The sequence below is a fragment of the Accipiter gentilis genome, chromosome 23 (genome assembly GCF_929443795.1).
Source record: "Accipiter gentilis chromosome 23, bAccGen1.1, whole genome shotgun sequence".
NCBI classification, from domain to species: Eukaryota; Metazoa; Chordata; class Aves; order Accipitriformes; family Accipitridae; genus Astur; species Astur gentilis.
This window is the reverse complement of record NC_064902.1, coordinates 9,095,757-9,672,472: the sequence shown is the minus strand read 5'-3', so window position 1 is coordinate 9,672,472 and position 576,716 is coordinate 9,095,757. Positions and strand designations below refer to the sequence as shown.

Genomic DNA, 576,716 nt, shown 5'->3' with positions numbered 1-576,716 from the left:
GCCCACAGGCTGAGCTGAGTTCCTAGCAATACTAGGAAGACAAGGCTCGTGAATGCATGCTGAAGAGCTAGAAGGCTGCTGAAACCAAAAATTCAGGGGTTAATTTTCATACTAAGCTCACATTTAGAAAAACATGAAACAGATGTTCATATCAAAATCTGGTATTTTTCCGTAAGAGCCAAACATGAAAAAGAAGTGAAGTTAAAGCATGCATGCTAATAGCTCCTTTCAAATAGTTTAGTCTTTTTCAAATGCATAGATGTTCAGAAAATCTCAGTCTAAGCAATTCTGGGTAACGTAAAAAAAGTCTCTGCTGGCTTAAGCTAACAGAGTTGCTGCTTTATCTCAACAGGAAAGAACGTTTCTCTTGGGGTCTTCTGTCTCACCATCGAATTCTTGAGCTAAATTAACTTATTAATCGGCATGTACATATGTCTGTATATATAAGGATAACATGTGGCAAACAGGCAACCTGCACAGGCAGATACTGACCACGCTGAGGCTGCTCACGCAGAAAGAACGATGCAAAGCATAGTTAGAACGGTCCTTTGCCAGGTCGTTCTACGATCAAAGCTATAGCGATAGTCAGACATGACACCATAAATGAGAAATGTAGCACAAATAACACAGAATCAACACTGTGTTGTACTCAGCATTTTTCCAGCAATTTGCTGTGTTAGTACTTTGGTCATCTGACACCTGGGGCAGCCCCTGGATCACTGTCGGCTCTCCAGCTGCTGCCTTCACTGGAGCTCACCAGCCTTCGGATGCAGCTCTGGTAGCTCCATGTGTGAGTCCCTGTCTGTACATCCAGCTGACTCACAGATAGATGCTGTAGAAGACTGGAGCTGCTGCTGCTATTTTTGTAACTCTGGAGAATACTTAGAAGTAGAAAAAAAGCATAATTATTTGGGGTAAAGTCAGCTTCACTGACACTAGCAGCTTTGTGAATGATACTGAAGGTACTGCTTGTGCAAGCATGTTTTTGATAAAGTCTGCTCAGAACTGTTCTAGTTTAATATAACTGCACCTCACCACTTCTACTGGCTGTAATTCTTTATCCAGAACAATTTTTCCAGCTCTGTTGACTGGCTCTTTCAGAGATTGTGGACATTTTCTCTCCATTTTCTTCTCCCTACTTGGTCTGTTCTTTAGGTTTCCTTCCAGCTGCTCGAGGCTATGCAGATCTAGCTCCATGAAGGATTTACACATTAAGAACCCCAACAGGCAAAGGCCGACCAGAGGTCCATCAAGAGCTGCATTCTGTCTCTGACGTCCCTGATAGCAAGGGGATTGTGCCCTACCCAGCCCACCCTTGTGTGCCTGCCACTCTACAGGACCAACCAGCTTTTGGTACCCTTTTCTGCATCTTTTCTGGTTCTATTTTTGAAAAGCAGGACACCAGGATTGTATCTGTCGTTCAAAATGTAGGTATAGGGTGGTTCTCATTTTTGTTTTTCTTTCCTAATAATTCCTTACGGTCTGGTTTGATTGTGAACTGACGTTCTCCTAAACACATCTATTATGGCTCCAGATCTCATTCCTTGGGAGGGCTAGTAAGTACTTCAGTGCCTCCCTTTCAGTCTGTGCAGGGCTGTGCGTTCATTGCCATTTTATTATCCAGCCATCCAGTGCCATACAATCCTTCTGCAAATGCTTTCGTTCTCTTTCAGAACCTGGTATCAGTAGCAAATGTGGCCAACTCATTTGTTATTACTTTTCCAATTTATGGTGGTTGCAAAGCCAATTTTCTCTAGTTAGGGACTTTAAGAGTCTCTTGCATGTTGGTTAAGATTTGCAGGATGTTTGCAGAATCTATTTTTTGTGCTCTTTACTAAGAGTCTGTCAGATTTAAGTTGGTCTCTCTGGCATGATAATTATACGTGGTCCAAAGTAGGGTCAATGAACCATCTAGGATACCTTATGTGAAAAATAGGGATGCCACATGGGGAATGCCCATACCTATCAAAAAAACTCTACAGCTTCACTGTATCACTGCAACTGATAGGTGAAATGGGAGTGGGAAGGAACACACCTTCCCATGGTTATGAAGCCATTGTGGCTTTAAGTGACTTGGGCTGAATAACCTAACTCAAGATGCTCCAAGAGCTGTGCCAGGATGTACATTTGATATGTTACAAAGACACTAGTTCACAATTCATGGCACTGGATTCTGGCAGAAGCAGCTAAGGCAATACGCAGCTCAGTGCAGGTTTGCTGCAGAGGTGTTATCCAAGTTTAAAGGATATAAGAACTGCAGCATGGGCATTTTGCTGAGCCTAGGGAAAGGGGCCGTGCATTGGCGCAGGAAGCAGTGAAGCAACAGGACTTGTGCACATAGAGGTTGGGAAAATTACAGTAGTTAGGCAAGGGGGGAGGAGAAGGGACCACGTACAGTCTTTGGAAGGTCTAGGCTGACGTTGAGAGCTGCTTTCTTCATTTTATACTATAAATTGATGTTGCTAACACAGGACTAAAGCACACCTCACTTACTTTGCCATGGAATTTGAGACTAAAGCAAGCAACTGAATAGGTATTTATAAAGTGGGGTTTTCCTACTGAAGAAAAAAGAAGAAAACCCCCACTGATGCTCTCTCACACCATCTAATACTCTTTTAAGAGACCTATTAGTCTTATTGCAGAACGCAATGCTGTCCAAAGATAGCTGAGCTTGCTCTGACAGAGTAAAGCTGAGTGCCAGAAACACCACGGTTGTGTTGGAATAGCCCTTGGTCTGGCCAGAGCACCTCTGCGTGCCCCTGTGTTTTCTTCCATATGCACATCGCTATTCCTAATCTCCTGAATCGACTATCAAGCCAGTGTCTTAATCTGAATAAGACTGCTAATAAGAATAACAATAAGCAGGTTATAGGTCCCAGTCCTGGACTTAGGCCAGGCCTCCACTACAAACTACAATATCAGTCAACGAGTATTATCCCTTGTTGTGTCAGGAAAAGTCCCTGCTGTGGACTTAGTTATGACAAAACTGTGTATTCACCAGGGTAGCTTATTTCACCCATATTACGCAGCAAAAGTGCAGTTTTGCCAGAATAAACATGTCTACGCCAAGTGTTAGGACAGTTCTCTAGAAATAGCTACACCGGGAAAGCACTCTGCTATGGCCCAGGTTTAGGCACAGGGAGATTGGGAGATCCTGCCCTAGCACAGATAAGACTGCAAGGCATAAGGTCAGACAGTGAGAGACTGGGAAATATCCCAATTCCTAACGTTACTGTCTCCTCGCCTTAGTAGCAATGAGGTATTGGCAACTTGAGACAAGCTGCCTCATGCAGAGGAGCTACAGGCCAAGGGAAGCTAACTATTTCTGTCTTGTTTAATTCGACCACTTAAACAGTTAATCCCTTTGCAATGTCATTTTTTGGCATAGATACCACATCTGTCTCTTTCTGAAAAGATCCTTTTACTAATGCAGCTTTTTAATATATGAAACAGTTTGCATCAGATTACAGTGCCTTAGCAGTAGCAGACAACTATCTGTAGGCACACACACGGACATATGCACCCACGCATGCACATTACCTCTAAACATCTCTGCTCTCTCCCATCTCCTAGTTCTTCTCTGTGATGCCCGGTTTTCCCTCTTTGCTCCCCATCAGAAGCAAAGCAGAACATGCCCCGGGCAAGTTGTATTCCTGTGTGCTAAGGCTTTATGCACAAAATCCAGGGTGTAACAAATTATCTTTGATATTTTTTATTTGCTCAGCTTTTTCATCTTCTGTTCCACTGACCACGTTGCTGCCTTATTCAAGCATGTTTAACCATGCTCCGCTTTGCCTTAAACCCACCCTTACTTGCAAATACTGGACATACTGGAGAGAGACCTGCGAAGGGCCACGGAGATGATTAAGGGTCTGGAGCACCTCTCATATGAGGAAAGGCTGAGGGAGCTGGGACTGTTTAGTCTAGAGAAGAGAAGGCTCACAAGAGATCTCATCAATGTATATAAATACCTGAAGGGTGGGTGTAAAGAAGATGGAGCCAGGCTCTTTTCAGTGGCGCCCAGTCACAGGACAAGGGGTAAAGGGCACAAACCGAAACACAGGAGGTTCCCTCTGAACATCAGGAAACATTTTTTACTGTGAGGGTGACTGAGAGCCAGGACAGGTTGACCAGAGAGACAGTAGAGTCTCCATCCTCGGAGGAGTTCAAAAGCCACCTGGACGTGCGCCGGGGCAACTGGCTTTAGGTGGCCCTGCTTGAGCGGTGGATTGGACCGAATGACCTCCAGAGCTCCCTTCCAACCTCAACCACTCTGTGATTCTGTGAAGTAGGACAGTAGATTAGTCCTTCGTTTGGGTTCAGCAGGACATTTGTCCAGGAAATGAGTTTTTCTTCTCATTTTGTGAGAAGTTTGTGACAACTGCAGGGCACACTGAAATAATTGAAACTTCTGCAGTAACAGCAACTGGAGTGGGTAGTATATAAGAAAATGACTTTCATAATTAATATCAACATGCTCAATCCTGATGCTGAAGAAGCTGCATCTGTAACTAGAAAAACAGACAAGAAAAACAGTGGATTTCTCTTTCATGATTCTTCTATTTATCCCTATGTGTAAGTGATGAAATGTCAACTGTTTTTACATGTGTGAAAAGATCTTGCACAGAGGACTCGTGTCTAAGAACGTGCACGTGGTGTTTTTACAACAAAAATAATGTTGGTTTGCAATGCCTAGGTATATACTATTTTTACTAGAGCTGTGAGAGTTTAAAAAAACACCTGAGAAGACATGCATGTGTGTGTCTTTTTTCTCCCTTCTTTTCCAAAGAATTTAATTTAATTTTAATCCATTCAGAAATAAGGACAGAAAAAGAGAGGGAAGGGGAGAAGAATGTAGACAAAGCAGGGAATGGAAACTGAGCATAATTTAAATAGGAAAGCTGAGTTTCACCTGCACCTTGGAGTTATTGTGCAAAGATTTGTCTTTGCAAGAAACTGTTTTGTTTTTTTTAAAGTACATACAAGTAATGGGCCATGGGAAGGTTATGGAGTAACAGAGTAGCTAGAGTCGGCTGAAAAGACGTTTAATTTGGAGCTTGCCAGATACCCTTCTGGCAATTTAATATTAAGGTTTTTATATACTGTGGGGTGTATCTTGTTCCCTGGGTCAAATTTGGGTGCATTCTTTTGGTGGAATGCATTCTGTGGCAGCTGAGACACATTATTCTCTGGCTGCATCTTGTGAAAGTAAAAGAAGTGGGCGAGAAAGATGTTTGGAGATAACACTTGAATGGACATAATGGGGTTTAGACAGTGAATACAGAAACACGCTTTCAAGAGTTAGAGAAGACAACTTAAAACTACAGCAAATCTGCGAGGCAGGAAAAAGAAAACTGTTATTAAATTGTTATTAAACTGACACTAGTCAATTTACTTTCTAAAAGAACGTATGTAAAGATTTAATTATATTTCATGTCCCCAGCTCCAATGCCACCCTATATAAGTGTTTTGTATGGACCTTATAAACCAGGTATATTTGATATGCCATTGACTAGTCTATGTTGATTCATTGTTTGGGTCTAGTAATTAAAAGAGAAATTCTTTACAGATTGACTTTAGTTATTCTATTCTGGGCTTGCTCATATATTAGCTGTGTATTCTGATTCCAATGACTTAATGGTTTCTAATAAACACTGAATAAAACTCCTATAGGGAAGCCAGCTAGAAATGCATGACTTATTCACTGTGAGGTATCTGCAGATGATTGATTAAAAAATACTTAGCAGTTTTGGACTGGGGAAGAATTCTAAAACAGTTTCATCTCTGAACATACAGTGACAAAATCACTGGATTGTTTTAGATGTCAGTGAAAATGTTTGTACGTGAAACTAACTTTGTCTTTATTACACATTTGTTTCATAAATTAAAAAAAAAGATCTAAGGTAAATGTTCAGCTCATCTGGTTTGTAACAGAAACCATGACTATGGTGGATAGGGTACAAAGATGAGCTCATTCAAGAGTTCTTCTGAAACAGTAATTTATCATCTAGGTAATTTTAAAGGTTCCTCATGTCATTGCAAGGGTGGCAGAAGCAGGCTTTTTAAAAAATATTCTTTGTAGTACCCTAGTAAGCTGATGCCTAAAATGGAGATTTCACTAATGACAGACTTCCCATCTTGTAAATTCTGGGTAAAAATTTTCGGTATGAAAATCTGTACCGAAATGGATCATAGAAAATTGTCTCTTCTTCCACTAAACAAGGATGACTTCCAGTATCATTAGCAATTGTTCCCGAGAAGATTCTGGTTTGGATTATATTATATATACAATGGGAATTTATTTGAGGTTTCCCAAGTTTACTAGTTCCATTCCCATGAGCTAACAGACAGTAGATCAAGAGCTTAACAGTCAAGTATTCCCATGGCAAATATCCACCAACGTCCCTTTCATCTGATGCAATGGCATAGTGCCCATTCTTCTGCTTCATCATTCTCTTTCAGTGCGTACAGTGTTCCAGGAAAGGGCCATATCATGTATTAGACTATGCGGGAGACATTAAGCCTAATCTTTAAAACCTTATGGTTCTGTTTCGGTTTTTGCTGACCACTGGAAACAATTACAGCACAGACAACACATAAGAATGTCTGACAGCTTCTTCAGTCCCTTTGCATTCAATCGCTTGGTGAGTCTTCAGGGTTTTGTTTATTATAATCACAGTCCAAAGCCTATATTTACATCAATACCCTGAAAATGAGAAAGAACCAGCCAGCTGGTGGTCAAGGTGACTGTCATTAGATATCTCTCAAATAGGTAAAATATACTTTTAAACAGACATTTTCTTATTTCTGTCATTATGCCAGGCAATACATTAACAGCCACTGATACCAATTTATCTGCATTTTTTTGTGCATGCCATTGCTGAAAACTCATAGTCTTCATGCTGATTATAGCTATCACACCTTTATGAGCATAACTAGTAAAGTTTACTTGGTACTGTGAAACGTTTTGATAATCTTGGCTTTGCCTAACAGTTTTCAAAACGAGATTTGGGCAGCCATAGACAGTAGGAAAACAGACGGAGTCGGTGGCTTTATATGCAGTACTTCCATCAGGCACTGTACATTTCATTCTAGAGAAGCAGAGTCCCTATAGAAGGTGCCTTCACCAGAACGCAACAGTTAGATTCAGGAATGTACAAATGCCATAAGGAAGGCTGATCTGTTCAGAGAATTCAGGAGCTTCTGAAGGACAGTTTGAAGATGAAAGTCAAGAGGCTGCGGAAGTGAAAGGGATAACAACTGAGCAGTATAAAAAGAGGATTAAAAAACCCCAGCTAGTCAGGAAACCAAAGCTGATGGAGAGACAACTAATTGCAGTCAATTTCTTGTAGGAAAAGGGAAAAATGATAAATTAGGAGGACAGCATTTACTTTCCAGACTGGTTCCAAATCTGACTAGAAACTAGATATTATTGGAGATTCTCCCACCTACAAGCTACTGAAACTGTGACCAAGAAGTGTGTTGCTGTTGACAGAGCTCAGGAATAAAGTTTGTGAGGGCTGGGTACTTTTAGATGTATGCCATTAGCTAGAGAAATACTTGTCAAAGGAAATGAGAAAGATCCTAAACCTTCAGGTCTTGAGACATGTTTCTTCATGTTTTTTTTCAATTAAAAAAGGGTAAGAAACTATAGCAGCATGTTGATTGGTGATCAAAACATCAAACCTAATGAAGATGTAGGGATGGAGCTAACTAAATTTTTAAAGTTGAGCATACAGTGAGCAGATACAATAATTCTACCTAAAATGAGACATAGACGAGACTCATGTCTAACCACTTCCATAAGTCACACTCTGTATGTGCTCGCAGATTTTCCCATAATGTTTCTCATGTCCTGGATACTGGGCATCCTTTACATCCTGTGAGGCTGGCAGGATGGCATCAAGTGAGACCAGCCATGTGATAGCTAAACAGTATAAATGCTGAACAGAAGAGCAGTCTCCAAATTTATTAACAGGGATAGTTGAAAATGTACTTATAGTGTGCTATTCAAAGGTTTGGTCTCTGTTTATTTTTTAATAAACATCCTAAAATGTCACTACTTGCTGAGACTTTTGCAACCATCTTTGTTCTAAAGTGGCACAAAATTCAAAGAAAACTCAGATGTTCTGCAGACATTATTGTTGATGGCTGTACTATAGACTTTGACCTCATATATACTTCATGCAATAGCTCTGTCCCACTCAAACTGACATAAAAAGTCAAAAGCAAAGAAACATTAAACCCCCCAAATTTCTTAAGTTATAAAAAATATTGGATTTCATTGGAACTTTTTGTACAAAGGTAGTTTGGTTTTCATGTTCCCTGAATCAAAGGACATTTCTTCGGATGCATTTTTAAAAAATCAGTTTAATCAGACAGTATTCTGTACCTTTGATCTGGTGTGCCTGTGTCTGCTTTCTTGAAATACCTCATATATAGAGGCCTTTTGATGCTTTGAGAATTTTACTTGAAATAACAAACATATACAGCTAAATGAATGTGAAATCCCGTTCTCTTTGAGCATGGACATTGAATGAGACAGAGAAAAGGTCTGGTATGTTTGTAAACAGTAATTCCAGAAGGATTCAGAAAACCACTACCTTGCTATAGCTTGCCTAAGACTGTCATTGTATTATTTCTTTATAAAAATAGCAGATTCTTGCAAAAATAAGCACCAATGTTCACCCAGCCTCTTAGCACTCCTTTCTATGTAAGGTTCCAGTTAGTCCTATTACACTCTGCAGAGGAACTCATTTAATGTATAACTGCATAACAGTTAAGTAAAGAGAATAAAATAAGAATGAGCAAACTCTAGAAGTAATCTAATGTTTCTTTTGCATGTGTGAATGATGATCCATTCTTGGCTCAAGAATAATATAAATACACATTCCTCAGAGGAGAGATGAAGGATTGACGTGGATTTCTCAAGGAATATTTTTTTAAAGAGGACATCTTGTTGAAAATGACTGAAATAAATTACAGTGGGTAGGTGTATATTCTGTTTCTATCATTCAAATGTCTGAATAGTGACTGCTGTTAGCAGGAAAAAAAGATGGCAGTTATTCAGGCACTGAATTCATACGCTGTTTATAATTCCTTATACACTGTAGCTCTTAAGAATAAATTATGACAGTAGAGGTTACCATCATGCAAAAATAAAAGCACCACATATATAGCAATCATTATTTTGCAAAACCTGATCTTACTACAGATTAAGAAGGAGTCAAGTCTCTTATTGGTCTTCAACAAATTGCAGATTGTTCATGTTTAACTACATACTGCCAGGAACAGTGCTGGCATACTACAGTGTTTGGGCTGTACATTCATACTCCATTAGGATCCCTGGCAAAAGCGCAGGCACAGATAAATCATTTTTGTATATCCACCTCAATTTGTTGACCTGCTGAAGGGATGCTTCCTGACAGATGCTGTAGGCATTGTAACTTAAAAGGTGTAAACAAAGAAAACTGAGCTGTATAAGGGTAGCAGATTAGAAGGCTGAACCTGCCTCAAGTGTACTAAAGCTTTGCTCTGCAGGCAGTCCTACTCATTTCATTGGGCTGGAATAAGTGCCAGTCAAATTTGCTATGACAAAGTTAAACCCATATGCTAAATTCATTAAATTTTGCTCATTTTAAACCAGAGACACAGCTGCGGTAGACCTGTCCCACATGGATCATGAACCAGCTGATAGACATGCTGGTAGATGCCTTTTCTCGCAGGTTTACCCTGACCCAAGTGGGTTCCAGCACTGCCCCTTCCCCAAACCCTGGTAAACACCCAGACTCTCTGCTCTACAAATGGGGTATTGCGGTCCTACTGCTGAAGGCGTTGGGGCCAATGCTCCTCTTGCAGATTGCCCAATAGCTTTGGCATGGGGTTTTTTCCATAGCTCTAGGCTGTTCAGTCTGGTTATGGCAGAATTATTTTATAATTGAGATAGTGCAAGAAATGTAATGAGCAAGCAAAATCAGAAGTCACCTGCATGTATCTTATGTTATCATATTTTCACATGATAAAGAAATCCTGTGCTTTCTTTACTTGTCTTGGAAGTTCCTTGAGTTTAGGAAGCCAAGATGCTTCCTCTCTTCGGCTCCTTGCAAAGCTTCTCCTTCAGAGCCTGGCATCAGCCTTTACTTTGAGGCTTTGCCTCCCGCTTCTCTTCTTGTTTCCTGTCATACTGGTCTCTGTTTCTCTTCCTTTTCATTTTTATTTTTGTTTAAAAGGTGGTGAGAGATTCTTTCATTTTCATCTGCCTCAGCCCCTCAGTAAAAGGATCAAAGCTTCCCCCTTTGCTCGGTCTCCCTTTGCTCCTTTACCTCCCCTCACTTTCTTTCTACCCTTTTGCACTTTTGGAAATCAGAGGTGAAAAAAAAAAAAAAAAAGGTTTTGTCCTAAGTGGAGCAATCTCTTTGCATAAGGAAATTCTCTTCAAATGGGTGACTAGCAAAGTTGAATGGCCCTCAAGTATTAATCCTACGCCAAACATCAGAATTTCTTCTGTCACCACCTTTAGGTTTTAATTCAAAGTAAAAACAAATACAAATGAGACACTAATAAAGTCCTAGTCTCTGAGTGGAACATTTGATCTGACATAAATATAATAAGAAACAGAATGCTTAAATTGTACATGGAAACACACATTAAATCATCAGGCATATGAGATTTTTAAGCCTCGTGAATCTTTTCACCTGCATCTTTCCCGCGTGTTTGTACGTCATTTACTGCTTCCCCCCCCCCCCCCCTGGAGTATGGAAGTGGGATAGCATATTTTACCAAAGAGGGATCTTAACAGGAAACATAACTGCATTTACATGGGATTTCCAGTAAGTATTCAGACATTCCTTGGCTAATAAACTTATTTACCACAAGTGGTAATGTGCAGGTGTGCATTCTTAAACAAGCAAACATCAGTTTAAAATGGGTTGCACAAAACCTGTGAATACAAGATGAATCTTGCATACTATGAACTTTCATATTGCTTTCTTTTATTGTTTTGTGTACCTCCATGAGTGGAAAGAAATTTAATTAAAATAATAAAGAAGCGTTGCAATAAAGGAAACTCTCATACCAATGGCTCTGTTCCCACCTTATTGTGCCTGAGATAAAATGTTCTCCAAGACAACAATCTGATACATACCCAGCCTTATTGGTGATAGTTTGTCTACTGTACCCAAACTATATTTTGCATTTGTACTTTCTTCTGTTTGGCTTTTTAAAAAGAGGTGGGTCCCTTTTGACACCTATTTCGGATGCTGCCTGGCTGGAGACCAAAGCCAAACCCTACATTTATCTGGCCCAAACATCACACCATGAGAAACCCAGAGATGACAGCTAATGCACAGAAGAGACCTCACTGCAGCAAGGATGTTGTTGAGAGGGTAACAGGTTTCCACAGTTCTACCCTCCTCCTTTTGTTGGCTCAGCACTTCTAGCATGGACATACCGGCTGCAATGTCATATGTCAGGAATGGTTTGCCCTGTCATTCCGCTCCACAAGGCAACTCAGATTTATAAAGCCTTAGCAGTCTCTTCACCAAATCGAACCAAACTTGGGATCCCTTGAGTGAGACTAGACTGACCCACGTGTCCCTGCACTCCTGTTACCCTCCTTGAATCTATGAAAAGCTGTGCTGGAGGAAGCGTGGTGGTTGCGTGCTCTTTTAGAACTAACGCATTTCTCCTATGTACGGTGCTTACCTCCACTTTAACGTCCCAATCTCAGCAAAGCCTGTGTGAACGCAGATGTGAGGTCAGGAGGAACCCAGCTTACACTGCAGCAAGGTGGGGCTCCCTGCAGGTCCCGGCGCGAAGCTGCTTTTGTGGTCCTCGCTCCCAAGGCGATGCTCTGGTGGGCAGCAGAGGCAGATGTTCCAGGTGGCAGCATCTTCCATTTGTAATTCCATTTGCTGTTTGAGAACATGTAATATCCTGGGTTAATAGCGTGCATGAAAGTCAACAGGGAAGAAACTAATGGATAAACTTATCACAGAGGGTAGCGAACAATCACAAACGTGGGTCTGCTTTCAGCCCCCATGCTATAGCACAGCTTGGCATTCTTTGATCACCAGTGGGAGATCTGTCAAACGTTAAAAGAAAACAAGGGGTAGGTTTGAAATGCTTGTGAGAGATTTCAGTTCTCTGGAACCTGTTTATCTAAACCAAAGCAAACACTATCTTCAGTGACTTGTGCTTGTGACTTATTTCCCACACACACCATAGATTAGTAAAGCAAGTTTTTAGATTTGTTGACATTTAATAAAAGCTAAACACTCCAGGGGAAAATAAATAGTTTTTATTCTGTAGCCATAGCTGAATTTCCTTTTGGTTGGAATCTTAGCTGGGTGCTCCTAGCATTTATATTCAATTAAAATCAAACACGGCCAAGAAAAGTGAAATCAAGACGCAGGTTTGTATCTGTGTATGGAGACCATCATTCTACCATATTCTCATGTGCATTAGGAGAAGAAAATGTATCCCTATTAATTTTACTTGCATTAAAGTCTTAAGGAAACCTGGCAAAAATATAATTTTGCATGAGTAATCAGAACAGTCATTTGGAGTTTTAGAAACTGAATCATTGACTTAATCCATATGTTTTAGCTTGCATCTCTGAAATGTACCCTGCTTGTTCTGAGATGAAAATAGAGCAGTTTTAAGAAATTCAACTGGAAAAAATATAGCTATGTTAAACTTCAAACTATCTGATAATAAAATATGAAACAAAATAGGTTATGTTCATTAGCAACATTTGAATGACAAAGTATTTATTGTGAGGTTATGCTAATGCTATTCTCTTGGAATTTTATTTTACACTTCATAAAATGTAACATAACCCATTGCACCTAATTGTACAAAATTATTGATAGGAGAATATCTACATGCTGACTTCACCACTCTATGTGTATTTGTATTCAGCATTGTAAGGGTTTAAAAAAATGACACCTAAGAAAGCTGTAATACTCATTAGCAAGTCCTGCCACAGCTTTCAGGTCTGGCCAAACAGAAGTGTTAAAACACATTTGCACCTGAGAGCATCCGAGTTGATCACTTAAATGGCATCAGGAGGCATCAGACAGGGAATGAAAGTATTGTAAAGTATGACTTGAAAATGTAAGCATTTTATGAGCATTTAATACAGGAACATATACATACATGTACACACATATATAAACTTTTCATATTTAGTGTTAATTTTGGAAACACCAAGTAGAAAATGCCTTCCCCTTTAAGTGATTTGTAAGGTTCATGTGCCAAATAATCTTTAAAGTATGCATATTGAACTGAAAATGTATTTTATAATTTATTTTTACAATATGAACTACAGAGTTCCTAGTGTTACTTCTTGCTTCTTCTCAAAACTTGAGAACTTACCTCAGAATTGTGTTCTATTTTAATCATAAGTTTTTTCATTTCCATTATCCTGTGATCTGCTGCAAACAACCAACTCCACTTACTGCTGCTAAAATAGGCTCGCTGTTACATGAAAGGACAGCGGTGGTGGTGACCTGGGTGTGAAAGATTTGTTCTAGCAATAAGAAAACCTTTTTCTCAGGACCACTTTTTCCTACTGTCTCATAGTGATGGAAAGATCAAACACTGTCTTAAACACAGTGGCTCTATACTTCGGCAACAACATGTTACTTTATAATGTGGGACCGAAAAGAAGAAAGTCCGTTGTTCAACAGTCTCTCTGAAAACGATTTGGCTTCTTCTCTCATCTCCGTGTACAATGAACTCCAAATCTGTGCCCTATTACTTTGTAACTCTGCACACGCAGCCTCCCCCGCACGTCTTCCCACCATCAGACATTTAAGTCCTAGGCTAATAGCAGGTCCATAGTGCTAGTACATATTTCCCTGGGATTTGGAAAAAAGCCTTTAAATAGATTTTTATTGGTTTTTAAGAACAAGGTTATTTTGTGTTAATAATCGGCCTACATTAGGCTTTAGATAATTGCTTTATGTAACTTAAAGTTTTGCCTTTCAGCTAAATAAACACTGTATGTGTTCACAGGTGTATTGTCCTCAAGGGCATTCTGCTTTTCAGGGTGGCAGCTGCTGCCAAGGTGTTGCTGATACAGCTCTGCGTATAATTTATTGGAAACACGTGCTGGCTTATGATGAAGATAGACAGGAAACTAAAGCAGACAACATGTTTAACCACCATTTAAAAAGTTCAGGTTCAGAAAGACAATGTGTCTGAGATGTTTGGTTGATGTTGCCAGCATCTTAGTGAGAGTTTACAAGCTCCCAGAAATCACCATAAGGAACAGATTGTCCAGGAACTGCAGAATTGCATTCTAACGAGCATTGCATGCGATGGCGCCAGTGCTCATCGATTACACAAATCCTGTCATTTGTAACTAACAGAAATTATAGAACCTATTCCCGGGCTGATGTTAAAAATGACTTTGAAATGAGGTTAATATCTAGAACTCGGCTCAGGCTGAGGGATGTTGTGTGGTACGTAACACCGATATGTGCACAGGCACACTGGGACATTTGTACATTTGCAGGATCCTACAATTTTCCTCCCATATTTTATTGTGTGAGGACTATAACGAGTAACTGGTAAGCACTGATATGTCAAAGCAAAAGTGGAAATCTGATTCAAATTTACAGCAGAAGGAAGGGCACTCCAGAGGAGAGTTCCTCTGCCACCAGTAACTTACCCCAAACCTCTGTAATGCACGTGGCAGATGAGCAGGCTACGGTGTTATGTGGGCCGCTACTGCAGCCCATCCGTATCGCACAGTAAGGGAGCAACGGGGGAGAGACCGGATCCAGTGCACATGGGAATAGGTGGAAAGCCTTCTTTTGACCTCAGTGGGCTTTGGCTTAGATCCCAGGAGAAAAAAAAAAAATGAACTTCTTTATTTTCTGTGGCCAAGTTAAACCATTAAAGTTATTTAAACGTTGTTTTTTCCTCCCCCCCCCCCCCCCCCCCGCCGTCTTACTTCCCTTTGCTTTTATTGTAGTTTTAAACAGCTTTTTTTAAATAAGAAACTTTCAATAGGAGTTCATAAGGATGTTTATTCATGGACAGCAGTTTGCATATTTTAGCAAGTAATCTCCAGTTTAATCTCTAGTCTCTATAAGATACATATGTAGTAAATATGCATACTAAATATTTTTAAAAGAAGTTGTTAAAGTGTGTGCACAGTTCTTAAACCTCAAACCTTAAATATCTCAATGATTTACATTTAAAAAAATACCCAAAGGCATTAGACCACATTATGGACTAATAGCCTGCCAAATTTCATTTTTTTTGGAAATGTTTGAGTAACAATATATGAGTGTAAAAAGGCAACTGAAACAACAAAATTTGGTCAAGAAAATATTGACCCCAGGCTGAGACCTTGTATGCCAAAAATATTGACAAAACTTTATACCAACCCTAGCAGGCATGTCATGTTTAATATTGGCAGTATATGGAAAAAACTTTGGCAATTTAATGCTTGTATTAATTTGAAAAACTTTTTATGCGGTGGGTATAACCTTTTACATTACCATTCCTAATTTATACCAGCCTTCCTTTTCTTTCTCTAAGGATAAATGACCTACAGTAGTGGGGAGAGAGGGGCATGGAGAGAAATCCCCTAAACATACAAACCAATGAAGCCATTTGCTGTACCCCACCCAAACCTGCATACCTGACGCAGAGTGATCACCCCTTCCATCTGATGGATAATTCCATTTTCATGCCATTTGCACTTCTGGATTATTTTTTCACATAAATTTTTCATAGGAAAGCAAATAGTTGAAATAAAAATAAATCTTTTTAAAGAAATATATGTAGAAAATCTTTATTTATATTGAAACCTCTTCAAATAAATATTCCATTAACAAACTTGTGTAAAGAATGATAATGTTTCATACCTTACCAAGTGATGAAATACAATGCCACAAAACAAGTGGAGAAATTTGATGATTGATTATCAGATTCCTTAAGCAAATAAATGTGCACTAGTTAATGATAGTTCTTTGTGATGGGAGTTTCATTGCATCAATGTTCCATAAGGAAATAAATGAATGGCAGGAATCAACCAACTCTTTAACCTAATGCTTTGCATTTTAGAGGTCTACTCTCTACCAACAACTTTTTCTGATAAACATGGTGGTTCGAGCTCACTCATTGTTATGTATCAGCAACTAAACTGTGGTGATCAAGCTGCAAGCACAGCATGAAACAAGGGGTGAACATGCCCCCCTAGGTTATGCTGTGGTCATGCCTTTTATAGTCGGTAGAAAGGAATTGCGATGGAGGTGTGTGTCATGACCACATGTGAACATGTTGTGCCCTGATGATTAAAGAATGACTAAAGAAGCCTCTGTTTGATTACTACACAAACAAAACCAAACAAGCCCCATAGGATCAACATTGTGGCAGCTGGGAAGGAGCAGGACAGCCCTTTTCCCAGTATTGGCTTCAATAATTTCAAAAAATGTATTCCCAGTTACACACCCAGGTTGCATTCTAGCTAGGTACTGGCAATAATGAAAAAAAAAGGATAATGCCATCAATAAATATTTCATTATGGCCAATGGCTGTTCTAGAATACGTAAACCCCACCTGTATGGTCTGGGCACACCTGCTGACATTGCTCCCAAATCAAGCCTAATTCACAGGAGTATCTTCCAAGGTTATGGAAACCCAACCAGCAGTTCATCCTAACTCAAATCATGAAGGAAATGGGTTAACATTTTCGACCAGGACTCTCCATCCTTCAGCTAAAAAGGTTTGTGACTTGAAGCAGCGGGTGACTGCACTCGGCTAGAGGTGTACACGCAGCCTACGCCATCATAACCCATAGATGTGCATGGGCTTGCCGAGGCTCTACTGGGACCATACTCAGTGGGGAGAGTTGGGTGTATGTCAGCTGGACTCCCTGCTTCTTGGTGTTATTATGGGAGATGGGTGACTCATTCAACGTGGTTGAATAAATGGTTATAAACAATTCTAAATGAGCAATTGCAAGTTAATAAATGACTGAACCTCACTTCTCAACAGTGCCAGTAGACATCTGTGAAGATTTTGACAACTCTACTTTCAAAGTGGTATCCCCAGCATTGTTGGACTTAAAAGTTTTGAATGAGGTATTTTATTTTGCATTAGGTTAGATGCATCACATAAAAAATAGAAAGCAATCAAAGTCAAAACAAAACACTTCAATTTTGATAAAGTAAAATGATTCAGCCAACCTAGGGTGAATTCTTTTTCCCTGACATTTTTCTTCATTGAATATTTGGAAATTTTGGAGCTTTGTTCCAATTTGAAACAAAGACATATTTCAAGACCTTGTGCAAGATGGATCTTCTATGTTTGACAGAGCTCTGATTTGCATTGTTTTCTATTATGAATAGAAAAAACCCAAAGGGTAAACAATCATTCCCCTGCTTCACTCACTGAGCCTTGTCCAGAGGGAGCCCCACTTGATTAGTAACTGCAGCAAACTTGTACTTTATACCCATCATTCATATTTTCATATTCAAGAAATGAAATCTGCATGATCCCTGCACCTTTCTCGTGCCACTGGTATATAAAATTCAAAGCTTACCCATTTTCTGTCCCAGCAGAGCAACTGAAGGCAGTTATTTTTTCCTTCTTCCACCTCCTTTGTTAAACAGGAAGACAGTACATGTAAAAGATTAAAAAAAAAATATTCAGAAATAGCGAATCTATTATGGTATCACTGAGACTATATAAAGTCAAGTGCAAAAGGTAAAGTTTTCTGATTACTTTAGACAGGGACAGAGGAGTATGGCAGTAATAGAAGGGTGACTTGAGTTGTCTCAGTGAAAATGTGCAATACCTTCCTCCTCCTCAGACCTGGTGGAATTCATGCCAACGGTCACGAAGCTTGGTTGTGACAAATATCTGAAGGCATTGCTGAAGAGTGAGAAAATAGTTATGCCTGGAAATGAATGGGAAAGTCAGTCACCCCCAGTCATACATTGAAAGTCTGACAGCAGACGAAGAGCAGGCTTTGGGCAACACAAAGCAAGAGGTATGGACTTCAGACTTCCTGGAATTTAAGTAAGGTTACTGAATAATACATGTTTATCTTAGAGATCATTCTTAATTTGCCTGATTCAAACCCTTTTGTTCCATTCCTTGCCCTGAACTGCTACAAAAGCCAGGAACATCTCTCAGAAGCATGGGTGGCTTTTCATGATGTGTCAAGCACACGGAGAGTACTGGAAGAGTGCTTTGCTTCACGCATTGGCTAATGTTATGCAGAAGACAAATCAGAATGAACAAATAAGCAGTAGACAAAGAATAACAACCAGCACCTTGGCTCCCTTCACAAGCACTGAAGACACAAAGGGATTTTTAATAATGTTAAGGGTGCCTTAAATAAAAAATTTAATTCACCTCACTGGTAAACATTGAAATTGCCACTTTCCTTTTGGTGGTTCAGGTATCTCAGAGATAACTGCTTCTCTTTTGTGGTTGAGATTTCTATATGAACTGCTTCCAAAACCTCCACTACATTTGTGACTGAATTCAGAAAAGGGCTTTTGGATTCTGAAAAACGAACGCAGAGGAGATAATTAATTAAAAGATGCATTGCTAATTAAAATTCTAATCACTGTTAAGATTTATATATTTTAACAATCAAGACTGGTGGAAAGGAAAATGCGTTGCCATTCTCCATCATGACAGAAATACTGAAATCCACCTATTCACCCTCATATCTCTTTGTGGCCGTGGAAATCATAAAATGCTGCCTCTATATTTCAATAGCAAAAAGGCATTTTGCACTGCACAGTGAAGTATGAACAATATTTACTTCTGGATTTGTATGTACACAGTAAGTAGCTATGTGTTTGCAACAGTTCATTTGCCTTAATATGTCTGCAATGTGAAACTTGTGAATTATGCGTATCGCTTGTGCCAGAAGTCTTAAAAAGTGGTTAAAATTCTGAAGTTTATGTCTCTAGAAACACGTCTGTCTCTAGAAGACCTGCAGAAGGGGCTTAAATCTAAAGATGATTTCAGGAGATCAGATCTACTGGATTAAATGGTTTTGCACCAAATTCAGTGATGGCATAAACAGTGCAAATCTTTCTTGAAGGCAACAGGCTTTACACCTGCTTAGTCCACAGCTCGGTTTACTTCTCAGTGCTTAAGATGCTTGAAGTGGAATTCACATTTACTCAAACACTGATGTTCCTTGTAATTTTAATGTCTTTCTTTCATGAATCCAAACACACGACAGACATCTTGATACCTAATTGGAATAATTTACTCTTTTGTACAAAGACCAAAACTCACTTCCTTCCCCACTCCCCCCCCCCCCCCCCCCCCAAGGAATTTGTATCTGTTCAGGACAGGGTTAAAGGTGTCTGTACTCATACCTTAGACACAATCCTCCTAACGATTTTCGTAGGTCTCCTTTGCTGGCATTCTAGAATGTAAATATGAAAGTAGTTTTAATTTTTTGCTTTCTACCTAGAGCTATGAAAAGAAGAAGTGCTTATAATATTTAAAGAGTAAAAATAATTTAGTACATACCGACTTGGTTTTGTGCTAAGAAGGATGATACCAGCCCAGAGGTCCCAGTCCATCTCATCCATACAGAAGTCACCGTGTGTACTCCTTGAGTGCTTATTTACCTAGAAGTCAAAAACATCAGACTTTTCAGAGGATCGGTCCAGATAGACACATTACCTTTTAGGCATTTGTAAGACTTGCTTTATGAAACAGAACTTGCTTTATGTGTTAGAAATGTGACAGAATAAGTAAGTTCTCTAATTATGCAGCTACCACATATAGCATGGGAGAGGATGGAAATCTCTGTATCATGCTGTCTGAGTTCATACCAAATGAGTTTATCTTATGTTATCTTTTAATTTTATTTTCTTAATGGACCTTGGGCCATCTCTACTAAAAAAGAGGGCAGCAGAGAGTGGGAGAAGGTGACTAATTCATGATCCATCCACCCTTCAGGCAGATTTACCTCTGACCCTTTCTCTTTCTATCACAATAGATGTGTGAATGATTTACTCTGCTTTTGTGTTCAGGCAGGAACAGTAAGATCAAGCCTCTGTACATCAATTTTGTAGCAAATAAGGCATAACTCCACTCAGTTAAACCTTTGATATTTTGAATCCAAGAACAGTGGAGCAGAAGGTGGTACAATGGTCTGGAGAGGTAGTGCTGGTGGTTGGAGCTTCAGCATTTCTGACGTGCAGAAACATCACCAGCACAGCAGGCATTTGCAATCATCTGACTTTGAGGACATGCCCAGGGAAGTTCCGAGCTGTACCGACTGCCTCGTCCCCTCAATGGCTTAACACGATCCCTAGCTCTTGATTCATGCTGACTCCGTAAAGTTACATACTTCTTGTCCTTATTAGTGGCTAAGATATTTCCTGGAAAAAATTATATTCGGTGTTCAGAACAGGTCCCTCCTGTCTGGAAACCTACTTTTTGGGCAGAGTCCACAAAGGTGGCAAAAGCTGCTTTAAAACACCTCTGATGTCTCACCTGGAGATGCACTGGGTCTTCTCTGGTTGATTTGGAAACAGCAAAGAGAGAACCAACCTGAAATTAGACCAGCAGGAATAAACTTCTCCAGGGACTATTGTGCTGACAGATCTATTTCGAAATACTGCACATTCTGGCTGTGTCCCATCACTCTCCAAAAGCTAAAAAGAGCAGATGTCCTAAAGTGGCTAAGCAGCACGATGACTCCCCTATACCACAGGATCACCAGATGTCCTCTGCAGGCAGCTTCACGATTGCTTCTCAGTGCAGGGCCAGAGGAAAGAGCTGGGGATCTGGCATGGCTTTACAAATTATTTTCCTCATAAGTGTATCCTGTGGTTTTTCTCTTCTCCAAAAACAGAGTCCTGTTTGAGAATAAAGCCTTTAAAATATACAGGCAGAAATGAGTGTGCAGCCTCCCTTTATTTCAACAATTTCCAGGGCTGGTCCTTCTGCAAAGCCAACAAAGTTGGTCCCTAAACTGGAACAATCCAGTTTTCTCTTGGCTGTCTGACCCAAATGTCATTAATTCTAGCTGAAAGTGCAAAGACCTTGGAGGAAAGAAGACAACAATACCTCTAAGCAACGCAGTACTGGAAAAAGAAAAGAGGGTAAGGAACAGGCCTCAAAGGGATTACAAAACAAAGTGAGGAAGAGTTGAGACAAAGAGACAGTAAGACGCTACCCTTGTGGGACAGTGAGAAATGGAGGAGCAACTTGGTTCATTCTCAACAGATGTTACTCCAAAACCCCAGGAAAGCTTGTTGTACCTGAGCCCTGGGCCTGGACCTTTCTGTCAGGTACGCCGCTGCTGCCCCGCTCCCTCTGCTCTGCACCCTGGGCCAACGCATACCAGCACCCGCCATGAGGAGATCAGCTCAGCAGTTTTCTTTCCAAACGCTGTCCTGTCACCTCCATCTTCCCCACGTCAAACATTATGTTTAAAGTATCGAACGAAAGCAACCCGTGAAAATAATGAAATCCATGAAACTGTGACTGATAAGACAAAAATGCAGCATTAGCTCTGACTGTCCACAATTAAGTCTTCAAAGGCCTGACTGTTGACTATTACCCACTCATCTTCTCCTAGTTTTGTTTGGAATGGATTCGACAGTTAGGGGTAATATTCCTTTGTCAAAGCAAGCCTTTTGTCAAGTATTTAACAGGCACCTTAGGGATTCTGGCAAAGTGTTTTGTACAGTTTATCTGGAGAAGAAGCCTACATTTTATCAGATGATGCTATAAACTGAGGTGAGAAAACAATTTACTCTTGATTTTTCTTTTGGTTTCCTGATTCGAGAAAATAGTGGTTCTGCACATGGGATAAAGGGAATCTAAACAGACAAAAATGCTTGAAAATTTAGATCAATGCTAGAAAAAATTGTAAGTATACATAGTTAAATACATGTCTATATACACACACCAGTATATTTTTTTTTGTATACAGATCTCACAACGTTGACATACATTTCTACATGCAAGATTCATATACGTGTCTTACAACAAAGTTCAAAGACACATGAGACAGCATCCCACTCTGACTGCTGGAGTAGGAAGAAACTGGAGGCTAAAACTCCCCACGGTTCCCCAGGAGGCCCACCATACCACAGCATTTTTGAAGCATACTGTGCACACAAGCCCAACACACACAGAGTTATAACTTTGGAGGGTAAATCTGTTTGTGGTAGAGACAAACACAGCCAGCATGATCCATGTCACCTTATTTAGTGCCTTCTGGTTCCTCAGGTGCATGCTGTCTTTGGCAGTACCATGTGGCATTGCTTTCAAGCCAATATTTTTTCACAACATCCATTTCTCAGAAACATTGAAGAACGACTACTACTCTGAAGCACAACCATGCCCAAAGTTTAAAAAAAAAAAGAAGAAAGACATTTCATACAAGCATGAAATTCCAATTGGCCTGACCCAAGGGACCCAATGACACAAATGGGAGCACCACCTCCACCTTATGAGTGGTGCAGCAAATGAGTGGCTGGTCCTGTCAAAAGGGGAACATCAGTGGGCCTAAAATCTTTATAGCGGATCAGAGTAACCAATTTTTCAATAAATTAGTTTTAAAACTTGTAATTACAGACTTATTTTGCATTCAGTTAAAGCAAAAGGTACTTGTAAATATAGTTCTGATATACAAGATCATCACAGGCACAGTATGACTGGTAATGATTTTTTTTTAAAGACAGCAGACGTATTCTTGGTGTAATAACAGGGCAACATGTATAAATACTCCATAACTTATTTTCTGCATAAGATAGCAAGGAGGCCAAAATAATATTTTTTCCTCTCTGTGAATGGAGTTTGGCTAGGCATCTAAATGAAATAAAAACTTCCCAGCAATCAAAGATGCTTTTTTTTCTTTTACTTTACTAGATCCACCCAAGAAGGAATACAGAAAAAAAAAAAAGTCTTAAAGTAGTTGTCACTTTGAAATTTTTCAGTGTTTTAATTCAGTTCCAGAGTCTGGCAAAATTTGTCAAACTTTCCCTTTGAAAATAAGGTGGGCTTAACCTTCAAGGAAGTTTCCCTAGGCTGTTAATACAGCTCTAACCCTATGTTGTGTTAAGTACCAAGGTAAGACTAGGTGTGCTTCACATCCTTTTGAAGTTGGTGGAAAGACTCTTATGGTCTTCAGTAGGCTTTGACTGACTCAAACTCATAATTCTAAATTTAGGCTCATTTATAATTGTCCCTTTTCCTCCACTAACTGCTCCATAATTAGCATTTTATATTTTTTTTTTAATCAGAAGACACAGAGAGAAGTAATACACCCCTCTCATGTATATTCATGCTTAGTCCAGGAAAAACACTTTTTACCACCTTTTGGATAAGACTATATAATTTCATATGAAGAATGAGAAAGAGATCGGAGGTAAACAAAATCTGAAATAAAGCTGCAGAGGAGACTCCCTAGCTGATGCAAAAGGAGAGGACATAGACTGAGACAAAACAGGTAAGATGAAAGAGAACAGAAATGGCACCATAAAGAGAAATAGGTCAATATTCAGAATTTCATTTCCTTGGTTGGGACATTATTGAAGTCAACAGTCTTGCACTAGATTTAAATTAGCATAAACAAGGGCAGAATCTGACTAAGATTGAGACTGGCACACTAAACAGTTAGTCTAGCCCTAAACTGTGTCTTCTGAGGGTTTTTAAGAACTAATCCTTCTTGGGTTTGTCAGACCTTACTCAGGAGTAAGAGCTGAGCCAAGAGCTCAGGAACTGGTGGACAATGCAGAATCTACTGAGGACATTTTTTTTTGAATGGCTGCTATTCCCAGAGCTTTTCTTCCTTAACAAAGGTTCTCTTTAAGAATAAGACTTGAAAAGGACTGATGTCCTAAGAGAAATTGTCATTAAAAAGCTGATCTTGTGGTTTTTCTTTGATGCAACTTTAAAGGTGAGATCTGCATTACACAATGTGAGGACAATAGTCCAATCCAGGTTGGTAATGTGATTTCGCAATGCAAAGCTGCATATCAAGACTTTAGTTCTTGGCTACACATGCATTATTACACACAGTGTTCTGCATGGGGAAACAACTGAAACTGGTTTGGCATAGAAGAGGTAAGAAGGCCCAGGTGACTGGAGATTCCATAGATAAACCTACATTGTCTACAAAGGGAAAGCCGTTGGCATGCTAGATAATATTTGAAATTAATTAACAGTTTGTTTAATAAAGCTGCAGCCAGACATCTTTAATCCAAACACCTTTGTAGACCACATTTATATGCAGAGCTGTGGGCAATTACCAAAAGTATTATTCCATAATAAGAAAACAAAACTCATTTATGAAATAATATACATGCGTTAATACATGAAAACAAAGAATAATATACACTTACATATAACATAAAAATAACTGTACATGCCAGACACTTTTGACAAGATCTCCCGGACACTTAAAAAGCACAATAAACATCTGGTTTATATCTGGATGCTAAACCTTGAAAAAAGTGCTCTCTTGTTAAAAGTCCACCTCCTTCCTTTAACTAAATTACCAGGTGTTTATAAAATATCATTCTCTTGTGAAGCTACAGTAAACAGAAGAGATACAAAACCCAGTAAATTTAGAATGCAGGCTTCAGCTGTCAGGATGTCATTGGTAAGCTTCAAGCTGCTGTGTTGGTATGCATTGGTGCTGTGATAGAAGTATACTGACCATTTGAACGAAAAGTGAATGAGTTTAGGAGAAAAAGTAGAATTTCCAAACAACTCATGTTTAAACAAAGGAAAAAAAGGACAATGGAAAAGGAAACAAAGAGGAGCTTGAGTTGAGGGTGTCTTATGATCTTTACTGGAACGTACTAGAATAAATGCTCTGGGCTGTAAAATAATACCATTCAGCACAGAACGGATTAAATTCAATCAGAGCATCTTTTCTGATCATTTGGTTACATATGAGCAGTGTTTGTGATTATGTCTCTTTTATTTTGGCAGAAAACACCAAAACATAACAAAACATTGCTGCATAACGTGGAAAACCTTCTCTCTCTTGTACATATGTACATATATGTATCTCAAACTAGACAGTGGTCTGTATAAATTAGCAATGAAAAAATGTAGAGATATGATAAAGAAAGCTGAGGAAATATATCTTGCTAAGATCAATAAGAAGGTTTTTCAGGACTATGCTATCTCCTCTGCAATTCCTTAAGATGGTATGAACGCATTACTGGATTGCTTAAATCAACAGTGTTATTAATATTATAGATAAGACAGAAATAATATATATTTTATATAGACATGTGCAGACACACATACTCTACTTTTTAGTATTTGAAGAGGAAAAAGATGATACATTCATATGACACAATGATAATAAAATCCGTTGCATCACATTGCCCAGGAAGTCACTGTTAAAATCCTTTTATTGGAGACGAACATTTTTACATCAGAGCCCATACACTATAAATCCAAAGGTTGCTAGAGAACAGTAGAAATATGCAACGTTGCCAAAAGCCAAAGAGAGGAATCAGAACCATCACAGTAATTACAGGTCAGTTAGTCTGGCATCAGTCCCAAGCAAAGTAATGGAAACGCTGATAAGGGATTCAATTAGTATAAAATTAAAGGATGACAGTATAATTGGTGCCAGCCAAGACAGCTTTATGGAAAAATAAGTCTTGTCAAACAATTTGATGAAGGTAACTACACAGATGTAAGACTTGTGTAAGACATTCGACTTAGTACCTCACTATAGCCTGATTAAAGCATTAGCACTGAGTCAAGTAGTTTACGGGAAGAGTGGAGAACGAGGGCAATACCTGCACGTGGTAGCATATGCCAGTTTCCTGCCTAATACTGCTCTTGGAAGCTCTGTGGAGTGAGGCTAACCATTGCCAGGTGAAGCAAGCAGGAAAGGAGACCAGAAACAGTCTCTCACCAGAGGACCACAGCAAGAAAACAGTAAGAAACAGGAATGAAACCCTAAAGGGAGTGGCAAAGACCCACTAACTGCAATGGGGATAGTTTTTCATATAAGGTTTGTAAAGAAACCCAAACCTAGGCAACTTCTGCAGAGATTGTCTTCGGGTAGAACACGTATTATGAGACATGTACTTAAAATCTGGATGGAGATCAGAGTGTCCTAAAATCTGAAGTTCAGTCCAGAGTAATGGACAGGTTCAACTCCATTACAGACATAGTGCTTGGGGGATTTGTGGCAAAATATATAGAGTGATTCCTTAAAGTTGCAACAGGAGATCTGAATCATAGTGCATTCCAAGTCCTAGTGAACAACTAAGTCTAGTCCCGACAGATTTTGTGTACGTACATCACAACACAGATGCTTTCATGTCTCAGGTCTCTTGGGAACACTGCATATTTTGTCTGCTTTGTTTCTTAATGATTTGCAAACTTTTAAAACTTGTCTGTGTTGCCACTTTGCTTGTGGGTTCAAGAAAAGACATACACCTTTGATCCACATGCTACAAATGTACAAGGAAAAAGAAAAGAAAAGAAAAGAAAACACAGTGCTGTCAACAGGAAGATATAATGGTTGGTTTGTATGAATGGGGATAATTAGTTCCAAGAAATGTGATATGGGAATTGTTTTGGGTTTTTTTTTCTTTCTGGAAAATATATTTCTTTGTAAGAACAATTTTTATGTAAAGTATTTTAGAGAATGTTTTATACCAGATAAAATCACAAAGATAGTTTTTCTGATTTCACCAGAAAACAAAGAAAGGATGTTAAGTTTCATGGTTAGCTGCAGGAAAGAAATTTTAAAAAAATGTCCTTAATGTTTTTATTAGCCATAGGTTTAATAATCTAAAAGGTTATTAGGTGTCTTAACAACTACATTTTTAAGTATCACATTTCAGAATCATAGAATCATATAGGTTGGAAAAGACCTTTAAGATCATCGAGTCCAACCGTCAACCCAACACCACCATGCCCACTAAACCATGTCCTGAAATGTATGGGCTATGATTTTTTTACATCTCACTATAAGGCACTCACCCTGATGAAAAGAGAAACAGAGAAGTTGCACTCAGAGGCATGTCTATTTTCATAGGGAAGTTTACCCAGCAAAACATGCTACTGTGCAATAGACAGCTGCTTAACTGGCCGGTCCAGCTGAAGGGGAGTAAACGACTACTGAGGATGACACTTTTCCTTCACCTCATCTAGATGGCTTTGAATTTCATCCTAAATAAAAGCTGGGCTTCTGGTCCAAGCCAGTTGTCATGGCTCCCTCTATAGTCGAAGGAAAGAAATAGGCACTTCGGGACGGCAACCGAGCTCATTAATACCAGTCGTCTGTCTTCGGTGGAGTGGCACGTCTTGATCCCCGATGACTACAGAGGGAACCCTGAGGAGCGGCTTAGACTGGAACTCAAACCTTCCACAGTCAACACCAGGTGAGATGAATTATAAAGAGTGGTACAACTGATACATATATTTAAAGCCAAAGTACAACTGTGCCCATTAATTTAGTCACGTGGGTCAGGTTTCAAAAATCCAGATAAGCACTTGAGATTTGACTCAAGCTTTATAAATATCCATTTCATATGTGAGTCAAATGTAGCTATAAACTGAAACGTGAGAACCTTATACATATATTAGCGAGGAGTGGTACGAAAATTGCTAGCTGAGAGGGCAAAATGAGGGGGGCGCTTTATAGCTTTCTCTTGACTCAAGGGAGGCATGGAGTGAGCTTGCAGTTTGCATTTTGCCTACAGCCCTCTCCGAGAAAATGGGAGGATGGTTGCTCTCAGTTGTTCAGCTTTGGTGCAGGGTCTGTGGAAGCTATAATTTGAAAGTAATTGTAGTAATTGCTGTAACTACAAAAGTTAACACACACAAGCTTAATTCTGTTCACATAAAGCTGTGCCAGTAATGGCACCATTCATCATTTTCTGTTAAAACTGTAACAGGTGTTAATCTCCATTCAGCAATGGGTGCAATGCGAGTGAGCGGTAAGCAAAGTGCCAAAAGAGAAAAACCACCATCAAAGCTCTCTGTCACAGAAAAACAATTTCTAGTAATATCTCTGTAATTGGACTCAACTGAAGAGCGAAGACTTATTTGACTTTTCAGTGATGTGGATTGTTAATGGACCCGATTTTTCTCTTCCACCTTGATTAGCTTTCTGTAGGAAGATCCGTCTTTGCTCTGTACAATGTAGTTTTGAGTAATAGACACCCAGCTGCTGTCATCTTGTCAGTCCTCCCACTTACAGAAAAGTAATCTTTTTTTTTCTTTTTCTTCTTTGATAGGCTGCTGAACTATTACCAGTTTTCAAACATAATGGAAAACAGCGCAGAGTAGAATTTAAATAGGACTTTAACAGCAGTTTTGCTATTTTTCTAGTTTTCACAGCAACCTCATAAGCTTTTTAAATGCCTTGCACATCCTGTCCTCCCAGGCACATAACCTATCTTCCCAGAGTTTGGATGTTACCTGTTAGATACCCTTGGCACGGTATTGTTGGGTCTTCTGCTCACTGCCGTACAATGCTACTTCCCAGAGCAAAAGGATAGCCAAAATCTCCTGTGTGTTTTGATTGTGTACTCTAGTTCATTCCGTGGCACTCAATTTAGCTACAGGGCTCACTTTCAGTATGTAGCAAAGCACTTCCCTCTAAGCGTGTGCACAGACTGCTGTACTGCACAGTTAGCTCATGCTGTGTATTTGAGAGACTTCGAAAGGTAACGCCAGGCGCACCTGCATGGTTTTGCCCGAGTAAATGAGTGCATTTGCACTGCCCAATGCCCACACTTTTGTTAGCAAAGGCATGCTTCTAACAGTATACAGCCAAGAGCCATTTTGACCCAAAATGCAGCCCATGATCCTGATCTTGTCTGTCCTACAGCACACAGTGCAACAGCGTTTGGCAAGAGCAAAGTCAGCTGCGTGCTCTGCCTCTCGCTCCAGCTGATGAGGGCGATGACAGCGCTGGCTGGAGAAGCTGAGGCAGGTGAATGCAAGCATGATGCACGCTCAGTTGGAAAGAAGAGGTGAAATGATGGAAAGACTTTTGTAGGCAGGAAGAAGCCTCGAGGTACAGCGGGTGAGTCAGCTTTTGGGTGGCTTCGTTGCTTCTGAGAATCTGCTCCTAGAGGACTTGTGGAAAATAAAAAAGAAGAGCGTGATAAGAAAGACCAAAACGATTCTCTATAAACAACTCGTCATAAGTCAGTCTCAAAGTACTTTGCAATGGAAGGCCTAACTTTCTCCCTTTTACAAAAGGGGCAACTGAGGCACAGGGAAAGGATATGACTATATGTATATCATATTGACTACATCCTTCAAATTTGCAAAGAATTTCCTCCTAATGATGATGTTGTGCTTTCTGAAGATGATCAGAAATCAGAACTTCCAACTCAATGGCTATTCTGGAATCAAAAATAAATTATTGCAAGGCATAAAAATGAGCTGAGACATTAATATTGACATGAGACTGAAAGCTGCAAAGCATTGTGGCTTACAGCCACTGAAAAATTCTATTTTGAATTTTCTTCATCATTGTGTTATGCTATAATATTAAACAGATATAATTAGTAATATGGTATAAAATTCAAATAAGATCAATTAAAATGATGGAACATTTCTTATTGTAATGTATTTCTTATTAAAAAGAAATTAAATGAACGGTGTAGGTTTTTCTCCATTGATAGTTTATGTGAGCACATTTCTGCAAAATACTTCAAGTGTGAAATACTTTTTTTTTTTTTTCATAGAAAAGGGTTCAGTTTAAACTTTGTCTTTAGTCTTGTGTGTTTTGACATTATACTCGGTGAGTTTTATGCTGTGGAATTACTGTCATGTCCAGTGACATCAGCATAGACCATGTCATTAATTTAGGGGTTCACCACTCAACCGCACGATTAGCTTTCTGGGTTGAAGGGTTGGAGAACTTTATTCATGTCGCTAACACAGGATGAATGGAGATTTAGGCTGTTGAAGCATAAGTACTGTTTGGAAAAGATGTGCTATTTACATTATACACAAAACTATCTGACACGCAGAGATATGAACGAACTACTATGTATACATCTGACATAAATATGCCACATTTCAATATTGCATGCTCTATGTGTGCTTGTCAAAATGAGATCTTGTAAGACAAAATTTTGAGCAACCATCGTACACAAATGCTTTAATGAAGCAGTGCCCTTTGAAGGACAGATTTCGTCCTAAATGGCAAAAGGAAAAGGGTTATTAGCAGAGGAGCTGTAATTTAACTGAAGTACAAACTAAGCCACATATTTGCCGTCAACAAGTTCAGTGGCCAAAGACACACGCAGTGATACAGATGCAGAAGGGAGAAGCGCAGCCAGCTCAAGCACAGCTGGCACCTCCCCGGGAACGTGCCAAAAATCTCCCCCTGACGCACACAGAGCTGCCAGTGCTGGAAAGGACCGAGAATACAGGGCTAAAAGTTGGTGGCTACTTATCAGCAAATGAGCTAGGGACATAAGATATCTAAGCATACAATTACTTTTTCTTAATTCCCCAAATACAGACTGCTGGTGCACACAGCTCCCTTGGACAATCAGGAAGGAATTGTGTGGACTTTCCAACTGCGGGATAAAAAAGCTGACATGGTCACAACGATGGCATTCGAAAAAAATCACAAATATGGCATATAGTGTGGGTAAAGATTGATGGGAAACGTAAGAAAGCAAAAAGAAAGCGTTGAGGTGGAAACACATTTTTGGAGCATAGGTGAGTTAATAAATAAACCCCGTTCTCTCGATTTGTATTAGTGCATGACTCCTAGTCTTACCTAGGGAGTGTCTTCAACACACCTAGGGGTACAGTTTGACACATTATTAGCAATGAACCTACTGACATACAAAATAAACATATGCTACATGTTTCAAATACCAAGACTTCTGTGTATTGAGAAATTGAGCCAGTTTTAAAATATCAGTGAAACCCAACCTCTGTACAGTGTTACCTCTGGTGTGAAGTGATGCGGCTCCTTCGGTTTCAGTGAAGCCAGCCGTGCCTGCGCGGAGCAGCTGGCATGGCTGATCTTCACGCATGGTCTCCCCTTGATTTTGCTGGATTCGGGATCAGCTGCAGAGAGCACATGTATTTGGATAACGGATCTGCCTCATTTGAAATTGCAGGCTTTGAGAAAGACCAGCAGCTAAGCAGCGCACCCAGAAACTTCAGAGGGAAAAGAAACTTTTTGTACCACAGAGAAAAAAATGCGCATGGGTTATGTTTTTCGTATGAATATAATCAGATATTGTAAATATTCCTTCGCCCCTCTGGCTGATCCTTACAGATTGATCAATGAGTGAAGGCTTTCCCAAGTGATCCTGGTTTTTGGTGGGTTTTTAATTAATTTATTTTTATTTAAAAAACCCCAAACTCTGGTCTGTAAAATCAACCCACATCTTTCTTTAATCATAGATTTTATTTAAAATCTGTTATCAATAGTGCAGATTTTAAAAGGAGAACTAAGAAAGAGAGTTTCCTATTCTGTTTGAGAAAATCATTAAACGCAAAAAAATGCAAATCACAGAGATGGCCTTATTGCTGACACTCAGACAAAACCCAGGAAATTTAAATGTATATTCCACAGGCCTTGTCAAGAAAAGAAACCCCCCAAAAAAGATATGAAGGGGTCATTGCTCATTTTTTCCTAATCCTCTATTAATATAAATTCCCGTTTGTGAGGTAGTGGAAGAATGCATTTAGAGTAGTAGCATATTATGATATACACTCAACTTTTAGCTTCATAATTATTTTTAATAAAGGAGTTTTAAAATACCTGTAATTTTAGCTGTTTATTTCACAATTTGCATATTTTTCCTTATGCCTTTCAACTTCTGAATTTATTCTGCCATTTTTATTTTTTTTTTTTAATAATAGGTTTCTATGCACGGGTAGATTAAATACAAGAAATTATGTGTATGATGTGAGCTCTCATTATACAAAATGTTTTATCCCTCTGGCTTTAGAGATAACTTTCCAAACATAAATTGCTTCAATAATTAGTTTTCCTGAATATATTACATATTATTGCATAAATTTGTGGGGGGCATTTATTGTCTGAAACACAGAAAACATACACAGAAAGTCCTAGGATTAACAGAACTGTTTAGTCCAACTTAAAAAAAACCCCAAACTACAATAATTATGTTAAAATGTAATATGTAGCAAACACAGTTATGAAGCTTTTTGACTTGCATATGTTTTAATGCTGTCCTTGTTTTGTATGGGACTTTAAGTCATCTTTAAATGAAAAAGAATTAAACATAAGTTGCATATTTCTTTATGCTGTTGCGGCTTAGCTCCTCAAATGGGGCAGTTCTAATTCAACAACTACAACAGTACTGACTGTCCTTCATGTGTCTTAGGACATAAATACAATTTTACTTAATTTCTCCTTTTACCATTTGTAGCTCTTTGGTGGACCTGAAACTCGTAAAATTAACAATAAAATTCTCTACATTATACTCTGATTGATTTTCAAATGATTAATTATCAAATGCACATGCCCTAGACATGGAAGCCAATTTTTTCTTTTTATTTTGATCACTGCATCATTTTTTTGGCAGAGTGAATTTTAAAACTTGAGCTAGAAGCAGCCCAGTGCCACACGGCTGGTTGCGGCAGCGTGTGAGAGCGTGGCTGCCCATAGGGCAGTGATGAGCTGCGGAGGTCCTCCTGGAAACTTTGCTCTACCTCAGCGTTGCAAAAAAGAAATCAATAAACTCAGATAGAACTACAGAAAAATCACTGATATGAAGAAGGAGGAGGTCACTAGATACAGAAATTTGGGATGGGAGATAGAGTAATGTTGAGGACCCTTATTTAGCCTTTTTGAGTCAAATGATGACTCCATAGAAATCCATGGTAACTTTCACAGCCTTCTGTGGGGCCTGGATTTCATCTTCTACAGCCATGAATACCCTACAGCAAAGAATTTTGTCTGTGAGGAGAGAAAAGAAAAAAACAATGCAAGTATTCCTAGCACACATCGTGAATGGATTAATGACATTAAATCCTTCAGAATATAAAAAATCTTGCTTTTTTATTTTTAAAAATAGTGCAACCATGTGTTGTTATGTGGAGCTAAGGCATGTCTTCCTTTTTTTTTTTTTATATATTGCATGATGACATCACCTAACGATGCATCACTTCTCAGGGATTTTGTGCAGAATCTTAATGTTTACACTAACAACGTAATTTAAGAAAGTATCTTATGTAAATCCTTGAATCTCCTAGGGTCTAGGAATGAAATGTAATGCTAATTCGATTTAGTAATTTGTTCTCTCTCCCCAGAAACACGCAATTACTGCTTTTGAAAGACTTTTTTCTTTTTCCATCATGCTAGGACTAAATTGAAAGTTGAGTCGGCAGCAAAGCCCAGGCTGGGAACGTAGCAGACCTCTGCTACTCAGCCTCTTACCAGCCAGAACATACAGTGCTGGGAGTTTTATTTCTAAAAATGGAATGTTCATTATCTCTTTTTTTTTTCTCTCTCCTTACAAAAAATGGAAACAAAATAAGTCATCTTGAAATTCGGTAATAACAATCTAAACGTGAAACGCGAGCTGAAAATAACGTGCCTCTCTGTGTGTCTAGAAGAGAGAGGGCTTGTTGCTGTGTGCGTGTCTGTTTGCAGGAGAGAAGGGGGGAGGTTGTGTATGTGGGTGTGTGTACAGTAGTGTAGAAATAGGTCATCAAATGAGTGGTTTCCTGTCCTGATCTGTAGATTTTCTTTCTCCCATGAAAGGAAATGGAGATAATTGATCTGAATTCCACCAACACATAAAAGAGATTGTCGGCAATTTGTTTTCTGCAGGGCTACTTAAATATATGGTGTAGTGAGCAGAAAAGATCACCCACAAATTCTGCAGCAGTCACAGCTACGTGGTAGGCACACCCAGGGGACCAATACATTCCGTCATTTTCAAAGCATGACTTTCTTTTCTTTCTCTCTCTCTCCGTCTTCTCCTTTAAGGATACACGATGTCCCTCCAGGTTCTGCAGTCTGGGTTTGATTAAATAATTATAAACTTCAAGCAGCAGATCTATCATTTACATTCCTGAACATGCCAACATGTGCCTTTTGTGGGGATGCCAACCAATACCAAAGCTTCTCTCATTATTGTCATTGAAAATACAGTGGTTCAATGTTTGTGCTATTTCCTGGATTTTGGCGATATAATGTTGCCCAGCAATTTGCTGCTAGTGCCAACAACACTAAAGAACTTCATAATAAATCCTTTCTATATTTACTCAGTCCACCACTGTGTCACTGAAATTAGCATTTTACGATCTTATGCTCCAAAGCACCTATTTTCTCTCTTTTAACTCCATGCTATTATGAATCCTAACAGAAAATCCATCAAAGCATGGTTTGCTTCAGCTTTTCTGTATAACGATTGCTGTCAGTCATGTTTGTTTTCTGGAAGGACGTGGAGTTTGTAGCTTCATGGTAGATGATGGTAAAGATAAACTAAACTAACAAACAAGACAGAGTGTTTAATTTAGAGATGTTACAAAGAGATTGGCTTAAAATGTCAAATGCCACCTCTTCATGCAGGCTAAAGTTCACAAGACAAAATTTACAAACAGAGAAATATACCATGAAGTAAGAGGACCAGATCCTGCTCTGAGGTCCAGAGGGGCCAACTCTGCTCATCTGAGTGACAGGCAGAGCAAAGAGAGAGCGTTTGACTCCACTGAATGAAAATATCACACTAACGGAAGAAAATAATAATCAGTGCAGGGGCTTTAGCACAGGACTGTTCTCAGGGATACTCCATCCAACTTATCACACAGAGCCCCCATTGGGGCTCAAATACTGCTGTATCTGGGTAATCCAGCCCTTTGCTTAAAATGGTGTGGAAGAGGATAAAACAGTGCCTTTTGCACTGAAATCCTCAGAGGGACACTCCTGTGAACCCTGACTTTGGGGTCCTGTCCAGGTGGTCGATAGGGGGCCAAATTCCACTCATTTGTGGTCTTACCAACGGATGGTAACACTGCGGGCTCTGCCCACGGGGAAAAGGAATAGGTATGGTCCGAGCAGGGGAGCAGCTGGTATTAAAAAGATTGAGAAGCAAGGATTTTCTAGGAAAAGGAAGAAGAGGTTTGATAGAAAGGAGAGTGAGCAGAGGGAGACAGGTTTTGCTTTTGCAGTGGGAAAAGTGAAAGCAATGCTTTCTGGAAAGGGGAGGATGACTGGAGAAGAGGAGGCTTGTGAAGAGACACGCTATGGGACCCACAGTAGTTTTATTTGTTGCTTGCTGAAATAAACAGGGGTTGGAATTTTTCAACTAACAGGAAGAGCACCATTGCTATCCTCTCATAACCCCCAAAAAGCTAAAAAGATTTTGCTGAATATGCTGGCATAGAGCAAGTCCACCAAAAAAACCCCTCAACCCCCAGAATGGAGTATTTTGGAAACGTGCGCGTGTGTGCACGTGGAGTCACGAGGCTGGGAAAGAAACTGCTCTGTAATCTTAGCCCTCGTGGCAAAAGCACCTCCCACAGCACTGTGTGATGTGGGTGCACGCAAGCTGAGTTACAAGCTTTCGCAGACGCAACCGATCGTTATGAAAATCTCACGGCAGAAGTCATTTAACCCGTCCTGTCATGCCCCCTTACAGCGGTGCAAATGCCACGGCTGCATCGGCGAGAGCGTCGGGGCCGCTGCATAGACTCCCGAGGAGAGAACACGCTTTGGAGGGTCCATTCAAGGGCTTTCATTAATTACACGGCGTTCTGAGTAACAAGGATACTCGCAAGAAAAATAAGATGCTGCATGGCAAAAAAAGGCTATCATCTGCTTTACAAAATAAAGATAAGGGTTATTTGGCTCAGCAGCTGACAGAGCCTACAGACCCCCCTTCTCTCGGTGTGAGACCCGCGGGATCTGCAGCAGGGTATCAGCCACCAGAGGACACTCTTATTTCTCCAGGAAAGCTGTGCTCTGGGAACCACGGAAACACGAGCAGGAGACTAGGCTGAGAGGCTCTTAAAGCTGAAAACCAACCTGATCTTCGGGTCAGACCAAGAGCAATTTTGTAAACAACTTCCAGGGCATAATCTACGTTTTGCCTGCCATGAGACAGGCTACAAAGCAGGATTTTCTTATATTAGGTTGTACACCCTTGGATAAAGCCACCTATTAAGCTGTTTGCTTAAGCGTGATAATGAGACAGGCACAGTTGATTCCATGGAGAAAATGTTTCAGCTGGTTGAATTGTTAGGGCAGTAACCTAGCCTTTCCTCTGGTTTGGAGTTTTGTCATGTTCATGCAGCAGTAGTGCTTTCTATAACTTTGTTTTAAGCCCCCACAGGTGATGGAAGGGTGTGGAAAACATTAATAAGCACAGAAAACAAAAATGTTCATGCAATGCTGCTTGCATAGATAGATGGCTGGGTAGCTGTCTCTGTAGTTACCTCTATGCCAAATGTCATACGGGCATTAGGTGAAAACATGGGACCAGGTATACAAAAGTGCCCAGTTTATGTCTCTGCTGGAGCCTCTTCCCCCAGTAGAGGCATTCAAACTCCCAGAAACTCTGGAAACTCAGCACATAAAACAGTAAAATGAAAATAAAAAGAATTCAAACAACAAAACCCACTTTTCTGTTTCTGATTTTTCTACTCTAGATGTATTGTTCAAATTCTTTCCTGGTTTAAATCTGTTGAGTTCAGTGTGTCACTGCTAGAATTTGCATGGAAGTGCATTTCTGTTACCATTATAAAACACATCAATCTCTGGAATAAAGAAATCTCTTCTGGCGTGACACGCTATCGTGGCTGTATTCTGCTTACAGAAGGATGTGTCGGCTCCTTCCTGTCGGCACTGAGGACGCAGGTACGGAAAGGCGGAATACAGCCTTGTACATCTGGTTAGAAGTAACCCGGGTGAATGGGCTTGTGCGGCTTCCAGCTAATCGGAGCAACTCCACTGAACTAAGTGATGAGCCTACACATTTTATGAGTTTAAACAGTAAGCAGAGACCAGGCCCTAATTCTCTAGACTTGTGGTGTGACCAGAAACCACCTCCTTTTCTGCTTCTGATTTTCCTCAGTAGTAAGGAAAACTGAGCTACAAGAACAATATTTCACCAACAATTTCTTCTAAAAGTATTCTAATAAAAACATCCTGAAACTAGCATTCAGCTACTTCCTTTTATAAGTTCTTTTTTGTTCTGAGTTTTAAGATGGTGGTTTAAAAAAGTGATTTTAATCTTGAATTAAAGAGCAATAGACAGAGTAAAAATTATTACTGAAAATAAAGAAAGTTTTGCCATTTAACTTATGATTAAATTACTAGCTCAATTAGTTACTGAAGTTATAGTAGTCCTTCCCTCAATTTGTCACTAAATGACAGGGAAAACATCTATAAACCAGATTCTGGGCTTTTAAAAATCTGAATATAAGCAACTGGAAAAAAATATGTGGGCGCCTTTTCAGAGCCTCTGAGATACTGGGGAATACAGCACATATCAACATTGTTTTAATTTATTTTGTCTGCTTCCATCTGTGCACACTGCACTGTTGGCTTGTTGCGATGCTTGATTTGTTATTTTATACCTCTATGTATGAAGGTCACTTACTCTACTTATGTTTTCACTTATGGGACCTCATTCGTTTCACAAACCACTACTGCAAGGATGATGGAAAAGTCTGTTGAAAGATATGAAATCCCTATGATACAAAGGTGGCAGTGATTATTCTCACACTGTGACCACTGGGAGGAAATTTCCCCAGGTTGATTTTGGATGCTGTGCTCCCGGATTGACATCTTTGGTAGATTAGCAATGATACAGGTTGCAGTCTACCAAAAGACCTTTGTTAACAGTGTGCAAATACACTTTTAAGTTATGGAATTTCTCTTTCCATCGCCTTTGATGATACTCAAGAAATCCTACAGGCTTCTACGGCCAGCAAAGCACTTTAGGTGAGCCAAAAGAGGAAGCAATGGCACCAACAGACATTATCTTCAGTCCATCTGGGGCTTTGGGAACTTGATCTTTCTCACGCCATTCTCCACCACGTAACATCCAGATGCCGTGTTGTCACCATGTGCCCCTAGCTTAGTACAGTGTAATCCTGATCTGGACTCCACTCTCATAAGTCAGTTATGTGACCCAAGGACAGCTGGGCAGAAGAGTGTTGCCTGTTTCTTCACCGTAATCCCTTCATGTATCTAACTTCACTAAACTAGCTAGAATGCCAGTTACTACATCCCTATTTTCCACTTCTACAGCCTCCTGAATCCCTGTGTTCATGCTGCCCTACTGAACATGGTATGACTTTCTAGTCTGATTCTCCAAGTCTTTGCCTCCAATTTGCTCCTTTAGAAGCATAATCTCTAGACAGGGTCTAAGAAGCGAATTAGGCAACTGTTATTGTAAAAATGTAGTCATCCTCTTAGAACTGCCTGTATCTTACCTTGGATATTCATGGATGGAAAATGACGTGTGTTCTTTTCCACTTACATCCCTGTCCTTGACCATGTTAGTCAGCTCACACCTGAAAGCAGAGCAGAGATGCACTTTGCCTTTCCAGTTGTCCTCTCTTGAGCACTTAGTGCTCCACTGATGCTTTTTAAAAAAAGGCTTAAAAGAAACGTAGAGATTAAACAGGACTTTTTTTTTCCTAGTGTCAAGCAAGTGTCTGCTTGAATTACTTCTGCCATGATCATCATTAAATAATATTGCTGCAAGCAAAAAATTACTTTGTGCAAACCAAATAAAAACAAAACAAGCCTTTTCAATCCCTTAGAGTTCTTCCCACAATATTTTCTCCAAATTCATATACTCACGCTTCAAGAAAGTACTGTAAAAAATCTAGTTTGCTGTGTGGGTGGGGTCTTCACTGGTGCGGTGCCAGGCCATATATACAGGATTCTGTCATGCTTGCTGGGTTTTTTTTAATCAGGTAAGAGAGGAAAAATATGTGGAAGGCAAGAGCAAATGGCATCCTACAAAATAATCAAACTCCTTTCCATCATTAAACTTCCCCAAAAAAGGCAACTAGATGTAAGAACAAGGCAGCAGTAAGTGAAAGAGAGTGCAAACCAGTAATTAAAAACATCACATGCAAGAATGAATGCGGTCTCAGAGCTTTTTGAGGACTCAGTCCTCTGATGGATGCCGTACACACTATTTGCAGGGCTAAGTGGAAAAAAAAATACAAGTTATGTTGCAATTCACTGATTCATGGGAAAACATCTCTTTTACCACTTTGTGACATATTTCCATCGATTTACCTGAAATATTAGTTTTACACATTTATCTTTCAACTATGCCAATGAGTACACCAGGATAGACTACAGCTGTGTCACTGTGTAGCTTTAATCCTCCCTAAGGCACGCAGGGCTGCAATAAAGTGGTAGGCGTGGATTCCCTCACCATGTGGCTCTGAAAAGCATTTTCTTTGGGACCCACCTAAGCCAATGGAGGAGTGTGCTACCATCAAGTACTCGTGGTCACTTGGCTGTTAGCGCTTGCTGTACCCTTTAACAAGGGCTTTCTGACCTGCTTCTGCCTGGCTGAGATGAATTTTCAAAGACCCACTACACAAACTGTTTCAATGGACCTGGCTTATTGGGGGACTATAAGAACTATAAAGCTGAAACAGTACATTAGCTCTTAAAGTCCAGTCATCTGAGACTGCAGCAATCAGCGTCTTGCACAGAAGAGCCCGGAGACTATTTGTCTACACAGCACACCCACCATGGCCTGCAGTGGTTTCTCAACACTCACTTGTCACCTGACACTAAGGGGACACCACTAGAAAACCCAAGAAGTAAGGTAAAAGACCAAAATTACAATGAACTTCATCAAGAAAGCAAGCAAGCAATGACATCGCCAAAGACCTATCTCCCCAGGGCAGCAGAAAGTTTATTAACGGATCTTTTCAGAAGTGGCTTGCATTCCATGTCATAGAAGAGTTCTTTTCTTTAAAAAGCACAGCTCCCAAGTGTGCAGCCTTGCCAGCCTGGCGTGGAGGGACAATTTTCCCCCAACTGCTAATGGGGCAGCTGGTTTATGCCCCAGCTGAAGGCACCTGTCAGGTATCGGGGAGCCTTGTGTGCCTGACGTGCTTGCTGGCAGTGACCAATCTCCCCGGCATTACTGGGTACGTCCAGCAAACCCCAAAACATTTCTCAGAAGCCGCATAAATCACGAAGACCCCCTGCAGGTGATCAGCATAAGCACGGTTTGCCCGTGACCTGGGAGGCGAGCAGAATGCAATGCAAGCAGATTTCGGCAGCGAGCTGACACCTGACCCTGCAGCAGCCCTGCTGCTGAGGAGGAGGCTCCGCTCTCCGACAGGCAGGCACGGAGGTAGGCAGGGCTGAAACACCGGGAGTTCCAGTAATTTGGGATGACAGGGGAGACATTGCAGGTTATTACATCTAGCGCACATAGGAGCTTTGTTTTGTCTAACTCGCGTGATATTCTGGGGCTCGGTGCTCTCGCCCCAAACACTAGGAGGAAGCACGGGGGGAGAAGAAAAGGTAGCAAGAAGGAACAAAACCACTACTATACTCACACTGGCCCAATGCAGAGACCAGGCCACATTTGGGACTGATTTAGAAAACTATTTGGCAGCATCTGTGGAAAAATGGACGATCAAATGACACCTTTCTCTAATCGAAGTAATCTCTACAAGTTAAACGTGAAGCACCCCAATCAGCCACAGTGATAACCTTCCTACTGTCGAGCTAATATTGTCTCCGTTAGATGTTTATGCGTGTGGTTGTATACATCCATATCTAATATTTGTCAGTTGGTAGGGCCTCAAAAATTTCGCAGTGGATTTGAAAATCCTGCTTAGAAAATGTGGGCCTGTAGCAATAGGTAGGCCATTTTAGTTACTTCTGGAGGCCCATTAGTGCCCGTCCATGGCACCACTCTCTCTCTCTCCCCATAAGCCCCTGGAAAATAATTTGGTTAGAAAAGGGGTATCAGACTTGACACCTGAGTTAGCGGTAAAGCATTGCTAAGCTCTTTGGTAGAACTGAGCAGAAGAACATCAATGGAAGAGGGACAGTTCCTTGAGACCATTCCTTCACTGCCGTTGTGATGACTTTAAGTGCGTGAATATTCTCAGGGACAACTGTTCTGATATTGAAAGAACACAGGACAGAGAGGTATTCCTGTCCCAACGCAGGACAGTGCTTTAGACCATGTGTTTTATTAGAGCTGAGAGAGTTTAAGAAAAGAGCCCTGTAATGTTCATGTTCCCCTGGTGAGTTTATGCATGCTCTCACAGCTCTAATAAAAACATACGATGAAGGTAAATTAGGGCAGATGACTGCTTCTGTCAACACTGAGCAAACAGCATCTTTAAGGTTTATGTGTGACTTAGAATTCAAGAATGCAGACTTTGTTTTTCATTGATGGGCTTGTTAAAGATACTTTGATAGTTCCAGAGGAAAAAGAAATTATATAGAAATGTGAAGAGATTAAAGCAAAAGAAAAGAACCTTGACATCAGACGGGAGCTTGTTTGATTAGGTCACTCTATAGACGAGAAATAATTAAAAATAAAGAAGACAGATGGAGGATGTCAGGTGCTTAAAACAACATCTCGAGTCTACCAGTGCTAGTGTTTGTGCGAGCCAAGACTTCAGGCTTCGCAGATGTCGAACGTGTCTTTTTGGCTGAGGATCTCAGGAGGATGAGGAGAGGCACCAGAATCCAGTGTGAGCAAAACAGAGATTGTGCAAGTCTGACAGCACTGAAGAACATTTGCTGTTATTAACAAGCGGAGGAGCTTTCCTGTCGCTGTTCTGGGGCAGGCAGACAAGCTTGCCTCTGGTCTGGTTCCCTGCCTTTTGCTCCTCACCTGCTGCTGATTGCGCAGTCTGCCTTCGAATTAATGAAGTGGCTATTTGCCTTAAGGAGCAACTTGTTCGTGTCCCAGGAGACCTGCTCCCGCCTGCCTGGTGGCTGCAGCGGCAATGCCAGCAGCCTGGCAGGTGGTGGCAGATCAAAACCAAAAACTCCCACCGAGCTTCTGGGGATTTCCTCACTAATATGCTGATACATACATTAGCTGACTGACTGACACTGCCTAAATATTTGTCCTTTACTGCTATGTTTGGCCATGATCTTATAGCAACTTTGGTGGTTTGTGATTTAGCTCACTTTATGCATGAGCTCCTTTGACTTTTGCTTGCTGCCCATCTGCTAACTGCCACTGCAGGATTAGGAGGGTTGACACCAGGCCATTTCACCTGAGTTTTCTCGTTCTCCGTGAGAAACGAATGAGTTTTGACCTCCCACCTAAGTGCTGCAGTCAGTAATGGAACATTAATGGACTTTGACAGAAACTAAGGAAGTCTACGCACATATATTTACCTTGCACAACACTGTGTATTAGTCCAGAAGCACGAAGGAGTTCTCGGTGTCCGTATATCTCTCCAGAAGGTATTTGCACGTTTGCTAAATTCCCACTGAACAGGGAAGCCTGGAAATGGCACAGATAAGCTACTGTTTCCCAGCCCACACCAGGTCCAGCTGCAGCCAGAGCGGAGGGTTGCTCCATAAAAGACCAAGACAGACCAGGACTGCTAGAGGGAAAGAAACCAGAAATATCTGTCTTTTCACTGTAGTCACTTGGAAGTTTGATGCTTAACCGGGAAAGACAGACAGGTACCATGACTGTTCAGGTGATCCTGGAAATACACATTATTTAATTAGCTTCCCCAATCTCACATTATTAGAACAGATACCATTTGTCTGGTTATATAAAATGAAATAGGTACCTTCCTTTTTTTTAAGTCAACTTGATAGGATCATGCATGGTATTTAACTGCAGTGATAAATACATATGGTTTAGGAATTCAATTATATTTAAGTTCTTCTCTAATAAAGCTAGAACAGCTGGCTGCCAGATCCTCGGATTGCTTCAACGTTGTCAGGAGCATCCAGCATATTTTAAAACCATCTCTTGACCCTACAGAGGAGGTCAATGTTTCTCCTGGCAGCCCACTAGTTATTTTTTAAGTGTCTTGATTTTTTTCTGTGGCGTAATGCAATTTTACTCATTATCACTACAGATGTCAGACCAAGACTAGCAAGATTACAGCAGTAGCTGGAGCATATGGTTGAGTCATATGAATAATAATCATAAATCCTTTTTGACATTGGCCCATTATTACATCCTGATCATGTCCCCTTGGAATCTCTTGTTTGGTGTAATGTTTAAGTCATTATAAGATATCTCTGGAGGTCCAGATTTATAGAGATCTCTATTGGAGAAACACAGTATTAGCAGTATGTTTATACAAACATAAAACTTGTGAATATTATATACCAATATATCTACACGTAATGTTGATGGAGACATACAGGAGAAGCAATTAATGATTGGCAGTCACTAAAAGAAATGTTTCCAATGACATCTTAAAATCACAGTTTAAGTCAGGCTGACAGAGATGTTGCCTGAATTGTTAAAAAAAGAAAACCAAGTATATGCATATAAAGAAAAGTGAAAAGAGAGAGTCTTTATAGTTTTAAATGGCAACATTTTTCTAGCTTTTGCATTTTATTTTGGGAGAAAGAAGGGTGGAACAAGCTGTGAAGATAGCAATATAAGTAAGGTTCTTCACTAAAAAATGTTTGCTTTTTTCAAGAGGATTTTATAACTAGAGGCTACCAATTCCTTGGCCATCTGCAGTGGGCAGTAGTGATGGGGTCACAAAAACCCTCGGTATGAGAAGTCCAAATTACGGGGACGTTTTGATCCAGATTTGAATACTGGCGCTGACTAACTGTGTCTATAACAACCTGACACAATACGCTAAATCAAAACTCTCAGGGCTTTAAAAACCACTCAATCTAAATATCATAATTACCAAACTCCAGTCACAGTAACGTGATAAATCCTGAGCAGCTTTCCCAGGGAAGAATTTTTGTGGCAGGAGTCCATGCCACAACTACAGTGAAAAGAGGCTCGTTTACGACTAGTGTTAGAGCAGCCTCCAGCAACACCCCCTCAGATTTAACAGGGATACCCTAAAACTTAGCCTTTTGGATTTAGAAAGAAAAGGTCTCCGCTGAGATACCATGTCATGGGTGGTCCAAATATTTACAGGCTAAAACCAATGCAAATATGTTAACTGAGCATCATCAGCTAGAACCGCTCAGTAAAATGTGTTGAAAAGGACTTCATTTTTGGTAAAGGACATTTCCTCAGTGATGGCAGATTTCTTTTTACCAATGCCTACCCCTACCACCCAGTTGTCCCTTTTGAAAACCCACGTTAGCCGCTGAGCTGGTCTCGCCCGATGCTTGGGGTGATACGCAGCAGTACCAGCCAGAGCCTGGAGGTGCACCTTGTGTGCACTCCCTCCCATTGCCTCTTCCTTCCCTTCTGCCCTGCTCTTCTGCTGCTGTTCAGTTTTTAAAGGAGGGCAATGTTAACAGGAAATTTGTATTGTAAAACTATTCAGCTTCATTTTGCAGTAACTCCCCTTTGTTTTACTTAAGCCCCTATGCTAAGTATGCCAGCAGGCAGCTGGAGCGTTCCTTTATTTTAGGCTGTGCCTCAAGTGCCTGTCACACCAAGTTTTCATGGCAGATTTGCAGTTTTCTCTACAAGAGAGACCAGTGGCTTAAACCTCGGCTGCCTCTCGGCACAGGCGTGCGCTGCCTGCACCCAACACCCACCGGCAGCGGTCGCGCGTGGCCCAGAGGGAAGGACTGCACGATCAGGTGTGATCCATCCTGCAGATGAAGCCGGGTGAGATGGTGGCCTCACCAGCTGGGAGAGGTCGCCTACATCTTGATTCAAAAGGGGTTTATTTGGAAAGGACCCCTTTTTTTGTTCCAAGTACAAAAGTGATAAAGAGAATAAAATGAATCTAAACACTAAAATATAAAAGTCAGTCTCCAGGCCTGACCTTTCCTGGAAGATAAACCAACTTGGTACAGCTGTATCATTAAATATGCCAAGGCAAAGACCCGAATGCTTGAAATGATACAACGTATTTGTGTTGAAAAAATAGCCCTGCTCTTGAATTAAGTGCAAGAGTGTTGTGGTTTTTTCATTTCTTTTTTTTTTTTTTTTTTTTTTTTTTTTCCTTTTCTTTTTAATGGAAAGCTTTTTATCATTGGGAACCGATTCCCAAGAGTCAGCATGCTCCATTTTTGTTTCTTGCAAATAAGTGAAATATTTTGGTATTTGCCAATTAACAGGGCTTTTGAAACTGCTTCCTATTTGAAGAAATGAAACAGATTGCGATATACAGAAGTTATCCAAGAGGATACTTTAGACAGATGCACCAGAGATGACATCTCTCTTGTCATCAGTAAAAATGATACAGAGCATATTGCTAAGTTATTCAGCAATTTCCAGAGAATCCTCTTTAATGCACAATAAGAAACAGATCTTGGTTGTCTTTTCATGGATGTCAGACTTAAACAAAAACACAGAATGCACTTGCAACCATTGGTGTGAAAGGGTACTTTCAAGTGCAGGCCTATTAACTGAAACATTCTGCTATAAGATATCAAAAGACTGCCTATTTGCCACAAACTGCACAAAGTTATACTCATTTTTCTTGGTGGCAGTAAGTGGTTTTAATGCAAGTAATGGAATTTAAAACCAGAAAGTCCTTATTACAATTCAGAGTGCCCTTTGTCCTTTGATAATGAACACCATATTAGCGTCTTGAAGAAAAACCAAAACCTTAAACCAGGATATGTTGTTTCAGCATTTTGAACTAAGTGACCAAAACTTTACTACTGGAAGTTGATTGCATTTAATTGCATATAGACAAAAATCTAAAACAAGTTCCAAACTCTCAGTCGTGCCAGAAATAGAATAAAATGAAGATGGACTAACATATTATAAACTAGAAAAATATGCCAGAAGGGGATTACCTTTGTAAAAAAAGTCATGTGTGATATTTGGTATAAAGCAGTCGTAGTTGCTGTGCTGGAAAAAGACAATAGGGAAAGGAAGGGAGGGAAAGGCAAGGTCAGGCAAAGCAGGGGAGTGCACTGCATGAAATGCATCCCAAGAGGCTACTGGAAACAAATGTGTTGCAATTTTAATTATTCTTACCGCAAAACTCACTTGGTTAAGAAATGAAAGTAAAATCTTGAACTTAAAAAATTATTTCAGCTACAAATGCAGAACAGGGAAATTCCATTTTTGGCACGGGTAAAATTGATTATCTTTCTAAAACAGGACAGTATTTATTTATATAGCATGCGTAGTGTTTCAAAAAATGAAACCGTTTGCATCTAAATGTAATGTGAAGGTTTAAAGCATATTCCCCAAGTAAACAAGCTCTGTGATACGGAAAAAAGGGTAACAAATTGTCCTTCCCACCAAATGAATGAATAAACAGTACTCTTATATCAGAAATTTCTGTTAAATTACATCTCTATTTGCAATTCGTTTAGGCCAGATATGCCTGGTCCTTCTCCATATATATATATGGAGAATAAATATATATATATATATATTTAGTCAAATATTGCCTTGCCATAAAGTTGCTTGATAAAATCTCAGCAGATTAGATGGAGGTTTTTCAAGAAAAATATTCTGAAATGAACAAATTTTCACTGAGATTTTCTTTTAACCTCAGAATATTTTGAAATTTCTTTTATAATCTCAATTTTTCAGGTAGAGATTTGTATAATGCTCTTTTCTTAATTTTTGTTTCTGGCAAGTCAGCAGAAGTACACAGTGTACAAACTACTGATGCCTAACGACACAAAGTAATCACCATAGCTTCCTCCGCCTTAGCTCCTTAGCATGGACTGAAATACGTTGCTCAAGGATCAAGAGTGAAAATACAGCCATGAACCTGAATTCCACTGGTCTATTCAGAGGTCTTTGGACTACTTTTAAGGGGTCCACAAAAGATGATAAAGTGGAGCAAACCCATTATCTGCTGCCGCACTTACAACTCTAACTTTTCCAGCACAGCTCTGTTGAGTTTAGGACCCTCATTAACCTCTTGGCATCACTCTGCTCTGAACCATACGGACACATCAGTCACTGTGGAGTTTCTTCTGGCGATGTAAAGTGCTGTCAGGGGTGGCTAAGATATACCCACTGTGAATGAAAAGAAGAGAGGACGGTTTTGATCAGGTCAGCGCTGCTTCTCCTTAATTTCAAATGAACAGACCATACTGATTCTTATATTATCAGATTACTACTATTATTGACATATCACAAACATGGAACAAAACTGGCTTATAACAACAAATGTGTTACAGAATTATAAATATGCCCAAAAATTGAGAACATATTTCATAATTCTGGAATAAAAATGCGGGGGAAACATCTTTTTCCCAGAATTCTGATTTTGTGTAAAATTTCAAAAAAGTCACGTTTTCATTCAGGTCAGAATGAGTTAACATTTGTTAAGAATCAAGCATTTTGAATACTAAGCATTTTTTAAAAAACTGGAAACTGTGAATACTGATTAGCTTAAGAAATGGAAAATGTGAATAGTGACCAACCCAAACTAGTTTCAGATGAAAAGTCTGAGGTAGGATTATTCTTGAAAGTACATTCTCCTTTATTTTGTCTACTTCAGTTATAAATCAGTCAAGCAAAAGGCTATTCAGTCCATCTATTTCCAGATTATTGCAGTGTTGCATCATCTCACCAAATGGGAAAACTTCCCCTCACTTTATTTCTTACTGCTTTCCTGATTGAATTCATCCCCAAAACATCCATCTCCCAAAAAAGCTGTCTACCAAAGGCTGCCAGAGGTGCACAGAGGGATCAGGCTGAAGCCGAAATCCCACTACAGCACACAAAACCTCCTCACAGGGAGTGTTGCCATGCTCTTTGCCGCTGTTTTCTGAAGGACTAAAGCTGCTAAGGAGAAACAGAGCGATTTGGGGAACCAAATTCCACCTAGTTGTGACGAAACCTCATTTGAATGCTCCTGGATCATGCTTAAGTTTCCCCAAAACAATACCCTGCTGTGGAGGGCGACAGAGTTACGGGGAATAAATGTCAGAGTTCCCTCAGGTTATCTGTGTGACTTTACCCTGCTTGACTGCCAGGAGTTAAATCAAAGGATGCTGCTGAGGCAGAAACCAAATGATCACAAACACACACCACCACCCACCAAAAAAGATATTTTTTTTTAAAAAAAAAAAAAAAAAAAAAAAAAAAAAAGAAAAAAACCAAGAACTTGGAGGATCCAAGGTAACCGGGGTCGGGCTGTGACCTGGGAAGTGGAAGACCACCCGGTGCCCTGCGGACCAGTCAGGTTTGCCCATCAAAGGGCATAAATCTTGCATCAGAGGTGGATCCAAACCTTACACATTTCTGGCTCCGAGGGGGGAGAGCGGTGGCAGAGGTGCGAGCAAGGTGAAGGGGATCCTGGAGAAGTGCAGGCAGGAGGTGCAGGCAGCAAGGCAGCTCTCCGCGGCCAAAGGTGACGGCTGGGGCCATCTGCCTGCCCCAGGTGGGGGTCCGAGGTCAGGATCAAAACAGGAGAAAGGACTCCTTTTCTTGGAATGCTCCTGCCCCGGCAGGCAGATACTGCTACGGCTTGAGGACACTCTCGCTAAGTCACTTTAACCCGTTGCTACCACAATTGTCAGAAGAAATAGTACTTGGAGGTTAATCTTTTGCACAAATGCAAATAGTAAGTTACGGGTAACAATCTGGAAAAAATGGACACGAGAGGAAGGAGCAAGAAGCCAAGCTATTGCATCAGCTATAACCCCAGCAATGAGAAGACAATTGGATGCAGCTTGCCATGTAATGCCCAGAGCTGTTATATGTTTAACGAAATGATATTTACTGGAAGATAACATTCTTCTACCACCATCTGGATTACTGAAAATAATGTGTAGCTCTCTGAAGATTTATAATTAAGTGATAAAGCAACAGTTCTTTCTATGAAGTAAAGAGTGTCTTTGATTCTGCTAGTAATAAGATGCCACCTTACTGTGACAAGATGTTTAAGTGTGCGCATAATTTTCATTACTATTCTTAATGGAGGATGTGTACAAGCTCTCTGAGAAGAGTATAGTATGTATAAGCAGTGGACAACACTATTGCCTGTAGAAACTAGTATTTCTTTAATAGCAGTTGAAACCTTTATTGCTAATCAGCTATATATGGCTCTATACAAACTTGAAAGACAAGCTAACTTTGTACAGACACCACTAAAGGTACGAGACAGCTTTCTTGTCATCAGCAAAATGATATACAGCAAACTATTGAATAATTCAACTAGAAATGCTCAGAGATCACCTTTACAAAATATGAAACAGAACCCTGAGTCTTTCTTTGATGTTAAGATTTTACAGAGCAACAATAATGCAGTCTGGATGAAGAAGGACATTGCTTTGATAAAATATATGATATTCAGTCCTACATACCTTTTTGGCCATGTAGCACTGCACTCTCTTTACAAGACTATTTTTTTTAGTACTATAGACACTTCAGAAGAGTAAAAATGTGATGCGTAATAAAGTTGTGACACACAGAAGAGTAGTAAAAGACTAGTCTATATTTCCTGGCCCCAGCCAACTGACAGGGTTAAAAAGGTTAATACCCTGACACAGGACACCAGCGGCTACTGTTATATGGGGAAATCTTTTATTTTTTTATGTTACTTGTCATAAGAAAAGGCGAAGAATATCTTAGAGCTCTTTAAATCAAGCCAAGCATCCTCAAGCAACTCAAAAAAGATCCAGATCTAATGGAATTACTATTTATTTTTCTGTATAGTTTAGAGCTCAGTGCTGGTTGAAAACAATCTTCTAAAACTACTATAGATATTCATGTATGTTATACATGGTAACATGTTAGACTTCTGACTTTCTTTTTATGGACTTTTAGATAGTGGATTTGTTTTCAAGCACACACTGTTTGAGGAATATGACTGCATGCATACTTTTTTTACTTTTTAATAAAAGAAAAAGTTTTAAAAAAATTAGGAATTCTTAAGAAGCTCAGATTTAAATCAATAATAAAAATAAACATTTATATTTATGGTCCTAGCTTCCATTTAATTCCATGGGATTTAGGTGCATGAATAATTTCAAAAATCTTGAAGGGCCTTACATCTACTTAAGCATAGAAACTCTAAATTATTTGCACAGGCAATAGCTTTATAACTTTCTCTTTTTTTCAACATGACGTAATATTAACTTTGCGTGAAGTTTGAAAGGTGCTAGTTACTACGATTTGCTATTTGTATGGAATATTCAGTGAAATTTTCACTGGGAGTTATGAGCATTTGGCTTCAGAGACACAGCATTTACAAGGATTCCTTTTCAAAGAGAAATTCCAGTCATTGGTCTGGTAATGATATAGCCTTTATCTCAAAAAAACAGACTAAGAATATTTATGCTTGAGGAAAAGACCTGCCAGTGTAAAAGAATGTTCAGTTTTTCTGTATTCACATTTATAGGATCTCTTGCAAGATACTCTGGAATATATTATTGGAGCTCGAAATAGAGCCATCAGAGCTGAGCCTGCTTAACCCCTCCTCACTGCAGAAACAGCATTTGCTATTAAATCCATCCACAGAATTACAGAAAGAGCTTTTTAAAATGTTGTGGGTTTTGTTTTTGTTTTTGTTTTTTTTTTTAAGCAGTCTTAATGCATCTGCATTATCTGAAGAAAAACATTTACATTTGGACAGTATTTTATAGAAGGTATTTTTAACTTCTAATTCAGGCTTCTATTCACAAGGGAAAATCTTTTCTCTCTCATATAGTAAGATGATATGAACTTACAATGCAGGATCTTGCACCCCTTTTATATTTGAGTGCAAGACTTCATATTGAGACTGAGACCACTGCTATGTGAGTAACAACCGGTTGTGTCATATACAAATATGACATAACGCCTCCCAGGGGGCCGTACGGTTATCTATACAGCAGCTGAACGTGATCATCTAACCCTGTCACGGCACTACCACCCTTGCCGAAAAGACGTCTACTCAAGACAAGGGAGAAAACTGCCTCTCTGGTAATTTACTGTTCACGAGCTACATCGTTTCTTCCTCCAATAATAAAGCAATAATTAACAACCATTATTTTATCCTTAATTGGGTTTCTATAAGGGCTTGGGAGAAAAATCTCTAAGGAGTAGAACTACAAAGGATCCAACGCAAAACTGCAAAAATTGCAAAGGCGGCATCCCTGCCAGGAGCCAGGGCTGACTGGACCTGGACGGACCCGTCGTTACAAACCCAACCCGTCGGGCTTAAACGCAAAAGCCAGCTGGGAAGCGGGGGCAATACGGGCCGTCACAAGCGGTCCAGCGGGAGCAAGGTACGCGCTGGGAGGACGCTGCGTGCCCGCAGGGGACCTGGTCGCCGCCGAGGCCGGACGGCCCCTCCGCGCCAAGGGCCGCCGTGGGGGTCCTGCACGGCCAGCCTCCCCCCGCCGCACGGGCTTCGCGGGTGTTGGGGGCGACGGGTGGGCTGGCAGCACGGCCCGGCCAGGCCGGCTGAGGGGGGGGTCTGCGCCCGGCTGTGTCCGGAGCTGAGCCGGCCCCCGGGGCAGGAGAGCCCCGTCTGCACAACACTTCATCTCCCTTAAGGAATCTGCCGGATTCAAGTGCTCAGCCGCCATGGCAAAGATAATCCTCAGACCACAAAAGCGACCATGGCTAATTGAGATTTGACAGCACGGCATTATTCACTTTAAGTATAAGTTATAAACATCGCATGTTTATTCTGACTTGTGCCTTCAGCATAGTTCAAGACAGTGAGATGCTGGGAGCAGCTTCTGTGTGACTGTTAACTATAGTACGGTCCTTGTTAATGATGCATAAACCAACCTGAAAAAAAATCAAGAACTGCTTAAACCTTAAACTGATACTCTAGCCAAGCCAAATATTTTCTCGTATATGTAGCTACATTGCTGCTTCAGGGGTTTTTTTTCCCCCTACGTTGCCTCTTTCTATTTCTGCAGGTCACCTAGCTTTAAGGTGAGTTTCCATTTTATAAGTCCAGGTGAAACAGGTTAGGTAGGAAGGCATCTGCTGTACTCTCCACCAGACACTTTATTTCTTTTCTCACTGGTAATATTTGGTTCTTCTTTGCCTGTCTCTCTTCAGTCTTATTTTAAGTCATAGACAGTGGAAATCTGAGGCTAGATGGTTTCAGCATGGAAAAATATGGAAATTTTTTTTTTACGTTCACTTACTTTTGATGATAGTCATTCAAAAAATGTATTTCAAATAACAGGCTATTTTTATCAAGTATTATTTTGTCTGGGTTTACTAGATGCTATCAGCAAGGAATATAACGTATGTAAAGCACATTTGCTTAAATAAAAGCAGCAGTAAATACTAGCAAAAAGTAGATCTAGCAACAATTACTCCAAATTTCCTCCAGTACCTTAAATTCATTTCCCAGGTCAATACATTTTGCATCTCTTGGGCCTGAGAGACCCCTTTCTGTAAATACTCTGTGGATGGGAGAGGAAATGGTGCTTCTGCAGCCTTGCAAGCACTGTCCTAGTTTGTGGGGAGAAGAGAGCAGCAATCCTCTCTTCCAAAGACAGATTTTGGATGTTCCAGCTACCCGTTTTTGTCCAGTCTCTTTAAATCTAAATGATCAAAATGGAGAAGAACAAGAGAAAAGAGGAGTGGAATACTCCAGGCCTGGTGGAAATGGCAAAACTTCTGCGTTAGTAGGAGAGGAGATCTAAAAGTAGAAAACTGTAAAAAGGGTTAAAAAGACAGATACTCACACTTGCTGGAGTTTGGCACAGCAAAGGCAGGAGTGGTAGGCAGAGATCTTTTACAAACTATTTTTCATTTGATAACAGTTAAAAGTAATCCTTGCACATTTTATAGTAAATTTTATTCAGGTGAAAATCCCTAGCTTATTACCAATGCCTCTGGAATTAGTCATTGTCACAGCAAATTAGCAAGGGAAGGTGAGATGGTGACTTACCCCCGTGGCACGGAGCACCCGACCCCACTCAGCACGCGGGAGCAGGACCCGTGCAAGGAGCTCCAGGGTTTGGAGACTAAGGAGCCGATTCCAGAAACCGATTTTTTACTATGTCGAAGTGACCCTGTGTGTATGTATTTAACAGTCAGGGAAGCCAAAGCAAGCAAATTGAAGAGTTAACGTGAAGCCAGACATAAAGCGAGCAGCAATGTACCATTACAGCTATCCAGGCTCCCTGCAGATTATCGCCACACAGAGAAACTATGTCTTGTGGTTTCCTGACATGTTCTTTAGCGCACGATCGGGCTCCAAACGACTCCGGCCGCATGATGCCAAAAGCAAACCTTCTGGAATACCCTGTGGCCTCCAAAAGGCTATCGGTGCCTAGGGAACCCACCAGCCTCACGCACACACGCACTGATGCACACCGGAAAGCAACAGCCCTCAAACGACCTGCAGATTCAGAGGCTCCCTCAGGTTTCCATCACACACTATCCCTCCCCAGGTTTCCTCAGCTTGAAAGTCCCGAGCCTCCGCGCGGGCTGGTGTGAGCGCAGCTCATCCTGCTTGCGGTGGAGGCGAAGAAAGATTGCGCAGGGCGACACGTGCCTTCCCTCTTCTTTCTCCCAGTGTTTCTGGCATCGTCAGCAACACTTCACACTGTGAAATAATGGAGCGGGGAAGAATATTTTTACAATTTTTATCCCATCAGGAAGGTTTCATATTGGTCTTCCTTCCTTCTTTTATAGACTAGCTGCAATAAACTACAGTGCAGGAAGGTATAAAGGCGATATAATGGAGGAAGAGCCCTTGCCTTTCTGGCAGGTAGGGACTATGAGCCTCTTCTGCAGCTGCTGGCAGGTGTGGCCACCCACCCTCCTTCCAAATACTTACTCCGAAGCATGCGAGGAATGCTCTTGCCAGCTACCCAGTAACAGCATCCGTGGGCCGCGGATCAAACCATTCATCTGAAAGTAAACACGGAGATTTCTCCACCAGAAGGTGATGCTGGAACCGCTCCCCGACAGGCCCGCTGGCACACCGCAGCTCCTGGCCATCGCGTCTGCATTGGTGCTGCTGGGCTGAGCTCCTCTGAGACAAGGGGACAGTGCGTCTGCCCGTCCCCTTGGAACCGAGAATCACTAAAACCCCATTGATGTCCCTAACTTCGCAATAATTAAGTATATGGCTACAGATGGCTTACATCATCTGATAATTAGTTTCATTAGAACTGCAATTAATTTATTTGAGGTTTTTTTTTTTCTCTTCCTTTTTGTTAAAGATGTTTTCTTAGGGGGCTGTTGTGATTACCGCTGCATTAGGGGGACATGAGAATGTGGTGCACGAAAAACAGAGAATGACAGAGGCTGGGCCATCCTTGGCTCTTTCTGGCAGTGGTACTGCTCCATCTCCTCAGCAGGTTCCCCTGCAGAAGGTTCTTGGTACTGACTATGCACTCTGGGGATATAGCTGTTTAAAGCAAAATTGTGGTATTTATCCATGTCCCAATACTGAGGTCATTGTGCAAATCCACTCATAAAAAAAGAAAAAAAAAAAAAAGGCATTTGGTTTCAGAGCTTCACAGCTCCCCGAGGCTCCACGCTTGACCTGCAGGATGCTAAAGGTACACTTTTTTATGGATCTTTAATAAAAGTGCAAATTACCCCTGAAAGTGGTAGATATTTCAGTGCTCAGAATGATGTCTCCAGGCAGGGCCATACTGCCTGCGAGGAGAGCAGGAACCTGGACTGTACTAGCCTTGCTATGGCACAAAACAAGAAAGAAGGATGAGGAGAGACAGATTCTGTAAACATATAACCTCTAATACGCTGGGTCTGTTAGAATAAATCTCACAGAAAAATTAAGAAACCATTATACTATTATGAAACAGTTCTGGATTTGGTACGTACGGACTTCACTCACTACTGTCCAGTTGTAATGAGATGAAAATCACTTCTGCAAAATTAATATGTAAAATAAAATTTTATGGCTTCAGTTGTATTAATGTTACTACAAACACTAACCAAAGCCAAAGGCTCCTGACATATCACTCATGCAACTACTACCATAGTGGAAAAAGAAATTATCCTAGAATAACATTATATGGCTTGCCAGCTGTAAGCCCTGCGTTCTGTGGGCTAGTACTATTCAAATGCGTTATTTCTTTTTAATTATCATGCCAAGAATAACATTTCTTCCATTATATAACATGCTCTTGACCAGGGAAGGAAGAACTCTTTGTTACGTGTATATTTACTTTCTCACACATACTGAAGACATCCAAGCTCAGCAAAATTCCTAGGAAAGTGCTTAGGAGGACATGCATTTTGAAATCTACAGTTTGCTTCATGGCTTTTACTGGGGAGGGACAACATCAGTGAGAGAATAAAGCATGTTATAAAGGCACTACCTGAAAAATACAAGTAGATCGTCATTCTTTGGAAACAAGGGGAAGATTAAAGAGGATTAGATGCAAATTCCTCTGTAGAAATGAAGCTTGTGTGTATCAGAACTTAAAACCCATCAAAACTAGACCTTGGCTAGTTATCCCTTTCTGATATTTTGTATGACAGTCACAGCCCCTCTTCTGTTAGCAAACTATTTCCACGTCAACTTTAGCATTTTTTACAAATGCATTTACTTCAAAATCTCCCATTAGCTCAATGAAACTACAACTGACCTTATGGACTACTGAAAAGTCAGTGTCAGTGAGCAATATTTCAGACTAACTGGGTGTGATAATTGCTGTCCACCTGAGCCCCATGCTATCACTCACTTCCCAGACTAGAGAGTACCTAATTCAGATACGGTATCCAAGACAAACAGACATAGAATTGCAGTGTAAATATTGTGCCTATACGTATTTACAGCCTTTATTCTTCCTATCACTGTGCCCATAAATAATCCTAATTTTAAAATCCCTTTTATGAAAGTTTAAAGAAAGTAAATTAAGTGGTTGCAGATACCAAAATAAATGAACAGAATTATTCAAATATTTTCTCAGGCAGTATTCACCCTGCTTTATTTAAAGAGTGTACTAACAGAAAAATGCACTTTGACCGAAGTAATCCATACCACAAATTAGAGAGTAAGCCATCCACTGAGTCCATTGAAAAGAGGAGTTGAGGTATAAAAACTACTAAAACCAAATCCTGTAAAACAGCAGAAAAAAGAGAGAAAAGATGACTGACATTGAATTATGGCTCCGACTGTGTGTGATGTCTCCCACCTTTTCTGCTGAGCAGTGAACCCGGCAGCGTGGCCCGGGTGGTCTGGGATCTGCCTGGCTTCTGGGCTGGGTCTAGTGGCACTGTCACTGCTGCTCTGAGATGTCCCTTACTGTACGTCAACAGTTTTGAGGAAAGCATTGCCATTTCAAAGGGAAGATTTTAAACGGCATGTTGAGAGAAATCACGTATTTCAACGCAGATTTCATTTGCAAAGCTGCTGGGGGCATACCTCAAACCTCTGCACGCAGGATCCAGGGCTGCCCCGACAGCAGGAGGCTCTAACGCTGCCGTGTCCCACCACAGCTGCGATTCTGTCCAGCCTGGAGAAAACCCACACCAGCTTGTCATTGGCTTTGGAGTGACACCCTTTGGGAGACGCAACCGATAAGGCGATGGGTGACCTGCTGACAATGCAATGCCTTTTGCAGCCAGTCTTTGGAAAATAGCGTCTTCAGTATCTATCTGTGCTTGTGGGTATCGCTTGCTGTCAGGTGCTGTAGCAGCATCTCCGTGAGTGACAGTAGGGCACAGGGAGTCAGCAAAGGCAGAGATGGAGCCACGTATGTTATTCAAGGACATTTATAGGTACAGAACAAGCTTCTGCAGTGCCAGTGTTAGCTGGTGCTGAGGAACCACTGTATTTCCTCAGAATATTTCTAATGGCTCCTCCTGCTCCATGCAGTGGACACATGGGATGCTAACTTGTCCACAAAATGCTGGCTTACTCTTGGGTAGCTGAATACTCCTGCATACCGATTTACTTCCCAAAATCCTGCTTCTGTCCTATGTCCTTCTCCTAGAAGTAACTGATGAAATAAATGAAAGTTATTCTCATTTTAATACTTAGACAAATATACGGTTTTAAGTAATCTATGTTTTCGTTTGTTCTTTGGGGTTTTTTTTAGGCTCATTCAGGAAACTCTGAAATAGGTAGGAGTTCAACGTTTTTGATCCTAATAAGATTTGAAAACAGTACATCTTCCAGAGTACCCATAAAAGTAAGCAGAAATTAGAAGGATTTTAGCATTCCTTAAAGATATCATTTCTGTTCATAACCATATACATTTCAGCAGTGATCCAAAAGGACTAGAAAATACAAGTGGCAACATAATACTACAATGTAAAAGAAAAACATAGACTAATACCAGGAAACTACAGACTGTTCCATCTGAGATTGTGTGGGGAAGTCTTTGAAACTATTTTAAGTGGCTCCAGCTTTTTTATTTATGGGAAGTACTTGGATGTTGACATTGAAAACAAGTTTTGCAAATTCTCAAATACAGAATCTACAAGAGCAGTAAATAAAGAAAAATGTTGTGAGATTAAAATCAACAACAAATCCCCCAAACTTTTGATCTTTAACATACATTGACTAATGGATGAGAAAGTGACTTTCAGTTTAGATAACAAGAGCCAGCTCTCTGGATCAAATAAATGCACAAAAGAAAAACCAGAGCCCCGTCCCTAGCCTGTGACAGTCAACAATAAAATTCTACTGACTGCAAAGAAGAAGGAATGAACCCTTGAAGCAGACAACTGCAGAAAAGCAAAGGCCTCTCAGACAATGAAAAAAATCAGTAATTTGACTCCTAGGTTGCATTGCTGTCAAAATGCAGAGTATTGAGAGAAACGGGAACTGACAATATTGCCTGCGGAAAAATCACTATTGTTGTAAAGGGGCTTAAGTAGCAAGAACAGAGTCACTTCCTAAATTGCCAAAAAGCTATTTGATACAAACAATTCAGTCAGTCACTCAAAAATTCAGGTGATGTACTCTGCGATTTTAAAACTTAACAGTGAATTAAAAGACTGGCCCACTTAAGCAGAGTGCTTATATTAATCACGTGGGTAGTAATATGCACCTTCCTTAGCTCTGCTTCATTATTCGAAGCAATTTTTATTTTTTTTTCAACTTTAGTTGCTCTGCCTTTGTTCATGGTATCTTTCTGTCACCAAAACCAGCATGGACTCATGGATTTTTAAGGCCTAAAAGAGCCATTACAACAGAGATCATACATTTCATACAGCAGTTCATGCCTCTAGGACAGCATCTTACAGATTGAACCCAAAACGGTCTTTTAGAAAGTTATCCAAATTTGATGGTAAAACTCACAGTTGTAGAAAACCTACCACATCCTTTGGTAGTCTGTTCCAAATGCCAACTGTTACTATTCCATATGCATGATCCCTACATTTGCAAAGAATATTTATAAATAATATAAAAAGAATTCTATTGTTATACCCTTGCACCAAAGACAGAATAAGGCCTGTTTATTGGCAGCAAGTGCACCTTTTCCTATTAGCATACTAAACTTGAGGTTACAGGTCTGACAAACTTCTTCAGGGAGATAAATGAACACCTGAGAAAACACGGGCTTGTTAAAAAATGAAGGTGTATGGCTCTACTATGTGGCCCCGTGCCAACAATATGAAAAAGCAACTCCCAGCACCTGCACATGCATGTACAAGTTCTGATTTTAGCAGATAAGTGAGGGTGCATGCCACCTATTAAAGTGCTGGAGAAAAGCTTTGATCCCATTGACATCTTATATATGTGTGTGCATGTGTGCATAGGTGTAGCTATTATATATATTAAAAGGTATTTTAATCATTCATGTAGGAGCCTTTTTTAAGATGTCATTTTGTTTCCTCAAGATTTTTGTGTTTATCACTTAGTGATACCTAGGATGACTGAGAAGCTGAGAAAGAGGAAAGGCCTATGGTTTGTAATTTTATATGCTTTATTGAGCAAAACACCTGGAATGAAATGCTTGCTCTATCGAAATCAGTGCCAAAACTTCCACTCATTTCAGCAGGGCCAGAATTTCAAACCCAAGTCAAAAGGTCAGCTTAGGTGCTGAAAGTTAAACATCTGCTTAAGTAGACAAGAAAGTTTCCTCATTGTTGGCTCAGATGCACAGACAAGACAAGGCAAGACACAGCAGGTGAGGCTAAATAGCAAGGTGAAGGTTTACTTGTCACTCTTAGAAATACAACTGTAACGAACAATGTCCAGGTCCTGAATATAGGGCCAGAAGATATACCAGAATCCCTAAATAACTATTTTGGAAATATAAAGATTTATGTTAATTGAACTAAGGGATCTGAAGATCTTCACTGCGTCCAACAGGGCCAGCCGGCCCCGAGAGCTGCGCTGGACCCGTCTCCGGAGGCTGTCAACAGGTTGACTCCTTTGGCACTGTGGCTTATTAAGCAGATACTCTTTCTGGTTTACCTTCCTTTCCATGCTAAGAAGATTGGGGGTGGGGAGAAGGTTCAGTTTTTACCAGTCTAGGCAAAACTGGCCGCTTTTGTCTCCTGCTACTTTGGATACCTACATGCTCAAAGCTCGATTGCACCCTTTAATGGTTAGAGTGCTGCTCTCCGCTGATCACTAACCCAGGAAACAACCGAGCTCGTTCCTTCAGTGAGTTATCCCCTATAAGACCTTTTGCTTGCCTCCTCCTCCTGTCGGGTCCTGCCTGGAGCCTGCTGTAGGAGCAGGAATAGAGTCATTTACCTGGGAACAACTCAGCCAAGTGCCCCAGCTAGCAGCAGAGAATGGCAAAACTTTGCAACTCAACAATTACTCCTAGGCAATCTGTTTTATTTACCTGTTAGTTGGGTGTCAGTCTTCTACACTACATTTCTAAAAGCTTCGGTCACTTAATTTCTAACTGTCTCAAGCAGGAAGGCTTTCACCATGCTTTTTCATGCTCTCGGCTCCTCATTTTATTCCTTGTTCCAGAAGTGCTAATGCAGCTCCTCAGTTTCAAACAATCTCCCAGAACAGCAGAAAAACAGAATTCCTTGCCAGGGAAGCCTTAATGCTTCAAGTAAGAAGGAGAAATAATTTCTTCTTAGGGGCATGACCCTTTTTTTTCTTCTCTGTAGTTAATTGCTGGGATTAACAAACCGTATCTACAAGTAGATACAAAAAAGGCAAGAAATAGAGCCAGCTTTTCTTGCATACCCTACTGCTTCAGGTACTCAGGCTCTGATTCAGCCGGCGAAGCAAGTAAGCATATGCCTCTCTGTAAATTTAGTCCCCCATGCCCGACAAACTCAGAATTGGTAGAGTGGGAATAGCCCTGATGAGGCTACCCTGTTGCAGAGTCTCTAAACTTCTCCCTTTGATCTGAACAGGCAACAGTGATGCTTTCTTACCTCTTTCTTACATCTGGCAGATGTCCTTTGCACAGGTACTCAGGTACACAGTACACAGGTACTTTGGGAAAGGGGACGGCATCTTTCTGCTGACCTGTGTATCAGGAGCTGACTGGCCTTCTCCCTGCCCCTAAATTTACCCAAACTAATGAATGCCCAGTGATGATCGTTCAAAAGACAAACTCTACAGTTCTTCGTTTCGGGGACACTTGATAGGAAATGGAAATGAAGATAACCAATTTCAAAACATAGTACAAGATCTCAACTCAGCAACAGAAAATAGGTATATGTTTTATCCTTCAACATTCCTGACCATTTTCAAGCAGTTGGTAACTTTCAAGCAATTTTCGCTTAACCTAGAGTTTTAGCCCCTTTCCCTTTCCACACGGTGCTGTCTCAAGACATCTGTGACAAATCAAACTAAACCCAAACTTCCTCCTCACCGACCAATGCCCTCAATCTTCATTTGATCCCGTATTTAAAAGAATCTCAGGTCCATGATACCAGCATTTTTTCCAGCCTTCTGAACTCATCTTAAATTTCTTAAAATTCCCAGTAGTTCAGACTATATATTTTCATCTTCCTCTTCAAGGATTTTTCCATTCTTCAGATTTGCTACAAACAGCTGACATGAGATGTGGCCATTCCCTTGCTCTAAAGAGCTCACACCTGGCTGGAATTCGGGAAGGTTTAGCAGTGTTTCATGTTCTCCAGTGTGGGGAGATCATGTGTCGTGGAGCCTTTGCTGCAGTCACTCAACTTGGGTTACTCAGTTCAGAGGCTGAACACTGTCATTTCAAACATTTAAGATGACTGCTTCTCAGGGTGTGTTCTCAAGACAATGATAAGCAAAGCTGCCCTGATGATGCTGAGAGAGACTTGAGGAGGCAGTCTTCTCGGTGAGAAGGACAAAACTATAATCCTGCCTATGTTAAGACCAGTCTAAAGATGGATCATTGGACAGGTTTTGTGCATTTCTAGGAGGAAGAGTATAATTTCACGTATGTATGTAAATTCTTTGTGATATTGAAGCAATGCTTTTAAGGAGGAGGATGCAATTAAAGCACACTTATCAACCTTGATTTCAGAAGGACATAGTGCAGTATTTTTTCAGGGAATAGAAGACAAACTGTTGAACTGCGTTACTCACTGTGAATAGTGCTTCTGAGGTAATTTACATGTCAGTGGGACTTACAAATATGTATCTTCAGAGCTGGAAGAAAGATCCATGACTAAACAAACATTTAAGTCAAAAGAACTTACTTTTGACTTAATCAAACTTAGTCAAAATATCTAGATTACATTCAATAGATTCTGACCTCACTGAAAGTTAGAATGGGGAAACAGTAGGAACCTCATAACCGATTTCTATGGTTTTTACTACTTTTAAATGTGCTTGCTGCACCTTCATAGTTTTGAGTTTGAAGACAGCAGAAGCACTGCCATCTAAAAGTGGATAAAACTACTGTTTTGTTCCAGTTGACAGCTGATTTCCCCCCCCCCAACACAAAAGGACCGTATAAATCTCATTCAATACATATTCAAGGGCAGTATATAATAGGAGCAAGACGGAGTTGGATGTTGGACTTGGAATATCTCGGTATGTAATTTCCTGCTTCTGTGCTTTTGAACTAGCACCTTTTTAAACCCAGAAATTCAAGGTACATGGAAACCAAAGGGACTCTTTTGCTTTTTTGCCCTTTTAACGATACTGCTTTTTCCTATGCCCTTCAATCATTTCTGTCTGCAATTTCTTTAACTATCTCTTGAACGAATTGATTTTGCAACTCTTAGTGGACCTTTCTTATAATCCACTCAGTATGTGTGTTGGATGAAATACAGTAGTTTCATGTTAAGTTCCTACCTGCTCCTAATTTCCTGGGGTGTGCATTATGTCACGTTGGTTTTGTGTTTTTGCCAGTGGGAAAAGTTTATATCTAGGTCAATTTTATCAGTCTTTTGCATATGAGGAAAAGCATCAATTAGATCACTACAACGTCTCCCCTCCCCTAGTGGGAAGAACTTTATTTTCCTCAACTGCTGCACATTACATAAATCTTTCTGTTTTGCAAGTGCCATGGGTTTTAACATTTCATACAGAGATTTCGATCTCATCACAAAGTCACATGGAAAAATTGGGCTTGTAGATAGCAGCAAGAACATCAAAACTCAATTAAGCAGCACACAATTCTTTGGCAACAACTGGTATCTTTTGCTCCCAAACCAGAATTACTGATTTTCTCTATCTTGAATTTCATGGAAATATGACGAAGAGGTTCTTGAGGTAAACACAATTGAACTATGATCTTCTTGTAGTTTGAAAAGTAACGCATTAAGTGGCAACAGGGGTTACCATGTTTGTTGCCTCTCTGTGGCTTCCAGATTAAACTTGGGCAATGAGATTTACAGCAAGCTTCCTAATCATGTTTGTTGCAGTGTTTTTCTGTGAAACTAAGGCTCTAGCTTTAATAAAGTTCTCAACATTACCTAAAAAAAACCTTAAAAATTTAGCAAATGTGCCAAAGGAAAAAGGACAGTTCAGTGATCCCTTTATGGAGTGAGCAAAACATCATTTGGCATCTCTTTGAGAAAGACAATGAAATCAGGAGAAAGAGACCTTGAAGAACTGGAAAAGGGAAATACAGGATGAATTTTTCTACTTAGAAAGGATTTCTTTTCCTCTTCTACCGGTCAGCAGAAAAGAGAAGAGACACGATATGTTTGGCATCCTTTTCCATCAGTAATTATGATGTTTGCCTCGGTGTCTTGGCCATGTTTAAGTACATCTTACGTGGAGGGATGCATTCTGCTTAGCTGCTTTCCAAGCTTGTAGAATATGAGCTGGCTGGTACAAAAGCTGTGTAGCTGCATTAACCTGGCACTGATCCCAGGCTCGTCAACCCTGCTGTTTGCACTTCCCAAGTGTGTTAAATTTCTACTAATATTCTGCAGAAAGAGACTTCTAGCAGAGATATTTGCTGATACAGCTTTCAGAAATGACCACTGTGGTATTGAACATGAATGATGTACTCACAAGTATTTCAAACAGCACTTGCATACCAAATACCGTGCTGCTACCATGGGTATTGTTTTTATCTACCATGATACCATCCACAACTAAAGTTAGCTGATATATTGCCTTTTTTCTAACTTTTTTTTGACTATGGTTAAAAGATTTTCACTTGTCTGAACGTTTCCTTACTTTTCTAAGGCTCCCCATTATATTTATTTGTGAAATGTTCTGGTTTGTAAAGTCCATGTGCTCTCAGATGGGCTTTAAAAACAGACTAGCAATAGCCACTTTGCAGACTGCATGTACTTTCCTCAAGATAAGCAACAGTGAGTGTAGATTTACAATTCTTTTAAAGCTTTTGTAGTGTACAAATAGTGCACTGGGGGAACACAAAGCTCCCCATTCACATTTATTACCTTCTCTGTGTCATTTCTCACTTACCAGGGCACTTCTTGGTGCATTTTGACAAGCTCTGTGGATTTAAGCATTTTAAAAAATTCATTCATCTCCAAAGTAATAGTTTATCTCTTATTTTCATTCTCTCAATTTGAATTTTCATTAATCTCTCTCATTTTTCTAGGTTAATGCTTATATTCAGAGGCACAAATGCCAGGGTTTGTTTGATGAGTTAAATAGTCTCACTGCATGACAGATTTGTTTGATGAAAGTCACCTTCCTTCCTGCCCATGCAATACTTTTCCATATTCAGGAAGCATTTTTAAGAGGAGACAGCATTGAGGTAATTCTGCCCCTACTTAAATCCCGTGACACCCATATTCGAAACTCAATACACCTACAGCTGAAAATAAGAGCTCTTTAAAAGCCTTGGAGTTAAGAGTTACACACAGGCAGCATTTAGCCCTTTTGCTTGCATTTTTGTCCTTCTCCTAGCAGATGCAGCAAACAATTCTTTTCGTCTTTACTCTGAGCAATGAAGTGAATGATATAGCACTGTAAGTATGCATAACACTTTCTCACTCTTTTTGTGTTTTTGGTTTTTTGGTTGGTTTTTTTTTTGGTGAGAAAACAGACAGGAACCCTGACACATATGAATAGAAAGCTGTAATTTTGACCTGTGCAGACAATAGCCTGCCAGATAGTTGGGTTACAAATATCAAGGAAGAATGAAAAAAGACAGATATAGATGAAATCCTGGCTCCATTGAAGTGGATGGGAATTTTGCCACTGATTTGAATGGAGCCAGGATTTCATTGTGAAAGTATTGTTCGGCTGTAAAAGTTGTCACTTTTAAGTCTGTACACCCTCATGCAATCGGTCCCAAACTCCTGATGAAAGGATTTGTAATTTTTCATATTGCCCAAATATTTTTTTTAACAGCTGACCCTTTCTCTTACTTAAACACAACCTCCTTCTCCAAGTTCTTTATTGAATGCTTTTGTTGATTTTAATATGACTTTTAGCAACTTTCCCACATGCCAGCAAAGCCTGCTTGAGCTCTTTGCTTCCACTCAATTCCTCTTCTTGTACTTCTCACCTTTGTTAAAATCACTGTGAACACAACAGAAACTAACCGAAAATAACATGGAACCTGGTTGAACTGTGGCACTTTCTGGCTTCCTGATGGCAGTAATACTTTATCATCATTTTGTCTGCTTTTGTTCTTGGCAATACATTTAGATAAACTACTTATCTACTGCTGTTATCTTTATTATGCCAAACACTTTAAAGTTACAAACATGGGGGTGGACGTTTGGGGAACTTTTATGTGATCGTTTCATTGGGGAAACCTCTTGCTTGCTATCTATATGGTCAGTGCATCTGTCTACCCTCAAGCCTGACTTTTGGAGAGGTAACGATGTGGTTCAAAGAGGAAAAAGAAGAAAGTAGAGGGCAAATATTTTATATTACGCTTAATATAAAATATTCAATGATGTAACTTGCAATAATGCAACATCACTAACCACTGTAATGAGTTCACAGAAGAAAATTCTATTACATTATTTAGGACTGTATATTATCTGCTAAAAATAAATAAATCACCCGAACCAAGCAAAGAGAACCTTAGACAAATAGCAAACGTACAAGCAAAATATTAGTACAGTGGCAGCGAGGAGAGCTTGACCCCGGGTAGGAGCTGCGGGTCAGACAGCATGTGGTGCGCTTTGGGTGATGGTAGCGGGCAGTGCCCTCCCCCGCTACGGGCAGCCCGTGCTCTCCCTACAGCGCTGCGTGACCTGGGAGAGCTTCCCTTCAGCTGCCTGACGAGGAAAACCCTCCTCCACGGAAAGATTTGTACGAAAACGATAATCATTTGCCGGGCTCTGCCACTGAGCCAGCACATAGTAGAGGAGCAAAGTGACTACCTGAAACGAGGAAGAAAGCAAACATTTTTGCTGTACGTATCCTGCCGGCAGAAGGGGCACGGCGGCATTTACCGCTGCAGCAGCCAGCACCGGGGCAACAGCCAGACTCTGTCTAATGCACCAAAGGGAGATGTCATGGACTTTCTCCACCCCGCAGACTCTGTCTAATGCACCAAAGGGAGATGTCATGGACTTTCTCCACCCCGCAGACTCTGTCTAATGCACCAAAGGGAGATGTCATGGACTTTCTCCACCCCAGCACCTTTAATGAAACCCAAGGGCAGCAATCAGCTTTTGGTCCCACCTGAATTTCTAGGATCTGCACCAGATTTTGCTGTACCTCAACACCGCGGCAGCCGCGCGGAGCCTTGCAGGACCCCGGCTCCTAGCGAAGCTGAGGAGCACCCTTGCAGGGCTGCAGGAGAGCTGGCGGCACCCACCGCGTCCCACTTACTGCAGCGGGCGAGGAGAAACAGAGAGGGTGCGGCGTTCCTTCTCCTCCTCCTCCCACCGCTGCGGCAAGCGGGAGCTGTGCCTCGTGCGGGCTCTGCCCAGCAGCCCTGTCTGCAGTCCCAGGGCTTTGGCCCCCGGCCCCGAGCTCCTCCGAGACGAGGGAACGCAGCTATTCACCAGTCTGATGCTGTGGCTGACACTCGGAGGAGGTTTTGCCAGTGAGACGGTCAAGGGGAAACCTGTCAAAATACGTTCCCCAGCTCTGTACGGGGGAAACCTATCCTGAGAACAAGTCACGTGAGTTTAATAAACACATCCTTAAAATAGTTAACGGTGTTACTGAAAATCTTCCAGTGATCCTAGCCCCTGATGGAAGTCTTGTTGGGGGTACACCTACAGCTGTCAGATTTGACATATGAAATCAAGTTAATCTGCTTCGGATTAAATTTGAGGCGAAAGAGGGCAAAAATTAAACACAATTGGTTTAGAATGAAATGGCTACTTTGTAGTTCTTGACCCTTTTATTTATAGTAAATATTTGACTTGCCTTGGAGTAATTTTTATTTTGAATGTCTGTAATTAATGACATGGTTCATTAGTCGCAGGGAAGCTAATGTAGCTCTGCTATACAGTAGTTCACATAATTGTGGGAGATAACTCATTCCACATGCTTGAACATTGTAATTTCAAAATATTTTCCTAATAGTTCTCAAATAGAAATATTTCTAAGTGTACATCGAAAACTGCCTATATCCAAGTAACATTAACAGACCATAGTTTAAGCATAACATGCCAAGAAGTATTATTTTTGGCCGTAACATAATTGGTATCACATGCTGTTGCTATTTTATATACTCTTTTCCTTTTTGCCTTAACTTTTATTATTTTATATGGGACAGGTATTACCTGAGGGTGACTTTCCATAACAAGATATAGGTGTATACTAGGTACTGGAATTTTAGCCATTTGGTTTTCTTGTTTCAAGCTGCAACAAATATATGAAGCAGTTAAAGAAACTAACCTAGCAAATATTTCCCCTTACACTTGGCAGAATAAACATAATTTTAACATGGCATTTTAAAAATCAGTTTAGATACAAAAGTGAAGCACAAGATCTAGAATAAGACTGATTCTGGAAAAAATTAACACAGTAAATACTGCTATAGATCTCACTTTTATGTAGAGGTATTTGACTTTAAGTATTTCAGCTCTTTTGTCCTCCTGACCTGTAAGATCTTCAGAAGCCTGATAACTTGCAATCCCTATCCGAGTGGCTGGGTGGGTCCTTACCCGGTCCTTGGGATGAATCACTCATCTTCCACTCCATAAAACTCTTTATATGTGTGCCCACTTAAGATTTATCCTTGTCAGTTGATGGCAAGATCCTCAATACTGTGTGCCCAAGCTAAAATGTAACTAAGAAATCCCAATAGCGAAATAGGTACAGGACATTATTCCTGTTCCATCCTGCAGCTATTTAATGGGGGACCTCGGGGGAGCGCAGATACGGCACAGTTAACAATGTGAAATATTTACCTGTGTTTACTTTCAACAACATTACACAGATGTGATAATGAGATGTAATAATATTGGTGCTGCGATAGTGAATATTACTGGTTTCATAGGTACACAAGAAGGACTTGCTATGCTTTTGTTTTTAAAGAAACTGCTTTTAAAGACTTTTAGGATATACTTCCAAGCATTAAAAGGCTCTCTAGCTACTGAAACAGAAGGATTTGCTTCCAAGCCTGCTAAGTAAATAAAGTCAGTATGTGACCTGAGCCGCTTACGCTTGGGTCTTCCAGGATCATGCAATAAACGCATTAAGAAACTGACTCGAGATCCAATATCAGTGCCTGCCATAATGTGAATTTTCAGCATTTATGTAAGTCACCAAACCTGAGCTCCATACTTCAGGTTCAGGTCTAAATCTCATTAAAGTCTCTAGGAGCCTATCCCTTGGTCTGAACGGCCTTTGGGTCCAGATACTTTCTGGCTGCCGGCAGAGCGAGTTAAGTGAGCCCTGACCTCAGGAGCGCTCCTGGCCGTGCCCCGACTCCAGAGGGGGGCACGACCCGGTCTCCTTGGGATGGAGCCGAGGCACACGGCTCAGGCGGGCAGGGCTCCGGGCACTTGAGATTTCATGGTCTGGGCAAGTGGGGGACCAGGCAGAGTTTGGTACCTCAGGGGTTACCTGTCCTGTCACGTACAGCTGGCCTCGGGAGGCAAAAGCAAAGTTACAGCCCTGAAAAAGTACCAGTATGTTAAAATACTTTAAATACACACTTTATATGCACAGCTGCAAATCTGGTTTCATTCTGGAAAACTTAAGACAAAAGTGCTAAGTGTGGCTTATTATGATAAGCAGGTGTATTACGTAGGCAATGCCATTTTTCAGGAAACAGGATTGGGATAAAAGCTATGAAAAAGTGAGAAGTATTAGTCCACTTGAGGGAAGAAACATTCAATTATTTCATTCTTTTCAGGTTTGAGCTGTATGTCAATACGACTGAATTGTCTTAATACTGAGGATTTGTAGTGATCTTTCCTATGGAGCTCTGTTTCTACTTGCTTGTTTGCACGTTTCTATTATATTTTACATAAAATATTTTGGCATGTTTTTCGTATTGGGGTTTGATTTCAGTATTCATAGACAAATTAAATGCTGCAAAAGGGAAAAATATTTATATTTGAAATAGCCGTACACAAAGAAAGGCAGTGCTATTTGCAATGCAAATCTTATTAATTAGAAAATTAGCTAAAATGATTATATTTGGATAAAATCAGAACTGTTACGTATCAAATTTTCTTTTCACGTAGCTGTAGAGTACAGATTTATTCCTAAAAGTATTTTAAGACAGGTGTAACTAAGAAGAAAAATACTAAAATTAATATCCATTTTTATAGTAGCAAAATAGTGAAATTTAAATTGGAAAATAACAGGGAAATGTAAACTATTGAAGTGGCCATTACTAAGAGCCTCCTTTCCAAAAGCTTGGTTTCAAGGTTAGTTGTGTGATAAGAATCATACAAACAAAATAAAAAGACAGTCCCCAGCCAGAAGCTTATCTGGTACTATGATGTACCAGAGAAGTTTTTAAAATAATGAATACTCAAAGCTGCACATATATTGCCTGGGTTTTGCCATCACCGTTTGTGCCACAAGGGAGGGCGTTAATTGCATACCCAGGGAACCATCCCCAAATTTTACCCCTGCATCAGCAAAGTAATGAAAAGCTAATTCACGTGATATTTTCAGGTAGTTCTAAAAGGTCACTTTGGCTAATTGTAAGATTTTTGAGTACCCAGAATAGCATCCAACATCAACATCATATGAAAAATCCAGTCTGAAATGCAGTTATGTGAGTTAGTTCTTTCCAATATTAGTAAATCAGACAGGTTTGAAGCAAACCAGTTCTGATTTTATCACTTGAAACGATAGGATAGATTAGTTATGAAATCTTATGTATAAAATTAAAGAGCTTCCATGTTGACTTAATATGGACCTCCTACACAGCTTGTAAAGCACAGTCTTTTTTTCCTTTTACACATATTTTCAGTGTAATCCATCGATCTCTCATTTTTTTTTAAGTAATAATCTGTAATTCAAACAGATGTAGCGTAGTTAATTCATAAAGAACTCCTGCAAGTAATATACACAAATATATTTTACACTAGGCTTTGTCTTCAGAAACTATTTTAGAACTTCTAACAGCAACTTCAACAGCAAAGCAAGCTATTTTGTGCGCACTTACATCAGCATTTTGGGGCGATCAGATACGTACCTGTTGAAGCGATTTCCCCACTTGCTCGGCTGGGCTTCAAGACATGAAGCTGTGGAGGAACCCATGATCTGGATGAACCTGAACCAGAAGATGTGTTTCAGAAGCCCCAGTGAATTACTGGAGTTGTTGATGGGTGATCTGCCCAAGGGATTGGGCTAAGCCTTGCCCAGAGTTCAACTCCTGGCTTTATCTAGGCGCTGGGATGTCAGTTCTCTGCACCGACTGTGTCAGGTTACAGACTTTCTCTTGCTGAGCACATGGCTTTCTAATGTAGATGCAGTGAATGTTTTTCAAACACAAATGATATAGTTTTACTAATTACCAGTGATCTGTTTCCAGAAAGTCACTTATTTCAGCTTCTACATTGCTTGGTAGATGGAGAACTTGATTCAGTAGACCTATTTTTTTCCATTACAACGGAATTTATTTGTCCTACATTTGCCAGAAAACATTTTTAGGTATACTAAATACTACTATTTATAAAAAAATATTAAAAAATCCCCAAATGGAGATGGAAAGACAGTCTTTGCAATGAAGGAAAGAGCAGCATAGCTAGATTATGTCTAATTCACCATGATTTGCGGTTGCAACCAAAACCCTTTGATATCAGAAACACAAGTTGTTCTACTTATGCCAGTTTGTTTTGGATTGGATCTTTTATTGCTTAGAAGGGGAGTGCTAAACGATGGTGTTTCCTAACTTGTTTAAATCAAAGGGGTTTTACTACTTCTCATGTTTGATTCGGCAGTGCTGAAGTTAACAGAACTTTGTCCTTGGGTTCCATGTAAGCTGATTCAATGGTTACCATTAAAAATGTCAGTATAAACCCACAGATACTTCATAAGTAGTAACAGGGATTTGGGACTTCTATCCCAAGTCACGTAGAAAATAATATCTGAAATTCAGAGATAGCATTGGTAAACTGTTGGGAAAAGATTCCCGCCCTCCCCCCCTCCCCCAATGGAAGTCGCTGTGTAGAACATCCAAAAAGTTGTCGTCTTCTTATCCATATTTATGAAGGAAATTCTCCATTTTAAATTTCCTGGTGGAATCCAACCATTTGAGCTAATTTTGATTTCAGAATGGATTAGGCCTGAAAACTCAGCTGGCTATACCAAGGGAACAGACTTCCTTGTATTTCCCCCACACCCTCCCAGTTTTGGATGTATTGAACATAAAGCAAGACAGGCAGACAGTCATATTTACTTATAGCAGAGACATTGCCAAGTTTATAGAAACAACCTTTATCAAAAGTTTTTTTGTCCGTTATATTTCTCTTCCAGATACATTTTGAATTTTCATTTCTTTTCATATTCCCTTAGATACTTTGTTGATTTTTCTGTCTTGGCAACATAGTCTATCATTATATCTTGTTTTAAAATGTGTTGAGTGATTAGAGAGGAGTCAGTGCAAAAATAGCAACAGCCATGACTGCCTGTGCCTGACCAAAAATACCCAACCCTGCATGCCTTCAGGCACATTGAGCTGGTGAGGCCACCCGATGGTAATGTCCGTTCAGAGTTTGGCTCACCAAAAAGCTGTATAACAATGATAGCAGAGCATTAGCCAAATTAGGCCTTCTGTCTCTCCTTATTCATTTCTCTTGGGTCAAAAAAACCCTCTATTTACTCACCCTGGGTAAACTACAGGTGACAAGTTCAGGTCTTTCTACTTTCAAGTCTCTTCCTCAAAGCCTCTATTCTTAATTAAAAAAATAAATCAAAAAAAATCTTGTAGCTAACTTCGTCTGTATCATATATATTTCCTCGCAGCGTATGTGTCCACCACCCATCTTCCGGTTTTGTTTTTAATTTTTGCCTTTCAGAGCAGAGATGATGCATTTCGATTTTTCACAGAATGACCCATCATCTAGAGACTTACTCCCACTCTTAAACCCTCATCACAATAATTAATAAACAGCTAGCAATCTGCACTCCAATGATGCTTTCAAAGTTTGAATTGGTTGAAGGCCTTTCCCTTTAAAAAAAAAAAAAAAAAAAGTCACAACTGGGCTTTTCCCACCAAAGCCACTGGGAGGTACAGGGGGCATTTACTCCACATGTGCATAAGCTATTAGTCATAACTTCATTCCCACCCTCATGCCCCCAGTCTACTACCTTTTCTGCCTTTAAATGTATTTGCTGATTCAGTTTGGTTTATTCATCATTTTGTGTCCCTTTCGCATAATGGAATTCCCGTCACGGTCTTTCTACAGATTTTCAGGATAAAAGCAAACCAACTACCATATTTTCTTGTGGACAAAGCTTTGTGTCTTGGCCAAAAGCCATTTATAGAAGGAATACATCAGTTGGAGGCCTTCCTCTCCAATCTAAATGAGAAATCGCTCCTTATGTTGTCTTTCATCTTTTAAATATGTTCCGATCTGATCTGAGCAGCTGTCTATGTTAGATTTATTCCTCTGCTTGTTCACTGATGTTCTCATCTATGCTAATCAGTCTTCCTTTGTACATCTTGAGCATTATCTTCTTAATCAAGTTTATTTTCAGACCCCATTTCTTGGCTTTCATGGTTCAGTTCCTCCATTAATTCTTGTAGATTGAGTTTTTAGACCAGCATGATATCTGACAATCTGGTTTACTTTTTTTTTTTTTTAATGCTGGGTGTTCATTTCTGTCATTCTAGACATTCCTTTTACAAAATTGCTATAGAATATCTGCAAACAGCTTTAAAACAGTAATATCGCAGCATTTTATTTCTCTCTCTCTCTCTCTCCCTATAAATACACACACACGCACATATATAAATAATCCTACACAATTTAAACATGTGGTGGATGTTTCACATTACTGTGCGCTTCCTGGAGACACAAAACAGTGTAACATTTTTATGTGCTTAAGCTTTTCAAAGCTCAGACTTTTGAGTTTTTCTCCAGCCGAACAGCTATGTTCATGCAGTTCATGAATGCCATACAGAATAATAGTTAGGTCTATACTTGTTCTCCAGTAACTCATTAATCATTTGAGTATTATCTGTTACAAAGCACCCAGAACAAAAGCCCTTCTGTTTTCATTGTTCAACCAGGCACTACGGTGTGGCGATTCCTGCAGGAAGTATCTTCACACATTTCACTTCTGAAAGGACCCAACCCCACCGAGCTTAACAGCTTCTGGTCCGAGGCATCGTTGAAAAGGTTTGGAGTCCACCACAACATCTTCCAGCATTAGGATTTCTTTTTGCTACCTGATTCATTGCTGGTTCTGCTTCATCTTTGGGATTATAGAAAATGCCTGTAATGATCACACAAGGAAAGTCACCGAGACACCAAAGGGACTTCCCAAAGCAGCAGACAACTACTTCATTCACTCAGCCGCAGGGCTGAGGGTGGCTAAACGACCGCTCCTCCTTGTGCCTCAGGCAAAACTGAAAGGACTTCAACCAAAGAGTCAGGACATTGGCTTGTCTTGCTTCATCCTCCTTCCAGCATCATTTTTCCCAGGAGCAATACTCTTCCCCTTGTCTACCTGCTGTCCCCCAGGCAAAATTTCCATAGGGTTTTAGGCAGGGAAGAGGATGGGAAAGCGCCAGAGCAGCTAGCTCTGCCTTTCCCTCCGCCTCAGCTCCACACGCAGGTTACCTCTTCTTGCAGCACAATCAAAGATTTTCCTACTAAAGGGATGCAGGTTGTAGCATGGTAAGCTTACACCTTCTTCCTCCAGTGCTGAATCCTCGTGACCTAAACTTCCAGGACAGGCTTTACCTACTGAGCAGCTCTGTTGCAGTGCTACGTGATAGTAGAGGCTTACCGAGCAATTCCTCTCAGGCCACCATTTACTGCTGTCTCCGTCCTTCTATCTGCATTCAGGCACTCTGCCTCTTTCCCCAGATGCTTTAATTCAATGGAAATTGTGAGGGAAATTTGTCTCCCTGCCCAGGACCCGCAAAGGTCCCATAAACCATTTCAATTTTATTACCTAATCCTGATTATTGAGTGTTTTGCCACTTACCTATAGTTTGCCAGGGTTTCGGTCCAAACACAAGGATTAAATAGTGCATCGGGCCTTGGAATGGAAATGAGCCTCTCCCTTTCTTTAGCGAAAGGAAAGTCTTGACTGCTGCCACTAATGCCTGTCAGTCCCCTGACACAAATGTGCATTTCATCAAAAATTCTCATCTTCTAGCACGGAGCATGCAAGTCACTGCTTTTATAAGAGCACTGAACTACACGGGACTATAACAGAGACCTCCAAAGTATCTTAATAAATGAATGAATAAATAAATAAATAAATAAAGTGAACAGGCTTTGTAAAACCCAAGTGGCAGCTACAAGCCAAATGCAGTGGGTGGCTTTCTCCTATCCTGCTCTAACGCCACAACAGGGATTTACGGCAGATTCCCTAAACGGTTGCAGCTCAAGGTGCTGATCTTCACTTTCACAGTCTGGGAGCTGCAGGCCTTGACATTACCAGCCTGCATTTTCCTTTGATCTGCGATTTAAGATCAGAGAGGGTACGCAAGTCACAGGGGTGTCTGTCTGAGCAGATCAGCTGAAAGCACACCCAGCACCAGCACTCTGTTCCCTACCTGAACCAACAGGTGATGCCCAAAGCCTGGTCCATGCCCAAAGCCTGGTCCATGCCCACTTGCTTCCCAAAGGGGGAAAGGAGAGTGTAAGAGATATTGATTTAAAAGGGGACTTTGTTTGCCTCCATTGAACAGCACAGGGCAAACAGATGTTAATGCTGAAGTTCCATTCTATTTTATTGTGGGCTTGCCTTGATAGTGTTCAATTACACACATGTGAAAAATAAATAAAACCACATAAGCAAATGTCTGTTACAGCTCAGGCCAGTTAGCGTCAGGTCCCTTGTTTATTTTTTTTTTAATTGAAGATGCTTAGGCATTTAATAGGTTGAGACAGAAAGAGGTCTCTCTGTTGGCTTGTGTTCAGGCTCATTTGTATTCAAATCCACATTTTGGAACAAAGAATCTAAAATGAGCACATATTGAAGTCAAACGATGCATCAGTCACTGAGCATGGCTCTGGAACATATTGTGCATATAATCTCACAGAACCGGGTTTGTGAAGCACTGTGCTTCAAGGGGGTAAAGTCCCTTGCTAAGTTAGGCTCTGCTCCAGCAGGCAGTTATGCACGTGCTTAATTTTTAGCAAAAAAGCTGTCCTACCAAAGCTGATGGAGCTGTGCATGAATCTGAACAAGCCGCCTAGTTTAGTGCATGTTGGATCAGGGCCACTGACTGTTATGCTGCAATAGGAAGGGGAACACTTATTGAACAGAGACAGCATTTTCTTTTAGGAAAGTGTCTCATTCTTCATCTGCTTTTCCCAAAGTTAACAGACAGATCTAAATTATGTTTCCTTATTCAAACATGCTGCTATATACATATACACTTAAAATTTTATGTAATTTTACAGCTCTCAAGTTAAAAAAAAAATGAACAGATAGTCAATGAGAAGATAACATTTGCCATTCTAATAAACATTTTGATATTAAATTCAAAATTACACACTTTTACTGGAACAGAAACTGTTCATTTTGTTTCATCATGTCAGTTCAAAGTAAACATTTTTGGATTTTACTTACTTTTTTTTTTTTTTTGTAAGAAAAAAAAATGTTGGTTTTCTTCCCCCCAAGGAAAAAATATTTTCCACGGAAAGAAAAAGGTTACGAGACCATACTAAAACTTTTTGTCCAAAAATGTTGGCCACAACTTCATGCAACTTAACAGCTATCCGTATTGTTGTACAACTGCCATCACTTATTTCTGTGGCACGCAGTCTTTCCTCAAAATCTATTGTGTCTTTTATCTGTAATGCGCATAAATGGTTTTTTTAAGAAGTAATGCATTCTGACAATTGCCAAGATACAAGCATATTTAATATGCCATGACATTTAAAAAGACTACAACTGTTTCCCAGAGAGGTACAGTAATTGTTTTTCAGAATTAAACAGGAAACAAAAAGCCAAAGCGTACAGTGTATTGTACATAATTGGCCAATCATCAAAATGACCAAATAAGTTCAGGACTCAGCCTGTGTGTTAAACACAGTTAAGGAAGTGGCATAAATTAACTAAGCTTCTGTATTTTATTTTCATTTCAAACCATATTACTAGAGCTGTAAGATCTTGGGAAAAAATAGCCTGGCAGTACACACTTCCTCAAGAAGCTCTTCAAGCTGTAGAGCCTTGGGAGAACTTCATTAAAGCCACTCGCTATTGGTTTTACATATGGCTCCAACCTTGGTTCAAGAAGTCCTGCCTCTCTGTGCCAAAAACTTAAGCAGGCATTTTTTAATGAACAGTTTAAAACATAATAATTGGAAGCTATATAGCACATCTCATCCCAAGGGATCCTGAACCACTTTACAAAGCTACCAGACTAACTCCACGATTCTCTCTCATCAGCCAAATTTCTCCTACCTTCAACTGCCGATTTCTCTGTGCAAAGGCAGTTAGAATTAGGCCCCAGCATCCAGTGAGGAAAGATGGAAGTCTAAGAAAGTAACTAAACTTGTAGCTGGAGAATGAAAGCGCATTGCTCCCTGCAGAACGCCACCGTGAATCACACACCATTCTGACAGCAGGGGAAAATCTCTCACTGTAGAAATGATATGCAGATACTGATCATTAACTACCAGACATTTCTCATTTCAAGCGTTATTGAGAAAAGCAATAGAGAGTTGAATTAAAGCATTAGCATCAATCTCTGTAATTCATCAACTGTGTGCTTCTCCTCTCTGAATCAGCAGAAGATATGCGCCTGATTTATCAGCTCTAGATTGTATCTACAAATGTTGCTACAGTTTTTATCTGATTTCCCCAATTCATTACTTACTGTCTGCAGCACTAGCTGAAATGTGATTAGAAGTCCTTCCCTTCTGAATGTATTCAACAATTTAGAGGATTTATTCACTTTTTTTTTTGCTCTGTCTTTTGGAGAGCTGCAAAGCTCTGGTGATATTTTACACTGTTTTCAGTGGCCAAAATCTAATATTGGAAACTCAGGGCTAGAGTTCCAAAAATATACAAGTCCTCTAGCAATTTTTCCATGCTTAGTACAATGCTTGTTCCTGAACACAGATTGATTCGTTACTATGAAAAAAGACAAAGGGTGCTTCCCATAACAGCTAGCTCTCTAAGTGTATATAATCCCTATATAAATTTTATCAAACTATTCTACCTACAACTAAAACATAACCAATTCTGAAGTCAAAGGTTATCAGTGCATCTGACAGTATATGTTTAAATATTTATAGAAATTGTCACAAAGAATGAGCACTTGCCCCAAATCTTTCTGTACCTTTTAAACTACCCAGACGAGATTTAAATATTCCCATCCTTCCTTAAGAACCACCGGGATTAGGCCTGTGCTTAATCCCCCACTTTCTCTCCCTTACAGCGTTCCAATTTCCATGACAACACATAAGCTCCAAAATTCACAGAAAAGGATGTATTTTGCAAAATGTCCTGAAGATTGATCAGCACACTGAGGCTTGTCTAGTAAGGGATGACATTACCAAAGGATTTATAGACACCTGCCTCTCTCTTCAGAGTGCAAGGGGATGCCTTTGCTCATTTTAACCGTGAAAGTGTGGCACTGGAAAGTCACTCTCTCCTATAGGATAGTCCAAAGCTGTTTGGAGCTTTCTAAATCAAAACTAGTGTCTTAAATTCAGTCGGGGAGCTAATACCTGTAGGTGACAAAGCAGCAAGAGCTCATGCTATTACAACATCATCTATTAAGAAGGCAACATCCTTCTTTATCAGTCTCCTCTCCTGGAGTTACTGTCTAACCAAAGGTGCCCTGCAGCAGCCTCACGTGGAAGTGGCAAAGGCTCCTGGTCCACAGCAGAAACAGTGAAGCTCTTTGATGGCCACGAATTTGACCCAAAGAGGAATCCTAACCAAGCATCCTTAAAAATCGGTGGGAAACACCAGACTGCCCACATCATCTCTTTTTCCCCGCCCACCCGACAGCTATACTTGCAGTTATATTAGGAACAGGTTTCAGCCCATAAAGGTCCCCCTCTGACCTCAGACTTACCCCACGCTGAACTAGGCACAAAACGCTGCTGGCTGAATTGGTCACGGTGTTGTTTTAAGGCTGGGTGGCATTAGCCAACTGAAAGCCTTTCGGACTATACCTCCTAATTAAGGGCTTCTCTACACTGGGAAATTTACCAGCGTAGTTATAGTGGCCTAATTATAACTGTTATAATTGGGATATAAATATAACTCTCTATTTGGACATTCATATAAGGACGATGAGTGCTTATCTCTGGTTTAGCTTATGTCACTTTGAAAGCTGTTTAAGGAGGAAAAGGTATCTTTATTCCATACTAAATATATCCAAAGGAGGAGTTATACTGGCCAGACTGGTGTAATTACAACTGGTATAATGATACCAGTATAACCAAGCTAACAAATGTTCCCCTGCAGACAGTCCTTCCTAGCAGACTCACATACACGTTAAGAGGATGCGAAAGCAGAAGGAAGCCTGCGGAGTCCCACCTGCCAGTCACCCTTCAGCTCTTACGGAGATTGTGCAGCAGGGAACGAAGACTGACAATTGAGATGACATTTAAAATTACAGAGGGTGATACAGGTAGCACCAGCTACAAATACTTTGACTTGGCAATTATACTTGTGCAGAGTGCCAGCATTCAATAATCTGAATTGATCAAGAACTCAACTCAGTGAAAGTAGCACTTGTACTGGCCGGCCAACACTGGCTCAGAGGAGGGAAGCATGCCAGCTGCTCCGCGCTCCTTGAGAAACCCTCACGCAAAAATATAAGCTTATATGGCGTACTTAGGAAGCAGCTCTAATAGTCTACTTCCTCTGATTGGGAAGCATCTACAGTGTGAACTCGACATGTCTATTATTTGTTTCTTTCACTAATAAGTTCCTGACACGTCAGATTCTTACGCACACACATGGCCCTCCATATGTGATTAATGTTGCTCTTCATATTGCCAGAGGTGCACAGAAATTGGAATCTTTTTGCGTTCATGGAATATTGAAAAAGTTACGAGAATATTCATTCAAATTTTTAAAGAAACATGTTTAAACTAAATATTTCACTCATCATTATCCATTATTTTTCTCAACAGAAAAATAATCAGAAATAATCGCAGTAATAGTTCTAACTGAATTCTGAAGAACACACATTTGTCTTTATAACAAACTGATAAACACTATCAATATGCAATACCATGTAAGCCTTTCACAAGAAAGAAAAAAAAAATTAGGATATCATTTGCTGTCTATTAGTTAGACAGCTTTAGCTCTTTCAATGTTTCTCTTTATCCCATTGGACCAAACAGATCTCACCTGGTAGAGAGCTGTCTTCTACAGACAGAAAATTAGCTGGACCATGTTTTCTCAGCAGTAGGCTTTCTGAATAACTTTAACAGTTCTGTTCAAAAGCCATTTGCTTATATTTGTACAATCTCAGTTGCTTCTGATTGCTAAAATTTAAGAACGCCAATGTAAGGCAAATGAATTTCAACCAGGCAGAAACAAATTCCACCTGGAACAGGGATACAGAGTCCATGGCATGGGTGAAGATAGAATGACATATTGCTAACTTTGGAAATCCAGGAAATCATCTCCTGAAAACTCAGGAAGATTTACGCCTTTCTAATCCAATCATAATTCACTTCCACAAAACATGGAATGAAATCCACAGAGAATCATCCAAGGAAATTCTTTGAGCAGACATATGGGGAAATTCCTCAGTAAAGGTAAAAGGTCATATATTAACGTGAGACAACTGAATAAAAAAAAAAGAATAATCATGGTCTCCAATCCTTGTAAGAAGAGGCATTTTCTGAGAACTGTATAGGTGAAAGAAAAGGGGGAAAACATAGCAGCACCGTAGATATAAATAGCATTTCTTCTTGCAATTGTGTTAACCAATAGTTTAAATTCACTGCGGTTGAAGGATTTAACACAGGAGTGAGCTTGAACCAGCGGGTCTTAAGAAGGGCCAGGAAGCTAACACATGATGTAAAACTGCTAGGAAAAACAAATTCTAAGTTCCAGAAGCCCAAAACAGCGAGGTTCCAGTCGCCAGTGGCCACCTCAAACACCCACTGCTTGCAGTGGAATACAGATTCAGGCCCATATGTACTTTTTTTCCCGCGGAAATTGCCCTAAGTAGGTGTCATTGGCCCTTTCTGATACAGCTCCCAGCAAACTCAGTGGAAACAGGAGGAAAAATAGCATTTTGTTACAGTCAAGCCTCAAGATAAACCCAATGTCTTTTCTTTCCCTGAAAGATGAATTGACAGGTAAATCTTAAAGCACTATTCTCTATATTGCATTTAAGAACGTAATTTTAAAGTGCACCATGGAATTCAATTACCTTTGAATTGTCCTGCCAAGCCACTCCAAGTAGGGCACAAGTGCTAAAAAGCACAGTATGCGACCATATAAATAGGAAATGAAACTAATTCTCTCCAACAAATCCTTGAAAAATATCAAGTGAAAGCAAACAGAGCTGAAAAAAATACTGTCATCTGAGGCTTCTCAATAGGTGTTCTTGCCCAATTCCCCCCCCTGCCCCAGCCCATACATTAGACACTTTCGAGGCAGTGCATGCAGGGAGGACAGACGGAATGAAGTGTAGGGAGCCTTGTTGTGCAGTGCATGAGTAAAGGGAATGCTGCCACACTCTTCAGATTCATTGGGGAGGGAAAGGAGACAAGGATTTACATTCTCTGTTAAAGACGGGACCAGGAGATTGTGAAAGAGTTATGCTGTCACTTGAGAAGCCAGCTTGAAATATATGTGGCCCATAATACTCCATGAATTATTGCACTCCAGTGCATAGGTATAGACTAGGTTAAGAGGGTGTAATCAGAACCAGAAAGTAAGGATGTTCTAGGATGACATGTTGCTTATCAACATCTGCATAAGTAAAATAATGCTCTTTACAACATAACTTTTTTCCAGGACTATAATATATACAAATATACATACATATATAGATACATACACCGCCCCCCCCCCCCCCCCCCCCAGTACTGTGAAACACCTTTCTGGTTCTGATGGTAACAGACTATATGTAAAACTCCGAACAGATTCATTGAGCTTTCTATCTTCTTTGAGCTGATGCTAGGGTTTGGTGGTTTGTTGGGTGTTTTAGGATTTTTTTCAGAACTCATGGAAAAAAAATAAGTAGGAATAGAAAGACAAAATGGAAGAATTTAAAAGGACCTAGAGCCCTATAAGCTATAGTAGAAAAGATCCATCATGATAAAACTACGGAGAAGAAACAGATGTGGAGTACAGCAGTCTCTAAAGACTAGAACAAAGAATGATAGGTCAATTTTATATCCATTTGCTTTCTCTTTTCTTCTTCATGAATGCTGTGACTGTGTTTCTTCAGTGATTATTTGGCTAGTAAAAAAACCTGCAAAACCTGATCTACTGATACATTAAAGTGTTGTCTGTTTGATAAGCACCCGTTTTTTCATTTATATGAGATGCAAATCTCTTCCAGAAGATTGTGCGGGTAATAGAAATTCATGTCTCCAGAAGTTCAGTAACAAATGGGCCAAGAGGCTTGTTGGGAGTATTTTGCACTGTTACACAGCTACTTAGCTATGTTAAGGCTTTAAGAATAGTTTAATAGTCTCTTCTTCCAGAAAGTAGACTTTTTAGGATATTACACTTCAGGTCTTACAGGCAACATTCAAGATTTCTCTCTTTGAGAGAAAATGGGAATTCTGATAAGCACAATAAACATGACATACTTTAAGAACTAGTTTTCAAATTGGCTTCTTCATTTATAGCATTGATCTTAAGATAACAGATATTTTGGATGAAGGACTTTATACGCTCCAAGCTGAAGTTCAATAAAGATATGGAAAAGATACCTGCACCTATATCCCTGTTATTTCTATTAAAAAAAAAAATGGATAAGACTCTAGTAGCATTTGCAACAGATATGAGATTTTTCACTTGATTTTTTACTCTGTGTCCATTTAAATAATCAGCCTAGCTTGTCTCAGGACACTGTAGTTTAATAGGCAGAACATAAAATAAGCTGAATCTTATAGGTCCTACCTGTTCATAGGTAGTTTTACCAGTAGGTCTACATGAAAGCAAGAATATTTCCAAGAACGTGGCATGGATATTTCTATTGACTCTTACAACAGGACAGAAGGAAAAATGTGTCATTCTTCCCTTTCAAGAGGCCATAAACTTTCCTTTCTATGCCTGCCATGTTACAGCGGATTTTTCTTCTTGTGTAAGACTGAGGCAAAAGCTGGACAGGCAGGGAAAGCAGTATAAAGCATAGAGGGTTTTTTCCTGTTTATTTTGCTGATAGAGTATTTCATTTTTTTGCATTAGGGTATCCTCCACTAATCTTAAATCTGTCAGATGCTAATGAAGATAAGGTTGCTGTATTTGGAAGGGAATAGGCAGGACAAATTTCCAAGTTTTCTGCCATGAATATCAGAAGGATAAAGCCGCCTTCTCTCAAGTGAAACAGTTAAGAAATTCATGGTTTGTCCTAATCTGAAACAGCATTGCCTAGAGGTCCCAAACGCAGAGCTGAAAGTATGCAACAATCTTTGGTGCATTAGGAGTTGTAGATCATTTACATGCTTGGCAAGGCAGTTTAAGATCATTGTTTACTGTTAAGAAGTTCTCAAGTGTTTATTGAAAAATATGTTAAATGTGAAACTTCTAAGTATCTTCTATTAGAAAAAAATCTTTCAAGATAGACAGATGTAAATACATAACGACTGCCATATGTCAAAAGGATTTCATGGTTAAAAAATGGACTTAAACAATGCCTCTCTGAGTTCTCATAAACCCAAGTTTTTAAAGTTTTTTCTTTTAAATAAAATCTGGAGGTTTTCTGCCAAGAAAAGTTTTATCAGTGGAAAATAACAATTCTTGACCTTCCTATATCTCGCAGAATATTTATCTTCCTACAGAGATCTCTGCTTATATCATTACTAGTGGACCTAAAGGATATTAACTAGATATCCCTTACTGAGCCCATACTTCTATGAATTTAAATGTATCACATTGACTTCAGGTTTTAAGCTGAATTCAAAATACTCTTTGTTCACCATTTATCCAGAGGATAGATTTCCTGGGAGTTCACAAAATTATCTGGGCTTGGACTTTGAAAGACTGAAGAAGAAAAAGCAGGAAGAATGTCTGCTTTAAAATAAAATGCCTTTCTGAAACCCACAACGATCTGATGATGGGAAATCACAAGTCTCGATTACAGTCTTTATCACTAGGTTTTGTGTCTTGCTTTTTAAAGTCTGTTAGAGATAATGAAATTACAAATTAATTGTGGCTGTGTTTTGGTTTTGATGCTTAGAAACTAGCAATGTAAGTAGATGATTTTTTTTTCCCCCTGAATACTTCACTCACATCTGTAGACATGAAACAGATGTACCTAAACAGCTTCATTAACTATAATAGATAATAAATATTGACAGGAACTTGGGCTTCTATCTTCACTATTGCACATATCATAGTAATGTCTCAGAGGTGGTATTAGAAGATCCAGGAATGCAGCTGGCTGCTTACAAATTAATTCTATCTATTTTTTTCCCCACAAACAACTTGGGCAAATGAAAAATAATCTTTCATTCTCCAGCTAAACCCAATTGACCAGTGCCAAAACACTAACAAAGAAATGAAACAAAACAATTCTTTATTTCCTGTCTCAGGAGCCATCTGCACGTTTGCATGTCTGCCAAAAGCATTCTCGATTAGTTCAGCTATCCCAACTAGTCCCAACTAGCTTTCTCTATTAAACATTTAGCAGTCTTCCTAAGACATTTGAATAGCTGATTCAAAACACCTCTTGCTATGAACTGAAATCCGATCTTCCCTTTCTCCTGAAAGTGAAATATGCAGCATGTTAAAGCTGCAAACTAAATCCTAACATAGTCAAACAAACCCAGCATTAACCACTTGAACTTCTGGTGTTAAGGTTCAAATTTGACTCAGAATTGTCAAGTGTAACCTTTTCTTACAAGGCTGCTTTAAACACATATAAGTGCAGTTCAAGACTGCAGCTGGAACAAAAAAGCCAGCTTTCGAGTTTGATCTTACAGAGGCCCTACTAGCTGTCAACTCCTTATAACCTTTTGATAAAAGAATTCAAGTCAGAGATAACCAAACCCCGCGCTACTTGAATGAACTAGAGCTCAACTCTTCAACAAGCATCTTGGATTCTGCAGCACTCTGACATGGCAAACTGGAAATGCAGTCTTAATTCCTTTTAATGTAAAGATAACAAAGGACTTTCAATAAATAATGAAAAAAATCAAAGGGAATACAGTAGCTTTCATGTCCCTTGATACTGCATTGACTTTTTTTTCAATACTGTTTTGTCAATTTGGGATGAATTACCTACAAATCTCTACATAGACAAGGTGCCCCATATGTTGTCAGAAACTGTTAGCAGCAGAGCAGAGAACGAATGTGAGCTTTTGACACCTGGTGAGGTGTTAGAGGGTAGCTTGACATAAACACCATTACCTGGTTATTTCTGCCACAATAATGAGCAATCGAATCTGTTAAAACTGTTAAAACAGAAATGGTCTTCTTAAGGTTTCAGCATCTCATCACTTGGATAGCTTGTTCAATTCACAGCTCTACTGGTTACTCCTAAGTAAGGCCACCTTCAGACTTAGGAGAAAATCGTAAAAAATTAGTTACCACCCTTTAATTATTTTTTTCTGTTTAATTAAGGGTGCCTTTTTTTCAATTTACAGAACTAAAGGAAACCTTAGTAATTAGATATTTAACATATCCATACATGGGAATGCAATGCTTTCACAATGAAAGAGTGTGCCTTGTTTACACTCATTTCAGTTTCAATTAGATCTAATTCTGTAAGCAAAGTTTCATGTTCTTAAAACTGATCATTAAGCAGTCATCCGGCATTTAACAAATGTTATGTAGGGTATAATTTTTGTTGTAAAATATCTTGCATACATTTTGTTAACACTAGTTACTGAAGGGTGATATAGCTTTGGTTTACCATCTTTAACCTAGTTCTAACTCAACCATTAATGCAAAAGTGCCTCTTGTTCCGACTCTAATCCAATGAAAGTCAATGGGCTCTTCCTAGATTAACAATGTGCTTTGAAATTCTTCAAAGCATCTGTTAGGCAGAAATGTGGAATGTCAGAATAATTTGTACTGTAATTGCAAACAATAAAATAACAGTTGCTTAGTTGACCACAGTTATTATGAAAAGAAGAAGGAAAAAATTCTGAAAGAGTGCGAAACATATCCTTCCACCCAGAGCATCGCAAGAATATGCTATGACTTGGTATATCCAAGTTATAATATCAGCCCCAAAAGTATTCTTGGAAAGAAACATAGGACTGACTCCTGAAGATGAGGTAAATCCTCCCAAGGAACTATAGCAAGAATATTATTATGTTGGAAGAAATACGATCTGAGCCTAATGGACAAGGGCTAAAGACAAGAGAGAAGAAAATTGCCTTCAGACTGGATTGTGATAAACTCCAGTGAGATCTTCTGAAGATGCTGTGTATGGGAACCATACCTCTCTCAGTAGATACATGGGAGATGGACCTGTCAGAGAGAATACCTTGTTGTAAAACAGATAAATAGCAAGTCAGCTAAATACATACTTGAAACCGTCAGAACCATGGGGAAGAACTTGGACAAGAAGAAAAAAACATACTAATGGAAGTATCTTGGACAGCTCAGGGAAAAGAATAATCAAGTAGGAAAATTAAATAAACTTAATGTTTTCCACAGTTGCAAGATTTTGATGCACTCTTCTGCAGAAAACTTTCCAATTGTGATTACCTATTTACGTAAAAGTTGCACGAGTTGGAATTTCTAAGGCACAGAAAGTCTCAAGATGTAAAAAGTCCTTGGAGGCCATAAAGGGCTCAGGAGACAAATGGAAATAACTGGTGTCTTCTAGCCGCAAACTTTCTGAGCCAAACTTCTATCTTGCCTTCTGAACCCAAAGGGCTAAACAGGCCAGTGCCTTGTTCTGGGAATCTTGCTATCAGAAGAAAACTGAAACAGTCTCTTGAAGCCATTTAGGCAGTGAAACAATCACTGCTGCTTTTAATATCTTCTTGCCCTAGGCAACCACCTGTTTTGCCTAGCATATATATTGCAGAACTGGCCCTGGCAGCAAAATGCAGTGGGTCAGGCAGTCTCAGTGTCACAAAAACAATGAGAGGAGATAGCACAGCTGCAGAAACCTGCCCGAGGCTCTCTGGCTTACAGGATTTTAAAGGAGTGTTTGCAGCACTGACAGTTATGGGCAGACAGTTTTCCCACACAAAGCCATTAGGAAATCATGTGTCCATGGCTGGTCCTGAGCCCCCAGACAGTCTTTGCTGTGTCAAGATTAAAGGAAGATGAGGCAGCTGGGGCTAATAAGTTGAAAATCAATGCCATTAACAAAGAGAGTAAAAAAGAAAAAAAAAAAACAAAACTAAGCCCTGCAGAAGCTGAAACTTTCAGTATGCCTCTTGCTGTGTAGAAAGTGATTGTACAGTTGTCCTGGTTCTCCTTGGATCTGACCTCAGATTCAGGGAGATAAAAAATATAGCTGATGTCTGAATTTCCTGTTTATTAAAAATACATATAGTTTACATATATGCAGCTGTACGTATGCATATGTATGCATCTGTGTTTTGGCGTTGACTACGTTGGACTTTGGATCAGACCTTGCATGGTATTTTTAGGATTTGAGAGGAGTAGCACGTAGGATTAGAGAGGTCACAAAAATTTAATTCCACCTTCTACGACCTGCCACAGGTTGTGATACGACAGCACAGACCCACTTCATGGTACCTTCATGCCTTCTAAGTGTTTCAGAGCTGATGATGACATACAGACTGGTAAACTTAACAGTCAGGAACATTCCTATGCATTAGAATGAGATCAGCTTTTCTGTAAAACTGTTTCAAACAGCCCTTGGCATGCTTTCGGCCTGTGTCAGCTAGCTTTGTCCCATAAAACTCATAATCATCGGTTCTGAGTTTGGACATCGGCTGTTCGTATTGCAGCTACTCCGTTTTGGAGACCACGAGACCTTACTTGCATAAGTATAGACACGCCACTCCGAGCCAGTTGGCCTCAGTGCCAAGAAATGTTTCCAGACACACTCACTTTACTAGCAAAGATGCAGCCAATTAGTTCAAATAAATAGATATCTCACAGCATTATCACTGGCCTACTGTTGATCTGTTTCAGGCACTCATGACTGATGTTTGAAAATCAGAAAAAGCAACACGAATGTCAGTGACTGAACATACCCAATCAAATATGAGGACCTGTATAGGCAAAGATCCGTAAATATGAACCCAAGGCAACATCTCCATTTCTCCTAAACTACTGGCTTTATGAACCTGAATTCACACTGCATCAGAAACTTCTAAAGGCATAAATACAAAATTAAAAAGACGTCTTCGTTAGCGAAGAAATGGCAACTCATAACAAATGTTTTTGCACTTAGCAACTTACTTGGATTATCCTGTTTTACATACTAACTTGTTTGTGTACAGCAATACATTCTGCCTTTTTAACTTTGTCTTAATGCATGAAAATGAACTGTCACATTTCTCTGAGCAATATTCATTTGCATACCCATATTTTAGTCTCTTTCACAATATTAATTTAGACTGTCATATTTTAATCTCTCTTGTTACTCCCTGGCTCCTTTCTAATTACAGAACTGTCCACCTCTTTCTAAAATTAACAATGAATTATTATTAGGCATTTTCATCTTGGTTCAGTAGAAATAAATTTTCTTCTTTAATGTATTTCTTTTCTTTGTAAGACCAATGATGATTTATACATCAGACAGGATAAGCATTTGTATGCAGAGCTTTTCAAGGGCTCTAATGAGAAAGATTTTTCTTTTTGCTTTCTATTAACAAGGAAAAATCACCTAGACTGTTTTGGTTTATAAACATTTAACATTGCCATTTAACTTGCATTGAGAAAGAACAGCATCGGACAATATGAGGCTGTAGTGGCATGCGTTCCGGAAACTCAGAAGAAAAATCAGAAACCAAAATACTTTATAAATAAAGTATTGAGATTAATTTGGGGGAGAATGATGGAGGGTAAGGGGGAATGGTGCTCAGACTGAAACCAAGCAAAGAACTGCAGGATATCTGTGTTGGTCCAAGTGTAGAAAATGCTCTGAATTCCCAATTAGCTTAGTTAACAGAGCATGTCGCTAGGACAACAGATTGACTGAATGTCAGCTGGAAAATTATTCCCATAGTGACTGATTTTGAGACCAACAGAGAAGGACAGAGAAGTCTGTAGGAAAACACTCCTAACAAAAAAAAAGGTGAGGAAAAGAAAATTATGAGCCCAGACAAAGATCTGTATGGTTTCAGTACCACAGGAAGTACCAGTGTATTTGAACCCGTTAAAGCATTGAAGTGGAAATTTTACTTTACTACTTCTTCCTCTTAGAAGCTGGATAGTATTGCTTAAAACAAAGCCCCTCTCAGTGGCTTAGGTCCCTATTCTCGCCTAAGATACACAGCAAATCTGCTTAGCGTTTATCTAATGCTAAAAGCATACTCACTCCCAATCAGGAAACTGCAATTTTCAAGCACCAGATTTAGAACAGTGGCATTTTATTTTGCATCTAATGTATGATATTGCTAGAAGGTCACGTTACTCTCTTGATAGCATTCTACTTCATATAAAACTCCAAAGATAAACTGAAAGATTAACGTACTTCAAAGATCGAGATCTTCAGCAAACATATCCACAAGAGGGACATTACTACCAATTACAAGAGGAATATACTCATTATACTAGAGGTAGGATAAATATACCTCTTTGTATAGGATTTTAAAAGACTCAGAAATCTTATTTTCTTTATCTTCTCATTTCCCTTACAAAGAAGAAAGTAAGGTCTAGAATAAAAAAATATTGGTCTTGATCTTTGCCCACTGAGGGTGAGCCTCAATGAATTCTCAGTGAAAACCATAATGAGTTCTGCTGATGCAGATGTGTTGTAATTCAAACTTTCTCTGCTTACGAATTTCCTCATAACAAGCTTCTCCTAGCTGGCGTGACGTCTACAGGGCAGAACATTGACAGAACAGTATCATCCTTTCATATAGGTTATTTTACATATCTTTCCCACAAATTGTAACAAATGAAAGGTATTTATTTTTGCCATCTGCAACCAAATGAACCAATTTGATCTAAAGCTTACCCAAGTTAGGGAAAAGGCTTTTATCAGGCTTTGGCTCACTTTCTAAATGTGGCTGAGATGTTTTATAGCTATTTCCAGAAACAAAACCTTCACTATAAATCAGCACAGTGTATTACCTGCTCAGCTCCATACATGCACATGTGTTCCCTTGACTTGTTAATAAAAGCTATTCTGCCTTATTATAAAAGCTAACTCCACATTTTCTATGAATTTTTTCAGAAATAGGCTAAAAGCATAATAAAACATCTTCCATTTATTTTATTCTCTTCTCATCATTAATTAATGGAACAAATATATTATCATACTTAAAATACACTCTGAAACTGTGATTTTAATATACTTTATTGAAAAAAGTACACAGTTTTAAATTGTTTTCAATGGGACAAAGCAATGGTCACCTCTATCTACCAAGTCCTTTTTAGATGAATCATGACTACCATATGCCAAATTCACATCTGCATGACTTGCAAAGTAAAAAGATAAATCTTTTTTCAACATATCTTTAAGAATTTACATCACCAACAGTTTAAAATCATGAAATGCTGATGCTCTGACTATATTTCATGTCCTCTATGTTGCACCATTTCCCAGTTCACAGTTTATCCATGTATTAGCATGCCAATTGAACACATCAGTCAATGTCACCTTGAGAAAATCGCCAACAGCAGAGGAAGAAGAACAAGAGGAGGTTTAGCACTAAGGCATGAGACACCACCACATTCTCTTGCATTTTCCTAAAGAAAAAAAAAAAAAAAGGAAAAGAAATACAAGCCATTACACTCAATTATGATACATGATTAATTACCAAACTACAGAGGCAGAAGAGGATTGGTACAAACAACAAAACCCATGAACTAAATACACTCAGGAAGTAATACAGGTACACATTTTCATTTGAACAAGTTTAGACTGTAGACTGAAGGTGAGCATGATCAACAAGCATTACACAGTCGCCTCCGTGCCATATTTTAGATCTCATTCTACATTGCATTACACCATCAAAGGCATGAAATAAAGTTACTCCGGAGTAAAACAGATGTCTATGAACATATGCTGTACAAGCCATTGTAATCACATCCCAGTCTCTATCAGATCTCCGTGGCCTTATACAAGTAAGAGTACTATGCAGAACACAGAGTAGTAAATATGTGTAGTGACTCTCCCCAAGCAATATTATGTGTAAACATAATAGCACAGTGCAGACTAATTTTGATAAATTCCAACTTATGTGAGAAAACAAATCCTGAACTATAAAGGAGCACAAAATAAAAAGTGTGGCAACTAAAAGTCAAGTGATATATTTACGTGTAAACTATAGCATGACAGTTGAGATTCTGAAACTAGTTACTGAAAAAAACATTAACAGCACAAAGTTCCCAACCATCTCTAATGAGGAGTCTTGTGGTCAGTGCTTGAGCCAGAGTAGGTTCTCAGATATTCCTGGCTGCCAGTTTGTGCTCACATCCTACCACGTTCTCTTATACGATACAAAACAGTCTACAGAAGCAGCAAGTCGAGACATTGTCTACAAGAGTACTAAAAAGATCTGCAGCACTTACAGTGTCACTCACTTCCCTTACTACTGTGTTCTGAGTGTTCAGGACATTTCCTGATGTTTCATCTTAGAAGATACTTTTCATATTTTTTTTTTTTTTTTTAAAGAAATAAAACATCTACCATATTCCAAAAGAAAGGAAAAGTAGATAGAAACTTACTTCAGGGTGAAATCCATGACAAGATTCTGGGCGTCGTCTTATCTTCTGAGATTTTAAACGTTCACATTTAAGGGATTCATTATGTACAAGGTAGTTAAGGAGAGATATTCTGAGCATTGTATTTTTATGTGAGTGTTTTGAAATGAATGCAATGAAAATCCTTCAGCTCCTTCCTTACCCTCCATAAGAAACCCAAGGTGATATGTGTGGTCAACAGAAAAAAAGGTCGAAGGTAATTCTACAGCTTTCTCCTCAGTGATCTGTAGTTTAAAGAGTATCATTTGCACTTACACTGCTGACCTGTCTTTCCATAATAAGTCTGCAGTAAAAGCACACTGCAGGCTACTTTTGATAAATTCCAACTTCTGTGAGTAAACAAATCCTGAACTACAGATGAACACAAAATAAAATGTGGGACAACTAAAAATCAAGTGATATATTTATTTTACTACATTTTTATATTTTTGGAGAGCAGGATTCTGAAATATTTTCAGTATTCCAGTCCAAGCCTAAAATAAAAAGTTATCTATATTTTAAGTTTTATAAGTTCCAATATCAGGAGCTCCATTCTTATAAGGAAATCACATACTTAGGGCCTAATTTGAAAGGTGTTCAGCTATCTAAAGGTGACCATGACCTTATCATATTTAAAGATTCACATAAGTGTGTTTGCTTAATTTGTACTAGCTGTTAAAAAAAAAAAAAAAAGAAAAAAAAGTGAATTCTCCTTGAAAATAAGTAAGAATGCATTCTCAGCTGGCTTAGTTTCAGACATACCCAGCACTTATAATTGGTAACAATGCATTCTTAAGTCATGTTGCAAGTTTTACATAATAAGAAATTTTTCAACATTTGGATCTTGAATCTCCTTCTGACAACTTTGCAAGTAAAAGGATATACCTTATTTCTATAGGTGCCATGGTAATTGGTGGGACAGAATCACAGAAGCATTCATTATCTACTACCACCATGAAGAGATTGCTGCTTGGGATTTGCTGGATAACAAAAGACCTGCAAATTAAAAACAAATCAAATAATGGAGACATCATCTGTATTTCTGAGCATCAGGTTTTGTGAGGGCTTTTTGAACTTGTCAACAGCGCCTGTATTATAGTCACAAATATCATTGACTTTATATGTCATACTATATCTCCACACCTTGTAGAAGTAGAGGGCTTTGGACAATGCTTCCCTCAGTTCACAGAATATGGTTGCCCATTCTGAGATATACATGAGCCTGAAAGTTTCACAAGTGAAGCAGAATGGATAGGCTTATACTGCCGACACATTACAGTGAAGACTGAGACACAAGTGAATTACCAAGGAGTTTATCACATTTTTTTCTTTTTCAGATTTCAATCCTGAATCTCTGCTCTATTATGAATACCTAGCTATGTATTTAGGATCTGGAATTTTTAAGTACACATGAAACTGATCTGCAAAAAATAACAAAGGTTCTTCTGCAGCCACGTAGTGATAACTCTCGGTCCCAAACTTTAGCCTCTACAATCACATTAGGGCCTTTATTCGCCCTGGCTCTTGCTTGAAGCAACATGAACTACTGGGAAAGATCTCAGCTTTCATCTGTCCTCTTGGGAGTCGTTTTATTACTGAGCCAACAAAACAGAGATTAAGCCTCAAAATCTTCCTAAGCGAGGAGATTTATTTTAGAATAATGACGACTATATGGTACAAATATGGTGATAACTCAGCACCACATTCAAATTAAGACAAAGTAGGCAACTCAAAAGGAGAGTGAGAAATAAAGACATTACTTGTAAGAAGGAAAGCACCCAGGGGAGACCAGGGAAGGATCCTGTGGGCACTATTCAACGAACCACACAGTTACAATGAGCCAAACTCCTAAGCACGTACCAAAGAGAAAAGGGGGAGGAGGCAGAGCCAAGTCGGCACTGTTTAGCCTTTTCTTTGAAATTCAGGACATAACACAAAGAAAGGCTTTATGGCTTATACCCGATTCTTGAAAATTTTTTAAAACAATCTGTCAGAATTTGTGTATGGTATCAACAGAATATCTGCCATATCGAATATCATCAAAAAATGGCAATTCCGGGAATTAGGTGTTTTTCAATGTGGTATGCTGGTAAACGTACAGAACGTTAAGTGAGGGTTTGAGCACCAAGAAGATGTGGAGAGAAACATATTTTTCCTCAGACATCTTTATTTAAAATACATATTGTCTTACTAAAATAACTCCTTGCTTTTTCCAAAGATCACAGAAGATGAAATAGCGGAGGGGGCAGGGGATATTCAAACCTAGTTTCAGAAAAAAAAAATTTGGAAAACTTACTATAAAAATGTTGCCAACGGAAAGATTAAACACTTTTCAGTATTTTTTAAACTTACTGAACCTCCATTAAAATTACACTTAGAGTGATCTGCAATATGTTAGCTTTATGTTTATACATCAAATATACATTTATGGCGTAATGTAAAAGGCTCAACTTTATAAATGTACCTACCAAACAGCTGGAGCATGTAGCAAGACTGACATCATTGTAATTGAGCATCTGTGGCTTTGTGGATTTGTGTGTGGGAGAAATGGGGCCAATAAAAGGAAAGGAGGGAAAACCTTTAACAGACAATAAGAGCAAAACTGTACTGCATGAATTTATCAAAACAGTTACGAATAAATCAAACCCTAAAGAATAGAAAAAAAAATATTAATTTCATTCCCAGGAATTAGCAGTATTTGGATTTTGTGCAATCTGAAACTTCTACGTATTGTGTCTTTAAAACTAGCTCAGAAAAGGACCTGAAGGGTAGAAAGTGTTGTAACAATTAACTGGATGCCAAATGATGAATTTCTCTTTTTGATGAGAAGGGAGTAATCACTCTTCTGTTGTACCTATGGCGTGCCTGACTCCAAGACCTTTTGTGACAACCCCTTTTTTGTGCCTCCCCCAGTAAATACTGAAGCCTGTGAGAAAGTATGTACCATACAGCCAGGCTTAAAGGTGCCATTTCATGAAAGGTGGGTACATTTCCCATTTTATTTCTTCTTTCACCCACTTCTCTGAGGTGGTGTAAGAGCCGCACAGTATAGGCTATTGCTTCCCCAAAGGAGGGGGGGGATGGGGGAGGGCAGGGAGAAGTAAATAAAAATTTGGGAGCTTTTCCTATTACTTCACCTAGCTGGAATGAAAACAGAAAGCACTTCAAGACAGAAGTTTCCACTACAGAACCATGATGCCGAGTAAATTACTATATGGCTTCTCTGACAAAAAAAGTCAAAAACTACAGAGGTTTATAGGAATTAAGTCCTACACTTACAGAAATTTTTGCTACACCTGGGGAATGCAGTATATGCATGGACTGATGGAAATTATGAATTAAAGGAACTGCAAAGAGCAATATATTATGTTAAGTCAAAAAAACTTCCCTACTTTAGGAATTATATGGTAGATATCGACTAATTACGCTGGTTCCGTTTACCAAATAGCGAATATTCTTACAAATCTACAGTCTGTTTATCTATTACAGAGCTTTGTGAAGCGTCTAACCTTATGATGACATCCACAGAACATGTGACTGTCATCTAAAAAAGATGTCACCCACAAAAAGATGAAAATTTTGGCTCACTGCAGCTTTTGTATCCATAGTGCATAATAATATCTTGCAAAGTGGAACAACTAGCTTCTCATCCACCGTACTAGAGATAAATTAAAAAGAAAATGTTACCTTCCACCAGCAGTAAATGAATGTTTTCCCTTTCACAATCCTCAAACATAATCTTGAAGTTGTAAAGCCAAGCGTGTGTCCTCACCAGTCATTGACTTGTGAGGTCACAGGCGAAGGATTAACTTATCAACAAGTGAAGAGAGAGGACTGAAGACAGAGATCGAGTCGAGCAAATAATTAAGGGCAAAAAAAAAATACGTCCAGGTTAGCGTTCGTTTCTATTAATAGAACGTGCACAAGCAAATTATACTTCTTGCAGCTGCTGTAATTTAAGATCATTTCACAGTCATGAGGTATTCTTACCCTCACCAGATCAATGGCAAAGAAGTTTCTGCCAATCACAACCACTGCAGTTGCTCTGTGACTATTCAGATAATTCACATGGCACTGCTTCACTGCTTCCATGCCCAAACTGGATAAAGCACACAATCATCCCAGCAGCAGGTCTTCTGTTTGAGTTCAGCTTTCGGTTTCCATGGTGACATGCGCATACATCTTTGAAATTCATTTTCAGTGAATGTTCATGCCAGTAAGTCTCAGGAGCTGAACATTCACAGAAAACAAAAGGTGCATATACACAGTGAGAACAAAGCCTTTCAAATACTGAAATATTCCACCAAAATGTTTCCCTGCGTATGCCAAGATTCAGTTGCAAGGGAGAAAAAACTCTAGCAATGCTGAACAGCTTCCGTGACGGCAGTGGGAAATAAGGACAGTTGCTGACAAAGTAATGAAAATGGTCTTGTCTTTTAAGCGAGCTCCACTGTGAGTCTCTAAAGTTTATATTACAATAAGCATTTCTGAACACCTGCTGGCTTAGGCCGTCATTTGTGTCACTGGCAGCCAACTCTCAGGGACAGAGTAAGGGGTTTTATTGAACTTTCTTGCTGGTTTAAGAAACAAAAGAAAGTCTATGTGTAATATTTATGGAGAATGTTTCATGTTTAAATGGTAAAGCTCTTTTTGTGTTAAATAATGTAAATCTTTTGATTTGAACCTTTTTCCTTTACACCAGTATCATCACCATCATTTGATAGTGACAGCACAGAAAAAGCCTTGCGTATGTCTCCATATATAGAATGGAATAAACTGTTGGGGTTCCTGTTACGTTGAAGCCACTTTGACTCAATAAGAGCTTTATTAACAATTTCTCCTCCATCTTTCATGCACTGAGGAACTAGTTTGGTTTATTTGATGTGCAAGTTCAGAGACTTAAAACAGACCTGAACACAAACTGCTTCTTCACTTTGTGGGGAAGGTGAGGAAGGAAGACACTTAATACTTTGAAGGGGCAGAGAAAGGAGGAAGAAAATCTAGTCATGCCAAACTGTTTTGTTAATGAACTAAAAATAAGAATAGAGAGTAAATCTGCAAGAAACTCTGCATTTTGAGTCAGAGCATTACACAAGACTTTTCTCATGTTGCACACTATCTGCTTCTTTCTAACCTATTTCTGTATCCGCTGATATAAAAGCATCCACACAAATATAGAAATTGACTTGGGGAAAAAAAAAAAAAAAAACAGCTTCATGTTTTACTTGGAAATAGTAAATATTTGCTCAAAAGTGCAAGTATTTATCGTTGAAAATTAATTTATTATTGTGGAATGAAATAGGAAGACTTGGAATTCAAGTACTGCTGCATTCATAATCATATTTGCTAAAGTTGTGCTTATGAAGGCATGATAAGAAAGCACACTTTTAATGTGTGTCTGGTGGCTAAAGTGACTCTTCCCACAGAGAACCAGTTCCTTCTAATTTCTTAAGATAACCTAGAATATGGAAAGCATCATAACAGGACTGTAATACAACTCTTGGAGGGCAGTCACACCAGCTGCCTTTACGCATGGAACTCAGGTTCCTACATTAGAAGGGTAATCATCCCCAACTTTGAAGAGAGTACATGCAGAGCCACAGACTATTCAAGGATAATTCAGAGCAGGAGCTTGGCTTCAGTGATCTGAATCATCCTCTGCAGGAGGGTCTTTCTCTCTCTTTAATGGCCGAATAGTGATCCTGCAGAGAAACGCATCCTGAACGGGGTGAAATGTGATGCCTAAGGCTAAGTGCAGGCTACAACACCTGTTCTAAAAGAGCCAGCACACTGCATTCAAACCTGGGTTTATTTTCCAGTTTGAATCTCTTCCTTTTGCTTGTATATATAAACATTTTCATACGGTTATATTTTGATCATAATAATTTCTTCCACAGGCTACGTTTAAAAAAACCCAAACCAATGAACCTAATTTCAAAAAGGTCAGCTCTTTTTCTTATTACAAGAATTACTTTCTCCTGTAAGGAGGAATAATTAGAAGATATACTCAGGGCAGTAGCAGAGTAGGGATTGAGCTGACACTACCCTTGGTGCACTGCCCTCTTTCCGCACCATGTGCTTCTTTCTCTTCCTTTCATCTTGAGCCTCTGAACCTCTTGGGTGGCGAAGTACCAGTAAGGGAGAGGGACAAACCTCCCTGGAAAGGAGGGAAATGTTGCAAGGTGGGGGAAAGGGCAGGGATGTTGGGACAAGCAGTAAGAAAGGGACAGAGAGAAGGTGGTTATTAGTCGCTGCAGCAGGTGGCTTTGTCGTGGGGCCTCTGCAGTCTGTCCCCTTAGGGATTTCAGAGCATCTCCCATATCGATGAGAACAGGCAGAGCAGTAGCAAGGCAGAGCTAGACCCTTTTTTGATTGCTGGCTGCTGTAGCTATGAGGTTTCTATATCTCCTGAAGGAAGAAGACCAGTTTACTGGCCAACTTGAAAATCACACACTTCTCTAAGTCACTTATTTCCCTTCTTAATGCAGGTCATTGCTTCACTACAACTACCTGAATCATAAGGTGCAAAATCTGTATGTGGTAGCCTTAACATCTTGTCTCTGAGATGCTGCTGGCTTCAACTTTCCTTTCCTAACATAGCTGGATCCATAACAGGCAAAGCTAAGGTAATTCAGTTTCAAACACGCAAGAGATGTGTCTTGTCCAGCTAAGCAAACCTAACCTTTAAGTTGTTTACTCTCTACTATTTGACTATAACCTCTGCTATTAAAGGAAATCAATATTACTGTTAAACAGCTTAGTCTGTATTTCCATGCAGGAGAGAGAATCCATTTCCTTGTCCACTGATGTTAAGTTTTGGACAGGATATAAACTGAAAACAGACCTGAGGTTTCCCTACTAATAAGCAGCCATTTACATCGCCCCAGACACACCCAATCGTAAGGAAACGTGTTGAATGCAGCATATTTTGTACAGGACCGAGGGTGGGCCAGACAGCCGTAGAGGGGACGCAGTCATGTTAGGCTGTTCAGACTGAGGATCCCAAATACCACCATTTATTGTTCACTTGCACTGAACTATTTTCCTTTTTCCTGGCTTACAACCATGCTGCTATTAGCTGGTGGCCAGTGACACCGCTACACGACTTGTTTCAACAACAAAGAATGGTAATAAACCTCCTAATAGCCTTCAGAAATCTCTAATTTTCAGACCCATTTTTCCCTTCTTTCTTCAGACAGTTGCAAAGGTCGCAAAGAGTTTGAGGGAACAAAATGAATGACAAGTAGCATGGAACTCTGAAGATACTTACAGGATAAGACTACACTAGAGGAACAAAAATATTTAAAGAAAATATCTTCCCATTATCCCACAGAATGGGAGAAATGTCTCTGTGATTTGAGGATGATTTAAGCACAGCACCAACATTAAAAGCAATTCAACTTGTTTAAAAACAATGCTGTGTGTTTCTAGTTAAAACTTAATTATTGTTTTCTCACATAAATACTGCACTATTTTGCTTTGTTTTAAAACACGCTTGTTCATAAGTAACAGTTATTGAGTTATGTGGTATATATTACAAACGATATACTTTTTTTAATTTTACAGAAGTATGCTGCTCTTAAATCTGCGCTCATGACAACAGATGCTACGCAGTAGAGTATGTGGTCATGATAAACACATGGTTTAGGTGGGATTTTAATCCTATAAACATGTAAATGGCTGTTCAGATTCATCTTTAATTTCATGTTCAGGAGCTTTAACAGCCTGATTCAAGGGAAAAAAACCCAACCCATATGGGTATTTTTCATTTGTCTCTGTAATGACCATAGGAACACTTTAATACTATTGTTTAATGTTATAGTGAATGACTATGGGAATTTCATTCAAATTATGACTAGAATAATATCTCATTGTTGCATTAGCATATGTCACTCCTGTACTTACATAATCATATCAATCATTTTTAGGAGGCAACAGAAAAGATCTTTTAGCTACCAGTTGTTTTGCCCGTGTGGATGAATCCTACAAATTATGGAAGAATTTCACTGCGAGGAGTTTGAACTGAAATACACTGAGGGCAATACTTTCAAATTGGCAACCTAAACACGTGCACAAAGATGTGGAAAAGTAGTCTGAATTTCCATGGTACTCAACTCAGATAGCCCCCACTGGGCGCTCCGATGCTTGAGCATCTCTGTAAACTCAGCCATTCCCCTCCGGGCCTTCTAGTGTATTTTTTGAGTGCAAACCTGCGTTAATGAAGTTTGAGTATTTTGGATTAAGATTAGTTGTTACTTTGGGATTACATTTCATATCTGTCAAATTCAATCTTTCCTATTTTTCAGAGAAAGAAAAAACATACCAGCACCAGGGTACAGTAAATGGAAAATATTGTGCACTCTGCACTCAAATATGTGTTACTCACATAACTGTTGGTTGCAAATGTTCAACCCTAATGGTCTGGAACAAACTTTAAGCATTCAGCTGAAGTGCAGATATCCGCTGTGCTGTTTCCCAACTCCTATCATGTGCTTTCCAGGCTGCTGGCTACATTTCCAACCCACATTTCTCTCACTTATCACATTTTTTAAATGAATGAATGAAATGTTTATATCACAGTCAAGTTGGGCTACTTGGGTTTTTTTCAGATAAATGATGATAGAGAATGGAATATCTTTAATGCAATTTATAAAAATAACATGTATGCCAATAACAACATTTCTGAGAGCTGGAGCAGTTAAAGTATATGAAAAAAAAGCAGCTAGTGGTTCTCTTGTATAAAAAGAGACAGATAACCTCTCAGCCTCAGGCCTGTAACCTGACCCCATACTAGCAAAATATTGCTACCACGTATAGCCTGACTGACTGTAGCACAATTTGGTGTCAGTATAAACATACCTACTCAAAGCAACGTTTAGAATCACGGATTCAAATGAACAATATTATCCTCACCGTTCCTGCGTCTGCTGAAGGTTTGCAACCCCAGAGAGCTGTGGCATGGTTGGCAACCACTTTGCTTCAGATAGGAAACCCAGAAGGGCCGGTCCTCTTTCATTATCAATCAGGGGATGCTTTCTCAAATAACTGATGCTCAGATAAAAGTCCCTTACCAACTGCATATTAGAAATGTTACAGATGTCCAAAAGCTTTGAGTGCCCAGACCTTAGGAGGAAAAGAAGTACTTTGTGTAATGAGGAATTGGACTGTGCTCCTAAGCTTTCTAGTCCAGCCACCCACCCTTCTGAGGATGTAAGATAATGGAGAGTTTCAGATCACTAGGTTTAAAATGGACTGCAAAATTTTTGCAAAGAAACCAAGCTCAGAAATCCCACAAGCTTTACACATGAGTCAAGGTTCATACCCCTGAACAAACCTGAGCTGAGAACGTGGCATAAGTGGGTCCCCATAGGCAGAGGGGTTACCTGATTCTGTGGTGAACTGCTCACAATGAACAACAGAGGAGATACCGTAATCGGCACAAAGCAAATCATATCAGAGGTCTCTTAAAGCTTGGACTTTGCTTTTTGATGCTGGCACCTGGTTAGCAGGACAATGATAGGGAGGTCAGAAAAGTTATCCAGACTGGAAAATGCAGTTCTTTTACAGCACGTTAGCCAACGTGTGGTTTTTAGCAGAAGTTTTTTTCGCCCTACTTAAGTAGCTGTGGTTTGTATTGAGAGTTATCTCAGGTAATGTTTTTAAAATACTAGATGATTTCTAAGCTAGATTCTAAATATAATTTAGAGATTAAAAAGCCAGTTGATTTCCTCTGATTTAGGAAGGCTCACAAATATCACATGACATTGTAAAAGTAACTTTGGAATTGCATGAATTGGTAACTACTCTTCAGCTTTAGGTCCAGTCTCATCTACGAAGATGACATGGCTCTAGCAAAGAGATACAAAACGCAAACTGAAGTATAAAAAGCAGAGATGATCAGGAGATTCACATTAAAAGTGTAATAAACCCTAGAACTAAAGTGCTCATCGGATGTGCCCACAGTGTGCTTTGCAAGGATGTTGTTAATTTAGTTCTGTAAATGTAAACTTTAGCAATGATTGAGAAGGGCACATCTGACAGAATTAAGTACACTGCATGTCGTCTTCTCCATAGCTAGTTAAAACTCTGTAATATTTTAGGTAATATATAAATGTTCCCTGCACTGCACTCGAATCTTAAGAGTCACATTGTTTTTCCAAGTTAAAGGCTACTAAATATCCATTAAGCTCTCAAATCCTTTATAAAGAGAAGTGCTACATGAACAGATGCCTAAGTCATGTTTGCATTGTTTTTCATCAGAGTATAATATAATACGAATATATTATAAATTCAAATGAATTTCCTAGTATTAGCAATTCTTCACAAGTGTGCCTGGCTTTAAAAATTCACTGCAATGTTTCCCAATTTTAATGAGTTTTCCTTCTCCAAGCCATCTTTGATAGATACATTACTACTCAGCTTTATATATTATGGCATTCATACAACTTTTTGAATCTCCTGTCCTTACAAATATCCTTTCATTGTGTCGGCTACTATCTATCATTTGTTTAATATTTATTACTGCTTGTTCAAAATGTAAAATTATGTTAACTTTAAGCAGAGTAATATTTACATTTTATAGCACTACTGAGCTTAACTATGAACAAGTGAATGGGTAGGGATCACCACCTTCCCACGAAGAAGTTTTATTTATAAACTTCTCAAGCAATTCAGCTTTAGGCTTATTTGGAAGACATTTGGAAGACTCATTTGGGCAGCTAAGAGAGATAGCACTTCTCATCCTACTTGTCAGAAAAAAAAACTACAGCAAAACTAATGACAACATTAATAGACTGAATGGCTAGGAAGCTGACCCATGTGTCTCCAAGATTTTGCAGTACTTACAGATGGACCACATGGTCAGTGCTATGAAGTCTCCTAATGAAGAAGATGCACACATCTGCAAGAAAAGACCACCATACATTTCCTCACCTTTCTCTTCCTTCTATAGAGTCCCCCTCTCATTCGACATATATTCCTTGCCATTAAAAATACCCTTTGAAAACGATTACTATGGTCAGAATTTTTTTTACATTAAATCTACTTTTTCTCCATTGATCCATAGTGATTCTTTCATTCTCTAGCATTTTTATGATGATTATAATGCCAAGCAAATTGAGAGAGAGAATTTGAATACAGATTTGCATGGTTTTGTCAACTAAATAAACAAACTCCAAGGTTTTGATTTTGGGGGGAACACTCTGGTATAGAAACTGAGATAAGAATGAAAGGCTATTTTCAATATAAGGTGGCATTCTGTGTATAAGCAGTTACAATACTCCTGAATTCAACAAGGAGACTAAAACAGTTCTGAAACAAAAAAGGAACATTGGAAATCTTTGTCTATTTAAAAACAAAGAACCGAAGCAAACAACAAAAAACCCCCAACCTTGAAAACTGTCCAAAGGATTGTTAAACTAATGACTCGCAGGCACAGGCCTGCCTGGTAACATATATGTCTTGCCCTATTATTTCATATACCTATTTTCTTAAATGAAAATAGTAATCTTCAGTGTTTCCTGAACTGGTCATTTAAAATATACATTATCAAAGGTTAGAGTTAAACTACCCATACAGTGACTTTAAATTGCACCTGCATGACAAACATTATAATCACTGTTGCCTTTGGAGTGAAGAGGAAGTTACTCAGCACGCAAGCGGAGATGTGTGGGTAACACACAATATAGGATTTTAAACTAAGCATAAAGACCTTTAATAAACAATTCTAGCAGTTTAAATTGCATAATTTGATACTTTTTACAAGGAAAGAACAGGAAAAAAAGTATCTTTTGGGATCTTCTAGAGTGTTGGGGTTTTGGCTATGATAAGTTTCTACCAATACAGCTGTTGCCGCAAATATAAAGACTTTAACACTCATAAGTATTCTGCAAGTCTGGAAGATCTGATTTTCAAAACGGAGGTGCAAGATGGCTATAGATTAAGATTTTGATCCTTGAGCCTTCAACAATTAACTACTGAGGTATGTGAAATACTTTCCCTTGAAGATACTCCTTGACTTCCATGCACACCTAAGCAAGCTCTCAGAAATGAAGATCTGTTCAAAATTGCCAAGATCAGCAGTGAGCAGTTTGACTACAGCACACCCGTGACTCAACATGGGCACAGGTCAAAACCATTTCTGTCCATGGTATCACATGTGTACTTGGCATAGGTGCTGAAAAACCAAGCATGCAAAACCATACAGTCTAAACAAAGTATGGTGAGAACATTGGTTTTCTTCAGGGTCCTGTAAAATGCACACAGTAAAATGAATACAACCCAAAATGTCTTCTGAAGACTGACTATAATTTACTGCCCAAACTACACCAGGAAATCTCCAGGGATATTCTGATGTACATAGATAGAGCTCCAAATGAGAAGAAATTGGCCCTTGATGCTTTGATCGTTTTATGTGGCAAGCTGATTTGTTTAGAAGTAAACTAACTACATCTGAAAAGGCAAATGATTATTTATTTCATGGGAAATTGAACTGCGTATTTATTTACACATTTTAAACACGATCAAGTACAGCAGTTTGGCAAGCTTCTGCTGAGAAAGAAATGCAGAAATATTTCAGCAAATGTTGGTATGTTGCAAGATTAAGTGTTTTTTGAAAACCATTACCATTTTAATGTCTTCAGATTGCACTATTCCTGATACTAATACTCATGCCCTGAATAATCTGAATCTAATTTGTATTGTTATTTTATCTGTTACTGCCTAATAAGTGTATTCAGTGGACAAGTCTGAAATTTGCCATTATAAATCCGCACGAAGGGTTCAGTGTCATCCTGAACTATAATTCCACTGCCATTTACCTCTTTTTATTGACAATGAACAGCCCTCAATGCCCAGTCTTTAAGAAAGCAAAAGAAAGCATTTGTTTTATTGATGATTTTCCTTAAATAATTGTCTGCTTGCTAACACTCCAATGGGCCAAATATGTAATACATGGGATGGTGTTTAATCAAATAAGTAGCTCCTATCAATTTAACAGGGAATTTACATGTGATATACAGCAAAGTGAACACTTACATTCATCTCACATAATTAAAACACACATTTAAGTCTTTCCCAGGGTCACGATGATTGTAGCTACATACTTCCTTGCTTCCCTATGGAGAATATGGCTTTCTCATATTTACTTTTCTCTTTATTTTGTGTCTTAAGTCTGTGCACAAAGAATCAACTGGGAACAAAACATTTTCTCTGGGTTTTTGGTGTTGACCTTGTGGACCCCTGAGTGCTGCAATTAAAAGAGAAGGGGGCTTTGCTCCCTGGGTCATTGGAAGTAAGGCCAGATTTATGATCTGCATCCAAGTCCAATATGTCATCACACATGAACAGGAGAGGTTGAAAGGGCAGATTTTTAGGCACTTGACTGCGCAACTGCTGCCTGATTTGTATACTTATATTTTTACAGTTGAACACGCAAATTTGGCAACTATGCACTCAAATGGTTCCTTGCGACTTCGAAATTTTAAAATATACACTAAAGGTATAAATAGTCAGATGAGTAAGTTGCTGTGCCTACAGAAGATCTATACCCACATTCATAGCAGTCTGAGTTAATGCTGAAATTAATGGTATTTTCCTAAATGAAGCCAGATGAAAACATCTGAATTCTCATGCAAAAAATGAAATTTACAATTAGAGGAAACTTTGTTTGTTTGTTCTACAAACAGATGAGTGGATATACTAAAAAGATCAGGTAACTTTGGTCAAATATCAAAACAGGCACCATCCTTTCTAATTTATAACAACTTCATCTTTCTAAGGATGCTTTTCTTAGACATTTTTAGTGCTTTTAAAGTATCAGCAATTAAACTTTGCAATGGTGAGGTCACCAGAAAGAAAAAACTGGTAATGTAACCAGTGAGAATTGGTGAAGAACTTTGGTTGACACACTTACTTGTATTAAAAAGTGGCTAACACATTGGGGCAATACCTCATAAAACTGCAAGCAGCATTGAGATGTGATTTAGCCAAAGTCTTCAAATTTAATGTCTAATCAAAAACACATCTCTGAGCAGCACAACACCTTTAAAACCCATACCAAGTGTGTTTGGCATTAGTGTAGCTCTGACTCAACAGAAAGAGTGCCATTTGACGTTGATAAAGAAAAAATGTTTCTCTTTAGAAATTAACTATTTCCGACACTGAAGCTGCCATAGAACATTCAACAGTCTATCACCTGAGTAATGCTTGCTTTTTGCTATAAAAGGGAATAGCTTAGTGGAAAATATGAAAGCATTTCAGATTTTTAAAAAATCCCAGTTTTTCCTCTCTTGTTGACAGTGCTTAGAAAATGTGGGTTGACTTGTTTTTGATTGCTGTTTGAATAACAGATTAATTTAATAATCGTTGGGATATTGAATAACAAAAAATTATGGGATGGGACAGCCAAACTGTGACCCTAATGACATTCTTATGTTAATTCTTATTTTCTTTTAGGCTCCTGCTTTCTTAATAAAACCTATATTTTTGAAAATCGTTTTTTAAACATTGCAAATTATCCCAAAGTAGCATTTATTTTTTGCTAGTGAAAGATAAGTTTACATATAGAGAGTGTATTTTATAGGTCTGTATACATCTAGTGCCTGAGTCAAAGTCCACTTTTGGACTTTGTATAGGTGCCCTTCCGTTGACTGAATAAGCTTTCAGAAATGGCTGAAAAGGTGAGCCAGCTATTTATGGAGTAATTAGCATGTAGTCCTTTCTACTGTGTGATTTATTTGTGAAGATACTTTGATTTAAATCCAAGCACCCATGATTAAAAATTACGATTGGAAACATTTATAAGAACAAGGCTTATTTTTTGTAACTACAGTTGGTCAGTGTTCCCCTTGGTAACTGTGAAGTGTGGAGTATTTCTGCAAGACCAGTAACAGCACACCCAGGATGCAATAAGACTGAGCCTCTGACTCTCACTCTGTGACCTTGTTCACTATGACTGTGACTTTGTTAGCAATAACGCAGTATTTGTGCTCCAAAATGTCCTATCTAAGTAACATTATATGGTTTCAATTAACATCAGCCATCATTTTTACTTCTACTAAGTGACTGCTTTTAGTCTCCTTTTTTCATACAAGGGATCTATAGTAGTACCTGACTGACACCGTAGGAACAAAAGAGAGAGACTTGAATAAGTAACTTGTGACACGAACTTTCCTGCAGCAGAGTATTTGTGCAACTTTTGTGGCAAACCTGTTCACAATATACTGAGTTTTCCAGTGTCTTTCAAATAGGTTTGCAATATTAGAGTGGGTGTAATATTTACAAATACCTTCTTCCATTTGTAATCAAGATTTGCAAGTATATATCACAAACAGATTAATCTATAACACGATCCAAGGAGAATGCAGAAAATAATCCCCCTGACTCAAATGGATCTGAATCGAGAGCCTAGTATGCAACAGATGCTGTGCAGATTACCCATTGAACACAGAGTCAGTCCAAGACTCACTGTATATAAGGTTGAACCCTAATTTTGACTGATTGAGCCCATCATCCTTGAATTACAAGTATTAAGCAATACACTTGCTTGTAAAAATATTTATTGGTATTGAGGCCATGAAACAGAAAACTGGGTCAGAAGATGTAGGTCTACAAAGAACTTTGGGTCAAATTCCTTAGCTCTTCTGCGGGAGAGTGTCCTGGGTTATAACAGAAATATTTGGAATCCAATACAGTCTGCAATCTTAGATACAATTTGTAGATTGTTAATGACAGTGGGTAAACAGTATAACGAAGAACTTTCCCATGAGAATCTAACAGTTCTTCTGGATTATTTCTTTAGGTTTTGCCATTGCTTGTGGAGAAAAATAATGGGTGCCTTGAGATCAGTTTGTAACTTACAGGGTTTTCTTTTATTTTTTTGTTCCACTGTGGAACACAAAATGTTTTTCTATGAAAAAGATCTTAGCGCATTATTTTTGAAATACTATAATTTTCACTAAACTCAGTTTCCAGCTCAGTGCTGTCCAAGTATTGCAGAATTGTGTTATTTTTGAAAGTTATTTCCTTTGACCTGAAGTTACTTTAGAAGACAGACTGAAATCTGCATTCCTTTGAGAAAACCTGGTCCTGTTAAATTAATCTTCTTTTCATGGAATCATGTCCGTTTGCAATATTTAAACAGAATCATAGAATCATGGAATGGTTTGGGTGGGAAGAGACCTTCAAGATCAGCTAGTTCCAGCCCCCCTGCCATGGGCAGGGACACCTTCCACTAGACCAGGTTGCTCAAAGCCCCGTCCAACCTGGCCCTGAACACTGCCAGGATGTATGGCAATTTGTGGCATAACTTCTCAGTAAACTTCTGCTAAATGATCACAAAATAAGGCTGCTTGAATTCTACAATGCTGGCAGGAAGCACTCATAGCAGCGTCACATACATTGTATTTGATATGTCAAGTGGAAAAATCACAGCTTGATTTTGTTGAGTTTGTACTTTTCAGGCAGTGGGACCTATTGTTACACTTAAAGGGTTCCCTAGGATCAATTTACAAAGCACTTTCATACTTCTATCCCACAAAGCCATGTAAAACCAATTATTCATACTAGACATTAATAATTTCCTTACAACTAAAAGTTGGTCAGCAGCAAATTAGAAGTGAATATTAGTACTTAAAATATAACTCCAGTGTACTTACTCCTATTTCCTATTTTAAAATAATGAAGATATTGAGGAGAAAATTTAGGAGCAAGTCCAGAAGCACACCTATTGACTTCAAAGTGAAGAAGTTTTCACATTTATTTGCTAATTGCATATTGATTTAGTCCGGAAAGGGAGAGTTGTAACAATTTTTGTTTAACTTATAAATTCTTCCTGACATTTATATTGATAGACAAATTATTGTTGTTAATACTAATCTCCTTTGCGATGATGACCTCTCAGCATAAAGGAAATCCAATTAAGAGACTTACTGAAGTACAGAAATTTGCATAAGCAATACCTAAGCAATTCTTCCATTAAAACGTACCATAACTACAGTAAAAATGTCACTGCACATAGCCACTAAATGCAGAAAAAAAAGACATTTTCAGTATGAAGGAGGAAAGCTAGACTGAAGTCTTTCTCTTCTTTTAACCCTATGAGGGACAACTTTACAGTAGCACTGGTAGAACTGACAAGGTTGCAGCACTGACATGTGAGATTTGTTACTATTAACTCAGCTTCCCAGCACTGAAAGTTTGGAGGATAGATTTAATCTTCTCCCACTCTTTCAGCCTAGCGGTTCTAAGAAGGAAACACTGTTTGGCATTCAAGTAAAACACCCAGATCTCACTGTACCACAGGGGAACTTCTAACCTATCCAGCAGGGCTTCAATCCTATCTAAGTCTTTACAGAATATGCCCTTAGAATGCTGCCTGTGTCCAGGAAAAGTCTTAAAACATTCACTATTCTTTGAAATTAGTATAAGCCTCTACTGGTTTTACATTTTTTGGTAGAAAATAATAGGCACTGCTTTAATTTAAGAGTATCAAACTTTTAAATGACCCCTGTAATAAGAGAAATGACACCCTGACAGAGGGCATTATATGAGATAAAACATAACAGACTTGTACGTTCTTCAACATAACCTTGAATAATTCAGTTTTACTGCTTTGTCACAAACAGTTGTATAAAAAAAATTGAAAGGGCTTACTTGAAACAGTCATCGCAAGCAATATTCCCCGTGGTCTCCTTTATAGTGCGTTCGGAAACAAAAGCTGGATATTCAGTATCACAGGGCTCTAGGGTTTGTTTCAACCTCTGCGCTATAGGCACAGGAAAAAATATCTTGATGTTAACATGGGAAGAACAGCACACACAATTCTGAACAACACGAGATGCTGTATTACAGAGCTCACAGAGAATGGAAATGTTACTCAGCTTCTGCCACCCTGTGAGATTTCCTAGGCAGTGCATAACACTATTTTTTTCAATTAAAAAAAAAAAAAAAAGTTTATCCATGGAATGTAATTTTGTAAGACATAACTGTTAAAGTAGTTATTCATGGTTTAGCCATTACCAACCTACTTTACATTTACTCATAAGCTTTTATTCTTTCTCTGTAGAGTCAAGATAGACTTACTGTCATTTTTATTTCAGTGATGCTGTGCATCACCAACTATTACGTATGGGGTTTTACATTTATTTGATATCTAAACTGTGGTACATTTGACTGAAGCCAAAACACTTTTTCAGATTAGAGCTTGGGAATCAGTTAGAATAACTCTGTGGGTGGGGGGCAGAAGCAGTACTTTGCCCAGAACCAATGCTTGTTATCTGCTTCCCAAAATAGTAATGACTGAGACTCCATAACACTTTTAATCTGAAGCCCTTGCAGTACAAGGGAAAAGAAAGTGTCACTCTTTACACCCTCAAGTTTGGGAAACTGAGGTACCCAGAAGCAGTGAGACTGGTTCAAGGTCGAACTACAGGACAGTAGCAAAGCTGGGAACTGAAGGCACCTCTTCTGACTCTCACACTGATGTATCTGTTGGACAATGTCTCTCCCTCATTCCCTTTCTTTTTCCTCCCCACCCCTTCATTCTTCCTTAACACAGAGATAGACTTGCACATCAGCACAAATGTTAAGCCTATCTTAAACTAATTGCTAAGTGAGAAAACAAGACAAGGTATGACAAAAATAGATTACGCTAAACAGGCTCTCGGACTTGACAGATCTTCCATTCAAGATAATCTGTTTCAGAGCCCGTGGTGTATCTACTGCCCAGTGCCAGGGGAATGACCAAAACTGCATTTGCAATCATGCGCTAGGACATGCATTTCTGAACCATTCGTAATTTTTTTGTATATAATTAAAAAATATTCCCCCCAAATGCACAGATCTCAAGGGAGATACTAAAGTTGGTCAGAAAAGTTTTGTTATCTCTCATGTTTTCAGTATGGTTGTGACATATTCAACAATTTAGCATTTTTTAAAAAATTGTCTGACTAGCTCTACTGCACCTTCTCCCTTTCGCTTCTGTTGTCTTTATCTGTTGCCAAGAATGACTGAAATTTATCACCTGTATTTTGGGTCTACCCTCACTTCTATCAGCATATGGCTTGTGTAACAAAGAGACTGCCAAAGATCCATGTCTCAGATTTCCAGCACCTCGTCAGAGTGCAGAAGGTGATGGGGTTGCCCAAGGTTTAGGGCATCAGTTTCTTCCCTCTCATGTACAAATGTGATTGAGATTACAAGATCTTGTGCGGAAGTATTTTTCATACTAGGGTTCAGTAAATTGGCAGGTGTGGGGACCCTCTAGGATCTTGGTAATATGAGATGCTCTATTAACGTCACAATTTGAGCAGGAAGCAATTTCCCCATTAGAGGAACTGATCTTCTTCTGAGCTTTGTTAAGCATTGTTAACTAAAAAAAGGGCAAGTTCATTAGTTTTAATTTTATGAAGTGCAGTCTTAATTATTACAACTCTTAGTGGTAATGTAGCATCTTTACAGAAGAACATACCTAAGCACGTGCTTTTCTCTCCTGCTGACTTCTGTCTTGTGAAATCTCTCTTGCTTTTGCTTTACTAACACATGTTGGTTTCCAAACAACTATCACTTCCTACCTAACCAAATTTGAACTGGGCAGGCAGTACCATAAAAATGATGACATTCCAATGAGCATGATGAGGGGGTATTTTCAGTACTCTTACTCATCAAAGAAATGGAGGCAGTGAACTGTGTAGTTAAAACTTCACTTTCAACTAAAACATGAATGAAAATTCCTCGATCATGCTTGTCTGTCAAAATGCTGTAATGAGAGTTTTGTCTTTAAGAAAAGAAAGGTTGCAAGTTATTAATGCCTATCTTCTGTAGTTAGTACATGCTTAAAATACAAAACAGACATTAATTTTCATAAGAGGAAGAGGGATGCTCTCTTTAAAGGATATTTTCTCTAACATACAATGCAAGTGCCATTGGATGTTTCGCGTCAGGATATGTTAAGGCACATTTGTACAGTACACTTGAAAAAAACATCCAAAAAAGTCACCCATTTCCTACACTGCCTGCTTTGCGCTGTTCTGCAAACACCAAGGACTAAGACTGGCATACCTGCCATTCTTCTTCGCGTACAAGGAACAGTTTTGCATTTTCTGGGTCTAGCGCATCAAACCCTACTGTCCTTCACAGCCACCAGCGTAAAAGACATTTTTCATCATGTTTGGGGAAGTCACTGGAAAGTTAGTCTTGGTTTTCAGAAGACCCGTCTCGGCACTGCTGATTACAAAGCAGCCCCAAAAGGAAACAGTGTCCAGCTGCTTCTCACGAAGCTCTGTTTGTGTGCGTGCATCCAATCTGCATCGGGCTCATTGGTCGTGTATCAGAATTGGCTCCAGGGTTGCAATGCAGCGCACAGTTTACATCAGCGTGGGAAAGGCTACGCTAAGTTGGTGCACCTACATTTCCAGAAGGCTCTTGCCAAACCTCCACCTCCAGCAGACACCCACCCTCCTCAGCCTCCCCTTCCCCCTACGCAGCATTTACAACCCGTGCGGCTGTAGCCTGACACGGGCTTTCCCATTTACTGCCGTACTTTCTGGTTGCTCCAGCGTAGATCTTCCTGCTAGAAGAGCTCCAGCACCTTATTACTACAGGGGACACTGGAATATTCCAGGGCACCAGTATGTTCCGTTTTCCCCTATACCTTAACTTCAGACAGGATATTATTTTGGCATAAAGACAGCCTAGTACCCAGGCAATTCAACTATAAACCGAAGCCTAAAGGAGCAATTTTATCCCCTGCTTTGCTAAGGAATATGCAAATCTGCACATACGAGGCTGAAGAATTCCGTTTAAATCATTATACCAATAAATGGCATGCAGCATAATTTGCCTGTGAAATAGCCAACTGAAGAGCACTGCTCTTGTAAATTAGCCCTCTACTTTTAAGCAACGCTTCTGAAATGCCGTAAAAGGTCTGCTAAAATGTAAAAGACAGCTGACAATGAAAACTTCCAGTTCTTATGGGAACTGTTAAAATTTCATTATTACAAATGAAGCCTCCACAGTTTTAAAGATTATTTTGAGTAAATTGAATTTTTACTCAATTATTTTATTACTTTTAAATGTCTATTTCGAATGGAATGATAAAACAAAATACCGTTTTAACCAGTCTTGTTTAAAAATAAAAGAATAAAATTTACTATCTCAAGCCTTAAAAATGATTTCATATGAAATTCTATTGAGATGACTATGTTCCTGTGGACTTTTGTTGAAATGGTGTTTTCCAGCACAATAACTCCCCTACATATTAAAGCGGCTCTAGAAAAAAAGTAGCATAAGCAGAAAAAGGCTAGTGTAATTGCTTTATTCACACAGACTGTTTTGGAATGAAGGGAAATGTTTTTTAAAAAAATATTTAATCATTATCTATTATTTTAACTTTTTCATTATAGCAGTATACTGTATTCCTAGAGTACACACAAACACTTTGTGGTTATTCATAGAAGATCTTCGTTCTCTTGTGTTTTGGGAAACATTAACAAAGAAGAGGATGCTGACATGGGAGACAAACTATTGTTATCAGATGTCTATTATTTAATCTAAAACATTTTATGCACACCCGAATTTCTAAAATCCAATTTAATCTAGACATTTCTGCCATTATGGCCAGGAAAAAAAATCGACACTTACCTTTTGCTGTTAGATCAGAGTGCCACCAACTGCATAGATTAAATTCCACAAGGAACCTAGAGAAATTATTAGAGTTTTCATATTATGCCACAGAATGTTTTCAAAACACTAAACTGGCAGTAGTTCGATACCATTAATCCTATTTTAAATAAAAGCTAACACAGAATTGAAATTCATGTTACTAGCACAACTCTGGGATTATCAACTACTGCTATTCTCATATTTTCACTGGGTTGTATTCTACTGCTGAGAATTTATTCCAAAATTAACCCCATCGATAAATCATATATTTACTTATTATTAATTTATTGATCTTATTTGAAGTTTCCATTAAAATTCTCAGTGCATGGCAGCATACAGTATTTTTACTGCTGAGCATTATTGAACATTATTTCTTCATGATGGAGGTATTTTGACTCTCTAGTAACATACTATAGGATTATAACTGTCCTGGCTACAGTACAGGAGCACAAATAAAATGCATTCTTATATTAATTGTGGGACCAAAATAATAAAACTATTTTATTTCTAGGAGCAGAAAAGATTGATTAACCAGTGTCTTAGCAATTCTAGCTAGCTGTGTAGAGAATGCATTTTCCCACTAAAATATACTGCAATTTCCTTTGAAGAATGGACTGAAATGTCAGTCTATCAGATATTGTAAGTGTAAAGAATGTGAAACCAATATCTAGTTTATCATATGGACATGAAACTACAATACTTATAAACACAGAAAGTTTCTTGAAATTTTTGAAGCTGTTATATGCTAACTTCAAAGTCTCATTTTAACATGATTTCTTTCCCTGATATTTACTTTGAAAGCTGCATTTGAGATCAATCTCTGCCCTCTGGCAATAGCCATTCAGTTAATTCTCCTTAACTCTTATTCCAAACTTTGATGAAAGCTCATACAATTTACAATTAAAACAAAACTACTACAAGAAAAAATTAGTTCTACTGCAATGAAGATAAAATTCACTTAAATCTGCAACCCTGCTCTCTGAGAAGAACAATAATCAAACATAGAAGTTAATAACAGAAGACACATTTTAAGGCTTCCTCTTCTCCATATGATATTTCTCTGTGATTTCTTAGGCAATCTCTCTTAAAGGCAAAGCTCATTATGTATTAACTGGAAATGTTAGAAGAATTAGGCAATGTAAAAACATTCAGCAACATCCAGAGTACACCTTATCTGGCATATACTCTAAAAGGTCCATCCTACAGAAATTCATGAAGTGACAAACAATACAGTGAATCGCTATAACAGTTTGCTCTATTGACAACAGCCCACCCAAGCAGCATTACAAACAGCCAGACACTTATGTAAAATTTAACAGTAACCACAATAATAAATTTGGTTTGTATATTGCGAACTGCAAGACTTACTGAGCAAAGACATACGGATATAAGTGAAAACCATGAATAATCTAACAAAAGTGCAACTGTGCATTCATATAGCCAAAATTTTCTCAGATTTTAACAAGGCAAAATTGAAAAGCAAAAAATTGTCAAATATTACTATATTTAAAATCATTTAATAAAAGCAGCACAACGTATGTAAAAGGCAAAAAGTACAGATATTCATTAAGTATTCAAAAGTAAAAATATTCAGCAATTCATACAAATATTGATGAAGTTCTTGATAAAAATTACTTACAAGACAAGCTCAGTCATAATCCATTTTACTGCAGCAAAGAAGGCATTATAAGGCTGAAGAGAAGCAACTCATTTAATAAAAAGGCAAAACATGCAGTATTTATATCTTAACTGAATTCTTCATGTAAAGACAATGTCATGGATATTCAAATGCATGGGTAGCATGAGAAAAAGAGCAATAACTTTTTCTTATGAAGGAGGAAATATTATATTGAATATTAAAATATATAGTAGTGAAATTTCCTTTTAATGTGATTGGTCATATATGCAGATTATCAGTTGGAAAAGGGAAGTTTTGCAAATGACTCTTAAATCTTTAACCTCTAGGGGTTCCTATTTCCCAGGCTATTGCTGGAGGAACAGCTCTGGTAGATAATATGAGCTTTTCTTAGGCTGCAATTCACAGGCTTGCCTCTCTGTAATGTAAATCTCTTATTCATTGCCTCAATCTAATTAGGGTAGGGAAAGCTTCTGAAGTCTGAAGTGACCTAAATGAAATTATCTGTGTCATATTGAAGGTCCAGTTGTAAGCACTTTATAGGTAGTTTTTAAGGTTCTTCCCTCCTCCTCCTATTTTCCTGGATCATAACAAACACAGCAAATACTTTGAAAATCCTGTTTACAGTACTTCAACTACATTTTGAATGTTTTATTTTTGAAAAGAATATAAATAGGATTATTCTTCTATGAATGAATCTCAGGCAGAAAAGTCAGTTTCCAGAAATTTGGAAAGGAATCTATCCTTCTCTCGCTCATTTGTGTTAGGGTCTCCTAGTTACATGAAATTTTGCAGACTTTTTAGATTCCCTATCGACAGAGTATTTTAGCACATGTAAGAAGTCATATTGACTTTAACAGAAGTACTCAGATATCTAAAATCATGCTTAACTGTCCCAAATCAGCACCTTACTGAAGCGGTGCCATTTGGCACAGCGGTAACTGGCCATTTAAAGTTTTCAGAGGCCACAAAGAGGATTTCTGCACAGGGCTGATAAGTCAGTGAGCCAATGAACTAGTGTCAGTGGCATGAAAGGCTGAAATAGCAAGCCAGCAGAATGCATAATGCCTGAGACAGTAAAGATTTTCACCTGTTAAGGACTGTCTTATAGGAAAAGATAAAAAATTACAAGTCTTTCCTAGAGATGAAAAGAAAACAAAATTTCATCCTTGTAGGACATCTTATTTTCATTCCAAATCAGAAAACCTGAAATTTCACACCCAACTTTGTTGCATACTTTTGTTTTCATAATAACAAATGGTTTAGTGTAAAATAATATATTATTACTTATGAACAATACATATTTAATGTAAAATACACTATGTATTATAAAGCTATTTTAATATGAGAACTAAAAGGAAATTTTAAAACTCAATATATCTGAAAAAAAAAATCAATAATATGAACAGAAAATGAGAAAAATAATCTGTTTCAAAATTTTAGTGGAAAAACATTTCATTACATTGATATAAAGGCATTCTCATGAAATGTAATTTTACCAAGACAGCCTTTTCCACTCAAAGACTGTTCCTTCAAAAAATTCAGCAAAAAAAAATGCAGGAGTTTTAGTTTATGTACCTAAAGCATCGAGAGCCAAAGCAATTGAGCTGGGTGACTCTATGGCACTGATACACTTGCAACACAGTGGTTCTATAGAGAGTTACCTAGGACTTGAATAAATTAAAATAAGAAAATATGCTAAATAACAATGTATCTGGATATCTTTTAAGAAGCAGTCCTATACTGGTAAAGAAATGGACCAGATGATCTATAAATCTAGTCCTTCTCTAATTTATCATTTTAGTCCCACAGCTTAACAAGCTATGATAGAAAGAGGGGTCCAGCCCTGACACCTGTTTTCCATGATTTTGGAAAAAAGTTGTGTGTGATAGATCCTTTAGTGGTCATACAGTCCTTGATGCCTATACTCCACTTTTATGCTGTTTAACATATGAACTTTTTAAAGAGTCTCAGTCTTGTCCCTATATCTATTCCTGTATTAGTAAAACCATAATTCTCAAAAGGAAAGATAAACATTTGTGAATAAACATTTTGTTTATGTAGAAACTGTACTGAATACTGCCTACTAACCTGATCTATATGTACAAAACTGGGCATAAAAAAAAAAGGAAAAAAATACTTTTGAGGAATCTAGCCCTACCTGTTTTTAGTGCAAGTTCTCTTTATACTTTCTCCATAGTGATGGTTATTAGAAGTGACTGAGTCAACAAGAAAACAGTAACATAACCAAAGCTCTGCCCATCTTTCATGTTGACCATCACAAAAACTCACTTGAGGTTTAAAGAAGAGTTTGGCTATCTTTAAAAAAAATAAACAACATGCTCGCCATGTCTCAGCGTATCCCACAATAGTTGCAGAGTTTTTTCTCAATAAACACCACCTGGACAAAAATTGGAATAGTGAAAATCTATTGGATTAAAGCCCACTTGTAAGAGAGAAATACTTCAGCTCTACATCCTGGGTGCTTATGTAAACTGAGATGAAGCCCCAAGCCTTGGGATGGAAGGTTGTTGCTAAGAGTTGTAATACATCTTAAAATTTTTCATGCAAATGTGATTCACAGCATGCTGTTGTATTTCACTGGTAATTTAAGTCTCATTGCACAGCCTGGGACTTATTATTATGTCAGGATAGTCTTTTTTCAGGTTCAGGCTTTAGCGGATAGCAGATTGATAAGTGCAGTAAATCCAAGTTTGCAGGTATTTGAAAAACAGAGAATCATGAAAATATGTAAATGAAAACATCCCAAACTGCATATGATTATTAAACCATAGAAGCTACACATAGATATTTGGAAGTTGCCAGAAATTTGATATTTTCTCAACAGTTTAACTATGTGTAGGCTTATTTTTTCTAGCTAGATCCCTCTGCATTTAAAAATACTATCAGATAACTTTTCCAGACTGGTAAAATCGCTAGTGTTTTGCTGCCATTTTACATAAGAATTTTTCATGCTAATACTATCTTGTAGTTGTTAAAATGGTTCCTTTTTAATATGCAAAAATGATACTTTATCTAACACCTTATCAGTTTTGATAGATAGTAATCAGTACAGCATATACATGATTATAAAACACCCTTGGGTTATGACATAGATATATGATTTAGCAACAAGGAAGCCTTGCTCTTGCGAGACCCAGCTTGACTCTAATCAGCCCTTGCAGAGGGACAGGGCTTGTATTCAGATCTGATCTCAAGACAAGGGTTTAAATGCATTGGCATTCTACTTTAAACGACATCTTCTTTAAACATTAAGAAAAAAAAAAGAAACTGTTAAAATCACTGACTTGTATGCCTTGGCAATGAACCAATCCTTCCATATAAAAAAAATAATCTCAATTTTTAATTTGAATTACATTTCTGCATGCGCGTATGTGTTTTAATACAGAAAAGGCATATGTGATTCCAGCCCCCCAAACAAAGCACAATCTATAGCCAAATTTACAAAGTCCTAAGAAGGAGGATTCATGTGGTACAAAGAACGTTCTGACAGAACCTCAGAAATGGTGGCCCAGCATTAAAGATGATTGTGTAACTATTTGAACTTGAAAATGCTTAACACTTCGCATTTGTTTATAATGAACCACTCATTCCTTGTATGCACTAGGATAAACGCAAGAGCATTCCAAATCAAAATAATGGGCTTACAATGGCCATGAGATATTTGCAACAATTTTCTTTGATGATTGCATGGAAAGGTGCTCAGAAAATTTACTATACTTACGTCCAATAAGCTATGGGCACTGTCGCTACTCTCTTTGTTTGTTCTACACATGGCCTGGTAGTCATAAAGTGTAATTCTACAGAGAAGAACAGAAAACTGCTTGACTAAAAGAAGAAAACACAGTGGAATAAAAATGATGATATGGAACAGTCTGCCCACAAAGTAGACAGGAAAATAAAAATTGTAACAGCAGCAGGGAAAAGAGGGAAAGGGATCATTAAAATACAGGTTACACAAAGGAGAATAAAGGTAAGAAACACTGTGAAAACTTTGTAAGGATTTTATCAGACTACAGAACAAAGCAAAAGCGTAACTGGGAGAAACCAGGGAAGATACATACAGTGTAACACACAATGATATAAACAATGTGAGGAGGAGGAGGAGGAGAATACACATTCAACATGATGCTTAAACAATCGGTTCTGGACTAAGTTCAGCACATTTAGCCCCAGAAAGTGAAAGAACCTATGCATTTGAGGGGCTTCTCACAACAGACCACTCTTGAACTCCAATAAAAGCAGAAAGACACTTCTACAGTTCCAGCATCTCATCGCACAACTAATTTGTAAAAACGCAGTGTTGCTTCTGAAGAAGATAGAGGTGGGATTTCAGTGTATCCACAGTACAGACAATTGGAGCAGGATGGGTTTACTTTTGCTTCTTTTCATGAGGGCCAAATATTCCACATCAGGTACCTGCTGTAATCAACATATGCTGGAAGCCTCCTCAGATGCATAGTAAACAGGGAAATTTCTTTCTGCTTGTGATTTTACTCATCATTGATACACTTCGGAGATCTAAATGTAAAATCCAGAACTCAGAGATAGTATATGGAATTGTGATTATTTCTCTAAATCTGTCTGTCCATAGAACAATTAATTAACTATATCCATCCACATAAAAAGCATTTAACATCTATAGCAGATGTAAAGAATCTTTAGCTGATAAGTTGCAACAAGTGTAAATAGATAAAAGTTGCTAGTATTATTTGAACATATGCATTTGACTTTTGCATCATCAGAGGGACAAAGGAACACAATTGGACGTAGATGGTTTCTAGATGTACGAGATGGGACTTCAACATTTTGCAATGTGTGCCTTGCTTCTAAGTGAAGAGGAAAGGAGAGCACACAAATTCAGCTACGGAAAGGATGTCCCAGAAGCTGCCAAAACCAGCTCATGAAATGCATTCAGCATCACCATGAGGCATTCTGCACTGCATGCCATGAAACGTTGCAACCTGTACCAATAAAATGTTGGAATCCATTGTGGTAGAAACTGTATATAATTTTTCTGATCTAATTTTGTGACAGCAACCATCACTAAAAGCTTCTTTATTATGCCTATATTTTCTTTTTGGCTTACAGGCAAAATATCTAATATATTGGATCTCGCAGCTTCAACTAAACATTTAGTACATGGTCATACTGCTTGGCATTATTAATTTTATCTTATATTCAGAATAGAAATGGCTAGGAAGCCATTGTTTTGTGGACTGGCAGAGAGAGGCACATGGTAGACACACGCATAACTAGAGACCTAAACATGGGTGTAAGTTGAACACTGACCATATTTGGCAGAATCACGCCCACAGCCAGATCCGCGCACACAGATCTGCCAAGACAAACAGAGCAGTACATGGTGTAAGCTGTGCTGCCTGTGTGGCATGCAGTAATACACCACTTTCCCTAGCTTTTTTTTTCCTTTATTTTTTTCCCCCTTTAACCATGGTCAGAATCCAGCCCCTGCAAGGTAATCTCTACAGCTCAGCCTTTCCAGTCTCAGTTGGCTCAACTATTTTATCCCTCTAGATCCAAGGACTGTGTTGCAAGTCCACTTGGACCTCCTAGTGATGGCGGCAAGTGATAAGCACACGGACAAGGGCAGTTTACAGATGTTAATGTGATCTCTACAGGGTAGTCAAGGAATTCTGTGTGGATGAAATGGTCCCATCCTGCTTCATTCAATATCTAGTGTTACAAGTAGAATAGCATTCAGGTTCATCTTTATTCTTTCTAAGTGGCTTTTCAATATAGTAAGTCTGGTGACTGGTTGTTTGGTCTTTGGAAGTGCAGTCGATTTCTCAACTTTCAATTTCATACCGCAGAACGGCTTGGTCAACCTGTGGACTTCATCGTTCTGCTAAGAAGTGTTAATCAAATACTATTTTAGTGTGCCATGTGGAACATCTGTTATAATTTGAACTTCACTTCAATATATTGGAAAAAGCCTTCCCCCCCCTCAATATTTGTACTTGTATTACATTTCTTAAGTAATTATTACATTATAATAGATGTAATATTATCAATAAATGTCATTAAAAGTTTCAAAACATCATTAAAAGATTGAAATATGTACTCACGCAAATAATCAGAAATATAATTAACATTGCACGCTGACATGCTAGATTTTTTTTTAGTAGATTGTCTTATTGTATTGTAGGGAGTATACAACAATCTAAGATTGTACTATGAGCAAGGGGAACAAAGATATTAAAATGTATGTAGTTTCAAAAAAAGGTCATTTAACAGGGAAAGAAATACTAAACTTTAGAGTGATGGCAGAAGGGAAGAGTTGTAATAAGCAACCTCAAAACCATTGTGGAACTGCAAAATTGTTGTTTGGAAATGCTCGAACATCCTCTGTGGATGTTATTATAATGAGTTTAATTTTAGCAAATATATTTGAAGGGGTTTCCAGTGTGAAGTTTCTGGTTCAGGAACAAACTAGAAAACAGATAATGTATCCAGGTTAAAAAAACCAAAGAAGCAAATCCTTAGAAAGGTACATGGCAGACAGATTTCTTAACAAAAGCCTGGAATGAGTTTTGTTTTTTGAACAACGTATTCCTATCACAGTCGCTGTCGAAGTGGGCAAGTTCAACACCTATCTGAAAGTTTCTAAAGATTCAAACAACTATAACAAAGGATGTGCAAAATATGCCAGCGAAAGCGTTATTGAGAAATGATCATAAAAGATCTGATTCTTCCACGCTAAAAACAAATAGGAATTTTGCAACACACGTCAAAGATCAGTGGATGAAGCCCGTAACAACGTTGAAATCTGAACACTGCAACACAGTGAATCAATTCTGGATTCTCTGCCACTATGAATGGTACTAGAGCTCAGTATAAATGCGTTCCAAGACATTCACAAATTCAAATCCAGTTTTGTTTTGGTTTTAGTCTTGTAAATGTAACAGGAAGGTAAAAGCCTTCCAGCCCTGTTCCTTATAAAAGCTACTGTAGTATTTGTAATCAAAACAGTGGCCTAAGACACTGCGGTGCTTCTGTGTTCAGGTGTCATTTCCAGAGTGTTATTTTATTGCCAACATCTTTCTGAGATTTTAGAAACTAAGCTTTCTTCTCACTCAGACAGACTGAACTCAGTGCTGCAGAACGAAAGGCTTCCAGATTACCCTTTCTGAAGTGATTGTATCTCAGTTTTAAATAACTGTTTGCAGCTAACCGTATCCTGTTCAACTGACTATAGTTAATGAACATAACTTCCTGCTTCCCACGATCTAATTTTAAGTCCATCTAGATGCCCAGATCCATGCTACGTATTACAGAACCTCACAGGAGAGCTTTGCCCTTGCTACAGATAACATGCTTGAGACTGTCGGACATCACCATGCTGTTAACTGCCCATATTTCCACACCTGGTCACTGAAGTCTACAGAGCAATTGTTTTCAACATCAGTCATAGGACAAACATGGACTAGGTGCAATCACCTTTAACTACTGGAAAATAACTTACCAAAAACTAAATGTGCACCTCCATTGTATATAACTTCAGGGGCCAAATACATTTCAGTGAAAACCTTTTTATTGTCAATTTCCTGATATAGTAAATTCCAGTCTTGTACTTTGCAATGTACTTACAATTGAGTATGAACCTGGTTCGAGAAAATTAAATTTCTAAGACCTACCAGAAGCACAGGCTATATTAACAGATGTACTCTATTACTTTCAGCTAGATTTTCAGCACACCTATGGATTTCTACTTGGGAGTGTAAAATACCATCACGGACAATTATAACAGCTGAACGATCTCAATGCATAAAATTTCAAATGTTTTGCCACCAGCTCAAGATTTGGGGGGTTTCATATCATGTATAGGAAAAAATTAGCTTTTCACCGTGGAAGAAAATGTCAAGTCCATAGAAAAAAAGGAAGAAGTGCTCCAAAGTACCAAGCAAAGGAAGCCAATAGCACAGGAAGCCCTAATTATTGACGCTATGCTTTACTCAGTAGTCTACATAAAACTTAATGGTGACTACAGCTCACTGGTGGTGGAAGGATGTTCATTAACTCAGACACAAGACATGCAGCTGTCTGGCATTCTCGCAAGGAGGGGAAGGAGGGACAATGTTGAATGGTATGAAGAGGAAACTGCTTTCTAGAGAGGGTCCTTGTGGGGACGTAGCAGGGCACTGTAAGAAATCCCGTACTGTTGCTGCTCTGGCTCTCGCATCTTCATTGACGGACAGATTATTAGTGTCCAGAAGCTGTCAGTCTAATACCTTTCAGCACCAAGAAAATCAATGAAAAGCATAAAAATAAATTACAGCATTCTGACAAAACAAACTTGTCATCACATATCTTTGCCTTTATTGTTCTGCTATTCCCAATTGTCAAGGTGCTCCAAAGCATAACATGTATAAAAAGCACAACTCAACCTGTACTTCCAGTATACAGAATGACAACTCATTTACATTGCACACATGTCTGTGTTTCTCCTTAAGTGGGTAAAATGATTCCCATATACTAATACACTGCATTAAATCAGTGGTAATATCTATAGAGATATAAACTCTAACAATGCCCAAACTCAGTTTTAAGACATTAATTTTAGATGTCATAAGGACAAAATGTGAGCAGAAAACATACCACACAGCAGTGCGGGAGTTTCAGAGCACAGGTACCAGATGCACATCTGGTAAAAGCAGCAAAAAAAAAAAAAAAAAAAAAAAAAAAAAAAAAATCAGAACAGGGATCTTCTTGTTGGTAATGACAAGGGGGAAGTGACAGATATTCTTTGGTCCTTTTGTACCTACTTGGAAACCTGTACTAGACAGTCTGCTATATTGTTGCCTTTCTGACAGCTGTTTTGTTGGTGAAAATGGAATGTCATTCTTCAGGGCAGTACAATTACAGATTATTCATTTAGAAATTGAAGATCAAGGGTGCAGGCATCATACATGCTCTGCAGTGCACATGATGATAATATAGAAGATAATTATTGGAAATAGTCTGCTCATTTTCCTACCTTGAATGTCTTCTGCCTGCCCATACAAAAAATGCCTATTCATCTACCTGACTATTTTTTGTGGTATTCATGTCATAAATGTAAGGTATATTTTGAGCTTACTTTTTCTTTTACTAAATAAATCATCATTAAAGATAGGGAATTTTTTTATAATATAGAAACCGCTACATTGAAGAACTGCTACATCACAGTTGCATTTGTCCAACACCAAATCCACTAACTCCAATTTGAATTGGTCCTTCAGTCTAACACTGATCTTCTCCAAAGTATACATCTACATTCAGAAACACTGACAAATTAATAGAAGGTCAAATCGATGACTGTAAAAATCAACGTGAAAATAAGCACAAATTTTAAATATAGGTGTCCATTCAACACCTTCATCAAAAATTTACAAATATCTTATTGAAATGAATGCTTAAATAAGAAAGAGTGGCCTAAACTAAACAGAAAAATATCCTTCATTTGGAGGCTGATCTGCCTCAGTGGAAATCAGCAACCTGTTGGTGAGCAACTAGTTACTCTTTTCATGATTTGGCTTTAGGAATGTTCTGCTCTTTGCAGGTATCTTGGTAAAGAGTTCTGAATTTTTTTACAATCTTATAACCTGGAGGCAAAACACTTGCTAGGTTTTGCTTATAAAGCAAATCAAGACAGAGAGATGAAAGTCTGCCTCTATGTGCATGCATTTGGAGAACAGAGGTGAAGGATTTGGACTGTACTGTGCTGTAAGGGCACAGAGAGTAGCCATTCTTCACTAAGAAGCATGTAAGTAAAGGTAAAGGAACAGAGCCAGAAAAACTGAGAAACAAGAGAAGCTCTGAGAGCAACAAGAACTTATTTGAGCGAGCCTTAGCACCTGGGAAAGCTGGAATTCAGGGGTGCACCATTTCAGTCATATATCCTGACAACAAGATTAAATACCAAAGCATAGATTCTTCTTCAGAGGCCAAGAGGATGCCTGGTGGAAACAGAACTGTTAAGAGGAAATGATGCTGTTTCCATATTTGTCTTATAGAATTGCTTAGTTTTCCTCCTACTGGAAAGGATGAAAAGGTTTTGAAGTCAAGAGATATATGATTTTCTCTTACAGATTTATTAAGTTCATTTCTTTGGGGATCTCATTGCTCTGATAGCCCTTAATTTTTCTGATATTAATGTGGGGGGTTTTTAGATTTTCATGCTTTGAGCAGTTGAATCTATTTTTTTCACTGTTTTTATGTAAACGAAGTGCTGAGGAAACTATAAAGAAACTTTTTTCCAACTTCTCTGAAGCAGATACTTTTCCATAAGCACATACTAATTTATTTAATAATAGATTGAAATGATATTCAAATTATTTAACCGTGTGCAATATTCAGGGTATAAGATAAACATCGTTTTGCTAAATTAAATCACACAACATGTCACGTTGCTGTGGAGGCACTGATATAATTTTTCTCCCTAAACATAAAACCCATAAACTAAGAAAATATACATACATACATATGCACACATTATTCAAAAGAAGTACTGAATTTAAAGAAATTGAGGAGGGAAGGCGGTATTAAAGTTCACTTTAAAAAATAAACAGCAAACACAAAAATTGAATTTGATCCTGCTGCAGGTTGAAAAGAAATATAGTCAGCAGCAAACAACCCCCTTTTGTTTAACACTTCCAGCTCAATCCTAAAAAGAACTTCTCTATCCCTCCAAATTAGCGGTAGTTGAGAGAACGCACAAGGGTTATTTCATTCCTTTTGTGGACAGAGAGCCTGAAAGCTGGCATGAATCAGTGAGGTGGTAGTGCAGATCTGCGCTGCCGCTCAGATTAGTGGTGCAAAAGGGAGAAAGGACTCCCATCCCCGTGGTGACTGGGGATGTTAGGAAACTCTTCTACAGGGAAGCTCAGGCCCTGTAGAACCTTCTACTTCTAAACTAAATGAAAAAGGAGCAAGACCGGATCAAACAGGGCAAAGCTATGCAACTCACCTGCTGGACAGTAAATGCCACGTAAGAAGCAAATTGCAAGAAAGGTTGGCTCTGGATATTATCAGAGTAAAAGGCTAAAGAACAGAGCTTGCTCTCCGTGGTAAGAGCAGCAATCACCAGTATAATGCATGCAACATCTATATTGTGCTCTCTGGGAAATGGTACTGGCAGTAGATTTTTCCACTGCATTATTCAGTCCTTTTTTTCTTTACTTCTTATTCCTTATAAATAAATTTTGGAAAAGCAAAACACAACCCCACCCAAACAAATTAGTAATCTTAAAAATACGGTAAATGTGTCTGACTATTTTTTACGAGAGCTAGCAAAGATTTCTTCTTCATATTGCTGGACTAATTTATTTTAAAGGCCTCATCTAGGACAGCTCAAAGACAGTTTTTGTTTTGTTTTGTTGTTGCTGCACAGAACTATCTGCTGTACAGCAGGAAAAGCAGGTGGCTCATTTAGTGCAATTACACCACTTTGATTCTCTCCCATTTTTAATTGATTGCCAATGGCCAGTTTATTGTGTTTAAATAATCGGCTCATTGTGTTAACATTTTTTTTAGCGTACAGCTCAGTTGCACTGAGCTAGTGGCTTCATTATCTGTAACTGCCTCAGAGCTGAAGACCAGCAAAATCATAAGCCAATGATGCACGTCAAATCGGCGCCCGCCGCAGTTTAGATGGAATACTCGAGCCACGCAGTCTTTGTTTTCTCAATGGTGGTGCATACTACCATCGATATTCTGTTTGAAATGCTTTGCTAGGCAGGACAAAACAAATTGGGACAAATTAAAGCATTATCCCTTGATTTTGACTGTATGGTTTTGTTTGCATTAAATAAAATGCTTCATCTCTTGTATAAACAGATCTTTTTTTTTTTTTCATCGGAGAACCCAGTCTACAAATATGTATTACTTCATTTCCTTTTACAGCATATGTTAAGAATGTAGTGCTAAACACAAAAAGGTTGCCACCCTCAGAAAACTAGGATTTGGGATGATTCAGTGAGTGCTAGATCTTTCCATTTCAGGTCAGTCATTTACTGGGAGTGGTACTCAGCTATAATGCCCAGAGGCAGCATGGAAAGCTTTCTGCCTTTAAGAGAGCTGGTTTACCAAGGAAGCACACAAACCATCTGTTTTGGGAGGCTCTCTATACATCCTCACATGTAATAACTAAATTCAGTGGTTGATGTGATCAGTGATGTGTCATTTTTTTATACTAGAAATGCATAGGAAAATAAAAGGGAAAAGTGTAATATGTATGGTCGGCACTCCTCTCATGCTGTAAGAGGTCAAAGGGGTAAGGAACACTTCTTAGACCATGTGAAAGCCATGAAGACTCCAGTGTTGAGTTACAGGTTAAAGGGAAAAGTTCTTTCTTACTTCCCCAGGACGCATAATTTATTTCAAAGGACAACACATAAAATCACTATTAGTTTTTATTGTCATCACGATAGTAAGACCAGGTCAACAGTCACAACAATGTGCAAAGGTGAATTAGCACGTGAATGAAAATGATTTACTGGCAGAACACTCCTCCCCTTTAACAGTAGGGCATTTTGCACTACCTAGTTTGAGCAATCTCCAACTTTTCACAGGTCAAAATGTTTAATGTTGCATCAATGATCTGCTTTAGAGCCATTTAAAACTGTTCGGTAGTACATATGGCCCAATCCTTTTTCCGCTTGAGCACAGCAGGAACAGGAGAGGCGCACAGCTTTAGCATCGTAGGCAAATAAACTGTTCTTTTTAACAAGAAACACACCGTAGGCTGTCTCCAATACTCTTAAAATTCAATGTGCATGGCATCGAGTTACATTTCAGATCATATGGAAAAGAGGTATAAATGAGAATCCAGCTACACTGCCAGTCTTGGCCTTCTTTTACATGACTTTGGGTTAGTTTTACTTCATTTTGTTGTTACAACATTTTTTGAGAGAGAAAGTTGAATTAATTCTTACCTTTTAAAGGAGCCCATTGTTAGTAACTTGTTCATCACAGCCCCTTCAACCTCCCCAAAAAAGTAACCAGTCTGTAAGGGGAAAATGCAAGAAATTACCAGAAGCACAGGTAAATGCAAAACAATGCTGGATGCAATTTAAACTGGCATATTCTAGGATCTGACAAGAGTGGCTTTGGCAGTTACATAGATAGGTTTTCAGGACTACTGCTACATAAAAACTGAAGAGGACTTCACAGTCGTGGCAAGTTACAGGGATTACATTATTACCCCTGAGCAGATGCGAGAGCTTAAACAATATATTGAGGTACATTATATAACATCTAATATCAGAAATAAAAGCCATCCAAACCTAAAGCTTGTAAAGAAAACACACTAATCTGATCACAAACCCTTGTGATTAAAATGTTACTCAAAAAAAGATATAAACAGGTTGTGAGAGGATTTCATAAACAGTCATTAAAAAGCATTGTTTATAATTCCTGCATGACCTGTTTAAGGAGCTGGAACAGTACATTTCATCAATCCTATAAATTTTAACTCCATTCAGAGTCATTTCATACTTAAAACCACTCAGCCTGATGAATTACTCATTTTGTCCTTGTTCAGTAGATGTGGACTAATAAAAATAAATCTCTGTTGAGAAAAACAAACATTCGTCTTACAAATTTGGTATGTAACGCGGAAGTGACTCCATCATCCACAGCCATTCATATGACAGTGGAAAATCTTGCATGCACAGCATTTTTCTAGTTTGGGAAGACATTTTTTATTTTAGACCCTCAATTCCCAGAAGGATTGGGTATGTTCTCTGCATTGTTTAAAGGGAGAAATCCCACAATTTATGGGGGGGGCGGGAAAGGGCACTACACTCTCAAATTGCATGGATTCCATAGGTTTTGTATGAACTAAACCCCAATTCCATTACAAGGAACTTAGCTGACCTCAAGTATGCACCTGGGAGTTCGCAGGCAGAAAAGTTACAGCCCTAGCCAAAAAAAAGGCATTCCTCCACCTAAAAAGCAAGTATTGCCTTTTTTTTTTTTTTTTTTTTTTTTTACTCAGGGGAAACTTGGAACATTTTCCAAAACATGCGGGTGTGTAAAGTCTCGTAAAGTCTCCTAGAAACAAGAGGAACATTTGTAGCTTATGTGACTAAAAAAACTACCTTCAATAGCCCTAGCTGACTGATGAAGAAAGATTATCCTAACTATTGAAGAGGCAGCCAATGTCAAAAAACCTAAACCATAAATGAGTAGTATAACCTTAGATAGTAATAAACCTGATTTATCAAGTTGTGCTTCAGTCTTATAAAGACATTTCAGTGACAGTTCTCTCCACAAAAGCTCCATTTGTAAATGCTAGTTCTCACACAAAGCAGTAACACACAGATTATCATTAATTTTTAATATATCAGGATTTAATTGCAATTCAGATGAAGAATTGCGCTGCCTCCAAACCAGATTCTTAGAGCAGTTCATACCATTTTTAGAAAAAAAGTGCTGAAGCAACCCCAGACAGGTAACTGATAATGTGTCATCCCACTTCCCTACTCCTTCTCTGTCCACAATAAATACAGAGTATATACATACACACGCACATATAAAAATAAACCTACACTATTGTAACTATCATAATGTTAGTAGAGCATTATAGAAACACAGAGACAACTTTACTGTCCATTTTAGTCTTAGATCCATCATAAATAAAAAAACGAGGCCATAACACATTTCTAGCCTAGTTCTGGTCCAACAGTTGTCCACGCTATATTCTTCAAAGGAATATGTAATGGCTAGTATCAAGTAACCTACCAAAGCAAAAATCTCTTCCTATTCATATTTATTGGCTATAGCCAACTATCAACTAGCAAATCAGTTACACAAGCCACAATTCAGTACCTGTGAATAACAACTACTGGGGGAATAATGAGACAAAAATGTTTAAATGTATCAAGATTATTTCTACAACGAGTGTTTTTCCTAGGTCATTGCTCAACTAAGTAGAAAATACAGATTTGACAGAGAGATACAAGGGAAAAAAACCCAAAGAGCTGCCTCTAACATAATGCAGTTAATATTTAAGCAAAGTTACATCTTTAGTTCATATTATTTTTTAGGTACGTCCTGGAATTATATTCAGAAGATGCTTGGCATTCTCAAGGGACGGAAGCAATAAATTTAATAAAGTAAAACAAATAATCAATTTCAGTGCTCAGTTTTGCATATCAGAAAACACATCATGAAGAATGACTATTGCATGACACAGTACAACATGCTTAACAGTTAATGCTTTAGTACACTTTGGAAGGATAATAGTTTCAGAAAATTTGTATTTCCCTTGTTTATTACATGCCAATAGACTTTTTGAAGTCTCAACAAAAATGGAGCAAGAGAGAGAGGGATCATGAGGAAACACGCAATTAATTTTGCACTATGCAAAGGTGAATAATATCTGTATCTTTTTACTTGGCTTCTTTTCTGCCATTCACTTCGAGTTCTTCATCTCCTCTCCAGTCACTCTTCCAGGTTAGCCAGAGCTCTTTCTGATAGCTGTTTCTCAGTAACCAAGCTAGTCATAACAATTTTAATTCACCTGAGGGTTAAGTAGGAATGTGGATATTCCTATTCACAATCCCAGCTGTCCTGGTTTCAGCTGGGATAGAGCTAACTGTCTTCCTAGTAGCTGGTACAGTGCTATGTTTTGAGTTCAGCATGCGAAGAATGTTGATAACACACTGATGTTTTCAGTTGTTGCTCAGTATTGTTTAGACTAAAGCCAAGGATTTTCCAGCTTCTCATGCCCAGCCAGGGCACAAGAAGTTGGCACAGGACACAGCCAGGGCACCTGACCCAAACTGGCCAACGGTGTATTCCATACCATGGGACGGCCCATCTAGTTTAGGAACTGGGAAGTGGGGGGGGGGGGGGGGGGGGGGCAGGGAATCGCTGCTCGGGGACTGGCGGGGTGTCGGTCGGCGGGTGGTGAGCTATTGCCCTGCGCATCATTTGTACATTCCAATCCTTTTATTACTACTGTTGTCATTTTATTAGTATTATCATTATTAGTTTCTTCTCTTCTGTTCTATTAAACCGTTCTTATCTCAACCCAGGAGTTTTACTTTTTTTCCCCGATTTCCTCCCCCATCCCACTGGACGGGGGGGAGTGAGTGAGCAGCTGCGTGGTGCTTAGTTGCTGGCTGGGGTTAAACCACGACACCAACACATAAAAGAAATTCAGCTTCAGATAATTCTGGCATAATTAGGGCACGATGCCAGCAGTTTTCAGGCAAAACTAAATGAGAATAGTGATGGTTCCTTCAGAAATAAGGTTTGCAGGATTGAGCGATTATACATTCATTTTTCAATAATTTTCCATGAAGACAAAGCAAATTAATGTTTTGAATGATCTTCTCATTAATCATGATCCTTGTCCTCTCTGTTGTGATGCTGAGTGCTTAGTTTTAATCCTTCAATGACTGTAATCCACTTCAGAAAACAAACTCCTCAGCTAACAGCTCTGTAAAATTTCATTATCTCCAGTTGGAATGTAAAAGCTCTGTGTCCCCAGCGTCCTCCCTCCCTCCCTCCCCAACATTTCCTTGTGGCAAAAATGCCACAGAGAATCTTTTTTTCTTGGGGTAAAAATGTCTTATGGAAGACAGACACTACTGCAGCAAAAAAGCCCTTTAAGAGAACATTTGTGAGTTTAAGAGCAGACCCTGCCCCTATGGGAGACAGAAACTGAGCTCCTGTGAGAAACAACTTGTAGTCTTTGTTGAAGGAATTTTTTTAATTTTATGTTACTAATTCCTTAACATTTTAAGATAATGGCCTATTTAAAACACAAGTAATTTATATGAATGTGTTACATGAGAAGACTGAATAAAAACCTTTCACTTACCTGTCTATAGTCTTCAGACACTAAAATAAACCCATTGTTATCTATTAGGTAACAGTTGATTGCCTGAAAAATAATAAGATACAGTTTTATTTTTTTATTTTAGGTTACAGCAATAAGTTAATTACTTTAATTCCAAGTGACTTCTAAATGGGTAAAACCTTCAAGTTGTTATAATGGCTTACATAACTTCTAAATGAATGTAGCCTCAATTTATGCGATGTTATCTGCTTTAATTTTTATGCATTAGTTTCATGCAAAACAAAACAAAGGTATACAGAAAGGGAGGACATAAATAATTATAAACAAACACAAAAAGAACAAGAATGGTGTTTTTATAGTCCATTCTTGAAAGTTTTCCTTATAACTAAGTTTGCAAAGGCATAGAACTTTGTTGCTCCTGATGGCTTCTCCTGTGTTTGGAGAAAAACATCAGCACAATGTCATTACCCTAATGATGTATTAGTGAAAACACAGTGTCAGCCTGGAGGACCAACAGGGGACCAGGTAGTATTTTTTAATTTGTTCATTGGGGGATGGGACCAGAAACTTCTGTAAAAGAGGCCCCACAGGTCTCCTAAAGCTTTTCAAATTGTGTTTTTAATTGGGAACTGGATTTAGAGGTAGGACTGTTAGCTTTTCGTAGGTCAGACGTATAAACTGCATAAAACAAGGTAAACCCAAATCAGTGCTTCCCTCTATACATGCATGCACTATTTTAACCTGAAGTGAATTACTTGCTACAAGCAGAGCTTTAATTACTGTGCTTCGGAGTTTAAACATAAGTTTCAACACAAACCTTGATATAGCTCAGTTTCTCTTCAGTATTGCCAAATACCTACCTCAGCGTTAAATCTTTAATGTATTTCTATTGTTGGTCTAAATCAGCAAATATTTTGTCACTGTTTCTTGAATTTTCTGTGACATTTGTGTAAAAAAAAAAAAAAAAAAAAAAAAAAGTAGTATGGCTTCCAATACAGGAATCATCATGGCTTTGCTTTTAATTCAAAACCTTTCCTGCTGCAAATGGGCTGCACAGAGACATGAAAAAATATGCTTTCTGCTACACTCTGTACATGCAGCAAAATCTCTCTGCTGTTTTAGAGAGGAAAGCAGTTCCATGCAGTAGTAGTTGTGCAAGACGCTGTGAAAATGCACTCTGATTTTTCAAGAGATGCTCAGATGTGTCTGAATCTCATTCTTGCCACACATTAGTACTGTTCTGTGGGGCTGAAGAAGAGGAGAGATTTGCAGAAATGCTGGCTTGAAGTTTAGTTTTTAAAAAAGCAAAGAAGCCCAAATCAGTTTGGAATGAACGTGATTCCCTAATGCAAACACAGGATATTCATTCTAATAGGGGAACCTAAGCTACATACACCCCCAGTAACAGAAAATCTGTCAAAAAGGAAGTTGAAACAACCCAATTCCAACCTTTGATCTGCTAGAAGGCCAAAAATTGGCAAATGCAATGTGAAAAGCTGATGATGCTGGCAAAGAATCGAGTAGAGCTAATGCATTCAGAAGAGGCAGCTACTTAACCTCAATGGTGTGTGAAGGGTGGAATTTCAGAAGTAGACTGTAACACCAGAACACTGCTCTCCCCAAAGTCAATCATAAACCTCCCACTAACTTTATTAGGAGAGGAGCTAAGTCAACAAAGAGCTCTTTTGAGGATACATATTTGCAGTCCTCATGCATGAAAGATTAATCTAAAGATAGTGCTTTAGAAACAATATTTCTCCACAGTACGGAAAATAAATAAAAGTAGTTATGCTGGACAAGAAAGAGTGTAGGCTTAATTTCATAGTTTATGGATTACAAACAGTTGGGAAAACACTGGCTCGATTCGAGAATTAGTGGCCATGTCTCAAATCTCTAAGCCATAATCATTCACTACCATTGTTCAGAATTTAGAAAGACACTCATGTTTTAGCATGATTACCAGAAACAGGCATAAGGCAGTAAGTGGAATCTGTATCTTTTGGGAGGAATGTGAAGATAAGAAGGTTTCTATTTCAATCCATTTTAGAAACATCAACAAGGGAAAAATATTCATTCAGGACCATTCATTCACCTGCTTGCCAGCAAGATAAATAACTTTCAGTATTCATCACCGCATTAAAGAAACAGTCTGTAACTTAAATTTAGCACTGGCAAAGGACAGTGGGGTGCATTTACTTGTCTAATACATTAGCAAATCTCAAACAGAAGATTTCAGATACAAGATTAATGCATGGGATAATAGCATTTGCATAGACTAGAGCTGTATGAAAGAGGTTTGATTCACAATGTTTCCCAGGTATTGGAAGCGAACTATTCATGGGTTTGCCCAAAGGTTCAAGTTCAGTGAACTTCAGATTTCAAGGGGAACGTTCCATAGGTGGAGAGTCCCTGAGCTTATAAAATAGAGTAGGCATGAAGTCCAGAACAAACACAGAAAGAATGTTGACTGAGGTCTGAGAACACATTTGAATTACACTAACTTTGATCAAGTTCAAGTGTATTTTTCACAGCTCCAATATACAACAACAGTAACGGAAATAATATGGGTTAAAAAACCAAAAATGAAAACGAAAGAAAACAGAACATTAAAATAAAATGTGAGGCATCAGGAAAACAAGAAATGAACAAATAGGAAGGAAGGAAGGATTTCTAATTAATGGAATGTCTGTGTTTTAAAATAAAAGTACCACACAAACTCATCAACTAAGTCTCTGTATGGCTATTGTGCCATTCTATTTGCATTAATGTCTTAGTACTTTTAAATGCTTTAATTTATACCAAAACAATTCAGTAGATATTTTCTTGCCATTGAGAAAAGATGGCTGTGAAAGTTAACAGACTCAACAGAGGAGATGTGATATTCGTTTGAGTCCTATCAACAGTACATTTTGTCATTAAAAAAAGTTTGGAATCTCTAAATCACCTAGGTTCACTCTATTACTAAATTTCTCCATATGCTTACATGGCTCCTGCTGGTGTCAAGTGGAAATAGCTGAAAGGACTTTAAACTGCTCGTGTTTTCTTTGCATATAAATGTACTAGCAAAAGAAGTTCTGCATGAATATTTAGCAAAGTATATGGCTCTTCTTATTAATTGCCAATGCAATAAAAAAGAAAAGAGTAGATTGTTTCTGGCTGTGCCCTCTTGGAATCTTTAGTTGTGTGTACTTGCTTAGCAAGTAGACAAAAAATATTTTTGCCGTAACAAAAATATGCTTGTCTTGATGAAGTAGTTGGACGCTTTGCAGCAGGAGCATGTTTTACACAAGAAATTATGTAATATTACTATTCTATCACAAAGGCTATGGCAAATCAAGGAAGTAATCTCTGCCCAGTTTTTAATCCCCTAAGCACGGTGGTTTAGGGTAAACAAGAAGGAGATTTTTTTACAGCACTCTAACTTCAGCCAGACTACCTGCAGTTATAGTTCTCAAGCTGGTTGGCTATGACTGGAAATCCATTGAAGAAAATATTTAAAACTGCTGGAAACAATTCAAGGTAAAGCTTGCACATTAAGTCTATAGCAAGCTACAGTAAAGCAAGGCCACAAAACTCACGTAATTAACAGTTCTACAGATCTTCTTTTTCAATAGATGTCTGATCACTCTTAGGAGAATGGGGTAACAAACATTATGAGCTCAGCTTAAAATTGGTTAATATGCAAATGACATCCTGGAATTTGGGTCAAGCAAGCACTTTCACCCACACCTGGGTGGAATCTGCTTTGCTTTTCATTGCTTCATATTTGGAAAAGTTTACTTAATGATTAAAATGATACAAGCTCTAAACAGAAGAGTCTGTAAGTTGTTATAGGTAGAAATGCAAAAGATATGTAGACATATGGTCCATTTCATTGCCAAAGATGGCATGATCATCAGGCCTTTGTGTTTTGGCTTACTGCGAATTTTATTTTCTATTATTTATTGCTATCTCTATCCTCCAACTGTTAGAACCCAGGGTCCTAGTAGATGAATTATAGTTTGTTGTAAGTTTTGCTGATTTGGTATGCTACAAGAGTTAGTGTTCCACTCTTATAACTGCTGATGTTTTAAGTTCTGCCTTTCTCCCTGGAATGGTTTTTGTGATCTGAATCTCATATTAAGCAGACATATATTTAAAAAAATTTTTGCGCTGCACCTATGTCCTGGACTCGCTTTTCAATAAAGCACATTTCAATGTCACAGCGTGTGAGGTTGGGAAGTAGCATCCTAGAAGTGAGATTGCTAAGATTGATGATGTACCTTTTAAACTTTTTATAAATTAATTTACACAAAAGTGATAAAAAAATAAAAATAACATTTTCTGCCTTAAACAACTAAATATCCAATACAATAATGGCACATGTTAGAAAGCACTCCTCAAACACATTCGTGAACTTTTTTTTTTACCACCGTTATTTAATTTTGAATTACCTATCCTCAGGAAAGCCCAACTCCACTAACTTTCGCTACAGGAAACATCACACAGTACTTCATGTAACCATTCTTCTTTATTTTTTTATGTCCTGAACAGCCCTGAACAAACTTAGTGCTACACAACAGCGAGCACACTCCACACGAACTAACAATTGTATAGGCAGGAAAACAGTCAGGGCAGCCAGTCAGGTGGTGGAAGATGTGGAGATTTCATTGAAGATACATTAACAGAGGGCAAGCAGCACCTCTGTGGTAAGAAGTGGGAGTCTATTTCGAATGCTGGGACAGTCAGAAAGAGACCTGTAAAGTGAGACTATAAGAAAGATAAGAAAAGAACAGAGAAAGAGAAATACAGACCTATGGTATACCACAAATAATATACATGAGTTCCTATTGTAAAAAGTAGTGACACAAACTTGTGAGAACTTGAAGATATTCAGAAGAAATGGCTTCAGAGAAAAGAGATGAGAAGGCACTTTTTAAACATCAGAGTTTGCAATGGTGGGGGTAACTGCTCAGTTTTTCATGGTTTGCTGGGAGTACCATATGTTATGCTTTCCTGAAAAGGTTGTAAAAACTAAGGCTGCATTGACTGCTGACTTTTGGCTATACAGATAGCAGCTTTCCTGAAAACAACTAAGCCCATATAAAAAAAACTGAATAAAACTGGATAAAAACTTTATAACTGTATAAAAAAATGTTATCCTACTTAAAAAAAAGATTGAAATAAACATTACACTAGCATGAGCTACAAACAGGCTCTTGCCTTTTATGTATGTTTTGCAATAGTTCTTTTGGCCACTGTATGAAAGTATCATACAAATACAGCCTACAGTTTTTATTTCTAGATGTATGAATTTACATTTTATCAGACTTAAATTCGTATACCTTGTTCAAGCACGGTTTATCAGGTGATCCAGATCTCCTCACACCATTCACTCAGTTTAGAGGTAACACACAGATGATATAACCAACTCTGATTTTATAGACTCTTGTATGCCTAATTCCTCCCCATATATCAATACAGTCTGTGCTTTATTAACCCCTTTTTAATTCATTTAACCTGTGAAACTTTTGGTTGCTCAACCAAAACACCAGAGGGTTTGATGTCAAATGCTTTGCAAAAATTTATGCATAAGATATTGAAAATAGTATTTTATCTAACAAATTAAACTACATAAAAAGCTACTTCAGTGAGTTCATTAAGCCCAACTAAGGTTACTTCTCTTTTTTTTTTTTTTTTTCCTGCAGTGCTATTAATGTTTTAGTTCTGCATAAATTCAACTCTGAATTCATATCTAATTCTAGTGTGAACATCAGAGATTAGCTTCCAAGATGAACAATAAAGTAGTAAAAAAATGCCTTAGAACACCTTCAAATTATTTCCAAAACTGGATTCACAAAGCACAATTTATTACAACGCATATTTGAGTTATCAGTGTCAACCTTCTAATGAAATGGATGTTTGTAAGCAGTCATAAAAAAAAGTCTCACTAGTATAAGATTTAGAAGGTGATTCCAAATTACACCAGGAGATTATAATGTACAATGAGATGTTGAAAGTAAATTCATCAACCTTATGTTCTATTGTAGTAGAGGTATAAATGGAAAAAAAAAATCTATTAAATACTTACTTCATCATCACAACTTATAGCACATCTGCCATCAAGAGATGCACACTAGAAATGATATAAAAAATCAATAAAATATTTTCATTTCTTATTTGATGATTACAAAATATGACATTTTAAAAATCCATATAAGCACGATTATAAAGAAGTTGATTACATTTGTATCGGACAACAATTCCTCTAAAAATGACTAAGAAACTTTTAAATCTGTTCACCAATCCTGGTCTGTTCCTGTCTGCAGAGAAAGGGTGCATTCACACTGTAACAATTTCAACTGTTTTGAACACCATAATCTCCTCCATGAGTTAGAAGCTTGGAGACCATTTGTAGACATGAATACATGACTTTCCAATAGAGGTGGGGTAGTGCCTGCATTTTATGGGTTATTTTCTAAAACAGTACACTTCCAATCTATTCTCAAAATAGGGATGGCATCCTAATCTTTACAAAGTACATGGTTATCCTCTTTAAGGAGTACAAATTCTAGATCCTGAACATTTTAGGTATAGTTTGTTAAAGACTATGAACCCTAACCATGACTCTGTAATCTAGTTTAGTTAATAATTCATATGATACTTCAGTTACTGAATGTTAGAAGATAGGTCCAAGTGAGAAGGGATAATTCTGCTATCATGGAAAATGAATAAATATCACGGTTTGGCTTACTGTTTCCACTTTTTCTGAGGGAGAAAATCAACACTTGTAAGGCCAGCAAAGTAACTCCTTATGCATAGGGGCCTAAAATTAATAATCTTTCTACTGGCTTCCATAAATATGGGATCAAGCAACTGGGTTTGACCACTGGATTCTCTTTTTTTGTAATGATGAGCTGGAACGTGAATCAGAAGATAGCCGTTATGCATTTCAAGTACATTGTTTCTTTACAATAGCTTTGCTTGTGACAAAAAAAAATGTGGATCATCATCTGCACAGTTAGAAGGCTGTTATGATTCAATGACAAAGAAAATTTTAATTTAAAATATACCTGTCTGCTTGCAGTCCAAAATTTCCGCTGGAAAAATTCAAGTTTCATCTGGATACCTACAGCTGGGAAAGACATAAATAATAATAAAAAAAACCCAGCATGTTTAATTCCTTCCAAATGATTATTTAAAATTAATCAGAAGGAAAAACAGTCTCATAATAAAAAGGGAAAGTAAGCCCTAATATAAAAACCCACAACTGATTGAAAAGACTACACAGTCATATTTTAAACCATTTATGGTTTGGTTAAACATAAAGACATTGCTAGTATGTGAAGAATACATGAGGCAACCATCATTCAAACAGCATATGTCTCCATAATTAACATAAAAGAACCACAAACCGAACATATTTATGTTCACATCTATCTCAAATGTATATTTTACTGATACAAATATAACAGCTGTAGGAACACACACTGTGTTTTGCACTGAAACACATGAAAGCGTATTGAAACAATATGAAAATATTGGTTAACATTTCAAGTGATCATTTGTTTTGGGGTCATTTAATCCATGAATTATCAGTGGAACACAAGAAGCCTGTTTCAAACATTAAACACTTCTTTAAAAAAATTTAAATTAAGAGCATTACAGTCAATTCTGTCAAATGAAAGTATCTGACAAACATTACTGGTTTCCAAATTAAAAAAAAAAAAAAAAAAAAGGATACTAATGATAATAGCTTGTAAATTTTTTAATACAGATTCAAGACACTACTGGTTTAAATTATACATTTCTTGTAACCTCAGGTGGGCTTATGTTTTCCTAGAATCCGTGAACCTTTCTTCCAGCCTCGTTTGATGCTCCTCTCAGACCTAGCACTACATTGTTTCTATTGAACAACAGTATAATGCATTGTGGTTTGCATAAGCTCCAAAGGCAGTTGATTGGTCTGGTTTCACCTGCCTAAACTAAGAGAATGAGAACATATCCATCTACCTGTGCTGAAAATTTCTGAATTAGCTTCCTTTTATTTAAAAGAAGTTAGTATGATGAAGAATATGGCAGAAAGACAGGGAGAGAAGGGCTAACGACATCTGCTTGGATTGTTCTTACCAGCCATTGCTGCAGCCCTGGACCATCTCTCTCGTGTGCTCACTTACAGAGCACACCTTGTGCTAGGCTCTTCTGCAAAAGTGGTTCAGTGCTGGCCCTGGATCAAGCGATATTCTAGTTGTTCGGTACAATTTATCAATGGATTCTCGTTCAATGCCCTGCAGTTCTTTCAGGTCAGCTCAGAGGAAACATAATTGCTAGGGTAAAAAGAATGAACGGGGCCCTAATGAGTAATCTATAAGCTCGGTGTACTATTTTCATCACAAAAGCTACAGTTTTTAAAGCCTTGCAAGTGTGAAGACCTAACTTCTAGCAAATTCATTGCTGCAACGTTTTGTTTAAAAACGAACAAAACTTCAAAAAAATTTAGTTGTCTTGCAAGATTGAGGGAAATTTCATTTATTCATTCCTCCTCTAGGATCCACAGCAGAGATCATTTAAAAACATGTTTACATTTAGATTATTGGCACCTGGTTTTGCAAATGCACACATGCTGATGTCATGCATATATTTTATTTTCTGTTACCAGGCAGGAAAAAGTATGTGAAACGAAATCTGTAATGAACTGATACAACGGGATGTGAAATTACATAAGGAATGTTCTTATTATAGCAGGTTATAAATAGTTTTCTGCTATCTGTAACTCATGGACATTTTTACTTAAGCGAGTCAGTAGAGAAATCCATTTCTCTTTTTGAATAAATTCCAGAGGACACTCACTCTCTCCAGCTACATATTATTATCTAGTAATTTATTTTACGGTCAATAAGAAGATACTATCTGACAGCCACGCAGCACATGTTTTCTTCATCTGTTGTTTGCCTTTCGGTTCATTCCAAGCATGCAGGTGATCTGCACATCCTACCCCCTTTTTCTGAAATGGAGGCAACACACACACATTTTCAGGAACTTACCGCAACGAAATCATATTGCTTCTGGATGCTATATCAGTATTTGAAACGTCAATCTCATATTACATTTCTACCAATCCACTTAATCATGTAAGAATTAATGTAAAAGCATTTAAATGAGTAAAAGTCTTCTTGATGTCAGCAAGCAAAGTTTATGCCTTGTTTTCTGCATGTGAACACTCCTGTTGAATTCCCTGAATCAAGCCACGCGATCAACATGAGATACACAAGCAGGTACCTCGCTAAATCAAGGCCTAGATTTGACTCCAACAGTCTAAGACTCCAACCTGCAAAGGATGTCATCTTTTGCAGACTTCAGGTGGAATCAATAGCTTTCTGATCATGGAGCATCAGACTTCTTTTCCAAAAGATACAGAATGAACAAGATTTCTGAGCAATAAAACATGATATCTAAGGGAAAGTGGAGTGAGAAATGGTTGTCTTTACTCTGCTTTGGAAAAATGTAAATTCTTAAATCTGTGTTGCAAATCTTTAAATGTGTCTGAGCTCTCAGTTTAAAGGTAACCTGACAGGAACTAGTGGAGTCAGCCTGACATCTCAGCTGGGTCACAGCTGTAAGCCAGCAGGCGTTTTTCTCTAGGGAACAAAAGAATTAAGTTATATAGACCCGTGGAGCTGCATTGTTTCCCAAGGGATTTTATAACAGCATCTTCTGGCTAATCTGTTTGGAATGGCTGAGTTCCTGAAAGAAACGGGTTTTCAATAGTGTTTAGATTTTTAAAGATGTAGATTTTCAGAAGTGTTTATGCAGAGTTGCCATTAACTCCTACTGATTTCCATGGCTCCTTAACCAAGGAGGTTCCCAATCTGTTTAACTATTTCTATAAACGCTCCAAAATGCTTGTCTCCATCTCCGGACTGTCAGGTACCTTACAAATTCTGTTCCTCATTCATTCATAAACACTAACGACTTCAACCACCTATACTTACTATAGAGTACCTCTCAACAAAGAATCTCAAAATACCCTCTAAATGTGGTTAAGTCTTAATATTCTTCTTTTATTGCTGGGAAAATGATGCATAAGGGAAATGAATACCAGAGTTCCCACAAAGATCAGATATGGAGAGTCACAAGAGCGGCGTTTAGAATAAAACACAGATCTGTGCTCTCCAAAGCCTTGTTGTATCAGTTAGAAATACTGCTGCTCATAACAGGCACAGATGAGTGGACTGTGGTTAGATTTGTTCATTTAAGGCCCTGATAAGATTGACTCTGCAGCTTTCACTCTTATTAGAGACACCACCACCTAAAGCAGAGAAGCAGTTGCCAAAGCTGAGAAAATTACCACGTTCATTATCCTGATGATGTGAAAGAGTTGTTATCAAACATCAGTTTAAGGTTTAAACCTGTAAAAAAGATTTATTAAGCTTTAAAGGATGAAGACAAGGATCTATGCCACTACATTTATGGAAGTTCATCCATTTGGGCTTATATATCCAACACATGTAGCATCTATCCAAGACCTATAGTATATCTAAACTGCAGAATACCAGTACAGATCAGTAACAGTGATATTAGAATATAGAATCTTCCATTATATGTCAGTGATAAGCCTCCATAATTTAGAGATTATTTGATCTGCCATGGCTGGACCGTTTAAAATACCTGGCAAAGTGACTTTTGACTAAATGTCTTTTTTGTTCTTGTAAACTATTAATGAATGTATAATAAACATTAAGGAACAATTAAAACTATTGTTCTCCTACAATCAATCTGTATGTATACACAAATTTGAGCAGGACATCAGACTAGATGACCTCAGAAGATGCCTCCCAATCTAAATTATTTTATGATTCTAAGATTTAAGTGGAAACATTTTGTAGAGAGGCATTAAATATATAGCCTAGAATCTTCCTTAAATAAAAAGACAGTAAATACATACTGAAGGTTTTCTAGTGTCCGGTATAAGTTACTTACCACATGAGAGAGAATCTGAAACAGTAACAAGATCATTGCAACAAAGCTCATCTGTAAAAGATTCCATGCGCATGTTCTAATGAGTTGCACAACAGAATGCTTTAGTATAAAGACAATTGAAATACTGGGACTAATTTCTATGAAACATAGAGCATCCCTCTTCATGAAGATGAGAGGAGGCAGGCAACTGCAGTTTTGTTTTCATAGTATTACCTCTATGAATTTTGATGCTTTCTTGGACAGACTGTGAGGGGAAATAAAATAGGAAGAAAAAAAAAAAAAAAAAAAAGGCTTGCTCCCACTCGAGCAGATTCCCATGATTTCAGCAGTAGTGTAGTTTGTGTAGAAACTGAAGGGCCAGGCATTATCAATTTAGTCACTGTCTTCCTTACTTTTTCAAAAAAGAGTCAGTTTATTTCTCTACCTAACTCTTAAGACCTGTATAATTAATCTCTGGGGTACAATACCATTGAATGAGATAAAACAGAAATGCATCTCAAACTTAGTCTACTCTGGTCAAGGTTGTAATGGCAACCTTTTAAGTATAACACTCGACAGACTACATATTCCCCTTGTGAAGTATTTCCTCAATTAGAGTTTTGTAATGCTTTTACTTGTTATTAAATAATGAAGTGCTACATGACGTTTGGACTCCACCTGCGGTTGGATTCACTGATCTGAAGGGTCTTTTCCGACCACAATGATTCTATGATCTGTACCTATGTTGCAGGATCAGAGAAGAAAACACAGGTCCCATAAACATGGTATGGTGAAAGCAGCAATAGACATTTTCCTTGAAGAGGTGTTTCTTAATGTGAGATTTTAATGTCATCATTTCAGTTTCTTTACATTTTGTCCCTTACACAGTTCCACAGGGGAACTTCTACATATTCTATATCCTATGTAATATATAATCAATGACAATTATGAATGTCTCCTACAATTCAGCTAATAATTATTTGAATGCATCTACATTCAAAAGATTTAACAGTGTTAGTGTATGGGAAAATAATTTTCTTTTCAATCCCTGAGGTGATACTAAAGCATTTTTGCAGGCCTTTTTTCCCTGAGCTTGAGAACATTGTAACCAGCACAGGATATTTTCTCGTCTGGTCATTTAATGCCTTAAGAACTATTCAAATATACCTCAAAAAGTTTTAAAGCCAATACGTTTTTCTGAGCAATCCCTGGTCCTTCAGCATTTCAGAACTTCAGAATGAAATATCTGTGCTCCAAGCTACTTTATATTTAAATCTATTTTTTTACAAACTGGCTACATGTGGGGAAAAAGGGGAACTTCAGAATTATATTTCCCATGTCACCAATTTCTTGTTTAGCCTCCTGGATGTAACAGCTACCACAGAGGTTAGAGAAAAAAAGTGCAATTGCATTGAAATTTTTCTAAATATTGTTCAGCAAGGTATCCAGATAACACCCACATTTTTAATTAAAAAACCAAAACACAAACAACAAAAGCTATAATTGATCTTTACATGGAACATAAATTTTAAAGTATATCATAAAGTACTCTTCAACATTTGTAGGCTTAGTTCAATCACAATGGCCAAGGGATACAAATTAGTTTTCCTCAGCCAGGAAAAAATGAGTAAAGATGAGGAGAAAAGGTTTTGTCTTCACTGTTGCCTTTCCTTCGTAACGTCACTGGGGATGGTTGGCTGGTGGTAGAGGTATACAGAGCATCAACTAACGTGAGCTGACGGAGGGGTATTAAGGATCTTTATGTAACACAAAATGTGTCATTTCAAATGAATATTGCAAATCCAATTTTTTGTTTCAATCATGTTAGCAAATTTACTTAGCTGATTCCAACAAATACCTTTAATGCTGCCTTTGGAAAACAGTTATTAACTCCCTGAGATTTCTTTCCTTTGTTTAATAAAGCGGCTGCTATTCTGTAGTGCAGACCCTATGAAATAACAGATGGTTGGGAATTACAAAGTTAAATTCTTGGCTAGAGATGATTATTGTTAAATAAGTAATTTCCTTATGCATGAATTCCATGGCTGAGGGTAATATTTCACTCTTTTACTGGGATGCTTTGAGGATAGAAGTATTGGGAAGCACTCATTTGCTACAGAGCTCAAGGCTGCTTACTATCAAGGCAAACATGAACAAAAACAAGTAACTACTCAGAATAGATCAGGATTGCTTGTGTTCCTTTCAAGATCTCCATGGTTAAGCAAATGGACAGAAAGATAAGGAAAACCTTCCTCAACAAATAACTTCCGTGCACAGAATTACACGAGCTCTTAGGCTCTAAGTAAAATGAATCATCTCCTACTTAAAATAAGAAAGGAAAATAGATTAGACTGATTTATTTCAGCAAGAGAGGAGCTGAATCTCCCTATAAACCTGGCAGAGGGATTCCAAATACATAATTAAGGAAAAAGTAGTAAAAGCTAAAAGGATTTCCATTCTGTGAAATATCTATAGAATGTTACACTATATAAAAGCACTAGATCAGCAAGGTTAGAAAAATATCTTAAGGTCTCCATTCCCTTTTCCCACAGAATACAGTATAGACTACGATTCTTTCTCATACATAAAAGACGCTCAACATTTTGAGGACATTTGGGCCTCCTATTTCTGATGGAGTTATCTTAAATGAGGTTTGTCTTGGCTTCAAAATAAGAAATCTCGGAGACAGATTTGTAGCAGGATTATCTTTTTAATCTATATCGCCTTTGTGTATTAAGCTTAGACTCCTTGAGATTTCTTTCTTTCTGCCTACTCATATTACCCCTTATTACTATCTTTTAAAGTATCTAATAACTAAATGTGAAATATTCCAGAACACCTTCAACTACTTTAAAATGTTGATTGCACTTCTTTTGTTTATACTCTTAATCTGTTTCAGTTCAAAATCTGTCTTCAGTTTTTAGCTCAGCCAAGGAATGAGAGGCTGAATATTACACCCCAACGCATAATATTGAGAAATAAACACCATAAGTGCCAAAAAGGACCTCTAGTACAGATTAATGGAAGACTCCCACCACCAAAAATGATGCCCTTAAAAAAACTTATAAAACGTGTTATGTGCTGTAATTAAAAAGAAAATGTACAGATTTTTTTCCCCCTCGATTCCAAGGAGTCTTAGCTACTAAATTAGAGGTATTCCAACAGGCACTCTCTTACAGTAATAGTTATGCTCCAGTATCATCTAACATAGCTGTATTCCCAGTGATAGTCATTCTTTCATCACATGCAGGATATATAAAAAATATGAATGAGCATTCATCAAACGTGCACTTCCCAGACTGCTTCTAATCCCAGTTTCAGTTTACTTGCACAGTAAAATGCAGTTTTCACCCTTCCAAACTTCACACTTCATTCAGTTTCCTGCTTGATCTCAGTGATCATTTCCATTCTACTCATACCTTCCTCTTCTCACCCCAGCCCTTTTTCTTCAGTTCCTTTCTTCAAACAGAAGATCCCCAGAATTTTCTTTTAATGTGAAAAAATATTAGTTTTCTTATCCGGAATGTCTGAACCCAATTCAGACACCCAACACAAAAAAATTCATTTTAAGTTTGCCTATTTTTTAAGGTACTGAAAACATGAGCTTATAATTCAAAGTGCTGGGCAACCTCCATGGTGGTGATATCAGCTATCTTCCTAATGAACTGTTATTAAGTAGCCTGTGATAAAAGACTAAAGTTGACAAAAAAGCTGGGCCAAACTACTGAGTAATTGTGCACTTTCTTCTGGTTTTCCTATAATAAAGCATAGTTCCTACACCAGCAAAAATAAATATCAGTTATGCATTTGGATAAAATACTATTATTATTCACAAACTGTCCTCTGCAATGTGTTGGTTTGTTGTCTGAGGGTTTTTTTAATATATATTTTATTATTTAACTCCGTGAAGATTTCTAATGTTGTTTACAACTTTTCTTGTAGCTTCTCTGACATGGAACCTGCTTGCCTAACCCCACAACGTGTCTATTGCATATTTAGGTACCCTTAAATTATTTTAATGTTTTACAATTATTTTAATATTAAATCCATTTGAAGTCCATGTAAAAGTGCACCTATCTTTTCCACCTAAATTTGAGCTACAGTGCCTCATTAACCTTTACAGACCGATTTTTCCAAAATCGAGTCTTTTATTATCCTAGATACAATGTAAAATACAAAAAATCTCGAAGTGCAAATTATCACGTAGTTTTGGATTCTAAACAATATTCAGTAAAAAAATCATGTATTATTACTGGTATCTTACCTTTATCTTTTTTGTCATCAGATAAGTAGAATGACTGTGCATACACATACATAGGTAAGTCCTATATAATTACCAGTTTGTTATGGGAGTCAGTTTTCATATGTCATAAGATTTTAGCAACACAAAGAATACTTCCTTCATCTGAGCTATTGGAATGCAACATGTAAACGAGTGAATTTTTCTAAATGGACAATGGAAAGTTGAAGTTCTGCCTCTTTACTCATGGACCTCAAACCTGGCATTTTCTTCCAGAAGATTTTCAGAGTTAGTGGTAGAAGCAGTTGTCTCTATGGAAGCTCCAAAGATACAGGGAAGGCAGCGGCAACTGGTATTTCCTGGAGGCCAAACTCAAGCAGAAAGGGAGGAGATATTGGGAACTTGATGTGAGGCCAAACTGAAAGGGGAGCAGGATGATGATTGCTGGGAGGCCGAAGTTCATCCAAACTCAAACCACCAGGGAAGGCTGCAGGGCTTGGTTTGCAGCCAAGACCTGACAAACTGAACTGTGGAGGGCAGTCTGTGAACATCATCATAAACCAGACTCCCTTTGACTCCCTGACACATATCTTCCTTCTGGAGGACTAATGAAGTAGCAGCAGGAGCAGGAGGAAACACAAAAAGGATATAAATTGAGTGAAAACATAAAAAAATAGAGATGCTGTTGACTGAAAGTCCATTGCCTGTTCAGGAGGCTTCACTGAGCAGCTTGGAGGGAAACAGGTTATCTGTAAATTATCATTCAGACAGTTGTACTGTATTTCAAACTTTACAAGATAGTAGCTTATGTGCTGCCAACACTCTAACAAAGGGCTCCCACAGAATTCTACTCATTTACTCCATGATAAACTTTGCGTACCAGGAGCACAGCTCAAGGGAGCTACTTGGGAATCCATTTGTAATTTAAAAAAAACAACACAAAAAAAACCAAGGGAAAAAAAAAAACCTCCCGTAAGCCTGGAGGGCTTGCAAAATTACACTAAGTGCACTTTGCTAGAAAGATATATGCCCTGTTCCTGAGAAATACAAGGAGTACATTGATAGTATAAAATAGTGGTTCAGACTGCACAATTTGAACAGGGTGAGGCGGGGCACGGTTAAGCCCTGTCTGGTGTCTGGAGTATCCTCCCTGTGACTTTTAGAAAATACCTGACACCTACTGACACCTGGTTCATTCTATTACCAAAAAAAGAAAGAAAGAAAGAAGAAAAAAAAATTTTAAAGTGGGTTGGGTAGTATTTTCATACTCAGGAATGTTTCAGTAGCATGCAGAGAGAAGGCAAGCACCATCATAAAACTCCGCTGGTGGCAGAATTTTCATAACGAGTTCCTAGGAGCCTTCAGCTTTCTTCCAACATCCCCCTGCATAGCCACTAGTCTGACAAACATTTCTGAATTCTGATGGTACAAGAAGCATGTGAAGACTGAAATCTGACCACAGTAACACTAAAATAATGAAGCGGTGATGGTATTTTAATAACTCCCTGACCATTTTTCCATTTTATAGGGTTTTCTTGCTCTTTTTTTTTTTTTTTTTTTTTTTTTTTTCAATATTCAAGTACATCCCATGACTGAAACAAAAAATAAGAACAGTATATATTTGTAAGCACATTTACAAATCTTAAGGGAGGATCCATGACTTCTCAAGTTCTCAAAAAAAGCTTTACTTCCTACAACTGAGGTCCTAGTTTAGAGTAGCTTAGCCAGTATACCTGTCACATTTCAGCCAAAAGGCTGTGGTTTCAAGTTTGCAATTAATGAACCCTAAGAGGCTCAAAGTTCAGGCAAACATCCAGAAATTAGGATACTTATCTGACCTCTTGGAGACTGTGACCAGATTCTCTTAGGAGATGTCAGGCTTTCTGCTTCCACTTGTAACTAAAATACAACGCATTCAAAACTTGGTAGTATTGTCTTTTTTTCAGACTTGATCCTGTCTGTTACCTAATCGAGTCGACAAACGAAGTCCATACCTATATACCTCAGTATCGTGAGAAAGGCTGACTTCAGAAATGAGCAAAGCTTCAATTGTTCTTATTCCCAAAGACATTTATCCCTCCCAAACTGAAATCCTATCATAGCAAAAAGGCTACAAGTTGTCCTACTGCCAGGCACAGAATACTTTGGATGAGACATTAAAGATAAATGTTATGGCATTATGGCATCCACTGCAAAACAAACTCATAAGGTCTCTGTCCAGTTTCTCCCACGTCAGTTCAATGCCTCCTACCCTACCATTGACCTAGAAGCCAAGACATGGAGATTCCACTGCTACCAGTCTTAGCACGGAGGGGAGAGACTTAGAGAATTCAACTCTTCCCACCTCCAGAACACACTTACTACCAACTGCTTGCTCTATCCAGTTATCTTCATGGATACTTGCATGCACACAAGGTCTGTGAATATATGAAATCCCATTAGTCAAACTAGACTTAGGACACCAAGTGAGAAAACACCAACATTTTATCAAATCACATCATTTGGAAATAAGTCTTGGATCTCTTATTGACTGCATTATAATAATAGTGACATTTGCTACAAACTGTTTGTTCTATACTGTGATTAGCAAATTACTCTGAATTACTAAATATATGAGTAATGTTATCTGAAGTCAAATAATACATTAGAAATACCTCATAATGAATACAATCTCCAGCCTTTCAACACCATACCTATTGGTTGTTTTAGAAGTCAAATATTTACGGTAATGTTCCAGAATAGTTTTCATGTTTTTATTTTTCTAAGATCACTTCATTTAACCATGTTTTTGCTGTTTAACCCCATGGTGGTAATCTATAGTTTTAGAAAGGTACAAAAATATAAATATGTATGGGTGCAAAAGACTCAATGCGCACATTTTTTATGTGTTTGAAATAGACTTGAGTAGTTCTGTAGTATAGAATAGTATTCTGTAGTTGCAAATACAAAGAAAATAACACTAGTGGATTTGCAACTCTCCTGATTTATTTTTGTGTCTTTTACTGAACAATTTTAAAAGACAGTAATAGCAAAAGATACAGACGTTATACTTTTCCATGAACAGTATCAGCTGCAAAAGCAGCTTTGCCTGTTTATTCATTTTTGGATCAAAAATGTATTTTTACTGAATCTCTGTGTAGAAAAGAACACAGCTGCCTATTTGCTCAACAAAAATAGGAGCTAGTATTTGAGCTATAAACTAGCATTCTTGGACTATCCTGAACTAGAGACTTAAACCATGTCAGGAACAGAAAGTAATCTTAGATTAATAACACTGAAAGATTTTCCAGTATACTGAAATATAAGTTTTCTTCTTTTTCATATTTTCCTACTTTATGTGTAATAGAAAAGAAATACCATCTTTCAAGATGTGTGCAGTATATTACTTATAAATATCTCACTTGAAAGTTTATTCAGTATCTAAAACCATGGATTAATTTTGGCCATAATCTGAACACTTTCACATTTACTTAACTTTATTTCATGAGAACATTTTGCTGCCACCGTTTTGAAACCCTGTCAAGAAATGTTAATTATACCCCTTAGGAAAAACCTATGTTGGGAAAAATAACTTATCTTTTGCTTTATCTAACTTGAAGAAGTTCAAGTGTGTGAACCGGAAAATAGCTAATGTGCATCCAACAGGTCAGGCATTGAGGCATAGAATGACAGGTTTATATTTTACTTGTCTTTCTTACATTTCAGGAAAAATAACAAATTAACATCTTCAGAATTGCTACATAAGCCTACATACTCTTCAGCAGAAACGTTTGCTTAGGTTTGATCTTGTGAATATTCATGAATTGAGAGAGGTCTTCATATTGCTGAAAATTAGCCAAGAGCTTATATGCTTCATTAGACAAAGTTGAAAGGACCTCCTTAATGCCACAAAATACAAAGAACAATCTATTGACTAATTTATGGCCAAATACATAATTAATAAATGTTTTGAATAGATACTCCAAGTAAACAACAAAGGCGGCAGGCTTTTTAAAAATGTTGAGAAGGATTAAAATTAAAAGGCACTGACAGATATTTAAAATTTCTTAATAAAATGCCATCATTGCCTGAGATCCTTGTGCCAAGTTATGAACATAAGTGAACTTCTCTGGGTGAGTTATTAACTTCTGGAAATAGTGTAAGTGCTGACATGACTTCACAACAGAAGTACAAATGTACTATACTTACATCACATAAACCATTATCCAGATGCTTCAACAAGTAGTATATTACAATTTATATCCTAATGATTAGTAGGATTTAGCTGTCAATACAGCAGTAAAGCATATTTTAGAAGCATAAATTCATAATTTTTGAGGGAAATCAATATCATGGATACCAGCTGTAATCCTCTTTAATGGAATAGCTTTGAAATAAATCAGGAAGGTTTGCTGAAAGGTAGCTGTCTTTAATATTCCATTAAACTAAGGATTTATCATACTAAATAGCTTCTATTTCTACTAAGTTGCAAGGTAGGTGCAAATTCAGCTGGGGCTTCTGCCTGAAAGGCGTTGAGCGCTGCTAGTGCTCCTTGAAGTCTGTGGGAGTTAAGGGATGCCCAGCATATGATAAGAATACTTAGCACCTTCCAGAATGGAGCTCTGGAGAATGCAAGAAGTCCTCAAATCTCCACTCAAAAAAGGACTTTTGGCAAGAATTTTCAGAAATTATGTTGTCCTATAAAGGCAAACCTATTATTGACTTACAAAGAAAGTTAGCCTTCCAAAGGCGAGATTTTTATAGCTGTTAAGGCATATACCAAAGGTAGACTGATACTGATGGGATTTCCAGAAGCACTTACTTCACGCTGCAATCGCTAAACATTAGGTCGTTACTCTGAAGTCTCTACTGTATTCCTAGACATCAAAAAAACTTTGAAATACCACTTTCCAAAACGTAGACACTTCTAAATGACAAAGGTTCTCTTGGAATTGTTGCTATAGCACATTTTATAAAACATATTTAATTTCCTAATAGGGCCAATTCAATCAACTCCGCATTTTACTGCTATTTACAAAGAAGGATGCCAGAATCTTCTTCAGAATTAATAAATCTTCTCAGCATGTCTATAAGGGAAGTAAGATCATCTTCTCCATTCTTTCAGAGTACAGAGCTGATATGCCCTACACTAAGGGAAAAGCTCTTCTGCCTTTCATTAAAAAAGGAAATCAAACACACACACATTAGAGATGCAGTAAGCTATAACCAAATTCAATAAAATATATTTAAACAGATTTATTTTAAATTCTGATTTTGATTTTTATATTACAAATGGTACAACTGACCATAGAAGGAAAAAGAGAAGGGTCCCACACAAGTTTCCCTGCTATATTCCCTGCTTTTACCTGCAGTTAGAAAGTATCTCTAAGGATGGAAGACTATGACTTCTACATGTATACAGATACTTTTATACCATGCTGACTTCATAACTAAGACTTTTTTTCATTTAATTCAATCAGATTAGATTGTGGTACTGATTATGATCATAGCCACAAATCAGCATTTTAACCGAGTTGCCATGGAAACACTATATGTCCCTGTTTTCTTTTTAGACAAGGCTATGCCTGTTTAACGAGTTTGCTGAGGACAACATGTTTTGTTTAAGTTGCATTAACTGGAGCCAATACTTCCTAATTACATTACCAGAAGAAACATTTACAGCAGTACTCTTACTATGGGAAACCCTCCGTCGTTCAGCCCATCTTAATCTCTGAAAAACAGGAAATATCAGCACTGCCATTGCTTAAAATGTGTTAACTGGCCTTATATCTATGAAATAATCTCTTTTAATTAATGACAACATTGGTCTTGTTTTACAATCTTCATCTATAAGCTGTTATCCCACAGCAACTGGATTTCCATGAAAGTTCCTTCAGAGAACATCTGCCTATGAAGACAGGGTGGTCCAGTGGCTAAAGCACTGAACTGGAGTTAAAAGGCTTAGGGTCCGTTCCTTGCTCTGCTGTTTACCTGGTGGGCAACTGTGAGCAAATCACCTTACTTTTCTGTGCTCCATTTCCCCATTTGTGAAATGGGAGGAAGGATGCTTCACATTCCATGAGAAGTTATTTGAATTTTAGGAATGAAAGCAGTAATAGTTAAGTATTCTTACAATCATACTTTATCGATAAGGGTGCAATCCGGAAACAGGCGTGCTAACTTGCAGGAAGCAATCTTGGGTGAGAAAAATATGGCAGGATTTGATCTTTAAAACTGTAAGACAGAATGGGAAACCTTTTATCCAGAAGCAAAGGTCACTCTTCCAAAAACACTGGACCTACTTCTTTATAAAAAGTTAGAAACTTTTCAAAGTACATCCTCATCAATTTTTAGTCTACAACTACAAATAGCAGAAACAGTCTGTGCAATTTCTTTTTTTGTCTCCCAGATAGTGTACTTTCTAAAATCACATGGTGGGTGTAAACTAACTCGAATTGAAGGTGATCACAAACAAAAGAGGGTGCTTGCTTATTTGTGGTTCCAGAGAAAAGCTTGAAAGTCTGAATCCTAAAAGTCTGAAAAAAGAGACAACACAACAAATACTTTTTTTCAGAACATTGTGACTTTAAGTTCCAATTTACAGATTTTACACCTTTACTTACAACACTAGTAGAAATAAAGGAAGTCCACTCATAAATGTTCTTCTTCTAAAGGCTAACATTGCTTACTTGAGTCTCCTCTCTTGTTGTCTCTTACTTTCAGTGGAGAAGCAGCATATTGATTAAAAGACTTATTTTGGTCCACCACAATTATTTTTTCATCTTAATTTACGCTAATTATCAATCGTAAAGATACTGTATGAATAGCGGGTTTCTTTCCACATGTTTAGCCTCACAAGAACTCTAGAAACATCAGTCTGACAGGTGCTATCACCTGTCCAGAAAGATCCAGAAAGTTTTGAATCTTTGAGTGGTCAATTTTGTTCATCGTTTCATACTAGTCTTATTCAGAAAAACAGAAAGGTTGTGCCATACTCACACTTGCAGTTCAAATGGTATGTTGATGAAACAGTACAAATTACACTTCATCTTACCTCTTCTGAGTTCAATGAAAGATTTCCCCAAGATTTTAGGAGAAGAACCAGGCCTAAATTCTGAATTAGGAATATTTAAAGCTGCAAGACATGCCTTAGTAAAAGTACTGTGACACTACAATGAAGAGGATTGGAGATAAACAGGTTTTTGCCTTTTGTAGCGTACATCTGCACTGTACTACGATGCAACTGAAATGTTGTTCCACTGAAATGTTGACTGATTTCAGCCAAGTTCAATTCAGACGAAGTATTACAGAGAATCAAGCATTATGCGACTCCTTCAGATAATTGGTGTCTACTTCTTTCACAAAACTGTTTTCACGTTTTCAATTTAAGAAAGTCTGCAGAACTCTTCTTCTAAAATAACTATCCCTTAACTCCAAAGCTAGGAAAGCAACAATATGTAAAAGTATGATGGCATATAGTAGAGTAGACAGACTGTTTAGTTTCCATGGAAGGGCCTGTATTACAGCTCCTTTCAGTTGCACGAAATACAAATGTTCACTTAAGTTCCTACGTTTGGAACATGACACCTCCAAATCATCACGAACTACAAATTACAGAGAGAGCTCTCTGCTCTTTCTTCTTTCTCAAGGGTTTATAGAAAGGAAGCTTGTAGCAGTAGCTAATAAAAACCTATTTAAGATCTTACTGACACTAAAAACCAGAAGTATGGAAATTATTAGTTCACTAAACTAGGCACATGATGCATAACTCCAACTTCTAAAACCAGTTAGCCTACTTCTCTCCATGAGTGCTTTAAGAAACAGAGAAGCCAGTAGTACTGTTCTTTGAACTCCTCTATTCTAACTCTGCTGAAACACAGAGAAGGAGAGAAAATGAATACTAAGCAATGTACTGTCATTTTGAAAAGAGAAAAGGATAAAAAGTCTCAGCCAAAACATGAGTAACCAAGGTCAGCCCTGCCATTATGTTCCAAAATAACATACTGCAGAAGCAGTATGAGAGCAAATAAAGAAGATCAAAATACACCCTTTTTGACCAAGACAGCTATAGCTATGTGGACAGAGGAAGCTCAACTGGGTTGGGAACTTTTGAGATCGTGCCCTAAAATAAACAGTATTAAAATGGAAGTGCCTTTGGATAAAAATGGATTGTATTAATTGATAATATGTATTACCTGTATACTTTAGCATGACTCAGCGGTGATGAAGCAGTCAGATATAAACATTGAAGATAAAAAGGTGAGATCAACATTTAAATGTTGTCTGAACTTTAGGGCTAATAATCTACTTATGCTTGCCCACAGGCATTCTAACTGTTGTTATAAATTTGTTATCCTCTCAGCTAATTCATGTGCTCAACCCAGAAAGTTCATCCTTCAGCATCTTAGGGGACAGTAAAACAGAAACCACAGTTAAAGGCTTGCAGATAACTTTGGTTACTACAAACAAAAACTAGGCATAGCTTGGTATTATGACTGTCAGGACATCATCACTTATGCCAACTTACCAAAACGTTTTCCTCCTTACTTAGCTGACAGCATGTCAGCCATTTGGTATGACCCTCCTAACAGTTGTATTAAGTCTCAGTAAACAATTTTCCTTTTTACCAAGTCAAGAAAAGGCAAATATTATACACTGCAGATACTTTATAAATTGTAATCAATATTGAAAAAAAACATATTCTATTAATGAGAAAAGAAACCACGGAATGAGGGTCTTCTGTGATTCTCAGAATGAAAATAGGAAACCAAAACAGACATACAGAGGAACATATAGTCAAAACAGACAAGATAATAATGGACAGGTAAAAAAAGAGTGTAAGAAGAGTGAAAACATGATGTTCCTTAAAGATTTCACTCTTTAGCGTCCTTTACTTGCCATTAGGATATCCCAGTCAAATTGCTTCATTAGTGCTGGTATAAACTGCACACCTATAAGCAGGGTTTTATTAAAGGTGCTTTTTATATTTCATAGCTACAGGTTTGGGGTTTGGGGTTTTGGTTTTGTTTTGTTTTGGTTTTTTTTCCTTTATTTAAATGCCTATTGTTTTACTCCCACATAAATTTCCTCCCAGGGTATGTGAAATCCTTAATCAACATCCCAATATTTCTCTCCTACATTACACTCTTAGAATCAAGTTCCATGACCTTTAAGAGTTATGCTTACGTCAGAGGGATCAAGAAGTTTAAATTTCAGTACCTATTAAAGGAATTTAATCATCCAACCAGTTCCATTTGGATAAACTGTTACTGTTCTTTACTAATCTATACCAGATTTTCCTGTATTGTAATTCTCATTAATAAAATGCCCTCTGAAAGAGTTTTTTTCTTTTTCCTTTTAAAGAAAAAAGGCCTCTCAGTGGCCTATTTTACAAATTCTGAACAGAAACATCATTATTCTTTATACTAGCTAAGTTTCCCAAGGATCTATCATGTCTGAAAACAGTGTAACTAGCTAAACTTCAGGGATAAGAAGTCTATCTATATACCTGACTTATCCTGTCACTTCATTTAATACATTCTGTGGAAAAAAAGGTATTTTAAAAAGACACTTGCTGTTTAAAACCTGCTTACAGGTTAAAAATAGGAGAGGGGGGAAAAAGGGATGACAGCATGCCCTATGATCTCTAGGATGTTGTCATATACAGAGGACTTTTGGTGCCTGCTGCTGTAGCAGTTAAGGCAGTAGGGATGACACAGAAATCCAGAGAGAAAAAAGAAACAAGAAAAGAGCGAACTACGTACTGCCGTGTAAAACTTATCTGCTCTTGAAATGAAGAACATCAGCAGCAAGTATAGGTATCTGGCTCATTCTTGTTCATTGGAGTCATGTGGAAAAAGTTTACAATATCCTTACTCCACTTGTGAAATGGTCCCATAAGCAATGAATGCTGATGTTCCAGGTTCTATTCCTCCATCATATTCAGAGGTCTGCTAGTAACAACTGCTACATACCAGTGTTGAAGAGGGTTATAGTCTGGTATCATGCACGTTATAATGTAGTTGACAGATTGCACATCATACTTTACCTGCTGCAAGACAATTAAGATTCTTTCAGCAGTTACAGGCTTCAAGCTTTTCTCTTGTAGAGAAACTCCATCAAAGGGAAATACTCCATCAAAGCTTGAATCCGAAGCTACTGAGCGCATCAGTCCTGATCCAATAGAATACTTAAGTATATGCTGACATTTCAATCCACAAAAATTATGTATTTAACATTTATCAGCTACATAATTTTAACATCAGACTATTTAGTACCTTGCTTAAATTAATTAAAAAAAAATAATCCCACAGTTATTTCCAAAGTGTTGCAAGAATTACAGAAGTTTCATTATTTGACTTTTTACTACAGCAAATGTCATCTCTGCTTCTGCAAGTTCTTGTGTTCAAGTGAGTACTAGGGCAAAGAGAAAAAGAATCCTTTTGAGCCTGTAAATACAGGAGTTCCCAACATTTAACAGCGACTTTTATTTAACTACTATGATTTGCCTGAAAAGCACAACAGGAATTAATGAAGTATGAGCTCTATTTTGTAGGACAGTTGGTGAGCGGCAGTTTAAGAAACATTTACTACACTTTACAATCTTTCTTCATACACTGAGAATATTTCAAAACACTTTTACAGGAAGTTGTTCAAGAAAAATCCTTCCAATTCTTACAAGAACTTCATTCAGAATGTGACAGGAAACCTATATTTTGTTCTTGAGTCCAGGGTGAGCTATGACCATGAACAGAAATTCTTATGAAATATAAAAATAAGAAAACAAAAACACTAAGTAAAAGCTTAGAAAAGAACTCTGTCTTTGGTGTAGAACAAATAAGCTATCTAGAACGATAGTGAGCTATCTCAATTTTAACACGTTTAAGAGTGGACAAAAAGCATCTAAAATGTTGAGATAAAACAAAATATAAACCTGTCCTTATTTTTACATGTATTTTTCTAGCTCCTGTTTGTTTTTATTCCTTCCATTTCTGCTGGCTTTATGTCAAGCAATGTATTTTTCTATTTACAATAACAGCAAAATGAATTCTATTAATTAAATCTAATCATACTGGAGATACATTTTATCTATGGCTGCTCAGCACGTATAGCAGGTGGTTGTCATTAGTCAGGAAATGATTGAAAATTGAATCCGCACCCCCATTTGTGATGGAACAAATATTCTGCTGACACATAATCTGTCCCTTGCTGCAACTTCATCTAACTTGCCATTTAGGCAAAGCAGCCCAGCATCTCTATTTCCTGTGCTTCTCCTCATTCTGAAGGCCTTGCATCCCCTTCTAAGAAATTTTCTACCTACTGAAGAATACTGTAAGGCTGGTGCTTGAGCATTTTCCAAGTAACCCCTTCTCACCTTCACAGATTTCTGCTCATTTAGCTACAGTAAAACAAGTACGAGCCAAACCAACTCCTAACTACGTTATATTAAAGTTATAATATCACAACAAATTGCTGACTGATCTACCTAATGGATTGAAAGACTTGCATCACTTTCGTGGAAAAAAAAAAACACCTGAAAAAAACTGCAAAGGACTGACCCAAACAGTAGTCTATAGATTACCAGCAAAGACCTGGATATGAATGTTAAAAGAATTTTCCGGTCCAAACCAGAAGAGTGGTCCCGGGATGAATAGAGTTCTGACCTAAACCGAGAAGGTGCTCAGACAGGCAGCCCAAATGCTATCACCCAACACAGCAGTACACCCTCACCAGTTTGCAGCTTGCTGCAACCAGCAGGCTGTAAACCTGCCCAGCTATCCCTTCCCCCACTGTACATTTCCACCTGGAATGCAGTATGTTCCAGTTCATCTAGTCCACTATTACATCTCTTACACTGGCCTCTTCTAGAGGTGTCAGAGGAAGGTGTAAAAATTCCCATAAATAATAACTATGGAGAAAAACCCTGCCCACAGGGAAAGGTTTTTCTCCATAACTCGTGTCATTAGTGGTTGATTAAAGCCCTTAAGATTGAAAGTTTATATCCCTTCCAAATGATGTTTTGCCCCATGAGGTAACTATGGCTCCAGATTATATATGAATCCTACTAATCTTTTGGCCCAAGGATAACTTCCAACAATGCATTTCATAGATTAATTATGCATTGTATAAACAAGTACCAGATGTAAGTAAGTTGCCTCCTAAGTAAGGCAAAATAAGCCACAGAAAAGAAGAAAACTGGGCTCTTCCCCTCAAAGTCTGTGACCCAAAATACAAAATCACAACTGTCTGCCTGTTTGCTTATTTCTAGTGTTACAAAATATTGCTTCTCACCTTAAAGGGATACCACCAAGCAATTCATAACAACTGCTAAGGACAGACACGAACAACTTTTTAGACATCATGGTATCTCCTTATGCTGTGTGATAGCCAAGATTCAATGTTATTAAACTCTAGCTGGTACTACTCTGCCCTTATCCTACCTAAGCAATAAGACATCTGAAGAAATCCACGCACCCACCTCTTCTGGAAATTATGGCCAGCTTTTTAAGGTGTAAAACTTCCCGAAGCCAAATTTGGTTTGATCCATTAGCTTATACTTCTCTTGTGAAAGGTAGGCGGAAGTATAATCCAGGGCCTTCCTCTAATTTTTGTCAACTCGTCAATACCTAGTACACTGCCAGGCAAAAGTTGAGAGGGTCCTGAGCTCTTGGAGTACAAGGACTGCCTTTGTAGAAGGAAGAGCATGAGAGATTCAAGGGTTTCTTAAGTCCTGTCATCCTTGTTTGCACAGCATTCTGACTCCGAGCTGGGACAGGGTAACATGTTTCTCCATGATGCAGTACTGTGGTTTTTAAGGGGGAAGCATTTAACAACAGAGATATGGGCTGTTTCACTAACAAATAAGAATTATTTTTTTGTCCTGAACCAAAATAGAGGAGTCTGCATTGCCCAGAGTTGCATTTAGGGTCTTAGCAAGAACTTAGTTGTTTCACCAATCCGGAGGCACATGTCAGTAAGGAGAAAGCGCATGCAATTCCACTGTAAGTGTCGCAGTTTTAATACCTTCCCACCCAAAAGCATAAGGAAAATAAATCTAATAAAGAGAATATATAGGAATTGTCTGCTGTGGTCTTAGGAACATTTTTTTATATAATCTTACCTGCCTGGAGGCAATATACAATGCAGTGGAATCTAAATGCTGTAGCTTTTAAATATTTGAAATATTTAAATTGTTTCCTTTTTGCTAGAGTTTCGTTGACATAACATTCTTCTGTAAAAGAGATGATTCTTACACATAGTACTCCCTTAAAGCAGATGGCAGCATCTGCTGCAACAAAGCGTTTGCTGGCAAAGCAAACACTGAAGGTCCCCCCCCCAGCCAACAGGGATAGGGTATTAGTTCATTGGGCCGTCTTGCTATTCACAGTGGGAAACGTACCTGGTTACAACAAGGCACAAGTTAATTTAAGCAGTCGCAATAACACAGTTGCTGCACCACATCAGACAACTGAAAAGAATCCTGCTGGTTGTTCAAAAGGCCAGAAGTAGAGTAGATTTTATGGTTATTCTGTCTCTGGCAAATCTCTACCTGTGTCACAACTATAATTTTCACCACATCAGACTTCTCTGTCATAACCAAAGTATTATTACTAATAAATGGGAATAGGACATGGATTATAGGTTAGGGAAACTTCTGTTTACAAAACACGTGCATTCAGAGTTCTCAATATAAGGAAAAAATAGCCACATCTACACAAAAAGCAAATCAACATATTTAATCATATGTTTCCAAATCTGAACTCAGCATGAAGATTTTAAAAAAAAAAAAGTAGTAACTTCTCATACCACAATTCAGAGTATATAAAACAACCTCTGCATTATTGCTGGAACTAAACCTCCCACAGTGCTTAACTTTCAGTGACCTTGTCCTACGAACATCTCTTTAATATGGCGTGTGCTAAAAATAATACAATTATAGTTGCAAAGCCTTACCTAACATAAAAGAGGCAGTTAAGAGACATTCTTTAAGCCCTCGGTTAGATGACACACACTGCTGTGAGAGCTTGTAAGCCCACCTGGTCAGCAAACATTAGTTAAGAAGGAAAAACAACTTTAAAAAGAAACCCTTTGAATTCATGAGCCCAAATAAAATTTTAGATACCAAAGAGAATTTAAAAGTGTGAAAAATTCTTATCACACCAGAAAATAACTTAAACTAGTACCTCCTGCAATGTAATCAAAAGTCATGAAAAGGGCTATCATTGATACAAGGGATGAGTTATTGCAAGGACAGGGGGATGTCATCTCAAGCAACAAGTACTTGACCTAAATTTGTTCTTTGAAAGAGCAAAGTAAAGTATCTGCAGCTAGCAAGGCTGCAACTTCTAAGGACAACGATATTTTATAATAGCCCTTTTTACATTTAGTTCTGCCTTCATTAAAAATGATTCACTAGTACTATTTAAGATAGTTCTGTTTATATGTTTGTATGTATATGCATATACATGTGTTGGGAAAGGAAAGAACAAATTAATGTATTTGTGCAACAAAGGTTAGAGAAGCTTTTCGCTTTAACGTGACACTCATTTAAAGTACATTACAGCTGATCTTTAAGCTTATCTCCTTCTCCTTTGTAAAGTTGGAGTTATTTAGTATGACTATCATGTACCATGTAATCTACATCTACAGTATTCCTCTACACTAAATCGCAGATTTTGATCCTGTATCACGATGATGTGTCATTCACCAAGAGTGTCAAGGACAGTACGGTCTGTCATTTGTGGCAATAACCCTAGTATCCTTGAGATGAACAGTCATGTTTTCTTAACAGAATGTCAGTTGTTCTACATTCTCCTTCAGTGCTCAGCAGTGTTCATTGTTCCTTTGGATATCTTGACTGGGGTCAGAAACAATTCAGCAAAGCATACAGTAATACGTTACACCTCTCTCCCGCAGGTGAGGGTGGCAGAGATCTAAATACAGACTTTCAGTAACCAAAAGGTACTACGGAGAAGATGGGGTTACTTCTTTCACACGGATGCATGGTGACAAGACAAGAGGTGATGGACGCAAGTTGAATCAAGGAAAACTCTGTCTGTCTGTAAGACAAAATTATTAATGCTGAGAACAGCTACACATCAGAGTAGGCTGCCCAGAGAAGTGATGGAATCTCCCTTGCTGGAAATATCCAAGTCTCAGCTTGACAGGACCCTGGATAACCTCTTGTAAGACCCTGCTTTCAACAGCAGTTTGGACCTGATGACCTCATTTTTCCATTATTCCTTCCATAGCATTGCCTATAGCATATAAAATTTGCCCTGGAAAGTGAGTTTTGTGTGATCTTTTCACAAGCACCTAAAAGCAGAATTTGAACCCAAGAAAGCTATGTTACGTATAAGAATAGGGTTAAAAGCTTTCGATTGTACAACTTCCCTCTCCGTAGGACAGCTAACAGATGGAGTGATCATATGACCTTGAAAGGCTCTACTGTATACCAGATCTCTCATTCCTTTAAACACCTTTGAGTTCCTTCATAGTCACAAGTCATTAATCCTTTTATTGTTGTAGATGGTGCAGTATGAATGAGTTATACTGAAGAAGTAACAAAGAGGCAAGTCAAGGAACCATACGAACACACAAAGTAGAACTTTAATATCATCTGCCCTTTCTTTCCAATATCTTTGAAAAGAAATAAACTAGTTCAGTATTCTTGGTGACCTTACCAGTATGTATGCCCTTTTTATGGAAGGAGTCACCAGTTCTGTGTTCCCATTCAAGAAAAACCTGTCAGCACAATTAATGGATGTCAGATGAAAAAGCTTAGGAGAGCAAACAAGTGCACTGTCAAAACCATGTCATCAACCCACAGGCCTATTCGTAGTGATATTATACACTCCACTGCCTGCAGTCACAGCCCAGGATAATCAGAATCCATGTTCAGAGTCATCTGATCTTGCAAAAATTGACACAGCATAGCTAATAATCCACCAGAATCCAGCAACTATACTGGATTTAAAAAGGCAGCTTTATTTTTGTGCCTTGCATTTGAGGCAGATTAAATAAATCGAGAAGGCAAAGCTATCAGGTCATTATTGGTATGTTACAGCTGTCCAGTTAGAGTTGACAGACACTCTTTGCATGGCCTGTTGACTGATTAAGAGGCAGAGTAAGTCTCTGAGAGTCATAAATGGATGGGGAGGGTTGGGGGGGGGAGAGGGGGAAGTCTGTGATAAAGAAAAAAATCAAAGGCTGATGGAGTAACTCACTAGAAATAGTTCCACTTCTACACAAGCCACAGATACCATCTAAAAAAAAAAAAAAAAAAAAGCAACCCACAGAAAGGAAACTGGATGAGCACGTTACAGATTGGAAGTGGGAATTAGAACAAAGTGTTTGTTACTGTTCTTCACCAGAAAACGGGACTGAATCTTCTGCAAGGTGGAGAATAAGCAAAGCAGAATGCAAGGTGAGATATTGAAGCATTCAGATTAAGAATGAAATTTTTCTGTTCTCTAAACATTTCCTTGCCATGCAGTGTTTATTTTAACTCTACATCGGAAGCTGTGCCTCAGTTTCTGAAGCCAACTGTTGCAGAACAACGTAATGAACTGAAAGCATTGCTTGCCTTGCTTGCAAGAATGCTGAAATCTTTCAAGTGAATTCTACAAGGTAGAATTCAGTATTGCAGAAGATTATGTATAATTTTAATACAAATAGTTTCATTTTTGAGTGAAAATTAATGAGTAGTTTGTGACAAACTGTAGTCTCAAAGTAAAACTTTCATTTATACATTTGTCATATTCAATGTTATTGAATTCAATGTTGTTCATTCAATATTGTTATTCAATGCTATAAACATACACTGTTATTCCTTTAATATGGCATTCCTTGTTACTAATTAATGTTTGTAAGCCTGTAAGCCGTACGTCTTTTAATTTCCAAAGGTTTCAAGTAGTAACTAACTAAAATGTTTTTCATTTTGAAACAGTAAAAATTATTAGAGGCATCTCAAAAACAATGTTAGAAAAGGACCTATCATTCTCATGTTCTTTCGTCAAAGAAAATCTAATTATTCAACATAATCTGGGTTTTTTTATTATTTCATGCTGTGCAGACAAACATAGCTTTAAGCAGCACCTTGTTTTCAAAATAAAATCATTAGAAAGATATGAAAGGTAAAAAATGTTATATTTTCAGGTAAAACTAACCTGAACATCAGGGAGCAGAAGATAATTATAAATACTAAACATTACTAAGTACTCCTGTCAATTCATTTATCTTTTTAACAGCTTCTTGACAAAAGTTTACTGATTGTGTAGCAACTCCTATCTATGGGAAGTACAGCTGGCATTCAGATAAGGGAATTAAAGCAATAAGTATAAACATAGATATTTTAAAGAACAAAGTTACAAAATCTGGATTGCTGAAAAAGTACTGTTTACTTTTTATAGCAATGTCTTTGAAGCTTGGTATTCTTTTGACAGCACATTAACTTAATTCTTTTTAGGTAGTATAATTAGTAAAAACACAGAAAAATAAAAGTTCTACTTGCAATCCTTCTGACACAAGATGGCTCAAAGTTGTTACTACCACAAAAAGAGAAACATGCCAATTTAATAATTTTAGAAACTCCGTCACATTCCCTTCAAACATCACTGCTCTGCTGATGGCAAATCCTCCTGAAATCCATTTGTACTTAAGATAAAGGCATGGGAAGTACTTCATTTTAAGACCATGGAAACACTAACTTCATTCTGCATTATAATAGTACTTCAGTATTATCTGTAACTTACTAATGTATTGTAAAAGAAATGAACTCTCTTTATGCTACCTACATTAATTTTTATTATGGAGCTGTAAATCCTTTGCCCATGTTAATGACCTGTATATCACCAAAAGACAAACATTTTAAACTCATTTTAAATCTTTCACTTGTGATACAGGTAACTGGCTTTTGGGTTTGAGTGTCATCTTGTTAACATGTGCAGCTCATGGATGTCCCGACAAATGCCTATGCTATACAGCTTCAAAGACTGCAGACTGCAAGAACAGAGGATTTACTGAAATCCCTGCCCGTTTACCTCCCGAAATTCAGATACTACAGTTGCAGAATAACCGTATTTGGAGAATCAACCAAAATGCATTCACTGGAACACCGTTGCTCAAAATCTTAGACTTGTCTAATAATTCTCTCTCAAGTTTGACACCAGGCGCTTTCCAAAAACTACGGTACCTACAGGTTCTAAACCTAACCAGAAATTTAATTCATTATATAGAAAACAAGACTTTCAGTTTCCTCCCACACCTAAAAGAACTGGACTTGTCATCCAACAGCATTATACGTTTACCTGAGACTTTTGGAAACAGCACAGGGAATATAACATTGCTGTCTGTGAAGCATAACAAACTTCAGAAAATGGAAAGAGTTCTGCTGGAGTCACTTCCAAATCTGAAAGTGGTTCTTTTCAAAGATAATCCCTGGCAATGTAATTGTAATGTCTTTGGCCTGAAACTGTGGCTGGAGAGCTTTTTATACAGAGGTAAGGAATTCTTCTCATTACATACAACGCTCATGAGAACACTTAACCACCATCTAACTGATCTTCGCTACTATGGCTTAACAATTTACCCCACACCTTAGATCGTCCCCTCAGATAAGCACACTAAAATATATTCTCATGCATAGGTCAGAATACAGGTGCTTTCATAAACACAGGTGGCAAACTAGAATCATAGAACTTTATATTAGCACAAAGAGAAAGAGAGAAAGTATACACACAATCATATAGTATGTACAGATACATTCTGGAAATACATATGTGTAAGTGTGTGTGTGCATATATATATCCATATCTATCTAGCTAGCTATCTAACAAGTATAACTGTGCACATACGCTTGCTTTAATTCTACCAATGTATTTTTGCTAGAACCCAACCTACCATTTAAAGCTTTTTACGTGCTGCTTGAGGGTAAACATCAAGACAGATATTAATACCAATATAACTTTAGAGAACTCAGGCTTCTAATTCCTCTACAAATTATCACTTAGGAGCTCTTTACTATTTTAAGAATACGTTACCTAAAAATGTATGTTACACCTTGGAGAAGTTTAGTCTTGCTTCCTATTTGTTGTCAAACAGAAGAGGTACTAAATTAATCGACAATTTCCTGACAGAAATGTGTAATGCCATCACACGGGAAAAAGTGAATTTTATAAATAAAAGTAGCCTCATATTTTGGCCACACCTGCTTTTAAATATATTACTGAGTCATGCTGCAGAAAAGAGAATATGATTTAATTCTGAAAGGAATTAAGTATGAAAAGAAATTTATTTCTTTCTCCCAGGAGGTATGTTCAGAATCTGAGAATTTGGAACAGCAGGCCAATTTGCTTTTCTTTAAATCAGGCTTTGATGCTTGCATGTGATCGAACTACTGATTTCCATCTCTATGTGGAAGTGACACGGAGCACGTTGCAACCCAGCATATGTGAAGATGGTCCACGTTGCCCGTGATTGAATGGGCTACTGTTTTCAGGCATTAGAAATCTACGGGCCAGCTGGAAAACTGTACTGGCTATGGAGGGACACAATTAATATAGGAGTAGTCTCTGGGTGAGGTAAAGCCACTCCAGAAGCAACCTTTTAGAAAAGACAAAAGGCTAAATTCCTCTCAGAGCCAAAATCTTAATGTTTTGGACTGGTGAAATATTACATTATCCCACGGCTTTAGTTGTATTATGCCGGAACCTACAACGAATTTCAGCAGGGGTCCTGACTTCTCTGTGCAGAAGAATGTAATGATCCAAGATAAACATACCAGATTATCTTAATTACTCTGCCGGCAGCATAAGTATTGTAATTTATTTCAAAACCCAACATTGTTTAGAAATTCAGCGATGCCCTTCCATCTTTCCGAACATTATACAGACTATTTAAATGAAGTGATATGGATTCATTTTAGCAACCAATTCATTTTAGTAACAAGTTTTAAAGGAAGCCCAAACACTCTTCTACATTTATATTTCCCTAAAATTACGTGTGTGAATCACATGAAGAAAAATTAGTTACATTGCACATTAATCTTTCCCATTACTTATATTGTAAACTTATGATAAAATAGTACTGTGGCTCTACAGATATGTCTTGCAAGTCCTAACAAAACAGTGCTAGAGATGAACGTTGTCTGAATTTAAAAGCATTGGTTGTTGTGTCCAATGTAACTCTAAAAGATTTCAGTATTTTTAGCTGAATCCAGCTCAGGCAATTGACTTTTGGTACACACTCATAAACAATTATAGAGAATGCTTCAGTTCAGGTGGGACTCCAGTCTTCTGTTCCAAGCACACATATTTAGTTACTGAAAACCACAGAAGGATTGCAGTTGCAGGATTTGGAGTTTTATCTCTATCCACATTCAAACTAACACATTGGAGGTGTCTGGAACCACACTTTGGGTTTGGGTATTGAAGACCAAGAGACAAGTTGCTATGCTCATATCTGTCTTGGAATGTCATCAACATTTGTGCAGTAGTCTCCAGATGTCAGTTCGGGTCCATCTGTATTCACTACTTTCTCAAAGTCTTTTCAGGATGAAAATTTCTATGCCTGGCTTTAGCTGAAAGGTGGATTCTTTTGGATAGAGAAGAGGAGGAAAACTCAACTAATTTGATTAGTTAATATTTTAAAATATGTAAATGTTGGGTTTGGCCTTGTTGACTCTTTGGCACACTACACCCCTAAAGCCATGGTGTATGGACTAAGCAGAAACCTGAAGCCTACACTCGGTGTGTGTTCCTCTACATGCTGAGGAACAACTGCGTGATTTACCAGGACTGAGGCTTCCTACTTCACTTCCCATTATACTAAAAACATATTTGGGAGAGAGCAGAAGCTGGCCCTAAGCAATCATGAAGTTTACCATTTGAGCAAAGTAATAGATTGACTAATCTAACTCCTTTAGATCTCGCTATATTTTCTCACCATGAGCCTTGCTTTAAAAAATTGCCTTGCTCTATTACAGTTAGCATATGATGTCATAACAATGACTATTTCATGGAATATTTCAACCAAGTGGGAAATCTTGACTATGTATACCGTTTCCATTTCTCTTTATTAAAAAAAAAAAAGTAACGGTATGAATTTGAAGGACTTAACTTGCTGTTAACAAAAATCTCTTTGTTTTCATCTATGACTTAGTTCTTACTTTTATACCACTGTTGTTTTTTACTTTTACATCTATAAAATCATAGATAACGTAAGTCCTGATGAATTGCTTCTTGCAAATACTCTTATGTAACTGTTAAAGTGTAATAATTTCACCATTGATCTAACTGGGAAAAGATCTTACAGATACAGCTATAAATCTTTAAAAGTATAAAGTCAAAGCTGATGATAAATTGACTTCAGGTTTCTGTTAATTTTACATTAAGATAATTCAGAAACCACCAAATGTTAACACCATAAATCTGTGTTTATTTCAGGAGGAATAAGTGATGGCATTATCTGCTCAACGCCAGGGATTCGGAAGGGAAAGGACCTCCTCAAAGTTCCCTATGAGCTGTTTGGGGCATGCCCTCTAACGACAGCTCACGTTCATCTGGCTAGCGTTCACCACCATAGCTTTGAGCACAGAAGTTCTCTGAAGCACGCTCATCACAATGAGCACGGGGAAAACAGCCGTTCGATCTGTGAACCCAAACCAAAGCCAAGGCCTGTTAGTTTGCGTCATGCAATTGCCACTGTAGTAATAACTGGAGTTGTCTGTGGAATTGTGTGTCTAATGATGTTGGCAGCTGCTGTTTATGGTTGTGCCTATGCTGCAATTACTGCTAAATACCACAGAGAACATTTGGCCCCGGTCAGACAGCATGGGACTCTGGAGGAAAAAGAGCCATTTGATAGTTCCTTGGCTTGAGTTACTTCTGCATTTGGTTTCTTGAAAATAAAGCCCTCACTTCAGTTAAAAAGCCTGGAATCTAAATAGGATTGATTTAATAGTCATTACTGCTTTTTCTTTTTTTTTTTTTTCCCCACTTTTTTTTTTTCATAATGTAAATATGTATATCCTTTGGAATATATATTAAGACTTTATGTAGAAGAACATATGTTTATTTATATTTTGGGTATGCATATTCTGAAGCCCCTATTTAATGCTCAGTGTTTGAGATAACGAAATCTTGATGTAGCCACTTTAAAGTATTCCATTCTCCATTACTAGCTCTTGATGTAATATTAGTATAACACGAGTTATAGTGCAGCTACAGTCAGTAGCTGACATGAACATGAGTGAGCTTTCTGCAAAGAAAAACACAAAATAGCTACGAATGACTGACTATATTTTAAGATCTTAGAATACCTGGTATGTATCCAGAAATACAATTCACAGTAGGTTTTAGAACCGGCCAGTCTCTACACTGACACTGATAACTTAAACATGTGTTAAAAACATTTCCAGGTACATTTTTTCCACCTTCCAATCTGCCCTAGAAGCCAACAATTAAACATTATATCCATTATCTAACTTTGAAAATAGGAAGTACCTTGTTAACTATGACATCTAGTCTTTAAATTACTTCGTAGGGAAGAAAGAAGAGAGCTGAGAAAATGCTGAAGAAAGAAGAAATGCTACACTGTTTCAGATACAAGCACTGAAACGAGCATATTTAGCATATATGAAGAGACACTACTCATTATCCTGTGGGCACACATGCTTGGTACAGATATTTACAAAGCTTCTTATTCCCAAATCCACACACAAGTGTTCCATTTTGCAAATACTGACTGCAGATGCAGCCCCCATCACAGTGCTGCCCTTCAGTACAAAGGATAATACAGTTGCGTGTTTACACGTTCTCTCTCGCAGAGAGAACATTCAGCTGAACTCATTCACCCTAACTTTCTGCAGCGCAGTTTTGCTCTCAGATGAAATCAGAGCCAAAAGCATTTGAGTAACATTAAGTTTAGAACAGAAAGAATATTTTGAACACAGAGCAGTATTTTTCAAATAATTCTTAGAAATTATTTTAAGGCAGCCAACAGAGATCAGCAACTCCATCTACCCTTTCCGAGACTAGATAAAATACATCGAGGCTATTTGTGACAGATGTCTAATGTGTTTTCTAAATCTCTCCAGTGACAGTGTTAAAGACCTGTCCAGGTAGCTAATGCAGAAATCAACTATCCTTATAGTCTAAAAGCTTTTCTTAGCATCTCTCCTAAAGCTTTGGTGAAAATCTTTCCAGTTTATTCCATTGGGCAGAAGACCTGAAGACAATGACTGAGTAACAGTCTGCAATAAGGGCAAAAGGAAGCTGTGTCGTGGCATTCAGAGACCTCCACTCTTTCCAACAGATGGATTCCAAGATCAAGTTCTGTAGCTATTCTAATAACAGCCTCAACTGAGTAATGGGCTGTGTGGCAGGAGTCATGTAACCCTTGCTCTTATCTACTTAGTAATAATTGCAACCTAAATATTAAAGCTCATTCCTGCATCTGCAGTTACTTTCATACCCAGAGAAAATTAAGCATCTCAGTCTTAATCTAAATCTAGCAGACACTGAAAACAATCAATTACTGTCTGTCCTCTTTTTTTTTTTTAACTGCTAAGTACTTCATATTATTATTAGGCTCTCTTCATTCGTCTCTGTCCTGAACTAAATAAACCAAGCTGTTTCAAATTTGCCTGTAAGGCCACATTCTCTAAACTTTTTCTTTTTCCTGCATTCCCTGGAACCTTCTTAGTTCTTCTGCATGTTGTTTAAAATGTGGTACCCTAAATTGGGCACATTACTTCAGCTGAGACATCATCAGTACAGAATTTTTAGAATATTTATATTCAAGCTCTTTAAATCTGATCTCTTGATGATGTATCTCAGAAGCAAGTTTGCTTTTTTTTCTTTCAAATATTCAGTAAAACTTAATGAATAATCTGTTTCCAGAGCTAAGTCATTTGAGTGTGTAGATCTACATTTTCTACTCCTTTATCCATTTATTGCAATAACATTTTACAAAGCAAAACATGGTTTTTTTCAGATAGAGAAGACTGAAGTAATACAAGATAGGATCTTATTGCCCACAGACCAAAAAATGAGTTCAGGGCCATGCCAAATCAGTGCTTCTCTATGGTGACAACCTAAAATAAGCACGCTTGCACTCAAACTGCAGATCCTAAGATGAAAGCTAATAAACCTCTGACCTCCAGAAAGAGATTTCACCCACAGTGTTTCTAATAGGCTCAGATACAGCAATGCAGTTTCCATCACAAATAAGTTCACACTTCTGATATCTCTGAGCAAAGGAAAAACAAGAACTGACTTCATATTTCCTAGTCAGGAATAACCAGAACATCTTCCTAGTCCCTAAAAAAGAGTCTTATCAACAAAACCCTTTCAGGCTTTCGTTTCTGTAAGACAGTAAAAAAAAAAAAAAAAAAAAAAAAAAACAAGAAAAAAAGAAAAAAAAAAAAGAAATGTGAGGAGGAGTCAATGAAGGTCACAACAACACTTAAAGAAACTTTTTCCAAGTCACATTTAAGATGTTTTGGGGATTTTCATACGCACATAAGGCTGTAAATTGATACGGAGTTCTGCCAAAAAGCAGTCCTTCATATTTCCATTAGTTCACTCTGCTATGGGAGCAAGGCAAGCCAATCCATGAAAATCTGATTTATACTTCTAACTTGCTGTTTGCTAAAGAAAGGGGGGGGGGGGGGGGGGGGGGAGGGGAACCAGCAAAAATCCCAGCAAAAATTCCCAGAGAAATTTTTCATTTAAGGTTTATAAGACTATATATAATATTTACAAATGTGTTTGCAATTAACAAATTCCAGTTACTTATGATGATAAGCTAATAGTAGACATTCAATAGATAAGAGTATTGATTCAATTGCTTAAATTAATAAATGCAAATTTATTATTTTTTTTTCAGTAGAGGAAACAGAACATTTGACTACTGAAAAAGAGATAAAAGGCACAATTTATTGTGCATAACAATTATTGACTACAACAAGTAAAAGACTGGATCTAGGGATTCCCCACAGAACTGCCCTTAATTTATAAAGCTTAGCAATGGACATCTGCCACTGAAATAAGTTGTCTGCACGGATTTATTTTTCAGATAAAGGTTCCTGAGAAAGCTTTGTTGTTTTTCCAGCAATCTCATGAGAGGTATTATAATGAGCACAGTATTTTTTTTCTAACCTCTGTGAAAAACACTCTTACTCCCAAAGTCAGCAAAATATCAGGACACACTACTCTGCAAGGTATTTGCAAAGAGAGAGAAAGTACACATATTGTTGTACTCCTGTCTTTCATATAAAGGCTCACCATATTAGTTTTCAGAAAAAGAGGCTTTCTAAAATTTCAATTTAGAACAGAGATTAAGTACAATATGCCAATGTTCTTTACAGAAAATGTCTTTAGTACCTACATTGAAAGAAACAAAGCTTAAAATGAAACATACTTTCTTGCCATATGTATCTTTCCATCCAGAGCTTGCAAAAATTCAATCAAAATTGAGCTTCATTATTCCCTAGTAATACAACATCCAGACAAAATCAGGATCCCTCTTGTTAAAGATCAAAGTAGAACTTTTAGTGACATTATATATAGCTTATCTATCATTAATAACATTAACAGAAAAATACCAACTGTTGGCTACTAATAACCATCTATCTTGCTGGCCAGAAGACAAAGACACAGGGGCTTTAGTTAAGCATCCAGAAAGTATGCCTGCTTTTACAACTTTGATCTTTGAACATGGGTGAAAGTGGCGTAGTAATAATAATCATAAGAGAGTCTTGGCACTTTCTGGGTTTATATTACCTGAAACGTGACTGTATGCTCCCCAGATGAGACAGGCAGCAACATCCATCATCTGGAAGTGGCAGTAAGCCCACCACCAGCAAGAAGGAGTAGGAAGTAGAAACACATAATAAACAAACCAACAACTATGTATTTCATAACTATCTCCAATGAAAGCTGCGGTTGCTCCCTCTTACTGATTACAGAGGGATCCTCCAATGGTTCAGGGCTATGTACACTATATGTTGAACTTTTTGCATAAGGCTGCCATCCTCATTTCAAGACACAACAAGCACATGAGAACATACTGTTAACATTTGGAAACATACCCTACTGGGGGAAAAATAAATGAGTTAGTCCGCAGTACTTAAACTGGTATTAATGTCTTCATGTACTATGTAATTGCAGCTTCATACTTGCACAGCATTATTTGACATTTTCAAAAAGACCTGACAGTTTATCTGCTGCCTTGTTCTGCAATCAGGGATTTATATTGCCAGAAGCAGAATTATTTGGCAAAATGCCCCTAGAATCTGATTGCTATTAGATCACAAGGATCTTCCTCCTACCCAAATTACATAGTACTAAAACCCAACCAACCAACCAAAAAATCCCAACAGCAAAGTAGAAATACAGAAGCAAAGAGCAGAATGCTCTATGCAATTTACTATACATGTCTATACTATAGATGTTGGGATACTGTTCTAATTAATCCATCAGAGCCCCAGATTCTCTGAGAAAAGTGGTGAGGAAAGCCCAAGAAGTAAAGAGGGGTTAAATTCTGAAGCCAACACTAGCAGAGAACTATCTTAAAAGCCCTGTTATTCAATTATTCCACACACTAATTCTGTATGGTAAAATGAATTGAGAACAAATACAAATGAATACAAATGTGTGAATGGTTGTGAATACGCCATCTAACTTCAGATTCCCTGTTCAGTCAATGGAGAGAGGCAGGATTTTACCCCACGTTCTGAAGCATTCTGTGGAGGAGCTTACCTCTCCCCATGCATTACCTATAAACTATGTTTCCCAAGTCATGGCTCCTAACCTGAGTCTGTTAGTCGTTTAATGTTAGACTGTACAAATACACATTTCAATTTTCCTGAAACTGAAAACATTAGTCTATATACTAACATTAGATTTATGAATACAAAGATAATATTCAAAATGAACAAGAAACTCTGGAAAAACATAAACCAGTGGTTTTCCACCAACGCATGAAAAGCATTTTGAGGGATTTACTAAATGCTACTGCTGAATATAATCTTCTGTGGCTTATAATGTGGAGTAGAGATTAAGTAAATCACTGTCTTGCCTGACAAGGAAAACATCTATTTTAAAACACTTCAGAATTTGGTTGGTGTGTCAGTATGATGACATATTCATTTTCCCTTAGGCCTTCATAATAAAATGCAATTTTATAGATGGTATCATAAATTTTAAGGACTGTGTATGACAGTGACATTTGCTTGAATGTTTTTAATAATATAGTAATACGAAAGCAATACATGTGAGAAAAAAAGGAAGAAAAAAGTATAAGCAGTACAGAGCAGCTATATTTACTCTATGTGCTATTGTAACAATAGCAGATTTAACTATTTCTGAAACATTTACAATATCTGTCACTCCTAGAAATATTAGTAGTTCAAACTACTTTTGATGAAATTATTGGGAGTCACTTTTTCAAAGCATGTTCTAGAATCTTGTTTAAAGAGATGTGCACGCAAACTCCATTTGAATTCGCTCACCCCCCCGCCCCCGAATGAAGTTGCATACACACAATTATTAGCACACACACAAAAAAAAAAAAAAAGAAAAAAGAAAAGGATGAAGAACATAATTTTTGTGTTGTAATGGCATTTATTTTCAGATACAATATGCACATTTTCCTCCATGAAATTATAAAAGAATCTTCCTTACTTAAAGCCTAGATCACCAGAAGCCTCAGTTACTGGAAAACTGGTATATTCACAAATTTTCCTTTCAAATTGCTGTTCTGTAGAGGCTGATTCATACAGGAAGATTAAAAAACTGAAGTATGACCAGCCTCAATAAGACAGATTTGTATTTTAAAAGTAATATGAGGTATTGGATCTTTCCTGTTTTCAAGGCACAGTTTGAAATATCTTAAACAGCAGGATCATCAGGGTCACTTTCCTCTGGCCAGAATAGAGGCATTCAATATTGCACGCTCTTTTTAACAAATTAGTGATTAAATGAAATCTTTACCATATCTTCTTTAGATTATGAATGGGAAACAAAAAGGAGAACCTAAATCTTCAAATTGTGTCATTCAAAGTACCTAAGGGCTTTTAGCATCTTGACTAGGAATATTTAACAAGGAATAACTGAATTTATTGTTATACTAGTGTTTGTCCTTAAAATCATATAAAAAGGAGAACAATGAAGGTGATGGATGAGGACACTTGCAAAAAAAAAATATCTCTAACCAGGGTTTGGAGAAAAAAACTTGAACTTGCATATGGGCTGGTTACAAAAATAAAGGATCAACTTTGAGAAGTTAAATACTGGAAAGGGAAAAGATCCTGGCTTTACTTGGGACAGTTTGTTTGCCGGTATAAAACATAATATTCCTTGTTTGCATAATAAAGATTTTTACTAAAAGCATTTAAAATCAAACTGTTAGGGAATACAAGAGAAGTAGGCTGCCTTTTCTTCAGATTCACTAAGACCTCCTACATCTGACTACAAAGGCCTGCTTATTATATTTTAAAAATATATTTTAGTGAATATTTAAATATAAATAATATATACATAAAATAACACTTAACCATGATCTACATCTACTATGGACTTAAATGCACCTGCCATGCATGTAAGGACAGATTCCCTGGAACCTTCCATGTCACATACCTATATGAAGACAAGACACAATGTAAAGATAAGAATCATGAGTGGCAGCAAGTATCTCCTATTTTCTTTTAGGCTTTTACTGCTTGGCAGCAGAAAATAATGGCTGTGAGAAAAATTTGGCCATCCTTAATGATTCTGAAATTAACAGTAAATCTATTCTCTTGAAAGGACTACATACAAAGTATAACTATTATTCAACACGTCTATGAATGGCAGAATCTGACCCTTATGGGTCTAGTATTCTCACAAGAGCTATAGACTTTTTGGTAACCTTTGCCGCAGAAGATTCTGAGAGTGCCTGATCTTCAGGCCATCTGTATGAGGAATGCTTAATACACAGAAGAAAAACAAAAACACTAATCAAGAAGCTTGCAACTGTGAAGAAAAACAGGGTTCCTTCTGCACTCATTTTTCCTCTTCTGTCCAAACAGGAATTACTGCAATCATTCTTTTTATGTAGCTTCAGCAGAAAAGAATGAGTCAGGCTAGATTCTCAGAGCTATGGCAACGCTTGAATGCACATCCCAGGCAATCATTCTTCTTTGATAGAAAATGACTGTAAAGATGCCTGTACATAAGAACAACACGGATTTCTTTTCTTTCCAGAATTACGTTAAGAGAAATCTTCAGATTACTGGAGTACTTTCATTTCTCTCTTATTTAGCCACACTGAGCTTCCATTAATCTACTATTCCAGTTAAGTTGACATAGAGCAATGAGGGCTTGCTTCTTTTCAGAAACTACAGGTCTGACTGTATTGGTAAAGCTTTTTATGTTTTTAAAACGAACAAATTAAAATATTACTTGATTTAGATTGAGAGACCATTAAAAAGCATGTGTGCAGGGAGGAATCACTTAGTGTTTTCTATGTCCTAATTTCAACTTCGATAAAGAGGAAGTCCAATACAAAACTGATCATATATAAAGCATTTTGGCAGCAAATAAATACGAAACCGCTTTAGATATTCCTTCCTCGTACTTTGGTATCATAGAAACAAAACTCCTTTGCAATTCTACGTTTTTATCGATAGGTGGCAACAGTAATAAAAAACCCACCTGTTTTTCTTATCTAGTTATTATATCTAGTTATATCTAATAATTCTAAACCATTTTCTGCTGCAACCTTTCCACCGTGGAAAGAACATGCTGATGACATTCAAACTAGGTTTCGGAGTAGGACCATCTTTTTATATGCTCATTTTTCAAATCTATGTATTTAGGTCCTTTGCAACCGACAGCATGGCCATTTGTTAAAATGACAGGACTGATATACAGACACTCAGTAATCTTATTAATCTTTAAGAAGACTCATGTTCACATGGTATCATACTGCTGTTCTCTGTCCTGCATACTAGAAATGCAGGCACATTTCACGGTCTTTCTGTGACAAATGTGCATACCTCTTTGCAACATGGACCTGGTTTCAGAGAAAGATAGAACACTTTTTTTTTCCTTTTTTTTTTTTAATGTTTGTTTTTTGGGTTTTAATTTGTTTTGTTTTGCTGTGAGGGTGGTCAAACCCTGGAAGAGGTTTCCCCGCGAGGGTGCGGCCTCTCCATCTGTGGAGACATTCAAGATCTGACCGGACCTCTAGCTCAAGTTTCTGCTCAAGATCTGGTCCGCTGGGATTGGACTAGATAATCTCAAGAGGTCAATTCCAACCTCAACCATTTATGTATATAACTAGTCTGCACAAAAACAGGCACAAAAGAATTACGGAAAATTTGTACTTAATTTCAGAATTTTTAAGCAGCCTTGCATTAAACAAAAACGGACTACTTCTCCTCATCTCCTTCAAACTCTAAATTTCAAATGACTATGAGACTAAAGACTGTGCCTGTGTATGATTTAATCCTTCATTCTTCTGACTAGGTGTCCAGAGCTTTTTACTAAGCACTGCTATGGACTTTTTCAATGAGGCTTGAAAATCGAGGTTCTGCTTGCTCTATGAAGAAAAGTTAAGAGAACTTGACAATTTTCATCAGACATTTTCTTCAGTGTTCTTTAATAAATTTTTGCCCTAAGAAGATTATGTCAGTTCTATTATCTTTAATTAAACATCCTGAGGGGCTAATTTTCATGTTTTCTGTGAACAGCAATGGCCTCTTTCAACACAAAGGGCTTTTAAGGTCCTATATTGTACTGTAGCTTTTGAGCTAAAAAGCATCTAATAGGGAAGTACGTCTATGAAGGTCCATGTATTCTCTCAACTCTCTTAAAATCTCAAGAGAGAAACATTTTTCATTTTTTAGAGCCTACTTTACTCCATGACAACTTTCATTTGCTTGCTTCTGTCCCCATCTCTTGCCCAGAACTGTCTAGGTGAGCAGTATCTTTGAAAATTTATTTTAACAAATTCAGAAGGATGAAACCCTCGCATTTCTCCCAAAAACAGAAATAAAAAGAAACGTGTGCATAACATATACAAATCCTATGCCACATTTATCCAGATGCCCATATATACACTACTTGAAGGTAGAGATTCAAATAAAGGACCTGAAATGAGTTCACTTGTCATGCAGTATCAAATACAAGACTATAACGCTGAATTCTATGAACAGTTAGTGTGAAATGTACTGCCTTTCACGTGAGCATCAGAAAACATAATTCGGTATTAATTTGCCTCATTTTTCATAGCTAGATTACTACCTAAATTCAGATATCCTATATTGACTGGCTTCATCCTGGTCACCAAAATTAATACTGATCTTACATGGACCTCATGGAATTTCAAGACTAGGGTGATTCTACAATTTTTAGACCATGTTGAGAAAAATAAAAAAATAAAATTCTACCATCTTTTTTCTCCTGCACATTGTAATATAGAGAGTTTGAAAAAAACTCACATTTCAATGTAAACTTGATATAGGAGACATGGTCAGAGAACACCAAAACAAAGCAATTTTGAGCATAAATGTATTTAAATCTAAAAAACCCCTGCATTCAGTACTATTTCCCTTTCTCTCCTGTGAATAAACTGAACTCGGTATAAACAGGAACAAATATGATGCTACTACACTTATATATTAAAGACTTATCGCCTTCTTACATACTTTCTATAGAAAATTGCATTCATTTAAGTAAAAAAAAAAAATCACAATCTCAATTGAAAGAGGCAGGAGGGATTTTAAAAACAAATTACATGTTTTTTTGCCAATAAGCAAACACATTTTGACAGTGAACTGGTATTAGTAGGTACAGATAGTGAAACAGCAGCAGTGACAGTCAATTTCTCTGTAGTAAGAGTCGGGAGACTCATTGATTTTAGGATTTTCTGCCTATATTAAAGAGTTGAGTCTTCCCTACTTGCAATAAACCTTAGTGTAGATTTGCATTTAAAGTCTGTTATAACTGATATTTTTCCACAAAAACAGAATAAAAAAATAAAGTTATACAAAGAAAATAGAAGAGACTGCAGATTTTGTAGAAAGAGTTGGTTTTGTTCCTTTTTTCCCCCTTGTGGACAGGTCTAACTCAGGTTTCCATTTTATAGTAATGTTCTAGTTTCTCTCTGCCAGTTTTAAACTCGTGTAGCGATCTGTAATAAACAACATTCTGGCACAGCTTTATTTTCAGTCAAATCCCTCTAGGGAACAGAGTGATTTTACATGAAATGTGTATCCCATCCTGCTGCTTTCTGTAATTCACTCAGACCAAATGGGGATGAGGAATACTTACTTCACACAAATTAAAATGAGACATTTTGGCCAAATTTAAACTTCGATGTAGGTATTTGAAAATGTTACCCATAATCCTACTTTAGTCTCCCAAGTCTGCCTAATAAAAACTGCAAACTTCTCCCTTTTACCACTGCTCCAGTTTCTGCCTCCAAATCCATTTTGCTTAAAACAGAATATTGCCAACCTTATAATAAAACCTAAAAATTGAACTAGATGCTGGGTACTCTGTTGAAAGTTTTCTGATGGAAAAAGTAGGACTGATAAGTTGCATTTATGACCTCCAACTTAAAGAGGACAAGAGTAATGCATATACTTGTTTGTCTCTGAATGGCTGTAGCTGGCTGAGTGATACTTTCATGGAAAATAGTTTGTACAGATCCAAAGAAGCCACCCTACCCCTTCCCCCCACCCCCCCCCCCCCAAAAAAAAAACCAACCCACAACAACAACAACAAAAACCAAAACAAAACCAAACAACCCGAAAGCATGCAACCTCTTGTGAGGGAAGGGAAAAATATTCAAAGCAAATTCTTAAAAAATGCTTCATGCTGAAAAAAATATTTAGTGCACAGTTTCTAAAGTTTACAGAAATAAAAGTAAAAAACCACTGATGTGCTTCAGAATGTAAACATACTGCTCATATATTTCATGGCATTATGCATTTACAGATATCATGGAAATCTTTTACATGCTTTGGTATTAAAAAGCTTTAAAGACCCTGTCTTTATTTTAGACAGAAAGTATGGGACCCAAGTAGTTTTGAATGTTCAATATTAAACATAATTATTAGGGAAATGGAAGCAACATCTGCCTCTCTCTTTTACAATTACTACAAAAAAAAATGCCAAAGCTTGTTGACACGGTATTAGAGTTCATTATATGCAATACCTCCTCGAAGTCAACACTAAAGTGCAAACACTAATGAGAAAAGAATAAATTTTAGGATGCCTATTAACCCTACACATTTTACAGATGATGGTAAACTGCACGATGAGCCTTTTGCTAACTCCAAACAATGGAGCATTCTAGAAATAACACATCAACCTTCTTCACTGTACAGTGAAAAGCCTGAATTACATCTTCAGCAATTTGCAGATATTTGCACTGACATTAGTTTATAAATGCTGGTTCATGCTTTAACAAGAGTATGAAGTCATAATTAGGATTTCCTGTTACATTATGGAAGAGTTCAACAAGTTGTGGAGAACGTTTTCACGCAAACCGGAGTCAGAAGGGTGCTTTCCTACTGACCTTATAAAATCTATTATCAGTGGAGATATTCTGTGTTTGAGGAAACAGATTAGAGATTTCTCAATTACCTGGCACACTCTTGCTCTTTCAGGATTGTATTCACTGTATCTTACTGCATTTTAAATCATTCTCTAAATATGAGAAAAATAGGATGGTTCTTGTTTTGTATGGTAGGTACCTAATTTTCCCTGAGATAAGAGAGCTCAGTTTCTGGCATAATAAACCACAAGACTTCTCTAAATAATTCCTTTGTCGAGTCAGTAACCATTGGGAACTAGAGAAAACTGTTTAGAAAAGCATCTGAACTTCAGTGAGGAACATCCGACAATTTAAAAATTAATTACTCTCATTTTTAAATCTGTATGGTTTATCTCTAATCTGTAGTTGTCAAACTTCACCTTCTAGTCGTTAGGCACCATTATACTCTTGGCTGACAGACTGTAGAGCTTTATTATTCAATTTATATGCTCTGATCAAATCACATCTCTGATAATCAAGACAAAATGACCACCTTGTATCATTTGTTATAGGACAGGATCTTCAAACCTGAAGACTAGGTGGAACCTTTACATATCAGATAGTCCTTTCTTATACTTCCTTTTCCTTAAGATAGTCTGATTTATGATTATATAGAATTGTGTCTACTAAAAATGCATCACTGACAATGGTTATTTCCACTAAATCAAACTCCATGGCTGGCAGGGAGCTTGGATAGTCAATAAAGGACCAAGTTCTTAGAGAGAGGAGGCATCAAGTGTTCTCTACAGTAAGACATTCTATTACATCTTATAGGTGCAACTGCTTCTTTTCCTCCTCCCCTCTTCTTAAAAGATGATATTCCTACATTAAATTCCTGCTACCCCAAAAGAGAAAGTGAAGAACTCAAACCGCTTTAAAAAATAAACAAAACAAATAAACTACAATAATTTTACCTGCAACAACTGGAGATTTTCTGTCATCCAGAAGTTGAATAGCAGTACTGGCTGTCACTACATTGCTTTTGTTTGCAGTTTCTGCAGGGTGTATTAAGAAAAAAAAAAAATCAAATTGAAATAACATATTGCAGAATGAAGAAATTGAGCTCTTTTCCCCTGATTTGAAATAACAGTCCATGCGGACTTAGTGCTCAGAAAATAAGACAGTCAACATCATGTTCTCTGTATGCACAGAACATAATGGCACTGCCATTTCAAAATTCCCCAGCAGCCCAACAACAAGCTTAAAACACTGAAACGAGTAATCAATTTTCGCCTTCTCTGCTAAAGTGGCAACAAATATGACAACCCGTAGGGCTTCTCATTACTGCGGACACTTGCTCTGTTGGACTTGTCTCACTTAAAGTACTAGGCTGTAAGTTCAGCTTGTGCAAATATTAAATGAAAACTGTTACACCACGTCTCGGGGTTTCACTTGGAGCCCTGTAAAAGATGCACCTGGTCAAAGGGCCAGTAAATTAGCTGCAAATTTCAATGCATATTTTAGATTAAGATTTGAGATGAGTTACAAAGCCCACTGGGTACTGACATACTTGGAATCCTTTCAGCATCATATAAGGGTCAGCATTTAGAGAATGACAAAATTATAGACCTGTACTAAATGGGATTGAATATACAAAGCTCCCGGGTATTTGCTCAGCAGCTCTTCTGTACCAGAGTGGAAAATGGTCAGCATTAAAAATGTTCTCCTTATCTTCAGCTGTCAGGAAATCTCTTGAGGAAGAACAGAGAAAGAAAATACTTGTAGTTTGTTGTATGGCACACAATAGTTTCTAGCTTTGAAAGACAAGAAAAAGCAAAATGCAATCTTTTGGGAAATAAAATGGTTTTGGACAGTTTTTCTTATACCATTTGTTCAACAAAAGGGTTAACTTTAGCCCCTAATAATTATTTGTGACACACTTTCAACTGCTTTTTTTGTGAAGGATGGAAAAAGTACTAAAAAAAAATAGTGCCTCTAAGTACCACTAAAAACATTTGTACTGATGCGTACAAATAAAAATGCTTAGTCTAAAAAGCCGCTTTCTCTCAGCACAATGCAAAACCTGTGAACTGCACAATGTGGAAAAGGCATTGGAGATTTGGTAGTTTGCTGCCACTGGCAGTTGCTCTTAAGTAATGAAAAAAAAAGTAATTTAACAGCCTACTTTCTAAATAATATGTAAGGGGTAGTAGTGGACAACTACATACTTTATTCTTCAATAATCTCAGGGAACGTTGACAGAGGAAAGTTTGTGTCAGTGAAAAGAGCAAGTACGGTCTCCACACTATTGCTCTGATTTGCTGTTTGACAGTAACAAATTGTGCTGCTGTTGATCTCACCTGTCAGGCTACTCACACCACAACAATATTTTGTGGTCTGATAAGCACCATATAATTTTATATCCAATAAACTTAGTTTATCATAAACATCAAGTGCAGATTTTCTTTTACATGCATAATGCACAGAGATTTGCCTGACACTATCAAATTGCTGCCTGAAAAAGTCATTAACGATGGGACCTTATTTTATAGCTCTCCATTTTAAGAAACCTGTACCTCCACTAGATTACATCTTCTCCAAGCAAAATAGGAAACTCCTGAATGATGAGATCTCCTGATTACTCTTCCACCCAGTCTACTTCTGTCACCTGGCTTTATTTCAACACCAAAAAATTTTCCACAACAATGATGCAAAATCCCTGAAAAAGCCTACTGATATTTGTTTTTAGATAGGATAGTAAAAAAAAAAACAAACAACATCATCTGCAGATGTAGCATATTCATAAGTCTGCTCTAAACAATAAAGATGTGAGGCTAACTCCAAGGGAGTGGGGGAAAAGGAAATGTATGGGCTACAAGTGTAAAATAGCTCATTGTTCCAAATGTTCCAGCTGAAGAAAGATTCTAAGGGATCCTATAAAATCTTTCTAACTTGTTCTATGTATTTCAGCGCGCCAGCATAAAAACCTGGAAGAAACAGTAGATGGGCTTCCTAAAAATAAACATTTTTAAATTTTTTTTCTCACATGGCTGCCAAGCATAGCTTTGTTACTTACTGATTAGTAAGCTGTTCCGGACCCACAAACAGGTTGATACGGGATAGTCCAGTACGTGTTCCAAGGAAGGCAACTTCCACTCCCTTGTCAGAGTTCCTGAAATACAACAGAACACAAGCAAAGATAATGTTTCCAGAGAGTAAACAGATAAAGCTATATAACTGGTCACAGAAAGTACAAATGTACACGTTTTTGAGAAAGATTACTTTAAGTGTAATTCCCTTATTTATTTATTTATTAAATGCCAGGGTTTAAGTTCAAGTCATGTGGGGTTTGGAAAATGTAGAAATGCTATTTAGACCAAGAGCCACTAAGAAGTCAAAGACAGTGAATTTGGCAGGATTTGTGGGGAGGAATTATATGGAAGACATAGAATAAAAAGGTGTGGCATAGCTATATACCAACTATTTAATAACCAATGGCACCCAGTGATTCAAGATGGGCAGGAATTCCAGATCTTGCTCCCAGTGCATTCAACACTTCTGCAGTACATCTATGCTTCAAGTCATAGGTGTGACTGTTGCTCAAGCATGAAAAAAAACTAAGCTAGATTTCAAACAGCTAGCTCAGAGTCAAATGTAGGTGCCACCAGGATAGGCTTTAGCCTCTAGACCCTAGGAAAAAATTGCCGCAGGTAGCTCAGGCTCAACTCTGTACCAAGCTAGCTACTTTAAAACTAGTTCTCGTATGGCTACAACAACTTCAGTCATATCACCACAAAACCAAGGACCACAGCCTTAGCCATCTTGCTATCTCATACTTCATTCTTCAGTAAATGGCCAGTCTCATTAAGCATAAGTCAGAACATGAAAGGGGATCAAAAGTCTCCCGCTAGCATCTCTCCCCAGCTGACTTCCTTGTGTTTACTGGATCTGTTATTTCATTGTGTAGGAGGATTCCAAGAAACCTTATGCCGCTATATGAATTCATCATTGTCTACAGTATACTAGCATACAACAATTTCTTACCTTTATCTTCTAAGAGGAGACAGGATAATCCTTAGTTTGATGAATCAGATTTTATCACATTGATTTTACTCATTCACTATGACTATGTGCTTTACAGCAATATATTTTTTCATTCAACTCTTAAAAAATGGTTCAAATTTAGCAAAAACTAATCAGGATAATCTCCAGAATTGCCCTTCAACCACAGTATTTCATGCAAACTGCTAATCTTAACACCTGTTTTCTCTAATATATATAACCTCTTGTCATTTAACACCTTAGTACATCATAACAAATGAATTAAGTAAAACATATAAACTCTAAAAAGGGCCAGCTAATCTCCTGATTATCTATAACAGGAAACTAGATCCCAGTTAGTTCTGGAAAACAAAAACAAACCGAAAAAGGATTAAAGAAATTATTTACCAGTGCAAGTTTTTCTAGATATAATTTGTTCTCAGACAAATTACCAATTCCATCAACAATTTTGGTAGATTTTGCATTAAATTTCTCAAGTACGCTAAACTGTTTGTTAGAAATACTTGGAACTCTAAGTTGTACTTAGTATACAATTTCATTTGTTATACTGTGAAAATTGGGTATCCTTATAGCTAATCATCATGATGTACACTGCAAAATGAACACTTAACACTGAACTCAAAATTGGTGGTATTTAGGATTAAATGGTTAATATACTATTTTTATGCATATCAGAATTTTTTAGATATTCCACCAGTTCATTAACATAACTATTAAAAATTCACCCATGACTGACACAAAACTTGCTTACTCTGATTTATTTAATGCTAGACTGGTCCAATAAGCTTCAATTGGTGCACTCACGACTGCATCAAACAGAACTTCCTGGATCAATTCTTTATCACCTATTACAATATATTAAAATCAGTAAACATATATGCATACATAGGGAAATTTTTTTAGATGACTAAAGAATAATTTTTTTACACTGTACTATATTTTATCTGTCATATGCATTCAAACTTTTTGCACTATTAAGCATTTACTATGTAATATTACATGGTATTTTACCACAGCACAGTTTTTCATATATCATTTAATTGCACTAACAACAATTTTAGATTAAAAAACAAAAAATTATTCTCCACTTCATGTAACACATTCACGTACATATTAGATAATGCTTGCATTGGCTCATGACATAAGGTTAAGACAATTGGGCCTACTAGCAGCCACAAAAGCTCTACATTTCTGCAAACAGACAAAATATGCACTTATCCATCTGAATTTTTTTATTCTGCTTTGCAGTGCAGAAATGCTAATTGCATACACATTCTCCCTAAAATACTCATATCTGGCATATTCTTCAGAGGCGTGATGCAAGGATTGATTCAGACCAATCCCATTTAACTTATAAAACCAGAGGGAGCGATAATATTGCATAGTGTAGCTACAGCATCTGAATAGAAATGTGAATTTTTGGTTCAGGTATATTGTTTACTGTAAAAGTCAGAAATTTGTTATCATCAATAACTTTACTGATACCCTGGAAAAATCTCAAACCCAAATGAAATTCTAAAGTGACATCAGTCATGCAATCCAACCTTAATTTTCACTGGCTAAACTAAATAGCCTTACGTTTTGTGGAAGGTTCAGTACAACAGTTTTTAGCTAGGATAAAGCCTACTACATGCATATTTAACAAAATACTTGCATTGGAGCAATGGCTCTTTTCCTGTGAGGTAGCGTTTAATTGCTTCTAATTGAGTCATTTGACGGTGTTCAGGATGTAAGTCAGTGTTGCAATAGGACCTGTGAACATGTTGTCAAAACATTAAAATGTTAATATGTATAAGCATGATCTTTCTTTGTCTTTGAATGTAAAGAGTTGGGCTCAGCAAGCACAAACAATATGAAACCAAGAAGGGTAACAGACATCAATTTCATGCTTTGTTTAAGGCTTACCATTCATCTGCTAAAGATACATCAGGGTGTTCTAAATCATGTAAACCTGCAACAGGAATAATAATGGGTTATTTAGGGAGCAGTCTGAGTAACAGATGGTTATTTACATACACTCCATAACATAAACCCTTCCTTCTTGGAAAGTGCATTATTACCACAGTATAATAAATCACAATAAACTATGTTCAAATACACTTCAGGGTCTAACAAACTGGCAAAAGCCAACTAAATCAGTTCTAAAACTGAAAAGGTAGGAAAAGCTTTTTTTGTGCTGATATGTTTAACTCATACAAATTACTCACATAATATATTTGACGTTTAGAAGAAAACTTGAGCAAAGAGAAATACACAATGGTAAAAGACACCTATTTGTACTCCCTTGTTCAGTTTGGCTAGTAAAGTTCTTTATGTTAAAAGACATTCTTCTCATTTCATGAGAGTTGTTCTTTTTCTCTTGAAAAAAAAAAAAAAAAATTTAAAAGAACAATTCCCTCAAAACCTAAGCACATAGCCCATGAACATACACAGCAATTTACGGGACTGTTCAGAATAGGCTTATTGTACTAACAAGTCACGCAAATGCTTGTAAATAAGAACTACATAATTAGTTATATAGCACAATAAAAATGTACTTTGGCAATTTTAAAAACTCTTAAAACACTTATCAATAGACAATAAGCAAACAGGGTTCAGAAGGCATGGTCTGGGTTTAAACCCCCAGGTACATAATAAACAATGACAGGGCTACAGTGATTCAGGAAAGCAGGGAAGACAAAACTGGAACTATAATTATGGTTCTTGGGGAGGACAGTGAGGTGTCAGTGACAGAGAATCAGTGAAGGTAACAGCAGGAGAAAAGGAACAGTTAGTTATGGCTATGTTAACATTTCTGGTGGTGCATTCGGGACGAAATATCAGACAGAGTGGCTGAGACCTATGGCTGGATTAAAGAAAATAGGTGAGAAGTATGTTGGGAACAGTTTGGAGAGTAAGCAGCTCCAAGTCTCCCGCTGTGCTCTCTTTCTATCTGGACATGCATGTGCTGTGCAAATGACTCAAACTTTAAAGCATTTCTTTTTAGATCTCTCCTGGGTACAGGATCATATTCGTGTCCCAACATACAGCTGAGGAATGAAGACCTGAAGAAATTAACTATCTTGCTTACCATCAGTGACAAAACAAGAACCAGAATTGGAAATGGAGACTTAAGCGTAAAATCGGAAAGCATTCCTGTATTGAAACATGTTTTGCTCAGCAACTGCTAAAACTTCTCAAACCTCTCTTCACTCTTCTGAAATGCCTCTGCTCCTCCTTCATCTTCAGGAACCTTTGTTTTTGATCTGGTGATGTTTTTTGCCAAACAGCTTTATCACCACTCACAGCCGACTCCTCCACTCATTTTAATTGTGGGCTTATCAAAAAGTAAAACCATAAAGAAAGAACAGTTCCTCCCCTGGTTACTTCTACCGTTGTTACAAAAATGCAAAATGTAAATCCCTGTAGACAAGGCCCAAAGCAGTTATAGATCTGAAAGATTTTGTAATGTATAGTCTGTGAGCAAAAAAGCCATAGCCATTACAGTGCTCTTAGCGGTTATGTCATTCAGAAAACACCACGAATAATTAACATTGGATGCTGAGCGATTCTCTGGAACATTGAGAGAGGAGGATGGAAGATGATCCCCATCTAAAGAAGATTCACAAACAGTCTGACTATGCTTAATATAAATGAGGGGAAAAAATCCCATGAAGTAAAAGATATTCAAAGAAAAAAAAAAAAAAGTCACCTAATTCCCTTATGGAATCTGCAGACAAACATGCAAGCTTTAGGTCTACCAAATCAACAGTAAAACTACTGTGTAAGCAACATGAGAAGGTAGGTATCTTACCTTCTTCTACAGTTACATTCCCTCTGAAGAAATATTTTCCATGTCCTCTAGAGAGAGCCACACCTAAACTGTGCAAAGAAATAAAGCAGACCTTGAAATCTGTGAGACAAACAATAACAGACATTCAGAGCTATTTTAATTTCTAACATTTCCAGCTAGTGTACTATGATTAAGTTTAAAACTGTTTGTTTCCAAACCCTTGCTGATCATATTTATTGTTCAACTAGCTGTTTCAATGCTGGTTTAGTTCTAATGTGTCTGCAACAATCAGCTGTATTTATGTGTGCTTAGAGGTGCAGTAAACCATTATTCTCTGGCAAACTAATAAACGAGCCTCTCTAAGCTCACTGCTGCTCACCCAGCATGAGATTTCTGCAGCTCAGCCTTGAACATGCCCATGGCCTTACAATGAAGGAGACAATTTTTTGTAAATCAGACTAAGCTGTTGAGAAACTGAAGTGTGGGAATCAATGGAGCTACTGAGAGGAAAAGAATTTCGTATGTGACAACAGCATCATGACTCTTCTTGGACTAATTTTTCTGTGATTCATGTTTTTTGCTAGTTTAACTTTTTTTGCACTGACTTCAGCTTCAAAAACTCTCAACAGTTATGTACCCGGTTTGGGGTTGGTTTTTAGTCTACCATTTAAACAATCCAAGTTTAATGAACTGGCTGGGGCATGCCATGTCTCTTCCCATTGAACACACACACAAAAAACCTTCTGGCATTCATTCATTCAAGGGGATTATATCAGGCTAGGAACCTGCCAGTAATCAGTAAGACTGAAAACGCATGGGCTGATACTTTAAGTACACATAGAGGCACCAACTCCAAGAGCACACATGCTGCAATCAACAGCTCAATCTGGAAATGGGCTGAACAGTAAACATCTTTGACACTACAGTGTATATTTTAATAAATGTTGTCCCTGCTGTCTTCCTGAATCTACACTCCTACCCATCAAAACTAGATACAGACCATGCTGAAAAAGGCAGGACAGTTTTCCTACTATATTTCTGTCCTAAGGATCAGAACTCATACTGCATGCATACATGTGGCCCCATATCCATTTACTAAATAGGGTAAGAATGACAGTGCCACAGAAAAAAAAAAACCAACAAACCACCAAACCAAAAAACAAATCCCCCCCAAAATAAAAGCAATCGAAAACAAAAAAAAACACTGAGTTTTACCACCCATGTGTGAATTTTAACAAGAATAAACACATGCATTAGAGATCAGAGGAATGTGCCTGTATTTTCACTATGTGGAAATGTAGCTCAAGTTCTGTGAAATGGTTCCATTGAAGAAAATTTCAGTTGAGTATTGCAACTATCAGCGTCCTGCTTTAAGCATAAGGTACAGTTAATATTCTTTTATTAATGGATTATCTCTAATTAAAATATCAGCATTTTTTAAGTGACTTCCTGTCTTTCTTTTCCTTTCTTTTTTTTTCTCTCCTAAGATGCGTGCCAAAATAACATGGCTGACTTACTCAGTTTTAGTTATACAAATATACTGAAGGTAGTTCAGAGAAACAAAATATCCAAACCTCAAATTGGAAGTGAAATACTATCTTATTTTACATTACATTTTTGTTGTGGAAAAAAATCAAAATGGTGCTCAATATGTAGTTACTTAAATGGATTATAGTATTTATAGCTCTCCAAGTACTCGCGAAAGCCTTTTGTTCAACGTGAACCTCAACTGAATATTTTTTTAATGAAACATAAGCCATGACAAACACTGTGAGTTTGCCTGTGTGAGCTTGCACAAAATTTCCATCCCTGGAAGAGCTGAACGGAATGCTGGTAGGCTCCTTTTTCTTGCTATTTTCAGCATTGTCCAGGGATATTTCATTGTCAACTTTTGCTGATGAGCTTTTAATGAGTTCACAAGCTCTGTATAAATGCAAATCCAATGAGTCTGATGAAATGTCCATTTATTATGGTCGGCTCTACCTGAATGGAGTACCCTTGATGTCTGTATAATAGTAGTCATTTGTCATCACCAATACCCGCTTCTAGATTCAGAACAAGAAAGTCAGAAGGGGAGGGAGGAAGAAGTTAGTTTGCTATAAGAAATGTATAAAAGATCAAGTGGTTAGTCACTGCTAAAATTACAACCAATGTTTACATCTAGTGAGTGAAAAAAAATATACTGCAGTGAATCATATTTATGGCAATCTTAAAAATCGTTAAACAAATGAACTGCTTGCTTTATACTTAGCTGGAATAATATTTTATACATTGTACCCCTTTGTCCACTGTCTTCTTCACTTCCATGGAGAATTTCCCTGTTTTCCGATTCACCATTGCATTTCGGAGCTGAAATGAAGGAAATTGTGTGTCAATGCCTTTTTTTCCATTTTCTGTAATTCTTTCAACTCTGAGCTCTCTGGTACACTCATTTGGCCTAAGCAGTACTTAATTTTCTTCATTTCTTCATATTCAGTTGTTCTGTTCTACTACACACTGAACAACCCCCTTGCAGTTACTGCATAGGAAGGTAAGGACTAGGTTCCCAGCTGGATTTAGCTGCAGTTAGACCAGGGCTCAGTGTTTAAATACATAAACAATTATACGTATAAAAACAAGGCAAAAAAGAGAAAACCCCACCTACCCTACACTATTCATTCTGCTTCTGCTTGATACTCTACATCGGGCTGCATCCTAAACTAGCTTCAGAAACTGCATCCTCACTGCATCAGAAATCAGAAGTAGCAAAAGAATGACAGCCCATTTGATCAGTAACCTGTTTCAGTGGGAACACACTGCTGCAGTACTCTGTGATTCCCTCTGGTTTTCCATTGGTGTCCAGGCACTGCTTGCAAGATAATCAATTTTATCTCTGTAATGGAAGCCCTAGGTTAGTCACAGCTTTAAGAATTGGCCTGGACCTCTCCCTCTCAAAGTCATCCAAAAGACTTTTTAAACCCCATTCAAAAACAGGTTGCATTACTATATAAACCGAAAACTCAAAACATCTAGGGAAAACAGAAAATAAGCGAAAAGGGGTTTATACACAATGATTTACCTGCTGCTTTGCAAGTTAGATCTGTTACTTTTTAGATTACCACGAACACTGTTTTTCAGTACTTTTGTTCTAGCCTCTACATGAGCTGCAGGCTCTCGAATCTGTGCTGCAAATTCCCTTACCCATCACCTTTAAAAAGTCTTCCCTTAGCCCACCTGTTTGCTCCCTAGGAAAGAAGAGCCTTCCTCCTAGAGGACACCAGCTGCCACAGCCTCCCTCTTAGGTGAACATGCCGTGACGATGAAAAGAAGAGTAAAAAATCCCCCAACAACTGTCCCCCACATCTATAGGCCAAAATGACCCGCAGCGTCCCTACCAATGAGTACACGCTACCCTGACACGACTGGTCCAAGAGCAAGGTCTCTGGGCTGAAACTGAAGAACGGCAAGGCATGGGTTTTGAGAAATCCTCAGCCTTAGTGTTTTGAATTTGCCGATTTATCGGTTCAGGACTTTAGGGAAGAAATGAGAAAGTTACAGTTTAGCAGTTATACCATCCATATATACGGAAGTATTTTATTTGAACGTGCTTAGATTTATGAATGGAGGAAGCGACTTCTTTTGCTTATATGTTTAATTAATGGCAGAGATGCAGAAATTTTAAGGTGGTTGTTTCAGGATAGCTTCAGTTACAATGTGAAACTGCTGTACTTGTGGGATTTCTTGTGGTAAGAAGCACCTATAAATCTTTCGCAGCTGTGATTTTCATTGTAATAGGCAAATTCCACTATCACTAATCGATTCACGCTCCCTTTTCAAGGATACTCAAAATGCAGAATAATATTGACAAAATGAGTATTTTTATGTCTCTTCTATTGCTTATCTATCTAAACACAATTGTGGACATCATGTTCTTGCTGAATAAATATCTCCTGTTCTCCAGTACCTCATGCCAGAATGGGCAATTCAGACGGATTTTAATGAAAAATTGTGAAGACGGTCCTGTCGATGCACTCTGCCGGCTTTCTGAGTTAGTATGGAGTGAAAAGAGAATGAGCCAACTTGCCAGTGAAACATCTAGTTTTACTCTTATGAACAAGTTGATCATGGCTGACCTATCAAAAACTGCAAACTTTGCAGCTCTTTAAATTTAATTCTAGGGCATCTAGATTTGAATTAACAGCCTTACTCTTCTGTCAGTGAGTGTAAAAGAATAATTTTTAGCTAGAGGCATGTATAAAATAAAGCATATATTTTACTGTAGATTTTTTTTAACAATACATAATAGGCAATTCTGGAAATAGTTTCCCATTTTAAGTTTTGTGGTTTTGGACTTGGAGAGCTGGTCTTAATTAACCATCTACTTTCTAACATTTACAGAACAGTCCCATTTATCTTTAACATGGTTTTCATTTTTCTCCTATTGGTGCCTGCAGTTGTCTGAGACCCATTCCTCTCACAAGCCTCAGGCTAGATTTACTAAAAGGGCCTCCAAACTCTCAGTAGTGTTTAAGATCAAGTCTGCATGTGGGATTTAGAGTTTTACTTTTCTGCTTCTTTTTTTTTTTTTTTTTGCTTGCTGTGATTACATTTCTTGGCTTTGTAATCTGGTTTCTCGGCTCTTCTGCAGTTTCATCTCCCTCCTCAAATGCATAAAATAAGTACTGCCTCACTTGGCTTCAAGCCCCCAAACATTCATTCATGGTCTTTTTTATTTGGAAAAAATATTTCATTCAGCTAGAAATTATAATAAAAGAATTTTAAGAAGTGAGTTAATGAGAAAAAGGTTTCTGTCCAAATTGAAACTTCTTGTCTTTGGTACCGCATATTCCCAAACTTTGCTGGAAGACACTGTTAGTTTAATAAGCTGGTGCTAAGATTTCTATTTCTAATAAAATGCAGTAACGGCAAGATAGCAGGTACAGTTAACCTGGAAAATTAACTTATTAATATATATTTACACCAACTCTATTTCATGGTGAAAAAATTCTAACCTTAGTTCTGCCACCTTTTCCTTATTGGATGACTAGAGAAAACCTATTTCTTCCCCTCTTCAGGGGAATATGCATTATTACCCCTTCAACTAAGTATCTTCCAATCAATTGCTAACAACCCAGCTTCACTGCTATAGTATGAGATCATTCTATATTCTTGGAAAACTATGTAACCATTAAATTAATGTGGTAAAAAGTACAAAAATGTCTTAATCAGCTTCCACATAAGTGTTTCATGGGAGAAAAATATACCAGTAGTAGTCTATGTTATTAAAAGCAGCTATATGAATACTTTAATTCTTTCCCTCTAGAGTTGAATAAACAATGCTTTACTACTCAAGCTTGGAAAAAATCAAGAACATCAAATCCAAGGCCTTGGGTGAAGCAGAGCCACATGTAGCTCTCAAGTCAATAAGATACTCCACAAAGTTTTAAGTCTCCTACACAATATTTACCATTTTCACTCAAAATTAACAATACTAAGGAACTTCCTACTGCAAAAGTTCAACAAAAATAACACACACTTTTTGGACATTCATTTGGATCCTCACATCAGAAAAGCTACATAAAGAGATGGACTTCATTACAATAACCTACAGAACTTCCTTCAAATTCTGTTCTCATTTTAGCTCTAATGCTAATAATGACTCTGCCTGTAGCTCCAATATTACATTATTTCATATCTCCTTTTCTTTTATTCTTCTACTAGTATTTCTGACTATCAGCCCCTCTGGATGTCTTAGTAACATGGTATAAGTGACGTATTATTTCACACAAACGCAAAAAAACTTGCAATAAGGCTTACATTTAAAAACAGCTATAAAAATATTATTTGTTTGACATTGCATTTTTTCCTATTTAGATATTTGCATGAAGGTCTGCACTTGTGCATGGCATTGCTGAAGTATTGGGACAACATTCGGGATGTTAATACATTTTTCTAAAATATTTAACATGCTGTTTTTTCAGATAACACTTGTTAACTAACTGTCAAACAGTAGATGTGTAGGCTGCTTAACCAAACCTATCTATCTGATGGGGGATTATTTACCAAAGAAAAGTGCATAGTGCATGCTTATTCAGGCATGCACTAGTGAATTATTAGCATTGCTAGATGGGGATCATTCAAGAAGTCACTACAACACACCTGTTGTTATACATGAGTACTGAAAATTGTATTTACTGCTGCTCCAAAGCTACAATAGAATATCCAGGGTTTTTTCTATTATGTATTAAATATTTATTAATTAAAAAATTAATTTAACTTATGATTTATCTATTTTTTACTCTTACATACTGTGCAATGGAACTGGATCTTTTCTACAAATGTTATGCTCAATCTAGTCTATTTGTAATGTAGATTAACTTCTTTTCTCCTTCAAAAGATGAAACAATTGGAAAGGCTGCTTGTTTCTATGTTACAATTAAAAAATACTTTTAAACAAACTTCTTAGGTGAAAGGGAAAGAGGCAGATAAAATGCATGTTTGCATCTTTCATCAAAAAGTGAAATAAAACTTTTTGCAGTCTACAGATAAACAAAACTCGATTTTTGCTAGAAATTTTCAGAAAAAGTGACAGAGCTTAGGGGTCAAAACAAAGGAAATACTTAGAGCTGAATCTGGACCTTTTACTTTCATGTGTATTCAGATAGAATCTCAATTATAAATAAAACTTAATTTTCAGTGTCACAGAAATAGTTCAATGTTACTTTAACTGAACCACTGAATTTCTACTAAGTTATGATTACGAACGAGGGATTAAAACTGTAAAAATTAAGCAGAGAAAGTATTGGGAGAAATAAAAAGGAAAAACCCCACAAACCTAAGAGTAATAGTAAGGAAAAAAACCATGAAGGTTTAAAAGCTGTACATAACTACAGCAATAACATTTGAACGGAGAGAGGAAATTTTAAAAGGTCATTTGCAGAGGAACTGGTTGAGTAATACATGATCAAAGATAAGAGAAAAGGCAAGGTATAAAATACGAAGTCAGTGTGATTGCCAAGATTGCAGAAGGCTGCTACAGCATATGAAAATCTAATGAGGAAGCCTTAAATAGTGTATGCATAGAAAACTGCACAAAGCTATACAAGAACCATTAAACAAGGTTTGAGTGTGCACTCCAACACAAAACTTTCAATAAGGAAGTAAGATGGCCTCCTAGGAGAGGATGAGGACAATCTATCACCTGATGAAACAGACATTGCTTAAACATAAATGAACTGTTTCACTATTCACAAAGGGGGTGGAGAGAGGGGGGAACATAAGACGTATATTTTGTAAGGGAGAAAGAAAATATAGACTTATGTCAGAACAGGGATCAAGAAATTAGTACATCTGAAGACTGACAAGACTCCAGGGGCAGTTGTACGTGATCCATCCCAGATTTCGGAAGGACATGACAGACTAAATATGGGAACCTTCAGTGGATGTATTCAAAACCTCTCTGGAAAAGTAGAGGTATGAGGGACTTGAGAGAAGCTAACACAGTACTGATATTTGAGAAGGGATCGAAGAGACATCTATGAAAAACACAGACATGCAGTCGTGACTTTGGCAGTAGGGAACTTATGGGGAAAACTAAATTACAGGACAGAAAGGGGAACACCTGGAAAGTTACGATTTAATTAAGGACAGTCAGCACGGATTCACACAGAACGAATCATGCCTAACAAATCAGATTTATTGAGGAAGTAACAGAAAGACCAGGCAAAGGTTAAGCCATGGACATAAGGAAAGCTTTTGATACAGTACTGCAGAAAAGGCTAAGCCTGCACAGTAAGAAAGAGTAAGATAAAGAATGAACTACGGAGTAGACAGAGCACTGAAAAATGAATTTAATGGAAAGAGCTGTGTGCATAACAGCTGATAGATATAGAACGCATGCTTCTGTAGCTACCCATATGTCTGAAATTAGGAGTTTGGAGTGAATCTGTGCTCTGAACAGAGGTCAGAGAATCCAATTTTGTTTATTCGTCTGATGTTTTTTTGATTTTGTACGTTAAGGAAAACAGCTCTCATTACTTCCATTAAGGAAAGAGGGATCTCATGGAGAGAAGTTAAACTCATTCCTTCATTTCTGAGTTTCAGCAGTTGTCTGGGCCAGCCCTAAAGAGATATTCTATTCCCTTCTTTAGCACTATATTTGCTATCCGGCAAAAATACACAATGGGATGCAAGGAGAATGCAAGGGTGTTGAGTTTTACCAAAGATACAAAGAGCCTGTGTTTGTGGTACATGCATATGTAAGGAAGAATCAATACAAAACAGTTATAAAATTCTGAATGCAGTAAAAGGGGCTATTGTCCTTCCCTTCCTGACAGCAGTCAGGTGGCCTCTCTAATGACTACTTAAACAGTTTCCAGGTACAGTAGTGGGATGCAACAATGTCTTCTGACAGGGTTTTAAAACACATCACTTACCACATCATCTCTGTCTTCCCACTCGACCTCAGAAAGATCCACACTACTGTAGTTGGGCTTTCTTCGTTTCTTCCCCTCTTCATACTGGCATGAAAAAGGTAGAATATTTAGCACATCCTAGTTTATTTGCACAAAGATTTTGTATCAGAAGATTTTAAAAATTTCCCGGTTGCATGCTGATTGTACGCAACACACATAACAGTAGATAGAAATGTTGTCTGTGAACTAAAAACCTACATCAACACACGAGTATTTCCACGATCTCTTGCCATGATACAAAGCTTTTCTTGATGGACATGCTGCAAAGTCAAACTCAGCAGTCGTACCTTCTTCTCCCCATATGGAAAATACGAGAGACCTTGATCTTGTAGTTTATGTTAAATGTCTCAAACTAGCTCTTTCAGCTGTACAGGAAGTTATATTTCCTACAATCTTATCAACAAAATGTTTACCCATTTCTCTTTAAACAAGATAAGATGCAAGTCTTGGGCAGTACAGTGTTAACATTTGCTGATACTACATTTTACCTACAACTTCATGAGGAAAAAAGTAATATACTAATAATGATAATTTATATTTCCTTATCACTAGTCACGGTTACACTGTAAATCGCACATTTAAAATAAACATTCTAGTGACAAATTGATTTGACACCGAGGTGTTTATAGTGTAGGAAATTCCGCCCTCTGCTGAACATTCAAAATGAGAAAGCCTACTAGTGTAAGAGCAAAAACCTTGCTCGGTAGAAGAAGAAAAAAGTATTTAGGAAGGCCTGTAAATAAAGAACCTAACTGGTTAAGAAAAATTATGAGAATACATTTGAAAAAAAATAAAATTTGGGAGAGGATGAGCATAATGTGAAATCTGGTCTTTTATCTTTTATGATGCATGTAAGCGGGAGGGAAAACCACAAGTCTTTCGATGAAGTATGACAGGAGACATAGGGATACTGTGAAAAATCCCCAAATTGCTTTTGTGACTCCCCAACAATAGCATTATAGAAGGATAGAAAATGTACCTGTATGACAGTATATAAAGTTGATTCTCCTCCCTCAGGGTAGGACCAACTATACCATAAACCAAACCTGTCAGTGCTTGAGACAGCCAATTCATCACTGGGGCCAGTGGTGCAGGAACTTTCAATCACATTCTGCAGATTACAGAGAGACTCGAGAGGCCAAAGAAAAAACTTGCTCTCTGAGGATTAAGAAGGTTATTCCTATCCTGACTTTTTCCTCTCTAAATTAAAAGATTCTCATGCGAATCCCACAGTTGCCTTTGTAGACCACAGTATTTAAAAATAGGCATGACAAAGTCTTCCTGAAGAACAGCAAACTTTTATAAATATTGACTACTGGATCATAATCGCAAAGAGATTTTGAGATATTGGTAGCACTGTAAAGTTTCTTCTTAGCACAGGCTTCACTGAGCCTCCTTAATTATTGCTCATAATAACTTGGATACTCCAGTTATTTCTACAGATGGTTCTTTGGGGAAACTATGTGGGATAAAATCCTGAATCAATTCTCATTCTTCTTTTGAATAACAAAAATTCGTAGCGACTCTGCTGGCGTAAGTCTTAGTCTAAGTTCTGAAAATTCATGCAGATGTAACTGAAGAGTACTTTCATGTGCTTTCCTTACCCCTCTGCTAGAAGCCACCATTCTTGTAACAACAAAGTTATCTGCTTCTGGGCTAATGCTACTCAACAGATGGGTAGAGAGATGTAAAGAATTTCTGCTTTCAGCACATGCTTGTACGCTAGACTGTGAATTCAAGCAGCTCAGTGCTACGATTAATTCTTGCTACGTGATAGCTCTGATAGCCAAAGAAGTAACTATACGCAAATGCTGAAGTACAAAATTTGCAGCCAATATAGTTAAATCTCACAAGAATAAAATATGAGGGGATAACATCCAGTCCATTAGCAGGGCTTGATTTTTGTAGCTATGCTTTTGCAAACCTTTCATTATGGCTGCAGCTATATCAATATTATCTTGAACCTTTATAAGGAGTTACTATGTCTACTCTGTGGCTGCACCAATTAACCAAGCCAATCTTTGATCTGATTTAGTCATTTCACTATTGAAATGGTTACAGTCAAGCTCTGAAATACTGAGAGCTGAAAACTGTCACATAGAAGTTAGCTGGGATCATCTGAGTAGAGCAAACAGCTCCTGTACTGGTTCCAATGTTTAATTACATCCTTACTCACAGATGTTGAAGAGCTTCTGGGCTATACTGCATTCTCAGACACATGTGCAAATCCTTACTTATGACAGTAAGAGTTGATCTTCTGTGTCTGACAGCAGAAGTAGGCTTCAAACACAAGGCAAATCATTTGCATCATATTGATTATGGGTTTTGTATGAATTTTATATAGATTTATATAGATTCCACACCTTGCACTCAAAGAGCAAGTGAAGAGGTGGATAAAACATTCAAAGTTCTGCAGCAAAGCCAGAATTTGGAAACATTTATGTCTTAAAAATTAAGATAAGCAGAAACAAAGCTAAAATCCCAATGCTCAAGCAAGGGTTATGCTCTATAAGCACTCAAAGGAACTGAAAGTGCAGTTCTTAAACACATTTAGGACAGGAACTAATAAAGTATTGAGATGCCTAACCCTTCATTCAGCTCTTACACTTCAGGGGCTACTGTTTAATTGCCTACACAGGAATTCAATAAGTGAAGAGTAGATTTATGTTATAGTTCAGAAAAAGGATGGCAGAGAAAAGAAAAACCAACTTCCAGCAAGGACAGGATACCAACAAATAGCAATTATTTGTACATCAGGGTAACTCTGCTTACAAATCTAATCTTCATGAAAATATTACCTTATGCCAGCAGTAAATTTACATATCTTTATGCTTATGTAACCAGGGCTTAAAACATAAATGCAAGTAGCTCATATATAAATTACTTCATAACACCACTGTTCAATTGGCTATTCTTCTCTAGCTTCTTTCTAGTTTTATCGCTTAACTGATTTCTTAGTAAAAGTTATTCATGGACACAGAAGCCATTCACCAGCTTTTAAAAAATGGCATTCATCTATATCTTTTTCTCTGGTAGCAAATCTAACTTTTTATCTCTGAGACTCCTGGGTGAAGTGTAAAGTACTGATTGAAAGCTGAAGCCAAACCCATCTGCAAGATTACTATAAAACATTGAAACAAATTATTAAGGGACCCACTGGGAAGGATAGAAACTAGGAACTCTACCAAATTACTCTGATGTAAGAGCATGAGAAACAGAGCTAGACTTAAACTGTGTGCTGTTAATCTACTCTGGCCAGTATAAATTGTGTGGTGATATAATATAGTAGTTAAATCCGGGGGGGGGGGGGGGGGGGGGGAGGATACTAAAAATTTTTAAATATCAGGACTGTAATACAAGAATCTTTTAGGCTGGTCAAAATTACATGATAGCTCCAACGTATTTTTGTTTGTGGAAAGAACTCAGGAAATGATTTTGTTTGGTAATCAGAATGAGCTTTATCTTACTCAGTATCTTTTATTTGAGACTTGGCCAAACTCTTATAGCAGTAGATGATTCAAACAACATGTCACGTGTACTGTTTAAAGACTGAAACACTTTTTTTCACCACACCATATACAACCGTTTACATGTGCTATTATTAAACTCTTTGCTTTGATATTTTATTTATTTAACTTTTTTTTTTAACACGAACAGTCCCAAACCATCTGCATTGGATATGACCTGCACGTGTTTATAAAGTTGGAGTGTAGCAATCTGATCACGGAGGGAGCAAGCTACATCTTAGGAGCTGCAAGCCTTGGGTCTCAGGTGATTGGAATTTCTCAGACGTGCTCCATCTGGATAATGGGGAGGTAGGAGAGAGTACGTTGCTGTGATAGCAGCCTTGGAAGCACCAACAGATTTTAGCAAACTTGCTTAGCCACACTTGTGGAATCATCTGTGAGAAAATATTATACCAAGAAAGTATCTACCAACCAACAACCAAAAGCTAGAGAGGTAAAATAATTTCAAGGTAAAGCTCTTCCTTGCCAAACTACTATCCTATGTACAAAAGTAAGGAATCAGGACTAGAAAAACTCCCCCAATTTTAAAACGTAGCATCAATCAAGTTTCATCTTTTTGGATTAGTACTTCAAAATTAGGATAATATATTAATCTAAACATGATTTGAGAATGATCCCAATTTTTGTGTTTAGAGGAGACATACTTGAACATATGCAAATATGTTTAGCTGAGCTTGAATTCTACATAATTAAAGACACATTACAATCGCATGCATAACCGAAGAATAAAGGTAGTCTTGTCTACAAAGTTTGATAGGAAAGGTTGAATGAACAAACGTCAGAGGAAAAGCATCATTAACCAAAACTACACACTTTTCCCTATAGTTTTAAATAAACAGACACAGACTGAATACGCTGCGTGATTGCAATTCCCTGGTCCAGCCACTTATTCAGCTACCTCCCTTCTCCAAGATTCTGGACACCGATGTTACCACTTCTTGTCTAGTGTAGCTCTAACTGGCATAATGCAAAGACTGCAGCTGTTTGAATGGAAACTGCGTTGAACCAGACTTCACATGGTCAATGGCTGGTACCGCGACCTCCACCAGCTATCCAACCTGGCATAAATTGCTACTGAGTCACACCATCGCTTATTGAGGTAACTGTGCAAGGCAAAAGCTTGGTTTATACCAACTTTAGGAGCAGAATCATCTGTTTCTGTCACCAGTCCTTCAAATGTGTCTTCTTTGCTCTTTGCATAGAATAAGGCAGGAGTATATTGCTGCTTCCTTTCCTGGCTGCAAAGAGGGGTATGTCCCCGAGTGAGGCATCTCTCCAAAAAGCCGTGCCACTCTGCTATGTAAACGTGCACAAAAAGCAAGGGGAAACTTCCTTCCTACTTTTCAGCAAGGAATGGAATAATTCCAAATTGCAAATTCCTTTAAATATGGATTAAGTCCTTCAACGTTAGTCCATTAATAAAGTAATACCTGTATCACAAAATGCTTAGAGGTTAAATACTACGGGACAAAGACAAGATAATGGAAAATACAGTGGAAGGTCGTGAGAAGACAGGGGAAGAGATCACTTCAATAGACTGATTCATACTCCAACATAAAAAAAAAAAAAAGTATTGAAACATTCCCTTCATTGCTTCACCTGTTTATATAACATCACCCATAGTGACTGAGCTTTCATTCACCACGTGCTACATAGCTCCAAAACATTCTCCCTGGGGATACATGTGAAGCGGCATCCTATCTCAAAAGAAATCGTTACTGCTTGGCTTTTAAGCTCTTTATTTCATTTGGATTTTTTTTTCCTCAGCACATGATCCTGATTTGTCTTTTGTGGTACTTTTATTTCATGTTTTCATCTAGTTTGTGGCCTTAAAACATCTTTTATTGATCTGCATTTAATCTTGAATTTGTAGAACACTCATAGGTGTCCAGTCAAAATCAAAGTCGCTTTCTATGCAAAGCTCCTTATTTTAATATTAAAAAAGGTAAGATCTTGATTTTCGTAGGAAAATAGGAAGAGCAACTTCCCTTTCCAAAGAGAAACTTTCATGGCAAGCCTATTATTTAAGATGTTAATCCAGAAGTTCCTAGGTTATGGTTGGCAGTAAAAAACATTTATTTTGGACTGATTTTTCATGCCAGATGGCAGTGAAAACCTGCCACACTATAAAATTTGCGGAAATACTGCAGAGAAAAGCTGACAACAGGAGCCATGTCATTTGCTAGGGAAAAGAGAATAATGCACTTCTAAGTTTCCAGGCAGAGAAAAAGTAAGAAGAATTAGACGTACCATGTACACAGAAGAACCCTCTAGCAAAGTAAGAGAAGAAAACACTTCTCACGCCACGTGTATTTAAATTGCTTTGTCTACGTATGCTCACAAAGTGTTTGCATTACAAATGGTGCAGTAATGTTTAAATTGATGAAGCAAAATGTGGAACTATACAGGGTGAGCTAAAAGCAAATACAAAAAACAGCTTTAAGTCACACACCTACAGACTGGACAAAGAGTGCATCAGCTGAGCTCACATTTTCAGGTGGATTGCAGTTGATTACCACTGCAACGTGTATGTGACTTACTCCACTGAAAAAACCCAACTCCTCTATTTAGGATTTTATTTGCATTCTCAGGACCTTATCATTTGAGATTATGTAAAACTGGCAGCTGCTTATAATTATTTGGGGTTTGAGTAGAAATAATTAAAAACATCTGCCTTTATCTTAATACTACCAGACTTAAACCCATGAGCTCGGTTATACCTAACTTCAAAGCTGAAAGCAAAGAATAAAAGAAAGCTTCACATATTGCTAACAAATTTTCAGTGATTCATTTATATGTACAACCAGTTATTCAACAGCCTTCAAACCTTTAATTATCTTTTAAATATATGTAATTTTGCACTTCTAATTAGATAGCAATTTAATGCGCTCACAGGGATTCAGATGGGCTGTCTTTTTTGAAATGTAAACTCCAATAGGAATAATCATTGGCATTCAAGTGATTGAATTCTTCAGTTATTTAAATGAACGTGAGGCATTTACACTGTTCAAATCATTTAAATATTCTGCTGTCAGCTACAGCTGTAGAGTTTTATGGAGTTGCTGAATAAAGCAAGGGTAAGTGTAGGTTATCTTACGTTCCAGGCAGGACTCCCCAGAGAGAGATGAGATTTGCTGCTTATGAAAGGCTAACACTGCTTAAGTGGGGCATTAATGTTTCCCCCGAGACTTGGATTTCTCTGTTTTTCTATATTAGGAGAAACAAATTTTCCCAGAATTTACAGCTACAAAAGACTTAATACTGATCTAGCAATTTTTAAATACTCCAGGTCCTTTAGCTTGATACAATAAATTGTGACAGTCAACATTCTAAGTTTAAAATGGTGACTTACTCGAGCAGCTAAACCACCAATATATTTTGGTTGAGGGTATTGCAATATATACATGAGCTTTGACTTCTACGTGTAACTTTCCCTATTAAGACTGATCAAATTAAATAAAGATGTGAATAATTTTAAAGAAAGCAATGTATCAGTTGGTTTACAGTGATAAAAGGAGCATTCACATATAGCCATTCGAAAAATGACCATTACTAGCCTTCCAGGGCTTATACTGAGAACATGAATATATGCCTCACTGTTCTCAAAGAGATAGAGGATTTTGATTTAAACTGAGAAACATTACAAAATCCTTTGTCACCATGAAAGTTGTTAGATTAATTCATAAGGCATAACACATTCTTAATCTTACATTTATCAAAAAAATGGTAGAATCTGAATAATAAAAGATGCAATTTGATTCCATAACTTATGCATTTGTCTTCAAATACATAATTTTTTTGATTAAAGAACTTGAGCTCCTTGTTCACGAACTTTGAGCATTCTACCCTAAATGAACCTAATCATTACTGAAAACAAAATTCCTCTTTACTCTGAACAAAAATACAAATTCCATTGCCAACTATGAATCAAAGAAGCCACAGACTTCACAAAATCTACTAGCAATCTTGCTATTATTCATTGAACACCACACAAATATTAAGACTGAGAGGCAACAGTACAAACCTCTAACCCCAGATACGATTCACAAAGGTGTCAGTCTGTGACTATGGCCAGACACTAATCTTTCAGTGGTATTCCTTAATTTCGCTGTAATCCCACTACACTTTCCTAAGAAAGCAGGTTTCCTCTGGCATCAACATTTAACAGACTACACAATGACAGTTACAGTAATGAGTGATCAGTCACAATTAATATGGTGGTTGGTTTTAAGTGTATGTAAAAAGTATGTATCGCTTTTTTATTACTTTTCCTTTACATTCAGTAAACTCATTTCTTTGGCAAACCATACCATCATCAGGACATATTTTGCATTTTAAAATTTAATGGAGTAACACCTAGCACACTGCAAGTGCTAACAGGATACTGAAAAGTAAGCAATTAAATCTGACATAACTGTTGTTGAGAAAAGCTTTCTCTTCACGTACATATTTTGAGTGTGTGTAAGGAGCCTCAGAAATCAAGTTACTGTCTTGAAAATCTCAAAATTCACTTCTGAATTCCCAAACAATTCTTTTTTTTCCCGCTAAACAGTAAGTTGTGGTTTTTAAACTAAATACAAACTTCAGAATTACATCATACAATTTAAAATAGTCTCTCATGGAAAATAAAATACTACTCTGTAAAAATACAGACTTTTAATCAAGATGCAGCATATAGGAGCATCTGATAGAGCAATATTTTTAAAAAAATTGAAACATCATTACCATCAGCTATAGTTTCTTGAGTTACTAGGGGAGTATTTTTTGATAGGAAATGCACCCTAGACCGGGTATAACATGTAAAAACATTTAAAACGTACTAACCCGTTACGTTATTTGAAAAAACGACAACAAAAAAAAAGGCTTTGAAATACCGCAGAAAGATGACAAAGGCGTTTTGTCATTGAAATCCCGGTTGGGATGAGTTTCTGGATTCTAACACTGCGGGACCATACGCCGCCCCCCCGCCTGCAGCAGCACACCTCCGGCCGGCGGGGAGGGGCGGGGCGGGGCGGGGCGGGGCACCGCCCGCCGCGCGCCCTGGGCGGTGCTGGGGCGCCACCGCATGGCGGCCTCCCCGCAGCGCAGCCGCGGGCGGCTCCAGCCCGCCCCGCCCCGCCCTCCGCGCCGCCCGGGCCGGAGGGGGACGCCGGCCAGACCGCGGGTTCGGGGCCCGCTCCGGGACGGGTGGCGGCGGCGGCGGCGGTGGCGGGGGAAGGTGACAGACGGGACGGCTGGTCAGCGCTGGGAGAATGGGATGGCACGGCCTAAGGCGGATGGGGGAAGGGAGGTAAAACCAGAGTTTCTGTGTGTGTGAAACATAGAGGTCATTTACGCTCGGTCATTTAACCGGCGAGGCCCCGCAAGCCATCTCGTTTTACTCCCCAGCAGGAATTTCCAGGGGATTCCTTATTGCCCGATTATCAGGATTTATTAAGTTGTTTGTCAAGACTCATCGCTCCAGTGATGTCTTTTTGAGAAGAATGTAACCAAAGGTTCTTTCAGGTCCCACTATGGCAACAGTCACCCCCGAAAACTTGCAGCCAGCACCGAGTTGGAAGCCTGGGGGCTGCTTCAGCAGCTGCCACAAACCTCTCCAAGTAGCTCCTAGGTCCCTAGAAAGTACTTTCCTCTTCGTCCTTCAGTTACTCCTACCAGCTGCCCATGCGCACGCAACCTGTCATCCTAACTGAGAGCCAAGTTTATTCAAAAAATGCAGAAGAAACAAGAGAGGAAATCTCCAAGAAAAACATTTTTAAACATAAGCCCAATAGGATAATCAGCACGAAAATGTAGCTAGCTTAATGATTAAATATACTGCTCAGCATCAGATAAAAATCTGGTGCAACAGGAAGCGCTCTTCCTCGGCGACTGTTTGCGATCCTGCCTGTCTGCTCAGGGTCCCGTAAGACAATGCCTTAAAAAGCAGTATGTCAGCTTCAGAACTAACAGCTATGGCCGCTGGGTTAGTAACTCAGGAGCCTAGTAATATTCTAGCTTTACATCAGCACCTGAAAATACAATAGCAATATCAACCAGCCTGGATCAAGTCAGTAATTGACGTAAATCGAACATAACCTCTAACCCTCCCAAATAATTTTAGAAAATATCTTCGGTGAACTAATTCCAGTCCTACACGCCTATTCTCACATACTTATTGTCACAAATTTCACGGAATGTTTTGCCACTAGTTGCAATAGTTTCAGGATTCAGCCTGCAATATTAATCTAAGGGCCCAAGCCAGCAATCACTTCACTCTCAAAAACTCCACTGAAGTCAACACAAGACTCCCATTACGCACTACTGACAGAAACCAGAGGTAAAAATGACTCTTCCAAAAAAATTAAATGAACAGACCGTGAATATATCACAATGAGTTCCCTGTAGCTGACAGGTTATGGGCTACTGCCCAACATTTTGATTTTAAGAAGAGAGACTGTTGTATAAGGTAATGAAATAAGTGCCTTCAAGATGTACTCTGGGGCGAGGAATAGTAACAGAAAACCTACCCTCTTCCTCATTAAAACATGCCACCAGAACAGAAATAAGGAAAGAGGATAACACCCATTGTCAGTCTCACTTAAAGCTATCCACTGTTCCTGGATTTCATTACCTTCTGTTTATTAAAACATCTATTCTGTAATGAATAAATACTAAAATTTTTGAAGGAAGTAATTTTCCATAAGAAAAAAGGAACAGGACAGCAAATGCATGTGTTGTAAAACTCCTGCGATGCAGATAGGGAACTTTCAAATATATATTCCTATGGCTTGCAAATACAGGCTGTCAGGTGTACCTGCGATACCTGCAGATTAAAAAAACATTTTTAGGAATCAAGACCAAGTCATGGGTTTAGTATTATGAAAATTGGGGAATGCTATATAAAACAATGCATTTATATCCAATTTAGAATGGGATATTAAAAAAACCACATGGATTTGAATACATACAGAGATAAGAAAAAATATTCTGAAGGTAGTGGGCAACCATGAACTAAAAAACAATCCCCTATCATATTTTCCATTGCAACAGCTAAAAATTTTGAAGACAACTTCTCCCCACACTAGCATTTCCCAGCAAAAAAAAAAAAAAAGTTTAACATAAAAAGTTTAACATTAAAGCACAACAACATTTATTTCAGTATTTAACTACTGAGGTAAATTAACATAACTAGTCCAATATAAATTTTCAAACAGTAAATTGTAGGAAAAGATACAGAATGCTATGACAGTCAAATCTACTCAGTGTGCTTGTAACTTTGGCTCTTTTAAGCAATTTTTAGGTTATGCCTACGGTGCAGCTGGATATGAGATAAAAGCAAAATTACACAAATAGTCACTTAACATGGACAAGGTAGCTGAGGTAACAAAGCAGTGAAGATGCAGCAGAAGAGACCTAATGGTGCATTAAAAATCTTTCCATATCATCCAGGTGCTCTAAGGAGGTTTTGTACAGCCCCTATGGCTGCCTCTTCTCTGCCATGGTTACCAAATAAAGCTCAGCAGGCAATCTCAGTCAGAAAAGGAAAGAACGTGGAAGAATAGATAAATAAGAGGTCAGAAAAATACAGAGGACATGACAACAAAATGTCAAAATGCAGAAAAGTAAGAATAGAAAAACATTACATCAAGACCGAAAATATTGGTTGTTTATTGTGACGAGAAGATTCAATGAAATAACAGTCACAAATTATTACACAAAGTATGAAATGGAAAAGAAAAATAGATCCGGTGCTTCTGCTTTCCATATTCATAACATAGAAACTACTTTTAATAAAATTTAAAAATCTAATTCAAAATAAAAACTGTGCATATAATGGTTACAATAGAAAAAAATCACTACTGTGACAAGTCAAGCAGACTGCCGAAAACGAGTACATTAGTATGGATAACAGAAGCACCCACTCTAATAAGTTTTACTGTTAAAATGTCAGAACCAAATGTCTATGAGCAGAAACCTATCTGAAACTCTTAAAAGTTATACTGACTGCTGCAAGATTTTCCACATCCTCTTACTCAGTTCCTGCATCTTCCTCGGGAACAATCTCATGTTGGACACTGCTGAAAATGGGAGTCTGGACTAGATGGGTCTAGCTGTGGTGAATCAATCTCATAAATCCTACACTTACATACTTCTCGAGTACAAAATCTCTTGTAGAGACAAAACACATTTTGACTGAGGGGTGAAATGCTTAGGTATCGATTTAGAGTTTTCCACCTTCCTTAAGAGTAAACTGCTTCTACTGAGCCTGGAAGTTTTTCACTCCCTAACGTTTATAGATTTAGGTAGCAGAGGTCCTAATTCCCATAAAAAAAGAAGATACAAATTCATCATTATGAGAAGTCATCTGTGGGGAGTGTAGAGGTGAAAAAACCTGGTCCCTGGAGCATTTTAATTTAACTGACTGGGGTCTAAGCTGCCTATACCTGGATATATAGCTTTAGTGACTCACCACTGGAATGGTAAAAAAGCCAATGGGATAATTTGCAAGAGCTCTTTCTGAGAATCGTATTGCTTATTGGTCAGTAATTTGCCAAATTTTCTACAGGTATTGTCTTCCTTTCCACTGCTGTGAAAAATTCTACCATCCAGAATCACGGCTGATATACTTAGAAGAAAAATGGCAACTAAACCATTTATTTTAAAATTCCTTCCAAGATACTATAATGTCTGCTTTGCCATTAGATTGACTGTCCATTTTACAGTGAAGTTACTGAGATAATGTTTTCCATTCACCCATGGAAGTCCCCCTGTTGAACTTTTCATAAGCTCTACTCCAGCTAAAAAAAAAATAATGGGGAAACAATAAGTGCAAATACAAATGCTAATTAAGTGTGTAATTCCTAGCCCAAATCTTAGAAAGATGAATTCTTTTGCTGAATGAAAACCTCAGATATGCTAATGACTTAACAAATCATGCTTTTCAATAATTTTATTTTTATGTGGAATTATGCATCCAATTAATATTTCTGTTTTCTACTGAAATATTGTTGAAAACAGGCATTACTTGAAGTGCCTGCATGAGAAATACATATGGCATCCATGTGTATACAGCAGTGGAATTATTGATACCGATGCTTTGCTAAGAGTTGATAGTGATGGAACGCTTGCAAGTGCTGTTCCTAAACAATGATGCAATCAAGAATGTACCAGTTCTCTAGGGTGTTAAGTTGATAAACATTTACATAACAGGCACTTCTATTTTTCTTGCTGCGATTAATGCAAACAAGATGATAAAAGAAACTAAAGGTAAAATTTGCTGGTATTTCTCTTTTAGTACAAAAATCCCTTGTGCTGCTATTTTGCTTAAGAATATGCTTTACTGAAATTTCTGCACATATATTGAATTAGCTTTAACAATTTAACATGACAAATAGGGGTTATTACATAGCAATAGAGCATTCCAGCATTCCGTTTCAATGTAAAATGAACATAATTATAGCAATTTTTGGCTTTGCCATTTTGCAGTAATGGAAGCCTGCATCTTTTGCAGAAACAACTTGTATATTTATTTTCCTTCATTTTTTTCATGCTAACCTTTGTTTCCAGAGGTAAATTTACCAAGAATTATAATGTGTTATAAACCAATATAAAGCAACTGGTCTGTTGTGTTTAATTTTTTTAATGAATATGACATTATTCACCCTAAAAGCAAAACAAACGTAACACATATAGCTAAATAAAATAGATCTGTAAATAGTGTTCTTACCAAAGGCCTCAGTTCTGGATGAGTCAAAATATATCCATTGTTTGTAATTGCAAAAGCGTACCCATGAATACCTAACTGTAAGAGTAAATGAGAAAGAAATATTAATTAGTATGGTCTCCAGTAAATTCTTAAACAAAAAACCAGGCAAGAATTTAGTTATCCAGGGCTTAAAGCTGGCATTCATAACCATTATCCACATAGTATTTCATTATAACGTATGCAAAGCTCTGATCCTTGACATTTTGTGAAAATGAGAACCTGTCATTGTGATGAATTCAGCATACAGCACAATCTTAAAATGTCACACAAGCTTTGCTATCTAGGGCACTTATTTCTACGTGCTTTCGAATGAATTAGATATACACATATATATGAGTCACCATAGCATGTGGCATACACCATAGCACGTGCCAAAGCAAAGGGATACTGGAATTTAGTAAATTCACATATTCCCAGGAGTGGCTAGGTTCAGCTGACTTCACTCCTTCAAGAAATGTTGTAAAAGAATCATTTAAATCATTGGTACTGAATGTACAGTTACAGCGAGCAAGCAGTGGCCTGTCATATGTGATATTTACATCTTCCCATCCTAAAGGCATTTTACCTCTCTGTTAATTCAAGTTCATCTGGAGCCACAGAAGGCGGCATACTTCTACTAAAGAAACTCCTGTAAGTTGACATATTTGTACCGGGTGGAACTATGGGAGATCATTTGAGAGCAATGAAATGCTTTATGAGGCCTAACGGTATACGTAACCAAATTTAGCACTGTACTTACGGAAATAACAATTCTACTCTTTTAAAAATATGCCTATTACACAGTTGATTGCACCCACTGAATGCAATAAATGTACCTCCAAATCATTCATGCGGTCATTCAAACATCCCGTCTTAACATAAACTTGCTGCCAATGGAGAACCTTTCTGCAGCTTCAGTACGTAACTTTTACCACGCGAAGAGTACGCATCTCACTATACTTTCTCACCCATTTTTTTCAATTCTGCATTAATGTAATGTAACACCCCATGTATCTTTATTTAAGCATCTTGATGCACTGAAGTATTAAAAAACAAGCAAACAAACCCAAAACTCCAGAATTATCTTGCCTTGGTATTTACATTTCACTACTAACAACCTTTTTATTTTACTTCAGTACATTCTTAAATGCTTTGCTGAAGTGGGTCCTTAGGAATTTGTCTGGCATAATGCAACGTGAGCAAGGTTGACAAGTCAGAATCATTTCTAAGAGGCAAGTAGGACAGCAAGTCTGTTGGCTTCTGTAATTTTCTGGAAATATAAAGCAGACTATGATATTATGGCAAGGTCACAGAGAAAACATACCAGGTTGATTTATACTGTCTCTCTGTGAATGCTTGTATATGGTCAACTGTATCTGCCGTATAGAAGATTGTTTCATAAATTAGCAGTTTTCCTAAAGCAATAAACTTCAATGAAAATAATAGAAGGTGATACGTTCTTGGCATCTCTTCATAAAGGAGGGATAACAAAAATAATAACAGTGGACATATTTTACCTATTATAGTATGACAACTGAACTAGCTGTTGGCTAAATATCAGATCTCAAGTATAACTGTCTGCGTTGATAACTGCAGAATGACATCCAAGCAAGGGAAGTCAGGTAAGGAAACAAATGTGGGTGGTATACTTCACAGGAAAAAAACGTATTTGCCTATTTGAAGCATACTCAGACTTGTAGTATTTTATTGTGTGTTGTGCAGAATGTGAAACTGCACACTCTCTGCACTTAAAATGCTTTGGTTTGAGAGATACTACCACTTACAGCAGTATTGGCATTTTAAACCTCGAACTCTGTCTCTAAATGACAGATTCAGAAACGAAAAACCTTTTTCTAACTGCTATAAAATGCCACATGAAAACTAAGTATTACTAAATCCAACCCTACCTTATTCAGGAGAAACTGCCACTGACATCTGGGGAAGTTTAGTCTAGATAATGACTGCTGAAAATAGGTTATTGTTATTATTCATCTTCCTCAGCATAAAATCCACCTCATCCAAGCTGAGAGAATTCCAGGTCAGCAGAATTCTATTTCGAACCAATCATTTTATATTCCTGTGTGAATTTTATTTCATATGCTGCCTCTACAGGAATGGGTCCCAGGGGTGATTATGCTCTTGCAATTGCATGGTCTTTTTACTGTTCAGAAATGTTTATGGTATGTGAGACTGGAAGTTATAACTCAAGTGATTTCACTAACCTAACTGTATTGCATGATATTGGTGCCTCCTGCAATAATCCTCTCTTGCATTACATCCTGCAATATAAAATGTACCTTCAAATAAAAAGTCTAATATTCAGAAAGAGGATCGCATATTACTTCCACAGAAAACTAAGTCTTAAAAATTATAATATCATATGACAAAACCAGAAATTTTAATTTTCCTGCCTATCTGCTCCTTTTCTGAATCACTCTAACTCTGCTGCAATACCTGTTATTCAGGCCCCACACTCTCTCTAGGTTCTTGCATTCAGAGAATGTCCAAATCTCACAGTTGACTTCTGAATAACATCGCTGCGATATCGCCCTTTCTAGCCAGCCATGCACAGCCAGGCCTTCCTTGCTGCCATTACTACAACATTGTTCTTCCTTCTCATTACAAATGAAACTTGCTCTACCCGTAGCTCCGTAGAAGGCTGCCTCAAAGATTGTTTGCAGTGCTCCAAATTTTGCTCCTTTCTCTTCCACCTTCTACTGATTCTGTATTTTTGCATACAGAAAAGTAATATATAAGTTGCGGTTAACTAACTCTGGTGGTTAGTGCACGGAGACTGTTCTCTGTTATTTATCCTGACCAGGAATGTCTCTGTTCACCATGTTCTGATATCAGGATGTAGTCATCTGCTGCCTCTTCCCATAGTCTGCAAACTTTTTTCCAGCTGGGACAGCCTTTCTGTTCTGTTTGCATAGCGTCTAGCCTAGTGGGATCCGGATTCCAGGAAATTACTCCAATACACCTTATCAACATTATTGCCAGTATTTTATGCAATATTTTTATCAAATTGTCATTTAACTTAAACTTCCCAGTTACTGCATATTGATCTACAAAATAATTTGGTAACTGCTAATGTATTCAAAATTAGAAAGAAAAACAATAGGAGGATTTTTTTTCCTCCTAACTAGAATTATCTACAAAACCACGTAGGAATATTTAAAGGCACTTACAACTCAGCTTATTCCTCCACCCTGTTAGAAATCAGCAAATGAGAGCATGGCAGCCAATTAAGAGGAAGGTATGACATAAAAATTTACGCTCCGTACAGGCACGTGTCAAAATGTAGCTTTTCCAATAGCTGGCCTCTTTAGCAAAGGCTATCTATGGTACTGTGTTATGTGCTTATTTGTCTCGCAAAAAAATTCTGCTAGGCATTAACTGGAAAACATTCATTTAATTTTCATTCGTGAATAAAAGAACACTATAGTAAAGCATTCCAGACATAGAGAAGTGGTGAAATACTAATGAATTTCATCAAATTTAAATGAAAAGTAATTATATCTTTGTATTTGCCCGAAGCCTACTTTTACTGAGTTACAAACGTTTCACAATAGATGAAATGCATCAAATTTTGAAAACTTTTATGATAATTATTTTGTAAGAATTTTATAGTAGAGTTGTCTCTGTCTTTGGAAAAGTAAGTAGAGGGAAATATCTAGCAAATACTGGGTAGGAGAGAAGGAATCACTAGTCTGGTTAGGCAGGAACGTGTTCAAGTTCCTGAAATGTGCCACTTGCTTTAATTCAAAAAGATTACCAATCTGGGGCATGGACTTGGGACAGGAAGGGCTACACGCTGGCAGGAAGCCAGGATAGATTAAGGATAAGGATAAGGTTAAGGATAGATTTTTTGGTATGGTTTTCATACAAAGTTATGCAAATGTTCAGCATGAATTTCTGGTTATTTTGTGTGGTATTCTGGTTATATTGTGTGGTTTAATCATTTCACTGATTTTATTACGGACAATACTTAATATTACCTTCTAGAGCGCATCATGATCTGCAAAAATGTGAAGATCAAGCCACATGTTAATTTTGCTGTTAAAAACTGAACTTCATCTCAGGGCCAATGACATTTAGCCATCACACTACAGAGCTAAAATTCCTGAGGAAAACAAGTGAAATAATGGAGCTACATCCGTATAAAAAATAGTAACATACTAAATAAATTATATAATACTGAGTATAAAGGACATATTATCATTTGTGTATTACCTTGTATTTTGGAATAGTTTTTAAAAGCTCTTTAACTGGAACATCTGTGCCAACTACTCCCAGAAGAATCCCTTTAGATCTCTGAAAAGAACAATAAAAGATGCACTCAGAACCACAATAATAATGAACATTCTTACAGCTCATTTCACATTGCAGCTACTCTGCAGAAGTGAATAGATAACAGAAAAATTATTTTAAAAGTGGTGAAAGCAGACGGTGGTACAACTCATCTGATCAAATAGTCATTTAATCAATAATATTGCTCCTTTCTGTTCACATAGAAAAGGCATGCAAACTTTTGATAGCTATAGAGTCCCTCAACAAAACTTCCTCATGCAAAATAGTTTTTTGAATTAAAAACTACTGTTAAAAATATGTTACTCCCTTCTTTCCCAATTTCTCCTGCCGTTTGATAAACAAAAGAGAAAGATTATGAATTAAGGAGAAAGTACATGTAATTTTCTTTAATAACCTATTGCATTATTAAAGATAAACAGATATATACGTAATATACATATGACTAATTAAATTCTGAGTCCATGAAATAGAAGCATATCGTTGCAAAGAAGGAAAGGCTATAGATTATTTGCTGTGAAAAGGTAATAGAGAAGTAAGAAAACCCTAAGGCCTAGCATCATCCGAGATTTTCTCTTAGGCATAGGGCTTTATTATTTTACTATGGTTTCTAGAGTATAGTTCTTTGGGATTCTTTGTCCACATTTTTGTGCTAACAAAGGGATACTAACTGCAGACAAAGTAAGAAGAGGAGAAGAAAAATCTTTAGAGTTGGCTAAAATGTTATTAGGTCCCTGAAAGCAACTTCACTGCAGTCACCCCATTATCACATGACAGAAACAGTCTGAGTACTTACAGTCTCATTTTGCTTACTAAATACTGGCATGGCAACAGTTGTCATCAACACCAATCCCTGATCATCAGCAAGCTATATTTGAAAAAGAAATATTACCTCTAAGAACTAAGGAACAATTACAGACATGCGATTGCATTTTTCAGTTACATTCTCTCCATTTTAAATGAGATAAAGCACTTTATCTACATGGCGCGTATGTAGTTAGACTGACAGTCAGTTCAGCGCAGCCCAGCCCAGCCCCAGCCCCAGCTGAACTACAGCAGCTCTGCCCATCCCACCAGCTGCATTGGTGGGAAAGATGCCTCATCTTCGTTCCTACTGCAGTCTCCCATGAGAGATACAAGGGGCTGAAATGTGGATCGTGGAAGCAGAATGTGCAGTAGCAAAGCAGCTGGAGCTCTGTTCTACATCTTTCCCAGCGTCAGCTCTGCTAACATTGCCTCAGGCTGTTTTCTCCCAGCAAGGAACAAGAGGCCATGAGTTGCATGCACTTTGTTCTGGTCCAGACTGAGATCTCATCAGCTGACGCAGCGGCAGAAAGGATGACAGCCAGTGAGGATCCCAGGAGCATCTTTGCTCCATCCGGTCTCAGTTTGCTGGACAAAGAGGTGGCATGAAGCATTAGCTGATTCTGCGCATCAGTTTTCAACACATTTCTTCCATTTAGGGAGAAAACAGATCTCCTGACCTTGGTTCCATTCAAGAGAATGCTTACCATCGGCCACAGGAGAGTGCCATTGCTCAGACTATCATCTCTTCACTCGTTGTGCCCTCTGGCCAGTCTGTATCTTTGCCATAAGGCAAAGGCTAACTGTGATGCTCAAGGCAAGCACTGCTCTGTGTGCCCGTAGATCTTCACCAGCTACATATGAAAGATAACTCAAGCAGGAAGCTGAGAGTTACTGTTAAACTCTTTCTGCCCTTATAATTTGGGAAGAGGTGTAAAGTTGAAGAGGCTTAGCCAACAGTTAAAAGCATGGCATATCCAGTTATAATCACAACTAGAGATTTTGTAGAACACAAAGTCTCCTTTGTTGCATCTGTTTAGCTAAATGGACAAGGCAATAGAGATGATCTTCCTGACAAATACTGTAGGTGACAGTCATGCCCAATTGCAGCTGCGATATTCTCCTACTAGCCTTACATCAGTATCGTGTTTTCTGTACTCAGGCAGTATTTCTAGTACATTTTTTTGAGAACTGCTGCAATTTTGACTTTTTGTTAACAAAGCTTTTGTTATTAATGGAGCAACAGCTATCAACTCCCCAAATTTTCAGAACACAGGTCATACGTTATGCCCAAGATATTTTATGAAGCACGTTTCATATTAACAAATCAGACAAAACCTAGAACTTCACGTGTCTGCTTCAGGAAGGTGTCAGTTTCCCAAACAAGTACGTTTCCTGAAGCATGGCACTATCTCATGGTGAGAAGGAGTGTTTGCAGACATCAGACTGGAACACAAATGGGGCTTAGGATCAACAAGGTTTACATCTGATAAGGAATCAATAGGGACATGAGGTGGAACCAACTTATGATCACGTTTGCTTTTTTGTTGTTGTTTTCCTCTTTAATAGGAAGAGATATTTCCAGCCCTGATATAATCCTTGATCTATTAAGCAATAGTAAGTTATTAAACAAAACAACCAACAAAAGACCCAAAATCAACTCAGCAAAACACTGGGAGTTTAAAGGTGGCACTTGAAAGTCAAATGCGGCTGAACTAGTGTAAGAATTTACTCTCCTTGGCCAGAGTAGTACAGTTAAGCGCGCTGACATGATTTGTATGGAGAGGAGCCTTCTGTGGCATGACAGTCAATAGTCCCAAACACATGTACACCAGGAAGTGAAAAAGCATTCAGCTGATTATGGGGTGACATCTTGGAGTGATTAGAGATTGTATATGATTGCCCAGGGTTGTTCTTCTCTGACATTATGTATTTGTCAAGTATCAGTATGGTATTATTTTACAAGTCAGCTCACTCTCAAGTGATTACTAGAAACAATTTATTGGATAGGATGCCAGCCAAGGGACTGTCAGTAAAGTTTTAGGGTGTTTGAAATTCTTTAAATGGAGAAAAAAAAGTCTGGAGTTCCTGGAAAATTCTGAGAACAGGTCATTAACTCTCAAAACTAACTATGAAAGCATGCAGGGAATGATTGCCATGTAGTTACATCTACAAGTACCACTGACGGTTGGCTGACTCAGTCATTTCTATAGAAGTGCAATCTTACGGTCCAGCCTGTTTGGTTTTTTGTTTGTTTGGCAGATGAACAGGTTGTTGGCCACTTCCGTAAGTGGAGTCAGCAAATAACTGGATGATAGATGACTCGTATTTGCGATGTTTCACTGAGTGACCAACTCAAGCTGCGGTATTTGCTTCACAAAAATGGTTAGATCGTGAGGAATTATCTGCTGGGGAGGAGCACAGCTTTATTCCCTGGGCAATGACATTTTGGCAGAAATACTTTGAAATAGTAGAATGTTAGCCACTGGGTATTTCTGCTAAGACAATTAATGCTAGAGTCCATTAATAAATTGCAAAGGAAGCCATGATCTAGGTATTTTGCATTGTTGCTTTGCAAGTCCAACAATTTCTTACATATAGCAGAACTCTGTAACACCTCATGCAAGTGTTTGAAAAATTCAGTGATTCTGAGAAAAAAAACAGTAATATGCTCTCTAATCACTGATAAAACTTCAACTTGCATTAGTTACATTCAGAATGAACATGTACTACTGATATCCTCAGGACTGGCTAGGATATTTTTTTTTTAATCATCAGCAAATACTTAATTAGAAGTTAATGCTTAATGAAAAATGTTAAATATCACAAACTCAGAATAACAAAATCAATATATAATGATAGTCTCTGAATGGCTGTACTAAATTTAACAGTTCAGATTATTGTGTAATTAGTAATAAATGTTTTGGTTACTCAACTATTATGTTTTTCCCCAAAAGAAAATATAGACAATCCTTATGATTCCCAAACTCATCAACTGGACATCACAAAGTCATAGGCTCAGAAAAGAATTATGTAGGCGTGTAAAAAAAAAAAAAAAGAAAACCAAAAAAAACCACCTGTAGTCAAATATTTCTTACCAGAAACATCTTGAACAGTAATTTTTTTTAAAATTTCCTTTTTAATAAGCACAAAATGCATTTTTCTAAGCAGGCAACAAATAACTTGGTTACACATAGAACCAGGAGTTTTCTTAGTGTTACTGGCAAATACAGAGAATGATACTTATCCTAATATAATGCAATAACGTCACCAGATGGATGGTGACGAGTTACATATAATGAAGAGTCCTTGGGAATGACTGAAAAGTGAAGCACCATGAACTTAATCTTCAAATAGGCTGTACCTTATCCAATTTTGTCCTTCCAGTCTCTTAGGAGTAACTAATATGAGTAACTAATACTAATAGTTACTGCCATTTTTACAAAGGTATGCTTTATGTGGCATAATCGTTCTCTACAGTCTTCTGATTCAAAATTGTTTAAAGCTACATGCTAAGCTTACTTGGTTCATCCTTACTAACCCCACATATTCTGGGGTTTGGTGGGGTTCAAGGGAAACAAAGAGTAAGGTTTGACAAAAATATATACACAAAATATTATGTTTGTTATGTATCTAGTTTCTCCTGAAACAAAATGTTGCTGGCAGATCAATTGTGTTCACAAATAAGGATTAATTTGGACCAAAGTTCACGCAAATGTTGGAAATTCATTAGTGGCAGAGCCACTAACTTTCAATTCTGCCAACACCCTATTTTGAATTCTTATTCTGTTCTCAAAGAAAACCCTCTGTTTCTTTTCTTCCCTTCTACTCCTATACTGGGGTTTTTTTCCAATGTTTCAGAACGTCTCTCTGCACATCATTCTAAGTATTAACAAATCAAGCTCTTTTCTATTTCTTCTATCTTTATGTCCCTCATAAGCATTTAGGCTTATTCTTTACCTGGGACACCATATTAGTTAACACACATAGGCTCTGGCTGACATTAAAGTCCTGTCTCTTACCTATTTAGCAACATATGAATTACTGTATTTTTATTTCCATCAAGTGGTTACATAATATCAAGAAAAAGGCAAGGAAACAAAAGCTGCTTCATCCCCAACCCTCCAGGAAAATAAAAATTCCACTGGCAAGCTCCAACACTTCAGGCTACCAACAGATGTGAACTAAGGAAAAGGTATGTGCTTTGAAGTGCCTTTCAGAACATTTTATTGCTCAGTATTTTTTGCTATAAAATTAAACAATATAAGAAGCAGCATTGAAATGCATCTAAACACTTCCCAGATTCAGTACAACATCCTGCAGGGTAAAAGATGGAACCAAATCAAAACTGGTGGAATACTACAAAAATAGTTTCAAATAATGGATTTGTTAGATATTGCTGCCATTTCCTAGGGACGAAATTTTCAAACGTGCTTCAGGAAGTTTAGTTTCCAAATACCACTGACCTCTGCCAGGAATTGGGCATCTAATTTCATTAGGCCTCTGAAAATTCCAGACAGCTATTAATTGTTGTTGCCTTTTTAGGAATATTGGCAAAATAGAACCATAAAGTAATCACTGAAAAACAGTTTAAGAGTTTTAGGCCAGTGATGGTATCTGTGCACTAACTTAGAATGTTGTTCTACTTAAACATATCTGCATAGACTAGCTTGTTATGGTCCCTTGCAATTTTTGAAGAAAGTACTTTCAGAAGTGGATGTGAATTCCAGTTTCTCCAAATTCTTGGGTTTGGATTACTGGAAACAGATGGAAACTAACACAAATAAAAGATAAGAATTCAAGAGCAGTGCTTAAGGCATTGTCTGATGCTTCAGTCAGCAAATTAAAATTAGTCAAATGAAAATTAAATGAGAAAATAAATATAAGGATCCAAAAATTTTGGACAGAAAAATAAAAATGGAAAAACATGCAATAAATTACTCATGGCTTTTTAAAATGTATTACAGATACCAAAGTCACTTTCTTAGAGAGTAATTTCTGAAAAGGCAAATGGGGCCAGGCCTGTATTATTTATTTATATTTATAGAATAAATATTTACTTATATTTACATACACTTTCCTATATTTATTTAGATCTGTATTTATAAATGCACTAACCATCTTAAATGTCTGACATCAGCAAGCATCCACTCTTGCAGAGTAAGTCATCTTCATGCTAAACAATACAGAACTCTGATTACATGCAGTATGGCACTAAGTGCCTGTCCTTTCAGATTTTCCTTACTCTGTTAGATATTTATTCCCCATAGAATAGCAAGAAGTTCCTGCTTTTTCCAAAAGCCAAATTAGCATGTTTACTTGAGCCTTATGCATTTCAAAACAAAACCCTGAGTTTACCTTATCACAGGAATTCTGCAAAGACATTTTATTAAAAAAAAATATTTATCCATCCAAATATTGGAATGTTTTATTTTCAAGCATGGAATGTAATATGGGGAAGTAGGCTGCCTCATAAAACACAGTCGTCCCTGTTGGGGGGGGGGGGGGGGGGGGGGGCAGGGAGAAAAAAAAAATTACCTAAGGTTTAGTTCAGTTTCTTCTGCTCGAATGCAATTATGTTGTTCTCCAACTGATTCATTTTGATTAAGGACTACAGCTGATGAGTGCTGTAATCAGCGTCTCCCTTAATGAATCCGGAAGATACCTTCATGAGAGGAAACATGGATTTGTCTATGCCAGTTTACATACGAGGGCATCTTCCTTCATAAACACAGTCTGTGCTTCCTCTCTAAATTCAGTTCTCTCAAACCTCATTAGTCTTCACTATTCTACTGGTCTGACTAATCTATTGACTAGTATTGGTCTCCCTTTTTCGTCACACAGAATAGGACCAGTGGATGTGTCTGGGAGTCCCCAGCAATGTATGAGACTTGAGTGGCTTCTGCTGTGTACACCAGTGGTTTGATCCTGAATAAATTCTCCACGGTAATGTGAAAGCAACGCGAAGGCTCATGACGGTCCTTCCTGCGGCAAAGGCACGCTACGTACAGGAACCTCGGAACCCAGGCAAACCGTGTATACACAGGCAGAGCTCCTTCGCAGTAAGGTATTTTTTCATATTCAAGTTTCTCCTCTGAAAACCAGAAAAAAGGACTCCTCCCTATGCTGAATGAGCATCTCTTTTTCAGCACTGCCAGTATACGATTAAGTTTTCATATTGCAGCAGCTGTTGTTCCACCAGCCATTTCAAAAATTCTTCCATTTTCTACCTTTCTGCTGAGCTGTTAATTTGTGATTTAGTTCTACATTTGAATACACTACAAATTTCATCTTCTGCTAAGAATATCAACTCACAATAACATAATTCCTTCTGGGGTTTATTAATAAACCAAAAGCAACAAAACAAACCTCAATTTAATTTCTTTCTGAGCTTAGCTTCCACTCAAGATCTTCACTAATTCATTTTCTTTCCTTCTTGCCCTTAGCAGAAGGTATTCCCATCTCTTTTACATCATGAGTGAAACTAGCAGACCTCTTCTGTCAGGTGATTCTAGGAATATTTAAGCGGAACTTGGCCACCATTTAAGCCACATTACGAGAAAAATACAAGGTTACTTTAGCCTCAAAGAGCTATGAAATGCCAGTGATTTGACAGTGCTTGACTGGCTAATGAACATACAAAAATGTGAAATTGGTGCAAGAATTCATGGGAACTTGGTTCAGTGAAATATTAAATGTGTGTCGATTCATGCATATGGGTATACATGCTTATGGGAGACTACTGAACTGTACAGCCCCTCACGTTTCTTATTCCTTCAAGTCTGGAAAGATATCCTCACATAAACACAGGTAGTTTAACTTATTATTCCTATGGCTCTCTAAAACATGGAATTACAATGGTAGAGTAAAAATACATGTATTTAAATGCTTGAGTTCAGTTCATTTGAAGTTTGGATGAATTATGCTACGGAATATTCATTTTCAACATGTTCATCTAATAGTATTGCAAAAAAGTAAGTTCTTGTAGTTCCTCCAACTTGCAGCAGTATGCTTTGTTTCCGAATTGCAAGGCTACTTTGGATGACATTGGCAAGAAAAACTAAAACTAGACCCCCAAAGAAAACACAGAGTTTTCAACTAGATCCCAGGATTTTGTAAGTTATCATCTATGGTCTAGTGGTTTGCCCCAGAAAGTTGTTCTATTGAAAAGACCTAGTGGTAACAGTTTTAGGCAAGAATCTATAAAGGGCCATGGACGCTCAGTCTGATAAAATGCTTAGCAAACAGTAACAAACCTTTCTCAGTCTAAATGACTCATCTGTTTAGAACAAAGAAACAGAACTTACTCTCTGAGAAAGTCACAGATCTGTAATGCCTAGCACTAATAGTTTTATATTTGGAGAAAAACTCCTGTTAGAAATAGATTTAACTGCTACAGTTTTCCCTTTAACTCCTTGCTGAACAGGGTTACGCCCCTCAGAACAACCCCAAATAAATCTCCAGAAACAATAAATACACAAGCATCCACTTACTTCTCACATGAAGCATATAAACCAAAGAGAGTTTAGCCTGACATCTAGGACTTACATCCATCTCCCAGGGCAAAGATTAAGGCAGACTCCAGAATTACTCCAGAAACACATATACAGGAAAGAATATCCATTTCCTTATATGTTTCCATTACGGCAATAGGAATTTGAGAAGGATCCCTGAACCATTTTCCTTTGGAGTGTATAGCCAAGAAGAGTTACAGTAGGTTGTCCAGAATTTCTGACACAGAGTTAGCCGTGTCCGTATCTATTACTGATAATACAATATTATTCTTGTCTACATATATTGTGCAATGATTATAATGAAGCCAAGCTCTGCCAGTGACGGACCAGTGGATATCTCCTGAGATGAAAGAACAAGTAAGGACAGTTACAAAGCCCTTATCCTTTTTTAGATGCTATTCCTGATTTTTTTCAAAGACAATATGCAATACTGTTTCACTTTAGCTGGCTATGAAGTGGTATTTTTATATTGTGTTAAATATACATATTCCCTAAGTGTTACTGATGAATTAAAAAAAAGGCAAAATAAACAATCTACAAATTAATTTAAACAAAAGGCAAATTTGATGGGGTAATTCTACTTTTTGTTGCTAATTTTTGAACTATAACTAGTCACAGAAAGGAAACAAATTTTGAAATCTAAACCTCATATTTTTTCCATTATCTTTCAGAGTTTAGACTTTGTGTTTTAGACAACCACAACTTGTGTCAGGGTTTCTAGAATTTTTTCACCAACTTTCACCATATTAAAAAGATATTAATCCAAGAAAATATTAGATCTGAAACCTCAAAATATCTTTTTTTTTTTTTAATACAGATTCATTATCTCTATTTTTATATATATATATATATATATATATCAGGAAATCCTAGCAGGACTATTCAGCTCAGAATTTAACTTCCATAGTGCTAATTCTATTCAATCTCCATTTCCCAATTTAAACAATGTCTAGCAAAACAAAATAAGAATTTTTTTTTACACTAACTCCTTTGTTGCTTGACATATTCCTCATTTTTGCACTTATATTGGTGTGTAATAACTGCAGTGCATTTCCACAGAACGGGATATCTGTTGCAGCAAACAGTGTCAAGCAAAGTCAGATTCAGCTCCCACCAATTCTGATTCATGAAAACTATCAAATAACCACAACAATGCCCAAATTTGCTCGTAGACTAACCTCTAGCCCAATAAGAATTCTAATTTCCCTGAATCTACAGCATTCCTAGTTGGCTTGTCACCATTCCACAACAGGAGCTTTGATTCCACAATGTTTTTTTTAAAATACCAACAGGCTAAAATGCAGAAAAGGTCCATAAGGCCATTAGCAAAGTCAGAGCTTAAAATTGGAGCTAACATTCTGAATCCAAAACCGAAGCAAGGTTAGGAGATATGATGGGGCTAAACAGAGGCACTTGAGCAACTGTTTGAGGAGGGCTGTGCAGCTATGCTGACACAGGAACCTTTGGTCTGTAAACCTAGAAGGAAATAGGACTTAAAGGACTTGAGCAAGGAAAGAGAAGGTCTGCCGGCATAGCCTATACAGCCTTGTGAAAAAAACAATCGGAAAGTAGGGGAAAAACATTGCTATATTCAGGGGGACTGAAAGTGGGCTGAAACTGTGGGGCATGGGAACACTGCAAACCCTCTGAGACAAGGCACCAGTGTTGAAAGTGGTTGCCACAATGCTGCCGCTGAAACTTTACCCACAACAGACAGCAGTTCCGTGGGGATGTATTTGAAGTATGAGGTGCATGCTGAAGCTTTTCGTTTTTCTTCACTATCCTGTTATAACTTTGCCACCCTCCCAACCCACCTCCCCTCTTCCCATCCCCACTCCACATCGGCTTGCTTCACAAGGTGTTGTCTTCTTCTGTGACTACTGCGCTCTTGCGTGCGGAGTAGAGTCATGAGGCAAGCTGGAAGTGTCAGAGAATTGGAAATTGACCATTTAAATGTGTTTTATATAGGAATAACTATTATTTTGGCTTAGATTCAAATTATGGCCTGGGACAGAATGGGAACCTGTGTGAGTGTAGAAAGTTAGAGAGACATTTCCATGTTTAGCACAAAGAAATGAAACAGCAAAACCCCTCGTATTGTAAAATAGTTACTTAGTTAAAATTTGTAAATTGCTGACTCAAAATTGTTATTAGAAGTCAGCTTGCTTCTTGAGTGAGAGACAGAAATTTGGAAACTAAATTTAAGATTGCAATTGACATATAAAGTGAAAATTTTAATGCAGCTTTCTGAATGGATCACTCAACTTTATATACATTATGAAACTGAAAACCAATAGCCTCTCGTCAGCAGGAAACAGGTCAAAAGGAATGCTAACCAGGGTCAAAATGTTTACTTCATCATTATTTTGTACTTCATTAGATTCAATTTAACTCCTATAATTTTATAAAAATGCTAAAATCACTAGTCATGCACTTCAATGAAATAGCAGCTTTGCAAATTTTCTATTTTCTATTCCCAGTGACAGTTAATTCAACAATTCAAAGTATAAGAAGGTAAATGATGCAGGGAATGATAAATGATGCTCCCAAATGGCTGAAAGATGATAGCATCAAGATAAAAGGAGGGCAAAGCACTACTTACAGAAGTTAAGGGATAACACAGAAAGAGAGAAGAAAGCTGTCAGGAACTTTTGGGCAACAAATATCAAAACATTTCTATATGGAGGAAATACGATTCCATTCATGAGAGAAACATTAAAAAAACTTTCCTAAATGTTCCTAAACACAACTATCTGCTTCTCATTTGTGTGCCTAATTTATTCACGTCTACCTCTTCACACAAGCTAAGTAGAATAAAACATCACAGCAGGAGTAGGACAACAGATTTTGAATCCTGCTGTGTTTGCTCAAGGAAGCAAGTAAAGCTTTCTTACTAGGAAACTAAACACCTTTTTGAGCTATTAAGGAAGAATAGCTTTTGCTCATCGATGAATACAAAAGCTGCTTTTTAAAAGTGTTTCAAAGATAAAGGTCATTTGGAAGCCAAACTGAAAAAGTCTGGAAATTGGTAAATTTGATGACTTTATTTTATTACTATTTTCAGAGCCCTGTGGGATGGTTACCTAAAAACGTGCAGAAAAGCAACATAGAGGACATATCAAATTCACATAAATTTGTTCCATTTGTCTGGTTAATGGCTCTTTCCTTTAGATACATTAGACCTTTCTAGACATATTTTCTTCTGAAAGCTACATAACCATGTTAAATCAGCATCTCTACCACCTGAAATTATGGTGAGTTTTTGGGGAGGGGTTTGTGGTATTTTCTATTTTAAGTATAGGGTATATCACAAAGATCTTTTCAAGACAAATATCATGGTGCAACAGACATCCACCTTAAGCTCCTCATACTTCATTTCACTGGCACTCCACTTCTGAATTTGCAACAATTTGATTTAGAGCAGATAGCATAACACTAACAGGTTTTAATTGTAATTTAACTGCTGTAGACAGTTGAAAACCTACAGGTCTTCAAAATCAATAGCTAATCACCGTAGAACATTGACTAAACGCTGAGAAGACTGTAGCCAGTCTTTCACAGAAAAGACATAATGCATTTCATCAAGATGACCAAGTATTTATAATGGATATAAAATAGTAAAGGTAAACTTTGAATGCCACATTTTTCTTTCAGATCACTCAAAGATTAAAGTGAACATGTTTTAGAGAGACATGACTGTTTGAAATGTTTATAGAGAAAACATTTGCAAGATGATACATAGATTCCAACAAAAATACAGTACAAGTTCAGACACCATATGGCAAAACATGTACGCTAGTGACTAAGTCATTCATGAAGGCGTGCATCAGCCCTGTGCTGCTTCCCTTCACCTTGCAGATAGCAAGAGATTCTCTTGTTTTGCTCATAAGCTCTAAGGCCATGCTTATGAAAAGACTTATTTCTTACCTGAATTTATCAAAAGCCCTTCTGGATTACTTGTACCTGTCTTCCCTCCCCATCCCATTCCTTCTTTCCCAGCCCTCTCCTCTTTCTCTGCATGAAAGTAGTATACAGTCAACTAGACATTATGCATACATATACAAAATACGTGGCTTAGTTCTACATTATTTTGCTCAAGTGTTAAACACACTGAAAATTGGCATTTTTGACCTTCCATGAAAAACGTGTGCTTTTTCGCTAAACTCGAACTTGACTAATTTTTACCACAACGTTTTTTAATAACTCAGAACTGTGGACATCAGAGCGTATAAAGACACAATCTGGTAAACGGCCTGACTGGTTATATCTTTCTGCACCAGCAATATTATAGCCTCGCTCTCTTCTTCTTTCTGCCAACTGTTAAGAGAAGCCTTTGGCATAAACTTTTAGACAAGCAGGTGAACATGAGAAAGCCAAAGTTAGCCAGTCTAGCCAGTCTTTTAGTCCTTCTACTTTTCCAGGAAGCTGTAAACAAAAGATTTCTTTAAACCATCTATTTCCAGAAGAAAAAAAAAGCAAGTTTTTGTTACCATGTCACATTTGGTAGGCTCTGCAACTATCAAAATGTAAGAACAAACTATGGACATAGTCCGCTGTCACAAAAATAGTGTATTACCTGCAGATTTGAAATAGAATTTTCTGAGCTCTATGAGCAAGGAAATTTCAAACATACATAGCATCATAAAAATAAAAGCTCCCATGCTCATATTTCTTGCTTTTTAAACTAAAAAGTGGATGAGATACATTAATGGATCATTTCAAAGTTTTGAGTTCTGTGGATGCCTTCAGGATTCTGCAAAAGCTATTCATTGAAGATCACTTAAACTATAGCTTTCATTAAAAACTGAACTTTGACCATCACCCAAGACTGTTAATAACAGTGTTGTTTAACTGATTAATTGCTATGACATTTCTTTTTAAAGGTGCCTTACCTAGCACAATAAGAATGACTTGGACAAGTGAGTATTGCAATTTCCCTGTATATTCCATTCATTTTTTCATGTTAATATTTTTCACCGCTAACTACAAAACAGCATCTAGATTTTCTATTTTCTGGAAGCTTTAATTACATTTGTGAAATATACACGGATGGTGCAACAGGCATCAAGCAATTCTTCGAGTTTGCCACAATCAATTGTGCTATCATGATGTGCAGTGGTGACTCTGGTAACATACCATATCAATGCAGAAGTTGTTTAAAGGCAAGAGCATGTTATATGAAAACTGTATGCAACCTATCAGAGAAGGCAAATGTTGGATGTATTCAAAGGTGTGTTGACAGATACAGTGGGGAGCAGTGAAAGGGTACCAGCTACACCATGGGTTCTGCAGCCTCTACAATGGAGACAAAATGATCCAGAGATGTTTCACAGGGAATAACAGGGTGACTTTTTTTAATCCTTACTATTATTTCAAATTGTTGATAAAATAGTCTCCCTGTTGCTTTAAAGTTGTAGGCTACTATATGCCTATCATGTTAAAATAGCTCATATGTTTGAAGAGCTGCCCTCAGCAAGTACCTTAGCTGGCCTTCATGTCAGCTACCCTTCTTGCTGCTCACCTCCAGAGCCCCCGTCACGGTGAACTGTTTCACTGATCACTACCATACCATGCTCACAACACCATGGAAACATGAAGGACTAGTGACTACTTTGAATGACTAAGATTTGATTAAAGTATTTTACCTTTTGAGCCTGAGGGAGCTGGAAAACAACAAAACAGAACAAGCAATCATTATACATTAAATTAATTTGAACAGCTACTTTAGCTGTTGTAGTCAGAAAATCACAAACATAATATAAAACAAAGTATAAAGGAAAGAAACTAGAGAAACTAGGTTTACATTGCCAGTTGATTCAACTTATTGAAAGCTTATTAACTTATTTTATTATTTGACAGCTTGTCTACTAAGTAACACAAAAGCACCATGCAATGTGTTAAATACCACAATACTGAGAGGGACTGTTTCCTCATCAGATGTGGTATCACACTTGAAGTAGTTCCATCTTCCTATACACATATATAATTCAACATGAAGATAGTTTTAGTTTTAAAACATGTAAACCTACACTTATTATGAATGAAATTGACATTAAAAGCGGTTTATCATATTGAAGTAGAAGGTTGTATGCTCTATGACAGAGAAAAGAAAAACAAAATGGTAATAGAAAGTTATTGACTGCTTATGCAAACCTATTATCATATATGCATAATATACAATAATGTATGCACAGGACAATACATTTCTGTACTGTAAACACAAGTATGATTCTAGGTACATATATGCAAATAAAAGGTGTTTATGCATACATGCATATTTATATCACACAGGTGTTCTTAGATAAGATTAGCCATACCTAGTACCTAGCCATGCATAGTATTTACTATAAGCAACAACTCATGTAAACAGGCACAGAGAGCAGGGAGTAGACTCCATTACATATAAAATACCTTATTTATCAGGAGTTGAAAAATGGGTTCTGTTTTCACTTTAGGAAGAAGAAAACCCATTGTAGGTAACGGAGAGGAACTCAGAAAAATAACCTATTACAGGCACAATACAGTTTTCCCTTTTTTTGAATTCTTCTCCTCTAACTTTCATACTCATAAAGAAATCCACTATACACAGCAATTTAGCCTTGTGCTAAATCCACCTTCTCAGAAAATGTATTTTTCCAATACAAATTGTTTCTTTACAGGCATCAGCTGAACATAGAAACAGGCAGGTGAATCAATACCAAAAAGACCTTCAAGATCTCCAGTGAGCTTCTGACTGACCTTTTGTCCTTGCTCTGAATTAAAACAGATAGAAAATACAACTTCCATATAGTACTCTGCTAAAAGCTAATGTCCACATTAGTATAGGTCATGAAAGAGAATTGTCACGTGCTCTCTAATTCACAAATACTGAAAGCAACCAGCCACAATTTCTCTGTCTTCACAATATAAAATGTAACAAAATCCATGGCAGGGAGAATTGCTGCAAGTAAAATCCTTTCATCCTAAAACCTGAATGATCCAATAGCAAAATACAAGCCATGGTCACATTAAAGTATGACTTACATGTGTCTCTTCAAAACCTGTTGTTTAAATAACTGATTATATAGAATGATATAGAAGGGTTGCTGCAGAAATTGCAGATACCTGATGAACTGTAAATACATGAGCTAAATCCTGTATAACAAGTTAGAGCATTACTTAGAGCAGTTTAAAGCTTTTCTGAATGTTTATCTACTTACTAGTCTTCAACTTGGTTAACTACTTTGATAAATGGAAGCTTTTTCTTTTTTTCATTCAAACAAAAGGAGAAAGTTGCAATACGAATTTTTTACTTTCCTATTGAAACACTGAAACTAGTTTTCCCTCTAACTGTTTTTTGTGCGTGTGTGCTTTGGGGTTTTGGTTGGGTGTTTTTTTAATGCCACCTTCTTGCTAAATACATGTAAAAATTACAAGAACCTTTTCATTGGTATCTCAGATAAAGACAGGTGCAGTAAAGAATGACGTCCAAATTTCCACCTTTGGAATAAATACTAAAGAACTCTACAGTTTGCCAAAGCCCACTACGCATAGCAAACTCATACTTTTCCATAATGAGCCAATTTGTATGCCATATTCTACAAAACAGTACTTCAAGTACAGTCAAGGCATCAAAGGCAACATATGCAATGTTAGGTACAGAAGTATCACTGCAGAAATACTTCCTTCCAGATAATACTCAAACTAAATTAGAAAGCTTATAGCCCACATACAGTGGAGATAGGTTCAAGAAGGGGGGTGGGGGGGGAGAATATTAAAAACCTGAACAAACATAAAAACTCAAAACACAAATGCATGCACACACACAATGCTCTACTGGGCCTTCAAATTTAAGTTGAATCCTTATACAAATATTAGTACTCTCTGATGCAATTTTTACTGTTTTCAGAACTTGAGTTTACTCCTATTTGAGCACATCCCTTCAGATACATATGGTTTGGTCAAGTTTTGCCATGTGAGGGAATTAGTCAGATGGAATCCAAGTGAGGATTTCCTATTAATAATTAGCACAGAAACTAGATGCTACATACTGTTGTATATGAAACTAACCCTATTGCTTTTACTGAGATTATTTTCAAAAGGACATAAATAAGACTTTACAAATCAGAGTTCTATATTATGTGTAGCTGAATTCAGTTTGTCAATCCCATCTATAGCCTTTTATAAAATCAAGACTATTTCCTTGCTCGGAAATATTAGTAGGCAAAGCTCTTCTTGATTAAGAATAAAAGGGTCAGCAGATGTGATTTACATCCCATTATGCCTTTTCCTGGGCTGGCATTCTTGTCACTTTTCACCTAAGTTTAAAAATCCAGGTTCACAGTTGTTTCCTTTAAAAAAAAAAAAAAAAAAGTCTGTTACAGCGAGACAAATCTTCATTCTGTTGCTGATTTGAAACTTGGCTGTTACAAGATCCTATATGTCAGCAATTCGGTATAATAATTGCTACAAATTCCTTTGAAATAAACTATGGAGGTTTGTCTGACATTACCCCTTCTGGGAGGCCATAGGAAACAAATAATTTTCCTAACAATAACAGTAATAGTCCTTCGGTCTAACCCTTTATTGCATAGTCTAAAAACTGCCTGTCCCTGTGTAAAACCCAGCGGGTACCTCTGATTCCTGTGGTTCGCTTTATACACTGCCAAGAGGCAGTTTCGCAGTAAACTACGTGATCTTTCCCTGGCCCTCAAAAAGCACTGCAGATCTTTCTATTCTACTTGCACCTATGGTAAACCATGCCATTTTGGTGTCTTTATCCAGCTCCAGCCATCCCAAAGTACCTCCTGTTCCTATTTGTTTTCCATTACTGCCTCTTCCTCCCTCTAATGATTGTCTCTGAAGAAGACACATAAGAGGGCATATATCTATTTTCCTTGCTCCTAGTTTAACATCTGGGTAATACACGTTTTGTTAAAATGACCGTGGCTGAGGTGCGGGGAGGCAGTCTGGCCGTTTGCTGTCTCCTGGTTGTTGCAGGCTGGGTCAGGAGGAGCCCTCCGCACGGAAGTGTAACCTCCCTCCGCACGGAAGTGTAACCTCCCACGGAAGTAAGTGTAACCTCCCTCCGCACAGCTGCTGAGGAAGAAGAGGCTGTTGCAGTACAGCCAGGTATGGCAGGGACAGGAGCCTGCAGACCTATAAGCACCAGGGGAAACCTGAGAGGATTTTCTGATGTAGAAAAGCGGACTTTGGGATTTTGATGGAACTGTGCAAATTTTGCTGCAACCTAAAAAAAATGGATAGGTTAAAAAGCTAGATTAGAGCATGGGGCCTTGCAAGGACACAGCGAAGAAAAGGGAAGGGGATTTTCTTTCAAACTCTATTTTAATCTATCTTTCCCAGAAAACCCAAATTTTCTTTACCAAACAAATTTTCTTATTCTACTTTGTATTGTAGAAAAATACCCTTCAAAGGCTGCAAGCCCCTCGAGGTTCACAGTATGCTTGATTCCAGTAAGACACGTTAAGAGTTCCACCTCTAAATTCAGGTCAACCGGGGGTCCTGTCACACAATATAACACAGAATAAATAACTGTAGGAGGTTTCCCAATACTGTTATTGCACTCAGTGTCATGCTTTCCACATTTGCAAATAATCTAGTATTGTTTTGAGCCCTTCATGGAAATGTGTTTGGTATTATCAGAAAAGGAAAAATTATAGACACTTCTAACGTGGTAAAACAAACCAAGACAGGCAAAGGAGTCCAGCATCAAGGATGTTGCACTACTTCTTGGATCAGATAACTCTGAGGTCAACATGAACGAAACAAACAAAACCATAGATAGATCAGAAATACTGTCTCTAGACGCAGGAAGCATATGTTACAGGACCAGTAGTTCTGCTAAGTACTCCATGCCAGACCTCATAAAACTCTGTCTCCTTTCACCCTTAACAAAAGAAGTTCATAAAGACTGATTTTGTAAATGACTCCATGATAATTCCAAAACAAAAAGGCTGTACACTTCTAAAATATTTTATAGCCATTTCAAAAATTTATTCAAAACGTATAGCTGTATGTCCTAGACTTCCAAGAAATCAAGTTTAGAATTCTTAAAGAAAAAGAGACTAGTATTATAAAGTTATTGTTCTGTTGGATCAGAATTCAACTTTACATTTGTTTGAAGAATAGCAAAAAAAAATATCTCCTGCAGGACTAAACTATACCCAACAGTTCCTTGTTACACCAATAACCTATGATTTCTATTATTAGAGAAACAAAAATAATATAAACCACTGTGAAATTAACTTTCCATTTTCTATTATTCTAATGATTGCATGAAATTATCTTTGTCAAAAAATTATACTATTGCAGTGTATTTATGTTAAAGTATTCAAAAATAAATAACCTTATATTCACTGACCTCATTTCCACAGTCCTATTCTCCTGCCAAAGCATTTAAATAAATGTCACTAGTCTCAGAAAAAGACTAACAACCCTACTACTGCCTTGATTGTTCCATAATCAGATAGAATACAAATCAATAAAAATTAAGTACAAACATGCCAGTAAATAATCAACAAGTATGAATACAGTTTTGATAGTACAGCCATCAGTTTTGATAGTACAGTTTCTGGGGTGGAACAAATTTAACATCTATGCATAGCTAAGTTTATGGTGGTTTGCAACGTTTAGATTCATCCTGTACACATCACATACTGACTCTGAATTTGGCACTGAATGTATGTATTAGAAATTTTACTTTTTGGAAATACACTTTCAGGAAAAATGTGAAATATCGTGGCAAGCATGTAGGTCCTGTACTTAAATCCACAGCAAGGATGAAGATGTCACACATGTCAGTGAAGCTCCTCAGAAAAGAATGAGGCAAAGAAAGACTAGAACTCTTAGTGCATACCTGTGCCGGATACTCTATAATATAGATTGTTAGTTTATGGCATCATAAAATATAATTAAATGTAGGGGTAGATAATGGTTTATTTGCACGTATAAAGAAATGGAAAGCATTTCATACATTGCTAGGCAGGCTTCCACAGCTTTTCCCCAAAATGGCAAAAACTTGGTAAAGAATAGAAAGAACATTCAAACTCTGGATTTCTAGCAGGAAATATAAATTTTCTGCTTTAAAATCTACTTACTCAGTTGCTATAAGATACAGCATTTAAATATCACATTTTTTGACAATTTTTCTTTTACAATCTATGCACTTATTCTCCACTTCCTAGAACCATGCAAGTACTAGAGGCTTGAGAGATAATTATATGCATACATGGAGAAAGAAATAAAATTCAGCCACCTACTAGGATGTTCATGTTAACATTTCCGTATAAATATCAAATGAGTGACATTAACCTGCAGCTTACTAGGCCAACATCTGTAAGGAAAATGCACTTCATTTTTCAAGGGATTCAATACCAAATCCTTCTTTGTTCACATAATCATTTTACTGTGCTACCACATATTTTGCAGTAACTACAGCACTTTAGTCAAGGATAGACTGTGCATTGCATGCAAAGTATACCAGTCAGAGGAAACGTAAATGTTGCTATGGAGAAGAGAGTCATAAAACAGAGATGAAAACTACAATTCTAGTTCTCTCTTTAAAAAGAATTCTATAAAGATGACAGAAAGGAAAGAAGTTAGCTCTTGTGGAATATGCAAAAGAGAAAACACAGGAGCTGCAAAGGTCTGATGACTGAAATTACGAAATAGCAGAGTACACTAAAAAATTACATATACGTTCCAAACATCTTTGTAATAAAATGGCTCCACCCTTTGAAGATTTTACACATTTTTCTAAAATACATTATTTTTATTAATGCAAATGACTCAATAATTTCTAATGCACTGTCTAGCAGCCTTTTTTTTCAAATAATTAACACACACACAAAAAAACCCTAAATGTGCTCCGCTTGCAAAATGTTTAATTAAGTCATCTCTGTCTGCATCTGCTCTCTGAACTTTGTGTTGAAGTTAACAGAAAAGAAATCCATACTTGTAGGAATATTCTTACATTTTCACTCTGAGAGTGATTGACTAAACACTGGAGCAAACTGCCCAGAGAGTTTGTGGAGAAGTTCAAAACCCAGTTGGACACAGTCCTGGGCAACCTTACTCCAGCTAATTCTGCCTGAGCACAGGGTTGGACTAGATGATCTACAGGAGGTCCCTTCCAGACTAAGTTATTCTGTGAGTCTGTGACTGTGATTTTTTTCATTGCATAAAGTAATTGTTCTCTTTTTCTCATGAATACAAAATATTGACAGGAAAGATTGTATTTAAATTACCCAGAGTGATTACTTTAAATGCAAAGTTTGTTTAGAAACTTTAGTCATAAATAATTATTTATTTTTTTTTTAAGAATTATGCTGATTTTACAAATAAGCCACATGACTAAAGATCAAAGTATCAGAACTGATTCATGAAATCAGACAGTCCATGAACATCATGTACACCATAAACAAAATTTTGGCCTCATGCATTCGTGTTTAAATGGAGTGAGTTCTATTTTCATTATTACATCAATAAAGAAAAATTTGTTAGTGCAAAATAGATGTCCATGGTTAGTTCTGTTTACATATGCAAACATATATTATGTATAAACATTAATATATTTAGATTTCCTAATAGAAATTATTGATATAACTATTCTCTCATCTGTTATATAGTAGATATTTCCTTCCTAATCAAAAACTGTACAAACATTCATGCATGGAATTGGAATATTTTTCTAAATAAAGATAACTCCAAATAACACTAATGGTTGTAAGACACACATCATGTAACACTAAGTGACACAATTTACAGTAAAATTTTTAGGGTTTTTATCACATACAGAAAACACTGAAAATAAGTTTCTAAAGATGGGATCATCAGTGTTAGAGTGCTACCAAGAGCAGAATAATTAAGAAGTCTTTTCAAAATGTTGTGGCTATTTGATTGTTGGACTATTAAGTTTTATGTTTTGAGGGTGACCTTCAAGTTATAGAGACAACTAGTTCAATTGCACTTCAGCTGTGGATAACATGAACAAGAGAACTAAATGTGCATAATACATTTTCATTCCACCACAAAGTAATTTAATGCTGTTTTGTGAGACTATAAGTAAATTTTCTCTGAAATTTGTTCTGTTGGGTTGTTCTATTGGGGAACACATAGACTCACCTTGCATAAAGTGGGATAATATTTATTTTAGGGGCTGGCTGTTTTGACAGTCCTTGTTGTATCTCATGTAGGATCTGTGCATTGACTTCAAATTCCTGCAAGTTCCAACTCTCAAGTTGTTGCAAATATTCTGGGTTACAAACACACAAAGGGTCTAAAGCTAATTAATATATTCTGTAATATCGCTAAACATGAGCTCTACAATTGACTCTAAGAGGATGGATAAAATGATGACCAGCAGCAAAGAGCTACCCTTCATGATGATTTCCTATGCTTACTTAAATCTGGTGCCTTTGTTTTACTGGTTACCAACACTTGGACTGCATAGTTATTCTGGCACTGAATGACTTATTAGTAGGTTTGTTAAATTCATACAGTGCTTGAAATGTTCCCATTTCTGGGCAGAGCTGCAGAACTAATTGCTCGATCTAGAGGCACAGGTCCCTAAATGTTCCTGGCCCTGAAAATTATCAGAAACTTTCAAACTGCTAGAATACAGATTATTATAAAATCTGAAATTTTGATACAACTTAGATGACATGACTGGTGATAATGCCCATATTTCCATTTATATATATTATTTAAATTTTAGTGAAATAGTAGGTTTGGGGTTTGTTTTGTTTTGCTTTAATCAATGTTAGTGGTCAGTCAGTCTGTCTCTGTATAATACCGGTACAGAAGTGAACATAGCAATGCAAATAATTTGGAATTATTATTCTAACTTCTCTTGCTACTGAGAAAATGCATAGATGTGTCCAGACATGATGTTAAATTTCACTGACGATCATATTTCACACTGCATACTAAGTTAACCTGAAAATAATTAAAAGAAATTTACATCTTTATTATTGTGGTTTTGTTTTTTTGTTGTTTGGGAGTTTTTTTACTGTTTTCTGGTATAGCAGTCATATTGTTTCAGAAAACCATTATGTATGCTTCTGCTGCCTCCAAAATTAGTTTATTTACACTGCACATTGTGGGGTTTTTTGCTTGTTTGTTTTCAACTATTGTTTGGTTTTGCTTTCATATAAGTAATAGGGATGTAGTATGTTTTTAATAAACTATGACTTGTCTGTCTTGAATGTGTCCACTTTTCTTTTACTAGTCTAAAATCAAGATCAATTTAAACTTACACTATAGCACCAGATCAGAGTTTAGTATAAATCTGACGATTTGACCTCACCCACAGTAAAGTATCTAATTTAGGTAAAAGTTTGAAGATACAGGAAAACAGGTTTTTAATATTTAAAATAAATTAACAAAATTAAAAGTATTTAGTATGCAACTTATTTTATTGTGCTTGCTTTTAGCATTAGTTGATTTACTAAAGCACCAGTTTAGAAAGCTCACAATTTAAATCACATCAATGTTTACTGAAAAGATGAAAAATCATTGAAATCCCTGGATACCAAAAAGGTGTAGGTAAGTGGATTAAGAACTGGATACGGATTGTCAAATGATAACAGTTCTTTATCCCTTTCGTAGGACCAGAATCTTTCAACTCCCATTTATAAGCAAATTTATCTTGAATATTTAAATAATAGCCCTTCAAAAAGCTTTTAGACATACAAAGAGAATAACCAGGGAAGCCAGAACAGGGTGCAGAAGCAAACTAAGGCAGAAACTGAGAAAGAACTTCTGATCATACGTCTAAAGTCTGGTAAAAAAAAAATACCCTCTCGCTACAGTGAACTTAACCGTGTACTATTCAACCTTAAGGGCACTGAAGAGGTTTCACATTGTATAAGACAATAGTACAGTGTCCATTTTGTCTACATACACAACAGAACTGAGAACAATAAACCTAAATTCTAGACAACAAGCACTTTTTTCAGCCTTGCTCTTACTCATAATATCAAAAGGAAAAGAAATGTCTAAACCTGAGCATTACTACACATAATATGACATCCAACTTACTTGTAAGACTCTGGTTCTCATCCATGTAAAATGGCATCAAATTATATGGTTAGGCTCTTCCTCCTTTTATACCCTTAATACTCTTTAGTATTTATTAGCATTTGTACCACCTCTAGAAGAACAGATAGTGTCATTTTAATTATTACTAATGCTAATTATTTCTAAAAGAGATATTTAGAAAGACTGTTAGGAAGCCGATAGATAATATCATGAGCACCCTTCCCAGAGAAATAGTTCTAGTAAGAGAAAAATAACTGCACTTTAGTGAAACAAGAGCTGGAAAAAAAAAAAAAAAAATCATACTTGTATATCAAATTTAAAAAAATAAAACAAAAAAACAAAAACCAAAAACCAGTAAAAATGGTCTGTGTACTGTAAAGACTTGTTCTGAATTACCAGGAGGGAGAGAGGGAAGGGAGGAAGTGGAGGAAGGAAAAAAAAGAATCAACCTCAGAAGACAGGTGCATCTATACATACTCATTCATCTATTTGTTTGTTCTCACATAAATGCCCTTTCACATTTGGAAAAAGGGCAAATTCCTTGACAGTCCTTCTAGAAATTAAAAATAATTTCTTAATCAGAAATCCTTTTAGGAGCTAGACTCACATCCTCTTTCTCCCACGATAAAATCCACACTGGTCCAAAGCAAGACCAAACAAGACCCGTACCCAATACCTATTAGAATCAATGAGAATCTTGCAATGAGTTCAGAGTGCTTTTGATCTTGCTCTGTATTAAATCTTACTTGCTCTATATGCCAATGTAAGACCAATATCTAAAGATAACCACTTTCTGAGGAGGGATGAAAGTGTATTTGACTTAATGAATGTGTAAAGCAAACAAGAATTTCTTCTAAAACTTCAATTTACTAGTTGTGTTTGTGATTTTTAGCATGTTACCATGATTGTATTAAATGGGATTGCCCTTCTAGAACAGATTTGGTTTTCTATGGTCTATTCTGTAATCATCCAACATGCTCTAAAAAGGGAATTGCTGTAAGAATGTGTATAGTTGAATTATTCCAAACCACTCTCTTCTCCATTTTTTTCACAGAGTGCCATTTCTTCTGTCTGTCCAGAGCACTGCTCTGGCAGAAGAAGTGAAAGGTGTAGCAAGACTCTGCTTCCATTCCCTCTCCCTTACTCTCGCAATCAATCCACATATTTTAGGGGTGCAACTTCAAAATCTGAGAATCCTTTCTCCCTTGCTGTAGTTAGTATTCCCAACGTAATAGGAGTGAAGGAATCTACCATGATGAAAGTTTTTAGTACCTAGCTTTGAAAGTTTGTATTAAGCACAATTCATACCAGACATTCAGTTTAACCTTGTGGAATGTGCATTTAATAAGGAAGAAGAATCTTTTGCTGACATTTACTCTATTACGTGTAAACAGCATCATTTCAAGATCAGTGCAGTTTGGACTGTGACCACAAAACATGCAAAGGAGAAACAGATTGTAAATTACTTGATGTCTAGCAGTTTCCTGTAAAAGTAAACTTTTTCTTATTTGCAGGGGACGCTATTTACAGGTATGAAGGCAAAACTGATCTATTAAAAGGTTTATACATTGTTTTGTGTCAAGGACACGGGGTTAATAATAAAAAGATTTGTATTCTGTGTAAAACCTGCCCTGGCATCAATGGACTGACAGAACCTATTTACAATATTTAATTCAATATGATTTTGCTTTCCATTATGTTTATTTAAGTTTCTTGTTGTTTCAGTTGTTGATTTTTCACTTTATGATGAAAACAATGAACGTGCAATTGAAAAAGGAAAGCTTTGGCTAATACCAGGACAAAGCAAGGCACTTGCAAAACTACTGTGGAATGTTTAACACATAAACACAGGGGGAAAAAATAGGGAAAGTATGGACTGACTTCAAATGACTGAAGTTCAGCATGCAAGAACAAGACCAGAAGAACCAGACATAGGGAGAAAATCAGAACGGAGGATCTCATCACTAAGACAGTTACAGACAATAAAAGTAATCTATCTGCTTTTGATAATGAGAGGACTAAACTGATCTTGTAAGAACATGAATCTGTGATACAAAAGATTCTAGGAATGTCAAAGCAAAGTAAAATGGAGCTGGGTTTGGGGGAGGGGAAGTTGTAATTAACTGGACTTACTCTTTCTCTTTTTTACTTGCTTAGAAACAAGTCCTTCCAAAAGTATTTTGAAATCAACTAGTTGATTCTAGAAGCCTGATGCAAAGACTGGAACCAGTACAGCCTGTAAGTGCTGGAACCAATTACCTCTTAGAATTAAAATATTTAATGTTTTTATAGAGGGAACAATCTTTTGTGTTAGTTACCTAACAAATACATTCACAATAATTACTATATCTTTCTTTTTTTCCCCCCCATTTATCACTTCTGAATGAGAAAACCTCTTGTACACATTTTTTATTTAGCTAGCAGTAACCAATGGCCTAGAACTTCTCTGAATGGAGCAGTATGCGTAATGAGATACATACCATACACTCATAAGATTATTTGAGCTGATAAACAATAGGGGATGCATTTTAAAGGGAGAAAGAAGGCACAGAAGCGTTAGCCCAATTTCATTTGCTGAGAAAAAGAAATCCACAGATATGATAATAGATCAAGGGCACTAGAAAGCAGCAGGAAAGGCAGCTTATGCACAACTACTAAATGAAAAGCTTCAAACAGTTTTTCAAAGGGAATCATCTTTTCTCTTGTTTATCAATTTGCCTCCGAAAGGGCAAAACACCGATGAATCCATCTTAAGGCACATCTGCAAAAGTTCAGATGAAGCACAAATAAAAAGGAACAAACTGCGTGTGAAAATACTGCATAAAAGCTACAGTCAGAAACCCAGGAACTGAGCTCAGATAGTTGTGTAAATGTACTGTTTTGCTTTGTGAGGGAAGGAGGCATACTCCCTAAACCCAGAAAACAAATCTCCATAAAAATTGTGTCCAGGCTTTGTATAAACATTTGAGAATGAAATGTCCAGTGTGTATTTTGGAAGTAAGTTAACAATATGCTAAAATACTACGCTCTAGTAGCAAGGTGGCCATCATGTCTCTCCAAATCAGAAACATGTGTGTTTCAGGTTCGCATGTACAAGCAAAGCAACTGATTTTACTAGCTAACAGAGATGTACAAGGTCAGAGGGCAGTTACAAGCACTATTTTTAAAATATATGATAAATCAAAGGGTTTTTTTTAAAAAAAAGCTTAGACTCCATCATTTAACATTGTGAAATCTCCAAGTTGGATAGACTCCTAATCTAACAAATACATTCTTTCTATTTTCTATACTATTTTTATATCAGTTTGTGGGTAGGTTGGTACCACAGATCTGGCTAGTGCCACCATTATAAATGATAAAATGGTATAATCAACACTGCTTCTTGTTCATTAGCTCTGTTTTGAGGAACAGGTTCTACCTTGATACCCTTCTAATAAGTATGTAGCTAACGTATCTCACCATTGTAGTTTTACACCAAGATTTTATAGCTACACTTTATCAGAAAAGCCATGGAGCATTTTATGGACCCATCACAATGCAAGTTGAATTCATAAAGATTCACTCACTCTGTAGACAGAGCTGCATTTATCTTGCTTTTTCATTTTGGAAAAAGCTTGCTGTTGTTACTTTGCACAACTTGAAAGTTCAAAGCTTCCTAAAAGCCAATTTTACCTGGTGGCCAATAGCTAAGACTCTGATTTATTGGAAGATCATGAATTTGAGAGCATTTCTAGATTTTCTAAGTTAATTTCAAATACGCAGTTTCTCATTATTTAATACAATGCTTGTGAAATCTAGTTCAAGGAATGGTTTTGGCCTGAGGCAAATTTTTTCATCACCTTCGGCTTTTTTCCCCTTATTATATTATCCAACAGGTCACGAAAATTTTACACCTACTTCACTCCTTCACTGTAAGGACTCACAAGAAAAGGTCTCAAAATTCCTTCAGGTATGTCAGAGCTAGACCTGTTTACAGACATTAAGGTCATTTTTAGGCATGCTACAACCTAAAATGTGATAAATCCCTTTATCTCATAGTTGGCTACACAGCAAAAGTTTTGTGAACATAAAGAAATGGATTATTGCAAAATCAGCTCTCACTATATCTCCATTTACTTAAACTGAACTGTGACACAAAAAGGACCAGTTGAAGGGGGGAAGAGAAATTAAACTTTTCTTTCCTATAAAGGCAGCTTGCTGTGTTCACTGTAACCCCTGAATTTTTGAGGCTTTAATCCAAGAAAGAAAATGTTAGAATTGTTCCATCAGTCAACAGGAGTATAATCCAAGCCCCTTAAACTGAGATTTAATACAATGAATCTGTCTTCTGTTTTACATCAGTGTAACTCCAGGTACATAAATGGAGATACTGCTGATTTACTGCACAGTAAATTAAAGAAGAAGAATAATCAACAAATGTAACCCATATGGAATGCAAGCATATAGCTGACTTAGGTAGTTTACTTTTTTCTTTTTTTTTTTTTGACAGTTTTCTGGAATAAACCTAACAATAATGAAAACTGAGGCCTTTATTATTATACAGAGGTCATTGGCTGCAACAGAACAAAAAGACATTAGAAAGCTCTGTAAGGTGTACCAATCCTTAGTATTACCATACTGTTTATAATGTGTATTCTCTTGCATTTATGTGCCACTAAATAAACACTATTATTAAAAACAAACAAACAAAAAAGTTCTGCAAAAGAAGTCCTTAAATGTAATGGCTCTGTAAGGTCCTTAGTCAAGTGTCAACCCTTAGTATAGAACCCTTAGGGATTTTAATGGTTTACCTCGAACTAGGCAATGTAAACTAATATTTAGGGTGAGTACATTTTCCTCCCCAAAAATCTGACATCAGGACAGGTGAAATGGCTCTTATAAGTGTTTTCTCTGGAATTCGTAAGTGTTCTAAGCTTTCTCCTGCTAATACTGATGTTGTTGAAGATCATGCTTTTACCAACTGGTTAGACCATCTTTCAACTAATCATTAAGGGAAATGCTTGCTTGGAAAGATTAGATCTGAAAAAATACAGTGGTGTGGACAAAGGTCGAATGCCTTGCTGTCAAGCAGCAAGAACATCAGGAGGAAACATCCTATTATTCCTTGCAGAATAAAGTGTATTTCTGAATAATTTCTCCAGAAATTACTAACTTCAAAGTAAATATTAGTCACTATGACTGTGATAAACATTAACGTTTATACTTTATTTTGTGTGTGATTGATTTGTATGTGAAATCTCCTGATTATACAAAAAGGATAGCTATAAATAACAACTTCTATATCTGCAGAACAATAGACAAAAGAGAAGATTATTTCCTTTTATTCTCTCTTCTTCTTTTCCTTTTGCACTGAATTCTGCCACTGCAGCAATGCTTGAATGGCACCGATAATTTAATAAGTCTTTCTTATTATTCCAGGTTTTTAGTCCAGCAGTGCAGATAAAGTATATTTCATCTTCACTGCCCTCTTTCTTCCAGAAAGTCAAAGAATGACATATATGAGATCAAAGGATGGAATTTAGTGCATTATACTAAATTAATTGCTTTCTAACATTATCGTTTACACTAAAAGATCTGTTATATGAAAACTAAAGACAACAAAAGAGAGAAAAAAGGTAATATATCTGACAAAATAGCTACAATTTCCTTATAATTAACTCAATTTCACTCAGAATGGAGGCAAAAAGATCAAAGACAGACAAACAGTTATCAGCTGTGAATGTCTTTAAGTAGTTATTTTCACTAAGAATAGATATATCCTACTAATTGTTGGATTTGCCATAGCATATAGAGATCTAGAAACAAATTCTCCCTCTAGTTAGTGACTTGTCACCTTTTGATTTTATTTCTGTGTCACAACAAAACCAGAAAATTCCCTGTGAAACAAGCTGGAAATGAAAAGCATTTTCTGTCCCCTCACGTGAAGGTAGTGTATGGCATTGGCAGACCGCAGCTGGAAATGGTCCCAAGCTGCTCTGTCTCTAGCGTGCAGGTGTCTGCAAATGAGACCAATACCCTTTTGGCATGAATATGCCTGTTAATCAAGTTCAACAGCAGAGCAATTCTCTGTAATTTGTATATAGAAAACTGGTGGGAGAACATCCAGCAGGGAAACCTACAGACTTTGTAATTCTATAGATTCGTCTTCACATACGTCCAATCAGTTTTCATATAGGAAGAAACAGTAATTCGGTGCAAAGCAGTCATGTCACAAGACACACCATGTTTACAGCTCCAGCAGCAAAGAAAAGCTTAACAATTCACGACAAAGTCCTAACATAATATCATCGCGCTTGACAGCTCTCAAAACAGCAAACACATGCCTTTAACATTCAAACCTTACTGAATTTTCTGATTTCCAAAATTTAATCACAGAATGCGTTTCATGAATGTAACTGCTGTGAAACACTATTAGAGCTGTAAATGCTGGCTTGCCCAAATACTTCCATGAAATTAAGTTTAACCAAACACAAGCAAGGACTCCATGTTTCTTAAGACCTGGACAAAGAACACCTCTGTGGGAACCCTGTAGAAGTGGACACTACAATCTAAAAGACATAAACATGCATTTGTGCGTATTTTCACATTCTGCCTTTTATCCTTGAGATCTTATAGACCCGTAATTGCTTACTGCGTTGACCTATACTGTCTTACTCTGTCCTTACGCTCTCTGCCCTTTCTAAGGAACTGGTGATTCTTAGCTCTTACTCTGAATGTAAATTATATGAGGAAGGTATTGTTATTTAATCCTGTCATCATACATCATCTACAGTAGTAAGACTTCAGTGGTTTATTAAAATTCGCAGATCTCAATAATAATATCAGCAATAGTCAGTGACAAAATTGAAGTCAATGATGTGAAGAAGGGGAAAATCCACATTAAAGTGGTCAGTACAACCTAAAACCAAGAGTGAACTTAGAAAACAGTAAAAGATAGTGTGGATAGTCACAGCATTTTGTAGGAAAGGAAATGGAAACAGAAGAGCATTACTGAGAATTACATCGTACGAGAACAAGCTGATATAGTTTATTGGGAAACTGGGTTATTTTTTTTAAAAATTGTGATCAAATATGACAAAGTTCATAAAAAAGTAATTTAGTTTAAACATCAGAACATGTAAATGAAGAGATGGAATAATGTTAGGCAGATGTCAAAGCACTTAAACATGGTAAAACTTCGCTGTTCTCATTTGAAACATCATTTAAAATAAAAAAGTAAATAGCACTAAAATATTCTTTTAGCTATCAAATTCTGAGAATATTTCAGAGAGAGGTGAGTTTTCACTCTGTTTAAAGCAATGCTTCTGCAGGAACTACTCTGATTTGAAACTAGATATTTAATCTCTCTGTGCTCCAGTGATGAAAGATGAACAGAGACCAAGGTCAAACTGTAGTTACCCTATCATATAAAATACTAGAAAAACGAATCAATATATAGCTAAAAGCCACAATGTAACACTGCTCTGATTTCCCTTCTAAGGTTTAACATAATGCTTGTCTTATTTGCACCACACTGGGAGCAGAGCTGCTTAAGACCTAGCTTTGCAATGGCATTACAGCTGCTTGCTGATGCCGCAGGAAGAAGATAAAAATAAGTTCTATATCAAAGCCTCCAAGTGCAAAGAACTGTAAAATGCATTTAAAGAAATCAACTGCATATCTCAAAGTTTGAAAAAGTACAATTTGCATTCTGCATTTCTCATGTAAATGTACACTAGGAAAATAATTATAATAGTAATCCGTTTCAATGGAAATAAAGTACTGTAATATTTATAGTCTGTGCCAGAGTTATAATGACTGTGGGGCGAGAAGTGAAGTGTCTCAGCATGTTCCACATGTTTTTAACACTGTTTCTAAAGGCTCTGGAGGCTATTAAATTTAATGAACCCATCTGCTATGAAATAGAGGTCCAAACATAATCAGTTTTCTCAGTGCCATATAATACAGATGGCATTCCATGTTCCACATCCCCAGCAGGAAATTTTATGTTCCTCTTTAAGTGCAGGACTTTTGTTTTTGTTTTTGTTTTTGATGTTTTAAACATTTTTTGATGTATTGCATATACCATTTTATAGTGTACATACCATATACAGCAATACACATGAAAAGTGTTAATTCATTAAAATAAATACTGCTATTTCCTTACAACATTTTTTCTACTGACTTTGACAACTAGCAATTAGCTCTCTGTAGTAATATTCTTTGCCTAATGTAATCACGGAAAATTGCCATAATAGCATAAGTTCCAGCACTAGCAGTGGAGTAAACCAAACATGTAATTTATCAAACGAAGCAGTTAACTTCAAAAGCTGAAAGGTACACATACATACATGAACAGAGGTGCCATCTATGTTTATGCATGTCCTTATTTATGTATGCTGTGTTTGCATGGCACAATGCACAAATCATTCTTATTTAAAGTATCCATAGTCCCACTAGATCATTATAGACTTTATTTTCCTTTGCACATCCCAGTTTTCATTTCAGGGGTCTCAATTTCTGTGTTTTATTGGGACACACTGCACCATGACTCTTGTACTGGTGTGTGAGCAAGGGCTCTAAGCTCAAATTTACGTGGCACAGCATTCCTTGCACTGATTAGCACCCTGCTGCCTAACATAAGTAAATCAGATGTGCGTTTTCTAACAAAAAAAAGAACAGCCATTGTTACTTTGAGCTGTATCTGAAAGATAATGAGAGTGCATTAATTCTATTCAGTTGAGAGGTTTATTCATTTACTATCTTGAGCACTCATTATGTTTTGACAGTTGACACAGATCTTACCAAATTTGAAAAAGTTAATGTTTTTAATGGTAATTCATTTATTCTAGATCCAGCTGTAAAACAAACAGATTAGAACTCTTTAAGAGAAAAACGAGAATACTTAATTATAGCAACTGGAAATTTTGGGCCACAGAACTCGTAAAAGTCATGGCTCAAAGGTTTTTTTTATTGGACTGTCAATGAAGATTTCCACAGACAGCCCGCTAATCATCAGCATAAAGGGATGTTGCACCTACATATAAATATGTGCACAACTCTTTTTTATTGTGTGTACAAATAGCTGCACTGATCACCACTGTTAATGTTTCAAGCACTGTCCCAATCTATAAGATCCCAGTGCAAATACAGCAGACCATAATTGTTGGACCAGATGGTCTGCAACTTCAGACTGCGATCATGCTCTTATAGAAGCTTTGAAAAAGATGAAATGGTCAGAGCTGTTATATTTTTCCAGGAAAACGAATCCAGACTGAAGCACTGATAAGAAGGCATTCCCTGGGCTACTTTCTACTTTTTCCTCCTATATCAGACTCTTCAAAAGACCACTGCAGATCTGTAGGAGACAAAGCAGAGCCTGAAGAACCTTATTATATGAACAAACCTACCTGATAGAAGGCCTGATATCCATGCATGGGATTTTCATTCCCTAACCCAATTCACTCAAATGTCAAAGCAAGAAAAGGCAATTCTCATGGGAACCTCAGAGTCACTCAGCGGTGATGACATTTGCTGATAAAGAGCTGTAAATTATTAGAGATTAAGAGATGCTGGCCACAAAGGGAGGGTTAGAGCATGTAACCAAGTACAAAGTAGGAATGGGGAAAAAGCAACACAGAGTTCTAGTTTTCAAAACATTTTAAAAAACCAACCAAACAAAAAAAAAGTACTGCCTGTGTGTAAATTTTCTTTTTACAGCTGCTGATTAATGACATTTCCTGACATTCAGTTCTGCAGTGATTACCAATATTTACTTGCTGTAGACATATATGAGCATTCTGAACACTCTGATGTATTTTAATGCATACCAGTACTACAATCTAGAAGTTAGTTTTGAAATAGAGGCCCAGGGAACCCTTTACTGTGATAAAAATGCTAATTACACCCACTTCTTATAATAGCACAATTAACTTGTGCCACCAAAGGTATTTGAAGATATCTCTGGGAATAGAAGCTAGTGGAAATGGAGTACTAGTTAATTTTTTTTTACTTCATAAAAACTCTTCTGTGCATTGAACACAAAGAAAACTGTGTGAATGGAAGAAGCACTAAACAGCATTTTTATACCTCACCAGAAACTCCTGGATGGAAAAAATGCCAGCATAATAGCTTTTAGTCTGTAGGACTTTCTGTTATATCTCTGTACATTTTACACAGGACTTCACGTATATAGCTTACCTTTCTTCTCTGGAACTGGCTCAGAATTCATCTTTTGACAAAGAACTCTATCCCAGAATCTAAATTTCCATGCTTAAAACATTTGGATTCTGATGTGACAACTACCTGAGAAGCATGAGCTTCCTATACTTCCTATACTGAACCAGAGTAAAAAGTATGTTTACATAGTATTTGATATTTTTTTTTAAGGATGAAGATGAATAAATTGAAATTTTTCCATCATACATGTAATAATGTAATTGTAACATCCATCATAAGCATTTAAGAAATACTTAGTCTAGGCTTTAGCTCAGTGGAGCTACCTCAATTTACTGCCCCCACAGGGAGAAATGAGGCTCTTGGACAGGTTGCCTTACTAGCACAGTATCAGCTTCTTGGTCAGAAAATACTTCCAAAAATCTCTGCTTCAAAAAAAGAAGAAAAGAGGGATATAATTTTTTAGAATTCAACTCGAAGCCATAATTTAATGTATGTCTATAAGAAGGTGGCAATAATGCACATGAAGAATCAACATATAGTACTTTAACACTGAAGAAAATTATAAAGAGTAAAACCCACTCACCATTCATATTATGATAAATCATGACCTGTAATGACTCAGAACATTTTTTTTTCCAAATGAGCTCTTAAATTCTGAAGCACCAGTCATCTCAAAATATTAAATGAAATAATAATTTGCTCTTTTTATGCAAAGGAATCCTCCAGTTGGAAATTGAACAGAGCCAACATGGTAACGTATGCCTGAATCTGCTCACAGCTTGAAACTAATAGCCTAAAGGAGATGAACTCAACAGTGCATTAGATTCAGAGAATATATTCAGGTACGCTTATGAGAAACAAATTTCACCAGGTAGAGTCAACAAAGGTCCAAGTAGGTCAAATTATACGACCCAGTAAGTAAATTCTCAATTGCAAGCTTTTAAACAGTGGGAACTCAGGGGCCAGTTCAGTCTTTTCTTTATTTCCTGCAGCAAAAAGTAATGTTTCTCCACATTCCAGATCTTACCATAAGAATTAGTTAGGGGCTTCTGTGCTTTATAGATGATTACCCATAATCCCAAGAGACTACCCCTATGCATTATTTCACTTGAATATTCTAATGCCCTGCAATTTTCCTTCCCCCCCCCAACATATTCGTTTGTATTGACTTGCTATAGATGCACATATGCTTAAAAGAAGTCAGTGACCACTTTTAAATTGCTCCCTCCCTGAAATACTTTCATACTTTTAGAATTCTTTTCTACTCGGGAAAGAGTACCTTTGGAAGCTTTCAATTAGAAATCCAACTGTGGTTTTAAGCACCCATTCAGATATTTTATTTTCTGATGCATTATGTACTTGTAGGCCTTAGTCCTGTTGAAGCAGTGATACCAGATCCAAATGTGACCTACTTTTGAGGCAGAAAAGCTATGCTGAGACTGCTCTGTTGGAGTGCTGTCCAGACCTCACCGTCTAGGGCCCACCACACACGTGTCCCACCTGCAACTGTCCAAGCTAGCCCTTACAGCACCTCTAGGCTATACACCTGAACATGAACATGTAGTAAGACAAGCTCCACAATCCAGAACCAGCTGCCTGTCCCCTCACTCCTGACAGCCCAAACACCCTTTCCCATAGAATTGCACAGATCCAACAAAGCTTACTCACTTCTAGTGCATATCAAACTGCCGACTAGAGAAGTACAAATGGAAAAGAGTCTAAGCCTAGGGAAACGTGTGGAATTTGGGATCAGAGGACTCTGAATCAGAAGACTAGACACTGGCTTGCATATATCATCACGTACTTCAATTCCAACATTTTAGCCTAGAGGTATCAGCAGCACTTAAGCTACTAGCCTAGTACAGGATTAGCATTCCAACTACTGTGAAGCTGACTTTAGAATTAGCCCAAGATAAGCCTGTAAAGACTATTTCTCAAGTGAATGACTAAACCAAGTACGATGAGGAATCAGCCCAGTTCTCTACAGACCTAAGCTGAAATGATTTCAGAAATGTGTTAAGTTTCTCTGAGAGTCAGTGACACCTCCTAAGATTACACCACTCCTATGTCAAAAGAACTTTTTTTGAAAGAAATGAGGCTTTGAATCACTGATAATAATGTTTCCAACATGAAATCCTGGGTTTAAGGGAAAAAATACAAAGAATTTTTCTGATGGAGGGTAACTAAAACTGACCCTAGGTGCTGGCTGGTTACCTCTTCCAAAAGGCAGGAAACACTGAGGAGAGAACAAAGTCTAGGGGCAGAAAAAAGGAAGCGAGTTCAGCTGCCTGCAAGGCAAGGAGTCACCCAGAGAGGCCTAGTCTCAGTTGCCTTATAATCCCTATAAAATCCCACACTATCAAAGGTGTGATCCTGACAGCATCAAAGGCAACACAGACCTGCCATACGTACAGGTTCCTCCACGTTACATTTTCTGCATATGATAATCTTGCCAAGGATTTCCAGTTCTATAAATGCCATACTCTTTCCTAACAGTAAGCGAAGAACCTCAGAGTGTCAAAGCTAAGCTGAAGAAGCAGCTGTGTGAACATTTTTCAGACATCCTCTTACAGGAGAGGTGAACAGACACAGGAATTAGATGCCTTGTTTTAGTAGCAAGATTCTTCTGGGAATAATCCTAAATGGCATCAAACACTTAAATGACCTAACTTCTGGCTTTCACAGATGACTCTGTCCTGGACAAATATTGGATGAGAACAGGCCGGGGCATCGGGGAAATGTTTTGTATCCTAAGACTATTCATGTCCAGCTTCTTTCTGTCTGGTTCCTAGTATGTTCCAGCCTAATGTTGCTTGCTCAGAAACGGCACAGCTGGACAATTAGCTCTGATATTTGGCGAGAAGGGAACGAAGAAGTATACTCCATGCTGTTAGGGCACAGTGACGCTGATTACAACCATGTATATATAGCTCTGAGAATCTAGCCATGGATGTTCTGACACAGCTGGATGATAAGAACATTTAAGCTGTCTGGAAATACACTACTATTTCTAACCTGGCAAGGTGCAGGCAGCAGCCACGGAGGAGTGGGGACACAAACTGTCTGTGAAAAACAACAAGTTATGGGATGGAGAGGATTATTTAGATGGCACTTCCAAATCCAAGACACTAGAGATGGCCAGGGAATCTGCCTCTGAAAATAGCACTCAGGCAGCTTTAGCTGAGGCAGAAGCACATCTGGTTTGTTACAAGGTTCCCTTCATTGCTATTTCCAGAGTTTTATATGTGACTACCCTAATTTATCCTGTTCCTTTGTCTATGAGTTTTTTTGAGGGGAGGAGGATGGGATGGGGGGGGGGGGGGCGGGTAGTTTGCAACTAAGCAGATAACAGTATTCTATTTTTAAATCTTTTCTTATAGCATCCAACCCATTAGGGTCCTGAGTGGAGTTTTCAAACACTTAAAAATACGCTCAGACACTTAAAAATACACCTGTAAATGTGAGTATGTATATGAGTGCATGTGTATATACATGCATATATATTTACATATATGTGTGTGTGTGTGTGTAGTGACTTTAGTTAGCCTTAGTCAAAAGTGAGAGAGAAAAGAAGAGAAAGAGAAGAACCTGGAAGCATTTTATTTTGATGGCAGTAAGACAGCTTTTGTTTGGATTTAAACAGTTCCTTCATTCAAGAACATAACAGCTCCGTTGTTTTTTTATTTTCCTGGTTTCTCAAGGTTCCTTCTCTACGCTCCCTCTAGTGTTCTTAAATTCACTTGCATTTACTCACCCCTGCTATATTCACTTAGTATTTCACACAGCCTTAAGTTGTTAATTTTCCTTACCCTTTCCATAACCTACAGGAGAATCACTGAAAGTTGGACTAACTTTTCTGAAATTTTTTTCTCCTTGCAGTGATTGAAGAAATACAGATGAACAGATGAAAAAGAGAGTAAAGTTGTACTAGGTTGGTAGGTAAAGGGGAGGAGACTTGGTGTTGGGAAAGTAGGAAGATTTTGTCTGCAACACTTTTAATGCAAGATTCATAGGCAAAGAACAAGAGAGAGAGTTGCAATAAAACACCACTTAGATGGCTTTCTTCCCTCTACTGTCTCTAGCAAATACACAAACTCTCTTCAACACACACAGTTATTATTCAAGCATATAAAAGCAAGAAGTGAATAAGAGCTAGGTTTTCCTAGTCATCTTCCCATTTCATGGGATGCCCTGAAGGGACAGAGATAACAGGTAGTTTCTGTTCGTCTCATCCTTTTGTTTCAATAAAAGAAAGAGAACAAAAAGGAGACTGGATTAATATGTTCTTTAAAAAAAAGGAAATAAAGATAAGTAAATTCCCTCCAAAGCAATATTTCCAAGCAACTTTTTGTTTCTCCTTCATAACTGCAGTTTTAGTATTTATTTTACATTACCCATGGCCACAACTGAAGAACAGAAAAGAGTTAAGCAAATGTGAAAATGAAGCAAAACTGTATTCCAGGGCTTGGGGGGGGGGGGGGGGGGGAAGTGGTGGTCCTAGAATATTTTTGTATTGATTTAAAATTAAACCTTCTAGAACCATTACAGACTCAAAATTAATCAAACAAATAAAACCCCCCAAATATCAAAGTGAAACCAATGAGATTCTCCCACCTTGCCCCATCTTCATGAAAGTAAAAATTTTTAAAAAAAGAAACATTGCCATTATATTGAATATTTGGCATCACTTGTAGTAAATGACAGATATTTGCTACAAACTTTTGTTCCACAGATAATATACAAACCACAATATTTTAACTGGATCAAAGGAAATATAATAAGAAAAATAAAGTAGATAAAAAGCGATTTCAGACCAACCCATGAAAATGAACATTTATCTGCAAATCTGATGGTTTACAACAAATGATACAGAAGTATCATGAGTGCTCAGTCACTGCATAACAAGAGTTCTGCTTCAACTCTAATGTTTCACAAGGATGTCAAATTAAAATTGGACATTTATGACAATTTTGTTAGCATATCACCCATTCAATCCACTTTATTAGGCAGAATCTTCTCATTATTCTTCCCCAAGACATGAGTTGTCCCCTAGATGTTGACCCACGTTTTTATACTAAAAATATTGATTCTTGTCAGTCTGTGCTATTATACTGACATATTCATTGGCATGTTTTAAAACATGTAGAAAAAAATTGTTACTCAATCTAATCAATTTCTGTTCAATGCCCATTTTTGATTAATAAAAGAAATGAACATTTGGAGGTCATAAATTTTAAAATTATGCTGTTACTCATGTTTGTTTCATTATTTTCTATATAATTTACAATGTATAAATGTCTGCTAAAGTTCAGTAATCTTGAATTATTTACTTGTACCATAAAGATATCAAGTCCTGATTCTTACACTGAGTTGACACATTCCAGCAACAGAAATTAGATGCACAACTAGTATTTCTACCACAATAGTTTTGCTCCTAATTCCTCATTATATGCAGTAAGCCTATATTAAATGCTTTATCATGCAGACTTACAGTGCTGTCAATATATGCTTCAGTCCATACTACATCGTGCTCTTGGTCAATAACCTTTGGTCGGCTAAGAACATGGAGATATTCCATGACATTCTCTTGAACATCAGCTAAGGTAGAGATCTGAGTAAAAAACCCTGTGAAAACACAAAATTCCAAGTTATAAACCAGACAGAACAAATTAAGGAAGACTGCAACAAGGAGTATAATGTATTTTCTCTCTGTCATGTTTTCTCTGCTTGTTTATTTCCAAAGCAATAATGCAAAAAAAGAATGTTTCATAAGGAGCAGCCTCAAACACTAACAACTGGTGAAAACAAGTCTGCAAAACCTTTGGCCAGTCTTGAAGGACTGGGTTCTGAATATCGCTATGAACCCCTGCACTGCCTGTCCTAAACTCTCTATTTCCAGAAAACTTTTGTGGTTTAATGGTAAAGAAGTTGGGGATGGGGGAGGGGGAGTTAAATGCTTCACACTTTAAAAGTTAGAACTGGTATTAACTGTGTCCAACAACGTCTCATTCCGTTTGTCCAGTTTCAAGAAACATTACAGATTAGAACTACAGTAATAAGACAGTAGCCGAATATGTTCTAAAATACTTATCCTTACAGAATGTGACTAAACATCAGATAATAGCAATATGTTATTTACAAATGGCAGGTGACAGAAAATGTAGACTACAACTAGAATTACTTGGCTTAGTGATCACGGCATTGTTAATCCTTTAAAACATCTCCTACAACCTGACAGCATTGAGAACAGCAGAGGCCACAGCTATCTGAGCTGTCACCACTTCCTTTTCAGTGCTTAGATGTCAAGTATCTTTATACCTCACAAACTTGGCATCTGGAGCCCACATCATGCAAAGGTGACGAAGGACTAACAAATTTCAAGGCTATAGTTTCATCAGGCCTTATTTAAATGCATCACTTCCCCTTCATACACATTCATTTTCTTTAATGAGAAAAGACCAATATGGAATTTTCATGAAAGAGGCCTTGCTACAATTTTAGTCTTTTGACAAGATCACAACTTCTGTGGAGCTGGAATATTAAGCTTCAGCAGAAGAACATGGCAGCTGCAAAGAACTTTTGAACTGTGTTTATTGTAGACAGGGCCAATTGTGGCAAGATTGCAAGGGTGCTCTGTAGTCTGAATGTTAGAACTGATTCAATACACCCGCCAATAATTCATGCAGTATGAAATGGAGATGTCTACATACATTTAATCTATGTATGAATTAAGACACAGTGTAAGAACAGACTATATAGCAGAGATCTAGAAAATTAAATGAGTCATAGTAGTAGCTTAATGCATATTTTTGACTTAATAAGAAAAAGCAGAGGTGGTGGTGGGTTTTTTGCAAAACTAATTTGATTATACTATGATCTCAAATATTCCTGGTGTAGTATTAATACTCGTATTATGCTGTTCAAATATTCAATATTCTGCTTAAGGAATTGTAGTTATTTGATTTTAATTTTTTTTTCTATTAAGTGCAGTATTGTGTGAGGATGTTAACTGACTACTACATATACTATCAAGGTTTAATTCTTGCGTCAAAACAGGGATAGTTTTTGTCTAAGGTTCTGAAAGCTTTTTCAGCCATAGAGTAAAATGATTGACATAAGTTTAATTAGGAAATCTGTACTTGAGAAATCAGAATTCTATGTATATGATGAAAAAAACCCAAAATTATAGTGTACTTTCAGGAATTATTGGCTTAGAACACTTAGGGGAAAAACTAATGTGTACGTTACTCTTTCTGAGATGCTGTCTGCTCCAGCTTTGGGACTGCTGATTCTCCCAAGTCAAAGTATGGCTTTCTCCCTCCTGTGAGTAATAAGGGACACTTCACTATCTGGTTCTTTTAATTTGGTGTAAATGTCAATACACAGACAAAATATGCCAATATGAGCTCTTCACATAGAGAACCTCATAAATTATATATATACATGTATGTATGTATATATGTACACTGTTGTTTATAGTGCTTTTAATCAAGGATTCAAGATACTTCAGAACTGTGTGGATCACTCATTGTACAGGTGATGACCTATATTCTCCTAAAGCAGTTCAGAGTGCCTCAATTTTGGTATGTCTCATTTCAGAAAGCTTAAAAGAGAACCAATATTCAGAGGCCATATTCAGCACTGTTCACGTTTGACATTACATACTCAAAAGAACAGGTCACTCAGAAATTCAGAAAAATTAAACAGAAGCACAAATAGACTAATCAGCCTTTTGCCTTCCCTCCTCCATCTTAGACTAGTGTACAATGGCTATAAGTGAGGATTACGACACTACAAGGAAAGAGCACACAAACTCTGCTCATTTCTCTGTAGGAGATTTAAAGCAGGGGACCTCCATGTACATCCATCTCTCCTTTTCTCCTTTTACCAAACACCTACTTTCACTTTGCCCCATGGGCAAGGTTTTAGTTGTCCTTAAAGAGCAGACTGAATCACCGTTTTGTTTCAGTGTTCTCTACGCAATCTTTTATCACCACTCCAATACTATTTGTTGTGTAAGCTCATGTACTTTTCAGTGCATGTTGTGCCAGTACTTGCACTTCCCTTACAACAAGTGTGCAAATTTACAGTTGGAGCAGAGATCTGCTTGCACTGAGTAGTGTACAGTGAACAACAGAACAGCACCTGCACTTAAACACTTAATATATATGAGCATATTAAACAATGCCTGAAAAGTCAGAGGAGATTAACTACTTGAAAAAATTTGTACTGTATCTAAGGTGATAGAAAGGTCTCTTTCTAATCAAGCAGTATTTCTTAACCATATGGGTTGAAATCACAATTAGTTAACATTTTTTAATGTCATACTTCATTAAAAACAAAACCTTAAAGACTCATTTAAAAAAGTCCTCAGTGTCTATGCCTGAAAAATTCTTTAATCATGGCCTATAAAGTACCTTTGAGGTAAAGAATACCATGCTGTGAAAAAAGCATGCATTCTGATTGCCTCCTGAAAGGTTTTTATGTCAGTTTTTCAAGTGAAAAAATTTAGCTAGATTACTCAAAGAAAAAGAAAAAAAGAAACAGAAAACAGAACCTAATGTGACACAATTCAGTGTTGTGCCATACACATTTACACGTTACAAGACACTGATAATGCTGAATATTTTTTTTTCTATTCTTTTCTTCTGTTTCTTCATTTAGAAGAGATCCATCTGGACCAGGTACACCCAACGTGAGCAAAGACACCTACTTGAGCACTTATTTGTAACTATTGTTCATATGGATGTGTATTATGTTAGGTATTTCTTTTTGTATTATTTCTGAGAATACATGCTGTCATATCACAACTGACACAGAACTGTCCAGGCAGCAGGCTACAGACAAAGTATATTTATTTCTCATTGTAGTACTTGCAAAGCATAACCCTAAACTGCACAATAGAGGAAACAGGGGTTTAGCCTAATTTCCTAAGACTAAAAGAGATAGCGAGTAAGTCTGAATCAATTTCATATAAACTTAGCAAAAAATAAAGGTCTCAAAGATAAGTGAAAATTTGTGACTACCCTGAGATTGAAAGAAGTGACAATGAGTATCCTATTTGGAAGCAGCCAGATGGTAAATCAGCACACGTATACCGGCATGCACGTAGTTGCAGGCTAGCCATGCAGTGCTCCTTGCCCAGTAAGTATGACAGCTAAAGAAGCCAAGGTTAGCAAATGGAAGAAAAAGGGATCAGTGTGAAAAAAATCCTACTTTTTTTAACCATATCTGTGTTTCACAGATTTATTCATCTATCAGGTTGCAACAGACGAAAAGTTGAAAGAAAGAGAGTGTAAGGGACTTTATTCCTTTTAATCGGGTTTCTTCAAATATGTATAACTGAGTTTAGTGAAAAGTAAAAATTGCTGCTAAAGACATGTAAAAGACAAGACTTAGATGAAGATGGTAGCATAAGACACAACCATATGGATTCTTTCTAGGGTTTTTATAATGTGATCTCAGGGGTGGGTGGATTTCATTTCTAATTTCTGGGAAGAGTTCACTTCTTGCATTGAAGATTTTGTCTGTTTAATCTCGTAAGTATGGCCTGTGCTTTTGCAGCTCACATTAGAAAAATCCAGAATGATTTTACAGTTTCTGTAACTCACGTAATATGAACAATTACCCATATTCTGTGAATTTACGGTTCATCTATTTACTTTGTTTCTACAAAGAAGTTGTTTTCCTTAAGTTTTAGCTTTCTTTACAAGTGAACGGAATTGCAAAAGCTGCGTGAATGATATGTCCCATATTTTTAATGCTTGCTCTAATATTTATTTAATGGGAAAACTCTACCAAAAGTTACTATATTATAGCTAGAGACAGCACTAGGTAACATTCCCTTAGTTCATTTTCACTGTATATTTAGACTTTTTGTTGATTCATGTGTTTGTAGCTATGTGTAACAAATGCCAAACCTCACAAGAATTAGCTTCCTACCTGTTAAATTTATCTCTCTTATCTAGAGATCAGAGGCACCCCATGGATTTAAAACCTTACTCTTCCTATACCAAGGTTTAATCATCAGATAAAGACATGCCCTAAAGTTCTTGAGCACAGCTGCTGAAGCCATGTAAGCAATAGCAGCAAACCCATGCTTAAATTTCTGCATTCTAACACCTGCTTCTCAGCTCCCTGGTGTGTGAATTATGCCACCTTAGAGCCCCTTAACAGTCAGCGCTACTCTTTTTTGCTCCCCAGCAGGAAAAAAATCATGAAGGAAACGGGCAAGATTTGGTAATGACAAGCATGAGAAGTATATAATAAAGTGGTTAAAGACAGACACTTAGGCTCTGCAAGTGGGCTGCCTTTTCATATTACACAGTCCTTGCAATGTTTTTGGATAGCTTGTTTTTCTCTAAAACGTCCACCATTAGACTCGTAACTTTTCAAAATGCCTCCAATGGATTTTTACATGGAGTGCAGTACTTTTCATTTTCTGGACACCGTGCAAAATAGTTGCAATGTTCTTGCAACTAATAAAATATCACAATTTAAAAATCCTCTTTGGGTATGGACTAAGGAGGGAATTCATTGTTTCACTGCAGCTGTAAAACTCCCATGGAGAATCCCCCCCCCCGCCCCCCCACCTAAGAGGCCTCTCAAGCAGGTGAACAGCATCTCTAGCTGGCTGCCTGCCACCCCCCAGGAGCCCACAGTGCAGGAGGTGCTGGGGTCATGCTAATCATGGGAATGGATGTGACTGGGGCTTCCTGTACGCAGCTCTCCTCTGCTAATACAATAGGCTATAAACTGCTACAGCTGGGGCATAATTTGCCTCAGGGCCGATCTGTCCTCTGCTGGCAGTTAGAGAGCCTCTATCAGACCTCTGATAGGCAAAGCATTTTTCTCTACTTTGCTCTCTCAGACTCTGCTCCTTTGTACTGACGAATCCTTGCCTTTGTCCATCTTACGCTATGCCAAGCACAGTGATAATCCATAATAAAAATTAAAAAAAAAAATTAAAACAGAGGCTGTCAAATTACTAATGCAATAGAGAGTTTTACTGAAAAAAAAAAAAAAGTTTAATCCTGGCCATTTTGTTAGTAAGTAATGCATTAGCCCCCATCTTTATCTTTACAGCTTTCTGCTGGGAGTGACTGCTGAGAGAAAGTTAGTGCTTACGTACTTTAAAATGTGGCACACGCACGCTAAGCACTAGGAAACTTTTACCTTTGTTCAATTCAGAGTCTTAGTAAATCTTTATTCTTTTCCTTTATGTGTGCTTGCTTATGATACAGAGGAGTAAATCACTGCAAATTTCACAAACCACTCTAGAGGGACTTTGGGGGTTTTGAATGTTTTAATGTATTTAAAATGGTTTGGTGTTTTGCTTCATTAAGCCAACTCCCTCTAGATATGCCCTACTTATACATAAAAATGTAACAGAAAAACATGAGTGGGGTTTTTCAAGGTTTCACCATCAGGATCTAGAAGCTAAAGAAGTCTTGCAAGGTGGTATGAACTTCCCCTGTGACCCATTGTCAAGGAAAGGACTGCTGTCCACAGTCCAGTCAGCTGGAAACTCTGCAAACAGCCTTCATCTATGTTGTGCTTCCAAGGGGAAAATCACTGCAAGGAAAATTGATTTTAGGGTCATTGACCCTCAGTGACAACAACATACTTTGGCCCACCCGTGCAAGTAGTAAACTGCAGCCCAGCCGTTCAGCCAATCTTTAGACCAGCTTTACTACACTCCTCATCTGTTGTGCTGTAATCCTTCATTTCACTAAAAGAAAATGGATGAGCTGTAGCTGAAAACTGTAAGAAAAAGAACTAAATCCATACTGTCTGCCATAATGACTTATGCTGGTTCCAACTGTGATTTTCAAAGCTATAAAAAAGTATTTAATTACCGATTAGAGGTAGAAGATTTTTGCATTGTAAGCTATCAGAGAGCAGGTATTAAACCCAGAAAAAAATTTATAGAAGAAAGTAATTAAGCTGTTTAGCTGATTCATGAGTAAGATTCTGACTCAAAGCAACATGGCTCTGAAAAGAACAAAGTAGTCCTGAAGAATGACAAAGGTGACCACTGTTCCCCCTCTGGGAATAAGGAAGACATGGACCAGATGATCTACTAAGGCAGTCTCTGTTGCCTGGTCCTAATTTCTGAGTTGCTGTACTTAGATCTTTACGAATCTGTAGAGCTGGGCTAAAAAAGCTAAAAGATTTTGTTGATTAAATTGTCTTCAAAAAAGATGCTTCAAAGGATTCTTATACTATTATTTAAACTAAATTATGGTGTAATATTAGCTGATTAAGACAAGACTTCAAACTGAGTAATTTCCATCAGCTGGACATAACAGTAGTTAAAGAAATAATGACTAAATGGATAGCACCTGATGCAATTCATCATAATGTAATGTGGCACAACAGAAAAAAAGAACTTTTTTTTTTTTTTTCTTCCTAGAGGAAAGGAAAAGGAAAACCTGAAGATTAATTAGGGGGTTTGGTTTTTTTTTCAGAATCATTCTTACTTATATTAGTCAATCCATTTACTGTAGCATCTTAGCATCTTTTATGTTTTAATGCTCCTTCCTTAAAAAATATAAACCTGTTTTTAAAATTACACTGTCAGTTCCTCAACGGACAGGATGTCTGGTGTTTTACATACCGTGCCTAACTCAACAAGACGTGTACCCAATGTTCTTAGGAACCAAACTAACTCTGACTGCATAACTGTTATAATAGAACAAATGCTTTGAAATCAAAGTTTGTTCCCTGAATAAAAATTTAAGATCACATAGTTTAAAAACTTCATGTATATTTTAAGAAAAAAATAAATTTCAAATCAGGTTTTTACTTTTTAAATTATATGCTACAAGATGAATAAGTCTTTTCCTTTCCTGGAAAAAAACAACCCATCCTCTCCGATTAGATGTCAGTGACACTGTATCTGTAGAAGGGTCAGACATGCAGGAAGGCTCAATAATAGGGTTTTGAAAACAAGGCTTTCACAGTTAAAGGTTAACTAACCTTTGTTAGCACAGGCCATCCACTTCAGGTTATCAGCAAAAGCAGCTTCTCTTCCAATCAGATAGGTAAAAATACGAACCTGAAAGTACAATGCAAAAGAACAAGTCAATTAATACCGCATTTAAAACTTACACAGGGGAACTTCAGATACAGATGTGTAATTCATATGGATAGACCTTTTTTAAAAAGTATTACTGGTTAAACAGCACTGTACGTTAAAAAAAAAATAAATAAATATATATCTGCCAGTAACATCTTCATGACAAAATGTGGCTTTTGTTCTATGTACAGAATGGCTGATCTCTTTGGATGTTTTTAATATCTGACATTTAACTAAAGTTATGACTAAAAGGTTACAGTGTAAGTGAGAATAAACTAAAACCACTGGGGTACAAGGCAAAACTGCATGTTCAGACAAATCTGTTCTGCACTTATGAATTCAGAAAACTGCTATGGTGTGGAGGAAAAGGCACTTAATTCGCAAATACTTCTGTAGATAAAGGATCTGAAACACCAGGCAAGCAAATTCCCCTCAGTTTTCAAGGTTCGTATGACACAGTACCTTTGTCAACTTAAAGACAGGTACCCACAGGTGGTACTTGTGCTATCAAGTGATAAACAGCAGAGTCATATGCAAGGTTGCCACATTTCCCAGACAGAAATATCTGAGCAAGAAGCCGTGCAGCTGGTCTATGCATGTGCATGTACACAGACATACACATAGACCTTCATCCAGAAATCCTAGAAAATTGCCTCCTTAAAATCTTAAGGAATCTCCTTAAAATTCTGCCCAGATAAAATTTCTTGGCAGAGAAGAAGGGCATACTTGGGAAACGTTAGATGCAGGGTAGGCCTTGATAGATGCTAAATGATAGCACTTGTTTGTCTGGACTCCACAGTTCCATGTTATAACACATATCCAAAACTGTGGTTTTGAGCAGCTTCGGACAGCTGCCATTTAGAAAGCAAAGGAAAACTTCCAGTGAAATACATCTCTCTTTACCATACCATTTTCTCAGTTCTTTCTTATCAAATAGAGATAGGTTCAGGGTTGCGTTATTTTGCAGGCCTTGAAAACAGCTGCAAATTTGTCTTCACGGTAGACTAATGACAGCATTTTCTACCTCATACCTTCTGCTCTCAACCCCATTCTATACATGGGAAACTACAGCAAAGATAATCAAGTGGGTTTTAGTTAGATAAACAGGGAATGGGAAAGGAGCGTGTTGTCCAGAGCTTCCTTTACCTCACTAATACAAGTCTGCATGGCACTCGCAGTCCCGTTCAGGCTGGGTCTGTAACCACCATGTGTGTGCTGAGCAAAGAAATCACTGTCCCGGGTCCCAGCATATTCCGTCTAAGAATCCCACACAGTTCCACACCTTCTTCATCTACCATCTGATAGAGCTGTGTAAGATGGAGCACAGTGAGCCTCGCTTGATCTGACTAGCCCCTCAGCAAGAGAATTGGGAATAGCACCTGACAGCTACACCTAGAGCTCATGTTCTGCCCACTGTAACCCTTGCCATGCTAAGGTTTATGCCTCACATTCCACGTGCCTAAACTTCCACAATCATTCTCCCATTCCCTAATGATTTGTCTAGGCAGAAGAGGCCAAGTGGATACTGGGCCATATTAGCAAGATGAATACAAGGTGATTATTCCCCTCCCTTCCATTGTAAGACCATATCTGGAGTACTGAGCTCAGTTTTGGATTCTCCCATACAAGACAGACACTGACTTACTGGAAAAAACAGACTCTTCTTGAAGGTGGACTCTAAGCAGACAGCAGAGCAAGGGACAAAAGTCAGAAGAAGGTCCTACACAATTCTGAATTAATATGAGGAAAAACGTTTTTATCATGAGGGTGAAAAAATATTAGAAAACATCGCCCAGAGATGCTGCAGAACCTGCGTCCTGGGAGATATTCAAAATCTGACTGGACAAGTTCCTGAGCAGCCTGATCTAACTTTTCCTGCTCTGAGCATGGGGTTGGACAAGATGATCTTCAGAGGTCCCCATATGATTCTATGAAATTAGCAATATTTTACACAGATTAAAAATTTGATTGATGTTCTAATGAAGTAACTTTGTTCTACATTTTGTGGATTTTGAAGATAAAACTAATAGATTACATTAGGACTGGAAATTGACAATTTGTAGCTGCAAACACAGTGCTATCATTATGTATGAGAAGAAAGAAAATTATGAACTCCATATTGTAACACTAAAAATTTTATCTAAACCCACATCAGATCCTTTTGTCTTTTTATCAGTATACTTAATAGAATCCAAACTTTTTTACAGAAACTCTGTTATCATCATTAAAAAGCTGTGCACAACAAACTATCCTCCAGAACATTTTATTCAATAGCCAATTGGGTCTTACATTCACAAAACAGACATGCTTAAATTATACAGAAAGCTAATTACACGGAAAGAAATGTCATGATATGAGAAGTTTATGAAGACCACTAATTTAATTCATTTGCAATTAAAAAAAAAAAAAAATCAAAGAATGAAATTTCTTATATTTTTTTCAATTAGCACTTTTTTCTCACTCACAGTGAGACAAAAGAAATTATTTGTAGAATATAGCAACTTTATATTAAGCTCCCATAGGTGTTTTTCACAGAATATAGTTTTAAAATGTCTTTGAAAGTTTTCCTCTTTACTGTTAGTTGTAGTACTATATTCCCTCACTGCCCTTTTGTCCATTTTCTTAATGGCCGGATCCTGTTTCTACGCATGCATGGTGTTTGGCATTATTATCATGCCTAGAGACCAGATTTCAATAACAAACTTTTCCCAGTCTTTCAAACATCAAATGTACATAGAAATCAATAATGATTTATATAATTTAAAAAGTATACACACCGATTCTATAGTGTTGTTAATTAGTTTGAATCAAACAGTATACATAATCCTACTCTAAGACTCTAAAGAACACACCATCAAACAAAAGAATGGTAGTTTTATGCTTCATTGACAGACACAAAAAGAATTAATAAAATCTGTATTCTCTAAACACATGTGAAAGGGCATAGTGAGATTTATACCCTCAAAATACAGCATAAATCACTGTCACAGTTTATCTTCCTGAAAATGATGCTCGAATATAGCCTATCATGAGACTGAATACATCTGAGAGATTTATATTTAATGATATGCTTTAATCTATAAAGAATCAAACTACACTGTGTTCCTAATAAAAGGAGACCAGCCTTATCTAAAAGGATGAGCAGTAAGCATGATAATAGGAGTAGGCAGCAAACTAACTGCATTAAACCTACAAAAAATAAAATTTCAACATATCAGTATCATAGGAATGGGCTGCCTCTATGATACTGTTGCAAGGATTTTAATGATTTTTCTTTGAGTACATTTTATACATATAGTTTACTTGGTATCTGCAGTTGTGGTTTAACCCCAGCCAGCAACTAAGCACCACACAGCCGCTCACTCACTCCCGGCAGTTTCGCTAAAAAATATTTTAAGCATCATAAAAAGTACTGCTAATTGTTTGGTATTACTTGAAAAGATAAAAATAAAAGCTATCAATTAGAGAGCTAGCACTGAAGATGAGTGATCAGTTTATTAAGTGCTGTTTTCCTTCTCTGTCCCAATGAGTTGTGTGTTTCTCTCTATGCACTTTTCACTGTGCATGTTACATAAATGATGTTTACCAGTGTCAACATGAAGTATGAAATCTTTTATAAAATGAAATATAAGGTAAACTATACTTTTAAAATACTATTTCTATACTGCTCATTACTTAATAGAATGACTTATTCATAGTAGCGCCATAAGAGAATAACCATGTAAGGTCACAGGAAAGTATTTTAGTTAAAAAATAGTGCCACTGATACAATAAAGTTTTTCTTTTACATTGACCTTAAAGATACATTAATAGGTATTATGAATATTGTATAATAGTCTGTTCAGAACAGTGAGAAAAATCCTCAAAATCAGCTCTGATGGCAAACAATTCTCATTATAGCTCTACTACTAAAAGTTTCATTTGATCAGTTCATTGAACCCACCACTGTAAGCTAAATTCACTCTGAGTTTACATTGGGAAACACTCATGAGTGCCTAACCATTCACTGTGGAAGTAATTTTACAAAACAAATGCTTGCCATATTATTTTCTGATTTCAGAGCTCACAGCAATAGCTTAGGTAATAAATGATTACAATTGAAACTTGCCTGAATACATCTACATTTTAAATCCCGTTCTTCAAAACAAATTTGGATCCACATATCTTTCATACTCTATACTTTTTTACTCTTCTGGATAGGTATTTTATTTAGTAATTCTAGATGTGCTGGTACTATCCATGGTATAATACAAATAAACAGAGACAAAGTTACTGTGGTCATATACCTCTTTTCTGCATCTACATAAAAATATAACTAAGTCAATATTATAGAAGTGCTACATTAATTTAGTAGGATAAGTTCAAATTCCTTCAACTCCTGCATGTGGACAAGATCTATGCAGTGATGGGCTATGAATGATGCAAAACAGGACACACTCTGTCATAGTTACCACTGAAATTGTCATTTTAAATTGACTAGACATTAGGTACCAGATTTAATATCCATCCATATTCTCGGATACCATGAAAGATAAATGTTTTTAGGTAAAGACTGTTAACAGTGACCACCAAATTTTCTTCTTTGTGTATCTGAAGTAACCGAATGGAAAGTGTGACAGAGGAGTTCCGCTCTGCAAAATGATTGCATGAACTATTTTATTCAAACAATCCAGATATAGCACTAATATTGTATAGTCTACTGATAAAAATACTGATAAATACATATAGTACTGAGGCATATGACTGAAATCTCTATAATTTATAATGAGAAAGCATAAAGTGTCTCATTCTGTGGTTTGTATTGGACCTTAAAGAAAATAACACAATAGCAACTATGAGCTTTAATAAGTATACACATTATATAGATACATATAAACTGATACACCTATATCGGTGTCTCATAGTACAACACTTAACGTTAGGATGCTAAAAATTCTTTTGAATCCATATGAAGAGAACATTTTAGTCAAGGCACACTGAATAAATTCAAAGGTGTTATGGGCCAGTCCCAGAAGATCCAGTAACAACATTTACATAGTCTACGTATGCTCTGGCTGAGTATAAACCAAATGAGAAAAACACCTTTCAATATCCAAGCACTGTGACTGAATCAAGAGACCATTTTCATCTGAGAAGGAATCTGCATCAGAGGGTATAAGTACCTCTCTGGCAAGAAAACACATGACAGAAAGAGAACCCTTCAGTTCTGGATAATTTTGAAAGCTTTGTAAGATATTTGAGATACCTGAATCAAAATATTTTCAATGTCTGACCCATAAAATATGATATCAACTATATTAAGGCTTAACATGAACTGTTAGCTGTGGAGAAAGGCAATATTCTCAGGCAGAAGCACTAGTTTTGAATTGTTATATCCTATCTACAAAACTGAAAATTGTAGATGATGTCAGATTCACTGAATGCAAAGCAAGGCTTACTCCAAGAGCAAAAACTTTCATCTTTGGAACTATACTTGCTATTCCCGCAGAGTATGTAGCTCCTACAGATGTGCCACAGACTACTATTTTTTTAAGCCAATGTTCACAGAAAATGGAGTGAGAGCTCCACAGTAATATTACAGAAACTGAAAGGACAGTGGAACTAGAATCTTTAATAGAGCTTGTGACTTTCTCACTTCATATTTTTCTACATTTTTCTAAAGTGGGTGTTGAATGGCAAAGAATACTATTTGAGATTGATGGATTTTAATTATCTTTAAAACAGCAGCTGTAGAAACCTCCCATATATTACCTTGTTATTATGTCTCATTCCTGACCTAGAAGGATCACCTCTGGGAAAGAGCACTGCATTCGGTTACTATTCTTACTAAAAGACTGCTGCATAAGCTCAAATGATTCTGAACTGTAGAATCATATTCATATTAAGCAACGGACAAATCTGAACAGTGCATTTTATGACAGTCAGCTTCTATGTGCTTGATTGTGAATTCTGGTCCAAACCACTAGTCCATAGTGAGCTAGTGAGAAGTGGCACAACATGTCAACAGTTGTCACGAGTCGTGTTGGTAACTATCCCATGTACACAGCAGAATTAAATACTATTAAGGCACTGAACCACCCAGCTCAGTAGTTCAGGCAAAACTGAACACAAATCTTACACTGAGTAAAATATTTAAATCAACAGTAGATATTTAACTGCATATATTATTTTTAACTTGCTGTCTCTCTGTTTTACACTCTTGTTGCCTTACGTAGGCACAGATCATGGTTTGGATTACACAGGTGGTTTGCTTTCTATTCTTTGTTGCATCCCCTCAAATTTTGAAAAAATAAGAGAGTACTGTTAATAAGTTTCTTGCTTTTACAGCTAGGGAATATTCTGAAGTTTGAACGTTTAAACTCTGGACAGATAGCTTATATAAAATCGCTGAGATTTTATATAAGTGTGCACACACTCAACCATTAGTGAGGAAACCTAAGAATGATGATTTAAATGACAGTTATTTCAGTGCTAACTACTTCATCTGAACGGTCCACTTAACAGTTTCATCCATTATGCATGGACTAATCTGCAGTCACTGAACTGTCCTCACCTCTGAAACTTCATTTAACTAGCAGCAAAACAAAGAGAATAGGGACCTTCTCTCCAGGGACCATCTTCTGTCTGTGTTAAGCAAGATGAGTCAATCTGCAAGATTCTACACCCTGGAACTGTGAAGTTATATATTCATGCCAAACAGCTGGTAAAGTAGTATTTCCAGAAATTTAAAATACAGTGTGGGAGGGGAAAAGGGACTTCTGCTTGTAGCTGACAGTGCAGACCTCTCTTTGCAGCTGCAAACTATTTCACGGACACCTTCATCAAAATAGTCTTTCCTTTCTGGCTCAGCAAGAAATACAAATAGTATTGTGGCAAGAGCTATGGAATTTAAGTTTTAAGTGGGATATAGGGATGAAATTCAAGTTCCCATACTTATAAGTTATGGTGGTCCAGGAACACCCCAGCTAGTCTCTGCATAGATGAGCAAATGGACTGATAGGGAACAATGGATCAACATGAGACTAAGTGATTGCCTGAACTCCTAAGCAGCCTCACCACAAAGAACTGGCTTAATTGTTACAGGACGTCTCAAGCTGGGAATTTGGGACAGTCCTGGAGGTTTTTCCAGGCAACTCATGCTATGGCTAGACCACCTGAAAGGCACTATTTGTATACTTCAAGGTGTTAATTAGCTACTTTGCTGGAGAATCTGGCCACCCCAGAGACTTCTTCAGGCAATTCCTGCTGTAGAATTGACCACTGTACAGGGAAAAGATACTTGCATAGTATCATAGTAGAAAGCCTGAGGAACAGTCACACAGGAGAGTCTTTTGAGCATATTTAAGATAGTTAGGAAATGTTTTGTACATAATTTAAGATAATAAACAGCAATGAATCATTCCCGTGCTGGAGTAGCGATATACAACCACAGGCCAGCTGGAGATTCAGCAGAAAAGCAATTCAGAGCATCTCACCCAATACAGCTGAAGACACCGTTGCAAGGACCCTTATCATCTAGACAGCATGTGTCCACCCCGTTCAAGGTGCTTGATTCTCCACTTGAGTATTACCCTATCCAAAGAACTCCCTAAATGGTTTAACATTCTGATCTTCACAGCAGTGCACTGATCGTAGCACTTTGATTTTCAGTTGATCAACAGCTAAGAAAATGACAGTAGGAGCAGATGAGACCAGAGCTGGTCTAGATTTGATTTAAATGCTCTAATTCAAGATTCACAAAAGCAATTCTCTATTTGCCTAAATTTTGTGAACCTAATAATGAAAAAGGCTGCCATTTATTTAGGTCTCTTGTTAATAGAACTTTTAAAAATGAAAAATCACTGGTCTCCCTTAGCATATATTAGCCTGTGCTGCATACTGTCATCTGAAAAGTGAAGATGAGCATCCAGGAAAAAGAAAAGTCATATTTGTACTGACGTTTCTTTTCCTACTCTTCCTAAACATATTCATGTGTTATCTAAAAGGCACTGAATATTTACACAGGTTAGTATATTAAAAAAAATATTGGTTTGTTTATGTTTGTTTAGAAGCAGAGCAGAATTATCAATATTTTTCATTAACAGCTGGTGCCACTCCTCTAAATACAATCCCAGAGCTACATTCTCAGAGTCTGTGCCGACAAAAAGCAAAGTTCTGGTTCACCCTCTTTGAATATGACTAAGAGAGCACATGGGAAGAATACAGGAAAACTTAAGAGAGCTTAAGGTGAAAAGAAAAAATGTCATTTTGAAACTCTCATGTGCATCCCTTCCAGGCAGATCCATTTTTCTATTCATAAAAATAGCAGTAGGGAGGTTCCCCATTCTTTGAAAGTCTACCAAGAGGTAAAATAATAAAATGGAGGGCGGGGGAGAGGGCAGACATGACACCAAACCCAAAAGTTAACTTTACAAGGTCTGATTTTTTGTGGCAGAATTGACAATTACATCACATTCTAATTTGCCAGGGTTAACTTCTGATTCTATTCTTTTGCTATTTCAGTTTTATGTTGTAAATTACTTGTCTCTTCAAACCAGCTTCTCTTTCTGTTGATTATGAATTTTTCATGCTCTATTTCTTCTTATCCTTTGTTATAGTGGAAATATTCTTAAAATTAGTTACCCAGGATAAACTTATAAACTCTTCATCTTTTAAGCTTCAATATCTGGCTTCTTTTCCTTGGGGTCCTGCTGCTTTATAATTTTCTGATGTCTTTTTTAGGTTCAAACTCGAAAAGTAAGTAACATAAACTTACTTCCAAATTTAGAAAGAGCTTGAGGATTTATTTAGGCTTCCACTGCTTCCCTCCCAACATTACACTGTGCCTGTTGCCACTTCAAGATTTGTCTTCAATATCACTCCTCCTTACATAATCTCATCCTCCTATTCCTCTCTCTCCAGCATCCTTTTCTACAGCTCTACCTCAGAAGACACCAATGGGAAAAGGGAAAATCGATTGCTGCAGTTGGTCCCTATGTTAAGGAGATGGCATTACCCCACCACACTTTCCTGTGACGAACAGTCTGGATACAGTCATAAAGGTTTTTGAGAGTCATACTGGATCCATTCGTCAAGATCAGTAAGATTCACATTCAAAAAAATCTGAACATGCAACAGGCCTTTGCACAAGTAATGTTTCTAAATCTGAAAAGGGAAAAAAACCTGAGTTTGTAAAAAGTATCAATTTTTGAGATGTCTTATAGTTTCTAACTTTAACCTACACACAAACAAAGCATTCCAAAAATAATCACAAATTCCAAGTGTACTCCAGTGTAGATGGTTGTTGCAAAGGCATTACTTACAGGGCAATGAACAGGCATGGTAAAAGAGCAGTAGAAATACAAGGTCACTCTAGAAACTTCACCTTATCTCTGAATGTCTTCATAGCTCTTTTAATTTTAGTTCTTTTTTTTTTTTTTTTTTATTAGGAAGTGGTGAAAAAATGAGTTAAGGATCTATTTGCATTGATAAGCTAGCAGGAAATTCCATGAAGACAATGCTTTAAATGAGTACACAAAATTTTACTGATGAGGACTACAAAGCCCTGTGATACAATGCAAGATAGCACTAGTACAATATCTTCCGCCCTATTGAGAACTTTATGCTATAAGGTGCTGAAAGACTCAACTGACACTGCATTTGGTGCAAGGAAGCCGTGAAATTGAAGCCATTACCTCATGAAACTGAATCCTTAAACATTAAGTTACTCCGTAAAAGTTTCTTCATTGTTAATTTTTCTCCTGTAGTATTTAAAATACCTCTTTTGGAAAAGTTTGCATTTACACATCTCCTCATGTTTTCTCCTTCCTACAACTGCACACTGTACCCAGACAATTTTATAACAGTGTTTTCTATTACAATGATACCCGAAACACTACGCATTGTACCCTAAGTGCTGATGCGACAGTTAACGGAAACAACCCCCAAATAATTAATAGGTCTATTTAACTGGAAAACAAGTTGTTGTAAGCAAAAACAGTGACAAAGAAAAACACTTAATCTGTCTGGGGATCATCAGGCAGCTGAGCTCTGCTTTCCCAAACATTCGCATCCCCAACAGCTCTTTGTATAGACCTACCTCAGAAAATACGTGCAAGAAAAAAGGAAATTGATGCTGCAGTTAATCCCTTGTGGTCAGGGGAATTACAGAATTACTATGTCACACTTGCCTGCAAGGAGCATTTCTAGATCCACCCTCTAGGTCTAGGGCTGCTGAGGGTCACTTTTAGAAAATTCAAACAAGCTACATAAGTTTTACATAAGACGTCAAGTGAGGATATTTCTTGTAGCATTGAAAATTTGTTGACATCTTTTGTTGATTTACAAAAGAATAATTTGCTACTGTCAAAATTCACCCAATACATTAGGAATATAGTTAGCAGAGGAAGATGAGATTATGCTATTTTACACTTTTCAAGGATAGAGCAGGTGATGAGAAAGTGTCCAACACCATGTTAGCACAAGGCTTATTGCTTCCCTAAAGGAGTTTGACAGTTGACATAGTTCTGAAAGGAACAAGACATCTCAGGCCTTTGACAGGGGGACAAGTTCTAGTTGCTTTATACATCCTGAATTATTGGTCACAGAGAACTGGGCAAGGCAGTTGGGCTTCAAATGGCACAGCAGGAGCTTATCACTAAAGAATTACATGTAAAGATTTGGCAGAGCATATAGGTTGTATTAAATAACCATTTAAGATTTGGGATTAAACAGCAAAATAAAAAAAAAACAAAAAAAAAAACCAACAAAATAGGTCTAAGAAACATCTAATACTTTCTAGCTTATCTTTCCTGCTTAGCGTACAGCTTGTATTAATGATGCTAAATAAACAACCAATAATGTACAAAGTGCAATACAACACTATATATCTTGAGTGTACTAAATTCTTCATAGCAGTTTAACAGTTAATTCAGCAAAGAAAATTTTCACAGATTTTGATAATATTAAACTTTTGGGCCAAAACCATGTCCAGAAAATGACATCCCAGAGACTGCCTTTCAAAAAGTTATGATTAGATGAAAAAAACCCCAACAATAAAAAACAACAAAGCATGAGAGTACCAAAAACCAGCTTGTTACCTTCACTGCAACTTTTACTTTCAGCACAAGCCATAACATTTCTCCCACCTTTACAAATTACTTTGAGACCAATGAGTTAATTGTGTTATAAGTATTTCAGATTTATCTATAGAGTGCCAATAAAATCTTTATACAGTATCTCCAAATACTGCGTATATACCACACACTTTTACAGAAAAACTATTTTAGAAATATTTTACTGAGTTTTAGAAAATTTTATTTGTTCTACTTTTTATATCCTGCCACTGGTAAAACCAGCCATGGTACAATGAGTTCAACTATACGGAGTATAGAGGGAGAGGAAAATATTAACTCGCACCTCTATAACTTTCCAAAATTATCAGCCATCATTTTTCTATCATAACAATGTTACTATTTCAAAGTAAAATATGGTATTATTTATTGGAACTAGGAACAAGTTCTGTGTTTTCATCTGAAAAGCTAAAGAAATTTTTGTTTCCAGTCCTGATATGCACGATTCCTGATCGGTCATTACAAACCATTAACAGACAAGCCTAGATGAACTACTGAAGGATAGTTCAACTATACCTATTATAGCCATTCTTCAAAATGCTGGTGGATTTGCTGAAATGTAGAACAGATATTTTCTTCCTTAAATGCAAAATAGCAGTCGAAGCAAATTAATTTATCTGAATGGAGAGGAGAGGAAGGGATTAGAGCAGAAACTATGACATAACCAACTTTCTTGGACCTAACTGAAACTTCTGTGGAAAAAGCAGACTCATACAATGTCTGCTACTACACTACTTAGCTTTCTTGTATATCAACTAATATTTTTTGCAAGAATCCATGAGAAAAGATCAAAATCAGACTAAATTCTAAGTAACCAAATACTGCCAACATCTCCACTTCTGTTATTACATAATTCCAGGATGTATCATAGAACAATGGTAAGTTATTTGCAGTATACTTCACTGTGCATGGCGCAGACACAGATTAGAGGATGACATAATGGATAAGGCACTGGCCTTTCACCCTTGGGATTTTGTCCAGCCTGCAGTCCTATCAGATAATGGGTTTGGCAATCTCCACTAGTCTCTTTTGGACACTAATCCCCACTACAGATTCTCTATAATTCATCATATAATTTAATACACCTGGCAACCTTACCACCAGTTCATTCTTTTGTTACGTAATGGCCCAAAGTGAAGTCAAGGGTGCTTAATGCTCTGACAACTGGCTATTATCTCCCATAACAGCTGATTTTCAGGGGATTATTGCAGTCATAAACCATTTTATAAAAATTGGCAACTGGGAAAGCAGTGTAACGAAATAAGGTGATATTTAGAAGTTTTATCACTGATTTTCTACCAATCTGTAATGGAGTTTCTAGAATCCAAAAAATGCTTGAGAGGAAACTTGAGATTAAAGGTACAGATCACGAGCCAAGAATCTGAGGCCTGAACAAGTTTATAGCCAGAAAATTGACTATTTTGAGGTTACAGATGCTTTTTTGTCTTTTTTTTTTTCCTGTCAAATAGACAGTATATTTCTTCTTTATTTTGTCTCAATTCTTTGTTCACCTCTTCCCTTTATCAGCATTCTTCCCTTTTCACTTTGAAGTATTTCACCACTGTTATACTCCGGTTTTAGATCCACAGCCTTGTTCACAAATGAACAAGGGACTTCATTGCTATCAAGACCAGTTGCTGAGGATGTAAGTGAGCCTTCAGGCAAGACAAAGGGGAGCTGTACTCAGTTTATGGGATAAGAAATCAGCTTACTGAAACCCTGTGAAAGGTTAGGAAGATGATGAGCAGTTAAGACTCCAATCTAAAATACAATGGTGTTAACATATGAGCAAACAGACAGTAGTACCAAGGTACTCATAGTCAAACAAATCAGCATGCACAATTCTCACTGGAAATAAGAATCAGTTCTATAAATTTGTAAAAAGGCTTCAAAAATTTCACCAGCTAAAAATCTAACAGAATGTAATTGTTGTCTAAGCACTAAATTCTCTTACCAAAGGCATAATGATTTGGTAGACACCAAACTGTGGAAAGATAGTTGAAAAAGATATCAGATCCAGGGTCATTCCAGGCTTTCTTGTAGGTCCACCCAGCTACATCTGTGCGATGCCATTTTATATAATATGGGGTAATAGCATTAGTTGGATGCTACATATTTAAACAACAAAATTGTTTCATAGAATAAATTTCACACAATACAAAAAAAAATAATCAGTAAAACAAAGCCAGAAAAATTTGAACCATAGCCACTCACCCTCTGACTGAGAAGCATTACTAAAAATGTCCAGTTGAATAAAATACGATCTGTTTCACAGAAGCTTTACAGAATTGTATTGAAGTGAGCTTCTGTATTTCGTCACTCAGGATATGATCTACCTGTCTTTTTTCATGCAGACTTGACTTGAGCAAGCTTTCCTTCATTACAAGGAGATACAAATCCCTGCCGCTGCTTTGAACAACTGTTTTAGGTAAAAGTCAATGTGGTGCTGAGCTCAAATTTGTAAGCCTATGTTTGGTTCTGTAAACTAAATTTTAGTTAGTTTTTATACTAACTTCAGTGGCAAAAGGTTCAAGTTCTAGAAATTCAACCAGCAACAGGAAGATTTTTATAATGTAGCACAGAAAACTGTAGCAAGGTCTACTCACAGAATGCAAAGAATTTTGCAAATTACAAGCATAATAGAATAAAACTGAAGGCTTTATTTACAAGAACAGGAAAAAAGTTTGCATATGGAATTTTAAGATTACCTTACTAATTCATTGAAACCAAAAATCATCAAAAGTAAAAGCTGCAAATGCAGATACTGCTCTGATGGAACAGCAGACCCACTGTTTGGCAGACTCTGGTAGGAATGTGTGTTTATTGTCGGACTTCCTGTGAGTAGAAGCACTACAGTTTCTTTAAGAAAATCTTTCTGAAAATGCTGAGTTAGTGGATAGAAAAATAAATGAGATTTTACATAAAAACTGTCTGCTATGCTGAAAAACATTTAATCCTTCAGACAGTGTGTATATACACCATGAATTGTTTGAACCATCAAAGTGTTACAGCAAGGACATTAAATAGACATCACGTTCCTTTATCTTGACATTTCAACCAGCTGAAGGCAATTGCTGCTCAGACCATCATAGTATACCAGTCAGTATTAAAATTACTATACAGCCTTTAAGTTTATCTTTGATTAAAAATTAAATTTAGCTCTACTTTATCATTTTTGTAGCCCTACAGCATCCATGTGTTCTCACAGTTAAGTCAAGTCAAACTAAATATTTAATACACTGTTCTAATTAGCTACAAACTATTACCTGATTTAAGTCTGTAAATGAATGTGAAAAGACTCTGGAGGCCTAACGTTAACCTTCATCCACTCCAGTTATATGAGAGAAATTACAGGCTCTAATTAGACTCTTTAAACTGCAAAGAAATAGAATTTTCATAACCAGCTTATTAAAAAACGAAGGCCCCCTTGGGACAGGGCAAATTGCTTCTACCCTGATCCGCTTATCCTTGTACAACACCATACAGAAGACTCATGTTGTCTGACTTACACAGCTCATATTTCTCCCAAATTAACGAGCACTCAAATTATTCCAGCTGCCCCCTTGGCACAGGGAAAAATTGAAAATCCATGGCTGCCAAGTGACGTGTATAACCCAGCTGCTAAATAAAATGTGCTTAAGGGGACACAGCTGTTGAGGTGCCTATTTACATTAAAATAAGTCCATGGATACAGAACAAATGCCTAAAGACAGCAAACAGTGTATAACGCTTTGTTTAACCCTTTCATTAAACCAGGTCACAAAAATTTGCAGCATCATTTAAAGGCTAGACATAAAAGCGTGGCCTTTTCACTTTATGATTTATTTCTTCTAATTTGTCTAATCTTGGAAACTTTCTTATTGCCTTTTGCAGAACTGGTAAATTCAGAGGAATCACATTAAATAGCACAGTTCACATGTCAGAGAGGGCAGCTGCTTTTTCAAAACAACCCTACTTGGGAAAAATACAGAAAATTTAACTCCATTCCCTGCTCTCCAAACACGTGTGTAGTGTGATGATAAGCATTATCTTTGAGACAGAAGAACTTCTGAAAATGATACTTGCAGAAGATTTACACGGACTTGTAGGGTCAGACCAAAAGGTGACTATCACATTTTTGTGCCTTAACCTACCAGGCTGCCAACTCATTTCCACATGAAATTGAGGATACCAGGTATTATCTTTAAATTCTAAATAGTACAGGAAATCTGTTCCAAAAGTTAACTGTCTTCTAAACAAATTCATGATGCTGTGACTCATCGACCACATTTATAAAATGTGGTCTAAAACATGACTGTAATCCAACTGACTTGAAAATTACCATGCCAGTTGAGGAGTCATTGAAATAATAGGGGCCAATACAATGTTTCTCTTTACGAATCAGGAATACTTGGCCAAAGGACACCTTAGATCTAGCACCAAAATCCAGTTTCAAATTCTCACAGTTGAAAATGTTTGCTTTATTCACTAAGTATCTATAAGGTCCAAGCCATACGAAAGTGTGTATGCAAGCTAACTCTAACAAGTAGTACACAGAATCCAACAGATAATGCAGAGAAAGTTCAAGTAGTCAATGGTTTATTTATTTTAACCTTCACCAGAAAGTTTAACTTGAGCAGTCACTATGACACAAGTATTTTTAACCATGGGATTAGGAGCTGAGGTCATATTTGGAAAAGAAGGGGAGACAAATAAGATGTGTTTAAATCAATGAAGCCTGATAGAATTTCCCATAGAGTATTCAAGGCACTAATCAGATGAATCTTTAAACCATTAGTGAATATTTTTGAAGATCTGTGGGCAGGAAAATAAGTGCCAAGGACAAGAAAAGGGAAACATATTTTTAAATACTTTTAAATTTTATTTTCCAAACCAAGGAAAAGGAAAAAACCTGTAGAATTACTTCCTAGATTTTTACTACCCAGAAAGACACTAGCAAAAGTGATTAAACAATCAATTCACAAGCATATAGAACATAATAACATGAAAAGAAATAGCCAACAACAATCTAAGAGCCATTCTGTCAAACCAGTCTGATTTCCTTTTATGACAAGTATCTTTTGTACTACATAGGAGAAAGGAGGAAGAGAGAGGAGGAAGAGATATCTTAGTTAAATTCTGTAAGTATTTTTAGGAGAAGTATGGTCACCCACACCAATCTAGGACTCATAGGCAGCATATCATCTATGAGAGCTTCCAACTGGGACTGACAGAAAAATAAGCCACAGCATGTTACCTGCTCAGTAATGTTTGTCTACCTCTAAGGACTACTAGCCTAATGAAATGAACATAAGGTGAATTCACTTTTCAGACACCTGTGCTCTCAAAGTGTATTTATTATTGTCATATTAGGAAGCGAATTTGGTGGAGGGGAATGATCTGGCCTGGATTGAGTGCAATTTAATAATTTGATTCAGGATTTAGATGACTGACTGAAGAGAATACTTAAAAATTTGTCAAATGACATGAAGCTGGAAGCTACTCCAAGCACTTTGGAATACAGGATTAGAATTCAAAATAGTATTTTTCAGCAAGAGAAACAGTCTGAAATGAACAGGATTAAATTCAGTTCAAATAAGTATGTAATTAGGAGGAAAAATTCTAATGCATTGACAAAAGATGAGGAAAGTGTTAGCAGAGCACCAGAAAAAGATCTAGATTTTAGAAACATCCACAAACTTATTGTAGGTCAGTAATGGCAAACTATTTAAATAAAAGCAAATATCAAACACTTGCTGCATGTGCCCTAAAGAAATGGCAATACACACTTAACGTGAATGCAAGTGGAGGTGGTTATTCAGCTCCACCTGTGAAAAATGGAAAAAAGCTTTAGCTAGCGTTTGTGTTCACTGTTGGGGCTGAAACTGTTGGAAAGGTCTGTGATAAAGGAGGAAACCTGCATGTCCACAAGAATTTTTTTTTTTACTTCTCATTAGCTATGCTTGCTAATTTTATAAGCACTGTAAATTAGAATGTCAACCGCCAGTAAGACACATTTCACAGAAGCCTACATACATTGTAACATAATGGTCACCCTTTTTAATTAAACATTAAATATAAAAACCAGGTTTGCTTCATCGTAATTGTTAATTCTCTTCTGACTGCATCCTGAACAAGTCATTTAATGATTTTACCTGTGGCTGACTGAAGGTATTGTGGCTACTGAGCTAGATATAGATGTCTTCCTTTTAACCCTTTTATAGTGTTGACAAAACATTGGGGTTTATCACCTGTCAGTTTGAATTCATTCATGTTCCAACACTTGTTAAACATCAGCAACAGCAGTTGAGATTTTTGGAAGGAACTATTTTCACTATTTTAAACCTGGTACTAGGAAGAACAAAGAATGATGAGCAGAACTTCTTTGGACACTAAATACGAAAAACAGCTTAGGGAGGTCCATCCTTTGAATTCAGAACTACAGTGAGCTTTTTATTTTTTTTAACATGACTCACAATCTATGCTCTAAGTTCTGTAGTTAATTATAAAAACATGCTGTTTGCTCTCTCCGTTTTCACTGCTGGTTTTGCATTGTCCAAACCATATAAAGTATGCAGTGATATCACCATATATATCACGGATAAGAAAAACAGATGAATGCTCTATAAACACTCTTCGCTCTTAGAACATGTAGCCTAAACAAAGGACTTCCTCCTCCTTTTAGAGAAACATGGGAAGAATGAGAACTGCGGAACAAAGTGAGGACACTGAGCATCAGCACACTTACATTTCACTTAGGTTTGACGTTAAGAAATACAGGAAAGTTAAGTTAGTGGTGAAGAATGGGGAACTCTGAAATTAAGTGATAAAAATAATTCATTTTGCTGAAGCAGTTTTGACACTGATTTCTTAAAAAGCTTCCTGACATGCTACATCACTATATGCATTTTTCCTTGTGGCAATCTTTTTCAGAACATAATTGAAGCTATTCAAAGAGCACATTTTCTGGCTCTTTACTGCCTCCATCACTATGCCAATTACAAGATCTAAAATCAGATCAGTAATTCAGAACTCTAGGACATTTTTAACACATAAAGTTGTTTTAAATATCTAAAAACCTCCTAAACTTTCAGTAATTTTTTAATACAGTTGCTTTATGCTGCCTTTGGGGCCCAAACACAAATTAAAAAAAACTTATCCACAAGTAGAATGATAATGGCCTGTACAGAGGAAAATATTTTCAGAAAGTGACTGTCCCTTCAGCACATAAAAATATCCACTACACGAGTAGTAATAAATCTGCCTATGAGGGGTGATTTCATAATCCAGCTAGACCAAAAGACAGCCTGAATTCAGGTCTGTGTTTCAAAGAGAGATCAGATGCAGAGGAGATGTGGTACTCCCACACGATAGATTCCCTATATGGCAACACATTGCAGGAAATGGCATCCTCTTCACCAGAGTGCAGAAGGGAAGTAAAATATCACAATTCTCAGGAAACAGTGAATTGCCATGAATGCTAATATCACTTCTACATTGCAGGGTAACATCAGCTAATGATGGAGGAAATACTACTGAATTTCAAATAAGCTTTCAATACATGAAATGAAAACCCAGGCACATCACATCTTGCACAATTTCCTTAATTAAGTGAATTTCAGCTCATCATTACAGACGAGCCAGAACAAACCACCTACAATTCTGTTGTCTCCAGAGAAAACACAAGTGCATTTTGGAGAGACAGCTGTCTGTAGATCACAAATTTGTCCCTAGGATCAATTATCTTGAGTTACAGATAAAATAAGTGCTTAGCATTTAGTATCACTGCAATCATATAAAAAGAATCCTTTAGAAATAAAAAAGGAGATTAAAAAAAAAGAAATGGAACAGAAAAAGACGAGACTATTGGACTAGGGAAGTAAAGAAAAAAGAACAAAGTAAATGCCCTCAGTGTCAAATAGAGGACAAGAGAAGCAAGAATGAAAGAAAGATAGAAGAAATGACAAAGCATTAAAGAAGAAAATAGCGTACAATAGAAGACAGCACTTTTGACAACCGTAAAGGGCAGAGTTTGCTCAGCAGAACAAAATGAGGAGTTTCCAGAAAACCGGGAGTTTAACAAACTGCACTGAAAACTAGATATTGAGAGCTCTTAGTGTCATGAAATAGAATAAACATCCTTAATGCAATGTCAGGCGACACAGGGGAAAAGTGCCCAGCTGAGACACAAAGGGCATGTAATAATAATAATAAACATTAGGAAGTCAAGACATGGGCCTAACATTATATCTTATCATCTAGTAAAAGGAAATATATATGACTGCATATAAAATGAGAGCAAGAAGACAACAGAAAACACAAAAACACAGAAGAGAGAAGAGAACATGTTCATGTGCAAGTTCTCTCTGTAAAAAAGTATGCCTCAGGAAAAGGAAATCTAATGTGCAACAAATTAAGACAGAGATTTTATTCAACCTTTTAATGAGACAGCCAAAATAGAAAAGAGGGTTATTCAATCAAAGGTAGAAGTAGGTTAATTAAGCCAGACAACATTTGACACATGGAATTAAATCCCTGCCCAACTGAGCCTGAGGGCCCAGCAGTCCCATGGGCCCTGCAGTAGGGACAGCTGTCACAGGGGGGAGGATACAGTCCCCAGGACTGATCCTTCACTCTGACCAAGGGAGGCAAGAAACCCAGGTGGCTACCAGAGGGAAAGGAATGGCCAGCTGGGGGCAATGAAACTCCAGGAATCCTGGCTGATGCCAGAGAGCAAGAAAACAAATGTGGCTCCACTGAAATTGCTTGCCTATCTGTCCGCCATCCCCTTCCTATTCTTGTGTCCAGTTCCACAGTTCCTTTGGGTTAGCCGCTGCCTTCCCCTCCACAGGAAAAACATTTGGTGTCTGTACTATTTCCTCTCACCGTCACGCACGTCATTTAAGGACTGCTATATTTAAACACTGATCTGAAATAAAGATATGTGTGAACTGAAACACATCATCTATTCCTGAATAAATCCATGAATGGACTTAATTCAGAGTACAAATGCCGATGCTCTTATCAGTTTAATCTATTTGGAAGATATGAGGATAAGAATACCTGCATGTGGAGTTCAGAAATACTCATTCAAATTATTAATAGACACTTCTCAATATTGCCATGCATAGGCTATAATGTATGGTGCTCTCTGTGCTACATAGATCTGAGATATACTTGCATAATCCTGCACATGTCTGCCAGAAGGAAGAGAAGAGGAAGGAAGAGAAGGCCCCGGACAGAAAAGAACATTTATTATTTAGCCAGTCCCTTTGTAACATTTACTCTGACATCAGCCATATTGTTGAAGTGAAGCACACAATTATGTTACTATTAGAGTCACTGAAATTAGAATCTGGTTTCCCAGATTTTTCTAGAAAAATCATTTTCATTTACTGAAAGTAAAAAAGTTTTACTTGAAGATTATCCACTTTAATAAAACCTTGTATTTCTTTAAAATACATACAAGAGCTCCACCATGCTGAAATCCAATAAATGAGATGCAGATATGGTGTTTTTCTGAATCATAATACATATACATCTAGCTCTAGTTGAGAAATCTCACAGAAGAATAAATACAACTTTCAAATAACAGCGCACTCTTCTGAAGCAAATAGCATGCAGACACTATCATCTCTCAGTTTGTAGCTGTCAACTTTGACACTTCGGATTTCATTCTCAGATCAATCCAATGGCCCTATAGATGCAGTTTAGAATGGACATGAACCACTGTCCCTATTCAAGCAACATGTACTTCAAATACAATCTACAGACCAATCTGCAAGCACATTCCATACACTTTTTTTCCTGGAAAGCTATTTATGAGCTTTTACTCCCAAATGCCTTCTCCTACAGCGTTCCTGTTCCTACCTCTGAAGTTCATCTTTCAATGATATTTGGTGTATCTTTTATTCACTGCCAGACATTTTCTTTTTTTAAGCTGAGGTATGTTCTTAGAATTATGTAATTTCCCATAATAGCATACTTCCTTAAGTAACCTTTTTCTGAAAGCAGAGTGATGAATTGTACCAGGGTTTTCATTTAAAGCACCACTAGAAGTAGATAACATATATAAATGTAAAACACAATTCAATGTATTCCTTAAGACAAGGAGATATACAGAAGGTCTCTGAACATCCAGAAAATGTTAGTACTTCAGATGTGGGGAGCTGCACATGGACTTTCTTTTATTTGTTCCCACTTATTGTGCATATGGAGCCATTAGCCTCAGTCAGCCATCTCGGCCTCTCTTCATCCAGCCAGTGCTATTGATTATCTGGGCCACTGTCAGAGGGAGATTAGGATAAGGCTGACACTTAGCTGGCTGATGTTGAATCAGGAGAAAACTCAAATGATGCCAGTATACTTGAAGGGAGAAGTCAACTTACATACTGAAAAGGATATCTTCCCTTTTTATGCAGCATGTATTCCTACCATTTGTTACGCACATTACTAACACAAGAGCTGCACCAGATTCCCCAGCTGCTCTGGAACCAGCAGCTGAGCCCAAGAAAGCTTTCTACATGGGCAACTAGCCAGGGAATTGCAATCATTTATTTCAGATGTCATCCTTTCCATGATCACTCTTTTTCTCAAAATCAGGTTTTGGCAACATATTCCACACAGAAACATATCTTGAGTCAGTTCAGAAGTACAAGACTTAATAATTTCTACATTAACTTCAAGATGAAGGTTGAATCTAGCAATCCCAAATAATTTGAACAACGTCTGTTTGAGAGTCCCATCTGGATTACCCTACTTGTAAAAGTATTGAAGCTGCCTTGTCCTTAATTTAAAAAAGGATGGCATTAGAGCATTTTCCATTAGAAAGTCTTCATTTGGGAACAGGTTGCACCATCTGCCTGAAATTGTCCAGAATCAACAACATTCATAAACACATAATACAAGAGCCATCTTTTTACGGAGAGCTGGAGCAAAGCGAGTCCCTCAACACACACACATAGACAGGAAAAGAGTTTGTTATTCTGCTGGTAACTTAATATTGTTTTAGCTATTTTATGCAAGGATGCCCAAGGCATTTTACTATTACCTATATAATAAAAAAGTAGTAACAAATTTATAGAAGGCCAAATAATTGGATAGGTGAATGCATTAATATTTTGCCTCAGAAGATACTGGTTGTACATCACTCAGGAAACTGACTGTGGCTGCCACCCAGACAATAAAGAATAATGCAGGGATCTGGGATTCAAAGACCTGAAGTCTGTTCCCTTCTCTGTTGGTAATGTACTGAAAGTGTCTTTCTATGCCTGCCTAATGTCCTATTTGTAGCCTGACTGCAGTAACTGAAGAGCAAATTTTCCAGTTCAGGACTGTCTTTTCGTATGCATACACATCATTACTAACACCACAGAAAAAAATAATAGTATGAAAAAGTAGAGTTTGTGACCATCAGAACAGCATGTTAGTATCAGAACGAATATACACCAGTTTGACGTTACAAGAGACATATGTATGACAAGAAGTAGTTGGTGTTATTTCTGGCTTACTCCATGCTCTCATTATTCCACTTTCATGCACACTAAATAAAGCTAAAATAATAACTAAGGAGATTTTAAAATAACTATTCATTTAAAATTAAGATGCTAAAATTCTTCATGGAACAATTAAAGAATACAATTTCACTTGAAAGGATTTAAGAAAATGACAATAGCCAAGGACAAAAGCACTTCAGAATTTGAATTTTAGTCTGACAATTTATGTCTAGATACTGTTACAGAACTCAGTACTGGCCAGTAGACCTATATGTGAACTTGCTATACAAAAATTCAAATCCTTCTGTATTGTATTAGTTTGCCAGCTATTTTAATTAAACAGTCGTGCATTCATGTTACTGTCTTACTGAAATTTGTTACAGTACCAATAATTTATCTGGTAAATATTATTTCCATTGAATGTAGTAGAGCTACTTTAGACTTTAAGCTACCTAATAAAGCAGAATTGAGCTTACCATCTGACTGTATGCATCTTTGGTATTTTTATTCCAGAGTCTTAAAAAGAAATCCTTAATTCACTCTACTTTTCCCACATTCTTCAGCCTTTTGTTTATTTCCAGAATCTCAAAGCAGACTTTTTAATCTTATACTGCTTATTTCTTTACAACTTTGCCTCTGTCCAGTCCACTCTACATAAACTATTACCTTTGATTTTACCAACAAAGAAGGACTTTACCATTACTCCTTGATTTGGTTGCTGCTTTTATCAGGAAAGACAATTTTCTTCACCTTTGCTTTTGCACTATCTCTATTTTTTTCACCTTGCTAAAGCCTTTTTTTCACTGAGGCAGTTCTTCTCTGTTGGCATTCATGATATTTCTGTCAATGAACACTCAAGTGGGGCTCCTTATCTGCTTAAGTGGTTGCTGTGCTGACCTGGGTGGCACAATACAATACTTCACAAAAATCAGGTTTCAAATAGGAAAATCACAACAGTACAATATGTCTCACACTAGAAAGCTGGTCAAATGTCCTAAGGTCTTTTAGGAATAAAGTTCACAGTCAAAATTACAATTCTCAAAAAATATTTTAGATTCCAAAAGATAACCCAAAGCAAGATTATCAAAAGTTAAACAATACTGATAGCATAAAGCAAAACAAGCAATAATTTTTCAACTGTACATTTTCATGTCAAATTTTACTTTATATCTTCTGGATTAAAAGCATCACTACTATTTCAGACAACCAACTTCTTCCATCTAGTGAACCATGCATTATTTCCCCAGTAAAAATATCCCTTGGTCAAAACTTTAACTTACCAACATGCTTTAATTTACTAACTCCAGAGCCACTTTACAAACAAAATGTGTAACACCTTATTTTTACTCCATGTTTAACGGTTGATAAAACTCCCAAAACATGGAATTGTTTAGCTATAAGGGCCAGAGAAGATGATGACAACTACTCTTGGTTTTTCCCTTGTCAACGTCTTGGCTCTTTCTTTAAATACCAAGCCCTTTTTAACCTTTAATTTTGTTTAGGAGTTTGGGAATCAGAAAGGTAAAATTGTATTTCTAGTTAAGATTACAGTTCAACCATGACATTTGGCCAAGATTTATTTATTATATTAAAAGGATTCAAAATGTGTTTGAATAAATCAAGCTTAAACTGTGTCTGATCTGAAACTGAAAGAAAAGCTACATCACCACATCTCCTTACAGGCTATAATAAGCAGAGGAGAAGAATGAATTTTAAATGCTCAACCAATTCAAAAGCTACATGGTTGAAAAGAAATGAATTGCTGAAGACCTAGGAGAGTCTGTTTCAATGTTGATTCCCCACCAAGAACTCACTGGGTGGATAAAACTTCAGAATCTCTTGTGATTAAGATGTTTAGGTTATGTCTTAACTTACAAACATGCATTTTAAAGCATCCTGTCCTAAAAGATTTAATTGATTTGTCCCCTGTCCAAACAGCAGTCCCCACTTTCTTACATACTTTGACATAGGTTGGGGGTGCTAAAACTGTACCTTTCAGGTTCCTCTCCTCAATCAACACATAACCTATTATAAACAACTCAAAGTCCAGCCTGGCAGTTTTCCCAAATGCTCCAATCAAAGAGATTTTGTTCAGGTTTATCCATTCAGTTTCAGGTTTATTTTTGTTATTTTTTTGGTCATTTTTGTCTTTAGTAGCTGTAGAGACCCCAGAATCAAATGGCCCACTAATCTAAACTTTACAGCCAACTCTTTATGAATTTCCATATTATATTAAAACTTGTATGCAAAACTTTGGCTACACTGAAACAGACTCCGTATACCATTTCATTTATAACAGGACAGACCCTCCAGATATTTCCCATTCACGTGGGGTACAAAGCAGCTAAATAAAATGAATTTACGCACACAGAATTGCAAAAAAATGTAGAAATTTTAAAAAAGCCAAGATACGCAAAAGCTCCGGGAGTCTAAGCAGACTAACTGTTGGCCTTAAAACAAGGCAGGAATAGAATTCAGAAGATCTCATTTTTGAGCTGTGATCTTCATTGCCTTTTATTTCTTCAAATATACTGTGTTTTAAGCAAAGAGCAGATTTCATTCATACAGTGTTTGCAAACAGAGATTCACATGTGAAAACCTAGGTTACAATACATAACATCTGGGTCAAGCAAGGGAGCAGAACACACACAAGTGAACAGTGTTCAGTTTTTAATGAAAAATGTTCCTTAAACCAAACCCTCCTGGTAACTTCCACTGGACTTTACAAGGCAGATCACAGTAACAATGTATCACAAGGGAACTTTAATGAGAATTCTCTCTAAAAAATCTACAGGTTGTGGTTCGTGGCTCCAGAAACTTTATGAAACTAAGTAGATAAATCTCCGCAGAATATTTTGCAGGAAAAGCAGATTATTAAAACACAAAGTTAGGAAACTTTCTGAAAAGTAGAAACTCATTTTCTACTTGGCAACTACATATATTATGTCAAATAATTATTACAAATAATGACCAATGGCACTGCTTGCTTTGGAGACAGTAGGACAAGGTCTTTATACCTGAATTCATAAACTCAGGCCCTGAGGTCTTGCACAGATATAGGCAAATACTTCGGTTTATCTCCTGGAATTTTTCCGCTGCCTACAAATATGCTATACAAACCCAAATTCACCACCCAGTCTTCCTGTCTCACCATCCAGGATGTTTTTCAGGCACAGACTAAGGCCATTGAGTTACCACTTTTTGCAGCAAAAAACTGGAGTGCCCCATGAACTTTTAATACCAAATGGGTGTTTTCTAAGCACTCAATGCCTGATTTGACAATTCTCATCTGTCCTCATGGTCATGTTGTGCAGGTATCATTAGGCAGACAAGGGTATGGGGTGCCTCACGGACTCTAATACAGATATGGTAGTAGAACCACAATATCAAATATCAGATTTATTAGGTACCACCATTATCATGCTAAATAAAATAGCAGTTTAGTGCCCTACTATATATGCCTACTAGGTACTAGTTTTTTAACCCCTTTTCTAAAAGTTAGAGAGAAATTACATGTCTTTCTTCCAAAAAGCTGTTATTCTTTAACAATTCCCAGTGAAGAACAAAGAAAGAAAGGACTTAAGCTGGCCTCAAATATTCCATATGCTGGGCAGCTAGTGAAGCAGAAAAAGATCCTAGATCTTACATCAATTTCTGATGCAATCCCTATCCTGAGAGGAATCATCTGAAGACAGTTCCCAGTGCCTTCATCCCATCATAAGGTCAAAATGCCAGTGAGGTATGGGCTAATGAGAAATTCATAGTCTCCTGACACACAACTCTTTGTCCAAAAGGTTCATTAATGTCACAATATTGTTTTTAAAACATTATTTTATGTGGAAGATTCAAACGTTTTCACCTATCACTATCCTCCAGTCATGAATATACAATGCCAGCTTTGATTTCTAGGCATCCTGTGCTCAAACAAAATTTAGGTGGTTCATGAGGGCAGTAAGGTTATGAGGTATCAGGTCTTAGGGAGATCTGCTCATGGAAGTGGCAAACTCAAATACAAGCATACAGACAAGGTCACAAATTAAAATGCTCTTCACAGAAGACTCTCTCAGAATATTCCCAGCACATAAAGCTAAGCACATATTTAAGCTTTTCCAGGATCACAGCTGCATATTGACATAAAACAGAAAGCAATGTCAAAAGAGAAGAGAATTAAAAAGAAAGTTGAAACTACAGCAATTGTACTTGTTTTTGTATTTAATATATGCCTCATAGTGGCTGTTAATAATCATGAGTAATTAATGAACAGTAATTGCATTTCTCTCCAAATTACTTGCTAATTAATTGAATTTACAGTGGACATTAATAGCTGAACATTCAGTAATCTTCCACTGACTGCAGCAATGTAGTAGTATCTTTTAAGATATATCTTCACCTCATTTTGGATTAGTGAACCATGATTTTTTAATAACATCCACTGTAAAGAGTTCTTGACTAATACACTTCTGAATAATGCCTTTAAAGCAAAACACATATGTAAATATATTACTTTGAGCAATCTGGTCTAGTGGAAGGTGTCCCTGCCCATGGCAGGGGGGTTGGAACTACATGTTCTTTAAGGTCCCTTCCAACCCAATCCATTCTATGATTCTATGATTTAATAACTACTTTACTACAACCAGTAGCTAATATGAAGAAAAAAATGGTAAAGACCAACTATGTAAAAGATAAAGAGCCACCAACTATTTTGACTTTTTTTTTTTTTTTTGTAAGTCTAGAGAAGAAAGATTTTCAAGTAAGCGATAAAAAAAGAAAAAGAATTTGGAGATTGAGGAAAGACTTAGTACTTACCAGCATGAATCCAATCCACAAATGTAAAAAATGACCTGCCTTTAAAGTCTAGAACTCTTTTCTCTACTCTGCAAATCCCCTTCACTTCTTCCTCCCACATTCACAATGTGATAAAATGCTATTGGTTCCATAGACAGTATTTACCTGATGACCAATGTACAGATAAAAGAATTAGCAAAACTGCTTTGTATCCCACCACAAGAACATTATTTTTAGAAAATCTCCTGCTGTGTTGTGTTTTTTTATCACACAAATCTTCAGTAATTAAAGCTTTTAGACAGAGAGGCTCCTGTCCATTATTTTAGGGAGCTGCTAGAAAAATGCAGTTCTCCCTCTATCCTTTATGAACAAAGATCTCCTAGGATAAAGCCTCCAATCAAACACTGCTAAGTACTGAACCAGACACTTCCTTCTGCCCTCTTACTCCTTCAAAGTGCCAAACATGTAATGTAAAGCTTGAGCTCTACAGTAGTAGTACACCAGTGAAAAATGTTTGAATTTATTATGTGTAGTTTGGGGTATTTGCTTTTCCTCTGCCCTATGCAAGTCTGCATTATTCTCATTCATTACCAAAGCAGCAATGACCCCTATCAATTTTTCACTTATTGTCATAGTGTCATTGCCATACACCATATATCTACTTTCTAGATTATAGACGTTTCCAAAGGTTTTCTCCACCAAAAAAGAAATAAACTGTCCAATGAGGCAGCAGACCATAAAATACCAATCTGGACTATATGCAGTTTTCTAAATGATGACAGAAAAACAGAAGCTGGAAATTATATGGTGCGATATCATAGCACTTACAGTAGCTAGTGGAAACTATCCAATCAATATCTTGACAGCTGGCATGCTCAAGGCTGCTCAGGGAACAACAATGTGCTGACAAGAGAGCATTATTCCTTCATTGATCATCAAATGCATGACAGTCTCAAGTCTTACTTATTAGAGTTTACACTGTTCACTAACATCAACTCAGATTAGACTGAGGTGATGCATAGGAATGGACTGTAAATCAGTTAGAGAGAACAGTAACATGCCACCTGGCCGTGGCGGAGGAAACTTTAGGCCTCAGTTTAAATCACTGCCACGCTGCATGCAAAAGTAGTGAGACATATGCCCGCTCTGGGATCCCCCATTACTGCTATAAATAAATAAAATACATAAACCCTCAAAACTTAAAAATGAAATAAAAATCAATCAAGCTTTGCAGAAAATTCAAAATACTGAAAACTGACAGAAATACACTCATAAAGCCTTTGGGCTCAATCAGATTTACAGCTACAGCTACCTTAAGAGTTTTTAACAGAAGTAAACAGAAAATCACCTGCCCCTTTGTCATCTACCTGCTATAGCTACCTTCTTCTGAAGTAAAAAGTCAACCTAACAATCAAGAAAGGAAGTAAAGCTTTCCCAGAGCATGTTTGTGCTTCAGGCAGAATAGAAGGAGTTGCACATTAACAGAAATACTCAAAGTACTCAAGTAAATCTAGCAAGGTCAATGCACAATATGAGCAAAGACACTGGTAGAAGCATGACTGCAGACCAGCTGTGCGAGTCAACTCCAGACTCCACAAGGGATTTGTACCACCCCATTTAACTCAACTCTTCAGCACCCGCCGCAACACACGCACAGCTCTGCCAGGGAAAGGCAACTTTTAACTGGCCTTTCACCGCCTGTCTGCAGTGTTGCCATTGCTTGCATCCTCACAAAGAACCCACAAGTTCTCTCCTAAACATCAAAAATGTCATGGCATGACACGAGGATTTTAAGTAGCATCATTGCCACAACAGGGAAGCAACTGATAAAGTAAAAGCCCTGCCTTGTAGCTGCAGCAGGCAGTGCCACATTCTCTCAGGGGTTAGATGATTACTTGGTTTGCTCAGGTAGGACAACTATCACTTAAGCAGGACTCCTCCGTAACCACAGCTATTACAAGGGAATGGCATACCTCATGATTATTCTCTCTGCTCTCTATTTTTGTTGTAGCCACCACAGAAACATCTTTGTGCATATATATGCTTAATCACTTCCTACTTAAAAGAGATTGCCAGTGTTACTTGGGTTTCCATTAGGCTGCAGGGTTCAGCAAACTGTAGAGACTGAAACCATATAAGCACACATAGTTATGAGAAGTTATTTATAAGTAATGTGTTTACTTAAACAGCTTTACTGTCTTCTGGACAGTTTTCTTTGTTCCATAACTAAAACTGTAGTTATGTTGTACATTTACCTGTATTATTGTTGTATAGTTGCTACAAATGGAATGTGATCCTGGCCATATGACCGGTTCATGAATTTTGAATAAATTATTCTACCTCTCTGCAATGCATTTTCCCTATCCATAAACCAGGAACAAAAGTATTTTGAGGACTTTGGATGCAAAGCTTTCCATAAAAGTGAACTGTTATTCATCATTACCACAATCATCTGGTCAACTGTGAAAGTTTCAAAAGCAATCAAAACATTTAGAAGATGTTTTAGAACATTTAGAAGATGTATTTTATGAAGTTTATCATAAAAGCCTGGAGTGAAAATTGTTTCTAATAAAAATGTATAATATGCACAAAACTTCAGTTGTACTCAGAATATAATTTTAATTGATCCATTTCCAGTGCTCTTTTAAAAAAAGACAATTTTCTGTGACATTCAGAACCAAAGAATGTAATTGTAGTTTTAATTTTTACATCCTTATTAAAATTTGAAGCATTTGACTTTTACCACTGATATGCCTCTTACAGTATGTTTCCCTTTTAATGAATGTATATATATCAAACAAACAAAATCAGAAACATGACAAAGAATGATGGTGAGCCAACTAAAACATGTGGTGATCCTGAATATAATTGCAACATTATAAACTAATAAAGAACAAATATGAATTGAAAAATTCTTTGACAGTGAGCAATGTTCCAACTCTTGTACAGAAAAGTGGTATTCTGCATCCAAAGGCAATGAGGAGCCTGTCCGTACAACTTCAAGCACTTCCCTCATGAATCCATACAAATTCAGGCTAATACAAAAATAGCTCCAACGTGAAACTTCAAACCAGGCTACTGACAGGGATATGCTTCTTTTGGCTAGTTCTAAACCTTGTACCCTTTAGCTGTATACAACAATAACACAAAATCTACTGCAAGAATTAAAAACATTATTTTAATTTAGGAACGACACAAAGGTATCAGAGAAATAAATCTATGCTTTCTGCTCTTGTGGGGAGAACTAGAAAAGGTTTGCATTTACCAAATAAAAATATTTTGAATATATATATATTCAGATTTTGATGGATATTTAAAAATTACAAGAGTAAAATATACCATTCAGTTCTTGCAAATTACAGGATATTACAGAGTTGCAGCCTGATTTACCAGAACAGTATTCCAGTTAAATGCTTGTGTAACTTAGGTGTTTTCTAGCCAGCTCCTACTCAGAAAGAATGGACAAGAAATTTTGACAAGCTATGATTTGTCACCTCCCTTGACCATCCATGTATTCACTACAGTCCGTTCATTTTAAGTAGGATTTCTAAATTACAAAAAATAAAAATGTGAATTATTGACTTTATTATTACAACTCTACATCTGCACTGGTGTAGAAAGACATCTCTCAATTTTCCTTGGTATTTCTCTTTGGTAAACGCTTTGTCAACTTCCTCATCTTTTCCTCTCCTTTTCATTCTGAACAACAGGAATTTCCTGTAATTAACACATTTTCTTTTCTTTAAAAAGGTTTCTTGTGAGAAGGTGGATTGTATTTTTAACTCATTAATTTCCTACAGCTAGTCTAACTTTTCTTTGTGCATGTTCAAAATCCAGCAGGAGGGTGGGGAACATTATCATACTCAACCTCAGATTCTTCTAAGCAGAATCCTCAATATATTACTAGAAGAGTTGGGGATTCTTAACCAACCATTTTACCAGCAAACAGAGCAACAAAGCGAGTAAAAAGGTTATGAAAACAGATACATTCTGCTGTATTCTATTCTTTTTGTAAGATAGACATTCCCTTCAATATCTTCAAAGGCAACCTGAGTTGCGAATCTTCCTTAAATCTAGCCCAACTCCCCAGAACTCCTGTGTGTCAAAATTTAACTTCTCTCTTCATGAATTTGTAATATAAGAAGCTATTGAAAATAATTTAGATATTCCCTCTGGTGCTCCATTTGTTGACTTTCTGGTACCTTATTGTTTATTTAGCTTATACCTACCTCAGTCTCCATTGAGGCTAGAATGAGCAGATCGGTAAATTCTCATTTTCAGTAGATGGCAGATCAAAGTTACAGTAATACATTACGGATATAACCATTTCTATAGAAATTAAGCAATGAAATATGACAATGTCAAAGTAAATGTAATACTATAGGTTACAGAATTCTGATTCATTGCTGTAGTACAGCATTGCATGGAAAACTATGCTAGTAAATCTACTACATAAATGTTTGCTTACTTTATCAATGAAGATATATGATGTGCAAACATAGGAAAATATTTTTCCCCTATTCACTTAAGCTCAATTTTTTTCCTACTAAGAAAAATTGCTGTTAAGAATATGAAAATATGTGAATCTACAAGTCTGCTGCTACAACTTCAGAGCGTCTAAGAAAATACCACCCCCACGCCCTTCCTTGTCTTCCAACAGTAGTTCTGGTATCTTTTAAAATGTGCCACTTGAACAAACTGAGAATAGCTCTCTGATATTCAAAATTAATTGGCCTAAACATCCTTGTTCTTGGGAATGCATGAAAAATGAGTAAAGTCTGCACTATTTCTGTTCTTGAAATCAAGAGTAAACACATGCACGCACACATGCACACACAAACTATTTTAGGAGGTACTCAAGACAATAGGTCAAAGGCGTAATTCGTGCTGCAAAGCTAGCCTTTTTAATTCTATGCCAGGCGACTGTTACTCATCAGTGAAAGCTGATAATGACAAATGTTCACTATGACGCTCTACAAAACTTATTTTGTTAATGGTCTGAAAATTCTTATTAAATTTTACATGTAGTCATAAAAATAACATCAGAAGATGTTCAACAAAACGTATCTAATTATTTCAAGTCAACAAATCCGGGAATTTTTAATAAGTTTTCTGTTTTTCTTGACTTTTCAAATCCCAATTTAAATTAGTAGCATAAGAGAAGGTACATAGTCAGGTCTTCAGATGCTGATGACACACAAACAATGGTGCTTAGGTATGGTTGTGCAAAGGTAGAATTATTCCTTGCTGTTTCTAAAATAAGTCCCTAGACTCAAATCAGAGTGTCATAAAGGAATAATGTAGACTGGGTATGTTCATATATACGTATATATGGAGCCAAAATCTTTGCCATTGATGGTTGCCACATAGGATTGTACTGCCTGTATCTTTCCTACATCAACTAAGGCCAGTTTCCTACTGCCAAAAAGAGGAAGAGAGCTATAAGAAAAACTCTCAATTCTATGACACACTGACACTCTGGCTAATTGTGAGACAATGGTAAATATGCAAGTAGGTTTTCCTAGAAGAACTACAAATTTGTGCTGCTCCATAGAATAAGTCCTTCACACATTATCAATCCTTTACCTGCTAAGAGTTCTTTAAAACCAGCAACTAATTATTAACAAATACTAACAATTACTAACAAGCAATTTCTAACAAATTCCAACAAACAGTAACTTAGTAACAGCCAGCTAAAGCCATTTTCTTTGAATAGTTCTCTAGTTTACAGATTAAAAAAATAGATACTGGTGGCTTGCTTTTCTATCAGGACTAAATGAAGTCTGGCCACAGTAAAGTGGAGAATAGACAGAAGGAAGCTATTTTAAGCTGCTGGCACCGATATTACTGTTGCAAAACCTCATGCTTATTACGAAGTGTATGAAAAGGAGCTGTACTCTGTCACATCCCTCTCACCAAACTCTCAAAACTTTACATGGTTGTCTGCTCATACTTTGTTTCACTTGGGAAGTGACAAAAAAGTTATATTCAAGCACCACTTCTGCACTCCTGGACTCAGCACAGTGGCAGACCACAGAGCCCAACCCAGGGGGATACAGTGCACTCACTTTCAGAGAAACACGCATGTCCAAGTAAAAATAAAAGCCCCTTTCTTAATGCATCTTCCTCTAGGTTTCTTGCTTTTTCTGTTGTTAATACTGCACAGATGTGACAGCTTGAGTGGAATTCCTTCCTGGATCTCTCATCATCAACAAAGTGATGACTATGTGTTCAATCCTTCTTCCTTTATAGTCATGATGACTCTCTCATTCCCTTTTTTGGATTTCGCTCTCCTCTTTTCCCATTTCAACACTTCTCTTTCAACTTTTGCATAGCCACTTCAGTCAATTTCCAGCATATTTAATGGCATGCATATATTTACTATTAATTTTAATACTTAGCTTCCTACACAGTAGATTGAGATAAACCCTAAGCCAGACCACAAGTCAAAGAAACTTTGAATATTCAAACACATGTATATTATTAAAACAGCATATGATGAGATACAGGATTTTTTTCTCGAATACTTTTGCAAAAGGAATAGAAATACACTGCTGTCAATTAGTACATTATGTTCTAAAAAATTCTGAAGTATGCAGAAATTCTAAAGTTGCAGAAACTCAAACCATTTGCAGTTAAAAATACATCGGTGTCCTAATCCTATGGTATAAAAGGGAAGATTTTTTTAATATGACTTAGAAGAGAAAGATGCAGGAGTGTTAAGATTTCCCACGCTGAATGAAGGACCACTTCTTAAAGGTACCTAGAGGTACACATAGGTGACATTGTGACTCCCCAAAACAACACCCACTGTGTAAAGCTCCTGGGAGCTTTTGAAAATGCCACTAAATACACATTAGAGGACTAATTAGTCACTGTACAGAACTGTGAACATTTGAAACGTTCATAAATCTAAAGACTGTATTCTCTGCACCAGCATAACTGTTCTGCATAGTACTTCTCGGAAAGACCGTCCATGGGCTAACTAGCCCTGGAAGGTTAGCCCATAGTTCTGACAGGTCAGTGAGGAATACTTCTGTCACTACCACTCTTTTCTGATGCACCAGAGGGAAGTGAGCTTAATCAGGAAAAAGGAATAGGGGTAAGTTAACACTGTGTCACAGCCTTATCTGGTGTACTTCTGATAGCTTCTGATACCTCAATGGACACTGAGATGCCTAAACCATGGTAAGGTTAAAAACCTGATCGAAACTTAAAGCAGTAAGATGCAGCTGTTGACATCTCCATTATATTACAGTGATATCACAAAGCATTCTTCTACAGCTTGAAGCGAAGCTTCGTGTACTCAACAAAAATACACAAAAATTCTATTATTCACTTTCCTTCAAGACCCTTCCTTGCACATTGAGAACACGCTTTATAGTTAAGCCTGTGTTCTATATTCAAAAGCAAAGCACTTGCCAAGCACAATAGAAATCAGTTCAAAATGTAAGACTACACACTGAGAAGCAGCAACCTGTCATCTAATTTCCTAGACTTCCCGATATGTACTGCATAGCAGTGCTCGTACAGAAATGGGCTCGACAGCCATATTTAAGATTTTCACACTGCACAGTGGCACTTTAGCATGCTGACATCCATGAGTCTGTTACCACTTCTGTATGCATCCTCAGTTCCAAAAATTGAGGAAAATGGAAAGAGTTCGAGGACTTCCCTATTTAGGCAATTCTTCATAAGCCTTACAGATGGAAGATAAAAGATAATGCTCTTATGTGAAGAGATCTAATATAACTATGATGCTGTATTCATGTGTATTATTTCACAGCCAGTGTACTATATTTGAAACCCCTGGCACGGGTTCCTACTCTATTTTGTTTTATGACTGTGGCTAGTCCCAGTGTTGAACTAAATGTCTGTTTCTCACAGAGGATGTAATCCAAAAGAAATCGGAGCCAAATCACTGATTTATAATGAAAACTGACTAAAGTGCAAGATTTTTTGTGCATAAAACTTTCCCCAAACTCATATAATACAAGAAGGTACCACTTAAAAAGAGGAGTACCAACAGAATGCTGTAAGAGGCTTGCTCTCTACAAACTGCAATGACTTTACAAATGCTTACCTGAGCTAACAAGAAAAGGAGATGGCAAGTCTCCCCCTTCATTTAATATGAAGTAATCCAGTAATGTTTCCAGCATATTCTGATGTGGGAGGAGAAATGACAGAACTTGTACCTTTGTTATGACAGATACTTTTACTTTCTTGAGAGGACCTGCCTTGGCTCCATCCCTGAGTATTTCCACTTCCGTCCCAAGGGAAACATTTCCCATTTAATGGTAAAAAAAAAAAAAAAGGCTAATGAAGTTTATACACTAGCATGATCTTTTTATGTACATACTGCCTTATTTATTGCTCAATTTAATTTTTCACTTTAGCATGTTTCACTCATGATGATCACAGAAGTCTATAAATGAAAAGCAAACTAAACTCATCTAAAACAATAAGTCTGGAACAAAAATGTTGTTGGCTCTGAAAAAATGCAAGAGAACAGATGTACAAAAGCATACTGCACATACAGGTAACAGAAGAGTAATTGTACTTCTATTAAAGTTAAACTAATGCTTTAATTAAATAATGGTGAGATGCAGACATAGCCATCTCCTCCAACTAATTAAAAAAAAAAGGAAAAAAAAAAAAAAAAGCTTTGTGACGGTTACCCAATAGAAAATCAAATCAAATGTGAACGTTAACATCTTAATGTGCAAAGTAATTTATTAATAGATTAAAATTTAAAAAGCTGTTCTAATTAGATGCAGCAGTAAGCCCTCTATTCTTCTATTAATGTTATGTGAACATATGCTTTGAACTGGAGATTATGAGCATTGATTCTGCAGAAAGCTTTCTTTCAGGAATGTTTCTAGCTTCCTATTTCTGTATAATGTTAATCTCCAAGGAAACTTTTCTAGCTGAATACCACAGTACAAGACATGCATCTTCTTCCTTTTTATTCTAGGTGGTTTTATAGAATTGCTCTAGTGATCGGGTAACTTATTCAAGAAACCCTTCACCTAGCTGAGGTCATATTCAAATGACAGCTCAGAAAATAAGTGGCTAGTCAGAAACTGGAAATAAAGGACTTGGATGCTTTCAGAAATTTGGTAAAGTAGGGCTGTAGGGTCAAAACCTAAAATAGCAGGCCATGCAGAGTAGCAAATCTGCTACACGTAGCATGCATAACACCTGAAACACCTACAAACAGCGGGTGGACCTGATGTTGTAAACTTGTCTTGATCACAGGTAAAGATGACTTTTATACACCTTACCTTTGTGATATCTCATCGTGTAAAAACAGTTTTCAGTACTAAGCAGCACTCTGAACAAGAACTTGTAGCGTGGCTTTCCTGAGCTGGAAAGCAGCTTCCATCTGCTGCCCACATCCACTAGCATCTATCTTCACGTTGGTTTGGCTGCCAGTCACAGCCCCTTTTTTAAAAAAAACTAAATCAAAGCACACTGCAATTCAGTTGAATTCTGCCCCCACCCACACAATTCTATCATCAGTACCTCGAAGAAGCAATAAGACAGGAGACACACATTGTCTTTGCAATAGGGGCACAATCTTTCACTGCAAAAGAGATTCTGCTTTTCTGCCCCATTTTGGAGCCTTTTCTGTCTCCAGTCTAGCACAAAGGAAGTAAAAGACTCCTACCTGTAATATCTTACTCAGTTGTTAATAAATTATATTACCAAGGGATTTATTTACTCTTACATGCATTTAGAGATGTTTTCAGCACTTTTTAAAGATTTGTCTTGGGTTAAAAGAACTGTAAGAAGTCATAAAACATCTCTCCAACTTGACAATATGTCAAAGAAATCCAGAAAATCATGCAGTAAAAAGAGAAAAAAAATTAAATCTAAAACAATCTAAGTCACACTTCAGAGAAATGTATAGTAGTAGCATCATATACTAATACCTAATGATTCAGATGGCATTTCCAAAGCCCAAAATTGAATGGAACATTTACGCATTAAAAGGCTGCCAAATCTACCCACATCTCAAGGATCCTGAATGCTTTCATCAGAGATCATGTATTACGAAAGAGTGAAAGAAACTTTGTTCTATCCTAGAAGAAGTAGAGGCAAACAAGTTTAGCTTTTTTGCAAGCAAATACAAGTTATTGAACTGCAAGCACAGCAAACAATGTAGTTATCATGAGAATTAAACAGGGAAAAGCATAAATATTTGTAAGTTGCCAATATTTCAAATCAATCATCATTTGATCTGAGCTTTATTGCAATTACTGCTTTACCTACCACTAATTTTCCTGCCAGCTGGAAAGTACAATTGATTGAAGCTACTGGGTTTTTTTAGATTTCTTAAGTATACCATAAAGGACATCGCAAATATATATTAAAAAGAGCTCTTGCCAACACGCAGCTCTGAACACAGAAATTTGTCCATGACCTGGTGTGATTAACCTAATATTCTCAAACCGCTTTTGGAACTTGTGCTATACCAATGCATATTTTAATTGTACTTTTTGACAGAGTATTTGTTACTAAGTGAATACTGACATACTGATCTCCTGAAGATGAGTGGAATGGTTTTCCTGCCAGCAGGCACTTTAAATAGGATATACAAAAACACACTGCTGTTGTCAAAAACGTTGCATACATTTCCAAACACTCTTATAGCAAGAGTTTTGTTAGACATCCACTTTCTAATTTGGAATAAATATCTCTAATAAAGGCACACTTAAACCAATGCATATTTGAAACAACTAAAATATTAGGACTAACATTTCATAACAGAGATTAGTACAGTATAAACCTCTTTCAGAAGGTCATATTGTATAAATCCTACTAATTTAAATGGAAATGTTATCTTTGAACTGAGAAACAATTTGGCTTGTGTAACCAGTATACACTTCAGTTAGTATGTAAATTTATTTCAGCGTTTACTACTAATGCTCAGCATATGTTTTGAGGCATGTTACCATATAGATACAGCCCAGAAAAATCAGGTTTGAGTGCCTCATTAACCTAATGTCCGAGAGCATCATACTTGCACACTGACAGTTATTTCTGAACTCACCTGGGTATGCCTGGGGATATACCTCATGTATCTCTTCTAAGGAATAAAGATGACTCTTAATCAGCTGTGGAAAAGCTTGTTTGTCTGCCAGTAGGAATTTTGTAAAGTCACTGTATCTGGGGATGATTTAGTATCTAAATTCCCTGGCTACCTTCAACCCAGGCTGAATTCACATCCTAAACCAGAAGGTTCTGCATCTCAGTCTAGGAAGAGGGGATGGGCCCCATAACCCCAATATGCGAAAATCATGATCAATTTTATGTGTTGCTAATAGGGTGGAAATCAGGAATGAAAAGCAGCTAAGGAAGTTACCTGGAAGACTATCCTTAGACAAAGACCACTCAGAGGGTAGAAACAGTCAGAGCTGTGGAACTCTACTGGGTTAGTATTAAAGGATCATGCTTTCTTTTTAGAATACATTTTTTACGACTCTGCAAGCTCTGAACTACTTTTAAGGAGCTTATCAAGTTAAATTAGTTTTACAGGGTATGGGTAAACAGGAGTTAATCAAGATATATGAAGTACAAGTGCACAGCCTGCAGTTAAAACACTTATGAATGGAACACAAATGGGAGACAAATAACGCTTTAATGCTCTATAGTATTCTATAGTTTCACGTTTCTACTCCACTTGATCTAGACCAGAGAAATGCAGTTATTCACATGCAAAGTGCACTAACTGATAGACAACTGCAACCTGAGGAGGATGCCTTAATCACTCCTGTTGGTACTGTTTCTTCACTTTCTATAAATGATGAAAATATTTCTTGGAGAATGTACATCTTGGTCTCCCACTTTCCAGGCATATGTAATATCATTAAAGGATATCCAGACAGACACTCCTTCATGTTCCCTCTATTCTTCTCTTGCTGTAAACTAATGACTTATTAATTGTATAAAACCAAAACAGCTCTAGCAGGGAAGATTTAGCGAACACTTTACTTGTGTGGTGTCTAGTCCATACTATACCTGGTTTAAATCAGAGACTTTCAGTTTAAAACACCCAGGATAAAAACCGGTCACAAGAATAGTAAATAATCTAAATTAAGTGAGTTTCGCTCCGTGTGATGGGTTGACCCTGGCTGAACACCAGGTGCCCACCAAAGCCATTCTATCACTCCCCCATCCTCAGCTGGATAGGGGAGAGAAAATATAACAAAAGGCTCGCGGGTCGAGATAAGGACAGGAGAGATCATTCACTATTACCGTCACGGGCAAAACAGACTCAATTTGCAAAACATACTCAATTTATTACAAATCAACCAGAGCAAGGTAATGAGAAGTAAAACGAAATCTCAGAACACCTTCCCACCACCCCTCCGTTCTTCCCGGGCACAACTACCCTCCCAGATTTCACCACCAAGCCCCCCCAGCGGCACAGGGGGACAGGGATGGGGTTTATGGTCATCACACGTTATTTTCTGCCGCTTCACCTCCTCAGGACGAGGGCTGATCACACTCTTCCCCTGCTCCAGCGTGGGGTCCCACCCACGGGAGACAGTCTTCCACGAACTCCTCCAACGTGGGCCATTCCCACGGGCTGCAGTTCTTCACGAACTGCTCCAGCGTGGGTCCATTCCACGGTGTGCAGTCCTTCAGGAGCACACTGCTCCAGCGCGGGTCCCCCACGGGGTCACAAGTCCTGCCAGAAAACCTGCTCCGTGGGCTCCTCTCTCCACAGATCCGCAGGTCCTGCCAGGAGCCTGCTCCAGCGCAGGGTTCCCACGGGGTCACAGCCTCCTTCGGGAACCCACCTGCTCCGGCGTGGGGTCCTCCACGGGCTACAGGTGGAGATCTGCTCCACCGTGGACCTCCCTGGACTGCAGGGGGACAGCCTGCCTCACCAGGGTCTTCACCACGGGCTGCAGGGGAATCTTCGCTCCGGCGCCTGGAGCATCTCCTCCCCCTCCTTCTTCACTGACCTTGGTGTCCGCAGGCTTGTTTCTCTTACATGTTCTCACTCCTCACTCCGGCGGCAGTTTCTCTCCGTCCCAACTTTTTCCTTCTTAAAAATGTTATCACAGAGGCGTTACCACTATCACTGATTGGCTCGGCCTTGGCCAGCGGCGGGTCCGTCTCAGAGCCGGCTAATATGGGCTCGCTCTCTCTTGAACACAGGGGAAGCTTCCAGCAGTTTCTTACAGAAGCCACCCCTGTAACCCCCCCCCGCTACCAAAACCTTGCCAAACAAAACCAATACACTCCGACATGTCACTTTCATATATTCCTGCAAACAGTTTCAGCTTTGACTAATTTTTACTTCATTATGTAATTCCCAAACAGGACTTTTAAGGTAGCTGAAAATATCTCTCTCAGTATCAAAAAACCGTAAGGATTTTATTTTTACTTTCAGGTGTTACAGCATAAAACATCTTAATGCAATAGCCGCACATTACATTTTCTTAAGCAAACACGGGCATTATTAACCTTATCAGCAGACAATTTTTCTTTTCAAAACCATAGGCTGCTATGAGTAACAACACACTCAAGCTAAAGGGCATTCATTATATCTTAGACTCAAAAATTACAATGCATTTTTTATACATGAGACTAAGATGGTCCTCAGCTGTTATCTTTCTTTAAACTTCTATACCATATCTTATTTAAAAAATGTGCTCCTTCTTAAAATGCAAGTGTACTAATTAATCCAAGTTTATGAATGGGTAAATTTGGGTCCCAAATGTGACTGCAAAGAAATGTGACTTAAGCCAAGTGAGAGCAAGATTGAGTTAGAATTGATATCACTTCCACTAGAAGAATCTTCACCCAACTAATAGCACCATAGAATGACATGGCTTTCATTTTCTTGTTTCTGTGTTGCCAAGCTGTATATTTCCTCACACATGTACTTTATTCAAGAAACTAAAAATAATATAAGTAATCAATACAGAAGGAAGCAAACATGAAAAATACATGGTAATGAATCAAGTTATTTATACTGAAAGCATTTTGGTTTATTACACAACCTAAAGCATGCAGCTCCCAACCTCTTTTTTTTTTTTTCTTTTCTTTGCTGCCATTCTTTTTCTAAATTAATATCTTTCCTGCTTCAAGTATTATTTTAAAGCAAAAATTCTCAGAAAGTTTCCCTTAAACTTTTTTTTTTTTTTTTTTTTTTTTTAAATACTGAGTGGAATATATATATTTATTTCTGCATTAGAAAGGGACTTGCCTATATATCAACAAAAACTTTCCAAAGAGCAGTACAGCTTTTAACCAGAAAAAATATTACTGTGACTAGTAGAACATATGGCAGTAGTTCTAACAGAATGTACAGTAGGTTTTGCTACTGAACAAAAAAAAATCTTTGCAATGACCAGGGCTCCCCCCACCCTTTTTTCCCCCGTTTTTGTAGCATCTACCCTAGAAATTCTGCTGACCTGAATCCATTAGTTCAGCCTAGTTTCTCAACAAGGAGTAAGCCAGTCCAACAACCTGGCTGCTATCTTCTGTCTGCTGACACTGGCTCTCCTCTGACTCCCTCAGTGAGATAAGTTCAGCTCTGCAGTACTCGCTTCTTTTTCTAGGTTAATTATCAGCCTGCTCCCTCATCTGAACTTGCTCTCTGAGCTGCCAGAGCCAGCTCAGAAGCACACACTTACTTGAAGGAGGAGCGGGAGGAAGGGAAAGGAGGGGATGTCCCTTCAGCCGCAGCAGAAATATCTGCATCAGGGTGCACAGGCAGCTGCCACCTCCTGTTTGTCATGTCAGCGCTCCCTGCTGGTGTCACTGCTTGCCCCGGTCCAGGGGCACTTGCAGCTGGTCACAGCTTCCCCTGTGCTGCTAGAGCCAGGCAGAATACGCAGACAAGACCGGGGTGGGAATGGGGACCGAGCCCACTTCCCTCCACTAGCCCTGGCCCTCTCTGCTCCTTCTTGACCCCAGACTCCCTTGGGATGGAGAACGCTGGGGCTCGAGCAGGCCACCACGGGGCTGCAGTGGCACCAATCTGCTCTGGCTGCTAGCACACAGCCCCTGGGGGCACAGCTCCCGCCTGCTTGCCCACGGCCTGCTCTCTCCTTCCCCAGCACCACCTTGCTCCTTCCCTGCTCTCTCAAGCCCCACACACCATTAACAGTTCTAAATGGGCCCAGTTGTCTCAGGAAACCTCAGCCAGAAGGATATCAAAATAAGCTTAACAACTTCAAACCGTGGTGCTACGCTCTTACGTTCTTGCCATCAACCGCGTGGTTTCATTCACCTTTTGCTTCACCTTTCATCTGATCGGTCCGAGTACAACTTTTTTTACCGTAGTAAAACAAAAACAAAACACTAATGACAGTAAAATGGAGATGATATGACCATACAATGGTACCAACCGCATTACAGCAAATGTGACTGCAGGTGGTAGCACGTATTATAGTGGCACCATAGTCTTAGATTGGTTTAAGCTGCTAATGAAGTGGTAGCTGAAGAGATCTTTATGTCATCTGAGACAGACATAGGCATATTGGCAAAACGTTTAAGCATAGAAAGTGCAGACTTAAAACTGCAAAATCTGCAGAGCTCAGATTTATTCTTGCTACATCATACCAGAGAAAGCAAAATATGTTCACCTCTGATCCCAGAGCAGTGAATTCTAGGAAAAAGATCAGCTAAGTTAAACTATGCTAACTATAAGATACAATACATGACAAGGAAAAGGATGAAAAGGAGAACTACTTTGATTTAAAATACTTTTTGGGACACTAACATTTAAGAGCTATAATTAACAGTATGCTTTTTTGCTAAGGCACCAGCGCATAATTTTTCAAAATTAAAAAAAATGCATTTCTCTCTCAGAATTGGAGGCAACAAATGGCAATACTTTGGTGAAAGCCAGAAAAGATATAAGCCAAAAGAACTGACACAATACCAATTTTACTTACTTTCTTTGATCCTTCCTTTCAACTTTGTAACTGAAAGAACTAAGAAAAAGAATAACTGAATTTACATAGAAACTTCATAAACAACTTATTTCACAGCTGATGAAATAAGCACCACCAATTCTATACATTTCACAAAGGCCAGCACGTTATCACTCAACATATAAAAACACATGAATGTAAAAAAAGCGGACTCAAGTGATACTGCACTATGAAAGGTAGCTTGTATATCAGCAATCAAAACTGTTGCCATGACAGAAGAACTGTAAGAGCATTTTTCCTTCCCTGCATTTCACAGGTGCTGGCACAAAGCTAGTGAAAGTTTGTAGTGACTCCCATCACAAGACAGACAAAATAAAACCCACAGATAAATATCTGTCAAGACAGCACTTGAAAGGTATAATCTTTCAACTTGTCAGTGTTCTTGCATGGAAAGAAAAAAGAAAGGATAAAACACAAAAAGCATACAAATAGCCTAGGATTTGTACATTTGATTCTTCTTAAAGAGCAAGAAGGTTGCCTGAAGCTTTTCACTGCTTGTGTAAATTGGGAAAATTTGTATGCTTCTACTAAAGGAGAAATTCAGCACTTAATTTTCCTTCTGTCCTGGAAAATATTACTTCTCTTTGGAATAAATTTGAATACAAATATGATTGTTGGAGACCTTTGAAAAGGCAGACTTTTTTTGGGGGGGGGGGGGGGGGGGGGGGTTAGGCAGAACAGAAAGAAGAGGGAATTTTGGTGATGAACTGAATCAGAACGGACTTCCCAAATAGAGACAGTAGCAAGTGAGATGGGGGGGGAGGGGGGGGGAGAATATTAGGAATCAGTGTGCAGTTGTGCTAGGTAGAAACAATATTCCAACAGAAAGCAGCAAGAAGAAAAGAATTTTAAGCATTGAGGAGTTCAGTGCAGCAGCAGAATGGGATGAGAGGGAAATCAGTGAACGGAGTGCAGGACAGAGATGACAAAGGCAAAGAAAAGTTTGCAACTAAAGGTGGAAGGGAGCAAGATCTCTAACACTATCACTGGTGCAGCACCTTATTCAGTCTATAACACTAACTGTGCCACCCCTATTATTTTCTTGGACACCACCTCATCTTTTACAAGAGAGATTACTTATTCCCCATCTGGAGCAGGAGTTTTACCACATGTAACAAAAGTATTACAGCAACTGCTGTACATAACACACTCACCAGGTTCATTCACATCTACCTTTATTCTCAGGTGAATAAAAATATTTTTTCTTTTAAAGTTTCATTTTCTTCTGTAATGAAATTTATCATTTCCTCTCAGAACTGTAAATATACACCTAACCGCCTCATTCTTAGATGTTACTTTTCATAGATGTCATCCACCTGCACCTCAATCTCATTGAAATGTACTTCTTCCTTCTACTTAATTATTAATATTCTTCAGCATTAACATTTCCTGGGTTATATTTTCAGTTCAGTAATTTAATTTTTTCTTTTCTTCATCAAAATAGCCCACTGGAATAGCATTTGTTCAAAAAGAACAATCAGCAAGAGGCTTGCAGTTGTATATAAAGAAGCTCCAGGGGCGCTTTACAGCCAAATTTTACAATTTTCTGCATTAAACTATTTTGTTACAAGCTTTCTACACTGAGAAATTAGCTAGCATTCAGGGTCTTCACAGTCTCTCTCTCATATCTTTTAGTACTGTGATGGATTTGATTTTTATTTTTATTTTTTTCCAGTTGTTTCTCATCTTTCCATATAGAATAATTCTCTAAGGAACATGGCCTTTTGGTGGCATTTAGCTTCTTCAGCCAGTCTGGTTCAACTACTGCTGAGATGGCCTATGATTTTGTTGCCGACTAGGCTATTGATAAGAGTGAGTACGAAGCTGAGAGATATCCATAGCAAAAGCAGTCATAGAAATAATGAGTCTCCTTGGTCCAGCCTACGCTTTAACTATTATATTTTGCTTCCCCATTCAGTTAAATTCATGTGTGCACATTATTGCCTCAACACCATTACAACTTCTTCACTGTTTTTGGTAAGGCATAAAACTGTGACCTATTAACAATACAATTAATACTAACAACCGGATGAGTGATAACTTAGTTTTAAAAAAGGAGCGATATCCCAATGCTAACCAAATAAAAAAAAGCTATAAGTGTTTCTTTTAATAGGAAAAAATGACAGTTAATGTCACATTTGGGGCTTCTGCTGGTCACTTGCTGAGAAAAAAAGGATGACTCCTACTCACCACTTTCCTCTCGAGCTTTAGTGGCAGCCCATGGCTATCAGTGATAGACTGGAATAGAGTACAGTGGTACTCCTGACAGGACAAAAAAAAAAAAAACCACTAGAAGGTCTGGCTAGTAGGTTTTACTCTTAACCAAACATCAGATATTCCTCACATCAGATTTGTCAGGACCAGCAAGGAATTGCTGCTTTCCTCTGCAGCACACCACACTGCCTGTTTCCTGGACTCATTTAGACACTTTCACCTAACAGTCCTGTGCCACAGCTAAGACTCTAGAATAAAGCTGTCTCTTCACTCTCTTGCCCTCTTCCTGTGACACACAAGCATTTTAAAGCACTCTGGTATTTCATAGCAAAACTGCATTTGTCACAGGATTACACAGACTGCAAAAGTGTGTGGAGGGAATATCAAAGTACATGTAATTGCCAATTCTTCTGACCACCTTTTTGCAGCCTGATCCTCACTGACTGCTCCTTCTCACCATTCCCACACTTCATCTTACTCAGCACTACTCCTTCTGGCTCCTTTCCCTTCCCTATAGCTATCCCTGCCTTTATTGACAAATCACTCCCTTCCTTTAGTGGCTCCAGCAGGGAACTCAGTCCAGTAAGCCTAGAAGAATTTTTTAATTTGAGCAGCATTTAACCCAAGCTGTTTCTTCTAGACCTAGACATTCCTATTTTAGGATCAAATATAGTTTTCATTACGTACTTTTCCATGATTGCAATTTGGAGGAAAAAAAAAAAAAAGGAATACCACAGATAATAAAAGATACAAATAACTTTTGTAAGGGTAAAAATATAATTTATGAGTACAAATTTCATAGCATAAGCATGGAGCTTTCTGGTTGTTAATAATAATATAATTATGTAAAATTATAAAGGTTAGAAAAATAAAACTGAGTCCCTACTTACCTGTGGTTATTACAGAACATTTGGTACTTCCCACAAGCATGTTACTGCGTCCATATTCTGGACAGATTTGTACTCTGGCAATTGCATACTCAATGCAATTGAGAATGTGCGACATAACCCTTGTAAAATATCAACTGGAAAAAATAGTCTTTAGACTTCCCCCTAAAAAAATCTGTTGTGTCATTGAAGCAGAATGAATAGCATTCCTGAGATGGGTGAATGATCCCTAAATATACAGCCTGTAAAGTACACCTGTACTTTACAATACAAACTTGTACTTGTAGGTAAAGGGAGAATTAGTACAAAGCTTGCCACATTTAAATTAACATTAACTTACTTGCTTTCTCCTCTGATAGCTTTCCAATTTCCTACTGAGTTATGCCTATAGAAACGATAGCATTTCAGAATTAGAAAAAAAGCCAAGGCAGACTAGTGAATGGAATGTATGGAGCTAGAGGCACTGAAAATAGGTTGTGTGGAAAAACAAAAGGCAAAGGGCCATGAGCCGTGGAGATTTGGGTGACTTCTACTTGATGTCACTTGGTGGCGCTGGTAGGAACGTTAGCTAGCCAGGGTTTCTACGCTGTAACAACCTTTTCTTACCATACCCCTTTTGCAGGACTAGCATACAACTGTAAAGGAAGGAAGAGAGCACGAAATAGATGAAAAAATATAAAATAAAATTAATAAATTAAAGCAGCCCTGAACTCCTCCCTAACAGAAGAAAACCTCTTTTAATTTCTATTGTTTGATGCACTGTAGAAATCTCAAATTAAGCCAGGAGAAAGTACCTTATCCTACAAAAGAAAGAAATCAGTTACAACAGTGATACCAAGCAGGAACATATCAACATGGAAGAAATATGCTTTAAAATAGAGATGCTGTGGTACTGTTGAATGTAGAGCTGCAGAAGTCCAGAATGTGAAAGGTGCTCTGCGAAGGGCCCTGGAAAAATCTTCAAGGTTACTTGGTGTGTATCCAAGTTCTGTGCTGCAAGGACTTTATTAACAAGTAATTACTATAACAACAAAGTCAGACTTAAGAACTGAAGATTTTAGAACAGGTGGAAAGATCACCTGCTCACATACTGCCAAAGGCTAGACAGCAGGCTCAGCGGACCCACTGGCCAATCTCAGGTGACGTATCCTGTAATTCTGCTGTATGTTTCTAAAGCAGAGTGAACCCATTTTATCTATTTGCTTATAACTAGTGTACAGCATCCTTTGCCAGTTTTTGCTCTTTCAAGGCAGTAAATTTGCAGAAATGATTTTTTTAAAAAATTACTGAGAGAGACCTTAATAATACTACTTCAACGGCTGATTGAGCTGATGAAATCAATTTCTGTGCAATAACTAACGAACAGCTCTCCAAATAATCTGCAGAAATCAGTTAAGGTAGCTTTTGATGCAAGAGCACACAGACTTGGTAGAAGGGGGGGGGAACCTTGGCAGCACAGCTAATAAATGTAATTATAATGATAAAAGCTCACAAATGGCTTCATTCTACACTGTCACTCACAGCACAACCTGCTATCGCTCACTCCTGCTGCACACAATGACCTTTGTCATGCTTGAGAAAACAGCTTCCCACTGTGATTTGACTCTTACTGAGTGGCCAGATGGGGCAGTTTTGCTTCATTATTTGTGTCTGTGAAGTGGAAATGCCAACAGAAAGATTCATTACTGTCAAGATCATCTCTGCAAAGCTCCTCTGATTTATTAGGGCATAAACTGCTGTACTGGCTGTAATGAGACATAAATGTTCTGTAAGGCCTATGAACTCAAGAAGGAAATACACTGCCATCAAGAGGCTCTGGGCCTAATTTATTAACAGCTTGTGCCAGTACCACCACAGAAAAATCATACAAGCAGCATGGACTGCAGCAGTTGTAGGAAAAAAAGTAACAGATTAGCCAATGACATGTTTACCTAAAATAATTTCTTTCATTTTTCTCAAATTTGTACAGTGCAGACAGGTGAAATGCAATGGAATTGCTAAACACATTAAAATATTAGCATCTCAGATTCTATTTAATTAGAGATTATGATCCAGACTGATAAATCACATGATAAGAAAAATTAAGTCTCAAGTTATCTTGCAGGGAGACAATTCCCTCCCCAATTTCAGAATATTCTAGATTTTCTTAAATTCTACATTTTGTTAGGCAGTCCAGATTTTCTTACATATTTACTTGTATCATGGATCTTGCCTACTCTGATAATTAATGCAGTACAACGCTCCTAAAATACTACAACTCTTTGTGGTGACAAACAACCGTCAACGAAACACTATAACTGCTTATTTGTGTCTGCCATGAAGTATACGTATTATTGGAACAGAATACGTCAGCTACTTCATCCGCATTGAGAGCATATAAACAGCTCTTCAGCAACACAGGAATAATTTAATACTACATTGACAAATGGCTTCTAGTGTGGCCCCAAAGATGCTAGTAAGGTTGCACGTGCAGTTTTGCTAGCACTGTTCACAGTTTTGGTTGCTAGCATTCAAAATGGTCCAGAGGCTGTGGTTAAGGTTGGACTACAGACACAAGAGGTGCTTTTTTCTGGCATAGTCACTGAGTGACCTTATGCAAAAGTTGCTGGACAACTACTAGAAATGGCATAGCTTTCTCTTGGCAAGTGCATGCTGCAGTCAGGAACACGGTGGCAGTTGCATCAAGCTACAAGATCACACAGATCAAACTATCCTTTACAGCCCAGCCCTTCGGATTCTATGTTTCTGTCAGTCACTGGTTCTTCAGATAGTTAAAAAAACAAACCAAACAAACAACAAGACCCAAACAATAACAACAAAAAACAAAACAACACAAACCAAAACAAGAAAAATTCACACAAAGTTTGTATAGCACAACTTAAAACTGAGTCCAAATCTGCAACCATAGTCGTTTCTTCTGTGCTTTCAGAAAGAATGTAACAAATTATGTTTACATTCAATTAACACGTTATCGGATAAATATAAACATCTAACATAATTTATACAGTTTACAGAATGAATTGTACAAAAGTTCCTTACTGAAATCTCATTAATTTTTTCATGTACCTCTTCCAAAATTTAGAGACATACACGCACAGTAATGATCAATTTTTAAAAATTTAATTTCAAAATGTTGTTTCAGAAAACTTCTTACAAGAAGTTATGCCTTGAAAGAAACTTCCCTAGTGATTACTATGTCGAAATCCGAGCAGCCATACACAGACAATTAAACCTGTGCAGCACTTTTAAAATATCAGCAAAATTAAGCAAATTAAAAGTACAAAAATATCTGCTTATGACGGCATGGTAATCTTGCCTATGCTTCTAATTTAATAAACCAGTCTCACTTGGAGGGCAAGTACACTTGGTACTGAAACAGCTCCAGTAGTTCTGGGTCTTGTAGATACTCTAGTGCTGTTAGCACTTGATTAAGTATTAATGTGGGAATGAACACCAGGTTCTTTTGCCACTCAACAATCCATTCATAAGTTGCTCTGGAGAAAGGAGGAAGAGACACATGTTTTGTTGAGCCACTTTCTTTTGGAAAGGCTAAATCCATGCATTAGTAGGAGAAAAAAAAATAGTTCATTAGTAGTGTTTTAACATACCTATATGGATTGCTTTACATTACTATACGCCTATGCCTATTCAATGTTCCGATATTTAAAAAGCAGCAAACTAAACCGTAACTAAATCAGACATTTACTCATCCATTTCGCAGTAAATGATGGAAAGTTATCTAGATTGTTTTCTGCAAATCTGTGTGTTGCTTCACAGTTTACTATATGTTGAAAGGTGTATCCTATAAAAAGTGATCTTAATATAAAAAATACAGACCACAGCAACGTTGAATGCTGAAATAGTTTTTTTAAATTTTCTTCCGACTTGACTTTCTGTTCATTTCTAGTGATTTAATACAGAATAAGCCTTTTCAAATGCTTCTTGACTGATACACTGTATCATACGTGTCTCTTGGACAGATAATATGGCACGAACAGTTCAGTGCCAATGCGAGAAAATTACCAACTTGCCTTATAAGTAAAAACAAATGGTTTGTTTTTAAAAGCTAAAAATAACCTTAATCGAGTCTCTTCTCCACAAGGTGAAATGAAAATTTAAGAATCAACCTTTTCATTTTCAACTCAGTTTTACACTGAAGTTCAGCCCTATTTTAGGGTCATGGCTTCCCAGAGGGAACACTAGTGAGCACTTAGCTTCAGAGATACCAAAGCTTTCCAGTGCCCCTTGCAGCAGAGAAGGAACAATTCCCATGAAACTCCTCCAAAATTTATAGTCAACCATTCTCCTTCCCAGGATATTCTGGAGTACCATGCACCTGTAAAATTAGAGATGGAGCAGTTGCTGTGTCAATCTGGTGCAGAATTTACACAAAAAGGGCTAATTATATTAGGCTTGTATGAATGCAGTAAAAGATCTTAACCTCATCAGGATGTGAAGCCCATCTGCCATTTTCCTCCTCCTGTCTCCACACTAATATAGTTCAAAGCAAGACCATATTGCCACCTTCTACCATTAAAGTCTACCAGGAAAACCCTCTCAGAAATAAAACAGAACAACAAAATGAATTTTAAAAATGCATGCAAGATGGCAACATTACCATCCCTTAGAGGCTGAGGTCAAGTTCTACTTTCCACCCCTCCCTCCTCCTCAGCAAAAGCAGCTGTGGTTATTTACACAGTATGAGCACTTGCCTGCCGTATTCCTCTCCTTTTCCTGAGAGTCCCTGGTGGTTTACGTCACGTAGAGATCCTGTCCACCCCTGCTAAGCAGTTAGTCTTAAAGGTAATACTTTGTAGTTTTGGAAGTGAATATCTGGCACAGAAGACCATATCTAAAAGTTGCACTGGCGTAGAGTGGCACGATAATTACCAGAGTTCCCTAGATGGATTGAGGAGACTGATGGAGGGATTCACATTTTTAAGAAAGGAATTTTCTAATTCCCTTAAAGGTTCAGTATTTGTCAACTAAGTTTGTTCTGGCTGGTTGGCAATGATTAATGACTGTCATCTCCTTGCCTGGGAGAAGAGACAACCATTCTGAGCAACCTTTGTGAGAGGCTGTGAAGCAGGGTGGGAGGAGGAGACATTCCCTACATCCTTGCCGCTGTGTGACCAAAAATGGGCTGGCCTCATTCTAGTCGTGTCTGCTAACATGGGGAAGGTATGTGAGGATTTTATTATGAACCAAAGTAAAGTTTTGAAAATTATGTTTATTATTTCCTATTGCTAATGCAAGCAGAGCACAGCCAAAGACTTCGTTTCGAGTTTCACCCCTGAATACAACTATTGTATATAACACTGTTATAACCATAGGGAAAAACCCACCAATTATATTGATCTAATAGCTTATTAGATGTCACTCTTGCTGCACACAAATGTAGAGCCAAGTGCATTTTTCTGGCTGAAATTGCACAAACATGACGTACCACAAAGGCATCCTCAGATGTCTGGCTCATCACTAGTTTCCATACATGACCTTTTAAGGAGAATTTAGGTCAGCCTAAATAAAACAGTTTGTTTCAAAATGGGGTGCCATATGTCAAAATGTACTTAGTCAGCCAGATAATTTTTAGCCAGAAATTCAGTATTATCAGATATGGTGCTAAAATCTCTGTACTCACAATTTTCTCATGCTGTTTGTGTACACACTTGAATATTTTGCACAAATTTGGGTTTAGTTGCTTAAATGAATCAAAATATTTAAAAAAATACTATCATAGTTATTAGAATCATACTGATCTCATTGGTTGTTACAATCATTAGTAAGTGATACTGCTATGTTTCCATTATGCTTTTTATGGATTAAGTTCTGTCACCCATTTTTTTAAAATTCTAAACAGTTCCATTTGCTATATAGATATTGTGGGTACTACTCATCATGAAATCCATGATGAGTCAGGGAGATAGTCCCAGAATAGGAGACTAACTCCCATTTTGACAGGATTGTACTGAATAACACACAAGAAAGTGCCATAAACTACCTCTAGCTAAGAAAAGTAAAACTTATTTCACAAGGCAACTAACAGGTCCCTTTGTGTTGGCAAATATTCCTGCCTGTGTAGGAGACAGAGAGAAGGAAACTCCCATTGGTCTCTTAAGTAGAGCTATTTTCTAAAGAAATTCTTCTAGCAGAGAGGAACGTGACAGCATTGTTATACTCATCAAATCTCAGGCAGTGCGTGCTGCCCATATGCCAGACTTCCAGGGACAGCATGGCTGAGAGCACAGACTTTCTGTTAAAACAAGGTAAACCCAGCTAGGATACTGGATGTCCCAGATATAGACCCAGCAGAGACAGAAACACTGTACTGAACTCCTCTGATGAGTAGTCCTCATCAAAGCTATGAAGAGAGATTTTTAGATCGTCATTAATCCCTACCTGCCACACAATGGCACGATGCTGCCACTGGTTATGTTCCCAACACTGCACAGAACAAATGCAAGTAGTATTGATACTGTAGCATAGGAGCAGAAGTAGTGGAGGAATGAGGGGAAAATAACTTGGAGTCAGTAAAAATCCATATTGATTTCTGAATGGTGGGCTGATTGTGCCTTTTCAATAGAATATAAGCCATAGGATCAGCCTCAAATTCGACACAAGAAAATAATGGGAACCTCAGACTATGGATACTCCCTAGCCACATTCCATGGTCCCCACTCAAAATTGCCAGCATTACAACTGCAAAACTGCCACACCAATGGTGCTCCCACAAACTGGTGACCGATGAGGGACTCTTTTTCAATTGCAAGTGACAAGAAATGGATGGATAGAAAGATAATCTAACCACAGGCATTTTTGCACACAGGATAAAATTTATCTTCCATGATTTTTTTTGTGCCTATAAAACTTGATAGCATGAATATTTGACAAAAACTCACCCCCTAAATGTGATGTAAACTTAGCCAAAGCATATGTTTATAGTTTTCACCCACCTCTATCACAAATATTTTTGTATTAGACAAAACTCTCATTTTATGGAAAATTCAGCCATTTCTTTTTCACAGTGAGAGCAAAACTAATAAATATATACTCAGTTAATTTCACTCTTGGAGATTAAGTTAATAGAGTAGATGAACTGCCTAGGGATTTTTCCCTTCATTTGTAAAAAGAATTGAAAACAACTGCACACCTACTGCAGGGCAATTGAAACAGTAATTTTCAGGCTGGTAGATGTTTGTAGATACTGCAAAAGCTGGGGAAAGTAGGCACCTCAAAAGAGGCAGACTGGAATCTTGTATAAGTGACATGCTGCAGCTAACCTCTAACCCAGCATTATATGATGACTACTTCACATATCTGGGAGCGTAAAGCACATTAGAAGGGGATGTCAGCTGCAGCCCCAAATTTTATAATCAGTTTGTTAGAAACCATCATTCAGTGGCAACACCACTCCACGGGTTGGCAACACTCTTCTTCCAGACTTGCACATACTGGTAATTCACTGCTCTCTGTAGCCAGCCTTCCATGCAATACCACAGAAGACTTTTTACCACAAAGAAAGGTGTAAGACAGTCTGAGAAATCCCCTTTTGATTCCCACTTTATTTACTTCCTCTTACTTCTTCCCTCTCCTATTCTTTCCATTATCCCTTTTTCTTGTAATTCTGGGCATGATTTTTCACTCTTGGAAAGTCCACTAGGCACATGGATCTAGAAAATAACAGAAGTTAACTTTCACATGGTCTTCCATAATTTACAATGTGTTGCACCTATTCCTTTTTTGCATGAGTTTTTTTATTATTTGGGGAAGAAAAAGTCTACAAGAACAGGAGTTGAAAACCTGCTCACAGCTTTCTACCTGACATACTGAATATATAGTTCAGTTTACTTTTTTGAAAATGCATATTTCTTTAGTAAGAGTTAAAGATTTAGACTGTTCCAAAGTGACTGAAATATAAATGATTAATTGAAAGACAGCTATTATTCTATCTTTCATCTTTATACTTAGGAAATATTCTTCATGGTTTTACTAATATCTTGTATTATTAACTCAACTAAAAACCATAGAGACAGACCATAACTGATACTACTTTGGACATTATTAAAAAATGAAAAATTCTCCTTCATCAGAGGCTGAAAAACAGAACGATGTGATAGAAAATTCCTGGAATAACTACTATATTTCACAATACCATCATATTTTGTTCTGACCAATAAGAATGCCCAGCAGCTTGCCTAGCAGATATGTCCGTTGTCTCCATTCGTGCACACTTCAAAATTTTCCTTTAGGCTTCTTGACAAAAGAGTGCAGTTATATTTCTGAGGGTGTTTGTGGCAATGTTTTTCCTCAAACGAGGATAACCTGTTTCTATTTATTTTCAAAATAGCTGGTGAACATAAAAATGTTACCAGAAGTTGCTGCATATTTCCAGATCCTATTGAAGCATCAGAGATACGTAAGTTGACTGTACAATTTGCAAGACACACAATTTTCCACAAAACCAAGCCCTAAGTGACTTCTGTCTTGAATTGTCCAGAAAAGCCAGAATTAAAAAACAAATTCCTATTTTGAATCCAAGTACATTTCTCTCTCATTCTCTCTCTATAGATACATACATAAAAATACACAAAATGATTGGGTTAAACAAAAGTATGCTTCTGATATCTCTTCCTCAAAAAAAGGCCTGTTCCAAGTGTCTCTTGTTCCGTATGCTCTGTAGGTGTTCTATTTTATGAACCTCAATATAACACAAATTTCAAAATGTTTTATAAGTAAATATTAACAGCTGCTTCTATTTTCATAATGACATGCTGAACAACAGCCATTGGGATATACACTTTACTACTACAACGGATTTTAAAGCCTTCTTCAATAATGAGTCCTGGATGATTCAAAATCCTACATGTTTTCCAAGATATGAAAGTCTAATAACATAAGATGGCAGAATAAGGACTTCTTTTTTTTTTTTTTTTCCTAACAATGCACTAAACTCAGATTCCATGTTAAAATCCAGCAAAAAGGTTTCAAGAACTCATAAGGGGAAACCTCTGTGACTGAGCTTAAATCTTACCAGAAGTCAGTGCACAAGTGTTATCCCACAGAAACAGAACATATTTATTCAGATGTGCAAATCTCATTCTGTCCATTCTGCACAGAGACAATTACGGTAAGGGTAGTAGAGAGGATTATGAGATGATGGCATTTAGAACCTCATAGAGAAGAATAGGTTTTTATCAGTTTTGCAGCAGATGTCTGCACATGGGAACGGAACACAAAAGTTAAGTCTACAGAGACTGCCGTGTTTTTCAGAAGTCTCAGAATGTAGTTAATGCTGTTATGCCGGTTTAGAAAAAGTAAGTATAAATATAGTGAGATAAACAAACAGCGTGCTCTAAATGGGTATTCTACAAAATGCAGAACCAGTAACACAGTTAAAGATTCAACCACTCGGAAAGAATCAGCAGACCCACAACAGAGTTCTAAAGATGGGATTGTTTGGATAACTTGTTTAGTTCTTAATTCAGTAAAGCACTTTAATGTATGCCTGACTCCATTTCTTTGGTTAGCAGAGATGTAATAATTCACATATGTAAGCGCTTTGCTGAAATTAATACTAAACTACACATATATGATCCCTTGCATGTAATGAATCTTCTGTACTGTCTTGATATATGTGCATGTATTGCAGGATTGTTCTATAGCCAGACACCGCAAAGGATAACAGAGATACTCTGGGAAAATGGTATATATGAATAATAATTTTGTATAAACAATGTCTGTTATACTTCTAAACCAGCAGAATTTGGCCCCTCAGAGCAAAATGAGCAAGAAATACCATTTACTATATGTAATGGGATGCCAGCAAGAGAATACGATACCAAACATTTAACTTCCTCCCTTTGTAACGTTCGCTTTCCAAACATCTCTTGAGATTTGATATTTAAACATGCAATTTACCAACCTTCTTAATGTAAATATCCAACAGAAGTTAACTTAAAGCCTCAGTATATAATGAAACAACACACTATGGCTTATTTTAATTCAGTAAGAGTTACATAAAATAGAAGTATATGAAGATGTCATTAAAGGAAAAGTGATACTGGAATGAACTAAGAACGGATCATACAAACTAGGTAAAAATATAGTTCAGTACTCAGATGAAAATGTCTGAAAACAGTTATTCTTTGTGCTGGTCTATAGTTTTCCAGGGTACTTGCAGGCTACTGGAATTGCCATACCTCCTTGGACTAGCAATGAATCTGACCTATTGGTTAGGAAAAGGTGCAATTACCCATTTTCGTATTTAAGCCTCATCATTGCACTGTCTTCTCTACTTGTATTACCACATGCAACTGTGAACATTCTTGTTAGTCATAAAAATATCTTTAATCCCATTAATACTTGTCCAGTACTGATTCAAGCTTAATCTTGCATTTAAAAAAAATAAATAAATAAAAAATTGAAATTTTATTGCAGTATATTCTAAAAACTCTAGCAGAGACCTAAAACATCATAAGGACAGCTTTTTAAAACTTACTCCAAAATACATACAAAGTTTTCACTCTTCCCTGTCTATAGAATCAGAGAAAAGTTTTCATTTCTTATCTTGTGCTCTACAGAACAGAAAGTACCTATAAAGCAAGCAGGCTTGTAGATCTATTACATCCTTCTTATTTCAGGCTATAGGAGAAGGAAGCAGAGATGACAGCATAACCCTACTTTTGTCACTTTCATCAACTTACTTTTCACCAAGGCTCTCCTGCGTAATGTAACCTTTAATATAGATTCAGTTAATTTAATCTACCTCCAGAAGCCAAACTTTAAACAGGTAATTTAGGAAGACATTCAATCCAACATCATCTTCAGGTCTTCAGGTTTTTTACTACCTGTACTTTTTTGAATATATATATTATTAATCCAAATTAATTGATTGGAATACTGTGTTATCTCTTTATTGTCAAATGCAACCAAATGGGTTTCATATATGCAGCTATGGTCACCTTTTTGTTAGTGGGTTACTCGCAGTTAACAGTATACATTCTTGATATTTTACAGAGACTGTAGATACTCATCTAAAATAGAACAGCTCTGACAGCCTTCAACATCTCCTTTCTGCCTGTCATGTTTAAGTAAGAAGATACATACATTATAAAGAGAAGTAATTAAACCAAGCAGACTATGAACGGTATCTTGGCTTTTAGCATAATTGCAGTATTCAGTTTAAACCACACAAACTAAAATACAGGTTTTATCATGCTGAACTTCAAGAAATACATGATCTCACTATTTCCTTAAGTGGATGACATAATTCTTCACAAAAAAACACCATCTCAAGAATAGACATAGTCCACAGAATAAAATGGGCATATTTGTGCAATTACTATGCCTACTTTAACTGTTTTGCTTCTGGTATAAGAACTCCACAAAAACAAATTTAAAAATAAATTAAGACCTTACAGCACTTCAAATATCAGGTCAGGCTTTATTATATTCATTTTGTGGATTAGTAAACAGAATCCATAAGATATCAGGTTCTTATTATGATATTTACTTACAGTACTTTGGTCTCTTATTAATAATGGCTTTTGGCCACATACTTCAGTGATATGGAGTTTATGCCAGACGCAAATAGTGATTACTTGTAGTCATCTAGGCACATTTTATGTACACATATTTTATCTTAAATTTTGGAACTCTTTATGTCTATATATACTACATAAAAATTAACTTCTTTTTTACAAGCAAAAGTAATGATTTTTGTGTTATTAATACTCATGAGTTCCCCAAAAGTACTTTGGACAAACTATTTCAGACTGTGGATTATTCTCCATTTTGGCTGCCCATTGTTTATAAGGTATTCTGTATGAGTCATAGTTAATTTACTTTTGCATCTATTTCTGACTGCATGACAAACATTAACAGGGTAATGGCACTTTGGATATACATTTACATTCTGTATAAATGACCTTCCCAACTAAAATTCTTAAAACATTCAGAAAGCATTAGCCACTATATGATTCTAGCCAACCATATAACTCTGTATATGAGAGGCAGTAATCCTTCCTCTGGCAATCCACATACACCCTGAGGATAAGATTCAATTACCCTTATCTTCACAAAAAACATCTCCAAGTTTTTGGTTTTAAGCACTGCAGAGACTTTCTTCATGGCAAATTAAATTGACATTGACCTAGAAAAGAATTCTTAACTACTTTGAGTGTCATATTAAAGAATACAAGTATAAACAGTAGTGACCAATTCATAGACAGCATTCTGGTAGTTCTGACAAAAGAAAGGAAAAAAAAAAAGGTATTCACTGAAACAGAAACCTACCTGGTTTTTTTTTCTCTTTAAAAGGGAGAAGTAATAATGCAGAAAAGAATAATCTTTTTTTAAACCTTTTTTTCTTCCCCCCCAAAATTGCAGATGGGACAGGAAACTAGGACCACAACATTTCTGTGAGGAATTGTTTCCCTTTATCGCCAAATTAAGAACTTTTTTTTGATCTCATACTCTATCTTTCATCATACTACAGGGCACCTAAAGAGATAGCTAATTAATGTAAGTTATGTCATAGCTTGAAAGACCTATAAAGTGTCTGGACCTTCTTTTGTTCTTGAGATAACCAGTAATAAAGCATACGGCTTGTGTAGCAGTAATAACATCTGCCTCTAAAGTACTTCAGTCTCTTTAGAAAAAAAAAAAATCTATTTAATAACACCCAGACAACATTGTACATGAGACATTCAATTTGCTGTACTAATGTTTCATGTTGCCAACATCAGCAGGTTCCTAAGCTACAGAGACTTGGTTAAAAATCTGCAGAAAGGTTTGTAATCTTGTGGATAGCAGACATGAAGAAAAAGATGTTTTGTCACCAATGCAATGCCACAATGCAGCTACCCATTTTCTTGTAGCCTATTTTCACAGCATCCACTTGATTTCATGTTTGTCTTTAGGATAGTTTTCAGGCAAGGAAAATGAAAACGCGCCATGTTTTCATCTTCCTTTGTTAAAGGAGGGTATGGAAAGCATTCTTTCCTGTCCTATGGTAGAATCTAAATGTTTGGGGAATTTTTATATATATATATATATATATATATATAAAAATATAAATATGTGTGTGTCTATATATATATATTATGAAGCCAATAGATTGTTGGTCATCTTTAAACTCACTAAATAAATTTTTACTAAAAAAGATAAAATGCAGAATTATTAAAGGTGAATATTTATTTCACAGATCTCTAATTTAAATGAGCAGATTGAATTAAAGGTCTTTAGTGACTAAGTGACCCATAGTCACCAGTAATGACTAAGTATTTTCCTAAGTATTTAGGACAGCATAATGCTGTATATTATTAAATGTACTATAAATATTGATCCTGTAAAATTATGCATTAAAGTCCCACATAGCTAGGGAGTTATCAACTGATTATTATTGTCAGCAAATATATTATTATGAAATCAAATCGAAATCCAGCAAATTTTGAGGTGCTAATCTCTGGATTCAGTTATAATTTTAAGTATTGTATATAGACCCAGAGACCTTCCAGACTGTGAAATTTTTCATACAAAGCAGATGCAAAAGCAGGTATAAATACTTTAAAGTCATGGAACTATTTATCTTGACATTTCAACAGTTCTATTCAGACATAAGCAGCATTAGCTGTTAGGTCTTTCTGCATCACAATCATTCAGCAATAGGAATACAGATGTTATTGCAGGTATTCTTTATATTCACCCTACCTGAAGTCTTAGCACTGACAGAAACCACCTTAAATCCCTGCCTTGTTGTAATGGTTCATAAACAGAAAGAAAATAATTTCTCTCCCATACAAAATAAACTCTCCCCATAGCCCTCAGAATAGTAGGAGACAGACAGATGATGTTCTATTCTCTGTTACTTGCCCAGTAAGCGAAAGGCTGCAGAATAATGAGTAAGGTAATTGAATGTGGTGGTACTTTTAACCCAGATTTTAAAAAAAATAAATAAATAAAAAAGCAAAACATTAATTCTAGACTACAGTCATCCTTCCTTCTTATCAACAGAGAAAAAACTCAGGAGATACTTCTGTCTTGTCTAGCTGGATTTGATTCTAGAAAATGAGGAAATTTTAGGTGAGTTTTTGGTTTCCATTTCACTTTACTAAGTAGTGAGGGATTATTGCTTCTGGTTTTGCATATATCTGCCATACCATATAGCTATTTCAGATAATTATGAAAGCAAATGCTTTTCAGGATCAAAGGACAAACTCAAAGGGAAGGATATAGTTCAATTGATTCAATGATTCTTTTGCTTTCTTTTCCAGATTTTGCATGTGGTATAATATCACCAAGTGAAGAGCTCTCAGGCTAAGGGAGCAGAACATTCATTTCTGGATGTTGTAAGTCACAATGGCTCACAAAGATGGTATCTTCCTTGACCACTTGTGAGTGCTGCATCAAGCCCTCTGAAAAAGGAATACTAGAAATCTCTATTCAAACTGAAATTTCACAAAAATATTTGGTATATACTTCAACTATATACCTATTTCCCCTTGATCTCAATGGGATTTTAGACTCTGCCCTGAATCATGGTCATGGATGAAATGCTTTTGGGCTTCTCCAAAACAATGAGGAGAAGGGCTTTATTGAAGTATAGAACTTGATAGCCACATAAAAACAATGGGGAAAAGGAGGAGAGAAAAAGACCCATGCTGCAAAATATGCAGGCAGTTGGTCATTTTAGCCAGTAGTGAAAAAGAATCATGAGACTTCATGGAGCTGCTGGTGAGTCACTAGGGTTTTAAAGTGTGCCCTCATACATTTATACAAAAGGATTAACTACATTCTATTCCTTTGCAATGGCACACCATACTGAAAACAGTCTTGCTGTATTTAAAATGTCAAAATACATTAAATATTATCTAAGTAGATACTTTCTGTTCCAAGTTTATTAATTTTTTTATTAATTAGTGACTAAAACGGCTTTCAACAGAGAGCATGACAGGGCTTGAAGCTCTGACAATATCTTTGATCACACTGTAATTTCATTTTTAGATGTGCTATACCATTTCAGCAACATTCACAAGGTTAACCTTCCTGGAATTTCTGATGAGTTACCTTCCTGGAATTTTCCGATAGCGAGGAGGTAGGACTGTGTTATTCAAGAAGATGCAATTAGTGGTACTACTTTCTGGGAGCAAACCTGAAGGACTATCTTTTCCTGTAGTCGTATCCATTTGCCTGCCCCTCCCCACCCCACAACAACATCTTTTCATGCTTTTACATTAGAATAAGGTACCTATTGAAATATGTATGTGCAGTATTTTGCTTGGTTTCTAATAGTGCATTTAGTTATAATAGTAGAAGCAATAATATACAGTAAAAGCATGACATTCTTTGTTCCAACTGACACCAAAATGGTATTTTGAGACTTAAAGGCGTTCTCATGAAATAGAACATGTAAAAAAAAACCCAAAAAACTAAAAACCAAAAAACACAACAAAAAAAAAAAAGCATTGTAACTATATCATAGTTATAATTGTAAACAAACACTGTCTTGGTACTAATCTTTTTAAATACTTATTTCTGCTACATGGTGAAAACCTGGGCTTTTTTATGACAGTGTAGATTGATTTACTCTTGCAGATTAATTGTTCTCTTTTTAGTACTTCACGTGGCAGAGCTGTCATAAGTGGATTACCGAAACTTGAAAATACTGAATGTAAGTTTCATGAATGAGAAAAATTATGTACATAGCATAAACTCATTTATAATGCATGAGAATCTACCTCCTCATTTATAATGCATGAGAATCTACCTCCTTAAGGTACAAGATCACATTTATGGACTCATAAAAAAGGAAGTAGACATTATCTTAAAGCCTTAGTCATACCAAAAAACCATAGTATGTTATAAAAATAGCATCCACTAGATTTACATTTTAAGTAGCAGAATATATCAAGAAAACATGGGGAAGTGGAGTTTTTTGGTGCGGAGATAGGGACTCATAAAATAAACAGTAGAATGAAGGTGTTCCTTCTTTCAAGGAAACAGTCCACCAGATAATTTTAAACAGTCTTTTGATGGTCATAATTCTCTACCTTACGCACAAATCAGGCTGATGTCCCCCAAAAAAACTCATTTACTTAATTTAAGCTAATTTGGGGGATTTAATTGAAGCCAAGTTCTTCCATTTCAAAATTATTGCAACACAATTTTTATTTAATACATTATCAGAAAAAAGCAGCTTTTTGATCAGTTGTCAGGCAGAATACATATATAATTATATGTAATAAAGTGCTTTTATCCCTGTTTACACAAGTATCTTTTTTAAAAAGACTATTTTTTGCAAAGATATAGATAGCTTGGAAAAAAAGAAGAAATTGTGAATTGTTATTTATATGGTGATAGTGTGTTTTCACTCTCCATTTTTAGAGATTGTCACCAACAAACTGGCAAAGCCTTAACAGTTATATGAAGAATTTGTTCCTTTCTATAAGAGAACAAGATGTTTATGCTGCAACTAATGATGATATATTTAATATTATCTAACATTATGTAAAACATAATTGAAATAGGTAATTGCTGACAGGGTAATTGAGGTAAACCAAAACTTAAGAACTTATCTCAATTAGAGCTATTCCTTTGTCCACCACTGTCCACCACAGTTTCAAAATGGCAGGAAAAACATAAATGATAAGAAAGATGGCAAGGCAATGTATAGATGAATAGAGAACAAAAAGTATGAGAAAAAAACTACTAAGCAGTACAAACGTGTGATTTATAAATATAAAAAATGGCTTTGGAGAGAATAAAGACGGTGTAATGTAAAAGCAGAGGATCTTGAATGGCGCTGCATGCATAATTTTTAGGCACACTGACACTGCAAATATGTAGGATATTGCGTTTTCAATAATTCTTTTCTAGAATAACAAATCTAAGAACATTGAAAGCTCTAATGCATTAAAGCATATATATGGAAATCTTTTATGTTTTTCATAGTGAAGCATTTCATGCTGAAAAGAGGACAAACTGATTTGATTTTTTTCTACATACTTTTTCATATACAATTTAGAACACTGTATAATACATTAAATATTTTATAAGAGTTGGGTAGAATATTGCACACTAAGTAAAAGCTAGTTTCTAAACACTGTGTCCTTGCTAAACAAGTTAGGATTCTTCATGCTAGGCCTTTGCAGAAGTATACCCAAAGGGAAACCTGTCCTGATGCTTATTGCAACAGCTGTGCTAAGTATTGTTATCTCAGATATAGCTGTTGATTTGCACATGAAAGATATATAGCACGTGGTTTTATGAAAATACTCAGCTGACTGTTTCAGAGAATGCTTTCCTTACTGATTTCATATGATAGAGTTTTCCCGTGGTCTCTCCCCATACTTAAAGAGAGGAACTAACTTCATAGTATAAGAAAATAAAAGACATCAGAGGCACATCTGAGAGATTCTGTACATCTCCTTAGACATCAGTGTTTGCTAGATAAAGCCAAATTTTCTCATGGAACATTTGAAGACTTAACAACTTAAATCAGACAGTATCCCATTGATTAAGAGAGGAAAGACTGGCCACAAGGTTTTTACATTTTTAAGCCTCCTTTCCAGTGGAACAAAATGAGTTATGTTTCATAAAACAGAGCTAGTGCTAGCCTACAAAGTCACTCAATCATATCAAAACAGGAAAGGAGATAAAATTAGTGGGAGAGAGAAGGTGCCAGAAATAGTGATTGAAATTCCAAAGATAATTTAGATTACCTTAGATTTAGTCATATTCCTCATATCCTCTATTTATTTTGTTTAAATTTATACATTGCTTAATGAAAATTCTTCATACATCATCTGATCATTGAAACCTTGAACCATTACAAGATTTAATTGACTAAAGTATTAAGAGTAAATATGGAAGCCTATAGCTGAAATTAACAGCTCTCAGACTATTTCTATAGAGATAAAAGTGTATGCAAACATCTTGGAATTAAAAAAAAAAAAAAAGGAAAAATTTTGTCTGTTGTTTATAAACGCTTGTGATCTGAAGAAGCAGCTACTAACATAATAATTTCACAATCAGGTTATAGTTGTCTTGTTTCTCTCAGAAAACATTCAGAAATAAGTGTGAATACAAAGATGGATTTAAGACAGATATTGAGACTATATTACTACCAGACATTTATATGAGCACAGCCAGCTGATAAAAAACTTAAGCCATATGATATTAAGGAGCTACACTAATTTACTTAGAAAGAAAAACGTATCATATGACCTGTCTGATAAAAAAAGATTCCATTTTGAATATTTAAATATCTGAAAAACAAGCTACAGTTCAAGCATGTTACTATTTCCAGAATTATTCAGTAATTTCAACAGACAAATGTATTTTAGAAAGCCATAACTTTCCATATGTCTAATTATTCAACAGAAAAATCAATAAAAGGTTTACCCCTCAGGAATGACCCCTCTTCAACACTAAACACAGAATAAGAAAAGACAGGTGATATTTTCACATAAATAGCAACAACAAATAATCTCAGTGAAAAGCAGTAAAGAAAACTAGGAAGACAAAGATCAAAGGTCACATACTCTCATCCACCTTGCAAACAGCTGATAACCACATTTCAAGGAGGTACTTCTTGTATGTCACAGAGGGGAAACAAATATTTCAGCAATATTGCCATTGCCAATTGAGATGTGATCCAATGATACAATAAATACCAAAACAGACAAAAGCTGACATGCAATGGAACTTCCTTCATAATACCTAGTTCTACATCTTAATGCATTAATTAAATATTGAACTTCTTCATCCCTTCCACTACACAAGGACTAGCATCAATTCACATGAGAAGTATTACAGGTCTCCTCAGGATATACGCAAATACTGATGTATTCTTGCATATTTTTAAAGATGACAGACTTCCTGGCATGTCCTGGTAAAATCACAAAAAGTATGAACTTTCTCCTTTTAGAGAATGAAGTTACATAAAAGGACTGAGCAGGGTATCTGAAGAGAAAAATAGATCTTCTGATTGCAGTTAGTTATTACTCCACTTTCTCTGAATAAAAAACTCTTAACAAAAAGTTGAATAGTTTTATGTCAATTTTACTACACAAAATGACAGTAATTGACATAACATTTTCAGAAGATCAGTAAAAAAAAAAATCACCAATTACCCATTTTCTCTGGCTCACTGATTGCTAATAGATGAGGTTTAGTTCAGGTAAACAAGAAAAGGGAGAATAAAAAACAAATGTAATTTTATAAAAGAGAGAAACACGTCTGAAAAATACACATCAAAGCTACTACTTTTTTCCCACAGAATACTGAAACTCCATGCAGCACACTCATATTAATCAATTACTTGCTAAAATTGCACTTTGAAGAGTGTGGTTGTTGCTTCCACAGGCATATAACATGACAGGTATCTCAAACTACAAAAACTTCCTAAAACAGTCCCAAAACTTTCCTTAGCAGAAGATAAAAAGTAGAGAAGGAAATTATTTCACATCCAAACATGAGGCTTACTAGAGTTTTCTCATCAGGAAAAGTCAAGGGATTTCTGCATTACTGTAGAACATCCATGTGTTATATAACAAGGTAATTTAATTTTGGGTAAATTTCTTTATACAGATTGATAGAACCAAGTAGTATTTTTAATTTCTTTATTTGGCAGAGTGAGGGGTAGAGTTGGTGAGATTTTATTAAAAAACTGAGTACTACATTTGTTCCTTCTCCAGTCACAGTAAACTGTTCACTGTTCACAGTACATACCCCTCTTTAGCTTCAAAAAGCATTGAATTATTAATGAATATTTTGGGAGAAAGAAGAGAAAAGGTTTTTTCATGTTTAATGATGTCTCACAGGGGAAGCATCATATAATGGTCAAAAAACGTACCCTGGAGAGAAATTTTTCCTTAATAACTCATTATCCTAGGTTCATTACTACAGTAAAAGGCCATCTCTGTCCTCAAGCAATATCACTTAAGAATCATTTTTGTCATTAGTGAAACATCCAGTTATCCAAAATCATTTTTAGATCATTAGAAGGATTGTTACTGACTTTTCAATAGGCATACAGTTTACATTGGGTATGAAGCTTTGGGTTTTCCATCAAATAGAGTTGAGAACATACTTACTTTTCTGTCTGGCCAATTATATTTTGCAAATATTGTATCATATGTGTCCACAGCTCCATCCGTAATCAACATTATGGCTTGGCTGCAAATACTTCCTTGTCCTGTGTGATTGAACTGTGAAAGGAAACGATCATTAGTTACAGCACATTGCTGTTAGATGAAGATAGATAGGATCATGCTGGATAAACATGGATCTTGTCAAACCTAGCATGCTTAGAAGTAGGTGAAAAAGCCTCAGGTTGAAAACATTTTATCATAGATATTATGTTTTTGCTGAATTGTAACTTCAGTCGTGTAACAGAATCTGGATTCATTATATATCCCCATTTTACCAGCTTGAAAAATAAGAAACATACATAACTATAGCCCTTCCCCAAATTAAAAGCGTATTCCCCTGTTTTAGATAGATGATCTGTATTGATGCATCTATATAGGGTTTGCTTTGATTTAAATATAATTTTAAAAGAACAAGCTACACAAAAAGAATTAATGACATAATTTTACTTTGAAGTACAGAAGATACACCACTTATAGAGAGGCATATGACTATTCATATGGCATTCATATTCACTCAGGATTACATTCCATATGTTATTTTTCATAAAATGTTTATCTCGGGGAACCAAGTTAATATTTATATATTCTCAGATTCTCCTATTACTTGAAATGAATACATATAAGTAATTCAAGTCACTGGACAGCAGGACTTGAGCACAGGTACTTAGACAGTAGTCAACATATCCTTTGGAGTATGCGAAGAAAGTTTCACGATTCCACAGACAGGATTTTCTCCTGGTCAAAGAACAAGTAAATTGGACTGAGTCACAACAGAAGCTTTGATCTCTTGATTCTGGAGTTGGTGCCTTAATTTTGAAACCATCTGTCTCCATTTGCTCTTACTGCACAATAGGTTCTTATTTATCTGTGTACTATTTTATATATTCAAGGAACTTAGGTGAAACATCCAGCTTTTAGCAAAATATGCAAAGTTGGAAAATTATTTGATTTTTAATTACTCTGTATGAACACTAAAAAAATCTGTGAGAAGATTGATAAATTGGGGCATTAACACACAACTCTATAGATTGGTCTAACATTTGAGTACATGCTAATGAATGAACAATCTTCTTTTGTTCTCTTCCTATGTAGTTTTCAGGTACATTACCAACTTTGAGGTCAGACAAGGTCTCATCCTAGCACCTTTCTCTTGGTATTGAGAAAGCCAAGCAATAATTACCTTGTCCCACCTTGCTAGCCTATCTGTGATGAATAATGCCAAAAAAAGGGCGGTCCCGTTTGAGAAGTAGTATTTAAGTTTAAATGTGGATTACCTTGCAGTGACTCTGACAGCTTCTGGATTCAACAAAATTTATTCGGAGTGTTCTAGTTTGATTTGGGATAGCAACTGCTCTGTCTTTAAGTTTTCTGCAGTCTACTCACCTTTACATATTCACTGTTCTTCCCAAAACCCTAAAAACCTTTTTTTCTAGAAAAAGTTCTTAACTTCTAAAAATGTCATCTTTGTAGACATGCCTGCAGTAGGAAAGGGAGTCGGTGGGTTCCAGCAGTGCTCTGTCCTTTTTCTTCTGCCTTCACATTTCTATATCTGAGTAATCACATCCACAAATATCATTCAACAATCATTTATATCATCTACAGCTCTCCTCCAGGTCAGTTTCCTTTTGATCAAACAAGAACCTCAGCGAACAGTAATAGAAACCTGTTACTTGAAGGGAAGCTAATGTGGGTTTACAGAGTTAGCTATATTTGGTCACTGCCTGTGTGAAAACCCTTATCTGTGATACTTGCAAGGCAGTCTATCCTTAAAATTCTTCAGTCATGACAGTTTTTCGAGTCTTAACCAGAACCAGAATTATTAAAGTGGCATTCCTTCATTAGTATGATCTTAGATCCAATATTTTCTCATAAAGTTGAAGTTACTTGGTCAAGTGATATATTCTTCATATGGACAACATATTTTGAAAGAGACAAGGTATATTAAAAGGGAAAATAACAAAGGCGGAATGACTTCATATATTTATTTTAAAACATCACTCTATGCATCTGCATTATTCTATGTAGTTATCTGTTTGAATATTTTGAAGAATGAGATCAAATTCAAATGCTTTGATGAGTAATATCTTCTCATATTTGTCTAGAACTTTAATTTTATTGAATAGCAAGAGTGATGAAAGTGTTTTCCATAATAATAACAATGACAAGGGCCTTATGATGAACTACAATTAACTCAGTGATTCATCAGTTAGCAGCAAAAATTTCAATGCTTCCTGACATTTACAGCATTTGGTTGTGATTAACAGTCTTTGAAATGTCACAGAATTTTATTTAATTGGCTATGATTTTTTTAAAGGTAATCACTGCAAAGACTGCATTTGTCACCAAAAGAGATAATTGCGGTTGTCACATGACATAGTAGGTGCCTAACTACAGTACCAAGCACTTCTATATTCTTACACTGTATAATGAACACTGCATAAATTGATGATTGGAAAGAATTTGGAAGTGGATTTTTAAACGTGCTTTTCAAAGACATCAGTATCAACCATTTTCAAGTCTTAACAACCTAGGCAAATACTGAAAGGTAATTGCAAGGCAAAATTAACTGGGTATAATTAGTGTAACCCCTGAACCATTCTAAAATCCAACCAGAATCTTAATGGACTATTTGTGTAAAACAAAGATTTTTCTTTTTTTCCTTTCCCTTTTTTTGCCTCCTTTTTTTTTTTTCCCCCCCCCCCCCCCCTTCTTTTTTTCAAATGTAGACAAGACATCCTTAGCTAACCTATAATTCACAAGAATAGATTTCTGGCACGTAAAGGTCACATCCTATAGACAAAGTAGAAAATGGTTAGCTGTACTCTTTTAAGGAGAGTTTAAGTAGCTTTTTCTCTGGCCTAGACTGCTTAATATAAGCTCTCAGCAACTTTGCTGATACGTCTGTATATAACGGAAAAGATTTTTATGCTGTCAATTCTGGAAGTATATATGCAAGAAGGCTTGAAGCTATTACACTCCCTTTTATAGTATAGATAGAAACAGTCATTACTCTACCTTGAATAAATCTGAACATACATGTAGCATGATCCATCGTGACTTTACAGATCAAAAGTCTCTCACTCATCCTAGGTACAATTCAGTACATGGGATGTCAGTTCCCTTTATTCCCAAAACTATCTGTTTACCTAATGACATTTTTATACCACATCCATCATTATAACTTCAGTTGCCCCACAGATTTTAAAACAAAACAAAAAAATCTCATCTCAGGCCTTCTTGATCACTCTAATGTTTTGTTGTTGTTGTTTACACAGATTTGGAAGACTAGTATAGAACATCTCCTGTATTAAGGCTGGTTGCTATTTACTGTTGCGTATCTGTTTCCTGAGACTATATTCAGTGCCCATAATGGGGTTCTTAATGAACCCTCTACAAACAACCTAGAGTGTTCTTTACTTCATGCAGCTTTTCCCACTGCCATTTTTGGCATGCACCACATGAAGGCATTAGTTCCACGCTGTCTGGGCGAAGGCAGTGGGTAGAGGAAGATCCTCATCCTTTCATTTTAGGATTTTATGCCTGGAAAAGAACTGATCAATATTCTGCCTCAGGATGAATACAAAGGAACTGGAACCATTAGTTAATCTATGATCCTACAGTATAAAGGCAGGCATACTTGTCAAGTCGGACCCTTTGGAGAATATTTTGTTGAGGTCTCATTTGCAAGGTACATCCTTCAATTAAAAGACAGTTTGCTACTTATTTTTACATGATAATTTTTTTTTTCCAGCAGACTAACAGGTATTTTTTTTTCCCCAAATAAATGACTATACTTAAGGAAACACTTTAATACATTTTCACAAATATAAGCTCAGTTGAAAAAAAGGAAAACAAGAAGGAGACAGAAAAGGAAAAGGACCCAGAGGGGCTGGGAAGCGGGGAGCAGAATAAAGGAATTTGCTTGTTGTATTTGTGACTGAAATATTTCTTTCCAAAACAATCCTGGTAAATGTGAGTGACAATAATAAAGTTTCTAAAAACATCAGTTGGCATAGCTCAATCTTTATTCTATCATCTATTAATTCATGAGTTGTGACTAGTTTGTCTGTATGCTTAAAATCCAATTGAGGTTAGTTAGGATGCATATTAATTTTAAAGGTACATGATTTTTAAGTCATGGGATCTACTAAGGCTAGATAAGCTGAAAAATAGATGGCTAGGGAAAAGTTAGGAAATTTAAAAATGTACTATAAAAATGTTCTTTCAGCTTTCTTTACTAATCCTTACTAAGCTTAGTTGTAGTATAGCAAGTTTTACTGAATTTAATTTGTGATACAGGAATTAAGTCCCTGTAACTTTTACAGTGAAAGAAATGTATCTCAGTTTAAAGGAGACACACTGTAGTTGTTAAAATGGTGCCTCTTTTCAGATCCGTACTTTAACTAGAGAGGAAGGGTGAACTGATTTCTAATGAATGTATTAGAAACAGTCAACACTCCAAGGCATTGTTCAAACTGAGAATGATAGAGCGAACTAGTTCTGGATCCGAACTATCAAGGAGCAAGACAGGGGTCTAAATTGTCAGCCCTAAACTTAGGATCTTCTGTAATACACACCTACAGATCCCACTAATAGCAGTTATTTGGAGCCCAGAGACATAGAGTTTATAGATTTCTTGGAAACAGACTGTCTTGGAAGGATGTCAGGAGGCCAGTTTGGCTCATAGAAAATATGAGTCCTACCCAATTATGTTACAGAGGTTCAAGTAGTATGAACAGGGCATTGATTTGTTTATTTTTGAAAGCTTGTCTCTAAACACTGTAAATTTCTCTTTAAAGCTGATATATAGATACACACACAAATATATATATATTTACTTTTCTGGATATGAAGTGTGATACTCTCTCAAGGACAAGGTGTTCTTAGAAAGAAACATATAGTGGATTTACTTGGAAGTATCCATCACTAGCATTATACAATATTAACTACCACCAGCTGGACTGCCACCATGATAACCGTATCAGAAGAGATTCATTTCTGTCTGTAGACAAACTAGAATGCCTAAGTACACAAGGAACTACATTCTCATCATAATATCATCAGGCATTTAGTAGAAGAAACTGATCATCTAAAAAACATAGCCCATACATTTCAACCCAATAATTTGGGCATCAAAACACTATCTTGTGTTTGATCTCATTGCAATCTCCCTTTTTTTTGTTGCTTTGGAAAAGCTTTTAAAAACCTTTAAGTAATCTTGTTTGAAAAACTCAAAGCAACAGAAGTTCTTGCATAATCTATTTTAAAGGTTACTTAATGATTAAGTCCACATGAGTTTAATTCACCTGCCAGGAATTTGATGTTGCTCTGCCTTTCTACATGATACCTCCCTCTTCACTTTAAAAACAAAACAAAACAAAAAATCTTCCACTACACATAGGGGTTCTAAATCAGGATCACTTCACCTCTTAACTGATCTAGATTATTAAAAAGAATACATGCATAATATTTAAATACTTTCTTTTCTTTTTAATAAAGAGAAAGCTTTTCTGGAAACACCAAAGCATTTTCAATCATATCTCAAGCTGCTAGTAGTAACTTCAAAAGAAAGTTAGTCACTTTTGCTGACTCACTAATGCAGTTGAAAGCTTACTGCAAGATGCAAGGAAAAAAAGATTTGGCCTCCTGTTAGAAAGGAGTGAACTTTGGCCAAGATGGAGTATTCTGAAAGAATCCACAGAAATAGAAATTTTCTTCTTTTTTTTTGGCCTTAAAAAATGGTAGGTGGGGATTACATGCAGCATCATTTTGAAATAACTTGACAGCTAATACTGCAGGTCTTAAAATGGGAATATTTGGGGATAACAGCTTAAGTTTTCTTTAGGACTCATTGATCACTGATTGCTAGTATTTCACCTTGGGGCTCTTGGCACTTACACACAAATGAGTGTTTGCCACTTTTTAATCAGTTTCCTGTTTTCCTCAGTCTTGGGGCTAACTGAAATATCTCACATTTTCCCCCTCAGTATCTGCTCTGGCATTTGACGTATTTGGTGGTTTAGCCCTTCACAATGGCATTTGCTATATAGATCTTGTGTAATGAACTTTGCTGTAGCTTTGTGATATAGCAGTTCACAATTTTACAAGTGCTCATTAGTTTAGAGATCCTGGAGAAGAGATCTGCTTGTAATTAGTTATTTTTAAAAAAGTAAATACTCTCCCTTTACAGAAATCCTGTATCTAAACTGATATTAATAGCGAGTGTAAGCAATGGCTTTAGTCCTACCACGCTACCTAGAGTTTTCATTCATAATATCATGAGAAATATTTGATGGTGCATTTTATTTTCATTGGTTTGCTCCCTCGTACTAATTCACTTTCATTACTACTACTGCTCACTCTTCCCCTTTCTTTCCTTGCTTTTTCCAATATACATTCCCAAGAAAGTATATAGTCAGCTGAATCAAAATATCGCCAAAATTTTTCCTTGCTGGAATACATAGCATGAAAATATATTTTACCTTTGCCAGAAATAACAAAAAAAAGTCTCTGAAATACAGTACATAAAATCATTTCATGATAACCACTAAGACTGATGTGCACTTTGTGAGGAAAAGCATTTCAGACAAAGACAACAGGTCTGATTTTAATTAAAATAGCCTTTGAAGGACAATTTTCTGGACAACTAAGAATGCTACACTGATTTTATGTGGAGTTTGGGAGGGAAACTAGATGCCATGCACTAGATTATCTCCATGATCATGATGCTCATCTTCTAGAGACTGCACTCCTGTTTACAGACATTATACACAGGAATGTTGTCAGGAAGTTGGCCTAATGGTTTTGGCAGATAAATAGTTAAAATAATATTAATGCATATGAGCTGGTTAGGCAAAGCTTTACATTTCTCCCTTTATCTTAGAGTATAACAGAATTACGTACAGAAGTGTTCAAATAACTTCTTTTGTATAAACTATTAGAGATATTAATTGTCATGCCAGAAGTCAAACCAATGAACAATCATTTCACAACTCTAATAACAGTGTGTACTCTCAAAGTGTTTATGAATATACAAATTCCTGTAATTCCTAAAACATTAGCCCTTCCAAAGAGAAAAAAACATCTAAACTGTGAAATTTGCATGTTATCCTAGTATTTTTTAACACCTAGAACAGCTACTGAAATAAACTTTATTTAATGTACACATGTATGCATAGGTGTATACTGTATATATAGACACAAAATATATTAATATAAAATGTATACATATAAAAATGTAAAATTGTTTATATCTTTCACCACACATAGATTATATAAAATTCTTGTTCTATATATAATATTTTACTACCATCACATTTTTGAGTTAGCTCTAATTTATTATCTTAAAATTGACAGTAATTGCTAAATAGTAAGAAAGGGGTCAGCAGTGTAATTCTGAAAAGCATTAACTTACTTCACTGAGCATGTTGAAAGCTTCATTTAAAGCAATATCCAGCATTCCAATTCCTTTTGCAAAAAGTTTGTCAAGGTGTTCCCTGAAATGCTGAAACATGAACAGGGTTTTATTTGTCAGTATATTTGTACAACATACATGTCGATATCGATGATTAAGGATTTCTGAATTCTTCTTTAGACCTGCTTCTTAAGCTTAAAAGACTGCATATACTAATTCATAAACCACAGCAATTCCTGGTTAATCCTTTTGACTCTTGAAGTCACACTAAACTAAGGATATGTTAGAACAATAATAATGCAAAGGTATCACAAGATATGGCTTTGGGTAGTTATTCAATCAAATAGTTTTCCTTTGGGTTTTTTGTTTGGTTTTCTGTTTAGCAATATCCATATCTTCTTTTCGTTTCATACAGTAATTTTTACATTATTTCTATGTATTCAGTTTCTAAGTTTTCAGAATCTTCTGTTTAATAAAAATAATTCTTTCTGAAATTTAGCTTTGAGATTTTATGGGTTTTTATGATCCCTCCCTAAAAGATAGTAGACCCTAGTCATTAGGCTATTGCAGTTTAAATGCAGTTTGTCAATGCCAATATAATATTTAGATTGATAAAGAACTACTCCACACATGAAGAAAGAGAGGACTAACCACTTGCTAGCTATATATGACTATCTTCAGTATTATGTTGTGTAGTCACACTTAAACCAAACTTTTGTAGTTTTAAATGGCTCATCCATTAAGCACTGTCATACTTGCTGGCCATAAGCATGGGTAAAATTTTATAACAAGCAATTTTTAAAGGCTGACAGGTAAGAATTCATCCTATATTTTCCTCTTTCTAAACATATGTTATTTCTCCAGATATGTCAGAAGTTTGAAAAATTTCATGAATTTTGCACTCAACAAAAACACAGGACTACTATATAATATATACATTAAATTGTAATTTTTTTAGAGAAAATGTAAGCTATGAAGTACTAAGTAGCATATTTTCAAAACAATGTTAGCACTACTTTCTGAAAACAGTATGTTCAGAGGAGAAACAAATTCTCTTAGGTTTATAAGAAGGAACAATATATCATTAAAAACAATATCGTGAACCATGCTATCACAAAGGGACACTGTATGCAATATCAACAAACAAGTACTTCACTCCCCTGACTTTCTATGATGGAAAGATTTTTTATTATTATTTCATAAAATAAAAAGATATTACAGCAGTATATTGGAAGGCAGAGAACTTCCTATTTGATTATTAAATTTCAGTAAGTCGAAACAGGAAAATTTACATCCTAGCCTCTAGGCAATTCTGAAGCCACAAAAAAGGGCTGCTTTTTCAAAACAATTATTTCATAGTGACCTAGTAAATATGGTTCATTGCAGCTCAATACTTTGAACGTCCGAAAGGCACAGTCTTGTTCATCTAAATAAGCAAGGATAGCGTAAATGCCAATACAGCTACACTGCAAAATGGTTCCTTTTTTCCCCAACATAGCTAACTTAAGTAAATACTATTCAGTATCTCTGTAGTACTAGTAATTACTGTTTTAAATACATTTTAAAATATAATAATTTATTTGTAAGAAGAAAAGAAAGACATATGTGGTGGGAAATAGCAGGGGAGGCAATGCTTTTGTGAAAGCACTATTTCAGTCTCCACAACTGGATAAAAAAGTTACCTCAATAGGTAAATGGAAAATTTTTATTTATCAGTCCATTGGTCTTAAAGCATTATTATAGGCAAGAAAACCAAATCAAACTAATTATCTTTGTAGAAGAATTAAAATACTGCTGTGCCTTGAATTGTGCCTCTCATATTTTTTACAAGTAATAATGAAAATAAGAATGAATACAAAATACTCAGATATTCCCAGACAAGGGCTACTTCAACTGTCAGCAGCACAACGCAGTGTGTTTTCTGGAGCTACTTCAAAACACAGTAACTGACCAGCAGTCAGATTCAGAGACTACTGACTTCAGTACTCAGGGTGATTTTAATACTTATGGCCATCAGTCCATACACAAAACGATTAACTACAGCACAGGACTGTTACAGTCGTTAAAGCTTTTCAGAAGCTCAGAAAGTACAACTGTTTTTCATGAAATACGTAAAGTTCATACAAATTTAAAATAATTAATCGGAATTCTTTAAGAACTAAAATAGATCATGTTCATAAAATTCTCCAGGAAACATCTTAGCAAAACCAGTTTTACATACAGCTGATATTTTTAAATAGAAAGTGTCATTAACAGTTAAAAAAATATGGAAAGCGAGCAGTTTACTATTGTTTCAATGTCAAAAACAATTTCATAACATCAGTTATGTGTTGACTAGACCTTTTCAAGCTACTGAAGCAGCCCTGTGCTCACAGCCCATCTCTTCCAGACACATTGCACTAAGGTTAGTTTACAGTTACCACAGATGCTTCCCTACTAACACAGGGATTCACCCTGAAACAGAGGAGTGCTCTGAAAATCGATAAAGCCAAATTTTCATATTGGAAATAAGTTTCTAATCTTACCTTTTCATAAATCAGATATGTTAAAATAAATATTTATTATAAATCACATTTCTCTTCTGAATACATTACTGCTTCATAATTAAACTAGAATTATTTTGGTATTAAAAACCCAATATTTTATAAAATATCTGAATATTTCAGAGACAAGTACAGTGGAATGTTTATTACAATCCATATACGTTATCAAGTATGAACATACAGCATAAGCAGATTACAAAAAATTACTAGTAAACAGTATCATCTCTAGTGTATAATTCAGGTCACATGATCTGTCAGGAGAACAAATATTTTCTCTTGCCATAGGTGTACATATATACAGGTTCTGAAAAATACACAGTTCATATATGAAGAAATATAATAGTGACGTTTGACACAAAATGGTAAAAATGTTAAAAATCGATTTCACGCACTATGAATTTTAACAAATCAATGTTTTCTGCCTCCAGGCGTCACAGTGAACAGATGCTACAAGGTGATTCTGCAAAAGGATTAAATAACTAAAATGCATGTGTGGTTTGATCTTTGTTTGTCTGGAGGGTGTTTATGGGGGTTTTTGATTTGTTTTTTAAACCAACTCCATTCTCTATCTCTTCTTTGGGTTTTTTTTTTTTTGAGAATTTCAGCCCTTTGCATGTCCAGTGGAGAAATCACGTAACAACATTCAAAGTAACATTTCTTTGTTTCCCTTTTTATCACACCAGATGCCCTGGATGTGTGGCGTTAATTGGATCCATGCCAAAAGAAATCATGTTTCATTTTATAGGCAGCAGAAAGAATAGCTTCCTCAGACTGTTCACTCTACATCTAGCTAAGGCTGTTTATTATTAAACCATCAAAACGTACTGTTGTACTTTCATAGAGACTGGTTTTGCACCCTCTCAAAGAGTGGTACCTTACTATGACTTCAAAGGGCATACTACTGATAAAACTCTTATCTGTCATGCTGTTGTTTTAAGGAAAATCTTTAAGAAAAAAATCCAAATCTCCAAACGCTCATTTTTTTCCCATTTCATGTGTCCAGTCAGTACAGCAATGCCCTGCCAGTCATGCTATAGTGCCCACTTTGTTACTGGAAAAGGCATTTTTAAAAGCATTGTATTCTTTGTGTATGAGAAAACCAAAGTTTCAAACTAGTATGCCTCTCAAAATTTCTCTACAACTTGCCCACGTCTCCAACTGCCACTCAATTATTTCATCCCTTGTAAAAGCACCGCAAAACAGGAAAGTATATTTCAAACCTAGTAGGAGTGAAAAAATGTCAGGGCAAGACATTAACCACTGAAACAGCAATTTAAAGAAAAAGAATAAGTGGTTTTGGAATGAGTTAAACACACCTCAATTCCACTTTCAATAACTTTCAGAAATCAAACAGATCCCAGAAGGCGGGAGTCTCCTGCTCTTAATGAGTCAAAAAGCATCTTTTAATCTTTACATCTTAAATACCTCTTTTTAGTAATAAACTGCACAAGAAATAAAATTGGTTCATCTCAGATTCTCTTTACTGTCCTATTGGGAGCCCCTGTAGATTAATATCTCAATTTCCTAGAGTTTGAATTTGATATCTGTCCAACTGTGTGCACAAAAATTCACATGCAACTGTATGCCTAATTTTCATGTGCAGTTACCAGAATGCGCAATATCTAATTGTGGAATCAAATACCTAATTGACATGCATAATCTTGGTAATTCTGAATGCTAATTAGGCACACAATTATGACAATCAGACTCTGATGTCTGATTACAAAATTATAAGGCCAGAGCTCAACAGAAGAAGCTGTGTCTTTATTACAGGGAGGAAGCATAGATGTGTTCATCTGTGGAGGTATCTATGATCCATTTAGAAGTGGCTGAAAAACATGAGCTGAAGAGAGTGAGGATACAAATCCACTTGTGCATGTCAGCCAGGACACAGTCTCTGCATATATCTACAAGGGTTCAAACCAGAACATTGGTGAAGCATACACTTGGTCCTGTACCCTTGCATGCTGCTCATTTTGTCTGTTTATAAACACTATCATTTGTCAAAACCAGAAAGTCCCAGTGATCCTAACATCTGATAATAATCTACATATGCAAATCAAAAAGGTTGTCTCTTTTTCTTTTTAAACTGTGCAGAGGTTGTTAGGACCCTCCAAGTCAGAAACAAACCAACAAATACAGTTGACGGACCTAGAGTCAGGAAATGGGTTCTTGTCCTAGGTAGAGTTACAAATATGCCTATTTGAAGAACAACTGGGGTATACTGACACTGTTTTTCCAAAGATGAAAATAATATTCACGTGCCAATTTCTACTTAAAAATCAGGTGGCCCAACTTGACTTGGACTATTTCAGAACCTAAACGAGGAAGAACATAGAAATAACTTTAATGGTCTTCATATTCTATGCTTCATGGGACAGTTATACAGAATACTAAAATCACACCATTGTTGCCTATGGCTTTGGCATAACTGAGCAAGAGTATAAATTCGTGAACATCTATCATGATTGAACTTGGAGTTTCTCTTATAATGAGATTATTGAAAACGTTTTTTGGTACACCCAGGTGTATTCACCTTTTCTAGCCTCACAGCTTCATCAACAATTGTAGGGATTTTGGACCATACTTGGTTAGATGATTACATTAAATTTTCAGATTTCAGAGATTAGGGTAAAATTCACTGGCAAAATATGATAGCAAGTCATATTTCTGTTACTTCTTTTTTCAATTTCCTACTTCTGGTTTATTAGGGTTTAATAGTTAATACATTTAAATAATTCAAGTTAAGTAATTTATTTCAACAAATCAGTGCTTGGGAGATGACATGTATGATTTTGCAAAGATTCAGAACACTTTTTCATGATTCAGAACACAGAAGAATTTAGGGAAGTAGAGGGGGCCGTCTGAATACAGGTGAGAATCTGATGTTCCTTTCTTAATTTCAGGTCATTGCAGGCAATTTAAAAACTCTTCTGCGATGAAGGCCAGAAAATTGAAAACTGAATTTTTCCTTTATGGCAGAATGTCCCAACTTTGTAGCTAAAATGACACACTGGTTTATCTAGCCCATAGTAAAGCTGAAGAATAATTTACTGATTTGGAGGCAATTCTGAAGAAATTCCAAGGTGTCTCTTTTTATTGGTCTCTTATCTTGTATGTTGTTCTAATGGCTTCACAAGGTTTACTTTCTGAGATTACAAAAGCTGACTGGTATCTATAATCACAACAAGATGACAAATTTTTACATTCTGGAAGCGAACAGAACCTGGTCACTCTCCTAACAAATGAGTCCCATGTCTGTGCAACAGTCAGGGAAACTTTTGGGGCTCCATAACCTTCAAGGTTTTACTCTTTTTAAACAAGAAAAAAGAAAGGAGAAGAAAAAAGTACAGCCATCCTCATTCAACATCTAAGGAAACAAACACATCTGAAAGCAAGTAATGATACATTCAAGCAGAGAACTGAGTTCCAATTCTCAAATGCCAGGTAAGTGCTGTAACAAACATGCCATCTCAGACATATACAAGAGCAGCAGACACGTTGTCAGCTAATGTAATACTCCCTAATGACTGGCATTCGTATTTTGTTATAGCTTCTTTTTACCATAGCAAATATTTGCAGAATTTCACTGATGGATTTTTCCCTAGTTTCCCGACAAAACTAGTCACAATAGTGGCATGCTTGGCCCAAGTTTTAATTGGTACACAGTCTACAAGACTTCACAGGCTGTTTTAATGCATCTTAGCATGAGGACACCACCTGAAACCTCACAAATAGAAATACAACACCCAATAAGTTCAGCTTGCTATGGCTTATAGTAGATCCTTTTTCAGGAAGACCTGAAAACCTGTTTGCCTTTATATTCTATTTCTCTACCACTGACACAATGGAAGTACACTGGTAGTGAGTTTACTGTTGTAAACTTCTGACTAAATCAAGTCCCCATCTCTCATCTTCCTACTTACTTAGCTAAACCAGCCTCTTTTTTTTCTATTTTAGGGCTTCTGAATTAGTTACTTGAGTTATGCCCAACTTTCCATTTACAGAGTTGTCAGCATTTTTATTACAACCAGCAAAGTTTTTATTTCTTTCTCATTAAGGCAATACGCTACACAGTAGTCCCAGTACCCTGGGATAAATTTTATTACAGCTTACTTGTGATTACCAAAAATCAGGTACTATTCATGGTGAGTAGGAATTCCCAAACTAGATGAGGTTACAGGACCATGGATTCAAGTCTAAGCATACATGAATAAAACATTTTCCACTGATTCTAAAGAGGGAAGCAACAATTCACAACTGATACATGCAGCAGAGTTTATACAGTTACACTGGAAAACTATATTTGCTATTAATTGTTTGACGAGGGTGAGCTTCCTACAGAATAGCATTGTTAACAGGTTCAACATTCCTCCTGATTTCTCTGTCAGTTTTAGTGCAAGTCTTTACTTCTTCCAGTATTAGTTCACATATTCATCCATGCATGCTGTAACTCCAAATGTTCCTGAGACATACATGGCAAAGACTTATCAGATTTGTGAAGATGAACTACATCAGCATAAAAACCAGTGGGGGGAAAAAACACCAAAACCAACAAAAACCCACACAACAATCAGAAAGCATATGTGGGAGGTGGGAGAGTGATGTTTACTGATGTGTCACAGGGAAGTTTACACACATGTACTAACAGTTGATAAATGTGCATTCACATCTGCAAAATGCATTTAAGCATCATCCCATTTAAAATCCATTGCCAGGGCAACTACAGGTTAGCTTGCCGGTGGTGATTAACCAACCACTTGCATTCCCTGGCACGTTGTCTTGGTAGACTGGATTTTTTCCAGGAAAACAATCCTGAAAACAATGCTGAACAAAGAGCTCAAGATTCAATATACTCAGATTAAAAACAAATTCTTGTTAAGTAGATTTGTTGCCTGGGGCTGCAATAGAAAACTTCAGACCAAATTTCAATGGTCTGGGGCTAGCTGAAAGTTTTCAGGGTCTGTAACGGCTAGCCAGTTTTAAAAAAGGTAGATTTCAGTGAAACTTTACGTTTTTGTTTTTTTAACAGCTAAGTAATGCAGTCCACAATCTTTTTGGAGATCTGACCGAGATGGACAGATAACTATACACCTAAGTAATTTGCTTAAATAAAATTCAATATGCAAAAATTGTGTTTACCAACCTCTTATTGGCAATTTCACTCAGCTTCATTGCTGAATCAGTCTTCTGGTTATTTAATTTCTGGTAATTGCATATAAAAGTAAAAGCTCATTGGAAGGTATATACTACATCTGCCTATTTTTGTCATTCTAATTTACACAGGGGTAAGTTCTTGATTTAGTTTGGAGTTACTGTGCCTATCTGTGCATCTAGAAGATGATATATTTCATCTGGAAACATTTACAGAGAAATGTCCTCAATCCATATATAGTACATTAAAACAACATATAAAAGAGGAATGTATATTGTAATATTGTTACTTTAAATCTGGAGTTACATTAAATCAGATTGTCATCCGATTCCTTTGGGGTAGGTAAATTGTAACATGGAGTTTCTCAAAGATGAAAACCTCTTGGCCCAAGAAAACTAGTATTAAAATAGGCAGTTCCACATGTTTGTAATTTGTGGAGAAAGTGCAGACGGTGACAGAATAGTGTCTGAACTATTTCCCACTCTTTTTTAAATTTGTGTATAGCAAATTGATACACTTCAAGGTAGCAGCTGTTTAATGCTGATGCCAAATTATAAATTAGTCTGGTAAAATTCAAATATATGTTACATATTTTATATTACTAAACCATATTTAGGATCACAGATTAATTTCAACCTCATTTATGCTACCCAATGTAATTATAGATTTCATTTTTGTGATAAATGAAACTTGAAGCAAGTTTTGCAAATTAGGGATAGCTTACAACATTCTGAGAATATGTCTCCACATATCTAAACTGAACCTTCAATGCAGGAATCTGCCAACATAAAAATTTAATGTCAAATGCTAGGCTATGAAAAATTATAGAAATAAGTGGATGCAACTTGATGCCTGTCATATCACCTGAAATTATAATTATTCCTAAAACAAATTACTGTATTCCCCTATTGTAAAAATGAAAGTAGAAACACCGTATGTTGGAAGAAATCTAGTACTGGGATGCCTAGTTTGTATCTTAGTAAAGCTGTTGGCACATATATTAACACCACACACATCAGTCTGACACATTTGAAGTTTAAATTTGTCTTTTATAAATACATAAACCAGACTTGATTCAATAAGGTTTCTCAAAAGCAGTATGCCTTCTGAAGTTGTATCTGACAGAAATTCAATGTGCAATTAGATCCTCACTAAAAAGTCACACATAACACATCTTTTACAGAAAAAAAAAAAACCTTGATCAAAACCTCTGGAAATTTCTAAACATATTATACTAGCATCTCTTCCTTGTAGGTTGTTGCTCGCAGTAAAAGAAAATAAAGTTAAATGAAGATTTACAACTCAAGACTGCATTACTTTGCTGTTCTTGAAGCTGGGAGGGAACAGGTTAGATGCTTAGAATCATCATTTCTTTCAATGTATCCTCACATTTTCTTAAAGAAAAGCATGTTACTTGATCAACATGCTGGAAATTCAGGGCTGAAAAACCTGTTTTCTCCAACCTTCATTCCTTTCCCATAATAAAAATGCATGAATATATTAAATGTTTAAATGCTTAATTACATTAAACTTATTTGATGCCTTTTAACAATCTACTGTAAAGCACCAGACAGATATTTATCAGTGCTTTAATCAAGGAGTGATCTTGATCAAGTAACCCCTATAGGTATTATGAGGCTTGTTCAAAAAAACCAAAAAAAAAAAATAAAAAAATCCTGCCTTCACTACACCAATCACTATGAAATCTGCTGTACCAATCTTCAAAACATGCCTTTGGCTAAATTGAAAGCTGCAAAGGTAAAAGTACTCATGCTACATTTTCTTTTCTGTTTAACTATCTTTACTTAACAAAACAATGCACGATCAAGAATCTTTGGCTAACTTGGGCTCCTACACCATATAAATTAATAAATAAATCTAACTTGTCACTCCTTACTAAAGTGGCTGTGAAAACAGACACCTAAAATATTAACCACAGGGGTAGAGAAATCATAATTTAAGTAAAGATGCAACCAGAATACAGATTGCATATTGCAGAGGAAATGAATGCAGCTTCATCAGTACAACCGGGTTGTCGCTCAAAGAGAAATGCAACGTCCTTGCTCTGGATGTGCTTTGTACAGATTTTCTCTAGTGTCAGGCCCACATTCCTACTTGAAAGAGAAAAATGGCCAGGGCAAGGGTTGGGGGGGCGTGGGAGGAGCAGGGGAATGTGGACTTTATAATATCTTCCCTGACACTTGGAACAGAAAACTCAGCCAATTACTCAAGGGAGAATGTCATCGATGAGTGGATATAAGATGGTTACAGTGCTTTAAATGCTTTTTCATACTTTAACAAGAGTGGATTTTTTTTCTTTTAGGTAAGTAGTTCCCACACTGTGGTCCAGAAAATAATAGTAAGTGGTCTACAGCCAATGTGTGGAACTAACACTGGGTTTACAATACTGTTTCCCTCCCCACTAAAGAAGAGATGGGGGGAAAGCAAGAGTCAAACTGTTTCACTGAGAAAATGTGTAAACCAGACACCAGATAGCTTTTTTTTTTTTTTTTTTTTTTTTTTTTTTTTTTAAGACTAATTGGATTTTCTGAAAGTCTGGTGCTTTGGAAGTCTGTTACATTCCCTGCCCATTACGGAGAAGAATTTCTGCAACCCATACTTGAATGTGAGAGAGCATGTTCATTTGCTACCCGTAATCCCATTGAATATTCAGTACCAACACCATTAAGAAGCACTCATTTCCCAGGCTGCTATAAGCCCTAAGGCTGAAGCAGTTTCCTGTAGCCTACCAAAAAAAAAAAAAAAAATCCTCATGCTCCATTCCCTGAAGATGCTCCCAGGTTTCATATTACCTAGACAGGCTGTGCATGGGAACAGAATAGGCTTTGGCTGTAGCCCAACTGCCTGAGGCCCCAGACTGCTGCGGGTGGCAAACCAAACTATTTTACTTATGCCTACATCTTGGAAAGCCAGGCTGGCTGCTACTGCAGCTGTGCAAGAGGTCAGGATGAGCAGGGCAGTGTCTGTGCTGGCAGAATGGAACCCTCTCAGCAGAAGCAACCACCACACTCAGCCCTCCTCAAAAAAAGAAGATCTGATCTCTCCCCAAGTTCAGCTCTGGCCCATCTGCCCCAAGTTAGTATAATTTAACCCTAAACCCTATTCTACTGAGAAGCTGGTTTGCCCCTTAGCTCACTATAAATGAAGTGCAAGTGATAAGGTAGCCTAATCTGCTATATTTTCTTTTTCTATTTCTTTGTTTTGTTAAAGTTTAGAGATTAAATAAAACTTGATTCAAAGAAAGACATTCAGCATGTTTAAAAGTGACATTCTTAGAGTAGAAAGATTCCATTTGAAAACATCTGAGCCTTATATAAAGACAGCATAGTAGTTCTTCAATAAATACTTTCAAGGCAAATGTAGACTGGGGTACTGATCCTGTGAAAGCAATTTTCATTTGGAGTTATTGAAACAGCTGCTTTCCTCCTGAGATAAAAAGCTCCAGTCAAACATTTCAAAGTAATTTCTTATCTCTGCTTCTAAGAACTGTGTTTATTTGCTACATGTGATGTCAGATCAACATAGCAAGATACAGTTAGCAAGAACTGGTGTGTGTGTGTGTGTTGGGGGGATTTTATTTTTTTTAAGGGTCATTTGATGGGAATTTTTGATATTGGCCCTCACATATTATAGTTTAAAAAAAAAAAAAAAGAGAGAGAGAAATATACTGCCAAAATGGTAGAACTTAAAGTTTACTCAGCATAAATAAATAGCTTAGTAAAACTGGCTTTATGCATGCTTCCAGCAACAAATGCTGCATTAAGAAATACCTGTCCTTAGTAAGGTCAAATGTATATATAGCAATATAAAAGAGTGGTAGAGTGAACCATTAAATATTCAGTCCCTGCAATCGTCAGCAACATACATCTCTTCTTTCCACATAAGGGAAAACTATAGCAATGTAAAATATCATTACAGCAATTTCTAATTGTTTCTGTTTAAAGTTAGCATATGGGAATAGATATTTGCTAGATAAAGAGAAAACATTCTAATGTATTTTAAAATGCTTGTATTTATTTTGGTGCTAATGGAGCTTATACTGGTAGTAACAGATGTGGTCATACTTGCCCCCATTCAATTGAGGAGAATATTTGACATTAAAAGATAAAGAATAGAAATTTCTGGAAGGAATATATCGTTACGTCTTCAGACTTATGTTGACCTTCCAAAATATCAGGCATATGTATACACATATAAACTGAAACAATAGCATATCTTTTAAAACATTGCCTGTCAATCACCTGCTCTACTTTGCCAATGCAGAAACTTATGGTTATAAGTTAATAATGGCTGTTTGGAAAAATACATATTACAGTGTTTGTTGTGATATTTTTCTTGTTTCTGTTTTATCCTTTAATTACCAAAAGAAAGAGCTATTATTACCAGTGAACATGCAAAGGAGTATCTACTTTGTAAAACTGGTTGAGAAAGTGTAATTTCATCTACTTTCATCTGATATTACAATGGACACTTGGCAATTACACAGAAAAAAAACTACAGGAGAAGCCTGGTACATGTGTCAGACTCACAGAAATGAAAGTAACAGCCTAAATGATAGAATTTTTATGATGATTTCCAAAACACAGCTAATTACTCTGATAGCTCTTGACCAGTTTTGGAATGTGCATAGTAACAAAGTTTTAAGACATGATTTTTCTATGGACTTGACCAAAAGACTATGAATTCAAGAGAAACTTTTCTAGGAAATTCAGTAACTTTTTGATGAGGCCCCCGGGTAATTTTGCTGTGCTGGTGTATTCAAATCACACAGTATCAGATCTTATAACAATATCAGACAATTCAGGAAGCTGTTTGTAACTATAAATTCAGAAGCATGATAACTGAACTACTCATTTACAATGGTAAATGATGGTTGTTCATCTCCTTGAAGATATTTCCTTTATACTCTGAGCTATACTCAGGACAATGGCACTTTTGTGCATTCCAGTGTTTGGTCAAATAAATTGTTAACTTCATTACACAAACTAGAAAAAAATAAGAACCTATAAATTCACAGAGGTTAAGAAACAAATGAAGACTGACAAAGTCATAGTATATAAAAATACATGGAACTATTACATTCTACCTATTTCAAGCTTATTCTCTAGTTCTGGCCTTTCAAGGAAAGAATAACTAGCTCACTAATATGAATAACAGGAAAAAAGGTCATATTTCATTATTCTCTGAAACCTTGGATGAATTATTCACTTTATAGGCAAAATAAAGCTCAAAGTGATTCCAGAAATAATAATAATAAAATAATAATTTAGCTAACTAGAAACTATATTGAAGCTTACTCTGAAGAACAAAATATGAAATTGTACTTAGCTATTTTGAATAATTGAGTACTGTCCATAAAATCTGAGCATCATCTGGGTGGCATAAAAACTTTTTGATCAATTAAATTAAAATGAATCTGACATTAAGTAACATATGGGTGTCTAGTAATCTGCATTTTGATCAGTTGCAGAGTGATGGAAAGGTTAACAGTAGGATTAATTCCAGACAGTACATCTGGACAATATAGTTGAATCTTTAGTTTTAAGTCTAGAACATGCACAGCTTTCATATGGCTCATTAGATGCACCCACAATAAAGTGCTCATTCAGAAAACTGCATCACAGTTCACAAATAAGGGTCTTCAATACTAAATGATTAGAAACAGTCCATGTCATTCCACATAGTAACCAAATATTTAGATAATCTAAGAATCAACAGTGGAGAACATCAAGTACATTAAGGAAGCAGTCCATGAAGAATAATTCCTGTAGAACGTAAGTGTATGTGTAGGTAAAATGGAAAGAACTCATGTAAATAATACAATGGAGTAAAGTTCAGCATAACAAGGTCAAATTCATTTTTTCCTGGTATACATAAAAATACCTAACAGTGACACACTTCAAGTGTGTTTTCAGAGCAATGTTTTCTACTTCCTGTAACACCTCATTGACTTCTTCAGCAAAAATTAACTACCACACTAAATGTTAAGCACAATTCAGTGCCGAGCTGAAACTCTTCTGATTTCCTTTAGTTAAAAACGAGAAGTATTTAAAGAAAGATGCAAGACTGCTGCCCTCTCCAGCCATAACAAAGACTCAGTATACATGGACAAATCATTTTAAGAAGATGGAAAGCTTTAGCAGGGAAGAAGTTCTATAACACAAGTGGCTTATTTTAACAGGCCTTTCCCTCTACAAGAAACACAGGACTTTTCAACTATCTTATTTCATAATTTTACATGGCGTAAACAATCTTACCTTACCCTTCTAAGAAGTGTGATGGAGTAATGCTTGCATAGGGAGTAACGCTTGCACAGAGCAACTGCATTTGGATGGCAGGCAATAAACTAAACTTCAAGCTGTAGATTCATACTGCAATCTCCCTTCAAATACAACTTTCACCGAAATCACTGTAATTTTTTTAACTGAAAAATGCCAGCAGGATGTGATTAATTTGAACACTTTCACAGACCTTTCTTGAGTGAATGCATTATTATTTTGACACACCTGTTTGGAATGCTGATGGTTTGGGGTTTTTTTATTCACACAGTATTATACTTGATTTCATTTGTTTTGAGATTTTGTTTCCATTTAGTGTTAGTTTGACTTGAGTGTGCAATCTCTTCCTCAGTAATTTGTGGTAACGGAATGATGGTTCAATTTAAAGCAACAGAAATATTTTAATTAAAGTAATTACTAAACTGTATTAACAGTATATTTTCAGTGATTTCTGTATTTTTCCATTAAATTTATTGACTAGGACATTATTTCTTTTTCTTCCTACTGAGTCACATAAGATTCTTTTGAAATGGCATAAGGAGAATAATTAATAAATTCTAATAACAGAATGCATTGTACTAGGAAAAGATCATTATAGCACATTGTTACGCACTGCATCCTATCTCTCTGCTGTTCTGTTACTTTCATTCCTTACCTCCTTGTTGGCTCTGTCTGCTTGAACTAATGTTCCATTCAGACATGGCTCTACATAGTGAAGTTCTTCATTATACTATAGAGAGAAATAAAAAGTATGATGAAAAATTTAATTAAAAGCTTTGAAAGATACAATTTAATTTAATGATTTAGAACTACAGCGAAACATGCACATAAAGCAAGAACAAAAGGATTCAGTTCATTTTTAAAAAGTGGCTGTGGTATTTTTTTTTCCTTTTACATGATTCTTAATGTTTCAGAGGCTTATACTTCTTAAAAGGAGCATTTAATTGAATGTATGCCAACACTCAGGTGGAGTTAATGGGTACTATATACACTAGTTGGCATAAATATCCTTCAAGTTGAAATCTGGGTAGTATTAAGAGCTTATGTTTGATACATCACAGTCACAACTCCCAGTTCTTTGCTACATATAAAAAGAGTCCTGACAAATATTTGAGGCACTGGTAAACCTTTTGGAAGGTTAATAGTGCAACAACTATGCCAAAAAGTCTGTAAGCTTGAATCAATCCTGGTCATGTCTGACAATAGTCAGAATTTCAATCAAGCAGAGTAGCTTATTATACACTAAGTCATGAAGCTGTGACAGATCTTTAAAGAATTATCTGCTTATCTTGCAAGGTCTAAGTAAGTTAGATAGCCCAGTCCTATTTTCAGAAGCATCTTAAGCATTAAAAGAAACTGAGACTCATCTACAGTCAGTAGATCTTGCAGACTCATGGATACTTAAGTCATTTAATTGAAAATTGGACTTGATTGTTTAAATCTTTTAAACCTTTCAACACAGGTCAAGTTAATACAGAAGTACCTTCAAAAAGTCTGCATTAGTTGTATAGATAGAGTTTTAACTTAATTCCTCCTCTCATTAATTTAATCTACTCTAGAAGTTATCACAGATCAAACTGTAAGGCCTTTGCATTCAGGCTTTAAGCAGTTTCACCCTTTCATAGGCATTAAGTCATCAGAACTTCCATAGTAAACAACGAAGGGTGACAAGTTAAGTCAAGTCAAAAATAATCAAGAAAAACATTTCATTAGATTAGTATATGCATTTACTCCCTTCTTCCTCCACCTCAGCGGGAATAAAAAAAGCCTTACAATGACCTGCTACAGAATGCTGCTTAGACAAGGTTCTCTGTCACTGAAAGTTCTCGCTGTCTCCATCTGCCTATAGCTCTGATTTTGTTCTATTCTCTTCAATTTAACACCACTCCTTTCTCTACACACACGTTTAACCATAGACCCCAGCAACCTGTTCCACTTTGGACACCTGTCATCTTCATTCATTTTAACAGTGCACTACCCACCACACTCATAATTACATAATTACTGTTGCATAGGGAAGAGTGTTTAATTTGAACTGCAAGTTATTCTCGAGGCATTGTGCTAGACTCAGTCCTCAGCTATAGGTAAACAGAAACCCAGAGTAACTCCACTTACTATTGCTGGTTATACAGACTATTCACATCAGCATCAACATAGTAAATGGTTCATTGTATAGAAACAAACAAGAATGCTCAAAAGATATTTACACATAATTTCTGCAGCAGATTTGCATGCTTCCCTAATTATTTTATTCCCATCAATGTTATTCCAATATATGAGAGCCTGTGGACATGTCTATTGTTCCAAAGGTAATATGAAAAACAAGGCAGACTTCTAGAACACTTTGGAGTCACTGCGAGTGTCCTGTGTGCATCTCAGTGTCATAAGTTTATTGATATGATAAACAATGTACTTTGCCCTGTAGTTTCACTCTTCAGACTGCTTTCCAATCTATCTCCTGACAGTCATTGCAAAATAATAATACCAAATCTACACAGCATCTCTTACTATAGGCCAAAGTCAATACTATATTCGATTCTATTGTAAAAAATACTGAAAATCTGTGACACTGGTACAGCAGCCCCTACTCCCAAGCTTTTTCCTGCCTTCACAGTTTTTTTCAGCATGTTCTTTAATCAATATACTTTCTGTTTAAGCCTGTTCTTAGCTTGATTTCTGTAGCTGTCATTGGAAACTACATTATTATACATATTTTTCTTCATATAATACCAAGAATAGTGTCTCCAATTGGCCAACATGCAATAAAATACTAAAGTCTACCTGTCTCTCAGTCGTGGTCTCAGTTTCAAACATCTGCATGCAAGCAAACTCAGAATTTCCTAATGCTGTACCACAATTTTTTTCTAAGCCTATCACCACCACTAAATAGATGAAACAACTTCCTACTCTATCAGACCTTGCAGCATAATTTCAGTCAATTAGTTTTCTATAAGGCTTATTTTAACTACTGTTTTGAATAACTCATATCATCAGGCTATTCTGACAGACATGTAGCTTGTGTGTCTGCTAGATGCACCATAACCCAGATAGACCCCCAGTAGCTTCCCACTATGCCTTTAATGTTATTCAGTTGCATAGTGTAAAGGATGCCTGCATTTTCACAGAGTATGTGCTTTAAGTCCCCTAGCAGCCCCATTTAACAGAATCAACCTACTTCAGAAAAGGATGAAAAAAAGTGTTCATTCTCACATAAGCAGCACAGTTACATAGATGGCATGTGGACAAAGCACTTTCATTATCACTATGAACATAAGAAAAAATAGATATTCGTCTTTCTGAAACCCAGCCAAATTGTGACACTATTTGCATTTGTAGCATCTAATTCACCTTGAGATTATTACTATCAAAAATATTTTAAGTAATCTGCTATGTATGGCAAAAGAAACTAGATTATGCCAAGGTGCGTCAATGAGTACTTTATGTAATGGTATTCTATGGATCACAAACATAACCTGGAAGCATTCTGTTTGGTAGCAGTTCTTCCTCTACTGTATCAATACAAAGCATAGAATCATTTAGGTTGGAAAAGACCTTTAAGACCATCAAGTCCAACCATCAACCATGCCCACTAAACCCTGTCCTGAAGTGCCTTGTCTACGGGCTTTTTTAATACCTGCAGGGCTCGTGACTCAACCACTTCCCTGGGCAGCCCATTCCAATGTCTGACAACCCTTTCAGTAAAGAATTTTTTCCTATTATCCCATCTGGAAACCTCCCCTGGCACAACTTGAGGCCATTTCCTCTCATGCTATCACAGGTTACTTGATAGAAGAGACCAGTACTGACCTCACCAGAACCTTTTTTCAGGCAGTTGTAGAGAGCGATAAGGTCTCCCCCCTCAGCCTCCTTTTCTCCAGACTAAACATCCCTAGTTCCCTCAGCCGCTCTTCATAAGACTTGTGCTCCAGGCCCTTCACCAGCTTTGCTGCCCTTCTCTGGACACGCTCCAGCACCTCCATGTCTTTCCTGTAGTGAGGGGCCCAAAACTGAACACAGGACTCGAGGTGCAGCCTCACCAATGCCGAGTACAGGGGAATAATCAATACCCTGCTCCTGCTGGCCACACTATTTCTGATGCAGGCCAGGGTGCCGTTGGCTTTCTTGGCCACCTGGGCACTCTGCTGGCTCATATTCAGCCGGCTGTCAACCAGCACCCCCAAGTCCTTTTCCACCAGGCAGCCTCCAGCTACTCTTCCCCAAGCCTGTAGCGCTGCATGGCGTTGTTGTGACCGAAGCGCAGGACCCGGCACTTGGCCTTGTTGAACCTCATACAACTGACTGGCCTCGGCCCATCGATCCAGCCTGTCCAGATCTCTCTGTAGAGCCTTCCTACCCTTGAGGAGATCAACCCTCCCTCCCAACTTGGTGTCATCTGCAAACTTACTGAGGGTGCCCTTGATCCCATCTTCCAGATCATTAATAAAGATATTAAACAGAACTGGCCTCAATACTGAGCCCTGGGGAACACCATTCGTGACCCACCACCAACTGGACTTAACTCCATTCACCACAATAGTAGGAAAAACCTTTGTATAAAGATGTCTAGCAGCTTCTGATGGTTTGAATTCTTGCACAGGTGCATTTTTATGATCTATTTTAATTTTTATACTCTTCGCTAATTGTATACACTTTCTTTTCCTTTTTAAAAAAAGATACGAAGAGATGGAAAAATTCACTGGACAAAATTATTTCAGTTCCAAAAGAAATTCCCCAAACACCAAACATCTGCCTCTCTTAAGTCCATGGAAACTGTAGAATTCTGATGCAACACATGAGAGCATTCAAGCAGCGTTTGCTGCTTAAACTAGCATATCCACTTGATAAGATCTTTAGTACAACTGTCAGCTTCTAGTAAAATACACAACTTGTACTTCATAGCAAATATTTGATTTCTTTGTCCTTGTCGTAGGGTAGGGTGCTTTGCAGTGTTATTGGTGGTGCCTTTCTTTTAACTGTGCCAAACCTTTCAAGTGGAAAAGGGAAAAAATCCCGCTCCTCCCTTTCCCACCACCTTATCAGCAATTTGAACTCAGTTCTGCAGCTTTTCCATGACATTTAAAATTTTGTATTTAGTGAAATAGCTTCCTGATCTTGAATCAAAAGGCTGATTAGTAACTGCTGACTTTGCCAGCAACACCCAGTATAGATCTCTTGTTAATTTACATCAGTAAAAGCCTGCATTTTGCTTTTTGCATTACACTCTTTTCTTATATTTCCTAGCATTGCATAGTCCCATACCCCTATACTCTGGCATATGACATTTTTGCATGTTATAGCTGTGATAGCTGTGATGCAATAGCTGAGAATAGTCTGTGTTTTGCTAAAGGAGGGAGGGAGAGAAGTAAAAACCAATTACCTTCCTTTCTGAGCAACTCTTCTAAAACCTCAGTCTACTTTCATCTCTCTTGTAATATTCTCTTGTAATTTAAACATTTGATGATGTTGATTTTTATTATTATTTTATTTACTTAGTTACATTTATCTGTTTTATTAGTTCAGAGTATTTTGTCACTCTAGTTGTTTCTTTGCACAACAGGCATAAATAAAATGAATGGGCTGAAATCTGAACCGAGAGGAACCATATATAGTAGACAACTGCTGATCTTCATTGTATAATCAGATACTATTCATATTCGGAAAATTTGAGATACATATGGTTTTAGCACACCTACACAAGTAGTTTACACTTACCTTAGCATTTTTCATATTTATCCTTTGTCATATTTAAGCTGTCTGGAGTAAGGTCCACAGAAACAAATTAAATTCACATTTTGTTGTGCAACAATACACAGATAAATGATTTCGCGCTATATTAGGCATACTCAGATATCCAATACAGCCCAACCTAAGATCCAACAGTGAAAACAATCCACAAATGGAACCAAAGGAATTGGTATATCCAAAGTTCCACTAGCATTACCATGCACAACAAGTAGCACACAAGCACAGTCCACTGCTTGGAGCAATCACATGGAGGTTCGCAATTGGTTGCCTTTCTCTTTCTCAGCCTGCTCACACATTAGCTGTACAGAATCTGATTATTCAGGCAGGCCGAAAAGAAAGTTTATCCATAACCTATTCTGTATGACTACAAGGACTCCAAAGAAGAGACTACACAGAAATATTTACAACAGAAAATTCTACAAATTAAAAACAGGGAACTGTACTACTGTGCTTTGAATTAACAAATACTTTTATTCTAATCAATTTTGCTAAAATGGTGTGACTAAAGCATTAAAATTAGTTTAACATTCTTGGCTCAGTTAATATTTTGTTAATTTAATGTAGAGTTTACATTTTTATAAAACCATTTAAAAAATTTCAGCATTTGGCAAAATTAATACTCATTTTATGATGATATTGTTAATTTAATGGATGACTTGGAATTATACTTCAAAGTAAATTGGAAAAATATGCCTTTTCTCTTGTTGTTGCAGGCATCTCTGTTCATGGACCAGCGAACTGACCTTAAATTTTAGCATAAGCAGCACAAAATCGTTCTTGTATTTCAACAATTTTTTGCAATTCAATCATCCAGTCCATCAATTTCAGATAGACTTTGCAACAACCTACCCATGAAAGCTAAAATTATTTTTAACATTATCCTTTTGTGTTTATTCTCTGGAAAGGTCTGCACTGAATTCTGCTTTCTGCTATATATACTTATAAAGTTTAAAGTATATTTAGTGAAAAATCAAATGGATATGAAACAACCCAGCTAATGTACTGCTAGTGGCTTTTGGGTTTTGTTCTTGGCTGGTGGGTTGGTTTGTTTGTTCCCTACCCTACTGCATCTTTATAAGTGCTAATTGAGCTTTTAATGATGTTAGTATGTAGTGACCATAACTCCCATTACAGTTAATGAGAATCCTAAACGTCTTTTTGTGTATGGAATGCTGAAATGTATAACAACCTGAAAAGCAAATTGACAAGCTTTTAAAACTTTTTGTACAGTGAAATATTGTAAGGGGAGAATAAAAAAACCTACCAGAGTTGACAACCACAAACTTTGCACAAATACTTTTCAGACGTCACTTTTTCACCTGCTAAATTCTGTTTCCTCTTCTTTCACGGACATAGATACTGATTTTCTCCATGCTCAATTCCTTTCCATACTTGACCCCCACTGTCAACAGAGCCCTGTCTTACACTAGTCCAGCTTCTCTAACCTCATGTTCTCCTTTGGCTAACTTTAAAGTGGTCTTCCTTCTTACTGTAACAAACACAAAAGTTTCTCATCTGCTTGTATAACCCTTCCACTTGCTTCATTCTGACTGTTGCTCATCTGTAAGTCCTCTCTCACATCTTTCATCACAATTTTCTTTGCTTTCTCTTCTTTTGTCTCAAAATGCAGACATGCTTTAGGGTTCTCCCCTCTTGTGAGACAGAGAGAGAACTCCTTAACTTATTTGACTCATAATTCCTGACCCAGTTCCTCATAGAAGTCTTCTGTTGCAAGTATTAGTTCCATTAATCGCTGTGCATAATAAAGCCACCCTGACAATCACTCAGGCTCAAAACTTTTCCTTCATCTAATAAGTGTATTGTTTGTCCAGATTTCCCACATAAAGCTCTTATTCCACCTCAAATCTTGGTCTGGGAAGAGAAAGAGGTACTCGGCCATTTGTCTCAGACCTCCAGATGTCCAGCAGTCCTCACAGAGCAACAATTTGGAAAGGCCTTTCAGAAGAACAATCGGTGTGAGCAAGTATCAGCTGTGTGCTATGTGAAGAGTAAGGCTTCAACATTTAGGCACAGTGGACCTATATTTGCACACACCACACAGCTGGCCAGTTCTGGATACGGAGACTTGCTATATATGCACAGATCTATGTTACAAAGGGGATTTCTTATATGGACATATGTATATCTTACCTTCAAAGAAAACCACTTTCACATCATCAGGCTATGTCTAAATTATAGACAGTATGATATAATCTCACTCAAACATCTGTCTACAGATAAAACTATATAGGATTTTCGGTGCATTCACACTGAGAAGCCTCTTGCATGGGCTTTGTTGTCTCATGTTTCGATCACTGAAACATCCTCTCTGGTCTTGACAAAGATCATTTACCCTGCTGGCACTTATTCAGAGCAGTCCTTCAGAAGTAATTTTTGCGGATCGTTTAGAGCACGGTAACCCTGGTTTTACTGTGTACCCTCACTATGTCCTCCTCTAACACTAAATTTTAAAAGGAGTCCATAATCCAGCCTGAGTCTGCCTATGCCATTCCTCAGTGAAACGTCCACTCCCTTCTCCGCAGCACTGGTCTCTGTTACAGGTTTGTTACATTTTCAAGCAAACAAATTTTGCGTTTGCTTTACATTATTATTTTTTTGCCTTGTGAGACAGCAAGGATTGTATTGTGACACTCAGTCCAAAACTCTTTAAAAACTATTCTGCCAATATACCTTCAAGATGACAGGACAGCACTTTACCCACTCATTGTCACTGCTGTCACGGTCTCCTTGTTTTCCCCTGCATTTCTGCAGTACCTCTTTCAATGCAGTGACTAATTTCAGGTTCGTATTTGTGCAGTAACTAAAGCATCAGTGTCCTAATGAAATTAAACAGCTGAGCTGGTAAGAATAGAATCTCATTCTCCATTGCTATTTCTACTTATTTCAAGAATAAACATATATTCATGCTAAAAGAGATGATAGAGAGGAAAGAACCTTCAGATGAAAAAACTACCTCAGACAAATGCTGTAACTACCACAGTAACCACGTATCTTTCTAAATATTAAGAAATTCTTATACTAACCAAACTACTTATTAGGTGTAAGCAGGAGAGGGCTGCAGTGGCAACCTGTGTGAGAGACGGCCACGAACTGCCCTGCGCCGGTCACAGCCGGTTGCCGCCAGCACCAACACCAGTTTCAGCTACCGGTGAGGCACCAGAACTGCGGCAGCAGGCCTGAGGAGGCCGCCCAGGCAGGCTAAGGAAGAAGCCATCGGGGCCGGAAACATTTGGAAACACGGCTGGAAAAGTGTCATGGTGGAAGGGGTGTGCTTCTGGACACTGTGGGCTGCAGGTGGCCCACAGCGGGGTGGGGGCAGCCCTGAGGGACTGCGGACATGGGCATCCCAGGCTGAGGTGGGGACGGCCCTCGGGGACTGCAGCCCATGGGTGACTCGCACCAAAGAGAAAAACAAAGAGCAGAGGAGAACCAGCAAGCAGCAAAGAGTGGCAGTGAGAAACTAATAAGCACAGAGCTGCTGACAGGACCCCAACCTTCTGCACCGCCCAGCACCTCACCCAGGAAAGCGGGGGGACTGAAACCGGCAGCGAAGGTGAGAGGTGCTGAGACCAGGGCCTGGGGTTGGGGCGGGGAAGATGCTGGACAGAAGTTGGGCCTGGACAAGGGGGAGGAAAAGCTCAACTGGGTGTTTTGTTCTTTTTCTGAATACCCGAATCAGTGATCAGAGGTTTGTGTTAATTGGCAATAAATTAGGTGAAAATTCTGTGACTCCATGCTGGTTTATGGACAGCTCAGTTCATTGTCAATTAAAGTTTAAATTGAAAAAAATGACATTTAGTTATTTAATACTTGCTTTTTTTGAAGTATTTACATGGTATTTCTGCTGTACTACTAAGGCAAAATGATTAGTTTGGATTCTAGCTACATACATTTTTACATTTTTTGTTATAGATGAGCTTTTTGGTTTTCCCAAAGTAAAAACCTTCGCTTTAAAAAAATTTCTTTTTTCTTCTTACATCATTCACAGTAACTGTCACAGCTACTGATAAACACAGAGATGATACACTAAAAAATGGCTGGGCAGGCATCTTAATAATTACTTAGTTGAAACGTTCTTTCAGCTTACAAAAGTTATTTAGATTACAGTTAATCACAATTTTTTTGAAGGACAGTAAACCTTTTTTTGATATACCATGTAATTATGTCTTTCTACTACATGAGTTTCTACTAATTATGCAATTATCATACAAGGAGATTAATATGAAAGATATTCTGAACTAAATGCTTTCTATCTGTTAAAAATACAGTAAATGCACATATACTTCAGGCATATATACTTCATTCTCCATACAACCTCAATGATTTGCACTGGTGTCACTGGGGTCATTTAGTATACCAAGGGCACTTCCCTTGTGTAAAAAAAAAAAAAAAAAAAAAAAAAAAAAAAAGACATTTTTAGAATTTATGCATGGGATAAAACCATGTATTTATAATGTATAAGCAAAAGAATATCAGCAAAGGAGAATTTATAAAATGACCAATTCCTCCTCCCTCCCTCCACCATCCCCCAAGCAAACTGTAGTTCTGATGTCAGTTTTGGACTTGTTAAAGCCATCCTTACCTACATTATTAATCCTACTACTCTTAAATACTGTAAAACTAGCCTCTTGTCATAGATTTAAAACATGTACCATAGAAAACTAACTACCATACACAGGTAACAGGGACTACTGATGATCTAATTTATCACTGTTATTAAACACCAGTAATACCTCTGCACAACTTACACATACATACCTTTCAGGTTCACACTGAAGAAAGCATGAGCAATGAGGAGCTATGCTGGCATTTTATCATGCCTTACAAGTTTCAGCACAAGCTAAGATCTGATTCTATTAATTCTTACGTATTAACCATTTTGCAGTTTACACTGTATTGCAGAAGGTGTGGAGGGGGAAAAAAGGGAGGGGGCAAGGAGGGGGGGTGGTGTACAGGGACACAACTCAAAGTTAAAAATTAAGGTAATGTAGAAACTTCAGGCAAACTACAAAAGAGATTACTATTCTTTTTAACTCCCAAAATCAAGACAACTTGTTTAAGGGGTTTCAGATTGCAAGTCATAGAAAACCAGTTTGAAAACACTGTCACCTGAAGAAGCTTGCATTGGAAAACCACAGTGTCTATCCCATTGGTTCAGATGTCATCTTATATCCATCACCTGCCTGCAACATTTTTCAAGTGTATTGTGTGATGTAAAACTTGACAGATAGCAACAAATGATGGAAGAAAAAAAAGGGAGAAAAATCCTGAGACACTCACAGCAATTATATTGAAGAAGTCATCATCTCCAAGGGTATCCAAAATAGATGAAACTGTCTGTTTTGCAATAGTCAAGCGAAGCCCTTTCATACTGCCACTGACATCTACTAAAATTACGACATCTTTTGGAGAAGTTGCTGCCTGGATGTACCTAAGACAAAAGACAAAACAACTTGTTCTTTTAAATACTGGACTTCTCTTCCTTTCAAATTTCTTAAACACTGGTAGTCATCTATTGCCTACCATTTTCTATTTCTGCAGTCAAATGCAATGACTCCATTCTCATCAGGTTCCCACTTAATTCCTGTTTAAAAAAAAAAGAGATAAAAAGATTAAATTACATTTCCACAGTCCCTGTTCAAAATGTGTCTGTGGTATTGGGGCTAAGTAGCACTTAATGGAGTTTCATACTTTAATCTAACAGGCAACGGTATTATGTAGGAGATACTGGAAAAAATAATTTATTAAAATAGGACCATGTCATGGTTTAACCCCAGCTAGCAACTAAGCACTACGCAGCCACTCACTTGCTTCCCCGCACACACCCAGTGGGATGGGGGATAAAATCGGGAAAAGTAGTAAAACTTATGAGTTGAGATAAGAATGGTTTAATAGAACAGAAAAGAAGAAACTAATAATAACACTAATAAAATGACAATAGTAATAATAAAAGGATTGGAATGTACGAATGATGCACTTTTGCTCACACAATTGCTCATCACCTGCCAATCAATGTCCAGTTAGTCCCCGAGTGGGGATCTCCCCGTCCCCACACCCCCCAGTTTCTATAGTATACGTGACATCACATGGTATGGAATACCCCATTGGCCACTTTGGGTCAGCTGCCCTTGCTGTGTCCTGTGCCAACTTCTTGTGCTCCTCCAGCCTTCTTGCTGGCTGGGCATCAGAAGCTGAAAAATCCTTGACTTTAGACTGAACATGATTTAGCAACAACTCAAAACATCAGCGTTACCAGCATTCTTCTCATACCTAACTCGATAACAGCACTGTACCAGCTACTAGGAAGACAATTAACTCTAGCCCAGCTAAAACCAGGACAGACGACAAGAAACAATTTTTTTTTTCCACTCCTTTTTAGCCTACTGTGAGGTAAAATCCACTTTAAGCCTACTATGGTCATCATAGTACTGTCACTAAAGTGTTGTCATACTTGGTCATTGGTGCTGGCAAGCTTTATCACATGCTTGCCAATTCCCTTTCAAACCTTGAGCACTTACTACCCATGGCTGATCTCAACAGGTCCTGTTATACTAACAGCTTCACTCACAGGTCATACACCTGATGTTTTGCTCACATCACTATGAAGAGCTAATATCTACCAGTTGTGTGTCAAAAAAAACATGATAAAAACATCATCAACCAAAAAAAAAGTTGACAGGGCAATCCTTCCTGCTTTTTACACTCATTTGCTAGCACAAAATGAGAAACAGCCTTTAAAATAAGGACTAACATTTTTTCTAGCCTTGAAATATCATGGAGCTTGAGAAGTGAACTATAATCCAGACCTAACACAGACGTCGTAGCCATTACTTTCCGTCACTTTCAGACACACAGGCTGATAGTAAAGTTGCTCACAGTAAACTCAAGACATCAGACTTAAAAACACATGGGTTGCTAAACCATATCAGCTAAAGGAACAGTTCCCACTATGGACCTGATCCAAAGTTACAGAAGCTGAGGATCGGTTCATTTAACTTTTTAGTTTGTTTATTATGTAGTAAATTTGGCACATGATTAAACACACAACTTAATAGGTAACAATATATATTTTAACCTATTTCTATAGAAATAATCCAAGTGATCTAACTGAATTTAATTACAACTGGTGTGAAAGTAAACTTTAAAACAAATTTTTGAAATCTTTAAATGTAAAGATGTCAGGTTAAGTGGAAGACTGAAAACTGAATAATAAATTACAATTAAGTCTTTTTCTATGCATCAATAGAGCACATTATCTGAGCTCAGTACTATATGAAAGGTCTAATCCTTTTTTCCTCCTTCTCCACAGTCTATTTAGAAGTTACTTTTCATATGTGTTTATATGTATATATGAATAGGCATATTTATGAGTACATAAGCTACCTTGGGGCTTCACCTCCAAATGAAAATTGGTAGAAAAAAACTCAGAACTTTGAAAACACTGATTAGCAATATCTCTCTCTGAAAACTTGATAAAGTAAAATCAAACATGCAAGTATCTGTGAAAGTCATGATTTGTGACAGTACTCAGTGGAAATTTGCAGCCATAGCATTCTTTATTGTATTTTAAGTAAGAATTTGTATTCTTCTTACCTGGATATTGTCTGAAAAATCCTTTTGCACTTCCAAAGTACTGCCAGATGAGAGAAGGGTCACGATCAAAATTATCAACAAACACCTTATTTAAAGATTCTGACCAATAAACTCCATTTACAATGGCTGGATCTGTGGGGGGAAAACCAACCAAACAACAACAACAACAAAAACAAAAGAAAACCAAAACCAAAACCAAACAAAACCACAAAAAAAAAAACCAACAAAAAACACAACAGCAAACAGAGAAAAGTGATTTTACCTAAACAGAATCCCTTGAACTCTGTGATCTTCAGCTTATTCAGTACCAAAAAAATCTAATGACTGCAAACTATTGCAGAACATCTTTTAGTTTCCTTTGTCAATTAAATGATTCAAAATAAATGATACACTTAAATAATGAAAGTATGGTTAAAATACAAAACCGACACCGGGGTAAATTTTTTAGATAAATTAAAATTGGTCATTAGACCATCTATCTGGAAGTACTGTATCGCTTGTTCTGGTCAACATAAAAGTGTTAATCTAATAATAGATTTTTTACTCAATTTACTTTTCCTAAATGCATGGAATGTCTCATGGCAACACTTTATAGCTTTTTGTTTTTTTTTTTTTCTTTTAATCTTCAACTTGGTAAGACCATTCTCACTATATCCGAAAGTTTATGTGTGGGAACAGAAAGTGAAATACCTTTTATTTTATATCATGTTATTATGATACACATACAAACACAAAATCCCATGACAAACACCACTGTTATTTGGAAAACACTGGACCCAGATTTCACAACAATTACCTCATTTTTTTTAATTCCCACAGAAAGAGAAATACAAAGCAAATCCTTGATGTTGAAAATAAACTATTTCTTTTTAAAACATCCCCATCTATCAATTCCTAAAAACCCAGGCTGCCCAGGTATGTTTTTAAGCTGCAGATTTTGTTCAATAGTGAGAAATCAGAAATAAATGAACACATCTTAAAAAGTTACTCAATTTAAAACTGTGAATTTTGAAAGATGAGAAGCAATTAAGATATACTACATTCCCAATTCAATCTGTATGTGAAGTCAGCAGAACATAAAGGAAAAAATGGAAATAAATTCACAGATGTATTATTTCATTTGTAAAAGTGTGCATACATGAATACACAGTAACATTTACTCAAGCATTGGAAATAATGCTTCCATTAGCTTGCAAAATATTGTTGCTGTGCTGATTTCAGAATACTTAGAATGTGATTTTAATGGAGTGGAAAAAAGGTGAATTGTTATCTTTCCTTACATTCATCAAGAAAAACAGCAGAAAAAGGGAAATGTATTAGCTACAAAACTTTGAATGTTGCTTTCATCTAAATATTTAGGTTTTCATAGATGGGCTGCTGAAAAAGCAAGGTCAACAAAACAGATGTTGTCTTTAAAACATGTCTTGTATAGTTACTTGTTTCTCTAGAGGATGAAATATGCATTTAAAATCTGTCCAAGCAGACACGTATCTAACCAATGTCACTAGTCCAACGGTACTGCTTTAGTTTTGCCTCGCTAGCAAAATCCATTGTCCAGTTGTTTCCAAGTCTGCAGTTACTCCAATAGCAAGTTGTAATTAGGACATCATAAATTAACTGTCAAGGCTGCCTATCCTGGGATCTATCATCAGTCTGTAAAAATATGCTCCTATTTCAGCACCCCAAAATATTGATCCGTTGTTCAGCATTTAGACATTACATCCGCTGTACAAAACTGCAGGCCTACAGACCTCACATGGAAATTGCATGTCTTTGCTGGCTACTATATCTTCAGGCAGAAGGATTTCAAACCCGAGTTCCTTTTTCTAAATTTAATGGCTGTTATGTGGATGCATCTCTGTCCACATGCACCATCCTAAATACAACTGAGTTCCTGACCATGTATCTTCATTAAAATTTTACAGTCTCATCTTCTAATAATCTGTATGTCAAGCTTGTAGTTCTGGGCAATTTCCTATTTTAGTAAGTACACTAAATTGCTTAAATTTCCCCCAGAGCTTCATTTAGAAACAGTATTCCTGGGGTTTTATATTACTGGTGAATGTCATCTACATTCACAAAATAGTTATATGTCAATAGTGGTAAATTAATGCTTGTGAATATTCAGAAATTTGGGGAGGGAGAAAAAGAATAAAAGATAAAGCTTAATATAAATGCAAAATCATTAACGTGATGTTATGGGGCTCAAAGACAATAAATGTAAATAGCTTCTGCCACAATTCTTGAAACATAATTTCTGCTTTTGCTTCCTGGCAGTAACAGCTAAAATATAATTAAAATATTCCCTTTCCCTCGCCTTTTAGATGGGCTGGCTTGCAATTATATGGGATTTTGCTCCACTGCTGTTTGTATAGATGTTACCTATTTTTTTACTGATATTTAATATAAAACCAACCCCCAGGCAAATAGGTACACTAAAGCGAATCTGAAACAAAATTGCCAAAGAACAGTACAAACGCATGTAGCAATTAAGTTGCTGTCATAGATACTGCTGACTGGAAGAAATAGGTCTGAAGTCTCAACAAAAGCACCCAAGGAACTGCAGACTGAAAGATGTGGAAGAGCATGCCAAAGGTTAGCACTATAATGCAATGTATTTTAATTCACAGAACCCATAAAAATATCTAAAGCAGAATAAGTCTATGGAACGAAACTAATACATATATGACACATTTTGCTTTCTAATTATTCCAGCAAGCTTTATAGACAATAACAGAGGCCAGTGAGGAATTCAGTGACTATGAAGAAAATGTGGAATACTTCTCTTTCTTGCCATACTCTGCTTTATCACCAAGAAAAAAGTGTTACTAATGATCCTTAGTCTTTTCCCTTCTTTTACTACCTTTGTAATATAATCATTAATTTCTCCTGGAAAGCTGTCAAAGATGCTGGCATCCAAAATGGTGTTCCTTCTTGTAGTATCTGATGACCTCAAGGGCAGCCCCTAACACTGCAGAGCAGTACTGTCATACAATAAAGCAGCACAAGCACAGCCTACAGCACTGGAAAAAGAATGCAAAATCCAGCACCCTTTTGGCTCAGATAGCAACAACATTAGCTTAGTTTTGATGACACTGACAACATATTTAGTCTGGTCATATTTTAAAGAATAACAAAATCACATACTTTGCTGGGACATACACCAACAATCTAATAATTACACTACTCCACACTAATATGAATGCTTTTCAGGGTGGTCCAACATATTCAAGAGCTGGGGCTGGATGCCAATTTTGGCAACTGCCTTTGCTTTTTTCTCTCTCTTCCCCTCCCTCGGCTTCCACTGGGTAATGTGGATGCATCAGCTCACAGATCAAAGCATCTGGCCATTTGTAGGCACAAAAGAAGGTGTTTGTCCATTTTGCTTCATGTGCCGACAACAATTTACCAATGTTAGAAATCACATTCCTCCTCATAAGCATATGGCATGGTAAAGACTTCAAGTGCGTGACTGTATAAAGGCATAGTAGTAGGCATTTAGTTGTTTCAGCTTCCAACATTGCCCTAATAACATTCCCTTTCTCCTTTGAAGTGGCAGCAGAAGAACTGGAGTATGGCCAGATGTGTTTATTTTTATGCTGAGTTTCATGAGTGGGTTTGGGGTTTTTTTGTTTGTTTTATTTTCTTTTGTGAACAAGGTGGTCTGAGATTCAACTTTAGCTCATTTGAGAGCCAGAATTACAGCTGCAAACTCCTCACTAACACCATTCTGGGATAGAGATTCAGTTCTGACTCTGCTGAGAGCTCGCCTCTTAATGAATTGTAAAAAATGTCCTGCAGCAAATCGGTGTACCATTGAGGTCACCCATGCGGCTACTGACCTGGTTGTACCCTGCTTAAATTATCAAATGTAACAGCTAAAAGCAACCAGTAAGCGGGTTGATCTGTGAATGGGTTAGAGCAAAGCTCTGGAAACAGTGTATAAGCAGCATCTATGAACACAGAACATTACCTTTTTTTAAAATTAAAGGAGGAACATGGAGCAAAAGTCAAAGGCTTCACTTACTGTCCATCCCAGGAAGAACTATAAAGATGCTGCTTTAATAGAGCTGTTGTCATAGGAGCCAGGCACGTGGGTCAGTTACACCTATCACTAACACAGTCTAACAAAATAGGATTTTGCCTACCCAGCAATTGCTAAGAGGCCTTTAGCTGAGGAGAACTGAAGTCAAAACCCAGTAACCCTGACAGATGATCACTCCATAAATTAATGTGACCACAGATACCAGGGTATTTCTGTATTTTCAGAAAAACATACTCATTTCCACATTTTTGCAGGATATGAATTGAAGACTATGAAACCTGAAAGATCAGTAAAAAAATACCACACCACAGAACGCTAGGATGCCAGGGTATGACTGAGAGACAGGGTGAACAACATGAAAACAACACTGCTGGAAACAGTTTTCCAAGTAGAAACGAGAAAACAAATGCTCTGAACATAAACTGATTAGAGACCCTATATGCACTGCAATTTCATCACAGAAGCAAAATTACTCTTAAGTACTGAAAAAATAGAGCCAGTTCTGACACATGGCAAGAAGAAATTTCTGCAGGGACTAAAGGAACAGTGACTATCAGCAGCCAGGAAATCTAAACTTCTGCAAGTGGCAGGGCAGGAAAAAGTGTCCTGGCAAACAATACAGGAAGGCAGTGGAACACACTGCAAATTAGACGAAAAGAAAGCAAACATGACTGCTGCTAAATTAAGCCAACTGTGCTGTAAAATATTTAACGCACAACATACCGAAAAGGACAATTTTAGCAGAGCTGTTGTCAAAGTGATATATGACAAAGGCAAGGCACAGCCTTGGAAATAAAAGTCACCCCTATGGAAATTTCTCAAGAACAGACCTGTTCACAAATCTTTACAAAACACAAGACCATGCAAACCTGTAAACTAATATTTCATGATAAATGTCTAGTTCCTACTGCTCAGATACTCAGAGAGAGACACTGAATTATAGAAACAGGCCAACTCAGTTACAAAACACAGTGCAGTAAGGACCAACAAATAATGCTTTGAACAGGAGATGTTAAAGACCTCCTAGTTTTATAAACACAACTTGCCTCTTGCATACAACAAATGGTGGCATGAGAACCTTCAGAGAAAAATGCTTTAGCATGTAAAATGCATTACAGTCATACTGAGCTATAATAACCTAAGCCTCTACTGCTACATTCTTGGGAGTACCAACATAGTATGAATGTGCAAGTATCAGATATGACAGCAGACTTGTATATTAGCATGACAAGTCATCATCTTTCATCCTCTCGAATCACTGGTCCCTTACTGCTTTAGTGCTTTGCAATTCTTGTGTAGCACTTCTTCCTTGCACAAAAGACCATTTGCACAATTTGAGTAGAATGGAAGTTTTACTCAAACAAAAAATAGTTGGAAAAAGCCTCACAGATATGAAAATATTCAGCTGGTTCAAAACCTCTGAAGCTAGTATTAAAAACATACTGAAAAAACTGAGGACATGCACAAATGCATCTTGGGATGAACACATTATAAAATCACTTATGGATTCTTAAACACTATTTGCTCCTTCAGGAATGTGCCAAATAAAAGCTGCAAGAAAGACACCTAGATAAACAAAGTACCATGTAAAAATGTCTTTGTAAGTTTTTAACCAAACAATATTTTGGAACAGCTTATATTCTAGCCAAGCATACTAATAGTTAACCAGAAGAGCAAGCCTTCTTTTCTCCTCTTCACACAACACAGATCCAAGAAAAATCAAAGAAGGGTCTGTGTTATGTAGCAGGATGGAGAGACAAATTATTACTGTATTCTAAAATAGTAGACAAAATGACTAAAAGGTATCTTTAGATAAACTTCTATGACTCTGTCAAGTGTCAATCTTCTCCGTTCCATACTAAACAAAAGCTACCTTTTTTACATTTGCCATACAACCATTTAATCAAATGGTTTTGCGTATTCAATCCTAAAGGCTTTCAGAACCTCAGAACTCTTACGTCAATTACCACTAAGTTTCCAGATCAAGAATGCTTTTCTAACATAGTTCATGGAGAAAAAGTCTTTAAAAGTCTTTAAATAAAGCAAAATAAACTGAAAAACAAATAAAGCTCCCCAACACATTCCTAGCGTATAAAGTCAGTCCATTAAAAATAATCTTGTATCAAATCATGAGATTATTTTCATTAATGTTCCATACTAAAATATACCCTGGGTACTTCTCCCTGTTTGTTATCTTAAGCCAATAACAGAACATACCCTGATTCCCTATTAAAATAAGGAAACAGACACGGGTAAGGAAAGTTAGCACTTTAAAAAGAGAACAATCCAATTATAATTCATTTGCATTGTTTTTTTAAAGGTATATTACTATGGGAAAAGAGGGAAACAGTTTGCACACTAGAGGCTAATAATGAGCAAAAGCCTACTAGAAATTCTCCACAGACACAGATAGAAAGTGGAAATAACTGCTCTCAGAGAATAATTAGGCATATAATACCAATAGCATGTTTAGTGTATAATATGTATATATATTTACACACACCCCTATATATAGCTGTAGACAATAGATGTACAGTGGGGCTTTTGTTTGTTGGTGGTTTGGGGTTTTTTGATAGGCTCAAACCTTTCTTCAGGTTACATAGTGGTTACACAAAAACGGAAGGGAGCATCAAGAACACCTCAAAAACAATGTTTTTCCAGACTCAAAATACAGAGAATAAAGGTAAGGAGGAGGACACCTTGTATATTGAAAGCAACTACATTTCTTTGCACTTGATGCAAGACAAAGGCAACTGCTTTTGGGACAGGACAATGATGCCCTAATTGATATTTCTTAAACCTTCTTGGGTAGAATTTGTTCCTATTGCTGCTGAAACAAAAAGAATGAATCTTTTTGCAGGCACACACATTAAATAAATAATTCCTGGCTTTGGGCACTAACTTCTGCTCCAGGTAGGAAACTGATCCACAAGGCAACGAAAACCCACTTCAGTCTCACAAAAAGGAGGAATTATATTTATAAATTATTTTTTGAGAAAGTGAGATTCAAACTTTTCTTAAATTTAAAAAATATATGTCTAAATGATAATTCATACCATTCCCTTTTTATCCTGCAATATAAGGTATAGTTCTTGTAAGAGCTTTTTGCCATTGCATTCCAGACTGACCTTTGAAGCAAGTAACATGTATCTTTAAAAGCCAAATGCAGCTGGATGAAGCAACACTAATTAAGCTAGTCCAACATGTTTAACTGTCTCCTTATTGGTTCTGCAGTTGTGACTGCCTGAGGACAGATCCCATAATTTCAGTGCTGACATGCTTAAAGTTTCTTTTTAATTCAGTGATGCTAATTGTAAACAAGCGAGAAGACAACTTGTTTCACTTAAGGGATGCTTGGGTAAAGTAGGTAATCTCCAGGATAATCAAAAATGAAGCTGAAATAACTTATCGGACTTCTATTCAGGTTAGCACTCCAAACACAACATGCCTCCAAATCAGAGATGGTGAGAGTATAGACAGTAGTAGTGCTTGGGTTAAAACTAGTTTAAAAAGTCTCAGTTAACTGTAGATTAAAATGTACTCTCTTCAAGTTCAGTAAATTCACTCCGATTCAAAGAGAGGTTGCCATTGCCTTGCTTCTTATTTGTATTCTCAAGTCTAGTGATACTTTTGCTTTTGCGCTTCGTTTACTTTATTCTTGAAAATTTTTTCTTTGTAGTCCACACTCTTCCCCTACAGTTCAAAGGGTTCACACACGCAATTTCTTTTATTTGCCATTCCAACATAACATCCCTCAAAGTAAAACAGGTGAGTTGCAGCAAGTGAGGACACAATTCGGTTTGAACATACAAACCTGAGACATTTTCTAGAGGTAGCCGGTGGGACCCAGTGTGAACTTAATGCTTATGAAACTGGAGGCAACAGACCTCTCTGCATTCACACTGAGCCCACTTACACATATATGCAGGTAAATGCAGGGCAGGACCATACTGATCTACTGATTCCAGTGCTGGAAGTCACAGAGCTGAACTAGCATGGCAGCAAGCGTGAGCTAATGAGAAGCCTTATAGCAGGATTCATTATCTGCAACTCCACACTCTGCTGCCTTTTAATGCTCTCAGTTGAGCTCCAATGTGTACTGTGGATATGCCTTTATACATTCACATAAGGGTTACCTAGTATCCAGGCCCAAGTGGACAGGAATAACAGCGTTTAGTAGCTGCTGCTTCCAACTGTTCACAATGGGAGCTAAAATGGTGGCTCCACAGCTTCCAATCAGTCATCAGAGAAGTTAATACTCATCAGAGACAATAATATAGAAAAAGGAAAGATAAAAGAGGAGACAAAGTAATTTTCTACCATTATAGGCCAATGCTAAATTATTTTCATTTTCTTGCCCCCGGAAGCAACAATGAAGTAAGGGGAGGCATCGTGATTAACAGAGGTGTCTCAGGTCAAAAAGCCTCTTAATTTCGTACCTGAGATAGCGTGCATTAACAAACCTTCACCGGCTCACATTTGTCAAAAGGCAAAGCCCAACCCCAAGTAACTAAGCAACAGCTCCTGAATAAGGAGTGGTAGAGAGTAGGGCTTTTTAGAGGAAAAACCTAATGTTATCATGTAGCCTTTATCTGACATCTAGTTGCCATGGTGATTTGGATGTATTAGAAACATACAGATTAGATCCACAGCCAGAGACAGACGGACTAGAATACAAGGAAGATAAAGCACAGCGTACATCTTGCATGGTGATGCCAACATTTCCAAAAGGCTTGCTGTTAAAGACAGTGAACTGAAAAAAAAGAAAAAAAAAATCTGTGAAGCTAAAGCCCTTTGCAAGAACAAAGCAGCAGCCTGAGTAGACTCTGGGAATTGGATTTGAGGCAGAATTTGAGCAAAACCAGATGGAACAAGTGGAGAAGTCTGTGCATCTTTGTCCAATAGCCAGTAAGAGTTAAAATAAAGGAATATGGGAGGATAGGAAATTCTCTGCAACCTTGACTAAATCAGTTAGACTGAAAGTTCCTTTTAAATTAAACAATGACCAAAGTTAAGACGACAGTGCAAACACTGTCCTAGAGATCTTAAAATATGAAGACAAACAAGTCAGGGGAAGGATTTCAAAATATAAATATAGTGGTCCAGGACAATATGTGGCCATGACTATTTAAAAAACAACTCCAGGATGTTGAATTTTCAGAAGCATAGTCCATAAAATCATATACGACAGTGACAGACAAGATTTTATTTCTTAATTTCACACCTTGCAGGAAAAGGGTTTTACATATCTGCCTGCTGCAGATTATAATCTTTCTGCATCCCTTGAGAAATGATTTTTTTTGGTTCTAATATTCTAGAAAATAGGTAATCTCGATTTTGACAGCCACTTGGAAGGCATTGATAGGAAAGTGTGACTGAACGATATTCATAGCTCTTTTTAAGTACCAAATTGAAAAAAACTCACTTAATCAAAAAATGGTTGTGGTTCATCACGTTTCAATATCTTTTAGAGAAGGCTCGATTACATGCAGCAGATTTTTTTTCCTATGCAAGCAAAACTTTTGATTGGAGTCTGCATTTGTTGACTTGTAGTGCATAAACTCATTTTTTAACATGCAGTGAAAATCATGCAATGGAAATGCCATTTGACATAGGTGATATTCTTTACCAGTCTCTAAATTGTTCAAGCAAAACTTAGAGACAATTTGTGAAGGCTAAGTCTAAGATCCACTTTTGCAATGTTTCCAGCATTCAAGAAGTAAACACGGTAAGCAGAAAAGCACAGACTAGACCTGATGCTTTTGTTACTAAAGACACTTGAGCTCACAATTATTCAAAGCTGTATTGCATTCATACTGTTTGTAAATCATTTCTTAAAGTATTAGCAATTATGAAGATAGAAGCATAGGACGGAAGAAAACAACTGCAAGAAAAGAAAGAAAACATCTTGTGAAAGGACAAGGGGTAATGGTTTTAAACTAAAAGAGGGTAGTTTCAGACTAGATACAAGGAAGACTTTTTATGATGAGGATAGTGAAACACCGGAACATGTTGCCCAGAGAGGTGGGTAGATGCCCCATCCCTGAAAACATTCAAGGTCAGGTTGGATGGGGTTCTAAGCAACCTGATCTAGTTGAAGATGTCCCTGCTCATTGTAGTGGGAGTTGGACTAGATGACCCTTAAAGGTCCCTTCCAACCCAAACTATTCTATGGTTCTATGACATACAACCCAGAAAATAATATGAGAGTATAGAAATAATTGATTGCCAATTTTCCATAGTAGTAATAATAACCATAACATAAAGCTTTTAAACAAAGATTTAAGTCACATGATAAAATCTATACTTTCAACAGCCAGTAAATGATAGGTGACAAGAGACACAGAGGCACAAAAGACAGTACACGTGCTACAAATAATCATGTAATGAGCAAAGCTATAGGAGAAAGAGATAAAGCCTATTTCTGCAGAGGAGTAGCACAAGCCTGTAAAAAAAGACCAAATCAAATATACTAAGTCATAGAAGAATGCTAAATATGGGCTCTCCACATGGAAAGCAATTGAATTGTAAAAATGAATTAGAGCAATAATAAAAATTGAATTGAAATCCATAGGAAAATATAGGACATTTATAGTCATCTTGTCTCTGAAATAAGTGAACTCCAAATATACTTCAAGATTTGTAATATACTTTTTAATCACTTTTATAAATCCATATTTGCTCAGAGTGATCACTGTTACAAAGTCAAAACAGTCGCTAATACTTGAACATATTTCAAATCTAATGGTGTGGAATTAGTCTTGGTGTTGTATTAATTTAAAGAAAAAAGATTTTAGACTAGTATTAATGAAGACTTCTTTATCTTTTTACATGTTATTGAACTTACAATTGTATTTTACATTCATGAACCATTTTTTAAAAATGCTGGTGACATAGCTTGAGACACTCAGTGACATATTGTGTGCCTTATGTTTGTCAGTTGAGTTGACATAAACCATATCCTCCTGTTGACAGAAATGCTTGAAAATATTCATGGACTCCAGCAACCATCACAGAAAAACTCTGCAGTTATGGAGACCACTGATAAAATCCCTTCCTGTAATTCAAAAACACCAGAACAGCAGCTATACCACAGTATGAGGATGGAAAGAACAGACGGAAGAGAGTCAGACACCTTCTTTAAGTTAAAATTTATATTATTGCTTTTATTTTTCAAAGCAGCAGATTAACTCTTGGACTGTATAATACTGACCATCAAATTTTATTTTTTGTCTTCGTCCTTCTGCTCTGTCAGTAAAGATACAGCAACGTCTTGCACTAAGGCTACTACTTCATTATCTAAATATACCTGGATAGATACATGATGACCTGCAATCCAATGACATCTTTTACTTTTACTCTCTCTCTTTTTTTATTAACACCTCAAACAAAAAGAATTTGGAGAAATAATTTTTCTCCTGACCATGCCCACACTACTCTCCAGCTTCCTTAAAAAAAGATCCTCCCCATAATGTACCTGTATTTCGTAGTTTAACAGAGAACCAGGCCTGATGATGTACAAATGAAATAATTTACTAAGACACCTGCCAATTTATGATAGCAGAGATTTTATAAGCTAACCAGTCTCTGGGCTGCTGATAGGTATTTGCCAAAGACCAGACATTCTGTTAACAAGGAAAAAACCTTCCTAGTGACAAAACAGCAACTACCAGAATGCACGTATCTCCGTCTAATGTCAGGAGTAGGAAAGAGGGAACTGTTATTAAGGTGAGATTTTTAAAAGTCAATTATGAATATTTGATTTAAACCATATCGTTCACCTGCTCCCCTATCAAATACATTATAGTAAGGAATGAAGAATTAGTCATTTACAAAATTCACAAAAACATGACTGTGACCCTAAACTGTATTTACAAATCATGTGGCAGTACTATGAAATATAACATGCTTGATGTAACAAAGGATGGGAAAATTTGGTCTTTTATACTAGTAGACACTCAAAGGTGTAGGAAAATGCTAAGAGAAATCTATTTAGTGTAAATAATGTCAACATTAAAAAGAAATCAGTGTAAAAGTTCATGTAACTTCCTTTATTTAAAATGTAGTTATATAAGGAAAAAGTTGAAACATCGTTCAATAGTATAGGCCCCATTCTCCATTATAAATGAAAGTTAGAGAGTAACTTTCCAGACAAAACACTTCTGAGGAAATTTTATGCTTTATTTTGACATATCATTATTAGAATCGGTAATTGATTCTAACATATTTTCTTCCCCCTGCACAGAGCATACTTCCTCCCTAAAGCAAAGCCCATCACCTTTTAGATGGGGCAGTTATTGATATCAAGTGTCTTAAAAAAGAAAATGCATTTGAATAACTATCTGCACATGCCCAGACACTGGTATTTTAATTCAGCTTGAGCAACAAGTAGGAAAGCAGGAAAGTGCTTCAAAGTGCCTTCCTGAATCAGAAAGACATTTATGGAAGATAGTTATTATTGTTGACTTTACTGTATGTACTCGTGTTAATATGCTCCTTTTGTGCATTACCCACTACATCCTGGTTTTCCACACACTGACCAACATTTCACCTTAGGCACTTCAAAGACAGTAATCAATTCTTTTCACAGAGTCTAAGAATTCTTCCAAGCTAAGAGTAGACATTTACTGTTTAAATGAATTTGAACAGACATCATTGAATATCAAACTAGGACGAAAAATTTCCAAAACTAAGTCTGTTCAGAACAAGCCTATTCATTTGTACCAGCATGGTGCTTCTGCTTGTGCACACCTAGAATGACTGGCGTTTAAGTATTTATACAATATTCACCCCAGGGCTTTACTAGGAGCAAAGCACAAAAAGCCCAAGCTAAAAGATGTAGATGTCAGTTCCACAGAACTTTGAAGCATAGGCTTCAATCTCCCCATGCAGAGCACAGTAGTTCAGCAAGCATTAAATTTTAAGACCACGAAAAGCAATGGAACATAACTGTGGGGAGGTGGCATGCACGTGGTGCTGTGCTGAAGAGCAGCACCAGATTGCTGAGCCAGGTCTAAAACTCTTCAATAGACACAGAGTTTAAAGCGAGAAACTGTGCCTCAGGCTATATAATGAAATCTCACTGGAAACAAACTGTGGGAAAACAAGCTAGCACTAAAATACTGGCGTACAAAAAATATCATGTCTCTCAAAAGCTGTATGTCATATGCCGTACAAATGGAAGACAGTGCAGGGCTGCAATCTAGCTGTCTCTGGATGGAAAGCAAAGCAGAGACGTTAACCTTGTGCTGCACCTTAATATATTAGAATTCTTCTGATCTAGGACTTGACAACTTAGTTGCAGAACCATGGTCACAAAACTATCTTGCACGCATATTTCCATGCAATAGTCCAGTGAATCATGCATACATGTCAACATCCTTTGGGGTAAGAACAGACTGCACGACTTTCCACCATGTAGCATAGACATGCCTATGTGTCTTTTCCTCTGACATTTGCTAGTGATGAAAACAAAAGTGCATGTAAAATAATTAAGAGATTTATAAATTGAAAATCTATTGTTTATCTGGTAGTAAGTTTGGACTCTTTGCTCAATGACTTTTAATAGATACAAAAACTCAATGAATAACTAAGTCTTGCAAAGCTGTAGAACGCACTTAATTCCACTGTCAACTGTGTTAATAGAATGAAGGTTTATCCTCTAGCAAATATTCCTCCATTATAAAACTCACCAAGTAAAACAAGATTATATATATAGTAAACTAGAAATGACAACAAGGGGAAAAACTCCCAGTAGTTTAAATCAACTTATGCAACCCTACTTCCTTTCTATTGCCAAGAGAAATTGTTTTTCTTCTCTCTCTCTCTTTTTTTTTTTTTTTTAAGGCAAAATCAGATATGTTGCTCAAGCTGCATCTGATCTGATCCCAGTAAAGAGATCATTCTCTCTCCCCAGCCTACCTCTATTGGCACACATCTCCCTCCTCCACCATCTCTCAAAGACTACTGTCCAGAGCGGTAGATAGATTGACATACAGTCACCCCCACCCTAGTTTTGTCAAAATTATTCTATTTTCACACGCTCTGCTAGGAAAAAATGCTGATCTGATTCCTTTTAGCAAACCAGTTTCGGGAAGAGCTTACAGAACAGCTTATGACAGCTGGTTTGAATGGGACAGTAATACCCAGCAAGCACAAGTGGTAGAGCGCTGTAATTTCTTATACCCCGATAACCTGAAGCTGACATCACACATACAATTGCGCCTTGAGACACTTCACAACTTCTTTTATAGGTAATTCATTTCCAGAAAAAGGTGCAGAAAGCTCCCTCATAATCATAATCACAAAGGAGATCAAGCAAGAACTAGCTCAAACAGAAAATGGAGAAAAAAGTTCAGGATTGAAAATAGGAGAAAGTGTATTTTGGTAAGCAGGAAAAAAACCCCATAATAAGAAAAGGAATACAATGTGCAGTTGTCAAGGTGTTAGTACAGGCCTAAATGGTCAGTGCAAGGATAAAACTATGCAAAGTTCACCTAAGAGTTAGTACAAAACTAGGCCTGAATAACCACATTCATTCTTTGTGTCTTCCTGGGAAGACAAAAAAAGGAAATGGAGGTACCAGATACCCAACTAAGAAAGTAAAACCAACCTCATTCTAAAAGGCAGTTTTGTTTTTTAAGAACATTTAGAAAGGTTTTCTCTCTGTGTGTAATAGTTTAGTCCAGACCAAATCTGAAGGCAGAGCTACAGTGAAGATTTGAGACATAAGGCTTTTAGAAATAAATAATGTTTTTATACTTGAAAAAGCTCTCAGGCACAGAAGTCTCTCTTAAGCTCTAAATTTCTTACAGTGAAGAAATGTTTACACTGAGCAAATTTACTCTAAACAGAGATTCAGTAGACAGAGTGGGTTTTTTTATCCAGCTGTGATTAGAACCCATTTAGTTGTGTTATTTTGTTTCTACTGTAAAAGGCCTGCATCACTTCATGTTTCATTGTATTCATTTGTATCTAGAGGTCTGAGTGAGATACTGTCTACCCTTGTAAAAAATCAAATTATTCAAGGCAATCAAATTATAGAGATATGTACCCAAGAATCTTACTATGTACCCTTGATTCCCAAAGAGAGGCTGCAGACACCAAACTTCCTAAAATCCAAAATTCTAACTACATAATTTTAGGTAACAAAAAGTAGTTAAACAAAGGACTTGACACTTTTTGAGAAAATATATAGTACATCAACTGTCCTTATAAATCATTATAAATTCTTACGCTTTAGTTTTTCTGGAAATGTTCTGCAAGTTCAAGTCCCCAAAATATTCAAGAAATGCTGGAATAACTCCCCAGAAATGGAAAAGGATTAAAAAATCTTCCAGATGGGCAGGTGCCTGCTGTGATGTATGTAAGTAGCTTCCTGTTTGCACTCCTCAGGATGGAAGAGGCAACTGCAGTCTAATACTGATTCTGCAACAATCATGTCATTGACTTCAAGGAGTCCAACTCTGTAGTTTGCACTAGTACTTGATAAAGAAGAATTTAGTTACAGTTAAATTAATTAGTCAATTATGTTAGTCAGTGAATTCACCTAACTCTTTTTAATGGCTAAGAATACTAGGAGAATTAGAGAGTAAAATTTTCAAAGTACAAAAGCTCACAGTTCTGAGGACCTAAGGGAAAAATAGAAAGGTACAATAGAAAGGTAGTTTAAAAGGCAAGGAGAAGACTTGCATCTAGAAATTTCTGAAGTATTGAAAAGAAGAGAACCTGGACTTTTCCCTTTCTACAAGCTACAAACATAAGGTTTACCTTATCATATCAACAAAGACTGACTGCAAAAGCTCAAAAACAGGAGCTGTTTTCAGTTGATACTGGGATAATGTATTTATCAACATCCCCTTGAATTTCATAGATTATATGCAACGCTAACATAAGCAGATGAGATCCTGCTCTGTGTCACTTCTGGTACTGTACTATGCTGTAGTTCACTTTTCAACAGGTGCCATATTTCGGAATTGTTTGAGTGTATGTCACCAAGACACATTCACCCTCACCCTGGCTTCGGTTTTCATCTACATTCCTCTGAAATCCACATTTAGCCAAGTATTCATAAGCCTCTTCCAAGAACTTGAAAAAAATGTGGAGTGTAAACTCAATAGCAGAAAACATGCCATTGCTGTCCACAACTACAGGTAAATATGAGGTGACATAGACTTAGAAAAATAAAAGTGGAATAGGTTCTTCAGCTCAGATACAGCCCATGCTTTGGACAAAAATATGTAGGATTTTAAGAAGTTAAGACTACCTACATTCTCACACTAACAAAAGTTAAAATGCTACTTTATTTTTCTTTTATGTGCTATCAACATCTGCAAGATCAGATTTGAGTTTTCTGAAGCCTTCTTTTATCATCTGCTTGTGTACATAAATCCATTACAGAACGCTACTTTTTCCCAGTGGCAATCCTACTGCCAGAAACCATTTTCTCCATGGATGGTTGCCAGAAAGCCTAGCCCACATTGCAACTGCCTGCTTCTTAATTATATGTCACATTCCTACGTCGTCCTAAATATACTACTAGCATCTCAGAAAGTAATAAAGCAAAGGTTGAAACTATGTAAACTTCTAATCATTAATCATTTTTCATTATTATTCTTTTCCACAACAGCTGTTTAAAATACACCAATTGATTATGTAGAAAGGTATATCTGAGTATCTTTGGAAGGTATACTACATGCAAGATATGTCTGAGACAGCAGCATGTCCCAATTCACTTGCAGTCTAAAATAATTGGAGAGAGATAAAAAAATAAGAGACATGAAAACTCACTTTGGTGCTGATATATAACCCATGTAAATAAACTTTATTTAAAAAAAAAAAAAAAAAAAAAAAAAACCAAACAGCTGAATTAGTGCCTTATACACACTTGTTCTCATACCTGGACTTCTGCCTTGGTACTGCATTGTGCAAACTGGATTCAGATTGATTCTGTACTTTCCAAAACTAAACCTTCCTTCTAACGTGAAAAAGTAACTGTCTTCCTCCCTGCATTTTTCATCTATGGATATACCTATTTGATTAATTCCCTAAGAGCCCTTTTCCCTGCTTTCTGTCAGAAATCTGTACACAGTTAATAATTGCCAGTGACCAAATTTGTGGATGGCAGAAAGAGCAATCACTTGCTAAGACAAGTTATCACAGAACTTGTTACTTAATTATTTATTCATTTATTAAAAGGATACTGCCTTGCAAATCCTGTGGCTATAGGCAATGAATACACTCCATGCTTAAAGAGAAGAAACAGAGTGCACTGACAGATTTAGAATCCCGATGTGTGCTTAAACATTTCAAAAGCAAAACATTATAATAAGCAGTCAATTTCAGCAAAAATGAAGGAGGCCAATTCCATCAGAATGTTCTGCAGTTTAAATGGACGGCCAGCCTTCCTGTGAAACGGCCTAGAGCTGAGAGAGGTCTCTCTGTATTGACAGACAGGTAAGCACACTTATCTGTAAAGCACAATCATCCCACTTTTTATTCTGAATTCCTTCAGTACATGAGCATTATACGAATGCTGAACTAGTGTTTTCTGAGCCCCTATAGGCTTTATATTCCAAAGATGAGTATCTTTTCTGTATTTAACAGTAACTGATGTAACTAAGAAAAGGCGATGGGTGATAGTAGCAGACAACTCTCTTCTGAGAGGTGCAGAAGCACCCATGTGCCAACCTGACACACTCTCTAGAGCAGTGTGCTGCTTACCAGGGGTCCGTTTCAGGGATGTCACCGAGATACTACCAAGCCTTGTACAGACCACTGACTATTATCCGCTGCTGTCGTTTCACGTGGGCACCAGTGATACAGCCAGGAGCAGTCCGAGGAGTATCAAGGATTACAGAGCTCTGGGAGCGTGGTAAGGGATGCTGGAGCACAGGTAGGTTTTTCATCAGTCCTCCCAGTTCAAAGGGAAGGGGTTTGAAAGGGCCAGTCCAATATGATGAACCAACAAATGGTTATGGGTCTGGTGCTTCAGCCAGGAGTTTGGCTACTTAGACCATGGGACTCGCTTTGAGAAACCTGGACTACTGGGGACTGACGGGGTCCATCTGTCAGAGAAAGGAAAGAGCATCTTTGGTCATAGCCTTGCCAAGCTGGTGAAGAGGGCTTTAAACTAAAGTTGCCAGGGGAGGGGAACCTCTATCCATCTCAATCCTACCAGTTTGATGCCAGCGCCAGCAATAGATGCCCAGAGCCTGGAGAGAGATCACAGGTCAGCGGGAGAGGACCTGAAGAGCAGCACAAAGGAATTCCAGCCACTCCAGCCAGTACGTCAGCTTCAGGGGGGGCCCAACTGAAATGCCTCTATGCAAACGCACATAGCATGGGGAATAAACAAGAGTCAGAGACACGTGCATGTCTGCAAGGCTATGATCTTATTGGCATCACAGAGATATGGTGGGATGGCTCCTATGACTGGAATGTTGGAAGGGAAGGACATAGGCTCTTTAGGAAGGACAGGTCAGGGAGATGAGGAGGGGCTGTCACCCTCTATGTCAACAACCAGCTGGAGTGCACGGAGCTCTTCTGCCTGGGGATGAATGACGAGCTGACCAAGAGCTTATGGGTCAGGATTAAAGGGAGGGCAAGGACAGGTGACATTATAATGGGGGTCTGCTACATGCCACCTGACCAGGAAGACCGAGCAAATGAGGCCCTCTATAGACAGATAGGAGCAACCTCATCTTCACAAGCCCTGGACTAAATGGAAGATTTCAGCCTGATATCTGCTGGAGGGACAACACAGCAGGGCATAAGCCATCCAGGACATTCCTGGAATGCATTGATAACTTCCTTCTCCAAGTGATAGAGGAGCCAACGAGGAGAGGTGCTACACTGGACCTTGTTCTCACCAACAAGGAGGGGCCAATGGGGAATGTGAAGCTCAAGGGCAGCCTTGGCTGCAGTGACCATGAAATGGCGGAGGTCAAGATCCTTAGGGCAGTAAGGAGGGCAGACAGCAAGGTCGCTACCCTGGACTTCAGACTTTGGCAGAATAGGCAGACTTTGGCCTATTCAGGGATCTGCTTCGTAGAGTACCATGGGATAAAGCCCTGGATGGAAGAGGGGCCCACAAGAGCTGGTTAATGTTCAAGGATCACCTCCTCCAAGCTCAGGAGCAATGCATGCCAACAAAGAGGAAATCGGGCAAAACCACCAGGAGGCCTGCATGGATGAACAAGAAGCTCCTGAACAAACTCAAACACAAAAAGGAAGCCTACAGAGGATGGAAGCAAGGACAGATCGCCTGGGAGGAATACAGAGAAATTGTCCAAGAAGCCAGGGATCATATTTTGCAATGATGTATTGTAAATGCAAAAGTGCTATTCTTTATTAAATTCACTAATTTACTTTTCCTTCTACATTTATAGTAGGTGCATGCAATCTGTACTCAAAGATGTTACAAGTGTGCTTACAAATTAGGTTGGCAGCCTTTTTTATTGGCTTTCATTTTCCTCTTCAAAATGTTCCATGCTAAATTTTAATATAGTTTTGGTACTTATGGTATTTCAGCTTTCTTGATTTCATCACAACTGCCATGAAATTTGCTTTTGGTATTTACTTTCAGATTCTAAACTTGATGGTTTCCTTAGAATGGGAATTATTTAGTCCTGTTGTTACCATCAGTATTTGTAAATCTTTTCTATGCAGAGGCTGAAAGAGACAGAAGACATATAAAGAATAGCAATGTATTTATGCCCCATGATTTTTAAGCCAATCTCATTTAAAGCCTAGTTAGGGCCTGTGAACATTCACTTTATTGATTCTACAGCTGGGAGGGATCACTATGATCATGTAAGCTGACCAGGCCAAAGTTTTTCCCCAAACTAATTCTTGACTATGCATTATTTCAAAAACAAACAAAAAGAATCCGGTGTTGATTAAGGGCTTGGGGGGACAGACACAGGACAACACCCTTCTAATAGTCCACTACCTTCATTTAAAAAAACCAAACCAAACCAAACAAACATAAAAAACCCACAACAAACACAAACCACCACAAACAACCCCCCAATAACTTAACTGAGCCCACATTTGTGCAATTTGCAAAATAATGGAACCCAATTTCAGCCATTAGATCTTTTTAAACCTTTGGCAACCAGATTATAGAGCCTAGCATTAGTAATTAACTAGAGATCAAGTAATTAAACATTTAATTGTCTCTTAAATAAGTTAAATGGACTGAGGTCCTGGACTCTTTCAGTCTAAGTCACATTTTTCAACCCTTTGATGAGTCCTGTGACGCTCATCTGAACCCACTGCAAATTATCAATATCTCTACAGCTAAAAAACCCAAAATGAAGGAAAAACTTTAGAATTAGCTTACAAATAAAAGGTTCGTTTTCCTATGCTGACTTGAGAGTCCTGTGTTTAAATATTCAGTGATCGCACTTGTCTGTTTTCAACTGTGACTTTGGGCTGTGGTTTTGCCTACTAATTCAATAAACCAAAACATAATCTGGAAACGAACAACATTTTCTAGAGAAATGGTGTTGTACAGACACTTGGTTGTAAACCTATCAATATCTACTGCCTGTACCCTCAGGCTAGGATTTAATTAACTTGTTATCAGCCCTCCACATTACAGAACTGAAGAAATGGGCAACAAAAAATGTAAGTATACAGGCCGCTTCTTGGTAAGAGTAACATTTCCAGACATTGTCAGTCTCCAAACCAAGACTATCATGTCCATGTGTAAGGGAAATGTCAGCAACAAACCAGATTGCAGCAGTTGGAATACATTTAAATGATAAAAAAAAAAACCACGTTTTTCTGCAGCTGCACAAAGTGATGATTTTGGCTGGTTTGAATTAGACAAAGTGGAAACAGGAATCATCACAGAGCTCCATCTTCCCCATCTCTATGGGCAGTCCCTGTATTAGAGTCCAAAGCAAGATGCAACAAGCCCTTTGACTTTGGCCTTTAACTGTAATTGATCAGCATATAAAAATGTATTCTATACGTAGCAGTACTACATATCATGTTAACTGAAGGTCCTTTAGTTTTACTGCTCTCACTAACTACTCAGGTTAGTTTATTTCTCCACAAAAACATGATTCCCTGACCTCTATATCCCTTTGCAACCATACTTTTTTTTTTCCCCCTCCTTAGCAATTCTAGAATTAATTAATTTGTAGACAGGCTCAGTTAAATAAATATTAGCACTTGCACAAAAAAAAAGAAAATGGTTTGGAAGCTTTAAGCATTTTCCAAATCTTTTCAAAATAGCCCATATTAATCATTTCACAACCTTTCAAATACTCTTCAGGAAGCTTTGTTATTTTGTAATCCCTAATTTCAGACACTACTGTACAATTTTTGGCTTCTCAAGATTCTCAACTGTGAATCATAACTTTGAAGAGAAGCTATCATATCAATTGCTTCTCTTACCAGCTCACACTACCCAAATTAATTCTCCTTCCATTTGTGATTACACTATATCTTTGCATGAATTACCACAGTTACTAGCCTAGAATGTATTACGAGGAAAGCATTTAATGTATTTTTTAAATGTCTTTTAGTATAGTTAAAACAAGGAAGAGGAACCAGATAATGAGATTAGGCAGCTCTCTACGGACCAACGACAAATATACTGTAGACTTTGCTTGGAAACTTTGGCACTTTCCTTCTTAATTTTTCTTTTATTACTGGCTTGAGAAAAATAAATAGATGGGTGCTGCATAAGGGCAGTAAAATTACAAAATTCTTCTGTTTGATCAAAGGGAAGTGGCAAAAGGAAAATGAGTGTGTACCTGAGTTCAGTTTGCATTCCCAATTTTAAGACCTAAGTCCATCACTCCTGTTATCTAGTGTAGCTATTTGTTAGTGCTATGTGCTATCCAGCACCTATGACAAATAGTCATGGAGTAGAAACTTTAATGTAGTTTATTCCTCCTAAATATTATCTGAAAACTCACAGCAGCTGTGTACATAGTCATATAAAGCTACAATTATTCCCAGAAGCTTGACAACATAACTCTAAAAAAATATTTCCCTCCCATCTACCCTGTATCTTTCAAAGACACTTCTAGCTCTCAGCAAACACAGACTTTAACTTGCAAGTGACAACGTAAGATCTGATCAACTGACTTGGAGATTCTGGAAAATAATTCATAAGAATAAACATATTCTGCTATATTCTATGACAGAATTCATGCAAGTCTAATATGCAGATCATTGACCACATTAAATTGCTAAACTGCCACAGAGCAAGAGATACTACAAAACTGCCATGCTTTAAGCATTCTTCCACTGAAATTTCAGTTTAATTACAAACTGGAAAACACACACAATGTATAGTTAATCAACAGCTTCATTTTAAAAGCAAGGAAGTTCCTATGTTCAGCCAGTGGAATGGTGAAATAAAACAGCTCTTTTCTTACCCTTATTGTACATATTGGTTGGTACTTGGACATCACTCAGACTGATGTTCACAGGCAAGTTATTGAAGTGGTCATTTGGCACTAGAATGAACTCCTTCCCCAGCTCCAGATAGTTTCCTTCTTCATCTCGTTCATTTATGAGCACAGCATTGAAGTATTCATACTGCAAAAGAAACTCACATTCAGTATTCAGAATTCACATTCAGCATAAAAATTACAAGGTTTGAATATTTTAACATATCTATCAATCCACTGATTAACACTTACATGTATCTCCATCTAGAATAGAAAAGCAAGGTATTTTTATCATCTCTCAGATTCCCTCTATACTCAGAGTACAGGAAAATTTCTGAAACCAGATTTACCAACACGTCTCAAGAAAACCCCATATTACCTCAGATCTCTGGCTGCCCTAAAAATGTTAAGGGCAGCTCAACAAACACCCTGAACATAAACAATGTATGCACTACTTGTAATACAAAGCTCTCTAGACTTAAAAATTCCCTGGATAATTATTTAATGATGTTCTCTCTGTTTAGCTTATTTCCATCAGTTCAAGAACTGCTATCAGTGCTAAACTTAGGCCTTGACAAACTAGAAGTGTTTTTACTTCACAGGAATATTAACTGCAGCTGTTGTTGCTTACCCAATGTGTACTGACTGGCACTTCCTAAAGAAAAATATTTGCTTTATGCTGAATTTTACAAATGCACATCAGAGTAGGTTTTGTAAAATTCTGCATACTTTAATATGGACATACAAAGTTAGCAGTGACTTGTTTTGAACAAGAAATTATTGTCTGCCTGTTACAGATTCCTGAAGAGTATTTGGCCTATTTTGTGCAGAACTATAACCAGATAAGCAAAAGCAATTTAGATAAAATTATTGATTTCTTTACGACCTAGTTTAACCAGAAATTCTATCAAGCTTTGAAGGCAACAAACAGTGAAGACTACTTTTTAACCTCTTAAATAACCTTAACACTTGGCAACAGTTTGTGATGTGTTTCTTAACTGAAAGAGACCAAAGTTTAGTGTCTTTGAAGAATCTCATTAATTTAAACATCAGTCTGTCCTAACTATCCATTTGAGAGTAAATCAATATAAGTAATATTTAGACGTAAATCTATGCATTCATAGACCATACATATCTATACAACCTGTACAAGCATAAATATATTATAGCATTTACAGAGCTAAAATAGACCAGCAAGTATAAGTATAAAAACTTAAAAGGCTTTTCACAAGCACTCTTTCTCAGTGTGATATGCAACTCACTCTACTAAACAAGAATTAGTTAAAATCTTACAATCTATAGACTTCTGTTAAAAGGCTAAATAATTTAACCGGCATCTTAAATGGAGGCTTGCTTGGAGAGCAGCTTTCCAAATCCTGCTCTTTTAGCTTTGAGTTTTTCAAAATGGCCAACCCATAGTTTGGATTTTAGATGAAAGTAGAATACAAAACAAGTCACTGTATATTAGCTAGATTTTGAGGACCTTCTGTGTATGACAGAAATATTCAGAAAAACTCAGTGTTCCACATGCCATTAATCACATATAACAAAGACTGAGACACAACAGTATTTGAAAATCAATTTAATGGAAATTAATCTGACATGATTAAATATCCTTTTTTTTTTTTTTTTTTTTTTTTTTTTTAGGAGCCATAGGTAAAGAGTAGAGATACAATTTGTCCAAAGCTGTAGTTTCATTAATTAATTAATTCCAAAAGTTATTAGAAGTATCCAACACCCCCACAGATGCCACCCTTCTCTATACCATTTGGGGGGCTGTCACTGTTACAGATTTGATTCTTCTCATACTAAACCCAAAAGGATGAAGAAATGTGATCATTTCCAAGAAACACCAGTTCTCATTCTATCTGGGAGAAACCTTCTCTATCTCTGCTTATTATCCAGGTTTATCATGGATCATTAACCGCACTGCATGCCTGCCGCCCACATGTGACAGCAGCTTTTTCAGTTTACCCGTTCTGCAAAAGCCAGAGACAGTTGGCAGAAGACTTGAAAGCCCAACTTTTATTTCCTGTCTTAGTAAGAAATAGAATATTCCTTCCAACATTAAGCCATGCACTAATGATTGTTGTAAAATGCAATTCTACTCCAATTCCAAGCAAGGAAGAAGTAAGCTGTGTAGCTTTTCCATGATATATTAGATAGTATCTAAGTCTGGAAGAAAGGCTGATAGTCCATCTCCTTGGAGTAGAGTGATAAATAAAATTATATATTTCATGCTTCTTTCTTGCCAACCATCACTCTCTTCACATGCCCTGGACAATGAAGTTCTAGCAGGGTGAGGATGATTGTTTCATCTTGTTTCCAAACCACTTGTTTTCTTGTCCTTAAAGACATGGTTTTGTTTTCCTTTTTCGCCGTTGAATATGACATGACACCCACAACTGCTGGAGCTACAGATAAGCCATTGTGTTACTTTCATGACACTTCTTGGCTTTATAAGTCTTATCAGGATTGTCGCAGAGAAATCAAAGGGGGTTTGGTTTTTTGTTTTCTTATTAAAGAACACATTGAAAGCATTCACAACATCTAGTTCCAGATTTTAACACAAAAGTTGTATTTAAATATTACATCCTTTACTGATTTTAAGGTACATATTATGGAATAATTTCTATGGTAATTCACATGCAGACTTAGTGATTGCAAATTTACCTTGGCCATGGGTTTTATAGTACTTCAAAAATGGTAGGAAAACTGGAGAAATTTCAAATAAGAATGCGAGAATATACATGAAAATCACCTCTAAAAGAATATTATTTCCTTTCATTCAAAGTGGGTTATTTCCTTTTCCAAAGGAGTTAATTAGTAGACATCCTTCTCTATCGTGTTCTGTAAGTGGCAAGGCTAGCCAAGTATTAAAATCTGCTATATTCTAAACAAATGAAACCACTCGTTTCACAATTAAGGGTATTTAGGACTGATTGTTTCTTTGGTTGATTTAGTATTCACTGATTTATTGGTCTGAGTCTGTATTTTCTCTTTTCAATTCTACAAGTGTATACACAATAATATGATTTATGTGGTTTTTTTCTAAATCAAATTGCAGCATAAAATAGTCCTTATAGTATTACAGATAATTAATATTTTCCTGGGGTTTTTTTTGTTTGATTTAAGGGGGGTGGGGTTTGGTTTGTTGGGGAGCGGGGGAGGGGTGCAAGTGAGAAGCCTAGAAAAATAACATATTTCAGACAGTTCTGCAAGTTCCAAGGATTAAACATCAGGTAATATATATACAGCTCAAAACTACTACTGAAAATGCTCAGCCTTTAAGCAGAGCTGTTATACAGTGGCTTCTTTGGGGCACTTTCCTTCCAAGGAAATTATTGAGCGTGACAGCTGAAAGGTGATAGAAGGAAAATTAAAAATAAAAATTGGAGAAAAAATATTAAAGAAAAATCCATCTGGCATTCTGACACTGCATTCAAGATAATGCCCAGGGGAAAGAGGATAAAGTCCTGTTTGCTGACAACACAAATACTCTACCTGCTAAGCTCTAAGAGAAAATGACTTCAATTTAATCTTGTCAATGGAGCTCGATCTTTCATGTAACCTTAACTAGGTGAGTTCTGAGCGTGCACAATATAACATGCCAAAAAGTTATTAGTCTAATAAATAACAAAATTATTATCCAGGTTGGGAGCATAGGCAGGCTCTACCATGACTTGGTCAACAGGTGAGTTTACACCAATCTTATATATAGACTTGCATGGTGAGCAATGAACTGGAGAAAAACCACTCAAAGGAAATCTCATTCATGTAATCTATTACATGCATCTCAAGATTAAAACATGAATGTTTACACTTTTGTGCATTTAAATTTGCTCAAGTAAACACATTGGGGTTTTTTGTTTGTACATTCCTTAAGCGCATCTGCATCATTCTGAATGTTTGACCAACCATTTTGAAAGCCCCATTGTATCGTAGCGAAGAAGACTTAGAGCAAGGCCATAAAAACTGGGGACAAATAGGAATCTCAGATTTCATGTGATACTAATATTTTACCCTTGTGAAGAAAGCCTTCCCAATGCAAGCCAATATAAACTGACCAGTAGTGCTCAATAGAACAAGCACTAGACCATTCTGCTTCACCAAGGAGCTGACCATATTTGAGACATCCCTAGGAATCATATCGCTCGGTCTGCAGAACCCTGGGCTGCTCTAACATCCTGGCATAAACACAGCAGACAGAGGCTTATGGGGCTGTTAGGAGATTGATCACATAATTGTTTCACAGGTTCATTCAGGCTAACTAGCAAAGGCAAGTTTTGTTTTAAAACACCGTAAGATAGCCGCAGCCACAATACAAAAGCGTGTGCTGTATGATCTCTTGGGGTGGCTGCCACAGGCATATGTTAACGATGACAGAAAACATTCAAAAAGCATCATAGAAAAACCGTGGGGGAGTGCAAGGTTTGTGGCATGCAGTGGGAACCACAAGGGTAGGTTGCAGGGGAGAACTGATCTGCAAGGCAAGAAGGAAACTTAGAAACTATCTGTTCCAGTTTAGCCACTTATTTTGGCGTAACTTCTCAACTAAACAAGCACCTTGATTACAATGGATACTTTGCTGAGACAACACATCAGTAATTTAGATATAATACTGAAAAGTACTGCATGTCTTGCATAATTGTAGTATTGTACAAACCGTGGTAGATGAGTGACATTATTTCCATTTACATTTATCTTATCGCAAACAGATATCTTGTGACGCTTAAATTACTTATCAAATAATTGTTAACATTGTAAACAGCATATCTATTTAAATTTAAATATTTCTGTTTAATTTAAAAGATACAGTCTAATGCAAATTGCAACTTCGAGAGCACTTGGCACAGAAGAGTAAACATGTATCAGTTGGTTTCATTGTATTTTAAAATGAAGTATTTTGTTTTAATGGTATGAAACAATGCATGCCACAATTTTAGTTCGATATATTTTTTCTATAGTACAGAAATTATTTCTACCAAGACAGCATTAAAAAAAGTCCCATTCACAGAGCTATGAGGACTAGGAAGGTCTAAGAACACAACTGAGAATGATTTGCACTAATGGGTCAGCACTATAGCAGTATTGGGGTTACACTGGTAATTTTTGACTATGCAAGAACCATTTTCACAGTGTTTCTGCAACCATACAGCTCATCTAAAGACAAAGCTGGACGTCTCTGGAAGACACTAAATCAAGGAAAGTTTATGGCATTTGCACTGAACCACAAAATGCTAAAGCATCAGAGAGAAAATGAAAAAGTAGAAAATAACATGGAAAACAAAGAGGAAACCAAAACCCAGCATTAAATACCACAGACAGCTAGAAATGAACAATAATTTCAATATCTATGACAGTTTCAGCAAAATAGCTCTTACCATCAGTGAGTTTAAAAAAAAAAAAAAAAAAAAAAAAAGAAGGAAAAGTTTCTTTTCTCAAGACCCTGATAAGTAGGACACATCTCTAAGAGGGCAGAAATGTTCGTGATATGTAAAAAAAAAAAAAACAAAAAAAAAAAAAAAACAAACAAACCAAAAAAAAAAACCAAAATGAGAGAAGTCATACACTCTGAGGGAAGCTTTCCTACTACAAAACACACTGACAACAGTCTCTACTCTGGTATTCATGTGTTAATGAAGAGGCAGATGTCTGAATGCATATCAGTTTCTAAGGCTTAAAAAAGTCTCTTCTGACAATTGTCCAGTAAGGAGAATTTATGTTTTGAAGCAAATGATTAAAGCTCTTGTATTCCAGAACTTAAGTCTGATGTTTAGCAAGCAAGTATAAAAGGTCATAAAAGCAAACTGCCTCACTCAATAAAAACTGTTCTGAATTTAAAAAAGCTTCTAAGTTTGAGAAAACTGGCATCTCGTGTTGTAAGATACGATCTTTATAATTTCTGATTATTCTCTGAAAGTTCTTACGTGCTCCTCTGTAGGAACTTCCAACGCTTTTTTTCACGTCTTTATTCAACAGCAAGGCTCAGAAAACACCTGGGATTTGAAATGTTGTGATCAGTCCCTCTCTGACTATGAAAGTAGTCCAGAAATGTTACTTGCATCCTTGCAAAAACAACTGATCTGTTTTCTACACAATCAGTTTAAGATGACCTTTCCCCAGGCTATCGATTTCCTCCCAATATGATTGCCCTAGTAAAATTGTCTTAAAACAGCATAAATAAATAACATTTTATTATAGTATAAAATCAATTATACCAGCATGTAAATTGATAACACATCGAGGTCTCAGAGGTCTTGTAAGCATTAACTGATTCACTGAAAGTGGCAAGTAGCAAGTAATTCTGATGGCTATTTTAAATCATCCACTAAAGTTGAAAAGAATCACTGTAGGTTATAAGTTTCAAATGAAGCCTCCTTTTTCTTTACAGATAAATAACTTCAAAAATACCTATTTTTACATACAAAAGCTCTCAAGGTTCTTTTCTTTGTCACAAGGCTGAACAAAAACTCTTTGGTCACTCTCAAATTTAGTAAACACAAGGAAGGAGAAAAGGCTTCCCTAACTGGCTTTCAGTTTGACATTTTGGACATGTGTATGACAAGCCTTACTGGAGATCTAATGTTTTTGCTGGGTCTAGAAATGCAAGTGCTCAGTGTGTTCATTTTCATACACATAAAAACCTCCAGGGAATACCTTCTGCTAAAGAGCAAAACAAAACCCTACTCCGATGGCACCAAAACTTCTCCCTTCTCCCAGTGGATGTATGTTAAAAAGATACGAGTTACATAGATGAGTAAGTTCAGAGCCAGTTACCATGCTCCTACGGAGCTGGAGTAAACCCTGGAGATGATTTACTGAAAACGTCTAGAGCAATTTTAATCAAGAATTTCATGACTTCAGTGAATCATCTTGTAACCAGAATACAATAATGGTCGAGTCTGTGTATCTGTGAAGGTTGAGCGTTTCAGAGCCACATAATTACCATAAACACCAGAAAGCCTGCATCCCAGTCAATGAGCTTACCCTCTAATACATTGAAACAATAAAAAGGCAAAAATCCCCAACCTGGAAAATCTACCAGCATAGTAGTGCGGCCCTTTGATAAGGCTTATCTCTTGCACATATTGCTGAGGGAGCACGACAGGAATATTCCTGGGGCTGGGGCAGCCCCATCTCAGCTGCATCCAAAATGCTCCCTCCTGCACTTCCACTCTGGCCTTAGCACAGGCAGAGCTCCCTCGGCTCTGGCTCTTCTGCTGAGGACGCATCTTCCCAGCTCGCTGCTGACGGACACAGTAGAGAACTCCACACTTAACGCTTCCAGTTCAGAAATATACTAATAGAAGAGGCTCATTTTTCTTGCTAATAAACATGGCAGGTCTATTGGGCTTTATTTAAACCACACTTTGTAAGAAGCAGCAATTAGCCTAAAACTTTTCACTCCAAAAGGACAAGCTCTGTGCAAGAGCAAAGAAAACAAGGGAAGACTAATAAGCACTTCTGAACACTTGAGGATGTTAAAACATTTTTGAACACATTTGTATCAAGCTTGCCATTACTTCCATGCTATAGTGGTGGTGATCCTCCCTTTTCAGACTAGGAAAACTGAGATACAGCATAACCCACTAAGCCTTGACTAGATTAACATTACTTTCAGATCATCAAAAACCCTCACTCTGCCTCGTTTTATTTTTAGATTAGAAGTAGTATCTCACTGATGTGGGTGTGGCCAAAGTGTAGATGCAAAATACTTAAAGCAAAACACATGCCAACAGCTTATCAGGATGCCAGGCGGCGGGGGGGGGGGGCTCTATTAAATCTCTGCAGCTTTGCTGAGCAGTTAAAATGCACAGACACACTCTGAAGGCTTTCAGCCACTCTTCTCTTTTAAAGTCTAAAGGCAGAAGTAGAAATGCAGTTTGATACATAACAGAAACAGCATCTTGATTTTAAAATATCTGCTTTTTTTTTTTTAACACTTATTTGAAAAAGGGGGGGGGGGCGGCATCATTTTTTTTCAGCAACTGGGAAAAGCAGCAAAAATCAAGCACGTGTGATTTTTACAGGATTAACTACTGACTTCTACTGGCCATGCTCTGGGCATAAGGTTAGGTATATCTTAAACTTGAACAGTACTGCAAAGGTACTTCTCACATTTAAAAGGTAAATCACAGTCCACTTCTGAAAAAAGTTGTGTGTCTGAAGCCAACAATCAATGGATTCCTTCCCTCTAAAGTCCATTAACTCAAACATTCCCCAAACCAGTTTTATGGGGCTGACTTTTTTAAAGAAATTCTAACATTTGTGTTATCTTTATAGATGCAAAAAATCTGCGAGACTTTGCCTCATATTTAATACGATTTTCATTATAGTTAGAACCACAGGACTCCTTCATTTCTCTTTAAACCCCTGTAGATCATACCAAGCTAGTGAACAGGCAGGTTCAACAACTTCTATAAATTAATTCTGTAAACGAATATACTGTAAAAGAAAATAGCAAAATTGCAGACTTGCTTCAAAATCAATGCAGTAATATTTTCTGAAGTTTTCCATCCTACCACAAGGCAACCAATGAAAGGCATTCAATACAAAACATTAAAAAATCTCTCCATGCAGTTTAAAACGTGCTATAGAAATAGAAAAGCAAACTATTTCACAAACAGATAAGTGAAAAGTTTTAAAGTGAAATCTATGTAGTGCCATGCATGTTCCGCTCATCTGACACATTCAGGTTGATGACAACCTGAAGGCTGCTTCTAATTATCAGTGGAGACATATCTGACTTTGTGCCTTTTTACAATCATATGCCTTAAATGCCTCATTCCTACTTCCACGCAGGAAGAAAAAATATTTCTCAAGCTCTGCATTTTCCCTGTCTCCCATGAGAAGCAACTTTAACCCAGACTCTTCATAGTCTAAGGCATGCACATAATGCAGCTCTGTACTTAGCAAGAGCTGTACTGTCTCCTCAACAAGATATGCTCAGGGACAGTAGATAACCTATATAGAGTGTTTTGCTGGGTTGGGGGTTAATAACTATCCCTAATAAAACAAAGTAACAGGCAGTTCATATCCAGCAGTTGACAATGTTTGAACACTAACTGTGGCTCTGAATGATGAATTAAACATGTACTTTACCAGATATTTTTTTTTTATACCAACTGGGGATAATCAAAATAATTAAATACTGAAGAACTAGAACAGAACAAAATTTCATGGTGCTCACTGCAATTCAAGGTTTGTTTTGTTACTTCCAACTACCCACCATACACACAGGAGGTTAAATTAATATTATTGACTACACAAAGGAAAGCCAAAGAACACGTGCAACATTATTGAATTTATTTGGGAGTAAAGTGAGAGATGAGATGTTGAGCAACTGAATGTATACAAATCCTTTTCAAATGATTAATGGCTCTCTCATGCAATATAGAAATTTGGTCAGCTAAGCCCACAGTTGAAATAACAAGCCCATGATGATGAGTTAATTTAATAAAAGAAACGCATATCTCCAGAGACACACAGTTCAGGGGCGGGGCGGGTTGGGGACACGACAACAGCAGCTATTTTATTCATAAAATGAATTTGAAGTGTTTAAAAAAAAAAAAATCTCACAAAGGAAAAATTGGTCATGAGAGTAATTATTTGGGGGGGGAGGGTGGGAAGAAAACCCCTAAACTTAAGAGGATATTTTGCAAACTGTAGTTATGTGCTAATATATTGGAGTATTCTAACTTTCAAGTTACACTATGAGAGAACTCTTCAAACCTGTGGATCATGGTAAGAACAGGACACTCTCTAACAGGATTACTGATGAAATGCAAGTATCACTTCTCTGATTCTTTACAGTGCTGATTTGCATTGACTGTATGAATAAAGTTTAAAAAATACACAAAGAAAACACTTTTACATGTCATACTTCAAGTCTTTTCTTGACTTCATTCAACAAGCATGAGTGCTAGGTATAGAAACTCAGAATCTGCATAAACCAGCTGAGGCAGATTTGCCTCAAGTAGTGGTTTATATTTGGCCTGGGAGCTAGGCTGGGGGGCGGGAGGGGCAGGCTAAGAACTTGGCTATTGCAAAATATCTATGTGGGTAAAATGAACACCTGCACACTATTCACTTCCTGAACTTGTGTGAATGAATGATACAGTCCAAGAGTTAAGATTATGAAATATAAAAATGGTCTCTTTGGGTTTTCAACTTCTAACCATTTTCCACATCAGGCAAGGACAGGCTAACAATGATAAAGATAACAGCAGCAATAAAGGAACACATTATATAAACTGAATTTGTCAGAGCAACATCATTAAACTATCTGGAGTCTGTACTATTATTTCTTCGCTATATTAAAGTCTCAGATACTCGTGGAACAATTTACTAGCACGCTTACCGAGCTGTAGACTGTGTTTCTATTGTACTCCTACACATAACTTCAGAGTTATGGTCAAACCATAGCATAGTGTCAGGTTCCGTGCAAGCAACTGAAGAAACTATTTAGATTTTCAGAAACATTACCATTTTCCATGTTTCAGCTGTAATTTGCGTGGCACTTTTATCTACTCTGAATTAAAACAGATAAACACTTTGAGAAAAGGTGATCAGGCAAAACAAGGCACCCAAAGACACAGAATTCTAGTTTGAAACCCATCTGGGTGATGGGATAACGGGCGGTTTTATGAAGCATCTACGCCACAATCCAGCTCGCTTCCGGGTCTTGTTTACAAGCCTGAGAAGTGCAGGCTAAAGAGGTGGGAGAGATAACATCTTCCCAAGACTCTGAAGAATCCAAGAAACATTCCTAGGAAGGGCCTTTCGTGATGCCTCTGCTGAGAACGGAGGAAGTCACCAGCGGACAACGGCAGTCCAGCCTGGGTACTCGGTGTCTTTATGTGCTTCCCCCAGCTCGGCAGGAAAGATCACACACGTAGAGGCCTCTCAGCCATCTAAACAAATTAAAAACCATTTTGCAGCTCTCTCTAGTTACTCTCTCTAAACATCCTAATTTCCTATTTCACTGCTCCCTTCCTGTCTCTGGTAAAGAATAAATTGAAAACAACAAGACATGAGAGGGAATACAGCATCATTCAGTCACAAATGAGGCTGAAATGCTCATCTAGTAAAAAACGTGAAGAGCCCTTCATTCCTACCAGATGTTTATCTAAGATTCTGCTTCTTTTGTTAGCAGGACATCATACGAAGAATGACATTTTTAAGGACACACACATAGGGGTTTTCTTCTTAATTGTTACTATCTTCTCAATGGAAAACGTGATATACGGGTATATAAATTCCCCTGCTTGTGTCTACATTAAAGGAACTGAATGTAAAAAGATTATATAAGTTGTTAATTACGATTTGCAGGAAAATCCTGCATCGCCTTCAACCATTTATTGTAGAAACAAAGATGAGTGCAAATATAACGTGCTCCCTTTATAGAAAAGATTTATCAGTTTTGAATATGTTGGCTCTGAGCTTATTGCCATAGCTAAAACAATATTCATAAAAATATAATCATACCTAATGTTTTTAAATGGTTACTATAATTACTATATTTAATGTATCTTACTTCTGTGCTTGCTTCATTTCAAGTCTGTGACAAAAATGACATGTACCGCCAATAGCCTTCCCTGAAAAATACAGGTCATAAGCCATCTAACTACTGCAGTGCAATGTTGTCTTGAACAAAAGGCTTAACCAACAGGAGAAAGTATTTGAAATAATGAAGAATTTGTGAGGCTGACCCAGAGGTTATTAATTCAGGCTTCCTGGACATAAGTTTACTACAGAGATGAATTGCTATATGTAGATTCCAAGGGAGAAATTACACTAGATATTGTTACGCTAGCCTTCAACTGCCAGAGAAAGATCCTCCCTCCTAAACAAGGTGCCATGAAAACACTTCATTAAGCAACCAGCTTGTCATTAGCTATTTAATTGAAATAATATAGAGAGTGACTAGACCACACAGGGATCTGAACAACAATACGTACAACATATCATGAAGAAACCCTGAAATATAATACACATCTCAGCCATTTACTGATCTGTAGTTTAAACAAACATAGAGACCTAAACCAGACTTACAAAATTCAGTGACAAAAAAAATATTTTCAAAGACAGAAGGGCTTATGCTAATGGATACTATTCAAAATGCCTAATGTAACACACTTCATCTTAAAACAGAAATATGCCATGGATAATTACCTCAGCAAACATTCAGGTACTTAAGAGTACAAATATGAGCTTAGGTATACCTGAGCTATATGCTGACACTGAAAATTTGCAGAGTTTGTTTATAGCAAAGCTGATTGGGAATAATGAAATGGCATCCCTGAAATCTCTCCAATTCCCATTCTGAATATTCCCGTATTTAGAAAGAGTTTTACAACAGGAAGACTTATTAGTAATACAAGATTACTTTCTAATCAGAAGAATGTCTCTACTTATATATATCCTGTACTTTAACTGCTTTACAAATGACTTGCATATTTGTCAGCATCTTGGGTTCAGTTAGACAGTGACAAGTCCTAAATACTTCAAGGAAATGAGACATACTCAATCTAAAAAAGCTTCTCATCTCTGTTACAGCTATGCAGAGACTTTGAACTCCATGTGAATAGTGGTTGCTGCAGCTGAAAACAATAGCTGTCCCTTTATCTTGAAATGTATACACGACTACGGAGCCAATCTGATACATTACCACTTTTATGTACAGAAGAATTAAGAGGGTTTCCAACTGCACATTTTAATACCCATTCCCTAAATCCCCTGTATGAGCGTGCCTGAGAAGGTGAAATAATTTTGACTTTTAGTGCTGCTTTGCAGCAGTAGTTCTTAACAGCTCCAAGGCATTCATACAGTCAGCAGTGGCCAAAAAGCAAAATCGCCTTCCTGGTCTTCACTAAGGACATTTAGAAAGAGATCAGCGGTATTGATAGTTCAAGACCAACACATTCAGTACATTTTCCTGTGCTCCCAGCTCAAAGTATTAATGCGTAACGCTGGCATCTTCCAGGAAAAGTTAAAGTATTAAGTTGGTTTTTCTCCTAGCTGAGCCTCACAGTAATTACTGAAGGACAGGACTTTATCAGGCAAGTATTAATGAACAGGAAAAGATAAGACAGCCCTCAAAATATATAGCCAGCCCTCTATAGTTCTCCATGGAAAGTAGCAAGATTAGCTCACCAACATTTTTCCTGGTTAGCTCCGACATTCATGTTTCTCAGACCTTCAGATTATTTCCAATGGCAGTATTTTGTACATCCCATCATACTGCTGCCCAATGTTTTAGCAGACCTGAAGAACTGTAAGATGACAACAGGTGAAGAGCTTCACCCTTTGTTCCTCTCTTATTCTATTCATTCTTTGTTTCTTCCTATTCTTCCTAAATCTAGTTTATATGAAATGCAGACGAAACTGAAGCAGCAAACATATCTGTCACTAGGCTGCTAGTAGAAACTTCAGCAAACCAGATAAAATGAGAAGCTTCTTTCTTTACACCAGCCTCTCTGGAGTCTTTACTATTTGAGGCTCTGCTCTTAACTACAAATTAATAGGTTAATGAAGTTCAAGCAAGACTTGTGAAATTCTAAATGTTGTTTCTGAAACCTAAAGTTTTCTGCTCTACTTCGAGACAACAGCAATTTCTTTTACTTCAAATTAGAGAAGTCAAGCATAGCTATATATTTCCACAATGAAACCTTGCTGAAAATTATTTGATTTTTCAATAGATACTGATCTTTAACCACTTTGTTAAAAAATGCAGAAAAATACAAAAAACCCAAATCAACGTTTCATATCTCTCAGGGGAGAGATCAGTCTTGATTCCCTAGCTGTAAGATGGGAATTAGCGCATTTGTCATTCTTGCAGGACTGAAACTGCGATGAAAAACGCTCAATAGCAGTACTAGCCCTCCAAAGCACTACTGGGACTTCCGTATCAACAGATCCTCTATCTAATATATACTGCCAGCTATAATACAGAGCGGTACTCCAGATTCCCTAACTGAACACTGAACAGACCATACTGAGCAAGTCCTGTTCAAACTTGCCATTTCTGAATGCAACACCTGCATCTCATGATCACGCTCATTCAACTTCCTAACAGGTCCCCGTTGGATGAAATCTTCACACAGTAGCTTACATAACACTGTCGAATTCCAGGCAAGAGCAACACTAGCAACAAAAAGAATTTAGCCCTTTTTCAGACTTACCTGCTGAAATAATTTCACCACTCTAGTCAGGCCATGGTTCTATTTTTAGCAGCAACAAAATGACTACCTGGCCGTATCTCAAAGCCTGGAAGAAACTCTTACTTTGACCTAATGTTTAGGCAAGCTAATCAGGGCATCGTTAATTCAGAATGATAAGTACTAAGACAACTTCCTAATATGTTGCTCTCGCTTGTGTGGATGCAGGCCAGAAGACATCCTAGAATAGCAAAAAAAACCCCAAAAAACCCCAAACAACTTACTTTTTACATTTTCTACCAAGCCAACAGTTTAAGCATCACTGTGAGTCACAGAGGTTGACTAGCTGGTGACAATCATGTGTTGAAATTATAAATGTCAAAAGGCTGTGATTCACTTAAATCAAGCGCCTGTGTTTAATTTATTTATATTAAGCTTCCACATTTCTGAGACATGGCTTCACCCAACTGCTTCCCTAGGAGCGTAAATCACCATCAAAGTACAGAAGAGTAAATCTGTAGAACATAACTGGGTTTGAATATGACGCACAGCAAACAATTGCAAAAGCACATATACGGATTCATTGTTAAAGCTGCTCCAGCCTTGGAAACGTCTTCACATTTTTCCACAGTTTATGCAGGAATTTAGAATGTTGCAAGTATATAATTAGTATTAGATGTGATTAATTCATACTGTGGGAAAATACAGAAAGAACTGAAATAGAGCTCTGTGGATCTCCTTCCTCTCCACCCAAACTGCAATCAAGCATATGCTATTTGACGCTCTGAACATACTGCCAGAACTCAATTTTGGGAGCTGGCTTTCTTCTCCTCTGGCTGTAATATTGAATGTTTCATTTTTCAATGTCACACTATTTACCATGCACATATTTTAGTCATATCATTGCACAGTATGGTTCTGGGGCTGGCTGGCTCACGGCTTCTTTGTACCTAATTTTCCTTCATTCTCTTTTTCGTTTCTTTCTCACACGGCTGTTTGCCAAGTCTTACTTGCCTATATTTGTAAAATAAGAACAAACTATTATCAGTCCTTTGAAAGGCACATAATACAGAGTTCTATGAAAAAACCTGCAGGTTTCATCTGTGTGGTTTGAGAAGAAACAGTTTTGATTTCTACTCTGGCTCACTCTGGGTTTTGCACTGAGGTGTGTGTCCGGATAAGATCTAAAAATCTTCAAAGTTTACTTGCTGTAATGCTGAAACCATGAAACCCAAACCTTTTTAGAGTTTGATAGAGAACAATAAATCCGTCCTCAGATTACTGCAGCGGGGCTCAAATTTGCTTGAGGAGTTCTGTGAACCTTAGCAAAAATCTCATGGAAATTTAGCTTTTAATGATAGCTGAAGCCCATCGATGCTTGGCATGGTTCCACAAGTTTTAACATAAGGTTTGCAAAGCTTTGTCAAGCACATGCTTTCACTGGTGCTTACTTACCTGCAATAAACAAGAGTAATACATTCCTGTGTATACTCAGTTTCTGAATTTGGTGCATATTTCTCCATGCTAAAACTAAGGGAAAGCAAGACAACAGAGGAAAAAAAAAGTGATGTAAGGAATAAAGCATGGGAAAAGAAATTAGGACTTTGGTCCTACTCTGCCCAAAATTGCACATGTCTCCTGAAAAGGTGAGAAGTGAAATGGAAAAAATAAATGCCTGAGTAACTTAAATATTTAGGTTTCATTCTCAAATCTTACACTTGGCTTTAAATTTGTTGTGACCTCTCTGTGTTTAAGGATAACTATGCTGTACAACACAGCCCAGGGCAGAAACTCTCTTAATTCAGAGACTAAAAAAAAGTGAGCTGGAACCTGTATTACCTTGCCTACACAGTACTATGCCCAAGTTAATTACCATTATTAAGAGAAGACATCAGAGGCAGCCTCGTACTACACAGACCTTCTGTTTTCAACACCACGGCTAACAGCCTCCTCACTGCACTGCATTTGGCCGTGCAGATAGACCAGCATCTTACACTGCGTGCATCATGAAGGATGTTGCAGAAAAACTGGACTCAGGTGTTTCTAATCATTTTACCCAACAGTTAGCTATAAGGCTACCTTTTAACCGTCCTGAGCTGCCGTTTTCTTCTACAGTCTATTGCTGTACGATTCCCTAAAAAGAAGCATTCTGTACATTGGAAACAGTTAAAAAAAAAAAAAAAAAAAATTATAATATTATAAATGGCATATCATAATGCTAAAAGTTATTTTATAACACGTTCCTAATTCTAATCACAACTTCCTACTCTGATATTAGATTGGATATTAGGAAAAATCTCTTTACTGAGAGGGTTGTCAGGTATTGGAACAGGCTGCCCAGGGAAGTGGTTGTGTCACCATCCCTGGAGGTGTTCAAAAAGCCCGTAGACAAGGCACTTCAGGACACGGTTTAGTGGGCATGGTTGACGGTTGGACTCGATGATCTTAAAGGTCTTTTCTAACCTAAATGATTCTATGATTCTATAAGTATAATTGCGTTGATTTTAATATAAAATAATCCCGAATGCTTTACTATCTAGGTTATTGCTTGTGTTAGCTAAAAAGCATAATAGATAATTGATTATGTTCATAAGCTCGTCAATTACCATATTGCTGTCATTCTGTAGTAACTATTTTTAATGAGGCTCAACATATTAAGGGGTGTAAAAACTCTGAAAATCTGTCTCTTAACCACATTTGTTTGTATTTTTAGCCCATGTTTATCCGGCACTTATTGGCCTCTGAGTTACATACCTGCACTAATAGAGGAATAAACCTCCTTGTCCCAGTATTTACTCAAAACATTTGGTCATGTACTTCTCCCCCCTTCTCTTAAATTCAGTATATTGTACTGTATTTAGCTTTATTTATAAAAGGTTATGCTTACTGCAAATTCTAAGTCCTGGAACAGACTTTATTAGATTAAAATTTATTTCCCTCAAAATGTCTCTCCTCCTACATCTGAGGAGAACATTCTGCCTCAATATTTTGAGAAGAGGGGGAAAGCCTAGTTAATTAGGGGGAAAAATATGCACACACCCCCCCGCTCTGAGAAGACAGACTTTCCTCCTTGTACAGCCCAGTCTTCTCCCACCCCGGTGCTCCCTACAAGCACTGCCCGAGGTTCCCCAGGAGGAGCACCCCAGCGTTGGCCTGGTCCCCACTGCTTCTGCAGGTCTGGGTGCACCACCACCACCAAGTGCTGCAGGCAACTCACCACCTCCTTCTGCCTGCCAGCCACAGCCCTGAGGTTTGCGCTCTCTCCAGACCACAAGAAATATTGCAGGGGTTCACGTGCAATTAGAGGATTGGAAGCCCCTGTACCAAGGCCCGTCCCCTCTCCCTTTTAGTTGCTACAAAGGCGGCATCAGCAAAGTGGTTTATTGCCAGACTAGAAGTTTCCTGGCATGGGCCACTTGCCCATGGTTCAAGGTGGGGAGACATTACTCGAAGATCCTCCTCCACCACAGAGGGGAAAACTGTACTGGACGCTCGGATTTCTTCTTTTCTTTTAGTGACAACAGCAGACAAACCGTGGTACACAAAGCATTTTGGAGCGGCAAGGGGTCGCCTCGAGCAGAGCAGCGGTGCTTGCTCTTACCTGGGTGAGGAGCCAAGGCTTCGGCCATCCCTGCTGTACGGTCGGCAGGCGCAGCTGGAGCCGCTTGGCCCCTCCTCGGCACAGCAGCCTCGTCCCGCACCCCCGTGGGCTGCCCTTGGGCTCTGGCAGCTGTGAGAAGGGGAGGAAGGATCCAGCAGGGAGCTAGGCTCAGCTGGGGGACGGATGCTTCCCGGGGAGAACAAGGGGTGGTGAGCTGCTCCTCACCAGAGCTCGATGGGGTTGCGATGGGTATGGGGTGAGGGTCCCGGTGCGGGCAAAGAGAGGGGGTGTGCACGCTGCCCAGGAGCTGCTGCTCCTGCTGCAGATGGTGGCGCTTGAGTAAAACTGGCATCTGAAAACCCTTGACACGCAGCTCTCCAACCGAGGGCACAGAATTACTCTTGACAAAGGGAACTGCCAGCCATTGCCCCTTGGGGAGAAGCAAAGTAAATGCTTCCTCACATTTGTGTGAGCCAATACAGCTTTGTAAGAGATTTATTTTCTCCAGGTACGCTACGCGAAGACACACTTTAGAGAAGCTGGTTCAAAGACTCCCTTTTCACCACCGCCACTTAAATATTCATAGAAAAGGGAAGTAACGGGGAGCTTTTGGGGAAGAGATTATAAAGGGAAGATCTGATAGTAGGGGAGAGCAGATCTACAGAGTGACCTTTCATAAATAACTGCTATGGTCCCAAGTGAGTTAATAAAATTGCAGACTAATTTAACCACATCCCCTTAACTTGCCCTTCAACAACTCCATGGTCAAGACAGTGTATACAAACAGAGAGGTCAGCATTTGTTAATGACCACAAAAAGCTTCCTCACTGCAGTATTGCAGACAGACTGCAGTTACAAGACTTGAGCACTGAGTCACGGACTATACCCTCCTCTACATGTGTAAGACATTAAGTGTTCATCACAGAAACTTAAATAAATTAAATCATTCCATCACAAATGACAAAAAGGGAACTTTCAAGTTGCGCAGTTATTATTCAGAGATATGGAAGCAATAAAGTTAAGGTTCCACACGCATCCTCAGCTCTGTGCTTTGGTCTATATGTAGTGTGGTTGTTAATTCCATAAACCACTAATAGGGGTTTGTTTTTTTTCCTAAAAGGAACAGAATAATACTTTCTGTCCACATACAGTCTATAAACTCCCTAGAAATACAGCTCTACTTTTGTTTAAATAATCTAGTCTCCTCTCTACTGACACGTTTTTATGCACTAAGATATTTTTCCTATATTTACACATTTTGACGTTCCAATCACATTTTTCTACACAGAGCTCCACCCCCCGATAGTCCTCGCCTCTAAGAATTTAACCGGAGTACAAAGGCCTTTCTCAATGGATGTATCCCTCTGCGTTTTTCTATCAATTCACAGCATTCCAGGTACCCTAGAAAGTACTTAGATAAATCTAAATCTAACTTAATTGAATGCGCAGGAGGTCTTTATATGCCTATAATTTTTCATCATTACTCAGTCTTGTTATTCACAGGCTGTTACAGGTTACTTACAAAATATATAGTACGTATTTTTATTTTTCAAGCAAGTGGCTTCCATTGACTCTGGCCAGCATACAAGTGTTTACATTACATAGAAGCTATCTCACAAATACATTTAAAGCCGCAATAAAAATATTTGATGGTATATGGAAACCAGTATTAAAATCACATAATTAAAAGCTATATCAAATTCACACAAACAAAAGAGAACAGATTCGGTCTTACCAACAAAAAAGGATATAATTATCTCTACCCTTGATGTTTTTAATATCTGAGGGCTTATTTATCCAATGTTACTGACATCATAACAAATTTCTTTTGGTTTTCCTTTTCTTGTGAGACACGCAACTTTGTGAGACATTTTCTTATTGAATTCTGAGTGATCATTTTAAAAGAAATTCCAGAATATGGAAACATTTCTCTGGAAACAAGTGACCAGTATTTTCCACGTAGTTTGCAAGATGCAGAAAGCAGTGATTCTTACACAAATATTCAGAACTCCACTGTATTTTCTTTAGAAGATGTAGACAAATTTTGAAGAAAAGCTTAATATTTTAACTATATGCATTGGCATGCAGTGTTTCCTTCTATGAGATTAAACAAAGAAATTCAATTGTACTGTATGAGGCCCACGTCTGCATTATGCCTTGTGCAGATGAAACATTACAATTTTGTAATGTTGAAGGTTTTGAAGATTGTAAGGATTTTTTAAAAAACATTTCCTATATTGTCATTAATTACTTAAGCATTTTTACACTTTTTCTTCATCAGCTACCTGACTAAGAAAATCCTGAAAAGTGCAAATTCAGGGATAGGCATCTACAGACAGGCAACTTGCATGGAAATGTCATGACAACTCTAGTAGACAGATTGCCAATGCTAAAATCTGAATGTACAAGAAGTTCAAGAGCTTCCTACTGTATCTGGTATAGGAAAAAAGCAAAGATGAAATAGTTTGTAGAATTTTAAAAAATAGATTTAGAGCTTCTTGCACCATAAGTGGCTGTGAAATCAAGCCACAATCAATCAGTTCATCACACAGATGAATAAGCATACGAGAAGTTTGTGAATTCCACCCAAAGAGAAAAATGAGACATAGCACAACATAGCTACGCAAGAGGCCTGCGACAAAAAAATTGTCTAGGGATAGTTTTGAAATATTTATAAACAAGTGTAACGTTACCGAGGGAAGGAATACTATAAAAAGTAGGGTCACATTGTAACTTTAATTTAAACAAAAAGAATGCAAAATAGCTGAAATACCAAAGGAACATCTTTAAAGGGGCTTAGGGGCTGGGAGGGGATAGTTGAGTTTTTTAAACAATCATAAATACTCACCGACTTGTACGGGGATGAGCCAAGAGTGGCATCTAGTGGTTCGCAGTGTTATGGTGCTTATTCCCATTGAACAGCTGGGATATGTTCCAGACCTGCTTTTCTACAGCATTCATTACAATCCTCTGGGCTGTAATTGAGTATCTGGCGAGTATCTTGCTAGTAAAATTGCGGGGGGGTGGGGGGGTTGGGGGGGAGGGTGGTTAACATGTAAAGGAATAAGTAAAGAGGTATTATTCTGTGTTTATCTGTGCTTTGCTAACAACTTAGCTTCGAAGCAAGTATATGGGAATTTATTTATTTATTTTAATCTGGCAAGAAGAAATTGCAGTCTTTAAGGAAATATTTACTATAGCTATAGGACTAATAGTGATCTGTTCTCTATATATATGCACATGTTTGGTTACCACTGACTTCCAACTATAAAGAATATTAACAGAGCACTTTCATACATCATATACAAGTTTGGTGACATTTTCCAAAATTTACTTAATACTCTTTTATGAGTTGCATATTTTTACTGTGAAAATATTGGAAAGAAGTTCCCCAGTTGGGAATTTTGGAAATTCCTTATGAGAGGAGACAATGTATTTGCAGGAACAGACTTCCTGAGAGTCATTCAGATCCCCTGGGGCAAGATCACTTTGTTTGCAAAGGAAAGGGTACAGTATTATAGTATTAGAGAGACTTGATGAGTTCTTGATCCAGGTTCCATTTTAATTACGTATTATTAATCATTTTGCAGTTGGAAGAATCTAACATTGTCTATGTGTAACTAATTAGGAACTCATGTTTTTTAAATTAAAGAAACATGTAGAGGTTTCTTTTGCAATGTGGGGTTGAGCTGAGAATACATAGCACTAGACCATAAATTTTACTTCACAGTTCAAATATTGTTCCTCTAGAACAGCAAATAAACAGGATATTAAATTGTGTGTTATATATTCCAAAATTAGTGTGAGATACTACAGACATTCCTTCAAATACCAGCACTGAAAAGGCCATTTATATAACCTAATCTGGTTTATATTTGCAGTTCTTATCTTTTTGAAACTGTTCTCTGATGGTAAAAATAATTTCTCTAATAATCCCTGCGCACAGTAACCACACGAGCATAAGTACATATTAATTGATATTACTGTTTATGACCGGGAAGGCAATGAAAGTGAATGTTACAAATGCTGCTATTACTATCAGCAGTTCAGAACAGCATGCAAGGAAGATTTGAATTGCAGTCAGTGACATACACAAAGCCATTAAACTAATATTTATATTTAACCTATATTTAACAGAATTGAAGTGTTGAATGTTAATACAGATATAGAAAATGACGTAATCGGAAACATTTTAGAATTTATGTAACATGGAATAAAATACAAGAACTGTGTGTGGTGGTAATTCATTGCTTTAGAGTTCAGTTTACCAAGGTGTCTATATACTTGGGAAGTGATATTTTATTTTCAATTTTCAGATTTTAAACTGAAATTTAAAGCTAAAATTTCAGTTTTAAAACTGAAACACAATATTATTGCAGATTTTTAGAAAGTACTTTGATTCTGCCAAACACTGGCATTCACCAAGTCCAAACAGCACGTTTGGGGGTTTTTTTGCTAAACTTTTGGTTAAGAAAGCTCACACTGGCCTAATATGGCTGATAATGTGAAAGTTTGAATTTAAATCCCTGGAAAAGAAAGGATTTTGAAAGTGAGGACAGTGTAACCCTTATCCATTTTCTATTGTTTCAATAATATAGCTGCTGACTTATAATACAATAAATGGGATTTCTTGGCACAACTTACCAGAATTGTAAGCTTTAAGTACAATCCTATTCTCAGTAAAGAAAGTTTTAAATACAGGCAAGTGGAAGACTTAGTCAGTACATTATCTGACCATATTGTGTACTTCTATCTAATATTCCTAACATAACATCACCAATTTTACATCATTATAATGTTCTAGCTATTAAGTTTCCTGTATCTGTCCTTTGAGTATTTAGAAGACAACAGTTGTATGCCTTTTTGAAACAACCGCAAAACTCAAAATTTAAATTAGCTTTTTAATTTTTTTAAATTTTTTTTTCCCATGTACGACACGCTAGATCAGTCATCAGACCTTCCCTGCAACCTTTTGGTTAGGACAGGTTATACGTCCAAGAGTTAAAAGTACAGCTAAGTGGCAACTGAATTGTACTATTTATTTGTGTAAGTAAAGAGCATGCAGGAGTCTGAGTCACGGAACAGGCCTCAGATGGGCTAACTGCTGTTACAAACACACATGCGATCACATGCATGCAAAGTAATCCCTGCTGTAGAGCTTTCCATCTAAACACAAGCAAAGAGGTTTATACAGATAGGCAAGGGACATTAATTAGGTAATACCAATCATGACGATAAGCGACACTTTCAGATCATCAACCACCTTATCTACCATCAATGATTTGGGGGGAGGCGGGGAAGAAAATCAGAGGATCATATGTTGACAAAGGACAATCAAAAAGAAAGGAAAAAATGTAATTAAAGTGAGACATCTGAAATGTAGAAACAGCCAACTCTCATCTGTAATCACCCGTGAAACCCAGAAACAATGATTGCACCGATCTCCAGCAGCGTTGTCTTTTGCCAACTCCAATAAGCTGAAGGAACTGACCATCTGCAGAGACGTGTACGATACCTGCCCGGAATGTGTGAATGACCGCTTTTGTTGAAGACGTGGAGACATGGTTTTAGTTAATGCAAGAAGTTCAACTAGTAAAATGTTACTATATCAATTGTATATCAATATACATTCTGGTATTGTGGCAGTTACAGTTCAGCATGTAGGGTAACAATAATGGAAAACAGAACTTGCCATTATGTATCATTAAAGTATAATCAATTACAGGAATCTGTTAGTGCTTTCCTTGAGAGAATCAATCACGAGGAAACACAATCTACTTAAACGTGCAGATAACAAACGGAAATGATTTTTTAAACAAGGTGATTGGGTTGAAAACATTTTTAAAGAAAAACTTTAACAGATTTCCTGACCTCATTTTATTAATGCAAAAGTCAAAATAGACAAAAATGCTGGCTTTATATTCCAAGAATGGAATATGAAAGTTCCTATTAAATCTGGGCCTGGAGCGTGCATTTTCCAGCCAACATCCAAGATTGCATTTGCTGTATTCATCATTGTATATTTGTGTGTATATACAATGATGTCACTGTTTATGGCACTATAAAGTCCAATTCAAAAAACACAGTTTTTATACCGTCCTTCTGGAGTTCACTTACACACAGGCCGAGGTGCAACGCTCACCAAATTCACAAGTTAATGTCAGGGCTTATCTGGTAACAAGAACACAGAGGTGCCCGTAACACAGGGGCGAGCACGCTCGTGCACTCCAGGAGCCAGGCAACCGTGGTAAAAGCTAATGCAACCATCAGACGCATCCTCGGTTGCGCACCAGAGGATTTGTCACCGCAGAAATGCCTTATCAGTCAAAAGTAGAGCTGAACTGTAGTCTGAAGAGAAAGGGCAAGACGATAAATGAAACAGTTTTGCATCCTGTAAACTCTCTCCTTGTGCCTCTGTCCAGATTTACCCTGCTATACCAGGATCACTCGTGGTTTACGCAAGTACAGTGGGTATGAGCCAACTGTGTAGGACAAAACTGAATCAGCTGAAACGCTGTGTACTTGACCACAATCCTGCTTCCCAGTTCTGTCTTCTCCAACACAAAGAGAAAAGAGGAAGATGAAGCGAAAACCTGTGTCAGGATAGGATGAAGGGAAGGAACAACTCTGGAAACATCAGGGGTGGGGGGAGCAACGGATGGAAAAAAGCTACCAAGACAGAAGAGCTTTCTCTCCAAACCGGTCCCAAGCGCTACTGAAAAGTATTACCTTTTTGATTAAAGTGAAAGCAAGAAACGTGTAAAATCTGCATGACCAGGATTGCAAGGGGTCCTTGTTTAAAACTGCTGTCTCCACCTTGTATCGTTCACTGCCTTTTTTCATCAGAATCTCCCTAATTACCATTTCATTTCTCCACATGCCCAGCAACACCCACTCAAGAGGAACACTGGTACTGCCAGTATGTAGAAAGCTCAAGGACTGGGACATTATTTGGAGGAAATATATAGCAAAGTATTTACCAAGATACCACAATGAATTAAAGAAAAAATAATTAATTTTATTCCTCCATGGGGATAATTGTGGATGCTAATTGGGCTGCTATTTTATGGAATTCGGTACAGAACTTGGACCAAAAATGATGAGCATTTTGGGATTCAAGTATTTTTATAGTACATACTACACATTCTTATTTTCTGAATTTCAATTAATCTCTAAAAGATTTCCCATCCTATAACCCTTAATAGATCCTAGTGAATATAGATCCCATAAAATCTGCAGAAAATTGCAATTCTGAGAGATGGAATGCAGTAGGGAAGGGGAGCGGGTATAGAAATTGAGTAATTTTTCATAACACCACCACCTTACATTTCACCTCCTTACTATGCTTTTTCATATCATTGACATTTTACAGGCAGTTAAAGCCTGGAAATTTGGGTCTTTCTAGGAGAACAATAATCACTTGACCTCTAGAGAGCTACTTCAACAGCCATTTACCTGTATCGGAATTTCAGTAAGAACGGGGACAATTTTCAAAAAGCAACGTAGGATTTATCCCTTCACTGAGAGGTGTGCACTTAACTTTGAACATCCCTACCTCCATCGTTAATCAGTGACGCTAACACTGTGATACTTCATCAGGCTATTAGTTTCCTAAGGGTTTGCGGGAAACAGCTGGATCCCCAGCTACTACGTGAATGCACTAGAAGACACGATGCTTGTGTGAGGGAGAGCTTTACAGGGATTTGAAGTGGTACGTGGTCTTCTGAAAAATAGTATGCAGCTTGCTATGAAAGATCCTTGGGGAAGATATGATCAGCCAACAGCCAGACACTGTGCCAAACACAGGCAAAAATGCCCAGGGCAGCAGATTGTCTCTGTTGCCAATGGCAAGAGAGTGAAGATGAGTTAGGGCAGCACACGCTTGCCCAGAGCAGATCCCCAACCCGCCTCCACAGCCTGCTGCTGCTGCTGCCATGGGGCCAGAATTTGAAGTAGGAGAGAGGGCAATTGAGCCAGGCACCTTGGTGAGAAGGGAAGTGGGACAGAAAGGAGAGGAGACCACGCAGAACAGTTTGGAACTGTGTAGGGTAGCAAGGTCTACTGGTGGGCTGGGGAGAAAGCCTTGGAAAACCCTTGAGCCTCCAAGCCCTCCCACAGCCTTTCACAACCTTAGGTGACCTCTGTCCAGGTGATTTTACCTCATCACAACTCCATACACCCTTTCCAAAAAATCACAAACCCAGCTTAAGCTCCCGCAAGCCCTACAAATTGTACCAGATCTCCCCGCCTTGCTGCCAAGCAGCTGGCCTTTGCCAGCCCTATACCCAAAACCTCCGCTGTTCCTTCCAACATAATACACACCCCCCAGCTCGATTCTTCTTTGCTGCAAAATTCTGGTTTGCATATGATGCTGAAAGCTCTTGAGCTGACTTTGTCAGCAGGAGCTTCACACAGGCACAGAATATCCATTAAACCTTTCACTAATATCTTTGATAGGCGCTTTTGGGATCCAACAGTAATATTTCTCTATACACATGCTCCTCATTTCAAAAAGCTAACTGGACACAGAATAACATTTCAAGTCCTTTTTTTACATTTAAATGGAATAGCCTGAAAGCTTTAGCTATATAGCTGGTAGTTTAAATCTGAAATACAAACATAAAACGTAACATTAAATCAAATTACTGTTATTGTAATGTTGCCTTTTTTTTTTTTTTTAAATGAACCACAAACAAAACACTTATTTAAACTTGGCCTCTATGATTTTTGAAGGAACATACCATCACTTTTTCCAAGCTTTTCCCACAAGCAAGTACATCCTCTATCTTTTATTTCATCTGTTTATCTACTTATCCATTGCACTTTGTTGCAATACCCCTGGCACCTGATCTTAGACACGGTCTTTCGCTAGGAGGTTGTTTTTGCTGGTTTTTTTAAGCAGAACATCTCCCACAGCATGACCTACAAAACCAGTGATAAAGATGTGCACATCAGGCAACATACATAAGGTTGAAATGCAGAACTTTGAATCAAATTATTAAAACATAAATACTAAACTATATGTGCATATAAATATGCATAATTACTTCATATGATCACTCATGATCAAAACCATACTAGTATGTACAGCACAGCTCAGAAGACTGTATTTCTAAGTCTGAAGTTTTTACACATCATCATGGAATTGTCATATTTTGAAATTTTCAAATTTTATGTAAAAAGACCTGAAAGCCATTAACTGTGGCCCTTGACATTGATCTATCTATTGTGTTTTGTGCTATTACCTATTATTCATGGAAAAATTGTTGCTTTTATTTTTCCAAATAATTTTCCAAAAATCTGAGTTTAAAAGTCACCCGTGACTATTTCACAAGCAGGAGCTTTCAACTAACAATTAAACAAATAAGCAAGTGTATTTTCATGATAAAAAACCCCCACAGCTCACTGAATTCAGACAAATCCTGTATATTATGAATCGGCCAACCACATGATTGATGAAATGATGCGTGAAAATAGAGGCAGAGGCAAAATAACCTACTTGAACCCAGAAAATTTTCAGACAATAATCATTACCAGCTTTAATTAACTTCAACACAAAAGTGGAGGCTCCTTCTGTTTCAAGTTAATGAAGCTCAACACACAGAAACTACAATTAGAGACAAAGCATAAGTCTAAAGCAAGTTGTATCTCAGGATTGAAATAATGAGCTTGGTATTTTAATTTTGTAGTCAGCAATTATGTGAGATACAGAAACAAAGAAACAATACGTGCAATTGAATGTTAAGGTACGAACATAGCTGGTTTTCACTCAATATCTTTCTTATAAGCCAAAGGCAAGAAAGTAACTTTTTTCCTACAATAAGCAGTATGTACAATACCCTGGAAATATTTCCACTATGATCATCTAAGATTTACTCACTTTCATACTACACAAGTCAGAAATGTGACCTCATGTAAAGCTATGAACTGCTTAGTGACTTCTATTTTGCCTTTCTCATATATATTCATTAAATCTTTATCTATAATACTGTTATTTCCATTTAAAATGATTGTTGTGTAGCAAAAAAAAGCTGTTCTCCCACAAAAATGAATAAACCTAGATTACTTCCACCCTTTTCAATAATTTGTCCATTCCTAAATACCAGGTTAGAAGAATATATGACCTTTAACTTAATCTCATCACCAAGCACCTCCAAAAAAAAAATAGCACAAAAAGAGAAAAGATGGTCTGCCATTTATTTCTCCTATTTATAGTTTATTAAACCTAAAGATAATAGGAAAAAGGTGGAAAAAAGCAGAGAATGTCTGGGCTGTAGTATCAGATATCACTGCTTATTACTGGCTATCTGCCTAGTAATCATAAATCCATAGGGTAATATTCTAAAATCTTTTGCTTTTCAGGTAGGTGTGAGCCAAAAAGAAAAAACAGTTTAATTTTCTACGAAGAGCAGAAAACAGCAAGCACAGCACAATCGGGTACCAGGATGCATAAATATTCCTGATTACAAACCCTTTCACATAAAGCAAACAGGAAGAGTTTGAGGCTAACAGTGTGTACATCATGCAAAAGGTATCTCTGTCCCAAAAGATAGATATCACATAGACTATGAATGAACTGCTCCAATAAATTATATTATTCCTCAGAGGGGAAAGGAGAGCAATGTTATAAACAGTGACTTCAGAAAAGTGAGAACAATAGGGCATTGAATTTTGCAAGAGTGAATTAAGGATCTTTTTTTTCCTGGAGGAGAGCTCAGTATCATTGACCAATGAGCCTTATAAATAAAAACATTAACTCCAGCACTGCCTGCTCCTCTAAGCACCTTAGCATCTCGTCCTTTCAACATACTAGAAACTAAAGGTAGATACAAAATAGGTACAAGTACATATAGAATTAAATAGATGTTTCAAATGGATTCTTTAAAATATACTTTCCAGACAGTTCAGAACGCACGTGATTCTGGCAAAAAGCCCTTCCCAGACACAGAGCTTTGATGACAGACTGTGCTGTGTACCTTTAGTGTAGAAGTCTTAACAAATCAGAAAACAACCATCTCTGTGCATCACCTCCTCCTTGTGCTGATATCTATTGAATATCCACAGATAAAGGAAAGCTAAGCCAAAGCAGTATTCTTCAAAATGAATCTTGATAGGATCAAAATCCTCAGAACCGTCACTTGCTTTTGGCATTGCTTAAACCAAGGAGAGTCGTTTTCTTAAACCACTCACCGAGATCTTGACAGGACTAAAGGAGCGTACAAGTAAATCTGACTCCTAGCGTGAAGCTGCTCAGTGCCGAGGGTAGGGCCGCTGCTAGCCAGGGAGAAGGCACAGCGCTCGGAGTTCGAGCCACTGTGTAGCTGACCTTTTGTGCAGCAGAAAGTTCAAAGCTAATTAGAAAGTGTTTTCAGAAAGTTAAGTGCTCTCTTTTTTTTTTTTTTTTCTGAGGGAGGGAAGACCATTAATTTCTAGGCCGCAAGTCTCAACAAGCAAGTCAAACAGCTGCCCTCTATGAAGTTATTTTTAATCCCAGATTCCTCCTTGCTATCACCAATACGCCAAACCTTAAGCATTGGCAACTCTAACTTCATCTTGCGTGGTCACTTCTCCTTCTCGCTCGCTCTTTAGCTGCTTGCTTGGTTAGTTACAATTGAAAATTGGTAGTCCCATAAACGTCTACTAGAGACACGTTTTTAAAAACATCATCTCTGTCTGCCCGGACAATGATAAGAGGAGTTTCTTTGAGGTTTACGGCAATCTCAACCAGCATATGTTTTTCAATAACATTGTGATATTTTTCCTCATCTCCTATGCAACATTCTTCCCTCACTCCTTGTGCATACTTGTTTTGCCAAACTTCTCTGAAACACATTTTTAAATGGTATTTGAATGTTACCTACTCTTATTCTCTCTCTGAAGATTTCTTTTGGTTTATAATGAAGTTTACGTCAGGCAGTTTCTTACTGTTTATATGATTGCCTAACCTGACACAGAAGAGGATGGAAGAAAGAGGGGTTTGCCTTCCCCCCCCCCCCCCCTCAAGTAGCTGAACATGGTTTCTCCATTTTAGTTTCACTATAGGCAAACATAATGGTTTTAGAGACTTGCAAAAAGACTGTTGTCTGTACTATTGAAACACAAAGATATTAATACTTTGCCTTTACACATTATTTAGTTATTTCTCCTCCAGCCTTCTCTCCTGCACTTCACAGTCTTCTGACACCTAACCTTTTACTGCAGTGTTTCTGCTTTCTTCTGCATCCTCCACAGTTTTCCTTTCACAAACTTCAGTTTCCCCTTGCTTTGTTTAACTTCTTCTGCCTACTCTTACACCCCTGCCCAGACCAGTGGACCTGGCGTCCAGGAGGTGCCCACCTTCCCACTGACAGTCTGCTTTGAAACGCAAGGAAGGTCACTGACTTCTCAATTATAAATTGTGGCATGCGTGGATCACACGCTATTTTGACTGTGTGGAAAGGCAATCACATTGACAAAAGCTATTCTGGTTTGGGCACTTTTGGAAAGAATGCTAGGCATTGTGAAAGAAGAAATTTTTTTGAAGCCGCAGTTGAAGTTCTTGCAAGCTTCCACTCCCAGCTTATATGACAAATTTCAATCTAATTTTGAGGCTGCAACATTAAGTATTGTTATTAATTTCCTGCTAAAACTCCATTTCATAATATCTTTTTTTTTTCTTTTTTTTTTTTCTGCTTGAAAGTGAACATATCTGTTTTCATTTGACTGGCTCCTTCTGCTACATCATTATCCCTCTAACTGAACAATACTACCTTATTCCTCTATCTGTTCTATTGGAATAAGTTAGAGCTGCCTTGCAAAAAACAATAAAAGAAAGAATTCCGTGTTGCAAACACCGAGTTTTATCCCTATTTTAATGAGAACTTCTGTTTTACTTATAACCTTAAACTGTGAATTTATGTGAATATGCAAGAATCTCAGTTTTTATTTCTTTCAAACATGTCTCTAATTCTTATAAGATGCTTATGAAGAGCATAAAAAAGCAACCTGGAAATACTTAATGATTTGAGTATGGGAACGAAAAAACGTATATATGTATTATATGTATGTAAATACTTTCTGTTCCATCTTGTTATTGCTGTTAGACCTGACCTGTGATTCTTCTTAGTTTTGGAAAACAGATTTCTTTTTTGCAGAATTGTGCCAGAGGAGAAAAGTCTTATACTGCAGTTCAAATCCATCCTCTGAATCAAGTAGAACAGAAACTCAGACTAGGACCTCTGAGATCCAAAACGACTGCCCCATCCATCAGGCTTTTCTGAGCGAAGTGTTTCACAAACTCTTCTGCTGCAGTTGTTTCACATCATGTAAATAATTTAATATTCACTAGAGAAGCAACTTGAACAGGCTTCTCATATCCTAACCGAGAGCCCCACCTATTTGATTACGAGTTGTTCCGAAGTGGAGGATTCTCTTGCTCGGGAAAAGCTTTAGGATATCTCAATGTTTAATCAGAGAACTTGAAATTTTGAAAACACTCATGGGATGAGAAAGCTATTTCCTTCTCATTTCTGGGAGCAAGCAAACATAATAAAGGGACAAATAAATATAAAAGGAAAAATCTCAGGAAGACAAAATAATCTGCTCAGTCATATGGTTCTTTGACAATTCTAGGTTTCAGATTTCTGTCATTATTTACAACAGATTTCACCAGGCAAAAAGCACTGTGTCCATACTTGATGGGTAAAACTGAATTTATAGTGTGTTCTTCAGTATACAGTTCACATGCTTCAGATAGCGATTACTATCGCAAGAAAGGCAGGCAGGAATAAATCCAGAACTTCGTGGAAACTATTCTGGTGGTTGTTTAATGACCCTAACCTGTTAAGGGTACCACCAAAAGGATGAGTCCTATAACTGCAGTCAGAAGAATTAGTCTCCGGAACTCCGTGCCAAACTTTCTCAGAAGTGGAGCACATTATTTGCCATAGCAAATTCAGAGCATAGCTGCTGGTTCCTTTGCTGTCAAGCCCACGTAGACAGAACAGCTATTGAATTAAACAGGCAGAGAATTAGTGATCTTTTTTGATGGCTCCCTTATATAGGGCAGAACGGCACCAAAATGCTGAACAATTCTTTACAGAGGAGAAATTACAAATTTGTTGGAAAAAAAATAATCTCCTGCATCTCTGCTTCTGAGACAGTGAGTTAAACCCTGCATTTCTGTGCTTAGCTATCAAACTCATTCCTTGTCAACAGAAGTTAGGAATACACATGAAAATAAAATTGTCCTGGTAATTTACATTTGATTTGTTTGTAGTAAGAGAACTTAGAAATTCTTAGAAAGATACATGTGTAGAAGGGGGAAAACTAATGAAAATTATCCACTGATCATAATTGTCTTCAGACATCAAAAATTTCCCTCAATCCTCAAAAAAAATTCTACAAAACTCCAAGGTGAAAAAACTAACAAAGAAGTTAATCTTCATCACTAGATGAACTAAAATATCACTAGACTTTTTTTTTTTTTTTTTTCTGGCTTCATGAAACCTCGTTCTCTTTCTTCTGTTCACTTACCACAGAGCCAGAAAACAGTTAAAAGTTTGGAGATTAAAATAACCCAAAAGGTGCAGGGCCCCTCTTTCTCTGTATGCTCTCTTTCTGATACTTAAACCCTGCCATTCATGCAGAGCAAGAGAGACATGAAAGTCTTGCTCTGAAAGTTACCTTACTTGTGCATCAATTCTAGAGAATTCTTAACCAGTAGCATCTGAATTCACTGATGTCTTGATAATTCCATAGTCATTTCAGTTCTCCTCTTCCCAACCTCAGCAAATAAATAGGAAAGAGTTGACAAGCTAAGGTAGTCTCCACTGAAAGGGCTTATCCTTAGAGCTAAAAATGTGGAAATCAATTTGTGGCAGCTCTGGTATTACAGCGGTTGAGAATTCCTTAATTTGAGCTCACAGAAATCAATAAGAATACTACTAAACTAAGAACTGCAAGCTGAAGCTTGCTTTTTTCTTTCAGGAAAAAAGCACACAAGTATTTTCTGAAAGAAAAAAAAATAATAAAGGAAAAACTAAAACCAAATAAAGACTCTAACAGATTATTTTATCATTTAAATGTGTCCAGTTGTGCCTTGTAGTTCACTAACTCACTAGATGCTCATGCTTCTATTCCCTTTTTCCTTCCTCTTAGCTCTCAAACTGCAGTGTAACTCCTAAGAGCTTGGTGCTTTGTTGTTGCTGTTAGTTCTTAACCACATTCTGAACCCTATGCTTACTGTCTTTCCTTGACCTCCCTTATCTTTTGATCAGTACCAAAGACTTCAAGCTGTTCAGAAAACTGGGTAACAACAAGGCTTCTGCAGGTCCTGGCAGCATTTCCACATCATAGCTGTATCCAAATTATGCCTTCAGTTGGATGACCCTAGCCGTATAGAAGAACCTGCCACAGTATCACAAGCGTTAGAGGAACACAAAGACAAACCCTCTGAGAGCAGGTCCTGTGTGAGACACCTCAGGAAAGAGTTCCAGAGGCAGATTTTACAACTGAATAAACTGTAATGTTTCCAGTGTTTGTGGCTACTTCTGCAAGAGTTGCACAGGGCCATGAAAATGTAACAGTTTAGACTGGTGCTAGTTAAGGATCTCTTCCTCCTGCCCTCTTACAAGGTACGGGTACACTGTCCATATCCCATCCAAATATAGCTGAGAGCACTTTGGTCTGCAAAATATTTGAAAGAAAGTCTAAAGAGGAATTTAGGCTGTCAGATCTCATATCAGGTTTCCTGGCTTGGAGTTTAGAAATATTGATTTCTGATTTAGAAGGCAAGCAGCTCGGATAAATAATCCATGAAGCACATCAAACTTCAGGTGCTCCACTGCTATTTTAAATGCACTTTTCAAAAACTCATTTCAATCACTGGTCCTGAGTGCTTGAAGTCCAACAGACTTCCCTTTCTGTTGTGGATGTTCAGGACACTTCAAGAGCTGACTTCGGTCTTGGGAACATTATTCTAACAGCCAGAAAAACATTAATACCAATAGACTGTAAATCTAGTTATCATGCACCTCATTCAAAATTAGTGAGAGAATAAATATGCAAACAGACTTTTCTGAAATACTAAAATGAAAGTAATGCACGTGTTATAATAGGAGTTTAATAAGATTATGTAGAATAGCTATTCTCAATTATCTTCTTTCCTTGTATTTTCCAGTTACTGATATCAATATAATTACCATCTATTTGATTAAATTTTAATTAAATACCTAAGCATTTAATAATCCATCATTATAAATTTTTGCATGGTATCATTATACTAAATAAACATTTAGGTCAGAATTTCTAAAAAAGTAGCAGCAATTTAAGTTACACATTTATGACTGTATTTAAGCTCTATAACTAGCAGCTGAATTTCAAAGTTACTAAAAGTCAGGTAGCCGCCCTTGAAAGACAGCGATAAACAATCCAGTAATATTAACAATAGCAGGATTAGACCCAGAAGCTGTAGAGCTTATGAACTGGACTAATTCTGCTCCCCAGTGCTCTTTTGCTGTTTGTGCTTTCTTCTAAACCTTTGAAGTCTCACCTTTTGTAGACTTTTAAAAATCATTAAGTATGTGTTAAAAAAGTACATCATTCACCTGTGTAAACCACTGGAAAATCCTTGACTATCTTGTCTGCTGATTTTGCAAGATTTTTTTCTATAGCCCACATATATACTCTAAGAGTAAGGATCAGATTTTCAAGGACACAAAATGCAATTAGGAGTTAACAGCCAGCAAAATCTGGCAGACAGGTACCTAATTCTGGTATAGTTTTGAAAACCTCTTCCTTAAGACTCAGCCATATGTTCTAGATCTAAAAAAATGAATAATGAAAAGCAGCCTCATACCATTATTCCTTTTTTATCCCACTAAATTAACTTCAAGAGCGTTCTTAAAAGAAAGTAATCCTTTCCTAAAAAAATACTTGATTAATCCTCTTCTAGTCTTCTGACATAAAACTGAAATAAGGTCAACTATCTTAAAGTATTGGCACTTGAACCTCTCTTATCTTATATAGAAAGTGAAACTACAACAATCCAAAAAGCAAACATCTACTAATTCAGGTGACATCAACTATGCAGTAGCTTTGATTCTATTAAAAAAAAATAACCTTGCTTTTTTATTATCACATCACACGCATGCAGAGAAAACACAGCTGGAATGTAAGGCAAGTGAACTAATGAACTTAATTAACACATAGAAAATAAAAGAACAACGCTGCAAATGTGTACGTATAATGAAACCGTTCAGCAAATGAACCAGTAGTCATAACGAGATTTTGTATGACTTCCTCCTGTCATTGGGGTCAGAAGTATGAAAACTGGGTAGGAACCAAGTATTTTAAATCTTTATTGATCCTAAAATTAACATATTTTTTTAAAGTTTGTCATAAGCAAAATGCGAGTTACTTTTACTGTTCCACTGAGAACTCCAGCACCAGTTCCACCGCTGAGCATCCACCTCCTGAGATTCTTGAAAACCAGAAATAATACAACACTGTGACAGAGATCTTATCCTCCCTCTGTTCAGATGGTAACAATACTCCATGCATTTCTATCCTAAGAGCTCAGATACAATCACATCAATAGCAGGATATTGTAGAGGACTTTGGTGCCAACGCAGACCGCATGACTGCAGTCGAAGCGTGCTCTACCACCTCGCTAGTAACTGCCTAAGAAGAGCAGCTGGATATCACATTGGTGTATTTGAACACAATGAAATCTGTCCAGTTTCTAGTGGTTTGAGGAAATGCGGTGGGAGGAGACAGCCTCTAAACCTAGGTGTTTTTTTCAGCTGCATATGCAACAAATTCTTAGGTATGTGACAGCTCCAGGGAAGACTTTCCCACTTCAGAGCCTCTTCCAGGGGTCTGAACACAAACCGCACCACGGTGTTTCTGTGAATCATAACAAGGCAGTTCACATCTTAGCAAACACATACCCAAGCACAAAAGGAGCAAATGATCAGGAGGCCAAATTTTAGTTAACAGCAATAACTACAAATGATTAGAAATGTCTTTCTTAATAGATCACCTTCTAACAGAAGATATTACCCTCTTTTTTTATCTTTCTCTAAAAATTTTTCTCTGGCAAACAATTAAGTCAACAGAACTAAAAATGGTTGTAGAATCACTTCAAAACCTGTAACATCCAATACTCTTGCTGGGTCTGTGCTTGGCAGTTGGTCCCTCTGTTGGTTTTTTCATCATGTTAAAGCCACAAAATCAGGCAGAATTACTTCATTTTAAACAGGGGCAAGCACAGAGACAGTGTCCCATATAAAGCAAGATGATTGATTCTTCAAGCCGATGGAAATATTGTGACAAGGCACCTTACTGTAGCAACACAAGTGGTAGTTTATCTTATATCCCCAAATACTTTATCAGGCATGATTAAAGATAGTAATTCCACTTAGCAACAACTTGAGAAGGGTCTTTAATAACACAGAATAACTTGAAACCATACCCACCAGGTCAGAAAGCCTTGGATTGGGTTAAAAGTTCAAGTATTAGTAACATTTTTAAAGTTATTTTCTCATAACTTGCTAAAACTGCAGCTCTTGGTTCACATTCCCAACAGAAAAAAGAATCTCCCAAAGCCCAAGTACCGCAGGGTTAATCTTTCACATCAGCTCTCACCGATTCTTAGTTTGGCCATTACTCAAATATGCAATATATAATGCCGATGAGTTAAACATCATATCACCCATTTTGATTTATTTCTTTCAATTCACTGGGAATTTTATTTATGTTTGTAACTACAAGGTTTTTGTTGGTGGTGCCAATAGCTTCAGTCCAGGGGTAGATAGTCAAGTGCTCAGACCATTATACAGCATTACAGTATATTGATTAGAATACCAATAGAATAGCTAAGGACAAAACTAATAACGTTACTAAGAAAAATGCCCAGAAGGGATCAGGTCTAGCCTAACCAAATAATATAGTTTCAGCATTGCTGAAGAGAATACCAGCAGTCTAAAAGACGAACTCTTTCAGTTATTATTTTCTTTAAGTTGGTGTTTTTCACAGTCAATAAAAATATTAATATAATTTTATTTCTCCCTTATATCATTTTTATGTACTGACACAATATAACCTATACTGTCCTCAAGACATAGAAGGTGATGTTGGACCAATAAAAAGCACAAAAGCACTTTCTTTATGTGCTTTCTGAATTTCCAGAATATCTGAGCACAAAGAGCGCAGACTGGTGCTGTACCACATACCACTAATTCAAAGCATTTAATCCTGTCTTCCACACGTCAGCCAAGGCAATACAAATGCCAAAAAATTCCTCTTTGATAGCAGAATTATATACACTGTGTATTATATAAGCCGCCTGTCCTCCTCCCCTTGAATGTACGCTATCAAATCATTCTGGCCATTATTTTATATTGAGCAGATGGTATTATGAGATTTTTGATAAAGAACAACAATCACCCAGCAAGGGTTGCAAAGGGGTCGCTGAAACCAAGATTAACAATTGATTAGCTTTAATGGACCGTGACAGTAATAAACAGAGCTCTACACAAAGATTTGATTGTCCTGTTAATGCTGCTGACACAAATGGCTTTTAACTGGCTTCCTGAAAGTGTTAATATCTTCAAAGCCTCAGCAAATGAAGGACTTACTCAAAGTGAGAACTGTCCTGCAGTGAAGAAGTACTTACTGTAGAACTCTAAAACGATCTTCTATAAAGCGCGTTTCTGATTTATTCAGACAACAGTTCCTATTTCTCCAAGGCTTAAAGTTCAAAACAATAAAATACAGCACACCTCTGCAAAGCTGGAATGTAAAAAAACTCTAAAGCATTTGAATACAGAACCAAGCATTCATTAAATACAACAATAATATGAATTATCACTTTCAGTGCACTCATTTTATCCTTACTCCAACATGGGCTGACAGATCTCAGTATCACAGCCTTCTAAACTCAATTTCTTATCCTCAGCTCTGAAAAGCTCACTATTTTTTTCCTTTGTGCGGAAATCAGTAATCTGTGTCATATTTTCTTTAAAATAAAATGGTTTGTGATTACTGAAAGTAACCATGGTAAAAACTGAAAATAAAATTTACAGATCTGTGTACTTCTTAGATACATGCATGGGAAAAAGTCTACAGAAAAAGTCTCTGTTTCCCTTAATGCTTCAGCTCAATATTTAAATGGGCATATGGCAAATATTCACAAAAAGTTTTAAAATTAAACCTAGGTAGAGCGAAAGTAAATGAAACTCCACTTAACATGGCATTTAAGAAACCAAGGATATAGGAATTCATTACAGGTAAGGAGGTATTTACTCATTTAAGCGCTGAGTAACACTTTCTGTTAAACTTTCTATTTTAGGTTAGATTACTTGGTCTCTAAATCAACCTGGGTTTTTTTTAATTATGTGTCTTATTTAAGCAAAGGTTTTTCTTTTAAACATTTTTAACTGTGAGCTGCCACAGTGCTTCTCCCTCCCGCGTTATTCCTAAAGGCAACATTTTGAGACAATAACGGTATGGCTCTAAGGGCTTCTAGGTAAGAGAAAAAATGGTGTCTGCCCTAGACACAGATCCAAACACAAACCATTTGCACAAATCAAGGTCATACTAATCCCATCCCTGTGGGTCCCACCCCATCTGCAAATTCAACTCTCTATAGAACAATTCCTTGCCAGTACACTGCGACGATGAAACATGCTGCTAATTACTGTGTTTAAAAATCTTGACCTAAGCAGACATGCAGGGAATTCAAATGAGATCTCTAAAAGACTAAAATCCACCTGCTTGGTCTCCCAACACACAAACACTAAATGCATAACCTGTCAAAATACTGAGCCAGCCTTCATTAATTCCATTTTCTGCAATCAGCATCCTTTATTGCTCACATGTTTGGCTTTCTACAGCAGTTCTTCATGCAAGCTATTGTATAAACTGTTATAATATACTCTGATGATAAATATTTAAGAAAATAATTATTAATTACCTGTAAGTCAGCATCAAACTCATGTTTCAGGTAAGCATCTTCTGCAGCTTCAACAAGACGCTGAAAAAAGAAAGAAAAAAAAAAAAAAAGGTGTATTTTTGAAATAACACATAACATCTTTAAATCCAAGTGTTCCTTCCAGTATAACAACAGAGATTGTTTGAGTATTGTGTAATTCATTGTCACCACGTGGTATTTTCTATAATACTTCACAGAACAGAAATAAATGATCCAGATTTAAAAAAAAAAAAAAAAAAAAAAAAAAAAAAAAAAAAAAAACAAGTTTTTTAAACCCTCAGCATCCATGATTGGTGGTATAAAACTCTCAAAACAGTTCAACCACTAATAAATAAAGGGAAAGAAGGTAATTTTTTCCACTAGTGCTCAGCACCCTGCAGCTCTCATTCCAATAGTGATTTTTGAAAGAACACAAAATAAAGTTGCTTTCACACTGAACCTCATTTTGCACATAGGAGCCCTTTTCAAATCTTTCTTCAAATTAAAATAGGAGGTATTTCCTAATACCGCACTTGATTGCAAGCAACTGAAATAAAAAGGAATTTCTAAATAACACATCAAATATAAAATATTAGAAAACCAGAGGCCAGGTTTTTGTACTTAGCAGATTTGAAGTGTTTTACATACTACCTTAACATGGCACATAATCACAGCAAGATTTTTCTGCAATTACAGAAGTAATATTTACTGAATGACAGCAATTCAGTAGTGTTTTTTTCTTCCTCTTGGTAATATCCAGAATTCCCTGTAGTAGTTGTTGTTCCTTACCACTATCATCTGAAGGGAAAAAAAAAAAAAAAAAGGGGTTGCACTAAAACACAGCTACTTGAAAAATTCAATTCATATAGGGGTTTGCTGCAGACATTATATCCTTTCTAAGGTTTTATTCAGGGTTCTTCACAGTTCTGAATATTTTAACTCTGGAAGTAACTCCTAGTTTTTATTTAAGCTACCTGAACATTCATATATGTACAACCCAAAATTAATCAAAGAATGACCTGTCACTAAACAGTCATTATAATACTTCTATTTCCTTTGATCCATTAGACACTGGCACGTGTATATTTTCAAATATTTTCTATCGTGAAGCAAATGAGCTACAGGCTCTCATTAACGGTACACAGAGTGGACAGCCGCGCACACATTTGCTTCCCTTTCCAGAACTGTATGCACTTTTATCATGTCTTTAAATATAAATCAAAACGGAATCGGAACTCATATAGATTGCTATACGATTTGAACTATAATGGAAACTGAACCAGAAAAACATTTCTGGTTGCCAGTTCAGAATAAGTGGTTCAACAAAACCCGACAGATTAAAGCAGAGCCACGCTGGTTACGGGGAGCATTTGTGTTCACTGAGGTCTGCAGAGCAGCAGCACGTCACAGCCTTCCCGTTCACATCTCTGCCATCGCATGGCTTACCCGCGGCTGAGCGCGAGCCTCGCGAAAGCCCCAGTCCTCTGCCGGACTTCTGCGTCTTCCCTGCAGACCCCCGTGAGAAGGTTTTTCATGCCTTTTTCTTTAGCGCAGGGCTACGGACCTCAAAGATTTGATTAAAAACTGGAAACTCCATCGATGCGTAGGTTGGTAGGGAAGAGCGCGGGCGAGCAAATGAAGTCCACCTTCCCAGAGCCCCGTGCTGCGCATACAGCCCTGTCACTTGACCGCTTCCACCGTTAAAAATCTTGTCCCATGTAAACGCAGCTGGTCTTAGCAAACCCTTTTGACCTAAACTGGAATTGAACTGCAACGGTTCCACCACCGGGTAAATCAAACCAGAACTGAACTGAAGAATGTAACAGCTCACCTTCCCGCATAGACGTACATGGGTAAAAGAACCCAACAGCTACCCGTGCATCGCAGCGGGTGACGCAAGGGGAAGCCATGAAAAATATTTCAAATCAAACACTGAAGTTCTGTGGAATTGTTCCTACTGCTCCTGTACTGTATGAACAGTAGTAAAACCAGACCCTGCAATCTGAAAGGTTGTCAGACATTAATTTGACCCACAGGTTTTTTTTTTTACATTTAGAATTTAAAAAGAGAAGTAACACAAATTAACTATTCTGAGGGGGAAGCCTCACAGCAACTGAAACAGACTCTTAAACATTTGAACGGTCTCAGAAGTCCGTCTTTAGCATGTTAGTGATCTGCTGAAAGTATTTTATAAATCTAGCCCTCATTTTTCAAGTATGAAAAAGGCATTTTATGTAAAATAACTACTCTAATTCAATACATTTCTGCAGGTTTGTACTCCTTTATATTAAAACCATAGTTGCATTACTGCTCTGTGCACATCTAATACAAAAGTTCATGACTCTGATGAGTTTGAGAGGAAACAAAAGTGAAAGAAGGGTCAAAAAAATTCTTCACACAGAAATTAATAGAGGAAAAAGAGAAACATGTTTTTCTTTCTGTGCTGAAATATTTACTTACTCACTGGAAGAAAAATTATTATAGTATTTCATGAGATACCAGTACGTAGATATTAGTACCTAGTGGGCTAGAAAAATAATTCATGGCTTCTTATATAGTTTGTATTGATCCCAATGTGTTTCAATTACATTTTTGCCTCAGTGAAATAAATTTAAACTAAGATTTATCCCCCCATGTAAGAAATAGCTAGAGAAGCATAACATGGGTAATAGTAGAAACATCTGGTAAGAAGGGCAGCTCAGCAATGAAAAGTACTGATTGGTACTCTATTGATTTATTCATTAAGATTTCAGTTGTTACATTTGTTCTTTCAAAAAAAAAAAAGCACATACATTTCAGCAACATTCTTTACAGGAAACAGAACAAAAAAGCAAACAATCTACCGAGACATATTTTTTCTTGAAGACGTAGACACAAATACGCATGCACACTACGTGCTTCACTCTCACAAATCTCATAAGAAAGTTAAAATTTTGGTACACTGAATGTAGACAACACAAGCATATGCTACATTTTCTATGTAATAGTCCTTAACTACAATTTGCTTTAAATATCTCAACACCATTCTGAAGGAGATGGTGAGAATCTGGGAGAGCTACAGAAAAGGTAAGCAAGTAATAAGCCTAAATCCAGAAATTTACATATTAGTGGATATATAGATGATATCAGAATGAAGAAATGGTATACAAATATTTTGGTGGTCTTTTGTGGGGGGGGGGTGTGGGGTGTGGGGTGGGTATTTTTCTTTTAAAGAAGTCCTCAAAAGGGATGAAGCACGATGGAAGAAATTCCTTAAAACTCTGGGGACAAAAATATAAAACCCACATGTAATACTGCAACATTTTTACCTTGAGGACAAAAATCCCTTTTAAAAATATTTTAATGACTGAACAGTTATCTAGCAATGATCCTCAACATCAGCATGATTAGCAAATTTAACTTAATAGTTTATAGACACTCTTAATGCAAATGCCAATATATTTTCATTTGAGTAAACATGCTCTAAAATCATTGCTGTAGCAAGTAAATGCTTACGAAGCTGTGGTTATCCTGAAGGGAATTGTGAGCTATCTATATGCATTTACATGGAATGAATTATGAACACTGAGTGAGCATCATTAGAGTTACATCCACTTAAGGATCTATATTTTAGGAGTATTTAGCTCTATATGTGGAAAGTTGTTTGCCTGTGCATGCACAGACAAGTCAAGGGCAGCATATAATCTTTAGATAAAGAACAATTCTGCCATTCTATGGCACGGTTCAACTGAGGTTCCCCCAACTAAGGAACTAATCCTTTCAACTTTCCCAATATGTGTAAATATGAGAAAGATTAACTGACTTATCCAGCATATCACAATGCAGCATGGATAAAAACAGGGCATGAACAAATATCACACCCCAAAAAAACCCAAAATGGTCAGCAAAACACAATCTCAATGTTTGGTATTTTTAGTAGTAATAGTATCACAGTTAATGTAGAGAAGGCTGAAAGAAGAAGAAGAAGAAATGTTTGTTTCCTCTCAATAACATTTAAAAAAAGATAAATCACTGAGCTATCTCTGAATAGGGTAATTTTCTTGACAAATGATATTTTAATTTCAGTGAACTGATATTCCCAGATAAATTCTCATTCAAGGTAGGTTGTTATACAGATAGCAAAGGAAAGGTGAATGAAACAGAATGGATAAGGGAGAAAAAGAATCCAACAGCAAGTGAAGGGAAAATGGAACGGATGGGCAGAAAGGTGAAAATAAATGAAGAAGAAAGTAACAATTTCAAGGAAAAGCATCACGCAAATATCCAGAGCATAGAGTACCCATTTTAGCTTCTGAGAAGATCTTTTCTCTATCCACGTGCCTTGTAAGGGTTTCAGTTTACTTTTCGATGATGATTCTTCATTAGAATCCCATTTTGAAGTTAGATTAAATAAATTCACAGGCATAAAGTTTGAAACAGTTTCTGAACTCCTGAACCTTAGAGGGTCACTAACCTTTATCCATAAATGCTGACTGATGTCCTTCTCTCTTTTCAGCTATCAAATCTTGAAGCAGCACATTTATATTTCATTGTTTCCTTTCTATTTTTCTAAGATAAACCACGACTACACATAAAACCAGAAATGCTGCTAGAAGTCGCTCTTCTCCAAGCCAAACTGCTATAAATTTCAGAAAAGGATAGAAGACTGCTCTACTTTAATTATAAGTAGCATCAACTAGGTGTTCGGTCCATAACATTAATAGTTTACGTTCCATAATATCAACATGATAAAATGTCATTTAAAAATACCAAAGTGCTATATTGTGCTGTACTTAAACAGAAAATGAAAGATCTACCCTCTCAATTGTAGATGCTCCTACTTTACTCAGTCCCAAGCTCATGCCTCACTGCTATCAAAATAACTAAGAAGCACAGCTTCGGTTTTGTCAGTTAAAAAATGTGAACTTGTCAGCAGCCCTTCTACTAACATATTCTTCCCAAACTCACTAGACTACGACTTAATGTTTCTTTCAGTACATTATGTGAATCTTGCCAGTTTGAGCTGTTACCTCTGTATTGTCCTGAACAATGCAGTATTATCATTTTAAGTCTATGAGAATTTCATCCAGAGTACGCCTGACAGGGGACACCAATTCTGACCCTGCTCTGACCACTGGGATATCATAGTAATTTAAAAAAGTGTAGATAAACCTGTAGAAGGCTCTTATATCCTAGCATCTAAATGCATTTAGCCAACAGCAGAAAATAGCCCTGAACCCTAACACACTTTCCCATCATTTTCCCATGGCATGAGATCTGTTTGAGGTTCACCTCCTATACATATCTTGAATATAACTTCAAGGTTGATTTGAGAAGTGTTTTGGAAGTAAAGAATAATTTTAAAACATCATTATTAAAAATAACAAAAAAGTCTGAACCCAAGAAAAAACTATGAATATACTGGACTGAGGTTTGTCTTAAAAAAACCCAAAACACCAAAAAACCCAAAACCAATGTATAGGGAAAAAACCCAGGAATTTGTGTAACTTTAAAAGCCTGTCTCCAGACTCCTACATATGGAATTGTGACAAGGATTGCCATCTTAATCAAATGTAAACAAACTTTGTTAATAAAGACAGCAGGTAGGCAAAACAAAGGAAAGCTAATTCCTGTTTTTAAGAGCTTATTTCTTTCATATTTTGTAGCAAGTTTGCTGGTACATTACCAGGCAAAGGCCGGCAGTATTCTGTAAACGGAAAATACTTGTAACTATCAATAGTTACTCTTCTTCACTTGAAATACTCAGTGCAATTTTAATAACCTTACTATTGATTTGAACATTTAATTTCCAATCCAAATTTATAGTAATTGAGTTGTGGCCATGCCAAAAATATTTCCTAAAGTGCAGCCAGACAACTATTTAAACCATAGTTCAGCAGTTGAGTATATTCCTGGGAGAGAAACCAGAACTTGTGTTTCAATCATCAGAGCAATTTTCTTCACTGGCTTCTTCATGAGAAGCCTATGCTGTGCATGTGGGAGCACTCAGTAATAGACTACCAAAGTTTAAAAACATTACCCAGGTACCTTCCTATGACTTCCCCATTCTGGGGTTCATTTCAGAAGTGAAAAAGGATTTCCTTTCCAGGAATCCTCTAAGACTGCAGGTGCTTTGAAAACTTCTGAAAAGCTTGGGCTGTTTTGGGAAAGAACAAGATTTATTAGCATTAAGTGAGCTTAGGTAATATTCTGGCATGGGTGGCAATTCTGCCGCAAGTCCTCCTCACTTCCATCAGCGTTCTGGGGTTTGCTTCTTTCACAGTTCATTTACTGGAGAAGGTAAAGAAGCCAACAGAGAATATTTGATGTTGTTCATCAGTATCGCTATTATTTCCTGTGCTCGAAAAGAGTATCATGTAACACAGCAATGAGCGTACCAGTGTGCAAACAGGCCTCTTGGTCTCGCTATTTTATTGCAAATAGCTTTGCACGTTTGCCGTAACCAATGGAAAAGTATTATAGGTATCAGAGACTGATGCTGACCTTGGAGGAATATGTGCTACCATCAGAAACACATGCATTTTTAGACAGGCCAATGACAACAGACTTGCAATTTGTCTGCTTTAATCCTTGACATTTGGGGGGGGGGGGGGGGGGCGGGGAACAGTTTCTTCTTTTCAGAAAGCCCAGCAGCATATTTTATTTCCCACGCTGTTCTCCTCAGCAATGAGGTATTTTCTAGGAAATTCTACCACTAAAATTGCTGTTGCTGTGGCTAAGAGGTGCTGAAAATTATTTAGCTCCTGTTACCCTGATATTAGAGTTCCTAGTGCTTATAGATTAAGACAGATCTCAAACTTGCAACCAATGCAGTAAAAAAAAAAAAAAAAAGACTGCTCTATGACTACTATCAAATTCTACTACAACAACTCAACTAGGCGATGCTCAGTCACAGTAAGAGCTGCATCAAAGCACAATCAAAGCAGAAATTGTAAATAAAAGATAAAAATAAATTAAAAGCTTAGCATATGCGATTATTGTAAATAACTTCATTTATCCACATATTCATTTGAGACTGGCAGATTTTCAGGTTGATCATTGTTAGAGTGCTAGCTGGTTTTTTGAAGCAACATAAAGAGTTCAGCTCAGCAAACAGCTGGACAAACAGAAATGAAACTAAGTGGATTAAAGCACATGAAACTCGCACATTGCGTAACAGTGGCTAAAACAATCCTTGAGTAATTAGATGCATTTCTAACTTAACTAGGTCAACACTATATTTAGTTATGGAACCTAGAGATTACCGTGGCATAGAAGGAAGACTGCAGTTGAAGAAGGTAACACATTTGTCTTTTACTGAGTTCTGCTGTGCTCAAAAGGCTGCACAAAGCCAATACATCAGATACAAAATATGCAGATTATCAAATCTGCTCCTACCACGTTATTATGTCTACCACGGAGCAGAAAGGAATGATGTGCTAAATAAGGTTTTATTCCATACTTTTCATTCCATATGTCCCAGCCATCAAAGAATCAGTTCAGCTGCAGACACAACTTACAGCTGTTTCAGAGCTATTTAAAATGTGATTTGCCTGCCTGGGGTACAGCAGCCACCAGCTCCTTCAGCCACCTCTCCTAACTCAGGGCCAAGGGGAACGTTCTTCAGTATTTCACACCAATCATGTATTCATCCAAGGTTGGGTAATTCTCTGTAAATACCTTTATGTATCTTTTTAATTCCACTTGCAACACGGCAACACAATCTGTGAAGTTTTGCTTTCAATTAATAATTCACAACTGGTACTGCTCTCTTCCTCATGAATTTAAAACATATTTACAACGTTACTTTGTGAAACACCTTCCAAAATCAAGGGAAGCTGGCCTCTGTATGCATCTAAATATCCACCTGTGTATACATGCGTTTATATACATTTACTCAATACTAATCTGTAAGTACCATTATGAACCTTAGTCCTGTCCCTGTACTGAAATCACTAGATTAAAACATCCGATTTATTAATCTGTTTCACACATTTAAGCTACCACAGGTCACACTCTTTACCTGTCACAATCAGTATCCTGTTTGGATAATGCCAGACTGTCTTTCAGCATTTGAGTACAGTGAGGACTTACACAATGCCAGAGCAAAAACAGTTTGCCCTCAGCTCCGACAGCTCTCAACACCATTGCTGGATGCTTGGCAGATATTGCTGAGAAAGATTTGGGATGACTGTTTTCATGCAAGTTCATTTAATGCAAATTTCTCCATTGGTAGGATCTCTCTCACCTAACTTCAATTGTTTCAAAGTTAATCACCTCTCCACACAAGTTAACTAAACATCCTTCATGTAGAAACAGAAAACTCCAAAGTTGCTGCTTGTCCCACTCTAAAATAGCTCATAAGAGATGGGAAGAACTTTGGAGCTTTTCCTTCACTCTTTTCTTCATTAGATGTTTAACTTTATATGAATGAGAAGTTAAGGGAGATGAATCCCACACCATATGTGCAACATAAATAAGGTAAAGAGAAGTGGAAGTATTGCCATGCTCACTCAATAGAGGAAAGGAGTCTTGAGGCAACACGTTGTCCTGGCAGCAGCCCTGGGACTAGTCAAGGTGCTTCTGTTCTGTTTACATTTAGAAGCACCAAGTGAAACCAATTGTCTTTGCTTTGTTCCCCCTCTCAGCTTTTTCCTCACCTCTGCACTAAGGCTCAGTCCCTCAAGTTAATTCAAATTCAGCTTGCAATTTGTGGTCTAGTTCAACAAAATCAGCTATGATATACTGTCCTTCTTCCAGTTTCCAACCAGATTACTATCACACAACAACAGCAAAAGCCCGTCAAGATTTATTACTCAAAACAAAGGTCAGTTCTAGAGTTTGCAGGGACTTATTTCCATTGCCTAGCCCAGCACTTAATCACAAAACACTGAGCCTTGTCTTTGCTTTCAAACGAAGCCATGAAAACAGTAGGTATTACTCTCTCTCAAGTGAAGTCAGTTGGACCATTGTTTTTTACTTCCCACAGGGTCAGGATTTCAGTTGCTGGTAGACTAAATTAAACAGAAATTTTTTTAAAAAGAAAAGGACAATCAAACTCTGAGTTTTCTACTAAGGCATTCCCAGCTCCCTATTGTAAGTGGAATTCTCTAAGCTAGATATTGAAGCAAGTAGAGTAGTACTGCAAACATGTGAGGAAAGAAGTACTTCATGAAATAAAGGGGTGGTATCTCTTCAACACCTGGAGCCAGTTTAAAACGGGGATACAGGGAAGATACTGTAGCAAATATTCCATCTCCCACAATAACTGTCCTGAGAATTTAAACGGTTGGCATTGTTACGTTTCTAAATTTTATAACAAAAGCATTACACTAAAAAGTTTAAACATTATTATGGATGCAAAGCCAACCTAAGCTAGGAAATACCAGAATGAAGTTGCCTCTAACTTCGATCCCCAGTATTAAAGTATCATTTTGTTGATATAGTTTTGCTTGGTTAGAACACTGAAAAATAACATTTAAGACCTTTGCAGTCCTCACTAACAGAGTGACAGCAGTTGGCATCCATTTCTATATGTATCAGTAATGGATTTTGCAAGCATTCACCTGAGACTTAGCAATCCAGTGTTGCAGCTCAGGTTATATAGGCACAGATTCTTTAGCCCACTTCAATGCTGCACTGTACCCAGTTCTGCCTTCAAACATAACCCTGGCTTACTCCTGTTCCTTTCCTATCTGACCACGGCCCTAGAGCTACTCCTATTTCTTTCTTACCCCCGCCTCCACATCCTGAGCTCATCAAGCTCATATCGCCTGTTCCAAACTCCAATGCTAAGGTTTTTCACAGTATTCTCCACCTCTTCTCTAGCACCTACTAATTATTCTTCCTTCTTCTTCATATTAGCCTTGGCGTCCACACCGCCAAGCATGATCATGACCAGCCTCTTCCAGGCCCCTTACCAATACCTCCTCATTCCTCACTCTGCCAACTGATATTTCCAGTTTTCCCTATTCCCTGTACAATCTCGTTGAGCACATCTAGAATGTCTTGTACCATTATATTTATAAATCCCAGTACAGTCCGATCCTGTTCCCTTTGTCTCCTTAAATCATCTCATTATTCTCCATTCTCCGTTCTCCTTGTGCTAGTACCTTCCTCAGCCTCTCCTAAAACCATCAACAGACTCCCTTAGCCACAGACCATCCATTTTCCAGTGCCCTAACATGAATACAGAGAGAGATAAGACAAGAAATCTCTCTCCTTAAGCCTCCTTAACCTCTCTCCTGGGTCTAGAAGGCATGTGGATGCACTGACAGTGCCTCAGGAGAGAGAGACTTTGTTTCCCCTGCCTGCTGCTGGCTCAGGCCCTAAGAAACTAATGGTGCAATTGCAGGCAAGTCTTGTTCAACCATGTACTGAAAAACTCACAGTGCAAAGAATTTTCAAAGATTTCACTTACAGACAGTTTTGCTCTGATACATTTCTAATGGCCATATGCCTCTATGTGCAGAGTTTCCAAATGATAACAACTTGATCCAGCTGGAACAGATTTTCAAAGAAAAACTTTTGTCAAGGCCACATCCCTGCCAATTTCAAGAGTTGGTTCCCAAGCATAGGAGTGCTATAGAGTCTTAATGAAAAGAACATCAGTATTACTTTAAAAGGGGTAAATCAATGCATTTTCCCCTTGTTTCTTTGGTGGAATCAGCTGAAGTTCAAAGATAAAATTCCAAGCTTTTTTGGTCTCCTGGAGCGTACTTCATCATTCTGAAGACTTGATTGCTGTTGAAGATGCTGGAATTAATTACAAAAGCAACTTTCAGACTAAGTGATGATTTAGTCTTTTCATAATTTGGTATATTGTGGCAGGTCCAGTAAGAAAAAAAGGCAACATTGAAACTCTCTGGTCACGCATTTATCTGGCTGATTAATCCTGGGATCTTAACGCCCACACTTAGTAACTAGACATTGGTTCCACGTACCTAGAAGGGTTTTCTCGTACACTATGAATTAATGCTGAAGTCACAGAATAATATACGGGCATCACTCTTCCAAAGTCATGCTTACATATAGGCTTGCAAACCTATATATAGCTACAGACTCCATCCCAGCTATTTGTTTATTTATATTTTTTTAAAAATAAATCTTTTTGTAATAATAGTCAGTATTTTTTGCTCTATCTCAAGAACAATATTAAACTGCCCTTGTAATTAAAGGAACATTTGCAAATTCCCAAACCCAAAGGAAAGACTGCATTGGATAGTGAAAACCTTATCTGCTTTACTTTCTAAAGGTAATGAGTTCAAATCCTGTGGGTATTTTGGATTTTATTAAGAAAAGTCTTGTAACTTGTATTCTCCTAGCAACTAAAAGATTGCTATACTTTCACCTCTTAATTAGTTTTTATCAGCTGAAATGTTCAGCATTTAATTATCGTACGTAGGTTTATTTGGAAAACGGAGTAAAAAATGCAACACAGCACCTCACTTCCATTAAGTTTGACACACCTCTAGATTTTGCTATGACCTAGGGAACTCATTTCATAGAATACTCCCAATTTTCATAATAATTTTTCCTCTTGACTCTCAAAGTACTTCTAAAATGCACTTGGGGAGCAATATCAGTCTTCACATAGCTAAATAACACCTGCAAGTTCAAAAAGTGACAACGAAAGACTGCAACCGTGCCGACAAAAACTAATAACCTTATGTTTGCAGAGGCAGTGCGTAAATTATAACAATAGTTTCCCACTTATTTTGGATTGTAGGAGAACAGCAAGCCACCCCATGCTGCTGGCAAGGCTTCCTATATTAGCTGAACGGCTCCCTCAGGCACCACCACAGGCTCTTCAGCCATACATTCACCTACAACCAGCAGGCGTGCTCCAACCTTAAAAGTCCTAACAAGAACAAAACCACCGAGGTCATTAACGTTGCTACAAGCAGTTTTAACTCCCAGTCAACCCTGATCCTGAGAAATGTGCACAACACTTTTTTTCCTAACAAACCATGAAGCCCTGAAGGCCTGTAACTACTGATGCTCCTTACCTTCCCCATTTTTCCAATCCAAAACCCACACACTCGTGTAGGAGAATCACAAAAACGAGACACACAAAGGAGAAAGAAAAGATCTAAGCTAGCTCTCTGGTTCCACATGGAGGTAGATTTCCTTTTTGTTAAGTGCTTATTCCGTGAAGCTGCCTACGCTTTGCAGGCTGAAGCCTCTGTGAACACCGTGACTTTGTACGCTCCAACAAATCTATACCCGGCACTGGCAATAGCAGGGCCAGGGCCAGGTATGAGAAGGTGGACAGTTCCTCCAGCTCAGGTTTTGTGGGCGACTGCCTTAAGCGAACACATATGGCCAGCCTTATACGTTACCTTTGTGTAACCCCAGTGATGCCAGTGAAAGGGGTTGATGATAGACCTGGTGTATTCATGCAACGTTAGACTGTGAAATTTCTCATCCGTTCGTTATTCAATCTGGTGGGCAATCTCTCTAAAAGACTTCTGTATTAGATTTGGCTTTTAAAGAGTGTCTTTCACGCCCTTTTAGCAGTTACAACCCATTCCAGAGTAATAAACTGAATAAAGTGATTTGCAGTATCTGTCATGAAAAAAATGTAATACTATTGAAATGAAGATTAAATGAAATACATTTTCTACAACAAAAACATTATAATTATTGTTTTTACTGCACCAGGATACAAAGATGAGTCAAACATGCTCAGTAATTAGGCTTTCATCACAGACCCTTGAAAAAATAAATACCAAATTAAAATGAAGAACACTTCTGTGTGACACTAAAATGGTTCAGAATGATTTCTCACCAACTGGATTTTTTCTGTTTCTGATACGTGACACAGTCCATATAAACTATATAAGACCTCGATTATATAAGCACCAATACACAGTAATAAAAATTACAAATAAAGACAGAGCAATGACTTCTCGCATCAGAAAATTTCTCAGCGCTCTGCTGTAACTATTGGTAGATGATCTGAAATAAGAATTGACTGAAACGCCTTAGGAGAAAGACTCAGCGTAATTGCAGAGAGTATACAAAGATAGTGCAAATATAATAAACGCAAATATTTATAAAAAGAAATTACAGCTCAGTTTACACTCTTCTTTCCATGGTTCTGTACAATCTTCCATTTTTTTTGCAAGCAATTTGCCTACCACACTTTGGAATTCAAAGTATTACACTAGTAAGTTCTCCTTAAATGTCTTAGTTATCCTCACTTTTAAGACAATGCCATAAAGTCATTAACAAATATCAGCACGTTACTAGCCTTCCTAAGCTCTCTAGACCACTCAGATATTTCGTGAACTAACTGGAAGAAACCCTTGCTTTAGCCCAACCAAAAAGCCCATCCTCTCTGCACAACCTGCTCGCCCAGAGAGCAGACAGACATCTGGGTAGCATTTTACTCTGTGAGGAGGTTCCACTACAAATGTTACCCGAGTGCAGAGGATTTTTCCCAGTTTTGCTCTTCCTTGACCAGTTAAAGACACAGCTCTTTGCATTCGAAGCCCACCCACGGTCACTGCAGGGCTGCTGCAAGTGCCCTGGAAGGAGGAGGCTTTGATGCAGACCCTGTGCCACTGGGTGAGGTACAACAGAGCCGGCTGGGACTTCGGTCAGGCAGCAAGTGATACAGGTACGTGCCGTCAGCTGTGATCACTACGCAAATGCGGGGTATATACAGTCGTATACGTCACTTCACTGTCCTGAACAATCCCCAAAAACATCCTGCAAGTTTTACCCATGAACGTAAAGACAAGAACAGTTTCATATAAGATTTTGGTGACTTTCTAGTCAGTGGTTGAATACAACATCATAGCTTTTTAAGTGTCTGTATAGATATGAATAGAAGTACTTAAATATGATTGCAAGGTTGGAGTCTAAAATGAATAAAATCCTTTTGCGTGACGCCCTCTCCAATCATAGGAAAAAAAAAAAAAAAACCCACCAAAAAAACCCCCAAACGACTCAAAAGAACTACTATTTAAAATACAAAATATATAGCCAGGTTTTTTGCAGTTCTTTAGCAAAGGCTATCATTTATCATCAGATAGTTTTTTACATTAATTTGTACAGAAACCAGCTGAGCTTTGCTGGGATCTACCTGGACACTTGGAAAGGAAAATCAACTACCGTACCATGAATTTTTATGCAAGTGGATTATTTCTCTGCATTTCATCAGGTTGCTTGACGAACACAACAACTTACTAAGCTAGTGTGCCAGATCCTAATAACATCTCCAAAATGGGAAACTCTTAAAGCACTAACCCAATCTGAAACGTAAGTAGACCTTGCTCATTAGCAGTCTACTTGTGAAGTGCTCTTTCCCCATCACTGCTTTCCTCCAAGCCTTGTTATTTAACATTCCACTGTCAAAATAAAAGTATACCTATAGCTATGTCACCCTTGAAGTTTCAAATACAGGGGGTTTCCCCTCTATGTCTACTTAACAAGTAATTTTTATTATCTAGTGTAGCTAGGAATAAGTTATAGTTGTCGTACATAATATTTTCTAGACAGCACAAATTTTGGGGACAAAGACTGCCACCTTTTGGCGATAGTCTGTAACAAAAAAAAAAAAAGCCCGTTTTCTTATGCAAATTAATATTGTCCTGGTAAACATTTTTATTATGTTATTTTAGCAACTTATAGCCAGCAAACAAACTGAAGAACAAAACATAGGGTTCGACTGAAGCCAACCTGAAAAAAACCGTACCTTTAGGATTGCTATATACAAGGTTTCTTAGCATAAATCAGAGAAATCAGAGCTGGGGGGGGGGGTGGTTCCAGGAGGACACTATGAGTAGATAGCCCTGGCACACAGCGTTCACTATTACACAGGAAAACTCATTTGTTTAAAGATAAAAAGATGAAGGAATGCACATATGAATTCTTTTATGCACAATTTTCTTTTCCATACACACTGATTCAACCTTTTGAGTAGGTCTGCTCTATGCGTCAGGTCTGAAGACCTAAAGAAAAATGATTAAATAATTAACAATTGTATCATAATACAAATAATATATTGCCAACCCTAACTCTGGTATTTCCTGCGTTTTCAGTGCTTGACCTTGGAAACAATGATTTTCATTTGGGGTTTTGAGTGGGGTTTTTTTTTAACAGCTGAAATAAAAAGGGGTAAAACCAAAATCCATCATACATTACACTGGCATGGTTTCAACAGAAAGACCTTTACATCTGGTAATGTACCTGATGGAAAAAAACATCAGGGGTGGTTGAGTCACCATCCCTGGAGATATTTAAAAGACATGTAGACACGGCACTTAGAGACATGGCTTAGTGATGGACTAGGTAGTGTTAGGTTAACAGTTGGACTCAATAATCTTAAGGGTCTTTTCCAGCCTAAATGATTGTATGATTCTACATTGGTATTTTGCTATTGGAGCTAAGTAACTGTAACAGCAAAAGCCTGGGCCAGCATCAGAAAAGGAAAGGACAAAATGGATTTCCTTGTTTATGGATTTCCTAGTCATTTGCTGATGGCAGAGGAATGATGAGGAGTTACACTGCATTCTCACTCGAATTGTTTCATCATACTTAAAGATGTCCACACGAACATACAGATGTACCCTGAAATTATATTAGTACCACAGCTAAGAATATCCTCATTGCCAGAAAATAAATCCCAAAATGTAATCATCTGGGACCAAAAAAGCTTCAGGTCACCAGCCTAAGTCACAGCTACCATCTTGACAGAGCAAGGTGAAAGACTTAATGTAATAAAGAAATTAACAGAATGGATGAGCCTTCAGATTCTTTCCAAGGAATGCAAAAAAATACAGGTAGAATTCTCCCTTACAGGCAACCTAAAATACGGACAGAAATTCTTGGGGAATAATTGAAAATAGTTTGAGGCTTTAGAAGAATACACAGAGGTCTCAGAAAATACTCATAGCAAATGAACAAACCATCCCATGCGTATGAAATACGCTGAGAGGCCCAAAAAATCGAAGTAATACAGAGGACAAAGGAAGAGCCAAAACAGGACAAGAGAGGGCCTGAGGAAACTTTTAAAAGTTTGTAAGTCAGCAGCATGAAAAAAAGAAATTAACATTGTTATTATTTTTATTTTCACAAGATAAAGTAAAAGCCAGAACTTGCACAAAACAGTAGAGAAGATGAACTAAGATAGTACGAATAAAGCAAGACTAATTTGTAAGGATATCAATATGTGAAGAAATCGTATTAATAAGTTAAAGAATGAACACAGAAATGCAGACATATTTTTGCTAAAACAAATGCAATTACAGAAAGATCAAAAGAGTATTTTACTGAGCTTCTCAATGCTGAAATTCACAAAAGCAAACAACAATCAGCCTTTTTCCAGACAGCTGAGCCATTTGTTGAAGAATGAAATTGTGAAGAGCTTCAAGAGGCAATCAGAATACTGAGAAATAACAAAAGCACCAGGTGTGAGTAATCTTGCCACTGAATTACCAAAAAACGAGAGGGGAAAAGGAAGTCAAACACTTTATAGGGCTATTTGGTTGGATTGAGGTTGGGGAAAATTTTCAAGCAGAGAGATATATGCTGTATTCCAGTTTCAAAGCTTAAAAAAAAAATATCTACTCATTTTACAGAAAACTAATCTGATATTGGAGAATAGCATTTGGAAGCTTTAGCTTAAAATGGTGTTTTGAAAATCAGTTACATTACAACAGCATGTTAAATACGTATATATCTTCTACAAATGTTGGAGGGGTTTTTAGTTTGGGGGGATTTTTTTGTTGCTGTTGCTCTTGCTAATTTTTGTATTAAACACACATAATCTATTAAAACTGGGAACTTAAACAGAACTCTACTTCTGATTTTAAGAACCTAAATATCCTCACAATTAATAGCTCACCCCCTTTAAAGACTAGCTGTGTCGAAAACAAGTGACTAACCTCATGCCATATGGAATTTCATTGATTTAACTGAATTTCAGCAGTATAATTCTGCTTTTACTAGTGGGAGTTATGAAAGCAGATGAAGGGTAGCAGAGCACAGCAGAGCCGACTACCTGTCTGGCACCACAACCATCCTGCACAGATGGAAGAGGGATATGGTACAGGCTTCCACATCACACGATTCACAGCTCTTTGGAGCAGTATGACAGTACATACTGCTTTAAAAGTGTTTTGCTACTGTCAGCAGGACTTCCATATGGGGACACCATGTTCCCAGTGTACATATTTCACCACTTGCTAAAGAATGCGCCATTTACAGTCTTTTCAAAATCATGTCCTCGTGGTCAGGCTTAATGTCTTTAATATCCTTCCCTTGACAGTTTTCAGCTGACCAAGGAAGTAAAGAAAAATATTTTTTAGGACTCTTAGATATAGAGGCTAGGCTTAGGGGTCTAGAACAGTATCATCATCTTGGCAGCCTCAACACTGAATTTCTTTTGGTGTTTTGGGGTTGTTTTTCCGGTTGAGGTTTTTTTGTTGTTGCTTTGGGATTTGGGAGGTTTGCATTATTATTTTTTTTTTTTTTTTGCACATGCTGCTTAGTCTGATTCTGTTAAGTTATTTAAACCTCTTTTTTTCCAATGGGTGTTTGGTCTATTTGGAAAGTGATATTCAAATAAAAATATGTACGTAAGAGGTTTCCCATGAATCTTTAAGAAGTATGAACGATGGCTAAGCCATAAACCAATGAAACTTGCAAGGCCAATTTTTTTACACAAATGTGTAACAGACCATGTAAATGGCAATTAAATCCTCAATTTTTTGAAGTTGTGATATTGCTTTCTTCTTCAGACATTCAGTAAGGATTTCCAAAAGCAGACACTGAAACCCAGAAGTCTCCACTGATATATCTAGGAAAATATTTCAGTTCTTCCCTAACACAGTCAAACAGCAAAACAAAAAGTAGCATAATAGTACAGTACTAGTAAGTACAGTAATGCAACACTCCCATGTATAAACACAGGTATTGATATATTAATTCAGATCACATTTTGGTGCAAAGGTTGCACTGACCACCATCACACTTAACTGTCTGATAAGGTACATGGAATAATGTCTTAATTATACTTTATATATGCATTGTATATATTAACTTTTAGCGTCTGCAAAAAACACAGTCACGGGAAATTGTAACTCCAACCCTACCCTGTTCATGCAGGCATCATACAGATTACTGCTTGATGACCTCCAAAGAAAGAAAGTTGTTGTCCCATAGTATTTTACCAGGCAGGTACTTTATCAGAACAAGGAAGTAGATTTTGAAAGTGAATCAATGTGCAACAACATCATTTTAAAAGAATGATTTTGAGGAAGATAGCTAGGTTAGAACCCAATAGAAAATCCCAATATGATAATTTTGAGCATTTTCTGTCCCATCCTTAGAAACGGTTTCACAGATAACACTTCCATTTATGCAGACTTTACTTGTTTGGGCTAGTTTCCCCAAATCATTTACATTGGGATACAAGTTTGTACGGTTTTTTAAATAATTCTATCTCCGTTTTTAAAAACTGCAGAAAAAAAATAAAGAAAAATTTACCACACTAAGTGAGCGAAAACAGTAACAATATTGTTTTGTTTACGACTCCCATCTCTATTTTGCTTTATGTTTACTTTTTTTCTGATGCTATGGAAGGATCTAAGGATATGCTAATGATAAACTATAGTGGCAGTGACAGATAACACTTTAAAGGTGAAATGCATAATTCTCTAATAACCTTGGTAGCAGCATAGTCACCTTCCCTGAAACACACAGTGCAAAGCCACTCTTTTTGCATCGCATTACTCAGACCCAGAAATTAAGGAATAAACCTCAGGTTTTGGCGTTTTTTCTGTTTTGGCTTTAATACATCGTGAGCTAAAAATTATTTGGAAGTATCACTTCTTCAAAATGGGTAGTATTTTATTTCAGGTTCAACCTTTAAAAGGGTAAAAAAGATACCTTAGCACTGTAAGACAGCTAATTGTTTTCTGCAGGTATGCTGGTAAAGCTGCACAAAAATATCTGTTCAGCCACCTTAAATTATTAAATTCTTGAGTTTTGCGTGGCAATTGTTATATTCAAATATTGCTTATGTATAAAGATCAAACCTTGAGAAATTATGTGGTTTGCTTTGCTGAGATGTCTAACTATTTACATCCCCAAAGTAGCTTGGACTCATTCACTTCTCAGCTCATTTAACAGATTTTACAGATTTCTTCCACCTCAATTAATATTGCCTAAACCATTACAAATTGTGAAATTCTTTCACATTAAAGAGAAAACAAATATTAGAAACATTTCCAACCAACCTGCACCTAACAACTATCACCTTTATGATATAACATGAAACATCACACTCTTCACATCACATTTTGCATCCAGAAAGCATACTTTATTCAGTGTATTTTGTCTTTGCACATTATTGCACGCAAATATTTTAAAAGGCTTTTCTCTAAAAATTCAAATGCAGACGAGCCTTGTGTTTTCAAGCCATATATTAATTATTACAGCACAGATTTTTGAACAATTGCAAAAATGAGAAGTTTACATATGCTGACCAATTTGCGTTTAAAAAAAACTACAAAAGATATTAATAGGTAGCAAAACCAGCTTGATTTCAAATATGAATAGGTTCAAATTGCACATTTCAAACCTGAATTAGGATATTATAGTACCTCTGACACAATACAAGAGTGTCGTCATATTAAGTTCCAGAGGTACACTAGCCTCCCACTTGTCACAAATACACCCTTTTCCTCTTCCCAAATGATGATACATATGCAACAGTTTCCTTTTTAATTTTAGTAATGTTACTTGAGTTGGTGTTGCTTTTTAGCTGTTACTTTTCAGTCATTCGTATTGCTTTTCTTAACCCACACATGAACATTGCACACAGTGGAGAAAGCAAGGACAAAGCAACTTGCTTGGTACTTGGAGTGGATAAAAGGAAAATCTGAGGCTATTTGCCATGCATTCCTGTTAGGGTTCATTCTACTCTTGTGAAAGGTAAACCTACCTCCTGCAGGCTTTTATTGTGCAGAGTTCCACTGCACCACAGAAATGAAACCATTAATGATGCTTTTCACACTGGAATTGCATGTTCATTTACATCCATTTGCAAATCTCAAATCTCAATCTGAAAGCTATTTTTCCAGGGTCCCAAGCGTGGAATTCACTCGGGGATCTCTGCGATGGTATCTGGCAGAACCCAGATCTCTCCATCCCAGAAGTTTAGAAGTGCTCAGTATCAGCTACAATACATGTTCATTCAAGAAGTTAGAATTCATCCTCTGTCCAAATCAGGATTTAGAAGTTTGGGAACACCAGACAAAACACCCCACTAGCTCTGTATTCAAAAGAATGAGTTTTCCTATCTGAAAATTCAGACTGTTTCTGTCAAGTTTCCAGAATAAAAACTCCTTCCCATCGTTCACATTGCCTACTCATGAAAAGTCCACTTAAGAAAGCCAAACATAAAATCACTTTCTCAAAAATGATCGCGGATCTTTTATTTTTTAAAAGCTCCGAAACTTTCGTGGCCTTACAGGAAAGGAATTTGCCTGACTTGTTAGCAGACAGCTCTGTATCTCCAGGGTTGTGCAGCTCCCGGACACAAGGGAGACAGCTCGCAGTTGTCTGAGTATACAGACTGCTGCCAAGTCTGTCTGGAGAATTCGGTGGTGTTGGAGTTGTTTACTTCATTCATTTTGGTTCCCTAAGGAGGTAATAAGTAAATAAATACTTAAAGATTTCAGAGTACTTTCTGTGAGCTACCAGGATAAAATAATCATCTGCACAGATGCTTTAACAGCATTGAGAGGAGCCAGTTCCATCAGAGACATGGAAATCATTCCAATTTCAATTTCACATCAGGTACTAACAGAAGACTTCAGAGCAGGCATCTGTGACCTAGCCAGCACTGCTCTGGTTTCAGAGCGATTTGCCTTCCATGGAGGCTCCCTTTCTCAGTCACTCATTGTAAATCTCTTACTCAGAAATACATGTTTGGGAACTTCAAAGCCAGTTAATTCTGTCCTTTAGTCTGAGAGAAAAATCACAAAGCTTACTGTCTCTACAGCCTGACCGCGGAGAGAGGAAAACAAAACAAAAATCAAACAAGCTGCTCCTTCAGGTAGCAAAGAAAGTGCACTGTGGAGGGGGAAGGTTTAGGAAAAGTATGCCTTGCTCATTAAAATGTAGGAAGATTAATATCCCAAGTACATCTTCTGTAGTTACCTTCCTGGAATTATCAGGAACTAGCTAAAGAGCTCGTGCAAAGATCTGTAGATCCTTCCTGGGTATAAAAGGGCTAATATAAGCCAGAGAAGAGCTACAGAGATGGAAGAGACCACTGCTCACAAGCCTCTCTTCACAGAAGACAGCTACCTAAGGGAAGCGGCACGGCTAGGGGGGGGAAATGCTAATTCTGGGCTGGTTTATTATCTGCTTGAAGTAATGAAATGAGCCAGGGTGGCATTTCATCCTTGAGGTTTATTTTCAAATCCAAAGAAAATGAAGCTCAGGGATACTGTGAACTCAGACTGACAGATTTCACACAGCTTACCCCAAAATTAATAAATGCCTTGGTAGTATTCCTTCCTTTCTTTTTTAATTAAGTGATTTCCAGATAGAGTAGACAGGAGTATTAAAGTTATAGGATACACCAAATCTTATTACTAGTTTTGCTGTTCTGATATTCCAGTGAGAATGTTACCATTTCCAGAAGCTTTCTATGTTTCTGCCTAGTTTTTGTCTTGTTCTGAGGCAAATTTGATGCCAATTCCAGAAGATGGGGAAAGTGCTATACAGAATTAATTTCAGCTGCAATTCCTATTTCAAAGTAGCTCTTTGAAGGTAGTACATGCAGCAGATTTGGTATTCTCAGAACATATGCATCACTGCATATCTACTTTGCCTGACAGTTTAAGTGAGACATTTAAATATTCTCTCTTGAATGCAGTATTCCACATTTCACCTAAGTCCCACAAAACCCTTTGCTGTCAACATTTTCCTCTTATATCACACAGTACCTACCACGACACATTCTGAATTGTAAGAAACAGCCACAGAGCAGAAATATTAGCTATGCCCTATGGCAAGTTGGATTAATTGCCGAAATGAGAAAGAGATCCAAAACACTGCTTGGGGACCACTTTGCAACAGTATCTCTTGCCAAAGGCAGGCTTCTGGGGAAAAGAAAGAACCAAACCCAAAAATGTCCTTTATGAACCCTCAAAGCTATCAGTACAAGAGCTGCACATACATCAAACTAAAGAAAAGGAAACAGCCCTCAGGTTTAAAAAATAGAGCTTGATTTAAAATAAAAACAAAAAGCACAAAGCTGACTTGTCAAAAATTAAACTCAATTTAAAACTTGTCAGGTTTTTTTATGTGTGCAAGAATGGCATTTCTAGTAAAAACGAGAGACACCTCTGAATACATGACAGCCAACCAGTGGGGGCTCTCATCCAAAGATCTGGGAAACTGCATTCATATACTTGCATTTGGGCATTATGGCTACTAGATTGGAGCCGACCTTAAAAAACACCCTCCCTGCAACAGAAATTGATGAGCTCTGAACTTTTCTAACTTCATTTTAGTTTAATTAGCTTTCTGCACAGAAATCTCTCTCCTTGCTAGCAGGCTGCTGAGTCTGGGCTTTCCAGGCTGTCACTACTCCAGAGCGAGACTATACAGTTCCCCTCCTACACCTGAGAGCAGGTATGTGCACTTAGATCACGGAGTCCACCTAGACCCGCGTTCGGTCTCAGAAGTGGCCAAACAAAGAAATCCAAGGAAGCCCAAAATAACAATGTAACTAGAGATGATAATGCTCCCGAGTACCCTGCCAAGCTTCCAGTCTGCAAAACTGGGACTTCCCCCCTTAGGCACTGCACTAGAAAACAGAGCAGCTGCTTGCTCTCCAACTCTCCCTACCATTTATGGTGTTACTGACACCTTTGTATTACCCCGTCCCTCAGTTCTCTTTTCTTACAGAGCGAGGAATCCACATGTATGTAATCCACTTGCAATAAAGTCATTCAAACCTGCCATTGGCTTCGCTTCCCTTCTCTGACCTTTAGAAGTTCATTATTGCCTTCCTAGGTCAGAAAGACCCCGACCACCCACCACTGAAGGTGCAGCTGCACTGTAAATTATGGTATTCCTTGGCAGACAGCTTGCACAGAAATTAGGGAGTTCACAGCAGCCTTTGTCACCTGGAAAGCACGAGGTGAAAAGCCTGGGCAGAAACTAGAGCAGAGCGACCAAATCATGAGTGAGGCTTTGAGGTCTAAAATGTGATCATATAGACTGCTCAGATGAAGCCTGAAGGTTGAAGACTTGAGCCAGCTGGCTGCCCATGCTACATCTCTTGCTAGGACCATAAGACCTTGGTCACCACTAAGTGAAAGCTTATGATCTTTTCTGTTACATCACTCCTGCATCATGATGCCATTACTACATTCCAATACCATTTGTACTCACCTACTAGAAACATATCTATATTTAAAAAAAAATAAAATTAAAAAACCTGTGTTCTAGGATTTCAAATGCCTTCCCTGTGTTTCTACTTAAATAAGAAATTTAAAAACTGGTCTATATACAAATAATTTCTTTTTATTTCTTTCCCCCACCACCACGTATAAATGTCAAGTTTGACCATCTCGAAGGTAAAATTTGTTCCTTGTTACCTTGAAGGTGGGATTTTACCACTATTTTTCACTTTTTAAAAACATATCTAGCTTTCTATTATCTAACATCTCAGAATCCCACCATTTTTCGAACAATACAGTTGTCTTCTCTTCTGTGCTACCTATTTTGACATCAAAAGGAATTACAGAGAGGAGAAATACTGGAAGTGCCATCTAGCATTAATGGGCAAGGAGGAGAAGCAGCGAAGGGCGAGAGTACTGTTTAAGACAACTGACACACTGAAAGGGCTTCCCACGCCCCATAAAAGTGAGGGGGAGGTCTCCAGCTCTGCATTAAGATACTGGAAGTTAAGACATGGAACTGAGTTCCTTTTCAGTTGTCACACATTTACTGTGTGACATAGGACATTTTAACTTATTCCAGCTTACACCTTATAAAATAAAAGCATCATTTCTTTGTTCTCTTCTCCTAAAATATTCAATAGATTGAAAACTCCAAAGGTCACAACAAGCTCTCAGATCTTCAGGGATGAAGAGATAGAGAAGCATGATTTTAGCAGAATGACTGAGGACATTACAAAAGCTGAGAACATCACCTTTATTAACAACGAGGTTATATTAAGTTTACAAACTTTAAATCTAATGGAACTTTCATTTGACACGTATAAAGCTTTTCCTCAAGACCATAAACACTGCCCAACTGCCTGTGGTATGAGGTGTTAGTGGAGCACAGATTTCTGTTTGGGTTTTTTTTGTTTGGTTTTTTTTTTAAGAACCACAAAACTGCATCTTATTATGAAATTGCTAATACCTGGGAAAGACCAAGTTTATTTCCTCTGGAATTTGATAGGACAATGGAGCACCTACTCGGAGACTGCAAAGTTATGATTCACTAAGCAGAGTCAAGGTTAGACCCAGATGCCAATAAAGATTCATTAAGTATGAAATACAGTATCAGCAGTGTCTTTGTAATGACCTGAACGCTAATTTTTGCTCAGAGTACTTGAATTCCCCAATGAAAGAAAGACAAAGGGGAACAATTTAACAGCTTTTACACCACAAATGTGATAGCATGTAAAACATTTTAAAAGATCTTGGGAGCTATATAAAAGTGAGAGTAGGCAACTGATATACAACGTTGCAAATGAATAGTGTTTACTTAGATTTTTCTTTATTTATACTAGTGCAAGAAATGATTCATTTTCCTAGTTATATTAACATTATTATGATTGCTGCAACAAAACAATGCATTAAAATTATTTGCATCCTCTAATTCATATAGCTGTACCAGAAGACTAAAACAGTTAGCTAACACAATAGCACCTAGAGAAAGGAATAAAATTTCGTGCACAATTTTTCTATTCTCAACTCTTCATAAATAAATAGCATGAGGAATAATTAACAAGTAGAAAAGAAAGGCTGGATTTTCAAAAGAAGCAGAATTATGTGGAAAGAAATACTGAGGTTGATATGCCCTTTCTAAAAGAAAATGGAAATAAAATAAATAAAACAACAAAAAAGAAAGTTTGCAGAGTTGGGAGATTAATAGCCTTGTGTTTTTATTACATTTTATAGGCTGTTTTCATGCCAGTAGGTTGTACTTGCTTGTCTCCCAAGAAGTGTTATAAGCAACCAATAGTGAAATCAGGCTGAATGAAATTTCATCCTGGATAAAATTATATGTTCTTTCACTTTAGACTGAAATTAATTTTCAGCCCACTTTAGATTGCAGTGCAATTAATTTCTGGAGTAACAATCACCATACCACTTTCTCATTTCACTTCTTAAAGTATTAGTGCTTTAAGACAAATAAGAAGAACAAAATAGCACTCCTTTATAATAGATAACAAAGCCATTTCTCCTCCAAAATACTTTCTTAAATTCAGTCCCATTAGCAATAATTCCAAGTTACCATTGCGGCTGGTCAATGTCCTCTGTGAAATGACTTGCTGGTGCTAATGATCTCTGACTGGACAAACGTCCACATTGCAATCAGTACGACTTGGTAAATACGTTAGCTTTGACAGACTGAATTCAAAGGATTAACTACACTTTGATACTAAATTATTCTTGTCACCATACATAAAAATCATAACTAAATCCAGTCACGTTTATGGTCTGGAAAGGTATTTTCCTTGATACTGGCATTAATGATAACATGCAAAATATTTTACATGATAAATTTTGTATGTGGCATGAGAGGTTTTTCTATACTGGAGCTTTAAACCAGCTTTTGCAATTCACGATCAGTGAATGTCTGTGAGTTTATCTTATCTTTTAACTGCCTTGGAAGACTTTTACTCCAACAAATTAAAATTAACCTAAAGGTTAAAGCTTATGGTTGTTATTATCCCAAGTACTTACCTCTTCACACTGGACATTTATACACCGCGCAAGAAGAAATAAAGTATACCATCTACATCAGTACCTGCAAGGATTCCAGCCTTGTAAGATTTGCATGAACAGCAGGGATTTGTCTTGTATGAGAACAAAACAAATGTAGCGGCATGCTGCACAGACCTCCTATCACAGGACTAGCACTAAATTCTCCCTGAAGAATGCACGATGTTTACAGCTACTTATAAATTCCATGTCTTTGTCTGAATTCTGGAATGATATTGCAGAGTTGATGTTTACACCTGGAATGTTGAGCATCCTCCTGAGTCTGTGTTCTACAACATAATCAGAATAACGTAAGAACGATTGCCTTTATGACCTGAAGCGCTGCCTTATATGATTCTCAACTTTTCTGCTGTGGAATAAAGCTATTTAAGACTTCATTTAATCATGTATAATATATGAAAGACTTCTAATTTTCACTTAGCTCTGCCATTTTAGATGAAATATTTTAGAAATATGTCATACTGAAAACCTAGAGTTGACTACATCCTATATCCCTTTAACAGGGAAATCTCAGCAGGAGCAGCTGGACTTTTATGATTTTGCAACTAAGTAAGAAAATGTTTCTCCCATACCTGCTATGCACTCTAACGAGATACTAGCTGTAAAAACATATATGCCTACAGATTGGCACCATAACATGTTACGCTAAAATGTTTTAAGAACAAGTAATACAGAAGCCATTATTTTGTATTACTTAACATTTTTAAAGTATGCTTTATTTCTTTGTTGGTCTTGCAGTAAAACCATATTCTTTTCTGTGCCATCACCTGATTGTATCATCAGGGATCATTCTGACACAACTACATTTTTTCACCTGTTCCAGTCTAGTATTCCCATACATATGCAAAGAGAAGAGTCTTGCAAAACTCAGTCTCTGTTATACCTGCATGATAATAACTGACTTTCAAATCTAGTCATTAGTAAATTAATCTTTAAAAATATTCTAATGAACTCCTCTATTCTTCCTTCAGTTCCTAGAACTTAATAATTCTTAATCTTTCTTCATTAAAAGTGACTTGTTTCACTAAGACTTGTCAGACATGTGGCAGCACAACTGTTAAGTAACTGATGTTTAAAAATGTGTATCAATACACTCAGTGCAAAAACGTATTTAAGATAACGCAGTTCTAGACACAGGCAGTGGCTGGAACCATTCTCAATTTCATGATGGCTTTCTTAGGAGACAGATTAATTATAAAAGCTAATTCTATCAAACCAAGCCAAACCACTACTTAGTCTTGAGTATTTTGTATAAGAAATAATGAAAATCCAAGTAGCTTCAACTACAATCGATTAGCTTAACTGGTTTAATTTCAATCGTCATTTCTAGCATTCTGAAAGGGTAGAGGCCTTATTTTCAAACCCATACCTTCAAAATAAACACATCATTTTTACCCAAAATGTGTCTTGTGACTTTTTCATCTCTTTGATTGTTATTTACAGTTGTAAAGTTCCAGTTGTCTTTATTTCTTCATAGGAAAAGTACCCATCCTGCAAACTGAAAGCACTGTGCACCGTAAGGGCTTACAGCCATTGTTTCTTTAGCAAACAGTACACTCGGACAAGTATCAAAAGAAATGAAAACTATTCGTGGAATTTCACCTCAGGGTAATCACAAAATAATCACTTTGTACTTTCCTTATCTGTTCAGAATGAACATGTAATTCTAACAAGGTATGTTATATTCATAAATATAATGTACATCTGAAAGATGAAATAAGAAAGTCAATGCTGATTTCATTAGGTTTACAATGACAAAGATAAATAACTGGGTTAATTTCGGGAGAAAGGATAAAGCACACCATCATAATTTAAAAGTATCTAAGGAGCAAGGCAATGGGTAAACAAATTAGAATATAAGATGAAGCACCATGTGACGAGTAACCCAGCAATGCAGACAAAGTAGGCTTAAGCATGATTAAGAGAAAACAGTTTACAGAGAACTGAAGATAAACAGGGAAGAAAATCAACAAGTAGTCCAGACTTAAAATATCAATAAAATGTTAGAAAAGCAGAAGTTCTTTAAAAAGGAGCAAGCATGTTGGCAGGGAGGCAGCCAGACCACAAAGGATCTGCAAAGAAAGTGGCAGGCAGTATTGATACAGCATGGAACAAGTGAATTAATCGCCTCAGAGTTCAGTACAAAAACCACAAAACAGTGATCAGGAATTTTATTTTTATAAGACCACGTGCTTAAAAAAGGGAAGAACCAAGGTACTTAAATAATTTCTATGAAACTCCAAAATCAAGAGTTATAATAGCTTCTGGCTTAAAGAAGTCTATCAAGGCACTGATAATTCCTTTGGTGCAGACTGTCACTTGGAATAGCCTAAAATAATTAACTAATCTCCACTCCTACAGCTTCCCAACTGCTCATGCCATCTCCTTAGTCATGAAAAATGGCAAGCAATTCTATGAAGTGTTTATGTGATATATTGTATTATAGTCATCAGGAGAGAAATGGAGTAATAAAATGTATTTCTACCAATTAATCGTGTCCTCAGCTGGAGAGCAGGGTACGGGGGAAAAACTCAAAACTGTCACCTGCAGCCAGGAACAGAATGTAAGATGCTGCCCGTATTCTCCCAGAGATGTACATCTGGTTGTAACAGGTGAACAATATTTGATTATTATTACAGTAAAAATATACCTCTTTTTCATCTGCTCATGTCCCTCAACATTCCTGGTACTATATGTAACAAAGCTGAGTTTCAATGTCCAAAGAGAAAGATGGAAAAAAACCCCAAAGACCTCAGACTATTTTAAACCCAAGGCAGCTCTCTGTTTTTACATTTGTGTTTTTAAACTTTGGGGTTGTTTTGATCTAGTTCTGAGGAACTTTTGCTTCGCTTTTATCACGCATAGTCTGAGTTTCTTCTGAACATTGCTTTGGGTTTGCACAAAGAAGCCAGGCCAGCATCATCTGTGTGGTTCACTTCTCTCTCTGGGCAGAAAAGTAAGAGCTGAAGATTCAGCACGCGGTTGTGTTGGACACCGTATCACACTGATTTGAGCTCAGAAAGCAAGATGATGAACAAGACGACAAAAGCCAGAAACATGCAGCATTGTGTAAAATAAAATACAATTGTTTAGTTAAAGATTATACCAGCTCCCAAAGAACTCTATCGTAAGGCTCAGCAAACTACTCAGTCTTTCAAAAGCAGAGCATTCATCTAATAACTTTTAATGTTCAGCTCTTCAAGATGTTTACAGAATCACAGCAGTGAGTCTATGTTATCACACCATGTAATGTCAGCATGTAAGAGACACAAGACAGACAGCTCCAAAGCTCTCCCCAGCAGTGGTCAGCAGTGCACGGCTGAAGAAAAGAACTTAAACAGGACAAAATCCTTTCTTTTTTTTTCGTAAGCCATTCCAGCCTATGGCAATCAGTGTTCTATGGGCTTCTTGAGTTAAAGGTTGTCCATCAGTATATTAATTAGCCACCTATGGACTCAATTTTTATGAATTTTGTGAACTTCAGTCAAAAATAAAGATCAAGAGGTTAGTGACTTAATTTCTAGATCATGAGCATGGAATTATCTAAAAGCAAAAGGAAAATAACCATTCCCATTTCTATAATGATTCATAGTGACATTCAAATGAAAATTGCTTAATTCACAAATCAAGGCAGTATTTCCATTTTTATATGTCAAAAATATTTGCATTAAAATAAGATAATTTAGTCTTCTTAGCCCCATCTCAGAAATAACACTGTGGTAATATTTTTCAAGTGTAAAAACTCCATAAATATCCATAAACGTAACACAATTAAGATAAATGCAAAATTAATGACTCCAGAATTACTGATTTACTGGTGCATTTACAAAGTGCTAAATTACCATCTCGGCAGAAGATATGGGAAATGAGTGATAAAAATATGATTTTCCTGACAAAACTCATTTTTTCAATATAATGAAGAATTACAATATAAGCCAATCTTTTTTAATTACAGATTTTATTCTAGTCTGCTCAGTGTGTTAAGGACAAAATCCCCTCATTGTGATAGCCCCAAGGGGTACCAAAATCAAAAACCCCACTGATGAAACAAAGTAAGGTATGAGCTAGCAAATAAAGAGGTTTACCAGTGTTCTCCCTTAACATGTCCCCTACCTGTGCCAAAGATTTACCTGTTAAAGTGGTTTTAAATACTGTCTTGTCCTTACACATAAGAATTAAAGAATTAACCTCAGATATCCCACAATTTTTTTCTGACACGTATAAAAACCTTTTGGCGAGGTTGTAGCATATAGCCCGTGCTATGATAAACATTCGAAGGGTGATGTGAAGATACGTGAAATCTAAGTGCATTTTTTCTGCAGCATAGCTGATGCAGTTTTCTGCAGCATGACTTGCTTCTCCAATTCCAGCTTGTTTTAAAACAAAGACTCACAGGTAGAGAGCAGTTCTTTCCTTTTTTTCTTGCATATAACGTTTCTGTTGCATTTTTTCACTGCACTGAAATGACCCATCAGAAATACAGGGCACAAGATTTTTCTATGATGCAGTATTTCAGTAGTGCTTTGTGCCACACTGATTGCTGTTATTTAACCTTTATAATAAAAAACAGATCCATCAATAAAACTTCAATTTATAGTATTAGTTTGGAACTGTTTATTTCTTCCATGAAACACTTTTTTTGTTATTATTTACTCAAACAGTTTGTCCTCCTGGAGTACTCGCACAGCACTGCCAGAAGCAATCATCCAAGATACGCTGTGCTAGCTTAAAGTACAGGGAAATGCATTTGATTCAAGAATACATACCTATATCTATTTATATGGAGAGTAAAATAAGTTATCAAGTCTTCTCTATAATTTATTGTTTGTTATCAAGTGTTCTCTACAATTTATTGTTTGCTCCCTTCAGTGTAACTAATTTTAAAACGTATACCAAAGTTAATGTGGTGTAATTACATGGTATTGAAATCAAGATGCTACCTGAAATAAATGACTACACTGTTGTTCTTTCTGTTGCTACAGCACCAAAGACACAGCACCAAATGACACGACACTTAAGAGAACGAGCTACATAATATTCTTCCTTCCAAACTTAAAATACCAGGACAACAAAAATCACACTTCTGCTCCACTCCAACCCCTCACCAGGATTTTTAACTTTGTATCAGCCATCTCAAAACAGAAAAGCCATCTCAAAACAGAAAAGCCATCTCAAGCACACCCCTCACCCTCTGTACCTGCTGTTACCCCAGTGCACTGCAGTACTGCTTTACAGAGCTGTGGTCCTCAGCTGTTCTTTCCACAAATCGGAATTCTACAACATAAATGTTTTAAGATCCTGTTGTCTGTGTACACAGAAAGAATTGCCCGGGCATTTTCATGAAACCCCACGTTCAGAGCCCATCTTTGGAAGTAATTTGAAATCCGTAAGTGTGTTATTTTTAAGCACGTTTTAATCAATCAGTAAAGTCGATCCATAGCAAGGCTATGTTTTATTTCTACGCCTCCTATCACCCCTGCAGCCGGTTGATCTCCAGTGTCAAAGACTGAAGTACCATCAGAATTTGAGCGCTATGAGATTCAGGCTTCGGTGGGTTTATGTTGTTCCTAGGATGTTGCCCTTCTGCCTAGCAAAAGCCTCAAATCTAACTATCGCTATGTGCCGCATGTGAGCCAGTTTGCCTTATTCCCTCAGAAAATGAAAGTTCAAGTCTTGTTTCTTTCTTTTTCTGAAGCTCTAGAGATTCAGGTTACTAATTTGAAACATTTTTGATCAGACATCTACAGTTAGAACTAAAGAGCTCAGCTTTCTGCAGTTGACATACATATGAAACTGATTTTCTACAAACAGGTTGGAGAAGGAGATGCTCACCTGCTAGTATGGGATGCAACAGCAAAGAAGATTTAGCACAGCAACACATACAACATCAGACCTGAAGCATCTCGTTTACACACAAGTGATTAGACAATTTTGCTAAACAACTGCGCAGTCACCACAGAGCTTAAAAAACATCCAAATAGGAAGATGGTTCAATATGGTTTTAAGCTATCCCTGCCACCCCATACAAAAAAAAAGAAAAGAAAGAAAAAAAAAAAAAGCAGTGTCTATCATACGATCCAACTCATTCCTGTCTCCTATCTCCTTCCTGTGCTTTGCTGTTACAAGTATTTTTCATCTCATGCAATAATCAAAATCTTAATCTAAGGGAAAGAAAGCCTCTCTTAGGTTTTTGGTTTGGGCTTTCTGGACTGGATAATTTTTTGGTCTTATAATTCTGACTATGCTGCACAGCCACACAAACATTTGCGACAGTGCAGTGGAGGGAAAGGAAAAGTAATGGAGAAAGGAAAGAGGAGCAAGCACCTGTGGAAGCTGATGGGAAGCGGGGAGACTTCTTTTTGAGAAACCAGTGCCAACCTGCAAGCACACTGAAGTACAGACTAGGGCAATTCAGAAGTGTGACACTAACGGACAAAACTTTTTCTTGGTATTTGTCAAAAGGAAGATTAAACAGTTTAAATTAGTTACAGCATCAAGTCTGATGTTTTATTCTAGTTGCATTTCACACAGCTGTTAAAATACAGTTCAAAACAAGAATGTTAACTAAATGCTTCAGTTAACTTGCTCTCAAAACCAGCCTGCTTTTCCAGGAAAAAAAAAGCAGCATCTCACCTCCCTTTCAGTCTGCTTTTGTCTCCCAAGCGTGAGTGTTTCCCATAGCACTGGGCCAGCCATGATAATCCTGAACTCCTGAATTACTCAAGCAGAAACTGTGACCACCTGCAATTCAATGCTGTTGGGAAGAGTTTCTTTACCCCCACCCTCCCTGGAAGCTGCCTAGAGCCATTAGAGAGCCCGTGCACTGAAAAAGCACGCTGCCGCACTCCCTTTGGTTTTCCCGTCCGACAGAAACTGCTCAGCTGGGGGAAGGAGCATGAGGGGTTTACTGTATAAACCTATAAAGTGTAATTCTGTTCAAATAAGAAGATAAAAGTAACTACAGTGTCCAGGAAAAATGAGATGAGGCAGAATACCTTTTGAACGAGTGAGTGTTAGAAATCCAAACAGCGAGAGAGAAATTAACTGTGCTGACCAGCACTGTGTACATTTGGAATACATAATCAGCTGCCAGAGACGATATAACAAACAAACTAAGCTGGAAGTATTTTAGATTAAGCAGGCGTCTTCCAACATAATTACACTGAGGTTAACTAAACTCAGGAAAGGTGGGCGAGAAGAGGATAAATGAGGTATTTGCCCTCAGTTATCGGTGTGGGAGGTTCCTCTCTCCCAGTGGTGCTCCAGCCGCAGGTTAGGCTAAGCTAACACACCTGACCTAACACAATACCCACTGGAAGCTCTGCCACAAAGAAAGAGCAGAGAGAAGGGTTAAAGCTCTTAAAAAATACTAATGAATTATCTTTACAGCCCTTTTCATTGAAATGCTTCCAAGTGCTTCGAAATGAAGAATCCCACAGACATGATAGTCTCTCTCCTACTCAAAATATTGATAAATGACCATTCATTAAATTCCTTCAAGAAAGCTAGTAACAGGCTCCTCCTCCTTACTACTGCTCCGACTGTTCCCTCATGTGCCACAGACCGAACCAAGGAGTTTGGCATCATTCGGGTGACAAGAAAAGGAGGCAGCAGCTTGAAAACCCGCTTGTATGAATGCAGGTTATGGCAAATTGAGCATTCTCTTCAAGAAGATACCTTTTTTTTTTTTGCTATCTAAGCATTACACTGAATATATGAAAGGTTTTGGAAAACGGGCTAATGTTACATGAACAGCAAGCAAGTTATAATGCATCTTCTCAAGAGTATATTTATAGTCAATTAAAGTATCAGCAAACACTAGAAGTGAGCTGTTTGAACATTTTTCATTAATTTTAAGACATAAACGTACCAGTATTTATAAAATTTGAGAATAATTTTCATCATTACAGAAATAGATTTCATGATATGTATTTACAATACGAAATAAGAATTATAATTGAAAATTGAACAGGTGGCAACTGTGCAAGGGGAATTAAAATTTTAATTATAATACATTACTATTTGAACTGACTAGTTTAAATCACACATTGAACAGCAAGTTGGACATTATGACCACTTGTGTTAAAATAATTAATGATAATGTAAAATATTAAAATATGCTAATACCCTAAAAGAGTGATAAGAAAGGAGGATACATGAGGCTAATTTATCCTACTTCATTCTTCCAAAACTACTTTACTGTCTTCTTCCTGCTGTGTGGAAAGCTATTTTATGTTGATGGCAAAGACTGAATATTATGTACTTTTGCAATGATGTCTAATACAAGAATTATTCTGTGAAGTGGCTGGTTTGATTTCTCTCTCTGCCTGTATTTTCAGATAAGTGTTCTATATTTGAACGTGCTATCTTTAAATATGTTTCACTTTTCTCGGCACTGAAGATGAAACCATCATAATCGTCTCAAGCAGCAAATGCTTTTAAGTTTTCTCTACCAGTCTCTATTTTCCTCCCTTTTTTCTGAAGAGTATTTTTTCTTTTTTTTTCTATATTTGAACTTCCAAAAGAAATTCACTAAATTTCTTAAGAGTGGCTAGACTGTGTGGATTTTTTTTTTTTTTTTTAAACATGCAAACATGCCAGAGCTTTAAAAACAGCCAAAATTCAAAGCATAGTTCAAATTGCTTCATTTTTTGTAGATATTTATTTCAAGCTGTACCAAGACAATGAGAGCTCCAACTTTGCAGGTCCGTAAAGGTGTGCATTTAAGAAACAGTAGTTCCTAGATACTGCATGTACCAGCTTATGTACCCAACTCCCTGGGTATCTTGACAGATACATATCCCTGAATCTCCGAAACAAGATCAACATGAACTACTGGCTCCTTCCTCAAAAAAAAATGTACCTAGCAAGTGCATAGTTTTTTTCTTTAATACATATTAGTACTCAGAGACCGAAAGGAGAAAATTCATTCTGAGCAGAGAAAAAAAAGTTGATTTACAAAATTCTTTTGATCTAATTAAGGTCTTCGCAATGAAGCCATTCCTGAGCTGTTAAAAAAACCCCAAATTATTAAGCAACAGATGAAAGATCTCCCTGAAGTTCTTGCTGGTTTTCTTTTTATTCTGTGGAAGTTAACCACCGAGAAACTCAGTATGCATGAGAAAAAGCAACTGAGTTATTCAGGTTTTGCCTCTTCTTCCCCCTGCCATTACCTATTTAAAGAATAGCTTTCTGTAGAATCAGCTAACCTGAATTTTAGGACATCTAAGAGTTAGATAACGCACTTGGGGTCCCCTGCTATGATTCAGAGAGGTCTACAGACAAAATCCCCAACTTCCATTAAACCTATCTATTCCATTACACAGGTAGTACAGGTATGAGATAAACCGATTGTACCTTTTCCCTTCATGTCTTTTGTTAACCAGCAACATGCCCAAGGACAGTCCGAGCACTCATATTGCAGCTATGTGATGGGAATGAAGGTTAAGAGAAGCTCACCTATGCTCCAATGGAAAGAAAGTTGTTTGGTTCCCCCCACCCCTTTCAGAATTCATAGCAGTATCCGTTTACAAATACACGCATTTCTTGGGAAACTCAAAGAAGTAACAAGCAAAGCAGCAATTTGTGATCTAGGTGATCTGCAGTAGAATAGGTTTGCTAATGCTTCATTTGTCAAAGATCCTAACTTCTACACATTTAGAAAAAACAACCCTTAAGTCCAATGGCAATAAGCAAGAAAAATATTTGCTTTACCTTTAAATATTCTTCAAACTATGACTATCAAAGTTATGTATTATGCTACTGAATACTCCACTGCCTGTCAGTGGATCGCTAACCATCTTTTCATTTTCCAGTGTAGTCTAATTTTTCAAAAAGTAAATAAAGCTCTTAATGCTTTCAGAACAAAAATTCATCACTTACAGATGAAGGAGACTAACAGAACTATAAGCAAAATTCAAATGATACCAAAAGTAACTAGCAACAATTACAGTTAAAATATTAAATGTGAATACAAAAATATTGCTGAAAACCTTTAATTTGTTGGCAGTAATTAAGACAATTGTAGCCATCTCTCCTTTATTCATTATGTCTTTATTCTGTCATTTAAAACTATTTATAGTGACACTGGGTTGATTCACCATAATTTCCTTCCACCCACAACCATTTATAATTTTTTCCTCCAGTAATTTTATAAACTTAATGGTGGGGTGTTTTTTTTTCATTTTCATCTGCTGATAAAAAACAACCTGCCTTACTATATTTTAAAAAAATATTAGGGGTCAGAATAGCACCCATTGAGCAGCACAGTTTTAAAGAGGGCGGAAGAAATTCATTTTTCTTCCTTCTAATTCTGCAGATGCAAATTAGCTCAATGAGGGAACGGAGTAGATAGTGAAAAAGTGTTTATTCTATATTTAGAAATAGTGAGCCTAGCAAAGTAATAAGTTCTGACATTTAAGACCTTTCTATCTTCTATTATATGAATATGAAATATGAATGATTACTTGCTTCTCAAGAATGCCATTCCCAATCTAGCCTTGATCAAAGTGATAGAAAATCAGAATAAAAATACAGTGTAATAAAATACACAGTGGACATGGAAGACAATGTACATTTAAAACAGTCTCAAAAAAAAGTCAGTTCAAAATTCACCTGGAGTATTCCTCACTGTTGCCTCAATTTTTCTTTAGGCGCTGTGGGAAGCCACTATTTTTCAACTTCCAAGTCAACAAGAGTACAATTTAAATACTAAACCCCACCACGCAAACATGTTCTGTCCCTAGTAAAAGCTCTTAATTGGCATAATGACATAGCGGTGACAATCTCAACTTCTCTGATTTAACAGGTTTTATAAAAATTCTCCAGTATGCAGAAATGTAAACTGGAGATTACACTGCAGCAATTCTTAATTCACAGACTATATATTAAGAAATAAAAGGTAGAAAATTACACAGATGGCTGTTATTTTAAAATCCCATTTAAAACCACAGTGAAAGGAATATCAAACATTATTTTATACATAATGTCCACACCAGAGACACGTGGCTGTAAGGAAACAGAATACGCAACGGACCTAGGACACTGGCAATGTCTTGTAGTATATTACATTTGATGTGTTGGATCTTTGGTATAAAAGTAAGACAATTATACTGCTGGGAAGTGTTCTGAACTGTAAGGTGCACAAAAGATCCAAAGCTTTGCAGGTCCTATGAATGTCTAGACAACATTAATATGGTTACCCATGATCAGCTCAATAACCTACGTAGATAACCCTGCAGATTAGTGCTTCCAATTAGAGTTAAATGCTCCTTCAATATAATACGTGTTAAATGTACTTCAATACAACATAGTCATTGAAGCCAGACTTATTTTAAAATTAACTGAGTAAAAATGTTATTTTATCTAATTCAACAGATATACTCCCCCTGTATTCAGGACTATATCTGCTTTGGTCAGACACACACACAAAACCAAAAACCAGCTCAACAGTATTAAGAACATAGATCCAAGACTACTGAACAGGAAGGTGCATTTCTTTGGGTTTTTTTGATTGTTTTGGTTTTAATCCTTCATCACGTTCCCATTTTCCATATAACATTTTATCGCAGTATTTTTTTGCCTCCACCCTTCATCCATTGAATAAACCTCCCATAATTTATTCAGGTCCCTTCTACACCTCCCCCAGCGCCCTTTCACTGCACTGTGTTCTCCAGTCCTTTCTTACGACTGAGTTTTCTCTGCCGTTCCTCAGTGAGGATACAGACTCTTTTTCCTGTACCCACTCTCTGATCCTGATGACACTTGTAGGGATTTAACCACTGGCAAAAGTGACAATAGGTTCAAATGTAAATGGGACAGGCAGGAGGAAAGCAGTCAATAACCTCAACTGAAGAATGTGACAAAAATTATCCACCCTAAGAAGAAGAGCAGCCCCTCAAAGATTATATAAAAACTTCTTTATCAACAGGAACATGTGAAATAATGACACCTTACTCAAACTTGAGTTTTATTCAGTTTGTTATCCACGATTACACTTTTGTATGAGTCCAGTGACATCAACTGAAAGCAGCAGCCTTAAAGTGAATGACTGAAATAACTCCTGGAATGGAAAGGTATTTAACAGTGCTACTTCAGATGCTACTTGAGCATCTACTTTCAAAATCCAGTTCTAAATACCACCCTCAGCCAACCAGAAAACAAAAACTACCTTCTGTACCAGTGTGTCTGATCAAATGGGGAAGAACTTACCATTAAGTTACACACCAAGAATTAGTTAAATTCCAAATACACCCAAGAAAACAGTAAAGCACTTGTGGGTGGTTTGTAAATAAAAGCTACATTCATTGACTACAATAATCAGTATGAATTCTTTACTGAGCTTTCATAAACAGGTCTATTCAGAACACTGCAAAATACTCCTATGGAGAAAGAATCTTCCTCTGTTTAGTACCTTTCACTCTCTGCTTTGGATTACCTGCCATGATCTCTGTGTTCTTCCAGCCAAGTTCATTTTGCACTCACTAACATATTGTTTTATTTATTTTGAATAAAAATTAATTTATTGATCGGGACACCAATTTACCAGTATTTGCTTGGAAATACGAGGATGCAGTACATCTAGTTTAATACTTTGCTTATATATATGTACATACCTATGCAAAAAATCAATAGCAAACAGCATCTGTTGATATTACACATACAAACCTCAAAATGTGTGTCTCTAAAGACATGTACCCACATGCATATACATCCACATACTAAAATTTGCAAACTAGATATGTGTATGAATAAGCACAAATATTTCAAGCACATACATTACACTTTTTTAACTGTGCATAAACAATATCATCCTAATAGTATCTGAAAACAGTTTAAAGACCAGTGTAAAAATCATCAGTGGAAAAAAAAAAATCTATTTCTCTCCATTGCAAATGTTTGTTAAATGTAAATGCTGATATTCTACTCCTTGGAAGAACGTTTGTCTGCATGTGGAATTTCATGATAAAAAGCTTTAAAGTCCCAGGTTTCTCTAGATAAACCCCACTGGCTTACTGATGCATGAATGCACTGAAATTGAATTACTGTACAACAGCAATTACTTTTCACAGTACAGTTATAATGAGAATCAGCTTCACAATGAACACCAGGTAGCTACAGTAGGAAAAGTTAATAAAAAGAAATCTCTTATTTGCATTTCTGCTGCAGCAATGGTAGTTGCCTTAAAGAAAAATAATCCTTAACACTTGAGTTGCCATCTTACAAGTAAATCAACAAATTTTTTTACAGAATTCTCTTTACTTGCGAAGAAACACTAATGAAAATAGAAATTTAACTGCATAGCTAAAGTTTCAATAACAGCTTTTGGAATATTCCCTAATAACTTATTTAACTTTCAGTTTGCTTTCTTTTTCCACTTCCCTCTATCTTCCTTGGATTTTTTGCTATTATACCATTAACTAGAAAAAGTAAAAGCACCAAATGAATAGTTTTAATTCCACCTCTTTTTCACTATCAGGTCTGTTGCAGTAGTAATTTGTTACTGAGCATTATGCCATTGTGCTCTAGTCCTCTTCAGTTTCAAATAAGTGGCATCATTAAAGTACCATAAAGCCTTCTAAAAAAAAATTAAAAAAAAAAAAAAAATAAAAAAAATAAAATCACAGCTAACTGTAAATTAAGACTTATCAAGCACATTTCCTATGAATGAAATCACTAAAAGTCCAGGAAAAGCAAAACCACGAGTGACAGCAGATTACACAAGGTTCTCAAAGGGATTATTTGAGTTTGGCTGTAAAATTAAACCCACTGCTGAACAATGCAGGAAACATTTCCACTTACGCCACCTTATGGGCACTAAGATTTTTCCCAGCTAGAATGTCATAGTCTTAAAGGTAAATTGATACATCTACATTTGTCACAGCTAGAAACAAAGCATCAGCAACATTGAATCAAAACCACTGAAGAGTGGTTTTAACTTAAATCATGTCACAAATATTTCAAAATAAAGTCTGAAGTTGCCTCTCTGAAATTCGATCAAGTAGGGCAGTATTAGGAAGGAAATGGTTAACAGGAATATCCTGAACCGACATAAATCTAAGGTAAATAGTGAACACTGGGGAAGAAAAAAAAAAGTTGCTTGAAAGGGTTTCCATGAGTAAGTAGATGACAAAAGGTTATATAATTGGTTTAGCACTTTCAGTTTTCCATTTATTTTATGTATCTGACAGCACAAAAATAGGACATTCTGTGATAGGATAATTGCATACTGAAGGGTAATTCAAACAGGGGATGAATATGATAAAAATCACACTGAACCAACTAATCACTATGAAAAGCGATGAGACAGAAAGATAAAAATTCAACCAGAATATAAAGGGGGAGGAGGGAGAAGAGAGTTCAAATGTGATTAATAGCTTCGAACAAGTTAATGTGTTTGAAAGCATAAAGCAAAACAAAAATCTGAAGGCCTTTCCAAGCCATCCTATTTCTAAATTTCCAGGTCTTTCTTCTTGGCCTTTTCAACAAATTAAACTTTCCATATACTGTGGCTTACTGAATACTTGTCACAGATTACTACATCTGCTAGAACCTGAAAAGTATGTCGATTAAAATATTTTATCTAAAAAGTATTTTAAATTAAGCCATGGGTTTTCATGTTTACTTGAAGCTAATTCAGTGAGCTGTGTAGGGTAACTATTTGGGGTAACATTGGAACACATTTTCTGAGCACTTGAATTTGAACCCTTGCAATCGTCACCCCATTACTTCTAGGCCTGAGAGATATTTTGTAAGGTACTCTTCATTTAGTACTCACCCCAATGTTACCACCAGCACATCTAAAATACCATTCTGAATTCTAGGTTCCAGTGCTCCTCATACAAGTTTCCATCAAAAGATTATGTCAAAATTCTGTTATTTTAGAGACAAGGCGATGCAGTATTACTTTGTCTCAGCACGGAGCAGAGGTCTTAGGTCCATAGGAGCCTCGTAACTCCTAGCTCACCTCTCCAGATATGAGGAGAAAATAAGCTATGATGTACCAAAGATGGAACTCACGCAAAACCTGCACTGTACCAAAGGATTTTGTACTTATCAGGACATAAAATACTAAGCACTACTTACTACCAGAATATTAAAGGTCACTCACTACCACCTCTAGCAACCAAGATTGACCACATTATGCAATTATGCAAAAAAGAATAAAGTTATTGGAAGGTAAACTAAGCAGATAATTTTTTAAAAGAAGCGACCCTATCCAAACCAAGCTTCTAGCTTCCCTTCCAAAGATGGAAACCTTTCAAAGAAGGGTCTGGATTTCAGTCACTTTTTTCGGACACTAAAACCCTTTCACACAATACTATACGCATGGTTTAACTTCACAGAATTTGGGCTTATTTTTACTTAGAGCATGGTGGCCTGTATTGGTCCTATTTTTTTTTTTTCTTCCGTAGATAAAAACCACTATCTGTATGAAGAGGCCAAACCAGTTCTAACCACTCACAAACATTAGAAAGCATTTGTTACAAAGCTCTAATTGAGACACAAACTGTTCTACCCCAATAGCACTCCACGCCAACGGAATAGAGCTCCTCTGACCAGCAAGCGTGCAGCTTGCTTTTCACTTCTCAATCTAAATGAGCACTGCTCCAAGTAGCGAGGAGAAAGGAACACACACACGGCTTCTGGAAGCTCTTACACACATCTTAAAGTGGAGTTTTTCTCTGAAAAACAGACTGTAAAAATAGCATTGTGGGGTTCCATGTTTATTGTCTTTCTCTGCTTCCCTGCCAAGTGTGCTCAGTTTACAAACTGAAATATGTTTTACTTCACTGCCAGCCCAGAAAATTCCACCTCTAAAATGTAGCCAAATTCCTCCCTCCCTTTTCCACCATAACAAATAATAGACGGCTGAAGGCAAAATTTTGTCTACAGTTACACAAATGGAGTCCCCGTTCTTGGGTGATGCCTTCAGCTCCACAGTTGAGACACAAAGACCTTCAACTCAATTGAGCAGACAAATCTGGCTGAAATAGAGTAGTTGGTGGCAAATGGCATCACCACAACGTCCTGTTAGCTTGTTGATATAGGTAATGCAACAGGAACTGCTATTATAGGCAGTCACCTAAATTTCTAGCAAAGAATAATGCAAAATGAAAACTACAACAGGAAGACCTGTTATTCTTTAGGATATGCATGTTACAATGAACTCCTATTCAATATAGTAAAACACAGAAGTCAGAATTATTTTTTTTTTTAATGGTAAATCTAATCTAACGGGACTCCAACGCTACTACATTGTCTCAGAACAGAGATTAAAAAAACCCAAACAAACAAAAACACCACAAAACAAAACAAAAAAAAAAAAAAAAAAAAAAAAACAACAAACAAAAAAAACCTCAACCCACCCCACCAAAAGCTACACATGCACGGAAAGCTCAATGTAGTTACTTAACTATCATTAATAAGTTGCCTTTAGAGTGATGTAGTACTTACTGCAATTAGAGCAATTTTGGATTTAGTCCTATTTGAGGTATCTGCATCTTTTTCTATATTTGAACTAAAGGACAGTTATTGAACTTGGAAGATTCCCTGCAATAATATTTTTATAATAGTGAGCAGTGAAATTAAGTCTGCTTTGGTTTGATATTTTGAAATCTAATATTTTAACGCACAGCCATACGTAGTTATGTTTTACTGAACACAGGTGATACCTTAGAAACTTGTATGGGAAACTGGTAGCCCAAACCTAGTTATGCTCTCTTGTATTTATCTATTGATGGTACAAATAATTTGTATCTATTCTCTTGAACACTGATCCTAAAATACTTCTGAACACTTCAGCACCTTCAATTACTAGTACAACCTTCAGAGCAGAGCCTAAATTATATAGTTTTACATCATAGAATGAAATAGCAGATTGATCTGCTACTTACCCGTACGGCTTCGGACTTCTTATGAAACATTTCTTCCATATTCTTTGCTAATTTTTTCACAAGCTGAAGCCCATCAATTTCTTCTATTGCAACATCCTTCTCATATTCTTTGTATTTCTGGAAGAAAAAAATGAAAAAGAATCAGGGGAAAGTTATTCACAGTGAACCAGCTGAAATTTTGACAACTAATTATTAGTTTCGTATTACACTTTTGCTGACATTCTTCATTTATTTGATGTTTATTTGTGACAGAAGGCTGTTTTGTGCCAAGACACTGTCACAGGGACAAAACTAGGTTTGAACCAGAACTCCATTAAGAATATATAATAGAAATATTTATCTCGTGCACTGTAGGAAAACGATAATTCCCCTTCACAGCAGTTAAATTACCCTCCCTGCAACTGAACAACAGCCAAAAAAAGTAGTAAAAAATCCTCATATCCCATCCAAAAATCATTTAAAACCAGTGATATGCTTGGCAATCCACTGTGCCTTAGCAACCTAGAATCCTCCTCCTTCTCAGCTAACTTCCTGTAGCTATTTCACACGCTTTATACAATACTTAAGTTACAAATACTTATACTACAAGCTGATCTAGACATTCTTAGCTGTCCATGCAAAGAAAACCATAAATAAGCCACATAAACATGAGCCTTTATCCAAATGCAAGCATAGAAGTATATTTTATACAATATGGATGAGCACTAACTTACGGTCTCTTTTCACAGTGTGAATAAGACTGACTAAACACTCAAATTATATTCAAAGCAAATTTTATTCTCTATTTTCTGCACATCAACATTTTTTATTTATCAGTGTTTGCGTGTAAGAATATAAAATTTTAAAAAAACATTTAATACTGAGAACATTCCTCTTTCTCACGTCATTCCACTATAGCCTGTACTCTAAGAAGTGATGGCTTCCAGTCTAGTTATTGTTTGTTTATCTCTATTGAAAACATGTATGGTTGCAAGGCACTAATCATTGCCCATTACCGAACCCTTAACCTATTCACATAATTGTACCTCCGTGATACTGCGAGGACGATGAAAAGCGTACCTGGCTTATGCCAGCTTTAGCCCTATGTACAAAAATATCTTCCAAACCTCTAAAGCAGACTCTTAGGGCAATCCACTGCACAATACTTGAGCTAATAAAATGAGCTGGTATTATTAAAAAGATTTATCAGTAAAAGTTGGCTATAGAATTATGATTATCTCCAAATCTTGTATAACTCCAGAGAAAGAAAGAAAGAGGAAGAAGGGCATCAAAAAAAAAAAAAAGTGGCTCAAATCACCTGGATGAACACTAAAATGATCAAAACAGCAAATAAGTCAGGCCCAGCCATGTCCTGACTTGTGATGGAAGGAAGGAAGGAAGGAATCTATTTTAAGAGCACGCCTGTGCATATTGTACCCATTTCTTCTGACAAAACTAATTTTCAAGGCAAAGTAACACTCTGGACTTGCTTTAAACTTTATACTTCTCTGTAAGAACTTGTATGAATGTTTTCATAAGCAAATAATATTTGATAAAACATCATTTGCAGACAATTTTATAAGAAGGTTAAAAATACAAAGTTGACGGTAAATATTTAGGACACTAAATCTTTTATATTCTGTAATAATTCCATTTTTCCACATTATTTCATTTCCTGTTATGAGGCTGTATTCTATCCAAGATACTAATGGTAGTCTAAGCAATCTAAAAAACCTCAAGCAGACCACCTGCATTTTGGTCCCTGGAGGCAGGAGGGGAGATCTGGGGGTTTTCCCCTTCTCGGTCTGCATTTAAATGCCATAAGCAGAGTTCTTATTTCAACTCTCTAAGTCCATTTATGCCATTACTAAACTCGCCACTCTCCACTCCAAAAATATTAATTTAGGATAGCACAGTGATTTGTCTAAAATAGAAAAAAAATATATTTTTTGTCTATTTACTGGAGAAAAGACAAGAACAGAGTAAACAAGAGGTAAATGTTATTGAAACAAATACTGTGATAGAATGTAGTAAATTAACAGCAAATTGAAAACATTCCCAGTTAATTAATGGTGTCAAAGTCTGTCCACGTCCCACAGGATTTGAAGCTTTGGAGAATTTAAAACAAATGAAACAAAATGCACTGCCATGAACAACTGTCATATTTATTAAGTTAATAGATCAAGTACAAATTTGAATCACTTATTTCAAGCTGCACAGATCATGTTCAACATATCAAGTTCTGATAAAAATGGTTTCCTTCAGACTTGACCTTTGAGATCTTAGAAAGTATTTTAAAATGCGTCACTTCAAGAGACTGTTTTCAGGTCACCAGATTTATTGATTTAAGCTTTGCCATCAAGCGAAGAAAACCAGGCAATTATTCACTGCATTTGTCTGAAAACTGAATGGTACAGTTGAAGTCGACAGATTTTCTAGGCACAGTGAATCATACCATATAGTCTATTAGGCTATTGTGAGAACACATTAAAAAGCCACACGTCTCAATTTTGAGTAACTGGTGCTTTTGAAAATGAATAGCTTGCACTCAAAATAGATGGGAATGATTTATTAACTGATAATTTATTATTTTATAATTATGCTAGTTCATAGTACATACATTCATTTTTTTCCAAATTTAAATGCCAAAGTTCCAACCAAAAAAATTGGAGGAAACAGAAGATATTTTTTAAGTTTTATTTGAGAAGACCACACATCTTGCATGGTGCATGTTTAGTCAATTGTTGGAAACCTCCAAGAACATTTGCAACAAACTAGGAGTATTTACTTGATCTGCAAGACCTTGGCAACCCAGAGGTTTACATAATATGTATTTTACATTCAGTATTTCATTGCCATAAAAATACTTCTATTATTTTTTCAGCCGTCAGTGGAAGGTTCCAAAACAGGAGAAATTATGTGGTTGGAAAAAACACCAGCTGCTTTTAGTATCCTTGTGCTCTAGTGATTGTCTGGAGGGAAGAAGTGCCAGCTTTCTCTGTGCATGTCTATACACTTCCTCTTAGTACTCAATGTGCATGAGGCTGGGAATTTAGATTCAATCTAGAACACAGTTGACTTTGTAATAACTATCAATGCAAGAATCTTGAATCACAGCAGAGATAGTGAAAAACCAAAAACACAATAAAACTGTAACAAAGGACATCATTAATAATGGATTCTCTTCCTTTCACTGCAGAGGCTCTCTGACCTCCAGGCGCTCATCATTTCCCTACCACTAGATTTTTACGTATTGAATTTGGTTTTAATTTAAATAAATTAGCTAAAACAGCAAAGACATAGTTGCTTTGAAATAAATTGGAAATAGTTTTTAAATGAAATTATTTATTTTATTTTAATGTCGTTTTGAGAAAACAGCAGCATGCCACTATGGTTGCAGTTAAGCAAAATGCCATCATGGACAGTGGTGAAAAAACCTAGCTTCTGGGCCATGCTGTCCTTTATATTTCCAGACTTGCAAACCACCTCTTAGTATTGCTATTCTGAATGGCTCTTCCAAGCAATGCCTTAAATAGCCGTTTCCCTCCATTGTTAAAAAGATGAAGTTGATGATAAAGTTTTTTGTTTTGTTTAAAAAAAAATAAAATTATGAAACCCTCAATTTTTTCGATATTCTATATTTTTATTCCAGTAAGAGATAATGAAAAATCAACATTTGTAACATATCCGGTAGTATATTTGTACTGTTATTGAAAGGAAAGAAAGCAGCCTTGACTTTGCTCTAAATAATTGACTTGCATATCAAAAGTGTATGAAAAGTTAGAGTCACAATTAGACGCCTCTTTTGTTAAGTGGATTTCCAATTGTCTAGAAGATCGAGCAGATATGTCTGATTTGCTGCGTTATTAAAAAAAAAAAAAAAACAACAACAAAAAACTGGAAATGCTGATTCTTTCTGCTTGCAAAAATCAGCCTTTGGTAAGAAATTCTCCAGAGAGACGGGCACATTGATCATTTGAGAAAGCACACAAAAAATACATTATTTCTTCAGTGTCTGTTTTGCCAGATCATTTCACGTAAGCGCCAGGGAAAGACAGACAGTACTTCACTGTCAGAACTTTTAACACTTTTCATGGATTTAGGTGTGGGGTTTTTTTCTTGCACGGTAAATGATCATCTAGAAATAATATATCAGAAAGCAATTGATACAAAACTCAGGTCTGAAGCATTTTATGCAATCCAAGTATTTGGCACTGAAACGTCGACAACAACAAACACAGACACCAACAAAACAAAAAAAACAACCAAAAAAAAACCCACACCAAAAACCATGCAGCTTGAGTGACCAAGGCAGGAAAAGACAAGCAAGGCAACTTCAGAAAGATGCCACGTCAGCTACAGTTTGAATTTTTTCTCCTTGTTTTTTCTCCAAAAAGAAACATAATCTTTGTGTTCCTGTTTTTATCTACTTCTATCAACTCTTATCAACATCAAGACAATTACCTTTATGCTGTATATAAAAATATTTCAAGTGTATAAACACTCCTTAGTCTTTGGACAAGTCTGTGCGTGCTTTGTACATGTGCAGAACACAACCATTTATGATGAAAATTCTTCCCACTCCCTGGGATTTTCAGAGCCAGTAAATACCACTACTATCCTGATCAAAGAAAGATTTTTTACGCAACAGGAATTCTGTAATAATACTTTAAAAGGAATCTGTTGGTTTGCGTTGCGTATCAGGAACTGATATATGCCTCTGAGATGTATTCACGGCTATAAGCTTGCATATTTGTACATACTGTACAAATGTTGCTATTTGAGAGGTTTTGTCACACATGTTAAATATATATATGCATGTATAATTTTTTTGTTTTATAATGAAAAAGGAGAACCAGCACGCAAGTGAAAGATCCGTTATTCATTCAATCTTTCCATTAAAAGAAAGTATGTTTACTCCATGCCATCTGAAAAAAACCAACTCAACAAAAACCCAACAAAAAAACCCACACCAAAACCCGTCAGATGTTCAAGTCTCAACATTGCAAATGTAAAATGAGATTACAGAAACATACACTTGTGATTAAATCACCAACTTTTTATTTCAATTAATATCTATTGCCCAGTAGAAAGGCTGTGCTATGCATTGCTTTGAACTGTTTGAACTTGCTTCAGACACTCTGTCATATAAGTGCTAACAGTGACTCCCTTCAGCACAGAAGTGCTGGTTTGAAGGACCACATGAGTTAATTGGCTTATTAGAACTATTTTAATTCTATATTTCAGATGTCCTGGCAATCAAATGTAATCAATGAGTCTGCAAGGCTGCAAAAATCTTACAGCTAATACAATTTGCAGCTCTTAATGTGGTTTATTTAGTTACAAAGTCAAAAGCTATGTGAGTCTTAAACAGAGTTCTGTCTCAATTAATTCTTAACCCCCAAACCCATGGATTTCTTCACTAATGTTGACTTTCCTACCTAAAGTAACCTTGTTTTTTTAGGTCAAGTTCTTCTAGAGCACAGGGATCAGAATGTTGATAATACACTACATTTTTATGCATCAAGAAAAAATGTTTTTTCTTTCACTATTCAATTCATCGCAATCTAAAAATAAAACTCATTATCATCTTTTTATGTTCTTCTCATTGAGTAGTGATTTTTTTTGTGTGTATGTTATTAACACCACTGCATAAAATTTAAAACAAGTGGCATTTATTTAGGGTGCTTTAAAAATACCTACTCCTTTTTACGCTTTGTGGAGTTTGGTTTTAATTATAAAACCCCAAACCTTCAATTTATGTGGAACAAACTGACAATGTAGTCACATTAGGTGCTGCCTTACATCATTAAGAGTTGTGTCGCAATTAAAGAAGCTATGCACAGAGAAAGACTTTCCACTATTAGCAAAATACGGCTCTGAGCTTTTGAATCAAAAATAACAATATAAATTTTTCTTGATGTAGAAAATCTATCACATCATTTTATAAGACAATATTATTTTAAAACAATATCCATGTTAGAATTGATGGGACACAAAGAGCGAAAGTTCAAACCTTATGTGGCTCAAGCTCTTGCTGTGCTCTACCACACCAGCACACATCCCTCTGCACATGAGATAACCGAGCAATTCCTAGCAAAAGATTTAAAAAATATACAGCACAGCCTCTAACTGCTTCATTAGAAGCGAGGGGTCGCTCATTATGTATGTGCTGTTGGAATACACCTGAGTTTGAAGGCAAAAAACAGTCTCCAGAATTACATGTGCATCTGAGTGGGAATCTGAGCTTTTCCACTGAGCAGAAGGGTACTCAGATGGCACTACCACAGCAGAGATATCAAATACAGATGGTGCACTCCTCTGATAGACTCATCTGTGAATCTCTTCTTAGTAAAAGATTTTGTATTTTCCCATTATCACATTGACCCTATAGTGGTGTGGGTTTTTTTAAACTAGAGTGCTGCCATCATGTTGTTATTATGTGGTCCTCCTTACTCTAAAATGCATTCAGTGGAGCAAATTTAAAGGCCTTAACAAAATAAGCAATAGTAAGAGTTGGTTTTATTTTGTTGTTGATAGCTGGCAAGTAGCTATGATAATCTCCATTCTGCACATGAGGATATTGAGACCACATACATTCAGTGACATGCCCAATGTCACACGACAGTTCAAAATTATGACGAGAACAAGCTCTCTTGGTTACTCTTCCAGTGCCCTGCCCAATAGACCACAGATAACTTTGCTAGCTTCAGCTTGATCTGCATTCAAAGCTGAGTCACAATGGCATACTTCTCCTCACCTTGACATTAGAGAACTCCTTGATAATTGGGAGTTTGTGTTACACCACATTACACACTCCTATTAACCTTTACTGAACCTCTTTGTGTTGATGAAATCCATCAGCGATGACCAGTGTGATGGCACGCTCATTTTCCTCTCTGCAGAGAAATTTTTATTCACTTCATCAAATGACTCCAAGGAGCTCTACATTAGCCTGTCACGTTTTGACTCTTGCCGCACGCTGGTGTCCGAGGAACTCCGGTTGCCTCAAACTCCCGTTTAGTTACTTTATAAAACACACTTTGAAATGCAAAATATTGAAATATTGGTTGCATGCTATTTTACTATGATTAGCTACTCAAAGCTGTGCATGAGATATTACAGCCAAAGATCAGCTATCCTGGGAAATTTGTTATCATCAGCAGACTTGACAAGGATAGTTACTGCTTTCCTTGCAAAATAATTTACGCACAATGTAAGTATTGTACAGTCATTGCAAGGGCACTATATCCCCAGCATACTTAATCTTTACAAAGATACGTACTTCTGACCTATTTTTACCTCATTGCTACATGCAAGTGCTACAAACCCAAACCAATTAAAGCATTAAGCTGAATGGTAATCAAAACCAAACAAACCAACCAACCCAACTCCTGATTTAGCAATATTCCTCTGTCCTGTCTGTGAAACGTGTCCACACAAGATGTGTCCTCAAACCTTTGCACAACTAGATATGTATAGGTGTACCATGGAAACAGCAATAATGAGAAGAGTCTTGAATATACACCTGGTTAAAACAGGTGAGCTAGTGTGGAAAGATACAAGCTGCTCTACAATATAGAGCATTTCTCAACACAAATAAAATTTAAAAGCAGCAGTCAGATTGGTGATGCATAAATTATAATATTCTCTAACAAATAAAAAGATAAGGAAACACACTCCAGCCATTTCAAACCCTTGCCCTCTAAGACTAATTCAGTATTGCAATTTTTACTTGAAGTCCACCATGAAAAATGGGCGATCCAAATAACAATCTAGCTAGGGGATCTAACTCCAAGCAGCCAAACAGAGGTCAGGAATACACTCCCATCTTTCCCTCTAAGAGAGTTGCTTTGGGTCAGGGCTAACCAGAGTAACAAAAAACAATTGAGAAAGTTTGCCTTGCTGCTGCCTCCAGCATCCAGTGGCAGAGGCCAAGGGGACTTTGGACTCTTTTGCAGAAGAGTGCCAGCTCACCATCTTTCCTGACTATAAATTCCATCATATTGAAAATGGTTGAAAAACAAATTACTGCCTTGTAAATTCTTTTAGACATCTGAAAGATCTTCACAGGCCAGCATGGGTGTTTTAAGAGCCATGGCTATTAAAGTCTAAGCAAGTCTATTAAAAACTGCTTTAGAAATATATTTTACAGAAGCTATCTATGGAATTATACATACCTTTGCTTCTGTTTTAGAAGAGAACATAAAGCCCTCATGTAAACCAAAAAAGAACATTCCAGAACTGCCCTGAAGACTCCTTTTTCCACAAAGGCATACTTGATACTCTTGAAAACTCAATACAGTATTTCACATGAACTGCTTTAAACAATGAACAAAAACCCCATAGGTATAAATCTGCAGATTCGCGATATGACCCAGAGGGTGTGTTCACTCAAGGCAAAGCCATCACTATATTTTCAGGTGAAAGGAAGTATATTAGAAGCATGTACATCTAATCTGCTCCTCACAAAAGTTTGAAGAAATGCGAGAATGCAGTCCTTTCATCCTGGATAGTTATTCTGAGTCACTGAAGATTCAGAAGTAGGGAACCTGACAACTTACTATTTTCACCAATTTCTCGGCTGAGATGAGATACTACAGCATTTTCTTTTGTGCACCAACGTGCATTGGTCTTCTCTGAAAGCCTTTATGGTTACTGGAAACAAGGACAACCAAAAGAGACAGCTTGCTTTGTGCCATAAGGTCACAGGATACACCCACAAACTAATTCTTTATAATGTTTTTTTGTATTACACTTCCTTTTATCACTGTGTGTCTCTCTCTCCCTCCTTATTGTTCCGCTACTGTGGACATAAGCCTGCCTTACATCCAGCTGTTGTTCTGCATTTCAGTATTTCTATATATTTTTATTAGACAATGCTTATTTTCCATCCCAGAAAAACTAGACAACTGCCTCCCCACCTTCCATGGTTGCTCCTAAATGAGCAATAAAATAAAATGAGCAACAAAGAAAGCTACAGACAAAGTGGAGCAGAGACACAAACACTGAAGAGCATTCTGAAGACAAACCTTTGCTTAGCAATAGCCATGTCTTGTGACAAGATTTAAAAGCACTGCTCATTTAGAATAGCCAATGCTTATTGTTCCTCAGAAAAAGAAACGTGTAGTCTTATCTCCTTGGGACACAAACTCTGTTCGCAACTTGCAACCTTCTCTATAACTAACGTTCATCAGGTTGGCTAATACTTCTAAACCTTTACCCTTTCCATTGGGTTGGATGTTCAACATTAACTCTTAAATGGGCTTCACTTCATTGGTTGTCACTATGAAAGACATAGCATTGATCCCTACTGCTATATCTCATCATTGCACTTTTCTGTCTCCACCTGATAAAAGTATTTATCTCAATTTAGGGTTTTAGACAGGTATCGGAACACTGTGTATCAAAGTGGACTTGTAAGAACAAGAAAAAGCATAACGTCCGAATATCTGAACTCAAGCACATAAATTTAGGCTTCCAGTTCTTCATTTCATCACTGAACATGAAAAATGATTTTATTTTAAAAAATCTAAACTCCCCTCAGTCACATCACATCAAAGCCAGCAATGTCAGTATGTTCCCAGTATCTCTGAAAATCAGACCACCTGCGTGTGGTCTGTGTGCAGATGTCTTGACAAGAATTCATCAGACTAACCATAAAAAAAAAAAAAAAGAAAAAGAAAAAAAAAAGATTTGGAAACCAAACTGTAGTATTTGGCACTGCCTGGAAGTGTGAAAACACATTTGTGTTTTTTGCCACATAAGCTAATGCTTTTCACTTTCATGTGTGATTCTCAGTCACTTACAGAACTTCACATGAAACAGTATAGAATGACTAGCCTTTCTGTACATTCAGGTACAGTAGTATATCCACCATGATTTCTTTCAATGCCTCATAAAACAAGCTGGTAAATACACAAGGAAATACAAAGGGTTAAAATTTGATTGCCAAACCATGTCCAATCCAATATTTGATAACTGCCTTTAAAAGACTGTAGTATGATATAAACTAATGCCCTGTACAAGTGAACTTGCCCATATCTTTCTCTCTTTGGACCATTTAGCTATAATGCATTTATTCTTAGCCTGGCATCTAAAATACTGACATGCTGCTAGCTCCCAATGTGGTTTTTTTCCCCTCAGAGTGTTTTCTCTCTCACACTTTTAAAAAAGAAGCTTGAAACCTAGTTAAGAAAAAGCCCTCTGCATAAAACAATGAACACATCAAAACCAGAACCAGAGCTCTGTTTGTAGCTCTTGCTTTGTTTTTTTTTAATGAAAATTGGATTAATAATCTACAGAATAATAGCCTTTGTATCATATCATACCCACACTACACCATAAGCAAGTATTCCAAAACATCACTGCAAAGAGTAAATAAACACACTAAGCAATTTAAAATTTTGCAGAGGAGGGTGAAGAATATCAGCCTCTGTCTCAGTCCTTATTTTCCCCTGAAACTGAAAACACAAGACATTTATTAAAGTGTACATTGCTCCCTAACGATATTGCCTTCATCAAAATGTATGTCAAAAACTAACCAGATTCAGACCCTCTACTTAGAAATTTGTATTGTCTTATGCCTGTATTACAGTCTTGTCTTTTTTGTGTCTCACAAAAAAAAAAACCAACAAAACAAAACAAACAAAAAAAACACACCACAAACCCCAAACAAAAACAACAACAAAAACCACCAGCCAAACAAGAAAATAAGTTGACTACTTAACGGTAGATTTATTTTTGTGTGCTTACATGTCAGTATTTGATCAGATTGGAAAAATTTCAACAAATCATCAGTTTAGTGCTGGTTTTGCAAAATTAAAAAACTTTTGCCCAAATTTAACCAAATTAAATTTGAACCAAACCTATCTCAAGTTAAAATGTAGGGCACATTCTTCTATTATTTACAGAGATTTCTACATGCAGTTAGTTGTATCGTACATCCACAAACACGGAGATGCTTATTCAGCTTTTCTCTGATTCTCAAAGGGCTAGAAAGTTTTTGTAATTTAGGAATTCATTACATTACCAACAGAGTTCATCTCACAAAAAAAATAGAGCATATTACATATAGCACCACGATAGGTCATCACTGTAGCATATAGAGATAAACCATTTAACTCGATAGTCTATAATAGAATGCATAAACTAATACATTTGTCAGAAAAAGTACGGAGCTTTTGTACTAGAAAGGACCCAGTAACAGCTTTGTTTTGCTTGGTCAATAAACCACTATTAATGATAATGTATCTATGAATTAAAGATGCATCAATCTGCATAGCAGAGAATAGAAGCTATGAATAATAGCCAAATCAATACTATGAAGCTGCAAAGAATACGGTGTGCTCTCCTTCAGGCTAATGGTAATTAATTTACTTTTGCTCCTTTCACACATGAAAGGAAGCTAGTAGAAGAACACTTTAATGACACAGAAGTTGTTAATTAGAAAAAGAACACATACTGTTATCTCCTTACTGTATCTTTTCTGTTCATATACTTCCAGCACTTTAAAAATATTACTTTATTTTTTGTATTAAAAATACTACAAGAAAACAGCTTGTGTTTTAGGAGCATATGCATATACTGGCTGATATTTTCAAGTACTACAATTTGAAAGTTTGCTTCTTAAATAAAAGATCTTGTTCTAGTTGGGATGTTCATTAGTATAAACAGCCAATGTCTAAAATCACATTTCTGCAACACAAATACTCTACTAGGGAATATATGTATGGAAGTGTTTTATGTGGTTCGTTATACCATAATGGAAAGCCTCAGCATTGAAAAATTATGTTTGCTTATATTGAGGCTTATTTTACTTGATTCAAGTCTACTAGTTAGTTAAATAATGCCTTTTTTACAGTTAAAAAAAGACCAGGTTTACATGATCAGCATCTAGTGGAGGCATCCCCTTCTTCGGAAAAAAAGAAAGATTTGGTGGTCCTGTTATTTTGAGAGACTGGCCCTAGACCAACAAGCCTGTAGAAGAGGAAGCAAGATAAAGCTACTGGGTCTCTGGTTTTAAAATTCTGAAGAACAGAATTTTAATATTCATTGTGTTTGAATTCTTTTAAGTACCTTTTGCACAAAGTAAATTTTAAATTGCTACAATTAACAGTATCTTTTATACAACGACATCAAAATTAAAGTTTTCATTTTTAAAATATATTCTTCATGATAATGTTCAGCAAACTGCCATCAGCAGACTGCTACCATTTCATTGCTTAATAAAAATACACAATTTTGCTAAACCTCAGAACACCAAACAAAGCTGCCTGAATCACAGGCTATTGCTAGTCAATCTATTGATAAAATTCCTCTCAGCTCACCGCAAAGCAATGACCTTCTTGCTGAACTGCATTCAAGCCTCTAAGACAGCAGAGTAATTAACATATACTTAAGTTAAAATCATAAGTGGTCCCATTGAAGCAGGCAGAAAAAGTCAGCACTTAAAACTATCTGTGTGTGAATTAGGGTCCCAATGGTCATTTCTGCCTCTCAACACATCCTGATGTAGTTTTGCTACGCTCATGTCATCAAGCACAAAAAAAGCTAACTTCTGAAACTGAGCTTGACCTTTGGTTGTTTACCAGCAACTGTGTAAAAGATTCGTAATGTAGGGTCACATCTCCATCTTGTGAGCTTTCTAAAAAGTTTTGCGGGGAAAGAACATAATGCACACAACCAAGGGCAGAATACTCTCTCAATTTCCAGCACCAGACTTTGTCCTGTTAACCTACTGAAAAATTATAACAATTACTTAGATTCTTGTCAAGCTCTACCCTGCAATGTAAATATCCAGAATTTCCTTGCAGGTTTCCTCTTTTCACAGAATTACAATTTGTCCCTCATTATTACGAATGTACAAAGAACAGTGTACATCAATAAAATATAATTGTGGCAAGTGGACATTCTGTTTGCATTTGGAGGTACGGCAGAGCCTGTGCTGCATGCACAGGACTGCCAGAGGCATACATCTGTTTGTGCAGTTCTAGTTCAGTAGTTTAAGGAATGAAGTATCACCTCATTACAGAACTGCCATGTATGAGTGAATTTGTGGAGCTTGCCCTCCTCACAGCGAGACAGTTCTAATCTCCGTGCAAACCACAGTGGCAGCACAGAGATGAAGTGTTAAGCTTATCAGGCCTCATCTGTACCATCACCTACTTAGTTAAGCCCAGGCCATCCATTTCTCTGTCATTTCTTTGTTCCTGAGGTGCCTGAATGCATAATAGCCACTAGTGAAAGATGCAAGATATCTTTAAGACTTCACAAGAACACCACCTACTTTTTTTTTTTTTTTAAACACAAACTGGAAACAATTCACGAGCACCATTTTAATCATAGGTTGCGCTGCCTGCATTGTTTCTTACACTAGAATTCTACCTTGTACTATCACAACATAACGTGTTACAATAAAGCTATTCATTTATTTTATATTAACTTTCAATGTTTGCATAGAAATTCCTAACTCTGAAAAAGCCCACATTCCTATTACGGTATAACAGTTAGGAAGGCTTCTGGTAATTGAAAATCTTATGGCATAATAAAAACAAATTTGTATTCAAACATTCTTTCGGGGCATCGGCAAGCAAATCAAGAGTTTTGTTTCAATCGCAAAACAAGGATTGTTCTTCAGTGGCTTTAAAAAAAAGCATCAAAAAAGGCTGCCTTTAAGTCATTCAAAATAAAGTTCCCTTTTAACCATTTGTTTTTAGTAACACAATTCTGCTTTCAAGATCATGATACCTTATGGATTTTTATTTCAAGAATAAGGTCCAAAACTTTACATATGAGCAACTGCACCCACAAGATATCCTAAATGCTTGGCAGGAAAAAACATGAAGTGGCTTCTAGCGAAGCACTGAGGTAGACAGAAGACTTGTCCTCAGAGAAGAGTCATTCTGCTGTTTTGGGAGCAGCTGGGCCAAAACAGTAAGCTCTTGGTGAGATGTGTGGCCACAAGAGACTCCTCTTCCTAGGCACTTTCTAAAGCCAGGGGACCAAGATGGACTAACCTCTAAGGTTCCCGGTCACCAAATGAAGGAGACTCTTCCTCTCTCCCCCAACTATGGTGGAAGGACAAGTAAACCAGTTTGGTTAGGCTAGTTCGCAAGACCTGCCCACCACGTCTCCTTCTGGTTTAACACTGTCTTCCAGAGTGCTGTTACGGGTGTACAAGTACTACTGAGGGATGCATATGAGGAGACACTGATGCCATTCCAGACCCAACGTCACTGATAGCTATCAACCACAAACAGGGAAAAGAGCTATTACAGCTGTGTTCCATCTCTGTGGCACAGGGAATACACAAGCAGCATGTTGCTTATCCCCACACAGCCCTGTACAAACAATGCAGCAGCATTCTGGTCAAATTACCTATCATCTACACCAGAATTTCAACTAAAGGGATTTTGAAAAAGGAAGAAGTCCTTTTGGAGGAACAGCCCAAGCCTGCAGGCAACGCATATCTACAGAGCCTGTAAGGATTCCTGAGCATTATTTATGCTTTAAATGTACCGACGGTGCCATCTTGCATCTCTAGGTGTCTCTAGAACACCCTCATCAGGCCTAAGCTGAAAGACGCCTTAGTTGCAGTGGGAATGTTTTCCAGCCTTTAAAACAAACCAAAAAATGCACTGTTCATAATCAGTAATTTGCTTTTGGCTCAGTCTTCAAAATTTCCCTGTTCCAACTGGAGATTAAAAGTCAAACCAGAAGAATACTACCAATCGCTTCATCATTAGCTCCTTGCAAGTCAGAAAAATAAAATCATACATTTATAAGAGAGAAAGAAAGAGAGGGAACATTTATTGCAGTAAATTAGATAATTTTGCTTACATTAAAGAATGTTAATTTGATTCCTGTCAGTTTTACAGCTTTCTGTCAATAGTGCATTTGAAAAAAAAGTCAGGGTAAGCATGCAGATATTCCAATCACACTCCAGCCCATTTACGTCCTTGCTTCAAACGACGAGGTTTTGGCGATAGCTTTAGAAGAGACGTGTGACTGATGGAAGCTCATTCCCAAAACAACGAATAGAAAATTGCATGAACTCACTTGCTTAACTAACTATCTAAAAATCCAAGCTTAGGTGTCACAAGGTGTGAAATAGTATACACTACACAAATAGCCACTAGGAGGCCTGACAAGACATTACTAGATAAAACAGTGGAGCAGAAATTGAAGATGATGCAGGATTTCTAAAACATGCTCTTCCTAATCTCTGGTACTCACTATTAGAAGCGAAAATATGCTTCAAGCAAAGTAACCTTTTATCATATATTCATGCTTTCCAGTAAAAAGTAACAATCAGTTACCAGATTTAGAGCTCTTTGATGACCCTGATAGCTGGGAAAATATCCTCCACTATACATTAGAATCTCCTGCCAACACAGACTGAGGATACCCAAGTTACCGCTATGTATTTTTGAAGAGTGACTCGTTTCACCATAAACTGCATGTTTCACAATTACTGGTTAAAGAAATCACCCGTCCTCTATCACTTTTAGTAAACCATTAACATCCCACTAAGAATGATTATTTTCTTCTCCCCATCTGGTTCTGCTGACCCAGTGTGTAAGATTACCCTCTGGAAAAGAAAAGCCACAGGGACAGAATGAGGCATGTTTCTGTGAGGCCATCATAAAAGTCTCTGGTTACTGTGGGATGACAAGAGGAGAAGTGCCAAAGCACACAACGGCACAGCTGACAGGAAGATAATGTCCCGATGCAACTGTTACTGGATATTTTACTGTTATTGCTTCTGTAATCCTCATCTCTTTGTTCCATTAATTAGCATGCAGCAGCTATAATCCTGCCCAGAAAAAGTCTTTGTTCCTAGGTAATAATTTCACTAACAAGCAGAAACATTTTACAAATTTTATAACAACAAATGAGTCAAGGTCGTAATCAGCCGGTCATCTTTGTCTTTACTTGGAACTCTTCAGTAAGCCAATTTCTAACTAATATCAGTTAGCTACTAATAGCATATGAAAGGATCAATAAATTCAGAAAAGATAATCTGATTCCATGACTCTTAGAGCTTAACTTTTGTATATTGTCCATAAAAACGTAGTAGTTCTTCTCTGGTTTAAGAAGTTGGAGGTGGGTTTAAAGGCCATATATGGACAAAAAGAAAGGACAAGTAGGTCCTCTTTTTTGCAAAGTACACTAAGAGTCAAAACAAAGCACTTGCTAAATGACAATTGGGAAGACAACACAAATCTTCTAAGCACTGCAGCAGTCTTCTGATGGAATTATTTTAATTTTTCTGTGTCTTCATTTCCTCATTCGTAAAACAAATTAAACTTGTCTTACAGGAATAGTTTGATGCTGAAATTTCTATCATTCATCAATATCTTTGTGTAGAAAGGATGTATAAATATTTAAAATTATTACTCACTCATTCACTAAGACATTTACAAAGATCTTCTGAAGATGTTTGAACTTAAGATCGTCTGAAATAGTTTAAGAGGGCCAGGTACTAGCATATCTCACAGAGCAAACTGAATAAGAATGAATAAATAACCAAAAGTACCATCAAATTTATTTCTCCCCCAGCAGGATATCTTAACAAACCAGAACTTGAAGCTGTATCTGAAAATCGAGTTCCCTTTAAAATATTTTGGTAAATAAAAGACTAGGGTTTTTTCCTAAAACAGCACACACACATTAGATATACAATATTTAAGATTTACTTAATATTTCTATTTCTTTCCCAATAATTTGTAGTAAGCACGTACAGATTCCTAGTTATTCACTGTTCTTCCAGTTACTGGTCCTGGCTTGTCACCCTTTACCAGGGCTGACTTGCCAAAAAATTCCCATGTTATTCCAGGCTTAGTTTCATAAGTTACGTTTGAAGAAATCATCATTTTGCTCTATAATAAAACATCTTTTAGATAGGCAGCATACACTTATGCTTCATTTTTTGTCTTGAATATAAAACTTCTAATTCTTTAAAATGAGACCTACAATATAAATCAAGTCTGATGTCAACTGCCCCTCTACAGAGGCTTTAAATTTTAGAATGCTGAACTGTCACGTTATTAATAATTTCTTCAGAATTCAGCTTTCATTTTACATCTATATTGAGAGAGAGAATAAATATATCGGAACTATGCTTTGTAGTTCAAATATTGCTGAGATAAACACGATCTGTCTAGTTTCAGGCAATGGCTACAGTAAATAATGAAATGTTCTGTAATATTAGGGGACAGAGGAACAGAAGTCTCACAGACAGCATAAAAAGTCTTACTATTTAAGCTTAAAGATATTTTGAAAAAACAGTTATTTTACCAATAAATACAATTTAATAACAGTCAAATAGACTGTGCAGAAGCAGTTTTTAACTCTTTTGTTATTTGAGAGCATCTATGGAAAAGTTAAGATTTTCGTTTTGCAGTAAAATTAGCATAAGTGAAATTTGGGGTTATAATCAAGGCTGTATTCTTAGAGGAAGAATGGTCTAGTGGTTAAGATATTAACCTTGGACTTGAAGGAACTGGGCTCAAGTCCCTGCTGTGCCACCGAGTTTTGCATAACCTTGAATTAGTCACTTAATTTGTCAGTGCTTCACTTCTCAAGGTATTAAGCAAGGATAATAATATTTCCATAGTCAGCTTCACCTTGCTCTTAGGCTTAGTCTTGCAAATTAGGCAGAAAATAAAATCTGTGAAAAGCCCCCAGTAGTCTAGCCCCCAGAACAATTTCTTTCAGGACTGAGATTTAGTTTCTGTTCTGAAGACTTGGCATCATGCATGAAGTTTGCATGGTGCAACCCCAAACACCATCAAAAATCCTAGGAACTACAATAATAAAACAGTGAGTAGCAGCAGCATTCCAACAATAACATTTGTATCGCATATGCTGTATCTGCATAAAAGGCAAAAGCTTATTAGATCAGTTGCTAAAAAACCCCTAGCTAGCTAACTTCAAACATAATATAAAAAGTCAAAAGACAAATAAATATTTAGGGCTTTAATATATTACTGTATTTTCAGTACACATATTCTCTTTGTGTATGTGTTTAAAAAGTGAAAAGAATAATTTTGAGTAAAACTTGAATCTGATGGAATAAAATGTACTTTGCATAATTCACATACAAGGAAGATATACAGCGACTAAGAAGGAACACTCCTTATGTAGCAAGAGCACAAAAAACCTGTCATTCTGAAGTACTGCGATACATTCAAACAAACATAAAAAATTCTTTGTGTGTTTATGTACCTTGAAATGTTCATGCACATAATCAGTTACTCAGTTTTTAAAAATAGTTATCCACTTCTTTAGCATATGGTAAATATCTATCATGAAGCATCACAAGGACATTTTATCACTTAAAAATAAAAACAATAGTTTTCAATATAAATGCCCTATTTTTATTTCCCCCATCAACAAAGAACTCTTAAGAAATGCATTGCATAAACATATTTTTCCACAAACATATTTTTCCACCACTGCTTAACTGAAAACTGCACAACCCCACAAGAAATAGAGGTTCAGTTAATCACAGTTAGAATCACAAAACACTTATTCTCTATTTAGATTTCATAAAATCATGCACATATCAAGCTAAAAACTTTTATCAAACGCAATGTCGAAGAATTTAAGCTGACTGATGAGCAATCAAACTTTGGACATTTAAAAATTACAACACTGAAAACATTCCAACTATAGCTTAGATGTTAGTTTGTAGTAGTCTGAAAACAAAAGCTATTCCTGTTCCTATCCATAAGCTTGTAAAAGAGAACACAGATGAGAACGCTCACACTGTCCTAAGATCAGAAGACGTAGAGAGGCACTATTTAAAACAGGAAAGGAGGTGAGGTTCACGTGTTAAGAAAGAAAATCACATGAATTTGGAATTATTGAGCTTGAACTGGAATTAATTCCTCTTCTGGGCTCCAGTGATGGAGCATCACAAACCACCCGAGCTTTGCATTTGAAGTTTATGTCTTCAGCAGAACTCCTCAGTGGAATTATAGGTCTGTAATTCACAATTGTCACTATTTATTCTATACATTATGGTTGTCTGAACTTCATTTGCACAAAGAATGCACTCACACACTCGTTACCCCTGGACCATTATGTACTTGCATAAATCATTTCTTTTCTTCTAAAGCAGAGTGTGCAATCCATCCCGACGGAGAAACAATAAAATCTAACTGCATAAGCAATTTTCTTGTATGTCAGATTTCTCTAGTCCAAAAATAATACAGAGAGAGTTCTACACAAACTATTTACTTCTCCTACAAGTTCCCACTCAGAAATACAAAATGTCTAGCTATACTCAGTTTCTTGGAAATTATAATAAATAAACCAAATGAGGACTTATTCTACCAAAACAAACCACAATGTTAACAGATCAAACTCTTTCATTAACCGCAGGTAAAAACCACTGTGAAGATAAGATACAGAGGTAAAGCTAATGTTATTAAAACAGCTTGAAAGAAACCATGACTTTACTAACCTGTTTCATAATGCTAACATGGAGGCAGAGGAGAAAGAATAAGAAAAAAAAAAAAAAATTAATTAGCCGAAAAAAAATTTCTTGGGTAGGAGTCGATGAATCTTTTTTTAGAGGGGTTTTTTTCCCCCCCATAAAGCTGGAGGGAATTGCTTAATGCATTTAAGATGCAAGTGTTCCAAATCATTTTAAACTCAAAGAAATTTGCATAGAGCATATGATACATTCCTGCAAATGCTCCTTCACCTACTTGATCAAACTGACATCAGCACAGCTCCTACTTGTGTAAATAGTACTCACAGGAGTAGGAACGGCCAGACTGAGATCTTAAATTTAAAAGCATATATAGACAGCGAGAAATAAAGAGTCCAAAACACTGTGAAAGTAGTATGGCATATAAGAATCTGTAATTCAAGCAGCAACAAGAATCAGACTTATATATGATACAAATGCAATATAATACAAAGAGCAAAATACTACTACAACTAAATAAATGCTGTGAGTGGTCTAACATAAAGCCTCAAAACCTGCAGAGCTACTGCAGCAAAACAGTACTTTACAGCACTTCAGAGGAATAACAGGAATATTTGATATTGCTTTTGTTTGATAAACATATTTATAGTTTATCTACCCCATTTGAAGTTTTTACTTACTGCAGCTTACAGAAAAGGTGAGAGGTTTCAAAATACAGTTATCCTACAATATCTTATAACCAGAGGACAATTCTGTATTTCTGCTGAGGTCATTGGTTTCTATTAATTTAAAAATACAGCACTGTAAGAATCCCTCACTGCATTACGTATTTTGCATTTGTGTTCTATTTAATCAAAACATAAAAAAATCACTTTTATCACTATTTTAAGAGCTCATCCAACAATTACAAATCGCTGGTGAAGATTTTTTTTTTTTTTTTTTTTTTTTTCCCCCCCCTCCCCCAGGAACTGATACTGTACTTCCCATTCCTACAGTGGCTCCAATACTCACACTGGCAATTTTGTTTGAGGACTGCAGGTCTGAAAGTGTACCAAACCAGTCCTCTCCTTGAAAAACCACTGAAAATACAGATTCATAAAATTCTAGCTTGAAAATTCAGTCATCTGTATACAGACACTCATCTATATTTACTATATGGAGTATTGATCCAGATCCAAAGAAGTGACTACATTTTACTGTGACAATTTGGTGACCATGCCTGCTCAATAAATCTGCCACTGAAATTTTTTTGTTGGAAACAAGTTCATGCACAGGCATGATGGCTGCTTTTCAAAACCTAACAACCAGGTTCATTTCCACATATAGTTTGTTTATATGTTTCCTCAAGTTTCCAGTGTAAATTGTCCGTATCATGCACTAAGTCTTCACGTTTTCCACTCCAAAAAAGGAGAAATGGTGAAGTCTTGGGTTTGAACCATTTTTAAAAGTACAGATAAAAATTCATTACTACATTAGAATCTGCTGCACTATTATTTTCAGCTCTGATCCCAAATACACGAAAGAATTAAAAGTTTTCAACTTATGTAGAGTGGAACACTGGGCTATATGCATTACATTCGGCTATACACATACAAATCAATTGAATCCAGGAATATCCAATGGTAAACCGGATTAGGAGGGCGAAAAAAAATAAAATCTCTAAAGATACTTCTGTGGCATAGAGCTTTTTCATTCTATCATGACTCCCACAGCTGTGGGGAGCTGACTGGGCTCCACTTCACCCTTACTGCGTCTGTGGCTCTCAGTAGCTGTCCCACCTGCCTGGGTCCACCTCGCGTGCAAAGGAAGCGTTGACAACACTCCAAGCAGGTCTGCCGGTGAGAACTCGTGGCAGCCGGACAGCTATGTCCCTACTGTCTTGATGGATCCCACCAAGGCGAGAGCCCTCATCCCTGGATCAATTTCTGGGGAGCAGTGCACAGTTGGGCCGTTCGTACCCCAACAGGCGCTAAGTCCCTTCTGCATTTGTGCTACACTTGCTCTTGGCTCCTTCGCTCCCGACGCATTATTACTCTCTATTAGCTCTGACTCGGGAAAATAAAACAGGAATTTTCTGGCGTAAAGCTGAGGGTGTGTCCGGAATGCCTTTGAGCATATGGGAACATCTGAGCACAGACGACCTGCTGTGACACCTTTGAGGACCTCTTCAGCAGAGGGACTCTGTCTCAGCACAGTACACACAGTCTACAGCACGCCGGGATGGGATCCTACAGCAAGCTAGTGCCCACAATTCATCTTGCAGAGAACAACCTCGTTGCTCTCAAAAGACAGCCCAAAAATAAAGGCCTGGAACAAAACAGGGAGCAAACCAAATTCAAAGTGTAGACAGACCTAATGTCAGCACAACACACCAGCGACCATTAGATTTTATAGCGTTAACATGTTCAATTACTTCAGCAAGCACCCCAGCTTGTCTGTTTCTCAAAATTAAGTCACTTTAGCCTTACTCCCAAAATGCTCCAAGAATAGAGGCATAGAGAAAGAAAAAAGTAATTCCTACTTACACACTAAGCTTTAGGCAGACAGGCAATTCTCAGCTGCCACTGGGTATTTTGTGGCCATGTCAGATGAATAACCAGTACCCGTGTGAGACAGATTTAGGACAGTTGACTCAAGCGAATGAAAGCAGAATTTTCATCCATTTTTCTAACAAGTTTTAATCATACAATGCATTATATATGCCTACATTTATATTATCCAGGATTAAAGCACAAATAAGGAAAGAAACTACAATTTCTGAAAACTAGCATACACATGCAGGCATGCGGGTTTTTTTAGAAAAAAAGTGTTTTGCCATTCCAAAACAGACAAATGTAATCCTCCAATCTGCTAATCCGATCAAAGCAGTTCTATACTGAGCACTTGCTACTTCAAATATGGCTGTTGGGAATGGAGACAAATTTCTGGTTCTAAAGGCAGCATTAGGTTCAGTTTCAATAACACACTCAAGTTTCATAACCGTACCAGATCCAGAGTGTCAATAGCTACAAAACCCCCTCTGTTTAAGTATTTCCCACTCAGTAGTATTCAGCTCTGTGGGGTTTGTTTTTTTTACAGCTACTTCCTTCCTTTATTTCTTTAAATTATCTTGCTCTGAGTAGGCAGTCTGTTACACAAGAAAGGAAAATTCCCATTGTGCATCAAAGTGCAAAATGGACTTCAGATGTAGTATTACCATATGAGAGAAAAAGAAGCCAAGGTACACCTGGCAAAGCTCTCAGACAGAAAGACTCTTTTTTTTCTTTCTTCTTTGATTTATCAATTTGCTCTGAACAGTACCGAAATAAAACAACATATCTCACAATTTCAGTTTCACATAAAAGGTTCATTATGGACATATTTTAAACAGATAGATATGTAGCCTTCACTATAGGAGAGATACGAAAAGGTAGTTAAGTAAAAGTAAGAATCAATGACTATTTAAGCCTACAAAAAGTTGGGAGATTTATCACGCAAAATTTACATAAATGTTTTCCTGGTAATAATTGTATTAACACTAGCTACAATGATAACAGAATTTTACATAGCAAATGGCCATTAAATAAATGGAAGTTTTAAAGCTGATTTCAAGAAAAAAAATTAAAAAAACACCAAAAACATATGAAGGTAAATAGGTTAGCCTGTCAAGGCTCAGAAAATAGCAAGCTCTGTTTTTATCATGTCTAAATTCGTTTTAATTTTTTAATTCTTTGTAAGTCATAGCCAGCTTTTGTTAATATATATCAACACAGAGTAGCGAAGTAATACAATTTTTTTGTTTTTAAAAGAATATTGAAAAAAACCCAGATGCATACTGCTACAACCATGAACAGGCACAAAACCCTATATAAAAGAGAAACTAGAAGTAGTAAACTAGCTGTGTGACACTGTTCAAATACAAGACCCACCAAAAGTGAGCATCTCAAAGAATTTCAACAAGAAAACTTATTTCTGCCATTCAGAAATGGTAAGCATTACTTGAAATTCAAGCAGGGGGATATGTTCTCTGCCGAGAAAATTTTCATCTCAGGTGAAGCTGTCCAGACTGAAGATAAATAGCTGTTATCTATATCTTTGGGGCAACAACAATATACTTCAGAATGCTTGGTCCTACATACCTATTATTCTGCCCTGCAACCCTCCCTCCTTTGATCTCTAAAGGCAAACCATGTACTTTGATTTTCTTTTTCTGCTTCGTGTAGCTGATATTTCTTTCCTACGTGAAACTAGAGTTGCAAGACATTTATCAAGCAAGCAAGCTTTTGCATTTCTTCTCCTTACAATTTAATAACACAAGCTAAAAATCAATACATGTAGAAACAGTCTTAGAACTGAAAGTGACTGAGGGTGTATTATATTTGATACCATAGATAAAATAAAACTTGAGTGATCACAGATCACATACCATAATAGCAATAAAGCAGACAGGATTATGGTAATTAAGAAGTAGATCAATAGAATATCTGTTATATTTTGGAAAGTCAGCAAGTAGCAATTCTTTGAGTTTCTGACCTAGAGAACAGTCTGATACATATTTTTTTTTCACCCAGGCATAATCTATCTTCAGGAAAGAGTTTTGTTGTGTATTTAGCCTAGGGATGATTTAAAGATAAATGTTAGATTTCAGTGAGTTCATTGCAAAAAACAATTTCAAGGAACCAGCCAAAGCGCAACAAAAAACAATGAACTTCATAAAAAAAGAGTTGTGTGTTTGGAGGGAGGGAGTGGGGTTTTTCTTTTTTTTTTCTTTTTTCTTTTTAATACATGGAAGCACAAAAGCAGGTGATTAATTTGTGTGTGTACTTCTTTAGGAGAAAGCATGATTTTTGTTAGATATATACACCTGAAATTGTATAGCGAAATACAAAAAATCAATTTAATTTCAAAAGTTTTGTCTCAAGATATAATTGAAGTAAGATGCTTGCTGACTGTTGCAGCACAACTACAGGAGAAGAAGAGAGAGCAAAGTAAAATATCCCTGACAGGTTTGGGGTTTTATTTTTATATTTGCTAGAGTTAAGGCACAACTGGCCCTGGGCTTACTTCATTTGGTTTTGATTCATTCCTACATCCTGGAAATCCAATTTAAATTTCAGATGGCAGTATAAACTTTAACTGGTTCAGGCAGAAAGCAACCGAAACCCCAAGCAAGTAAAAAAAAAAAAAAAAAACAAACAAAACACCCCACCCCAAAGCAAAAAAAACCCCTCTCAATTAACACAGGACAAAGTTTGAGCCAAACACTTGATAAAAGATTTGGATTTTGTTTCAGTTATTTCATACAACCCAAAATATTTTTTTCTTTCCACATAGGGAAGTTGTTTTAACCAAACCACTTTTTTCCAACGTGAAACACTTTGCATTTCTACTTGATTCTCTGGACCTGCTGATACAGACTAATAACCTCAGACCTTAGTATTATGTTCTATAAATAGTCCCTGAACACCTGTAAAAAATCTTAAAAAAAGGTTTTTAAGGATTTAAAAATAAATACGGACAAAATTTTTAATTAAGTGTACTTTCAATTATTTGCTTAACTTAACTATTATTTTAATATTGTATATAATATCCTTATTATATAATCATTCTAAAGAAGCTCTTCTGTTAAAGTGATAAAAAGTCAAAAGACAGGGGCAGGGAAATGATGCAAATGAACTCTGTTCACAGATCAGTTAGAAGTTCTAAACTTTTTTCCAGATAATCAGTCTTGTGCAAAAAAGGTCACTCGGTTCACTCTACTCATTTAGAAAATTCAATAATTTGGCATTAAATTCTTTGCATTTTATTAGTTACAGAGATAAAAATGTACAGCAAGTCAATGCATGTAATGCAATGCAGCTACACACAGTGTAAGTCAAGCAGAAGCCCATCCCGTATTTGATGGGAGAGCTATGCATCCTCAGTCTATTTTTTATTCCTTTCATATTTTCTAACATGAAGTACTATTAATGACTACAAATACCAACTTTGTTGTTAGGCAAGTGTTCCATCAATATTTTGTAAACACTTACTCAGGAAATGTCTTTTCAGCAAAACCAGAGATTTTCAGTCACAAACACCACCTATCTTTCCAGTCATTTTACACTGGATCATTTTCCTTAATGAATCCCTGTTAACAGAGATGTCTTTAACATCAATGGGAATAGTTGAGAAATGCTAATTTAGAGCATCAGAGAAAAAAAAATGCTCAAGGTGTTAACTGGAAGGTAGGTTTAGACAAGGATCAGAACTACTAGATATTATTTCCTCTTATTGAATTTTCCCGAGTATTATATAATATTTACAATTATTTCCCCTCTGTACTTTCAGGCATATACAGTTAAGTTAAAAAAAAAATAATTCAAAATTCAGCAACGTAGCACTACCAACACTACTACCTCACCCACTCTTTGCTTTTATTTTCATTAGGGGTCCTTCCATTTACGTTACAGTCCAAATTCGGAGGCCAGGCCTGAAAACCACCCATAAGGAAACTTCTACCACTCTCAGTTCAGCAGTTATCCCACAATGCTCCCAAGAGCACACCGGCTGCAATCTCACTGGTGTCCACACCACTGCCTTTCTCCCACTACTGAGCACTGCCAAGCCTAACCTGAGTCGTGGGTTTCAAACAGGCATCAACTCCAACCTCAGTCACTACAAAAGCGACAAAGGCATACACACACACACACACGAGTACTTACTGTGAAAGACAAAGAGGAGAGTTGAATGGTACAAGGTGAGGCCAGACTGGATGACATGGTTCAGCGAGACACGGTATATCTGTGATGTTTGTTGACAGATGCTATTGAGATTATCAGTGCCTAATAATTTTGGTACTTAATACATTAGAACAGCATGACGTGTTACTATGCTACTGCTCATGACTAAACATAAAGCATGACACAAATGTGCAACGTGTGGCACAGGGCATAGTTGAGGAAGAAGAGGCCTCACGAGATCAGTGTGATAAAAGTTGTCAGTGTACAGCTCAAGTCCTTGAAGAGCTTTGTTGGGCGAGAAGCAAAGGTTTGTCTGTTAAGTGATATTCTTGAAAAATAAACTGTGTGCAACTGCTTAGGGTATGCTAAAAACTTGTTCACAGAGTTCCGTCACTGGAAGATTCCCTGGGAAGACCACAAGAAAGCAATGCAGTTGTAACATTGAAACACGATGAACAAGTCATTTTAGAAGTAGAACCTCACCACCACCACCACTTTATACACCGTATCTTTAAAGCACTGAAATTACTATCAAAAAACCCCACTGAAGTTAAGTAGATAAGCAGTATTTTAAAAGACTGACCATCTCCTGTACTGATGAGAGAATAGTGGCTTTAAGACAGGACTTTTTTTTCCAAGAAGCAGAAGAGACACGAGCCTTTATATTCATGAAAATAGATCAGGGACCCTGTGTTGGGCTCTTCACTTCTGCAAGAAGGTTCCCAGCTGTTCACGACAGAAATATTAGCATCATCCTCATATATGTTTAAGTCTGACACTAATAGACAGGATGGTAGATTGGGAAATGGCCAGTGATTTCCACAGCTATTTCTATATTTTCCATATTCAAACCAGTTTACTCATTCCCGGTTATGACTATTTTGTTAGATTTTGAACAGATGCGGTAAACTTTCATGGGTGCATGCACACCATGCCAGTTCATAATAAACAACCCTTGCCTTTCCATTGAGAGAGAAAAGCTCATAAAAGAGAAGAAAATGACAAAACAGAATAGGACAAAGTTAAAAACCTTTAAGTTCAAATATTTTAATAGCACGAATATTCAACTAAACCTAAAGCTGAAACATAATGTCCTTCAAGTAGAAGCACACAAAGTATGAAGGGGAACACAATTTTGTGAACTTTACTAATAACCATCACTACGTTATCACAATAAATGTTGTATTACTTAGCTTCCATTACTTAATAAGCCATTTGTCCAACCAACCATCAATAGACCATAGTGGTATGGCACAGTACACCAATATTTACGTTTCTAAATATTTTCTTTCACTGAATGTAGTCCCTATTTTTCCATGAAGGCAATTTGAAGATAACATTTTCAGTATAAGCATGCATTAAAAAAAAAAAAATATATAAGCTAGCAATGATGCAACATTTCAGATGAAAAAAATTAGCTTCCAAACATTATCTTGGTCTGCTATATTTTCATATACAAGGATTTGGGATTTTCTTGCCTCAGTGTTACTTCTATATTTTAAAACCTTTAAATAGCTTGGATCATGAAGGCTATTTTTCTCTTACCAAGATACGCAAGTCCTTCCTCAAAAACCTGAAAGGATATGAATTTTGTCAGAGCCCTTGAGTCATGAATTCCTTTGCTTATGCTTAAAAGGGTGAAAGAACTGATCTTGTGGGGAAAAGACAAAGACCAAAAAAGCCACACCTAACATGGCACTGAGGCTGTACTGTTCCCAGGCTACACACAGCAACAAATTACTCTCTCAAAAGAAGAATGCAGGTCTTACATGAAGTGGAACAATTAATTTCACGCTTGTCAGCCCAGTCTCAATAGTGTGTTGATTTGAATCAGATATTTGTGGCGCATTACTGCATGCAGCGGACAGACTTGATGCCTCCTGAGCAGACATATTGCAATGATGACTATCATTGTAAAACAATCCATCAATAAGAGTAATTACAGTATTGATCAAAATGGCTCGTTGTTTTGTATCAGAATCAATTCTCAGGAGTTGCCAGAAACAGAAATATCTAATGGACTATTCCATCACCGCAGCAAGTGAAACAGCTAATATTCTGGAAAGCTCTTAATAATTACTCATTGACTCTAGATTTCTGCTTCAGTGGTTAACCATACCCTGCTTACTGTTGCTTGAAAGTCAGTCTTAGTGGTTGAAATAAGATTCCAATGCAAATTTATAAAGTGCTAACATCTGCAAAAAAATTCAAAAACACCTTATATAATTTCACTGTGTTCTGCTAATCACAGAATCTAATTATATTTCTTATTACATTGTTTCTGGGTGAGAAACTGCATTCTGGATGCTGACAGCTCATTTTACAGTGGCTGCTCTTACAGTACTCTACAATAGGTAGGGTGGAATACATTATGGCTCAGATTGTAAACAATAGAAAGCATAATACCATTAATGGGATATTTTCATGTAAGTGTCACTCACTGACAGATGGTGTTGAGATAGCATCAACTCTTAATGCTGCACTATAAACCCTAGAAGATATCATAGAAACGTTTAGGTTGGAAAAGACCCTTAAGACTATCCAAGTCCAACCATTAACCTAGCACTGCCAAGTCCACCACTAAACCATGTCCCTAAGTGCCATGTCTATGCATCTTTTAAATACCTCCAGGGATGGTGACTCAACCACTTCTCTTGGCAGCCTGTTCTAATAATTGACAAACCTTTCGGTGAAGAAATTTTTTTCTAATATCCAATCTAAACCTCCCCTGGTGGAACTTGAGGCCATTTCTTCTTGTCCTATCACTTGTTACTTGGGAAAAGAGACCGACACCCACCTCGCTACAACCTCCTTTCAGGTAGTTGTAGAGAGCGATAAGGTCTCCCCTCAGCCTCCTTTTCTCCAGGCTAAACAACCCCAGTTCCCTCAGCCGCTCCTCATAAGACTTGTTCTCTTGACCCTTCACCACCTTTGTTGCCCTTCTTTGGACATGCTCCAGCACTGGACTCGACCCATCAATCCAGCCTGTCCACATCCCCTTGCAGAGCCTTCCCACACTCAAGCAGATCAACGCTTCCACCCAACTTGGTGTAATCTGCAAACTTACCGAGGGTCCACTCAATCCCCTCATCCCGATCATTAATAAAGCTATTAAACAGAACTGGCCCCAATACTGAGCCCCTGGGGCCCTTGTGACTAGCCACCAACTGGATTTGACTCCACTCACCACCATTCTTTGGGCTTGGCCATCCAGCTACTTTATTACCCAGCAAAGAATACACCTGTCCAAGCCATGAGCAGCCAGTTTCTCCAAGAGAATGCTATGGGAAATGGTGTCAAAGGCTTTACTAAAGTCTAGGTAGACAACATCCACAGCCTTAGCCTTCCCTTCATCCACTAAGCAGGTGACTTTTTCATAGAAGGAGATCAGGTTGGTCCAGCAGGACCTGCCTTTCACAAACCCATGCTGACTGGGCCTGATCACCTGGCTGTCCTGTACGTGCCATGTGATGTCACTCAAGATGATCTGCTCCGTAACCTTCCCCGGCACCAAGGTCAGACTGACAGGCCTGTAGTTCCCTGGATCCTCCTTCCAGCCCTTCTGGTAGATGGACAACACATTTGCTAACTTCCAGTCAACTGTGACCTCCCCAGTTAGCCAGGACTGCTGATAAATGGTTGAAAGTGGCTTGGTGAGCACTTCCGCCAGGTCCCTCAGTACCCTTGGGTGGATCCCATCCAGCACCATAGACTTGTGTGTGTCTAAGTGGTGGAGCAGGTCGCTAACCATTTCCCTTCAGATTATGGGGGCTTTATTCTGCTCCTCATCCCCGTCTTCCAGCTCAGGGGGCTGGGTACCCCAAGAACAACTGGCCTTACTGTTAAAGACTGAGGCAAGAAGGCATTAAGTACCTCAGCCTTTTCCTCATCCTTCGTCATTATGTTTCCCCCTTGCATCCAATAAAGGATGGAGATTTGCTTTAGCCGTCCTTTTGCTAATGTATTTAGAGAAACTTTTTTTGTCTTTTACAGCAGTAGCCAGATTAAGTTCTAGCTGGGCTTTGGCCCTTCTAATTTTCTCCCTGCGTAGCCTCACGACATCCTTGTAGTCCTCCTGAGTAGCCTGCCCCTTCTTCCAAGGGTCATAAACTGTCCTTTTTTTCCTGAGTTCCAGCCAAAGGTCTCTGTTCAGCCAGGCCACTGGTATTCCCCACCGGCCTCTCTTTCAGCACATGGGGACGGCCTGCTCCTGCACCTTTAAGATTTCCTTCCGGAAGAATGCCCAGCCTTCCTGGACTCCTTTGCCCTTCAGGATTGCCTCCCAAGGGACTCTGTCAACCGGGCTCCTAAACAGGCCAAAGTCTGCCCTTCAGAAGTCCAAGGTAGAAGTTCTGATATCTTCTGATATCTTCATAACATATTCCTGTTTCACTTCAGATTTGTCTTTCCTCACACCTAAACTGTCCTACTAGTGAAGAGCACATAATTAAGACTGTATTAAAATACATTTGCATGCTGATATAATCTTAAATTGCCAATAAAAACATATTTAAATTAATAAACTGGCACATTACACAGGCACTGCAAGAGACAATATTATACCATTTCTAATAAAATACTTTTATATAACACATTAGCATTATCATCAATTGGAAATCACTAATATTTCCTCTGATGTTTGCTGAAGTAGCATTAATTATGCTCACTTTCTTTTGGTATTCATGTACCATCAATGTAATTAATTTGGAGTTTACTGAAGTGTGAAATGTTCTGCCTGATAATAGATTTCCCAGAACCTCATACAGCGGTCGACCTTAAGCATTCCAGTTTTGCTATGGCTAAACATAGACGTTGAGTTCAATACCACAGTATCCTCAATGGTAAAGCAGCAGCATAAGAAACAGCAGCAATCTGGAAGCCTTTCTGTAAAATATTTTGCTGATAAGGTTAGCATAAATATTTGGGTATCTCAATAGATGAAAAAGTAAGCTGAAACGTGGAAAGGCACCAATGCAAACAGCATGGTTGAGTTCTGACTGCAGGGTGAAAAGAACGAGGATTGCTACATTTTAGTTTTAATTGCTGAGTATCTTTTGCAAATCATTGAAGATCTTAGGACTGGACTTAACATGGAACATTTTGAAGCAAGGATGCTTAGGGCAAAATAAATGAAATTTTGCAAAGTAAGAACAGCAAGGACCAATTATTATATTAAATAACAGCCCCCATTTAGTCTGTCATTGATGGCAATGAGGAAACTCCATAAGCTTATATAGGACCTGTTTCACAACCCACTCAACTCAAGAGGAATTTTCTTTTTAATCCCATGGGTTTCGTATCAGGCCTTATAATACAGAGCTCTCCATAAATACCAACACAGTGAGAACATAAAATATTTTAAGCATTTAGATATCTAACATTTTTCTCCATATTGTTTTATTTATACCCTCTAAGTTGTGCTCCACTTAATTCCACATCACTAACATTGCCTTGGTTTTCTTCCTCAAGGGGATTACATTTCTACCCTAATGATATCATCAGAAAGTTAATCTATGCTCATCCAAGATGCTTTAATCATTTCCTGCATCTAACAGCTGGCAAAGTCTGTCAAATGCAATATTAAAAAAGCCTAGGAATCTTAGTGCATGAGCCACCTGACACTACTACTGTCACAGTTTTTTAAAGTTTAATCAGGAAAGAACTCCAATAGTTCAGATACTACCAAACCACCTCTGACCTTTTAATATGCACTAATCTATTTTAACCCTACAATCACAAGGATGAATGAACAGCTGTTTGTTCCTATTCATCTTGCTTCCTTCAGAACAGAGAAGCTTGGGAAAAGCTTCTCCAAATGGAATGCCTAAAAGTTACAAAATTAAGTTTAAAAAATATCCCTCAGAAACCCAGAATACAAAGTTGGACAAAACAAATGACACGTCTTCTTTAGATAACAGGTATTCTTCTTCCCTGCTCCCTACCCATATACACATACTTATTCTGTGCTAAGGGTGTAGAGTATGGCTTAGTGTAGCAGGACTAGCTTTTACAAGCCCAGACTCCAGATACAGGAATAAAAGCAGCCTAAACAAAAATGTTTGTTCTGTAAACGCAGGTAAAATTTTATGACAGTATGCTTACAAAATATGACAATAAAGAGTGTTTGTGAGACAGCTATAAATTATAGGACACTTAGAACCTACAGGGAAATTCCCGCAGAGGCGGATCGTCTCTAAACCAAATGCATACACTGCACTCAGGATATACATCCTCATGTCTTTATAATTTACGCTTTTAATTCATCCTAATATTGTCTTTTTTAAAAACCTTCCTTGAGCAAAAGCTATGCACAGCTGGTGAATGAAAGTCAGAAAATCCTTGCCCTCTGAAAAGAGCTGACAGAGAAAAACAGCTAATGACTCCCGAGGTGTCTGTGTGCCACTGTTAACACAAAATTAGTCTATTCTATTTCAACAAATCTTGCTTTTAAAGAAGTAATTTTAAAATGTCAGTGAGACGTTTGCTTGCTCTGCTGTAGGAAAAAGAAAAAAATACAACTTCCATCACCATCATATAAAACTACATATTAACAAGCATAATAAAAATGCTGACAGTGGCATTTATTATTGATAAAGACAGATAAAGTTATTAAGCAAGGAGATATACTTCTAGTAATTTGCAAATGGCGTAAGATTTCACTAGGATCATAAGCCACCCTCACTAAAAAGAGGCAAAGGAGTTCAGTCTGTTTCAAGAGATTTAAAGCAACTCTTTCTGCCACAGCATTTCTGGTTTCTGCTCATTTCAAAGGGCCAGAATTCTCTGTAGGTAGTTAATGCTTAGAGACAATTTCCTAATGTTACTATCTTCTGCTAGACCGCATTTCGCGAGAGCCAGCTTAGACCAAGGTTTGCATGCAGGTCATAAGCCACCTATTTACATTTTCCTACCTGAACATTTTTACCAACACAGATAGCAATCCAAAGTAACAGAGGCTACAGAGCTCCTTGAAGTCTCCCGTAACACATCGAAGGATACGATCTGAGAAGCTCCCACTGACAGTCTACGCAAAGCCATGCAGAATTTGTGACAAAGAATCAGAAAAACATTTAAGAATTCTTAGAATTTTTGGACAGATTATTATTCCAATTAATTGTCTTGCCTCTACAGGTTTCCTTTTATAGATGCAGTTTCATATTATTGCTTTGGACAAAGCAGACATGTTTTGATAATTACAATTTTATCTTCCCACAACATCTTGTTGATTTAACCTTTGTTTAATGACACAGTTCCAGTAGAGGCATGCACACTTACTCTGACTGCTGATTTGGATTTCATGCTGACTAAACAGCAGCTTATTACATAGAGGAGAAAATCCACATCACTGCATGAAACAAGTTGGTAGAAACTGCTTGCTTCCTTGAGGCTTGACATACAACAAAATTCTGTCTTGTAATAAACACATCAAGTTCTTATAGCAAGCATGGTGTAAAGCAACCTTCACAACTGAAAAACTTGCCGGCACTATGACTGCAAGCACTGTGAGATCTGACTGTCCTCCCTGAAAACAACACGAGCAAAATTAGTCTGTTGTAAAATGGGCATAAAATACCACTTATATGAGAACTAAGCTGTAGTAAAAGGTTAAACACTTGGCACAGCAGATATGACAACGTCATAGCGGAGTAAGACTATCTTCCTGGTCTTGTTTTATATGTCCAGGTATACCTGACAGTGACAGAGACAAGAGAGATTGGATGACCAATACTTTCCAGAAACCAGGAAAGAAAGAAAAAATTGAATATTAAAAAAATATAACTTACCATTCAAATATGCCCAAATGCTAAAATGCAAAGCCACCTGCATTTTTCAGTATAGTCACCATTAAAGTCAGCAAAATATATTGTTTATAAACAACAGATACATGTTTTTTCCGTAAACATTAATTATTGCAACTAGCTTTCTCTCCATCAAAAAGGGTGAGATCAAAGGCATAGTGGCACACTCTGTGTGTAAACACATACTAGATTGTGAGTACATGCTCAGAAACCTACTTAGAGTTGTATTTTTTTAGTTCTCTCAACTACTTCCAAGAGCTGAGGTTGTGCACCTGATTAGCCAAATATTGAAACTAGAGTTAAGTTCTGTAGCATCTTATATTCCTTCCAGTCTGGTTAATGCAATTTTGGCAGACTTGCCATAGATATTAAAATGTGCTTATATTTTAAAAAAATTATTTTTATACTAACGAGTGCAAAGCAAGTAATGTTGTTAAGAAATACTTGTTCTTTGAGGATTCTTGCTTCATATGCATGGAGCAAGCCTTGTCGACAAAACCTGCTGAATGTAGGACATATGCAGATTCTACCACCCCACCCCCATAAAAATTAACTAGAAGCAGGTGCAGTAAATACAGTTGTCAGATATTGCTCAGAACTACAAAAGACTAAAACCTATTAAAAAAAATTTACGCAGAAAAGTGATCAAGTTGTACAATATTTCATTCTGCCCTGAAATTTGTTAAGTACCATCTTCTAGATTCCCGTTTCACTTTATCTTTATAGGAACCCTCAACCTTTTTAAGGATGGAATACAAAACCAGAAGAGAAACATATTTTTCTGAACTAATCAAAAGTAGCAAGAATTACTGTTAGCTTTTTAATACAAGGATTACTACAGAACACACATTTTTCTTTTTCTTAAACTGCCTGCTGGGATGATCTTGTTTTTCTCATCAGTCAAGCATCTAGTAAAGATGATAGGTTCAAATCATACAATTTCACTGGGACTACTGAAGTATGTATAACATTTGGGCAGATCTGCCCATTCTATTAATTACTCTGCAGTTATTAAGGCAGATCTTTACGTTTGTGAATATAAGGGGGTTATAAAATCCAACCTCAGCAGAAAGATTCTGAAAAATAACTTTAAGTTAGCTTATCTACAGACAACTCATGACGCAAACCCATTGCTCCGTTTCTAAATGGCAATACAATTTCAGTTTGGATGTTTCAGCTCTTCACTGTACCCGCAATTTCAAAGCTATTTCTACCTTTTCTTTCCAAGTTATATAACCTTTCACTGTTGTTTACACTGCAATAGCAGTTTCAGAATGGACCAGCTTTTAATGCAAGCATTAAAAATTCTTTTAATACAAATATAAACCTGTGAATCTAAGCAAAAGCGCAGAATTACTGTTTTCCACTAAAGAGCAACATACTTTTCTCCCCCAATCATTCTCAAATGTCTCAGCATTTTGAAATCCATTAAAAAATACCCAGTAGCAAACCCATTGAAGCTAAAATTGAAAACTACTAAAAGTTTACAGTGCAAGACTGTCATCATCTTCACTCATTTTCTTACCACAATCAGTACAAAAATTTTAGAATTCAGGGTAGCAGTAATTTCTACTCAACCAGTCGTAGCCTCTTATTCCATATTAACATTAATGGCTTTTTTATGAAACTTGTAAAAATTGTTTGGAACAAAACAGGTTAATCTCCAAAGCCACAACACCACAAGAAATCTCTGTCCATCAAGACCTTGTGCTTTACCACGATGTTCCTAGTTTCCTCCTTTTGGGTAAAGGAGAGACACTTAAGGAAACTGGAGTTCCCTGGAAGTCAAATTTCACTGATATCTGCAGTCCCACTTGCTTTGAGTTACAACGGTAAAATTACCGTCCTCAGTAGAAATAGCTTGTAGCATTTAACGGCTCTGCTTTTTACCCCTACAGGCACATGAAGTTTTTACAATTTTTAGTTTGAGAGAAGCAAAAATTCTAATTTAGAATATATATTGTGAATACTCATGTTAATGTCTTACACTTTTCCCTATATGGCATTACAATAAACAAATAATCTTATTTTTGTAAAATATTTTTCAATGCTCATTTCAGGGCACCATAATCTAGCTGAAGAAATTCAAGGGTTAGTTTGAGGCTGACATATCTTGTGTTAAAACTGCTGTAAAGGGGAAGAAATTAAAACCAATTAATAAAGAACATTCAATTTGTCTTGCTGGTATGCACCTGCCACACAAAATATTTCTTGCTGTGTGCATGTTGAATCAGCAATGTTTGAAAGGAAAGAAATTATTAGTTCTGTAAGTAAGACTGTGTATGGAACACTATTTGCAGACACGAGACGGAAGATTTCATGCTGCCAGAAAACTCTAAGCCTTGTTCATCTAAATGCTTAATTAGACATGCAAGCATACTATTTGAGGCATTTTAGTTGGTAAACTACTAGACTAATAGTAATTAAAATAACGTGCTTAAGGTAAACACTAACAGGAATAGTGAGCAAGTGTCATTTATGTACCTGGTGCTATACTCTGGAAGTGCAAGTCTTATTCATCTTCTATACAAAAATTGCCCATGTGGAAGAGCAAACTAGTAACTGCTCACAGTAACACATAAGACACGGCACTACATTGCATTTAATTGTGATTTCATATGGATGTTTGCAGATCAGACAGGGAAAAGACAGAATTAGACTAATTCAGGGCTAAATTTAGCCTTCATCTGACACAGACACATACACTTTTTTCCAACATCAATAGTATAGGACATGGCCAGCCTGGGCACCTATAAGCACTGCACTGCAAACTGCAGCACACCATGCATGACAGCAAAGCTTTGCCTGCAAATTATTTTTTCTCCTTCCATACCCGGAGCACTATGCTAAATAAGCTGTTCCATTAAATTTACTATAATAAGTCTCTCCAGTTCCGGTTTTTAGCATTTGTGTTACTATGAAGCACACGTAAATGCAGATTAACTCAGCTAGTTCAAAGAATCTCGGGTCTTCTAAAGACACAGTTTTGTTTTTTGTCATCCTCTTATCTTTGGACTCTTCTCAACCACGTTGCCAAGATGCATTCTCATGTTATTTCAACCACTAATAATTTCTCATTTACCCGTCTGACAAGTAATAAATTCACTTGTAAGCTTTAGGACAGTAAAGCATAGAAGCTAAACTCATGAATATCTAATCCAGTTTAAACTTTGCTTCATGTTGCTGAGACAGCTGGTGTGCTGTGACCACTGCTTATTACGCTAATCACAATTATTTCACTCTTTCCTAGAGCGCCTGTGCTGCTGCAGTGTCCAGCTGTTCCTTCTCAGACTGCAGACTTCTGGGGCTAGAATTGTCTTTTCATTGCCCGTATGTAACTATGCACAACTGAACTCTGAGCTGCTTTAAAACAAACATGTTAATTCAATAAAACATACACAGTATGAAAAGTTTACGATTTTCATTCTATCTCAGATATGAATAACAATATTGACAACACATTACGGAACTTATACAAACAACAGACTTCTCAGTTCAGTGGCTAAATAAATTACTTCAGCTTGGGTCATGATGAGTTATCCCCTTCTCCTTTCATTTTGAAAAGGAAATACAGGTGTCAATTCCGAAACAGAAGTGGAGTTGGAGACGCAGTTAAAAGGCTGAATTTTTATTTTTCCAAAACATTCTCAAAATGCAAGAATTAAATGCTTTGCATTTTTAGGACACCATCGCACTACTGAATTAATAATCTCCTGGGTACAAAGAGGAAACAAAATCCAACTCTGTGTAGGAAGAAAAGACAGCAACCCCTACATTTAGTTTGCCTAAGTAAAAAAACCCTTGCGATCTTTCCCAGTAAAACTGCTACTGTTTGCTGCAAAAGCTGTTGATATTCTCCAAGGACGAGAACACAGGCTACAGCGTTGTGCTGGTTTTCGCTGAAATACTACACGTTAGCAATATGGAAAGAGCTTCTCCTTTCTCTTGCTTGCATTTGTCAGAAGCATTTTACTTTGTCACTGTGTCAAGGTTAACACTGGAAGATGAAAACTAGATTTCTTAGGTAGCAGCTACTAAGATCACTAGCAGCAGCACTACCACAAAGGGGCTGGAAACACCTGGGAGGGACCAGGGCAGCTGCAAGAAGGACGGAGAAAGACCCAAGGCTAGAGTCACCCAGTAGAAGCAGCACACAACCACAGTAGCTTAATGCCCCAGGTGGCATCCCCATCCATCTGTTTTTCTAGGCTAATCATCTTCTCAAGCCACGGGCCACTACCATCAGTCCTAAAGATTAAGTGCTCCCAACCCAAGCAGCCATTTAGATCCACCCATCGCAAAAGAGGTTTACAACTGGAAACACAAGAATCTATTTGAGGCTTTATCTTTTAAAATGAGCAAACAAAACCCCTCAGGGAAATAACAGAAGAACAAGCTACACTAAAAAAAAAAAAACAAAAAAAAAAACAATTTAGCTGACAAACTCAAGCACTTGTAAACTAAGAAAAGCTCAATTCACAGTTGCAAAAGCAAAAGCATTTGAGCTTGCGTATACAAACACTTTATGATGCAAGCTTAACTCTGCTTGTCTAACTGTTTCTTCACGAGATCACAGTGACTTTCAGTGCACAGGGTGGTCTCAGTCTCACAAACTAAGGTTTTCAAGTGTGCAATTTTGCAATCGTAATGATGCTTTTTATGCAAAATTATTATATTTAATTGCTATTTTATTTCTATTCAGTTCTAATGTTTAGCATCAAGCAATCATTTCCATGGATGCAGCAACATTTTATAACTCCAGATGTAGATCTGAATCATTAACAGAACCTCAGAAAACCAGACACTAATTCCAACAACTGAAAAGTATGGGGAATAAAAGCAAAAGCTGCATCCTATGTACTGCTATAAACCTCTTAAGAAAATACACCCCTAAAAAGACTTGCCTTTGCATCTTCGGTTTGAAAAAGAAATGCTTAGTGTTTTCATTCTACGCACTAAGATTACCTTCCACAATTTAACGTGACATTCACAGAAAGAACTTTCTACAACCTGTATGAAGGTAAACGGGTTGAATCCCCGATTTTGAAAGACAACATGCACAACCAATCTGAGAGTGCAAGGTGACCAAAAAGTGGCTTTGTGCTCTTCAAATCTAATGCTCAACATGTAAACTGATGGCGACCCACTTTCTGGACACTGTCTCTCAGTTCTGTGAAACAGCTCCATACTGGTTGAACTGCAGAGAACGCAACTTTAAAATTTTATGCTTGTACAGTACAACAGGAAATGTCAGTAAAGTTACTTTGGCAAGTACTGATGCTCTCAAGGTACTTTTGCAAAAAAACCTAGAGGTTTACGGATTTCCATCCCACTGACAACCTGACAGAGACAATCAGCTACAGCTATTTTCTATTTAAACTAAAGCAAAAATCTCTGTGTTAATGAGATACATTTGGGAACTTAGGGTCAAACCCTATGATGGTTAACACAGTGAAAAGATATGAAACATCACAAAGCACTTGAGGGGAGTTCCTCACAACATTAATTTTTAGCCTGGCAGAATAATACTCATTATAAGATCCCACAGATGAAAACTAATGTACTGTGAATTTTATACCACTTCATTATAATTCAAATGACTTTTTCTTCCTTCTTACATTTTCATTGTTTGATATACTAAAATACCTCTGTTCTTTTTATAAAGCATAGGAATAGTGTCAATGTTCATCAAATAACATATTAAATAAGTAATATTCAACAACTACATATGGCTGAATATTATTGAACTATGTTATGCTACAAAACTGTTATTTCATATCAAAATACGACTTGCATAGAAAAGCAAAGAAAAACTAAAGGGGCAGGTCTTCTTTTAAGGGGAAGAAAAATCAAACCTTTTATATTATAGCCATGCACTGTTTTAAAAACTCATTTTTATGAAAAGCATTTCAAAGACACTGTCCAACTTTTAACACTTATTTTCAAATCCTCAAGTTTTACCTATGAAATAAGCACGTTCAGTACATTAAGTCACACCCCAGCTCTTTGCAAGCCACTGGTAAAAATTAGCCCACTACATTTTACACAAATTCACAGACCATTATATTGGACCAAGCACTTCTGGATACCCAATGGTTACTCAGCACCTTCCTTATTTTCATGGTAAAAAGTCAGTTTTGCTGCTGTTCAGAAACAGAAGAGACATTTTAAGTATTGGTGTCTTTTCTCTCTTGAAACCTTAGTCTTCAATGTAGGCTGCAGTGTATCCTGAAAATATTAACCTAATTACTATAACCATAAAATTAGGTTGACAAACTGTTTTCCTGTGCTAATTTGCACAATCTTAACAGTTCACTCCCAGTCTCTTGACATTTTATGGGAAGAATGTAAAGGGTATTGAGTTTCTTCCAGTGCTACTGAAAACAAACATGTTTTGTTATGGGCAAAACAATTTCTGTAGCACACCACGGAAGGGCTATTTTCTTTAATCTCTCAACTCAAAAACCTCTATATTCCTTTGCTGCCCACTTTACCATGCTTACTGGAAGCTCTGGGATTTTCTGTACAAAAGTAATGTCTGTCCTACCTCTTCAACTGTGAACAGTAAGTTTTTACCTTGCTTTTCAGGAAGTGGTTTTGAGCTATAAATATAAAACAAATTTATAAAGGAAACAAAACATAATTTATCCCACAGCGTGTTTGCTTTCACACAGATTTTTTTAAGTAGGTCAAAACGTTTTAAATGTGTACTGACAATTCAATTTTCTTCCTTCCTTAGAATTCCTGTGCGTGCTTACCCATCGAAGTCCAGCCTAGCCGTGAAAACCTGTCTGGGCAAGACAGGATCTGGCCTGACTCTTGGTCAGCAGTACAAAATCCAGCACTTTAAGTAGTTTTCAATGCTTCCTTAAAGACCCTGCAGAGGACAAGAGATTTGCAGTTCAGCGCTGCCATTGCACGCTCCGGTTTGCCTTGAAATTCCAGCCCCTCCGACCGCACTCTCCACCCAGCGATGCGTATCAGCATCATTTCCTCGTCAAGGGCCAGTGCTTGCTGCTGTGACAGGCAGCACTGCTCCGAGGAGGCTGGCTCACGGGCTGTGTGCAATATTCTTTTACAAAAAGGACAACCGAGTCTGGTGTAACCTGCTAACAGCTGGAAGAGAGACTGGGGAGGTGAAGCGCGGTTGCTCCTTTTTAGAAAGCCATGGGGTAAGCAGCTCAGGAGGTAGTGAGGGGTTGAGTGGAGGTGTGAGATGGTCTCAGCAAAGAGCTGGCGGTCTCCAACTTAACCAGAGACACTGCCGAGAGGAGGCCACACTTCTTTAGTTTACGGATGCTTTAGTGAAATTCCTACGGGGAAGATTAAGCCGTCAGAATACGTGTCAGAGTCCCATCATAACAATCTAAACAAAAGTATTACGAACGTCTTGGTGACTTCAGAGCACATCTGACTGACTTGGGAATGTCGGTGCTATTGGGAGTTGGGGGGTCCAAGATTCTTTCGGGGCAGCTGACGCTCTTGTTCTGGCTCACATCTTTGGGGGAGGAAGGGTGTTTACTTTAGATCGCTGGATCAGAATAAGGGGCAGGACTTGTAATGCAGAAGACAGACGCTCTGCCAAGGAGCCACTGGGAGCGGAGCAGCGAAGGCAGCTGAAGAGTAGGTGGCTGGGGCAGGAATCATCGAGGCCAAGGAGTCAGAGAAGCCAGGCCGGAGGAAAGCAGAGGAGAAGCGAGCAGAGGGATGAGGCAGTGCCAATGCCAGCTGAAAGCCCAAGCAGCTGCCTGCCCCGTCTGCCTGCCCTGCCTCTCGCACAGACTGCACAGACCACCTCCACGCAGACGGACCCGCATGCCTCCTTCCCACAGCTAACTAGAAAGGCAATAGCCCTTTAAAAAAGTGTACGGTCTGTGCCTTTTACTTAACAGTTCTCTGGCTGCGCGGGACAGAGAAACAGCACATGGAGAAAAAGTTTAAGACTCAATGCCTTGGTGCCAAAATGTCCAGAGGAACAAGTTATCTCAGTCTGAGAGCTCTCGTGCCGGGAGGGCAGACCGCTTTAATGGTCGCATTGCTGCAGCCTACAGTCTGAAACAAGCAGTGAACGGGCACTTCTGAAAGCATCATCTTCTAGTTAATAAAACTCCTTTTCTCAGAACTTCATTTTCCTGCAAATTCTAGAAAATTGCTTTGTTCCCATGGAAATGTCTGCTAGTGACACACAACCCTTTAAAATATGCTGACCATGTCATGAACTTCATTTGCATATTAATAGATCTCTCTCTCTCTCGGGATTAATTGCCTTCCCAATAGAATCACACAATCCCATTTATGTAGGTTTATTCTAGCTCTGGGATGGGGGTGGGGATGGGCATTTCATTGACTGCAATTCTATTGTTTCAGAATTTGGGATTTCTCGACACTTTATGTTCTTAAACACTTTTCAGTAATCATGGGTGGTATGAAATAGATAGACCTTTTAAACCAAGTTTATACAATTCAACACTGGTTTATATTCTGCAATAATTCAATTTATGATTTTTAAAAGAAGGCGGCAAATTAAATCATTCGATTATAGAATTCTGCAGTGGATAAATTGAACATTAAAAAGTAATTGATATACATTACTATAAATGTAAAAACTAGAAATTTCGGTACAGTGATAATCTAGAACTCCTTCCTTTGCCAAGAGAGAAGTCTATTGAGACATTACGATGCCAGGTTTTTCTCTCACACAGAGTATTCTCAATTAACACATGCTTAATGAAGCCACACATTTGTAGTCTCTCCTACAGTCAGTTAGGAGGACATTTTAAAGCACCCTCACAATATACTGTGACTGAAATTATCTAAATATGCAATAAAATTCATTTGTACCAGAATCTTGGCAACCATGGAACTCGCAGCTTAAACTAAGAAAATATCTAGCATACACAGCGTTCTTGTGAAAAGAGGTCATTAGTGAATACAACAGAGGCTACAGTGAATTTCTAAGTTACTGTAGTGACCTGCAATACAAGAATCCACTTGACAGATTTTGGATTCCAAAAAACCTCTCCCAGCAATAACCTATTTACTTTTCCCCTAAAAGGGATAAATAAGGTGAGGGGGGTAGACTAGAGCCCTATCTCAGATTAGACACTAAAACCTTTTCTATCTGAATTATTGCAATAACCTTGCATTTATTACAAAATTCTTGGGAAAATATGTGTTCATCTCAGTTTACAATCTCTTTTTCCAACGTATATTCCCCACTCACTCCTCTGGTTCATCCTTTCTGTAAATAGATCCAAAATCAGTTGAAACACTTTTCTAAATGCACAGAAAGAATTTCTAGAATATTGTCCTTGGCACAGCTGGGAATACACTGTCTTTAATGACATTCATCTCAGTGCTTTTTGGGCCCAAGGATATGCAGATAATAATAGCAGAAAGTGGTTTTAAAAAAATCACCACCACGGTAATTACCATATCCTTTTCTTGCACTACTGCTGTTCCAAAGCCTCTGTCTCTGCTAGTTAGGGCACTTCAGAGGAAGCAGATAGTCAGAATAAAATTCTCCAGTTTTGCCATTCTTAAGTTATCAATGAGCAACTTTGATAGACTTCCCAATAAAAACCCTAAGATTTTAATCTGCTAATAACCAAAGCTTGGTTGCAGTGCGCTTTGTATTTATCTCAGATAGAACAGGGTAAAAATATTTAAAGGGAAAAGGAGGAATAAGCATACAAAGAGAACATTATTCAAGATTCTAAACATAACTCCAGCATCCCCCCGCACAAAGCTCTACAGCACTTAACATTTAGCCCAAGGGTGTCCTATATGGATGAAGGGCCAAAGACACCCTCCCAACATTTCAGGAAAAGAATGCTTATTTTTCCCACATCGGAAAAATCAGGTGAAGTCAGGTATCTTAGACACAATCCTCTTTGTGAGCAAAGGTGGTGCAAAATCCTTTCTTTGAACACAGAGTCAACCAACAGAAGTCATTATCCTTGCTGACCACTTCCTGATACCTTCTCCAAAGCTTTCTTTCAGAACATGCCATCTCTCCTCTCATCCTCTAACATGCCAACATCGCAAACGTTCTCCTCAAAAACATCAGCCAGTGAAGCTCTCCACCAACAATTTCAGTCTGGAGCCCAGGGATCACGTGCTTCGGTGTCTTGCTTCCAGCTGCTCCTTACTATTAGCCTAAATCATCTCAGGGAGACCTATCACAACGGATAGGCTTACAAACTGAACCATGCTCACTGTAACCACAACAACTTGAAATAGGCGAGATGTTGCTAACACCATTTGATAGGATATAAACATTTAGGCTGGAAAACTAGACATTGTCAGGGCATTCACACCACGCCAGGCCTGACTCAAACATTAACTGGGATCTGTGAGTTCCTTAGAAGGATGCAAGGCTCATTTTCTCACCAAGAATCTGCAGAGTACTGATCCAAGATTCCAGAAGGATTTTTTTCCCCCTCCCTATTCAGAGAAGCAGAGCATTTGATAGACTATTTTTCCTGCCCATTGCACTCTGTATCAATTGGCATTGGTTCCATGCTTTGTAGGATGTCTCAGGGTTATTATACGGAAGGAACCTACAAGTGATTTTATAGTTTTAAAGTAACTTTCAAAATCTGCCTGAAAAAAGAAAGGGCAGGATTCATGTGGTCAAAAGGTGTGAAATTTCACACAATACTAATTTTTTGACCTCTAGACTTTCCATGGATTAATTATCTGATTTCTCTTCATAATTGTAAGAGGAAGCTTTTCAATCTGATTCTGGTCAAATTTTTCTAATATGTCTTTTAAGAAAATTTTTAAAAAGCTTTTTTTCTACTCCAAGCAAACTTTGTAAAAAAGAATGCATTGAGGACAAGTTATATAGCCGGGTGGTTAAGGCACTTTTACATCATCTTGAGAGCACATTTTTGCTAATACATCTATATTGCTATTGAAAGTTTATGTACTGTGATCAAACCTGATCATCAGGACAGGTGCATCTATGCCTTATTTCTAAATTGTTCCAGCTGCATCTGATTTTACTGATGGGAGGAGCCTGGATGCAGTCCAGTCAGCCTGGTTGAAAGAGGACTGTGTGCTCACACTTGATTATGAAGATTAAAATCAAGCTAATTGTTAAAGAAATTATTTGGCAAAAGCAGCATACCCTACCGCAAGGCACCGCTTCATTATGTGTGAGACTTAACGTAAAATGCTCTGAACAGGACCCAGTTTTGACATTTTAGCCCTGGAAATGAATTTTAATATACTGATGAGTCTCAAAAATGTTATCTTAGACAAAAAAACTCTGTAACAAAATAAGACATAAATATATAGAAAAATAGTTACCTATAAATAATTACAAAAGACCACTTATTTACAAAAAGAGTGATCCATGCTAGAAACTTTGTGTTGGGATATTTCCCTTGGTAGGAATGTACATAAATTGTATCAAGAGACTGCAAGCCAAATTCATACAACCCTTTTTGGCTTTACTACAACTGTAGCTTTAGTGAAGATTCAGAAAGGCTTGAAGCTTCTGATCAAAAAAAGGATTGTAAATCCTATTAAAACGGATTAAGGGAAACACTGCACATTGCTAAAAATATCGAGCATAATTTAAAAATTCTTCAGATGTTACCGTTCCATTACATTGATAATATTTTAGAAAAAAAAAATGAAGTTTAAAAAAAATTAGAGAGTTGTGTTTCAATTTGAACATATATTTTACATGGACTTTATAGCATTTCTCATCCATCCTACTGTCTTACAAGCCCCCATGCAGTTAATGTTTTATCACCAGCAGCTTCTTTCTGCAGGTTTCAAACTGTTCCACAATCACACATCAAAGAGTTGTCTAATGTTAAAGATACAGAACTACCTACTGGCACAGGCACGGGGACTGGGTTCTGTCTGACATTACACTGTAACGTCAGGTAGAGCAAATTTCACACAGGGGCCACTGATCGGTTACTAGAAGCCAAGCACCCTGGGGAAAGCTAGGAAGGCTGAGGTGCATCTTTCTAACAGGATCCAGTTTATAAACCGTTTTTTCTTTTTCTACTTTTTGCATTTCTGTATTTACACAGGAAATAGAATGCCTATTTAATAAAGACAAAAGGCAATTCTGTAATAGGTTCATTTTGTTGAAATCAATTCAAGACACAGTAGGAAAGATCTTGCCTCTTGCATTTTATGTTGCTACTCCTCATGATAGCACCTGCACATTTTCCACATATATTCTCATGTAAATTGAACTACAGAGCGTTTGATGTGTCTTTTCAGAGTGAGCCCTATGCCTATAGTATGATTATTAGATCTTAGATTTGAGGGTTTAGGTTATTTCAGAACTTGTTTTGTATCGTAATTCGTTAGGATTCACAGAATATGATGCCTTTACAAGAGGCAATCATGACTGACAATGCTTGTCACTAGTTTTCTGGGACCAAACACAGAGCTTTATGGTGACTGTAGCCTTACAGCTACCTCAGTCAGCTCTTAATCAGTTTAGTCACTAACCCTTCAAATGTTTCTGCTGGGGCCAACGGGACTATTTGCCTTCAGAAAATTGTGCATTTCCATGACTGTTTATGGAACTGAATTTAATACACAGCAGACCCAATTTTCCTCTCATTTAAGGCAGGAATGATTCAGAATACATCTAAAGATTTGCTTACACTAGAACTCTAGACACACTAGATGTAGTTAATCAAGATATATGCAATTATTTCATTAACATATAGTTTATATTCCGATATAGCAAAAAACAATTCAGGCCTTAAAAACAGCCAAAGGCAAGCTTTGTCATGCTACAAAATACACTGAAAGCAGCTAAAACATGACAGTCATGAAACACTGACTTAGTACAGTTAAAGCCAGGCTACCCTCAGTTCTGCTGGGTTCTCAGGTTTCTGCAAGATACCAATCTTAAACAGACGTTGCCTCCATACTATCATTCAAACACAACATTCCTTTAGATTGTCACTGCAAACAAAACTACAGAGAGAGGACTGAAGTGATTTTTGCTTCCAGCTGTCCACTCAGTTCCACTAAAGGGATGCTGGATGAGACACTTAAATACTCTTCAACACCAAAATTTACAGCTCAGGATTTTAATAGGCTGTAAATCATCAAGTTGCACAGAGGATATTAAGTGTTAATCCACTTCCTCTCTACCATCTTGCAGGAGCTACAATTTCTAAGAAAAGCTAAGGGCAGGAGGGCAATAAACATTCAGCAATCTCAGTGTCATCTAGGATGGCATGCAAGCAACTCTCATAGTCATTAGGAATAGTCCTTCACCTGTCAATTTAATGGTAATATTCCAATGACTATGACTGCAATTTTTTAACTCCCTTAGAATTTCTCTATTATCTATACATCTACTCCAATGAAGAATTAAAAATAATTTTGAAAAAGCAGATTATAGTCTGCATTCTGTGGGAAAAAGCAGAAGTCTGTTATGTTTTCAATTTACTCAGTTATTTGTCTGTATTCTTTCAAAACCTCACTACAATCACAATGGCACATAACAGGAAGAATAGACCCCAATCTTGAAAACCTACTTTTAAAAAATGTAAAATATTGGAATTATTCTAATACATAATTGCCAAAAGCAATTACAAAATATTGTTGGTCGCTTTCCACTATAATAATGTTTCAAATTAAAATCCACCAACTAATTGGAAAGATGCAAGTTCGAAAAGGATTGAAAATTATGTAAAGATTTTAAGTTTCCTATTTTTGTAACAGTACTGGAATCGTTGCTCAACATCTTTCATCATATATAACATGCAGAAGAACGGACATGCGTTCCTCTTCATAATGAAACTACTGAAATCAAAGACTTTCATCACCCAATGTGGTAGGAGCAACTTTATGTGCAGTATCAGCGTTCAAACCACATGAGGAATAGATACTTGCCTTTATAAAAAGCTACTCAGTATCTGAGCTTCGGTCACCTGCATAAAAAACACTGAAGATGACTTTGGCAGACAGAGTGAGGTTATGCTACTTGATGCTAGTTACAAACTTTTGCTTGAATAATACTACATTAATATCAGATAGATCTGGAAAATTCAGTACTTGTCAGAGTTTAACAGTGTCAACTAAGCAGTAGCACTTGTTTAAAAAGTCAACACATTAAGGACTCAAAGTCACAAGCAAAAAACTTCAGAACAACTTTTTTTCCCCGCAACAGTGAGCGGAAGCAAGTGTCCAGCCAGTATTCAGAAGCAGAACTAGGCGTCTAACTCATCTCCTGCTTACTCCTCCTTTTCTACTAAATACGCCAAAGGCAGAAGCAGGTCATTTGTTTCCCAAGGAAGGATCCCATCCACCAAAGAAAGGGTTTAGCCGCGTGGACTTCAAGTGAAGTAGGGAGCTCATTCCTTGCTTGGGAAACGATGAATGGAGCACCAGGGACACAAGGAGCCACCGCTGCCTGCCCTTCCTCCCCATGCCTCCTTCACAGCCGCCAGTGACACCCCACACCCGGAGACAGCGGAAAGATACTTGGCATTTTGGTGACACTGCAGGATCTCCGTCCGAGCCGGTCTCCTACCGAGGGTGGAAATCACAACGTTAGGAAGAAATTAATTACGTAGCAGAACAATGTAGCTTCTTTCAGAATACTAGTTTTATATTGCTCTATAGGCAAAACACCCATGGAAAAGGGTTTTTTGAAAGTTAAATACCTAGCCCCATTTACCTCCTAATCATTTCTGTTCTGACACTGTTACAACAGGATGCTTCTAAAGCCATTTTTTGCCTGGGATTTGAGGAAAACTGAGAACTTATTTCCTACAGCCACCAAGACATAAGGAATAAGGGTATTAGTTAAATTGCAGCTATATTCGGGATGTGGGTAAGACCTGCTCCTCGGCTGCAGGAGCACGTCACAGCCATCTCCTTAATTCAGCTAAGATTCCTTAAGCAATGCGAGTAAACAAACACATCTGTGATTATGGCCACGGGAACAGAAAAGGAAAAAGGCTGTTATCGTCTCCAGACAGACTCTTATCAACACTTCCATTAAAGCACAGTAAACTGCTACCAATGACAAAATTACCAGTAAGGCATTTTAAATGCATTATTGATGTACTCGGGGCGGGGGTGGGGGGTAGAGAGAAGTTAACCCTTTGTGGTAAGCATAAGTGTTAATAACAAGTGAATAGCGTACCGCTAAGCAATGATGATTTTTTTTTTTTTTTCGTTTAAAATACTTGTATTTTCATTGCTAGCCATTAATATGCAACCACACATCATGCTGGGTGCCTTCAACACCTTGTTAAAGTAAATGCAAGTTGAAAGTAATCAGCATCTCATAACTAATCCTCAGTATCTCACTACATGCAGTTCCTGGGTTTTGGTGTTTGGGGGTTCTTGTTTTCTTAGTTGATTGGTTGGCTTTTGTTTACTTTTGTTGTTTGTTTTTTTTTTGTTTTTTTTTTTTACTAGTGTGTGATGGGTTTTGTTTTGTTTGGGGTTTTTTTAACAGAAAAGCAAGAGACTGAACATATCACACCTCTTGCAGACATTTCAGTTATTTTCAGCCACAAAAACCTCATTTGTCCCGTTTCACACAAACACCACATGCAGTTACTTTTTGTCTTTGCAACTGGGCTTCTGTTAAAGCACAAATTAACCGTGCACAATAAATCACCATTTGTCTGAACCTGTAAATATTGATAGTTGTTTAATTTACAAACCTTACTGTAATTATTACTTGGTGCTGTTTTGAATCACCATGCCCCCTGGGTCCATTACTTCACCAGTTAGTTTTAAAATAATTTTCCAGATAAGGTACCTTCTAAACATTTTAGTTTTCCCTCGAGATAAATCATGACACTAATTGTTTATCAGAAAACTACAGGCTGCCACTGGATTAGGAGAAAACAGAGGGGCCATATTTAATTCTATTTGATAGAACTCAAAGGGGAAAAATTTTTTCAAAAAACTCAAGACTAGAAGTTACATATACCTTTTCTTCACAGGATCAAAATTTAAACAGAATAAATAGGGACACTTTCTAAAATCATTTTCTTGACAAAATACAAATCCTAATAAGCAAAGGGTGAAACTAATTCCCCTAACTAATTCCCTTAAAACAGAGCATGGATACAAAACTGATTTACGCTCAGAAAATTTAATTTACAACTTTTTTTTTTCTTGCTTTTTCATGCAGCTAATTGCAGAGTGAAGATCTAGAAATAGTTTGAATTCATAGCTTTATGAAACTATTAATGAAGTTATAACCACGGTGACTTTTACTGATCAGGATGCAAAAAACCATCTTACTGGATTGTTACTATTTCCAAAGGAGAAAGAAAGGCCACCAATGGAGAAAAGTAAACACCCTCACCCCCCTTTTTGATTTTTCCCAGTAAATTAAGCACACCTGACATAAAATTCAGAGAAAGTTGAGGCAATGGTATTCTACACCATTTTTTGTACTATAGCAACATTTTAATACACCTACTTCAAAGGTCATCACTGAAAATTTATGAAGCTGACACCTACTTCACTACTCCCCCCCCACCCCAAATTACATGTACTTTGAAAAAATAACTTAATAAATTGCATGAATAGAATGATGGACTAGTTAAGAAAAAGATAACTAGCGTGCTCTAAAGCACTGCTCCACTTCTTTCCTCTGTAATCAGGCTCCAAAAACGGGCTTAAATACAGTGCTGTAAAAACTAATGACTGGCACAAAATCTTTATACTTTGATACCTAAACAAGTAGTATCAGTGATGATAAATAGGCCATCACACCATTTGAAACTGAAATCCAGCATACTATCCATTACAGTGTATCCATTTTCATACTAACACCAATTACCATCTCACTAGCACCAACTTTTAACCCTGGCTGGCTGAATCTGCTTTTCAGGATCAATATCAAATGCTTTCTATAGCCTAGAAGGTATTTTGTTCTCTATTGTGTATTAGTTCAGGTTTCATAACTATTCTTTTTAATCACATCTGAAATTCAAGCCAACCAAGCTCCTGCATTTATGAAAAGATCACATGGAATGAAAAAATTTGAATAGGTCAAGTGATGTGAATATGCATGGACAAATCATTATCTGTTCTTCTCTTGTTCTTTTAGTAAATGGGTAGAGGAGAAGCATAAATCATTGCTCAGTATGTAGTCAACTCCTCTTGACTTATACTTTGAGAACACCACTGTCTGAACAAGCATGCACACAGGAATTAGACGATTACACACCAAACCATAGTATGGCTGCTTCATTTAACTTGTCAGTTTAAAGGGTAAAAAAACCCCAGACTTTGGACCTCTGCAGAAATTTATATAAAAATTGAATTCATTTAAATTAAAGCTGCTCTTTTCCATTTTTCCTCACAGATTTAAGTGCTAAGCATTTAGCCCTCTACACCTTTAATTGAATAAAACGCATATATTAATATTACTTACAAAAGCTTTCCTAAAATAAATATATAGCTTAGATCTGGACCTGAATTGTATATTCTCCTTTTACAGAACAAAAAACCAACCAAACAAACAAAAAAACCACTTTCCAGAAGAAACATCAGTTCTTCATAATGCTTTATAAATAGGGAAAAATGAAACACTTCCAAAAATACTTGTCAGAAAAAGGATACACAAAAGGGTTTTCAAACACTTGCTTTTTCTTGCTGAATCCAAGAAAGAGAAGTGGGGAAGAGAAAGTTAATCAACTGAAAGAAAGAAGAAACAGTAACAGCTTTCCAAAATAGCCTAGCTGATAAGAAAGTTGTCTGATTCTTAATTTGGTAAGAAAGACTGGTTATAAGTATCTGATAGCAGAAATGTATTATCCCTAAAATTTCCTAACCAAACTTTTTCCACCTCCCACCAATTCACTTTTTTTTTTCTTCCAGACATCACTCAGGAACATGGTGAATGTGAACTGAGCGAATATTACAGAATAGTCTTGAATATGCTTACAGCATTTCTCTATTCATGCCTCTTTTTTTTTGTGCTTTATAATACTTTGTTCAACTAAGTATGGAGAGGATTTTCCTGGAATTAATTCTCCCAAAGCCACATGGGATCTCCTCATCTCAGCACTGCAACATTTTACAGCAGATTCAGGTGTGATGCCCAAACAACTATGAACAAGTGAGCTTTGCTATCCCAGCTGAGTGAAAAAAGTAATATGGAAAAATGTATCAAAATAAATATGAATTATTATGTTGAGCTTTAAAGATGTTTCAGTTTGAATAAATAAGTGGGCATGCTCTCCATGAAAAATGCAGAATGAGACTTTAACACATAATTGCTAGGATAGCTTTGAAACTGGTGCAGAAGTACTCTCACAGCATGGGAAATATATTTTGCATGCTAAATAAAAACTGACAAAAGATGTATATGCCCACATTGTCAGCATGTTCCTTCCTGCCAAAAGCCAGTCTGCCGTCAAATAGATTATGTTCATTTGGCCTTTGGGAATGGTAGCATCTTAGAATTTCAATTTCAAAATATAATTAGAAAAAGAAAAAAAAAAATCCACAAATGTTAAAATGGCTGGAGGAGGAATACCTTGTATAGAATACTTAATTCAGGATTGGAATTTTTATTTGGTATTTTACTGGAAACCAGTGAAGCAACTAGAGACTGCAGCATGCAAAATACTATGCGCCGGTACTGCACAGACCTGTTTTCCTCAAAAAACGCAAATATTTCAATGGAAATGAGGGCAATCATTGCGCAAGTCAGGGCACAAGCTAAAGTACCAAACTTTAGCCACAAACCCACTCAATGAAGAATAGCCATGCATACACGGAAAATATTTCCATTTATGTATTATGGAAATATTTAGAAAGACAGGGAAGTGTGATGGCTTAAAAAAAAGGGGTTAGGTTTTTCCATACAGCACACTGCTTTTCAGTTTCTCCATCTAGGTGGTGACAGGACTACGAGGAATGTTATCTAATAATGCACTAATTTTTTTACCTCAGAAAGCAGAGATAAATGTTAAAATACACTTAAAAAAAAAATGCTCTAAGTGAATAACAGATTCACTTAACCAAACATTTTATTTCCTGTATCTTGAATAATTAACAAAAAAGTGTTTACCAACAATTATATAACAGCTTTTATAGTAACACAAGGAGGAGAAAAAACATTTAGCACTGACTCTCATAAATAATTCAAAAGGTCTAATTTACCATAATCATGTCTGGCATTTATCTTCAGTAAATAATGTATTAGGCATATACTGTGCACTATTTCCTACAGTAACTACTAGAGAACATTAGGAACAAACCCATCTGTGTTTAGCATTCTGTAAATCAGGCCAGCTCTCGCATGCATAAAATGATTGCTGATGAAGCCGTTTACCTACGCAACGGATAGAAATTACATCTTTTAATGTAAAATTAAATAAAAATTATAGAAACTGCAACACAGATGAGGTTTTTTGTATACCATAAATATTCATAACTTCCAGATTGACAAAGCATACCTCAGAAACCATAGGAACACTCAAGGAAAAGAGTTGGGTCTTCCACATTCACTGTGCCACTGACAGGTTAATTTGCATAAGATCAAATTAACATCTCAAAAGCCTTGTCTTTGCTACCATTTTCAAGAAATCACCCACCATTACACTAAAACCACCGCAGCTACCTTGGCACAACAGAAACGTGAGTTCTAGTGTCACCCAGACTCAGGGTGCTTTGTCCGTTCGCTTGCTTAAAGCGCCACCGTCCCAGCTCCTTCCTTCTACATTGGCAGTTCCTGAAAAATGGTAGCATACACACAACCAAACCCAGGTTTTAAGGTGTTCCTCTTCGTTTTCAATTAGTTCCTGTTTTTCAAAACAATGTAAGCAGAATCTTCCAAAACTCTCTGTGCTTTACCTCTTCCTATGATTTTTAGTGTTGTACGTGCCCAGGACTTTGTAATACAATTCTCACATTCTGGAAAATATGTACTTAAGTATAAAGTTTTATATTAGTGACTCAAGTGAAATCAAGAGCATACTTTCTCACATAGATCAGGAATGCTAGGCAGCTAAATTAAGTGACCTAATGAAATTTCGCACACCTTGACAAGCGCTATCCTTCATATCTCCAAGAAGCCTAGATTAAGCATGCCATGGAGTACATTCAGCAGGATTTTCTGTATTCTTCAAGCACATCTGTGTTAATTTGTTTAGATTACCTTTATTCCTTATGCATTTAGAATAAACACCAATACACGCCACAGCCACGTATTTGTCCACTCATGTCTTAGGCTTATTTTGTCACTTAAAGAAAGGTTTTAGTTGTAAGAAGTAGTTAGAATGTCTCACTTTGATTACAGCATATATTCTTGTATGCCTCTTTTGTTGAGACTCGTTTTCTGAATAGTAGCACTTTACATATCTCCTATGAAATGAACCAGCCTATGATCATGAATTACACAAAAGGCGTTCCAGAAGGTAGAAAATGTAGAAATATTTCAAGAACTGTTGTTTCTTTCACATTATTGTGCTTTACTAGCTCACTGAAATTAGTTTTAAAAGCCAGTACAAATTGGCAGAGTAGCTTTTGCTTTTAAATTAATACGTATATTGAGAGACCAGGAAAAAGTGGAATACCTGTGGTTTCTAACTGCCTGTCAGTTTCTTCAAAGCTGAGGTGGAAACAGGTCATGCTAACATGACTTAGACTGCAAGGAATAGAGCGCCGGAGAATTGCTTGGCTCGCCACCTACTGAAAACTACCGCCAACTCAAGAGAAGGCAAAGCCTCAGTGACAGCTCAGCAGCGTGGAGAAGGCCTTCATTACACAGTCTGCTCAAATTACAAAAAGGATGCATGAAAAAAGATGGCCTGCTAGTTATCCTTACAATTTCTATCCTTATTTTTTTTTCTGCTGCTCAATACTAACATCGTAAATTGCCTTTTTGATATCAAGGTAGTAAAGTTTTGTAGGACCAAAGCCAGTGTCGCCAGTGGCCTGAGACACCAGGTCAATAAGAACTGAATTCAACCTACATTAAATAAAAACATCAGAATGTTGGTGTGTAATAACCACCAAAGAGGCACATGTTGAATGAAGCCTCCCACTGACAGGAAAAACATTGTTTTAATTGGAAAGAAATTCTAATTACACTTGCTTACTGAAATCTTTAGGTCTCCATAAAGAAATCACAGAAGGATATTTTAAAAATGGAAATAAGTATCTTCAGCAGTAGAATATATAGAGCAAATTAGATGAACTTTCTGCATCTTGTCTGGAATCACACCTGCATTAAATACTAGGTGGAGAGAGAGATGCACACTCATTATGAAAGAGGGGTCCTTGCGAGCAAACGCAAATATATAAATACACGTATAAGTGCTCCAAAGACTCAAAGAGCAAAAAGCATGAAGGTAATTTACAGAGATATAGTCAAAGGCGATACAGTTTGGATGACACTATATAATTTAATCACACATAATGCCATAACAAGGCTTCCATCAAAATATCTTTCAGTCATGAATCTCAACCAGCACAAAAATCCCAGTTAGTAGCAAGCAGTTTCTTAACCCTTACTTGTTTAATTTCCCTTTAATTATCAATGCTGACTGAGGAGCTCCATATGGAGCTCAACTACTAAATATTAGCAGTGCAGAAAATACTTCCTGTAATATATATTTTTTATCTGAAGCTACTATGTATGAACCAAATAAAACTGCAAACACATAAGTAACTACATGTAAAATAGAATACAGATGACATTTGTTCATCATGGCATTTTATAGAGTCAAACCAAGACCCATTGCCAGCTTCAGCCTCCTGATCTAAAAAAGGAATCACTTTCACAGTAGAAATGCCTGCTGTCTATTTGTCAAGTCCAGGTAAAACCTAATTTCTTAATCAATGAAGAAAAGGAAAAACGTAGCAGGAACCTAATAACAGAAAATTATACCATCGGGATAAGTGTCAGGCACTAAATAAGCATGTCTGTGAAAACTTCATGCTGAAGACTGCTGCTATCTCTGAGCTATTGCCATATTCTCAGACTGAAAGACAAAGGACAACTATTCTGATGTCTAAACAGACCATAAAGGAATTAGTGATTAGAGGGTCCTTTCACTAACAGACTTTCCACCACCATGGCATTCTGTCAGGAAGGCAGAGCTAGTAAATAAATGGGTGCTGAAACTTCTGAAAGCCAGAAACAGTAGGATGTGAGACTGATCATCAACAGCACCATTTTGGTGGACCGAAACGTAAAATAAGTTAGGCAAGAAATCCACTTTTATAGTCAGTTTTCATCCTTATCATTGTCTTGAAATAATTTTAGACAACAGATGCGTGGTAGGCAACTCATTTTATAGTTTTATCATTTTACAGTTTTATAATTACAGATTGTTTTTAGATTCTTAACATTGTATTACAACTGATCTTTATGCCTTGTCACACAAAGAGCACACCTATTCATGCTACACTCTCAGACACCTCTAAAATATCCTTTGTACTGTCAGGCTCACAAAAACGGAGAAAATCTAAGACAATCCTCTACATGCCTGCACGGAGAGGCATAAAGACTTGGAGCTCTGATCCACCTTCAAATCCTTATGAGGGCAGGCAGATCAGTAGAAGATTTAGAACCACAGACTTCAAAAAGTTCGAGATTTTTTTCCTCCAGAGTATATAAACCATCAAATAACAGCTAATTCAAACACAGCAGCTGCTTCCTCCAGATACCAGATACTTGCTACCTATTTGTCAAATCTATTTTCGTCTTCTCTTAGATAGGACCATGCTTCTGAAACTGTCTCTGTCAGGGTCGCCACCAATACTTATATGGAAGTTACTGTACAGTGAAAATTTATCTTAAAAGACAATCCAAAATGAAGAAAAGCAGGAGTGCTCCCTCAACTTACCTATAATAACATGGTCCATATCAGGACTAAACCATACAGCTATTACAAAATACAAGTACATCTATACCATAAAAAAAACTAAGCTCAACCCCAAGATTCCTCATCATATTTTTAAGACTCTTTTTCCTTTTTAGGGAAAATACTGGTTTCTCAGAATTTAATTTTTAGGAAAAAAAATTTATTTTTAAAATACTTGCAACTCTAATGCAGACTTTGGATTGAACTCATGTAGCACCATGAAATTTTTTAAAAATGTGCCTATTTAACTATTCTGAAAGCCTTTATGCTTAAATACTCATTTATAATAAAAAGTCCAGCGCAACAAAACCAACAGATTCAAAATATAAAAAACTAACAATATTCATCAAAAGCTGAGAACAGTTACAAACATAAGGCAAGAGCAACAGAAAACATTTGAAATTAAAAAAAAATAGCATCCTAAAATCAATGAGTTGTAAGACTATATATGTCCTGAAGACTGAAAAAACTTCACTTTTTGTTTAATCATCATAACTCTCCAAGACATTGATTGCACTGCTGCTTTTCAGCATCATACACATGCCACACATTGCCAAAGTGTGGTTCACAGCTGTTTAACCCCCTTCAGCAAGAACCATGTATCTTGAAAACTGAAGTGACATTCAAAGGTCAAACAATATTTATTACGTCTCTGGACTTCCTTTTTCTAAACTAAGTTCTCCTGCAGCACCATAACTAACCCCTTTATTGTCTCCTGTATATCCTGGGCACCCAGCCACATTTGCCAATCTGTCTTCAGCCACCTTAAAACAAATATTAATATCAGAATCGAGACAAAAAAAATGTTCTCCATCTGCCAAAATATCAGAGTCATTTGAGTACTCCACTGTAAATAATTGCAGCTGGAAAGCAGTGAGTGTATTTCATTTTATTAATCCAGAATTGCAAAGCACTATACTACTGGACTGAAGTGTGAGCTGAAGATCTTTCATGGAACATGTATGTGACAAATTACACACACAGATACATACAAACACTTTGAAGAAAATGGAAAAGCCCTAAAGGTTTAATCGCAAGTCTATCACATATTTATCCTCACCTTTTATCAGTTCTCTGTGAGCTACCCACCAAGTTCTGTCTTAGATTATGATCTTGCAATACAAACAGTAAGAGTCAGACAGGACTAGAAAGAAAATAGTGAGACCATGCGGTCTTTTGCCCCATAATTAACATACTGAGTTTTTAAAACATGAAGTAAACTATAGTCAGTAAGTAAATACTCGTAACTAATGGACTGATAACCTCTCGTTTTACCCCTGACATGCAAACTACACACACATATTCAGGTATATGTGTTAGGACATGAGGGGAGGGAAATTTGTAGAAATATTATTACTATATTAAACCTATTGTTTATTGTCTTAATTATTGTTTTCTGACTTCAGTTTAAATTGTGTTAACCATTATATAACAACGGCAGGTCATAAGTAAATGTGGTCTTACACAACGTAGTGCGAAGAGAGACGTTAACATTGAATATAAAATGAGTTTTGGAACAAGAAACTATGTTAAAATGTAATTTTAGCAACTACCACAAATGCATAAGATCACAGCTATAACCCACAATATGCCGCCATGCATCTGCAAAGGCTGCTGAAAATTAAGCACATTAACAATTGAGTCAGTAAAATACCTTGTTCATATAACCAGAACTCATCACTATTCAAAGAGCTCTGCAGATTTTCACTGCAAAAAAAGACTATACATTCTAAATGAGATTGTTTGAGTGCTCTTTTTATTATGAAATCCAATTTTATCTTTGTCCCATTTAATAACAAGTTTTTGACAAATATTGTCAATGCTTATTATATGTGTGAAATATAAAAAAAAAAACCTGCCTCCTTAGCAAGACAGAGCAGTAAATGAAATTACGGAACTGATGCTGCAGTTCTTAGTTGAAATTTTGCATTAAATGAGAGGCTCGCACATTCTGCCTGGTTGTCTTAGGAAAGACAACATTTAAATCAGAGTGTATTAACAAATCTAATAGGTGCAAAAACCATGCTCAAAACTAGTGAAGTTAACGTAACAAGGGGAGTGACAAGGATTCAGTAGCAACATGCTACTAGGTATCTTAAAGAGGACGGGATTTCAAGGAACACTATTTATGAATTAATGTTTGAAATGCACAGACAGATACATTTTAGTTTGGAACATAAGTCCTATATGCATTATAAGTTTGATGTAGCTAAGTCTTCTGAAATGTTTGGCAGTAAATTAGCTTTAATAAATTCTGTGTTATAACACTGAGCTCCTAGAGTTTCCATAGCAGAACGGTGTCTGCCAGATTTTCTTATTCATCGTTGCAAATCTCAAGCTGTTTGATGCCTTTTTAAAGCCTCATTTTCTGGGGAAAAAGAAGTTATTACACATAAATTGAGTTCTAATTGAAAAGCATATATACCAATTTCATAATTTTAGAGTAAATCCTGAAAATCGGTCAACCTCAAGGTTAATAACTAGCAGAGCAAGTACATGTCATGTACTGGTTCTATCTCTAGTACTCAAGACCATCTCTTATTTTAAGGGGACTGTCTCAATTTTTGATTGCTTAAGACTGGTACTATTAGGCAAGAAGGACATATTTCCTTATTGCTTGTTTGACAGCCTAGAAATAGATACAATGGGTAGAACAGCAAGACTGGTCACACAAGCAAGGAACTCAAATGTGGCTTTTGCCTTTCTCACGGTGTATTTTGAAGCTTCAATTCCTCTTGCTGCTTTTTCAAAAAGAGTAAGTCTTTCCCTCCTCAGTATGTGATCCGTGGCAGTTTTCAGAGAGTGCCAATTCTGCCCCAGCTTGGTTCCAGACAAGCAAAGCCATTAGGTAACTGATGAGCAGAGCACATCAATATCTTCAGTTTGGCATTTACATCCCAGAAGAGAGGGCTCAGCCTACTTATGTACCAATGTTTATAACTATAAACTGCCTTTCATGCACTTTAATCACATGAAAATAATCCGATTTTAGATTATGAAAATGCAGCAACTGAGAAAATTAGAGTTTTGCTATTGGTAGTATTAGTAGTTTCTTCAAACCCTCTTTGTAGGTTCAAAAGCATTCTACTCCACTTTATTTCACTTGCTATTTAGAGGTAAACTTCCTGTTTCTCATGCATGCATAAAAACAATATTAATTTGTTTGGATTTAGGATGCAGGGAATTTTCATCTTTACGTTACTGCTTGCTTTTATGATGATTACATAAGAGTAATCTCAACCTTCAGATAGCTTATTGTAACACAAGAAAAAGAAAACCAAACCTAGAAACCCTTCAGGCTTTAAGTGATAATTCTTCTCTTCCTTTGGTAACACTATCACCATATAGTGTTTTTAAAATATCTATTTCACTTGAGAATATCCTGTTAAATAAACCACTATTTTATTTAGCAATTCATAAAATGGCACAGAAAAGAATATATCCTAGTTTGCACTTTTCCCCCAAAAGCAAGAATAAATGCAGTTGAGGCTGGAACAGATGCTCATTCAGTGCCGCTGTAATTATATAATTTTAGCAATTAATTCTGACTGGGGCTTTGCTCAGCTCTGACCGAATGTTCCATGGTTGATTGTTAAGAAAGTGGCCTTGTGCGATTCATTTCCTCTCTGCAGCGAAACATTCAGATGGCAACATTTGCTTTCACCAGCCTGAATAAAAGGACAAGAATCCTAAACAGTTTTCAGGATTTCAAGTGATAATTTGAAAAGCACAAGCAAAGCAGCAGACAGGGTTTCTACTCAAATCCTGTCAAAAGGAGAGAATGGAAGAGTACAGTTCTGTATATATCAGGGTAACATTGGACTCCAAATTTCTGCCACAGCTCAGAGAGTTATCTATGAAAATGCTAGAGAAAGATGAAGCAGATGAACTGAAGAGAGTTTAAATCGCACTATTTAGTTTATGTCACTGGTCATCCAAATAAGCATATTTATTTATTATTTAAAGTATCTGAAATTAATGAGAATTTAGTCAGAAAGAGGAATTAACACAAGAGAATGGCTTTCAAAAGTTTATGTTGTCAATTTGCCTGTGAATTTTTTGCAGTCTCAAGTGGAACATATGTTTTTCATGTTCCACATCATTTCGACAATAGAGACTGCCTTGCAGTGGTGGTACACAGCAATAAAGTACTCCAAGATCCACTGCCTCTACAGTTTTTTGTTTGGTTTGGGAGTTTGGGGGGGGGGCGGGTTGGTTGTTTTTTTTTCCTCACATCAAATTCCTTAAGCCACTTGGATTTCATACAGAAAGCTCGATGAGTTAAGGAAGTATGCATAAGACCCCCCCAAAAAGTATCTGCCACAGAAGTATTTACAGAAAATTTCAGTAAACTTCTGTGAAAAACTGTATGTCATGATGAAATCTACCTTAGAAGGAAAACATTTTGTTAGAGATTCATTAAATAGATGTGCAAAGCCTTCTCCTCTTTATCAGTTGGAAAATATATTCTTTACATATTACACACCATTCTTATCATTTGCAAGTATATCCATATATCCTTTTCATATTCTTACAATGCGAAATTTTCCAAATCCAGAAAAAAAAAGAATCACCTTAAAAATGAATATGAGAAATCTCTCTGTAAAATATAACATTAGAGCTCACAAGGAAGACAGCGAGAGACAGTGAAAGTCAGTGTGATGCATGTGTTCCCGGAACATGCATAGCAAGAAAATTTCTCATCCATCATACTTTCCATTATAAGTGTTTCTAAGTTAACTTGGCAACATTCGCTTCTAGTTGTCATCTCATCAAATGAATGTTTAAGATTATAAAGCTCACAAAATCATATATATGAATGTGAACATATGCGCATTTCTTCCTCACGGAAGTTTAAATTCACATTCCCTAGTCCGTGTTAACTACGGTTATAATGATTAATAGCACCACAATAATTGGTGTCCAGTGTCTATTCATCATAGGGGTTCCATTTCTTCATGGAGTTCCTCTTTGTGTAATAAATATAGGACTTCCACATTGTACCTGACAGCTTGATTAATGATGCTACAGTTAGTTTCTCACACAATAAGCATGGTGTAAGTATTGTAAGTGTCAGTTGTTCAGCCCAGTTTCAAGTCGATTTACTGCTCTTCACCATTAACAAAGGGTAAAAGAGGTGAAAAAAGAGGTGTACATATTGTAAAGTGTTCTTTTAAAATTAATTTTAGCTGTACCCAGCTCTGCTATTTTAGCTATAAAGAAAAAGCGTAAAGAAGCTACTGATATCTGCTCGATTAAATAGCCTATTTAAAGCAACAGACTACAAACTACATTGACTATGTATCAAAGATTTACCATGTCATCTTATATTTCTAATTTTCTTTTTTGTTTTTGTTTTTTACAATGGAAAAAATAATTGCAAGCAATAAATAGTAAGGAACTGATGTGAAATTACACAAGAGGAAGCATTGAGACATGGAACTCTTAACTCATGATGCTTTGCACCACGCTTCAGTATACATAACTGACAAGTGCATGGTTCCCGTGCAAGTTCATTGTAGATGGAGGATCCTGAAGATGGAGTTCCAAATGCAACTGTGTGTCCAGTTTTGTCAGTGAATCAGGCACTTAATGCTGTCTTCAAACAGTTTTTCAGATGTCAATTGATTTCTCTGTGGCTAAAGAATTTTAATTGACCTTTCCAAATAGGAAACAACACTAACAAATTATTTTATCAAGAATTTTAAAAGTAATCGAACTAACAAATATAATCCAACAACACAGCAAATTACTTGAAGTAGCAGCAGTAAGAAATAGTTTGGTGCAGTTGATAGTTGACACCAAAATGGCAATACTTGTTTTATTTTCTTCCTTTTATAGGTGTTAAAGATGCCACATACAGTTCAAGAGTGAAGTAATACAAATAAATCATTCCTCTAGCCTAGTGTGCAGCAATCAAGGACTACTAATACTAGAATATTACCAAAACTTACAATACAATGCTTAAGTCATACCCTCTACTCAACCAGCTAACACACACAAAACACATTTACAACGGGAAGAACAGTCAAGTTAGTTATAACTAAGAGATACAATGACGCACTGTGGATTTGTTTCTGTTCGGCACAGGAAGTTATGCCTAGATTCCTGTATCATTCATTGCCCTCAAGCAACCATGATTCATGTTGTCACCCATAACTAGCATGAACAAACAAGGTACTCTTTGTGTAGCCTACGAATAACCATTATGAACACAAGAATAGTCATACTGGATGAACACAGTATTCACCAATACAGTGTCCAGAAGCAGATGCTTAAATAACATGCTCCAAAGATGAAAGAAGTATGTGTTAATATTCTCTCAATATATTCTCCTAGGCATCAATAATCTGTGATGTAAGAACTTCAAGACAAAACTAGCATCTGCATCCATTTAATTTTTAATGCTCTCTGGTAAATCTTTCCTCTGTGCAGTCGTCTAATTGCCTTTTGAACTTATTTATACTTTGGCATTGGTAATATCCCATGACAATGAATTACATAGATTAATTTTGTCTAATGGAAACAGCATCTCCTTTATATCAAAACTTTTAACTAAATTTTATATGATGCTGTTCAACTCTTCTGTTAAGAGAAACTGTGAATAATTTCTTGATCACTTCTTTCCTGTCATCAGTGATTTCACACAGCTTTCATTTCTTTTGCATGCTAGTCTTAATTTCACCCTGCCAAGGTATCCTGTTCATGTCATCATATTAAAGATTTGCCTCTACCTTTTCTCATTCTACTGTAACCTTACTGAGATGGAAAATCAGCACTGCATATTTTATTCGAGTCCAAGATGGATTAATACCATAGCATAATAATTTGTTTCATTGTCTGTTCCATTCCCAGCAATTCTTAATGTCCTCTTTGCCACTTTTGATTTCCACTCTGCATAAAGCGTGATTCTACAGGTCTCAGTTGCACCACCAAACTTGCTCTTTTGCTGTGAAGTTCATAGGTAGTAAAGGGAATCAGAGGGACCAAAGAGACGAGAAGATCGCACATTCTCCCTTTGTGATGTTAGTAGTAGTGTGTCCCCTTAAGAGATATAATTTCCCCAGAGACAGAAGTTTTTACTACCCGAGAGCTAACTGTGTGGAATTTTTATAAACAGGCAGAGATCAAGACTGACCGTGGCATTTGTTGAACTGGATGGTGTTTGTATTACAAAGCCTGCAAGCATCAACTCAATCCTTTAAAGCAAACACTGTCATTGAGCAGAACTTAACTGTAATGTAACACTTCACTATTCTGGTTTTTCATCACTCCTGGACTCTAAGTTTAAAGTAGTAGTAGATATATGAACTAGGTCATACTGAATGGATTAGGATATACTGGTGGATTGCACAATTTCTGTATTATGCTGCTTTCCAATTGTAAGGCAGATAACCAACTGCACACTTAAAATTGCTCTTGGTCACATGAATTTTATCCCGTTTAACTATATTCCTTGAAGGAGTTATTGCTTTCAGGAGTAATCTTGAGCTCACAAAAGAAAACCATCCGCTTTTTAAATCTTTCAAATTTAAGAATATACTAGAATATGCCATCCTAAGGAAGAGTACTGTTTCAATTTAATTTTTAAATATAAAATATGTCAGATTTCAAAAATTAGAAGGGCTGAAGTAATACGAAGAGATATTTTTAAGCTCATTTGAAATTCTTTTATCTTTTTATTAACTCGTGCAGCTGAGGGAACTGAGTCCACAAGACAACCGAGTTGCTAGGCCTTATTTCCATTTCTATAAAGGCATATCCTGAATCCAGAAACAAATAGCAAAGGACTTAAAGTATTACATAAAATAAGCATAATTATTTTTCTGCACATGGTCAACATCCAAATGGATCTCTCTTCTAGAGCAGACAGTGAAGAAGAAATAAGGACAACAGAAAATATTAATACAAGGCCAGAACAGGACAAAAGCACTATGATTATGACCAAATACAGAATGTCTGATGTGTGCAAGCAGTACTGTATCTCCATGCTACAACTCAAATTCAATGGCTAATACAAGACATAAGTGAGAAAGTCTGAAAACAGCCAGTTATTCTTGGTAAGTGCTGCTTTAATCTGTATTGGTGTTCCAGTAGCACATACACTTCCCTGCCTTTTTGCAGAGATTACATGTTAAAACTTATGAAGAAACAACAGCAAAATTAAATCAAGCCATTTAGAAAAAAAAAATAATATATATCTACACACACATTTTCTTTTTTTAAAGGAAAACAGTTTGGTTTGAGTTTTAAGGGCAAGAACAAGTAACCAGTGATTGTCCTAGGGATTATTAAAATTGTGCTAGGCCTCTTAAAGAAGTCTCAATCTGATGACTATTAAGAGTCCTCATATTTTTCAGCTGCAACATTCTCTGCACATGTAGCACTAAATGTTTAAAAGCTTTTGCCCCAGCAAAGTTTTGTTAATTTTAATCAAACTCTGCAAGCTTTATCAGTTTCTGATAAACAACACACGGTACAACAATAGGATAAAATGGCGTAAATTCATTTTGGAGAAGAATGATATTTAGGGGGAAGTTAGTAACTAATGCATCAAGATAAGTTTTAGGAAGTCCTACTAAAGGAGAGCCTTAGAAGCTCTTTCCATCTCAAATCATCCTGGAATCATGGAAATATCATTCTGACAACTGTTATCCCTGGCAGAGCTATCTGTACCTTATAAAAGATTGCTTCCATTGAAGTTTGCTCAACACGATCTCTAATTATTACAATGCTGTCCCCAGATGTCTGAACTATTTTGGTTGCTATAACAACTTAGCTCAAGCACTGTATCACAGGCCTTTCACAGAAATATATAAATATGTATTTTCATAAAGAATAAAATTCCATTGGCAAATGATGGAACACTGACCAATAGAATAATCCAAATGAACAGTCTGTATTCTGCACTGCCATTTCAAGTTACATTTCCTATATTCTGTAACTATCCATCCTCAGTGCCAACAGCACAGTCATGTTTCCTGGGGTTCTCCAACACCTGTTAAGTGAAAACTGCTTTTTGTCCTGTAGCATCTATTCTGTAAGGGCTCTGATTTCACAGCAAGTACAAATTCTGAAGGGTAAAGTTTTTCTGAGGATTAGCAGTCCCCTCCTTACAATGGAAGCCACTTTACAGTGGGCCCAAAATAGTCACCTAAATGGGGGCAATTATTTTGGAAATCCCAACCCTGTGCTGCAAAAATCAGTTTTCTTCCCATAATATTCTACATAAAATGTTCTCTAAATTTAGTTCCACTATGTTTCGTGAAGAAAAACTTAAAACAGTATCTTGATCTATAATGTGCACAAGACTATGCTTGGAGAACACCAAAATCACTGCCTGTCTCTAATAACCACAAGCTTCTTTCCAAAGAGGGCAAAACAGCAATAACTCCCAGGCAAAGCTGGGTCCTTCTCGTGCCACACACACACACACACACACACACGCACCCCTACCCTGTCAGGCTTTTCAGTGGGGAAAGGTCAGAATGTATTCAAAAACATTACTTTACAGAAGTTGAATGGTATCCATTGGAGACAATAGCTTTTCAGAAGAATAACATTCTGTGAGAAGTTAGGGTTTAGTCATTAGTGATAACAGACCCTTCCGTACACTCCAAAATATGAAATAGTATGTCAACTATATCTGGTGAAAGAAAACTTTATGGCCTAGTACAAAAGAGAGCAAACAATTATGGCTAAGTCTAGCTTTACAAATACAATCGATTTCAAAAGCCTCTTCCAAACTTTGAACCGTGTGAAATGAGCCGAAACCCTTTGCTACTTTCTCAGAACTGATCCTAACAGACCGCTTTTAAGCTTAATCCCATTCAAAGACTATGGCAGAGAGTGTGAGAATGGCTGTGCTTTATACTTTTCAAACACCTTCCCTCAATTTTCAGAAAGTACTTCACAAACATTAATGTGCCCATATCCACAAGACAGATAAGGAAAAAAATTTAATAACCCCAAAATAAATAACTTATAAAATCCTTCTAGCTGAAGCTGGTATCCACTAACTGCAATCATTGCCATAACACCAACCAAGAGATTTTCTGTTTTCCTGTCTCCAGACACAGTACATCATGACAAGAAGTAGTCAAGAAAGCACATGCCTGTGAGGACAGAGAGAAATAACGGCGGGGGGCGGGGGGGCAGCACCAGGCTATAACTTTTTTTGCATGTATCACCTTTCCTCCTCCAAAAAAAAGAAAACAAAAACCAAAACAAAAGCCCCCACAGTTCAAAACAAACATTACTTTTCTCTCACATATTGAAAAAATGACTGTAAACTCAGAATTACTATTCCATTATGCAGTTATACCAGTACAATAAAACATCTTACGCTACAGCTGAAAGGCATGTAGAATCATGAGTATCAGAACTCATGAACTTAAATTATGTGAAAGATATTATAGTTTGACAGAAATTAAACTGCAAAAAAGAAAAAAAGCAAGACCTGTTAATTCAAGATTTTCATTTAGAATCAAAAGAATTATAACTCCGGTTTGAAATTGTATAAAAAAGCAACTTCTAGATCTAAATAAAGCCTCAAAAAAATTTAGTTTTAAAAGATTTAATGATAAAGTAATTAAAAATATAGATTATAAAATACTTTTTTTAATGCAAAGCCCATCTTTTTCAGAAGAGTTCCCTTTTTTAATTATCAGCCATATTAACAAATTAAATAAGTTTATCAGAAGGCCCTCTTCATGTTTTGAATCAATAGGTGTATCAGGTGTACATAATCCTAATTTATTCTTTCCTAAGAAAATTTTGAAGGTGATGATGCTAAATTCTTCTGGTACCCAAAACAAAGCAATACATGTAAGAGTCAATGATTCTTTTCCTAGCAGTCTGATGAATTCATTAAGCATTTCAGTTTCCAGAATCCAACATACAGTACTATAATAAACTACAGAGAACGGTGGATGCGGGAGGGTGTCCACTTGCTAAACAAACCCTAAAACATTTTGGTGCATGTGGCGATAAGGAAAAAAAAAAGTGAGGAAAATACTCCTTCAAGTTACCAATATGTATGGTTTTATGATTTACTTCAGTTACTACACAACAGCTGATCTAAAACAGTACTTTAACTGGCATTATCTCCTTTCGGTTGTTAATGACAATTTCTGAATTTAGCCATGGCATATGCAATATATAATGCTAGACGTCAGGATACTTTTCATTTTTATTCACAGGTTTTCAAGGTGAACAGCTAATAACCTACAGTAAGTTAAATTACTCACTTAAGATTAATGATATTGAGTGTAAAGTGTAACAACTTAGCACTGTAATCCTTCATAGGATATATATGGGTGAACGAACAAGATAAAAGAAACCTGCCAATGGTCCTTGGGACACACAGACACGCACAGTACCAAGTAGTGACTTTTACAACCTTGGGCTTGCCCTTTGGAATAAAAGATGGTCATTACAGAGTATATTCATGCACAGAACTTGCATTCACTTCTGCACTTCAGATCATCTATCTAGTAGTTAACAGCTGTGGACCATATCCATCCAGAGATGGCAATTCAGTGCTCCTACCCTAAACAGCACAAGAAGGACCTACTCCACCATTCTTTATATATATATTTATTTTTTTTTTTTAGACTAGCTGAGCATGCTATTTCAGTAATTCAAATAACAGTTAGATCAAGCAAATTTTGAACTTGACAGAAAATTTAAGAATCTAATGCAAAGTCCAGTGAAGTCACATGATTTTGACTGACTTCTGTATCCTTGGATGAAGTCCATAAATGTTCTAAAAGGCTGTTTCTCTATTTTCTTTCACAATGCCATCATTTGTATTCTGCATCCTCCAAAATCTCGTTTGCAAAAAATTTACTATTCATTCACAAAAGTCATTGTTGTGCCTGGATCCTGGGGTAGAAGCACCAGCAAGCACTAGAACTTGCGTGAAATATCTCATGTCATGTAATCTACCCCATTGCACAGTAATAGCCCACGCTACAGCAGTTCATATATTGAAAGAAAAAAGTGAAACATTCTTTTTCACCCTCTATAAGTATTCTCATACATTGTCCTATACAACAAAAATCACCAAACACTGTTTGACTGTAAAAGGTTAAACAAAGCTGTACACAAACTACAAAATAATGTACTTGTACCTAAATCTGCAGAATGTTAAACTTTCTTTTGATGTTCAGTAATAAACTCCAGTAATTTTAAACACATGATTTGCATTCAGCTACTCCAGTAAATACAGAACTGGGATTTTATCCTTTTAAAATATTCTTTGAATTTAAACAAAGAATATTTGAATTCTGTATTTCTAAATTTATGAAAGTCATTTATCTCTCTCAGGAGATTATAGAAAAAGAAATCTGGTAAAACAAGGAGATAATCTTAGGCAAACAAAAAGCCAGTCACCAATAAATATCATAATAGATATTAAAAACCAAACTCCATTTAGGAATATAAGCATTAGAAGGAGCATTCATAGTTTCCAGATCACTTAATACGAAAGATTTAAATTTCTACCATATATTTCAACACAATATTTTTTGTAGAAATTTGAAAAGAAACTTTGGAGTTTTCACTGTGTCATTTTTCACCTCTACATTTTTCAATATGAAAAATACTGGCATAATGATACTTTAAATCTGTTTTGCGTAGGTTTTTCACACCTTTTTCACTAATAATTCTCTTTGAACAGGTGATCCCATTTTCCAATTTGTAACCAGATATGAATACTCTCTAACATGAAATAATTTTTCATTTGTTTCAGAAAGAATGTTCAGGACATCTTTAACTGTAGTGCAGAAACCAATGCAACCCTGGAAGACAGATACTTACATGTCAAAACAGAATCTCTTATTTGTATCGGCTAACTACCCTTGAAAAGAAATGATAGCACTTCTACGGTATTTCATTTACTTTTTAAGGTTAAACTGAACATAAATTCTACTAGGTATGGAGCTTCATTTTCCTCTGTCCTCCAGGCAGTCAATTTTCAGGTTTTTATTTTAAAAAACTAAGAGGTAATCGGCAACAGGTATCTTTTACTCATTTCAGCTTTAGGGCTTGTAAAGCTATTTGGGGAAATGGCAGCAGGAACACTTAAAGAACATTCACCAGCTGGTCACAACCTCACCTGTGAGCAAGGTGCAGTGCCCACTTTCCTCTTCTTTATCATTTGTCCACACTGAAAAATGCTCAGCTAACAGTACTGGATTGTTTCTCAGATTAGGAAACTGAAGAAAGAAATGTCTATTTATTCTTTCATACACAACTTAGTTTGCAGAAGGAGGACAGCAGTAGAGACTTTGGGGACTTAAAGGTCAGGAGATCGAAGAACTGACCTCCCACATAAAATCTGTTCTTACATAACACACACATGCTTTTGCCATCCAACAATCACTGCTATGGTTTTTAGCCCATGTACATGTCCTCTCCGCATTTTATTTTCTCCTTTCTTCCTTCTGAGCTCCCTTTTCCATGTTGTGGTTTGTTGGGGCTTCAGGGGTTTTTTGGTTGGTTGGTTTGGTTTTTTAAATAACCCCCTGCATAGGTCTGTCGCAACTTGCCACTTAATGTCCTTTGCTTCCTTTTCAGGTTCATTATGAAATACCAGTTCTTAAATCAGCAACAATAATTCACCTTCATTGGACTGTAGGCTAGCAAGAGTCCACTGTTTCTCTCTGTACAAGAAGGAACTCTTCCTCACCTTTTCCAGAAGTAAACCTGACTGTAAAATTGTCTGCCTCCGATTTTCTGTTGGAATACTAAATGGCTCCTTATCATCTAATAACTGTCCCCAATAGGAATGCCAGAACAATGGGCCCAGATGTAAGTTGGGAATTTGCAAGTAAGCCTCGCTTCTCAATCATGTCTCAAAGCAGAGGAGACACTGTTTGTGGTTTCCATCCCCCAGTAGCCTAAACAATTAAAAAAATCCATTCTTTTCCTTCTCCATCCCCTTTACCATCCAGTTCCCACTACTGCAAAATGCTGAATTAGTCACAAGAATACTTTTCAGTGGGGGAAGGGGTATGAAAATTATTTCAAGTATTTTAGGTTACTTGCTTACAGAGGGGATCTCTTTCTAAAAAGAGCAGAGGGTACATGTTATCCGGGTATTCAGTACACAAGGACAACAGAAAAACAAAAGCTCAACATGCCAATGGAGGCAAGTAAAGAGGAAAGAGCTATAGGCCAAAGCAAAGATAAAGTTATGCCAAAGTTAGAATAGTAATTGCTAACCCGGAGTAAAGTCTTGCTCTCTATATGTGCCAACTAGCAACAGTATGTGTCTGGGACACCACTGACTACAGAGCAGGTATTACAGAATTCATATCCATTAATTGAAATGAAAATGCTGCACTCCAAGTTCAAAGCCAATAATTTTCTTTGGAATCACACAGAATATTTAGAATTACATATTCTAGTCAAAGTACTTGTGATGGAAGCTCCCTGGAACAGACTGTTGAAGACACTGTTTGCTTGCTTTTTGTTGAAAAGACAAATGCTGGCAGTTCTATTGCTCTCCCTCACAATCCACTGTACAGCTCAACATCCCACTTTAAGGAAAGGAACCGACCAGCTCAAGCACCAAGTTTTACAGTTGGCAGCTGATATGAAAAATACGATATTCAGGTGTTTTGCAATAACAATTTGAATTTTTTTGTAGCTAAAATAGCATGACAAATTTAAATATTCAGCCATCCATAAGTTTATCTTCTGTATTTAATGTATTAGTATTTTTTTACCTTGTAAATTTAAATTGTAAGTGCCTTCAGGAGTTTGTGCAATAACTGAATTGACTTCACTAAGCAAGAATCACGTCAAAGCAAACATTTCAAGAACTCTGCATCATTACTTTCCCCAGTTCTCTCTGAAGAGCGAGAAGCTACACAAGCCTACAGAAGATGCCCAACTAACATTCCACTTAAGCTGATCTTGTTCCATTTTGTAACTTCGTGCGTTTGAACTATTTATATCAAGTAGCTCATTCACTAGCATATACATTACTAGCAGATACTTGTTTTCCTTCTTGTTTCATTACTATTTTTTAGTGAGATTACTGGTAGCAGCACACTGTGATCCTGCCGAGGACTCCCACATGTTCGCTGTTCCATACAGTTGCCTCTGTAAAAGACACAGACTTGCCTAAAATTCAGCTCAGGAAATGTTAACAAGTTGTCATTCCTAGTTCGTGCCTTCAAGGGGATCGTAGAACATGGACTTAGCAGCTCTCTAGTTGTGCTATATTGAGATCCCTTTATGTAATATCACTTATTACTGTTAAAACCTTTAACCAAAAAGGACAAAACAAGCATAATTTCTCTTTCCTGGGATATTGAAAGCAAGTCTTCATGTACTCATACTTCTTCCAAACATGCAGAAACAGCTCTATAAAAAAGAGGCCAATAAGAAGATTTGTGTATGTATTTTTATCAGTACATAATAAGTTGCACTGTACAAAGCTATTTTTAGTGAAGGAGCTGGTATGGAATAACTAGAAATTGTCAAACTTGCTCTCCGGTTGATTCCACGCTTCTTTATGTAGAAATGTCTGGAGAATGGCCAAATACTTTTCGCTCTATTTCTGCTCATGGTACCATCCTGGGAAAGGGGATGAGCTCCCCAACCGAGCCTGTTGAACTGCAATGGTATGGTTTGCTAATGGCTGTGATCCACAAGTAAAACTACTGAACATAATGAAACCACACATATTCTCTGCTATTCACTGCATTGGAAGTAACTACTTTCAATTTCTGGTCACTGCTAGCACAACATACAGGTCCTTGAAGATTGCAGACTCATTCTCATGCTGCATCAGCCTCACAGAGGAACGTGGCCACATTATCATTTGAAGAGGCCTAACAATGGTCGGGGGATATATTCAACTGCTACTTGTATATCTAATAGGCACATTGTACGGCATCAATAGATGAAATTGTTCACATGTTTTTCTGTGAATACAAATATACTACTAGCAAGAATGTCAAACAAATTAGAGCTGAAATAACACTCAATACACAGAAAATGAATAGGAAGGACATGAACCACTCACAGAATAAAATGGACAAAGTAATAGAGTTTGTAAATGTAAATCTGCATAGTGAGCAATATAGTTAAAGCCTCTAAAAATTACTGGCAGCTGGGACCACTACAGAGCAAGTTTGCTTAGATCCCCAGCAGTAGCAGAAAAGCACTATGCTGCTGTTTGCCGAACTATCTAGTAGACTCGGAACCAGCACCAATGGCATCTGGAGGGATAATGCAGAGCCCTCTTCAGCTGAAGGGGTGTCTTGGTTTGATGCAGGACTGGAGATTATTGTACAATTCTATGATGCTTTCAAAAGGGCCCAGCAATTCCCAAAAGGAAAGCGACTAATAAAACACCACAGAATTGATCAAAGACATTGTTAGCTTTATGGCTGATGTAGGTTTATGCAAGAGGATATGGCAACTCTAAGTGGTTTATTGCAGAATTACCTGCAAGGGCAAATGAAGATCTGATATGAAAGAAGTCTGCAAGGAAAGAGAGATTACATAGCCAGAATCACACTAAGTGATATCTTAGCACGTGTATCACCCAAAACTCATGGGAAGTCTCCAATTGCCCCTTCTATTGACAATGCTCTATAATAACAGTTCTTGTTCATATGAAAAAGTAATAGATCTCCATCTATTGCAACAGACCATTCTGCTTTTACTGCTAATAGCTATCTGGGAAAACAGTTATTTTGGATAAATAACTACAGAGATGAATCTTCATATCATGCACCAAAATAATGCATAGTTGCTTTTTTTATATTTTTTTTTTACTTACAGTAACCCCATTCCAAAGTTATAACAAGTTTTCGCCCCCAACACAAAGCAGAAAGGAATACAAGAAGTTTGGGGGTTTGGGGTGGGGGGGGTGGGGGGGAAGTGTTTGGTTGGTTTTTTTCAAAGATGCCTCCAAGCTTCTCAGAAAAAGAGAAGGAGATTTGCTTCATTCATCTCTGATTAAAAAAATCATGAGAAGGGAAAAGAGATTGCACAAGACAACAAGTCTGTTTTTCCTATTTGTGGACATAATATTGAAAATGCTCACTCGCTTAATCGGTAACTGCTACAGCTATTCTGGAAGTTTTATAACTACCATGGCAATTGCTGTTTTTATTTCAGACGAAATTGTTTCCTGTAGGCACAGATGAACCCAGACCGCTCTCCGCACCCAAGCCACGATCCTCTATAAGAGATAGCACTTTGCCATGAAGATGCATCCTAGGATCTTCGTACTTAATTCTTCTATGGAAACAGGGAGAAGAATTCTGTCCACAGTGCAGAGAGTTTTCAGGAAGAAAAGATTTTTCTTCATATCTCTCAAAGTTGAAACAAGTGTTGAGAGTCTGAATCCTCAGTTATAAAGCTCCTAAATATAACAGTCAAGCAGGACACAAAAACAGCAGAGAAAACAATTCAGAGGAAACTAAGGCTGTTAAACCTGAAGAGTTTAGATTTAGTAACAGAACTAAAATTTAGAAGTATTAGGTCATAAAGAAAAGGCAGCTTCCCTCCATTTGTATCCTACCCTTTTTAAGCCAACAGTTTCACGGATTAAGGCAATGGGCGGCAAGAAAAGTCATTCCATCATTTTGTACAAATCAGAACACACATGTACATGTTCAAGAACCACTTAATCTGAAAAGCAGGTGCTTTTTCAGCTGAGCAGATTTACAGGCTCAGGTATATTTTTAGAGATATGGTATATTTTTGAGATACAGTCACTGCACCTGACATGGGGTTGTCCAGCAGTAATAGCTGTCCTACACAAACTAGTGATTTTGAGAGAGCTCTTCCCCAGAACCTGGCTAAACCAATGATCAAATAACTCATTTAAAAAATGGTTTTGGCCTACAAAGTTCTAATAGCAGCTAAGCTTTCCCAGCGGTTAGGGATCCAGGCATTTGGTTCGGGTTCAGGTAATATGTTTTATGAAATACACTCACAAGACAGAAGTTTGTAACTCAGTAGCAAAAAAAAAAAAAAAAAAAAAAAAAGATTCCAAATCATGGACAACATGCTCAAAATGAACCCTGGATTCTAATCTGGAAATGAAAAGGACAACATATTAAAGTTAATACTATTTTAAAAGCCTGGTGTGAATAGAAACTACATCTTTCAAATGAAAAATTGATCCACTTCATCCCTTCATAATTTACTATTCAGATTATATGACAGTGTACAAGCACTGGAAACTTAGACATTCACAGTCTTTAGGATGCAAAATTATATCTGACCCGTCCCCTTGAAGGGCAACAAATCTAACCCTGTACAAATCTTTAAACATGTCAAAAAGGACTCACCGCTATACTTTCTTAGGGTCTTACTCATGCTGCCATCCTGTGACAAAAAATAGTAAATGCAAGAAAAAAGTTCCACAGAAAAATCCCAGACCATTATCAAAATACTTACGAAATTCCTTCCCATTTTTCAAGCTTAGAAGAAAGTCTTGCATTAAACATAAAACTTCAAATTACAATGCCTTAAAGGGCTGTGTAATTGCTTTACCATTTTCACAGTGATAAACTGACACTTCCCCTAATCTCTATTAAAGAAATTGTCACAAAAAGAAGAAAAACTACTAAATAGGTCAAGCTAATAAAAGCTTATTATGGATCAAGTATGATTTTTTTTTTTTTTGGTCTGCTATAGCAGTGTAACAGGTAACATTTTCTTGAAACACCTTGCCTTGTGGCAGTGTCAGAAGATTAAAATGCTTCTCCTGACCTGGTGAAATAAAGTACCCATAACACATGAAATGATATGGAACAGGGCTCTAAGAAAAATCTACACATTAGGCTGGGCACTCCTGAAAAGAGAAGCATACAAGCAGTTACTTCAAGTCAAAGTTTAACTGAATATTCTTAAGGTGGCTTAATTACTCCTAATGGCAATAAATCCTAGAAAGATAAGAGAGTTCCACAGGATTTGGGTTTTTTTCCTGGGTTGACAAAGTACCAAGCTCATTGTGTGAGACAGGACTTGATAGCAATGCAGGTTACCTTCGAGTATCAGCACATCGGCAGTGATACTACAACAGAAGGAAAGGGATAAGTGGTAGAACAGATTCGAACTGTATATCAGGTTTTGTCTGTCCCCTACAATGTCATCAGAATCTTCAGTGGTTGAAAGGGGATGTGGGCTGACAGAGAAAAAAGAAAAATACAGGCAGCAATTTTTCGGGAAACATCGGGACAAACTTAATGACAAGCGCCCACCTTGTCTTACAGAGGTCACGATGCCAAACACCCACTGAGCGTGTTCTCTTGAGGGGCGGACAAGCCCTTGGACCAGATCTCTAGACAGGCAACCTGAAAAAACAGCTGGAGAACGCCTTTGGGACCACAGAGGATGTCACCTGCCTAAGCATGCCGGTAGCTCCATAAACAGTACAGTTCGGTAGCTTAACATGCTGCCCAGGATTTTCAGACTGGCAGGCTGCAAGCAGGCTGCTTTCCAAAGCAGTCACATGAATGGAGAACGAACAGATCGCAGACCATGCTGTTCTCACAGCCGCTCTTACGGCTGCCTGTCATAAGGCTGTATGGCCATAGCCATTGAGTCTATACCTTACTTGAGAAGAAAGATTGGCAGTTAGCTTAGTGGAGTCAGAGCAGACTGAAACAGTCTGCAGGTATTTTCACTTGTACTGAAGATAGAAATTGTCAAATTCCACAGCCACTAGCCAGGACTAAAAAAGGAGGAGAGAGGAAAAAAAAAAAAAAAAAAAGAAATCATAGATCATAAACAGAAGGCACTCAGGCAAGTGCAGAAATGCTGAAGGGTTTATTTTTAAAAATTGAGACAAGATAGATTAGCTAAAAAGTCTGGCTTGCACATGGCACTGGTTAAGGAGAACTTCCTGAAAGATAAAATCATTTGCCTGAAAATTTGCATCCTCTTAGTAGGAAGAAAGCGAGTTATCTTCAGTATTCAAAATAGATGAATAAACTGTTAGAAAATGAAATATTGATCAGTTTGCACAAAAAGATATTTTGTGTGTTTGCAAATGTTGTAATTTGCATGTTCATAACTACCTTTTGCTTATTAGTCCACCCAGGTGAGAAGCTCAGTATAGAAACATGTAAGATAGTAGAATCCGAATACAGGAACTCTTCAAGCAGCTCACCCTGAAGGAAGCAGGGCTGAAGGGTTTTTTTGTCATTAATTCAATTCCAAGTACAAAAGTTTAAACTTAATGATGTCCAGGTAAGAATCTGCTCGTAGACAAAGTGAGGGCTGGACTGAGAGTTGGACACCAACGATTCATTGCTGAGGCTATTGGTCTTACTGCAGTCAGTGCAAGACTCCCAGTGTGACTTAATACTTTCTGGCACTTCCACGGTTTATCTTTTAGTATCAGCCTATTAACTAAAAGCCAGCTGTTTAGAAGGAATGCATTTTCCTTGAAAGAGAATAAAATAAGAGCAGGGGGGGGAGGATGGGACACCACAGAACCACACCTAGACAAAGTGACAAACACCTACTGTTAGAGAAAATTCTCCACACTCCCCACAAAGTTCTAAAATTAAAGCCTCAAATTCCGAATGAAAACAAGCAATCAGAGAGGAAAAAAACAACCCAAAGTTGTTTCATACAAAATATAATACTTTTTCATTCAGATACATATATACAGGCAGACATTGACAAGTATCATTGAGAGGATGGGCTAGCTATGGAAAAATGTGATTTTTGTTTTTAGAATCAAAAGATCCCTAAATTTCTTAAGCCATATATTAGTACGGTATTTTATATTAATCCAGTTTCTCCAAAACTTACATTTACCTGGTTTTCACCTACCCAGAACAAAAGAGTCTGAAGGCTAAAAATATGATGATTTTTTAATTTATTTTACCTATTTCTCGTGTGGTCATTCTCTTCAGAATATTTTGGTACTGAAAACAAGCCATAGAAGAGGCCTACTGAGACAGGCATGAACAGTCAAGCTACTAATTGATGGTTATAAAACACACAGGGCTCCTCTTAGAGATGTAATGTGATGTTAAAGTGAGGGTAGAGAGGGGAAAAAAAAAATAATAAAAAAATCGAACACACACACACACACAAAAAGAAGTGACTCCGTGCTACAGTTTTTCAGAGTAGAAACAAAATTAACTTAACAAGGATCACAAAATGACCTACAACTAAGTCAACTTCAAGAGATAAGGACTCATAGTCAAGAACATAAAGCGGCCAAAGGTTTTAGTTTATCTGAAATAAATCAAAATAATCCAGCACGTTATAGCTTTCAACTAGTCTGGCAATACCACGAGACAGTCTTTTCCCACAAGGTTTGACTCCAAACTTGCACAGAAATGAGATAACACCACGGCCCAAGTCTCGCTGTGCTGCTATTTCCAGTTTCAGAAGAGAAAAGCTGAGGGAATGAGAAATGAGTACCCAAACAACACTCTGATCTTCAGAAACGCATTTGTCTACATGTCTGACACACAATGGGCAGCATACATCAAAAAATATGTTAAGTCATTAATAATCAGCCTTTGATTAAAACTTTAATCTTAATTTGATTAAAGTTTTAATCAAAAAATCACTTCCCTTTGAGCATTTGCTGTACATTGATTCAATAGCATTTAGGGCAAAAAGACTCCTCAAAAGCAATCTCAGCAGACTCGCTGAGAGAGGGACAAGGCCACCCGTAATATATCTGCCTCTACACTTGGCTACAATGCCAACCTTAAAACCTGAAAACTCCTTGGTTTATAACCGTTTCTTTTTCCAGTATTTTCTCTCTGAGGTCAGCTACACACCAAGCCTTAGTTAGATGACAATTCCACAAATAAGTCTTCTTTACAATTTTTTATTTTAATTTGAATTAGTTTAAACTGTATACCAAGCAAAATGAGAACTTTATATACCTTATACCCCACAAAAATAGACTGGTGAGTGGTAGACTAAGGGAGCCCTCTCACCTCCCTCACATTTTTTAGTATTTTGAGCATTTAGGGGGTTTTAGTACTATTTACTCCTGAACACATGACATCGTAGTGCCTCTAGCCTATACAGTTCCCTAGACAGTAGCCAAGCTCTACTAAAAAAGCACTTCTACATGGTACTTGATGTACGTGGTTTAAGTATCTAATTGCTACAATGTTCAATAGCTTAAAAAAAATTGGAAAAAAAACAACAACAAAACCAACTAAGTAAAGGTAAGATCTCTTGCTCAGCATGCTCTGGGGAAATAAGTAATCCAAGGGGTTTTTTGTTTCTTTTTTTGACTTTTATGATTAAGTATGGATCATTTTATTTTTAATTGCCACTAAATGTATGTTTTAAACATGAGCCACAGCAGCTCAGCAGAGAACATAGAATCACAGAGATTGGAAGGGAACTCTAGAGGTAATCTAGACAGCAGTCAGGCCACCATGAAGCTAAGCCATGCTCCAGGCTCATCCCCAAACTGGCCAAGTCGTCGTTCTGGCTAGGGAGTTAGCACCAGCCCAACGTGGTGTGGACCACGCTGCATTTTACCCGCAATTGTCTACGTACTTTCAACAATGCTGGTGTGGCAAATCATACAGGCTTGAGACTTGTTATCAGAAAGCATACAGATCAGAAAAGTATATATAGTTAAACTGTTCTAATACTCTTTCACTGTCTCAAGGCAAGAAAAAAGGTCAGATGACACTGTATTGATAACACTACCTCTACAAACCATTATAACTCATATCAAACCTCAAAACGCTTCTCTGAGCAACTTTGCTTAGAGAAATTGGACTTTATGGATTTTGTGTTCTTCAGTTCAGCAAGTCTCTTGCCACCAGAAATGAGGAAAAAGCTGAAGTACTTAATGCCTTCTTTGCCTCAGTCTTTCATAGAGAGACTAGTTATCCTCAGGGTACTCTGCCCCCTGAGCTGGAAGGCAAGGATGAAGACCAGAATATATCCCCCTTAATCCAGGAGGAAATAGTTAGTGACCGACTATGCCATCTGGACACTCACAAATCCATGGGACCAGGTGGGATCCATCCAAGAGTACTGAGGGAGCTGGCAGAGGTGCTTGCCAAGCCACTCTCCATCATCTATCAGCAATCCTGGTCAACAGGGGAGGTCCCAGACAACTGGAGGCTTGCCAATATGACTCCCATTTACAACAAGGGTCAGAGAGAGGATCCAGGGAACTATAGGCCTGTCAGCTTGACGTCGGTACCGGGGAAGATTATGGAACAGTTCGCCTTGAGTGCACTCACATGGCACGTGCAGGATAAACAGAAGATCAGGCCCGGTCAGCATGGGTTTATGAAAGGCAGGTCCTGCTTGACCAACCAGATCTGCTTCTATGACCAGGTGACCCGCCTAGTGGATGAGGGAAAGGCTGTGGATGTTGTCTACCTGGACTTCAGCAAGGCCTTTGACACTGTGTCTCATGGCATACTCCTTGAGAAGCTGGCATCTCACGGCTTAGACAAGCATACTCTTTGCTGGGTAAAAAACTGGCTGCATGGACGAGCCCAAAGGGTTGTGGTGAATGGAGTTAAATCCAGTTGGCAGCAGGTCACAAGTGGTGTTCCCCAGGGCTCAGTATTGGGGCCAGTTCTGTTTAATATCTTTATGTTGTGGTTTAACCCCAGCCAGCAACCAAGCACCATGCAGCCACTCACTCACTCCCCCCCACCCAGTGGCATGGGAGAGAAAATCAGGAAAAGAAGTAAACTTGTCGGTTGAGATAAGAACAGTTTAAAAGAATATAAGAAGAAAAAGCTAATAATGATAACACTAACAAAATTACAACAGTAATAATAAAAGGATTGGAATGTATAAATGATGTGCAGTGCAATTGCTCACCACCCGTTGATCGACACCCACTTAGTCCCTGAGCGGTGATTCCCCCACCCCCACTCCCCCCAGTTTATATACTAGATGTGATGTCCCATGGTATGGAATACACCGTTGGCCAGTTTGGGTCAGGTGCCCTGGCTGTGTCCTGTGCCAACTTCTTGTGCCCCTCCAGCTTTCTCGCTGGCTGGGCATGAGAAGCTGAAAAATCCTTGATTTTAGACTAAACACTACTTAGCAACAATTGAAAACATCAGTGTTATCAACATCCTTCACATACTGAACTCAAAACATAGCACTGTACCAGCTACTAGGAAGACAATTAACTATCCCGGCCGAAACCGGGACACTTTACTAATGATCTGGACAATGGGATCAAGTGCACCCTCAGTAAGTTTGCAGATGACACCAAGTTGGGAGGGAGGGTTGATCTCCTCAAGGGTAGGAAGGCTCTACAGAGAGATCTGGACAGGCTGGATCGATGGGCCGAGGCCAGTCAGTTGTATGAGGTTCAACAAGGCCAAGTGCCGGGTCCTGCGCTTCGGTCACAACAACGCCATGCAGCGCTACAGGCTTGGGGAAGAGTAGCTGGAGGCTGCCTGGTGGAAAAGGACTTGGGGGTGCTGGTTGACAGCCGGCTGAATATGAGCCAGCAGAGTGCCCAGGTGGCCAAGAAAGCCAACGGCACCCTGGCCTGCATCAGAAATAGTGTGGCCAGCAGGAGCAGGGTATTGATTATTCCCCTGTACTTGGCATTGGTGAGGCTGCACCTCGAGTCCTGTGTTCAGTTTTGGGCCCCTCACTACAGGAAAGACATGGAGGTGCTGGAGCGTGTCCAGAGAAGGGCAACAAAGCTGGTGAAGGGCCTGGAGCACAAGTCTTATGAGGAGCAGCTAAGGGAACTAGGGATGTTTAGTCTGGAGAAAAGGAGGCTGAGAGGAAACCTTATCGCTCTCTACAACTACCTGGAAGGAGGTTGTAGTGAGGTGGGTGCTGGTCTCTTGTCAGGTGGCTGGAGACAGGACGAGAGGAAATGGCCTCAAGTTGCAGCAAGGGAGGTTTAGATTGGATATTAGGAAAATTTGCTTTACTGAAAGGGTTGTCAGGTATTGGAACAGGCTGCCCAGGGAAGTTGTTGAGTCACCAGCCCTGGAGGTATTCAAAAAGTGCGTAGAGAAGGCACTTCAGAACATGGTTTAGTGGGCATGGTTGATGGTTGGACTTAATGATCTTGAAGGTCTTTTCCAAGCTAAATGATTCTATGGTTCTAAGTTTCAAAAACCATATTAATGTTGGGTATTTACGTTTAAAAAATTGAAGCCTGGCTCAACACATTTTAACCTAATAGGACCATTCAAGAAAATAAGGCTAAATAACCATTGTTCTTAGTATAAAACAACAGATATTAAACCAAATTAACTTCATCTCCCAAATGGAAGACCTTGAACAAGCTAAAGCATAGACTGAGTTCTAAATAATGGATTCAATAATTATCTTTTAAGAGGAAGTCAAAATACTTATATCCAGCTAATTAAAACCTTTTTCAGTCTATTTTAATACCTAGAATGTTTCTTCGTTTATGATTTTCTTTTTGTATCATTACTAGTTTTGCTAAAAAATGTTACAAAATTGTAGTGTCAAGAAACAGCAGCAAAACCAAAAATTTTCCAGATGTATGGAAAACAATTTTTCAAAAAGCTTAACTCAAAAGTTGTCTTTTTTTTTTTTTAAAAAGTATGCAATACCTTTTTGGTAAGGGAGTTGCAAAGGATGTTTTTTACATACAAAGGAATTTTCCTTTGAAAGGTCAACAAAGGATCCAGAAGATAGCTCATAAAAAAACCAAAAATAAATCCTGCTCTGAGAAGGTCACACAAGAAGAAACTTGGCTTGTCTAGTACAATGAATGAACCATGGTATCCAATTTCACCTACTGCCTTTTTCCTTTACTTCCGTGTTTCCTAATGGACTAACGTTAATACTTATACAGCACAAATCTTTCTTCACAATTTCTCCACGTTCCAGAAAGACCAGAGTAAGGGAGATTTTTTTCATGCCTGGATGATCACCACCTGCAATACAACATCTTGCTGCAGTACTTGGGTATTTTTATCCCTGCACAGGTAGAGCAATCCTTGAATGTATAATGAATATATGGGATGGTGAAGAATCTGTAGAGGGGTTTTTTTCTATCAGCCTTTTTCTTGTTCTCCAATAACATGGTTATCCAGGCTACAAAAATAAATAAAAAGTTTGTCCTGTAATCCTTATCCAAACTTGGAATCATACCACAGTTCTATTATATGATTTTTAAGGACTAGATGGAGGAAACAAAGTACAGACAACATGGCAGACAGTATTCATTAGTGATAAATTTCACAGTCTCAGACAATAAGGTGTATTAGAATGCTCTATAGCTTTTTATATCTTATCTAACCTCATAATGCTTTATACAGTTACATAATTCAGACAAATTAGTACAAGCTTTTCTGAGCCTTTAGGGGTGTGGGTCTTGGTTTGTTGCTTTCGAGGGGTTGTTTGGGGTTGTGTTTTGGTTTTTGTTGGGGTTTTTTTGTTTGTTGTTTTGTGGGGGTTTTTTTTAAGGATGGCATAAGGCCAGATATACATACACCACATATCTTGTAAAATCTTTCAGTCAGTAGCAATGAGAGAAAGTTGAAAGATGTACATGGGAGAGGTAAATATTTTTGAAATGGAATTTCAAACGTGGAATAAAGAAAGGCATAAAACTATACAAAAGCTATTGTTACCCCTTTTTAGCGCAGTAGTTAGCTCAAGGTCATATGATTTGCCATAGCTGCACAAAGAAATGGATCCAATTACGTGTTTTTTAATGGCAACCATGTTCATTTAAAAAAAAAAAAAAGACACATTTTATAGGGCTTTACAACTGCAAGCTGTTTCATGCCTCCTCTATTTCCTTTTCCATAGAATCCTGTGATGTTTCTTACTCTTCCTCACACACACTCATACTATTTCAATAACACTATTTCAAAGCCCAGAAAACTCTACCACAAGCAGAGCCTAGGTTCTTAACTTATCCTGAAAAATTATATTGTAATGTGACAATCCTATTCTGCTTCTGTTCTGTAAGGGTATTTTAAATGCTTTTAACACTTATCCTGAATAAGTAATGATGGTTACCCTTCTTCACTTCAAAGTTTTATCTGAACACAAGCATAACTATTAATGATGAGATCCAGAAAAACAGGTTCTTGTGGGGGGGAACAAAGGGGGAAAAAAAGGAAAAAGAAAAAAACAAGAAAAAATATTAAATTACAAAATTGGAGGAAAAAATTATAATTTTTTTAAGAAACACATCTTTCGTACATATAATGAATTGTTTTATTTAAAGCTCAAAAATATCACTACTATACATTCACATTCAAATACTTCTATGCTTAACCAAGTGTGTGGTCACACATTATGACATATATACATAGGGAGGAGTAAGAATAAAACAAAGCAAATCCTATGAAGAACTCTTGAGAAAAGCAAATTAAATTAGAAAATATATTTTTAATTGGTCTCTGAACTACCTGGAGTAACTTGAAACTACTGCAGTGTAATTGCAGGTTTTACAGCAAGTGGCTGTAGATGACAAGAATATTCTGAATGAATCATGCTGGAGGACTGGGCTGCAACCCTCCTGGTAGCAGAGCTGTAGGTACAATGGCAAGCCAAGAACAAATTTCAGATAGCACCTTTGCAACTGTTCAGTAGATGCAAAGTACTAAATAGCGATTAAAACATAAAACTGAGCTGGATTGTCTCAAAGACATTGCTACTAGGCAGGATGTATGAAGGACAGAATTATTTGCTCAAGATCAGCCAGCAGCCCTGATGACACACACAGTAACAGGACTGGGGTCTCTGGACTCCCATTTCCTTATCATGAGATTAAAGAAGCCACCACTAAGAAGCTGGTAGTGAAAGAAACAGTATCAGAAAAAGCATGTTACAAAGGTTTTCAGAATTTTCCTTTAATGAGTGTTTCTTCTATTCCCACTCCCCCCTACCCACTCTCCTTTGTATCCTGAACAATTCCTTCAGCTTTGGAAAGCTGAGAGTGGTAAATGAAAAATGTTTTTCATGTTTTACTAATTTTTCTACAATTTCCTTTGTCTGGAAGTATCAGTGGGGCACTAGAGATTACCGAATGAATTTAGGGCAACAGCGGGGAAAAAGATTCACTAGGATCAAACAGAGAATCATTTAGTCTCTCCAAATGAGATCTCATTCTACAACCAAGAAGTAGTTTTAGACTAAACGTAGTCAAAGCAAGAGGCATTTGAGAGGTAGAATAATACTGGTAGAGATAGAGAGGTCCAAGTTAACAAGTGATAGGACAAGAGAAAAAGACCTCAAGTTGTACTAGAGAGGTTTAGATTGGATATTAGAAATTTCTTCACCAAAAGGTTTATCAAGTATTGGAACAGGCTGCCCATGGAAGTGGTTGAGTCACCATCCCTAGAGATATTTAAAAGATGTGTAGAAATGGCACTTAGGGACATAGTTTAGTGGTGGACTTGGCAGTGTTGATCTTAAAGGTCTTTTTCAACATAAATTATTCTATAAACATCAAGGTTAGATATTATATTTCTTAAGTGATAGCTATCAGGATATTTCAAAGAGCTGAGAAGGTACTAATGGCTTTACACATATATGTACATATATAGTTTTTTTTAAGTTAATACATAGGAGTAAATCTAGAAGAGTTTTAAGAAAAGCTGTACTCTGAAAAAGCCAATTATCAAATAATATCAGAAATCTGAAGTGAGGACAGAAGATTGGGGGGAAGGAAGTGAAAAAGTATGAGAAAGGAGAAGAAAAATAAATGTTTAAGGCAGAAGATACGTTGTATATCAAGCCACTCATATTAAAAAGGAAAAAAGCAATTCCTCATACATGACATAATGAATAAGAAGAGCTAGTGCCACAGAAGGATTGCCAGCTCCTCTGGGAGGGAATGAACAGAAGAATTAGGGAGTGCATATGTTGGAACACTAGGTGAGAGAATCTTATTTTATTGTTCACCTACAAGAAATAGGATTCTATTCCAGTTACTTTTTCTTTTTAGGCAATTAAACAAGAAAACAAAAGCCATCTTTCAATTCTAACATCCTACCCACCAAGGAGAAAGAGTAAAAATCAGCAAAGTACATACTGTTTTGCAGTTAAAATAAATTACAGCTTGATTTAATGTGAAGCCATCAAGGAGATTTATAATTACTCTTCGCATTTAAACCACAACATTTTTCCAGTCTAAAGAACATTGCACCCTCAAATATTCTACACCTCTTTTCCAACAGAATAAAGTCTCATTACAGATAACAGTCTCATTACTCTGTATGACTATTGTGACTATAAAAGAAAACTTCCAGATTGCAGATCCAATACTTTTGCAATTTATACAACAGTCAGCATTCCAAGTACTGGTTTAAAGGCTTGCAAGGCAGCACACAATCATAGTAGACACAGAGCTACTCAGATTACTTGGATATATGTGGAAATTATTTTTTTACTTGTATGTACCATAACTAGCTGCCAGTCCAGCAGCAATTCTTTTCCTCAGTTTTCTTCTTTATGTCATTTCTCACCAGAAGTCATGACTTTAGCCCTAGACAGTCAACGCAGAATCAGCTATTCTTTTAGAATATTTGAGCTACTCAACACTTTATGCAACTACTTTTCATTAAAAGCCTACATAATATTACCAAAAATGACCTTATTTCAGGCACAAGAGTACTATAGAGGTACCACTCATATCAACAAAGTAACTCCCATCTGCATTTGCCTCAATTGCTCCTGAACTGATGTGAATTCAAATGTCGTGGTAATTAGTTTACTCTTAAATAAGATTGAAATAACAATATTAACCCAATACACACCTTGTTTTCATTCAAGTTCCTAAGCCTTTGGAAACAAATGCTATATTATCCAGACTCCAGGACTGGTTTTTTTTGACAGCACTGCTACTACATGGGAAGTTACAGAAAATTGACCTATTCGGTCAACTAGATCAATCATTCATCAATATATACTAGTGATATTTGATGTCATTTTATTAAGAAAAAAAAAAAAAAAACAAAAAACAAAAAACCAAACACAAATACCCAAACAAACAAAAAACCTCATAAAACAAAGAACACCACACCAAAACAACCACCTCACAAAAGCAAATTTTGCACACAAGTTGTCATCAAAACTTTTTTAAACTGCAGACAGTAAGCAAAATTTGCCACATCTTTATAAATATGGAACCAGCCATATATCAGAATTAAATTGCATAAGGTCAAGCAACAGGTCAGGGGCAAAACCAGGACTCTAGGTTTTTTGGAGGCTTCTAAAGCAGTAGGACCATTATTTAATTCAATGTAATGATTGTACCAACTAGCCAAGAAACATATTGACATTTCAGCCAGTAAGTAAGCTGTGAAAGGATCATCTCTGCCGAATTACAGAGTTGTCCTGTAATATTGAAAACTTTGCTTTAAGTGAGTGAAATCCAAGCAATGCAAGCCACAGTACAGTCTGCCCAGATTTGTTGTGCTTTAGTCACACCAGTAAACCATAGGTTTTTACTAGACCCTTGAGAGGAAGATATCCAATAGGCATAGAGGATTTGTGTGAAGAATGGGAATTTTGTACTTTTCAAGACACTATTTTTTAGGTTGTGCATTTTACTGAGATTCTTGAGAAGAGCTGAGTTAGCAGCTGGCTTTGTCTGACAAATTATGTTCAGAATAATTAGCGTTTTCAGTTTTACAATTCCTGTATATTTATAAACCAAGATAAACAAACAGCATGCAATCAGATAAATATGGCCATCCACGAATAATTCTATACACTAACACTTGAATTATTCCAACGCATAAGTATAGGTCCCAATCCCACATATAATGCCATTTTCTACCATCCTTTTTCATACAGAATTCCCCAGACATCTTGTAATGCTGAGGAAGTTCTACTGAACAAACATATATTTACATTAATAACATGCTCAAGGTGGACTGGACAGGATTAGTGCGAAGTTATGAATGTAGTTGAACTCTATTCCTATTACACTGGGGCTGTACAGAGTAAAGGACTTCAGCAGAGCAAACATCAAATTTTAAAAAAACGTTAAAGCTTTCACGTTTTAAGCATCTGGGAAGCCAAATACAAAAGTCAGAATTATGTCATTACTAATATTCAGTTTAATTTCAGATGCCTTTCCCAAATTAAAATTTACATTTCTTAGCATATAATTTCCTCTTAATTTTCATTCTTGGCAAAAGTTTTGAAATCATGTGATACTCATGCATTTCACAAATAGCAAACTTGACCTTCTGACTGTGGCTTATATATTTTTATTATGAAAATTCATTCAATAGATTCATCCAATAGATTTGTCAAAAATAGTCACCAGAACACAGATATTGACTGAATTTGTATTAAACAACAAAAAAAAAAAACAACCCCAACACTTCTCTTTAGTCATTATTCTTCTTTGCTCCCAGTGCATTCCATTCCTCTTCACCTTACTACCTTTACATCTCCCTCGTTCTCACCTTTAGCTGTTTTTAAACAGACTGCAGTAGCTCCCTGATACTGATTCCTCCCTGTAATTTCTACTGTCAGAAAGATGCTGTAAACTTGCCTCCCCTGCTATGACAGAAGATTTCCATTGAATTTTGCAGGCAAACCTGTCTCTCCACACCCCACCCCACCCCTGCCCTCTACTTCTTGAGCACACCATCCAAGGTACAACTAAGTATATTGGCTGTCACCAGGGAATTAACAACCTTCTTTTTCCAATAATGTTCACAACGTGTAAGGTGCACCAATAGATCCTAATGTATTTATTCTTCCTTTTAAAGGTTCAAACATCACAACATAAGGAAAAGATAATTATAAGAACAATGCTTGTATTTGCAAAACCTTCCTCCATTCTTATGTATTAAAGTGTTATTAAGCCATTACTCATTTTATTTCTACATATTTTTCTCCAGCTGACCAGATCCTCACTGCAGCATTATGATTACACCTGCTTAAGGCACTGAAAATATACATTGATGGTAAAAAAATCCAGAGGAAAAAAGCAATGGCTATAAACATGTGGGAGCACAGAGAAGGACGGTGAGAATGTGCACATAGAAAATAAATTTCTATGGTAATTGCAATACAGACAGAAATAATCAGCTACCCATAAAAGGATTAAGAAAATTGTTTGATTCCTATTTTAACTGTGTTTGACATTTATGAATTTGACTCTGTAATTAGTCTTATTGATTGGATCTCACCTGAAAGAAAATCAGAAAAGGTCCGACAAAAAAAAAAGGATCTAGACAACAAAAAAAAGCAGAACTGTAGTTATGCAAAAAATGGATACTAAGAAAGTATCACCAGGGTGGAAAAAAAAATGTAAAAGGGAAAGAAGAAAATGTTTCCAAAATTGAAAATTACTTTCTAATATCAGCATAGCATATCACTTTGCATTCAGAGCACAGGAAGAATTAATTCTTTGACAAGAAAGGGTTCAATTTCACTTGCCAGCACAGTGCCATATGGAGATTTATTGCCAACTACAGATACCAAATATCAACAGCAGAAATAAGAGGGTTTCTATCAATTTTGTAGTTTTTCAGGACTGTTACAGGAAGCCATTTATCTTTTCAGTAGTGAAAGAAGTTTTATTTAAAAAGTGTGTTAATGCTTTGTAGTTCTCAGAGATGATCCATTCCATGTACTTTGCTTTACTTCCATATCCATATGCTAATGCTGCTCTTCACCACCTGATCCTCTCCATATGCTAAACACTCTACAAAAAGCATTGCTCCTGATCCAAACAATTTCAAAGTTTAGAAATTTAAGGAAAAAGACAGTATTGCTAGGCTCATTTTACATGGAAAAGTTAGGCAAAGATGCCTCTGTTTGGGGAGTGGAGGTAAAAAAAAAAAATCCTGCTTGCAGTTTTAACTTTCCAATTCCAGGCTTCTGGCACTCTGGATGAAATCCTACTACCACCATATGCACCGGATTTGTATGTGTGATATTACAGGTTAAGTTAATATTATGCTTAAGGGCTTCACTGAATTTTGGCCACCAAGATTATGTGGCCTAAGGAGAACATCACAGACCTAGGATAAGCAGCCAGATATATCCGAATCTCAGTCTGCTGCCTTGATTTTAACATGAAAATTAAAATCTGAGTTGGTCAATGGAAATCCTCCAGTTTTCTTTCACATGTGCACCTCCCCACAGTGTTTTTCATGGAAAGTTCCATGGGGATGTCAAAACTCATCTCTACTTTTACTGCGAAATTGCGTTGCAGTTGGTAATGATAGGTGGAAGTCTGAAGTGTGAAGTGAGTACTCAAATATTACTCTTTTTGTATTGTGCCATCTATATCATCTTTCTTGTTGTACTTTGTTGAAGAAATGGCAGAAGATATTGTAAAAGACATGATGTGCGTAGGGGGTAATAAATCTGTTGGATGCAGATAGTCAATGGCTGCAAGTCATAACATAAAGCTTTACTCTTAGCCTCCTACCAGTTTTCATTATCAGTGAAAATTTCTATTAATGTAATACGATAGCATCATGTACAAACAGCTTGGCAGTCATACATTTTGCACAGCTGTCATAAAATGATAGTCATTTAGCTTCAAGGTAAAGCTGAAGTTTGAATATTCCTGCTTTTCATCTTTGAAGCTTTGTCACTTTAGAAGATAATTATCTAATTTTGTGACCAATAGTGTGTTCCCAACACATCAAATTTTCATACCTGTAGTATGTAGATCATTTTTTCTGCATCTTAAATTAGTGACTTAGATAGCTTGACATAAAATCTTGTGAGTATATTGAATAGCCAAACATTAAAATACGACCTAGAGGAACAATAGGAACACTATATGCTATGGCCCTGACCAAAGTTTTCATAATGCCTTCAAAACAGCATTTTCACAGTGCATTTATTTAACAGGCTAGAGATACTATGACTGCATAATTTTGACTCCTGCTTTTTAGGAAAGCAAGTAAAATCCTTGTTTGTGTATAAAAGCACAAAGAAGCTCCTTGCCAGCTACTGCAGCATAATTTAAAGCAAAACCAGACGATAAGACGTAAAACCTTCTACCAGCTGACATTATTTCTGTACAACACCAAGTTCACTTAAGATACTGTGGCTGATAAAGATAGTAAAAGAAAATGGCTGGTTGAGCAACTAGGAACTAAAGGATTTGTTTTAGCCCCAGATTAGAAGGGAAGTTCATTCCCGTGTTACCATGACAAGTTAAAATAAACTTCTCCCATTCATGCAATCAACTTAGAGGAAATTACTCTTGAGATTTTGTAATTATGAGAACGGTTACATACTCTTATTGTGAGAACAGGAGTGTCTGTGGAAAAAAGCCCACCTGAATATTAAACAGCAGTTTAAGAGCCTGTAATGTTAGTGCAAACTATTTTAAAAGAATAGGTCAGAAAAGAAAGTGTTGAGACTTGATGAAGCAACTAAAAGATGGTATAGTATTATCTATGACTTGGGCCTAAGAGAGGTCTGCCATGACAAAGTGTCATGCCTTTCAATACCTACAAGTAGGTTGTGGAGAAGATGAACCAAGGCTATTTATGGAAGTGCACAGTAGGAGTGACAGACAGCAGTCAAACTGAAATGGGAAGTTCCAGTTTAAGTAACTTTTCATCCAGGGTAGAGTCAAGCATTGAAACAAAAGAGGTTGTGGTATATCTGTCCCTGAAGGTTCTGAAGATCAGACTCAACAAAGCCCCAAGATATCTGCAATGATTTCAGCACTGACCTCGCTTTGAGCAGGAAGCTGAGTTAAAAGACCTTCTAAATCTTCTTCCAGAATGAATTATTCTACAATTCCAGAAACTGTTAAAAACACAGTTCCGTAGTGGAAGAGAGTAAGACAGCTGGACAGAGGGAGAAAATAAAGGGTTTTTCTAGAACCAGTTTTGCTGAGTCATTAGTGCCAAATACAAAAGTCTCAGTTATAAAAGTACAATTAGAATTTTTAAATTCACTATCACTGTATTCAGAAGAAGATTAATCAGAGGAGATCTACTTAACTTGCACATTATAAAGGAACAATGTTAATATATAATCTGCCACCTGCACAAAATTCAGGGAGACCCGTCAACTCCACATTTTGAGTACACCAAAGGAAAACATTTCATGAGGCTATAAGAAGCTCAGAAGTAATTTCTACCCTTTCCTAAAAACTAAGGGCAAATATTCAATATGGAAACTACTTGTCAGTCATACATACAAGCAAGCTAACTAATGAACAATCAACAGGATCGAAACATTAAGACCCGATATAGTGAATGAATTATACACACATACTTCCCACTTTATATACTCAATCTTATGATTGATTAGGTCACCATATTATCTGTTTTGTTAACAGACCAGAGAACAACATTTTTTTGCATCTTTTACTTCCTTAACGTGGGTGCTCTAAGATCTCATAATCTAGTTTTAATGATAAATAGTAATACCGAACTTTAAGTGCCTCCGGTACTGCAAACTGATTTATGCAAAATATTTGGCATCAGTCTCAGAAAAAAACCCCCACATTTCTTTCTAGAACATCTGCCCATTTTAAAACAGAAAGATTCAAATATAAGGTAAATAAGGAAGTTCAGAAAGCAAGGACAGGGAGAAAGACAACAATAAAACAACACACCAAACTATGGAAGGCAAAAGCAAAACACAGGAGTAGGAGCAAGCGCTCTGACAAAGAGAATGGCTCCTAATATTTTAGAAATTGTTTTGGCCACCTTAATGAAACGTATTGGTTTAACTCTTAACGGTTCTTTCAGGAATCTTGACAGACAGAACAAATCTCTAGAAACAACCACCTGGCAAACACTTTTCTGATTAAGAGTCATTGCCAGAATGTATATGCCTTGATGACTCTGTCCAACCAACTAAACAGGCTCTACCTAAATAACACAAAAAATTCACCGTAAGTAGTGCTTAGGAGAAAACCTTCTCAAGAGTAAGAAGAGTCAAGAAGAAACTTTACTAAATACCAACAATTGCCAATAGCAAAACACTAGAACATGTGGCAGATACACAAGGAATAAACCAGGAGTTTATATCCAATCATCCATTTCCTTCTCTCTCATTGGAACATCACACTGTCTTAACAAGCCCTAGTGAAGCTCTATTACCTCTGTACTTCATAGTTAGACTTAACATAAGAACATGTTGAGACATCTCGAAAAGCTAACCCGGATGAGTTCTTACCATGTGGTTGTTGGACCAAGTCAAATAGATGAAGACTACTTACAAGTTTAATCTGTTATATTTAATATATTTATCCTTCTATAGTAAAAAGCCATATACTTTAATAAGATCATTTGATTGTATGCTTATAAAGGGGAGGGGAAAAAAGTAAATATTTGGCCAACCTGGCCAACCCAAACAGCAATAATGACAGTGTTTTATAACCTGTTTCTGCTCTGAAAGTTGAAGGACTCCCCAGCCGTGTCTTAAGGAGATAAAGGCTCAAAGCTTAACAGTGCATAGATATAGATGCCAAAGAAGAAATACAATTACTTTCACTGCTTATAGTCCAAAATAAAAGGTTATGTAGCTCATCTTCCTAACATAAGGCCGTTCAATGAGATCTACATAACAGCAGGTAACCTGTTCTGAAAAGCCACCCTGCAAGAGTTCCTAGTCCAGCGTTTTCTCCCGGGGGGGGGGGAGGGGGGGGGAGACTTGTGATAGTAGGAAAACCTAATTGTGTTTAAAGACCAGCTCTTGTTCATCTACCATGGACACAGAGAACATATTTATTCTTCTTCCTGGTTTTCTGCATGTGAAGAATGTTGCCATATTTCCTTTCAAGTTTGTACTAGTTTTGCTCAGGCACAGCTTGGCCCATTGCACTAAATCACAGTCTAGTGAAGCAGACCTAGTTTTCTTCCTCTCTTCCCTCTCCCCTGCCCCATTTACATTTCTCCACACTTTCTTTCTTAATTCCTTGGTGCAAAAGGAAATACAGGTGGTTTTTTTCCTTTAGTTTGGGGTTTTCCACCCCTCCAGTTTTCTAGCTTAAGTGAAGGTTATTCTCTCTTTCACACTGTGTACCTGCCTGCATCAGACATTGAAAGGTTTTTTGGAATTCAGAACCGGTTTTCCCTCTCTGTCTATGCAACATAAGTATCTTACCTTTAAGAGTTTCTACAGTTTAGAACACTTGTAGCCTTATAAATATGGATTTGACATATGCTTTATCATACGCGAGGTTCCCAGTCAGTTCTCAGCTCTCTACAGCTATTAAAGACAGCCACATCAGCCATTTTACCAGGAAATATGGCAGAAACGGGGAACAGGTAAAATGTATCAGATCAGATGAATCTTTGAGGGTAAAACATTTCCTCATCCCCTCAGTATATTCACAATAGCCATAGATACCAGACGCAGCAAGAACACTTGGAGTTTGTGACTTCCTCTGCTGCTGACTTCTGTAAATCAGTGTCTTGACACATCCATAATCGGTTATGATGGGTGGAGTTGGGGGGAAAGGGGGAAAGAGAGTCAATAGAGAGGGAAAAAAAAAAAAAAAAGAGTCAATAGAGAGAGGAGAGAGAATAACCCTTGCTTGTAATAAGTGCAAAAGGAATCAGTGTGAAAAACAAGAGAAAACTAATTTGTGCTCCTAGCAAACAGGAAACCTCACATATAACAGGAAGCTAATGCAAGAGTTCAGTCCCTCTGAGGGCATCTATACAAGGTTATGTCTACTTACATAAATTAGTCTAGGAGCGGAAGCAACAATTCTGCTCATCTCTGCCTCCAAAACTCTTACCAAGGCAATCTGCTTTCTCATAGGATTTTGAGAGTCTTCTGAAAAACGTGCATTTTTTCTGTGTTAGAGATCTTCCAGTAAATAAACTTGAACCTCATGTGCATGAACTGAAAATCGTATTCCTATACAAAGCATCCAACAAACATATTATGCATTTCTGTCTTCCACTGCAGCAATCACCTTCACCTCCTCAACTGCCATCTCCTTCCTGAAAATTGCCTGGCACTGGGAGTTGGTCAGGCATTCCTATTTTGAAGATACATTTAAAAACACACACACACACACCCACCACCAACAGGCTTCTCCAAGATTTGAATCCAGAACATTTCAAACATACAGTTATGCACCTAACGATAAATTCACTTCTCCCTTCATTCTCAAAGAGCACCATTGATGAGATTACTTTATTTTACCTTTGTCTACCTAAACAAATTATTTTCTTCTAAACTTGACCTCTACCTACTGTCAACTCAAGTCTAGCTTGATAAAACAATCCAAGATGCTCTGGCTACTGCTAAGACCCTGCTAAAGACTGCATGAAGCCAACTCTCTTAGGCAGGAGGGCTTTATGACAGCTTAATTCCTGTGCTCTATATTCTACTGTCTACTATTATCTTCCCAGACTGAATTCAATACACTGGTTGTAACATCTGTACAGTCCTATGTGAACAAGTCTGTCTCTCGACCAATCACAATCTCCTCATGTCTTATATCATCGACCTCGGAAACAGTGTACTAGTTATCAACTATAAGATGGATAACTCCATCTGTAAAGTCCTAGGAGATCTGAGGGAAGAATATTTTCAGAAAGTACCTGTCCCTGGATTTCACCGCCTCTGGAAAGGCTTCGAAGACCCTTCCCAACTTCTCTCCAATTCTAATTTAAAAAAAAAAAAAAAAAAAAAAAAAAAAAAAAAAAAAAAAGAAAGTGTTTTTTACACAGACTTCCTTTTTAAATACAAGTCTTGCAACAATTTTGTTATTCATTCTAAGAAAGTACTTAAGCTTTACATGTGAACTGGGCAGATGATAAAAGGGTCACAAAAACTTTTAAAACTTTAAAAAAAGGGTCCGTGCACTTTTACAAAAACATTAGACATAGAAAAAGCAAAATGGAACTTAAGAAGAACATATTAATCAAAGTATTTCATGGAGACCTTTCAGTGAAGTTTCTACAGCAACCTAAAATACAGTCTATCCTATCAATATATAATTTGTGTTGTACAATGTGTAACCACTTATTATCAGCAACAAAAAATTGTACCCTACAGAACAGTAATGACATTTGAAAGTGTAGAGTATTGATTAGTAGTTGCTTAAAAGTGAATCACCGCTACAATGCAGCATCTATTCATGGCTCTACATACCTTCGCTGTCAAGATAATTTGCATGGAGACTGGCTCTTTTAACCTTGAAATGTAAGCATTTTCCAATACAGGATGTGAAAACAAACAACCATAAATGCATTAAGCAAGGGAATTAGTATTCATTTCCTTTCAAGATGCAATGTTTTCCAGTTGGATTGTCCATTCAATAATTTCCATATTAAAAGACATTATTGAAAGTGTAATGCACGTATCATAAACTTACTGAAGCCGTCTCATATTTCTATTACATACTAACAATAGAACATATGTACTTTCAATAATACAAGTAAGAGAATCGTGCTGTGCTTGCAAAACCCAGAAAGACACAGAAAATACTGCAAAATATAGACTGTTGATTGCAGAAGAGCATGAATTCACCATGGCTTAAAACAAGACATTCCTTTTAGTTAAAGAGAAATATAAAACATAATGATTGACATTCAGGCTGATTTAGACTGCATTTTAAAAACATTACCAACACCAAGAAATTAACGTAACATTCAAACAGGAGATGAGAGTAAGACCATAGATCATTCAAGATGCATTTCTAACTTCACTGAAGGCAAAGAAAATGTTCCAACACCTCCAGAGAAGACAGAACTTCGTTACAAGAAAGAAGGAAAACCTATTCTCTGTTACTGAGAGAGAGACCACACTACTGAAAGTTTGATAGCACTGTGACGTTTTCCTCTACAATTCAATACGCTACCTGAAAATTAGCATTGGATGCAGCAGGTTTTTCCACCTAATACGTTAGCAGCATATGAATGTGCTTGATTATTCTTTTTCTTGAACAAATTAAAATTAAAATAGCTATCCAAAAGAATTTACACTTTAATGTCTGCAGATAACGACGTTAAATACTTCAAACACACTGAAGTGCTCCATAACTAGTTTGGCATGGAAACTAACCTTGTGATTCATATAGCCCAAAGATCTGTAAGAATTAAAAGGGATGTAGGTTCAAGATCTGCAAGTTCCAAAACATCATTTGCATTAATCATCAGAATTAAAGTGATTTAAGATTCTCAGATGCATATTTCTTTTGTTTTCCAATGCTTGGTTTTAATTCAGTGCTAGGAGACACATTTTACATAATCCAGACTTCAGGAGCTTGAATTATAATGAATTAACTCTGAATAAAGCTTTTGGTAAGCTCTATATTATTTACCTGGCTAGTGGGGTTTGGGGTTTGGGTTCTGGGGGGTTGTTGGGTTGGTTTTGGTTGGTTGGTTTTCTTTTCGGTTGGTTGGGGGAACGTTGCTGTTCACTTGTGATGTTTGCGGGGGGGGTAGTGTTGGGTTTTTTAAAAATCAGGTATATGTCTAGAGGTTTTTTGACCATTTTTCTCCTATTTTTGATAGGAAAAAAAAACAGTATTATTTCTTCAGTTTTAAAATTTATCAGCTGGCAGTTTAAATTGGTATCTAAGAAGCCAGCCCATGTCTATCCTTTAAACTGCACATCTCAATCCTACTGACCCTTCCTTCAAAGGCTGCAGTGTCTTGAGCAGAGAAGAAACATCCTATAAAGACCAAAACCAACATAAGGCAGAATAAAAGAAACGCAATTAACATCAAGATGATTGGACTAAACTTCCCAAAGAATTTAAGTTGCTATTATACGATTTAAAACTAAAGATAGATGTACTGCATGAATCGGATACACCAGCTGAATGCTAATTGATCTAAATCACCCCATTACATTAGTTTTGCACTGACATTTCCATAGTTGTAAGAAACTAAAAAGATACAGCACCAAATCTAATCAGTAAGACAAAATGCAATTCTGAACCTTTAAAAACAGGAATGCTACACTGATTGAAAAATGTGCTTTGAGAAAAAACAATGATTTAAGAACTGCTAACACAATGAAAAATTAGTGGAAAGGAGTAGGCAGATGCAGACTACAGACTGTTTGAGACCAAGGCAGTCAGTGCTTACATAACAGTGAAGGCTCCGTTAGACGACTTACATAAGAAAAATCGGAGATAGCCTTAAACAAACTTGTCTCCATTAAGAAACCTTTATAGCAGAACCAATAAATAAAAGTTTCTTTTCAGTTAGAAACTGTTCCTACATTTGCAATAAAACAATATCGACTATTCAGGACCAAATTATGAATTATCAAAGCTCAGAATATATTAAAAAAAGCAGTCACTCCAACAGAAATCTGAGAAAGCATAGCCCACACTGTAGTTTTAGAGAATCAGAAACTTCATTGATATTAGAAAAGCTTTACTGTGTAAGAACTATTATTTTTAACATTAACAGAAGGCACGTTACCTGCATTTTTTGCTTCCATTTTATTACTACTATTATTTTGCAGCAGCATGGAATAGAAAACACATTATTAGCATGGACACTGTAATGTGAACAGTAGCTTTCCCCAAAGTCTGTTCCTCCAAAATTCTAATCGTAGCAGCGGAAATGAATATCTTCCCGGCACCTAACGCTCGCTTTGCAACCTATACTTAAAGCCTGGCTTTGCCAGTGGACTACATTCTCACATTTACTACAGTACTCACTAAACATAATCAGAGTGTTTAAAAAAAAAAGAAGTTTAAAGAAGTGTCAAGATTCAAATAAGGCAGATGTCTTTTGAAAGTTGGGGGGGGAATATAAGCACCTAAGACACAATTAAAATTTGAATCAATTCTTAAGCCCCAGCAGTATTTGCTAAGTAGGTGAAGAGTATGCATGTCTACAGCACCAAGCAGCTTCTTGTACGCTGCCAAATCTATATGACAACTGTAAAACCTCCATAAAACAGATAACTTCGGAATAATATTGTCCTATTTTCTTCTGTATGGTTTTCTGAACACTGAATGGTCTTCCTTCACTTTGAAAGCAAGTAGTAGAACATTAAAATGCTACATTTTTAAGCGCTAATTTTGCTTAAAAGCTCATCATCATTTTTCAAATTAGCTACTGAACTATTATTATTATTATTTTCTGAGCTGTTTGCAGTGTCTGTATTTCATCTAAAGTCAATTTTTGGAAAAATCACATATCCCATATACTCTTAGGAGGCATAACAACATACTTGGATAAGATTATTATAATGCAATAAAATAATAAAGCATCCTATTAAGATAAGGCAAGCAGTGGGGGTTTTAAAAAATAGATAGTTTCAAAAAAGTAACAAAAATATTCTCATGCATCTTTTTGAAACTCAAGAGGACAGCCATACTGGTTATTCATTTGATATTCACAGGACAGCAAGACTTAAGAATTGTAATAACTAAATCAATATTCACAGTTATAACCTGGCTTAATTTCGCTTTACTGAGTATCTTGCATAACTTCATTTGCTCAATGAAATTTTAGTATGGGTCAAATGGCTCTTAATGTGTAAAACATTTGGGCAGTAGAAACTGTCAATCACACTTTGATTTCAAACACATTCCTTTGAAAGTAGGGCTCACTATATATGCTAACAAAATGAATCAAGTAACCTTTACATTAATTTTTCATTTAGCAAGCCTTTATTAAACTAAATGGCACCACAAAGCAGTTGGTAACTGAGAAATCTATACTGCCCAGATACATTATTATACATACATTGTATATCTTCATTTGTGTAACAATGCTTAATTCATAATCAGAAAGCGTGGATCACTCCAGTAATATTAGGAGTTGCACTGCTTCTAAAAGTGGAATCTTGACTTTAAAAAGACCTCGACTCTGATCACCCAGAGCTCACAGTAAGTACCAAATGGATTCTTGATGCTTGGCTAGTGGGGAGGGAGGGGGGAGAAAAAAAGGCATTTGCATTTAGAGTCCTACTGTGCTATCACTTCCTTAATTGTTATGACAACTTCTGTCACTAACTTCGCATGTCGAAAATACTTGCAAATCTTGAAGTTTGGTATGTTTTTATTCACGTAAGCTTACAGAAGAAATACACTTTATAACAATACAAAAAGATACATGTTAAAGTCATCTGCCATGATCAACAGCAAGAAATAGCAAGCTTAAAAGGCCAGAGGCACTTGGAACTCTAAATAAAAATAAAAAGCACCAGAGGTTTCCTAAAAAAACTACTGTAACCAGAAGGGATAACGGGGGGGAAAGAAAAAAAAAAAAAAAGATGATGTGATAGAGGAACGAAAATGCTCTAAATACCTGTCAACTCTGCGTTTTGTCTTTCCTCTTTCATTCAATAATGAAATATCATAACAAAAGCAAGAAAAAAACCCAATAGCTTACAATGAATATATACAGTCCACCTTCAAAAACAGGAGCACAGATTTGTTAGTGAAATAGAAAGGATGCTGATGAAAAGGTAAAATGAATAGCTTCCAATTACCTACAATTATAACAACCAATAGGAAGAAATCTTGCTACTTCAGAGGGAAAAAATACATTACAGAAGGGATGACAGCAGTATCTACCATAAGGGAAAGAAGAATGATGCAGGATCTCATACTGATTCTTTGCGATTTTAGCATGATTTCAACACACAGGAAATTCTATATTTTTTGGACTACCTGTGTTTGGTACATTTTATTTTTAAATCCATTTTAGTGCAAAAATGGCTATGCATGGAACAGTTCCAAAGTTAAATAAAGGTACCTGTTTGTTATGGCCCAATAAAAAATTAAAGCCTTTTAATAATACTTGATTAGATACTAATCAAAATGGAAAGGCCCATCTGCTGTATAAATTTAAGGAGTTCATACAAAAATGTGATGATGTAAAACTACACAGACTTTAAACAATGTGAGCTAGAAGTATAATAAATACTGAATGTCCAGATTTTCAGATTAAAATAAAAGGTTGCCCAATATATTGAAGTGAAGCCATTTAATGGCCTTGAAAGGTAGTAAGAGACCTCAAATGTTTTTGTTCTTAATAGCTCTATATTTTAGCTTAGTGAAGTTCATGTTTTGCAGTCCTGGGTGTACAACACTGAAAAGAGAGATAGTGCTAAGGAACTCATATGCCTTTGATGATCATTAAGTCAGCTGCTTTCATTTTACATGGCTAGCACGGGCTTTATGTTTCAACTGCTACATGTACTGTCCGTTACATAATTTCACACATACACAAGCCTTTCAAAAGAAGTGCTATAAGCTCAAGGAATAATTTCCTTCACAATCAGACCAAAAATAAAAATAAATAAAACAAAAACCCCAAACCAAAAAAACCACGTTACTCAGAACTAAAAATCGCATCCACAAAACCAGCAGAAATTTAACACGTGGGTTGAATGAGCATCTCTATAGTCAGTGAATGTCTCTATGTTTTTCCATTTCCATATTGCATTTTGAGGATCACATATTAAATGCTGCAAAATCAGTCTTAAAGTCTTAACATATTCCTCTTAGTCTCTTATTACATTTTTTTCAGCAGCTGCTGTAAAAATAAATTGTCTACAATACAGAACTTTACTATAGGTTGCATATTTAAAGTAGAGTAAACACAGTCCTTGATATATACCTAATACTCAAATCCGCTTTCTCATTACCCTCCACCCCAATTATGCAGACTTATACCAATTTCTCAAGTTTTTGCAATACTTCACTAGCTTATTACCCAGCTGTGCAGCTGAGCAAGAAGATAACCACATTCATTCCTCTTATCTGTAATGATGTAATACATCCCAGCACTGGGTTGAGATGATTGGGGGAATAATGGGATTGTAAAAACTGCAGAGATGACAAACAACAGTGCAGCCGCCTTCTCCCGATACAGTGAATTGCGTACATACAGCACAGGGTGAAAATAATACAATATCTACTAATTCTGCTCCTTGAATGAAGTTAACATTTTTCATAAGAAGCAGCTGCTGTTTCTACACAGAAATATCAACACCACAACGCAGCAACCAGATTAAATATCCGCAATCTAGGCTAAAGCCTACACTTCAAGAAATAAAAGTGTTTGAGTTTACTTTCTGGTGATAACAACAAAAAAAAAAAAAAAAAAAAAAATCAAAAAAAAAATCAAACAGAAAAACGTCAGTTTAATCAAAGACTCTCCAGGTAGTGCAGTGCAATGCAAATGGTCATCAGGGACTAGTATACAATACAAAAATAGATGTTGGACCAAAGCATGTACAGCACTGCTTTCCTATTCATTTAGAAAATCAAATCTGCCTCCATTTTCTCTGTTAAAACCTTCCTTATTACAGCTGAAGAGATCCTTACCTTCTGCAGGAGCTGGGAACCTGAGTACTTGGCTGCAATAGATTTGATCTCTCCACCAAATGCTGAGGCCCAGAGCTTTACACTGAGAAGGAAAAAAAAAAAAAAAAAAAAAAAAGAGAAACAGGAAGAAATGTAATACACATGTCATAGCAAGCAACACAGACTGTAACAGCTTCAGCTGCACTCAGAAGGATCCTAGCAATTTTGCATTAAAGACATCACTAAGGAACCTAAGCTCAGCAAAAGATTAGTGAAGCTGTTCAAGTACAAGCACAAACTAGACGCTGTGCTAAGGTAAGGCCTCCGATATGAAACTACCCAACCTGCACTGTTTAAGTTTAGAGAATCAATGTGTACAGAAACACGCTTTGGCGCAACATAACGCGTATCCGTTGAAAAGAAAGAGGCAGATAAAATGGCAAAACAAATCTGAACGGTAAATTCTCACATCAGGAGTTAACAGCATCAACTTCAGTAAATACAAGCCCTTAAGTTAGGACTCTGCGGCCGCATACTCCACCAACACATGCTCTTAGAATAAAATCAAAGTAGCGCCGAGCGCATTAGAGACGACCGCTTTAAAGACAGCTGACAGAGGAGCAAAGGTGCCTTGAACAGTCAAGTATCTGCAATACAAAAAGGTAAGAACTTGAGCAGCCAAGTTCTCATCCTCGAGCACAGTCCTGAGAGCAATAGCACGAAAGCACTTACACAGACAAGGGGATCTGCTGCTCCGATCCAACCACATCCACTAAGGCTGTGTTAAAAGCTGTCCAGAAGATAAAGAAACACCCCCCAAAAGCCCGAAGAAGATTCAGGTTCTCTGGCATTGCGCCTCTCTGTGCCTGGAAAGATTTGGGGAAATTCAAGTAAAGCCGAATTCAGCAGCAGCGGGGTTTTTGCTTCTAAAGCCTCCGTCCCCAACCTTACCCCCTCCCCTAGAACGACACTGGAAGAAGTCACAGCTCCGTCCTCATCCCTCCAAAGAAGGACCCTTCTCTGTGCAGTGGCAGGAGAGGACCAGAAGCAAAGCTCTAAGGACCTGAAAACTATCGCGTCCCTGGTAACAGCAAAGCGTTTTCCAGCACTACTGCAGCCGCTCGCACGCAGTTCTTTACAACTCCGCAGTCAGCAGCGTGCTGGAGTTACTTCAGTGACCTACTGCCGCTCCGGAGTGCCCTTAGCAGCAAGAAAGCGGACTATCGATTCCAGCGAGGGAGGCTCTCTTCTTGCAATTACGGCTCACTTTGCAAACGGAAAGCTGCCTAGAGTTCTCCTCTCCCTCGCCGGCAACCTCGAGCCTCCATCCCAGACGGAGTCAGCCAACGCACTGGTTCAGCGGAGCAGGAGCAGCAGCCTTTTAACGGGATAGCGCGGAGACAGGAGGAGCCGGGCCAGAGGGAGGGTGCCCCTGTGTGCCAAAAGCAGAGAAAGTCTGGAGGAGCGGAAAGTGGGGCTGAGCCCTTCCAGGAAGGCGAGCGGGGCGCGCTGCACGTTCGCCGGGGGCTGAGCTAGGGAGGGCTCGGCAGGGGCGGAGGGGAGAGGGGGGTGAGGGGGGGGCCGCGCACACCCACCGGAGACCCGGCCAATTCAGGCAGGGCACCGCTGCGTGACAAGCATCTGTCACACGCCGCGGCGAGCCGAGGGATGGCCGGAGCTCAGCCCTTTGCGCCGGGAGCGCCCGGCGCCCCGGCCGCCGCGCCGCGCCGAGCGGGGCGCCGACGGACCCGCGGAGGAGAGCGGCGATCGCCGCCCAGGCGGCATCGCCGGCCGGCGGGCGGGAGCAGCGGGCTCCCGGAGCGAGCCCCGGGCTTGGGTCAGGCTCGCACGTTTAAGCGACTCATAGGCGGCACGTCCTTGTGCATAAAGGCACGCTTGCTGCTGCTGCTGCTGCTGCTGCCGCCGCCCACGCCTGAGCGCTGCGGCGAGTCGCTATCCGAGAGAGCGGCGCTAGCAAAGGCTTATGAATGAAAAGAAATGCAGCATAAGTAAATCAATGCGGGCCAACTGACTCGAGCCTATGCATAAATTATTCATTTATGCTCACGGAAGAATCCTCTTGATATGGCAAACACGGGATTGCAAGCTCCTCCACGGAGAGAGCAGCGTGGGGAGCGGGAGGGGATTGGTCCAGGTATTTTTCTTGCTGCCTTTTCAAATCTACCCTCCCTCCCGTCGCTTATGCTCTTCTCCCTCTGCTCGCTTCTCACCACCTTCTCCGCTAAAACGCACAGACTTAAAATAGCAATTGAACTTTCATGTAAATAAGTGTGGCAAGACCTGGAGATGATCTGAGCGTGGGCTGAGTCATCCTTGCATCATACAATATAGCTCCGCTGTCCGCTCCAGAATTCTAGTTTCTTCCCTCTGTGGCTAGAATTAACACCTCGAAACAGTCGCTCTCTGCCTTTGTATACTATTCCCGTCTTGTTATCCTGTTCTGTCTTGAAGCTAGACGTGTAGTACCTGTATTTTTCTCCCCCCCTCATTAACATTTCTAAGAGCACCGAACAGTTTGCTTTAAGCATCAAAACCTCCATTCAACGCACCTGGCTGATAAAAGCTTTCTGCCTTCTCAGAAGAAACCAGAAGTTTAAAGGTAGAAAGAGTACCTTAGGGAAACTGTGCAGAGCAGAGCGGCGTGGCACGCTGCAACTTCCACCACCCGCTGGCCACCCCCACCAGGAACAGCAAATAGATCATATTTCTGTCCGTACCTTCATAGGAAGGCAATAATGAAAGTTTTGTTGAGAGAGACACTTCTTTTGCGTGTTAATCGACCTTTTTGAAAGTCCTGTTATCTGTGCCGTTACTGTGGATTTTCTAAGCAGTGTTTTAAATATGCTGCCATGTCACCAGGTGTTCAGCCTACCTACAGGCAGAAACATAAAAATGCACATGGCTGACTAACCGTATATAATGAATTATGGGCCCCTTTGAACATATTATGTAAACAATAGTATTTTTTTTTCAAAACTAGGAATGAAGCAGGAATGGTAGACCGCCTCGCTACTTGTGCTGTTTAGCTTTTTTACATGCTGAACAATCTCAGGAAGGAAATTCATAAGGCTAATTTTGTGGGACTCAGACTTCGGTTTTACATTAACATAGATCCTTATCTGCTTCAAGACAACACAAAGCACTAGCGACACGTAACAGCTTCATTCTTCAAACAATTACTGGGAGCCCTAGAAACTTTTTGAAAGCACATACAATGTGCCTGTGTTAAACAGTCCTGAGAAATTTAATATGTATTAAAAGCGTCAATAATTATTGGCAAAAAAGATGATAAAATCACTTGTCAAACCTTGACTTTATTTATATTTATTATACATTCAATACCTTATCAGATCTACAATTTATGCATTTGGCATGTATATAACAGGACACACATTTGTTTAATATAGAAATCCTATTTCATTATCGCTAGTCTCAGAAAACAAGATTTGCTTGAAAAAGAAATTTATACATGACAGTACAAGCATGGCCACCTCCCTCTGTCTTAACAAACATTTGTATGCATTATACCATAGAGTGCGCACAGCATCTTTCATTAATGCACACTGGTTATGTTCATGCAGTTATTTAGTTCCTCTCAATGATTCAGTGCGTGGAAAGCAAACCTATACTGTAACAGTGGTCTAACGCATACAAACCATACATATCAACCACTAGAAGTGACAACACTTTCTGTCAAGCTATTGTATCGTGGCCTGACCACTACCGACTATTCCTGGTACACAGATCACTGCGGTCAAGACACCAGGTTCAAAACCAATGTTACTGTTTCCCCCATGTTGTCCTCGTGAGGAAGATGCAGAAACTTTCCTAAGTGGGTTTGCACAAGAACCAAGGAAAATAAATAGAAAAAAAAAAAAAGAGGCAAGTTCTGCCAAAAGGTTTGACTCCTTTAAACTGGGGGTATAGCTGCACGCTTCATTATTTGGTGCAGCCTTATGACATCCTGGACCAAAGTCAGAAGAAAGCTAAGTTTCAAAGAAGCATAGTAATTAATTTCTATTTTGGAAGTAATGCGGCATTTCTATCACGTCGTGATGCTGTTATAGGTAACTGCCAAATCTGGAAGAATCCTTAACGCTGGTCCCACAAGAAAAAAGTATGTACAGATAACTGATCAGAGAAGGAAAATGTTTACGCACTTAGCAAATTTATGTTCTAAAACCAAAGTGCATCTTAGCAGTAAGTGCAGGTAAGTTACTTACATGCCAGTAGTCTCAAGAAGCAGAGCTCCCCATACAAGTGTATTAAGTTGGATCGCCCTGCCCCTGGCCCCCCATTTTTAAAGGACAAAAATGGCATCTAACCTCCTGCTGTGTCTTTGATGATCAAGTACAATGGCACATTTTGGTATCTCACAGAAAATGAAAGCAGCTGTTTTCCCCATGAAAGCAGAAATGAAATTTGGACATGTGAATCATCAAGTGTGGTAATAGAAAGTCACAGGCACAGTCAGAGAAAGTTGATGTATCCCCAAAGCTTTTGCAGTGGACTACATTCAGGAAAATAACTGAGGGAAAAACAAAGCAAAACAAAGCAACCACCACCACCCCCACCACCACCCCCCCCCAAAAAAAAAAAGGAAAAAAAAACCAAACAAAAAACCCCAAGTCAAGGGCAAAAGGTAATGTGAGATTTGACACAAAGGCTGAAGCACAGAACACAGATTAAGGGAAGTCCTGTACATAAATACATATAGTAACTCTACCTGACAAATCAATCCCATTGTTCTTTCCTTTACCTCCAGATGTATTTACACTTATATAAAAGGGTGCAGTAGTAACAGGGTCACATTTGCATCATCAGAACCTACTTTGAGGTGTTCTGATCAGACACGTATCAAGCCCTAATTAAAAAAAAAAAAAAAAAAAAAAAAAAAAATCAATCGAGAGGCATAGAGAAGAGAACATATGGTGCAGGGGAGAAGAGTAGGAGGAAATGTTATAATTAACACAAATGTTTATTGTATTTCTTTTTTCAGATGCTTATCTACAATGAGTTCTAAACAGAGAGGAATAAATGCAGAAGGCTAAAATGCTAAAAGCCTTGCTGAAGATGCAAGCCACCTCCACTGGAAGTTAATTAAATAAAAGGAAATACGTCAGATTGTCTGTATTCCACACAGATTAGAAGATTCAGATACTGCAAAAATAGACAAGTCCTAACTACACTGCATGATGTGGCATTAATACTTCCTTTGTAGTATATTCCTCAACAATTCTAAATACTGGGATTATAACACTCAGATGTGTTCTCCACAGTGCTTTTTTTGTTTGTTTGATTCAAGAGATTAAAATGTCCCTTCTCCCCCTTTTCCTTTCTCTGAAATACTTCTCTTAAAAAGTGATCCCTTAAATAAAGGCAGTGGGAGGGGAAAAAAGGGAGGAAGTGAAGGGATATAGCCACCTCCTGCAATAAACAATTTAATATAATGTCCTGTACTGAAAATCCTTCCAGCCTTTAACAACTGTATGCAACTTTTCCCTTACTTCTCTGTAAGTATAATGTTTCACAGAAACTTACACATGGAAAATGAAAACAGGAGAAGTAGAGGGATAACAAAAGTCATCTCAGCTCCACAAAGCACTTTGAGATTGTCAGATGAAAGGCAAAATCTGAATGTTTAGGATTTATTATTTGGAAACAACCCAATGGTGGAAGGATTCATCAAGTACTGTTTACATGCTATGAGAACACAGGTTTACTTGTTTCAAAGTGAGCTGTACATCTGAGAAAGAGCAAGAGACTGCACATTAGACCTGTTCTGTAGGGACTTAACATACGTACATGTATTCCTAGCATTTTATGAAGGTCCCATGTGTATAAATCTAAGTGTTTCAATGGTATGGGAATGCCTAGTTATTGACCGATTCCAACCCACTTACAACAAAGATTGAGGTCAAGTAACATTACTCCCTGGATTAAACGAACACAATTTCATATAATGGGCACGAGCTAGTGACTTGTAGAAATAAAAATACTGCAAAAATTCTAAACCATGGCAGTATTTTGTATGCAACTTTATAATGTTATCATCTTGTTTGTATATACTGTTCAGGTCAAATCAATCACCAATATTTTAGCTCATGAGAATATTAAGGGTATATGCAACCTATGTTTACATATACTCAAAATCAGTTACATAAGAATAAACACAATCTCTAAGGATTTTAAAAAAATACTAATATACACTCACAATTAATATGTTGCAAGTACAGCATTTTAGGTTACTGTCACGTTATCTTTAGCACACTTCAACACCAAATAAACCTCACAGTTTGCCATAAAACCCCAAGGAACACATGGTTAATTTAGCTTCTACAAAGCCTATGTTCAGCTGGCTTTAGCATCTCCACAAGGAGTTAAAATGTAAAAGAGCAAAGCATTATCACATCCCAGCCTATGAGAGCTCAACACTGCATGGTAAGCTAGAATGCTTTAAGCTAATGATGTTTATAGCTAACCAAATCCAATTTCAGCAGTCCACTGTAGCTCTGGTCTGTTAGTGCCATTTTACATAAGCTTCATTTATTTTGAATTTTCAACTATTAAGACAAAGTCCACATTTGGTTTCTTTTGAGTGTCATGCTAGGAAATGAATTCTTCTCTAAGCAAATAAATTACATTTTTACTCCCAAGGCTAGTGCTAGGTTGTAAATGTTAATGCTTTCAATGCATTCAAAATACCCGAAAACCAAAGATAGGACTTAAAAATGAGAAACTGTAATTGAGAGCTCTAACATAACAGACAGAATACTATAGAAACAAACAAACCTAGAATTTTTTCCTCTGATGATACAAATGATGACTAAAGGTCACAATATATTTAAGTGCTAATCTATTACTGTCTACACACTAGAATGAAAAACCTAGTCTCATCTATAATGGCCTGTGAATGTTGACCCAAACCTTGCAAATTCCTCAGAGCCACTTTAAGGGACCCTTGTCAAAGCCCAAAATAGACTTGAAAGGTTAGGAAAAGCATTGCTTTTACTTCAGATCTTGGCAGGATTAGCGACACAAACACTGGGTACCAAAAAAGATGTATTCAAGGCAGGAGAAAGAGGGGAAGTGGTACTGAGCAGACTCTTTCGAAGGAGTGCTCCTTCTGCATCGACAGATGACCCATTGCCATCAGTGAGGTTAAGTTTGCAACCACTCAACTGAAAGCAGCCTGCAAATTTTAGACTAACATTTAATTATTTTCAAAATACTGTCCTTATTGCAGAGTTGAAAATATAACATAATTTTTGATCCAAGAAACAGTGCAGTAATTATGTAAAGCCATTAGGTACTTCAGAGGCCTGTAATTCTGTCACTCTCTAATTAATTCCTGCATCACAAGTATGAGTTTTGAGGTGGAAATGTGACTTTTCTGAAGTCTTGAATATCAGATCGAGAAATTGGTAGTTTAGTCAACACAGTGCTGCTTCTGAAATGTTACAGAAAATTAATTTTGTATAATTCTGTGGCAGCAGCTGCTAACCTGTGATCTATTTCTGCTCTATCAAGGCGAGCCTTGTTTATTTATCATGAACATTGACTGATCCTGAAAATCAAACGTTATCTCAAAAGGCTATTGGAAATAGCATATATTATAAAGCACGCACATTATGGTAATGAAGTCCAGCAACTTGTTACATTAAAAAAAATATACATCAACTAAGAAAAAGTCCTGAACAGTAAGGATATTAGACCATCTTAAATATCTGATCACAACTGCAGAGTAAAACCACCAAGAACTATCAAAAGACAAACAGGTTTCAATAAAGAGTGTAGGCAATTCGTTAATTGTCTTAAGGTCACAATAGGAACCTGATAACATCTATTAAAGACTTACTGCTTTATGCAAATCAAGTTTCACTTCTTCAGCAGTTACTCTTAATTTGGGCAAGAATCAAATTTAAGATTGCATTTTTTTTTTTCCACCAATGGAAGTGGCTACTTGTTCTAGTGAACATTAGTCAAAACCTTGTTGCCTGTAAGCAGATGAAACAATTTATTATTAGGGCACTCCTATAATAGCGCAAGTCAGTGGAAAAAGTGGACTTAGGCATAATGAATAATTCTGGCATCAAACACAATAATACCTTATCACAGAAAAAAATACAAGGGCTGGGGCTTCAAATTCTGACTTGTATATAGTAGTCCAATTCTACTTCCATTTTGATAATATAGCTTGACATTATATACCATGGAAAGCTCAGGCTTCTCCTGCTGAAGAATAGCAGATTTATTAGATTGTTGTGGGGTTTTTTTTAAATACATTAAAGCATGATTATGCTTAAAAGATGCAAAGTAAAAGCAAAATTTATATCCATAAATATACTAATAAGTGTTAGGTAAAATATTTGCCAGAGCATGCATTTCTATTTTACAGGCTGTTAATCCATCATAGTGTCACTAGCATTGCAAGAGACACACTCAGACTGCTATGCTCATTACTTTTTAATGTATCACTCCATTTTAAACAATAAGACTAACAAGTACAGGCCATAATATAGCTATCCTTCCTATGACTTAAAAAAAAAAAAAAAAAAAAACAAACAAAAACAAAACACCAAAACACCAAAACAAAGAAACAAACAAAAAAAAACCTCCCACAAATACTAGTTTACACTATGATTCTACTTATAAGCAACCAATATTAAATAGTCTGTAGAAAATATAGAAAAAGCAGCAAAATTCTGACTTGTTATTATCAGTTATCTCACCCCAATTTTTTGTGAGGGTTTTCTGGTACCATGAAAACACTTGCTTAATCTTCAATTTATTAATAAAATGGGAACTAATACACTAAATTTAGATAATGGATCCCATACGATATTTGATCAAAGGCCATTGATACCACCCCATAACCCAAAGGTAAATTTTTTTTAATAAATAATACATGCCATTTATCAAGGACCTCTCAAATAAGCATTAAAAAAAGGTTTGTGCAGCTCTCAGCCCTCCATCTCTCAGACATTACTAGAAATAACTGTCTCCATTTTAATGGAGGATGAACTCCTTAAATTTTCCCCAAACTGGTGTTTTTGGAATTAGCTGAGGGCTGCTGGAAAAAAGCAACATGACATCTTGTCAATGTTTCACAGAGAAGCTTAAGAGAGATATCAGACCCCCAAGAGTTTCTCCTGAGCATTATTCAACCTGATACATAATTTGGCACTTGAGAACTAAGGCTCCCTATTTTTCCTCCAATACCTTTATCCCCCCATCATCTTTTTTTCTTGCAAACCCGTTGCTATGTGCCTCTACTTTCAGTTCTCA

General features: G+C 37.2%; 2 protein-coding genes across 2 annotated transcripts; one reads left to right on the top strand and one right to left on the bottom strand.

Annotated features, from left to right (window-relative positions):
• Nucleotides 1–89,382: 89,382 nt before the first annotated feature.
• On the bottom strand, nucleotides 89,383–568,711 carry CACNA2D3 (calcium voltage-gated channel auxiliary subunit alpha2delta 3). Its single transcript, XM_049826767.1, has 38 exons — nucleotides 568,140–568,711; nucleotides 567,429–567,510; nucleotides 465,463–465,579; nucleotides 422,595–422,654; nucleotides 383,861–384,023; nucleotides 361,415–361,546; nucleotides 359,345–359,405; nucleotides 359,102–359,252; nucleotides 348,711–348,785; nucleotides 334,059–334,148; nucleotides 326,588–326,701; nucleotides 259,959–260,037; nucleotides 252,469–252,602; nucleotides 227,423–227,440; nucleotides 214,256–214,327; nucleotides 213,385–213,465; nucleotides 209,134–209,208; nucleotides 195,859–195,942; nucleotides 189,722–189,793; nucleotides 189,428–189,489; nucleotides 187,466–187,533; nucleotides 185,578–185,623; nucleotides 185,327–185,424; nucleotides 184,424–184,517; nucleotides 182,687–182,782; nucleotides 181,240–181,361; nucleotides 180,585–180,665; nucleotides 137,978–138,039; nucleotides 136,996–137,040; nucleotides 130,947–131,009; nucleotides 127,048–127,118; nucleotides 117,840–117,915; nucleotides 114,098–114,150; nucleotides 112,438–112,493; nucleotides 108,451–108,562; nucleotides 91,682–91,794; nucleotides 90,784–90,866; nucleotides 89,383–89,802 (listed from the first exon to the last, which is right to left on the bottom strand). The coding sequence occupies exons 1-38, from the start codon at nucleotides 568,256–568,258 to the stop codon at nucleotides 89,710–89,712; spliced, it is 3,273 nt and encodes a 1,090-aa protein (XP_049682724.1). The 5' UTR covers nucleotides 568,259–568,711; the 3' UTR covers nucleotides 89,383–89,709.
• On the top strand, nucleotides 162,265–170,743 carry LRTM1 (leucine rich repeats and transmembrane domains 1). The gene is made up of 3 exons (XM_049826766.1): nucleotides 162,265–162,508; nucleotides 163,986–164,582; nucleotides 167,526–170,743. The coding sequence occupies exons 1-3, from the start codon at nucleotides 162,502–162,504 to the stop codon at nucleotides 167,957–167,959; spliced, it is 1,038 nt and encodes a 345-aa protein (XP_049682723.1). The 5' UTR covers nucleotides 162,265–162,501; the 3' UTR covers nucleotides 167,960–170,743.
• Nucleotides 568,712–576,716: the final 8,005 nt, after the last annotated feature.

What these genes read in the sequence shown, in the direction of transcription:
- LRTM1 (XM_049826766.1), top strand. An exon ending in GGAGAGCTTTTTATACAGAG is followed by an intron (nt 164,583 to 167,525) that starts GTAAGGAATTCT and finishes TGTTTATTTCAG; the next exon opens with GAGGAATAAGTGATGGCATT.
- CACNA2D3 (XM_049826767.1), bottom strand. Translation starts at nt 568,258, where the DNA reads ATGCCAGAGAACCTGAATCTTCTTCGGGCTTTTGGGGGGTGTTTCTTT. An exon ending in ATTTTTCAGACAATATCCAG is followed by an intron (nt 359,406 to 361,414) that starts GTAAGAAGAATA and finishes TTTTTTAAACAG; the next exon opens with GAATTAAGTGGGAACCTGAT. An exon ending in ATCCAGAACTGAGGCCTTTG is followed by an intron (nt 195,943 to 209,133) that starts GTAAGAACACTA and finishes TTTTCATGCCAG; the next exon opens with TATGAAGAGGGGAAGAAACG.